The sequence below is a fragment of the Xenopus laevis genome, chromosome 4S (assembly GCF_017654675.1).
Source record: "Xenopus laevis strain J_2021 chromosome 4S, Xenopus_laevis_v10.1, whole genome shotgun sequence".
Lineage (NCBI taxonomy): Eukaryota > Metazoa > Chordata > Amphibia > Anura > Pipidae > Xenopus > Xenopus laevis.
In genome coordinates this window covers 20,521,663-21,061,262 of record NC_054378.1, presented here as the reverse complement: position 1 = coordinate 21,061,262, position 539,600 = coordinate 20,521,663, and the positions used below count along the sequence as shown (strand labels likewise).

General features: G+C 42.5%; 5 protein-coding genes across 11 annotated transcripts; 4 read left to right on the top strand and 1 right to left on the bottom strand.

Moving 5' to 3' along the window:
• The first annotated feature begins 58,940 nt into the window (after nucleotides 1–58,940).
• On the top strand, nucleotides 58,941–62,914 carry dbx1.S (developing brain homeobox 1 S homeolog). Its single transcript, NM_001085741.1, is given in 4 exon segments — nucleotides 58,941–59,283; nucleotides 59,982–60,083; nucleotides 62,250–62,452; nucleotides 62,567–62,914. Coding segments are annotated over 4 exon segments (996 nt in total).
• A 13,198-nt stretch (nucleotides 62,915–76,112) lies between these two features.
• On the top strand, nucleotides 76,113–123,064 carry prmt3.S (protein arginine methyltransferase 3 S homeolog). 2 transcript variants are annotated; one of them, XM_018259782.2, is made up of 16 exons: nucleotides 76,113–76,266; nucleotides 77,732–77,858; nucleotides 78,757–78,839; nucleotides 79,402–79,451; nucleotides 79,567–79,669; nucleotides 81,562–81,709; nucleotides 82,638–82,782; nucleotides 87,263–87,328; nucleotides 89,285–89,406; nucleotides 91,134–91,233; nucleotides 98,547–98,625; nucleotides 105,782–105,969; nucleotides 107,837–107,923; nucleotides 113,266–113,316; nucleotides 113,504–113,591; nucleotides 122,870–123,064. In XM_018259782.2, exons 1-16 carry the CDS (start codon nucleotides 76,131–76,133, stop codon nucleotides 122,977–122,979), a joined length of 1,683 nt encoding a protein of 560 aa, XP_018115271.1. In that variant the 5' UTR covers nucleotides 76,113–76,130; the 3' UTR covers nucleotides 122,980–123,064.
• A 17,474-nt stretch (nucleotides 123,065–140,538) lies between these two features.
• Nucleotides 140,539–179,771, top strand: slc6a5.S (solute carrier family 6 member 5 S homeolog). Of its 2 annotated transcripts, none has more exons than NM_001161392.1 (16): nucleotides 140,539–140,681; nucleotides 143,449–143,967; nucleotides 147,237–147,372; nucleotides 150,114–150,245; nucleotides 155,772–155,945; nucleotides 158,913–159,054; nucleotides 159,270–159,402; nucleotides 164,168–164,302; nucleotides 164,645–164,748; nucleotides 165,252–165,376; nucleotides 168,760–168,872; nucleotides 170,604–170,735; nucleotides 171,322–171,421; nucleotides 173,839–173,939; nucleotides 176,403–176,570; nucleotides 179,176–179,511. In NM_001161392.1, the coding sequence occupies exons 1-16, from the start codon at nucleotides 140,679–140,681 to the stop codon at nucleotides 179,329–179,331; spliced, it is 2,373 nt and encodes a 790-aa protein (NP_001154864.1). In that variant the 5' UTR covers nucleotides 140,539–140,678; the 3' UTR covers nucleotides 179,332–179,511. The 2 variants fall into 2 exon arrangements, with proteins under 2 accessions (NP_001154864.1, XP_041447055.1); XM_041591121.1 differs by lacking the exon at nucleotides 140,539–140,681 and adding an exon at nucleotides 142,948–143,119 and having other exon boundaries at nucleotides 179,176–179,771.
• A 26,232-nt stretch (nucleotides 179,772–206,003) lies between these two features.
• nell1.S (neural EGFL like 1 S homeolog) lies at nucleotides 206,004–534,275 on the top strand. Of its 5 annotated transcripts, XM_018260317.2 has the most exons (20): nucleotides 206,004–206,224; nucleotides 236,075–236,203; nucleotides 273,335–273,485; nucleotides 295,643–295,813; nucleotides 324,462–324,558; nucleotides 330,488–330,560; nucleotides 330,834–330,916; nucleotides 331,433–331,567; nucleotides 334,109–334,211; nucleotides 335,071–335,144; nucleotides 338,509–338,608; nucleotides 360,390–360,518; nucleotides 417,202–417,327; nucleotides 433,682–433,804; nucleotides 468,204–468,299; nucleotides 509,437–509,577; nucleotides 521,821–522,014; nucleotides 529,443–529,619; nucleotides 530,105–530,329; nucleotides 533,160–534,275. In XM_018260317.2, exons 1-20 carry the CDS (start codon nucleotides 206,176–206,178, stop codon nucleotides 533,208–533,210), a joined length of 2,427 nt encoding a protein of 808 aa, XP_018115806.1. In that variant the 5' UTR covers nucleotides 206,004–206,175; the 3' UTR covers nucleotides 533,211–534,275.
• Nucleotides 412,419–414,899, bottom strand: LOC121393193. The gene has a single exon (XM_041561015.1). The coding sequence runs from the start codon at nucleotides 414,247–414,249 to the stop codon at nucleotides 413,119–413,121; it is 1,131 nt and encodes a 376-aa protein (XP_041416949.1). The 5' UTR covers nucleotides 414,250–414,899; the 3' UTR covers nucleotides 412,419–413,118.
• Nucleotides 534,276–539,600: the final 5,325 nt, after the last annotated feature.

Genomic DNA, 539,600 nt, shown 5'->3' with positions numbered 1-539,600 from the left:
CATATTCTGAAAAATATAAAAATATACAAATATTAAAATTACAACTGGATTAAAATTATTAAATTCCATCAGATATCGAAGTATAGAGATTATCTAAAAATGGGATGTAAGTCATATTCACGGTTAAGGCCATGGGGTTCTAGGGTTTCCAGTGTACGAATCCATTTTGCTTCTTTCTTTAGTAATTCTTTTATCCTATTCCCTCCCCGACGGGGCATAGGGACTTGATCAATCACCTGAAATTTTAATTGATGAACCCCATGAGCCTTATCCGTAAAATGAGCTGAGACTGCCTGATCTAATTTCTTTAATTTGATTGCCGACTTGTGTTCTCTTATTCTTTCTTTAACCATCCTTGTGGTTTGGCCCACATATAGCAAGCCACACGGACATTTGATAATGTAAATTACAAATGTAGATGCACATGTAAAGTAACCATTTATTTTTTATAGGGTTTCCCTTTCTCGGATGATATATGGTATCCCCCTTCTGGCAATTGGAGCAACAATTGCAAGAAAGACATGTAAATAATCCATTCTTTCTAGGCCTCAAAAATTGTTGTTTATTACCTAGGCCACCCACATCTGATCTAACTAACTGGGACCCCTTATACGACATTACTGGGGGCTGTCTAAAACTCTCTATTTCTGGTAACCCATCTTTCAGTACTCCCCAATGTCTCCTTATGATTTTTGCAACATCTCCACTTACAGAGGTAAATTTAGTCACAAAGGGGATACGTTTTACCTCCTCTTTCTGAGTTTTATGTGTATTCCCCTCCTGTGCCTCCACTGATGCTCTTTGTTGCTCCAGGAGGGGTTTTGGATACCCCCTCTGTAAGAACTTTTCCTCCATATTATCTAATTGCTTAGACCGCCTCTGATCATGTTACTATCCTTTGCACCCTTAAGGTGGCCATACACGGATAGATCCGCTCGTTTGGCGATGTCGCCAAACGAGCGGATCTCCCTCCGATATGCCCACCTTGAGGTGGGCAATATCGGGCTGATCCGATCGTGGGCCCTAGGGCCCAACGATCGGATCCTAGCGTTCGCCAAACGGGCGGTCGGATCGCGGGACCGCATCAACGAACAGATGCGGCTGCGATCCGACGGGATTTTTAACCCCATCCGATCGAGATCTGGCCGACTTTCGGCCAGATCTCGATCGGGGAAGCCCGTCGGGGGCCCCCATACACGGGCCAATAAGCTGCCGACTTGGTCTGTCGGCAGCTTTTATCGGCCCGTGTATGGCCACCTTTAGAAACTGGGACTTTGGTAGTGACTTCCGTGTTTGAATAGGGTGAAACGAGTTATAATGCAATATGGTGTTTTTATCAGTTGCTTTTACAAACAAATCCGTCACTAATTGGTTCCCCTCTTTGTTCACCAAGGTGTCTAAAAAAGACACCTTGTACAAATCAGCATGTATGGTAAATGTTATATTTGGTAAAACAGAGTTCATATATTCGTGAAACCCCTGTAAGGACTCCTGTGGCCCCGTCCACAACGCAAACACGTCATCGATAAAGCGCAACCAAATCAAGCAATGCTTTTGGAAATTTCGTTAGTATAAATATATCTCATTTCAAAACCATTCATATAGATGTTTGCGTAGGACGGGGCCACATTGGAACCCATTGCTGTTCCACGAATTTGCATATAGAAATTATCCTGAAAAAGAAAGTAGTTGTTGTATAACACAACCTCCAAACATTTCAACACAAAATTTTTCTGTGCCCCATCCATGGATTCATCAGGTTCAAGTTCAGAGCGGTCCACCTCCACGCCCCCATCATGTGGGATGGAGGTGTAGAGGCTTTCCACATCGAACGTTACCAATATTTCATCACTCGGAATTTCTTGTAAGTCCCTTAATTTCGATAGAAAATGACTCATGTCCTTCAAAAATGATCTATGTTTGAACACGTATTCCCTTATAATGTTGTCTGTAAAAATAGATAGTGGCGAGAGTATCGAATCAATACATGATACAATTGGGCGTCCTGGTGGACAATCCAGACACTTGTGAATTTTTGGCAGTGTATAGAAAATTGGGGTAACAGGGTGTGTTTTGTTTTAGAAATTTAGCTAATACATTATCAATTACTGATATTTCAAGATCCTCCTGTATTAGACTATCAACTTTTCTTTGGATTGAAAAAACTGGGTTACTATCCAATGGTCTATATGTACTAGTATCACTCAATTGTTGTAGTATCTCTTCAACATAGTATTTTTTTATCCATTATAACAGTGGCTCCTCCCTTATCAGCAGACTTTACAACAATTAAGTTATCATGTACTATATCCTGAAATGCCTCATACTCCTGTTTATTCATATTGTAAGGAATTTTGTGATATCTCCCACTTCTATACACTGCCTCCAAATCAGATATTTCACGTGACACATTTAACATGAATGCATTGACAAATATATTATCCACATCTGGCTTAAATTCACTCTGTGGCTTCAACCTTAACTGTTTACCCATAAAGATATTAGGGTTATCCGTGGGCTGTTCCCCCTTCTCTTGGGCAAACTGAATCTTCAATTTTATATCCCTGAAAAAGCGGTATAGTTCCAAGTCCAGGGTAAAAAAAAACAGCATTTTTACCGGCCAGGCCAGTAAAATACCGGGCAGGTGGCAACTAGGGTTGCCACCTTTTATAAAAAAATGTACCGACTGCTGGGGGCGGGGACTCAAAGGGGCGGGACATGATGTCAAAAGGGGCGGGACATGACGTCAAAAGGGGCGGGGTCACGCCACGGATGCCACGGATACCACGGACGCTAGAAGAGGCAAAAGAAAAGGTAAGTTGCAGGCGATTGGGGGAGGCCGAGGGCTCCTTTTGATCGTATTACAAATTTACCGGCAGTTACAATGCCGGTAAATTTGTAATACTGGCCCCGGCCTTGGCAGGTATTTAACCGGCTAGGCCGGTAAAATACCGGCCGGGTGGCAACCCTAGTGGCAACCCTAGTTGCAGAAGACTTGCAGTCTCAATATGGGGAATCCAAGATGGCGCCGGCAAACACTGAATAAGGGGTTGGGGTGTCGGCAATGACATCACAAAGGCTCCTGTCAGTCAAACTGAGCCTCTCACCTGTGCAGGTGCAGCCAATGTTACAGCTCAAACACCAGGGGGAGAATGTGCAGGAGGAACAGATTGTGAGGAAGAAGAGGAGGAGCCAACATTTAAAGCAACAGTGGCAAAGCCAAGCAAAGGAGCCATTCCATGCAAAGGCAAGATTAAAGGCAAATACGAGCCAATCACAACAGAGGAGGTTGCAGAAGCCTTAAAGGAGCTACAGACATTATAGAATCAGAAGAAAAAGCTGCAAATATCAATAAAGTGTCTGGATAACCTCATATCCCTTTCTGATTGGAAGAAAACAGAACTGAACAGGAGATAGAAAAACAGTTTGTGTGATGAAATGATCAGCATTGGCCAGAGAATAAACCAACTGTACGAGAAAGTCAGGCCGTGGAAAGAAATATATCAGAACAAGCAAAGGTTTGAATCAATGCGTTCTGGTTATAAAGCAGCTTATCCACATTCTGGTCTTGGGCAGCGCCAGACCCAATCCAGTACCTCCAACAGTCCGGCCACTTCTGAGACTGAAGCAGAATCTACACAACCATTGCCTCCCCGGCAGCAGCAACGACGAAGTGACAGAGTCAATTGGCAGAACATGGCTTCTGATGAGAAGGAGATTCAGGAGCAAGAAAAGAAGAAAAAAGGACAGATAAGCTTCAAATTGAATCTCCCACAAATCAGCACAAGACCTAAGCTAAACTTTCCAGAGTTGCCTAAGGCAGCAGTGAGACCATCAAAAGATCTCACAGTGTGGCTGAACAAACAGGAGTGAGAGTGCCGTTGTGCAGCCTCAATTCTCGATTTCTACGATCGGATCTTTGCGAGTATGGCCAGCTTTAGAGGTGGAGCAAGGTGGTTATATAGTGAGTCAGTCAGATCAGGTACAGCAGAGAGTGGAGGTAGAATCTATTGAGGTAAGAGGGGTGGATGAAACTGTAAGCAGTTTTTGGGGAAAGCGAAGGCTCTTTGCAACCCCAGACGTGACCCATGATAATCAACCCTTTAAGAGGAAACATTGGGTAAAAATGAAATGGGATGGAGACGGGGGCGGATCCAAGATGGCGTGTCCACAAGCTGCTCCATACCTAAACTCTAGATCCTGCCGGTTATTCTGCGCCAAACACTCGAACTTTAAGCTACAAAGGTTTCTTTCGTGTTGTCTAAAATCATGGGCAAGAACGGAACCAAAAGCACCGCTTCCCACATGGACAAATATCTTTGCTCATCTCAGCCTGCGTCTGAACCCGACACAGGCCGCGAAGTAGCCTGCATGCCACCCTCCATAACACCAGATGGACCGGCCTCTCAAGCAACAGACTCTTCTAACTCTGACATCCTACAAGCGATCAACACCTCGCATGCGAGTATGTCAAGCCAACTAGACACAATCAAAATAGATATATCGCACCTGCGTCAAGATGTCCAGAATCTACGAGAAAGAACAACGGAGGTCGAAAATAGAGTATCAACAGTTGAGGATCCAATAAGGCCCATTCCTACTGATATCACCAGTCTGGCTTAGCAGCTGGCGGAGACAACAGCCAAGACGGATGATCTTGAGAACCGGCTCCGCTGGAACAATCTGAGGCTGATAGGCTTACCGGAGCGCACTGAGGGCCAGACACCGGAGCGCTTCCTGGAAAGATGGCTGCAAGAGACTCTGGGAGCCGAGATATTTTCACCACTGTTAGTAATAGAACGAACCCATCGAGTCCCAGCACGACCACATTCTCCGGGAGCAAATCCCAGACGCTGATAATGCGGTTCCTTAATTACAGAGATAGGGATGCAGCAATGGTGGCGGCACGCAGTAAGGAGCCCACTTACTCATAACGGAGCCTCAGTATCCCTGTTTCTGGATTATTCCTCAACTGTACAAAAGCAGCGGGCCTCATTTGCGGGTGTTAAGTGTCAGCTCCGCACACTTGGACTTAACTACTCAATCCTGTTTCCAGTGAAGCTCCGTGTGATCGAGGGTGAGTCATCCCACTTTTTTAACTCACCAGAAGAAGCAGATCAGTGGTTAAATGGCCGCCAACTTCGAGAGACACCCAGTAACAGCCAGTGGTGTAACTAGATGTTGCTGGGCCCCACAGCAAATTAATTTTAGGGCCCCCAACATATCCAGTGTTTGTCCTGTTTTACCAATATATGTTCAAATTGCTCATCAATGAGAGCCTCATGGGGCTCCCTGTACCTCCTGGGCCCCCTGCAGCCGCAGGGTCTGCTTCCTCTGTAGATACGCCCCTGGTAACAGCCTTTCCAGACAGTGAATCTCCAAATGCTCCTATTCTGAGGAATGTACTGTTTTCTACAATCTTGCCCATGTTGTAGTGGATCGTAGGGCACACAAGCAGTAAGTATTTGATAACCCTCATTAAAGCCTACCCATGAGAAAACTTCTGATTTAAGTACACAGTAGGGCCTTTCCATGGCGCATCTTAGGATGTAGTGTCATGTGTGAATGACACTGGGGGCCGGGGTGTGGGGGGCAGCACCGCGGCATCCAATAACTTCCCCTTGAAACAGCCCATCACATTGATTCTTACATGGCCCGGATTACAATGTGGGAGTGGGTGAGTGCACTGAAGAACAATGGACACGTTATAATTAATACACTGCAGAAACGCCCTACGGGTCGAAAGCTATAAATGCTAAATAAGTAAAAGATCACCAACGCACTGTTGATTTGGCACAGTCAAACATGGGTACAGGAAAGCAAGACTGACCCATAGCTAGTTAAGCGGTTTCAGTTATCTTCCCCTGTGGAAGTTCCTGTATTTTAGGGTATAGGCCCGCCCAATTTTGGGGGTTGGGCAGGGAGGGAAAAGGGTTTCAAAGGGTTGTGTTTACTGACTTCTATGTTTTCCACTCTAATCTTTTTTCTCCTCTTCTCTTTCACTATTGATATGGTGCACAGTATGTCTAATGTTTTAATTGATGGTGTATGTAAATCTAGCTGCCTAGAGGATCGGCTATTGGCCCAGTTAACCTTCAGCAAACCATTTTACACAGATCAAAAATGCAGAATACAACTATTATCTCCTGGAATATAAGGGGGTTAAATTGCAAATTTAAGAGAGCCCTCCTATTTGACTATGTTAAGAAATACCGTCCTGATATTCTCATGCTTTAAGAGACTCATCTTACTGGCCAGAAGTTACTCTCCCTAAAAAGACACTGGGTGGCACATGCTTATCATGCACCCTTCTCCACACATGCCAGAGGGGTGTCTGTATTGATTCGAAAGGGGGTACTGTTTGAACTTCTGAATATTCGAACGGACTTCCATGGACGTTATATTGTCTACACTGTAAACTCAATAATCAGCCATTGACTCTAGTCAATATATATTGCCCACCTCCATTCACGTTAAAACTTCTAGACCATATTTACAACATACTAGCAGCGCTACCAATCGCTCCCATGTGTATCCTCAGTGATTTTAATGCCACGTTGGATCCTCAACAAGATAGGCTGGATCAATCCAGCAGCCATAATTCTGGGCTAAATAAATGGATGGAATCACTTGGACTAATAGAACTATGGAGGTGGAAACACTCAAGGGAACAAAAATATTCTTGTCACGTTGTCACGGTCGGCACCCAACACCAGAACAAACACCAGGCACCCTGGTCTCGGCTCGTGCTTCACCAGTAGTGTGACCGCCTTTGGGCCTCGGGAGGAGCCCTCGGCTTACTTGGATGCCACCTGGACTTAAACGAGAGGTGCAAGATGAGGGTTCTGGATAGGCAGAGGGGCACGACAGTAAAGCAAAGTCTTTGGACAGAAGATCGCAGTACAAGGCGTTTAGGCAAAGGAGTAGTCAGATCAGGCCGGGTCGAGGCAGGCAGAGAATAATCGTTATCAGACAGGCAAGGGTCAAACCAGGGAGTCAATCAGAGGGTTAATCAGAGGCGGTAGTCAGTAATCAGGCAAGGGTCAGAATCCAGAAATCAGAATAGTCAAATAGCCAGGCAGGGGTCAAACACAGGAATCAAACAGGTTCAGAATATAGCAAAAGCTCAAAAGCACCAGGAACAAAATCCTATCACGGGCAATGACAAACTGTAGGAATGCCCTTTAAATACTTTTTGAATTTGGCGCCTCTCGCGCTGACGTCATTACGTCAGCGCGCATGCGCCTCTAAATCAGAAGTGAGCATGCGCGCGCGCACTAGGGAGCCGGCACAGGAGCAGCGCGGCGTGACGGGCGTCCCTCGTCGAGGGGGCGGCAGGCATCCCTGCCGTCCCCCCACTAGACCACCAGGACAAGGTATTTTTATCACATTACCCCCCTCTCTAGGGGGGGCCACTGGACCCCCAGGTTTACCAGGAAATTTGGAGTGGAATTGCTTCCTGAGGCGGTCAGCCTTGATGTCATCAACTGAGACCCAAGAGTTCTCCTCAGGACCGAAACCCTTCCACCTGGTAAGATATTGCAACTTACCCCTCACAAGGCGGGAGTCGAGGAACTCCTGGATCTCATACTCAGGCTGACCTTCAACCAACACTGGGGGAGGAACAGACAGATGACGAGAATTATTGACAGGCTTCAAAAGAGAGACATGGAAGGAATTCGAAATTTTGAAATTAGGAGGTAACTGAAGACGGACAGAAGATGGATTAATTATTGCAATGATGGGGTATGGACCAATGAACCTAGGACCCAGTTTAGGAGAGGGAACCTTCAACTTGATATTCTTAGTTGACAACCATACCAAATCTCCCACCTTGTACTGGGGTGCTTCCCTACGGGATTTGTCAGCAGCTTTTTTCTGAGCTAGGGAAGCTGCGGATAACGAATTATGAACTTGAGACCAAATTTCGGAAAATTTCAGGACAGAAGAATTGGCAGAGGGTACAGGGGAATTAGAGTCAGAAAAAGAAAACGCTTTGGGGTGCAAACCATAGACAACAAAGAAAGGAGACTCTCCTGAGGAGGAATGGGTAGCATTATTGTATGCAAATTCTGCCCAGGGTAGCAATTCGGACCATGTGGACTGGTTATCGGACACATAGCATCTGAGATACTGCTCAAGGGACTGGTTCACCCTTTCGGTTTGACCGTTAGTTTGGGGGTGATAAGCAGAGGAAAAAGACAATTCAGTACCCACCAAGGAACAAAAGGCACGCCAAAATCTTGAAACAAACTGAACCCCCCTGTCAGAAACAATATTTTCAGGAAAACCATGGAATTTAAAAATATGAGTAATGAATAAGTCAGCCAGGGTTTTAGCAGAAGGGAGATGTGGAAGAGGAATAAAATGAGCCATTTTACTGAACCTATCGACCACCACCCAAATCACTGTCTTACCCTGAGAAGGAGGCAACTCCACAATAAAATCCATGGAAATGTGAGACCATGGTTTCTCTGGGATGGGTAAGGGGTTTAATAGACCCTGGGACAGAAGATGAGATGACTTAGACCTTTGGCAGACTGGACAGGAATTGACAAATGTTTTAGTATCCTGTTTGAAGGAAGACCACCAGACATGACGGGATAAAAGAGAAATGGTTTTTGCAATACCTGGATGACCTGCCACTTTAGAATCATGAACCTCTCTTAACACTTGTTCCCTAAGCTCCTCAGGAACGAACCATTTACCAGATGGGGTATCAGCAGGAGCAGATGACTGTAAAGGGGACAACAAGGAAGAGAGGTCAGACTCCAAGGTCGCAACAATTATTTCCCTGGGAATGATGGGAGTACACTCACTAGAGTCAGAGGAAAAGGATTCAAAACTCCTAGAGAGTGCATCTGCCTTGGTATTTTTGGAACCAGGCCGAAAAGTTAACAAAAAATTAAATCTAGAGAAGAATAAAGCCCACCGGGCTTGCCTAGGATTTAGGCATTTAGCTGATTCAATATACAGTAAATTTTTATGGTCGGTATAGACCGTCACCAAATGTTTAGCACCTTCTAGAAGATGCCGCCATTCCTCAAAGGCCCATTTGACTGCCAACAATTCCCTGTTACCTATATCATAATTCACCTCTGCGGGTGAAAACTTCCTGGAGAAGAAAGCACAGGGATGTAACTTGTTGGTAGTCGGGTGCCTTTGAGAAAGGACTGCCCCAGCTCCTACCTCAGAGGCGTCAACCTCCACAATAAAAGGAAGCGCAGTGTCGGGGTGACGAAGGATTGGGGCAGAACTGAATTCCTCTTTGAGGAATTCAAAAGCTTGTACAGCTTCAGGAGGCCAAATGCTGGGGTCAGCGCCTTTTTTAGTTAAATCAGTGATGGGAGCCACAATAATGGAAAATTTTTTAATAAATTGACGATAGTAATTTGCAAACCCCAGGAACCTTTGGGTAGCACGTAATGATTGGGGTTGGGTCCAATCCAGTACAGCTCTCACCTTGCCTGGATCCATTTCAAGACCCTTGCTGGAAATATTAAACCCTAGAAACTGAACGGAAGTAACCTCAAAGATATACTTCTCCAGTTTTGCATAAAGATTATTCTCCATGAGTTTGCACAAGACTTGATGAACATGATTTCTATGTTCACCCAAATTAGAGGAGAAAATCAAGATATCGTCAAGATAGACCACTACGAATTTCCCGAGCAGGTCCCGAAAGATGTCGTTGACCAATTCTTGGAACACGGCGGGTTTGTTACAGAGACCAAAGGGCATTACAAGATATTCGTAGTGGCCGTCCCTGGTGTTAAATGCAGTTTTCCACTCATCCCCCTCCCTAATGCGTATGAGATTATAGGCGCCCCTAAGATCTAGCTTAGAATAGATCTTGGCACCCTTAACCTGGTCAAACAATTCAGAAATTAACCGGAGGGGATAGCGGTTTTTTATGGTGATCTTATTGAGACCCCTATAATCTATACAGGGGCGTAGACCACCATCCTTCTTCCCAACAAAGAAAAAACCCGCCCCCGCAGGGGAACTAGAAGGCCTAATGAACCCTCTTTCAAGGTTGTCCTTCATATATTCTCTCATTGCCTGGGCCTCCGGCAAGGAAAGAGGGTATGTTCTACCCCGAGGAGGAATAGACCCAGGAATTAGATCTATAGAGCAATCATACTGCCTGTGTGGAGGAAGGGTTTCTGCAGCTTTCTTAGAAAACACGTCAGCATATTCAGCATATGCTGCAGGTAAACCTTCTAAAGAAGTGGTTGCCACCACCTGAGGAATACATGAACCACCACACTTAAGACCCCATTGCAGAATCTTCCCTGATACCCAGTCAATATGAGGATTATGGGTCTGGAGCCAAGGTAACCCCAAAATAAGAGGAGAAGACGCACCCTCAATGATAAAAAGGGCTAACCTCTCACTGTGATGATTATCAGAGCACATGGAAAGAGACACAGACTTTTTAGTTACCAGGCCTGAACCTAAAGGTTTTTTATCAACTGCCAAAATCCTCATAGGAGGAATTAGGGGGATTAAGGGAATACCAAATTTTGCCGCAAAGGTGGCATCCAGAAAATTTCCCTCCGCCCCTGAATCCACAAAAGCGGACACCCTGACAGAACCCGTAGGCCAGGTGAGTTTAACAGGTATCAGAATCCTAAAGGTAGACTGGGGAGAGGAAACTTCTGCACCCAAATGGAGCTCCCCTTCTCCATTTAGGCTTGGAAGTTTCCCGGCCTCTTAGGACATAAATTCAGGAAATGACCCTTTTCCCCACAGTAAATGCAAAGACCAAGGGAACGCCTGCGGGCTTTTTCCTCAGGGGTTAGATGGGATATGCCCAATTGCATAGGTTCCTCCTGAGGTTGAACCATGGAAGGGTTAGGGGACTTAACATTGGATACCATATTAGAAAAGTTATACTTAACATTGGTAAACCCAGAATGCATAGGAGAACCCCTTTCACCCCTTCTTTCCCTCTGCCTCCTATCTACCTGGATGGCAAGTGACATGAGATCATCCAGGTTGGAGGCTAAAGGGTAATTTACCAAGCTATCTTTGACAGAATCAGACAGCCCAATACGGAACTGGCTACGAAGCGCCATGTCGTTCCACCCAGTCTCCACTGCCCACCGGCGGAACTCGGTGCAATACACCTCCGCATTCCGTTTCCCCTGGCGCAATTTACGAATCGCGGAGTCGGCAGAAGATGCACGATCCGGGTCATCATAAAGTACAGCCATGGTTTTAAAAAATGAATCAAGGGAAAAACGGGCAGGATCTGAGAGGGGCAATCTGAGAGCCCAAACTTGGGGATCACCCTGTAATAGGGTTATTACAAACCTCACTTTTTCCTCGCCAGTAGTGAATGAATGGGGGAAAAAGCTGAGGTCTAATTTACATGCCTCTTGGAACACGAAAAATTTTGACCTGTCCCCATTGAATTTATCAGGAAACACAATTTTGGGTTCATGGGTTTTGGATACATTACCCAACAGAGCAGGAGAACCCACAGGAGTGGCCACAGGAGGGGTGACTACTGGAGCTGGAGACTGAACAGAAGCATCCAGTCGACGGGTCAAATTGTGGAAACCTTGCATCAGGTAATCTTGCCTCTGCGTAAGTAGCGCTTCAGTGGTGGAAGGAGCAGCGGCAGCTCGACCTTCTTCGTCCATCTTTGGCCCGTGATAATGTCACGGTCGGCACCCAACACCAGAACAAACACCAGGCACCCTGGTCTCGTCGTGCTTCACCAGTAGTGTGACCGCCTTTGGCCTCGGGAGGAGCCCTCGGTTTACTTGGATGCCACCTGGACTTAAACGAGAGGTGCAAGATGAGGGTTCTGGATAGGCAGAGGGGCACGACAGTAAAGCAAAGTCTTTGGACAGAAGATCGCAGTACAAGGCGTTTAGGCAAAGGAGTAGTCAGATCAGGCCGGGTCGAGTCAGGCAGAGAATAATCGTTATCAGACAGGCAAGGGTCAAACCAGGGAGTCAATCAGAGGGTTAATCAGAGGCGGTAGTCAGTAATCAGGCAAGGGTCAGAATCCAGAAATCAGAATAGTCAAATAGCCAGGCAGGGGTCAAACACAGGAATCAAACAGGTTCAGAATATAGCAAAAGCTCAAAAGCACCAGGAACAAAATCCTATCACGGGCAATGACAAACTGTAGGAATGCCCTTTAAATACTTTTTGAATTTGGCGCCTCTCGCACTGACATCATTACGCACTAGGGAGCCGGCACAGGAGCAGCGCGGCGTGACGGGCGTCCCCGTCGAGGGGGCGGCAGGCATCCCTGCCGTCCCCCCACTAGACCACCAGGACAAGGTATTTTTATCACACACGTATAGACATGGCCCTTGCTTCCACTGACTTTGCTCAACTCGTGGCCTCAACAGACTACCTACCTAGAGCTTTTTCAGACCATTCTCCAAAGGGGAGAGCATCCATTGTCACTAAGCCACCCCCAGATAAAGTACAGGAGGAATATAACAATTATTGATCTTCAAATCAGGGAACTGCCCCTCCTGACATATTATGGGATGCCTCAAAGGCGGTGGCCCGGGGGGTGCTGATTAGCGAAATTGCTACTATCAAAAAGCAGAACATAATGGAGGTGGAAGAATCACAACAAGCCCTTGAAGAGGCTGAATCCAGATACAAATCAGCCCAGTCAGTGAGCAATCTTCTTACCCAAGCACAGAGAAACCTCGAAATTGCACAAACTAAACTAACTAAGAAAAGACTCCTTTACCTCACCCAACAAGTTTTTGACCAGGGTGATAAAGCCGGGAGCCTCCTTGCGCGTTTAGCAAAAATCAGAGACACTCAAACTCTTATCCCTCGAATTAGGGACACGGGGTAATATAATCACTAATCCTCAGAGTATCTTAGATAGATTTGCTTCAATCTATGAAGAATTATGCAAGTGCAAGGCCGAATATAATGCTGTACAACTGAACGAATGTATGCATAAAATTGACTTCCCTCAATTAACGGCGGATGAAACTGCCTATCTTGATAACCCCATCACACAAGTGGAGGTGGCAGAAGCAATCGCATCCTTGTCAAAAGGCAAAACATCGGGAACAGATGGAGTCCCAGCAGCCTGGTACATCCTACAGGGGAAAAACCTCATCCCACACTTACATGACACCTATGCCAGCGCTACTGAGAATGGCTCTTTGCCTTCATCATTCCACAAAGCCATAATAGTTCTGATATATAAGGACGGCAAAGACCCAGAACAATGTGACTCATACAGGCCAATCTCATTGATAAACACAGACGCTAAAATATTTGCAAAGATCTTAGCAATAAGACTAATGAAAGTAATATCATCTGTAATTCACCCAAACCAATCAGGATTTATGCCCGGCAAATCCACTGCAACTAATCTTAGACGGGTATTCACCCATTTGCAAACCCCTCACGACAATGCAGGATCAAGGGTCATGGTGGCGCTGGATGCAACCAAGGCAATAGATTCCGGTGAATGGCCATACCTTTGGGAAACACTACAACACTTTGGCTTTGGCCCACAATTCATTAGCTGGATCCAACTCCTCTACCAAAAATAGGAGGCTCGCTCTCCTCAACTTTCCCTCAGTCACGTGGAACGAGACAGGGATGTCCATTACCCCCACTTCTTTTTGCCTTAGCAATTGAACCCTTGGCACTACACATAAGGCAGTCTGGAAATATACAGGGCTACAAATTGGGCCCTCTGGAGGATAAACTCGCACTCTATGTAGATGCTATTTTTAGCTGATCACCATTATTCCCTCTCTGCATTCTTAGATGTGCTCCAAAACTTTGAGAGATACTCAGGACTTACAATAAATAAGGACAAATCTGTGATACTCCCCATCGACCCAGTTCCAAACCAGCCAGCGACCACACAAGAGCTCAAATGGGTCACAAAAGTCAAATATCTCAGCAATGAAGTATCAACCAACTTATCCAAGTTCATCGATGACAACATCACACCGATCATAAATCAATTTAGGAATGCAACAACAGCCTGGTCTGGCCTTCCTCTCACTCTGTGGGGAAGGGTTATTTTATTCAAGATGATCTACCTGCCAAAATTCTTGTATAAATTTCATAATTCCCCAATAAGGATTCCTAAAGCTATATTTCAAAAAATTAACTCCATTCTCATCCCATTTTTATGGACTAATAAAGCTCCTCGCTTTTCCTGGACCCTACTAACACCTACAACTGCCAAAGGAGGGCTTGCCCGTCCCCACCTGTACTTCTACTTTCTGGTGAGTCAAATCCACCATATCCACAGTTGGCTACATACAGACGAAACAGATACAGGCATGATTCTCCTAGCTCTCAGACTAGAGACATGGAAAGCTCTTAGAAAACTCCCCTACAGGAAACTAAAAGACTACAAGGCATGCCCATCCAGTGTTGGACTGGCCCATCAGGATACCAGGAAAATTCCCGGTTGGCCCAGGTGTCAGTGGGCCCTCATGCTGTTAAACTTTTGGCCTATTTCATGGTCATTCCCTATTTCTATGAGAACAAAGAGGCTAAATAGGTAGAATAATAGATTATAGTATGTAAAGAAAAGAGACTGGAAGAACAGAGGTTGAGTGAGGAGAGGAAGAAAATAGTACTGAGAGTGGGCCCCTGGTCTAAACACTTTTGGTGGGCCCCTGGTCTAAACACTTTTGGTGGGCCCCTGGTCTAAGGTTTTTTGGTAGGCCCATGTCCCAGTCCTACACTGTGCCCGTCGACAATTACAACCCCGCATAGGGCTTAGGTCTCAGCCTGTAGAACACTGGGTCGACCTGCTCCAATCATCTCTTCCTACTTACCACTCTGGAGAAACTCTCATCTTCCATATCTAAAAAATTTGCAAGACTTCCATTATTGTCCTCAACTAGGGATCAAACGACTGGGAGATCTACTAGTGGAGCAAACCTTTCCTATGTTTGCACAGTTGCAAACCATAACAGAGACTCCTGTGACTCAATTTTACAGGTATTTGCAGCTCCGACACGCCTTCCAGGCACTATTTCTCTCACAGTGGAATATAACACCCCCCCGGTGGAGCTGGTCCTTCGACAACCACAAGTCAGTAAACTTACATCTCGCCTGTATCACTCTCTGATAGACTCAGTCCCGGCACCCTTCAATAGGGCGAAGACTAAGTGAATACAGTTTATCCCAACCCTAAGTGATGAACAGTGGGAAGAGGAGACTGACACAATTTACAAAGATCTAATCTCAATAAGGGACAGGATGATTCAATTTAAAATCACCCACCAATTGTACATTACCCCACTGAAGTTGCAAAGGATGGGGGGCCAAATAGAAATAAGTTGCTCTAGGTGCCAAAATCTGGATACTACCTTCTACCACCTAATATGGGAATGTCCATCTCTGCAAATATACTGGAAAGAGGTGGTTAAATATATGGTAAACAATCTTGCATTTCCCAATATATGCTCTCATCGTAGATGATATCCTTCCATTAAACAAAAATCGATCCTTAGCGATGGCTCTTCTATATTATGCAAAAAAAAAATAATTGTAATAAATTGGATGGGGAATACAATGCCCAACGTGGAATATTGGATTATCTTGGTAAACAAAGTTCTTCCCTCCATCAAGCTAACTTACGATTCTCGGGGCTTTGGCTGGATACCCACCCAATAAGTGATATAGAACACAAAAATGGCCAATACATGAACTCAAAGGAAGTAATTTCAAGACTAAGGATGATCCCTGGGTAGTAAATTCACTCCTTCTAATATTGTAATACTGACCTGTGCAGCACCAACACCTAAAAATGCACCATATCTATAACTTTATCTTTCTCTTTTCTTTCTCTTCCTTCCTTAATTTTTCTGTTTATTTCATGTATGTTGAAAATGCAAAAATAAAAACTTAAAAAAAAAAAAAAATGGGATGGAGAGAAAGAACAAGTTCCATCTAGAAGGTTTCTTGTAAGAACAGTCATACTGGATAGCATGGGTTTCAGGCCTGGGGATTTATCATCTGTTATAGTGCAATCTGAAATTGATTTTGATGTCACTTTTAAGCTTCAGGAAGCACTTGAACACTTTTGACGAATCTGTCATATGCAAAAAAGGGCAGGTAACCAAAATTGGGAGCATTTTGTGGTAATCCCTATGACAAAGCCTGAGACTAAAAATATCACGATTGTAACAAAGAATGACGCCATTCCTCAGAAAGACATTCTCATAAGGTTGCGCAGGCAATGTACAGTCCTTACACCTCTAGTTAAGGTTTTTGATGAGGATGGGGATTGGGCAGGAGTTTGGAAAACCCAGATTAAGTTAAACATCTCAGGTAACGTCCCACAGCACCTTTTTTTTATGTTGGGCAGCCCCGTAGGTGCTATAAATGTGGAGCAAGTAACCATTTGGCCAAGTTATGTGCAGTTCTGAGGTGGCTCCTATGTAATGCAATTGGTCATGTTGTAGATGCATGTGTTAATGTCAGGTGCAATCTCTGTAATCAATTAGACATGTGGATAGAAGTTGCCCTGAGGCCTACCATAATATAGTCACCTTTTTCCCAGAGATTGCCAAAGAGATGAGGAAGGATTTTGTAACACCAGAAAGAGAGACCAGTGAGGAAAGTGAAACAGAAGTGAGGGACTCACAGAGTAATATTGTTCCAAAGAAACCTGTGGTGAAAACACAGAGAACAAGCAGAAAGGAGAACACAAAACTAGGCAGAGAGATAAGTGGGAAAGCAATGAGGAACAATACTAACAAGACAGGTAAGAAGAATGAGAATGGCTGGCAAGACAGTCAACAGGAATAATAAAAACAAAATGCAGGCTGATTTGTTAGACCCAAGGGAAGGTTCTACTGCTTCATTCTTAATCACTACCAAAAATAAATTTGTGGTTCTGGAGAAGGAGTCTGAGACCTGGGGAGACAGAGCCTGAAAGAGAGGAGCAGAAGGTCCTGCAGCGGGTCGGGTATCAGCGGGCTACCCGCAAAAACCTGCGGGTTGCGGGTATAAGTTCTGGATTCAGATATAGACGCGGGTCTTCTCAATAGCGATTTTTACTCTTTTTTTCTGATCACACCTACTTCCGATGATGTCACTTCCAGTTTACAATGACAGCACCTGATTCTTGATGGTCAGTGGGTTGCGGGTCCGGGTTGCAGATAAGGTATTTGCGGGTCGGGTAGCAGGTGCATTCGGGTAAGAATGTGGATTGCGGATTGCAAGTTGCGGGTACGGGTTGGGTACGGGTTTCAAAAAATGGACCCGCGCAGGACTCTAGCAGAAGGAACTACAGGGAATAGAGAGAGAGAACATGACAAAGAACTAGAACAGGGGAATACAGAGGAAATGGAAATCCAACTCCCTTTAAAGAAAAGAGGAAGTGAAGGGAGTGACCAGCCTGTCAGGAAGAAAGGTGTAGGTGCAAAACATTCCAGTGATCAGGACAGAGAGGGTGTTTGTCACATCCTCACAAGCATTCATGATGGTCCAGCCTATAACCTTAATACACAAGAGGGAGGAAAACAATAGACACAGTAACACCACCAGCTCATGCTTATCAGCTGACAAGTTCTGCAAGCTCTTTGGATCAGCAATATATGTGTCCTGGGTTGGGGAGTGTATGTGGAAAGGGTGGTGCAATGGCTCACTAATAGAAAGCCCGACTTTGTGGTCAGGTTTGTGGCGGTGAAGGTGGTGGTTGGGTGGGGAGGGAGGGAGAAAACCCTTTTTCATGGACAAAGGGAAAGACTTTGCCAGGGTTGGGTTTTTGGGAGGAAATTATGGACAGAGGAAGGACTCTGAGAGGGTCTGCTCAGCCAGGCCAAAAATACATGGACTCATGTACTAATTGCTTATTGGTGACGAATAGTCTAAAATAGTCTAAGTTTGATTTAGCTGAGCTGATGATTATTATTGTAAATTGATAAGTTTTACTAAATAAAAAAATTACTATCTGATCCCCACTTGGAGCAGCAGTCCTGCCCTGCTTTATGGCAACTGAGATTCTATCTGTAGAACAGAGCAGTGACTGCACAGATCCTAATATATCCCCATTTAAAGCAGCTGTCCTGCCCTGCTTTATGGCTGAGATTGTAGCTATCTGTATAACAGAGCATTCTGTCCCAGTGGCTACACAGATCCTATCTGATCCCCATTAAAACCATAAAAAATAAACCAATAGCTTCCGATTGATTATACATGTTTTCTGTTTGTTTCACAGTGAGAGTTAATTTCGCCTTTAGCAAGTTCTCCTCATTAGTACAACAGACAATGGTCACTTCCTATCTCTCTGCTGCTCATATTCTCATTTGCTCCCCCCCCCGTCTATGTACAGTATGTTCTTCCTACAGGGCCCCCCAGGATCATGTCAGACCAACCACAGAAACAAGGGCCCCCCGCTGAGCCTCAATGGGCGCTACAAATGGTTTCTCTAGCAGGACAATCAAAGCCTTAAATTAGCCGGCGCCTATTAACAAGGGACAAATACCTGCATTGGGAGGAATGTTGTTGGGCACGGGGTAATCCCATAATCTTCCATTTGCATACGTGTCATTAGCTGCTCCTGCCTGAAGAAGGGCCCAGTTCTTGGGTGGTGACTGAGCGAGGGGCTTTGCATGGCTGCAAGGGATTAGGAGCATTAGAATTTGTGTGTGAACCAATCTTGCCATATTCTTTCCACTGGGCCCCAGTAATTGGATGGGTGGGGCCAGGGTGGATCCATTAGATTGGGGTGTTTACCCAGGAGTTTATGGCTTTGTCTGGCCCCCTCTCTAGTCGAGCCCCCCGCACTAAGGCGATTTTCTGCCTGGAAAGTAAAGGTTGACAAGAACAGATATGTCTCGAGTGCTACTTGAGCCCCCCATGCGCCGATAGGACACAGGAGATAATTGGACTCTATAAACACCTCTGTGTTGCTTTAGAGATTTATTTGGGTTTTTTTTTTTTTTGTAAATCGTAATCCCACCATCAAACAGAGCGGCACCTACTTACATGGGGGCCACTGAATACATTGAATGTTTGCGCCATTGAGCCCCCATTGTCTGCCCAGCCAAAGAGTTTTAATGCAACAAAAATGTTGTGTCGTCCCCCCCAAGTCTATTAATGGTTCTGTTTGAGCAGCTGGGCTAATCATTGGCTTCTAGGAGGAATGTGTAAGTAGCGCTAAGCCCTCGCTCCCTAACACAGGCTTTAATTTGTTTTCTTACATTGATTTTATAGAAAGGAGCCAAAGTCACTTTCATTGGAAATTGTTACAGAGTTTCTTTTCTCTTTTTCACATGCGAGTCTGTGGTTCCCCAGCAACAAAGCCTGGCAAGGTCACAATCATTCCACCAGGGGCCCCATACGCAGGCCGTCACCCTAGTAACAACATGGGCAGGGATCTCTTAACCACCAGATAATTAGGTCTGTTATTTTGGGTAGTAAGTACTTCAATAACAAGGTTACATTGGGGATAACACCCTGCTACAATTCCAGGGGTACCCATGGCACAAATAAGCACTCATCCAAAATCTCCCCCAAACTGGCCTTCAGGCTGGGCCCCCTTAGCTCATAAGGTTACAGATATATAGAAACATTGGGGTAACAGTCACCCTGCTATAGTTCCAGGGGTACCCAGGGCACAAATAAGCACTTACCCCAAATCTCCCCCTAACTGGCCTTCAGGCTGGGCCCCCTTAGCTCATAAGGTTAGAGATATATAGAAACATTGGGGTAACAGTCACCCTGCTATAGTTCCAGGGCTACCCAGGGCACAAATAAGCACTTACCCCAAATCTCCCCCTAACTGGCCTTCAGGCTGGGCCCCCTTAGCTCATAACAAGGTTACAGATATAGAAACATTGGGGTAACAGTCAACCTGTTATAGTTCCAGGGGTACCCAGGGCACAAATAAGCACTCACCCCAAATGTCCCCCTAACTGGCCTTCAGGCTGGACCCCCTTAGCTTATAACAAGGTTTCAGATATATGGAAACATTGGGGTAACAGTCACCCTGCTATAGTTTCAGGGGTACACAGGGTAGATATCAGGGTGTTAGATTGAAGCCATATAAGTGGTTATTATCACAGTTAATCAAAAGATTATACAACAAGACACTAGTACAGTACTGCTATGTTGTAGAAGAAGCTCAAGGTTAAAGGCTTTTAATTAAATCCAAGAGAGACTTGCTTATTTTGGATGAGAATCATTTATCCTTAGTGGAGAATCATTTGGGCAGGCCAGCGACAATATATAAGAATATATTTATATGATCATTTATATTTGATCATATATTTGATTATATAATATATATTTATATATACAGTATATTTTATCAACCCTCACCTGGGCCTTTATTATTGGTGGAACGTGACTAAGTGTCATCTAGGAGCAGGGGCAGAGCAATAGAAATTTGATGACCCCCGAAGATGATAGATGCAAGTGTGGTGGAGCCTGTTTCAGTGACAGTGAGACCTTACTCAAGGTTAAGGAGGCAACGGGGAGCTAAAAAGTTCTAGTTATGCCACTGGCTAAAGGCCAAGTTCCCCCAGTGTCCCTCCAGGGATTTTGGATTGGGCAGATCTCGTCACTGAGTGTAGTCTATACAACTGAGCCCAAGAAGAGCACCAGCAATGATACGCCATGGGTACATATTAAGGGAGACAGTTGGTGTACACTTCTCCTGGACATGCGACTCTTCAAGCAGAGGAAAGCGCACAAAGAACCCCTTCCACTTACATTTCACTGGCGTTAAAAATTTATATTTTAAGGACATAACTGGTGGAAGGGATTTTTCTTTTCTTTTCTGCTGCCAAAGTCGTTGTTTCTAAGTTAACTACCATTGGGCAGAAGAAGGCCTCCATGGAGCCGACATTAATGCCCATTGCGACATTGTTTCACCTGAACCTTTTCCTGAGGAAACAGTAATTGGGCCAATGGTTCAAGCACCGGTGATACCGTCTCTACACGGGGTGCCCAAAGTTCTGTCCCTTCCCTTTTCCTTTCATTGGGCATAAAAGACCGTTTAGGGGGAGAAGTATCTGGGGGAATTCTTGATCGTTCTCCCTCCTTATAATCAATTCCCTCTCTTATAGATATTGGAATTTTTACAAAGCGGCTTCTCGTTGGCAGGAGTCTCATTAACCTGATTAATGACGTTGCTCTATAAATATCTCAGTTTGACTTTTTTTTTTTTACTAGCCATTGCCCCTACAGCTAAACAGGTCCCTGGTCTTATTGATCTCTTAATTTCTCTATTGTTCCCGGGCCTAGCACCGTCTGGTGCCGTGTGTTCAAGGTATTGAAGCCAAACACCCGTCTGTTCATATTGTCCTGACTGGTTCTCTGGTGGAATAAAAGGGGAAGCAGGTGGTGTGACTAAGTCGAGTCTTCACAAAACAGACTGAGCCCTGTTGTGTCCCGTCCCAACCAGCCAGGCGACTCCACCCTCCAACTGTTCCACATTAAAGCGCTGAACTGTGACTTTACAGTCCCACTTTTACACAACTCTTTTACAAACCAGCAAGAATTTCCCCTTTGTGGCAGTTTCTTTGTCAGAGGAGAAAATAGGCTGAGCGGGGGGAAAGGGCCCTTTAAATAAGTGTATTTTAATATGGATGTGGGGTGGACGCCACTCAGGGGGAGATTATTCAATATGGCGTCTCTCTCTTTGTTTCTCTAAAGCTGGTTTCAAATTCATAAATATTTAGGGAAAAGGCTCTGGCAGTTGCACCCAAATCTCTGCATATTGGACTCGTAAATATATAAAGTTCTGACTCCAGACTTCATTGTTGCCACAAGCAAAGCCTCACTGGAGGATCTGTTGGCCAATGATGAGACATTCCTTTGATACAGTTGCTGTCCCCTCCTTATAGCCTGTAATTGCCCCACATAGACAATTTTGAGTAAACTCAACCTAAAGTTCTGACATAATGTTCTGGGCCTCCAAACCAGAGCAGATGACTCAAGCTTTAGGGTTTGACAAATGCCACGAGTCACATATCACTGAATCTATTGCACCAATTGGTTCAGTTGTGGAACAGAATCTGGGGAGATCTCTGAAGTCCACCTGCTATTGCACCAAGATCCCTTTATCTTCATACCAGTTCTCCCAGAACCTGTAGTGGTGGGGCACTGGTAAGGCAGGAGCCATATAGTACGGCATTTATTCAGCTACTAACCCTTCAGCTGGTGCAACACGTCACATGACTCAGCCTACAACTTAAAATTATGATATCACTCCATGTTGAGTATGACATCACATGTGATGAGGGAAGGATAACTGTGTCTGACCAGTCCTTGAGGTAGATGGATGTAGCTCCACCCTAAAGAACACATGGATGATGTTGGCTCTTAGCTAGTGTTGCTATTTTGTCTGGAGAAGAAAACAACTTCAGGGCAGGAACTGGGGGTGCCTGGGCTGGTGGGAGTGCAGCTAATGAGGAAGTGAGTGGACAGCAGCAGGAGGAGCAAGCTGTAGAGCAGGCAGATAAAGGGGTGGTGAGGGTTTGGTAAGGGGCACAAGTGACAGTTGGGTGGGGATGGTGAGAGTGAGAGGCTTGGTCAGGCAGCAGCAAATGAAAGGTGCAATTGGTTTGGGTGCCATTTCTACTTTCCTCTGCTTTGACTTCCTTTCTGTCTCATTTCCCAGTTTCCTGTCAATAACATTGCTGGGGGGGGGGGCAGTAGAATCCCAACAAAGTACCAAGAAAATTGATCTTCTTGGAATGAGGGACCCTCAATTCTTGGGGCCTATGTGACTTTTCTCCAACAAACACAAGCAAGGTGTGCAGTCCCTTTCTATTCCCAGGGGTCACAGGCCTCTCTCAAGCCCAATGACTCTCTCCCAGGCTCCTGTGGCCTCTCATGCCCTGGTGACCACCAGACCCATGTCTCTCTTCCAGACTCTCAAGAGAATACCCATAGAGGAGGTAGCCCATCAGCCATAGTGGTTCTAACCCTCAGTTGCCACTTACCTGACTGAGAGCGAAAGTTCTTAAGACCTCACTCTGCAGCCCATACACTGCACCTAAATATACAATTTTAAATTAAAAAGGTGTGTCCCACCCTGTTACAGCATCAACATGGGGATACGGAAAACTGTAACCCATCAATTCCATCAGGGAAGAATATCGGGTGCCTGGTTTGAGCCCATTGGGATGACACGTCGGTGGGAAGAGGATCAGCATCAACTCATTGGGCCCCAACAGAGTAACAGATCTGATCATTTGGCCAGTAGAGGGCGCTGTTCTGTACGTGAGGCAATATGGATCATATGGAATAGCCAATGGGAAGCGCAGTATTAAGCGCCACAGGCAAATATACTTCCATCATCTTATTATATATACATGGGGAACTATATACAGTCCAGTGATATGTTTATTTGCTTCCTGGCCCAGTACTGGGGGTCATTGATACCCAAAAAACAAACAGGGTTACACACATGATTTCAGGATCCACTTCGACCCTTAGAAACCACGGTTTGCTCCACAGGGCCGGCTAATTGGGTCACAAATTAGCCCTGTGACAAGTGCCCGTACCGCTCCTCTGTGTCCTTTAAAGCCAAGCAAAGTGTAAGCAGGTCCTTTCATTATGACAAATTGCTGCTTAATGAGCTCCCTATTGTCCCCCTTTATCACTGCTCAGTCTCCTGCCACTGCCCCCGGCTTGTAAAACTGACTCTTGCAATGATCTCACTGCTTTGAACTTTCCCCCAATATTGACTCGTTCCTCCGAGCAGATGTTACTGGCAGCTCAATGGCCAAGTGACAATTAATGAACCCGACTCTCTCCCCTGCCCCGCCCCTCAAACCCAACACTCTGCCCCACTTCCCAAGTCTGCCAACCCTAACTTGTATGCAATGAATCTAACCCCTACTGTACATAATAAGGATATTAGAAGTTACTGAGGGGTTCTGTGATCATATAAAGGCATAAGGCTGCAGGTTGAGTTATACAGGGAACTCTGAGTATCACTCATATATTATAAGGGATAATGTACCCCCTACTGTAAATGATAAGGATATTAGAAGTCACTGAGGGGTTCTGTGATCATATAAAGGCATAAGGCTGCAGGTTGAGTTATACAGGGAACTCTGAGTATCACTCATATATTATAAGGGATAATGTACCCCCTCCTGTAAATGATAAGGATATTAGAAGTCACTGAGGGGTTCTGTGACCATATAAAGACACAAGGCTGCAGGCTGAGTTATACAGGGAACTCTGAGTATCACTCATGTATTATAAGGGATAATGTACCCCCTACTGTAAATAATAAGGATATTAGAAGTCACCGATGGAATCTTGGAAGCAGCACGTCACACAAAGTGAGGTGCATTCTAGAAGTATGAAGAATGTGTCTCGGGGTACGAGGGGCGAGTTGAGTTTAGGGGTGGGTGGGAGTTACATATCTGTTTCCCTTATATCAGATGCAGGGAGATTGTGTTTAGAATATGGAATTATTGCACCTCATTTATTTATTTCCTCTCCGTCTCCCACCCACAAAGTGCCTGAGTGCCACCAGCCGGGACTGAGCTCAGTAAATGTGCAAAGTGCTGGTGTCGGCTAATTTATATTGTACTGAGAGAAAGGAGGAAAATTTGCAAAAAATGTTCATTTCATGTAACTGATTAGCATAAAATTGCTGCCATTGTATTGGATTAAAAGGACAGACAATGAGACCTGGGCCCCTGCCGTGGGCATTTCTCTCCCTCCTCCCCCCCCCACCACCTACTCACTGCTTTTTTTTTGCCTCTCTCTGCAGAATACAGGGTCGACTCTCACCCCCCGGCACAAACACAAGGATTTGTCTCTCACACCCAGCAAAGTCATTGTGATACAGTGTATGTGCAACACACTCATCCAAAAGTGCTACCCCCCATTACTGAGTAATATCCTGATTTGGGGTGAGTGCTTATTTGTGCCCTGGTTAACCCTGGAACTATAGCAGGGTGACTGTTACCCCAATGTTTCTATATATCTGTAACCTTGTTATGAGCTAAGGGGGCCCAGACTGAAGACCAGTTAGGGGGAGATTTGGGGTGAGTGCTTATTTGTGCCATGGGTACCTCTGGAATTATATCAGTAACCTTGTTATGAGCTATGGGGGCCACTGGGCAAATGTTAGGTCTCAAAGTGGGTTTATAGGGTAATATGTTTTTCGAGATTTTCGCGGTGCCCCCATTATAAATAGGTTGCTATGGGGGTTGCTATAAAACCCAGCTGCTGCCCATTACATTATGTACGTCAGGCTGAAGACATTGGAGGCCGGGGCAGAAGGAAGCGTGTGATGGGGCCACAGTAGAAGTTTTAGCCATGCTAAATGTACTTGTTAGGGACAGGGCCCCGGGGCAGGCCAGTGGCAGCAGCTCAGCAGGACAAGGACATCAGATGGACTTACGCCAATTACTGGCCATTGTGAGGTTCTTCTCTGTGATTGACACCAGTGTTTCCCTCTCTACATGGTTCCTATTAGTGGCGTAAGGCAACGCGGCTGCACTGTTGCACGGCTATGTCTCTGCCCGGTGTCCCCCCTGATTCTCTTTTGCTTTGAGGGGAGCATTAAGGCTCAGGCTTGGGGGGGATCCTTTATTTCACAATGAATTTGCTCCTTGGAAGTTTTTCTCCTTCTTGAAGGGCGAGTTAAGAGGTTGCTGGGGCCACGGGGAGAACAATGGGAGCAAAGGAGCTGACGTTCCGTTCGCTTGGCTGACTTCAAAGTTAATGATCTTCTGCAGTGAATTGTGGCCCCAGCGCAGTCAATAAGGTCCCAGTTAAATGAGAGAGAAGCGCCTCTTTAATCCACTGATGCTCTTTGTCCCATTGTCGGCCAATGATCATTTCATCACTTGATGCTCCAGGGCCCTGAGTGTTGGGTTTTGTCATTTGAAGGAAGAGGGAGAAATGTTTATTTCTTTTCATTTTCTTCTTCTTCTTCCTCCTCCTCCTCCTCCAGTGACGGGTGAATAACGCTGCAGAAAAAATGAAGGCATAATGACCCGGCATGGTGGACAAAACCCAATTAGTCATGGAGGCCACTGGCTAATGAGCCGCAAAACTGGGCCCTTGACAGTAATATCGGCATTTTCCAGCATTTCGTCCCATTCGTCACAGCCCTGTGTGGCATTTCCAAGCACCACGGCCGCAGCAGATGCAACGGGGGCCCAGACGAGCTGAGGCTGATTCAGGAACCATATGTTGAGATGTGTCGTGCCCCCCCGTTCCCACAGCCCCCAGGAAACCGCCACAATCACTGCAACTCCCAGAGGCCCTCGAACACTTGGAACAAATAGGAGTTTTCTATTGAAAGACAAATTAGGGAACTGCTTGTGAAAGGGCAGAGGGGGAGCCTGTATGGGAAAGTGCCCCCCTGCTGCCCCCTCTTGCACTAAACTGCACCACTTTTCCTGGGTTGGTTCCAGTGAGCAGCTCAGCACCAGCCAACCAGGGGCCCGTAAGTCAACTGGTCAGACATGTAAACTGCCGACCTCATTGCACAACTGTCATTGGCTCATTGCACTTTTAATGGAAGAGAAAATGGTATTTTATCTCTTTTTGTCTCTTAATGGAGCAAATGCTTATTATTCCTTTCCCCCATCTTCAGTTTAAAAATTGGGGCCACACTCTCAAATCCAGCCACCACCTCCCACTTACCGTAAAAGCCCCATCTCTTTCGTTTTAACAAATAAAGACCCCCCTATGCCTAGAAGAGGGTGGGGTAGGGGCTGATGGCAGTGGCGTAACTATAGAGGAGACAGGGCCGGGGGGGGTGACCTAGGAAATGGGGGTCTACTCAGGGCAGACATCAGGGGGGGACGAGGGGGAGAGTTGTAGGGGGCCCCGAAGGTAAGGGGGGCCCAGCCAAGCTGCACTTTCTTGATTATCTGGGCCCCCCCTGCTTTCTGAGAGCTGCTGACTTCGGGAAGGCAAGGCGGGAGCACAAGGGGATGTATCTTCTGTCCATTCCTTTCCCTTATTGGTCACTGAGTTTAAGTCCCGGTTGAGCTGCTCAGGGATTGGATAGCTGAGGTTTGAAATTCTCCTCCAGCTCATCCAATCACCATGCAGCTTTATCAGGACTTGAAATTCTGTGACCAATAAGGGAAGAAAATGCTGTCACTGGAAGAAGATGCAGCCACCTGTGCTCCCCTCCTCCCTTCTGTATTTGGCAGCTCACTGACAGCAGGTGGGCCACACTAATGAAGTAAGTGTAACATGGCAGGGCCCCCCTAAAGGTAACCCTTTGTGGTCCCTGTTGTGTGGTGGGGCCCTGGGCATCAAATTTTTTTTAAACTTCTGGGGGGGGGGCAAGTTTTTTTACATGGACGTTTAAGGGGGGCCCTGACCATCAATTGTTTTTCCCCATGAGGGGTCCTAGCCACCAATATGTTTTAATGGAGGGCCCTGACCACAAATGTTTTTTTTAATAGGGGGGCCCTGACCACCAATATTTTTTTTTAACATGTGGGAACCATAGCCACCAATGTTTTTTTTTTGGGGGGGTGGACCTGTGGGGTGGGGATGGCAGACCTGTAGGTGGGGCTTGTGGTGGGTGCAGCCCAGGGGGCCCCGGAAATGTTTTCGTATGGGGCCCTGCGATTTCTGATGGCGGCCCTGGGTCTACTTACACTATAGTTCTAAAGAATTCCTCCCTCACCCACCTTTGAGCGGGGACTCGGGGGGGCGAGGACGCAGGGAATTGGGTGTAGGTCGGTGGGGGGGAGAGGGATTCACTGTGCAGACTAGTTATGTCACTTACTGGCAGTTGGGGAGGTTTGGGGAAGGGGCCAATGCACTTTATCCGGTAAAAATGACCCCCCTTTCCATAGAACATTGGCATCATACCTTAATTTTACCTTCCAGGTGGGAACCCAACCCCCCATGGACCCTCATGTGAGTTTATCTGTCCCTGGAGGAGAGTTTTACAAAATAGACCCACTTTTTTTACACACCCTAATCCCATTCTAGCAGGTGTACACACACACAACCATATACACACACATATAAACACACACATACAGTATACACCTCCCTTCATTTTCCGAAGTCTCCCCGAATTGCCCGTGTGTCCTTACAGGTAATTATATGGATTGTTGGGTGGTCCCTCACTCCAAACATGTCGGGTTTCTGCGCAACAGAGTAAATGGCACAGTATATCCAAGATCAAAATAAAAAATTAACTCTGGAGAACCACATCAGATTCTGTGTATTTATTCAATCACAATATGTGTGTCCTTACCCTTAAGGTGGCCATAGACGTAGAGATCCGCTTGTTTGGCGACTGCCTTGACGGGGCGTGTCAGCTTATGCACACTTTGTAACTAAAAGTGTCTCTTTTTACTAGAGTTACAGTTCAGTTTTGCAAAATGGGTTTTCCAGGGGGCTATATGTTGGAGTACTGGGGTCAACTTTTGTAATTTGTAGGGGCCCATAGGGGGTTAATCTGCCCCTATGGCTTTAAGGCCCCTCCCCTTTTCTTAGTGTGATTGGCCAAGAGGGGTAATGACAACTTCCTGCCACACTGCAATATAGTGTGTGTATGGAGTGGCCTCTTCCTCTTTGGCCTCTGGATGGTGATCCAGCTGGGTGTGCCCAGGGGAGCCTGGTGCAGGTCCGGACTGAGAATCAAAATAGGCCCTGGCATTTCAGGTACACAGAGGCCCAATCAGCCCACATAGAGGCCCAAACTGCCTCCATCAGCCCACTAAATACTGACTCTCTATGGGACCTTATAGCAGCCCCTCTGACATTTGCCAGAACCCACAGATTGCCAGTCCGGCCTGAGCCTGGGTACAGCAATGGCCAGAAAGGCATGTGTCCAAGTCAGAGACCAGGAATAGAATGAGGAATAGAAAGTGGCAGGTGAGCTCCCAGTACTAGTACGCTCTATGAGTGTAATATAGTCAGGGTTGAGCTAAATAAGAGCAGTTCTGAGCTCCAACATAGGAGTTTGGAGGTATCTCTCCCAGGCCATATTGCCTCTAGTATAGGGATCCCAGCGTGTGATGGGCGAATTTGGGTCATTTCGCTTTGCCAAAAAATTTGCGAATTTCCAGTGAAATTCGCGAAATGGCGGAAAATTCGCAATTTTTTTTGACGCCAGCAAATTTTCGCTGTGGTTTCGCAAATATATTAGCCGGCAGCAAATCGCAGGAATTCGCGACGCGAATAAATTCACCCATCACTAATTAGGAGAGATGATTGCCTTGAGGTTGATCCAGAGACCACTACCGGAATACAGTATGTCGCAAAGTGAAGTGGGATGCCTGCCAAGTCTGTCCTAACGGAGTGTCAGCACGTGTAAACCTGCATGTGATGTGACTGCACACTTTTCCTCTGATCCATTGGATGTGAGTAAACCTGGGCACATTGTCTATGATTAATAAACCGTTCTTTGTTTGCATCATAAGAACCTCCTGTCGCCCAATCTTTTGTATGTTTGTATGCACAGTAGCCTGAGTGTGTAGTTGCACTACACCTTAGAGGGAAAGCTTCCACATAGCGAAGGCCCGGATCCTGCAGAGAGAGTCCAATGTAACCCGTACTCTGCTCACTAGCTGGAAAGTGACACACCTGTGGTTTGGATAGCCCAGCTATATAGAACAAACAAGTTGTGCTCACCATTAATTTTTAAAACCATTAGGTGGGGGTGCAATGAGGGTGTGACCACAAAATACATATAGACAAATACAAGAGGTCCTCATATATATATATATATATATATATATATACATACACACACACACCCATATACATATAAATATATATACACACATATATATACACACACACCCATATACACAAACACATATATACACACACACACACACACACACACACACATACATACATACATACATATACACAAACACACACACACACATTCACATATATATACACACACACATATATACACACACACACACACCCATACACACACACCCCCATATACACATACATATATACCCACACACCCATATACACACACATAAACACACACATACAGACACACACACATATACACACACATAGGGACACACTATATGCAAAGGAAGGGCCTTTATTTGGAGCTGAGACAAAGGCATTTGTGGCCCATTCTCTTGCAGAACTTTCATCTATTCTGGGGCCCCGCAGACTGGGCTGTTCCGTTTCCCGGCCCTTCAGTGAAGTCCTTTATCCCTTTATTTTATATACTGCACTTTGTGCCCTTGTGAACCTGCTGAAAGGCAGTGAATGGGCCTGGAAAATAAGTGCCCAGTAAAACCAGTGGTGGGTAGAAAAGGCAGAAAAGGGCTAACGGGGGTTTCATTGAGTGCTAAAGATAACATTGTACAGAATGATAGACTCCCCCCTCCTTTGTCCCCACTTTACTGAATGAGTGAGTATGAGAGGAGCTGTCACAGGTAGGCCCGGCTCCCATTCCCAGCCCATGCTTCATTGCCTCCCTATGGATCTTCCCTCGCCCCCCTCCCAGGGCCCAGACACCCCTCAATAAACCCACTGACTCTTCTTTCTCCCGCTGAATTAGCCGCCCATGTGAACCGCACTCACTCTCAATCATCTCCTGTTTTCAGCCCAAGGCCCGGGCCCCTCTCTATACACCACGGAGCCCCTCCTCGGCCCACGGCAACGGAATTGGCAAAATCCCACGACCAAGTGCAAGGCTGCAAAATCTACAAAGGTTGAAGGTCCCTGCCTTGGTTTGGTGCACACAAAAAATAATGCCAAAAAATGAAATAAAAATCCAAAACAAATTATTGAAAAGGATTCAAAAAAACCAAAAAAATCAGCCTGGCAACTCATTTTACAATAAAGGATTTTAAATAATTTAAAAGTAAAACACATTATTATATCAAATTGGTATTAAAACAGTCTGGAGATCACCAAAATTAATACTATTAATAATATTCAATCTTTACATTTTATTGTTCATCTTAAAAAACATTCTAAATGTCAAATGTGTCCATGTGCCATCCATGTGTCGATTACATTTGTACAAAATGTGAATTATATTTAAATTTTTGTATAGTTTTTAATAAAAAAAAAACAAAGAGATATGTGGCCCATCTGAATTAAATTTAACATTTTAGAAAAAATGTATGTTTTCAAATTTCTTCAAAATGTTTTCAAATCCAAAGAAAAAGGTGTGGTGCACAATTTTACAATAATGTTTTTCATTTACCAAAAAAAAGAATTGAGTAGCGAAATTTTTTTATTTAAATTTTTTTATGTAATTTTAATTTTAATTTATATATTTATTTTTCAATTTTAAAAAAATCGAAAGAGAAATGCATTGATGTGTCGCACGGTTTTGCAGAAATGCGTTGATGGCGACAATGTGAAGTGAAACCTTGTTTTTTTATTTTCATTTATTAATTAATTTATTTTTTTACGCATTTATCATTCTCAAAGGGCTCAAAATGTGTTGACGTGGTGCACAAAGGGAATGACGCAGATTTTCCATTGTTGGAATGTATTTTATTTAAAACGCACTCGTGGGTATATTACGACTGGAAACCAATCGTCTGTGCAGGAATCCCTCATCGACCAATAATGGTAAAACTTGAAAAGGAATAGAAGGAACCCTTAAGTTCTCAAGTTCCAGCCTCTGATCCATCCAATTCTTCCCCCCCATGTGAGGCTTCACTGAAGCTTTTCAAGCCCGTGAACCCCTATTCTCTTCTTTTATATTGCAATTACAAAGGGAAAAGAAAAAGAAAACTAGAGTCAACCATGGATCTTAAAGGTGACCATACCATGGCTCATGCATCTGACCAAGTTCTAACGGACCGATGTGGCATAAGCAGCTAACAGGTGCATGGCCTCCTGCCATTGTTCAGTACCTTGGCCTCAACAGCCTTCATTTGACTTTATCCAAGTGAGAGAAAAGCAGAGATGCCTCCACCACAACCAGCGAGACAATCTATATTGTCTATTGAACACTGTCATAGTGTAGACCAAGTGGTTCTTGAAGGTGGAAAAAAACTACTGTAGGAAGAACATTGTTGGGTTTGGTTGAGTGCAAATGAAGAAGGGCCGAGTAGAAGATTTACTATTCCTAGTAACTTCCCTTAAAATGTCCTGGTCCTAACCATGTCTTTTCCACATGACCTCAACTTTTTAAACTTTTGCTTTAGTAATCAGAGAGATGCCACCCAGAAGGGGCTGATATATTTAGCCACAAACATAAAGTGTCCTTAATATGAAATAGAAGGGGACAATACAATAATGAAATTGGTAGGGGGCACCTTCTTCATGTTACCAACCCATAACCTTAAAGATGTCTACAATATTTCACCTTTAGCAGAACATCGATCCGTCTGTTATCGCCTCTCAGAACCCAGGTCCTTGAAATAAAAACCATAAACCCCATTCTTCCCAATGACTTTCCCTTGACTTTATTGTTGGTGCCTATATCATCCTAAAGCCCTTGTTTGTCCGGTATCGCGGTCGAATATTTTTTGTCCCATAGATGTGGAACAGCTGCAGAAATGTTGGGTTTGGGTGCCGAGCCTCCAAACCTGAGTAATTCCAATGATAACTGGTTCTAACAAACTGGCTCAAATAAAATAATACGATTATTTTTACATATACATAAAAAGCCTCACGCATTTTGCACTTACACATTTTGCACCCAAAATTTTGGCTGCTATGAGCATTGTGCAACTTTCGTGTGTGTCACATACAAGAAGCCTCCAGGTGGGATCTACAAGGGACACTTTTGATTGAATTGCAATAGGACTTGATGAGGTCACATTACTCGAGGCTCCTCTTGACCCTGATGAAGTCCTGTTAGGCTGAGGAACAAAAGGGATAGCTTCCCCTTGGAATGTGAGATCACTGGGAGTTCTTTGTAGTAACAAGAAAACAATCAATTGTCTCTTGAACCCACTCAGTGAAGAATTCCTTCTGCGCTTAATGGGCCCCTGCCAGCATGAAGGCAATTACTTACTATACAGGGCAATATATAAGGATTGATCTTCAAATATTATTGGCCTTCAGGCTGGAATCCACTGCCTTACACTATACAAAATTCATAGGGATGTAAGAAGTAAATTTCCTTTTTTAAACAGATCCCCCCCCCCCCCTCCGCAAAGGATTTAGTGAGTCAGTGAGAGCAGAGTTTCCAGAGAATCTGAATTTATATTCTGCCAAATCTCATATTCCTCCTTATGGAAACCTTTCACTTAAACAACTCACAGTGTCGGCAAAAGGGGAGGGGCGAGTTGTGGGGTAACAAAAGGCCACAATGAGTGGGGTCAAAAAAGACATTACAAAGCAGATGGTGAACAAGATGTCACAGAAAACATTTAAAGGACCAATAACAGGGAACTCAGAGTATCACTCATGTATTAAAAGGGATAATGGATCCCCTACTGTAAATGATAATGATATTAGAAGTCACTGAGGGGTTCTGTGACCATATAAAGGCACAAGGCTGCAGGCTGAGTAATACAGTATCACCACTGGCCCCTCTATACCCCTGCACCCCCCAAAACTTGGGGCTAATGATCCGTATCTCACACATATATTGATGTTGTACATCAGTCAGGAACCCCACTGGCCCCTCTATACTCCTGTACCCCCAAACCTTGAGATAATAATCCGTATCTCAAACATATATTGATATTGTACATCAGTCAGGAACCCCAATGGTCCCTCTATACTCCTGCACCCCCAAACCTTGGGGATAATGATCCGAATCTCACACATATATTGATATTGTACATGAGTCAGGAACCCCACTGGCCCCTCTATACTCCTGTACCCCCAAACCAGGACCACCATAAGAAATCGCAGGGCCCTGTACGACAAAATTTCCTGGGCCCCCTGGGCTGCGCCCACTGCAAGCCCCACCTACAGGTCCGCCCTCCCCACCACACAGTAAAAAAACAAAACAAATATTGGTGGCTAGGGTTCCCAGATGTTAATAAAAAATAAAAAGATATTGGTGGTCAGGGCCCCCCATAAAAAATACATTTGTGGCCAGGGCCCCCCCATTAAAAAATATTGGTGGCGAGGACCCCACATGAGAAAAAAAAATTGGTGGCCAGGGCCCCCCTTCCCCCCACATTATAAGAAAATTGGTGGCCAGGACCCCTTAAACGTCCATGCCTTCTCAAAGTCAGCAGCTCTTAGAAAGATGGGGGGCCCGGCTAAACAAGTAAGTATGGCGTGGCCAGTCAGGAACCCCACTGGCTCCTCTACACCCCTGCACCCCCCAAAACTTGGGAATAATGATCCGTATCTCACACATATATTGATATTGTACATCAGTCAGGAACCCAACTGCCCCCTCTATACTCCTGCACCCCCAAACCTTGGGGAAAATTATCTGTATCTCACACATATATTGATATTGTACATCAGTCAGGAACCCCATCATGAAGCAGGAATATGGATCAGGATCAGAATATTGGGCTCCTATAGCCGCAGTGCTGAAATTATGTATTGGGAAGCAGCACCTCAATTTCTCAGCTTGTCTCCCCTTTGTTCCAGTTGAAGGTCAGTGAGTGAGGATTTGGTTTCTGGGTGTCAGTCGCCCATGACAATGGGGCCGGGAAGAGAAATGAATTGTTGGCGGAGCTGGGGATGCTGTTTAACTGGGAGAGTCTGGGTGTGATTGACAGTATCTGTCGGAGGCAATGAACTCCAGTTGAGTTTGGCCTTTATGTGGCAATGTTCACTTGTTCAACTGTGACCTGCCCATCTGTTCCAGCTAATCTGAAAGTCATTTGCACCTTCTCCCCTATTCAGCCCAAACACACAACACTCTCCTCTTAACACCCATATGCAAAGTCTCCAGCCTGTCACCCATGTAACATTCTTCTCTTTTTCTCCCTTAATAAAGGGCTTGTTTATGGCATCTGTGCCCCAGGCCCAGGGGGGGGGGGTTTCCTTGTGAAAGTGATGATTTTTGTTTGGAGTAACTTTGGTGATTTATTTCATATCGTTAAACAAAGTCCGATGTGATAAATGGGTTTCTGTTATTTCGGGTGGGTTTTTTGGCCCAAAGCCATGAATAGTCGCACAGAAAAGATCTGGGAAGCTGCACACTTGACTGTTCCCTAAATAGTCGCACAGACACCGAGCAGATACTCCGGACAGTTTTGTACCTTGGAACATTCCCCAAAAGATGTAACACAAAGAGAGGCAGGAGATTGAGCCAGAGGGGAAGTATATTAATATAGACAGATTCTTTACAAATTGACATTTATATGTTTTTTTAATACATAATGCATTAGTATGAATAAAGACAAGATTTCAGCATCAGCATAGGAAGGGGTTCATTACTGTAAGGACAGTCGGGTTATGGGATTCCCTACCAAGAAAGGAGGGATGAGTGATTCATTGGTGGGGAGGAAAGGAGATTTCACCAACAGTATAGGAAGGGATTCTTTATTGTAAAGTCAGCCAGGTTATGGGATTCCCTACCAAAAGAGGCGGAATGAGTGATGAATCAGTGGTGGGGAGGAAAGGAGATATCACTATCAATATAGGAAGGAGTTTTTTACTGTAAGGGCAGTCAGGTTATGGGAAGAGAAGGGGAAAGAGTGAATCATTTGTGGAGAGGAAAGAAGATCTCACCATCTGCATAGTAGGGTTCTTTACTGTAAGAGCAGTCAGTTTATAGGATTACATACCAAGAGAGGGAGAATGAGTGATTCATTGGTGTGAATGAAAGGCGATTTCATCATCAGCATAGGAAGGGGTTCTTTACTGTAAGGGCAGTCAGGTTATGGGATTCCCTACCAAGAAAGGGGGAATGAGTGATTCATTGCTGGGGAGGAATCACAACTTAGGCTAAGGCCACACTAGGCGATAGCGCCGCGATTTGACTCGCGGCGACTTTTCGCGGCGACTTTTAAGCCGCAATCGCTGGGGAAACTTTTGCGCTGGCGTCTATGGGGAATCGCGAAAAATCGCCAGCGTAAAAACACACGCGGCGATCTTTTTTCTATTGTCGCTCGAAATCGCCTAGCGAGGCAATTTCGAGCGACAGTAGAGAAAAGATCGCCGCGTGTGTTTTTACGCTGGCGATTTTTCGCGATTCCCCATAGACGCCAGCGCAAAAGTTTCCCCAGCGATTGCGGCTTAAAAGTCGCGGCGAAAAGTCGCCGCGAGTCAAATCGCGGCGCTATCGCCTAGTGTGGCCTTAGCCTTAGGATCACTTAACCTTAATTTGAAATCTAACATACACAACAATTCTGACCAGAAAGGAAATTTCCATGAGGATAAGAAAACTAGGTTGCGGGAGAGCAAACAAACCACAGATTTTTTCAAAAATGTATAATCCACTAATGGGGCAGAATGACGGAGAGTAATGGAGCCGGGGGGCTGATTGTGGAATTGTGTCCCCACAAACAAGTGCATTGAGCCGAGCACTATTCCCAGCATAGTTACAAAGGGAATGCTAATTGGGCACAAGTCTGCCAAGAACAGGGGCAAAACGGGCCAATTTCCAGGCAAATTGGCCCTCTGAATAAAAAAGCCACTGACTTTACTCCCGGTGACTTCATCTCAAACTGCTGGTTTTTGTTTTTCCAAAACCCAAAATCTTCAAAAAACAAAAGAAAAGACTCAAAAATTAAAATATAAAAGAAATTTATATAATGAAACAAGGCAACAAAGAGAAGAATCTGATTTTTTTTTGCTGATACAGTGATTTGTCTACATGATCTGTTTCTGTGTAAATATAATGGGGCTCACTATATGTGATTTTGGGCGCAATTCGCCATGTATTTCACCCACAATGCAACAGTTCTCCCCACGATTCCAGCTTCACAGAGACACAGTCCCAATATTTGCCTTTGGAATGAAGTCGTTTAGAGACAACCTTCCCCATTGTTTTCCCATTGAAAAAAGGAGAATTTAGGGAATTTTATTTGGATTAGAGAACTAAGCCCCTCCCACTAAATCTGCTCAATACTTTCTGCAAACACAGTTTCCCTCACATATGGCCACCAAATTCATCTGTAGGAATGAAGGTTGTAACGATTCCACTCTCTGGTACATGAACTGTCACATCTGAGACAACCTGGTTCTAGATTGAGGTACAGTGCCCTACATTAAGGTACAAGGTTCTACATTGAGATACAAGGTTCTACATTGACGTACAAGGTTCTGCATTGGGATGCAAGGTTAGACATTGAGGTACAAGGTCCTTCATTGAAGTTTAAGGTTCTATGTTAAGTTACAAAGTCCAGCATTTATTTGCAAGGTTAGACATTGAGGTCCAAGGTCCTACATTGAGGTCCAAGGTTATTTATTGAGGTTCAAGGTCCTACACTGAAGTGCAAGGTCGTACATTGAAGTACAAGGTCGTACATTGAGGTACAATGTTGTTCTTTGAAGTGCAAATGCAGGGTCCTACATTGAGGTACAAGGTCCTACATTGAAGTACAGGATTGTACATTGTGGTGCAAGGTCCAACAATGAGGTGTAAGGTCCTACATTGAGGTACAATGTTATTCTTTAAAGTGCAAATTTAAGGTCCTACATTGAGCTACAAGGTCCTACATTGAAGCACAGGATTGTACATTGTGGTACAAGGTCCTACATTGAGGTACAATGTTGTTGAAGTGCAAATGCAAGGTCATACATTGTGGTGCAGGGTGCTACATTGAGGTTCAATATTGTTCATTCAATTGCAAGGTCCTAAATTGTGGTGTAAGGTCCAACAATGAGGTTTATGGTCCTACATTGAGGTGCCATGTCGTACATTGAGGTGTAAGGTCCTACATTGAGGTGCTAGGTCCAACATTGAGATACAAGGTCCTGCATTGAGATACAAGATTCTACACTGAGGTACAAGGCCATACACTGAGGTGCAAGGTTGTAACTTAAGATACAAGGTGAGGGACAAAGTCCTACACTGAAGTACAAGGTCATCCATTGAGGTGCAAGGTCCTACATTGTAGTGCAAGGTCCAACAATGAGGTGCAAGGTGCTGCATTGATGTTCAAGGTCCTACAATGAGGATAGTGTTGGCCCCACTTATTACTCATTACTCATCCCCCAGGCTTCCAAGCCCCTAAATATCGAAGTCGTACTACCACCTTCAATAAAGTGAGGAGCTTCCCCTTGCCCATTTTAGAAACAGTAGATGTTTATTCCTCTGTCTCTTTGTTGCAGGGTCTGACCCCAAGGGTCTCCGGAGCAGAGAGGGAGCTTAAGCAAGCTTAGATCAAGGAAGGATTTTGGAATTGAATATATTCAGATTAATCAGAGCAGCTTCCAAGGGGGATTTAGGCTGAACAAGCTGTTGCCAAGTTGTTGCCACAAAGCTCTGTCTATTCTCCCTCATTACAATAAACATTTGGGATAGTAGGCTAGTTTAGCGGGAACATAGGGGGGCTGAACCTGATGTTGTAATGAGGATTGTGTGTGCAGTGTTTATGCTAGCCTGCAGGCCAACCTCATTGGTTGGTCTCCTTCTTCCTACATCTATTCTAAATGTTGTGATGTGATGTCTGCCTTGGGAGACAACACAATAAGGGAATTTTTATTGGGATAAATACATTACACATTTAGGCTGAGTCCGAGCACTTTCTGCAGGATATGGCTTTACCCAAATCATGATCCCAATTGGGAACAACATATTTTGTACACAGATGATTTCTTTAAATTTTGTTTTTTTTACATTTGAAAATACAAATTAGGGTCTGATTTCAGTTTGGTGTCTGTCTCTCTATCTATCTCTATCTATCGTTATGTCTGTCTATGTGCCACTGGGACAGAATGCTCTGTTATACAGATAGCTAGAACCTCAGCTGCCATAAAGCAGGACAGGACTGCTGTTTCCAATGGGGATCAGATAGGATCTGTACAGCCACTAGGAGAGAATGCTCTGTTATACAGCTAGAATCTCAGCTGCCATAAAGCAAAAACAGCTCCCTACGCTGCACCAGTTTCCGATAACAGGGTCATATTGTGTTTTGATATCCATAAGTGACGTCACAATGACAGTGTATATCAGCATGATGAATATTATTCATATATATATATTCACCAACAATACTAAACATCCCAGGTTCCTGCCCCAATGTGGGTCCCTTAAGGAGAGCAGGAGAGTGCGGGGACCATAATGTGATTAAATTCTGTTATCTTTCATAGAATTTGAGAGGATGAAGGTTTGAAATGACAGGGGACAAATTAGTGACACTTAAGAATGAATCCCCCTATTTAGCTGTGGGAATACAATGGATCTGCTCACTGAACCTACGCAATAATTTTTGTTGTGTCTCATTTGCATCCCCAAGAAAAGGAAGGAAGAGACCACCGTGCTGGGGGCAACATGAGTAATAAGCATGAAATTTCAGCCGTGGCGCTTCTGTTTGTAATGCTGTCTCTATTTCCTACGGATATTCTCCATGCCGGGTCTCACTTCATTCTGGGAATGTGCAGAGTTAAAGTAGAAACATTCCATCTCATTTGGCTCGGAGTCTAGTCAGCATTGGGTCAAGGTGGACTTTTAAATGAACTGCTGGGAATGGGTGATACTCAGTTCAAGGGTCGCAGAAATAAAGCCGCTGTGGGGTATCTTAGATTTCACTCATGTTGAATTGTATTAACTAACAGGAGGTGGAATGAAGAAAAGAAAAAGTCCTACAAAAATATACCCTCCAGTATTTTTTAAGATCACCGCTTTTCTGCCTTTCTGTGGTCCAGAGGGGTGGGGCTTCCTCTTGAGCCCCTCCTGTGAGGAACTCCTGTTACAGCTGAGAACAGTTCCCAGGCACTAGACAAGAGAAAGCTGAACCAGTGTCTGTACCAGGTACCTATTGGGGCTGTGAGGGGCCACTGGCCATGAAGTGCTGGCAGGGGTGCTCCACCAATAAGGCGAGTTGAGCAACTCGCCTCAGGCGGCAGCACCCCACTAGGTACCAGGGGCGGGTACTTTAAGAGCCAAATTTCCAGTTTTAAAGCCTGAAATTTGGCTCTTCTAGCTCAGAGAGCGCAATTATGCTCTCTGCACTAGCCTCCTGGCCCCCTCCGCCACCCTTGTGGACCCCCGGACCAAAAAGGTGAGGGGGGCGGCAGCAACACCAAGCTGCCTCAGGCAGCAGAGGGGCCAGGATCGCCCCTGAGTGCTGGAGTGAGGACCTAGGAGAAAACAGGTGAATGTCCATAGCAAGATGCAGAAGAGGTTAAAAATGGGCCAGGCTGGGAGCAAACAATACAGGGTCAGGAATGGGCCACACATCAGTACCAAAGATCAGGATCAACAAGATGACCAATAAGAAACTAGCAGCATCTTTGGTGTCAGTGGACTTCCATTTGGTGGCTTACTCCAAGACTCCAGGGTGCTCTAGGGCCCATCCAGCCTCAAGATGTCACCAATGACTTCCCCAAAGACCCCATGCCATTGGTTGTTCTCTGGATAAATACTTCATGGGATAGGTTTAATCATTAAGGGTCATTTGTGCCAATGAGAAGACACATCCAGGTGTGGTCCCTATCAAGTAAAAATTCCTAATGGCACTAAGTCACCTCTACATACTCTTCTGTCTATGGACCTACTACTCCAGAGTCAGAATCACCAGTAAATTGATCTCTTTACTTTCCTTTGCTGAACCCAGTGCTCAGGGATTACAGCTCCCAGCATGCTTTAACTATTGTTGGATTATGCAGAGAGATGTAGTTCAGCAACCCTAGGGTAGAACAGTTCTGTTCTGGAAGGTCCCCTTTTGCATTAACATTTATGAATAAGGAGGCCCAGCCATTTCCCTAAAAATATCTACAAGACCCATCATCCTTAGCAAGAATGGTGCAAGCCACACCCCCAGCACCCCGATAAATACTTTCCCTAAAGTACAACTTTCTTCTCTCCTTGACAAGCATTGCTGCCTCCCAACAAGAGCTCAGGGGCCAAAATCAGCTGACAGAATCGCACGTTCTCATCTTTCCTCCCTTTCAAGTGCAAAGCGGGTGATGTCTGTATGGGGGGCTGAATAGGGGTGCGCGTCACCTCCGCAGGGCCCATTCACACTCTGACTTCCATGAATACAGCAAAATCCCAAATGAAAGTTCTAATCTCCCCAATGCATTCAGGGCAGAGTGAAAAGCGCTTCCTATTAACAATCCCCCCACTCACTCCCCTCCTGTGCCCCCGTGTTTCACTAGGAGCAGGCAAGCTGGGCTTTTTTCTTCAGATCGACCCCTTCCCCGACGCCCCTTTTTGTGCAGAAATAGCCTGAGTAACACACTGCACCCCTGACTCAATAGGCAAAAGGCTGATATGAACATGAAATGTGCCAGAAACCCACACATGATCCAACAGAACAAACTAATTATTAATTGCAACATGTGTTATTTTTGCATAAAAGAAGAGTGCGGCAGTTCACATATGATGACCAACAAGCTGGGGTGTCCTAGTACCATGGCTGCACCCACATTCGAAATGTTCACTGGCATTTCAAGTTCACCAAGACCAAAACAGCTTAGTCAATGGCCTGTTTGAGATAGTAGGATAGTAGGACAAAATGGAGACAGTAGGACAAGATGGAGACATTATGACAAGATGGAGACAGTAGGGCAAGATGGAGACAGTAGGACCAAGTGAAGTCATTAGGGCAAGATGGAGACATTATGGCAAGATGAAGACAGTAGGGAAAGATGGAGACAGTAGGACAAGATGGAGACCGTACTGCAAGATGGAGACAGTAGGGCAAGATGGAAAGAGTAGAACAAGATGGAGATAGCAGGACAAGATGAAAACAGTAGGGGAAGATGGAGACAGTAGGATATGGTGGAGACAGTAGGACAAAATGGAGACAGTAGGACAAGATGGAGACAGTAGAACAAGATGGAGAGAGTAGGGCAAGATGGAAACAGACAATATGGTGATAACAGAACATTATGGAGACAGTATGATAGGGTGGCAATAGTAGGACAAGATGGTAAAAGCAGGACATGATGGCAACACTATGGTAAGACTTGTGCTAAGACTGGGACAGTGTATAACAACACCCTACAGACCAAAGAACAGATAGGTGAGACAGAACTCTCATTACCCCTCACTGCTAATTCCCTCTTTGCATCGGGGAGCAAATCTTAAATAATGAGTTACTACCTGCGAGTGCATACCCCCTATGCCCGTTATGCCCTCTACATCCTCTATGCCATGTCAATCTCTGACTTCAGAACCCTCTCTATGAAAACCCTGCTTTTGCCCCAGGCAGTTCCAATTCCAGTCCCCAAAAAGGCAGTTTCTCAGTCCCCAAGCAACCTCTGCCTCTCTGCACCAATAGTCGTTTCCACCTTCTTCAAAATCAAATCTTTTTTCAGTCCAAAGATTAAGATATTTCTTTCATGTGCAACATCAACCCCATATTATTCCTGGGCTCTCCCAGCGCTCGCAAACTTCACTGACTCTTAACAAAAACCCCTAAATCGAGTATAAGGATTAAGAAGTCTAAAACAGTTCAAAGGGGAAGTCAGATCTTTTTTAGATATTTTTTTTCTCCTGCCTCCTAGGAGGCCGTGCATTCTGTGTTCTGAGTGACCTAGCGAGAGGAGCTTCTCAGCCCCTGCCGGGAGCTTGGGGATATAAGTTAAAGGGCAACTAAGATGAGCTGAAAATGAACCATTATCCTGAACTCTGTTAACTCGTGTCAAGGTTGTGCTTTTGTATCCAGGGAGGAGATGTGTTGGGATTCATTTCTGGTCTGTGGCTTTATGAGCATGGGCCTCGTTTGATGTCAACATAAGCTGCATCTTAACTAAGAGCAGCCTTTGAACTTTCCAGCTGAAGCTTGGGGTGACTCAACCAAAGATGTTATAAAGAAAACCAAAAAAAATTTTATTTTTGTCTTCAGAGTGTGGTGCTGTTTCCATGCTGATTAAACTGGAACTCTTATGATCTCTGGGGTATTGATGGCTGCAGTACCATGCCTCATCTGTTTGGCTGGCAGTAGTCTTTTCCATAGGCTGCAATAGAACAGTGCCACCAGCTGCAGGCAAAACAACAGAGGGCTGGAATGGAAAGCAGAGATGACCTGCATGGGGGAAAGCAATTAGCGGAACTCCTGTCTCTGCCTCTTCTGCCTTCCTGTCCTTTATTGCAACAATTCCAGGAACAGACACTTTTGGAACCAATTTATGAAGCAATGGTTTTGGAAGTTTTCTCCAACGAGATTACACAGAGTGCATTGATTACGCTTGATTTGGTACAGGAGATGGGAATTGCATACCGGCGCAAAATGCACAATTGTGTTGTGTTATGATGACACTAATTGGGTGCAAAATAGAGGCACCTTTTTTTTTGTTGAAAGCCTGGGATCATGCTTTCGTTACACCCAAAGTGCACAGTGCAAAAGTGCAGAGTGCGGGTGTCACCCAGTGAGTCCTACCACAAAAATGGGCTCCAAAAATACCTAAGAGCCCCAGGCCAAAGGTACTGATGGCAACTTAAGTCCGTGGGCTCACCTTCGCCGAGCTAGGATGAGCCCCTACATCCCGCCAAAAGGCACAGGAAGGGGGCAAGGGTCTTCAGTCTTTCTGTCACCTCGAGGTTAGGGAGAGTCCCTTTACCTTGAGTTCCGCCGAAGCTTCTCCCGGGGCACCAAATCCTTGGCCTGAAGGCAGACCCAAAAGGACTCTATGTGCCACCAGAACCCCTGGGAAAAGATTTAAAAGACAACATATAAAAAACATATAAAAATAAGTGCTAGAATAAATAAGTGCTTAAAAAGTGCATAAAATAAGTGCTATAGTGCCATAAGGCTCTGACCTCACTGGCCAAAAGGCTGGAGTAGAGAATAAAAGCAATATAAAAGCTTAAAGGGATTCTGTCATGGGAAAAATGTATTTTTTCATAATGCATCATAATGCATCAGTTAATAGTGCTGCTCCAGCAGAATTCTGCACTGAAATCCATTTCTCAAAAGAGCAAACTGATTTTTTTTATGTTTAATTTTGAAATCTGACATGGGGCTAGATATATTGTCATTTTCCCAGCTGCCCCCAGTCATGTGAATTGTGCCTGCACTTTAGGAGAGAAATGCTTTCTGGCAGGCTGCTGTTTTTCCATCTCAATGTAACTGAATGTGTCTCAGCAGGACATGGGTTTTTACTATTGAGTGCTGTTCTTAGATCTACCAGGCAGCTGTTATCTTGTGTTATGGAGCTGCTATCTGGTTACCTTCACATTGTTCTTTTGTTTGGCTGCTGGGAGGGGGGAAGGGAGGGGGGTGATATCACTCCAACTTGCAGTACAGCAGTAAAGAGTGATCGAAGTTTATCAGAGCACAAGTCACATAACTTGGGGCAGCTGGGAAATTGACAATATGTCTAGCCCCATGTCAGATTTCAAAATTGAATATAAAAAAATCTGTTTGCTCTTTTGAGAAATGGATTTCAGTGCAGAATTCTGCTGGAGCAGCACTACTAACTGATTCATTTTGAATTTTTTTTCCCCATGACAGTATCCCTTTAACACAAGATAACATATGCCTGGTAGATCTAAGAACAGCATTCAATAGTAAAATCCAGGTGCCACTGCAACACATTCAGTTACATTAAAGTGGACCTGTCACCCAGACACAAAAATCTGTATAATAAAAGTCCTTTTCAAATTAAACATGAAATCCAATTTCTATTTTTTATTAAAGCATTCATAGCTGTTATAAACTCATTTAAAAATCTGAGCTGTCAATCAAATATTGTCTGCCACTCCTCTATGCCAGTGGCATAGAGGCGGGGCAGACAATTACTTTCACTTTCCATTCAGCACTTCCTAGATATCACTGCTCCCCACACATCCCCCCGTTCTCTTTACCATTTAATTGTGTAGCCAGTGCATGGGGATGGACATCATTCTGGTGCACAAACAAGATTCTGAGATGATACAAGGCTTGTCTTAATAATAGTGTCCACAAAATGGCTGCTGCCTGCTTGCTATAATTTTGAATTCCCAGACTGAAGGAAGCAAGATTCAAATAATTTATATAGTGTAATTAAAGTTCATTTTGCTTGACTAATGTGATAAATGGTTTTTTGAATAATTTTTTTTGGGTGACGGGTCCCCTTTAAGTAGGAGAAACAACAGCCTGCCAGAAAATAGTTCCATCCTAAATTGCTGGCTCTTTCTGAAAGCACATGCCCAAGCAAAATGACCTGAGATGCACCTACACACCAATATTACCAGTGTCGGACTGGGCCGGCAAGACACTGGGTAAAAACCCCAGACCTGCTCCCCCTGCTGCCCAAAACGAACTGTGCTGGCATGTGGCGCGACGTGTTTGTGCGGCGTGACATGTTCATGCATGCGCGTAAGGCGACTTATACGGCCATGGAGTTGGATGTTGGAGTGGGCCCCCGGGGACTGCCAGGAGGGCCCTTCATTTGCAGCCCTTGCTGGTTCACAATTTTATATTGTAGAGTGAATTATTTCCAGTGTAAACAGTGTAATTTAAAAATAAAAACGACATCATAAGAAATCATGACAGAATCCGTTTACAGTGCATTGTGCAAGACCAAGTAGTAAGTCTCGCACCCCTCGGTGGGGGCACAATACCCCGGGCTCTTATAATGCTACAGCCCCTGGCCAGAGGATCAAATGTTTCTCTGAATATACTACACTTGTATCTTAGTGATACTGAAACTAAAAAACTACTTTTAATATATGAATGTACATTAAAAGTTACCTATAGGTCATGTTGACCATTTTTTGCTGAGACCTTTGTTTTAGTAAGTAATTGTTAGTTGAAGTTCCAACCTGACTGTCCCATCTCAACATGTCAGTTAAAGTTTCTAATGCTAACAGACTTCTGCTGCACAAATATGGCAGATCCCTCATGCAGGAACACAGGGCACCAGATAGGCAGTCCTGGACTGGCAATCTGTGGGTTCTGGCAAATGCCAGAGGGGCTGCTATAAGGTGCCATAGAAAGTCAGTATTTAGTGGGCTGGTGGAGGCTGTTCGGGCCTCTATGAGGGCTGATTGGGCCTCCTTGTACCTGAAATGCCAGGGCCTATTTTAATTCTCAGTCTGGACCTGAGACAGGTAATATAAAATCATTGTTCAAATACTTTATGACAAAGTTCTAAGTTGCTTTCAAAGGCAATATTATGATAGATGTAAAAAAGAGTTTAATTTCTGGTGTCGGTATCTCTTTATCCAATAAGGGCCCCATTATGCTCAATATCCATTTTTAAGGAGCGTCAACCGTTGCCATTGTTACCTTAATATTTGTGCTTGGTCCTTTCCTCCTTCTGATTGGAGAGAGGGAGTCTTGAGGAATTCTGGGTAGGAACTTCTAATTAGCATTTTTTTGGACACATTCCCATTAGGTACCACTAGGATGAAATCTATTGCTCAGAATATCATTTTCTATGATGGGCTGTCGATTTCTATCTTAATCTTTAGGTATTTTGACTTTTTTTTTTTTAATAATAAAAAATGTTTGCTAAATTTTTGTGCCCCTTCTTCCCATCACAACTTCAGGGTATTGTCAGAGCTGGGTCTCTATATGCTCCTGATTTACCCGTCGTGGTGTGAATAGACTCCGTCCCACCAGCATTGTGCATACAATTGGCTGCAAAGCGTCGCTTGCCTCTGGGGGGGGGTTTGTGTGAATCCCCCAAATCCTGGCAGAGGAAAGGCCACAGTTATGTAAATGAGCGAGGGAGTAAATCCGTTAGTGAGGAATAGATTTGAATCGAATGAGCGGGGGCTCTGTTGCTAAATGTTCCCGTATTGGGCGGCTAATCCAGGTAGCAAGGCGAGGTTACCCAGTTGACGTGATGTGAAATGACATTAACACCGTGACTAAGTTCCAATCCGATTACCCTGTTACTTCACATCAATACGACCCTCAAGCCGTCGGTTTCTTGGCGTCTTTCCTTTCACCCGTCCGGCCAACGACTGACACCTCCTCGCAGATAAACATGCACCCACGCTGCCTCTATCAGCCCCACGCTTAACCCGTCAGCCCTGCTCAATGGGCCCCATTCGACAAGGTGCTTTCCTCCATTGTTTCGAGGCAATCAAGTCTGGGCACAAAGAAACATGCCTTTCTCTTCTCACTTTGGCTCCGATTCAACCGACTCGATTTGGTTTTGGGGGCCCTGCAGGAGAAACGGAGTTTGTGTTCCGTTCTGGGAATTTATAGGACTTTGTTTCAGAGGCAAATAAAGGATTATAGGGATTTATGTGCCGCTAATCTGATTCATACAAAGTCTTGGGGTAGATTTCTCATAAAAGATGGGGCAATTATATGTTACACTTATTCTCCCTGCTGGAGGGGTGCATGGGAAATTTGTCTGGGCCCAAGCTGTGTTCCCCAACTGTTGCTTACTTCCCAGCATTTTACTTCCCAGCATTCTTGTGGTATGGTGCCCCAATTGTTTCCTTTAGATGTTGCTGGGATGCTGGACATCAGTGTGGAGTCAAATTCTATTTGCATTCAAGGCCTGACAACCAGTTACCCTGTCCTCCCATCCTGTGCTGGTCACACGCAGCAGCTCCCCAGTGCCACCAGTCACTTGTAACCCCCCAACTACCACCACCCCTAATTGCTCGCAACTCCCTACTGCTGCTGCTCCTAGGGTTGTCACCTTTTCTGGAAAAAAATACCGGCCTTCCTATATATTAAATTTTTTTCCCTATTAATAACATTGGGATCAACCATCATTTTTACTGGCTGGCTGGTAAAATACTGGCCAGGTGGCAACCCTAGCTGCTCCTCCTCCGCCACTAGTCGCTCACACACCCCAGTGGTACACCAACTCATTACCCCACCCCCCAGAAATTTCATACCCACCCACCCGATTGTGCCCCAGCCAGTCACCTCTGCTGCCAACCCCTAGTTCCGGCCCTGCTGGATGTTGTAGTTAAGCATTAGCTGGAGAAACCTCTCAATGGGATTCTAAGTTCTAAAGGGCCCACAGCCTGACAATCTCATAGGCCAGCTTTGCTGATACAGATTAAATAAATTTCAGCTGCACCCAGTAATGACACTGACACCCATGTTTTCCATGATGCACCTGTACTGGCATAGAGCTCAATGAATGTTGGGAGCTGTAGTCCAACAACAGGTAGTGAACTAAAGCACCCAATAATTAATTCTGAGTATATATATATATATATATATATATATATATATATATATATATATATATATATATATATATATATATATATCTTTCCTCCCTATTAATAACATTGGGATCAGCCATAATTTTTATGACTACATCCCACACACGTGCCATTTGCTCCATCAGATGTGCACTTGCACCCATGGAATGTACTGAATGGTGCTAATCACTGTGTGTAAAATACCTTGTGCAACACTATATATGTACCTTATTGCAGGAGCAATCAGGCTGGAATTCTGGCTGTTAGAGGATGCTGGGAACTGTCATTCCAAAATAGCCAGAGGGCTGCAGGTCGGACCTTTATAACGCAGAGAAAATAGGGGGAAGTGATAGCTGCTGCAGAACCTCCTAGGACAGGGGGGAAATCAATAAGTGCTCTAGAAAGTTTCCATATATTATAGGAAGGAAACCTCAGATAGGGATTTTGTCTCGTTGTCTGAAGGCCAGGCAACCCCCGGGGAGATCCTCTTTGCTCAATCAGATGGAAAGTGTCAGAGCCGTTGCCCCAGAACTCACCACCCTTGCAGAACGGATCAATGGCAGATGAAGCTCCCGGGGATGAGCCCAGCAGGACAAAGAGAGCAGCCACTTAATGGGGAATCAAAGGGAGAGTTAAAGGAGCAATCTTCACTTCATATTTCCCTAAAGCTCATTGATTTCGGCCAGTGAGAGAGACCTCATTGCTGCTGAGCTTCCAGCAATACAATAGACTGGGGCCTTATCCCGTATCGCAGGCAACTGATCTAATGGGGAGCGGGATTTAAAGGAAAACAATGGAAATGTGGGGGAATATGAACTTCAACAGGTGCCGCTATAATATAATCAATGTCCCAATCCTATTGTTATTGTGTATACAACTTAACCAGTGCCCTGCTCTTTCCTTTATCATCAAATTTATGATACAAGGGGCCCAGCTTCACCCCCCCCCCCCCAACACACTCAGCCCAGTAAATCTAGTCTAACCATGTTTGGTTGGGAGATAAACAATTGGATCATAAGAGGGGTCTATGGACACCTGTGGGGAGTAGATCGCGTCAATGCAAACGGACAGGCACCATCCACCAATAGGCTGCCCACTAAGCCTGGAGGAAACAAATTGGCCAGTGTATGGGCAGTTTTAGGATACAGTCCAGCAGCGGTCAGGTTGAATGTTTCAGTAGGACTCGAGTTCTGCACCAAGGCTCAGCACCCTACAGACCTTCAGTACTGTGGCATGAAGCCCTCAAGTCTTATGATGCTGTGGTGGCAAGTTCCTAGGATGGAGGTCCCAGTAAATACCTGGGGCATAGGTGTATATTTTACACTACTGCTGAGTCAGCAAGGAAAACTTTATGGGGAACAACCCATTGACCAGGGTTCATCTTCTGGGGTTGACCCAGTCATATATGGAGCAGGACCTTCCCATGGAGGCCAGGCCTTCAAGGTAAACTGTGCCAAGTTGGTCTCAGTGGTTGAGGATTCTCTAAAGGGCACATACATCATTATAACACTAGTGGAGGTAGGCATTGTTTAGTCACCTACAGAGTGAGATGTCAGCTTTGATATCCCACAAGGCTTCAATGCATTTAGGTATCTTTTTGAAACACTTAAAACTTAACCAATATGAAAAACATCATCCTCCTCATCATCATATATGAGGGAGTCCCAGGCAAGGGTGTGCTAGTATGGCTGATGTGTTGGGCTATTCCTCTTGACCTGTATAAATAAAGGTGATGTATGAACCAGTTTCATTGACCAGGAGATGTGCATGCTGACCTAGAATTTGGATTTAATTATTGTTCAGATGTGTGGTCCTGGAACCTTGAAGTTGGTAAAAAGCTCTGGTAGAGCCAAAAAAGACCCCTAAAGTAATGATCGTTGGTTTCTATTCCTCTCTCCTGGTGGTTCAACCATGTTCAACCATGATTTCAACCATGATCAGGCTGTAGAATACAGACCACTACTATGTTTCATTCCTTCAGCATTCCTTCAGAAAACTCCTCTAGAGTAAGTAGGTTGGGCATAGGTAGGTAGGTCTATATGTTCAGGATATGGAATAGATGTTTTTTTAATCATTTGAGTTCTAATTCTCTAGACCTTCTCTTTGTTATTGACAGTGATGCAGGTATGGTGGAGGTGGGTTATGACAAAGAAAGGAAGAAATTTGGGGAAGGGGATTTCTGTTTGGAGGAAGGTCAAATGGACAACGACAAGACTTTGCTGCACTTTTTTTTGTTTTTTTGGTTTCTTTGCCAGGACGGACTCTGTGGGCTGGAAGATGTATGACAGGGCATGTGGGTATTTGGTTTTAACAATGGCAGCAGTGTTTGGGGCAAAAAAATAAATGTTATGTTGTTTGATGGATCCTAGCATTGTTAATATTATGTTGGATAATAGGGGCTCCTTTACAACACTAAAAGCTGAACATCCGCATAGTTCCCTGTTTAATGTTTACTCTTCAATCCCTGTCATTCAGGGACAAGCTTCATGAAGACTTTGCTGCGTTTGAATTTATATTTGTTAACCTCTGATGTCATAGAGTGACAAATAAAAAGGCATAAACACTCTATGTTGTGGTCTGTTGTGCATTATAAGGATGCATCTCCCTGTACAAGTGAAGCTCGAGCTCATGATATGGATCAGGCCCGTGCAATGGGCTTAATCAGGGAACGCAGCCCTGAATGCATAACACGTCTGGTTAGCAAAGCCATTGAAAGGTCCCATCAGAGCCTTAATGTGATTACAGAGGGAACGCTGAAATAAATGAGGGTTTCATGGTGCTGAGAATAAGAGCTAATATAGTTTCAATGAGGCTCTGGATATTAGGGAGAGGATAAACTAAGTAGGTTCAGGAGAATGCCACTTGCCTTCCTGTGCCAATCTCAATCTCTTGGTCCAAGAACCAAGAATGGAAAGAAGAGGGGGGGACTATTTCTCTTTGCACAAAACCAGTTAACCACCTGTCAGCCTGGGAGCACAATAAGGCACAAGCAAAAGGGGGTTTTCATGCATGTGTAATATATTTGTTCAGCCATTCACTTAATGAAGCTGATAAATGTGGAGGAAAACAATGGGCAAGTTAATCTATTTAGTAAAATGTTTGGAGACTTTCAGGCCACGTTAAGGAGGGAGTGTTTGGGGACATTTTCATTACAATGGGCTCATCTTGCAGCAGAGGGAGAGGAGAAAGAGGGGGTCTATCTGAATATAATTTCTTATAAATGTGCCTTTAATGGATTCCATTCACCCCCGCCAGCTGTTTTTAGCCATTGGATAAGTGCAACACAAACGTGCCAGCCTTAGAAAGCTAGTAAAAATTAGTTGCGGTCAGCAAGGCCAGGAGATATTTCCTGCTCACCATCTGCTTGATTGGCACAAAAGAGGGATTTTCTGGGGGGAAAAAGGAGCGATCTAGAAGGGGCTGAATGAGAAATAGTTACAATTTCTTGTTTTGACTTGCAGGGGTTACATCTTTTATGTGTCCTACCAGGAGCCCCGGCCTTTCTCTTCCTCTCCAGCAGGTCACAGGCGCTCACTGGGCAAGGGAATTAAAGAGACTTTATATTAAACAAGTATGGAGTTAGGAACCATTCATCTGTTTGCAATGAGTAAAAGGATATGGACTCATAGTTGATGTAAGGATACTAGGCTGGACCCTGTGTCTCTTTCTGGTATTTTGTGCCCAATACGTGCATGTATATTCAAACAGATGGAGGACCACGTCCAACTTCTTGACCTCAATTCTCTAATTTATTATAATCTCATTCCATCATGGTAGATATAGAATGATTTGGGTAACCAGGGGACTTTTCTGGTCAGAAAATGTCCCATGAGCCTAAAGAGCATTGTTATATTTGATGGGCAATGTATTCAAGAGCCATTGCTTGGAAAAGCCAGTGGAAGAAATATTTTATATTTTATGATCTTGCAGTTTTTGGATGAGTTCTTCTGGGCAGTGTGGCAGCTCCAACATATGAGGAAAGAAACCAAGTTAAAGAGAAAGAAAAAAGACAGAAGAAATTAGTAGAAAGGAGAGAGAGAAGAATAGAGAGTAAGCTGGAGAGAAAACACTGTAGAAAAGAAGGAGAGACAGGCAGTAATGGGGAAAAAGAGAAAACACAGGATAGAGAAACTGAGGGACAAAGGCAAAAAAGAAAGGGAAAATAAATGACAATGACATAAAGATAAAGTGGTGCTGCCATACTGGTAAGGAAACAATTCATACAGAGGAGACAGTTAAGACCAGCATTTTGTCTCTACCTCATAAGTGTCAGCCTTTAGGGACAGGGAGATAAAGGCAGTTTGTATTTCACTACTCAGCTCTCTAATTGGTTAATAATTAGCCCTTATTAGTGTTGGGAAATGTCATGGGATTAAGGTTTGTGCAAATTCCCTTACACAGCATCCTCTTGCCTCCCAGGGGGCACAAGGATATGCTGCTCACTCACATTCTCTTACATTCCTCCAATCAAACTGATATGTGGGATCCTCTTGTGCAAATCTGTGTGGCACAATCCTTTGACTACAAGTGTGCAAGGGGGACTCACAAGTACCCACGTGTGTCCCAGCATGAGCCTGACCCAGTGTCACCCCCTTCCACAGAAATTCAGCACTGGGCCGGGGCCTCAGGGACTGAGGAGCCCGACAATGGCTGCGACAGGGACCGTCAGGGTGTAACACGGGTATAAGGACTGATACAGTGACGCACTTACAGACGCAATTTAGCGCGTTCAGGTGCAGCGAGACTTTCTGGAACTGGGGAGTCAGTTTGTCCGTGTGATTCTCTTCTGCTGCCAGACTCCCCCTGCTCCCCGTATACATTGCTTTTCGATACGTTTCTATGCTATACATTTCTATTCAATACTTTTCTGCCACTTTATTTTATAAATCAAACGTTGAATTGTGTCTACTATAATGTGTAAAGTTATGTATCTTTTCCAAATCATTTTCTCTAAATGTATACAGTGATTATGTTTTTAATTGTATAGAGATCGTACATTAGATACATGGACTCATGGGTAGATAGACAATTAATAAATCACAGATCGATAACAGATAGTCGACAGACAGGTAGATATACAATAAATGGTAGATAGAGAAATGACAGTTGGAATAAACTATAGATAGACAGAGACAAGTAGCTAGATAATTGATGATAGATAGATAGATAGATAGATAGATAGATAGATAGATAGATAGATAGATAGATAGATAGATATAATTTATAGATAGTCAGACAGACAGACAGACAGACAGATACATTGGAATAAACTATAGATAGACAGAGACAAGTAGCTAGATAATTGATGATAGATGATAGATCGATAGATCGATAGATCGATAGATGGACGGACGGACGGACAGATACATAGATATAATTTATAGATAGATAGATAGACAGACAGACAGACAGATAGATATATATAATTTATAGATAGTCAGACAGACAGACAGACAGACAGATACATAGATAGATAGATATAATTTATAGATAGACAGACGGACGGACAGACAGACAGACAGACACATAGATATAATTTATAGATAGACAGACAGACAGACAGACAGACAGATAGATACATAGATATAATTTATAGATAGATAGACAGACAGATATGATAGATAGATAGATAGACAGACAGATAGATAGAATTTATAGATAGACAGACAGACAAACAGACAGATAGATACATAGATATAATTTATAGATAGATAGACAGACAGATATGATAGATAGATAGATGATAGATAGATAGATAGATAGATAGATAGATAGATAGACAGACAGATAGATAGATATAATTTATAGATAGTCAGACAGACAGACAGACAGATACATAGATAGATAGATATAATTTATAGATAGACAGACGGACGGACAGACAGACAGACAGACAGACAGACCCATAGATATAATTTATAGATAGATAGACAGACAGACAGACAGACAGACAGATAGATAGCTAGATAGATAGATATAATTTATAGATAGACAGACAAACAGACAGATAGATACATAGATATAATTTATAGATAGATAGACAGACAGATATGATAGATAGATAGATAGATAGATAGATAGATAGATAGATAGATAGATAGATAGATAGATAGACAGACAGATAGACAGACAGTCAGACAGACAGACAGACAGAGATAATAGATAAATAGATAGATAGATAGATAGATAGATAGATAGATAGATAGATAGATAGATAGATAGATAGATAGATAGATAGATAGATAGATAGATAGATAATTGATATATAGAGAGAGAGTGAGACAGAGACAGACAGACAGATAGATGATGATAGATAGGGATACTTTATAGAGAGATAGATGATGGATAGAGATAATTGATAGATAGATAGAGAGAGTGAGACAGACAGAGACTGACAGACAGGTAGATAATAGAGAGACACAGATATACAACTATATCCATAGATAGATAGATAGATAGATAGATAGATAGATAGATAGATAGATAGATAGATAGATAGACAGACGGACAGACAGACAGGTAGATAGATAGATGATAGATAGATAGATAGATAGATAGATAGATATAATTAATAGATAGATAGAGATAATTTATAGACAGACAGAGATAGATAGATAGATAGATAGATAGATAGATAATAGATAGATATAGTAATAGATAGATAGTTAAATAGATAGATAGATAGATAATTGATAGAGAGATGGATAGATGATCGACAGACAGATAGACACATAGATGGATCAATAGATAGATAGATAGATAGATAGATAGACAGACAGATAGATAGTGGACAGACAGATAGACACATAGATGGATCAATAGATAGATAGATAGATAGATAGATGATAGATAGATAGATAGATAGATAGATAGTGGACAGACAGATAGACACATAGATGGATCAATAGATAGATAGATAGATGATAGATAGATAGAGATAATTTATAGAGAGATGGATGGATGATAGACAGACAGACAGTTAATAGAAGGAGTAAAGACTTATGTATTAATTGTAGGCTGAATCTGTTGCTTTTTCAGCTTTTTCTTTTTACTTATTCCTGATGTTGACGAGCCCCTCCAGATCCAACCTTTCTCCCTAATGTAGGACTGGGGTTTCTGCCCCTGCGCACCCCTCACTAACAACCCTGCTGCCCCACCTGTGCCCAGCCCCAGTACATGTAGGGAATCGCTATATTGATGGAGATGAGTGTGAGCCTGCTGCTCTGATCCAATTAACAATGAACTAACTGTCACCTTCAGCTGTTCCCCCTTCCACTGCTCAACACAAAGCTTTCCCCCCAAAATCGTATTAAGCAGCTCTCCCTGCTGTTTTGTTCGGACGTTTTGTGCTGCTGATTTCCATGTCGGTGCTTTAACCATTCAGTAACTTGCGCTGCGCCCGGGCCTCTCATTAGTTAACGGGGAAGTTTAGTAAAAACTCTTTTCCACCAATAAAATTAATTTATCTCAGGCTTATTGGCTTCCGCGCCGCGCTCTGTCCCACGCAATCGATTTTGTCCTCCGCGGGATTCGCTTTTTGGCGACAATCGCGTTTTCATGCCAAATAATTAGTTCCTTATCAATGTAATTAATTATTTTAATTACCGACTGTATATGTGGGTATAATTGTATCTCTGTGTCTCTCTATTAACTATCTGTCTGTCAGTCTCTGTCAGTCTCTATCTATCTATCTATCTATCTATCTATCTATCTATCTATCTATCTATCTATCATCTATCTATCTATCTATCTATCTATCTATCTCTCTATAAATTATCCCTATCTATCTATCATCATCTCTCTCTCTCTCTCTCTCTCTCTCTCTCTCTCTCTCTCTCTCTCTCTCTCTCTGTCTCTGTCTCTCTGTCTCTATATATCAATTATCTATCTATCTATCTATCTATCTATCTATCTATCTATCTATCTATCATCTATCTATCTATTGATCCATCTATGTGTCTATCTGTCTGTCAATCATCTATCCATCTCTCAATCAATTATCTATCTATCTATTTAACTATCTATCTATAACTATATCTATCTATTATCTATCTATCTATTATCTATCTATCATCTATCTATCTATCTATCTATCTATCTATCTATCTATCTATCTATCTATCTATCTATTGATCCATCTATGTGTCTATCTGTCTGTCCATCTATCTATCTATCTATCTATCTATCTATCTATCTATCTATCTATCTATCTATCATCTATATATCTCTCTATAAATTATATCTATCTATCTATCTATCTATCTATCTATCTATCTATCTATCTATCTATCTATCTATCTATTTATATATTGATCCATCTATGTGTCTATCTATCTATCTATCTATCTATCTATCTATCTATCTATCTATCTATCTATCTATCTATCTATCTATCTATTTATCTATCTATTTTCTCTGTCTGTCTGTCTGACTGTCTGTCTATCTGTCTGTCTGTCTATCTATCTATCTATCTATCTATCTATCTATCTATCTATCTATCTATCTATCTATCTATCTATCCATCTATCTATGTGTCTATCTGTCTAGCTATCATCTCTCTATCATCTATATATCTCTCTATAAATTATATTAATCTATTATCTATCTATCTATCTATCTATCTATCATCTATCTATCTATCTATCTATCTATTTATCTATTGATCCATCTATGTGTCTATCTGTCTGTCATCTGTCTGTCCATCTATCTATCTATCTATCTATCTATCTATCTATCTATTGATCCATCTATGTGTCTATCTGTCTGTCGATCATCTATCCATCTCTCTATCAATTATCTATCTATCTATTTAACTATCTATCTATTACTATATCTATCTATTATCTATCTATCTATCTATCAATTATCTATCTATCTATCTATCATCTATCTATCTATTGATCCATCTATGTGTCTATCTGTCTGTCAATCATCTATCCATCTCTCAATCAATTATCTATCTATCTATTTAACTATCTATCTATAACTATATCTATCTATTATCTATCTATTATCTATCTATCATCTATCTATCTATCTATCTATCTATCTATCTATCTATCTATCTATCTATCTATCTATCTATCTATTGATCCATCTATGTGTCTATCTGTCTGTCCATCTATCTATCTATCTATCTATCTATCTATCTATCTATCTATCTATCTATCTATCTATCTATCTATCTATCATCTATATATCTCTCTATAAATTATATCTATCTATCTATCTATCTATCTATCTATCTATCTATCTATCTATCTATCTATCTATTTATATATTGATCCATCTATGTGTCTATCTATCTATCTATATATCTATCTATCTATCTATCTATCTATCTATCTATCTATCCATCTATCTATGTGTCTATCTGTCTAGCTATCATCTCTCTATCATCTATATATCTCTCTATAAATTATATTAATCTATTATCTATCTATCTATCTATCTATCATCTATCTATCTATCTATCTATCTATCTATCTATCTATCTATTTATCTATTGATCCATCTATGTGTCTATCTGTCTGTCATCTGTCTGTCCATCTATCTATCTATCTATCTATCTATCTATCTATCTATCTATTGATCCATCTATGTGTCTATCTGTCTGTCGATCATCTATCCATCTCTCTATCAATTATCTATCTATCTATTTAACTATCTATCTATTACTATATCTATCTATTATCTATCTATCTATCTATCTATCTATCTATCAATTATCTATCTATCTATCTATCTATCATCTATCTATCTCTATCTATCACTCTATCTGTCTGTCTATCTATCTATCTGTCAGTCATCTGTCTGTCCATCATCTATTCATCTCTCAATCAATGATCTATCTATCTATCTATCTATCTATCTATCTATCTATCTATCTATCTATCTATCTATCTATCTATCCATCTATCTATGTGTCTATCTGTCTAGCTATCATCTCTCTATCAATTATCGATAATCTCTCTCTCTCTATCTATTTTATCTGTCTGTCTATCTATGTATCCCAAGATATCTATCACTGTCTATATCTATATCTTTTATCATCTATATATCTGTCTTTCTTTCATCTTTGAATTATCATCTATCTATCACTCTGTCTACCTATGACCTGTCTGTCTATTGATTATGATAATTAAGCTGAGTGATTTATGGTGATCTCACTGATTAATACAGCAATGAATGTTCTAATAAAATTCTAAGACCTTCTAGACAAATGAATTGGGTTGAGTTTAAGTTGAATTCATCCCAATTTAGTCAACCCATAGCCCACAGCCCACTTCTCCTAATTCTATATTTCCACTGTCAGCTTGTACTTTCCATTGGACAAAACGCTTGCCCCTTAAGAAGATTCAAATGAATTTCCATTGATATATTTTGTGGCCTCAGCAGGAGGAGGACAAATAAATTTAGTGGGTTATTTAAATAATTCCGTTTCTATGAGACAAGATGTCATTGGAAAGTTTCTCTTTTTTAAATAGGCATTTAATTAGCCTGTGTGTGTGTTACTGGGCGAACAAAAACTCCTGCTGGGAGACCCCACTGGGGAATAGATGACAGAGAGGCGGCCAATATGCAAATATGATGGCTGCACTTTCTTTGTTGGGTGACCATGGTGCATTGCTTGATTATGAGACCTAATCCAATCATAAACTGCCCCCCTTGAACCAATCAGAAGGGACCAGGGCTCTCTGTGAATGAAGCCCAAGTAGGGAACTTTGTCTAGGACCCATTGTTGGAGCTGTCACATTTGAAAAGGCTTTAGGGAACTGACCAGTATAAAAACCAAGATCCTGGAGGGTAGGCAGCATAACAGAGCCAGAGCTTCAAACTGCACACACCATAAACTCACCTGTTGCACTCTGGAACACTGAAGATTAATTAGAAGAAGATGATGTTCCCAAGCCTCTTAGCTCCCCCTGCGGTGTACCCCAATCTACTGAGACCCACCCCGACTCTGACGCTGCCACAGTCTATCCAGACTGCCCTGTCCAACCACACCAGCTTTTTAATAGAAGACTTGATCAGGATCAGCCGACCAGCAGGATTCCTGCCCAGGGCTGTCCCACCTCCCAGCATGTCCCCTCCAACCTCTGAAAGTCCCAACTGCATGAGCGAGACATCAGACTTGGCAAGAAGAGAGGGTCCAAACCAGACTTCCATTTCTTCCAACAACAGTTCCCCTTTTCTGAAGTTTGGAGTCAATGCAATCCTCTCCTCCAGCCCTAGGACAGGTAGGTGGCCCATTACTTGGTGTCTTGTCTACTTAAGTGAGTTACCCCCATGGCAATGGAATATCATATCTAGCCAGTGCATTTTACAGAAAATAACTATTCAAGTGGTTGGTTGTTTTCTTATTTTTGTATATATTTCTCAGCTGTTATTCAATAAGAAGTGTTGATATCTGTTCATATCCGATGACTGTATCTTTCCATCATGAGATAGCAATGGCATTGCACTATAATTGATCCTTTATTTAACCCATACAATTTGCTGATGAAATTATCCTGCAAATGCTCAAAAGAGATTAATAGGTTACATTCTCCTTTAATTCTGCTGGAGAATTATCTTAGTTGGTACCTACATAGGACTGGGTTCAGATCCCACATCCACCTCTGTGGAGTCCTTGAGGAAATCAGTGACCTCCCTGTGGATCCAAACATAGATTGTAAAATGTTTGAGATTAAGACTTGCGGTATCTGAACAATTTTGGGCTCAGCGTTGTTGCTCAACCACATATGGAGATAGTAATTAGTGTCTCACTTGCACCTCACTCTGCATTTACTCATTGGTTATTAGTGCCGTGTGCCTCAGGAAAGCAGATTGGTTGCTACAGGAGCCCCTATGTTAGGCAATAAAACTTTTCCTCTACTAGGCAGAGCAAGGAATGTGCTTTTTTTCACCTAATCTAATGAGTATCTTTTGCTTACAGAGTCGGCACAAGTCTTGCTCCCCAGCGCCCATCCAAAGCCCTTCACCTTCCCTTACTTTGAAGGATCCTTCCAGCCTTTCATTAGATCTTCCTATTTCCCAGGTAAGTTCACAGCTTTCTTACTTTTCCCCCACCCCAAACATGTCATATTTCTCCAATCCTTGCCACCCTCCCACTCTCTGCTTGGGGAGAAGCTGAACACTAAGGAAATCGGTCTCGCCAATTTGATACCCTATTTAGCTGACATTGTGCAGCTTGGCCCTGATCTACAAATTAGCAGCAATTGTCCTGTTGAAAGTATGAGGCGTTCCCCTTCTCCCAGAGCAACCCTTGCCAGTGCTAAATACCCTGAGATTTTTCTCACAGAATCACTAGCTTTACCACTGGTTTTGAACAAAGCTTTCAGCACCATGACCAATTGGCCAGCGCCCTACGGCCAACCACCCACAGACCCCCCAACTCATGACAGACACATACCAGCCATGCACTAATTTATCATTAAAGGTCATTCACTGGCTGCAAGATTTTCACAAGACCACATAGGGAGAGGCCTTGTGTGGGGTTTTACTGGGGGCCATACAACTCTTTTCCCTTTTCATTTCCATGACACAAACCTAATTAAGGGATACACCAAAATGCCCCTTTCACACTCTAATGATCAAGTTCTTATTAAACCACTCACCAACATATCAAATGTAATTCTCCCCCCTTAGGTATTAAATATCCTTATTTAAGCATTCTCTGAGGGCCCTAAGAGGATGCTGGGAAATGTAGTTCAGCTAGCAAGTCAGGCACCCCTGATTAACATTTGCAAATTTTGTCTTAGTTTGGGGTAAAATTCATCATTATCTGTAGGGATTCTACTGGTCTCACTGATAAATTATTTTACCCACAGTCACTAAAACTATTCTTATTGTACAATATTTAAACTATTCAAAGAAACAGAATAAGTCTTAAATGATTCCCTTGTATGAATCAGCTGGGAGAAATCTTTTTGTATACTGCCTTTGAAATAATAAAGAACTGCCCTCTTTTGGCTTTAGTGTTCACATGGGCGCAGCGGAGGTGGGTCCCGGTTCTATTATAGAATCCAGCGATTGTCCCCTTAGCAAATTACTTCAGCTTTTAAAGAACTTGCTTTTCTCTCCAGTGCCCTTTTAATGGAAGGGCTTTAAAGGGAAGGGCAGAGTTCTGGGCGTCCCCCCTGTCAGCAGAATCCCCCCAATAGACTTGGCAGGCACTTGTGTTTAGTTTGAAAGTGTAAATGGCCTTTGTGGTCGTAATATACGGCTTTAACTGCCTGTCCCGAGTCCTTTCTCTGTTAGTTCATTAGGACACAATTACCATTCACGCCTCATTAGAATCTCTGTCTTCCCTTAGTTCCCATTAAAGGCCCAAACTCTCCCTTTTTATCATACGAATGGCATTGGGAACCAGTCAATGTGATCATTACCTCCCCTTTTCTTTTGCCCAACAGCATTCTTAGAATTTTATTATATATATCAGGATTTTTTTTTAAAGAAAACTGGCTTTTTTTTTTGGAGGCAGAGAAAGAAACGAGAGGGTGGAGGAAACCCCCCCCCCATGAATAGGGAAGGATTAATAAATTAGAGAGGATCCTGCGACCCTTTCCTAAATGTATCTTTTCTGTCATGGAAACCAACTCTCCCTCTTTCTCTTTTTTCCCCACCAATGCCTCAGTGCCCCCCTTCCATGCAGAGATAGGTGGTGGCTCGACCCTTGTCTGTCCCACTTTGATCATTCTCTGGAAGAGGGAACCCATTTTCCCATTGAACATTGATATGAATGGTGCCATTCTGGTGCTGATCCATGTATCAAGAGCAGAAATGATGTTTTGGGTCCGTCTGGCCCAGAGCTGACTCTAGTTCTAAAATTTAGGGTTCATACCTTTCACCCAATGTGTGTGTGTCAGTGTGTAAATAACAATAAAGGAGACAGGGCTAGAATAATCCTGCAGCCAATCACAGTATTAGAATAGTTCATAGACTAGATTAGCCTATAGTCAAACAGATTATTGGAATGGAAAGCATTTAACATATTTGCAGAGCTAGACCAACCTGCAGCAAATCAGAACATTAAAACATACAGAGGACTAAACCAAGCTATAGCCAATCAGTACATGACTTTCACAAGGCTCCACCATCCTGTAGCCAACTGGGACTTTATATAATTCTCAGTAGCCAATCAGAACATAAGAACATTCATAGGCTAAACCTCTAAATTTAATTTCCCTTTTATGTTTTGCAGCTTCCTCTTCGGTGGTGCCCATCCCCGGCACATTCTCCTGGCCCCTGGTCGCTCGAGGGAAGCCCCGCCGGGGCATGTTGCGCAGAGCCGTGTTCTCAGATGTCCAACGCAAAGCTCTAGAGAAGATGTTCCAGAAGCAGAAATATATCAGCAAACCGGACAGAAAGAAACTGGCTGGGAAGCTGGGGCTCAAAGACTCTCAGGTAATTGCCCCTACTGCCCCCTATGGGTGCTGCTATGTTGGGGGAAGGAAGATCATGTTTAATTACCGTGTTTGGAAGAGCAATTTGTAATGAATTAAAATTATTTTCCTGCAGGTAAAAATTTGGTTCCAGAATCGGCGAATGAAGTGGCGAAACTCCAAGGAACGGGAATTGCTGTCCTCCGGAGGGTGCAGGGAGCAGACACTACCCACCAAATTTAACCCCCACCCAGACCTCAGTGACGTGAGCAAGAAATCCTCGGGGGAGGGAGAGGAGGAGCCATTGTGCCCAGGAAACAGCCCCGCCCACGCCTTGCCTTATCAATGCCCAGAGCACCATTTAAGACTTGATACCCAGCTTCCTTCCTCCCCTTTTAACTCCAGCAGTGCCAGTAAACCCTCAGACTTCTCAGACTCAGAGGAAGAGGGAGGGGAACAGGAAGAAGAGATCACAGTCTCCTAATTACTCAACACCATAGAGACTTTGCAAATATGTAAATAAAAAATCTATATTATATTGTACAATAATTGGAGAGACACGACTACATTCCCAAATCTTCTGCATTTAATACTGAACTGTCAAAAAACTGCTGTGAAATCCTGTATATACTGATAATGAGTACTGGGGGGGGGGGCAATCCAAGAGAAAATGCTTTAGCCCCCTATTGGTTTATATTAAAGGGAAAATATACCCTATATACCTGATTTGGGTGGAGCTGCCATATTGATCCCCTTAGCAAAATATTGGGGTGCAGCTTATTATGTGCACTTCTGTGTATGTTTGAATTTAAACATAATATAGAGATAAGGAATGCCCACCATATGCAATAGCCTCCTACTGCACTGTCTACTGTAGGTACTGACCATTCCTTCTTTGCAGATGTGCTTTTATGTAAATGGGAGCTGCCATGCTGATTCTTATTTATCTGATGAGGAATGTGCTCAATCACAGATTGTGCTGACTGTTGATGACCACTAGTAGGCGCTTGTGCATCTGTAAAGAAGGAATGCTATAGACCTAACCCTAAAGAAAATGGGGTTTATTTTTCCTTTAACAAGAACAAGCACAGTTTATTATGTGATACATTTCTAAATTAAATGCAATGGTCTTCCCACACCAGAAAACTCTACAAAATGCACTTTTAACAGAATTTACTGCTGTTGTTGGGGCTCCCAAATCAGGAAATAGTAACACCACCCCCTCCATTTACAATGATTTACTCTGGATCTGATGGTTCTGTTGATGCTACGGGAAGGTCCGACTCTCCGATGGAGAATTGGCTGTTGTTACACAGCTGTGTGTGAACTGTACATTACTGTACAAAGCCGCTGTATGGGGGTTTTATACCAGGTCTATTGTATAGACAATTCCTAGGTCTGATCCTTTTGTTGGTGCTTTTCCTCGTAACTTATGTTACAAAAGATGTTTATGTTGTATAAATATGTATAGTGTGTATATATGACTTCCGATGCCAAATAACAATTAGACATGGAAATATTTCTATTGTTTCGACATTTATTTGTAACTGTGTCCTGAGTTGTTCTTGGGGGGGGTTCTAAAAGGGCCACTGCCATTATAAATTTCACAGCATTGTAACCGATAACTATACTTGACTTCACTGCAATACATAATATTTTAACACACAATGATATCAGTGTAAATCCCCATCCCATGAGATATTCTTTGCCAGTGCATACACTATATTGTATAAGATTCCCAAACCAACATAGGGTGGTGTAATAACATAAGGGTGTAGACTGGCACCTCTGTGTCTGGTTGCATATGGCATGGTATACACAAGGGGAGCTTTCTGTCCTACTCTAACATTAGCCCTACATGGGAACTCTATTAAAGGGGTATAACGGGAGTGCTACAGTCTGCCGCCCTATTGGATAACTCTGATAAAAGCATGACCTGAGCAAATACAGAGGATCAGTGTTTTTCCCCCGTACAAGATCATTATCACCTTTAAGTGGCATTTTCCTTGACATATGGACATCCCCCAGGTGCGATTCCATTAGGTGGGACACAGGAAAAATGAGGTGCCTTGTTTTATACTATATCAAAAGAAAACATGGAGACCTGCTGGAAACAGTGCATGTACCTGTTTTTGGGTCCCCCTCTCAAAGATTCACTGATCTAAATAATTGGAACCCCCCAAAATGTAAATGGCCATGGTAAAAGGCAAATGGACAATATATTATGTTATGTAGGGTCCATGGGTCATTCTGCCAAGAGAGCCTTATATAGAGAGTCATCTGTAGCTGCTAGGAAACAGCGCTCTCCAGTGGTAAAAGCAGAAAAAGCAAAGACATGAATACTTGACCTGGCCATTTGCCTCAGGGATACAGAGGTAAATGTGTTTTACTCAGCAAGCAAGAAAAATCAAATCCAGGATATATGTTTTACATTTTGGAGGATGTGGGAAGGTTTGGGGAGACTGGGTGTGATTATGCAGAACTGGTGCATGGCCAGGAAGGTGTATGGGGCCGATATGGTTCCCGAAGGCAACCCTACTAGAGGTTCTTCTTACTGATAATATATGTCCTGCGCAGCTAACTACTATACCTTGTGCTCTTATCTAACAGTAACCTTGTACCCTGTATTACTCTATATACATACATGGGCAGGCAACATCAACACTTCATAAGAAGAAATACCTTCTGTTTTATGTGCTCTGACCTTCACAAATGTTAGTGAAGTAACGTAATACATTCAGTGTCGGACTGGGATGCCAGGGGCCCACCAGAAAACCTTAGATCGTGGGCTCACTTTCCAAACTATTATTCCTCCTCTTCTCACTCAATCTCTTTATTCTCCTTGTTATCTCAACATGTTATATTTTATTCTTCCATTATTAAGCCTCTAAGAAATAGAGAATGACAATGAAATAGGCCAAATGGTTAGAAGCAAGAGGGCCCACTGACACCTGGGCCCACCGGGAGTTTTCCCTGGTATCCCGGTGGGCTAGTCTGACACTGAATACAGTTGCACTCTTCCTCACATTATTCCCTAACATTATTGTTATATTACCTATATAGAAATGGTCAAGCTCTAGGGACAGCTAGTGGCTATATAAAATATTGTCCTTTGCATTGGAAGCTAAAATAAAAGTAGTGGATTTATATCTGGGAGAACAAAAAAGAGTGACTTCATGTGTTAATTTGCTAGGTGGCAGCACTTTAATCCTTTGTATTAATAGAGACAAAATAAAACTTAAGTTTAAGTTTCCCTCAAAGGGAAAACTGTAGAGACGAGTGGACATTAGCCCTTGGGTGCCAGGACTGGTTCTAGTTCCCCAAAAGGTAAGATCTGACTTTCTTTTTGAAAATACTGAAAGAGTGTTGCCTATGGGGCATTTCGGGGATAGAATTCCAGAGGGGACGCGAGGTAGAAAGATTTGGGAGGTGGCAGTGGGTGTGGATGAGACAAGGGGATGTAGCGAGGAGTAGAGGAGTGAATGGCTTTGCATTTTTAACAAACTCATTTTATATTCTATCCTTTGCTTAACACACAGCCACAATAGGGTATTAACCAGTGGAGCAGGAGGATTCTAGCAGCAGAGTGTAAAGCTGGCGACAGACGCAAAGATCCGATCGTACGAATCAACGTATGCATATGCAAATTAGGATTCAGATTCAGTTCAGCCGGGCAGAAGGATTCGGCCTAATCCTGCTGAAACAGCAGAATCCTGGCGAATCCCAGTGCAGCAGGAGTTGGGCCATATTCACTGCAAGAACAAGTTTGGTTTCTTTAAAGGACCAGTAACATAAAAAAATTAAAAAAAAAATGTTTCTTTTTAACGAAAAAAAAAACCCACCAAGACAGTTTAAACTTTAAATTCGCAAAGCTTTTATTAAGAAATTACCTAATGATTGTCTGCATGCACTCCTCTTCAGAAACGGCGACAGGGCGACGATCCATCGTGCGGCACTCTGTTTCTCCTCCCTGGCTATCTCCTATAGAAGGCAGGGAGGAGAAAATGGATCGTAGCACTGTCGCCGTTTCTGAAGAGGAGCGCATGCAGAGAATCGGTAAGTAATTTCTTATTATAAGCTTTGCGAATTAAATGTTTTTTTTCGTTAAAAAGAAACAAAATTTACAAAAAAAAAAATTATGTACCTGGTCCTTTAAGAAAAACCCCCAACAGAGATTCTTGTATTCAGTGGTAAGTGTCAGGCAGGCAGTAGTCACAATTCAGGCTCTTTGCGGTATATAGAGACTCCCAGTGAAGCACAATGTATCATGTTGTGTTGCAAAACAGTCCTGACTTGCTGAAGGGGTGGGGCTTATTATATACATACTCAGGGGAGGGTCCCATAAGTCATATGACAGTTACTGTATATCATATCTGAAAGGTTAATGTAGGGCCATATAACTGCTGCCTGGCCAGGTCTGTGACTGCTTTATCTGGGACAGCTATATGTCTGTATGGGGCGACAGTGACCTTTAAATCTTTCATTCCGTATAATTTAGGGTTTTGGATATTTTTCCCCTCTGTGGCGTCAGATACAAGAGTCGGCATTGTGCACTGGGGCAAGTGCAATGATCCGACAGGGTGGGGTTCTGGTGTCTTGTGGCAGGAAGAGTGCAAGGCTTCCAGGGTTTGGATCGACCCAAAAAAACTGAACGTAGCGTCAATTGCACAGTGGGTGGGTTCATTACACAGTGCAACCTGTGCAACAGAACAAGAGCAATCTGATTAAAGGGGGGGGGTTGCCTTTAAAGGAATTGTTCAGTGTAAAAATAAAAACTGGGTAAATAGATAGGCTGTGCAAAATAAAACATGTTTCTAATATAGTTAGTTAGCCAAAAATGTAATATATAAAGGCTGGAGTGATTTGATATATAACAAGTCAGTCAGACACTACTTCTTGCTTTTCAGCTCTCTTGGTTTACACTGACTGGTTACCCTGGTTACCAGGCAGTAACCAATCAGAGACTTGAGGGGGGGCCACATGGGTCATATCTGTTGCTTTTGAATCTGAGCTGAATGCTGAGGATCAATTACAAACTCACTGAACAGAAATGTACCATGTGGCCCCCCTTCAAGTCGCTGACTAACTCAGAGTTATAGAGCTGAAAAGCAGGAAGTTGGATTCTGGCTGTTTTATTAGACATCCAGTCACTCCAGTCTTTATATATTACATTTTTGGCTAAATAACTATATTAGAAACATTTTTTATTTTGCACAGACTATCTATTTACACAGTTTTTATTTTCACACTGAACTATTCCTTTAAGTTGAAAAGGTGGTAGGTTGGATACTCTGCACCAAGGGTCCCCAAACTTTTTTTTACCTGTGAGCCACATTTATATATAAAAAGAGTTGGGGAGCAACGCAAGCATGAAAAAAAGTTCCTGGGGTGCCAAGTCAAGTATTGGTAGCCCCTATGTGGACAGACAGCTTCAGGAGTTTCTGTTTGGCACAACACCTGGTTTTTATGCACCAAAACCATGCAAGGAATTCAAAAATAATCACCTGTTTTGAGGCCACTGGGAGCAACATCCAAGGGGTTGGAGAGCAAGATGTTGTACCACAGCCACTGGTTGAGGATCACAGCTCTACACTAATGCTTTGAGCTGCTAGTATCCTTGGGTACTTTAACAATTGAAAAATAAATGAGTCAGTTCCCAACAGAGAGTCTTGCTAGGGATCCTAGGCATTCAGGGATGCCAGTGGACATGGGGGGTTCATGGATGGAGAGATGTTCCTACAATGTCCTGGTTTTGATTCCACCTCTCCTTGTTTTGCTCTGCAGGCACAAGAGGTGGTAGACATTGAAAAGTTAGATGAAGTCTCCACCACCTTTCAAGGCCACAACGTCGGATTCTGCTGTTTGGGGACAACCAAGGCAAAAGCTGGAGAAGTGAGGTATTTAAAGGGGAAAAATGACTTGTTTTCCCCTTTATCATTCAATATATGTACAGGTTATTCTAACAGAGAGCACCTGTAAAATCATTCCAATGTACCGAGTTATCCCAAGGCTGTGTTCATTGAACTGTCCATTCCTTGCATGACCAGCCCTCTATGCCTTTAATACATCAGAGGGCAGATTTGCTAAGATACAAATGGTAAATTAGAATTTTGTCAAAATTCACAATTTCGAGTTTCAAACCACCAACTCGATTTTGAATGTGAGATTTATCACACCTCGACCCTGGAAACAGCCCAAATTCAATACTTGCTGAGTTCATGTAGAAGTCAATGGCAGAGGTCTGTCGAACCATGTGATTTTGTTAATAGCCTTCCTGACATTCGAGGAAAACTCAATTCAAATTCGATTAGAATTTTATGGTCCTTTCTATTCGATTGAATTGTACACGTTCGAGTTTTTTCTGTAAATAACCTCCCATTTGAGTTGTGAGTATAGGTACATTCAAATTTATTTGAGTAAAAAAAATTCACATAACTCTAAAATTTGACCGTTGATAAATAACCCCCTTCGTCTTTAGATCTGTTTCTCTGCTTCCTGCTTGTGAGCTGAAGCCTATTTATCCAGGAAGAGCAGCAAACATTTTGCAGGGATAAGTGCTGCAGTATGATGGTGAGTGCCCTGTAATACAGCATTGCTCCCCCTTGTGTAGAACGGGGAGTGTTGCAGCTCTCTCAATACAAAGATATTGCACTATACACAGATCTGGCAGGGTGTGCTGTGTGACGGTGTATTCACTACAGTACTAGGCAAGCAGTGGTATGTTGCTGAACTACAACTCAGCATCAGAACTCTAGTTCTCAGTCTTGCTTTCCATTATAGATGAAGGGGGGTCAGTCTCTGATCTTGTCAATGGCATAATGTTCCTTTTACATTCAATTTGAGCACATAAGAACCAGTGATGCTATTGAGTTAATTTCTCCCATAGTCATCACTGAACCTGATTGCAATTACTGGTTAATAGTGGCTAAAAGCTGGTCACTTAGAAGTCCAGGAATTTCTCTTCGCTGAGGGTGATTACTGGTTAAATGCAGAATAAGAGGCTTATTTACAGGCTAGAGAGTCGGCTTGGGGGCTGTGGGGATTAATGAAAGCGTTTGGGATTAGAAAGCAGCATTTTAGCTTTTTCCAAGAGAAAGTTACCGATACCTTGTCAGCCAGGGGGCCATTGACAGACACTGACGGGTTCCATTTGAGTAGAATATGTCAGTGGTTGCTAGAGGCAGTGAATGAGGGGACGCCAGCGTCAAGTGGAGTGGAGTCCTCTGTGTTTGTGTCAGTTGAATTAGCCGCAGACAATGGCAGATGGACAGCGTCTCCTAAATGCCGCCCAGTGGAGAACCAAAGGCAGAAAATTAGCCTCTCACTTTAATCAAATTAAGGATGTAAAGGAATGTAGCGTCGCTTCTTGCTCTTCCCATTGGACGGCTTTAAAACGGATTGAAAAAAAGCTTGACAAGTTAATTTGGCCCTTAAACCATCATTAGCTCCGATGCTTCAATAAAAAAACAACAGCGGTGTCTTTGAAACCGTGATATTATTTGGCGTCCCTAGATTCAGCCCTTGGCTTTTCCCAGGGAAGATAAAGCAGTCAAATGGCTGGAACTTTGGGTTGGTTTTAGGTGTGGAGAACAGGCTTTTGGCATGATTTATATATAATGGCGTATTGTGAGTGTGCCCAGGAGCAGAGGCTGCTGGGAGCTTTGTTTATTCATCCCAATCAGTAGAAACATATATATAGTTATATATCAGGCAAAATGATGATCTCTGTTTCATTGCTGTGAGTTATATACATGTTTGATGGGGAATGATTGTAAGCTCTTGTGAACAGGGCCCCCTGATCCTATTTATATCCCTTTGCTTGTTATAAATGAATGTGAAACACCTGTACTATATAATAAACAATGACAGACGATAAAGCTCTCAGAAATACTTGTCCCCTCCGGATTCCCCAGAATCTCTGCGTGCAAAACACAATCCCAGGACATGGCACAGAAACGCCCTCGACAGCACTGTAGTTGTGCCACCCCTGTCCCTTTTGTTTCCAGGCCGGCCCTGGTTTTTAAAGAAGAGGCGCACTGGCCCTAGGGTAACAGGTGAGGATCACCAAACACATTCTTTCCACCCAGTGTCGGACTGGTCCACAGGGGTACCAGGAATACTCCAGGTGTGCCCAGGTGTCAATGGGCCCTTATCCTCACCCAACTATTTGTCTTGTATGATTAAAAGAAGAAATGGAGGAAGAGCCTGATGATCTGATGATACATAATTAAATCCCATTTCCTTTTTTTGTAACCCCGATTTCTGCTTCATCTTACGTTTTCCTCCCTGCTTAAGTCTCCATTGTTTCAGCCTACCTGAAATCTACTGCTCACATGCCATAACCCTCCTGTTGTGTTATAGCCTACCATAATGAAACCAAAAGGGGTTTGCCCGTTCTCTTTAATTCACATAAATCTCTGTACCTTCAGTAAGTGTATCATGATGATGCTGGTGGTAACATAAGGGTTATGACCACTAAGCTGAAGTCAATGAGCTCTAAATGGAACTTATTGCTTTGCAGGGTTCTACTGTGTGACCGGCTGGAGTCTCGCCCCACAGAATGGTTGGCCAGAAAAATGCTTGTGCCCATTTCCTACATGTTCCTCACCACCTACTCTGTGACCATCACAACACTGGTAAAAGCCATGGTAAACAATGCGGTGCTTCCCAGTGATAAGAAGGTGCAATTACTGTAAAACAAGGCAATTCACTCCCAAGGGAAAGTGGGAGAAGCTAAGAAGTAACAGACTGAGGTTTTATTGGGCTCTAAATGTAACCTCACTGGGCATTTAATGTGGTACCAATGTTCCCTCGAATTCCTTCTCGGATATGTGTGCAGGAAAATTTATTTTATGTGCGCAGTTTTTAAAAACTGTGTGCTCGGGTCAAAATGTAAACAAAATGTTATGTTTTTACACAAAATTCCTTGCGTAATTTCTTTGTGTGTGTTACCTTAGAGGGAACATTACATGCACCTGTATGTGTCATAAGGACCACTATACTGTCTGTCTAATGGGGAAAAATTAAATATACATGTAGGGGGGTCAACCAAATGACAAACACTCTTTTCCCCCAGACAGACACAGAGTCCAGGCAAGCAGGAGAAACAACTGAAGTTTTATTTACAAGTTCTTCATTTCCAGCATACACAACCTTATTGTACAGAAACATCCATCCAATCAAGCCTTAAACCCACATAGGCTGACCCGATTTTCCTCTTCGTCCCAATGGGTCACAATTGGAAGGCTTGGAAGGGTATTCATTCTTGTCTCCAGTCCCTAGTAATCCCTGTTCCTCTCCTGTCTCAGTAATCTGGTACTCCTGCAGGACCCCTTTACTATTCCGAACAGGCTTTTTACTACTAGCAGACCACTGGCCTGAAGCCCATCCTATTCTATCTGTCCTAAACCCTTCCTCTGGGGTCCCTTTCTCATGGAATATCCACAGGGGTACTATCCTCACTAACCTTCTTGTTGGGGCACTAGGCTGCCCATACTTGCTGCCCTAACTCAGACACCTAGTGCCTGCTCCACTTCCCCTTACTTACGCTAATCATACTGCTATCTTCTATCTTCTTTTCTTCAGGACTTTTCTTACCAAAGCTTCCGTACTTGACAGCTCCCTCCCATTAGAAGACATCAATCTAAGGTGTGGCCCATTTTTATACCTCCAAACTCTCTACTACTCTCTAGTGGTGAGTGTGTGTATTGCATTCCTACTTATAATACCCTTATGCACCATCTAGAGGCCATTTGATCACATTGCACTTACAATTCTTTCTCAAAAAATTAATTAAAAACAAGTTATTCAAAAGTCATAAAACCATGAAAGTATTACAAAATATACAAAAGTTAAAAACATCGGGAAAACAGGACATAGTATCTAGTTAGTCTAGAAGGGAAAGGCAACACAATAAGCAACAATGTATCAATATTTTAACAGTTAAAGAAAACAAAGTTACTAGCTTACCCTACATGGGAGAAGGAAGCTGTCCCTGACGCAAAAATCCGGCTGTAATTTTTATCTACAAAAAAAGGGTATTATATATCCAGTGATGCTTTACAAAAAGCAGGCCATGTTAAAATCTTCATTTAACCCTTTTGGGTAACGTGATTTTTCTTTTTATCCGTGTCAGATTTAAAACTCACTTTCTCTAACACCTGCCATCGCAGTTGTGATACTCGGTGCCCATGCTCAAAAAAGTGTTTGGCCAATAGAGATTCTGTTTTAGATTTATTTATTCTATCAACTGGCTTTTTAACGTGCAATAGTGTTGTAGGCAAATCTGGACGGTAAGTCCTAATATTTGATTTATGCTCATTGAGCCTGATTTTAATCGCTCTACTGGTTTGTCCAATATATAACAGCCCACATGGGCACTTGATACAGTACACAACATCATATGTATCACAGGTAAAAAAAAACATACAGTTTATGCTTATGTCCTGTCTGTGGATGAGTCACACAACTACCAGGGATAATGGCACTACAGTGACTACAATTTCTACAGGGAAAAGTTCCCATGCTTTGTGTGCCTAATATATTATGTATCCCTTTTTGCGAAGTAGCCTTACATTTTATCAATTCACCAACGTTCTTCCCCCTTCTATACGAAAAAATAGGCGGTGCTTTGAAAAAATGGCCATGTTTAGCATCTGTACTCAAAATCCTCCAATGTTTTAAAATTACATTACGATAATACTTAGAGTTAGTATCATAAGACGTAACAAAAGGGATTCTTTGAGATTTAACAGATTTCATTCTTGGTTTCTGATTCCCTAGGTATAAGCTCAACCTCATTTTGTGCAGCCAACAATTTAGATTTATCATAACCCCTTTCAACAAATTTTTCCACCATCGTAAGTGATTCGGATTTATAAATCTCAGGCGTGGAAGTGATTCTTTTCACCCTCATTAATTGGCTAGGAGGATGAAAGCTCGAAGGCCGTAGTAAATTGTTCCTATCAGTAGGCTTACTGTATAAAGATGTAACAAAAGTAGACCCCACCACCTGGATATTAACATCCAGGAAATGGAGATTACTGGGAATGGCTTCAAAAGTGAATTTAATCGTCGGATGCACTTCATTCAAATAAGACTCAACATTTTTTAATGTTTGCATGTCACCGGACCATATGAAAAAGGTGTCATCGACATATCTCATATATTGCTGTATGTACTGATTAAAGACACTATTAGAAAAAATTTATGTTTTTTCGAACTGGTCCATAAAAATATGAGCATAGGTCGGTGCCATGTTAGCACCCATGGCACAGCCTTGTAATTGTAAGAAATATTCATCATTGTACACAAAATAATTTTTGGTCAGGACCATCTCCAATAGTTGACAAATGAACGTAACTGTATGCATAGGTAAATTCGATGTTGATAAATAATTATGTATACACTCAATACCCTCGTTATGGGGTATTGAGGTAAAAAGGTCTTTAACATGAAGTGAGCACAAGAGAAAATCTCCAGATGGTAAAGTTACTTGATTGAGTCTCGTTAAAAACTCAGTTGTATCAATTAAGCATGGTTTTAATGTTGGCAGTATTTCCTGTAGATGCATATCGATATAAATGGCAGCATGTTGCCATAGGGAACCTACATTAGAGACAATCCAGAAACCCATTATCCAGAGAGCTCAGAATTATAGAAAGACCATCTCCCATAGACTCCATGATGCCATGTGGGTGCTGCAGTGACACAGGGGTGAGGGGTGGATGGAAGGGGAGAGCAGAACAGGGGAGGGAAGAGCGAACACAAACTAGGGGTGGGCAGAAGACCATTTAACAGGTACCTGCCCAGCTCCCCCCTATCGTTGTGCCCTGGGCAGGTGCCTCTTCTGCCTACCCCTAGTTCCGGCCCTGCCCATAGCAGACTATATGTAATTCCCTGGTCTAGCTTCAGCTGACAGTTTCAGTCTTGCATAAGACTCCACTGTTCTCAAGCTGTCAGACCATACCTATCTATCTTTTTCCATAGCCCTCCTGTTCTGTTGTAATCTGCATGCAAAGATTCAGTTAGGGGCCATGGCTTGGGCCACAGGTATCTTGTGTGTGCCCCTTTCATTGCTGTTTTAAACTACAAATTCCAGCATCCTTTGTCAGCCTGTAGCCCCTGGACAATTTAGTCAGCAACAGCATCATATTGGATCACAAGCAGCTAATTCATAAAGGGAACTTCATTTCAAATAGCTTGAGACAAATAAAAGAAAAGGAACCTAAGTCTGCTGCACATGGATCTAAAGATATTCAATGTCTGTATTTTAGAAAGTTCTGAACTTTTAATTTCTGTAGAAAAAAAAGTAATGCATGCCTTTTATAAAAAAACAAACAATGCTAATAAAGGATACGGTGCCTGACTGCTGATTTGTGTATCTGCGCGAGTGAAATATGTTTTGGAACATGAAATCCAATGATCACATGTGGGATGTGCAGTGGAGTAACTACATATTACTTGGCCCCACAGAAAATTATTTTTCAGGCCCCCAAAATGTTTAGAGGTTGACTTGTTTTACCAATATTTATTGAAACTGTATATAAATTTGGGCCTCATGGGGCCCCTATACCTCCTGGGCCCCCTGCAGCTGCAGGGTCTGCTTCCTCTATAGTTACGCCCCTGGGGATGTGCCACTGTCACTTTTATGTTTAGAATGCGCCATATTTGTTTTAGTTGCTTCTTTAGTTTATCATTTTTCCTGGTAAGTCTGGCAGTGACAGAAATCTTGGATTTTGTTTGGGGGTCTGTGAACACAGTGCAGGGCTGCCTATGGGAGGGCCCTACAGTGGAGGGGGTCCCAGGATATGCAAATGTCCCAGTGGGGGACGGGGCCTCACAGCAAAAAGCCATACAGTGGAGGGGGGCCCCAAACAGGGGCGATCCTGGCCCCTCCGCCACCTGAGGCAGCAGCAGTTGCTGCTGCCCCCCCTCCCCCAGAAATTCGCTCTTAAAGTATGAGGAGCAGCATCTTTGCTGCCCCTGGTACCTAGTGGGGCGCTGCTGCCTCAACTCGTCTCATTGGCGAAGCACCCCTGGCCCCAAAAGATACAAATGTCCCAGTAGGGGACATGACCTTACAGCGAAGGGAGCCTACAGCCCCAGGGGGACTGGGCCTTACAGCTGAGAAGGGCCCTACAGCAGAGGGGGCTCCAAGAGATGCAAATGTTCCAGTAGGGGACGGGGCCTCGCAGCAGAAGGGGTCCCTTCAATGGAGGGGGGCCCCAAAAGATGCAAATGTCCTAGTGAGGGATGGGGCCTGCAATTGCAAGGCCTGGTGCAGAGCAAGGATGGAATGTATTTGTTTTTTATTGGACCCTGCAGGGTCCACCACCTTGGAAACAGTGGACTTATTTAGCACCTACAAGATCAAAATGAACTGAAGGCTTCTCTATCTGAGGATGAGAAATCCACCATTTAATGCTTGATTTCACAACATATAATATTAAGATAGTAACTAGCTCGTATGGCTCAGACCCTCTCTGCTTGTTTTGGTTGCTCTGTGCGGCAGTCTGTATACTTGATTGATACTAGCACAATAATAATAAGGCTTGGGCGTGCAGTTATGACGGGGCAGCTATAGAGCCTCCCCAGACCCAGCATCTTTCTGAATCCAATGAATTCTTAAAACTCTTTCCCCCTTAATAGCATTCAGAAGTAGTTCTATTTCTCCTCCCAGGAAACTGATTTGGGTTACTATGGTGACCGCCAACAGCGTTTTTCCGGTTGCGGAGGGCGGAGTTTTCATCTTGCGGATTGACAGGGCCTCGGATGTTCTCGGGGCGGGGTTACAATTACCCGGAAAGAAAAAGATGGCGCAGCTCAGGGACGCACGTGAGTAGGGGAGCAGGTTATAAGCGCTGGAGCGGCTCAGCCTGACGGGCGCGGGGTATAGTGGAATTGGTGTTAGTTACGGATTTGGTCGGCTGGACAGCAAGGCTATGGGATGCGCAGGTGGCACAGCAGGGGATAGGGTTGGTGTCTGTGTGGCCCTCCAGTGCCTCCTTGGCAGGGAATTAATGCAGCAGATGGTCGGAGTATAACTCTGCTGTCTGGGAGTTGGTGTTTTAGCATTGGCAATAGCAAAATGCGTGCAGGGAGTTGTAGTCACAATAAGTAGACTAGTGGGATAATGAAACTGCAGCTACTGGGTTACTTATACTGGCGTGGTGCCAACATGCTACTGTCTTCACCCAGGGGCCCAGCTCACTGCCCTCCCAGTGCTGCTGAATGGCTTCTACTCTTAGTGTTTTGTATAACTGAGCCGCAGCAGGAGGGCTGGGAAATGCGTCATCAGAGGGTGCTGCCTTGATAATAAACATGAAGGGTTACTGAAAACTATATCTCTTGGGTTAAAGAAACTGGTGCAGATAAGTCAGAGTCCCATTCAGAGAAATCCATGCCAGTGTATTGATCTCCACGTCCATAGAAAATAAAATGAAAAGAATACCCTATACCCTGCCCTGTGTAAACTGAAAGTTTGCCTCTGGACAAATATTTGGAAATTAACATTTGAACGGTAAAATTGGTGTGTTTGCTTCAGAAACTCTACTATAGTTTATATAAACAAGCTGCTGTGTAGCCACGGGGGGAGGGGGGCAGTCATTCAAGCACAGGATACACAGTAGATAACAGATAAGTACTACTATAGTTTATATAAACAGGCTGCTGTGTAGCCATTGGGGCAGCCATTCAAAGCTGAAAAAGGAGAAAAGGCACAGGATACACAGCAGATAAGCTCTGTATTATACAATGGGATTCTTGAGAACTTATCTTTTATCTACTGTGTATCCTGTGCTTGAATGGCTGCCCCCATGGCTACACAACTGCTTGTTTATATAAACTATAGTAGAGTTTCTGAAGCAAATACACTGATTTTACCAGTGCAGTGAAAATTATAATTGAATTACTTTAATACAATTTACATTTTTTGCTGTTACTGTGGCTTTAAGCAAACACACCAGTTGGTCCCCGAAACATTGCATTCCACACAATAAACAACCAGGTTGTATCCTGCAACTTGAATGCTGGTGTACCGATCCTGTTCTAGAGCATATGTGAGGATGCATAAGGGTGTGCGCCGGTTCTACCTGCTTTTGTGAGACGTAAATGAAAGCAGCATTTGCCTGCCTATATCTATATTCTGCACTGTAGGCTGTTACTTCTGAAACAGTGTAGCAGAAGACACCTGATTAGCAGTCTGTTAGGGACCACATAATGGCCTGGCACGCATGAAGGGAAATGCAACAATTTTCACGTCTTTTATCACTTAGTAGTATTTTGTTTGTCTCACAATCAGATTTGGAGGACGAAGCATTTGATGATTTTCCTGACCTGTCTGATGATGATGGGATGGGGGATGATGCAGCCTGGGAGGATGAGGAGGGGAACACTGAAGCCCATGTTCACTGTCTGTTTTGTGAAAGGTAATCAGTCATGGGGCTATTAGGGATGGGAACTGCACCCCCACATTAATGGAAACCAAACATTGCAGATATCTTCCTCCTTGTGCTTTCATTAAAACAACTTTGTTAAATTAAAGAACAAATGATAAAGGAAAACCATGGGCTCAGAGCAGGGTGCACATAATTGGGTTGAATAAACAGACTTTGAGGAAATGGTCTCCTCAGTGGCGGAACTACTGGAGGTGAGTGGGTTGCACCCAGGCCCTCACCCCCTAGGTGCCCGCCGGACACTGGTGCAGACGTTAAAAATGCATCCAGAGTGGAGTCAGGGGCCCAGCTGCACAGCCTGCACCCCCACTGCACACTGACCCCAGGAGGGCTTGTTATGTTATTGGTCTCTCTTATATGTTTTATTCTTTGTAACCCAAAACAGTCTTGGCCCAATGAAAGAAAATATAATTCTGTACTTCCCAAAATCCATTCGTTCCTTATTCTCAGTGGGTTTTTAGTTCTGTGTAATTGTCATTGTGTCTGTCCCTTTCTCTGCACTGCTGCCTCTGACTCCTGATACAACTTCCCAATATACATTCATTCCTCATTCTCACTGGGTTTATAGTTCTGTGTCACCCTTTTATGCCTGTGCCTGATTAAGGCAGGGGAGGGATAAGAAAGGCAGAAGTGATATAAGAAGGCGGAGAAGAGGCAGAGCAATCAACACCAAGTACCTTTGGAAATATATAAATGTATAAAATATGAACTTTTGATGGGATAGGCGAAAACCCCAAATCATTGATTTGGGGTGTTTATATGATAATGGACACAGCAGCATGGCATCAGCACAGATTGGAGCATGCACTCAGCAGTACACAGTCTGCACTTGGATATAGATTGTAATGAGATATTTACTTGTTTGTTCCAGACTCTTTCATTCTGCCGAAGAAACATTTTCTCACTGTAAATCTCATCATCGGTTTAATATCGGCTTTGTGGTAAGGAAACATGGTGAGTGGCAATTCCAGAATAGCTTGGAAAAATAATAGAACGCATCAGTATCATCCCGTTCATCTTTGGACAAGCTATTTATTTTCATTAAGAAATAACTATGGTTCTTGTTATTTCTTGTATTAAATAAGGAAATGAAACCAGGTATGTAGCACTTCCTTGTTCTCCCAAGTCACTCTTTGCAGGGGAGTAGGTAGTAAAAAAACCTACCAATCTACAAATAAAGACTTTGTATAAAGAGCTGCTCTTTCTCTCAAAGCCTAACAAAAGCCACATCTTAAAGAAGGGAAGGGGTTTGTTTATACAGAACTTCCATTTAAATAAATTACCCTGTTTGCACGGGAAGATGGAAGAGGGGTGTTCAGGGAAAAACAGTTTCCAGTTAGTGCTGTATAACAACAATTCATTGGAAAACTATTGATCTTCTTTTTTTGTTGCTTGCTGCAACTCCCAGCATCCTCAGGAGGGTGTGGAATCCCTAGAGGTAAAGTTATGGGTCAGGGTCTGCTCTCCATGATGTCACTAACCAAGTGTTTAAATGATTTTCTTTTTCTCTTTAAAGGCCTCGACTTTTACGGATACATAAAGTTCATTAACTTTGTCAGAGCTAAGGTAGGTACCTGTGCCAGATCTACCAGCATTCATTGCGTTGTCATGCTGTTCCTTGTGGGAGGGATCAGCTTGCTTTTATTCCATGCAGTGACAGTCACTTTTTCCTTTCTTGCAGGGGGTCGCTGCTGAGTCTCTGAGTGATATAAGTGCGCCACTGCCTTGGGACGAAGATAAGTATTTGATGCCGTTTGTAAAGGACGATCCTCTTCTTCAATTTGGTAAGTGGTTCTGTATTGTGGTCTGTGCTGTGATAGTTTGCAGGGGAGGTCCTTTTTTGGGTATGTCTGAGTGGGAAGGGTTTTGTTGGGGCAGTCTGTGAGGGAGGGTTTTCTTCATATGAGGACCTTGCGGTCTGTGGGAGAGGGCCTTTTCAGTGATAGCCTGCCCACAAGGAGTTTGTTCTTCATGTGAAGGATCTTTTGGGATGACTTGTGTTTGCAGTCTTCTGTTGGACTTCATTTAAAATACTCTGTCAAGGAGGAGGCTCTTTCACTGCCTTGCCCCTCTCTATAGCACCACCTAACTGTTGTTTTGAGCCTTTTTAATTCTAGAGAGAGAGAGTAAAAATGTAAAACAGAATATTAATATAAACTTCCCCATTAAATATTCTGGTAGCTAGGAGACACAGGGAAGATGGTCACGGCCAGCAGTGGGGGAGATTTTTGCACATTTATTCACTCCCTTCTTCTACGAGAGGCAAATAATTACTTTGTGAAACCGGCGTGAAATCTTTTCTGGCCCCGCAATTCATTCACTTGAGGATCCCATTACCCTGACGCCGGTTCCAATTAAATATCCCATTGCTTTAACGTCCCCTTGTGTAGTAATTGCCGTGATAGTGACAGGGAAGAGACGATCCAATGAGTGCTCGTGTAATTTTCTCATTGAGTGCAGTGTGTGCTGGCCTTGTTGGAGAAACCCATTGCTGCCATAGAAGGTCCTCTCTATCCTGGGACCCCATCAAGAATAATATATGTGATTTTGCCTGATGTTTTAAGTACTTTTCAATCCAAACTACAGCCCTGTCACCTTAAATGTAACTTGTGCTATTGTTAACAATGATGATTTGCAGTTGGTCTGATTTTTTTTTTACCATTCAAGCCTGAAATTGAATATGCTACTTGTTTGTTTGGGTCATTGACCCCGGCAACCAGAAAGCAGATTAATGCCCTAATATTTTATAGTTTTAAGATGTTGTACCATGTTAGCCATTGAAAAAATGCAGAAAATATAAAGTTTGGTGATATCTATTATCAGGGCCAACATCAGAATTTGCAGGGCCTGTACAACAAAATTTTCTGGGCCCCCCTACAAGTAAAAAAAAACCAAAACATTGGTGGTGGTGATGTGGCCCCCCTACAACTGGTACAGGTACAAGTAAAAAAAAACTGGTACAAAGTAAAAAAAAACTGTTACAAGGTAAAAAAAACATCAGCGGCCAGGGCCGCAAGTTGGCACAACTTGTTGCCCTCCTGACTTCTTCTTTGGCGCCTTCCCAGCTCCTTCTTCGGCGCAACCCGGCTCCTTCTTCGGCAGTTCAAGGGGGCCTGGCTAATCCAGGAAGCGCAGCACGGCCGGGCCCCCCTTAACATATAGAAGCCATCGGGCCCTGCCTTTTATTGGCTAACTGAATAAGTAAAAATTGCAAGCTTTTGGAGCAACCAGGCCCCTTCATCAGGCAAAATACATTTTTTGCCTGACGAAGGGGCCTGGGTTCTCTGGAAGCTTGCAGTTTTTACTTATTCAGTTAGCCTATAAAAGGTATCACCAAACTTTACATTTTCTAATATTTTATCACATTTATTTCCATTGCTTTCCTCTCCTGTTCATTGATCTTCCTCCCAGACATTGAAACAATAATCTGGTTGCTAGGGAAAGTGACATTCAAGCAACCACATAGCCATTAATCTAAACTGAAGAGCTGCAGAACAAAAAATTTTACTATTTAAAAGAAGAATAAAAATAAATAAAGTGCAACTGCAAATTATCTTTGAATATCACAGAGTAAAAGGGAATAGCAAGACTTTTCACCATTTTACCTTTTCACCTATTTGCCATTCACAGTTTTTCACTCGTGGGTAACTATATTTGCGGTTTTGTTTTGCTGTAGATGTAGAGGACCTAGAAGAAGATTATGCGTGTGTAGCGGCGAGTTCGGAGGCACCGTTTCTGTTTGAGCGCTGTCGGCTGGCAGAGAGCCGAGCTCAGGCTGCAGAGACTAATTTATCCCTGGCCCTGGAAGATCTTCACAAAATGAGGTTATTTTTCTACTCACTGTGGACAGCTGGGGAACAAATGTGTTTATTGGAATATCTTCTATTCTAATAACCAGTGGAGTTATTTGAAGTTCATCCAGCACTAGGGTTCCTGTAACACACTTATCTTTTACGTTTAGCGTTCACCTGTCAGTGCAGACACCAGTATGATTTTTTTGTTAAAATGCACATTTTTGTCTTTTCAAGACAAAATATATATTGTGTATTTGTATTTATACATATGGGTAGGAGGTGCCATATTGAGTCCCTTAGACATTCCCTTATTGTGTGCCCAGAACATTCCTTCTCTGTATATTTGCTGCCATGCATATTCTAGTCCTACCCACTGCTTGAGTTACAGACCCCCCTGCCCCTCATTCTGTAAATTATGTTGGCCATACACTATTAGAACCAACGAGGTCGCCAAACAAGTGGATCTTAACCCAATATGCCAACTAACGTCTGATCGATTTTGGGTAAATCCGAACGTTCGGCCCTGGGGCCAAAGGATTGGATTAACATGCTGCGAATGGGCACAGACGGGTCGCAGGACCGCATCAACTAGCCGATACGGTCCTGGATAGCAAACAAAATCCCGATTGATATCTTGCCTTTAGTCAGATTGTTCTAATCTGTCCTTAGGTTTCTTTTTAGGTTACATCTCTGTGCAATTGTTTCCTCAGAGGAGAATGAATGATCTGATTGGATATTTTGTGTTTAGCTGCTGACATAGTGATACATTGTAACACAGAGACATTTCCATTTATGAATGCAGATCCCTTCCCTGGCCAGCAGAGGGAGACTTTCACTCTAGCACTTCTCCTACACTGCATCTGTGCATCTGTTTGTTGCCCCCCTTTCTCCCCACCTCTTATTTCATTTCCACGGTTCGGTGCGCCTGTCTCAGGGGTATGTTTGCAATTGATTACAGACAACTTGCGCAGGATTTTGTGATGAACGCAGATGTCAGACACAGCTCGTCTTCCGCAGGGGCCATCGCTGACCTGGAAGAGGATGAGGATGGTGTGTACTTCAGCTCCTATGGGCACTTTGGGATACACGAAGATATGTTAAAGGTTAGGCAAAATCAAGGATATGGGGGCCCTGCGATTAAAGGCGAAATGTACCAACACATAAATCCTTTTGTTTTTATGTCGTAATATTCACAAGCATGCAAGATGTACATTTGGAAATCAACTTTTAGTGTGATGTAGGGGTTCTATTACCATTTAGCCCTGCAGATAGTGAACTACAACCCACAATCCTTCGAAGGTTGCTGGGAGTTGTAGTTCATTCAATGTCACAATGTCAATACTTTGCCTTTTAGTTTCAGACTGAAAATGATAATTTTCTTTGGTTGCTATGGTGGCTGATCCTAGCAACCGGTCATCAGAATGGCTGTCATAATAGATTTAAGTGCTTATTGTCCTTTACAGGTTTCTGCTGTCTAGTTGCTCGGCATGATGGCATCCTAGCAAACAGAAAACAGTTTAAATTTGAAACAGGATGGATGGTTTTTTGGGCATTTTCATTTATAAGCTTCAGCCATAGACTGTGCATAGTTAACCTCTAATCCAGTTGTTATATTGCACACACTGTCTTCATGGCAAGAGTAGACACAGCACCTGTCTGTTGCCGATGGCAAGGGCACTGCTTGAGGACAGTGTCTGTGCTAAGGAATACAGCCACCATATAAATCTTTACAGAATAAATGGTGTTCTGCGTTTTTTCTGTAGAGCAAACGATTCTGTAGAATTTCTAGTCCCTTTGTTTCCCTTGGAGAGGCCAATAAATAAGTGAAATTCATGAGGCAGAGAATAGGAATAAGCGATCATTCCACATAAATCAGGAGAACCTTGAGCTGTGCCCTTTCCCATTAGATTCGCTCCTGCGCTGCCCGTAGAACCTTCCAGCAAAGTTTTTTGGATTGAAGGAAAAGAAAAAGAATGATAAGAAAATGTTAACGTTTTGTGTGCCACAGAGCGACTTAATGCATAGCACCACTGCAGCCGTTGGGAACTACATATCCCAGCATGCTCAGACAACAGCTTAAAGGAGAAGCAGACCCAAAAGTTAAAAAAACCCTACCCTACATAGACCCCCTCCCTCCTCCCCCCCCAGCCTAAGTGTTACCCCGGGCAAATGCCCCTAACTTTTTACTTACCCCTCGGTGCAGATTCAGGCATCTGACTACACGGACGCCATCTTTAGCTGCTTCGTTAATCTACGGAATGAGACCGGCGCTTTGGGAATTTTTGTGAGTTTCGGCACATGCGCAGTTCTCGCAAGACAGAAAACTGCTCCTACTGTGCATGTGCCGCTATGCTGGTCTCATTCCAAAGATTACCGAAGAGAAGAAGATGGTGTCCGTGAACACGAATGCCTGAATCTGCACTGAGGGGTAAGTAAAAAGTTAGGGGCATTTGCCCGGGGTATCACTTAGGCTGGGGGGAGGAGGGAGGGGGTCTATGTAGGGTAGGGGGAAGGGGTTTTTTAACTTTAGGGGTTGCTTCTCCTTTAAGGCTTTACATTAGGCAAAAATTTGGGGAATTTGATTTAGCAGCAGTCTATTTCTGAGATCCGATAAGCGCTGTGTCTTTGTGCTGCTCATGCTATAAAAGTAATAGTTATTGGCCTACATCCATCCAACTTGGTTCCAATCCAAGGCTTTTCATATTAAGTTGCCCCTCCCTTTGCTGCTATAACTGCCCCGGTGCTTCTGGGAAAGTTTCCACTAGATGTTGGAACATTGTTGCTGGGAGTTGCTTCCATTCAGCCACAAGAGCATTAGTGAGGTTGGGCACTGATGTTGGGGATCAGGCTCACAGTCGGGGTGTCCGTTCATGCCACAGGGAGTTCAGTTGGGTTGAGGTCAGACCTCTTTAAAGTCAGGTTCTTTTCGTCTTATTCTGTAGGACTTTTCTTTGTGCGTGGGAGAATAATTATGCTGAAACAGGAAAGGCCCCCCCATACTGTTTCATAAAATAGGAAGCATGGAATTGTCAGGAATGGCCTGTTCTAAGCAACCTTTCAATTGGTTTTAATTTTTTTTTAGTTTTCTTCTGAATCTTTCCAGCTTTCAGTTGGAAGGGGTCGCTGACCCAGTGGCTTAACTAGATATTACTGGGCCTCACAGCAAATTATTTTTCAGCCCCCCCCCCCCAAAAAAAAAGCCTAGACGTTGACCTGTTTTACCAATATGTATAGAAATTATATATGAATTAGGGCCTCATGGGCCCCTTATACTTCCTTGGCCCACCTGCAACCGCAGGGTCTGTTTCCTTTGTAGTTATACCCCTGCATTGCACTTAAAGTTGATGGTACAGAGGAATGTCAGACTCTACAGATCAGCCCAGGCCTGAGCCCTTCAGTAGAACATGGTCCAAACTGAGATTCAAAATAGGCCTTGACATTTCAAATACAGGTATGGAATTGGTTATCCGGAAATCCATTATCCAGAAAGCTCCAAATTATGGAAAGGCCATCTCCCATAGACTCCATTGTAATCAAATAATCCAAATGTCTGTGTAATAATAAAATAGAAGCTTGTACTTGATACCAACTAAGATATAATTAATCCTTGTTGGAAGCAAAATCAGTTTATTTAATGTTTACATGATTTTCTAGTAGACTTAAGTATGAAGATCCAAATTACGGAAAGATCTGTTATCCAGAAACCCTCAAGTCCCAAGCATTCTGGATTGCAGGTCCCATACCATGCACTAATCAGGTCCATGGCTCCTACAACATCCATATTTGTCTACTCCCTCTGTCCACTTGTTTAACTGCTCTGAGCCGTCTTTGTATGTCTGTCCCAGAGTTGAAATTGCTGCCTTGGGAAGCTGGTTCTGTTCCAGCTGGGGCTCTGTCCTCATGGATCACTCATTGGATAACTGGGTAAAGGCCACTAAAGATCAGGCTTTGCTGAGATATAATTCGGGCAGGATGACTCTCCCGTGCACCCATTCCTCTCTTTTTTTTAATTGCTTGGCTTTCACACTAGATGGGGCCACAGAGCAAAGGTGCTACCCCCCATCCCAGGTGAAAGGGAAATGATGGCAAATCAAAGGGTGCTACAGGAAGAGGGGCAGAAGTGCACGATCACAGGGTAAGGCCACATGGTGACAGGAGCCTAATCATTTCGAGCTAACTGCTCTGCTCCAATAAGGAAACCCTTGACGTTTACTGAACTCAGCAGTTCTGACAATTTTACTGCCCTGCCCATGGCTGGAATATGGAATCTCTGACGGCTGCAGCCACTTCAGATCGTTCTGTTCCTAATTGAAGGTCAGGCCCATATTAGTATAACACTGGGGGCCCACCAGCCACAAGCTGGTGCATTTGGCATTTATAGCTGGTGCCTCTGTGTTTGACTGTGTGCTACAAATAATGAACCATTTGCATGTATAAACTTTAGCTTAGTGCCCAGAGCAGCTGCCTTCTCATATTTACACAAAGACTCTGGTTTTGCAGGGGTAAAAATGGGTTTGGGTGGGAAGGAGTTAATTCTGTGGCCTGTCAGTTTAATGGATCACCATGGCAGTGCTTCATGCCTGAGATAACAAAGTCAATTTGCATTATATTTGCTTTAATTACCTCTCGGGATCACTTGGTGTGGGGGAGAAGAGAATTGGAATTGGGTGTCTGACACCTACAAAACCACAGTTGGGGTGGATTCAGAGACTCTATAGGAAAAGTGCAGCGTGTGTGTGCCGAGCCACCAGGGAGCCAATCAAATTCTATCGCGCGGCTGCATATAAATTCTCATTTCGGTCCTCCACGTTCAATGTGTTCCTTATTGAGGTTATCATTAATGGCCTCGCGATTGTATTCAGTGGGTGACTTTCTTTAGAACCCCCCCAGTGTGTACATCCCCCAAATCGCCAGTCAGAATGAAAATGATCCCTGAAGCCAGTTTCATTTACTGCAAGGGTAAAAAAATGCTTCTTCACGATTTTTCTGTGCACCCTACAAGCTGAGGCTAAAGGCACAAGGGGCCTCCATTGACTGTCATACTGTAAACTACTTTAAAGTGCCAGTTGGGACAGCTGGTGGCTTCTGGGGCAGTTGGGGCTCTTCCCATACAAGGCACTAGGATTCCCACCACTGGCTTCAACCATGATTTTTAAGGGGTTGTTCCCCTTTAAAATAACTACTAGTATGATGTAGAGAAGTATATTCTTTGACAATTTACAATTTGTTTTCATTTTTTATTACTTGTGGTGTTTGAGTTATTTATTCAGCAGCTCTCCAGTTTACAGTTTCAGCCATCTGGTTGCTAGGGTCCAAATTACCCTAGCAACCATCCTTGCTTCAAGGAACTTGACCCAAATTGCCCAAGGAGAGAAAATGTGATTCTAAGCAAGTTAATTACACATTTTCTTAGCAATGTCTGGCTATTTATTTTCTCTGCACTGCTGGTTCTGACTATGAAAGGGATAATTATAACATCCGTTGTAAATCCTGGCTGCATTACTGGTATTCTCTGCCTTCGTGTTAACCCTTCTCACTCCTGTTGCCAGGTATTCCTTCCCTGAATTCTGTTTTTGTTTTTAGGACACGGTCCGTACTGAGAGCTACAGGGATTTTATATACCAGAACCCTCACATATTCAAGGACAAGGTAAGATGCTGGCACTGCTAGGACAGTTTGTTTGCGCAGAGGGAAGTGGTGATGTTAGAGCGTGGGGTCATGGAGCGTCTCACAGCAGCAGTCTGACAGCTCTTGATTTAATGTGCTCGAGACCGTTCAGTGCTGCGAGTGTGCCGGGCGCTGATAACGGGCTGTTCCTCACTGCTGCCATTGTTGTGTGCGAGTAATCTCCACTTCATTTACTGATATGACAGTACCAACATAAATCCCTTTTATTTCAGAACACAATGTGTTTTTTTTTTTATAGCAGAACCCTTGCATTGCCAAAGAGCAGCAACAACAAGGATTTTGTAAAATAAAACGGGATTTCTTTGAAGCACTGTATATCAGTTATAGGAATGCATATCAACCAGGGACATAGGGTTTTTTATTAATTGACATACATGTATTTTATTACTTACATTTATCTTGTTGCTAGGGGTTTATCGTCACAGTAACCAGCTTTTGAAATTGAAGTAAAAGATAAGTAGTAGAAGTTACAGTTACTTTGTTTTCTGGTTGCTAGGGTCAGCGACCCAGAAAGCATATGCCATGATAGAATATCCTGACATTATATAGAGAGAGAGAGAGAGATATAGATATAAAGATATAAAGATATAAAGATAGATATATATAGATATATATATATATATAGATATATGTATATAGATATATGTATATGTGTGTGTGTATGTAAAAATATAGCTGTATAGTAACACCGTTCTTTTACAGTTAAACAGAATCCAGGTCTACATTCCAATTCTCTGAGAGATGCTGATTGCCTGTCTTGTTGCTTATCAGTTGCTGCAATTTAATAAAAAATAAACAAGAATATTTCAGCAAAGCAATTTTCTAACATTCTGTCAGTGATGATAAGTGCAGGTGATTGGCTTCGGGAGTGACAGGTGATTGACTGCGGGAGTAACCGGTGATTGGCTGCAAGAGTGACAGGTTATTGGCTGTAGGAGTAGAAAGGAGAACACTCTGCTTCACCCCTTTATTGTATTTTAGTGTTTAAATCCTGAATCCAAAGCACAAGAGAAATCCTCAATTACAGCGGCAAAGTACTCCCAGCTGTACATACTCCCTGCACCCTGATGCAATTGGAGGGAATCATAAAGTGTCACCCAAAATTGAGACCCTTTGCCCTTTTGTTAACTGGTTCCCTTGGCTCATGATTGCCGTGTAGGTTCCATTCTACCCCAGGGAGAGACGGCAGAGCCTATTAAAGGGAAATCAGAATTTAGCTCTCATTAAACTAATACAGGTTATAGGCAATGCAAGTCTCACTGATGTTTTGATGCATCAAGTACAATTGCTGCAGATGCAGCTTTGTGTACTCCGCACTGGAAATCATGTGCTCAACACATCATTACATAGGTAGATATACAGAGAAGGAATGTTCTGGGCACGCAATAAGCTATACCTACCGGTATACCCTCATAAACTGGGCACACAATAAGCTATAACTATACCCTCATACTGTATTGTCTAAGGGAATCAATATGGCACCTCCCTCCTCCAATATGTATAAATACAAATATATAGAGAAGGAATTTTCTGGGCACACAATCTATACCATCATCCTGTACTGTCTAAGGCAGGGATCCCCACCCTTTAGAACTTGTGAGTAACATTCAGAAGTAAAAGGAGTTGGGGAGCAACACTAGCATGAAAAATGTTCTTGGGGTGCCATATAAGTTCTGTGATTGGCCATTTGGTAGCCCCTATGTGGATTGTTAACCTACATTGAGACTCTGTCTGTTTCCAAGCCTGGAATTCACAAATAAGCACCTGCTTTAAGGCCACTGGGAGCAACATCCATTGGTTTGGAGAGCAACATGTTGATCACAAAGGGAATCAACCTCCTACCCAAATGTATAAATACAAATATAGAGAGAAGAAATGTTTTATTCTTATGAGCTTCCTCCGGTTAATGTGTTGCAGACGGTGCTGGACGTGGGCTGTGGGACTGGAATCCTCTCCATGTTTGCAGCCAAGGCAGGAGCTAAGAGAGTGATTGGGGTGGATCAATCAGACATTATCTATCAGGCCATGGACATTGTCCGGTAAGTGCAATTCTCAATACCATTTCAATGTCGATAGATGATTAGAAAAATTTGCAGTTGCTCTTTTTGGTTTTTCAATTATCCGCCTTTCTGTTAACCTGAAATGTACAATTCCATCTGGTTGGGGGTTTGATGGAATTACAAAGCATCTTCCCATCTGCCATTCACACCGCTGTCTGGTTGCTAGGGTAAATGGGTCCTGAGAAAATAAATATTCACTGCAATTCCAAATTGCACAAAAATTCAATCTAAAAGGGATAGATCAGCAGCAAATGATCTTGGCGTTTGACTGCATTACATAGCGTTGCTTTTGCTAACACTTAGGGTTTGGAGCAACTGGGAGTAAGTAGGTGTGTTTCACTCTCTGCTGATGATTTTGTAGTTCACAGTAGCACATACATCACAAGTGATCACTTGACATTATGCCATGCAGCACAGTAGGGAAGATGTCTCTGACTCCCGCAACTCAGCATATTGATTTTACACTGTGGAATATTTTTTTCCCCCTTGAACAGCGAGTGATTCTGTAACCAAATACCCCATAGAGTTTCATTACCCCACAGTTCTTTTTATGAATGGGGAGTCCAGTTTGTGTCTCTTCTCACCCTGAACACCCTTTCATCTCACTGTTACATGGGACAGCCCCTTTCAATTACCCTCCTAATGAGATTCCCGGGGTGCAGTCGATTTCAGAGGAGGGAGATGGGGGGTAGAGGAGAGAGAGCGCGAGAGAGCAGAGGGAAGTGAGAGATAAGGGATTTCCATTGCAGATGCATCGCATGCGGATGAGTAATTATTCTGTCTGCACTGTTCATCATCCTCTCCACAAGGATGCGAAAAGCAGATTTAAACCTCAAAATTACCATTATTTTGTTTATTCACCCAATGCTGGCTTTTTTTTTTATCTATGCAAACATTGGATGTAGGATGTCTGACACAAACGCGTTGGTCGGACACAAAAATGGTAGATTTACAGTCACTGCTGTCATGAATATAAAGAACATTGTATATTTAAGAACTCCAGAAAGTCTCCTTTCCATTTACAGCACTGCTGCCTTAAGGGGCCTGCGCCTGATTTAGCCAGTGGAGCTCTGACCAAGGTGCAACATACAGACCCCTCAATAAAATACATAAATGCCTGAAATCTAAATATTTAATGGGACAGCCAATGGCTGTCTCTTTTGAAGGGGGGCTTATGTAGAAGAAAAGAAATTCCCTGGCACAGCTTGGGTAATGCTGGCAGGGAAAACCTTTGCTAGTTTATTGCAAGGGTTTATATCACAAGAGCTTCTCTTTAAGGCAGTGATCTTGGAGTTCAGACTCTCCAGCTGTTATTAAACTACTACTCCCACCATCCCAGCAGCATTTAACCCTGAGTTTCGAATATGTAATGGTTTCATGATTTTCAGCGCTCCCCTAAACTTGGCTTCCCAGCAGCCACCCACTGAGTATGCGCAGTTGCCTAACAAGATCCAAAATGGGGAGGGCAACTTTGAAGGCCTGGATCATTACTGTTTTAGGGCTGCTGAACCTTTGGGCCGGAACAGTAAGTTTGGTTAATAACATACAGCTTTTCTAGCCATATATATTTTTAGGCTTTATTTCTCCTTTAAATGCAGTAACTGTTCACTTGTGGCCCTGTTGCTGAACATCATTTTTTAGCATGATATTGCTGGCTTGCAGGGGATGCTGGGAGTTTAGATTTCTGATCTTTCTGTTACTATTAGGCTAAATGGGCTGGAAGACACAATATCATTGGTTAAAGGAAGAATAGAAGATGTCGATCTGCCAGTGGAGAAGGTAGACATTATCATTTCAGAATGGATGGTAAGTGCCCTGATCCAATGGTTTTTAGAAGCTGAGATTGCCTGTTTATTCTTAATATCTATTGTTGCACTTTCCCTTTAAACAATGTGGGAATGTTACTGTATTTTGTGATCATGCTGGCGACCCACCGTGCGCTGGGGGGAATGAGAATGAGCCAACAAGTACTTTACAAACCCAACGGAGTTGAGCGGTGGAATTATGTATTTTTTTTTTCACAGCAACTGACAGATTTTATTTCCCCTAAATGTCTGCTTTGAAATTCAGTGTTTGAGTCGGAGACGCAGAGCCATTAATCTTGTTATCGGCCGCATATCTGAATAGGGTATTGTTACCTTCTGTCAGTGCTGCTATTGCTCCGAGTCTCTGGCTGCGCACATTCCAATTTCCCCCCCGTATGTTAACTGGACCACGGCTCTGATCATTGTGAGAGCTTCCTCATGGTGGCTATTCAGCTGAATTGGGCCTGGCGCTTGATGGGATTCAGTAACAGCACATTATGGCTCCTCCGCACATTGAGCAAGGAGAGCCCAGTCTGGTCTCATTCTTTACTCTTTGCAAAAAAAGTTCCAGAACAGAGAAGGAATGTTCTGGGCACACAATAAGCTATGCCCTCATACAGTACTATTTAAAGCAGTCATCCCCAGCCAATGGCTCGTGAGCAACATGTTGCTCCTCAACCCCGTAGATGTTGCTCTCAGTGGCCACAAAGCAGGTGTTTATCATTGAATTCCTGATTTGAAGGAAAATTTTAATTGCATAAAAACCAGGTATACTGCCAAACAAAGCCTCCAGTAGGCACACAGTCCACATAGGAACTACCAAAAATACCCAATCACATCGCTTATTTAATACTTTTTTCATGCTTGTGTTGCTCCCCAATTCTTTTTACATTTGAAGGTAGCTCACAGGTAAAGGTTAGGGACCCCCTGATCTAAGGGCACCTCCCTCCCATATGTTTAAATACAAATATGCAGAGAAGGAATGTTCTGGGCACACAATAAGCTATACCCTCATACTGTACTATCTAAGGGAATCAATATGGTACCTCCCTGCAGTAGATCAGTAGATCTCAAGACACTGTCAACCAGCAGCTTGACTAAACACCCTCCTATTTTATGCTTTTCATTTAGATATGTTCAGATGTTAAGGTTACCCAAGAAATATATTGTTTTTTAAATATAGCAATATACATTTTCCCATAAATCAGTATTTAAATAATATTTTCCATGGAACAGAATGTTAGCAATACTTTTATGGATGTAGATCATAATGGGACAAGATCACTAAAAGTAGACCTTGCATTAGTAAAGTATGGGCACTCCTGGTCTAAGGGAAACAATATGGCACCTCTCTCCCATATGTATAAATACAAATATACAGAGAAGGAATGTTCTGGGCACACAATAAGCTACACCCTCATACTGTACTGTCTAAGGCAGGGGTCAGCAACCTTTACTATCAAAAGAGCCATTTTGCCCCCTCTTCCACTTCTTGCCTGTCACTCCTGGGACGTCTATACAGCCCTCACACCTGCTAGCGGCTTTCTGAGCTAACCGTTAGCTTACGGCAGTCCACATACAAGAAGCCGCCAGCAAGTGCGAGGGCTGTATAGACGACGTGACAGGTAAAGCCGCAAGACCAAGCCACAGCAAGCAGGATGAAGAGCCGCATGAGGCTCCGGAGCCGCTGGTTGCCTACCCCTGGTCTAAGGGAATCAATATGGCACCTCCTAACCATATGTATAAATACAAATATACAGAGAAGGAATGTTCTGGGCACACAATAAGCTATACCCTCATACTGTACTGTCTAAGGCAGTGATCCCCAACCAGTAGCTCGTGAGCAACATGTTGCTCTCCAACCCCTTGGATGTTGCTCCCAGTGGTATCAAATCAGGTGCTTATTTTTGAAATCCTGGTTTGGAGGCAAGTTTTGGTTGTATAAATAAACAGGTGTACTGCCAAAAAGAGCCTCCTGTAGGCTGCCAGTCCATATAGGGGGCTACCAAACAGCCACTCACAGCCCTTATTTGACAGCCCCATACATTTTTTCATGCTTGTGTTGCTCTCTAACTCTTTTTTACATTTAAATGTGGCTCACGAGTAAAAATGGTTGGGGACCCCTGGTCTAAGGGAATCAATATGGCACCTCCTTCCTCCCGCATGTATAAATACAAATATACAGAGAAGGAATGTTCTGGGCACACAAGCTATACCCTCTTACTTTACTGTCTAAGGGAATCAATATGGCACCTCCTCTCATATGTATAAATACAAATATACATGTTCTGGGCACACAACACAATAAGCTATACTCTCATACTGTACTGTCTGAGGGAATCAACATGGCACCTCCCTCCTCCCTTATGTATGAATACATATGCAATACAAATATACAGAGAAGCTATGTTATTGGCACACAATAAGCTATACGCTCATACTGTACTGTCTAAGGGAATCAATATTGTACCTCCCCCATATGTATAAATACAAATATACAGAAGGAATGTTCTGGGCTCAAAATAATGGAATGTTCAATATGTTCTATATTCTATAGCTTCTGTATAGGGGTTAATAACTGGACAAAATGTACTGCCCATAACTGAAAGTGCAGGATATTTTGCCAGGTGCTGTATTTTAAAGCTCATGTTCCCGTATTGCTAACCACAGGTACCTGCAATTGGGATGCAACTGGGCCCTTGTAACTGCCGCCTCCACCAGCAACTGCCATGTTCTTCTATTCATTTCTCACTGAAAGCACATCTGAGGCTTTTATTGCAGGTCTAGCCATGATGTGCAATGCACCGTGTCTGCCCACAGATTGCAGTGCTGCTGGATTGTTTTATTGCTGCTCGGAGAGCAAGGCTGAGGGGAAAGGGCAGAGATGTGTGAGTACAGTTCTGTATAGTACACAAGTCCCGGGGCTGCAGGTGGGCAGTTTTTTTTTTTTTTTTTTTTTTCTTTGGGTGCCACTGCAGATTTCTTTATGCCACCTTCCTGTATTCTTCCATATAATGGATATAGTTACGTTATTTTATTAGATTCACTGTACCACAGTCTTCCCTATACTAAGTATTAAGGTTGATATAGATGAGCATTTAATATAAAGGGTAACTGATCCTGGCATGTGTATTGTGATACAAATGCTCCTATTGCAAAGAAAAGGCTATAACAGTTCAATCAGAATTCCAGCAATTTTATCCCGCTTATGTAACTGATATTGCCGCCATTATTTCTGCCATACGAAAAATGGTGACGGTTGCCATAGAAACATTTTGATCATTCGTACAGCAGTTGGCAAGACTTGCGACAGATCCATGTTTCGTTGGTGGATTCATGGGCAAATTTTGTCTTTTCTTGTGTTCACAGCTTGTTAATGGCGCAGGTTTTTTTCATAATCGGTTTAACCTCGGATTGAACCGCACTGGAGACACCGTTGTGCCCCATGAGAAAAGCAACGTTTCCTTTATTTAGGGATAGAGTTGGGCATCCAACAGCATGCCAAGAAAACAACTCCCGGTATCCCCTTATTAATTGCACCTTGAACCCTTTGTGTTTCTGAGGTGCTGAAAGGGCATATAAACCCAAAAATGACATTTTATCCTAATGATGGAAAATGTCATTGTAAGCAACTTCCCAATATCCAGTTATTCTGCATTCTCACTGGGTGCATTGTTATTGGTCACTTCTATTTACTGCAGTGCCTGCCCCTTTCTGACAGTTCTTACTTTTGACAAAAGTAGCTGACACATCCCAAGCGCATAAAGTACTTTTGGGGTGATCCCAGAGCTTGAAGCTGGTAACTGTCGGCAGTTTAAAAGGTGGCAAAACGCAGTATGCATCGGGCATTAAACCCTGCATGGGTTGAAATGGCCCAAATTGTCCTTTAAATGCCGTCCTTTCCATTTCATTTAATGACAGTGAAATAGGCCACTTAGGAATGCTGCTGACATCTTCATGGCAGCAATCGCCTTTAATTCAGGTAAGAGAACAATAAGCTTCTCTATAGTCAGGGCCCAGAGGATGCTGGGAAATATGTCAGGTGTAACTCACTTAGCAGTTGGCTCCCCCACAGGTAGGGCATTGGCCTGTGAAATTGCATTTGGAAATGCAGTTCTATGAGCTGAGCATTAACTTAAGGACTCAGTAGAGAACTTGTCTTGTTTCAGCGCCAGGTACGGCACATCTACTGGTCTGGGGCAGTATCCCCAATTTAGGTGGCACATTTTAAAAGGGTCATAGAAAGGACAATCTAGTTTGTTCCATACTTGCAGAGAAAGTGAAGGCAAAACAAAATACCAACTAATGAAGCTTTTCAACTAAAATAGAGTTATGCAGTGAGTCCCTGATATACAGCATCAGTATTCTGACTGAACCCGGTGAAACCTTTTTGCACAGAACATTCCTTCTTTGTATATTTGTATTTATACATAGGGGTAGGAGGTACCATATTGATTCTTAGACATTACAGTATGAGGGGTATAGCTTATTGTCTGCCCAGAACATTCCTTCTCTGTATATTTGTATTTATACATATGGGTAGGAGGTGCCATATTGATTTCCTTAGTCATAGGTGTCTCACACAATAAGCTATACTGTACTGTCTAAGCGCCGGAGGGTGCGAAACGCGTAAGGTTGGGCCATGTGGGGTCAGTATGTATCATAATCCTTTTTAAAAAAAATGTGAATAATAAACAATTCTTTTTACTGAAGATGAGTCATGGGACATATATCTTTTGATATAAAAATTTGGTGGGTTGATGGCCTTTTGAACCGGGGGAATGTCCCTTTGACTCTGCCTTAGGCTACTGGACTCCTGATTATAAAATACATAGCTTATTGTGTGCCTCATATATATTTATAGAAATGGTTGGTGTCTGCTATATTGTTTCCCTTACACTCTATGAGAGAGAACTTATTTATCCTACTCAGCTGCCCGACTGCTATGGGCTCTCGTGTCGTTAGCCACCCGACAGTACCTTATACTTTTCAGTAATAAAGGGTAAACATATGGGGTTCTGTATGAATCTTTGAATAATTTGTCAGGCAAGACAAGCAGTATGGCAGCATGATGCAGTCAGCGATCTGGTTACTACTGCTTCTTACAGAGATCAATGGATTCAGGCCTTTGCTGTGATCACTGGCAGTGCAGGTCCCTGTGATCTCCCCCAATCCCAGGAGGCCAGCGCCTCACTTCCCCCCCCGCAGTTGTGATTGAATGAATATGCAGCCCCCAGATTCTCATCTCCTCTGCTTCGCATTCTTATCGCTGAGCTGCGGTATAAGGAGGACAAATCACTGTTGTTATAATAATAAAGAAAACTCCCGGCATTCCTGTAACCAGAACAGATTCTCCCATTAAAGGGAACATTGTGTGCGGGAACAACTCCTGGACAACCTGCACATAAAACAGATTTGTTCTTCTCTTTCCTTTTATCTTGAATTTCTGAGCAACATTTATTTGGGAAATTGCATTTTGAAATATGTCTTTCCTTCTGTGAAACATAAAACCCTCGGCACAAAAGTAAGTGGCTCAGCGGAAAGGGACGCCGCGCTGGCACGGTTTTACCAATCATTCCTGCACTTGCAGAACGATAAAAATTTTATCAGTTTCGTGCAGAGTGAGGCCCTGGTGCCGCCATGTTATTCAAGGGGGGGGGGGGGTAATTGCTTGTTAAAGGCTTGTTAATTCTGCCATTTTTTATGATGGGACACTGCAGCCAATGGGTGGGATACAATATGGCAGCTCCAGGGTTGGACTAGGCCAGCAGGACAACTGGAAAAAACCTGGAGGTCCCCGGATCTCGGCCAAAAAACGTAGTGCACAAGGGCATGTGTGCGGCATGGGGGCCTCCCCTGGACGGCGGTCCCGGGCCCCCCAGTCTGACCCTGGGCAGCTCCCATGCATCTCTATAAACAGAAATGTGCAGATTGAAACAAAACAATTACCTACCCTGGGTATTATAAATATTAATATGGATGATCATACCTCCCAACTGTCCCTTTTTTGGAGGGACAGTCCCTCTTTTGACAGCTCAACCCGCAGTCCCTCATTTGTACTGAAATGTCCCTATTTTCTCTGCACTGAACAGCCAGAAAAAGAAACAAAGTTTCTAACTTAATTGGCTTTTGGCAGAGAGCCCAGAACAGCTAACAAGTGCAAATAAGATACTTTGTAACAATTTTGAGACACAAAAAAACAGTTTAGATAAGGAGAAATATTTTCAAACTTCCATAACTTGCCAAATTTTGTAAAATGAACATGGTAATTAGGGGGTGTGGTCACAGAAAGGGGCGTGGTCACAACATTTTGTTGTGATGCGTGTGAAAAAAACATTTTGTCCCTCTTTTTACTTCCAAAATGTTGGGAGGTATGGATGATGACTTTACCTTTAATCCACACTCCGGGTTGGGGTGAGGCCTGAGAGAAATGCAGCATCGGTTTAACCCACTCTTAGAAACAAATTCTCCCAAGTCTGTAGACTGAAGCTATCTATCAAACTGGGCAGGCTCCCTTTCTGAGTCTGAAACAGTGACCATTTGTGAGCCAGGGGATTCAGAGCACTTCTGCTGCCATAACCAATCCGATGGCAGTTTAACCAGTTCACTCCCCCCCACCAATATTTCAGCCAGTAAGAAGCCATGACCAATGAGTGTCAGTATGCCACATTGCTGAAAAAACCTTTATGTTTGAATCACGGACAAGGAAATTTTTTATTAAACTCTGCTGCTCATCTGCACTTTCACACATTGATAGTCCCCATGTTGCTGCACAGTGATTACTTTGTGACCATTCCCTGGAATAATGTATTTCCAATACAATATAGTTCTGCATGAAGCTGCCCCAAAATCCATTTTCTCTGTATCGATGTGAACTCGAAGTCTCCGCCAATAACGGAGGGGAGGCGTCTCCATAAGTCTCTAGCACATTCTATGTAGCAACTGCACTGTTTGTTCCAACCACCACTGAAATTTTGTGGGGGCCTAAAAAACTATCTGGGGAGATGGACTTCCTGGGGCCCATAGAATTGCATAGAATCCGTTTAGTTAAAGGGGTGCTGTAACCAGAGTAAAAAAAAAAAAAAGTAATATATTATTAAATCATTTTTAATTATAATTTATTTGGTATCCCAAAGCAAATGAATTGAACCTGGGACCCCCGGCGCTGAAATCCTACAGAAACCATTGTACCAAACCATTTAGGTTTTAGGCATTTATATGTTCTTGTGACATGTGCAGCTTTATGCAGTAACATTGGATCTGCTTTTCCATAATTAATTTTAACTGTGATTTCTGTCCTTTTCCCCCCTACAGGGCTACTTCCTCCTGTTTGAGTCCATGTTGGATTCGGTTATCTGTGCCAGAGATAAGTACCTGAGTGAGGATGGGGCAGGTTAGTACTAATCCCCCGTATCTCCAACTAAAGACTCTTATTTGCAGAGCGAAGGTTCCTCACAGCTCAGATTGCTCCGCTGCAGATGTGTGATGGCCCCATTACTGCTCCCTGTAAGGCATTCACAGCAGTTCCACTGATAGAGATGTAATTGTCTTTTAACTGCTTGAGTGCTGGCGATTGGCTGTGCAGCTCTTCCAGGCTCTTTTCGTCCCTTACCTCTAACTTAGAGACACGCACGTACACACACACACCCCCCACACACACACACACCAAGCTATACTCTCATACTGTACTGTCTAAGGGAATTGACATGGCACGTCCTCCCAAATGTATAAATACAAATATACAGAGAAGGAATGCTCTGGGCTCACAATAAGCTATACCCTCATACTGTACTGTCCAAGGGAATAAATACGGCACCTCCTCCCATATGTAAAAATACAAATATACAGAGAAGGAATGTTCTGGGCACTCAATAAGCTATACCTTCATACTGTACTGTCTACTTTAAGGGAATCAATATGGCACCTCCTCCCATATTTATGAATACAAATATACAAAGAAGGAATGTTCTGGGCACACAATAAGCTATACCTTGTAACATTGTAGCTGAGGTTGAAAGAAAGGAGTACACAGGTCTATCAGGCTCAACCCGCCCCTCAAACGCTTCCAGCCTCCCTATCTTGGGCTGTATATACACAGAAAAACGGATACCAATATAGGCTGACAGTCATTTAGCTTTCCCAGACATTATGTTCATGTCACAGCAGTTATTTTGCTTCTCTCAGCTTTCTGTCACTCACCCCCCCCCCCTCCCCACTGCGGGAGTGAAACACAGGCTGGGCCCCACTGTGCACAAGGTATTTCCATTCTGATTAGCTGCCCCGCAGGCCCCGTGTTATTGCTCTCCACACGTGCTCATAACATACAAGTCCTTATAGATCCCTAATCAATGGGCCCCACAGGCACAGCTCCACTTTCCAAGGTTACTAGCGAGAGCAACTCATGTAGAAACTGCAGATTTTGTTTCACAACCACTTCGCCCTGAAAAAGCCAAAGCTTTAGGCAGCAGTTTTGCAGTTCTCTAATGTGCTTTATCTGCGTTAAATGCACAATATTAAATGGATGGAAAAGGTTTTTTTCCCCCCATTGATTTTTCATTATCCTTTGCACTCCCTTGATTGACTTTAGTACATACAGTGGTGTGAAAAACTATTTGCCCACTTCCTGATTTCTTATTCTTTTGCATGTTTGTCACACTTAAATGTTTCTGCTCATCAAAAACCATTAACTATTAGTTAAAGATAACATAATTGAACACAAAATGCAGTTTTTAAATGAAGGTTTACGTTATTAAGGGAGAAACAAAACTCCAAATCTACATGGGCCTGTGTGAAAAAGTGACTGCCCCCCTTGTTAAAAAATAACTTAACTGTGGTTTATCACACCAGAGTTCAATTTCAAAGGTTATAAAGCCATTTCTAAAGCTTTGGGACTCCAGCGAACCACAGTGAGAGCCATTATCCACAAATGGCAAAAACATGGAACAGTGGTGAACCTTCCCAGGAGTGGCCGGCCGACCAAAATGACCCCAAGAGCGCAGAGACTACTCATCCGAGAGGCCACAAAAGACCCCAGGGCAACATCTAAAGAACTGCAGGCCTCACTTGCCTCAATTAAGGTCAGTGTTCACGACTCCACCATAAGAAAGAGACTGGGCAAAAACGGCCTGCATGGCAGATTTCCAAGGCGCAAACCACTTTTAAGCAAAAAGAACATTAAGGCTCGTCTCAATTTTGCTAAAAAACATCTCAATGATTGCCAAGACTTTTGGGAAAATACCTTGTGGACCGACGAGACAAAAGTTGAACTTTTTGGAAGGTGCGCGTCCCGTTACATCTGGCGTAAAAGTAACACAGCATTTCAGAAAAAGAACATCATACCAACAGTAAAATATGGTGGTGGTAGTGTGATGGTCTGGGGTTGTTTTGCTGCTTCAGGACCTGGAAGACTTGCTGTGATAGATGGAACCATGAATTCTACTGTCTACAAAAAATCCTGAAGGAGAATGTCCGGCCATCTGTTCGTCAACTTAAGCTGAAGCGATCTTGGGTGCTGCAGCAGGACAATGACCCAAAACACACCAGCAAATCCACCTCTGAATGGCTGAAGAAAAACAAAATGAAGACTTTGGAGTGGCCTAGTCAAAGACCTGACCTGAATCCTATTGAGATGTTGTGGCATGACCTTAAAAAGGCGCTTCATGCTAGAAAACCCTCAAATAAAGCTGAATTACAACAATTCTGCAAAGATGAGTGGGCCAAAATTCCTCCAGAGCGCTGTAAAAGACTCGTTGCAAGTTATCGCAAACGCTTAATTGCAGTTATTGCTGCTAAGGGTGGCCCAACCAGTTATTAGGTTCAGGGGGCAATTACTTTTTCACACAGGTTTGGATTTCTTTTCTCCCTAAATAATAAAAACCCTAATTTAAAAACTGCATTTTGTGTTTACTTGTGTTATCTTTGACTAATAGTTAAATGTGTTTGATGATCAGAAACATTTTGTGTGACAAACATGCAAAAGAATAAGAAATCAAGAAGGGGGCAAATAGTTTTTCACACCACTGTATGGACACTCCAGATCCAGTGACGACAGCATGTCTAAATGAAAGAGGGTATATCCAATCTATCTATCCAACCTTTTCTTGGAAAGATTTTATTATTATTGGTTTGTATTTAAAAAAAACAAAAAAACCCTTGCAGTTCAACTTCTCGCCAGATGGGGTGCACAGCTAATATTCCCCATAGGGCTGCAATAGAACAGCGCCATATGCTGAACTGAGGGTAAGGTGCTGGTATTGGTATGCAGGCTTTTTTCTTTTTTTTTTAAAGCTAATTAATCCATTTAGCTATCCGCTATTATGTGGCACTGTGCCGTTACATGGGATGCTGGGAATTGTAGTGCATAAGCGGCTGCAGGGATGTAAGTTGCTGTGTTTCTGCTGAAACCCCCGTCTCTGCATTCACTTGCTGCCTTTACTTGCACTTTTTTCCTAGTGCTCATTGTCTTTGCCTTTTTCTTGCTGTTTTATTTAACAGCCGACATGTCTCAGTGTGGTTATTCCCTTCCCTTCATTTTCTATTGTATGTCCCCCCCCTTCCCCAGCATAATGTTCCATTGCATTTGCTTAATGATTTGTAACGCACACTGATCACTGCGCTCGTCTCACGGCCGAATTCTTTAATGCGCTCACAGGTATGCGGGAACAAGCGGCAGCTGGAATTACATGTGAAATTCAATTAAACAAGTTGAACATTACGCACAGCACCTAATCCTTCATTGTGCAGCTCTGGTAATTGCACCAAGATCAGCTCAAGAGAGGAGCAAATTGTCTCCTAGATACAATACCCTTCTATTAGTTAGCTACAGGGATATAATAAACTGTTATCATTCAAATACTTCTGATTAGTCCAGTTAGGTCATGATCTGTGTCTATTGTGTCTGAATGCTTTGTTATACAGATAGCTAGAATCTCAGCTACCATAAAGCAAGACAGGACTGCTGCTTCCAATGGGGATCAGATATGATCTGTGCAGTCACTGGGACAGAATGCTCTGTTATACAGATCTCAGCCATAAAGCAGGGCAGGACTGCTGCTTACAATTGGGGAGCCTCAGCAATGAGACAAACGTTCTCAATGTCATAAGTACTCTAGAACAGTGCTGTCCAAGTTCTGTGGTACCGAGGGCTAAAATTTTACTGGCCTATGTGGAGGATGGCCGATAATGGAAGTCAATATTGGCCACTCCCCCTTTTAAACCACGCCCACAGTAAACCACACCCATGTTACCACAAGAACTTTTCAGATCATATCCACATTAACGGTGGTAGTACACCAAAAAACCAAATGGTTGGTGCTCACTGCAGGGAAATCCCTCATCACTCATATGTGAAAAATTGAAGTCATGTTAAAAACATACCCTTAAATCCATATGCCTCATCCTCCCCTGTGGATAATACAATAACCACCCAAAACATGATTAAACACCTTAGGGGCCCTTAACAACAATTTCCAAATGCTAACAAACACCAAGAACAAACCCCTAACAGGCTTACATTCCACAGTTAGCATAGGGCAAGCAGAGAATGGTACACACAAGCAGCACTGGGCAAGCAGAGAATGGCACACACAAGCAGCACTGGGCAAACAGAAAATGGCACACCCAAGCAGCACTTGGCAAGCAGAGAATAGCACACACAAGCAGCACTGGGCAAGCAGAGAATCGAACACACAAGCAGCGCTGGGCAAGCAGAGAATGGCACACACAGGGAGGCAGGGCCAGGCCAAGGTATTTTTGCACCCCAGGCAAGGGCTTCAATCAGTGCCCCCCCAACCAGTCCTGCATTACCATTTCCCACCTTACCAGTCATATAGCCCCATGTACCTGTGCCAGCACCTATCCTATTGCCTCCATATGTACCTATGCCAATGGCAGTCAATCCCTCAGATTGCTCCCAGGCCCCAATCTGTACCTGTGCCAGCATAAGCCAAAACATCCATCATATTTTTACCCCCAATCTGTACCTATGCCCGGGCAACCAAAATAACCCATCATATTGCCCCAATTTGTATCTGTTCCAGCAGTAGCCAAAAATCCATCATATTGCCCTCAAACATCTGTGTACCTGTGCCAGCAGCCACCATTTTGCCCCATTTACCTGAACCAGCAGCAGCCAATCCCTTATATTGCCCCCAATCTGTACCTGTGCCAGCATCAGCCAAAAAATACACACTATTGCCTCCATATATGTACTTGTGCCAGCAGCAGCCAAATATCCATCATATCATCTGTTTACCTGTGCAAGTAGCAGCCAAGATATTGCCCACAAATATGTACCTGTGCCAGCAGCTGCCAAAAGGGAGCTGGGGAGTGTTTCTGTCTGGAACAGGGGGTTTATAAACTTGAAAAACTATTAAAGGCCAAGCAAATCAGGGTTTAAAAAAGAAAGAAAGGAAATGCCCCTTAAAAGTGTGCCCTCTCCCATGATTGCGCCCTAGGTGGGCGCCTACTCTGCTTTCCCCTAGATCCGGCCCTGCAGGGAGGGAAGGCAAAACAGAGCAGGAGACAAGGAAAGCTATCATTCTAATATGTACTACATACAGTGACACAGTGCTGGTGCCTCATTAGCATTTTGTATAAGGTGTGAACAGGTAAACAATGTGGGCAGTTTCAGTCTGGGTCTCAGGTGTGAACAGTACAGGCCTTTAGGATGTAAACAATAGAGGTGTCACAAATGTGTACAATGCAGCGGGATCACAGGTGTGAACAATACAGGGGGGAATTTGAGGTTTAAACAATGGAGGGGCCAGTTTATCTCTGTAGTGATACCTTTTAAAATTTACATATGGTAAATAGACACAGCATCTGGGGGGCCACAGAAGTGGGGGCCGTGGGCCGCCAGTTGGACAGCCCTGCTCTAGAATAAAGGGTACATGACTGTTATAGACGGTGTCTGTTATAGCACAACTCCGGCTTCAGGTTGCATACGTCTGATTTCATTTTGAGGTTATCTTCCCCTTTAAACCTTTTTGGTGACCATGAAATCCACACACATTGACTTTTCCAGTGGAAACAACACATAAATAATGTCACATGGTACATTCCACATCCAGAGACTCTTCAGTGGTTGTGCCTCCATCTTTTTTTTTTTTTATGTAATTTCCGCAGTCTGATGTACATAAGTCATTCCCATGGAATTTGTGGCTCTGATCTCCCCTTCACGTGAACTGATATCAGTGACAAATGACTCACGGGCAGTGAGTCAGGATAGACAAAGATGTCAGAGCCTGGATCTTTAAATGGAGAGAATTTTGCCCAATCAGCAATTTCTGCCTCATTCCTACAAGGGGCAATAATAATTAATTGAAAGGAGAGGAATTGGCCTGATGTTGTCATTGAGTCACAGCTGTCCCTCTCGCATAGCCTGCACCCGGGCCCTGTGCTTGGTAGTTCCATTACTGCACTTGGGGGCAGTGGAGTAAGCTACTGGGCCCCGTAACAAATTACACCCCCAACAAATCTAGAGATTGACCTGTTTTACCGATTATTTACAGTAATTGCTCATTAATTAGGTCCTCATAGGGCCCTCTATACCTTTTGGGCCTCCTTGCAGCCTCAGGGTCTGCTTCCTCTTTAGTTACGCCCCTGAATGGGGGTTTGCAAATAGGAGAAAAGTTATTCTGCATATTAAATTGTGATGCTGGGGTACTGCATCCTGATGCAGTTGAACCCATTTAGTTTATTACCGTGCAAGAAATTAGAGGTTCACAACTGAAACCTAAGGGAAAAGTGATTGTCCCTTTAAACCATTGAAGGGTTCCATCCGGCGAGTGGAGTTTATTATACACGCCATTGTCACGATTGTTCTCTCCTCCCCCTGCTCTTTACGAGGGATTATTTGCTGGAATAATCAGCCCATGTTGCACTATAATACGTGCGTTTATGATGCTGAAAATATCATCGCTTGTATCCTGCAGAAAGTGCAAATGATGCCCCCCCCGCTAATGACTTCCACAGTCCCATTGGGACTTCGGGCCTCAGATGCAACGGAATATCATTGTCATGCGTTTAAAGGCTGCAGAATGAGGCTGCGCCAATTGTACCCCCTGCATACGTAGTACAGGCATAGAATCTGTTATCCAGAATACTTGGGGGTTTCCAGTAATTTGAATCTACTAGAAAATCATGTAAACATGAAATAAACCCAATAGGCTGGGTTTTCTTCCAATAAGGATTCATTATATCTTCGTTGGGATCAAGTACAAGCTACTGTTTTATTATTCCTGAGAAAAAGGAAATCATTTTAAAAAATCTGTATTATTTGGGTAAAATAAAGTCTATGGGAGACAGCCTTTCCGTAATTTAGAACTTTCTGGATAACTGGTTTCCAGATAACGGATCCCATACCTATATAGTGCCTTGCTGCATGTCCCCTTGGGCATGTAAAGGAAGTGTTTTACTGTCATTAAGGGGCTGTCGGCATTAGTGAGATGTTTGCAGCAGGAAAAAAAGGAATAAGTGGGTGGAGCTGAAGATGATAATATTGATCAATAAGTGGGTTAAATTGATGCCATTGTGCCTTTTGCCTCTAGTGTACCCCGATGCCTGTACCATAAGCCTGGTTGCGCTGTGCGACGAGACAAGACACACAGGGAAAATTGCATTCTGGGATAACGTGTACGGCTTCAACATGTCCTGTATGAAGAAATCTGTCATTCCCGAAGCCGTCGTGGAAGTCATAAACCCAGAGACACAGATTTCGGAACCTTATACCATAAAGGTAATGGCATTAACACGGGTATAGGCATTGGCCAATAATAATTACGAAGCTGGGGCAGCCAATTGGAACAAGAGGGGTTGCGTCTGGGGTCTTGCTGCTCTTGGCACAGGATTATAAATCCCACTGTAGGGGCAGACTTCAGTGACGTGGGTGCAAAACAGCCATGTCCTTAAAGGGCTTCACCTTTAAATTTAACTTTTAGTATGTTATAGAATGGCTAGTCCTAATCTACTTTTCAATTGGCCTTCATTATTTATCTTCTTATTGAATTATTTACATTCTTCTTTACAGCTTTCAAATGAGGGTCACTGACCCATTTAAACAACAAATGTTTGTACGGCTACAAATTTTTGGTACTTTTTATTAATCTTTCTATTCAGGCCTCTCCTATTCATATTCCAGTCTCTTATTCAAATCAATGCTGGTTGCTAGCAGGCCCGGACTGGTAATCTGTCGGTTCTGGCAAGTGCCAGTGGGGCTGCTATAAGGTGCCATAGAAAGTCAGTATTTAGTGGGCTGGTGGGGGCTGTTTGGGCCTCTTTGTGGGCTGATTGGGCCTCTGTGTACCTGAAATTCCAGTGCCTATTTTAATTCTCAGTCTGGACCTGGTTGCTGAAACTGCAAACTGGAGAGCTGCTAAATAAAAACAAAATAACCCAAGAACCACAAATAATAAAAAATTTAAAACCAATTGCAAATTGTCTCAGAATATCACTCTATACATTATACTAACAGTTAATTGTAACAATCCCTACAATGTCTGCCATAGGGCAGAAGGCAAGTAAAGGGCTCAATTCTTGCTTGTACCATCAGACGCTCCATAATTAGCTCACACATTAGGGGGTGGTAAGGGAAGATACCTATATCCTATAATAACCTGTGTCAATTTAGAAAAGTGCAGGGCAGGGAGCAAGTACAAGTTTGTTTTTTTTTTTGCATTTTGCACCCTGCCCTGCACTTTGTGACCCCTATGGCCTTTGCCAAATTGGCATCACGTTGGTCTGTCTGAAATGAAAAATGAAATACTGTTCTTTTAGAACTGGCAGGAAGCGGTACTGCAAGTGACAAAGGTATCAATACGTTCACAATCTCTTTAATTTTAAAATAAACATGCTCCAGGAATCACCTGAGGGAGCTGTAGTAACCATTTTTGAGAATTAACTTGTAAGATGTATGGGACATCCAAACTTTTACAGTTTGGGGTCCATTTTAGTACTTTTGTGTGTACTGGGAATTGAACCCTGATACTTCAACCATCGACAGTTTCTCTGCATTTCATTTTTTCCCCCCATTAGAATTCAGATCATTGAAACCAGAGACAAACACTGACTATTGATTTCTCTTTCAGTTCCATTATGAAATGTCTGCGGGAAACGGCTGTATTGCTCTGTTGGAAGGGGAGGGGGTGCAGGAAGATTTGAAAAATAATCTATAAAAGTTTTGCCCCTGCAGAACATTTACGAAGTTTTATAAAGTGTTAACTGTTGAGCGACTGACAGATACGAGATATAAAAGTGCAACACTTTACTTTAATAGTCACATTTGACCTATAATAATAGGGATAAATAGTAAGCTTCTAGGGCACCATACCCCAACTGTTAGGTCTCCTCCATAGGTCAGAACCATGCAGATCATTCTGAGTAGACTGTCGGCCAGCAGTGGTCTGAAATGAAAGAGGAGGCTTTCAATAGCCATTCCATTGACGTTTTTAATGAATGTATAATTGGGGAGTTGCTGGGGTTTATATTGCCTTTAAATCTGACCCATACGATGTTTCCTAAAAGCTGGATCATTGAGATTCAGGTCTGTTGGCATCATGAGTTTTGGAATCTCTGGATATTGTATCTATTTTATTTTTCTTTTCCAGAACATCGACTGTCAGACAACAACCATCAAGGATTTAGATTTTGCTTCGGATTTCTCACTGAGCGTAACCAGGGATGCGTCTTGCACGGTAACCACTTAATCTCATTTGGTTTATTGTCAGTTGGGTGTCCTGTCCTTTTCCTGTTCTTTATACCATAGATGATCTTTATATACCGTACAATATTTCTTCTTTGTGTGTTTGTATTTGTTCATATGGGAAGAGGTGCCATATTGATTCCTTTAGAGTCTAAATCTAGTTTTTAGCATAATTAACAATATTGTATAAAGAGAAAGCTTCCTTGTGCCCAGAACATTCCTCTCTCAGGAGGACAGTACAGTATGAGGGTATAGCTTATTGTGTTCCCAGAACATTCCTTCACGGTATATTTGTATTTATACATATGGGAGGAGGGAGGTGCCATACTGATTTCCTTAGACAGTACAGTATGAGTCTATAGCTTATTGTGTGCCCAGAACATCCCTTCTCTGTATATTTGTATTTATACATATAAGTAGGAGCTGCCATATTGTTTCCCTTAGTACATGATTTATATTCGCACATCCCGGTACAAGGGAGGCTGAGATGGGAATGTTCAGAGAGATCAGATTTATTGTTCATTTGCTGTGCAGGGCAGGCAGCGGGAGATGATTTATTAACTGTCAGACGGGCGCTAAACCTCTTTACTCAATCACAGGAAAGGGACATTTTACCAACATCACTTCAATAAAATCCTCATGATAAACGGCAATGAAAAGGCCGGCAGATTTCTATTTATCTTTCACCTTTGCTCTTAAATAAACTGTGCTGCAGCCATGATGCCCTTCGGGGTTATGGACGATGTTGGGAAGCTTCCGATGAACGTTTCTGCATCACCTGCCCCCTGTAATTCTATTCGAGCACATGTCATTGTCATGTCTGTTTGGGATGTGCTGCCTACCTATATGTATAAATAGAAATATACAGAGAAGGAATGTTCTGGGCACACAATAAGCTATACCCTCATACTGTACTGTCTAAAAGGAATCAATATGGCAGCTCCCTCCTGCCATATGTATAAATACAAATGGAAGGAATGTTCTGAGCACAGAACTGTTAATAGAAGGAAGATAAAGGAGAGAAAAGACAAGATTTATGTTCCCTTTAAATACTGTCACATGAGCCTGAGAGACACAGGAACGTTAGCCTGTCTCTGAGGGTTACACTCATTGCAAATTCACGCTTGGATAAACCCCATCAGGAGTACATTACCCTTCCATTTTGTGTGTACAAGTGCTTAATTGTATCCGGCACTGCCCTCCCTGCTGGATCGGGGGCTGCATGGAATGATAAATTGCTTCCCAAGGATGAAACTGATGAGGATAATTTTTAATTTCCCCCAGTGAAATGATAAGTGAGTTCTCTCTCTTTGTCTTTTATTTTCCCTCTTTCCCTGGATATTGTTGCTGGTTTTCCCTTGACTTGTCAGCATTGGGCATGTCTGATTGGTCAGTGTGGCAGCCCTTGTGCTTTGTGCCCGAAAATGTGGCCTTTTGCCTGATCTGACCCTGATTTTGAGTGAATCAGAGGTCAACTCATTTCCCATATGGGAGATCCTTTACTTGCACTGACTTCCAGAATCTGCTCATGTGGGACACATGCTCATTATACAGATGATCCATTTAAAGCAAGATTTATATTAAAGGGGAAATGTTCACTAACGTGCTCTGATAAATGATAGTAGAAACATTATTTGGTATAATGAAAGAAATATAGAGGGAATTTTATGAGTACAATAGTCCTGGTATATCTCCCCTTTAATCTGTACAAGGAGCATCATACAGACAAATAACACTGTTCGCAATACACTTGTATAGAAAGCGAGCAGAGCGCAGGCTGCATATAAATATCCCCCCCGCTGCTGTTCCTTAAGAATAACGGCACAGCCAGGCAGGTGCGGCAGGAGAGAAGATTCTTATCATTAAATTTGAGTTTGATGCAGTCACTTCTCTCCTGCAGCTTCTCCTAACCCAAGGACAAAGCTCTGTTTTACACTTGCCTCTGATCTTCCTTTTCTACTGTAGGAAGAGGGTTGGGGTCCTTTATATAAATCTCTTTTGACTGTTCACCCTGCAGCCTTCTAACTGTTGTTCTACAACTCCCAGCCACACCCCAAATGCTTTTATATACGTAATAATGGGAATGATAAGGCTGTTAAGAAGTCACAAGGCTGCAGGCTGAGTTATACAGGGAACTCTGAGTATCACTCATGTATTATAAGGGATAATGTACCCCCTACTGTAAATGATAAAGATATTATCACCAAACAAAACATCATGTGTATTAGAGGTGTGCGGGTAGAGAAATTCACGACCCACACCTGACGCTAACCCGCCCCCTCCCAACCAGCACCCAGCCTGCCGTTCCCCCTTTTTTTATAGACCCGCCACACGGGGGCAGGCACGAGTATATAAATTTAGGCGCCGGAAGCTGTCGGTTCTAGGTATAGGGACGGATAGAGCAGGAGTAGAGCTCAACCCGCAACCCAAAGATTTTATGCCGGAACGGGTCCGAACTTCCCAGGTGTTGCAGGTTTTAGGCCTGCCTGCCCATCACTACTTTGTATGATTATTGTTGGTTACAATCCCCAGTCAGATGTCGCTCTCCAGTACATATGACTGTTCCATTAAGGGATCTTCCCCATGAAATAAAAAGCAAATTAACTGCTAAGATTTGACAATCAATGTTGATAGGCCCTGATGTTTTTTTTTTTTTTTAATGGTGTTGTGTACGGCACGCATCCCTGACTGGAAATCAATGGAGCAAGTCAGCCATAGCTGAGCCAAGTATTTTCTATTAGTTGTTTTGGGATTGTGTTGTGGTTTAGTGGAAATTGCTAATTTCACTGTCAGGGGTCCACGAGTGAAGATATACAGGGCTCTATTGACTCAATCTCAGTACTGGAAAGGTGCCTTTGAGCAGCACAAGGAGAACAGCTGGTAAACTTTCTCCTGGATTAATTGCAGGGTTTGTACAGTGCTTACATTGAAGGGGGAATGGACCTCGTTCACAGAGAATGCTGTGGCCAAAGAAAGCAATATGGCACCTCCTTGGCATATGTATAATACAAATATACAGAGAAGGAATGTTCTGGGCACACAATAAGCTATACTCATACCATCATAGTCAATATGACATATACAGTATATATACACAAGCAAAATAGGCCTGACAATATTTTTATCAAGTTTATTGTAAAAAGACCTTTCCCTTTGAAATGAAGGAATCAGAAGCAGGAATTTGATTTAGTGCAGTTTCCTTTAGTGGTTTTGCAATTATTTGCAGTTGAGGTGAATAAAAAATATTATTTACCCTTTAACAGTTAATTTGGGTTTACTCCCCATGGTCGGCTGTCTTTGGTCAATGAGCTAAAGATTGAAAGGTCAGAGTTTATTTTATTTAATCTCAGGCAGGTTGCTCATGGGTCGGTGCTCAGGCCTAACTTCTTTGGAGCCACAGAGTTCAGCACCCAGCTGGATTTGACTTTTCCATTCCCCTATCCCTGTGACACATTTTTTTATGAGCTCCTTTTGTGTTTATTGGAAGATACATAATACAGGAATTGCACCCTCGTCCTACAGAGATGAGCTGCTAGATTCATATCATTTCGGGAGGGAAATGTCTCACTCCACTGATTTTACAGTGGCCCTAAAACCTGGTATCGGGGACACGTTAATTTGGCCTTTACAGAGATTTTGACTCTACAAACATTAATGAACAGTTCCCTCTCGCTCTCATCTCTCTTCCCCGTTGGCCAAGATGCTTACAGAATGTAATATGTCCTTAGTACTTTTATATTCACCTCTGTTAATGAGCCATCTGTGTGCCCAGTGCAAATTATTTTTCTTGTTTAAACTGTAAATGTAAAATGCACACGTGGGAGACAGACACAATCCCTTCTTAAGCTGTCCATAGACGCAAAGATCCGATCGCACGATCTGACTTTCCCATATCGCGACCTGCCACCAACCATTCCGATCAAGTAGTAAAAGAACAGATCAGCCGATCTCGATTCGTATGATCAGATCTTTGTGTCTATGGCCAGCTTTAGTGAAATGCTCAATAGATTATCCTATTGTATTGCAGTGTTTAGGCAACTGCATTAGGTCAGTCGGGGAAGATGGAGACAGTAAGGTAAGATGGACAAGCCGGAGACAGTAGGACAAAACAGGTAAGACTAGGACAGTAGAGAAAGGCAGAGATGGTGCAGCAAGACAAGGACAGTAGGGAAACCGAGACAGTAGGGCAAGACAGAGACAGCAGAGCAGGATGGGGGCAGTAGGGCAAGAAGGAGACAGTAGGGTAAGACTAGGACTGTAGAAGAAGGCGGAGATGCTATGGCAAAATAAAGACCGTAGGGCAAGACTAGGATACAAGAGGAAGATGGAGACTGTAGCGCAAGACTGGGACAGTAAGGCAGTAGGACGAGATGGATACAGTAGGGCAAGTAGAGCAAGACTAGGACAGCAGAGGAAGGAGATGGTGGAGCAAGGCAAGGACAGTAGGGAGAGATGGAGACAACAAGACGAGGACGGTTATACAAGATGAGGACAGTGGAACAAATTAAACAAGACGGTAGCGTAAGTAGAGGAAGACTAGGACAGTAGGGGACGATGAAGACGGTAGTTCAAGACGAGGAGAGTAGAACAAATAGAGGAAGTCTAGGACAGTAGAAGTAGTCTGAAGCCACTCCTTTTGATTAGAGGAAAATAACTTACATTTGAAGCAGTGTAGGGGGTTCATCACAGTGAGGACAGTGAGGTTGGGGAATGCACTGCCGGGGAATGATGTGATGCTGATTCTGTTAATGACTTTTAAGAGTGGCTTGGATGATTTCTTGGGCAAGCAGAATATCCAAGGCCATTCTGATACTAAAATCTATAGTTAATGTATGAGTAAATAGTTTATGTGAGTGTATGAAGGAGTCAGTGAGTGTATGTATGGGTGCTGGGTTTCATTTGGAGGGGTTGAACTTGACTTTGGTCTTTTTTCAACCCACTCTTACTATGTAACTATGTAAGATGGAGATGGTGGAGCAAGACAAAGACCGTAGGGAGAGATGGAGAGAGTAGAGCAAGATGAGGACGGTATTACAAGACGAGGACTGTATAACAAGTTGAGTGAGACAGTGGAGATAGAGATGGTGGAGCAAGACAAGGACAGTAGGGATAGACCTAGATGGTAGGGTGAGATGAGGACATTAGAACATGAGGTGGGCGATATCGGGCTGAAGATCGGATCAGAATGGAGGCCATACAGGCAGTCAGATCGCGGGACCGCATCAACGAAAAGTTAAACACCATGAGTTGTCAAGCCACAATTCATAAATAATAGGGCCATATAGGTCTGTTTTACCCTAAAGACTAATCTTCCTCTTTTCCCCTTTTTCCCAGGCACTCGGTGGTTACTTTGACGTTTCCTTTGAGAAGAACTGCCAGAGAGTGGTGAGTAGCTGCGCAAACCAAATTAATTCTAGGGAAGGAACAGTATTTGCAGCCCCGGGGCTATTTTGGGAAGGAAGGCTGCTTTGCTGTTGTAAGCATTTAACATGTATGTATTTTGTTCTTGTCAAATAATGTAGCGTGCTATTACAAACGCTGTTCTTTATCAATTTTTCATTTCTATCTGTAGGTTTCCTTCTCCACAAGCCCCTCATGTGCCAAAACGCACTGGAAACAGACTGTTTTTCTGCTGGAGAAACCCATCCCTGCCAAAGCCGGTAATTTACTACTTGCCCTTGGGTTTGGGTTGTAAAGATGGCAGTTTGGCTCATTGATAGATTAAATATGCCATTACTTGCTGTACTATTAAATTTCTGCTCACTCCGGTTCACAGCACTAATAGTGGACTTGGGGTCCTTTGTGTTTCATATGATATCAAATACTCTTGATACACTGCCAGCGCAGATTGCTGTCAGCCTTATACTATAGACCTGGTTTTAATTAATTACAGGGCTCATGCTGTATGATAGTGCCAGGTACATTAGTTTTTTAAAATTACAATACCCAGCAGCCCCTGTACTACATCAGTGGTGAGGCAAGAGTTCTAAATGAAATGGCCGATGAACCTTCAACTTGCTGCTAGTGCCAAAACATTCTGTTGGGACTTGTAGTTCAACAGCCCTGGACCTCCAAATCCCAATTATGCAGGAGAAATCACCTGCAATGGTAATTATGCGTATCCCCATGCCCACTCCCTATGAGCCATTGTTCTTTCTGATTTCGAAGCCTATTTGTGAATGCAGACCCCTGCCAATAAGGTAGAGCACCTTCCTATGCAGATAAGCGTTATATTTGTAGCCCTGTAAATGAAGAACTGTTCCCGGCCCCTGTCACAACAACAGGACTGGAGCTAATGGAGTAGAAAGAAAGGAATCTGAACAACATGGGGACTTTTCGCCCCCCTTCCGAGTGCTGTATTTGATGTGAAAGCGCCGCATTGCAGTCCTACTAAAGCTTTTCGTGCTTAAGCTCAGCCCCTCTGAGCCGGCAGTGAGAAGAGATCTCGCAGACTGCCCCCCCCCCGATTTCCATCCTTTTTAAGTTCCCCCCACAAACTCTCCATGTAATATGTGTACACTGCTTGCCTTTTATCTTTAACCTTAACTGTGTCCAATCACGAAAACACACCGACTGCACTAAACTGCCTGGAAATGTTCTAACTGCCCGCGCACCCCCTGCTTGCTGCATTCTCATTAACCCTTTCCTTGTATCACCAAATGGGCATAGACATGAGATCTGTTATCCAGGAAGCTCTCCTATTGAAACAAGAACCTGGGACCCAGGCATTTAGGATGACAGAGCCCATATCTGTATCACCCAAGTGTTCAGTTAGGCAGGGAAGTGCACCGTAGTGATCGCAACCCTCTGTGCCAAGTCTTTGTGCTGCATTTGCAGCTTGGGAGACGCAGGTATCAGCAGATATTCGGCTGCAGGAATTAATCAAGGAAACCTGATGTGAAGTGATGAATCAATTCCCTCTGCTCCTTCCCCTTACAACCTACATTAGCAGCACATTTGTTGGGTGACACAAAGCACCAGCATGAGGCGTAAAAAATGTGCCGTAATCGTTACACTTGGCTGAATCTCTGCACTGGGGCTTTTTAGGCAACTTGTGGCCTGTTGGTTCTTTTTGTTTTTTTTTCAAGTTTCTGGGGGGGGGGGGTGTTTCGGGCCGTGCTCGTTCGAGCAAGATCTCAGAGAACGCTGGATAAATTGCTTATGAAATCAGGCATTTGGGTGCGACACCTGAACAGTCCCCCGGTGCCTGAAGTTGTCTTTTGTCTTGTATCGTTTCCACCTGGACAGATGCTTCTGCTCACTCAGGTCTCTGGGAGGGAAGAGTATGCTGTGCAGGAGATTATTCATTATGGAGAGTTATCAGTGCGGCAAGTGCTTGGCTCCAACCAAAGTATCAGTGTCCCTAATGGGGATTTCAATACCCACCCTGCAGGGTTGCACAACAAATGGTTAAAGGCACTGTACAGCTTCAGCATGGGCTGGGTTCCACACTGCACTGCATTAACTCCTTATTTAAGTTTCTGTTTTGTGCCAATGCCGTCTGCTTGTAATGCCATTTGCCCCTTGTTGCTCATTGTTCTTTGCTGCCCCCTCGGTGATTTCCCCTGAAGGTGTCCTGCCCATTATTTATACTCCACTTGTTCCTTCAGTAGTAGTCCAACACATTGTTTTATATGATTGGCTATGCTAATCCTGTTTTTATCATTAAATTGCCAGAATTACTACATTTTAACCCTTATTACCTTAATTACAAGCAGTTAATTTTTAATGAGACACAGGAACTTGTAGATAACACACTGGGGGGGAGACAGGAGCTGGCAGATTACACGCTGGGGGGAGATGGGAGCCAACGGATAACACACTGGGTGAGGGAGACGGGAGCTGTCGGATAACACACTGGAGACATAATAATGCTATGCAATAGATTTAGCTCCTTAGAAGAGCCATGTATAGTGTCGTTCTGCAGCATGTTCTACTCCTGCTTTATCCCACTGATTGTAAACTCCTGATCTAGTGCCTATGGAGCTGGAAGGCAGAACAATGTGAACCTCCCATTTATAGATTCATTATCCATTTGCATTGGGAGCAATTTCAAGTTAAATGTGAGTTTTCTTTAAGATTACAGGTTTTGGAGGCTGAGTCGCACATCCTGTTTTTTTTTTATCTCCGTAGATTTTAGGGTTTGCCCTTTTTTTGTGTATTTTTGGGCCCCAGGGAAATTCTTTCCCCCTACTACTGCTGACCTATAGACGGGAGCAGCAAATGCGTGCGGTTTTGCTGATGTCAGCGCAATGCAGCCTGAGCAGAGCAACTAGATCGGAGTCTGACGTTGAAAATCAGCATTTCTTTTCCACTTGGGCTTTTTACATTCAGTCGGCAGAATACAAATCTGCCGTTTATGTGTCGCATCGGGGGGGGGGGGATGTAGGAAAACTGATTATTTCTGGGATTGGCTTGCGGGCAAACTTCAAAGACGAGGATGTTTCTGCTGGTAAAATTGCTTAATTAAGGCAAAGCTAATGGCTTAATAGAAATGTGCAATTTATATAGAGACAGCTGTTTTCCTTTGGGACACTTAAGTGTTTTATAGCAGCCTTTCTATAGACCTATGGAATTGTGATGAGCGAAATTTTTCGCCAAGTTTCCTCTCGAAAATTACCTATAGACTCCAACGGGTGAAAAAAATTGATGCATGTCAAAAAAAAAAAAAATTTGCACTTTTGTCAATTTTCGGCAAAGCGAAATGGGTCAGATTGGCCCATCACTATCATAGAATTAACTTTGGGGGTTTCATTAAAGGTTCTTGATATCCTGTAGTCATGTTAGGGTGACCCAGGGCTATATGTCTGAGAAAGATATGAATTGAGCACTTGTAAGAAGAAAGAGTTTGGGATAATAGGTACAGTTGGGTGTCACATTTTGTAAGATACAGACAGTAGTGTAAGATGCAGACAGTAGTGTAATATGCAGACTGTAGGACAAGATGCTGACAGTGGGACAAGATGCAGACAGTGGGACAAGATGGAGACAGTGGGACAAGATGGAGACAGTGGGACAAGATGGAGACAGTGGGACAAGATGGAGACAGTGGGACAAGATGGAGACAGTGGGACAAGATGGAGACAGTGGGACAAGATGGAGACAGTGGGACAAGATGGAGACAGTGGGACAAGATGGAGACAGTGGGACAAGATGGAGACAGTGGGGCAAGATGGAGACAGTGGGGCAAGATGGAGACAGTGGGGCAAGATGGAGACAGTGGGGCAAGATGGAGACAGTGGGGCAAGATGGAGACAGTGGGGCAAGATGGAGACAGTGGGGCAAGATGGAGACAGTGGGGCAAGATGGAGACAGTGGGGCAAGATGGAGACAGTGGGGCAAGATGGAGACAGTGGGGCAAGATGGAGACAGTGGGGCAAGATGGAGACAGTGGGGCAAGATGGAGACAGTGGGGCAAGATGGAGACAGTGGGGCAAGATGGAGACAGTGGGGCAAGATGGAGACAGTGGGGCAAGATGGAGACAGTGGGGCAAGATGGAGACAGTGGGGCAAGATGGAGACAGTGGGGCAAGATGGAGACAGTGGGGGCAAGATGGAGACAGTGGGGCAAGATGGAGACAGTGGGGCAAGATGGAGACAGTGGGGACAGTGGGCAAGATGGAGACAGTGGGGCAAGATGGAGACAGTGGGGCAAGATGGAGACAGTGGGGCAAGATGGAGACAGTGGGGCAAGATGGAGACAGTGGGGCAAGATGGAGACAGTGGGGCAAGATGGAGACAGTGGGGCAAGATGGAGACAGTGGGGCAAGATGGAGACAGTGGGGCAAGATGGAGACAGTGGGGCAAGATGGAGACAGTGGGGCAAGATGGAGACAGTGGGGCAAGATGGAGACAGTGGGGCAAGATGGAGACAGTGGGGCAAGATGGAGACAGTGGGGCAAGATGGAGACAGTGGGGCAAGATGGAGACAGTGGGGCAAGATGGAGACAGTGGGGCAAGATGGAGACAGTGGGGCAAGATGGAGACAGTGGGAAAAGATGGAGACAGTCAGGCAAGATGGAGACAGTCAGGCAAGATGGAGACAGTCAGGCAAGATGGAGACAGTCAGGCAAGATGGAGACAGTCAGGCAAGATGGAGACAGTCAGGCAAGATGGAGACAGTCAGGCAAGATGGAGACAGTCAGGCAAGATGGAGACAGTCAGGCAAGATGGAGACCGTAGGCGAAGACGAAGACAGTGGGGCAAGGTGGGAACAATAGGGCAGTGGGTCAATGTGATATCAATAGGGCAAGACCGTATGGCTACAGTAGGGCAAGATAGAGACAGTTGGACAAGATGGAAACAGTTAGACAAGAAGAAAACAGTAGGGCAAGATGTAGAAAGTAACAGTTTATATTAGTGCTGTCCAACCTATTGCCCTTCGGTAGTTAATGAAGTACATTTCGCAGCATCCACCTACAGCCAAAGGCAGTAGCCATTTATATAATACCTGTATTCTCATTGACTAGAGTACTATTTTCAAGTTTGCCTGTCTTATTTTAGCTCCCTGTCTTATTTTAGGGATGTGTTCAAGATCACTGATGGATCACTTTTTTTATTGGTTAATGAGTTCATGGATAGGAATTAAGCACTTGTAAGAAGGAAGAGTTTGGGATAATAGGTACAGTTGGGTATGAGAGTTTGCAAGATGGAGACAGTAGGACAAGATGGAGACAGTTTGGCAAGATGGAGACAGTATGGCAAGATGGAGACAGTAGGAGAAGACTGAGACAGTAGGAGAAGAAAGAGAGAGTGGCACAAGACAGAGAGAGTAGGGCAAGACGGGGACAGTAGGGCAAGACGGAGACAGTAGCAACTGTAGCCATACGGTCTTGCCCTATTGATATCACATTGATATCTACATCCTGCCATATTGTTCCCACCTTGCTCTACTGTTTCCTTCTTGTCAACTATCTTGCCCTACTTTTTCCATCTTGCCCTTCTGTCCTGTCTTGCCCTACTGTCCTGTCTCCTATAATGAGTGGGCAGTGATTATTATAGATTGGAAAGGAGGAAAAGAGCAGCAGATCTGGGTTTGTGCTGACAACTCATTCCTGGTAAAGGAAAAGTCTTCCCTAGATCTGCATGAGTCAACATGTGCAGTTACCCCATACATGCTATAAAGACAGAGGGTTGCTTAGGGCTTGGTGTTTGCAGGAAACTGAATATTTAAATATCTCACCGTGCCTTGCTATAGGGGTATGCTATACAATACAGTATAGGCTGGTTCTATATGGCTCCCATTTCTATTTTGGGGATGAGGGGGAAGGCGCTAGGTCTGTCAGTAAGAGAACAGACCCCTCCCCTCTTTAGGAAGCAGAATTAACCTTTAAATGAAGGAATGGCCATGCCCTCACACTCTGTTCATTTTGCTCACTGACATTTCCCTGACTTAAGAAGCAAATTAAACTTGCAGACTTGTCAGCAAAATACTAATAGGTTATAGGACATGAGTGAGAGGCTTGGACTCTTCTAAACCTTTTCTGTTGCTGAACTTTGTCTCCCAGCATCTTTGTGCACCGAGCATTGCCCTGCGATAAATGGGAATTATGATTGTTCTACCCAGTGTAATAGTGGTGGAAAACCGCTCAGCCCAGTCTGCACATAACTTCATTTCTTAGAGAATATACAGTTGTGTTCAGAATAAAAGCAGTGCGACATCACTAACCTGATCAGTCATTGTTTTTGGTAGAAATTCGTTTTCTACATGGCAAACAATTTACTAGTAGCTGTAGTAGAGTAATAGAAACCCAGCAGACTCAACAGTCATGCCATCCTGCTGATTCTGTATCATTGACTCAATCATTATAACTTGTTCCAGATACTGCCTATAACTGCTCTGTATTAGATATATATAATGGTGTATTGGTTGCTGTATATAAATAAATAAATATACAGTGCCTTGTAAAAGTCTTCAACGCCCTTGGCATTTTTCATGTTTTGTTGCCTCACAACCTTGAATTAAAATGGATTGTTAAGAGTTTGCACCATTTCATTTACAGAACATGCCTACAACTTTGAAGATGTATTTTATTTTAATTGTAAAGCAAACAACAAATAGGACAAAATAACAGAAATCTTCAGAGTGCATAACTGTGCACCCCCGCTAAAGTCAGTTCTTTGTAGAGCCACCTTTTGCGGCAATTACAGCTGCAAGTCGCTTTGGATAAGTCTCTCTAAGCTTGCCACATCTTGCCATTGAGATTTTTGCCCATTCCTCAAGACAAACCTGCTCCAGCTCATTCATGTTGGATGGTTTTTCGCTTGTGAACAGCAATCTTCAAGTCTGACCACAGATTCTCAATTGGATTGAGGTCTGGACTTAGACTAGGCCATTCCAACACATTTAAATGTTTCCCCTTAAACCACCCGATTCTTGCTTTAGCAGTATGCTTTGAGTCCTTGTCCTGCTGGAAGGTGAACCTCAGTCCCAGTCTCAAATCACAGGCAGACTGACACAGGTTTTGCTCAAGAATATCCCTGTATTTAGCACCATCTTTCCCTCGACCCGGACCTGCTGAGAAACATCCCCACAGCATGATGCTGCCACCACTATGTTTCACTGTGGCGATGCTGTTCTTGGGGTGATGGGATGTGTTGGGTTTGAGCCAGACATAGCATTTTGCTTGGTGGCCGAAAAGTTAAATGTTAGTCTCACCTGACCAGAGCACCTTCCTCCATACATTTGGGGAGTTGCCCACATGCCTTTTGACAAACTCAAAACATGCCTTCGTATTTTTAACTTTAAGTAATGGCTTTTTTATGGCCACTCTTCCATAAAGCCCAGCACTATGAAATGTACGGCTTATTGTGCTCCTATGGACATATACTCGCATCTCTGCTGTGGAACTCGGCAACTCCTTCAGGGTTACCTTTGGTCTATGTACCTCTCTGATTAATGCCCTCCTTGCCTAGTCTGTGAGTTTTGGTGGGTGGCCCTCTCTTGGCAGCTTTGTTGTGGTACCATGTCAGAAAAGGTGTGTTTATACTGATCATGTGACACTGCACACAGGGGGACTTCATTTCACTAATTATGTCACTTTTGAAAGTAATTGGTTGCACCAGGATTTTTTAGGGGCTTCATGGGCAAAGGGGGTGAATACATACGCACATGCCAATTTTCAGTTTTTTATTTTTTTTTAAATTCTCTTTTATATATATTTTTCTCATTTCACTTCACCAACTATTTTGTGCAGATCCATCATATAAAATAAGATTAAGAAACATTTAAATTAGTAAAAAGCCAAGGGGTGAATACTTTTGAAATATGCACAGACGCCGACAGAAACTCCATCTGACCATTCGTTATGTATTCCCAGGGATAAATAAAATACTATAATAGGCTGCTAATTCAATTGGATTCTACCTCATCTCTCCTTGCCGGAAAGTCCCGGCACCAAGCAGAGGCCGTGATAGAGACAAGGTGAATGTGTTCCGCAGAGATCTCACCATCGCCCCTCGCAGGCCAGTTCAACACATCAGTCATTTAATATCTGCCTGACACTGATTAATTGTTCCCCTCCAGGCAGCAGTGTTACCCAGTCCTGAGCTGCACCAAAGCACTGGCTAAAGCTTTCTCTCCGGAACATTATTATTAGCGGATTCCTCTGCCAGCATTGCCATGTTTGCCAGGAAGCGCCTGCGGCATAATAGACACTGTGCCCAGTCTAGTTCTCTTATATAGTGTGAGGCTGCAGGTTCTATTCACTTCCCCTCAATACTTTTCATGCACCAATTGTAGGTATAACATTGCTCTCTATTACATATAAATTATCATTTATGACAGCAACAATTACAGCGTGACATATGGGCAAGATGGATCTGCCTTCATTTCCAGGGACACTTAGAAATTATTCATTCAGGGCATAGAATGATTGCAACTCTTCTGTTCAGTTGTAAATAAGAAAATATCAGCAAATTGATGTTTCCTTCCTTTGTTTTACAGAGCAGTAGTCTTGCCCTGCTTTATGTCTGAGATTCTAGCTATCTGTATAACAGAGCATTCTGTCCCAGTGACTGCACAGATCATATCTGATCCCCATTGGAAGCAGCAGTCCTGTTCTGCTTTATGGCAGCTGAGATTCTAGCTATCTGTATAACAGAGCATTCTGTCCCAGTGGCTGCACAGATCATATCTGATCCCCATTGGAAGCAGCAGTCCTGTCCTGCTTTATGGCAGCTGAGATTCTAGCTATCTGTATAACAGAGCATTCTGTCCCAGTGGCTGCACAGATCTGATCTGATCCCCATTTGAAGCAGCAGTCCTGTCCTGTTTTATGGCTGAGATTCTAGCTATCTGTATAACAGAGCATTCTGTCCCAGTGACTGCACAGATCCTGTCTAATCCCCAGTATTTGGGGGAATTATTTAGCTGACAGTTTGCCATTAACCACATTTCCTGATTTGACTCCAGCCCTGCTGATAAGAATGCCAGGGATCAGGGGCAGTGCCCATGGGCATTACTGATCATCAGGAGGAAATGTATCTGAGATGAGAAAACAAATAGATTCTCTCCGTTTGGACTGTAACACAATGAGATGACAATATGAATATTCACAGATGGAGCTGATCAGAATTCCATGCAGGTGGCACAACTTGTCTCAGGGACATCATGTACTGTATGGAAACTGCGGATTATCCTTTATTTTATTGACCTGTGTATGGAGATAAAATGATGGTTCTCCTGATGAGAATCTGTGCAGTACTATGCTAGATACTGGTTAGTTAGCTGAATAAATCCTGTTGGGCAAGAGCTGGGTGACGATGTGGATGTGGTCCTGACCCTGGGGGTCAGACAGTGTTGGTCCCACCTGCATGGGTAATTCTTCAGGTCTAACCTTTATGGCCAGTGGTAGGCAGGTTAATCATAGTTTACATAGTGACATTAAGTTTGTGTCCTTACTAATTAATATAAATAGATTTTCTTGTTGTTTTTCAGGGGACATGTTGAAAGGCAGAATAACTGTGCGCAAGAACCGGAAGGATCCGCGCTCCCTCATTATTACACTTCTATTAAATGGCATTACCCAGACTTACGCCCTCCAGTAGCCGATTGATGCCAACCTTCATACCATGCGCAGATCATTTTATTTGATACAGTACCGACAAATGGAATAAACTGTTAAAAGCTAAACACTCAAATGGGTTTTCATTTTCTACTAATGATCCTTTTAACCTTGCTAAGAGCCAAGGCTGGCCCAGAGGTTCCTTCCGCCTCAGGCCCTTTGTACTTTGATTAAATGCTTTTCTTTTCTATGGAGGACAAATTTTGCAGCCACGTGGGGGTCCCGGGTACATAAGTTCTGGCATTGACCTGCTTCTTAAAGAGAGAGCCCCTGGGGAACTATTAACACGAGGATACAAGCGGCTCTGCTGTGAAAGAGACTTTTAGAACAGTTAATGATCTAGAAGGAAAAGCTCCCATCCTGCAGCTCAATTTATGGGACAATTTAGGGGCTGTTATTTCCCAGCAAGAACAGGAAGACTTGTATCCATTGCCCTCGATTTTCCTTCTCATAGAGACAATTACAGCCACGACGGAAGCTTGGAAGCCTGTCCTAAATCTTATACAGGTATGGGATCCATTATCAGGAAACCCGTTATCCAGAAAGCTCCAAATTACAGAAAGGCTCCCATCGACTCCAAATAATCCAAATTTTAAAAATGATTCCCCTTTTCTGTGTAATAATAAAACAGTACCTTGTAATGGATCCAAAAGTATTGCTTATTAGAAGCAAAACCAGCCTATTGGGTTTATTTAATGTTTACATGATTTTCTAGTTGCCTTAAGGTATGAAGATCCAGATTACAGAAATATCTATTACCTGTAAAATCCCAGTTCCCAAACATTCTGGATTACAGGTCTCATACCTGTATATCTCAGTGTTTCTGGGTAACCATATATGGGAAGGAAAAGAAGCAACTTTTCCTTTAGCCTTCAAATGATATGGTTTTTAAATCAATATCCTTCCTATTCGGCCAGTGAAAGTGCTTTCAGATTGTTGGGGTCACTGACCCCGGCAACAAGATAGCTGTTAAAATCCCAAACCTGAAAACCATAAAAAATCCAACTGCAGGCTTTTTTAGAATACAACATAGAGGCGACTAGCTAATAACATACTTGGAAATGTGATGGCTGGCTGCAAATATGGAAATATCCAAATATTTATCTAATATTCATTCCTGCCGACGCCAGATTACAAATTCGTTTTTTTTTCCCAGTGGTGACCGAATCCAATTAGCTGAAGGAAAGAATAAGGATTGTTACACTATGAGCCTGATTAATATTTGTTCTACTCCTTCATTTGTTAACATGGGCTTATGTTTCACTTTAATAAAATACAGAGGAGAAGCTTGCACTCTATATGTGACACGTGTTGGCATGTGCCATACTAGTTTGGGTCAATGGGATAATTTGCCTGCATCTTCCAGCCTGTTATTCCCGCCCCCTGGTTGCTATGGTAAGTGGTAGTGCATTGGCCTCTGACTGACAGATCTGAGGGGCAGTGGGAGAGACTATAAAAAGCCTTTGTTCAGTATTTCCCTTAATGGCATTTTTGTAACATTCCCTGAGTGAGTGCAAATAAGGCAATTCATTTACCCAAAGCAGCCCATAGAAAAAAATAACCTAAATCATTCTAATAGGTTGGCGTTATCACCTTCCTGCACCCGATATGAAACGACTGCAGTTTAATTAGATGTAAATAAAGAGAGGCCCAGAAATAAACGAGGCAGAAGAATGTGCTGATTGCTCAGAAAATGTTCTCCTTGTTTATTTAGCAAATATTATGAAAGGCACAAAGCGGCATCGGTGTTCAACATTATATATTATTATCCCAGTTATGTCTGGGACGGCAGCGGAACACAAGGCTGTCTTTATAGTTGTACCGGCAGCCGGATGGTTCATAATACTGTTTTACTGATGTAAGCAGACAATCTACCTGGGGCCCCTGTTCAAATCTATCTGTGTACAAATATATCCAACACTCCATCTGTCTGAGCCATGTGCTCAGGAGGAACACTCACTGCTCCATCACAAACTGTCTCCGGATGGAAAAGTCTGGGTTTGGTAGATGCCTGGACTGGGGGGGCCCGGGGACCCCAGGGGCTTCTGCCGCAGGGCCCTCCTCCGGGTCCCCCGTTGAGCAGTCTCCCCGCAGTACTGCACGCTTTGTATTTGCTGCGATCTGCCTGAAAAAGGGAGGTTGTGCCAATACGCTTAATCTGAGGAGAGAGTCTAGGGCGCGGGTCTGGAGTGACGCTGCACCCACATCCTCCCTACAGGGATAAACACTACCCGCCTTCCCCCAAGTATGTGTAAAATAACAATCTTCGATGATTCAGGGGAGATCAATGGCCTGGGGGAGCACCGGCGGGCCCACCATGTTTTTTGCCCGTGTCCTGCCTGGCCCAGTTAGAAGTACAAAGTATCCACGGCACACAGCTTAGTGTAAGCAAGGATCTCCTTGCACGTTTATTGCGGTAGTGAGCAACGTTTCGGGGTCACACCCCTTTGTCAAGCCAAAGGGGTGTGACCCCGAAACGTTGCTCACTACCGCAATAAACGTGCAAGGAGATCCTTGCTTACACTAAGCTGTGTGCCGTGGATACTTTGTACTTCTAACAGATTGTGAGGTTGCCGAACCTCTACCACAGAGCACCAGATATCTAATTGAATTGTGGTGTGCGAGAGCTGGATATATTTTGTCTGCCTGGCCCAGTGCCAAGAGAACCCACCTACCTGACTGCATAATGCCTATTAGTGGAGGAGGCATATTAGTCTGGGCTTTTTCCATGGTTTGGGCCCCTGGTTCCAGTGAAACCTTAAGGCTACAGGATAGGATAAATCTCTATAATACTTACCTTGATTTTCCTTTCCTGGCCATCCCCCTGGTCGGCATTAACACTTGGGTAGCCCCGCCCCCATCTGCATGCAGGCACGTCCCCTAGCAATGTTTAAATTCCCCTACCCACCGTGTCCATGTAAAAAGCCAGTGAGTAAGGGTGAGCATGCTGACCAGGGGGATGGCCAGGAAAGGAAAATCACAGTAAATATGAAAGAGATTTATCCTTTCCCTGGCCATCCCTGGTCAGCATTAACACTCGGGAGATACCAAAGCAATCAGATAAGGGAGGGAAACAAATGCTTAAGAATTTAATTAATCTTTGGTCACACTCTGAATGACCTTCCAACCAAAAGAAGCCTTATTTCTGGCTCTAACATCTACTCGATAATGTTTAACAAAAGTTTTTAAACTGGCCCTAGTGGCTGCTCTACAGATGACATCTGCTGAAACACCCGCTTCTGCCGCCCAGGACACCGCCACACCTCTCATTAAATGAGACCCCACTCTTTCAGGTGTATCTTCTCCTCTCAATAAGTAAGCTCTCTTTATGATTGTTGCAGTCCACGTCCTCAGGGTTACCGTCTCACCCTTCCATGCTCCTGCAGCGACTATGAAGAGCCTATCTGACTTACGAATAGGCTCTGTAATATCTAGATAACTTTCCAAACACTTTTTTACATTCAGAGCCTCAGTCACCATTGTCACTTCTGCTGCTAAATGTATAGGCTCATTAATATGAAAACTAGAGACAATTTTAGGTAAAAATTCCAGGACTGGTCTGAGTGACACCTGGGTCATTGAAAATTGTATGTGGAGATTGTGCCAATAAAGCTTCAATCTCTGACATTCTTCGACTTGAAGCAATGACAACTAAAAAGATTGTCTTTAAGGTCAGATCACACAAAGAGATCTCTCGTGGAGGCCAGAAAGGTGGTTTTGAAAGGGCTTCTAATACAATGGCAGATCCCACGGCAATGGCAGTATCTTTACTGGAGACCTGATTCTCACCGCTGCTTTAAGAAATCATTAATGGCTCAGCCGAAAAACCTCTGCCCAATATTGCAGACAGTGCCGATACATGCACTTTTAAAGTGCTAGCACTCAAGCCCCTTTCCAATCCTGACTGCAGGAGATCTAAAACCTGCATAATCTCCGGCTTCTGGTGATCGACTCCCTTTGGTGTTGCCCAAGTGCAAAAACAGTCCCAAACTTTATCATACCTCCTGGATGTGCTCCCTTTCCTAGATTTCAACAGTGTCAAAATTACTGCTCTGAACATCCCTGATCTCTCAACCTGCAGATCCTTCCTCACTGGAAGCCTGAATGGAAACTCCACTGTCAACCTCCTTAGAAGTGGATACCAAGGCCTCCAGGGCTACTCTGGAAGAACAGCTATAACCTCCATACTGGAGGACAGAATCTTTTTCAAGACCTTGAATATCATGGGAAGTGGAGGGAAAACATCTGCCCAGAGACAGTTCCAGCTCTGTGCCAAGGCATCTACTGCTAACGCCTGGACATGGGGAAACCTGTAATAAAATTTCTTGCAGTTTTCCGGAGTGACCATGAGATAAACCAAAGGTGTTCCCCACTTTTTCACTATTAGTTTGAACACCTGCCAATTCAAACTCCACTCCCCCGGCTGAAAAGTCAGTTTGCTGGTTCAAGACTCCTGGAATGTGTACCACTGTCACTTGATTCCTTATATAGGAGACTGCCACCATATTGTTTGACCTTACACAAACTTCTTCTCCCCAGATTAAAGGCTTGAAGACCTGCAAAGCTTGAGTCACAGCCCTGAGTTCTAGCAGGTAAATGGGCTGTCTTTTTTCTCTCTTTCCCACTGAGTGAGAAATAGATATTGGATGATTCTCATGTTCCATCTCACCCACTTGACCATGGCAATCGTGGCGGTAAGAGTACTTAATAAACTGTCTGGCTGAAATTGTTGCACTGTCCACGTTACCATCCTGGTAATCTTGAAAATCCTTTCCTTTGGGAAAGATATGAGAACTAATCGAGTATCTATCAAGGCTCCCAAATAAATCAATGTCTGAGTCGGCTCTAATTGACTTTTCTTTGAGTTGAGAATCCAACCGAATCTCCAGAGCTCTTTCATCAATAGCTCTTGCTGACTGACCAATATCTCCGGGTCTCTTGCTACTAAAAGCAGATTGTCGAGATAGTGGTAGATCTCTATCCCTCTTTTCCTCAAGCTCCTCACCACTATCAAGACCTTTGTAAATGTCCGGAGCGGGGTGGATAGCCCAAACGGAAGACATCTGAATTGTAGGTGTTGGTTTTGGAAACAAAATCTGAGGAAATGCTGATGAATTGTCACCACAGGAACATGTAAATAATCTCCTGGATTTATTGCTGTCTCTATCGTCTGTAGCGACTCCATCTGGAAATGTCGAGGCTCTATGAACTGGTTCAGTCTCCTGAGATCCAAAATGGGCCTCATCTTGCCTGAAGCCTTGTGAACTGAGAAAAGGGGAGAATAAAATCCCCTTACCACCTCTGATTCTGGCACTTTCACCACTGCCTCCTTCAAAATGAACTTTTTCGATATAATCAAGCATAATAATCTTTTCCTCTTCTGCCGGTATCGGTGTATTTGCAAACAAATCTTGCGTTGGAGTACAGGAAAACTCTATCTTGTACCCTCTTGTGACCACCGAAGCCACCCATGCATCTTCTGTTTCTTCTGTCCAGAGTCCCGCAAAATGTAATAACCTTGCCCCTACTGGAACCTGGTCAGGCGATTCCTCATTGCTGCTTTGGCTGGCCTTTTGGAGATCTAGCCTCCCTGGCCTTATTGCCTATAAAAAAATTTGACTGGCCTGTCTTCCAAGAGGCTGTGCGAAAAAACTCTCTGCCCGGCTTATAAGTTTTCGCTTAATTTTTGCGTCTAAATTGGAATCTGTCCTGATGCCTCTGAACATTCCTAAGGTGCTTGAGGTAGAAAGGTGCTCTTCCCCCCCAAATGACAGATATAATTTCATACAGTGCCTTTCCAAAGAGCATTTTCCCCTCAAAAGAAAGTTTACACGGGACACGGTGAGTAGGGGGGAGGGGAATTTAAACATTGCCAGGGTATGCATCTGCACGTAGATGGGAGGCAGGGCTACCCGTGTTTTAATGCTGACCAGGGATGGTCAGGGAAAAAATGCTATTCCTGGCAATTCTATGCTTCCTACTTTGTTGAATTGATTGCGGGCCTTTCCTGTTCCAGCACAATAATTCCCCATGCACAGAGCAAGGTCTGTACAGAATGGATTTCCTGAGATGGGAAGAACCTGACTGCACAGAGCCCTCAACCCAGCTGAACCCCTGTGGGATGAACTGGAACCCCAACTGTGAGCCTGATCCCCAACATCAGTGCCCAACCTCACTAATGCTCCTGTGGCTGAATATAAGCATCTCCCGGCAACAACTCCCAGCAATAATGTTCCAACATTTAGAAGAACCTTCCCAGAAGCACTGGGACAGTTATAGCAAGAAAAGTAGGGGCAACCCAATTGAACCCCTGTGGGATGGAACCGCGACTGCAAGCCTGATCCCCAACATCAGTGCCCAATCTCACTAATGCTCTTGTGGCTGAATGGAAGCACCAATGTTCCAACATCTAGTGGGAACTTTCCCAGAAGCACCAGGGCAGTTATAGCAGCAAAAGAAGGGGCAACCCAATAGAACCCCTGTGGGATGGAACCTTGACTATGAGCCTGATCCCCAACATCAGTGCCCAACCTCACTAATGCTCTAGTGTGGAAACAGCTCTCAGCAACAACTCCCAGCAACAATGTTCCAACATCTAGTGGGACCCTTCCCAGAAGCACCAGGCATTAAGCAATTTGGAAGTTTTTTAAAATGTGTTTAAGTTTTTTGAAGCCAGAAAATAATACTTTTTTGGTTGTTAGGGCCAGTCCCCCATGACAAACAAATGGCAGTGTTTTTTGAGGATACATCTTTATTTACATTATATTGATCCTTTCCCTACTGCAAATAATAACAAAACACCCCATTTCTAGGGACATGGACCATAGTTACTAGTCTGCAGCATAATTTCCAAACTATAAAAGTACATAGACAATTGCCATGAAAATAAAGATTCATTGCAAGTTTTCACTGTCTCTGTCGCATACACCTACCAGTTCTGGATTCTAGGAACAGTGTATAAGCAGGTGCATTTCAGAGGAATAATAGGGCTGTGATGGCGTATCTGCCAACCCTGCAATAAAACTCATCTCACGTGGAAAAAGTTGAAAGAGAAGGGGTGACATTGAAATATCAGGCAGAATGATACTAATCAGCAATTAAATATCCAATCAATTAGCATCTGCCAGAGCTCATTATCATTAATGTACCTGAGCCACAGAAGGAAAAGTTTGTATCTCACCAAACTTCCTCCGACGGGAGGTGCAGATTGCAATTTGGAAATAGGGGGAGATATGACTTTTATAGAAAGGAACTCACAAAACTTTATGTTCCACCATCTCTCCCCATTTTGTAATTCTCTTCATTTTGCATTTCCCACAAATGTCTGGCCTTACTTCTTATCCTCCCTGTTCTCTCCCCTTTACCTTCTCTCCTTCTGTCTCTCATCCCCTCTCCTATCCTTTTTTATTTCCCCCCCAACTCCTTTTTGCATTTCCCCCAAATATCTGGCTTTTCTTCTCATCCTCCCTCTTCTCTCCCCTTCTATATTTCTCCTCTTCCCCATTTGTCTCTCTACTCTCTAACCCCCTTTAACTTCTCTCCTTCTGTCTCTCATTCCTTCTCCTTTTCTTTTCTACCCCCCCTCCACCCCAACTATTTGGCCTTACTCTCCCCCATCCTCCCTCTTCTTTCCCCTTCTATATTTATTCTCCCCATTTGTCTCTCTGCTTCCTAAACCCCTTTCCCTTCTCTCCTTTGTCTCTCATCCCCTCCCTTTCCTTTTCTCCCCCAACTGTTTGGCCTTACTCTCCCCTATCCTCCCTCTTCTCTCCCTTCTATATTTCTCCTCTTCATTTGTCTCACTACTCCCTAACCCCCTTCTCCTCTCTCCTTTTGTCTCTCATCCCCTCTTCTTTCCTTTTCTCCCCCAACTGTTTGGCCTTACTCTCCCCCATCCTTCCTCTTCTTTCCCCTTCTATAGTTCTCCTTTCCATTTGTCTCTATACTCCCTAAACCCTTTCCCTTCTCCTCTCTCCTTATGCCTTTCATCCCCTCTCCTTTCCTTTCCTATTCTCCCCCTACTGTTTGGCCTCACTCTCCCCCATCCTCCCACTTCTCTCCTCTTCTATATTTCGCCTCCCCATTTGTCTCTCTACTCCCTAACCCCCTTCTATCCTTCTGTCTCTTATTTCCACTCATTTCCTTTGCTATTCTCCCCCAACTGTTTGGGCTTACTCTCCCCCATCTTCCCTCTTCTCTCCCCTTCTATATTTCGCCTCTCCATGGTGATCAACCATAATAACTGGATAAGGGCATAACACATGTGGTAGAGCAAATTTTTGAGACCTTATGTCATGTTACCAAATAGTTTTAAATTATATAAATTATTAAAAAATAGGGGTTAGTTCCATCTCTGTAAAATTCATCTAGTAGCAGAACAATGATTTGGATTTTGGCCATATAAATACATTGGAACAGATCAGCTCTGCCTATGACTTTGCTTAATTCTCCCATTTAAAAGGCAGACTATTTGGCTTTTTTATGCCCTCTGACATTCCTCAATAAAAGGGCAGACTCTTAAGGTGGTCATACATCGGCAGATTAAAGCTGTCGATATCGGTCCTTATGGGGGTTCCTGATCGATATCTGGCCACGATATTAATCGGGAAGTTTTATTTGTTCAAGAGTTTGACCCATCATTGCCCATTCCTCCTATGGCCGAACATTTGGAATATAGCCCTGCGTTGGTGGGTATATCGGGGAAAGATTCGGTTGTTTGGCGAATCTTATAGTGAATGGCCAGCTTTACAGATGGACAGAGCATGATGTGCAGAGTGCAGTGCCTTTGCTTAATCTCTTAATGATCAAGTCCCCAACAAAGTTACCACTGGCCAACTTTAATATCAGCGGTAAAGTCGATACAGTCTTCACTGGCAAATAGGTGCAAAGTCCATTGAATGGCTGCACAGCATAGGAATCAGCGCAGAGTCCCTGTGTTTATGGAATCAAAAGACTGCACTCCAAGTACTTGTTTAGGCTCCTAATTATAGGTAATGAAACAGTTAAGTGAGCTGTCATGTCCCAGAATGCCATTGGGTTGTACAAGGCACAGGCCCATCTGATTGGGTTCAGTAGCTGTTACTTGGCTCATTGGCTGCTCGGTGATGCAGAAGTCTCTACAGATGCTCCCTTGGCCGGCACCTGATCTGCTCGAGCAGAATGGCAGCTCCTGTCTCTAATGCTTATGGATCAGGGGGATGTGCTAGATTTGTACAGTATTGTCTCTGTAATAGGTATCCATTATTAGTTTGTCCTTCCATATGTTGTTGAACCACAACTCTCACCATTCTAAAATCACCCATCATGCTCTACTCCTATATGCGCCTAGTTGGGTCATCAGGAGGTGCTGCCCTTATAGAGAGGTCAGTGACAGCTTTAAGAAAGTCATTGAGTTTTCCAATTGATTTACTGTTCTAAGGCAATTAATAGTCAGAGCTAAATGTTAGTACAATGTATAGTGTCTACTTTTCTGCTTTGGCCTCAGTCTCAGATTTGACACCATAAATGCAGAAAAGAACAGAACATTATACAGGTATGGGAACTGTTATCAAGAATGCTCGGGACCTGGGGTTTTCCGGATAATGGATCTTTCGCTATTTTGAATCTTCTTACTTTGTCTACTAGAAAATCATATAAATATTAAATAAACCCAATAGGCTGGTTCTGCTCTAAGGATCAATCATATCTTAGTTGGTACAAGCGACTGTATTTTTATTACAGATAAAAAGGTAATCAGTTTTAAGACTTTGGATTATTTGGATAAAATTGAATCTATGGGAGATGTCCTTTATATCATTTAGAACTTTCTGGATAACAGGTTTCCTGAATGCCAATAATGGATCCCATGAGTGTACATTAGGTGAATATTTAACTCACATTTGTGACTTTCAGGGTAAGACATTGGCAAATGGAAAGTAATTCTGTATAAGTCTTATTAACACCATTGTTAAATAGTGGCAGCTGTTCCTGAACTACAGATTGGGCTTTAAGTGGTTGCTTGTATGATACAGTTATAGGATCTGTTATCCAGAAACCCGTTATCCAGAAAGCTCTGAATTATGGAAAGGTCGTCTCCCATAGACTCCATTTTATCCAAATAATCCAAATGTTTCAAAATGATTTCCTTTTTCTCTGTATTAAAAAACAGTAGTTTGTACTTAATCCCAACTAAGATATAATTAATCCTTATTGGAAGCAAAATCAGCCAATACCTGGAACACCCCAGGCCCGAGCATTCTGGATAACAGGTCCCATACCTGTAATACTGGGATAGGTTTATTTTTATCAAGGTTATTTCATAGTCAAGTGGCCTTCTGACTCTTGGGGCCCAATAACAAATGCCCTGCCTATGTGCAGACCCAGAGAAGTTTCCCATATCGCTTTTTCATTAGGAGACTTGGCAGGTTTAAATGCGGCTGAAGCCCAGGAGAATCCTTGTACTTTTCACCCAGTGGGAGCAGATTAGTATCATTATCCAGTTCTCTTCTCCTTCCTCCTTCTTCTCTCACCCCTTATCAGCCAGAGAGGTGGGAAATGGTAAAGCGATGAAGAACCAAAATCAATTGCTATTTTTCATCTTTGACAAAGTAATTAAGGCTGTAGTGGCTGGTTAATTTAGTCTGATTGGCTGTTCCCATGATGGATGCAGATTTACAGCCAGTCCCCAGTTCAGCCTTGAGAGGAGATGATCACACCAGAGAGACAGTGATTGGATATAGGGCTCCGCTGGGATCAGCTTTCTGCCTAAATATTATGTAATACAATTGTTATGGCCTTGGATTGGGGATGCTTTTGCTTTCAAGGATCTTTAACCCTTCCTATGTCAAAAGCCTTTCGAGTATGATAATGTAGGAAAAGCGCTTTCACTGATTGGCTGCTATAGGTAAATGGGTGCCCAGGTTTTATGCCTATTGGCTGGAGATCTTAAGTGGGATGAAATACTATGCACACAAGTGACCGTGTAGACTGCAGCCCCTTATATGGACACAGGGTCAAACGCGGGGAGCAGGTCCCATCGGGGGGCTCCCCAGGCAGTACCTGATGCTGCAACTCTCCCCATTCCCCCTAGAAGCAGACTCCAGAATCTCCCCATAAACTCTTCTTTTATATAGCCCCTGATTGACAGTTGACAGTTGTTGAATATTTCCTCTAAGATTGGCCAGTTATAAAGCCAAATGTTGGGGGTTTATGATATGTTGGATACAGTGGGGGACATAAATGTATGGGGGGCTATCAGGGGGAGGTTCTGAATCACATATACATGGGGGCCCTAGATCTTTCACTATGATATTGCCCAGTTCCAGCATATATATTGGTTCATCCACTGTCCCTCAGATTATCTTGTCCTGATCCAGGTTATATTCCACATATTCTTCCATATCCGTGTCATCACTCACTCTCTGATATTGATCCGTGATCAGTACTGAGTCTATGTGACCTCACCCTGACTTTAGCCACGTGACTTTCTGACCTGTATGACCTTTTGTATATGACCCTGAGTAGTTGGGCTTCCTAATAGAACTGCCCAAGACCATCATTGCAGCTGCCCGCCTTATCATGTTTCATTATTAAGCCATAATCACATTAACAACATGCATTATAAGGTGGTTTTACACTGCTCAACCTGATTTAACCAAAGGCCAATTAAATCTGCCCATTAGATACTTGAGTTTTGTGCCATGGAGTCCTAAATGTATTGGTTTATTTTCCCTTTAACCTGCCCATACATTAATTCTGTGCTGACACTTCATGTAGAAATATTCAGATGATCATGCCTTAAAGTAACAGTACATCATTATTTAGCAGCCATGCTTCCAATAAAGTAAGTCAGTGCTCATCTTTCTTTGGCCACGCAGTCTTTGGGAGCAATAGTTTACAACACATAAGATAACTTGTACTTTGATGCCTTTTTTTAGGAATGTTTCACTTTAATTAGTTAGTACAATAGCCTAGTCCTATGATCACATTATAAAGTTACAACCTGCATTTAACCATCACTGTATCTCCTGCCAGATTTTATTATAATTATTATTACCATTTATTTATATCTTTTGCAACGCTGTAAAGTAAAATCACATTAATTACATACATAGAAAATATGGAGTTACATACATCACAACCAATACTGGTACAAGAGGTGAAAAAGGCCCTATGCAAAAGAGCTTACAATCTAAAGTGAAGGGAATAAGACACAAGGTGTGGGAGTGGGCAAGATCAGAATTGAGTGAGTGAGAGATGTAGTACTTTAGGTGGTATTGCATTTGGTAGTTAAGCAGAGTGAGGGTAGGCTTCTCTAAAGAAGTCAGACAGACCATGGGAGAGAATTCCAGGGGAGGGGTGCAGCCCTTGCAAAGTCTTGAGTGCAAACCCCAAGGAGGTAATAAGAAAAGAGTTAAGTAGCAGGTCAGTAGAGGAGCGTAGTAAGCGGTTGGGTGAGTATATAAATATGTGTTCAGAGATGTAGGGTGGGGAAGAGTTATGAAGTGCTTTGAATGTCAGGGTCATTCATTTGAATTTTATTCTGAAAGGTAGTGGAAGCCAATGTAGGGATTGGCAGAGTGGTGTGGCAGAGAAGGAGCGGTTGCTGAATAAGAATTTTGGCAGCATCTTGGGTGATAAATGATCTAATTTTGGATATAACCCCTGGAAGTGACATGATTTAATAAGTGACTTGATATGAGGAGTGAAGTACAGAATCTAGGATAACTCCAAGACACCGGGCCTGGGGCGATGGGGTGGTAGTGGAATTGTTATCTATGATGGATACTTCTGGGATGTTAATGGTGTTAGTTGGAGAAAAGAGAACCATTTCCATTTTAGAGAGGTTTAATTTAAGGTAGCGTTGCGACATCCAAGTAGAGATAGCGCACAGGCAGGAGGAGACCCGAGTTAGGAGTTCTGGGTTGAGATCAGGAGAGGAGAGATTGATCTGAGTATCGTCAGCATAGAGGTGGTAGTGGAAACCATACGAGTTGATTCGTTTACCGAGGTAGGAAGTATAGATGGAGAATGATAAGGGGCCCAGGACAGAGCCTTGAGCCCAACAGAAAAAGGAAGGGGAGAAAATGCTACTCCATTGTAGGAGACACTGAAGGAACAAATAGTGAGGTAAGAATAGAACCAGGACAGGGCTGTGTCACGAAGGCCAAGTGAATGGAGGGACTGGAGAAGAAGAGGATGAGATCAAGCAGTATTAGTATTGAGAAGTTATTGTTGGCTTTAGCTGTTAAAAGGTATTAGTTAGTCGGGTTAGTTGCTTAAAACCACATTGTAGGGGGTCCAGCAGGTTATTGTCAGAGAGTAATGAGGTTAGTTTGTTGTAGACTAGGCACTCAAGTAGTTTAGAGATGAAAGGTAGCAGAGAGATAGGTCGAGGGTTATCAAGAGGGATCAAGAGAGGGTTTTTTTCAGAATGGGAGTGACAAGAGCATGTTTTAGTCGAGAAGGAAAGATTCCCCTTGAGAGAGAGATTAAATAGATGAGTTAAGGCTTTGATTAGACAGGGATTAGCATTGTGGAGAAGTTTTGAAGGAATAGGATCAAGCGGGCAAGTTTTAAGGTGAGAGGAGGCCAACAGTTTTGAGACTTCCTCATCAGTGACAGGGGTGAAGGAGGACAGGAGAGACTGGGGAGTGTGGAGGGAGGGTGATGGAAATCTAGGGGGGTTGAGTAATGTAATGTCACTCTGATAGTGTCAATTTTGTTTTTGAAGTGCTCGGCAATATCTTGAGCAGAGACAGATGGGCATGGAGGGGGTGGAGAAAGGGAAAGAAGAGTATTAAAAAGGTGGAGAAAAGTTGTGCTGGTTTTTTAGCAAGGCAGTTAATGAGTGATGTAAAGTATGTTTGTTTGGCTTGGGAAAGGCTGGTGTTATAGGAGCGTAGGGCAGATTTGTACCTCCAAAATTTTGATTCTAACTGGGATTTGAGCCAGCAATGCTCAAGTGCATGTGAGTGTCTTTGGAGCATTTTTGTACGAGCAGTATGCCATGGTTGAAGTGGTTTGGGTCTAGCATGTAGCCACATTAGGACAAGAGATGGCTGAGATATTAGAATGAAGAGAGTCAAAGGAAGAAGAAAAATGCGATATGTCTTAAATCCTCTCTTTCATTTGGTATTGAGGGCTCTACCTCTAGCCATGCCAACCTGACTAATGTTTATTCATCTGCTTTGGCCAAACGAGCCCCATCAGTCCCAACCACCTCCGGTCTATCTGTGACTGAGGACTCTTCTAGCTATAAAAACCAAATGATTAGTAACTTATTACTAACTACTAACTGTATCTTTTGCCAAATGTGCACCAATAATCTTCCTGTCCTCTAGCCATGGTAGCAAAAACATTTGGTCATTGGACCTCTCTGCCTGTATCTCCTTGGAAACCTGCCCCAACAATCCCAGATGCCTGACAGTTGCCCAGTTCTCTCGCTTACCCTGGGAGCCCCAATATTGGACAACGGGTCCTTCCTTATTCTCATATAAATAATTTATTACATACCTCTCATTTCTCCCTTCACCGCCACCATCAGAATTCAATGGGCCCCGTACAACAAAAATTTCTGGGCCCCCCTACAAGAAAAAAAACATTGGTGGCGTGGCCGGTACAAGTAAAAAAAAACCCCTTTGTGGACAGCCCCACCCCCACCAAGTTTTAAAAAAAATTGTGACCAGGGCCCCCCAAGTTAGAAAATATCAGCTGTCAGCACCCCCCAAGTTAAAAAAAAAACGCTCTAATGGTGGCCCTGGCTCCCTAACACTAACCATGTGAATGTCTTTCTTTCATCCACATATCTCTTGATACTCCCTTAACCTGACTCGCTAAATATCTCTCTCTTTCTCTCATAATTCACCTTTACCTTAAATATAATCACACAGCCACATACAAATGCTTTTTGTCTGCAGTATTCTATCTATATTATACCATTGCTGGTACAAAACCCAATGCTGAACAACTGAGTTAATGCATTAACCAGAAACTGGAATAATATAACTGATCAGAAGAGCTTGTAATCCAATTTTGTGTCTAGATTCTAGTTATATCCATAAGTATCCATGACAGGTTCGAAACCAGCCTTGTCTGTTTCTATTAGATGTGTAATCATTTCTCCATCACTCTTTACAAGGATGTTCTAACAGCTTCTGCCAACCCGCTGAGTCTCTGCGCAGTGAATAACCAGAGGTCTCTGATGAAAATATCTGAACATTTATTGCAAAAAGGCAAATCCCTGTTACTGACAGACAGGCACCTTCCTAAGTACATTAATAGGACAGAATGCAAGTCCCTCTCTCATGTCCTGTCCCAGCAGAATGGTGCCAGCTTTAAAGGAACAGCAACACCAAAAAATTAAAGTGTTTTATAGTAATTAAAATATAATGTAGTGTTGTCCTGCACTGGTAAAAGTTATGTGTTTGCTTCAGAAACTCTTCTTTAGTTTATATAGGCAGCCATTCAAGCACAGGATACACAGTAGATAACAGATAAGTACTACTATAGTTTATATAAACAAGCTGCTGTGTAGCTGTGGGGGCAGCCATTCAAAGATGAAAAAGGAGAAAAGGCACAGTATACACGGCAGATAACAGATAAGCTCTGTAGTATACAATGGGATTCTTCAGAAATCTGTTATCTACTGGATATCCTGTGCTTGAATGGCTGCCCCATGGCTACACAGCAGCTTGTTTATATAAACTATAGTAGTACTTACCTGTTATCTACTGTGTATCCTGTGCTTGAATGACTGCCCCCATGGCTTCACAGCAGCTTGTTTATATAAACTATAGTAGTACTTATCTGTTATCTACTGTGTATCATGCTTGAATGGCTGCCCCCATGGCTACACAGCAGCTTGTTTATATAAACTATATTAGTATGTATCTGTTATCTACTGTGTATCCTGTGCTTGAATGGCTGTCCCCATGGCTACACAGCAGCTTGTTTATATAAACTATAGTAGTACTTATTTATAGTGTCATTATTAAAAGGGGTTGTTCACCTTTAAATTAACTGTTAGTATGATGTAGAGATTGATATTCTGAGACAATTTGCAATTGGTTTTAATTTTTTATTATTCATAGTTTTTGATTTATTTAGCTGTTTATTCAGCAGCTCTCCAGTTTGCAATTTCAGAATTCTGGCTGCTAGGGTCCTAATTCCCCTACCAACCATACACTTTAAATGCACTTAAATAAAAGACTGGAATATGAATAGGAGAGAAAGATGAGTAATAAAAAGTAGCAATAACAATAAATGTACAACCTTACAGAGCATTTGTTTTTTAGATGGGGTCAGTGACCCCATTTGAAAGCTGGAAAGAGTCAGGAGTAGAAGGCAAATCGGAATAAACCATAAAATATAAATAATGAAGACCAGTTAAAATGTCGGTTAGAATTGGCTATTCTATAATATTCAAAAAGTTAACTTAAAGATGAACTTTTAAAACACTTTGATTTTTAATGGTACCATTCCTTTAACCACCCAGCTTAATCCACGTCACAACTGAGACATCAAAGGTCTACATAGGTCTCCGTTTAATGTATTTCCCATAAATAAACCAGAACTGACCTGAAGAGCAACAAAGTTAATATCTTGTCGAATCGAAACGTCCCAGAAATTGGAAAGTGTGATTATTATTGGCATCAAGGGTAAGAACAGGCCAGTCAGTGGGTTACAACTGTCCAATAAAATGCTTTATGTCCTTTATCAATGATCCCACGCACAGATGTTTCGATCATTATCTACCCACGTGTGTCCAATTTTAACTGCTCGTGAATAAAAAGCTCTGCGGGCGTTGCAGTGGCTGATTCGTGGGCTAAATCGAGGTCGGGTATTTGTTTCTTTTTGTACTCGAACGTTTATTGGAATAAAATAAGTGAAACAGAAATAGATGAATGTTGAATTGTACCTTTAACTGTAGGGACCATGATCCATTGTAGACAGGTAACTGATCGTTTAAGGTCTGGAAAAAACATTAAACAAGAAGAAAAAGAAAAGAAAAAGGAGGACCAAAGGGGAAACAAGATGGTACTTAGTCATTGGGTTTGGTGCAAGGTCACCCAATCTTTGTAACTGGTTTTACTTATAAAACGAACAATTGCAACTAACTGCACGATTTTTAATTGGGGTTTGAGTCTGATCTTATTATTACCTCCTATTATTACCTATATCTCAATATGACCTCCTTATATGAGTGTAATGTAGTCCAACTGGAGATGCCACTTGCGTGTAGGAAAGGGTCAGAGTTTCCTGCAGATCCAATAAAAATCAGCAACACTAAAGATTCCAAAATGATCACAAATTGTTGGGGGAGGTATTGCTGTTTGTTTAGATACTGAGTTGTACCTCCTCTCCTATATAACAGCAACAGAGGGGATGGGGGGAGAAATACCCCCACCTTGTGCAATCCATTCACTAATCAGTCTCATATGACTCATTCTAAATACGCAATCCTGTTGTAGATGAGTGACAGCTTGGCTGGGGGGGGGGTCATCCCTTTAAAATCTGAATCTAAGGGTAATGATTTATCAAACTCTTATCAAGAAAATGTCAAAGGAAGGGCACCTTGCTCTGCGCTGACGCAAACTCACTCTTTTCCAAAGAAGGTATTAGAAGCTTTGCAACTGACAGAGGGGACCTCACTCTCAGGCTGCAGGCTTTCATCCAGCAACTGCGACTTTGTCTGTTCTCAGTATGGTGAGTACTGGATTTAGGTTTAGTGGGGAAGATTTTAGAAAAAAACATCCTTAGGGCTGGGATTTTTAACTTGTTAAAGGAACAGCAATTTATTAGATGCAAATTTCCTTTTCTCTAACTGTATTTTTAGAGTGTATTTTTTTTGTAGTTTTTAAGCTTAGAGTGACTGTGTAGGGTCCTAGATCACCTCTGCACCTTTCATGCCCGCAGGGTCCAGCGTTATCCAGCCACTGTACAGGGTCCAGCGATATCCAGCGATTATGACTGTCCAGGGTCCAGCGTTATCCAGCCATTATATCTATTCAGGGTCCAGCGTTATCCAGCGATTATAACTGTCCAGGATGCTGAATATCCTGAGCTCTAGTAACAAGACTACAAACTCCTTGCACAGATTGCACCAATACCCTAAAAGCTCATCATTTAACTATAGTGGATAAAGTGGCCCCTGTGTTAGTAATTGCTGTAACCCTGAAACCAATTGTAAATATTCTGGATCCCGAATTTCTTATGTACTTCTAATAGCCCTGAATCTTATTGTAACCGGAGTGTAATCTGTGCTAGTAATGGCTCTAACCCTTGCTGTAACAAACCACTTGTTTATTTCCATATATAATTTTAAGGGTTATAGTTCTAAAGCCTACACTTTTCTAGCAATGGGTTTAATTCTGACATCCTTGACCATAACTGTCCGAGTTTCAGACGCTGCTCTATTGAAGTAATATCAGTGCCCGTTATATCTGAGCACTGTGACCTAATATATGACATTTTCATAGTCCTGTTTGTAGCTATGCAGGGTCCAGAATCCCATTTGCGCTATACACAGATATGTGACTGGAGCCCCCGAAACCAGGCAAACACTGGTTTAATATCAGACTTTTCTACACCCATAATGGTTATTGTGACCACTGTAGTTTATTGTTTCTTTATTGGGTTTGTGCCTATAGTCCTGAAACAGTTTATGTGTCTAGGGTCCTAAACCTGCTAAATCTCTCAGTCTTTGTTACAACTGTGTCAAAGTCCTTATTGGAGCAAAGGAGAAAATGATCCAAGGTCCTGAATCAAACCTGCGCAAGTAATGTGCCAGCCAGACTGTAACTATCCAGGGTCCTGAAACCCCCCCCAGACTTGTCATTCCCATTGTACCGACGCTTAGTGTAGCTGTCCTAAATTTCCCCTAGATCAGTCAATCCCATTGTATTGAGGTTGAATAATAAGTCCCGAATTTCTGAACTGTTCATTATGGGCTGCGAACTATTAAGGTGTTTAATATACTGGTGTTCTGGTGCTAGGTTACTATGGGCTCTGCAAATAGAAGGAGCTCCTTTTGCGCATCTCTCCCAGTAAATCCCATTGTATTGACCATAAATGGAAATGTACTGGGTCCCAAATTTCTGAACTAACTGTCCACTATGAAGTGTTTAATATACACGTTCTGGTGTTTATCACGTTCTATCTATCTATCTATCTATCTATCTATCTATCTATCTATCTATCTATCTATCTATCTATCTATCTATCTATCTATCTATCTATCTATCTATCTATCTATCTATCTATCTATCTATCTGTCTGTCTATATGTCTGTCTCTCTCTATCTCTAGCTATTTATCATCTATCTATCTATCTATCTATCTATCTATCTATCTATCTATCTATCTATCTATCTATCTATCTATCATCGTCTATCTAATCTACCCATCTATCTTAATATACATCCAGGGATATTTTCAGCAAGGTCGTGTATGGTTGCTGACACAGTTCCCCTCTTTTCCATTTAATTTTTGGGCCCATTAGTCCAGTATGCTCTAGTTTACTTTCTGTAATTTAATGCAAATGTACCTATTCCTTTTTGTTATCTATAGGTAATGGTCAATATTTTCCCTGCACATTAGTAGAAATGATAAGTCATTTATAAATACATCAAACTCAGCAAAATTACCAGTGTCAACAAATGACATTGACTTGGCCCACATGCACCCAACCAGACTATACACGTGTGTATGTGTTTATTACAGAGACTACATTGACATTCCTTGGGGTGCTTACCTAGGAGTGCTCGCAATACGATTTTGTGAGCCTTTGGGGGATATCAAGGAAAGAATTGGCTTTGTTTTACCCAGCAGATCCTCATCCTCCCTCCTGCCCCCTTGAAACTTGCACTGGGCTCTGCTGAATGACAGAAAGGAAATGGGGCGTAAAATTAAAGAATCTTTGTACAATAGAGTGGAAGGAGCCTCCAGCAGCCGTGATATGAAACCCAACCAGGCTGGGGGATGTAATAGTGAAAGGCAGTGCAAAAATCTCAGCACATACAGGGTTGATTTCTGCTGTGGAGCGGACCCTGCACATTGCATTGATGAGAGAAGCAGCATAACTGGGATTGTGACTTTAAATTCACTCACTCAGGGCTTTCTGTGCAATCAGTGGGCAAAACCATGGTTTGTAACCTGATACAATGTAGGGCAATGGTTTCCAGCTGCGGCCCTTCAGTTGTAGTTGAACTACATTTTCCATCATCAATAGCTGAAGACTGTTGGTGGGATGCTGGGAAATGTAGTTCAACAGCTGCTGGATAAAAAATACTGATGTAGAGTGTCGCCCAGCAGGCACTATCTGTTTCAAGTAGATTGGCATTATATGAATGGGGATATTTAATAGCACACACAGGCACACAACCACTTCTACTCTCAACACATCTAACCACAATTTGCTGAATTAGTAAACACTTTAATAATATTGTTTTTCCTTTTTTTTTTTTTTTTTACAGGATTACGTGAATGTCATGGATGGGAGTAAGAAGACAGTGAACAGTCCAGAAGGTGCTGCCCCAGGAGCCATTGGGGCCGCCGGGATTACAAGCCATACCCCTGACAATGACCTACCCTTGCAAGCCTCTTCCAAACTGGCCAGATTGTCCCAGTCCACATCTAGTGACAGCAAATTGTTTGCAGCAGAGGAACCCAAAGCATGTGATCTTGAGAGATCCAGAGTCGGGGGGTCTTGTAAAATGACTACACCGGGTCACAGTAATTTTGTGCTTAAAAGGGATTCTGTGGAGGGGTGCCCAGCTAAGAATTCTTCCATGACAGACAACAATGGGCAGACCAACCCTATGCACTGTAGAATTGTGCCTCTCCAGAGTGCCGAGGGGGACACTAACCAGGGATTTGGAAAGAATTCACTGGAACAAAATAATGCCAAGGGCGGTTGGGTGCCCATCAGTCAAAGTACGGTGGTGCTGGGCACAGATGGCAACACGTCTGTTTTCCCAGGGACTCTAAGTGGGGTGAGTTTTTCTATATTGACTTTAAGAGTGCGGGGAACCTGGGTATAGAGGGGAGGGGGGGTCTGTAGATTGGATACCTGTATAGAGAATCTGTGGAGAGAAGGCAACATTGTAACCACTGTATACTGATAATTGAAAAGCATAAGATACATTATAGCTGCTGTAGATCACAATTGTGTAGGTAGAAGGCAATCCAATACCTAGTGTAGATAGACATTGTCATTACTGTACATTGCAATTGTGTAGGTTGAAAGTTAATTTGTGCAAATTGGATAAGAGTTGTAAGAAGGGATACACTGGAAGTGTGTGGAGTTAGTAACATTGTAACTGGAGTGAGAATGTGTGTGTGTGTGTGTGGGGGGGGGGGCGCACTAAAGCTTAAATGCTTTGCAACGACCCGGAATCAACGCCGTGACTTTGTTGATGTTCAAAGGTACCAGGTGGAAACCCTGCAGTAGAAGGCACATTATAATTAATATCGAGTGGAACATCAATGGCTTTGCTTCCATCTTAGATTAGAGCCTGCTGGGTAACACGTGTAGCAGCTAAGGTTGGTGCTTGGCAAGTAACAGATTAGTACCATTATAATGAATGCATCACCTTGCCCCAACCGACAGCCTGCAGGCAAATTGCGCCAAACACGAGAATGTATAATTGAGAATATGATGCTAAAAAGCTCCCCCGTCTACGTGATAGAGCAAGTATAACAGGCAGCGCTGTAAATCTATGTTTGAAGAGCTTGCACTCTGTTTTCTAGAAAGGAAATGGAAGGGAATGATAATAAGGAATTGCAAACGATTTGTGTGATTATGTATATATAATATTAAGGATATCGGGGTGGTGCCGAAATGTGGAAGAGTACTAATAGTATTGTCTCTCCCGGATAAATTCTTCCTATATTTCTCTGCATGTCTGTGTGTCCCTCTTCTTTTCTATCTATCTTTCTATCTATCTATCTATCTATCTATCTATCTATCTATCTATCTATCTATCTATCTATCTATCTATCTATCCATCTATTATCTCTCTCTCTCTCTCTCTCTCTTTCTCTCTCTCTCTCTCTCTCTCTCTCTCTCTCTCTCTCTCTCTCTCTCTCTCTCTCTCTCTCTCTCTCTCCAGGTTTTATCCATCTGTCCTGAATCTCACGCATAGTGTAGCTGTCCAGGGTCCTGAATCTCCCCTAGATCAGTCAATCCCATTGTATTGACCATAAATGGAAATGTACTGGGTCCCAAATTTCTGAACTAACTGTCCACTATGAAGTGTTTAATATACACGTTCTGGTGTTTATCACGTTCTATCTATCTATCTATCTATCTATCTATCTATCTATCTATCTATCTGTCTGTCTATATGTCTGTCTCTCTCTATCTCTAGCTATTTATCATCTATCTATCTATCTATCTATCATCTATCTATCTATCTATCTATCTATCTATCTATCTATCTATCTATCTATCTATCTATCTATCTATCTATCTATCTATCTATCTATCTATCATCTATCTCTGTCATCTATCTATCTATCTATCTATCTATCTATCTATCTATCTATGATTATCTATCTATCTATCTATCTATCTATCTATCTATCTATCTATCTATCTATCTATCATCTATCTATATGTCTGTTTCTCTCTATCTCTATCTATCTATCTATCTATCTATCTATCTATCTATCTATCTATCTATCTATCTATCTATCTATCTGTTATCTATCTATCTATCTATCTATCTATCTATCTATCTATCTATCTATGATTATCTATCTATCTATCTATCTATCTATCTATCTATCTATCTATCTATCTATCTATCTATCTATCTATCTATCTATCTATCTATCTATTGATCCATCTATGTGTCTATCTGTCTGTCCATCTATCTATCTATCTATCTATCTATCTATCTATCTATCTATCTATCTATCTATCTATCTATCTATCTATCTATCTATCTATTGATCCATCTATGTGTCTATCTGTCTGTCCATCTATCTATCTATCTATCTATCTATCTATCTATCTATCTATCTATCTATCTATCTATCTATCTATCTATCTATCTATCTATCTATCATCTATATATCTCTCTATAAATTATATCTATCTATCTATCTATCTATCTATCTATCTATCTATCTATCTATCTATCTATCTATCATTATCTATCTATCCATCCATCCAACTATCTATCATCTGTATCTACCCATATATATTTCTATATATTCAGGGATATTTTCAGCAAGGTCATGTAGGGTGCTGACCCAGTTCCACTTTATTCCCATTTCAATTTGTGCCCATTAGTCCAGTATGCTCTAGTTTTCTTTCTGTAATTTAATGTAAATGTACCTGTGCCTTTTTGTTATCTATAGGTATTGGCCTATTTCTCCCTGCATATTAGTAGAAATGACCCACCGCCGAGCATTGTCATTTATGAGTCCATGTAAACCTGCAAAATCATTTCTCTCTCTCTCTCCTGCGGCCCTTCTAGTTTCCCCTTTATTACAGATCTCACTTAGTGGCTCCGAGTTACTCTGCGGGGGTCTGACAGTCTCCAGACTGGGGAACATAAGGACTTGTGCTAATGCCTCAGGATATTTAGCGCTGCTCATGTGTCCTGGCAGCAGGGAAGGAACAGCCTCCAGCCCCTGTACTGTACTTGTTCAATCCCTCAAATGTTTTTCCCCTTATTTATTCATTCATAATATAAATAAGCGCCCCCTGATTATGTTCACGTTGGCTGCGACTTCTCTAATAACTCTAATTCCAGATGCACGTAGTAACTAATACATTCAGCTAAAATTGCTTTCTTGTTCGTCATTTTGTTGGGGTTACAATGTTAATTAAATCCTACTCGGTCACCCTTGATATTATCTTAAAATGGGATGATTGGAAGTATCAATGGCTTTTACATGATGCATTTTAACCCTAGAAACACATTTCCTTCAGGCTTGCCTATAGGTTTTCCCTTTCCACCCAACATTCCCTCTGAAACGAATTCCCAAAATTTAGAATTGATGGGAAAGCAAAGAAATCACAAAGTGATATTTCAAATTAAATGCAATGAATCAAATCAGATGTATATACCTCAGTGCCAGGGGATGCTTAGAGCCTTACAGATATGAATAAGGTGTTAGCAGTGTGTTAAAGGCAGCACAGACCTATACTGGGGTGGTGTGGGGATTATTATTTAGTACAAGGACAACTGTGAAACTGCTGAGTCAATAAAGCTTTGGATCATTGGGTTCTCTTTCTCCCTTTTTTTAGGATGAAGAAGGAGATGAAAATAAAGCCAGGGGCAACTGGTCAAGCAAAATAGACTTCATCCTGTCTATGGTGGGCTATGCAGTGGGTCTGGGTAATGTGTGGAGATTCCCATATTTGGCTTTTAAAAATGGTGGAGGTATGGATTCTTTTAGTTCAATAATATAATCATGTTGGCAAGTTGTTTCCAGACATTGCTATAAAAAAAACTATGGAAACATTTACAAGACTGCAGGCTGAATTATACAGAGTATTACTTGTTTAATATAGGGATAATGTACCCCCTGCTGTAATTGATAAGGATTTTAGAAGTCACTGAGGGGTTCTGTGACCATATAAAGGCACAAGGCTGCAGGCTGAGTTATACAAGGAACTCTGAGTATCACTCGTGTATTATAAGGGATAATGTACTGTAATTGATAAGGATATTAGAAGTCACTGAGGGGTTCTGTGACCATAAAAAGACACAAGGCTGGGAGAAAACTCCGAGTATTACATGTGTTATTAGGGATAATATACAACCTACTGTAAATAAAAAGAATATTAGAAGTTTGGAGGAGTTTTCTGACCATATATGTAACGCCTCATTACCTTATATTTTGTTATCATTTATTAGTCTTTTATACAGGTTTCTGTAATTTATATGTTCCCACTTCCAATCAGTCCTGTGTCCAAAGTCGCATCACCGCCGGATCCCAACACAAAAGATTTATCTATATTCATATCGTTTGGGAAAATCTATGTATACTATGGGGATAACACATTTTGTAGATTTCTTTATTACGTCATTGCTTGTTACCGTTTTATAGTGATGTCAATTTTATTTCTAAAGTTGAGTGTATCACAAGACATGCCGTTTTTATTGCGTGTATTGCTGGTTACTGCGGAAACCTTTGTATTCGTGAGTTACAAATACTATTCCTTTATACACACTTCCAAAAATCTCCCCCTTCTCTTCAGTAACCGTTAGATAAATCGCCCTATTGCCAGTAACGCGCTCATTGAAAGGCGTTGAACTAGAACTGGTGATTGATTTGTAATTCACTTGTGTGACCCTAGGTCCACTTTTACTGCACTTGTATTTGTCATACACATAGGGACAGCTATCAGCAGATATATATATATATATATATACACACACACACACACACACAGACAAGATAGGGAAAATATTCCCGTTAATTCAAATTTTCCCCAAATAATTATTTTACTAGTGTATATTTATTGGAAATTGAGTTACTGGTGCAAACGATGTGTGATTATATTCCCCATATCGAGTTTAAAATGTTATTTAGGGGGTATTTGTAAATATTTGAGATGGATATATACAGTAAAACATTTTAATTCTGAGTAGATATTATATAAGGGGGGGATAAATGCAGAAAAGTGCAGTGCTAAATATTTAAATTCCCAGATTCTACACTATATATATATATATATATATATATATATATATATATATATATATATATATATATATATATATATATAGTTAGATTAGCAAAATAAAAAGGGTCTTTGGGTTTCTTTTTCGACCTTGTTGATGATATTCTCAGCTTGGAGCAGCCTTTTGGGACAGTTTTGTCATTACTGTTTGAAGCCCCAGAGCTACAGAGAGACCCTTGTCTTAAAGACAATTTCTGGGCGTCAAATGCCCCAATATGAGCGTTAAAGGATTTTTTTTTTTCGTTTGGTTTCTATAAGGAAATCCGCAATCGCAATATTAAAGTGAACAATAAAGTGGGCCCTATCCTGATCATTTGCAACTTTGCAACAACTTGTAACATTTGTGGGACCTGATTGGCAGCTCTAATGAAAATTCCTAATAACTTTTAGTATGATGTAGAGAGTGATATTGTGAGACAATTTGCAATTGGTTTTAATTTTTCATTATTTGTGTTTTTTTTGTTTGTTTTTTTAGATATTTAGCTTCTTATTCAGCAGCTCTCCAGTCTGCTATTTCAGCTTTTTATTCTGGCTGGTTGCTAGGGTTCAAATTACCCTAGCAACCATGCATTTATTTGAATAAGAGAATGGGATATGAATAGGAGAGACCTGAATAGAAAGATTAGTAATAAAACCTAGCAATAACAATACATTTTTAGACTTACAGAGCATTTTTACATTTGAAAGCTGGAAAGAGTCAGGAGAAAAAGGCAAACAATTCAAAAAACTATACAAAATAAATAATGAAGACCAATTGAAAAGCTGCTTAGAATTAGCCAATCTCGAACGTACTAAATGTTAGTTTGATGGTGAACCACCCCTTTAAAGGCTCAGAGTCAGAATTTACGCCAGAGCAGGAAATGAGGTGACAATGAACGACTCACTTTATAACTTATCCTTCAAACGAAACTTCTCCACCATCAGGGAATTGATTGTAATTGTTTATATATAAAATGAACCAATATTTGGATCCCCATTCAGTCTGCGGATTATACATCTACACCCAGGCAAATGTATTTAAATTATTTTTTTTCTCCTATAACTGGGATGAAATGAAGAAAAAATAATCCCACCCTCATATTGTCTGTGTGAGACGCAGTTGCATTTCCAGTTACTCGCGAGTCACATCTGCTGCAGTTGCACATTTAGCTTCAGATCAATTTTAATTAACTGGGACAATTCAATGGATTTCTCCTTCTGCGGATTCTGAGAATTGCTCAGTAGGTGCACAAAGACACACATTTCACACACACACAGGCACCTGTATAACGACGTCTTCTCTTTTTAAATTACCTACACAGGATTTACTGTATGACATGCACAGAACTCTGCTGACTGCGCTTATATTCAATGCAAAATAACGCGATTAATGCGCCGGGGATACCTGGCGACTTTTCCTATCCTGCTCTTACATGTCTCTCCATTGCCTTCCAGGTGCATTCCTTATACCTTACTTGACCATGTTGGCTCTGGCGGGGTTGCCCATCTTCTATCTAGAGGTTGCCCTTGGGCAGTTTGCCAGTCAGGGGCCAATCTCTGTGTGGAAAGCCATTCCAGCCCTGCAAGGTGAGTATAGGACGGGGCATAGTACAGTCAATCAGTAATGGTCGTGGACTTGGTTTTTCATAGGCGCTGGTGTTTTAAAGGAGAACTAAACCCTAGAAATAAATAGGGCTAAAAATGCCATGTTTTATACACTGAATTTATTGCTCCATTCTAAAGTTTCAACTTGTCAATAGCAGCAATGATCCAGGACTTCAAACTTGTCACAGGGGGTCACCATATCGGAAAGTGTCTGTGACACTCACATGCTCAGTGGGCTCTGAGCAGCTGTTGAGAAGCTAAGCTTAGGGCTCGTCACTAATTATCCAGCAGAAAATGAGGTTGGTCTGTAATATAAGCTGATGCTACAGGGCTGATTATTATATTCTGATGCTAATTGCACTGGTCTCTGTGCTGCCATGTAGTAATTATCTGTATTAATTACTAATCATATTGTGCCATTTCTATTCTATATATACTGTATATTGTGAGTGGGTCCCTAAGCTCAGTAAGTGACAGCAGCACAGAGCATGTGCAGTGAATCAGCAGAAAAGAAGATGGGGAGCTACTGGGGCATCTTTAGAGACATAAATATTTACTGCTAAAGGGCAGTGGTTGCCTTGGGCTGGTACAGAAGCCCAAAAACATGATGTACAACATTTCTACCTCTTTAGTTTACCTTTTTTTGTCCTTTAATTATGTATTTTTCTCAATAAAGGGATGAATGGAAATCTTAAATACCTTTAAATTAGCAACCCCCCAGGTGCCCTCAATTATTATTCCACCAGTCACCTGCTCCCCTTCTAACAAGTAGAAAGGGGACCCGATATAACAAATCCCCCCCCCCCAGTGATCATATCTCATATCTGCCCACTTCCTGCAAGCCCCACTCCCATTTTGGGCAGCTGACTGGAGTACCCCAGTACCCTCCCCCTAATAACTTCATTGGTGGATTATGGGTTAGTCCACTTACCCATACTTATTATAGGGGTTTCTTCTGACTTGTGATTCTACTGCTCCATCCTTCCTCATCTTTCAAGTTAAATAGTGTACCTAATTTATTTTTTTTTCTCTTCCGCCTGTCACCCTTTGTTCTCTGGTCCTATAGTTCTCTTTTCCCTTCGGTGACCCCCCTCTCAGAGCTCCAGAGCTGCTTTAGAAGGTGAAAAATGACATTTTACCCTTCAATATTACAAAAACGGTGACACATAGAAAATAGAAAGTAATTTGAAAAATGTGTTATTTCCGGTGATCAATCTGAAAACAACCCTTTAAGCAAGTGGGGCTACTTTAGTTGAGTTGTGTTACTAGCTTGTGATTTTATGTTCTAATCTTAATCCTTTTTGCTGACTGCAATGTTGGCATCAAGGAGACAAAGTAGTCATTCAAGAAGGTGTGACCTCTTAGATGAGCCAAAACTGTGAAAGGGTGAATTTAGACAAGATTGGGAGCTGACAGCAAAGTTCCTGCACTGGATATTATTGTGCAGTGTTGGACTGGCCCACTGGGATACCAGGAAAACTCCGGTGGTTCTATGCCATCAAAGTAGAGTGGGTCTGTGGTGTAATGTTTTCTGGTGGGCCCCTGGCATCCAGTCCAACACTGTCCTTGGAATGTTTCATCAGGCTGCTGGGTTAGGAAACAGCTTATTAAATCATGTTAGGTGTGGTAAGAGCTCCATAGGCCTCTCTGATCAATTGTTCTAGCTTCTTCACAGTCTGCAAACTGGTCTAAGCAGGGTATTGGTTTAGGCTCTATGCACTCTAAGTCACTATGGTACTCTACATACCAGTGACTTATATGCTTTCTGGTCATTGTTTATGTATCATGTGCTTCCTGGCCTTGTTATGTTGTGTGTTATTTTGTATGTTATGTTAATGTTTTAGGGTCCATGTGGCTCATGGTGCTACAGGATGTTCAATATCACTGGTTTAGGTTCCACTAAGCTCTCCAGTCCAGTAACACTTACCATGTGATCACTCGCCTGTGTTTGTGTGCTTTTTACCCCAGGGGATTTCATGTGTTATCTGACCTTTGTTCACTCTGACATCTATGTTAGTAGCCGTGTGTATTCTTACTCCAAGCCCCCTGATCAATCTTATAGCTTCTTTGTGTCTTGTGATCAATGAGTTAGGTTAAAGCTCTATTTGATTTCTGTGCTATGAACCATGTTCTTGTCACAATGTTCCAGGCTTCCCATGCTCTTCATGCTGTGATTGTGTTAGATTCCATGTACTTTCTGGACCCAGATTTTGGATACCTGTGTTTTCTCAACAACACGTTTGGTTCCATATACTTTCTGACAATTGTCTACAGTTCCATGTTTTTTCTGACACCTACTCAAGGTCCTGGGTGATTTTTGTCCTGGGCATTTTATTTTTTGTGCTGGTTTCTGTATGGTATCCAGCTGCCGTACTTACTTCCATGTGATTTCTGACTTCTGCTGAAGGTTTCTAATTGGGAGTTTCATGGGCTTTCTGAACACTGTTTTGCATATTGCATTTACATGATTTCTGAATTCCATGCAAGGTTTATGGAAATGTTGGAATCTTGTTCCAGGTTCCAGGTGCTTTCTGAAGTGTCTGCAGGGTTCAATGTGCTTTTGAGTACTGCTATGGTCAATATATTTTTTTCGATGGGTTAACTTCCACATTTTTTCTGATCCTTACTCAGCGATCCATGCAGCCTCTGACCTCTCCCATTGGTAACTGTGTTACACTTCATGTGTGCAGCCCTGTAGATAGTGGGTGCCTGTCATTGGCACACATGATGTTGCTCACATGCTAGATTCTGACCTATCCTTAGGTTTCTGTGATGTCATAGAAAAGGGGTGGGGGTTGATATTGCACTTCAGTGCCAGGCCTGGAAGAAGAAGGACCCCTAGCAATGGATAAAGTTTGGGGACACCATTTAAAGGGCATGTAAAGGCAAAAAAATAAAATCCCATTTTAACTTTATTAAATGAAAAAGAAACCTTTCTCCAATATACAGTACTTTAATTAAAACATGTGTATTGTTTTTATAAGAAACCTGACTGTATGCAGCAAAATCTTCCTTCATTTACTGCTGTTGATAGGCCAAACCTACGTTTGTTGAAGTTGTTTGTGGGTCTCCTGGTGTGGCCTGACTGGAGAGTGAGCACGGTACACAGGTGAAGGTGACTGAATGAATTTGTGGAAAGTTGCTGTGGATAGGAATTGTCAGACGGTCCCTAGCTGCTCTGCAGGGAAACAATCATACATATGAACTGCAAGGGGAGCCCCCGCCTTACTCCCCAGCCATGTAGAACTCAAGCAGCTTTGTTTGTTTCCCTGTAGAGCAGTCGGTGACTGTGTTGAGATTTGTATTGGGTTTTAGTTTTGCCTTTACATCCCCTTAACTGTTTCCAACTCCAGTTGCAAGGACAAAGTTCATGGAGCCGGATTTAAGCAGATAAACTGGGATTTTATTTGGAGATATATTTTGCTGCAGACACTAGTTCTGCAGAGTTGTAGAAAGTTTGTATTAAACAATACAAAAACTATAAAATCTACATTAGATTACATGACAACACAGGATCCAGTACAGTCTGCATATTCTGATTATTAATCAGCCTTGCTGAATCGGCTTCTGCCAGAATTGTTGACTTGTGCTGTTTTGATAATTTATGACGATCGCTAAGCAGCTCAGACCACACTGATCATGTGCACAGTCTTGGTCTTGAAAAGATGTTTAACAAAGTTACAGGATGGTGACCCCCTGTAGCCAACTTTGAAAGCATAATCATTTGTTTGATTTGGCTTGTGGTGCAGTAAGTTCATGCTTAAGTTTAGTATACAAAATACAGCATTTCTAGCCTTATTCTATTTTAGACTTTAGTTGCCCTTTAAGGGATCAATTAAATTCAGAAATACAGTAGAACCCCCATTTTACATTTTTCAGGGGACCAGGAAAAATGTATGTAAAATCTGGGAAAATGTAAAACCAGGGAAATGTGTTAAAGTAACTTTTTCTTCAAGTACTGAAAAGATATAAGCACAGTTGTTTTGATGTATAATCCAGGAAACTGGTCACTGGTTCAGTTTATTTCTGAAGATGATAACTTTATTGGAATACAAGGTGTCACTTTAAACCAACTGTAAGCTGTTTAAAAAAGTATATAAGGTTTTCCTTTCAGTATGACTTAGTGACCTACCACTGCAGCTCAAGGAGCCACAGTGGCCCTACTATACATGCAGTCTCTTCTAAGTCTAAACAGTGCCACAAATCATTGATGGATCTCGCCCCAAGAGGATAAGATCAATTTTTCATACACCAATTTGTGGCATTAGCCTACGTGTGGGGTTCCTCATGGCAACTCTTATTCTAAGACTTCATTCACAAATTCTTCTAGTTGGATGGGGATATTTATATGGGGGATGTGCCTCTTCCAGGATTCCAGGATGGACCTCAACACTGAAAACATTTTCAAAACTTCCAAGATGAATGTGTTTATAGGCACTATTTGATGACATTGGTGTTTATCATATCATGGCTCTAGTTGCAAAGTCCCATGTGGAAATGACCCCTGATTTAGGTTTTGTGTACTCTGGGAAATTCATGGAGTTTTGGCCATTGAGTTGGACTCATAGAAGGTTTCTGTTAATTGTATGAGCTCTCATTACACTAGTATGTTTCCTGAACCTTCTGGCTGATGTTTTATGTCTTCTCCAACTTCAAACTGTCCCACTTGTCTTTCAGCCATTGGGTTTCAAGTGACCCATACATTCAGTTACAACTGTACAAGAAGCCCTATTTTATCTGTAAGGTATCAGGAATTGAACTCTTGTCCATCTCATGAACTGTTCCTGCACTATGCTTCTGCAGAAGCATAGTGCAGGAACAGTTCATCGGATGGGCCAGGGTTCAATTTCTGATGATACCTTACAGACAAGGTCCTCTATTTTCTCTGATGACCATACATGGTTGCATGGTCTCGTTCTTTATAAAAACATTTACGTGACGTGTGTTCTATATCTGGCTTGTGTTCAACGGAGTTGGAAGCACAACTTACCCCAAGAGAATTGCCCCAGTCTGCCAAGCCCATCTTTGTTAATAGATATTGCTCATTTGTCCAGTTGTCCTTAATCATAGTCTGGAAAAGTGCTATCAAAACCTATACTTTATACATTAGTCCCTGGTTCCTATTCTTTCTATCCTTCTTTGGATTTGTGGGCTGATTCCTGGATACTCAGTTTGTAGTCTCTTGCTGTAAATGGGACACTTCATTGTGTAGTATTTCTTTCTTGCCATGTATCAGCTCATGAACAGGGGCCTGGGGTTGGTATGGGCAGGGTAACTCTTTCTAATAGGTTTAAATAACTATAACGCACAACCCGTTAATTCTACAGAAATACAACACCCTGAATGCCTCAGGTTTCAATAATGTTAAATATGTACTTCAACAACATCTAGGGAAACAGATATTTGCATACACCTTGACTCAAATGGGTAAGGCACAAATACTGAAAAATACTTTGTGTGCCTTACTCTGCTAATATGAGTTGAGCCATTGTATCTGTCTCTCCCCAGGCTGCGGCATCGCCATGCTGATCATTTCTGTCCTCATCGCCATATACTATAATATCATCATGTGCTACACAATATTCTACCTATTCGCTTCCCTCGTGTATGTGCTGCCGTGGGCGTCCTGCAATAATCCCTGGAACACTCCAGACTGCAAGGATAAAGACAGGCTCCTGTTGGGTAAGTTTAATATCATTATAATATAACTTTCATTAGTTTGGTTGTGAAATATATCTATGTTATATGCACCATATTAATTCCCCACAGTGTGAGGGTATAACTTATTGGGTGCCCAGCACATTCCTTTTCTGTATATTTGTATTTATACATATGGGTAGGAGGTGCCATATTGATTCCCTTACAGTACAGTATGAGGGAATAGCTTATTGTGTGCCCAGAAAATTCCTTCTCTGTATATTTGTATTTATACATATGGGTAGGAGGTGTCATATTGATTCCCTTAGACAGTACAGTATGAGGGTATAGATTATTGTGTGCCCAGAACATTCCTTCTGTGTATATTTGTATTTATACATATGGGAGGAGGGAGGTGCCATATTGATTCCCTTAGACAGTACAGTATGAGGGTATAGCTTATAGTGTGCCCAGAACATTCATTCTCTGGATCAATAGTATGAAATATATTTAGTACTGGTATTTGCACATAGGAGGTGGCAGTTGATATAAAGTGTTACAGTGTACAGCACTGTGGAATATGTTGGCACAATTTAAATGCACAGTAATAATAATGAAGTATGTAAATGCATATTGGAGGATTAATTGCTCCTTATTGATATGACTTTTCATGGCAAATAATAGAAGTGATGGAATGTGTGGGGTCAGGTGGAGGAGGGTATTGCAGTTGATTGATTTAGAGAAATGGGTTAATGGCCAGTGAAAGATTCCCCTCTCTGATTATTATTATACATCAGCTCATAATTACATGATTATTTGGGCACTCGGCTGTGGCAGAGCACAGACACCATCCATACTCTGTTATAGAGCTCCCTACTGGCAGAGAGCGGAGCTGCAGGCTGCTGGTTAATAAGGAAACAATGGGAGCTGACATGATGCAGTGCAGTAGAGTAAATGTCTTTCTGTGTGTGAGTAAAACCTCCCTCCATCTGTCTCATTCCTGTCGCCCTCGGCTGCAATGTCCTTATCATTATGTTGCGCTTGTTGAATTAAATTTATTTGCCATCACTGACCTTTTTTCTTTTTTTTAAATGATCAGTAACACCAAAAAAATGGTAATTTCTTTGTTTTTTTTTAAAGCAGAAATTCTGTTTCTTCTCATTTATAATTTTTCTGTTTCCTATTTTCCAAGCCCCCGTTATTCAGTGTCAAGTGAGCGACTCAGAGGTCTGTAGCTAATGGCTGGAGCCAGAAAGATTAAAGGACAGATATCGCTAATTGTTTAAATGTAGGAGTGGGAGCTGCCCCATAGCACCTTAAATATACAAGGGCCCCTTTTCTTCACTGATTCTCCAGTTTCAGGATAGGGTTATGTTCTGCTGTTCTAGAATAGGACAGTAACTGTGAATATTGACTGTTGAGGGAATGCTGGGAGTTGTAGTTCAACAACCACTAGTTGCATCTGGTTTCACCTTTGGCTGTTGAGAGTCTCTAGCCCCGGGCTCTTGGTGGGAAGCTCATAGAGCACAATGCGGCATTACTTGTCCTTGTTTCGCTGACCTTGTGGCGGGATTACTGCACTGCACCAGTTTTTACATTGCACAGAACAAGATCTAGGGCCCCCTGAGAGATTCTGGGGACACAGATATTCATTCATTTAGCCAATCTGCACTGATGTATTGCAGTCGTGCTCTAACAAATCCCGTCCTCGTCCTTCAAGGCAAATTCCGTGGCTGCTAAAGGGGAAGAAAGTGAATGTAACGTTGGGATCTGCTGCTACAAAGTATCTGCTTAGTCAATACAGAGACATCAGGTCCCAAATCTCACACCCTGCCCTGCATTCAATTAGGTGCCTGTTCACGTGGCAAAAAGGGCATGATAAATATTTTGTGCTGAAATTGTTTTTGTTAGAAAAAAAAGAACAATTAGCTTTTAAGGGGAACCCCCACCCATAAACTGATTTTTTTGCATAATGACAAAAAATTTAATTCCAAGCAACTTCCTAATATAATTATACAATAATTGTTGAAATCCATGTCTCTCTCTGGCTGTTTCTATTCCACCGCACTGTTGGTTCTGACTTCTGAAAGAACAAAGCAGCTGATTACGAGGCAATGGCACACTAAGGGTTTTGTAACACTTAGGGAACCTCACGCATTGTAGGTTAGAATGTGAATGTGTGGTTATTAAAAAACTGTTCCCCCTTAATGAAAATGGGGGTTGTGGGAGTGGGAGGCCCCAGTCAGGTATGAAATCTCTTGAAAAGAAAATAACCTTTTTTTATTGTTGAACCTTTTGCAGCTGAACTGGAAACGTCCCACTGGTTATGTCTTATTTTAACATGGGAATGTTCTGCTGCACTGTAGCCAGTGATGATTGCAATGCTATGATTGGCTGCTACAGGCTAGTTCATAATATATTTAGTAAGCTAATCTGCTTGCTATATATACTGTCTGCATTACCTATGCAAAGTTTAAATATTCAATTTAGGGAATGTAAACTCTCAGAACAAATGAATGTGAAATGGCTTTTTCTGAGCACTTTTGTCTTCTATATTATTTGCGCTACTCTTTCCTGAGAGCACCACCTGCGGTTCATTTTGGCCGACTGGACACAGTTGCCAGGTTATTGAGAAAAGGAAAGTGATTTAGCTCAGAATATGAAGTTAATGAGCAGGTAAGAGTCATCTGATGTTACTCTGCTCAGATCTAAGCAGAGCAACATCATTATTCTCAGTAACGTAATTTTCTGCTAACTGTGTGCAGTCAGCTGAAGTCAACAGCAGGTGGTGCTGTTGTTCAGTTCATCTGATGTTAATCTGCTCAGATCTAAGCAGTGCAACATCATTCTTCTCAGTAACTTAATTTTCTGCTAACTGTATCCAGTCGGCTGAAATCGACAGCAGGACAAGACATAACCAGACTAACTGCTTATCCTTTAGTGATTTGGGTAGAAAGGAGGCAAAAGCGGAAGGTCAGTGGCAGATAAATAGTAACTTCTTTCTTCTAACAGATTCCTGCATCATCAGTTCCCAACCCAACATTCAGATCAAGAACAGCACCTTCTGTATGACTGCCTATCCAAACTTGACTATGGTAAACTTCACCAGCCATGGCAACAAGTCCTTTGTCAGCGGAAGTGAAGAGTACTTCAAGTTAGTATATCTAGAGCTTGTCTATTTAGTGACCCCCTGCTTAGTGAGCAGAAAAGATGCCCATGGAGGTAATGTGGTTATGAGCGGTTCATACACAAGAACCATAAAACCAATCTATCAGAGCTAATCGATATTCAGGGATTTTCCTCCTTTCACACAATGCAACAAATCCATAAATCCATTCTGCAAATTAAATGCTCTTTGTCATCTCGCAGGTACAATATGCTGAAGATTTCCGCTGGTATCGAGTATCCAGGCGAGATCAGGTGGCCCCTCGTCTTTTGCCTTTTCTTAGCTTGGATCATTGTTTATGCTTCTCTGGCCAAAGGGATCAAGACTTCAGGAAAAGTAAGAATGTTTTTTTGGTTTCACGTTCCAGGTCTACAAACAGATACAAATGCTTCCCTTGTTTAAACTATTATAAATATAAATGTATTACTGTCTTATTTAACTGAGAGCCTGGAATTAATGTTGAAATCCAAGATTCATCCCTGTGTTAAATCTGAATGCCATACAGGGTTCATTCTTTGTGTTACCGGTCCTTTAATGTTCATCTGGGAAGCCTCCTTTACTATGAAGTAAGAAGTTAAAAGTACAGAGGGACATTTGATTAAAAGGAATGTTCAACATTAACTTTAAAGGAGAAGGAAAGGCTAAAATTAAGTAAACTTTATCAGAAAGGTCTATATAAATACACTAGTAAACCCTCAAAGTAATGTTGCTCTGAGTCCTCTGTCAAAAGAAACACAGTATTTCTTTCCTTCTATTGTGTACTCATGGGCTTCTGTATCAGACTTCCTGTTTTCAGCATAAACCTCCAGGGCTAGGGCTTGAGCATGCTCAGTTTGCTCCTCTCCCCTGTCTCCTCCCATCCCTGCTGTAATCTGTGCTCAGAGCTGTAAGTGAGCAGGGAGAGACTCAGGCAGGAAGTGTTGTAACACCAAGTTTATATGGCAGCTTCTATCCTAAACAAAAAGAGACAGTGTCTACAGCTGTTTACTCAGGTATGATAAAGCATTCTGCAGAATAAATATAGTGTTCTAGCTTGCACTATTGTGGCTAATCTGTTGCCAATAAACTGTCTTGGAGCTTTCCTTCTCCTTTAAGTAAGCAGTAATGTTTCAAGATCAGTTGCAGTTGGTCATCATTCTTTGCCTTTCCTTAAGGTTTAATACTGAAGCTACTCACTTTGTGTGGAGACTAAAGTCTCATTGATAGTATCTCTGACACAAGGTAACAAGACAAGAAAGATGGATAGGAGACAGTCTGAGTAGAAAGGAAAGTTATACAAGAAAGGCAATATCAGTCGGTTGCATGGTTGCTATGGGAAATGGATGGCATTTTAAATTCCAGGTTGGAGAGAGGTAAACAAGGACAACAAATAAATAAGAAAAAATGAAACACCGAAGAGCAGCTGGATATTTGATCCATTTTTGTCTGGCAATATGCAAGTGATACTATTAAACCATAAAGTGCTATACAATGTAAACAAATAGTAACACAATTAAACCAAATGCAAGCATGCATAAGGACAGAGAAGCTGGGGAGCTGTAGAAACAGAGGTATATACATGTTATAGTAATGGTTACAATGACAGTTTGGTGCACTGTCGAATGGCCAGTAGGTGGCAGTGCTCTGTATTTATCATGCACTCCTGTTAAATGGGTCAGGCTGCATGACGGGGCAGACAACTTGTCGACATGGGTTTGGATGTAGAAATTTAGACTGGTTGCCTCTGTAGATAGTCTTCTGCCAAATGTGATACAAACGCTGTCGTTAGGTACCATACGGAGAAGTGCAGCTACTACCACTTGGACTTGTCATAGGGCAGCTCCTGCAGATCAGTGTAATGGTGATATCTAAACACACTGCTTCAGTATCCAGAGATTTACAAATGGAATATTGTTGCAAGGAGCTAAATCTCTCCAGTCCCTCATTTCCCAACTGGTTTCCCCCAGTGCACCAAACTGGTATCTTTGGTACATGGAGAAGGTGCTACATTAGAACCTTGGGATGTTAATGGTCTCATTTACTTTTTTATTGCATATGCAAACTAAATTCCCTGGTGCATTTGCATTTTCTTACTGAAATTCTACTCTCGAATAAGATCCTTATTGAGGGGTACAACAATCGTATTGGGTTTGATTTATTCTTAAATATTTTTTTAGTAGACTTTAGCAAAAAATATGTTCCCCAACCAAAGTTGCAGTCTAATTGAGCCCACGCTCCGGTTGGGGATAACAGTAGTTTTTTTAAAAAAAATTACCCCTGCCAGCCATGTCAGTGTGAACACATGCACAAATGCACTTCTGACTTCACGCTCATGTGCATAATGAGTAAGTTGATGCACTCGCTCATTATGCGCATGCGCGTACCCCAACATGGCCACCCCAACATGGCCACTCATTCTACTGGGAGCTCCCTCCTAGTACTAGTGGGGGGCAATATTTGAAAAAAAAATCAAAAAAAAAAAAAAAAAAAATTACTGTTACCCCCAACCAGAGTGCAAGCTCTATTAGCCAGCACCTTTGGTTGGGGATACTATTTTTACCCAACAGATGCCCTTTAAGTCTACTAAAAAAATTATTGAAACAATAATCAAACTCAATAGGATTTTTGTACCCCCAATAAAGATTCATTATATCTTAGTTGGGATCTGCCCTTTAAGTCTACTAAAAAAATAATTGAAACAATAATCAAACTCAATAGGATTTTTGTACCCCCAATAAAGATTCATTATATCTTAGTTGGGATCAAGTACGTGTTCAGTAAGAAAATGCTAATTAAATTTGTATATTCAATAAAAAGAATTGAAAAAAAATTGGGAATACTATTTTTGCCCAATAGGTGCCCTTTAAATTATAGAGATCTACATTGCACAAGAACCCCTTATCTGGAAAACCCCAGGTCCTGAACATTCTGCATAACAGGCCCCTGTATTGTTTTTAAATCTAATTTTTAATCAAGCAAAGGATCATTCTCTTTAAGAATATTTGACCAGAAAAAAATGAGAGAAAACCCCTCTACCTCCTTTGCCTATTCTGCACTCTTTTGAAAATTTTGAAAATTTGGCAGAATTTATATATATATATATATATATATATATATATATATATATATATATATATATATATATATATATATATATATATATATATACTGTATATATAAATATATATATATATTCATTACCAGGGAGACTGGGTTGTAGGGAAACCAGTTTTCCTAAAACAATGAGACACACTTGACTTGGGATCTTCCAGCTGAGGTTTATCTTAAGTCTTTAGATCTGAGATACCCAGACCAGTGGTGTAACGTGTCTAGCAAGAATATTTTTGGAGTCCCCAATGGAGATGTCCCATACCCTCAGCCACCCTCCCCAACCCTGCTTGGACCATGTCTGGTAAAGAGATAAGGTCTCTCTGTTTTACCTCTGTCCAACCTGGAATGTAAAGTGTTGTCTCTTCACTAGATTACCAGGTAGCCAGAAATGCTAAACTACCCCATCTAGAAATCTAGGATAAAACGTAGAATTCATAAAGGGGTGGTTCCTATTGTTAAACAGGTCCTTTTCATGCTTGACCGCATCCGTAGAACAATGAAGACTTAGGCAAAGCGGAAACTGTAAAATGACTATTTTGACAAATGAAACCTAAAAAAAGTGTCTTTGTGTTTTTGTTTGTTTTCTTTTGTTCTTCCTATTCTGTCTGTTCTTATTCCTAAAACTGTATTTCCGAAAGCACGAAAATACACAGGAAATGCCAAGTTCCTCAGATTGAAGCCATCGATGATACACAACATATTCTATTGTAGGTGCTTTTTTTTGCAGCAACAGGACGGGCAGGGCATCCTTGCTCTGTACCTTGTATTTACATGCATTCGGAGCAGAATTGTGTAGACCCCATGTGCTGAGACATTGTCTTGTCTATTCCCTATACCCAGCCCTGGGCTTCAGCTCCCTCAAGACTCAGAAAGCAACATTACAATGCCCTTCATGCCACCTCAGCTAAGTAGTCCAGAGAGAGGTACAATATTCCTTATTAAGCTCCTAGCATGGGATCTTGATGAGGAACTTGTGGCTGTTTTTTCTTCCATGTCTTGTGTTGTATGGCCTGTGACGACTGTCCTGATGTCGCTGTGTGAGCCTCGTTCCTGTGACTTGCTGTCATTGTTGTAATGTCTGTTCTATTTCAGGGTATCTAAATCCTACCCGCATTCCTCCTTCTGTAGTCTTGGCTCATTCTTACATCAGGGGTCATAAATCTTTTGGGGCACCAACCCGCAACCAAACCATTGCATTTGAAAGGGACTTCTAATAATTCTAGTTAAAAATATTTCTCAATATAAATTAAAATCTGACATCTAGAGTCAGGGAGGAATTGTTCTGCCTAATATATAAAGGAAAGGTGGCACTGGATATCCATTTGTAGCAGTAAGTCATAGGCTCATCAAACATTATGGTATTAATGAACTTTCTTGCAATAACTAGATAGGGTGGAGCCTAGATATACACTCGGAAGGAGTCTGCATATCAAACTTCTCTGGGACATGTCTAAAGCTGGCCACACACAGCAACCTAGTCTTATAACTTGGTAGAGGGCATAACTATTGCTCCGTGTACAAGGCACCCTAATAAACAGATTAACTAGGTTTGTTCATAACCCCATCATGGCCTCTTTAATTATCTGACTTTCATAGTGACGTGGTCATGATAGCCTATAGACTAATCGGTTGAATACACCAAATTTTTGCCCAAGTGTGGTCAGCTTAACACTCTCAGAAGTCTGTCTGTCCTTTGTGGGATCTATCTTGTCTTCTCACTCTCTTATGTAGTCATAATTTCCTTGGGGATCGTTAATGTTCTTAGTATTCTGAGATATATGAATCCTCTCTGGGATTAGATGTTCTCAGAGGTCTCATGTGTCCAGTGTTCACAGGAATATAAACACAATGGGGACTGTCTAAGGTCTTTCCAACCTCTAAATTAGTCTACGCTTTTAAGGAATCGTCTTATTGATGTTTCCGTGGTGATGGTGGTCATTGCTGTTTCTTTCCAATCTCTATACAATATGGTGGTTCAGCGCCCATTAATCCTGTCTATTTCATTATCTAGGTTGTATATTTTACAGCCACCTTCCCTTACGTGGTGCTTGTTATACTGCTCTTCCGAGGAGTGACATTGCCAGGAGCTGGAGATGGCATTTGGTGGTTCATTATGCCAAAATGGGAGAAACTAATGGATGCCACGGTAGGATCATTTTTCTTCAACTCCTATACATCTGTTGGACCACTGCCTTTATTTCCTATAACTCTCTCACCTGTATATATTGTATTCATTGGCCACTCCCCCTCACAGGTACTTTATGTCCCACTCACCCAAAGCCACTACTCCAGCTTTGTGTAATTTCATTTAACTGTAACTATGGTGCATGTCCGTTAGCATTGTCCTTCTTCACTGTCGTCAACCATGTCTGTTGGTCATTTCCTTCCCTATATGCTGGCTTTCCTCAGTTATACCCTTAGTAGTAACTGTTGGCCAGTAGAGTGGATATTTACTGTTTGATGGCCACATTTTTCTGTTATGTTTCAGGTTTGGAAGGACGCAGCGACACAGATCTTCTTCTCTCTCTCTGCAGCCTGGGGAGGACTGATCACTCTCTCTTCTTACAACAAGTTTCACAATAACCTCTACAGGTTGGTTTGGAGGGAACAAGTCAACTGCTTTTATCGGCCTGTGTTGGCCAACATAAGTCTAAAAAGTAGGGATGCACCGAATCCAGGATTCGGTTCGGGATTCGGCCAGGATTCGGTCTTTTTCAACAGGATTCGGATTTGTCCGAATCCTTCTCCCTGGCTGAATCGAATCCAAATCCAAATTTACATATGCAAATTAGGGGCGGGGAGGGAAATCGCGTGACATTTTGCCTCAAAACAAGGAAGTAAAAATAGTTTTCCCCTTCCCACCCCTAATTTGCATATGCAAATTAGGATTCGGAATACGGTTCGGTATTCGCGAAGGTTTCGTGAAGGTTTCAGGGGTTTGGCAGAATCCAAAATAGTGGATTCGGTGCATCCCTACTAAAAAGACATCTTTCAGATGGATTTAAATAGCAGAATGTGGATCAATCTTGGTCAAGTCAATGTGTGTTCCGAAATCCGCAGTTAAATTCCAAATGAAATAATACATTTTTTTACAGGGATACACTGATTGTAACGTGCATCAACAGTGCCACCAGCATATTCGCTGGCTTTGTCATCTTCTCTGTCATTGGATTCATGGCTCATATACTGAATGTAGACATTGAAAAGGTTGCAGACCAAGGTAGGTACCAGTCAGTACTGACCTGTTCCCAGTGTTGACATTAGTTCAGCATTCTTATATTTGCAATCAAGTTTGGCAACATGGATAGGAATTGTGCATTAGGGTTCCCTGTACAGCAAAGCAGTGATCTTCATCCTGTGGCCAATGTTCCCTTTTAGAACACTAAGATCAGTAAGTGCAATAGACTGGGGCACACATGAGAAATTTGAATTGAAAACATGCCAGTTACTTAAACCACACATATGGTTAGAAAGGCAGTGTTGGTACTTTTGTCCCCTAGAAAAGTAGATAGTACAGTTTAACAGGGCTAGATATCAATGGTAAGCCAAAAGGGAAACAGTAGGGCATGATGGAGACATTAGGGCAAGATGGTAACCTTAGGGCAAGATGGTAACATTAGGACAGCAAAATGTAGATGGTAGGGCAAGATGAAGACAGTAGCTCAATATGGTGATAGAAAGGTCAAGATGAAGACAGACGAGGAATGTATTGCAAGGGGGAAACTGTAGGTTACCCTAGACCAGGGATCGCCAACCTTTTCTTTTTTTTACTGTGAGCCATATTCAGATGTAAAAAGAGTTGGGGAGCAACACAAGCATGAGACATGTTCCTGAGAGGTGCAAAATTAGTGCTGTGATGTGGTAGCCCCTATGTGGACTGGCAGCCTACAGGAAGCTCTGGTTGGCAGTACATCTGCTATTTATGCAACCAAAACTGGTCTCCAAAACAAGAATTCAAAAATAAGCAACTGCTTTGAGGCCACTGGGAGCAACATCCAATAGGTTGGTAAGTAACATGTTGCTTACAATAGATAAAGATAGATAAAGACAATAGGTCAATATGGAGACAATAGGTCAAGATGGTCAGTAGACAAGAAAAGATGAAGAGAGATAGTGTAAGATGGTGAAAGTAGTGCAAGAAAAGGACAATAGGGCGAGATGGGGACAGTAGGAAAAGATTAAAACAACAATTGAAGATGGTGACATTAGTGCAAGATGAAGACAGTAGAGCAAGGTGAAGACTGTATGGCAAGATGAAGACAGCAGGTCAAGATGAAGACACAAGGGCAAGATGGAGACAGTAGGGCAAGATGGAAACAGTAGGTCAAGACATGACAGTAGTGCAAGATGCTGACAGTAGGGCAAGATGGAGACAGTAGGGCAAGATGGAGACAGTAGGGCAAGATGGACACAGTAGGGACACAGTAAGATGGAGTTAAAAACAGTAGACAAGACAAGATGAAGAGAGTTGGTGTACAATGGTGAAAGTGGTGCAAGATAAAGACAACAGCAAGATAGAGACAGTAGGGCAAGATGGAGACAGTAGAACAATATGGACATAGTAGGGAAAGATGAAGACAACAAGTCAAAATGGTGACATTAGTGCAAGATGGAGACAGTAGAGCAAAGTGAAGACTGTATGGCATGATGAAGACAGCAGGTCAAGATAAAGACACAAGGGCAAAATGGAGACAGTAGGTCAAGATGGTGACAGTAGGCCAAGATGGAGATAAAAACAATAGACAAGACAAGATAAAGATGGTGCAAGAGAAAGACAGTAGGGCAAGACAGACACAGTAGGGCAAGATAAAGACAATATTTCAAGATGGAGACAGTAGGGCAAAATGGAGACATTAGGGCAAGATGGAGACAGTATGGGAAGATGAAGACAAGTCAAGATGGTGGCATTAGTGCAAGGTGGAGACAGTAGAGCAAGGTGAAGACTGTATGGCATGATGAAGACAGCAGGTCGAGAAGAAGACATAAGGGCAAGATGGAGACAGTAGGGCAAGATGGAGACAGTGTGGCAAGATGGTGACAGTAGGTGAAGATGAAGACAGTAGCTCAAGATGGAGACAGTGTGGCAAGATGTAGACAGTATAGCAAGATAGGGACAGTAAGATAAGATGGAGACAGTGGGGCAAAATGGTGACAATAGGTGAAGATTGTCAGGGGGCCTATCGGCTCCCACCAGGGAGTTGTCAGGACCAAGGAGGAAGCTATAGGGATAAAAAGTCCAAGAATGTGGTACGAAAGAGTTCAGGCAAAATCTAGGTCAAAGTTCAGGCAGGGGTTCAATGGCAGGCAGAAAATGTCAAAGTCCAGAAATCACAATAATAAATCACCCAAGAACGCTAACAAACAGGTCCTATACTTGGGCAGTGATTAGGTGTCCTGGGTGCTCTTTTATTATGAAATTGGCGCCAATTCCGCGCTGGGGCAGCTCCCAGCATCATACGTGGCGCGCTGACGTCATTGCGCCGGCGGCGCTACCCACGTGTCGGCCATGGGCGCCCCATTTTGGGAGTGACGCCGGAGGGAAAGGTTGCGCCGGAGCTTCCGGGCGGCGTTCGTGACAAAGATGAAGACAGTAGCTGAAGATGGAGACAGTGGGACAAGATGGAGATAGTAGGGTAAGATCAAGCCAGTAGGTCAAGAGTAAGAAAGTACAGCAAAATGGATACAGTAGGGCAAGAGGAAGACTGTGCAAAATGGTGACAGTGTTGGGTCTGGACCTCGGTGTGAGTGTCTTTTCCAATGATACAGTCCAATGCCCTTTCAAAGTTTCAATCAGAGAAGGAAATTTATTGTGATACAGAATACAAAAGCATTCATCAGCTAGGGAGAACGTTCTCTACCAAAACTGACTGTTACATATATCTTTATAACATCACATCAGCATAGAAAATATTAGCCATACATGATTGGTTACATTCAGCATAAAGGCGTGATTACCTTTTTTTTTTTAGTTCTTATTGTAAGTAACCTTGAAGCTCAAGATTGTACCATAACATAACATATTGTTTATAGAACCATCTTCCACCTTATCTAACAGCTAGCCTTGAAACTTGTTATGTTCCTGTACAATCATGTTTCTTTCTGCATACATAAGCAAAATAGCCAAGGAAATAGGAAAAAAATATTTTCAGCTTGACCTGACGTAAGCTTTAGAAATAGAAAATGGTATCAAAATGAACCAGAGTTTAGAGATTATATAGGCCTCAGACTAATTAGGATTCGACAACAGTAGGACAGTATGGAGACATCGGTGCTCATTTGTCAACACTGAGAAAATTCATACCTTGGCAGTAACCCATTTCGACCAATAAGTAACAAATGTTTTGAGCCAACTGCAGGTAGAACAAAAATTGATTGCTTGCACTGGGATACTGTCCAGCTGCAAATCTGCTCAGTGATTTATGAGCCTCAGTGTTTTATTCTCCAGTGTTGCCCAACCCGGGGCCCTTTCACTGACCAAAACTCATGTACAGCTGAGGGGTCCCAGGTTGGAAAATTCCAGCTAATACGGCGGTTGACTTACAGTACGGTGGCCCAATCACAGGAGCAGATACTGATGGTTCCAATGCTCTTTTGTTCCGGCAGGTCCAGGCATTGCCTTTGTTGTGTATCCCGAAGCGCTGACCAGACTCCCCCTCTCTCCATTCTGGGCCATTATCTTCTTCCTGATGCTTCTCACCCTCGGGTTGGACACAATGGTAAGTTTCAAACGTGTTACATACATGTAACATACACCTACAGTATTAATTCAAATTATACTGCCATTTGAAATGATGTGCCACAGGCAAGAAACCAGGAGTGGGCTCTGCAATGCCCCCTGCTGATCTCTCTTGGTACTTCCACTTATTTTTACTGTGATGGGGTCACGCCTGGGGCTCCTGACTGCCCCAAAGTTCCCCACATTAGGTCTCATGTTGGTCATAGTTATAAAAGAATTATGTAGGGTCTCCAGAAACAATCAAATGTATCTAAATTAACTGGACCTGCAGTGCCCCCTTCTGGCAGTTGGTTATTTCTTTACTTAGATTGGAGGCAATATTTATAGAGCAAAGTATTAAAGGGGCAGTACATCCTGTTGTGCCAACATGAGGGCAATGAACCGAATATGATAAATCTATAGGTTGTGTTATTTGTTGGGGGGGTCAGATGTTGGGGGGGACAGATGCAGGTGGCAGTAGATTAGTGATTCTCTTTTGGAGTTTTTACACTGGGATAGAAAACACTACTAACCAACTACTGGTCGTTCTTTTCATTGCTGATAAAAGATAAAAGTATTTTGAGATAATATGGCTACGCTGACACCTACTGGTCTTTGTTTGCACTGCAACACTCTCATAAACGCTAAATGCATGTTCAGATAATGCAGCGACACCTACAGGTTATACGTTGAACTGCAGCAAGCTGATTGAAGACTTCTGCTGGCCAGGAAAAATATGTCACCTCTGACTAGAGTTGCCACCCGGCTGGTATTTTACCGGCCTGGCCGATAAAAATGATAGTTGATCCCAATGTTATTAATAGGGAAAAAAGACAGATATATAGGAAGGCGGGTATTTTTTCCAGAAAAGGTGGCAACCCTCCCTCTGATCCTAACCAGCACTTCCTTAACTTGAACCCGACCCTACCTGCTAAACATTGCCATTTTAGGACCAGCCGTCTTCCGTCTCCATACGCTGCTTCTGAGCATGCCTCTGGTTCCAAGTAGGGGATCACTGAGAGCAGAGGAGGAGCCAGTTACATCAGTGGGCGGGGATTCTGAGTATGTTTCCCAAATCAGACCCACACCCAATCAAAACCTGCAATGGTGCCTAGTATTTCATAATATACAGTTAGGGAAGATACACTGAAACTATTGGCCATTCCTTGCACTGCTACAGGCTGATAAAAGATCCTATAGTACTGCACAGAGTTAGTGTAGCTACACTGACGTCTGACCCCTTATGGTTATTCCATGCACTACACCAGACTGATAAAAGATTCCGAAGGACTGCATCAGACATGAAGCCACACTGCCATCTAATGGTTATTCCTTGCACTGCAACGTGCCGGTAAAGTGATGAGTGCAGAAATTTAAACTCTGACACCGACTTGTCATTCCTTGCACTGCAGCAGGCTGGTAAATGAATGAGTGCAGAAACACTGACACCTACTGGTCATTCCTTGTAGTGCAGCAGGCTGATGAAAGGATCCTAAAGTATCATAACAATTGCCTAACATGCCGCCCATTGTTTGCATTACAGCAGGTTTTTCAATGCCTTGTCTTTGGATCCCATAAAGCTATATTTTCAAGGACAGTCTATAAATAATGATTGTTTCTGTCGCTGTGCTCGGTAGGTCTACATAACCAAATATGACTTATTTAAACGTTTTATACATTTTCAGAAAGAATTTACATTTGGACATGAATCTGTTTCCTTTCTCATCCTTAGTTTGCTACAATTGAGACAATTGTGACATCAGTGTCAGACGAGTTTCCAAAATTACTGCGCACCCACAAGCCGCTTTTCACCTTGGTCTGCTGTGTCGCCTTTTTCATTATGGGCTTTCCGATGGTCACACAGGTGAGTAATCTAGACACCCCCCTCAAAACACACTTAGTACACTCTGATGGCAGCTTGCAAGGGGAGGGGCAAGGAGTATGTGACTCAAGCAGTGAGTGGGACTAGAACACTCAGATGGAACATTAAAGGGGAGGGGCTAGGAGTCTGTGACTCAAGCAGTGTGTGGGGCAACAATACTCTGATGGAACCTTAAAGGAGAAGGGCTGGGAGTCTGAACTCAAACATGGTTGGGATTAGAAAACTTGTATGGAACCTTAAAGGGGGAAGGCTGGGAGTCTGTAACTCAAGCAGTGGGTGGAACTAGAACACTCAGATGGAACCTTAAAGGGGAAGGGCTGGGAGTCTTTAACTCAAGCTGTGATTGGGATTAGAAAACTGTTATGGAAGTTTACAGGGGGTGGCTGTCGGAGACCGTAACTCAAGCAGTGGATAGTGATAAGGAGAACAGTGTAGGTGGGAGACAATGGTGACCACAGAAAAGTGCCATTTGGGCCACAGGCAATTTCATATTTAATCCCCTTGTTTGGCTGCACCAAATATTCCTCTGAATATAATTCTGAATGTTTCTCTGCACCACTTTCCTCAGGGGGGTATTTACATGCTTCAGCTGGTTGACAATTACGCAGCGTCCTACTCACTTGTCATAATCGCCATCTTTGAATTGGTCGGAATTTCATATATTTATGGTGAGTCCTTTCCCCCATTGCAGAATCAATCTAACAAACCCCTGCCCCATATGACTGATTGAAAATATTGGGTCTATGGGAGATTGCTGACAGGACCCGATAGATAATGAGAATGTTCCGAGGCTGGAGAAAACAAATTAAGCCCCTTCTGCTGCTGGTTCTGACTCCTGAAACAATGTAGCACAATCAGCTCATTAGCAGACCTGGAGGAGACCTGACTTCTACATTGTTCAGAGAGTCAGAACCAGAAAACAGAAAGGGACAAACTGCTGAATACACATTATAACCATTTCTGGCCTGGTTGGCTGTTTCGCTCTGGGGAATATGAGTATTTTCAACTGTTCTGGGGTGACAGAGCAATAAGAATAAGAAATCTATAGATATATTGAAATATGAGCACTTTAGAGCAAATAAGTGCAAGCTCAGCCTTCCAGTTAATGGTTTTGCTCACTAGAGAGTCCAGAGTCGCCGCAGAATTTACAGCAACAAATCTCATCTCTCAGAAATGATGAATAAGTCGTTGGTTGTGCCGAGTCAGGACTTCTGCGCCACGGCGTTCCCATTGTTGTTACCCTTTAGCTTTTGCGAAGGGGGGGGGGGAGGGTGCTCACATGTGGCCCCAAACACCTGCCTGGCCCAGTGTTCTCTAACTGGATTTATTTTGAAGCCATTGTAACTTGGTTCCTAGAGAATTGCTGCTCCCATATTGGGGGTATTACGGGGTATTCTGGGTATGCAGATGCCTTAAGCTTTGCATTGCAAAGGCTCAGCTCTCATTTTCTGGTTATTCAAAGGAGAACTAAACCCCTACATTAACCTTAGGGATACCCCCAGAATGGGTCTCTATATTGATCCTGATCTAGTTTGTTCCTTCCTCTAACATTTCCCTCTCTCTTTCACCCAACTGTGCCGGGGCCTAAATATAGCGACAAGCGTTTGCCTCTCTGAGGGCTGCTATTTTGGTTTACAAGCGATACTTGTGTTAAAGACGCCATCATTCCCCGCTTAGTGCTCCCCGAAGGGACATTAGAACCATCAGAACCCACATGCTGCAACTGACGGATTGTTTAACTCACCAAAGCCACAAACTGTTTATCTGCTCGACTTCATGGAATTTTCTTTTTCCCAGTGTGAGACAATGAGATTTATTACCCGACAAAGGTGAAAATTGCAATTAGTCACTTCTGCTCCACAAAAAAAAAAAATGAATATAAACTAAGATTCAAATGATTTTTTCCCTTTTCCCACCTGAAGGCTCAATTAGTTCCCCCAAGTACCAACTAAGTACCACCCACTAATGCAGCCCATATGTTCTGCTCTTGTCCCCAATCACTTCAGCATGTTCTCTTCTAATTGGATTTGTTCTAATTGGTCTTCAGCTCATATCAAGGTTACAGATATATATAAATATTGGGGTAAAAGTCACCCTGCTATAGTTCCAGGGGTACCCAGGGTACAAATAAGCACAGTCACCCCAAATCTCCCCCTAAATGGCCTTCAGGCTGGGCCCCCTTAGCTCATAACAAGGTTACACATTTATAGAAACATTTGGGTAACAGTCACCTTGCTATAGTTCCAGGGGTACCCAGGGTACAAATAAGCACTCACCCCAAATCTCCCCATACCTGGCCTTCAGGCGTGACCCCCTTAGCTCATAACAACAGATATATAGAAACATTGGGGTAACAGACACAAACACTTGGGATCCCCTCTGTTCTGCATATTGTATATGTCCACTAGAGGGCAGTAGATAGGCTGGACTGTACTACATGGAAATTACAATATGGAAATATGGTGGGTGGGTAATTAAATACATCCTTCTACTGGGGGGAGGGAATCTTGGGTAATAAAAGTTGTCAGGCATGATGGTCCTATATAGACTTACTGTGACTCTTGACTGTATCAATTTCTTCCTGATAAAATGGAGTTGTGTCCTTGCTGGGCTCTAGTAACAGTCAACTACAGAGCCGACCAGAACACAGAAACAAAGGGTTAATGATCCAATGGGGAAAGGGCGGAGCAAAACTGGCAGAATGGAAAATCACCAGTGACTCATTTAGGAGTTTAGCAGCGTCTGAGTCCATTGTGTAAAGTGGCGAGAGTTTCACCCCGGGTCCCTCAGCTCCATATTATTCTCCTTAATTATAATAACTTTATTGATCTCTCACTTGCTGCAGACCCTGAGGAACAAACACGCTGTATCCCCCCCCCAACCAGGTTACAAAAGGCAATGAGAGAATATTGATACAGTTTCACTTGTATAAAGTCACAGCCTGAGTGCACTTGGGCCTCCTGTGATGTGATTGCTGAACTATAACATTAACCCATCCCAGTGCCATATATGAATCAAATATATGAGCGTTTAGGGTGTTCACAGTTCCTTCTCTTGTTTAACTCAACTCTGTTTGTGACTTCAGGACTGCAGAGATTCTGTGAAGATATAGAAATGATGATTGGCTTTCAACCAAGCCGGTTCTGGAAGATCTGCTGGGCTTTCGTCACCCCAACCATTCTCACGGTAAGAATCACTGCCCCCCCCCAAAACCATCCACTGCCTAAACACATGGGCAGATGTTCAGGCTGGTTTTTTGTTGGTGTAACGTATTGCTCCTTCATTTTATATATGAACCACTTCTTTCTCTAATAAAGGCTACAGAGCAGCACTGCAAGGGTTACCACAACTGTAAATCCTACTTTGTATTCTGGGCAGGCTCACTTAATCCAAGTCCAGCTCAAATCCAGAAGAGAAGTTGGTCTCATCTTGTTAAATTAAACAGCAATGGAGCCTGCCTAGATTGGTAGATAGGATTTCCCAGCTTTTATAAATAACATTTTAAAATCAAATGACTGTTCTAGGTTTGAAATTCAGGTAGTGGGTTTGGTAAGGGGATAAGCATTTGCCATTGTTGGGGAGGCAGGAGTGCAAAAGATACTGGGGTGTTAGGGTTGAATAAGCATATGAGACTGGTTATTAAGTAGTTGGGCAGTTACAGGTTCTTAACCAGGGAAAAGATGGAGAGGAGAAAGAGGGAACTGGAAATTGGGGTGGGTTGGAGAAAAGAGATCAAGAACACATCATACATGGTTCATTGCATGGAACAGGATTGTAAGCTCACTGAGCAAGAAATTGGTTGAATGGTTAAACAGGGATCCTTTAAAACCTAGTATGGTAGTGGATGACCATAATAAACCAAAGTGCAACCTAAACTGCAATCCACTGTCTGAAAGGCGAACTGAAACTGTATCAGTCGCCTTAATGAGGGCAATAAGGAAACAGGGGTGAACATTAGGGCTCCATAAGGCAGATAAGTAGGTGCAGCGTCTGTTTCTCCTTGTGAGAAGAAATGATGATGATGATGATGATGATGATGAAAGCTTGACAGTCCTTCAGTGTTTGGCTTGTGCAGTTTGCAGAGTGAAACAGCAGGTGGCAGCGCAGGGCAAGTCTCACTGTCCCCATAATAATTAATATTGCAGAGTTGCTTTGTGTATTAACACTGCAGCTAGTGAACAAAAAGAATCTGCCGCCTTTTCCTTGAATGGCAAATAAAAACATTTGTTTTATTTTCCTGCAGATTATTAGCTTTAATGAATACATAATATACCCACGGTGCATTGTTACAGCCGCTCTCTAGCAAGGACTCCCGGGAGCTCACTGTGACATGGAGGGAGGGAGATGCATTCATTTCTCAGTGATGGTTCTTTCCATATGATGAGGTTCCTGGCCCAAGACAATGGGTGCAAAGAAGATTAGCCAAACAACACAGGCTGGTGTAGCGGGGATCTCCCCTGCACGTTTATTTCGTCAAGCGACATCACTTGACGAAATAAACGTGCAGGGGAGATCCCCGCTACACCAGCCTGTGTTGTTTGGCTAATCTTCTTTGCAGATATTTCTGGGAGAGGCGCCGACCCCTCCAGCCAGCACCGGGCAATTATTACCAGGAGAGACCTAGGGGAAATTAGGTAATTTGTTTTGCTGCTTGTACCAAGACAATGGGTACCATGTGCCTCTGACTCAGTAAACTAAGGGCCAGAATTATTAAGCCGACGTAAGCAGTGCTGTGTAAGCTGAGGTTGCTGGGTCACCTAAATAATTCATGCCTCCTGTATCCCCCTCCAGTTGCAATTTATAGATATAAAGAAAGAAGCTCATAAAAGCCACATGCTGCAGGCTGTACTGGTTACTAAACCTGCTTCATCTTCACCCTCATTGTATAGAGCAATACATAACAAGTAATTTATAATTTCCAAGGACACTGGGCAGAGAAAAGTCAAAGTTCTGACCATAATCCAATGGAGCAATGACAGCTTTGCCGAGGCCTCTCTCTACCAGTACAAATTGTTGTGAGGCTCTGGCTAGTACAATCCAAACAATGTCAGGACTTTGCCAAAGCCGATTTATCATATAATGCTTGAATGAGATGTCAGAACCCAGAGAAACTGCCCCGTGTCCCACAAGATCCCCGCAGGCGATGCTGAGCGTGAGCTACAAAGCCAGGGAGGCTTAAGATGCTTAAGGAACGCTGACAGAGCGACATCTCCATCATTAATCTCCTAGCCTTGTCCTTGGGAAGTGTCTGTATCATGGACTCTAGTAACTGCCAGAAGCACAGAAAATGCTTCTTTGGATTTCCATCTCTGCACTGTGTAGTCGGCCTCCATGGAGGTCTAGTGGTTTGTAAGGCTCAGATTGGCTAGTAATACCTATAGCGTTATGCAATTAATGGTCCTAATTTTGCCCAGGAGCAGAGACCCATAGCAACCAATCAGCAGGCAATATTTCTGGTCATCTGTTTAGAAGCAAACCTCATATAGTATCTGTCTGTCTGTCTGTCTGTCTGTCTGTCTGTCTGTCTGTCTGTCTATCTATCTATCCACCCATCTATCTGTCTGCTCCTGTTGAAAGGCCCATTCTACCACCTGGATGAAACCTAAATTAAAAGTTATTACTACATAACCTATGTGTTTCCTCCCCCAGTTTATCCTGGGCTTCAGTTTCTATCAATGGGAGCCAATGACTTATGGCAGCTACCACTACCCATCGTGGTCCATGGTCATGGGGTGGCTAATGTTAGCCTGTTCTGTCATATGGATTCCGATTATGTTTGTGATAAAGATGTTCCTGGCTCCCGGAACCTTCATTGAGGTAATTCTAAGTCATGTCTTCATGCCAAAGGGGCTTGAAACATTTGTTGTGAGTTTCAACCTATTGTCTTTCCTTGTCCTTTTGTCTCCATCTTGTTCTTCTGTCTCTATCTTGTCCTCCTGTCTGAATCTTTCGCTACTGTGACCATCTTGTCCTACTCTCTACATTTTGCTCTACTGGCACCATCGTTCCTTACATCTACACTGCCTCTTGTATGAATGTTACCTTCATGCCCTCTTGCCTTCTTCTTCCTCAACTGTTTCCATATTTCCCTATTGTCTCCATCTTGGTCTACCCCATTATTATCACCATCTTGACTTCCAGTCTCTATCCTATCTTATGACCTCCATCTTGCCTTACTGTTTTTAGTGTATCCTTTAGTTTACATCTTGAACTGTCTACATTTTGCTTTGCTATCTTCATTTTGCCCTCCTGTCTCTATCCTATCATATGGCCTATATCTTGCCCTATTGCCTCAATCCCATTCTACTGCCTCCACCTTACCCTACAGTCTATATCTTCTCCTCTTGTCTTCATTTTGTTCTACTGCCTTCATCTTGCCTTACTGTTTCCACCATGCCCTGCTGTCTCAATCTTACCCTACTGTCTTCGTCTTGCCCTTTCCCCCCCATCTTTTCCTACTGTTCATTCTTGCCCTACTGTCTTCTCTTACCCTATCACTATCTTGCTCAACTTTCTCCATCTTGTCCTCCTGACTGCATATTTCCCTGCTGTCTCCATCCTACTGTTACCACCTTGCCCTATTGTCTACAGTTCTCTCTTATGTCGCCATATTGTCCTACTGTCTCTGTCTTTGTTGTACTGTTGCCAACCTACCCCACTTTACCTGATATCCCAAACTCATTCTACCTCTATTGGCCACAGTTGTAGCTGGCCGGCTTGCACAAAGCCCACGCTGAAGCCATGATATTGTGGGTTTTGCTATGCACAGAAACAGCTGGCAGGTTAAAAAAGCCTCCAATGAACTGTGTGATGATTACAATTATTCCATGGAATGCGGGACTTTCTGTATAACGAATTGCAGCCTCAATGAGCTTGCCGCTCTCTTTATTATTGTTCATTTGGGACATTCAGGGTTGCAAACTGGCATTTTAGTGGAGATTAAAAATAATGGGGATAGCGGCTCAATTTATTTTAATAGCTAATAAACCCATAATTGTTTTTTTCCCTTTATGATGGAGCAAGCCTGTTTCCTAACCATTTAAAGGCAGAAATTCCCCACATCGAATTAAAATTCTAATAAAAAAAGGAGCAGCAGCAAAAATTAAATCAGTTTCCATTATTGCGCCACGTGCCGCGATCACTTAGTCATCTTCAAAAAAGAGGTGAAAGGGATCGTCTTTACCAGGCTGCCATTACTCTCCTAGATAAATACCCCCCAGATAATCCCTCCTAGATTAAGCCTTTCCCTATTCTGAGTGCCTGCTTCTTTATTGTGCCTGAGAATACAGAAAAGGCTCCATTATAAATAACTCTTTTGAGGCCATTTAAGATCACATGGTGCAATACATGCATTAGGGGGCACTAGAGAACCCTGGTGAGTTGATATTATGTTGCCTTTTTGCTATAACCACCAAGGCCCTGCCTGTAAAGTGTCATATTTAGAAGCTTTGATTAAGCTTCCCGCTCTGCTGCCCTGTTCTGACCCATCGATCTGGTCTTGTCATTGTTAGTCCCCTTGTTCTTTCATTATAACTCAGGAGACAATGGAGGGCGGCTGGTAACATTTCCCCCATTTGTGCCATTTTGAAAAATGACCGTTGGCATGGCTGTTCCTTTGATGGTAGAAACAAGACCTTTGCCATTACTTGCTGGCATCACAATTTGGCAAGCTTGGTAGGAGGGAAAAGAAATTATCTTATAGCTGCAAGAAATTCTGCTCTCTAGATATATGTATTGATTGAATGTGCTAATGAACGCGCACTGATATAGATTTTTTTCATTGCTTTCAAAGTATTCTATGCAAGAATAGATCATATGTTTCAAGGAGGTCACTTGTCCTTAGCCGAGCTGAACACAGTTCCAGATGGGTCCTGTGGATCTCTAGCATTTCCCCTGAATGCCATGTAGGTATTACAGGCTCCTCTGTCAACTAATGGAAAAACTGTGTAGGTCAAGGTTGTAAACCTCCCAACTACTGCTGAACTTCAAGCCTCTTCATCCCCAGAGGCTCAAAACACTCTCAACCCCCATGTTGCTGGGCAGTGGCCTTCAGACAAAAGTCACAAATTCATGGGTCATGTTCTTGAATATCAGATTGAGAGTCTTGGGTTGATTAACCATGGGTTTGTACTACACTCCACATCATCCAGGTATGTTGTGAGGTAAAGTTTAGCAGCAGATAGAGGGCCACAGTCTGACCACCTTTTACATCCACCATGGCTTCCCAATGGCAGCTGTAAGGCCTCTGTTTTTCAACCTTTGTTTTTGACCCTCTTTCTTTAAAATATCCAATGCGAGATTATTAGAAGAAATGGACCTGAACTGGGTTAATTTCAAGGGCCTATTTTAATGTCTACTATCTTTGGATTAATTGTCATATACCCAATATCTAACTCTTATTCTGTTTTGGATTGCATTTCAGAGGCTCAAATTGGTGTGCTCACCTCAGCCAGACTGGGGTCCGTTCCTGGCTAAGCACCGCGGAGAACGCTACAAAAACATGATCGACCCCTTGGGCACCTCATCTCTGGGACTCAAACTGCCGCCTAAGGATTTCGAGTTAGGGACCCAGTGCTAGTAGACCCTGTGTCCATACCCGCCTACAGCTTCCTCCTGTTCGTCCTCCATTGACCACTTTCCTCTGATTTCCAACGGTGCAGGTGGTTCCGTGAAAACAGTGGGTTCTCCTGTTGCATGATGTAGCGAATACCTAGACCGACCACTTCTAGCACTGTGTGCTTCCTCCTTGTGCCCATCCCATAAACTCATCCTGCTGAATTACTACAGTAAATCACCCCAATTTAAAGAGTCACTATCTATGCTAATGGGGAATTTAAATCAGATTTTAATAGTAGAAACATATTAAATCCCTTTCTGATCCCAAAGTATTGTAAACTTGAAGAGTAGCTTCAAACCAGCATTGCGTTATATATTGTGCAATCATTGTATGTTGAGAAAACCCAATACTGAAACATATATTATTTTGAAGAATTAAAGGGACACTATCTTTAACATAAATGAAAAAAATGCCTATATTTATACTATACCAGGAGTACATAGACAAGTTCACTACATGGCCAAAGGTTTGTGAACAGCACCTGTTTCAGACCCATAAAAAACAAAGAAAGGTCCAAATCAGAAATGGTTTGCAAGGATGGGACTGGAAGAACTTGACTGACCAATAATGGTACCACCTAAGGAATCTTAATAGAAAGTAAAAGGAGAGCACTCAAATTGCAGATTTAACTGCTTATGCTTATTTATTTCAGTCTTATTTTCAGTTCAGACAGACTGAAATAAATAAGCATAAGCAGTTAAATCTGCAATTTGAGTGCTCTCCTTTTACTTTCTACTAAGATTGATACTTTTGGATGCACGGTACATCCATACAAGAGGATTGAGGCATTCACCGTATAACCATTGCTGGGCTGAGCGCAGATTCCCCCATATTCTATTGGTAGCACCTAATGGTCAGTTGGGAAAACCCTCAATAAGGCCTTGAATCTGCTATGGAGATTGATGAATAATTGAATCAATTATTCTTTTTGGGAATATTCTAGTCTAGAAAGTGGGTCTGTCTGATATGTTATGATAGTGTCCCTCCATATTTTCTCTCTTCATTCGAGTAGAATGTAGACGTCTCAGTGGGCTGTAGGAGAATGGGAAAGTTAATTATCTGAACTTATTAATGAGAGGCAACAACTCTTCCAGAATGGCGTTTGATAAAATCCTCGGTAGAAACCTGTCCAGCATTGTGCAAGCATAACCCATTATTTCCCCGCCGATGGCTCCTGCGCAGCACAAATTCAATTAAGTCGAAGTTAGAAACATTATTCCGTGCAAATACCCTCGGAATTAATGTGTCACCACAAAGGGGAGCCTATAGATTGCAGAGAAATAATGAAACACGATAACCTATTGATATTATTTTTCTATTTATTGTATCTAAGAAAACATCCATAACCCACTCTTTAGTCTTCAATGATGCGACTTCCATTGACTGTGCCCTTTACGTGATACAAGTGTCTTTTTGGGTTCTGGCGGAATTGAATCTGATTCGCTTGTTATTTACCTGATTCCTCATTATCTACTTCAAAAGCCATGATATAATTTGTGCCTAATTTTCTATGCCATTTGTATGGTGCGTGTTCAGTGACAGTCCATGTTACTCGGTGTGCTTAATAATGAAACCCGCGTACTCACTTAATTGTCTTTATATTACTTCTATGTGTTCTTTAACTGGCGAAATATACAACCGGACTTTGTCTATATATTATATATATAATGTTTAAAGACATCATCTCTCTGTAGGCCAAGCCATATTTGATTGTAAATACAATTTGTTTCACTGGCTGCAACTGTCAGATCAAATGCCAGTCTGCTCACCTCCTTTGTACCATACACACATGTATATATAGACTGGTGGCTAAAAGATACATTTTTACAACAAGGGAGATTTTTATTACCAGTGTGTGATACTAATATGGCTCCTAGATCCCCTTTCTTAGGCTCAGAGCAGTTGGTGACAGTGGAACGAATCACAAGCAGCCAATCCCCTAATCCGACTATTTCCCATGCATGCTCATATCCTGTTAGGTTGAGATAACCAAAGCTTTCTGGTATTTGTGTTGTTTGGGGTTGTGGGGAAGATACTAGGAGATTCTAAAGTGAATGTATCTGTGAGTCCCAGAATGTAAATATTTATCATTTTGGATAATGATGGGAGTGAATTACAGCAGTCCTGTCTTGAGGAGGTAGGTTGCAAATAGGAGCACATAGTTCAGTGACATGTTGACAGTAAGGCAAAACACTGAAAGACAGTATGACAGGACGAAGACAACAGGACAAAATGGGGACAGTAGGACAAGATGGAGAGAGTAAGGCGAAACTGCAGACAGAAGGATATGATGAAGACAGTAGGACCAGTTGGAGTCAGTAGGACAAGATGGAGATAGTAGGAGAAGGTGGCGACAGTATGGCAAGATAGGCAGTAGGACAAGATGGAGACATTAGGGCAAGATGGAGACAGTAGGGCAAGATGGAGACATTAGGACAAGATGGTGACAGTGGGGCAATATGGAGACAGCTGAACAAGATGGAGCCAGTAGGAAAAGGTGGAGGCAGTAGGACAAGATGGACAAAGTAGAGCAAGATGTAGGCGGTAGGACAAGTTGGCGACAGTAGGTCAAGATGGAGACAGTAGGGCAAGATGAAGAACATATTTTACAGCACTGGTAGGGAAAGATGAAGATGACAAGACAAGATAGAGACAATAAGACACGCTGGAGGAAGTAGGACAAGATGGAGACAGTGGACAAGATAGAGACAGTAGGGCAGGATAAAGACAGTAGGACAAGCTGGAGACAGTAGAGCAAGATGGAGACAGTAGGACAAGCTTGAGACAGTAGAGCAAGATGGAGACAGTAGGACAAGATGGAGGAAGTAGTACAAGATGGAGACAGTAGAGCAAGATGGAAGCAATAGGACAAGATGAAGGCAGTAGGACAAGATGGAGACAGTAGGACAAGATGGAGATAGTATGACAAGGTGGAAGCAGTAGGACAAGGTGGAGGCAGAAGGACTAGGTGGAGGCAGTAGGACAAGATGGAGATAGCAGCACAAGATGGACACAGTAGGACCAGATGGAGATAGTAGGAGAAGGTGGCGACAGTAGGGCAGATAGAGACAGTAGGGCAAGATGAAGACAACAAGACAAGATGAGGACAGTAATACACGATGGAGGCAGTAGGACAAGATGGAGACAGTAGGTCAAGATGGAGACAGTAGGGCAGGATGAAGACAATAGGATAATCTGGAGACAGTAGAGCAAGATGAAGACAGTAGGACAAGATGGAGACAGTAGGACAAGATGGAGACAGTAGAGCAAGATAGCGACAGTAGGACAAGATTGAGACATTAGGGCAAGATGGAGACAGTAGGACACGATGGAGACATTAGGGCAAGATGGAGACAGTAGGGAAAGATCTTGACAATAGTATAGTCATGGTGACACTGGTGCAAGAGAGTTTGTTAAAGAGAACACAATGAAATCAATAGAACTCAACACTGACAGTCGAGCAGGGTGATGTCAGTAGGGCAAGTTCAGGACAGATGGTGAGAACAGGGTAAGATGGAGAAAGTAGGACAACAAGCTACAGTAGGCATGATGACGACAGTAACACTTTATGTTAGTGTTGCCCAGCCTGGGTAATGGGGACAAGTGTGTTTTACACTTGGCCCGACCATAACAGAAATATGTCCCTGGATGAAATATCATCTGAGGGTGGTGATGTTCTGTAGGGTTAACCAAATTAAATGTATTTGTCAACAATAGGCTGGTCTAGATTAGCAGCTCCTAGGATTAGTATTTCCCATTAATGTTCAGGCTGTGTGTGTGTGTGTGTGTGTGTATGGCCTTTTATATTTTGAGTGATCTTATTTTAATCACTATTACCTCTGCGTGGAGTTTAGATTCAAACAATGAATGGAAATATATCCTTTTTATATAGTCTTTATAAAGGGACGAAGTTAAGGCAGGCTTGTGGGGGGGGGAGCGGTATCTGCTAGTCTGAATGCTATGTACAGTGTATGGCTATGACACTGGCATCACTGGCATCGCAATTACCCCCTCCTGTATGGAAGACCCAGCCAAGTCTCTTGAGATTGGGGGGCAGACAGTACATTACACCGTTTCCTTGTAATTAAACATTAATGCAGAAAAAAAGAATGTTACAATGTAGCAAAAGTAATATTATCCCTTAAAGAAAACCACCACTCCAGCATCTGCTACAGGTTTAACTGTCAGAGGGACTCTGGGAGTTGCAGAGCAGGAAAACTGGAAAGTCATCTGTCTCTAGAAACTCCCAGCACCCCTTCCAACATCACTTCTATTCCCTTGCCCTTGATGATAGACTCTATTTTTTTTAGGAATATTAATAGCTTGTCCCTCACAGTCACTGCAAGTTGCAGAGATATATATGTTGTTTCTGCACGTGCGTCTGTCTGTCCGTCTGTGCCACCGCCTTGAGAACCTTCTCCTCTATTTCTGTTCTGCTTTGTGTTGTGATAAATGTTTGCACAGCCGTGCAGGTGACAAGGAATCCCGCAGCTGTATCCTCAGATTGAGACTTTATAATTCCAAGAATGTGAAGCACAAGCGTGGCCTTGTGTTATTATTCTCATGACAACTCGTTGCTGGGACCTAAGTGGCGCAGGACTGCTAGATAATTCGACTCTCACATAGGCCCCTAGGCCAAAATGATCATAAAATTGTAGAATTTGAGCCTTATTTATCTTAATAACAGTAGAGGTGTATTATTGTAAGAACTCTCCTACCCTGATTATTGCCAACCAATGCCAAGTTCCAATTAAAGGGGAAATATAATCTCCTTATTCAAAATGAGTTCAATGAATAGGGTTATGATGAAAATTAATCATCTGTTTTAAAAAGGGAATCTCTGTGTTTTTTGTGTTTTTTTTATACTAGGCATGTCTAAAATTGAAAGTGCTTTCCTTATAGAACTCCCTGGTTCTTCAAAGCAATGCTGGAGGAAGAGAAGGCAGTTACATAAATTATAACTGCACAGAAAAAGCCCTCTGAGTGATTAACTCCTCCTTATCTGTAAGCCTGAGAGAAATGCCACCTTACCTGTAAGCTTAAGATAAATGCCTCCTTATCTGTAAGTCTAACATAAATGCCTCCTTTTCTGTAAGCGCGAGATAAATGCCTCCTAACCTATAAGCTTTAGAGAAACTGCTCCTCTGTTAGCCCAACACATTTGAGGTTGCAGATGGTGGTAGAGAGGGGTTTGTTTATACAGAGCTTCTTATCTCTCTTTAAATATATTCAAAGTTTCCTGTGGTTTATAATGCAATAAAAATGTATATGCAGGCTACATTGTCATTACTAGTATAAACGTGTATTGCACTCATGTTGAACAAAGGTTTATTATAGGTATATATTTATCCTTTTAACGGTGTAGCCTGGAGAGTAAGTTTCAATCACAGAAAGGTGCCAGCGTGTTTTATTTGAGAGGCTCCTCATATCTAGGTGGTTGTATAAATACAAATATACAGAGAAGGAATGTTCTGGGCACACAATAAGCTATACCCTCATACTGTATTGTCTATCTAAGGGAATCAATATGACACCTCCTCCCATATGTATAATTACAAATATACAGAGAAGGAATGTTCTGGGAACACAATAAACCCTCATACTGTACTGTCTAAAGGAATCAATATGGCAGCTCCTCACATGCGAATAATATAACAGATAGCAATAACATTCTCTGCACAGCCCAAGGACAAGCTAAGTATCTGACCCCTACAGGAACAGACACTGAGATGATTACAAACACTGGGATTCTCTGCTGATGATATATCTGCTCCACGAGAGCCAGGGAATCAGAGGGAGAGATACAGGAGACAGAGGCTGCTCCCCTGCTGGCAATGATGGCCATTTTTGGTATGAACCTGCTGTCAGTTTGGGGAGGGGGGGAGTAGGGATGCCGGGGAGGGGGGTGTATCGATCTAATACACTTATAGTGTGAGTTGCTCTGCTTTAGTATCAATTGCCTTGTTATTTGTGGGACTTCAAACAATTCCGGCCTCTCAGTGCAATGCGGTTATGTCTACTACATTTACCCTTTAATAGGTAATTATGGCAGTAAAGTGCAGCTGCCATTATTTCCAGCTTAGACAGTACAGTATATTGTATGCACGAGTGGACAACATTTCTTCTCTGAGTGGGAACTGCCATATTGTTTTCCTTTGACAGTACAGCAAAGATAACAATATGGCAACTCACACCCATAATATTCAAAATATGTCAGGAAATGGCTCATTAAACTTAACTTTAAAGAAAATATATATTTTCTTAAAGGATAAAGGATAAGAAAACCTTTAAAACAAGTGAATGGTAAAACTGATGAGAGTGCTATTCTAAGAACTTTTTTTTAATTTACATTCATTATTTTTTTTTTTTAATTCCAAAATATTAAGGGATAAGTACTGTTAATATGAATAAATTTTGTTACAACAGCACCACCTGCTGGTCATTTTCTGTCCAGTCTGACCACCAAGTAGTCAAGGAAGTTGTCAGAAGAACAAAATAAGCTGCTCTGATGTTCTTCTGCTTAGGAATAAAATTAGAAACCTGTCTCGCATTTTGAACATCAGAGCAGTCTCTTTCTTTCTCCTGACAATTCCCTTGACTACTTGATGGTCGGAAACTGGCCAGCAGGTGGCACTGTTGTAACAAAATTCAGTAATTTTGTTCCCTGTAGCAGTCGCTTTGAATGGAGCTAATGAGTCGTGTATAAACAAACTCCTCCTTTCCCGCCAAGCTGTCGTTTTTGTGATAAGGAGAAGCTCATTATACAGAGCACTAAGCTGTGAACAAGTAAAATTTTTTATTGTTTCCTCCTACTCAGAAAATGACTTCACAGAACCAGGAAGTTGGAAAGTTAAAGTGGTTTCAATGCCTTGTTTAGCATAAGCAATAACAAAAAACAAGTGTCAACAGAAGCCCTACCCATTCAGCTCATTAACTGGTTAAGAACCATTTAATTTCTTTTATTTTTCAAGGATTATTTTTCCCAGAATGGCCTGGCTAGCCATTTGCCTTATCATTGTGATTCATTGCTATGGGGCCTTCGAGGCTATAAAGAGTGCTTTCAAGGGGTTAATGTTAATGTTGTGTGTTGTTATATGCTTAAGAATATTAGGGGGTGGTTATGAATGGGGGAAACAGATTTGCTCTTATAACCAAATAACAAAGCAAGGGACCCTGCAGTGCATAACATTGCCCCCTTACATGTAGATAGAGGCACAAGATCTGTGTTGTATTTTAATGCTATTGTGCTGTACAATCATTAGCAGCCCAACCTTATTTGTGTTTTGTGTTTTTGAGTTCACTTTACTAACCTTAATCATGGAAACAAAATCACAGGTGGATGTATATCTAGCAACTAGTTGTTTTTCTCTCTCTGACTTTTATGGTGTTTTGTTACCATACTATTTTGGGTAAAGACAGGGATGCCAATGCCATTAAGGAAGATCTAAATTGGGGTTACTGTATTGGGCCCTGCAAGAAAACAGTATGGGTAAGCAGTAGGACAAGATGGTGAAAGTAGAACAGAATGGAGATATTAGGACAAGATGGAGACTGTAGGGCAAGATGGAGACAGTAGGACAGGATGGAGAAAGTAGGACAAGATGGGGACAATAGAATAAGGTGGAGACAGTAGAGCAAGATGGAGACAGTAGAATAAAATGGATAGAGTAGAGCAAGATGGAGACAGTAGGGGGGATGGAGACAGTAGGGCAAGATAGAGACAATCGAATAAAATGGAGACAGTAGAGCAAGATGGAGACAATCAGATAAGATGGAGACAGTAGAGCAAAAAGGAAACAGTAGAAAAAAATGGAGACAGTAGAACAAGATGGAGACAGTACGACAATATGGATACAGTAGGACAAGATGGAGACAGTAGGGGGAATGGAGACAGTAGGGCAATATTGGGACAATAGGATAAGATAGAGACAGTGGAGCAAGATGGAGACAGCAGGGCAAAATGGAGACAGTAGACTAAGATGTAGACAGTGGGGCAAGATGGAGACAGGAGGGACATGGTGGGCAAGGGAATATGGTGACAGCAGGACAGGATTGAAACAGTAGGACATCAAGAAGACAGTAGGGGAGATGGTGATAGTAGGGCAAGATGGAGACAATTAGATAAGATGGAGACAGTAGAGCAAGATGGAGATAGTAGAATAAGATGGAGACAGTAGGGCAAGATGGAGTCAACAGGGGGATAGAGTCAGTAGGACAATATGGAGACAGTAGGGCAAAATGGAGACAGTAGGGCAAGATAGTAACAGTTGAGCAAGATGGAAACAGTAGGGCAAGATGGAGACAGTAGGACAATATCAAGACAGTAGAGCATGAAGGAAAAAGTAAAGCAAATTATGACATGGTTGTAATACAGCAGAATAAGAAAGGGATAGAAGGGCAAGTGACAACATCATCAGATGGAGGCAGTAGGACAAGATAGAGATGGTAGAGAAAAATGAAATCAGCTGGGCACAATTGTAACGTAGGGCAAGATGGGCCCAGGGTCCAAGATGACCCAGAAAGACTTGGGAATAGTTATACAATGAAGCACAAATGCCTTTCATAAATGACCCCTCCCCCCTCCAACCTTAGCATCTCATTGGAAATATACATTGTGTCCTTTTGGCACTTTCACATTGTGGACCTATTAATGAATAGGTAAAATCCTAATTACTTGCGTAATGTCATTATTAATGAACAGACATCTTTTATGGGTACTGATACCTATGGATATAGATAAGTGCTCATTATAAGTTCCTTATATTTTAGTTGTACATGGAGAATAGAATATATAGTAAGTTTAAAAACAAATGCATCATATATGTATATATTTAGAGAGAGTATATAGCACACATATATAATGTACATTAATCACTGGAAAGATCGTTATTCTTGAGGCTCTACCTCAGATTTTGTATTTATGTGTAAAAATGCAATTTATTGTATTATATATATTGCCAATTATATTCTGATGTTATAAATTAGAGTTTATCCGAGGACGGAGAATATTACAATAAATGTCTGTGTTAAAAACCTGTCTGTTATTGTGTCCCATGTGCGGTATAAAAATTTGACATCTACTTGCTGGTCATTGATGGAAGAGGCGTAGTCTCAATTGTACTGTATAATTATCCCTTATAATACATGAGTGATACTCATATACTGTAACTCAGCCTGCAGCCTTGTGCCTTTATATGGTCACAGAACCCCTCAGTGACTTCTAATATCCTTATCATTTTCAGTAGGGGGTACATTTTCCCTTATAATACATGAGTAATACTCAGAGTTCCCTGTATAACTCAGCCTGCAGCCTTGTGCCTTTATATAGTTGCAGAAGCCCACAGTGACTTCTAATGTCCTTATTTACAGTAGGGTGTACATTATCACTTACAATACATGAGTAATACTCCTATATATATATAGAGAGAGAGAGAGAGAGAGAGAGAGAGAGAGAGAGAGAGAGAGAGAGAGAGATCATAGTGACAAACAGGCAAACCAGGCAGCAAAGTCAACAGGCCAACTGATTATCACAGGCCAAAGATTTCATCTCTTTAATCCCTTTGTATAAAAAAAACAAAAAAACATTGACCATGAAAGGAGAGATATTGTGTTTAGATTAAGCCTTATCGTCCTCCTTGCTGCACCTTACCTTTCATACAGCAATTTCTAATTACAATGTATTTAATCCGTGTGGCAATTGTGTAGGATACAGAATCCCAGCCCAGTACAGAACAAGGTACCAAATCTGGTGCTTATTTCAGAACAAGGGCCATGCGGTGCTGTAGGAAGGAGCTGCCCAACTGAGCAGACCCCCCCCCCTGGATGCCCATAGTCAGAGTGGATCCATTATCCAGTGCTGTTTGTGTAAAATTGACGTCTCCTAATGGCAGCAATGTGGAGAGAGGAACATGGGAGTGATGAATGGCCCATCTCCCCAGGGATCCACCGGTGGCTCCATTTGCACATGATTTGCCATAACAATTGTAAATGTTTATAAGATGAGAGATGATTTATGGGCAACGACATCTATTGTGTCTCTTCCATCACATACACACAATGCCCCCATATAACTTTTTACTCTTTCCTTGCTGGGGGGGGCACGGGGAGTCTGAGGGAACAGCATGGGGAACAAGCAGCTCTAGAGCGCAGGAGCCTTTGGGTTGGAGTCTGCTAAGGAACATTTACTTTAAAATAAACCTAAATCTCCCCGTGGCCTCATAGTCCCAGGGCAATTTCCCAGTCCGCCTCAACTAAAAAAATTGGCCTGTTGTTATGGTCAGTGAGATTAGCAACCAGTTTGCTGTATTAAATGCCTTCAAAAGCGTTAAAGGAGAACTAAAGCACAAATAAAGAATTATGCTGGAAATGCTATACCATATGTTTAGTGCTTCTGTACCAGCTCAGTACAACTCTTTTTGCAGGGAAGGTCTGTGCCCTCCAACAATGCCCTTGCCCCTCAGTAACTCCCCATTCTCTCTTCTGCCAATGTTGAGCTTAGGGTCCCACTTACAATATATAGTATGTATATACAATATAACTGTCACACTGCAAGGCTGATTAGTAATGTTGATTTAGATTCACTTTACATGGCAGCTTAAAAGCCTGTAGTGCGGGGCCAAGTTGGCTGGGCGGCCTAGGCAACCTGGCCGACTTACACATGCGCAGAAGTGTGCAAGCAGCAAGAGCGCAAGTGTGCATTCACGGAAGAGTGGCAAGGCCGATCCAGTGCACGCGCAGAACAGCGCAGGTGACGAGGAAGAGTGAGTATGCATTCGCCGAAGAACGCACACTCGCATGAACTGCTGCCACCGCTTCAGGACAAAACAGCCCAAACTAGGGGAAGGCACCAGAAGAGGTACGTGCCTAGCTCCCCTCTGCCAAGGATCATGCCTCTTCTGCCTACCCCTAGTTCTGGCCCTGGCAGCCTGCATCAGAATTAATCATTGATCACCCCTGTAACATCATCTTCCATGACATATGTGACCTCACTTTCTGCTAATGGCATGATGATTGCCCACGCTACCTAAGCTTAGCTTCCCAACAGCAGCCTTCTGAGCATGTGCAGTGCCACTGACACACAAATGATGACGTAACCAGATCCAAGATGGGGAGCTGCTGGAATCGACATTACTCTTATAGGGCTGCTGAAGCTCTGGGCTGGTACAAGTAGTTTCAGTATGTAAAATACAGCATTTCTGGCCATATTGATTTTTTTTAGGCATTAGTACTCCTTTAAATAATAATCAGTAGAAAACACTAAGATCAAACTCAAATGAAAACCAACTGAATTTGCTTCCTTTTTATATTTCCAACTTCTCTTTTGTCCTGCTGTTTGTCCTATAACTCTCAGAAGGATCAGGAGAGATTCTAGAACAACACAAGCACAGACAATCCCATCTGAGCTCGCAATCGAATACTCATTGCCTGAAGCACAGCAAGATCAGGTGTGTTGCCCGAGGCCGGAGAATTAGCCTAAAGGGCCCTTCAGTTCTTCCAGCTCTGGCAATTGTGAATGGGAGGCAGGTCACTCTCTCTGTAATCACAAAACATTCCCTCCCCCCAGTGCGAGCTTTTTTCCTTTCCTGGTTTTAAGTGAGAATTAAAAGTTTGCAGATTATGAAAATGTTGCATTTGATGGCTGCGCATCCAAAGGGAAAGTTCAGCTGTGAATGTCAACGTGTTGCAGATGGAAACAATTAAAACCAATATTGCGCTTGGTCTTTGCCTCACATTGCCGTGTGTGCTATTAGAAGGTAACTTCAGGGCCAAGCCGACTGAGTGCCCTAAGCGACCTGGTTGGCCACCTCGCCGTTGCCCCCCCTCCCTCACATGCATGCATGAGTACACATGTGCATGAGAATGCATTGATACAAGAAGAGTGAGAGGACAAGGGTCAGGACTAGGGATATGTGAATGAAGAGATATGTGCACCCCCCATGGCTGCGCCCCAGGCACCGGCCTCTTCAGCCTACCCCTAGTTCTGGCCCTGAGTAACTTTATCACTTCCCTCCTTATTGGGGGGCTCCTTTTGTCCAGCATCACCAGGGGGCACTTCTTCAACTAACCCACCAGGGGGCACTTCTTCAACTAACCTTTAAGTTTGAGACCCTAGTTTCATCAGATACAATACCTTGTTGAGCTTACAATAAAACAATGGCACCCGGGGTAAAGTGATCTAAATGGAATTGATAAAGACCACAGAAATTGATCCCCAGCTTCTCCTGAATTAAGCACCATTGCAGTCAATCTTAATACAACCCTTGCGGACCCTGAAGTCCTTAAACATCTGGATTGTTTCTCAGTTTGGTGTCCTGAACCAAATTGGTCTCAATAGACAATCCATGGACAATCAATGGAGGTCTTGTAGGCCCATTAGTAGAGGACCACATCCATGTATTTTCCCCAAAAACATAATAATAATAAGCTGCTCTCTGTAGCTTTTTAAGACCCTTGAATGGACACCTGCAGACTTTCTATTGCCTGATATTGAGCTGGAAGTGAAATAATTATAGATAAGAATTGTCCCTTTAAGTTATGATGCTCCATAATGAAAGTCCAATCACTTCTGGACTTCCCTGGATTGGGCGTCTCTCAAAGTCCCAGCTTCCCAAAGAGAAAATCCTGATCCCAAGAGGTTCAAAATAAAAGTCCAGTACTCTGTCTCTTAGCAACCTCTTCTTCCCAGCTGTCTGTAAATTAGTAATGCTGGAATGGCAAATACCGGCCAACTTCCAGGAATAAAAAAATAAGTACAAGCATTAGGCGCCCCCATGGGACAGAGGCAACCCTATCAGCCCTGTGCTTCTAAAGGGGCATCCATAGTCGTATCCACTCTGATTCAAGGAAAAGCTGGGAAGGGTTATTACGGATGAAGAGACGCTGTCACATACCCAATCCTCACTGTCACATTGATCCTGAAATGATCTGAGTAGACGCTTGCTTTTTATACATGACGTGTGCAGGTCCCTACTGCAATTAAAATCTACTGATGTGTAATGGAGAGATATCCACTGAGATACAGAGTTATCTACACTCTAAAAGTAACTATATGAATGGAAAAAACAGGGTGCCCGGGGTACACATGAGACAAATAAGAACTCAACCCAAATCTCCCCCTAACTGGCCTTCAGGCTGAGCCCCCTTAGCTCATAACAAGGTTACAGATATATAGTAACATTGGGGTAACAGTGGCCCTGCTATAGTTCCAGGGGGACCCAGGGCAGAAATAAGCACTCACCCCAAATCTGCCCCCCTTAGCACGTTGTAAGGTTTTTTGATTGGGAGATATGCGTAGTTGCTATGGGTTACAAGAACACATTACATTACCCCCAGTAGATTAATTTTCTCATTTCCCCTCTTGAACCTGTGGGGAACCCTTCCAAGCAACTGTACTAGAATTCCTTTCAGAAAAATTAATGACCGTCAGAATTGTATAGTTAATTTTCTCTCTGCCCTTTGATAACTCCTCCCCCGCCCTGCTATTTTTTGCCTATTCTATTTAAGGGTAACATGGAATACATTTTTCAGTGAGTTTCTGGAAGTTTCAGTGTAATTTCGTTCCCTACATTACGATGCTGATGTTGATAGATGACTGTGGTGAGAAGACCTTCACACGGGCTCTGGTGGCTGCCTCTATCATTTAGGTTTTATTTCGACAAGATTGGTGCATTATAGTGAGTAATAAAGTCTGACATGAGTATCATAAATAATATTGAACCTCCGATATTCACCAACCTTTACTTAACATGCATTTTGTACACACTGTTGCCTTTGATAAAAATCTTTATAGGAATTTCACATTTCCTGCTGATTTATGGTTGCAAGGACCTCGCAGATAAATAGAATAATGAAATACAAGGGAAATTGATTTTATTAGGCTCTCAATCGCTGTGCGAGAATGAAGAATGTTGATAATTCTCTCGGAATGTTGTCTCCTTATTTAACCCATGGAACCATGGGAAGAGACTACAAGAAGTTTCCTTCACACTCTTGTGTGAATCCTTGACATCTCTCCATTGTACAACTGGATACTTATTTTAAGCCCTTGGTGTAGCATTATTCCATATCAATGTCCAACTCTTTGGGTTTCATAGAACATCTCCAACGCAAGGGTCCTGCCAATAAATGAACTATGGTAATGCAGGTTGTCCAGAAAATACTCAACCACATCTCACTGATGACCTACAGCTTGTGATAAAGAAGGGTCCTGAGTCACTTATCTTTCTCTACATATTCAACATTCCAACCCTCACCAAGTCATATCCATCCATAGAGGTGTTTTGGTAAATCAGAATATGGTCAGTAAAGGTGGATTTCCAGGTTTCCAAAGATTTCCATGAATGTCTTGGAGTAGATATTTTAATTGAAGTCCTTCAGTAATTCAAAAAGATGACACAGTAGCTCTGGCCAATACATGGTATTAGGAAACTAGCACATATAATTAGCACATATATATATTAGTAACTAGTTGTCAGGGAGCCGGGAGCCCCCTCTGGGGAGTAGTCCGGATCTAGGAGGAAGCCCCTCAGGAGGGATCAGGATCGTGGTATCCAGGGATAAAGCAGAAAGGGTAATCGAGTTCAGGCAACAGGTCACAAGGCAGGCAGAATAGAATCAAAGTCCAAAGTCCAGGCAGGGGGTCAGCAACAAGAGATCAAACAGGAATATCCTCAGGGATAACAGGAATAGGCAACAGGGAACCCAGGAATCAATACAGGAACAGATCCTATTTTCGGGCGCCATCTTGGCGTCTCAGGCGTCCTTTTATATTTGAATTTGGCGCCCTTGCGCCAGCGTCAGCGCGCCTGCGACCGTCGCGCCGCGCTGACGTCACGGCGCCGGCGTCGGAACCCACGTGGGTTGACTGGGCGCCGCCATCTTGGATTCTTCGCCGCCGGGAGCGGACGCGACTCCTCGCGCTCCCGGCGGTCTTGACAGTACCCCCCCCCTCACGGGGGGCCTCAGGACCACCGGGACTTGGTTTCTGGGGAAACTTGGAGTGGAAGTCTCTTACCAAACGAGGAGCATGCACATCACGATGTCCCTCCCAAGAGCATTCTTCGGGGCCAAAGCCCTTCCAATGGATGAGGTACTGAAGGGACCCTCTGGAGATTCTGGAATCAAGGATTCTCTCCACCTCGAATTCTTGTTGACCCTCCACAGAGACAGCAGGAGGAGGAGATTGGACACCAGAGAAACGGTTGGAGACGGTGGGCTTCACCAGGGAGACGTGGAACACGTTGGGGATTCTCATCTCTGGTGGGAGTTGAAGTCTGATGGCTACAGGGTTAATTATCTCCAAGATGGGGAATGGACCCAGGAACTTCGGACCCAACTTGGGAGATGGCACCTTCAAGCGAATATTCCTGGAAGAGAGCCAGACAGTATCACCCACCTTGTAGGGAGGAGAGGGCCTTCTACGGCGATCCGCGAAAGTCTTGTGGACTAGAGCACACTTCTCCAGATTAGACTTGGTTGCAGCCCAAATAGCAAGCATATGGGCTGTCAGATCATCTGCAGCCGGGACGTCCGACAACACGAAGTCCTGAGGAAAGGCTTGAGGGTGCTGTCCATACACCACCATAAATGGAGACCTTCCTGTGGAGGAATGACATGCATTATTATGAGCAAACTCCGCCCACGGGAGGAGGTCAGACCAATCGTCCTGGCAAAGAGACACGTGGTTCCTCAGGAACTGTTCTAAGGCTTGGTTCACACGTTCAGCTGCCCCATTCGTCTGCGGGTGGTAGGCAGATGAAAATTTAAGTGTTATTCCCAAGTCTTTACATAGAGAACGCCAGAACTTGGCGGTAAACTGGGTGCCTCTGTCGGAGACGATCTCCACCGGGAAACCATGCAAGCGGAAGATGTACTTAATAAAGAGTTGGGATAATTCCACCGCAGAGGGTAACTTCTTCAAAGGGATGAAATGGGCCATTTTGCTGAAGCGGTCAATGACAACCCAGATCACAGTATTCCCACCGGAGGGAGGAAGTTCGACAATAAAGTCCATAGAGAGGTGCGTCCACGGACGAGAGGGAACCGGCAAAGGCTGTAACAACCCGCTGGGGCGGGAATGGCTAGGCTTAGAAGTGGCACAGACATTACAAGCAGCCACAAAGTCCTTTACATCCTTGCGGATATCAGGCCACCAGACTAGGCGCCTCAAGAGTTCAAGGGTCTTGGCCGGACCAGGATGTCCAGCTTGTCTGGAGCAGTGGGTTTGTTGCAGGATGGCCAGGCGAAGTTCTGGAGGGACGAAGGCCATGCCAATCGGAGTATCTTGAGGAGCCGAGGACTGCCCAGCCAGAATCTGGTCGGCAAATTGGGGATACAGAGAGGCAATGATCTTGACTGGTGGAATGATTGGTTCCTGCCTCTCAGGGTCACGGTCCACCGGAGTGAAGCTACGAGACAAGGCATCGGCTTTCAGATTCTTGGAACCTGGGCGATAAGTCAAAACAAAGTTAAAACGGGAAAAGAAAAGGGCCCACCTGGCTTGTCTGGGATTTAGCCTCTTGAGGGACTGTATAAACTCCAGATTCTTGTGATCTGTGAAAATCTGGACAGGAATTTCAGAGCCCTCCAGGAGGTGACGCCATTCTTCAAGGGCAAGCTTGACTGCTAAGAGTTCTCGATTTCCGACATCATAGTTCTGCTCTGCGGATGAGAACTTCTTGGAGAAAAACGCACAGGGGTGCAATTTTCCATCAGTGGAGTGTCTCTGAGACAGGATAGCTCCGGCTCCGACTTCAGAAGCATCAACTTCGATGCAGAAGGGTAGTGCAGGATTGGGATGTCGGAGAACAGGAGCGGACGTGAAGGCCTCTTTCAAGGACTGAAAGGCTTCTATGGCGGATTGAGGCCACAGGCTGGGTTTACCCCCTTTCCGGATGAGGGCCAAGATAGGTGCAATGCGGGAAGAGAACCCCCGGATGAACTGTCGATAATAATTAGCAAATCCGATGAACCTCTGGATTGCCTTGGTACTCAGTGGGAGAGGCCACTCCTGGATGGCCGACACTTTCACGGGGTCCATCTCAAATCCCTCTGGAGAGATAATGTATCCTAGGAAGAGGATCTTGGATACCTCGAAGACACACTTCTCCAACTTGGCGAAGAGAGAGTTCTTCCTCAGACGAGAGAGTACCTCCTTCACCTGGGAGCGATGACTTTCAAGGTCCTTGGAAAAGATCAGGATGTCGTCCAAGTATACGACTACGAACCTTCCTAGGAGATCTCGGAACACATCATTAACAAACTCCTGGAAGACGGCAGGGGCATTGCATAGGCCGAAGGGCATAACAAGATATTCATAGTGCCCATCCCGAGTGTTGAATGCCGTCTTCCATTCGTCACCCTCCCGGATGCGAATGAGGTTGTAGGCCCCCCGGAGATCCAACTTGGAGAAAATCTTTGCCCCTTTCAGCTGGTCAAAGAGCTCGGCAATCAGGGGCAGGGGGTACCTGTTCTTCACGGTGATCTTATTCAGACCCCGATAGTCTATACAAGGCCGAAGGCCTCCGTCCTTCTTCTCCACAAAGAAGAACCCAGCCCCTGCAGGAGAGGTAGAAGGGCGGATAAACCCCCGCTGGAGATTTTCTTGGATGTACTCCTTCATAGCGGTAGTCTCTGCAGGAGAGAGAGGGTAGGTGCGCCCTCTGGGGGGCATAGCTCCTGGCAGGAGTTCAACCGGACAATCGTAGGAGCGATGTGGGGGAAGGAACTCTGCCGACTTTTTACAAAAGACATCGGAAAATCCCTTGTAAGTGGAGGGCAAAGTTTTTAATTCCGCAGAGGAGACATTCACCTTCTCGAGGGGTTTTGGCGGAAGGCAATGTTGCAGGCAAAATAAACTCCAACGAGAGATCTGCCCAGTGGACCAGTCTATGGAGGGGTTATGCAGACGTAACCACGGAAGACCCAATATTACTGGAGTAGAGGGACAGGGAATGATGAAAAATGAAAGTTTTTCTTGATGCAGCGCCCCAACTTGTACAGAAAGTTCCGCCGTGAACTTTGTGACGAATTCAAACTCCAGGGGTTTGTCATCTATGGCGGTAATTCGCAGGGGTGAAGACAATGGAAGCAGGGGAATCTTCATGCGTTCGGCAAAAAAGGCATCCATGAAATTGCCATCCGCTCCGGAGTCGAGGAAGGCCCTTTCGAAGATAGATTTACTTGCCAGGTGAATCTGCAAAGGAAGGAGGAGTCTGCGTGAATTTTTTTGATACTTCTCCTGAGGCCCTCGAGTGATGCCCCCTACATGAGAAACCTGAGACATACCTCGGGGTACAAAACTCTTGGCTTTGGCAGGACAGGTGTTGGCAAAATGGGAATGCCCACCACAGTACAAACAGAGACCTGCCATACGTCTTCGGAGTCTTTCCTGCTCGGAGAGGCGAGCCTTTCCTACTTGCATAGGTTCCTCCAGAGGAGACGTGGACACATGAGTCACAGGGACAGCGGGTGCTTGCAGAATCGGCCTTTGAAAGCGAGGGGCCAACATGGGAGAAAATCGTCTGCTGCGCTCTCTCTCCACCTGGTGTTCTCTGAGACGGGTGTCAACCTTAATGGATAGAGCGATCAGCCCTTCCAGGGTGTCAGGAGTCTCTCTGGAGACGAGATCATCTTTGATGCGGATGGATAGGCCTTGGTAGTATACGGCCTTGTAAGCGTCATCACACCAGGAAGTCTCCGCCATCAGAGTTCGGAAGTCTATAGCGTACTCATTGACACTGCGGCTTCCCTGCCGGAGCTGCAAGAGACGGGCAGGGGCGTTCGTAACCCGACCTGGAGCATCAAAGACTATGCGAAAAGCTTGGAGAAAGTCTTTAACATCGTAAGTCACCGGGGAATTCTTCTCCCAAAGAGACGTTGCCCACTCCAGTGGCTTGCCTTCCAATCGAGACATCACATACCCCACCTTGGAACGCTCACTTGGAAACTGTGTGGGTTGGAACTCAAATTGAATTTGGCATTGTGTGGCAAATCCCCTGCAGGCTTGTGGGTCCCCACTGAAGCGAGGGGGAGGTGGAATGCGAGGCTCACCTGTCGGGTAGCTTGCGTTCGTAGGGGCTGCCGCCATGGGGGGATCTCCAGTAGGTGGAGCAGTGGAAGGCTCAGAAGGCACTTGAGCTAGCAGGATATCGAGTGCTTGCCCAATGCGAACCTGCTGGTTTTCGTAGTCCTCCATGCGGGATGCCAGTCCGCGGAGCGCTCGTCCGACATGAGGTGTGGCTTCCTCAGAAGGATCCATGGCCCGAAAATAATGTCAGGGAGCCGGGAGCCCCCTCTGGGGAGTAGTCCGGATCTAGGAGGAAGCCCCTCAGGAGGGATCAGGATCGTGGTATCCAGGGATAAAGCAGAAAGGGTAATCGAGTTCAGGCAACAGGTCACAAGGCAGGCAGAATAGAATCAAAGTCCAAAGTCCAGGCAGGGGGTCAGCAACAAGAGATCAAACAGGAATATCCTCAGGGATAACAGGAATAGGCAACAGGGAACCCAGGAATCAATACAGGAACAGATCCTATTTTCGGGCGCCATCTTGGCGTCTCAGGCGTCCTTTTATATTTGAATTTGGCGCCCTTGCGCCAGCGTCAGCGCGCCTGCGACCGTCGCGCCGCGCTGACGTCACGGCGCCGGCGTCGGAACCCACGTGGGTTGACTGGGCGCCGCCATCTTGGATTCTTCGCCGCCGGGAGCGGACGCGACTCCTCGCGCTCCCGGCGGTCTTGACACTAGTTACTTGGGTTGGTGTTTTGTACTCTGTATCTCTGTATTTCATTCTCCATACTCTATCTTCACTCCCTTTTTGCTCTCCTCACATCTCTTTCTCAAGCCTCTACCAAATGTCTCTCTCCTACAACTATATTTTATCTTTCTTCATTCTTTTACCAGACCATCTTTCTCCTCTACTCTTTATGTTCTATCCAATCTCTCATCTCTCTCTCTCTCTCTCTCTCTCTTCTACTCCTATCTCATTCTCCATCTTCTACAATCACCTCACTCTATTTCTGTCTCATTCTCCACACACTACATTCATCTCTCTCTCCTCTACTTCTATCTCATTCTCCATCCTCCACAATCAACTCACTCTCCTCTATTTATGTCTCATTCTACACCCTCTAGATTCATCTCACTCTTCTTTACTTCTGTCTCCATCCACTACACTCATCTCTCTCTCCTCTGCTTCCCATTGTCCATCCTCTCCAGTCATTTCACTCTCTTCTATTTCTCATTCTTCATCCTCTACAACCATCTCTCTCTCTCCTCCAATTCTCATTCTCCATCCTCTACAATAATCTTGCTCTCCTCTACTTGTTTCTCATTCTACATCCTCTACAATCAATCATCTCAGTCTCCTCTACTTTTGTCTTATTCTCCATCCTCTACAATAATCTCACTCCCCTCTACTTCTTTCTCATTCTACAGCCTCTACAGTCATCTCATTCGCCTCTACTTTTGTCTCATTTGCAATCTTCTACAATAATCTTGTTCTCTTCTACTTCTTTCTCATTCTACATCCTATACAATCAATAATCTCACTCTCCTCTATTTTTTTCATTCTCCATCCTCTACAACAGGGATCCCCAACCTTTTTTTTTACACATAAGTCACATTCAAATATAAAAAGAGTTAGAGAGCAACACATGCATGAAAAAAGTCACTGGAGTGCCAAATAAAGGCTGTGATTGGCTAGTTGGTAGCCCCTATGTGGACTGGCAGTGTACAGGAGGCTCTGTTTGGCAGTACACCGGTTTTTATGCAACCAAAACTTGCCTCCAAGCCTGAAATTCAAAAATAAACACCTGCTTTGAGGCCATTGAGAGCAACATCCAAGGGGTTGGTGAGCAATATGAGCCACTGGTTGGGGATCACTTCCTTACAATCATCTCACTCTCCTCTACTTTTGTCTCATTCACCATCTTCTACAATAATCTTACTCTCCTCTACTTCTTTCTCATTCTACATCCTCTACAATCAATCATATCACTCTCCTCTAATTTTGTTTCATTCTCCATCCTCTACAATCATCTCACTCTCCTTTACTTTTGTTTCATTCTCCATCCTCTACAATAATCTCTCCTCTATTTTTCTCTCATTCTCCATCCTCTACACTCACTTCCCTCTCCTTTGCTGCTTACTCATTCTGCATTTGCTACATTCATCTCTCTCTCTTCTCTACTTCTGCTTACTTATTCTTCATCCTTTACAATAATCTCACTTTCTTCTACTTCTCTCTCATTCTCCATCCTCTACACTCATCTCTCCTCTATTTCTCTCTATATCATCCTCTCATCCTCACCCCGATTTCTCTCACTTGTCTCCTCCAGCATGTCTCACATTCTCCCACCCACTTATATTCTCTCTCTCTCCTACCATTTCACCTCTACCTTTTCCCCTTATTCCCCTTCTTTGCCATTTATCACCTCCCCCTTGTTCTACTGTCTCTGTCTTTCTCTTTCCCCCTCAACACGGTAGATACATTTACATGAGTGTGTACATATGGTGACTATTTAATTTGAAATTGTTATGAATTTAGTGCTTGCAGCTGTGCCGTTTCAATAATGAGCCTGTCGCAATCAGTAAGGACATTTGGGGACATATTATTCTTACAAATCTTTATTATTAGCATTGTTATGATTATTATAAATATAGAGAAGACAAAGTAGAACATTTTATTCTAATATCTTCTTACTCTTTGTATAAACACTCATCAATGGAACATAATTGCAGTGTCAAAAATTATACATAAATAATACACTTGATCTACATACAAACGAATATATATTATAGTCAGGTCAGGAAACAGTTTGGGTTAGTGACATCAGTTTGTACCAACTGTCCTGCATATAGTGGGAGGGGCAGGGAGTTTGTACCTTAATCAGTGGGCGGGACTAGAAAACTCAGGGACTTACAGGGGGAGGGGCTTGTAACTCAATCAGTGGGTGGGATTAGAACAATCTAATGGCAGCCTACAAGGGGATGTGCACAGACTCTGTAAATGGATAACTTCAGAAAGGTAATTGGAATGATTTAGGGGGATCATGGAGACCCATCACAACAGCAAGACAGTAGGCAGTCTCCTGCAGGTCTGACGCACAACATTTACTGACAGGGGCACATTTGGATGCATGCATAACCCATGGCAACAGATCATATTTCTGCTTTCATTGCTCTGACATCAGCTGGCTGAACAATGCAAATTACTGATTGGTTGACATGGGTAACTGCAAATTTATGCAGTGTTGGTAAATGAGCCTGACTTATCCCTTATTGTAGCATTAGGATTTATAAAGTCATGGGACAAAATGTCACGAGCAACTGCCAGTGTGCCTCCATGTACCACAGTCATGTGTCAGTGAGGAAGGGACACATTTTCACACACAATTCAGCAGGAACAGTCCCCCAAATTTTCTCATAGCCTGTACAGAGAGATATCATAAAACTATGGCAGCATAGGTATTCCCCTGTACTAAGCACGATTCTGCAGGAACAGTCCCCTAAGTTTTCTCATAGTCTGTACAGAGAGATAACATAAAACTATGGCAACATAGGTATTTCCCTGTACTAAGCACAATTCAGCAGGAACAGTCCCCTAAGTTTGTTCATAGTCTGTTCAGAGAGATACCATAAAACTATGGCAGCATAGGTATTCCCCTGTACTGAGCACAATTCAGCAGGAACAGCCCCTTAAGTTTTCTAATAGCCTGTACAGAGAGATCCCATAAAACTATGGCAGCATAAGAATTTCCCTGTACTAAGCACGATTCTGCAGGAACAGTCCCCTAAGTTTGCTCATAGCCTGTACAGAGAGATCCCATAAACTATGGCAGCATAGGTATTCCCCAGTACTAAGCACAATTCAGCAGGAACAGCCCCTAAGTTTGCTCATACACGGTACAGAAAGATACCATAAAACTATGGCAGCATAGGTATTCCCCTGTACTAAGCACAATTCAGCAGGAACAGTGATGCCCCCTAAGAGTGATGTCAGACATTTTAAAGTACAAAGCACATAAACATGTGAGACATAGAAAACAATTATAAACCACAGTGTAATAACCATCCCTATAACTAGCATGAAAATGCAATCAATGGTTTAGGGTAAATTCCCAAGACAGGAGACAGCTGATGAAGTGGACAGAAATAAACTAAGAACTAAGAACTAAGAAGTTGTTCTTGGCCATTTGACGGTTACTGGAGAACTTGGAAAGAAAACCTTTCACGTCTCCATATGAAGCTGCCACAATGTACAGCGCTGCAGGACATGCTCATAAATAGAAGATGGGAACAGCAGGGAGAGCAAACAGGGGCCTTTTGTCTGCACCTTTTAGCGAACGGCGCTGCTGATGTCAATACACTAATGAAATAATTGCTAAATATGGATAAATATGAATCAGTTGTCCTGGATATGTGCCCTTTTCTGCTTTGCACATAACGTCCTATTGTCGCTGTCCTGATGTCAGGAAACCTTTCCCCCCCAGCTCAGCGTGTGCAGCAGTGAGGGAAGTCTCAATAGGAAGGGAAGTCTTGTTAGGAAGGGAAGTCTCAATAGGAAGGGAAGTCTTGTTAGGAAGGGAAGTCTCATTCTGCCTCGTGTTATTTCTACTAAACGCAAAACAAATCGAGGGATGGGGGTGGGTGGAAATGGACTTTGGGAGATGTTGGGCCACTAGGGGGCACTGGATACTTAATAATCAAAGAAAGAGATTTCCTCTTTTTTTTTGCCAATAAAGCAGTATGGCAACCCCTTTTACTGATACATCAAAGTAACAGTCCCTGTTCAGAAAACATTCCCCTTATAGTTAACCTATTTGGCAGGTTTGTAATTTATATTAGATGACATCCCCAAGGTTTCTCTAATGAACCTAATAAACAGTCAATGACGTCTCATTAGTATTGGCCCACCAGGGGGCACTGTTTCATTACAGCGTTTGGCTTTGGCTGCTACATCAGAGCAATTATATCCAATCTGGTACATAGCAACACGCATAGCCATACAGATAACCAAGAATAACAATAACTTAAGGGCCACAGTCTCAGACGTCGTACTTTATAAGCACTTTCCTATAAAACTATCTCTACCCAGTGTCACGTAAAGGGATGGTTCACCTTCAAGTTAACTTTTAGTACTGAATGTTATAGAATGCCTTATTCTAAGCAATTTTTCAATTGGCTTTCACTTTTTCTTTTTAATAGTTTTTGAATTATTTGCTTTCTTCTACTGGCTGTTACCAGTATTCAAATGGGGGTCACTGACCCCACCCCAAGAAACAAATGCTCTGTAAGGCTACACATGTATTGCTATTGCTTTTTTTTATTCCTCATCTTTCTTTGCAGGCCTCATATTCATATTCCAGTCTCATATTTAAAGCAATGCATGGTTGCTAGGGGAATTTGGATCCCATCAACCAGATGGCTGAAATTACAAACTGGAGAACTGCTGAATAAAAAGCTAAATAACTTAAAAAAAGCAATTAATAAAAAATAAAAAACAATTGCAAATTGTCTCAGCATATCAGTCTCTAAAGGGGAACAATCCCTTTAAGCTACTGGATACCCCATTTTTATTGGTAGCTGTTTCTTTTATCCCCTGTGGTTGGGCCCAAACGTATTAAGGACACAAAGAAACTAAAACTTCCTCTACAAGTAAATATCCAACAGTTTTCTCAAATTGCAGGAAACAATCATATTTGCCCGGTCCTTAAATCACCCCCAGTTTGTCAACTAAGACTTTGAAAAGGGCAACATTATGTAATTTTATTATCAACCCCACTCAGATGGTTTGAAAGAACTGCTGACTGTACACACCAAACAATTGCTTTGCAATCAAACATCTCCCGGAGAGGCGACAGCTTCTCATTTCAGCAACAATTGCTGCCCTAGGTGCTTAGTGACAGGAAAGAGGTATGTTAAGCCCCCGTCTCTCTAGGGTGGTGCCTATACCCCCAAACTTGCTCTGAAAGGGGTGGCAGAGTATATAAGCAAAATGAATGTTCTTTTAACAAGACTTGTACAGCACAAAGGTATATTTGTGTGCCCAGGGCGACCCCTCCAGGAATGTTTATCTCACCCTTACATTTTCTTCTACCCCTCTCTTCTCCCCATTGCTTAGGGAGGGGTCTGTTCTGTGCCACGGTCGCTGCTCTTTAGCTTCAGGTTGCTGGGAGTAGAGGCATCTGTTTTTCCTGTGCTTGAGTCTGGAGCTGTCCATTCAGCACCACTCAACTGCAACCCACAGCCTTATCTCTTAGATTTGTTTAAAAATAAAACAAGACTCTTTACTGCGTCCGATCATGTAAGATTTTAGGAGCACTTGCCTTTATAATATTTAGTACTATTAAAATGAAAACATCTAAGTTAGGCCATAGATATAGGTATATCTGCCCTTATAGCTTGTTTCTATCTGTATTTCTGTAGGGAAATGAGAGCAGAGCAGACAGTAACCCTTCCAACACTTTCCTCTTGTCTCTGTCCCTATATATTAGGTACCTATCTAGTGCTACCAATCCCTATTTCTGAATCCAACCCCTAATTTGCATATGTAAATTAGGGGAAAGAGGCAGGGAAAGAGACACGTATGGTTAGAACATTTTTGATTTCCTTGTCTGTGTGAGGAAAAGACCACATGACTTTTTGGATTCAGCCAGACACTTGGATTGAATTTGAATCCTGCTGAAAAAGGTTGACTATTGGCAGGGTCCCAAACTGAATCCTGAATTAATTGCATCCATAATCCAGTGTTTAACCTCATCCTGTCCTGGTCCCTACCGTTCATCACATTGTCTTACAGTCACTTTAGCCTACTCTAATGACCCCCCCATCCGTGTTAACCCTCTCTCTCAAATTAAGCCCATAGTTCTCCAGTAGACAAATTCGAACTGCTTTACTCTTGCTTCACCTAAAGTCTGTCCCTCCACTTTGTCTAACTGGTTAACTAATTCATGTGTGTAACCCTTTCACCTTTCTGTATACCCGTGGTCAGTCAGTTACTAGTTAACGCCCCTGCCTGGGTTTCAAACCCTTCACATTGTGTGACAATTTAACTCTTGCCTGCCTTGAATAATCACATTGTCCGACTGCTTAACCCTTACCAGCCCTGGGTACTTAACCTGCACTTGTGTGACTGCTAAATTCCTTGCCTGACTACTTACCTTGCACACTGGCTGACTGATTAACCCTTTCCTGCCCTGAGTAATCAACTTGCTCATAGTCTCACTACTTGCCTACCCTGATTATTCCCCTTGCAACTGCTTAACCATTGCCTGGCCTGAGTACTCACATTGCTCATTATCTGAGTGCTTAACCCATGCCTGCCCTGATTCTTCTTCTTCCACATTGATTGCTTAACCCTTGCGTGCCCTGAGTATTCCCCCAGCATATTGTCTGACTGCTTATCACTTTGCCTGCTCTCAGTACTCCCCGCTTATTCTTTAATGTTAAACATCAGTTTCAGTATGGAGCTTGTGGCTAAACCATTCCTGCTAGGTAGGGGGTTGGATGCAGGAATATTTTTTGTGTAATGAATCTTTTCCTTTTATCTCATACCCGCTAAATAACCTGTGACCTAGGTGGTTGGGATAGTGTATGCAGGAGCTGGGTGTTCCCATAGCCGAAGATGAAAGAGCGCGATAGGCTCTGATGTAGATGAGCTCCCCCCGCTCTACCTGAGTGGTACGGTCGGCAGACTCTCCCAGCCGGTGAAGCTGTCAGTGTGTCAGTGAGGCTCGTGCGGGGGACTTGGGAAGTTTCTCGTCTGCAGGGGGATTATTGGGGGCTCCTTCTCCGCTCACTGCGCCAATGGATGGGATGCTGGCTGTGTGGGCGTGCGTGTTGGCTGCCAGGGCAGGTAAGGGGCTTGGGCCGGGGTGGCAGCTGGGTTTGGTACTGACTGGCACAGTAGGGGATGTTTGTAGGGTGTAACAATAGGGTAGTATAGTAGGGACTGGTCCTGTGGAACAGGGCAGTGGGTGGTGTGTGTAGTAGGGTTGATGGGTGCTGGGGTAGTAACGTGGTGCAGGAGTGGTCTATAGGTGCTGTGACAGAGGGCAGGTAGGTGCTTGGAAGGCACAGCAGGGAGTACTGGGCAGGTGGCTGGTATAACATAGAGGGAAAGGTGCTGCAGATCGGTAGACAGTACAGCAGGGAGTTAGGGGAGTTACAGCTGAGCTGACACAGAAGCGCATTACGTGATTTATTATAATATCGGGGTTCTATTGGGAGGTATTATTGTGTTAATTGTTATGACAGGATGTGATTGAGGGATTGGGTTGTATTGGATTGTGTCACAGGGGGTTAATTGCTCTGGCAGTGGTTGATTTAACTGTTATTGAAATTGGGGTTTCAGTGTAATTCTGGGGCAGAGGGAGGGACAAGGGCTGTTAAATGATGTTTAATTGGGTGTTTTGGGGGATTAAGGGTAGTAGCAATGTTCTATTAGGTGGCACATGGGGTTAATTGGGCTAACACTGTGTGGTTAGGTGGTATCTGGGGGTTAATTGTTATGTCAATATGTCATTAGGTGGCATTGGGGATTAACTATTAGTCAACATTTGAGTGGTATTGGGCGTTTAATTTTTGTGGCAGTGTATTATTAGGTGTTGTTATGGGGCTGATTGTTTTGTCACTGTGTGATTAGCTGGTGTTGTACCAATGTGTGATTAACTGATCCTGGGGTGACAGAATGTGCAGGGGCTGCAGAACAATGTGGGATTATTTGTATTTATCACTGGAGTGTGGAGTGTGTGGCAATTCACAGTGCGACGTAAAACAAGGATGGGTGAGTATGGCAAATATCGCTGTGTACCTGGCACAGCTGTTGATTGCATGCCGGTGAGCAAGGAAAGTCTCGCTGCCTGGCACAGTGGCAATATATGGATGATAGGGCTATCATTGCTAATATGTGCCTTATATTATAGGTCTGACTAGTGGTGTGACTGGTAAATGCCCAGTGGGTACTGCTGGTACCAGTGGATATACATAAACCCGCCCTCTCTTCCACCTATTTCATGTTCTGTTAATAAACCAGACCCTGTGTCTGATCTTTCTTCCAGCACCAGCTGTGGGCACTGTCCTGTTGGCATGGTGCCCATGCTCAGTTGCTCAGTTGCCCTAACACTGCAATGAAAAGTGCCCGGGTCTCGCAATGTGTAATGTATTCCACCCAGAGCTGAGCTGTCACTCAGCTGAGCAGGGTAATGAGGTACTGCAGGAGAAGCCAGGCACATGCCCATAATCATGACTGGGTACTGCTTAAATGCGTGTGTTCCTTAATAGTACTGGGCAGGTGCCTAACAAATGGTGTCCTGGAGCTGCAGGTGATTGGTTTTAGGTGGCAGATGGCTCCATGTATATAAAAGGAATATTGGGATGACTGGAGACGTATCATCAAGACCATTCCAGCCCAGCAGTCTAAAGATCGTCTCAACATGAGGACCATTCCAGTCCGTCAGTCTATAGAATGTCTCAACATCAGTACTATTCCAGCCTGGCAATCTATAGAATGTTTCAACATCAGGACCATTCCAGAATGGCAGTCTATAGAATGTCTCAACATCAAGATTATTCCTGCCCGGCAGTCTATAGACTGTCTCAACATCAGGACCATTCCAGCCTGCAGTCTATAGAATGGTTCAACATCAGGTCCATTCCAGCCCAGCAGTCTATAGAATGTCTCAACATCAGGACTATTCCAGCCCGGCAGTCTATAGAATGTCTCAACATCAGGACCATTCCACCCTAGGAGATGCTGGACACTGGGGTGACTGATCTTTGGTGTGACGTAGGACCAGATCAATCTCACCTGCATGTTTGTGTCAGAAGATTGAGTATTGGGACCTTACACTGCTGGGAATACTGAATGATTTCTGGGGTGCATATTGGACCAAATAATTCAGTATTGGTGATTTTCCCTCCTGGATGTCCGTATGTGAGATATTGGAGTGTCCAGACTACCAAGCGAACCACGCGTTTCAATACCGGGGTATCCTGACCCAGTTTTCTGTAGATAGAGACCTAAATATTTTGACCTTTCCCACCTGGGTGTCTGGAGATGGGGCAAGGGATTGACATTTGGATGCCTGGATTGCAAACAGCTCATAATCAGAACCATTGTATCTGTAGGGGAAACATGTTATAAAATGGTTTGGATGATTTCTTAAACAGGTCCATTCTCACATTGAAATCTGTAGAGGGATTAATGGGGTTCCTGCATTACAGACAGTATAAAGGCCAAGCTGAGTCTGTAGAAGGAATTTCGGGGTGCCCAGGCTACACTGATTGGCCCCCCATGTGTATGGAACCCTCACAGCTTGCAGCCTATGGAGCTTTTTAAATAACTTGGATGTTTCTATACGGTCGGAGCATCTGGGTTAATGTTGCCTCATCTGAGGCCCTTGGTAGAGCGCCATATAATTCCATTGTATATGAGTGTATGAGTGCCGGGCTGAATAAAAAGTGCTGTTTGTTCCACGAGACTCTCTTTAGTGCATTTTCTTGGAATACATGAAGTATAATCAATTCATTTCTAACCTGTGCGCGAGGGGACATCCGTCCTCTTGCAGCAGCCAAGGGGTTAATGTTTGCTAAAAGGATTATAATCAACCCCCCCTCCTCACCCAAGCACCCTTGCCTTTCAATCCACCTGTCAACAGGACTTGCAACTTGCTAACCAGATTTTCTGAAATCACAGCATTAATAGCAGCTATCTGTGGGTGGCCTCCTTGTATCGCTATTTCCCTTTATCCCTGACATTCTATATATATATATATATATATATATATATATATATATATTTATATTGTGTGGCTTTAGAAAGAGTTTGCTTGTCTACTGGAGAGCTTTTCTTTGTCTGTTGCCTGCCACTTCTCATGCCAGGGTTGCAGCGAAAGGATTTAAAGGCAGTCAATGATTAATTTCACCCCCATTGAAGAGAGCTTTATAGGTTGGTGCTGCCACATAGCTGTAGGCCTCTTTTTCTTCAACAGTCTTTGAAGCCTTTTACTCAGGTGGCAGTACTGCTCGACCAACTGCCATCCTCCAAAGAATCCCCCGTCCTCAGCAACTTCTTCATTATCCACGGAGAATCCACGGGAGTCACTTCCCATTAATATTTAATGCAATTTCACTCTGGGGGATTGTAAATAAATATATATATATATATATATATACTTAACCAATTAAGTCTCCACAGGGCTGGATTGCTGAATGACGTCATAGGGGTTATCGCAAGGGTGAACCACCATCTATCTGTTTTTGTGATTGCTAAACTGCATCTCCCAGCAAGATCCAATAATCAGTGGGTTCTTATCGCTTAGCGTCCTATACTGCAGTTGAGTAATGAACAGAGCAATGAGGTATATGTCTCTCCTGCTCATATATTCAAGTGCTAGTTAAATATTTAAGATTGACTGTGTTACGTTCAAAAAATCCATAGCAAGTACACCACCCCCTACTGTAAATTCTAAGGATATTTGAAGTCATTGAGGGGTTCTGTGTCCATATAAAGGCACAAGGCTACAGGCTGAGTTATACAGGGAACTCTGAGTATCACTCGTAATATAGTGAATAAAGTACCCCCTCTTGTAAAATATAAGGATATTATAAGTTACCGAGGAGTTTCATGACCATATAAAAACACGAGGCCGAAGGCCGAGTGTTTTCATACAGGTCATGGAACTCCGAGGTAACTTCTAATATCCTCATATTTTGCAACTGGGGGTACTTTATTTATTATAATACACAAATTTTATTGAGTCATGTGACAGAAATGACATCACAACTCACCGTTTATAACTGATGACATCAGAACTCACCGTTTATAAGGATATAATTTACAGGATATTCATGGCTTTTGTGTATTATATAAGGTATAATGTTCCCCCTACTGTACATTATAAGGATATTAGAAGTCACTGAGTTATACAGGGAACTCTGAGTATCACTCATGATTTTAAGGGATACTGTAACTATTAGGATATATTTACAGGTTCTTTATAATATAATGTATCATTTTAGCAATCTTTATCTTCATCGCTATTGTAGTGGTGGGATGATATCTAAATTTAAAATGCAAAAAAAAGTAACCATAAATAGATATGCCAGAATAATCTCTTTGATTATTTCATTTGTGAAGTGAAATTGCTTTGTTGATGTTTTCTGGGTCTCGTATTTTATTACACATGAAATTATATTGTACCTATTTTCAGGTGTTCACCCCGTAATCAAGAGCAGCTCTCGGATGAAATTGTATCATCTTGCTGGTGCTTTAGAGGGGAACCAGCCTTGTTCATATTTAATACTGTGCATCAGTTGAGCAAGAATTCTCTTTTCGGAATATAGATGTTAGCAATCCTTTCGAACCCTTAATCTGACACAGGGCTTAATGTTTATTATAAATATCTCACTGGGTATATATGTGGCTAGAACATACTTTAATGTAGTGCCAAGCGATCTTTTGTGGTGGGGCCTAGAAGTCAGAACTGTCTAACCAGCTCTACCTCAACAACCACTGAACAACTGCAGGTTAATAAGACTCCATCCTAATTTACCCACAACAGTACTTTGTCTCCATCTTGTCCTACTATCTCCATCTTGCCCTACTGTGTCCATCTTGCCGCACTGTCTCCACCTAGCCCTACTGTCTCCATCTTGCCCTTCTTGTCCTGCTGTCTCCACCTTGCCCTACTTTCTCTACCTTGCCCTAATGTCTCCATCTTGCCCTGCTTGTTCTACTGTCTCCACCTTGCCTTACTGTCTGCATCTTGCCCTACTGTCCATCTTGCCCCACCTTCTCCACCTAGCCCTACAGTCTCCACCTTGCCCTACTGTCTCCACCTTGCCCTACTGTCTCAATCTTGTCCTACTGTCTCCACTTTTTCCTACTGTCTCCACCTTGCCCTACTGTCTCCATCTTGCCCCATTGTCTCCATCTTGCCCTAATGCCTCCATCTTGCATCACTGTCTCCATCTTCCCCTACATTTTCCACCTTGCCCTACTGTCTCCATCTTGCCCCAATGCCTCCATCTTGCACACAGACTCCATCGTGCCCCACTTTCTCCATCTTATCCTACTGTCTCCATCTTGCCCTACTGTCTCCATCTTACCCCACTGTCTCCACCTTGCCCTACTGTCTCCATCGTGTCCTACTGTCCATATCTTGCCCCACTGTCTCCACTTTGTCCTACTGTCTCCACCTTGCCCTACTGTCTCCATCTTGCCCCATTGTCTCCATCTTGCCCCAATGCCTCCATCTTGCCCCACTGTCTCCATCTTGCCCCACTGTCTCCATCTTGCCCCGCTGTCTCCATCTTGTCTTACTGTCTCCATCCTGCCCTAATGTCTCCATCTTGCCTTACTGTCTCCATCCTGCCCTAATGTCTTCGTCTTGCCCTACTGCCTCAATCCTGCCCTAATGTCTCCATCTTGCCCCACTGTCTTCCTCTTGCCCTAATGTCTCCATCTTGCCCTACTGTCTCTACCTTTCCCTACTGCCTCCATATTCCCCTACTTCAACTTGTCCTAATGTCTCCATATTTTCCCACTGTCTCCATCTTGTCCTCCTGTCTCCATTTTGCCCTACTGTCTCCATCTTGCCCTACTGTCTCAATCTTGTTCTACTGTCTCCATCTTACCACAGTGTTTCATTATTGGAGCATTGCTGTAACCATCTTACTGTACTCATATAACAAAGATAAATCTTTTGTGTCTGTCTGACGTTTTCGAGCTCTTTCTACCTATACCTGCTGCTCTGTTTTGCCCAAGGCAGTATTCCATATTTTATTTTACTTTAGCAGATGAACTAGTTCCTTGGTGGCAGTTTCTGTTTGTAAGATAGTTCATGCAAATAGCTGTACTGGACAGTACATTACAGTATACTGCTTGTAAAGGGGGGTATGTTCAGCCCTCATGTATGTAATAGAATATCATTATGTTCAGCATTGTGTAAACTGTACAGAATCATTGCTGGTCAGGAGTCATGGTGGTCCTTAGGAAATATTAGGTACTGGACGACTAACCAATGTTCTGCCATCTTTATTCCCTGCCTCATTTCACTTCTGTCTACTCTTAACTGCTCTATTCATCTCATCTGTTCTTCTTTTCTCTTCCCTCTGTCTCCCTTTTCAAGTTTTCCCCAACTGTTTGGCCGTATTCTCCCCCATCCTCCCTCTTCTCTCTCCTTCTATATGTCTCCTCTCCATTTATCTCTTTACTCCCTAACCCCCTTCCCTTCTCTCCTTCTGTCTCTCATCCCCCCTCTCCTTTCCTTTTTTCCCCCCAACTGTTTGGCCTTTCTCCCCCCCATCCTCCCTCTTCTCTCCACTTTTATATTTCTCCTCTCAGTTTGTTTCTCTACTCCCTAACCCCCTTTCCCTTCTCCTCTCTCCTTCTGTCTCTCATCTCCGATCCTTTCCTTTTCTATTCTCTCTCCAACTGTTTGGCCTTACTCTCCCCCATCCTCCCTCTTTTCTCCCCTTCTATATTTTTCCTCCCACTTTGTCTCTCTACTCCCTAACCCCCTTTCCCTTCTCTCCTTCTGTCTCTCATCCCCTCTTCTTTCCTATTCTCCCCCAACTGTTTGGCCTTACTCCCCCCATCCTCCCTCTTCTCCGCCCTTCTATATTTTTCCCCTCCATTTGTCTCTCTACTCCCCTCTATTACCTGTTATTAATTTCCTATTGTCTCTCTCACTCTCTTTTCTCCTGTCTACCCCCAACAGTTTCTCCCTTGTCTAATGGGAGACCTGCTGTTCTATTTTTTGTAGGGCACTAGAGTCTAATTAGACTTCTGGTAGTCACCTTATCTGGGTTCTCTCCCCAATATGATTGGACAGGAGCACACTGTGCTGTGATTGGACAGGAGCACACTATACTATTATGGGACAAGATGTCCAGCTATGAAACACCTGCAATGGTTTATAAGTCTTCAGTGTCACGGCACTGGCAGGGAATTTGGGTCACTGGAGATATTCCTGGATTAACTGGAATATCTTCTGATGTCCTGCTGGGCCAGTCAAACCCAAGGGGCTAATTAGAAGCATAGGTTTGAAATTGCCATAGCAACCCATCAAATCTTTGTTTCACTTTTCCAGCAGTCTAATTAATATTAATTTCTGGCCCATAGCAAGTAAGCAAAGCTGAAAGAGAATTTTAGGTGTCAGTCTCTCTTATCGGCACAGCTCTCAGTCGCTGATATCACAGACAGTTCCCTTTCTAGCTCCAGCACATCTGGGAATGAATAGGTTAAAGGGATTGGGTTTTGCTTAATTAACAGCTGAATATTTTTGCCTGATTAAAGTGAAAGGCTTCTCTGAATCCAAATAAATAGGGACATCTTGTGTTAATTGGGGCCCCTTTAAGGCCGCATTGTTATAATTGTAATAATCACTCTATTAAGTCTGTGTCTCCTCCACATGAACCAAAGAGTCTATTTCTGTGATATAATTGCTTTAGGCTTCGTTCATTGGTAACGCTCCTTGCTGGGCTCTCCTTGCTGGCAACTGAAGCAAGGGCTGTTATGTAGAAATTCTTCAAAATAAAAGTAATTTGAGAGCATTTCCTGTATTTGCACACTCATACCTCCCAACATTTTGGAAGTAAAAAGAGGGACAAAAATGTTTTCTGCATGTAGTGCGGCAATTTTTTTGACCACACCCATTTTTGTGGCCACACCCCGTAATTACCATGTTCATTATAAAAATTTTAAAATATTTCTCCTTATCTAAACTGTTAAAATTACTTATTTTTTTATCTCAAAATTGTAACAAAGTATCTTACTTGCACCTGTTAGCTGTTCTGTGCTCTCTGCCAAAAGCCAATTAAGTTAGAAACTTTGTTTCTTTTTCTGGCTGTTCAGTGCAGAGAAAAGAGGGACTTTCCAGTACAAATGAGGGACCTCAGGTTGAGCTGTCAAAAGAGGGACTGTCCCTCTGAAAAAGGGACAGTTGGGAGGTATGCACACTGCTTGTGATGTCACTGACTGACAGAAACGAAGTCTGGATGGTTTGCTAGAAAGGCTTTAGAGCACTGATATGGCTGCTCTCCAATGCCAAGTGTTTTATGTCATTTATTGGCTTAAAATTGTGAACAATGGAATTAAAACCTTGGGCTGAGAATGATAACAGCATCTCTTAAATAGTTCAGTCCCCTCAATGTCAGCAGTTTCTATGAAGCTCCAGGGGAGTGAGGCTTAGTAGTAGTCACAAACTTTTATTGCCTTGTCAAAGGATAGCAGGGAATCCAGAAATAAAAAAATAAATAAAAATCCAAAGCCTGGTAGAAATCCTGAGCTAATGATAGATGAAATTGCAGGAGTCGTGCGCTGGTGGATTTTGCAGTGATGTTATCGGTAGTCGCTGCTCGGAGCAACGTTCTGCGCCTGTCAATAACTGTTAGACATCTGTTGGCATTCAGAGTGTGCAGTGCCGTGGGGGTGACCTAGATGCCTAGATACTATATGTATGTATGTATATAGATTTTTTTTTAAATGTTTTTCAACAGACATGCCGACTCATATAATGCAAAGAGCTGGCCATTTGTTTTGATGGAATGTTAAACTTTGTATGTGAAAGATGAAGAGCAGTCAGAGGCTTTATTTACCTATTTTAATGACTGTGATTGGTTAAAGAATGACATCATGTGCTCACCCCATGTATTACCCCATTACCCCAATGTTTCTATATATATATATCTGTAACCTTGTTATGAGCTAAGGGGGCCCAGTCTGAAGGCTAGTTAGTGGCTGGGCTGGGCAGGCGGGTGCTAGGACCCGGAGGCCTCGGGGCCAGAGCCGGGCCAACCCAGCCAGGCGCCCTAGGCAACCTGGCCGGGCACGGCGCCGGCTGCATGCGCGCTTGGGTGCACATGTGCAAAAGTGCGCTCGGTCATGCATGCGCGAATGTACGTGCGCAGAAGCGCATTATTACAAAAAAATATTAGTGGCAGTCAGGGAGAGAAAGGACCGGAGAATGGGGTAGGCATCAGAGCAGGCTCACCAACTACGGGTTAGGGGTCACTGCCTTAGACAGTACAGTATAAGGATATAGCTTATTGTGTGCTCAGAACATTCCTTCTCTGTATATTTGTATTTATACATATGGGTAGGAGCTTTTGTTTCCCTTTAAGCAATCCTGCCCATTTCCATGTCTTGCTTTCTTACACAGTGTTACTATAAGCAGGTACAAGTTGTTTCTCAGTAATTTTCACATGCCGCTGTGCCAGAATTGGCTCTAATCTGCAGGAAAGCATAGCATCTCTGACACCCAAAGGGGAAATAGTCTATAGATGAGGATACAATGCTGTTTATCTTTAACACGCTGTCACTGCAGAGACACAAAGCTTTCTCCCTTTGATGGAATAACATTCACCAGTTTCACGAGCGGAAATAAGGGTTGGAGGCTGTCAGAGGGGCCGTAAGTATCGAGAGACAAAGAAATGTTGTCGCGAGTGCTAAGTGTCTATTGCACTCATGCTGTATATATCTATATTCAGGGGAGCAAATTGAAAAGCCCCGTTTTCAAGGCCCCCTTTGCACATTATTGATCCCCCCCATCGTAGACACCCACAGGTCACCTGCAATCCCCTGCCATAATGCTTCCAAGGAAGCAGACACCCCATCCGGGCCCCCTGCACCCCAGGGCCCTGTAGTTCCTCAGTAGTTTTATATATGTATGTATATATATATATATATATATATATATATATATATATATATATATATATATATATATCTCTATATCTAGCCCCAATTACAGGACTGTCAGCTCTGTATCCATGTTCCATGGTCATTGTCTGGGCTTTTAGATTCCGGAGCGTGGGATAATATTAAGCAGAGCTTTATTTAGTGGGAGTGGAAACATGAGCAAGTAACATGGGCCCAGATTTGTTACACCCCCCTGACAATAAGGACTGTGATACATTGGGTCAATTCAAGCCATTTGCAGACAGTGAGTCTTTTAGTGATAATTGCCATGGGAGGGGTTCAGGCGACTATTATGAAAGTCTATGAATGACTTTTTTTTGCCTTCAAAGATGGACATCACATGGGGGACTCGACACCCTAGGTGAGCCTGGAGCAGCAGTTGGGAGGTAGAAGGCCTTCCTTCAGGTGTCTGCCCTCCCTTGTGCCCTGTACCTTTTACTACCCGTTTCCTGAACTTTCCACTCATCATCGGGGAGAGGGGCAGCAGGGAGACAGTCCTTGGTCCCGGCGGGGGATTGGACCTGGGTCCTGGTGGGGGAGGAGGCCTGAATCCAGGTGGCCCAGTTGGTGGAGTGAGCCTGAACCTCATTGGTGGAGCGAGCCTGTTTCTGACCTAGAGACTGCCTAATTTGGGCAAGGGAGCAGTCCTAAATTTTTTCCCCAGTATCCCTCTGGCCTAATCCAACACTGGGTCAGCATTCGGTGAGATTTAGGGGTGTATGACTATGTTTCCATTTTGATTTTGCAAGTGCAGCCTGAAGGACAATTAGGTGGGGTGAAATTTATGGCCCTGGTGGTGGCCAAATGCTCAGAACCGCCCCATGTGCCCAGAGCCCTTAGGCTGCAAGCTCATATAATGTGTTAGATATCCATGGAACTAGGGATACATGACAGATATAGGTTGATATTTATATACTTCTAAAGGTCTTAATGTAGCTTTTATCTGCTTTTATCGGCCTGAGCCTGATCTCCAACTCCAGCCTTCATGTAAGCCAGAGGGCTGCTAGCTTTATTATAAATGTTGGGTCACCGTCTCTTCATATCATTTTGCCCCCTGGCCCCGCCACTACGGAAAACCGTGAAAGTGCATATAAATCGGCCACTCAGGTCATTGTAACAGTAAGGCTGGGATTTGTGTGACCACAGGTGCTGGAGTGTCTCGCCTATTAAGGGGAGGCCACTGGCTCCATCTCTCATCCATTATTAATTAAATACTATATTAATAAATGTATCCACCAGTCCCCAGTTTAATGCCTATGAAAAATGTAAACTTGGGGCGTTCTGTGTATTAAACTGCTCACTTTGTAATTCAGATTCTTTTAATAAAAAAAAAAAAATGGGGGGGCTTGGTGTTGGTTTTTCTTAGAAAAACAGATTTTCTCTGAATAATCACCATCAAATTGCAAATTAAACCTGTTAGTGTCCCGGGAATCCCCCCGGGGGCTGCGAGCACATCTGCCAATGGCAGTGATTATTTTAATGGTGCTCATTTCATGCTGAGTGAGGAGCCATATAAGGGCCATATGCAGGTGTAATGAATGAATAAAGGGGATACAGATGCACATATATATCATATTTGTTAATGAGCTTTGGCTAGGATTTATTTCTCCATCAATAAAAGAAATATATAAAGTTGCAGGGTGAGAATATTATTGTATTTATACATTGGAGAGGTTGATTGACTTGACTGAGCCCAGCAGCATCATGATCACCAGGGGCGCTGCAGTCCCTTAGCCAAGGCAAGCAGGATGGCAGCTCCTTCTCATATGTCTAAATACAAATATAACAGAGAAGGAATATTCTGGACACAGCTATACCCTCATACTGTACTGTCTAAGGGAATCAATAAGGAAACTTCTACCCATAGGTATAAATACAAATATATAGTTAAGGAATGTTCTGGACACACAATAAGCTTTACCCTCATACTGTACTGTCTAAGGAAGTGCTGTCCAACTTCTGTGATACAGAGGGCCGGAATTTTTCTGGCCTACATGGAAGCCAGTGTTGACCACTCCCTGTTTTTAAACCACACCAACTTTAAACCAAATCCATGTTACCACAAGGCCATGTCCACATAAATGATGGTAAAACCCCAAAAAACCAAATGGTTGGTACTTACTGCAGGAATCCTTAAATCCATATGCCTCATCCTCCCCTGTGGATAAAACAGCCCCCCAGCAAATGATTAAACACCTTAGGGCCCCTAACAATAATTTTCAAATGCGAACAAACCCACAGAACTAATACCAGGCTTATGTTCCACAGGCAGAGAAGGGCACACACAGGCAGAGTATGGCACACCCAAGTAGCATAGGGCAGACAGAGTATGGCACACACAGGGAGCATGGAGCAGACCGAGTATGACACACACAGGGAGCATAGGGAAGGCAGAGTATGGCACACACAGGCAGAGAAGGACAGGCAACGTATGGCACACACAGGGAGCACAGGGCAGGCAAAGTATTGCACACACAGGGAGCATAGGACAGGCAAAGTATGGTACACGCATGGAGCATAGGTAAGAACAGAGCAGGGGACAGGGAAACCTATCAGTACCACTCTAAGATACTTAGACATACCCATACATCCATATGCCTCATTCTCCCCTGCTGATAACACAGCACCCCAGCACATGATAAAACACCTTAGGGGCCCCTAACAATAATTTCCAAATGCTAACATACCCCCAGAACTAATACCAGGCTTATGTTCCATAGGCAGAGTATGGCACACACAGGGAGAGTATGGCACACCCAAGGACCATAGGGCAGACTGAGTATGGCACACCCAGGAAACATGGGGCAGGCAGAGTATGGCACACACAGGGAGCATGGGGCAGATAGAGTATGGCACACACAGGCAGAGAAGGACAGGCAACGTATGGCACACATAGGGATCATAGGGCAGGCAAAGTATGGCACACGCAGGGAGCATAGGGAAGAAAAGAGCAGGGGACAGGGAAACCTATCCGGACCACTCTATACTTAGGCATACCCTTAAATCCATATGCCTCATCCTTCCCTGTGGATAACACAGCACCCCCCCCCAGCACACGATTAAACACCTTAGGGGCCCCTAACAATAATTTTCAAATGCTGACAAACCCCCAGAACTAATACCAGGCTTATGTTCCACAGGCAGAGTATGGCACACATAGGGAGAGTATGGCACACCCAAGGAGCATAGGGCAGACAGAGTATGGCACGCCCAGGAAACATGAGGCTGGCAGAATATGGCACACACAGGGAGCATGGGGCAGACAGAGTATGGCACACAGAGGCAGAGAAGGACAGGCAACGTATGGCACACACAGGGATCATAGGGCAGGCAAAGTATGGCACACACAGGGAGCATAGGGAAGAAAAGAGCAGGGGACAGAGAAACCTATCCGGACCACTCTATACTTAGGCATACCCTTAAATCCATATGCCTCATCCTTCCCTGTGGATAACACAGCACCCCCCCAGCACACGATTAAACACCTTAGGGGCCCCTAACAATAATTTTCAAATGCTGACAAACCCCCAGAACTAATACCAGGCTTATGTTCCACAGGCAGAGTATGGCACACATAGGGAGAGTATGGCACACCCAAGGAGCATAGGGCAGACAGAGTATGGCACGCCCAGGAAACATGAGGCTGGCAGAATATGGCACACACAGGGAGCATGGGGCAGACAGAGTATGGCACATACAGGCAGAGAAGGACAGGCAACGTATGGCACACACAGGGATCATAGGGCAGGCAAAGTATGGCACACACAGGGAGCATAGGGAAGAAAAGAGCAGGGGACAGAGAAACCTATCCGGACCACTCTATACTTAGGCATACCCTTAAATCCATATGCCTCATCCTTCCCTGTGGATAACACAGCACCCCCCCAGCACACAATTAAACACCTTAGGGGCCCCTAACAATAATTTTCAAATGCTGACAAACCCCCAGAACTAATACCAGGCTTATGTTCCACAGGCAGAGTATGGCACACATAGGGAGAGTATGGCACACCCAAGGAGCATAGGGCAGACAGAGTATGGCACGCCCAGGAAACATGAGGCTGGCAGAATATGGCACACACAGGGAGCATGGGGCAGACAGAGTATGGCAGACACAGGCAGAGAAGGACAGGCAACGTATGGTACACACAGGGAGCATAGGGCAGGCAAATATGGGACACACAGGGAGCAAAGGGCAGGCAGAGTATGGCACACAGGGAGAAGAGGGAGGAACAGAGCAGGGGACAGGGAAACCTGTGAGGACCACTCTAAGATGTGCTACATACACAGTGCACAGCAGTTTGTATGAGTGTGAACAGGTGAACAATGTGGGCAGATTCAGTCTGGATCTCAGGTGGGCAGTACAGGGTTTTAGGGTGTGAACAATAGAGGTGTTACAAGAGGTGTTACAAGTGTGAACAATGCTGGGGGATTACATGTGTGAACAATACAGGGGATTACAGTCTGAATTTCATGTTTAAACAATGCAGGGGCCAAGAAATCTCTGTAGTGATACCTTTTAAATTTTACACATGGTAAGAGGACAGAGCAGGCAGACTTTCATGTGGGGGGCCACACACACACCAGTTGGACAGCCCTGGTCTAAGGGAATCAATATGGCACCTCCTACCCATATGTATAAATACAAATATACAGAGAAGGAATGTTCTGGGCACACAATAAGCTATGCCCTCATACTGTATTGTCTAAGTGACTCAATATGGTACCTCCTTCCTTCCATATGTATAAATACAAAATATACATAGAAGGAATGTTCTGGACACACAATAAGCTATACCCTCATACTGTATTGTCTAAGTGACTCAATATGGTACCTCCTTCCTTCCATATGTATAAATACAAAATATACAGAGAAGGAATGTTCTGGACACACAATAAGCTATACCCTCATACTGTACTGTCTAATCAATAGGGCACCTCCTACCCATATGTATAAATACAAATATACATAGAAGGAATACTCTGGGCACACAATAAGCTATACCCTCATATTGTACTGTCGAAGGGAATCAATATGGCATCTCCTCTCATATGTATAAATACAAATATACACACAATAAGCTATACCAGTGGTGTGACTACCGGGGGAGCAGATTGGACCAGGGCCCGCACCACCACCGTAGGGCCCACCCCCACCTAGTTATGTTGCTGGGCTATACCCTCATAATTTGCTGTCTAAGGGAAACAATAAGGCACCTCTGTTACAACATATATATGAGCAGCTGGGTACATATGAGTTTAGTGCTCAGACCATTCTTGTGCTGGCAGTGCAGCCGGCACTTTCTACTTGAGGACCAGCAATTAAATTACTTCTCTGTGACCTCTCACTGGAAGCTGCCTTCCTTCTACAAACAGAAAATCCGTTCCTGCTGCTATAGGAACATATGTTATTATGGTAGACGAGTCCCTGCCATTACTGGTTAATGGAGGAGGCGGTTTACTATAGAGAATGCCTAATAAAGAGAAGCGCCACCTTTAAATGAAACCTAACAATGTAACAAATGGGCACTCTTCGAGCATTATTGCCATTGGTTGTAGTCGTGTCATCTTAAATCCTTGGCTTTTCTCTCCTTCTTCATTTCAAGGTGACACTTGTGGTTGCCCTGGCAACAGGAAAATAGATTGTAGATTGATTGTTGGTAATTTGGATTATTACCTTTCACTTGTATTAAGGCCCAGTCCTGTTTGATCCTAATTGGCTCGGATCAGTGACCCAAACTGGATGTCTCATTAAATGGGTGTAATGTAATATATCTGTGAAGTTGTTGGTGAGGCTAGGGGGCACAAACTCCATCAGGCAGCTGCTTCCTTCCAGCAGTGATCTGTGGGTTAAAGGGCAAGAACAGCCCAATGAAAATACATCTTTGTTCATTATCTTTATTGCCTAGGGCTAATGTGTAGTTTACCATGATCAGTAATCATTTAAATGATTGCTACTCCTCTTGGTTGGGTCCTTATCCCGATCTTCAGGGGTGTAGCAAATCCACGGTCTGCCTCCCTGGGTGCTAGAGAGCATCAACTACCCTATACCTGGGCTGATCCTTGCCCATTGACTAAGCCCCATGCTCAGAGGAGGAGGTCCGCTATACGGCCCAGAAGCTCTCTGCTTTAGGAATAAAGTATGGCTGTGCTTCCTGTGTGTTTTATTTGGCCTTTAATATATAATAACCCAGGAAATGTGGAGATTGCTGTACCTTTCCCACTACATGTGTATATATGTTTCCTGCATAAATATATCTTATGTCACAAAGCAGAAAGGCAGATGGATGAATACATAGGAATTCTCCTTCAGATCTCATCAGTTATTGGGAACCCAAGGTGTTGCATTATAATTTACAATACATAGAATTTGACAACATTCCAGAGACTCTTCTGTTTGTGTTTATTTGCTTTGTGAACAGTTAAGGTCCCCCTGAATTCCAGCTGGTGGATCTATATCTATATCTATATCTATATCTATACTGACAGTCACAGGCGAGTGGCAATAATTGTCCTTGGTTTTTGAACTTGCATCTTTTTTTTTTTTTTTTAAAAAAACTTAAATGCAAAGAGAGTATCCTACTATGGCTGCAAGATAGAAAATTAATTGAAAGACGCATTATTACCAGGACATATAAAAACAAGGCTTCTGCTTATGGCCAGAGCAGTAAATAGGAAAAGAGACCTATTAGCACCACACTCTATTTAATGGTCAGGAAAAGAGACCTATTAGCACCACACTCTATTTAATGGTCAGAGAATGCAGAGGCTGACCTTGTTTCTCAAGGTTGCGCCTTTGTATGAATTACATTTGCAATGCCAAAGCTGAATTCCTTGCTTCTTTTCCCAGAAAGGGGGTTGAAGGCTCCCCCCCACAATAAGACACTCTGGCCACAAAAGACACTCAATGAACATCTAATTATGTCTTAGTAGGTTGCACTTGAGGTAAATGCTTAACAACGTACTTGAGTTGCACTGTATAATTAGTCCATAAGCGAGGAATCTGACAGGCCCAACTTTACCTGAACAGGCTCCTCATCTTCTGGAATGGGAAATTACAGGAATTTGTACTCATGTGTAGGCTTGCCAAGCCCCATGCAGCTGGAGTTACCAGGAGTCAGACCCAGAAGTTGCCTAATGAAGATGAAAAAAAACAACCTAAGGTTTAAGGACAAGGGACACAAGCATCTCAGAGGGGGCTTGAAGGCTTGTGGATATCCATACTGGGCTTTTGTCAGCAGGAACTCCAGCATCTACCTGTCTATCTGCACCTAAAGGAAAAGGAGCAAGGTACAATTTGGGATTGAGAAGTCAAATGGATTGAAAGAAGTGTAAAGGGCACCGTTTATATGAAGCTAGAACTGCCATTACTAAACAGAGGGCCTACAGCATCACCAGTAACATACAATAATATTTTAACATCTGTACGTGTATAACAAGATTTCATGGAACTATTGTGATGGGATTATGTTGACTTTATTACCCTTAAGGGTTTAAAGTTCTGCCGAATTAACCACTACTGAACTGCTAGAAGCCACTCGGTTGAGGAGTGGAATGTTTTCAAGATTAATCAGCAAATCCAGTTGAATACTATCATTATTAGATAACTGTGTTGAAAAAACTTTTCAGATGATGAAAGAGCCCCCAAAGACCTATGGGATCCTAAACAAGCAAGAAGATACTATCAATATAGTATGAGTTGTTGAGGAAGGACAACAATTCACCCAAGGTTCATGTAAAACGAATGAAATACCTTCTCAGGTGACCAGAACCAAAGAGCCCACAAAGACCTACGGGATTCCAAAGAAGCCAGAATATACTATCAATCTCAGTTGGGTTGTTGAGGAAGGACAACAATCCACCCAAGGTTCATGTAAACATCAAATTAAATTTGGTCAGACAGAGGCAACAAGTATAACTGTAACACACCCATTTAATATGAACCCACTGGGAAATAAAACTGTGAACCCTTTGTTTTGAACTCACCATTCCTTGCTGAATGTTTTCCTATAGGTCTGATAAATCTAAAACATTTCATCCCAGCAGTTTGTGGAAGGCTTTGTCTTGAAACCAATGACTTGTTTTTTGCCATTGAGACAAGCTTGAAGCCTTTATATGAGCATTATCACTCATCTCCATAATTCAGCCTCGGACATCTTGTTCCATATGAGCCTACCAGAGCATGAAAATGCCACTCTCTTTAGAGAGGATCTTTGTCCTTCATGAGAAAGATGAACTAATACAGAGTTATAATAATTATATTGAAAGAATTCAAGGTTAATAGCTCAGGGGCTCCTTTTACATACACTTCAGCCCAGAGAAACAGGGGTTACACCCCTTAAGATTAGAGGAAATTAACATGGATTCAATATAATTATGGAATTCACTGCCTGGGGAAGTTATATTTTCAAAGGAAAAAAAAAGGATTTTGGGAATTCACTCCCGCTGCCGTTTCGTAACCATTCTCCAACCAGTAGAAATATGTAGATAAATACAAAACCCTGTGAAACAGTTTCTTGAAGAAGCTCAGGGATAGTAGTAGGTTAATTTGTAGGGATGGACCGAAATCAGGATTTGGTTCGGGATTCGGCCTTTTTCAGCAGGATAGGATTCGGATCTGGCCGAATACTTCTGCCCGGCCGAACCAAATCCGAATCCTAATTTGCATATGAAAATTGGGGCGGGGAGGGAAATCACGTGACTTTTTGTCACAAAAAAAGGAAGTAAACATTTTTTTCCCCTCCCGGATTCTGTATTCGGTCGAATCTTTCACGAAGGATTCGGTGCATCCCTATTAATTTACTTTTCACCACCTTTCTGTGTGAAATTACTTGACACATTCACGTGAATAGCCCGCTCCTTCATTCAGAGAGACCCGGAGACATTTGGTCTTATCTTTCTGTGATCCGCCACCGACACTAGTTGGGTACTTACATACATTCTATATAGATTGAAGCATGTCAATTAATATTGTCCAGATTCCACTCCGGATTCACTAGGAGAAATGCGCTTCTAATAGTGTAAAATCGGCCTCTTGCTAAAGAAGTTGTAAAAATCATTAAAAAACATTGGGGAATACTTCAGTGTGATGAGACCTTAAAAGATATAATTCTAAGAGAACCAAAAATAGTATTCAAACGTGCTAACAATTTTAAACAAATATTAACAAAAAGTTATTGTCCTACAGACAAAACAAAAAATAAAAATAGTGAATCCCTCTGGGCAGGATTTTACCCATGTTCCCTATGCAAGGCATGCAAATACGTATTAAAAGAAAAACGTTCACATCAACGGTGAATACAACAGAATTTAAAATTAAACACAGCATTAAATGCACAACTAAAAATGTTATTTATTGTTTACAATGTCCGTGTGGACTACAATATATAGGAAAGATCGAATGCTTACGGACCGAATAAGGGAACATGTTGGAAACATTGTAATGAAAAAGATATAATAAAACATTACAATGTGAGAGTAGATGGATGTATGCCATGGAGACCTTTTAGCCCGAAAGGGCTAAATATTGATGTAAACTTACGAGCATTTCTGTAATAGAACCATGATAGCAACCCACTTCTACCAATGGAAGAATAGAACATTTCCAAAAACATTCCTCCATGCAAAAAATAATTGTGTATAATAATGTTTAGTTTCCCCTTTCTCTATATACATTTCCACACTCTCTATCAAGATAAAACGTGATGTTGACTAAGATTGAGTATATAGAATAAAAGTAGTAGATGAAAATATAAGGGGTAGGTGAGACTTTACAAAATGCAATGTAGGATGTAACCCTTTGATAATTGTCTTATTCGGTTTGCACTATGAGTTGTTGCATGGTAATATGGACTATAACCAATCGGACTATAGTATGGACTGAGAAAACCATGGCCACAGCGATTTGATATAAAAGAAAATAAGAACAAGATGCGTGACCATGGCAACCACTATGTGTAAATAGAAGATGCGCTGCCAGAACGATAAAAGCCTTTGAGGAAGTCGGAAGTGACAAAACGCATCTATTCACGTGAATGTGTAGAGTAAAGCAATTTCACACAGAAAGGTGGTGAAAAGCAAATTATTATTATTATTATTATTATTATTATTATTATTATGAACCTGCCGTGAGTGCAAGTGTTTACTCTGTTCTGAAAAGCAAATGAACCTACTACACTATATTGGAAAATGATTTCTCTCTCTCCGTTTCATTTCTTACTCTTGTCTATCCCTGAGCTTCTTCGACAAGCGCTGTTTCCCATGGGGAAGTTATATTGCCAGATGGGTTTTATGTATATATAAAAAGAAAAAGTAAAAAAAAAGTTTATAGCACATAAGAAAAAAATGTATAGGAAATAAGAGGAGAATAATCTTCTGGTAGGACCAGTGTCTGGAATTATGTCCATATTCAAATCCTTCAACCCAAAATACCCAACCAATTTAGACTTTTGTTTTTGTTAAACCTACAACAGCTGGCTGGTCAGAGCTACTGGCTGATTGGTTGCTATGGGTCTCATTCTGGTGGATATTTCTCTTTTCTTTGCCGTCATCCTGATTAATGAAGATGGTCCCATGGAAATAAAAAGCTTTGTCCTTAAAAGCGGGTTTTGATGTATTTATTATCTGTATTTACATTTACCTTGTAGTCAGATCTTTGCTGAAAATGTGTCATCAATATGACGTATTTCCTTGCCCCAGTGGGATCTAATATGCCGGTGCTTATAGAGTGCAGTAGAATATTGGAGCAGCCAAGGAAAGTCACCAGGCACATGGAGAACATACAGCATCCATAATGGTCTTGGCTGGAATCTTCTCTAGGGCTGTGGAACTGTAGTCACCACTGTAGTGGAACATAAGCGAGTCCCCACCTTTGGTGCCAGTAATATTGAGGAGCCACACAAGCCTGCAAAAAAAAGGTCTTAGGGATTGCCAAACAAAGGCTCTGATTGACTGTTTTTTAAACCCACTGGAAGCCTTCAGCAGTCTCTGTTAGTGGGTGCTGTTACAGTTTACTTTTATGCCTCCAAGATTTGCCTCCAGGGCAAATGATCATCTGCTTTTTAAAGTGTTGTGGGCAATATCAAAGAGGGTAGGGTTCAAAATGATACTTATGAGCCACTTGTAAGGGGTGACTGACGTGAAACATTCAAAAGTTGGCCGTGCAGCTACTGAAGGAACAATATAGTAGGAAGGTGGCCATGCCGTGCACCCAGATACCCACAGGCCAAGGTGCTGGACACTGTGGAGTATCAACATATCCGTGATGTTCCTCTTAAATCAGTACATGAAAAATTCTTGAATTGGGGACATGTACATTGATAATTTGTTTATCAATTTGAAGGGGACAATACATTTACCTTGCACCTCTAAGAAAGATTTATGGTGAGTTTAAAAAGCCCTTGCAGAAGGTGCCAGGTTGTGTCTGGGCTTAATTTGGATGTGGATAAGGGAGAATTTATCCAGGCATTTAGTGCTCATTCTACAGAAGTGTTGAGAGTTGAGGTGAGATTGGCAGATGTTTGTTTCGGTGATTAAAGCATCACTCGCGGTTTCAATGACGAGTAATTTCACACACCCCCGTCACACTCTAAGGGACACAATTCCTCTAGTGCCAGTCCCCTTCCACCTGGAGTACAAAGCTTGTGACAAGAATGGAGAGGCACTAATTAACGCTTGCACTTGTAGCTGCATGAGTTCATCAAACTGACTGTGCTGCGATCTTTATTTCTTTTTTGACCCTTTACTGACTCCTTAATCTATGCATGATTGAATAAGGACAATGGGAGTGATTTTTCTGTCACTGTGCGGAGGGATGACTTACTGTGTGCCCAGAACATTTCTTCTCTGTAAAATTAAATTTATACACATGGGATGGAGGTGCCATATTGAATTCCTTAGACAGTACAGTATGAGGGTATAGCTTATTGTGTGCCCAGAACATTCCTTCTTAGTATATTTGTATTTATACATATGGGTCTCTTTTGCTCGCTATTGAGGCATTAATACATATCACACATCTCCCACCTGCCTCCCATAGTTACCGCATGCATTATTGAATTAGTGTACTGAGAGAGTAAGAACTTGCAAGACTTGCATCAGTTGCTATCCCCATGGGTGCCAGATTACTTTGGAAACTGCCAATGAAATATTTTTATTATATATATATATATATATATATATATATATATATATATATATATATATATATATATATATTGTATATAATACTGAAATGTGGTTTAATAACTGGGCTCAGAATTGTTGAGTGATGATGATCCACAATGGGGATCAGATGGGCTCTGTGCAGGCCACTGGGATAGAATGCTCTGATATAAAGCACATGTTGCTGTTAGAAGCAGGCACATATTGTAGATCGTTAAGGTCCATCTGACAGAACTGGAGCTGTGATTTGCCATGACATCCAGGCACTGATTTAACCTCCGGGGAAAGACATTGTTATCTGTGAGGCAGAAAGTGAGAGAATACTTTTGTGAAAAGGCACTGGCTACGTGGCTCTCTGAAGCTCTTCTGAGAATGCCCCACACACTGGACAGTGACTCGTAATAAAAAGTCTTTCTCATTTTGTTGAATGTTCCAAATATTCTGAAATCAGGAGGTTTTACTCTTGAAACTCTTGCTCAGAAACTGCCAGGAATAAAACACTTGTCCAGTTCTTCTCTCAGCCACGAGTTACGTTTATGGCTCCCTGTCACATACACTGGCCTTAAAGGCAAACATGAAAGTGAAAAACTGATTTTTTTCTAAAACTGTTGCTAAAAAGGGATTTTTTAAATGTGTTAAAAATTAAACAATTCACGGCTCAATTGTGTTAATTACAATTAAACACCTAGCACTTAAAGGGGCTGTTCATCTTTAAATTAACTCTTACTTTGATGCAGAGAGTGGGACAATTTGCAATTGGTTTTAATTTTTTACTTATTTGAGTTTTCTATTCAGCAGCTGTCCAGTTTGGGATTTCAGCTGCCTGGTTGCTAAGGTCCAAATGAACCTAGCAACCATTTGTAAAAGAGGCTGGAATATGAATAGGAGAGGGACTGAATAGAAGAGTAATAAAAAGTAGCAATAACAATACATTTGTAGCCTTACAGAGCATTTGTTTTTTAGATGGGGTCAGTGACCCCCCCCTCCTGTTTGAAAGCTGGAAAGAGTCAGACGAAGAAGGCATTTCATTTGAATTCTATATAAAACAAAAAATGAAGGCCAATTGAAAAGTTGCTTAGAATAAGCCATTATACAAATTCTACTTGTGCTAAAACTGGAAAATGCAGAATAATATGTTATATCCAATATATTATCAGACCTTTGCCCCCCCAGACACAGGGAAACCTGTTGACTTTAAACAATTCTGTGATAATAAAGGATTGTGGCAAAAATTGTCTATAACAGTCGTAAATCACGTTGTGCCCAGTGTGTAGAGTAGCGCACAGCTGCGACACAAGGGAGCCATATATCATACATGGAACTATATATATATATATATATATATATATATATATATATATATATATGATGAAGGGATCAGCACACTCATTTGTAGATGAATCAAAACGTGCTTTTATTTAACACAGCAAAGGTCCCCAGGTGGGACCGAAACGTTGGACACAATGCTGTGTTAAATAAAAGCACGTTTTGATTCATCTATAAATGAGTGTGCTGATCCCTTCATCATATATAATACAATATTTGATCGTGCACCTCAGCAAACTAAGAGAAAAGAGTGCGGACACCCATGGGACTTATATATATATGAATTGCAGATATTTCCACTCCGATCTGGGGTAAATTAAGAGGAAGGATTGTGACACGTTTAGAAAGGGGGGAGGGATTGGATTTTTCTGACACGGGTTTCCGATACGCCGGTATCAGGGTTGAGTTTTGGCGTTTCCGGCAGCCACGTGAAAACCATCAGGTCTGCTCGCTCTCTAGAGATTTCTGTGCTTTCTTCATTTCAAGGAAAAGGAGGAGACATAGAATTGAGCAGCTTCTCGCCTCCTGTACCTATTTAAAGGCGGCAGCGGTACGGAGATAATGTGAGAATTTCGAGTCTTGGGAGAAGCCCGTGGGAATTGCACAGGGACAGAAGTTATATATCTGTATATGGAGATATATATATATATATATATATATATATATATATATATATATATATATATATATAGTGAATAAAGTACCCCCTATTGTACTCTGAGGTGCCTTCTAATATCCTCATATTTTCCAACAAGGGGTACTTTATTTATTATAATACACAAATTTTAGTGAGTCATGTGACAAAAATGACATCACTACTCACCGTTTATAGCTGATGACATCGCTAGTCACCATTTATAAGTATATCATTTATTATATATAAGTATATATGTATATTGTGCAAGGTGGAGGGGAAATATTGTAGATGACCGGTATATATCCCCATTCTTTAGGTTTTAAAACCACCTCTTTAAGAGACACCATGGGGTTAACCAGCCAGAGTTGGGCTGGACATCCAAGGGGTGTTTAATGGAGGTGAGCAGCAGGTGAAAGAGAGGAAGTTTTTTTCTCACGTGTGTAAACTGACTGCTGAGTAAGGGTAGGACTCCACGAGCGATTTTGTCGCAATCTGCGACAAAACGCACACGACAAAATAAGGTAAGAGATAGAATTGTCGCATGGTGTCACAGCGTTGATCTGCCGCGACACAACTGTCGGATGCAGACTCATCGCGCATCGTCTGCATCTGACAGTTGTGTCACGTCAGATTGCGTCGGATAAACGCTGCGACACCATGCGACAATTCTTACCTTATTTTTGTTGCATGCGACAAGTCGCAGCGCATCGGATCGTGACAAAATCGCTCGTGGGGTGCTACTATAAAACACACAAAAGGTCTCTCTCAAAAAGACTGGAGAGTTTATCCCCTAAAGACTGGATGTATATGTTTGGCAAGTAAGCTATTCTTATTTTTGACTTATATATTGCTGAAGTGAAGCTGTTTTGTTTTCTGTACCACTGCTTACTGCTGAAAGATTAACTTGAGAAAAAAATAAACAGACTGTTTTCCTTCAATCTGGAGTGGCCTACATGATTGGTGAAAACCCCGCTGTGATCCCCCAAACATCACAATATATATATATATATATATATATATATATATATATATATATATATATATATATATATATATATACATACATACACACACACACATTTCACTGCAAAAGATCTGCTCTCCAGGTCTTATAGTTATAAAAGATGTATTTATTGCAAATACATCTTTTATAACTATAACACCTGAGAGTGCAGATGTTTTGCAGTGAAATGGAAATATTTTATTGATCTTGCACCCAGGCACAGTTAATATTTTTATCGAGAGTGCCGGCATCTCTTTGAATTATATATCTATCTATATATACTTGCTGTGACCTTAATATACAAACCCCTGTGATCAGTCATTGATTGAAACAACATCATTCTTAATGGGGTAAATGGGAGAGAAGTGGATTCTGTTAGTGGTGTCTGGTGTCACTATGGAAGAATATGTACTAACCCAGAAGGAGCCTCCTAGGGACTATTATCAATATAATGGTTATACTGGCACCTGTAGGAAAATGTTTGTTCAGCCTTTCAAATATATTCCCCACCAAAATATTGAGTATAGCTCTTATAAATATATTATTGCTTTACTGGGACCCGAAACTGTATAAATAGGATAAAATCCTTAAAAAGCCAATATGTCTTCAGAATGGTTATAAAAATTATCTTTCTTCTTACTTACTTCTTATCTGGGGCTGTTCCTGCTGAATTGTGCTTAGGACAAGGGAATACCTATGCTGCCATAGTTTTATGAGATCTCTCTATACAGACTATAAGCAAATTTAGGGGACTGTTCCTGCTGAATTGTGCTTAGTACAAGGGAATACCTATGCTGCCATAGTTTTATGGGATCTCTCTGTACAGGGTCTGTTCCTGCTGAATTGTGCTTAGTACAGAGGAATACCTATGCTGCCATAATTTTATGGGATCTCTCTGTACAGACTATCACAATGTATGTACTTTTTCTTTGATCTCCCGAACTGAACAGCTAGAAAAAGATACAATGTTTCTAACTTAATTGGCTTTTGTTAGACAGCCCAGAATATCTGGCAGCTGCACTTCGATACATTTGTTATTGAAGATAAGCAAAGAAACAATTCTAACAATTTAAGATAAGCAGGTCTCTTGTGGAAACGGTGACTTGCAGCTTAAAGGGCAATTCACATTCATTAGCAAAACTGTAATGACACATAAAAACCACAGAAGGGTTTGAAGAAGAATTTTGTAAAATGAACACGGTAATTAGGGGGTGTGGCAAATACTTTTGTCCCTGTTTCTCTTTCCAAAATGTTGGGAGGTATGGTACTGTAGTGCCCCTCGGCTTATTACTCTTTGTGCTGTCGCTCTTGTGCTCTCCAATGCCCCCTTTTGTTCGGAGCAGTATTTATTACATAGAGCAGACAGGGCAACTTTGTGTGCCTAATCCCCATACCGCTCTCTGTGTCCATTGATATCGATATATTCATATTCACGCATTAAATCTGACTTGTTACGTTTTTTAAATGGCTCCTTTTCTTCCCCTTGATGTTGGAGCACTATTGAGAGGCTGGAAAGAAAATAAAACATCAGGGGGTCAAATAGACCTTTGAAAAGTCTCCGGCGGTTTGAGGGGAAGGGAACAAAGCAGAACCCACTGACCGGTTGCTGGAGAGAATGCCAGGCAAATACATAAGCAAAGGCAATATATGTATTTATATTGTATCACCACAAAGGCTGTACAAATCCATTGCGCATGGGAATCATATATTGCACCCTTTCCGAGCTGGGAAATAAAGTGCCCTGAGTCAGCACCGCTTTGCCGATAATGAGCGCAGGTGCACCCAATTAATCAAGCAGCTCAGTGTAATTAAGGAAAGAATAACGCACCAGACATCTGTGTTGTACAGTTTCAAACAGGGGTTCTACTTCATGACTATTATGGGCAAATACCTTCCCCACCGGAATCTCTTCTTTTTTTGCTTCAAACCCCCCCCCCCCCCAGTAGGATATTAGCCATCAGAGGTTATCAAGCTGCAGGGGTCGGCTGGAATAAAGTTGTCAGGGTGAAGTTGAAGGCATGCAAGTATTATTTGTTTCTCTGATCCAGTTCTAAAAAAGTCTATTTGACAAACTCCTCAAGCTCCCTTTCTTTTAGTCTGTGACATCACAGTATGTATGGACAGTGAGCGAAGTATTATCTGATTATAGCAAAGTCACTTCCACCAATAACCACCCTTTTTTATAGTCTGAATAAGATTTAGGGTGTACGTTTATTTGCCCTGGGTACCCCTGGAACTATAGCAGGGTGACTGTTACCTCAATGTTTCTATTTAACCTTGTTATGAGCTAAGGGGGCCCAGCCTAAAGGCCAGTTAGGGGGAGATTTGGGGTGAGTGCTTATTTGTGCCCTGGGTACCCCTGGAACTATAGCCAGTAAGGTTGAGTGTTGGGATGAGTTGGCTTCAAAAAGTAAATGATATATAGGGTGTTCTATTATATGCTTACAGATACAGAAATCTCTTCATACATTTATTTTAACTTGGAATTTTCAATGTTACCTTGTTGTAAACATTTGTTCAAACCCAGTAGAGACATTGGGGTATATTTATCAAAGAGTGAAGCTAGAGATCGCCACAGTCCACCACAGTGAAATTCTGCCACTCTCCATTCATTTCTATGGGACTTCTAAAATATTATAAAAAAATATATATATATTATTTATCAAAAGTTGATCCTTTGATAAATACACCTTTCAAAATCCCATAGAAATGAATGGAGAGTGGTGGAATTTCACTCTAGTGGACTGTGGCGATCTTAACCCCATTGTCTTCATGCATTTTAAATTTTTTTGGCCCAGACCAAATATTAGAACTTAGATGGGAGCTTATCCCCAAAAAAACAACTGCTTTAGTGTTAATTTGGGTTGGTATAATTTGAATATTTAGATGAATTTAACTCATGTTTAAAGAGCTGAATTCTAGCTCTAAATTAAAGATCCATAAAAACATATGAATGACTCTTCTATAGTTATAAGAATAAGTAGTACAGCAAACAAATGTTTCCCCCAGATCTCACCCTTCAGTCTGGGAGGATCCAGAAAAAGACAAACCTCAGCCTAACTGCCCTTCAGACTGGGACCCTCCATCCACTGCTTTTGACCCCCTAAAGGTGCAGTAGCCAATGGCCTCCATATAACTTCTGTTAAGGTAGATATTGTCTGTCCTACACGAGAGACTGCCCCAGACTTTGTATTGACTTTTCATAGGCAACATGTGCATATGGGAATATGGTCGGTGTCACATTATGATTGCACGCTGACATCTTTAATGCAATAACTTCCCCAGAGGTGTAAAAGGCATATTGAATGCTTGTATGTTGTCACTAAGCAACATATCTGGGAATTGCTGTATAATGTGAGGATGATTCACACCATTGAGTTGTGAGCCTCTGTTAAGGTACAAAGAGCCTTCATTCATGATCAGCCTTCAGGTCTTGGTTTCTTTGTACTGGGCAACATATAGGGTGAAAGCAGGAGACACCTTGATGTATACAGCACATCCCGTTGATCTTAACAGTACTGTTCAGTGATTCCCTTGATAACCTTTTGAAAGGCTTCTCTTCACAAAGATGGTGTTCAACAGAATAGATGGTTATTTGAGTTTCTCAATGAAACCAGCTTGGCAGCATGACCCTGGATGGCATAACTCAACATCTGTCTCATGTAGCAATATGCTTCTCATTGAATTCAAAATGCAGAGACTGCTAATTAACCTACAGCTTTACTAGTACTCTCAATATATTCTGGAACATGTGTCACTCAGCTATAGCAGGTATAGTAGGGAGAGATGGTGCCTATAGTAACAATGGGATAATAGTCTCTGGGAAGGAAGTGTGACTGTGGGATATCAGGTATAGTAGGGAGAGATGGTGCCTATAGTAACAGTGGAATAATAGTCTCTGGGATGGGAGTGTGGCTGTGGGATAGCATGTTTAGTAGGGAGAGATGGTACCTATAGTAACAGTGGGATAATAGTCTCTGGGAAGGGAGTATAGTTGTGGGATAGCAGGTATAGTAGGGAGAGATGGTGCCTATAGTAACAATGGGATAATAGTCTCTGGGAAGGGAGTGTGACTGTGGGACAGCAGGTATAGTAGGGAGAGATGCTGCCTATAGTAACAATGGGATAATAGTCTCTGGGAAGGGACTGTGGCTGCGGGATAGCAGGTATAGTAGGGAGAGATGGTGCCTATAGTAACAGTGGATAATAGTCTCTGGGAAGGGACTGTGGCTGTGGGATAGCAGGTATAGTAGGGAGAGATGGTGCCTATAGTAACAGTGGATAATAGTCTCTGGGACAGAAGTGTGACTGTGGGATAGCAGGTATAGTAGGGAAAGATGGTGCCTATAGTAACAGTGGAATAATAATATGGCAGGAAGAGATGGTGCCTATAGTAACAGAGGGATAATAGTCTCTGGGAAGGGATATAGGTTTTACTGTATTTGTGTATATAAATCACATGGCTGCACAAAGTCTGTTTTACTCCAGGCAACACCACTACTAAAAACATCTTAACTATAGCAGAAGTCTGTATTATGGATCCTTTGGGAACTCTGGGCAGCTGTAAAAATAGTGAAGGAGCTTTAGCAATGTCGTTTGGAACTACTGGCATTTCTAAAAAAAATAAATAAAAAAAAGACCTTTCAGGTAGAAACGACTGTTCTCTAAAGTACTAAAGTGGGAGGAAAGTTCTGATTTAACAGTAGCATTGTGTGGATATTGTAGACAATTGTATTGTAGCTGTTATAGAGTACCACCACCTACGGACGCTTAATAAGAATTAAAAGAAGGCTTACTTCTTTAAAGTACAGAAAGTGGGGGGGCTAAGTGGTATTACAGAGAGACATTAATCTTTGATTTCCCTTTCTTTCAGTTCTTGGATTGGGAACAGATCCTGATTTACAGATTGATGTAATAACGGAATTAGAATTGGTCAATTCAACGAGAGGAGTGACACAAGTATTCGGAGTGCACAATGGAAGCAAAGCGTTTTTATTCCAAGGTGAGTGCCGTTCGTTGCAGAGAGAAAAGGGGTTCAGGGGTCAGTAGTGCTGTTGCTTGAAGATGTTTCGTCATAGAGTTTGGAATGTAATGTCAATGTGGTTATTAACCCAACTGGGTTAGGCACTGTAATTGGCACTGTATGCCCTGCTGTGCCTAGAGCTGGGGGGCTGCAGAAGGGGTTTTTGTCATTAGACTATATAATAATAAGTGCCTATAACTGCTGCTTTCTTACATCCTGTAATGGGAAAGTGTCTGTGCTATGTGTCTGTATATTCCATGAATTGTGATTAATAGGAGAGAACCATACATTGGAACCATACGGCAGAGAACAAAGAAACATTAAAGCCTTTAGGGATATGTAAGGCATTTGCAGTGTGCTGTATTCTGTAGCAATTTCATTGGTATCCCATTCATCATTCTGTTTGCAGGCTTTTTAAGATTCACTGATGCCAGAAATCCTCATCAGTTATTTAATAAAAATTTACTGTATGATCCATTTGTCTTGCAGTCACTTTGACTTAAAGGAAAAATAATCCAGAAGAAATATTTAGTTTTGTTTTCATGCAGAATATGGAAGTTACTGAAACTATGCTTTCTCCACTGGTTTTGATAGTTGTGTTCAAATTATTCTATTTTACACTATTCCCTCTAACTTTAGTCTATGGTTCTATGGTACAGACTCCCTGCCCTCCCTCCCTAAATTTCCATCAGAATGTTTTAGTCCCACTCTCTGCTTGATTTACAGATTCCCTTCTCCTCCCCTCCCCTGTAAGTTTCCATCAGAGTGGTCTAGTCCCACCCTCTGCTTGAGTTACAGACTCCCTGCCCCTCACCCTGTAAATTTCCATCAGTGTTCTAATCCCACACACTGCTTGAGTTCCAGACTCCCTGTCCATCAGAGTAATCCCACCCACTGCTTCAATACAGACTTTCTGCCCCTCCCCTTTTAAACTTCCATCAGAGTTTTCTAATCCCACCCTCCACTTGAGTTACAGCTTCCCTGCCCCTTCCCTGTAAGTGTAAATAAATTCCACCGGCACACAGGTCTTAGTTGCAAGCAGGGACAACCCTTGCTATGTTTTATTTGTGTGATGCAACGTTTTTGATTCCTTCCCTGTAAGTGTCCTTCAGAGTGTTCTAGTCCTGCCCACTGTTTCAATAAAAGGCTCCCCCCCTGTAAGTTTCCATGAGAGTGTTTGTCTTACCCAGTGCTTGAGATACAGACTCCCTCCCCCTGTAAACTTTCATCAAAGTTTTATAGTTCCACTCACTGGTCTTTTAGGGCTATAGTCCATACTGGTCAATATAATACCCAGAATCCCACTGACAGCCACTGGACTTCCCTCTCATGAATGTCCCTACATTTTGTATGTTCCTCTATATCTTCCAACCATAATCTTCTACAAAAGCCATTCCATTTATCATAAAGCTATGTTGAAAACCAAAGACCACCCAGATACCAACTGCATTTGCTAACACCCTGGAGTGACACTTACTAGGGCCAATATAAATCAGGGTGCAAAAAATCTGGTTCAAAACTCCATGATGTTTAAGTTTAGCACTCCGGTCTCTACTTGGCGCCTTGTCTACCAGAGATCCAGAGGTTGCCATTTAGTTTCCCTTTATGCACTGCCCATTGTGTCCAGGGATTTGAGAAATGAAGTCTATGAAGTATTGTTTACTTGGATGGGGCTTCCCTGTTGAATAATTCTCTTTGGCACACGTATGAGCTGTTAACATTTTGATCAAACTTCAAGTCTTTTTCTTTTCCCTGGTTTCGAAAATCTCTCTCCAAAGTGAAGCTCTTCACTTTTCACTTTTTTCTCATCTAAAACTCTCAGTAGCTCTCAGAAGGTGAGAACCTTCCATCCTATTGTCTCTGTCAGTTGACCAGAAGAAAAGATCTCTACTTTACTCACTGATAATAATTAATTAGTGGGTGACCCAGGACATGTATGGGTCTACTGTGTTATTGCACAACACTAATGGCTATTCCCAAGAACTCTGTGGATGTCAAAATACCACATGAGCCATCGCCCCTTAGTGCTGCTTTGCTTACATGAAAATAATGGGCCTGTTTGTACAGTAAAAAGTTCAAAAATAAAATTTTCCCATGTTGGGAGATCATTTGGGTAGATAGAATTACCGTAGAGAGTGAATTATGTCATTCTATCTACTCAAACAATCTCCCAACGAGGGAAAATATTATTTTTGACCTTTTAAGAGCAATCACTTTAATAAGAGTGGAAACTGCATGGAAACAGCATAACATTAACTGAATGCATGGACCTTATATCATGTTAGAAGGAACATTGCTGTTCTTTTTTGGGGTGCATGGATTCCAGGAATTGGGATTCAGACAATCTTTTTGTAAGATTTAGATTTGGCCTAATAATTCTTAGCTTTTGGCTTAAAGGGATAGTGTTCCAGAACACGAAAGCGGCACTGGGCCTATAAAAACCCGACACAGATGCTCCAGCCTGGTATTCTTCATTGGGTTTGCTAAAAAAGGGGGTATTTTGCAGGTAGGACTTACAGATATGGTATGGGTGCGGGTCTGCTGGTGGGGCCACTAGTCTAAAAAAAAGCTAGTTTTACTTTTTTTCTCCTTTTTTGCTCTTTTTGTAACTCCCCCCCTCCACCTTCTGATGAAGATGGTGGTACTTGTGGTGTTATCACTTTTGGCTTGCTATTACATAACTTCCAATATCATGGAAGTGTGGGATGGCCACCTTTGTTGGAGGCAAAATCTGGATAAAGGGGGTGGGCCTATGACAGGGGATGGGCCAGTGACACTGTAGGGGCAGGCCAACACGTGAAGCAGTTTTGAACCAGTCAGCCTCTTCAACAAACCAGGAGAAAACCCTAGGACACTGGGTTGCTGATAAAGCGGTTGAGGGTCGGATTGAGTAGCGGGTACAAGTATGTGGGTTTGCGGGTCAGAGTTTTTTACGAAATAATTTGGAAAAATGGAACAAAGTGATTTTGGTTGAGTTTTTCATATTGAAGGAGATAATGAGACAAAAAAATTGAGTTTGAAAATGACCCCTTGAATCAAATGTAGGAAAAAGCTTGAATTCAGGAATTGATCAATAGGGACATCTTTACTTTATCAGCTGCTCTGGGTTTGTACTGCTCCGTTACAGACCAGGCACAAGAAGGGATTGTTGATGTATTCAGTGCCCGAGGGGGTAACAAGATGCCACAGCAGCGAGCAGATATGCAGCATATAACTGGGATTTCCATTTAAAAGGAAACTCTTATGAAACCCGATTTCCCCCTTTGTACTTTTAAGTCTTGCGTGTAATGGAAAGAAGCCTTGGTGTTTCGAAAGCCGCCGCCTTTTCTTGCTTTCGCCTAATCTGCCAATACATTTCCATTTTTTTATCGCTTAGAAAATCATGTCCCATGAACATTTCTATAAGGTATTTATAATTATGTTATTACAAATTTAAATGTAAATGTATTGTCTGAATAGATAGGAGTTAGTGCACAGTGCTACAACTGATCTTCCCTGAGCACTAATACCCCATAGGAAATGAATGTGCTGGCAGTCAAGGAAATTATAATATATTGAGAAACTTCGGTGCATTCTCATTGGGCAGACCAACCCCGAAATCCATTAGAGAGTCAAGAAAAACCATTAACATCTATGGGAACCTCGGTCAAAGGCATAAATGTTCTCTATGACCATCAAACAAGTTACAACTGAATATTGACCCGTGTAGTAACCATCAGCTCTACTCATCCCTCTCTGCTCCTTTGTCTGAAATGTCCCCTGTTTGTGTTTAATTCGTTTGATCCTTCAGCATGTCATTTTTTTTCCTGTAGTGCAATTGAACAGCTCTATGGCTCATGCTGTGAGTCCAAAATAAACAGCATGAGTCAATGATTGGAAAACAGCAGCAGGGCTACTCAGTCCTTGTAGGGGAGCTCAATGCATTTATCCTGCACCTTTTCAACCCAACTGCTCAACATTGCTGAAGGTGCAGAATTTATAGCTGGTGAACACTTATCTGCTTTCCATGTTATGTGCTACTGTCTCCAACTTGTCCAGCCTGAATGCCACATTGGGGTGAGTACTTATTTGTGCCCTAGGTACCCCTGGAACTATAGCAGGGTGACTGTTACCCCAATGTTTCTATATATCTGTAACCTTGTTATGAGCTAAGGGGACCCAGCCTGAAGGCCAGTTAGTGGGAGATTTGGGGTGTGTCCTTATTTGTGTCCTGGGTACCTCTGGAACTATAGCAGGGTGATTGTTACCTCAATATTTCTATATATCTGAAACCTTGGTATGAGCTAAGTATGCCCAGCCTGAAGGCCAATTAGGGGGAGATTTGGGGTGAGTGTTATTTATGCCCTGGGTACCCCTGGAACTATAGCATGATGACTGTTACCCAAATGTTTTTATATATCTGTAACCTTGTTATGAGCAAAGGGGGCCCATTCTGAAGGCCAGAGTCCTGCATGGGGTCGAATACTCACGGAATATCCGCAAAGTGGTCGGGTTCCGGGCAAAAAGTTCCAATTCCTTGGCTTTGTGGGCAGTCCACGGGTAACACTGCTGGGTACCCAGGGCTTGATCCCTCCCACCCACCATTGTGGTTCTTCCACTTTTTACATTTTTTTGGGAAGATTCGGCACTGGAGTGAGCGCGCAGGACTCTAACTTAGGGTGAGGGTAATGGTCGACATCTCTAAAACAATTTAGGTCTCGCGTAGGACACAGCTGCCATTAGGAAATTAAAAATTTTTTAATTTTTGTCCAAATTCGGCAAATTTCACAAATCTGATTTCTCTATAATGAGACTCTGGACGCGCAGCCGGCCTGGGTCACTCTCAGATTATCAGAAAAGAGCTTAATATAAAGCTCTTTTTCTGCAGCTTAGTTTCCCTGCTCCCAGTTGGCATTAGTAACATGAGCCAGTTAATACCTGAGAGGCAGAGCTGTCAGAAGGAAACATTTTTATTTGCTGAGTAAAGTAGAACAGTTTTTTTTGGGGGGGAGGCTGACAACTTTGAGTTATTAGCGTTTGTGGGTGAAAGGTGGGAGATAGGGCTAAAAGCTTGATCACCATGTTTTATGCCCATAATGCACCTTATTCCTCCCTGATTTGTGCCTGGTGCTTACCTGGCATGAGGAAGAGTGTGCACTGCCTAGGGTTGTCACCTGTCCAGTTTTCAGAAGGGCTGCCTGGGTCAGTCTGTCCAGTTTTCAAAAAAGGAAAACCGGGCAGTATCTCCCCCAAGTGACATGATCCTAGCCCCGCCCATGTGAAGTAGCATGCCCCGCCCTCAACGTCACTGACCTGCCCCACTGATGTCATGGGCCAGTCCCCTGCTTGGATCGTGAGCTGCACAAAGTTGGCAACCCTAGCACTGTCCAGAGGTGGCAGCAACTTGCACCTATTTGGGGCCTATATACACTTACTCACGCTTCAGTTGATCAAAAGATACCCCCCAGTAACTCCAGTTGCACAGCTCCTACCCTTGGTTGTTTCTCCTCTTCTTCAAAAAAGGCACCAAGGGTAGATTTAAGGTGACTGCCTTTGTTGCAGAAAAATTCAGGCCACATTGATTGGGGAGGGGGCAGGATCATGAATAGTGGGACAACAATGTAAACGGGTCAGACTGAGCCAGAGGGTCACCAGGAAATAACCCGATGGGTCTCAGCCCTTTTGGGACCAAGTTCTTCACCACGTACTGCTCCCTGACCTCCTCTACTGGCTGGGGGGGGGGTTACGGCTGGGCTGACATGGGGGCTTGAGGTGGCAACCCCAGTTGGTCTGGGACCCCCAAGTCTGACATTGGGTGGACGTAGGCAGAACAGAGATGTAAAGGGGCTGGTTATTGGCAGTTGTGGGGGAATTTGGAGACGCCAATAATAATGAGTGCAATTTTGTTTTAATGGGCCCAGTTTTTGCACCTGCACACCTAGAAATCCTAAATAAACCATAAATGTGTATATTATAAATATAAATAACACTAATGTTTACATTGAAGCAGCGTAGTTTCCCTTTAAATCAGGAGTTGCTCATTTCCATTGGCTAGCCAGGCACAAGCCTCCTCAAACAATTCAATTTACACTAACAAAATGCTTCCCCCCCCAACCTCTTTATGCTGTAGATAGATGGATTCTTTAATTTCTGTTTAGAAAGAAATTTACAGAAAGACATAAACCTTTACGCGGCGCCGTTGCTACAGGCGCAAAGATAAAAGCCACGCATATGACCGCTCCAGTTGGATCTCGAGAGCCGTGACTTTAATAGAGGGAAAGGGTTGGATTAGAATTCCTGGCACGTTGCCCCACTACGGATGAACTTGCAGCAGAGGATGCGATCAGACACGTCATATTTTATTCATGACTTGCGAGGTGCGATGATGAAATAGAGGAGGGAAAAAAGAAGGAATTCTTAAAATCTTAATTATGACACCGAGAGGTAAAACCACTTATCACCTTGGGGTTCTTTGAAAAAAATCTGCAGTCTCCAGAAATCAGTACCTTTCTCTTATCTAGACAGCAGCCTCCTCGGCTTCATGGGAAAGGGATGGTTTGGTTATATATTTAGGAAGATGTTATTCTTACTTTCACTTATGAAAATGGAAGACTTTTTGATCTTTCTACAGCACTAGGTTTAGGGTTAAGTCTACCTTTTTGGGTCCAATGACTTGGTCAAGGTTACACTTAATGCTCAGACCCCTTAGCTCATAACAAGGTTACAGATATATAGAAACATTGGGGTAACAGTCACCCTGCTATAGTTCCAGGGGTACCCAGGGCACAAATAAACACTCACCCCAAATCTCCCCTAACTGGCCTTCAGGCTGGGCCCCTTAGCTCATAACAAGGTTACAGATATACAGTATAGAAACATTGGGGTAACAGTCACCCTACTATAGTTACAGGGGTACCCAGGGGACAAATAAGCACTTACCCCCAGTGGTGGAACTACCGGGGGAGCAGGGGGTGCCTGCATACAGAGGGGGCCGGGGGGCCCGGCTGCGCGTCCCGCACCAGGGCCCGCCCCCCTCTAGTTACGTTACTGCTAACCCCAAATCTCCCCAAACTGGCCTTCAGACTGGGCAGATTGGAGAGAGCAGGACATGATGGAGACAGTGGCTAAGAAGGTAACATTACAGTATTAAGACCGCAGTACCCAGGCATTTTGGATATCATAGGACAATAAATAAACACTAGGGTAAGATAAAGACAGTAGTACAACATGGAGAAGTGACAACTTGTATAGATGGAGACACCTGTAAGCAACCCTCTCCATCACAAGCAAGTAGTAGATGTACTTTATTTCCATCCACATCTCCAGCAGCCATGTTTTGGGGATTCTGAGCCCCCCCCCCCCAGCTAAGAGGTCGAACCCAGGAGGGTAGTATTGACCACCACTTGCCTACTTTTCAAAAAATGACAAGAGATGAGAATACAGCACTGCATCAGTATCAAGTATCACTACAGGTATGGGACCTGCTATCCAGAATGCTCTGGACCTGGGGTTTTCAGGATAACAAATTTTTCCGTAATTTGGATCTTCATACCTTAATAAACAAACCCTTAATAAAAAAAACCCCTACCCCTCTACCCTACATAGACCCCCTCCCCCCAGCCTAGCTGCCCCCCCCAGACGAATGCCCCTAACTCTTTACTTACCCCTCCGTGCAGATTCTGTCCAGGGGAGTTCATGGGCACCATCTTCAGCCCCTTCGGTAATCTTTGGAATGAGACTGGTGCTTCAGCAATTTTTGTGAGCTTCGGCCACAGGTCAGAAAATTGCTCCAACTGCGCATGCACCGCTTAGCCAGTCTCATGCCGAAGATTACAGAAGAGAAGAAGATGGCGTAAACTCCGCTGGATAGGATCTGCAAGGAGGGGTAAGTAAAGGGTTAGGGGCATTTGCCCGGGGGGGGGGCAGCTAGGCTGATGGGGAAGAGGGAGGGGGTCTATGTAGGGTAAGGGGTAGGTTTTTTTTAAATGAAGGTTTTTTTTTCTTCTTTAAGTCTAAAAGAAAACCATGTAATCATTAAACAAACCCAACAGGCTGTTTTTGCTTTCAATGAGAATTAATTATATGTTAGTTGGGATCAAGTACAAGTTACTGTTTTATTATTATTAATTTTTTAAATTTAGATTATTTGGATTAAATGGAATCTATGGGAGACAGCCTTTCTGTGAATCTGAACTTTCTGTATAATGGACAGTGACGTAACTAGAGGGGGGGGCCCTGGCGCGGGATGCGCTCCTGGCCCGGGACGCGCTCCTGGCCCCCCGCCCCCCTCCGTACACCTGGAACCGCCTGGGAATCGTGGCGCGTGAGCTGCCGGGGGGGCCCTGAGGGGGTGCGGGCCCTGGCCCAATCGCACCCCCTGCTCCCCTGGTAGTTATGCCACTGATAATGGATTTCCAGCTAACGGGTCCAATACCTGTATTACTGTATGACTGACAATCTGTAGACATTTTCCATAAATCAGGACATTTTTAGAATTTCTGAAGGTTCCCAAAAGTTGTCAGTCTATTTCTGTTTCCCAGCGGATCTTGTATAAAACTGGAGGTGGGTTTGTAGGTGTGAACCAATTTGGTTTGTTTTATTTTGGGTGCTAGATTCCTTGGTGCCCTGGGAATAGATGCCGGGAAATGATTTATGAAGTCTACACATTCATTTAAATACAGTCGCTGACAAACCAATGTTAAGCTTAATGGGCTGTCAGTGCAAAGTCAGGGAGGAATCATCTTAATGCTAAAATAACGGCAGATGCACAGATTTCCGCGGCTTTTATTGGAATACATTAAGGGGACACCTTTGCCATTTATTAGCCTAGTTTTTTAACTTCCCCCTTTCCCAGGTTACAGAAGCTCAATCTTTTTTTTTTATTTTTTATTTTATTGGATTATTGGAGTTTTTCCCCCCCCCAAAACACCTTATTCAAAAACATATACCATATCATTGTGCTGAACTCTGTCTGCCAAGCCAGGCAGGCTCCCTTTTTGAGAGGCGGTAATATTATGTGCCAGGCTGGATTCACCGGTTGTCTTCGGTGTTGCTTTTAAAAATGCATCAAGTGGAGATAAGTGCGGGAGCTTGCTTTTAAATAATGGGGCTTCAATCTTCTTGCCTGGTCCGAGGCTTCCTTCTTTCATTTTCAGCATTCCCAGTAGAAGCACAATCTGTTGGTTCTAAAAATAATGGTTGCGGCTAAGACCCCTGACTAATATTAACCTTGTGTCCTACAGGCTTCCTTTCCAGGCAGTGTCTGATTTTCCAGCTACATGGATACCCCCAAGAACAAATCTGATAGCTCACTTACCACTGTAACACTAACCCTAATCCTTCCTCTTCTAACTGCCATCATAGTAATTACAGCCATTGCTCGTTAAAGCAATAGTAGTTTAGTTATGAATATTGTATAGAGCAGGGATCCCCAACGTTTTGTACCCGTGAGCAACATTTTGAAGTAAAAGGAGTTGGGGAGTAACACTAACATGAAAAATTTTCTTGGGGTGCCAAATAAGTACTGTGATTTGGTAGCCCCTATGTGGATTGTCAACCTATATTGAGGCTCTGTTTGGCAGTGCTTCTAGTTTTTATACAACTAAAACTTGCCTCCAAGCCTGGAATTCAAAAATAAGCTCCTGCTTTGATGCAACTGGGAAAAACATCCAAGGGGTTGGAAAGTAACATGTTGCTCACGAGCTACTGGTTGGGGACCACTGGTATAGAGCATGCCCTGACTGTCAGGCAACTGGGATACAAAGATTTATTGGCCTTGTATCAAGAGTAAGGGAACAATGTAATAACAGGGAAGGTTTGGAGCAGAAGATGTTACTAGTGGGGAAGCCTCGGGGATCAGAGTTAAGGACTTGGTGCTTTAATACATTCATAAATGATGCTTAAAGTGTCAGACGGAACTGCTCTTCTCAGCAACAACTAAATACTTGCCCCCGCAATAGGAGTCAGTAGGTCTTTTAGCCAGAGCCCCAGTAGGGGCCTATATTTTGATGAATACTAGATTGTTCCTTTTAGGCCTAAAATTCACTGGGTGCCCAATATCAGTCCCAACTCCACGCCTCCCCCAACTGGTGGCAGCCCCAGACCCCAGACAGCAATCTTTAAGCTAATTAGCTAGCAAGTAACGAGTAATTTGATTTACTCACATGATTCCTAAGTAGGTGATGTGTATGTTAGTGATACTGTGCAAAGACTTCCAGCGGGTTTATTCTAAGGAACGATTGCTGAGATCAAACGATTCATATAAGTGCGGCAACAGAGAGCGAGAGCTATGATTCAAATCTGGGTTTCCAGAATGTACCTCGCAGCTCTGTATCTCGCAATCAAACACAATTCCAGCGTGAGTTTTAAAGGATGATGCGTATAAATCCTTGTCACGTTTGGCATCGCGGATAATGTGCATCATTCATTCTGCTCATAAGGTCTGTCGCTTGAGCCTCTGACGCTCGTTTCTCTGCTGTGGATTTAAATATCAAGGACGTTATTGGCTTTACTGCAAAGGTGCCAGGGCCATGGCCAGTGTTGGCATCAGCCACGGCCACAGTGTTCATCCACATAGACTGACTTGCTCATGCCATTAGGGTGACTGCTACTCCAATGTTTCTATATATCTGTAACATTGTTATGAGCTAAGGGGGCCCAGCCTGAAGACTAGTTAGGGGTAGATTTGGGGTGAGTGCTTATTTGTGCCCTGGGTACCCCTGGAACTATAGCAGGGTGACTGTTACCCCAATGTTTCTATATATCTGTAACCTTGTTATGAGCTAAGGGGCCCCAGCATGAAGGCCAGTTACGGGGAGACTTGGGGTGAATGCTTATTTGTGCCCTGGTTACCCAGGAACTATAACAGGGTGACTGTAACCTAGCCATGTGTAGAAGTTTGGCACAACGGATACAAGACTTTCCCTTAGTTGATCTGGGTTAAGGTAGATTTGGGGTTTATCCCTTGGTTAACATTGAACAAATTGCAGACTTTACGTTTCCCATTCTACCTCCCTTCTCTTCACTTCTTTGAATCACTATAGAAGTACTAATTATATAATTGACTATGTTACAAATAATTCAATTAATACCGCATGCTACACCAAGTTTTTCCAGCTCATTTAGAATGTAGCGCATGTACACCAGGTGTCGATTAACCCTGAAATTGGAGCCCTTTTCAGATCAAAGCTTCCCAGATGAAATGTGACTCAAATTAATGCAATTTTCCAAACAGAGAGGCGTTATAATTATTATTTTGCAGTTGGAATGGAACTTGCTTGACCAGCGTGGGCGTGAGAATTTACTCACTCGGTTTGATTTATTCACTGAACTAAAATTTTAAATCCATTTGCGAAAACCATATCACTTTTTAATTTTTGATATAACACTGCTTCCAATGGGGATCAAATAGGATCTATGCAGCCACTGGGACAGAATGCTCTGTTATACAGATAGCTAGAATCTCAGCTGCCATAAAGCAGGGCAGGACTGCTGCTTTAAATGGGGATCAGATAGGATCTGTGCAGCCACTGGGACAGAATGCTCTGTTATACAGATAGCTAGAATCTCAGCTGCCATAAAGCAGTGCAGGATTGCTGCTTCCAATTGAGATCAGATAGGATCTATGCAGCCACTGGGACAGGATGCTCTGTTATACAGATAGCTAAAATCTCAGCTGCAATAAAGAGTGCCTGGAGACTGCTGCTTACAATGGGGATCAGATAAGATCGAACCAATTGATATTATTCAGGGGACCGGATACAGACTGTATAAATCTGTAAGGTTAGAATAAAGAAAAGCCAGTAAGAATGAGATCCTAATGGTTCTCGCAGAGAAACAACTGCAGATTATTGCAGTATATACATTTTCCATAATAAAGTCACAAACTGCACATACAATATTGATAAATTTCTAAAATAAAGTAAATCTATGTTGTTTTGTATCTTCAGGCTGTTTTCAAGTATTTGGCTCTTCTAGAGAAGTGCTTTAGGGCACCCTGGCCATGTGTAAGCAAAAAACATTCAAACATGGGGTGGGGTAGGTATGTGCTTAGTTACCCCATGGGTAAAATCATTTTTCCTATTGTTTGCACCTTGTTCCTGAGTACCATAAGCAGCTTGTTCCCAGTTTTCCAGGATATGACATTGCCCTTTACCATTAATAACAGGAAGTTGCCCATTGTCTTTGGCATTAAGGAACAGGAAGTTACCTATTGTCTTTGGTAGTAGGAAACAGTATGTTGCCCATTTTCCCCGGTATTAAGAAAAGGAAGTTGGGCATCGTCTTTGGTAGTAGGGAACAGGATGTTGCCCATTGTTTTTGGTAGTAAGTATCAGGAAGTTGCCCATTCACTTTGGTAGTTGGGAACGGGAAGTTGCCTATTGTCTTCTGTAGTAGAGAACAGGTAGTTGGCCATTGTCTTCGGTTGTAAGGAACAGGAAGTTGCCCATTGTCTTTGGTAGTAAGAACAGGAAGTTGAACATTGTTTTCAGTGGTAAGCAACGGGGAATTGCCTATTGTCTTCAGTAGTAAGGAATTGGACGTTGAACAATGTCTTCAGGAGTAGGGAACATAAAGTTGCCCATTTTTTTCAGTAGTAAGGAACAGGAAGTTGCCCAGTATCTTTGGTAGTAAGAAATAGAAAGTAAAACATTATCTTTGGTAGTAAGAAACCAGAAGTCACCCATTGTCTTCAGTATTAGGAAACAGGAAGTTGCCCATTGTCTTAGGTAATAAGGAACAGGAAGTTGCCCCTTGCCTCTGATAGTAAGGAAGTAGAAAGTAGAAGCTAGCCATTGTCCTCAGTTTTAATGAACAGGAAGTCGCCCATTGTCTTTGGTAGTAAGCAACAGGAAGTTTCCCAGTTGTCTTCTGTAGTAGGGGACAGGAAGTCACCCATTGTCTTTGGTAGTAAGGAACAGGAAGCTTAACATTGTCTTTGGTATTAAGAAACAGGAAGTTGCCCATTATCTTTGGTAGTACAAAACATTAAATAGAACATTGCATTTGGTTGTAGGAAACAAGAAGTTGCCCATTGTCTTCGGTAGTAGGGAACAGGAAGTTGCCCACTGTCTCTGATTGTAAGAAACAGAAAGTATAAAATTTTCTTTGGGTGTAGGGAACAAGAAAATGGCCTTTGTCCTCGGTTGTAAGGAACAGTCAGTCGCCTATTGTCTTTGATAGTAAGGAACAACAAGTCAAGTCGTAAGACGTAAGTAAAAGGAAGTTGCTCATAATCTTGATTAGAAATAAAGAAGAATTTTCCCATTGCCTTCTGGAGAAGGGAAGTTGCCTTTTGCCTCTAGTACTAAGGAACTTGAAGTTTTATTTTTTTCCATAATAAGGAACAGGATGTGGCCCATTGCTTTCATTTAGGCTATTTTTAGGATGGGGAAGAAAATCCATTCATCCTGAGTTTCCAGAGTTCCATTGGCCCTTTGGTGGATAGGACATAGAATAGTACAAAATACACATTAGATGCACTGATGATGTCCCAGCTTTGCTTCTCTATTTGGTTTTTAAATTAAAAGTCAAAGAATCCCAGTGACTACCTTTCTGCATTGCCAGAGGCCCATTTATTCCTGTCCCCAGAACTCTATGCTATATTGCTTTTTGGTCCCAAAATGATTCATGCTGCTTATAAAGTCTGAAATAAAATTACCTTTATGCTATCTGTCTGTGCAGGCTGTAAGTAAACTTAGGGGGCTGTTCCTACTGAATTGTATTGGATTTATTTTAACACAAAATACTGTTGGGTTGCGTTTTGTTGCCATTTTTTTAAGTTTATGGTCTATTTTTGTGCTCTAATAATGTTTATAAAATTAATTAATAAGGAGAATGGACCACCAATGACAGGTAAAAATCTGTATAAATGGACAAATAAAATGATATAAAATGATAATGCCTTCCTCCAAGTTCCCTAATACAACAAGGGTCACCTAGGCCAGGTGCATGCATGAGGATTTAATTGTGGCTCATATAATGTCATATCAAGCTGTTCACATAATGCACAAATTACTGCCCCCAATAAAATGTAAAAAGTAAAGCAAAACAACAACATATGGTAAGATTCAGAGGAAATGTTTGAAAGACATTTCTTGATGCTTCTGAAATGGATATTGATAATGCAGTAAGATGTCTACAGTCGTGTAGGTCGAAAAATACCTTGTCACTCATGAAAAAAAAGGGGTTTGTATCGTTCTCAGCCAGTCACTCCCCATGCTTTCAGAATCTGCTATTGAGCCTTGTTGCATTTTATTTTGGAAACTGCATGAACACCAGGCAACACAGTCTCAAACTGATAACGTCATCACATGTTAGCCTCCCCCATTAATACAGTTTTATGCTAAGCCTCTCTGTACAGAGGTTCGTTACACTCTTACCGGAGCCGGCTTTGTTGGCAAGTCAAGGGAGCTTACCTCTGAAACATAGCTGCTCACCTCTGTAATTGCTCCATCCTCTAATTTAATGAAAACCCATTAAACCGACACAATAATTAAAACAAGACATCATCTCAGTTAGGAGGCTGGAATATTAATATGAAGAACATTTGAATACAAGCTGAATTTGTTTTTTGAGGGGGGGAAGTTTTGAAATATGGTGTTTGAAGGGAATTGTCATGAATAAAATATCAAGCCGACTCCAATTATTCTATTGTGCTTAAATCATTCTTTAGATGAGACTACAAGGGGAGAGGTGGAGATAATTGGTATATTAACTGTCAAAGTAATAAGTCCCAAGCAAGCTCAGAAGGAAGAGGTAAGAGCAAGGGGGGTATTATTGGACCTAGTACACTCAGTTTCTCTACACTAGCCTCTCACATTTCTTTTTGTTAAACCAAGGCCTTTCCTGGTTATCATAGTCAATAGCAGTTGACTACAGTTGACTACAATTTAGCTATGCAAACAAAAAAAAGTCATTTGGTGGTTTGGTGCTTGGCCAGACAGCACCCCCCATGAACTGAAGTTGGTGAAACACTCCTTTATATGATGCTTATATTGATGACCTTTCCTAAAGCAGGTGACGACAGAGAGTAAGAAAACTAGAGGCCCACAAATTACTTCTATAAGGACTTAAACACATGGAACCTAAGTGAGAAAACACAACTTTTTAGGCTCTTGTCTTTCCTCACGTCTACTCAGGATGCAATAAACTGGTCTCAACAAGCTGAGGGAAAGACCAAGCGAGGGTGAGGGCAAGAAAGAGCAGGGGGAAGAGAGTGGCAAGGAATAATATTGCTTTGAGTGCCAATGCTACTTGGCCTCTTGGCTTTGGTTCAGCATTTGGCAAAACCCTTATTGAATGATTCTGTATTCAGCTGAATTCCAAAAAAGTGGATTTGGCACATCCCTATTATGGAAGCGATATAGAAAATATATTTAGTGTTACCCATTTATATTAGATATGGAACCCACCTGCATCTAAGGAAGGGGGGTTGGCCCTAAAGTCATTGTGTTACTAATCCTGTCCAAAAGGATAGATGCCATGCTTTTTACTTTCCTACCCTTTGATTAGACTCAAGATTTCGGTACATGTGTGTTCCAAGGACAATCATTATCAATACCCTTGTACCATGGATATCAGTTGGGTCATCAATTGGATACTACAGGATAGAGTCCAGCACGAGTCTAATCAGAAGGAACCGTGTTGACCCATCTGACCCGCACCCGCCACCCAATACATCCTCTTACCAGAGCCGCTACCCAACCCAGACCCTACACATTTAAACATATCTTCCTACCCAGGACCGCAAAATGAGAAGTGAGACGTCACTGTAGACCAGAAGTGACATCACTGGTGCCTATTTGGCAGGAAACAAACTAAAAATTTCCCTCTAGCGCTAGTGAGGTAGGGAGGGCCAGGTCTTGCATCTTAGCTGGGTACCCACACAGTACCTACGGACTACACACATGCTCACGGAATCAGGATTTTCTGACAGAAACCCAACCTTTTCATGGCAACCCGACCCGATGCAGGACTCTACTACAGGATTGGTCAGTATATGGTCACCTTAAGGTCTTTCAGATGACTGTACTCACAGAAGTTTGAGACAAAAAATTCATCACAGTGACTGGTAGCACAGGCCATATTTTCATCATTATTTTTATCTTTTTTGGACCATCAGTCTTTTTAGTTTAAAGCCGCTGATTAAAACCAGGGAGCTCCGTTCCAAAAAAAAGTTTAAAAAAATGAACCGTGAGATGTCAAATTGTCCCTTTCTGTTTCTCCTGCACAGTCAGAAAAAAAATCTTTATCTAAACAACGGAGCTGGGCAGAAAACAAAAATATGACTTATTGAAATCCGTAGAGTGCGGAAATTAAAAATAGATGTTCCCTCAATGCCAGATATTTAGAAAACAATTTATTTCAACAGAATAAAGTTCTTAGACTGCTGAGTGTGCAAGAATTCCTATTTTGTGTTTTTCTTTTTTTATATTTATCCGGGAAGGCACTTTCTAAACTTTTTTTCTGTTTAATATTGAATAAAAAATTGAGAACATGCGAATGAAAATTAAATTTTAATAAGTAAAATGTATAAGTAATGAAAAATATTTCCAAAAATGGGAACTGGCTCAAATTTTTTTTACAACCTTGATCTTTCAAATGGACCCAATTATGTTAATAATTTGAGCATTGTTACCGTGGGGCGGGTTCGCTGGCCTGTCAAGGAACTTCTGCAATTTATGAGTTGCAACTTAGAGCCAAAATTTTGCGGATGAACAGAGTTGGGATTCTAACGAGCTAATTAACTCGGCACCCATTACTGAATCCAAATTCAACACACAAATTGCCTCTTCTGCAGGAACGAGCCGCTGCTGAAATATTTAGCCAAACAGACAAATTAGTTCCCCAATGGAAACCTGAGTCGACTTCCTCTCCATTATTTAAATTTGAAATTTTCTTTTCCCTCTATTCTGCTTAAATGAAAGAAGACTTAGGAAATATCGAAATCCATCAATTGGCGTTAAGTTTTAACTTGAGCTTGTAAAATATATGCTTAATAAAATTCCTAATTGCCTAGTAAATTTGCACTCCTAATTTTGCCGAATTAGTCATTATCGTAAACGACTTAATGGAAATGGAACAGAATGAAACCGTGGCAATGTGGAAAATAAAAAACAAGTTTATTTGCAGCGGGTTCAGAGAAACAACCAGGCTCCCCTCAATTAGACAACTCAGTCAGTGACTAAAGGGGTCAGGTAGGTGGGAGTTGCTCAGTTGGATTACTCATTGGCTGTTGATATTTTTGGCTCAAGACAATTAAATTATCTTTGCAGATGGTGCTCATGAGCAACATGAGCAATGTTGTCTGTAGGTAAGGAACTTGGTGGGGTTACCAATGGGGAGCGGAGGTTTCTACATCAATGGCTTGGGTCCAGTTATCCGACAACCCGTTATCCAGAAAGCTGAACAAGTAATTCAATATTTTTTAATTATTTACTTTGTCTCTGTAATAATAAAACAGTACCTTGTATTTTATCCCAAGATCTAATTAATTCCTATTGGAGACTTAATTCTTTTGGGTTAATTAATATTTAAAATATTTTTAGCAGACTTAAGATATGGAGATCCAAATTATGGACCCCAAACCCTAGATTCTGTGCAGTCTGGATAACAGGTTCCATACATGTATATATTTTTTTTAATATAGGAAAGGCTTCATTTTTGATTTTCACTTAAAGTTGTATTTTTTTTCCATTTTATTTTTTTCAAAGGTTCCTCTTACAAAACCACAGAAAACAAATAATTTAGGTTCAGAGTGATGACTCTAATTTTAAGAAACATCAAAACAATAAGGAAATTAAATTCCAGTTTCAAGACTGTTATGTAACATAGTAACATAGTAAGTTAGGTTGAAAAAAGACACATGTCCGTCAAGTTCAACCTTCTAATTCTATTTTAACCTGCCTAACTGCTAGTTGATCCAGAGAAAGGCGAAAAACCCCATTGAAAGCCTCTCTAATTTGCATCAGAGGGGGAAAAATTCCTTCCTGACTTGTACTATAAGCTATCTTCCATAAGCCTGTATTCCCTCACTTGCTAAAAAGCCACCTAACCCTTTCTTAATGCTATCTAATGTATCAGCCAGTACAACTGATTCAGGCAGAGAATTCTAAATCTTAACAGCTCTCACTGTAAAAAAACCCCTTCCCAATATTAAGATGGAACCTCTTTCTTTTAATCGGAATGGGTGACCTCATTTCATTTTAAATTACATAAATTTCTGTCCTGTGTTTTTAGCTGTAAACATAATGCCCCAATCTTTGCTCTGAAGGGCAGCCCACAAGGCACTAAAATGAGCTTTTCTGAAATTCATGGTTTTTGTTGTCCCAGTATATATTTGTTTTTTGCACCAGACATTAAATGATATAACATTATGGTCACTATTACCCAGGGGTTCAATGACTTGCACATTTGCTATAAGTTCTGGGTCATTAGAGATCACTAGATCCAGAATAGCATTTTTTCTGGTTGGCTCCTCAACAACTGCCATAAAATTGTCATGCAACAAGTTCATAAATGTGTTCCCATTAACTGACCTGGCATATAGAGATGAGATGAGAAAATTTTTTTCACCAGATTCGTGGAGAAATTTGTTGAAAACTTTTGCAATTCAGGGGTAGAATTTTGCGTAGTTTTTTTTCAGTTCAGGGGAAAAAAACTGCAATAAAAAGCTTCCCTTGACTGCATTTGGCATGAGATATACCTTGAGAAAAAATACGTTTTGTGAGATTTTTCAATTTTGCTAATTTTTTAGCAAAGTAAATCGGGGCAGTTTCGGAAATCAGAAGAGTCAGTTTTTGCCCTGCCGTATATTTCTATAGCGCATTTATAAGAAATAAAAGCATTTATTAAGACTTCGGTGATGTTCGGGAAATAGTTGTGGCCCTGACTTATGATTAAAGCCTTTTAGTCCCATGCTTGATTTGCTCTGTGATTCTTTCTGACATTAAAATGCTTCTGAAAAAAACCCCCAAAAAAACCTGCTGTTTGTTTGTGAAGGGTTGGAACGTGTCTTGACTCCTCATGTGGCACAAATATTTAAATATCGCATCTATGCAATTGGGCATAAAGACCAAAGCAGCTGTAATTGCTTTTCGCATCGGTGAAATCCATTTCAAATCTAGTGGCGCATTTTGTTTCTTCTCTACTTTTTAAGTTTGTCTGTGTTTCAGGCTCAGAGATCAAGTAAAAAACATGTTCTCTGCACTTTTCTGTTTCCAGCACTGACCCCTTTATCTGTAGCCCCAATCAAACCGGTGCTGTTTTATTGTGCCAGTCAGAGCAAAAAATTGAGCCTTAGAGCGCAACCTATGGGGCAAGGTGCAAGGTAAACAAAGCAGGATTAAAATTTTTGTAGATGGATTTATTGATGACTTTTCCCTTCTACGCTGAACAGTCAGCTGTGTCTATTGCTTCCTGAATGTCTAGGAGAGGACCTAAAGAGGGTGGAGATTTGTGTAAAGTGGGCATGGTTTATGTTGAATAACCTCGCACCCCCCCCCCCCTTTCTGGGTCCCGAAATGCTGACTTCCGTGTTGAACTTTTATAGACGTCTTTTGTGACGCTGGTTCAGTAATTATATGTTATATTGTAGAGTGAATTATTTGCATTGTAAACAGTGTAATTTAGAGATAAAAACTACATCATAAAATTATGACCGAAACCCTTTAATTTTCTTTTGGCAGAGAGCCCAGAATATGTGGTAGGTGCACTTAAGATACTTTTGTAACAATTTAAGATAAGCAAAATAAATAATTGTAACAATTTAAGATAAGCAGGTCTCTTTGGGAAACTGTGACTTGCAGCTTAAAGGGCAATTCACCTTCATTAGCAAAGTTTGCAAATCTTTTTATCCCTCTTTCTATTTCCAAAATGTTGGGAGGAATACATACAGAGTGGTTTTATTTCCTTTACTGAGCCTTTCAAATTTTCATTCCTGTTTTGTAATGTTCCCTTTCACACACTAAGAAAGAAATCCCAAGAAATTCTCTTCAGATTGGAGCTTACCTGCTCAGTAAACAATCTGCATCTGCTCATTGGTGCTCAGAGCCTGTGATCCTGATCGTCTCAGATTGATTTTAAAAATAGGATTACGTAGTTATCCTTCTGCTTATACTTTTAATATATATTTTAAAATACAGTGCTGGAGTTTTCTGTATGCCCAGAACATTCCTTCCCTGTATATTTGTATTTATACATATGGGTAGGAGATGCCATATTGATTTCCCTTAGACAGTACAGTATGAGGGTATAGCTTATTGTGTACCCAGAACTTTCCTTCTCTGTATATTTGTATTTATACAGGAGCCATATCTATTCGTTCCTACTGAAAATAAAAATCTCAGATAAATCAGAGCTTTTATTCTGCAATCTAGGCCAGGGCCTTGTTGTGACATTGGATCTATCTCAGGCTGTGCCCATAAACCAGTGGTAATTACAAAACAAATATGCGTTTATATCCAGAAGACAGACAGCCATAATTGGGAACTCTTTTGAGTTTCTGTACAATGTTCTTGACAAAAGAAAATCTCTTTCTATCGATATCGATCTCACTTTTAATTGTCAGCTGGCTCTTTGGGTCCAGATAGCCTTACAGAGATTATCTCCATCCATTAGCGGTCAGCTTGTCTCCAAAGCAACATTATATATTTTTTTTATCTGATATATGACCCTGTTTTAGTCAGAAACCAGTAAACCCCCGATTCTCTAAAGAATCGTTAATGAAAGAATGGTAACAACAGTGAGGCAGCAAAATGCGATGGGTGCTGATTCACTCGGCATCCCCAGGCAGCAACTGGCGACGCTAATTTGTGGGGATGTAGAGTGAATCTGTGCCTATTGCTTGTTATTACCTATCTGCTATTAGAATTCTTAAATTTTGAGTTTATTGGTAGTAAAGTGTTACTGAAAAATTTCTTTATAAACAACATTTTTTGTGAAAATGTTCTCCTGTCCTTGAATGAGTTCTCCCTGGTGAGCTGTACTTAAAATCTTGACTTTAACATCAGATGAATGCTGCACTCTTGAAAATGCAACATAAAGTTGACCATGACCAAACACAGGCTCAGATAGGTAAATGCCGACTTTATCCAATGTTTGTCCTTGTGATTTGTTGATTGTCATGGCAAATGCAGCCTTAATGGGGAATTGTCGTCGTTTAAGTTTAAAAGGTAATTCCTGTCAGAACTGGTAAGGTCAATTCTGGGAATCAAAACAGTATCACCGCTATGGGATCCTGTAAGCACTTCTGCCTTGATAACATTTTGTCTCATGCTCTTCACAACCAACCGTGTACCGTTACATAAACCTTGCTTAGTGTTAGGGTAGGGGCACACGGCGCGATTTCGCCGCGATTCTGCGCTGGGCGAGTTGTCGCTGCGTTTTTAAGCCGAAATAGCTTTGCTAACTTTGGCGCTGGCGTCAATGCAAATCGCGGCGAAATCGCTGCGCTAATTCACACGCGGCGATTCTTTTTCTACTGTCGCCCGGAAACGCTCAGCGAGGCAACTTCGGACGACAATAGAAAACGAATCGCTGCGTGTGAATTAGCGCAGCGATTTTGCCGCGATTTGCATTGACGCCAGCGCCAAAGTTAGCAAAGCTATTTCGGCTTAAAAAACGCAGCGACAACTCGCTTAGCGCAGAATCGCGGCGAAATCGCGCCGTGTGCCCCTACCCTTAAGGTTTCTTAACAGCATGACTATTGTTCCTACTTGAGTATAAGATTGTGTTGTGGTAATCCAGCATTGTTGATAGTGTTTAAATATTCTAATGGGAAGTTAAGTTTCTCACTTTCGTCTTCAGAATCAATACAGTCAGTACTCAGAAAGACACAGCTTTGTCCAGGAAGTAATGCAATCACTTGGTTGTTTATCATGTCAACATCAATATTTTTTGGAGATAATATAGCCCGTTTTGCTAAAAATGCCCACCCACGCAGGTACGCAACCGGTTCCCCTCCTAGAGTGACGCTAGCGCCGCCATTAGACAAACTTGCAAAGGAGTAGCAAGATGGCCGACGCTTATACAGACTTTAGTGGGCGGATGACAAACTCGCAGAGGAAGTAGCAAGATGGCCGACGCTTATACAGACTTTAGTGGGCGGATTTGGCAGTGGGCGGATGACAAAGTCGCAGAGGAGTAGCAAGATGGCCGACGCTTATACAGACTTTCGTGCAGGTACGCAACCGGTTCCCCTCCTAGAGTGACGCTAGCGCCGCCATTAGACAAACTTGCAAAGGAGTAGCAAGATGGCCGATGCTTATACAGACTTTAGTGGGCGGATGACAAACTCGCAGAGGAGTAGCAGATGGCCGACGCTTATACAGACTTTAGTGGCGGATTTGGCAGTGGGCGGATGACAAAGTCGCAGAGGAGTAGCAAGATGGCCGACGCTTATACAGACTTTCGTGCAGGTACGCAACCGGTTCCCCTAGTGTGACGGTGAGCGCATCTGCCTCCCTAGATCCTAACCTTCCAGCGGTCGCCGCCTGAGTGAGCAGGAAAGAAGAGGCGGCGGGAGGCAGAAGGAGACGGTGAGCGCATCTGCCTCCCTAGATCCTAACCTTCCAGCGCATCTGCCTCCCCGATCCTAACCTGTTCTGATCCTAACCTTCCAGCACATCTGCTAATCGAAGGCCGCATCTATGTCTTTCGGCTGAAGTTGCGCGCGCATCTCATAGATCCTAACCGAAGTTGCGTGCGCATCTGCCTCCCCTCCACTCGGGACATAGATAGGCCTTCGGTTAGTATATAGGATAAATCTTTTTCTTGATGTGTTTGTTTGAAAAAAATAATATCTGCCTCACACTGCCAGAACCAATTGTCTTATCATATAATATTCCTTCCCTTGTTTCATTGTCCTTCGTTATCTCTGATCTCTCCTTCTGTCTGCTCCTTCCTAAAATATTACTTTATATTAGTCCTTTCTTCAACTCCACCCATAGGCCTCGGACCAGGGTGCCAGAGGTCCGTGCCCCCCCCCCCAGAATTGCCACACTCATTTTTCTAAGCTGCAGGCAATTTTTTTTTTGTCATTTTCTTTTTTAATTGTCCGACTGTCTCGCTGCCTTTTGATATAAATATTGTGTCAGACTGAAGGGGGTGGGGTTACAAGAGCAGAGAGGTTCTCTGCAGCTACCTCCACCCATGAAAGGCTTCCCCTGGCAGCTGCCGGCGGTTCTGGGTTGATTTGTATCACTTTGCCATGGAAGTTATAATTTCGCAGGTACCCGACCCATTGCAGGACTCTACCAGGAATCCCTGCATGTCTCCCGCTCACAGAGCAAGTGGATGGATCCTGCAACCTGATCAGAGCACTTGGGACGGGCGAGAGTCCCACATTGTGCCTAGTAAGTACATCATCACTATTTCGGACGAGGAGCTGCGTTGGAGCAAAGACAAGCTTATCAAAAAGCTGAGCAAAGGGGAGAATGAGCCTGATAGTAACTAACTCCGGAGAAAGCAAGTAGGCAGAACCGCAGCAGGAAGTATTACCAATTCACTCATTCAAATTTCCCGCCGACAAGCTTATCAAAAAGCTGAGCAAAGGGGAGAATGAGCCTGATAGTAACTAACTCCGGAGAAAGCAAGTAGGCAGAACCGCAGCAGGAAGTATTACCAATTCACTCATTCAAATTTCCCGCCCACACACAGGCCCTGTTGGGAAGAATTTTCATGTTGGGCTTTGCCGAAATTTATGGCTCCCCCCCCCCAGGAAGGAGAAGACCCGTAAGAATTCCAGCCTCAACTCTTTCCTTGTTGTCATCTGCCATTACCTCTGAGGCTGTTGTACATAAAAATATCTTTTCAGTGGGTATCATTTGTATTTTGGGGGGTATTCTACATATTTATATCATCATTGCAATTCAATAATATAAATGGCGGGGTGCCAAAAGTTATTAGTCTGGGGTATTTATATATGGAATTTCCTCTGTGCCATTCAGCTATTAGTCTGGGGTATTTATACATGAAATTTTGTCTGTGCTATTCAGCTTTTAGTCTGGGGTATTTATACATGGAATTTCTACTGTGCCATAATGTTTTCTGGTAGGGGGTACACAGAAAATACAGGGTTAAAGATTATAGTACAACATTAATCCAGAAAATGGTCTTGGAGTCAGGAAGTGTCAGGTATTGCTGGGATTCGAGCCAGGGACTTTTGGGTTTTTGGCTCGATACCTTAACCATTTGGCCAGATGAGCAGCCTGTAGGGTTGCTCGCTATGTGTAACCTGGCCTCTGCAGTCCCAGCCCAGCTGCCGCCTGATTGGCCTCTCCAGCCCCAGCTCAGCTGCAGCCTGTTTGGCATCTACTGCCCCAACCCAGCTACTGCCTAGCTTAATCAGCCAATCAGGGCTGACTCTTCCCTATTTAAGGGCAGCACTCAGACCACTCCTGGCCAGAGCATTGTATGGTTTTCCTAGTACTGCGGCAGCGCCCCTAACTAGGTAGTTCTAGCGCTTGCCCCTTTTCCCCTTATTATTCTGCCTTGACTTGTCTGCCTGTCCTTGTCTTGTCCTGCTTTACCTTATCTTGTACCTTCCCAGCCTTGACCTTGATCCGATCCTGCCTTGCTTGTTCCTGACTTCTGCTTCCTGTTCCACCCTGTACCTTGCCCTGACTTCACCTTGTACTGATCTTCTCTTGCTATATCTTGCTCCAGTCCTCTCTTGCTATATCTTGCTCCAGTCCTCTCTTGCTATATCTTGCTCCAGTCCTCTCTTGCTATATCTTGCTCCAGTCCTCTCTTGCTATATCTTGCTCCAGTCCTCTCTTGCTATATCTTGCTCCAGTCCTCTCTTGCTCTCCTCACTTGCTATCTTGCTCCAGTCCTTGCAGTGCTTGCTAGCCACTCTAGTCTCCTTCTGCTCCTGTCTTGCTATCCGCTTCAGTCTTCCTCTGCACTCTATCCCCAGTTTGATCTGATCTACGCCCGCACCGTCCTGTCCCATCCAGTCTGTTCCTGTTCCACTCCTGCCCCGTCCAGTCTGTTCCTGTTGAGTCGTCGCCCTCTTCTTCCTGTCCAGTCCTGATCTTCGCCCTCTCCGTCCTGTTCTGCACCTGATCCAGACTGACTCTTCGCCCTCATCAACCTGTTCCTGCTTTCCCTTCAAGTGTTCCCTAGGCACATACAGCTCCTGCCTCAAGGACTCGCCCTTTCCCTTCAGTCTCTACAGCGCCCCCTACCTGATCCTGGACAGAATGCTCTGGCCACAAGAGTCTGCAAGGGCTGTTCTTGTGCCTTCTGACCTGATTCCCAAAAAGACTGAATACTCTATTTTGACCCGCAGATACTGTGATGGCTCCCCAAGTAAAATTCCTATCTTTCTAGAGGAAGTCCTGCTCCTTTCAGAGAAAAAACACTTTCTGAGTGCTCCTCCAGTCGAGCAAGTTTTGGAGATCATTTTCTTCCTGCTAGAAGGTGAAGCTCGTTTCTGGGCCGAGAATTTACTGAGCAGTAAATCCCCTTTAATCTACAATACTGCTCAGTTTCTGTTGGCATTCCTAGATAAATTTGCCTCAGTTCCCAGGCCGGCTTTCCCTCCGCAGTCTGCTCCAGTTCCAGGGCCGGCTATACCTCCACAGTCTGCTTCAGTTCCTGGGCCTGCTACCCCTCAGCTGTCTGCTTCAGTTCCTGGGCCTGCTACCCCTCAGCTGTCTGCTTCAGTTCCTGGGCCTGCTACCCCTCAGCTGTCTGCTTCAGTTCCCGGGCCTGCTACCCCTCAGCTGTCTGCTTTAGTTCCCGGGCCTGCTACCCCTCAGCAACTGCTTCCCCTGCAGCCTCGGCTGCCCACAGCTCCAGAGGGGCCTACCCAGCAGCATCGGCTGCCCACAGCTCCAGAGGGGCCTACCCAGCAGCATCGGCTGCCCACAGCTCCAGAGGGGCCTATCCAGCAGCATCGGCTGCCCACAGCTCCAGAGGGGCCTACCCAGCAGCATCGGCTGCCCACAGCTCCAGAGGGGCCTACCCAGCAGCATCGGCTGCCCACAGCTCCAGAGGGGCCTACCCAGCAGCATCGGCTGCCCACAGCTCCAGAGGGGCCTACCCAGCAGCATCGGCTGCCCACAGCTCCAGAGGGGCCTACCCAGCAGCATCGGCTGCCCACAGCTCCAGAGGGGCCTACCCAGCAGCATCGGCTGCCCACAGCTCCAGTGGGGCCTTCCCTGCAGCCGCCATTGCCTTTAGCTCCAGAGCCAGTTCCCCAGCAGCCTCCGCTGCCCATGGCTTCAGCTAGGCTTCCCCGGCGACTGGCTCCCCACTGGCTGACTCCTACACTTGTGCTGGCTCCCCAGCAGCTGCCTCCTGTACCCATGCCTTGTCCTGTGCCCCCAGAAGTGGGGCTTCTGCCTGATCCTGTGCCCCCAGAAGTGGGGCTTCTGCCTGATCCTGTGCCCCCAGAAGTGGGGCTTCTGCCTGATCCTGTGCCCCCAGAAGTGGGGCTTCTGCCTGATCCTGTGCCCCCAGAAGTGGGGCTTCTGCCTGGTCCTGTGCCCCCAGAAGTGGGGCTTCTGCCTGGTCCTGTGCCCCCAGAGTGGGGCTTCTGCCGTGTCCTGTGCCCCGAGGAGTAGGGCTTCTGCCGTGTCTTAACACAGTGACTGTACCAACTCATAAAATAACGTTCAAAACCCAGGCACTCATGTGGAGGGCACCCGCGAGGGTGGAGTTGCCTATACTGTTGCCAAGTCCCAGGGCACCCGCATGGGTGGCTCTGCCAAACACCTGGGCACCCGCCAGGGTGGCTCTTCTGAGTCCCAGAGCACCCGTGAGGGTGGCTCTTCCAGGTCCCAGAGCACCCGCCAGGGTGGCTCTACCGAGTATCAGAGCACCAGCCAGGGTGGCTCTTCCGAGTCCCAGAGCACCCGTCAGGGTGGCTCTACCGAGTATCAGAGCACCCACCAGGGTGGCTCTTCCGAGTCCCAGAGCACCCGCCAGGGTGGCTCTACCGAGTATCAGAGCACCCGTGAGGGTGGCTCTTCCAGGTCCCAGAGCACCCGCCAGGGTGGCTCTACCGAGTATCAGAGCACCAGCCAGGGTGGCTCTTCCGAGTCCCAGAGCACCCGTCAGGGTGGCTCTACCGAGTATCAGAGCACCCACCAGGGTGGCTCTTCCGAGTCCCAGAGCACCCGCCAGGGTGGCTCTTCCGAGCATCAGGGCACCCGCCAGGGTGGCTCTTCCGAGCATCAGAGCACCCGCAAGGGTGGCTCTACCGAGCATCAGGGCACCCGCCAGGGTGGCTCTGCCAAGTATCGGAGCACCCACGAGGGTGGCTCTGCCGAGTATCAGAGCACCGCTCTACCGAGTATCAGGTCACCCGCCAGGGTGGCTCTGCTAAGTTCCAGGGTGGCTAATACTATAGCATTACCTCCTAGTTGGGCACCCGTGTGGGCAGTTCTGCCCATAGCATTGCCAGTTCCCCAGGCGCATGAAAATGTTGGTCACTGTGGCGCCTGGGAGTCGCCTTGTGAGGGGGGGGGGATACTGTCAGGTATTGCTGGGATTCGAGCCAGGGACCTTTGGGTTTCTGGCTCGATACCTTAACCATTTGGCCAGATGAGCAGCCTGTAGGGGTGCTCGCTATGTGTAACCTGGCCTCTGCAGTCCCAGCCCAGCTGCCGCCTGATTGGCCTCTCCAGCCCCAGCTCAGCTGCAGCCTGTTTGGCATCTACAGCCCCAACCCAGCTACTGCCTAGCTTAATCAGCCAATCAGGGCTGACTCTTCCCTATTTAAGGGCAGCACTCAGACCACTCCTGGCCAGAGCATTGTATGGTTTTCCTAGTACTGCGGCAGCGCCCCTAACTAGGTAGTTCTAGCTCTTGCCCCTTTTCCCTTATTATTCTGCCTTGCCTTGTCTGCCTGTCCTTGTCTTGTCCTGCTTTACCTTATCTTGTACCTTCCCAGCCTTGACCTTGATCCGATCCTGCCTTGCTTGTTCCTGACTTCTGCTTCCTGTTCCACCTTGTACCTTGCCCTGACTTCACCTTGTACTGATCTTCTCTTGCTATATCTTGCTCCAGTCCTCTCTTGCTATATCTTGCTCCAGTCCTCTCTTGCTCTCCTCACTTGCTATCTTTCTCCAGTCCTTGCTTGCTAGCCACTCTAGTCTCCTTCTGCTCCTGTCTTGCTATCCGCTTCAGTCTTCCTCTGCACTCTATCCCCAGTTTGATCTGATCTACGCCCACACCGTCCTGTCCCATCCAGTCTGTTCCTGTTCCACTCCTGCCCCGTCCAGTCTGTTCCTGTTGAGTCGTCGCCCTCTTCTTCCTGTCCAGTCCTGATCTTCGCCCTCTCCGTCCTGTTCTGCACCTGATCCAGACTGACTCTTCGCCCTCATCAACCTGTTCCTGCTTTCCCTTCAAGTGTTCCCTAGGCACATACAGCTCCTGCCTCAAGGACTCGCCCTTTCCCTTCAGTCTCTACAGCGCCCCCTACCTGATCCTTGACAGGAAGAAATGTTTTGAAGCAAGTTGGAGAAGCTTTAGAAGGGGTTGTTCTCTTCCTTTGTATCAGCTAGAAGTTAGACAAGTTTTACGTAGTCCAAAGGGCTAGACATGTGTCTTTTTTCAGCCTAAATTACTATGTTTATACTATTGCAGTGGGATTGGAGAATTTGTACAACTGCCCCATAATAATATAACATTGCTGTCTAACTAGCAGAAAAGGGATCCACGTAGTGAGAGATATTTGAATTTTTCACATTACTAATGCAGTCACTGCATGGCTTTCCCTACTACAGGTTACACAATGCTCCAGGCCTACAGCTCCTCATACCTTGCATTTTGGTAGAGCAATAGAGTGAGGCAGTGCATCGAGATGTGCTAGAACTTATAGGCTTGGAGTGCCTGTACTCACATTCTTACTATATAATACATTCTTGTACTTATACCCACTTTGTTTTATTGTATATTGTGCTTGGCCTGCCAGTATTCTCTATATCTTACTGCTTGTGGTGCCATTGTCCATTGCTATCTATGTATGTATTTCTTACTATATAATGTTCTTTATAGTGCTGGTGGTGCCTTCTCTATATATTATTGGGAGACCAGTACCTACTGCTCCCTTTTATGTCTTTTGAGTACCTCACAGTCTCTGCATGTAATGTTCTTTAGGTGCCAGAATCTTTTCCCCCCCTTTTCCCCATAATGTGCTTGTAGTGCAGTTAAAATTATACATGTTAATAGCCCCTTCCTGCAGTGCTGCCTATTCTGTTTCTCATGGTCCTCCCTACCAAAACCATCTTCTGCTGCCTATGACTCCACCTGTTGTCAAGCCCAGATTTGTGGAGAGGCCACCTAGGCCTGGGCCTAGGGTGGCAGGATTTTAGGGGGTGACATGCTGCCCAACCACACCTACATTGTTTCAGAAACATTGGGGAATGCGCAGGAGATACAATCGTTTTTTAAATTTCCTTTGCACCGATCCCCATTGCTCTGGTCCTGATGATGAAAATTTAAAGGGACTCGGAGTATCACTCATGTATTATAAGGGATATTGTACCCCCTACTGTAAATAAGGATATTAGACGTCACTGAGGGGTTATGTGACCATATAAAGGCACAAGGCTGCAGGCTGAGTTATACAGGGAACTCTGAGTATCACTCATGTATTATAAGGGATATTGTACCCCCTACTGTAAATGATAAGGATATTAGAAGTCACTGAGGAGTTCTGTGACCATATAAAGGCACAAGGCTACAGGCTTAGTTATACAGGGAACTCTGACATACCTCTTTACATTTTGGAAATAGAAAGAGGGACAAAAAGATTTGCCGCTCCTATCGGTTTTGACCACGCCCATTTTGTGACCACACCCCCTAATTACCATGTTCATTTAGCAAAATTTGGCAGGTTATGAAAATCTGAACAAATGTCTGTGGTTTTTATATGTTATTCACAGAAGGTGAATTGTCCTTTATGCTGTAAGTCTAAGTTATCCCAAGAGACCTGCTTCTCTTCTGTTACAATTGCTTCTTTGCTTATATTAAGTTGTTGCAAAAGTATCGAAAGGGCACCTGCTGAATGTTCTCGGCTCTCTGCCAAAAGCCGGTTAAGTTAGAAACTTTGTATCTTTTTCAGGCTGTTCAGTGCAGGAGATCAAAGAGAGAATCAAGCCTTTCATTAACAATCTGGGACTGCGGGTTGAGTTGTCAAAATCGGGACTGTCCCGATCAAAACTGGACAGTTAGGAGGTATGCTGTGCGTATCACTTATGTATTATAAGGGATAATGTACCCCCTACAGTAAATGATAAGGATATTAAAAGTCATACAGGTTTTATTGTTATGTGGGGGGGGGGGGCAGTAGTTTATATTAAAGCCAAAAGTAAAGATATGTATATTCGCAGCATTGTAAATTTAACTAAGTAGTATTGAAAGTTAATATATTCCAACATTAGAATTCATATCTTGGCAGTACATTGCAGTTGAATAGGGTTCGTATATGCCTCCTCTTCCTCAAGGTGAAACAGGTGATTTACCGACTTCTGGTCGATTTCATTAATATAATGTGCTCTATGTCTGATTGCTCCTTTATAAAGACCTTTGAGATTCTGCACAGACGTGCCATATCATTTACACTCCCAATACAAAATCTTTTCATCTTGTCATTCCCTGTAAGGCCTCATGTGTTTTACCTTCAATAAACCTCTCCCTTAACCTCAGCAGCCTCTGCTTAGCAAACTGAATATTCAGCATTTTCCCTTTCTCTTGTATTTTACTGTTGGGTTTCATCTGGAAATTCTGGGACCTGTAGTTTCATAGCGTGTTCCATATAGTGCTTGGATCCCAAAACAGATTTACCTGCATGTACAATGTATCACATGCAGGGGCAATCCTTGGGCTGCTGATCCGATTGCGCCCATCTCTCCCGCTCCGCGATTAAAAGTTTAGCGTCGGGTCAAAAGGGGCTACATCGCTAGCGCAACAAGTGCATACTGCGCTTTCTGCACTAGCAGAGCCAAATTTCCAGTTTAAAAGCCAGAAATTCGGCTCTTAAAGTTACAGGAGGCGGCTTTTTGCCGCCCCTTGTAACTGGCCATTCACTGCTGCCTGAGGCAAGGTGCTCACCTTGCCTCATGGCAGGAATGGCCCTGATCACATGGAAAGGAAAGCTAAACCATGACTATATACCATATATCAATGAGATGAAATGATCTGTCTTGTGATTCACCTTTTTGAAGTTGATTACCTATCAAGGTAATCAGCTTGAAAAGGATACTAAAATGTTCTGAAAGTTTGCTGTGATTATATTAGTTAGCCAATAAAGGTATCACCTTTATACCACTTTTGTTATTTTTTATTTCAAAAGGGTTGCCTTGGAGTAAAGAGACAAATGGAGAGGAGAAATATAGAAGGGGAGAGAAGAGGGAGGGTGGGGGAGAGTAAGGCCAAACAGTTGGGGGAGAAAAGGAAAGGAGAGGGGATTAGAGACAGGAGGAGAGAGGAGAAGCAAAGGGGGTTATGGAGTAGAGAGACAAATGGAGAGGAGAAATATAGAAGGGGAGAGAAGAGGGAGGATGGGAAGAGTTAAGAGAGAAAAGGAAAGGAGAGGGGATGAGAGACAGAAGGAGAGAAGGGAAAGGGGGTTAGGGAGTAGAGAGACAAATGGAGAAGATATATATATATATATATATATATATATATATATATATATATATATATATATATATATATATATATATACTGTATATATATATCCTATATAATAAAGTTGAAGTGTCTCTGCGTCCAGTCCCTGTGTCCGTGGGATTGCGCTACTGTGCATGTGCCCCACGGACCGTCGCGCCCGTTAATTTAACGGGCTTAATGTCTAGTGTGTATATATATACACATTGACCAACGCACCACCATCGATTGAATTATATCCGGGAGGAGTGCGTTCACTGTACCGACATATATATATATATATATATATATATATATATATATATATATATATATATATATATATATATATATATATATATATATATATATATATATATATATATATATATATATATATGGGAGAGAAGAAGAAAGGGTGGGGGAGAGTAAGGCCAAACAGTTGGGGGAGAAAAGGAAAGGAGAGGGGATGAGGGACAGAAGGGACAATGGAAGATATCAGAACACTCTTTTTAGAAACTCCAAAGGAAAGGTGCAGATTTGAATCCATTATTTTGTTTGCTCTGTGCCTTTTCTGCTGTCTCTGAGCTGTACAACATATTGGGACAAGATGATATTATGAGTTTATGATTTAACTTGGCATTTGGAATATTGGCTGGTGACTCAGCAGTGACTTTATGAGATTCACAGATTCATTTCCATTCTGCCGGCCCGGAAATCTCACTTTTACACCACATTCACTGAGCGCCGAGGAGGTTGAATTCTGAGCTGAATGTCTTTTCCCTTTCACACAGACAAGTTACGGGCTCATTATCAGGCAGAGCCCATTGTTCTGCGAAACAGATTCCTTTTTCTATCAGTTCTAGAGGAAATAAAATGTGGACTGAATTACAAAACATTGTTTGCTGGTGTACTTTCCCTTATTGGACAGTATACCTTCTGTTCCTTCTCACCTTCTATAAAATGTTTACCTGTAAAGCTAATATGCTGGCCAGACTCTCTTTCTGTCTTCCTGACACTTCAAGGACACATTTAGCAGGTTTCTAGCATTTCTACCTTTAAAGTTGTGTTATTTTCATAATAAACTAATAACTGCCATGGTTTCTATGGAACTACCTGTTGCAAGGGTTGGATCTGAACCAGTGACACATTCTACAGAAGAGGAAAAGGAATGGGTTAAGTAAGAATTCAGACTGTGCAAAAGTTTTGAAAGTTTTTCTCATCCATTATAGGACAAGTTTTCCTTTTGACAAGCATGGCTCAGCTTTTCATGATAATACATTAGTGGCTCTATAAGAAAAAGAAGCCTCTGGCTTATTACAGAGTCTGGAGTTCTGGGGAAAAGAAACAGACCGACACTCTGTGCACCTTCCCAGTTCATCTCAGGGAGGCCGCAAGAGTCTGAGATTTATCTCCGTGGTTCACAAATGCGAATCCACATGCGACACTCTTTAAGGTTTTAGTCTGAGTTTAGTCTGAGATCAGGGACAAATACTGGAAATGACTTTGAAGAGGAAAGTGTAACCAGAAACCCTTTCTTTACAGGATAATAACCTACGGAGGTTGGGAATCTGCACACGAAAAACCCAAGATGCAGAACTATGTAATTTAGAACATTTTAGGAAAGGAAAGTGAGGATTGCAGGCATTTGGAGGCAGAACGGGAGGCGACTGATCATCCGCTAAAAGGCTCGGGTCAAGTTACTGCCTTTTTGCTATGCACAGGCTGCCATTATTGCGTATATTGAAAGGGGCGTAATTTGTAGTTATTCCTGGAGGAAAGTTAAGCCGAAGAGATGCCGTATAGACTCATACTGGAAATGCTTATATATAATTCACATTTGTAAAGGCAGCAAGAAATGGAATGAGTGCTGTGGTACCCCTGGAACTATAGCAGGGTGACTGTTACCCCAATGTTTCTATATATCTATAACCTTGTTATGAGCTAATGGGGCCGGACTTGAAGGCTAGTTAGGAGGAAATTTGAGGCGAGTGTTTATTTGTGCCCTGGGTACCCGTAGAACTATAGCTGGGTGACTGTTACCCCAATGTTTCTATATATCTGTAAGCTTGTTATGAGCTAAGGGGGTCCAGCCTGAAGGCCAGTTAGGGGGAGATTTTGGGTGAGTGCTTATTTGTGCCCTGGGTACCCCTGGAACTATAGCAAGGTGACTGTTACCCCAATGTTTCTATATATCTGTAACCTTGTTATGAGCTAAGGGGGCCCAGCCTGAAGTCCAGTTAGGGAGAGATTTGGGATGAATGCTTTATACACAGTAAGTTACACCATATTAATTTGCTTCCGCATTCTATCCTAGACCACACCTAATTCCTCCCAAACAATCTCCCCCACTCCACTGCACAATGGTTTAAATATGTAACATAAATAGATTATGGACCTGCTGAATCTTCACCCCTTACTTCATTATTGCATTTCAGCAAATTCATAGAGGCGAGTAGCAACACTAATGATTCAATGTTGTCAGTGCTGAGAATGTTGGGAGTTTTAGTTCAGGACACCTGCAGTTTCACACGTTTGGCAGCCCATTAAATTAGCAAGAGTGCCGTGCCTGTTGCCCATATGTCAGCCCATTGCACTCATGTGGAGGGAGCGTCAGGCATCTGCAATCTCCACGAAAATGGTCACATCAGAAGCAGAGATGCCGGCGTCATACTGTGGCAGTAAAAGATAATAATTTAGAAAGGCATCACGGCTGTATCAGCAGAGGACTCGACTGGATGTGCGGGCACTGATAACATACAGTGGGGGGAGCGACATCACTAAATAATTGAGCTGGATCTTGGCACAAGTGCTGAACATATGCTCCTGTAGCCAACTGTTCTTTAATGAGGTTCTGTGTGTGCCGGATATTTATCAGAAGAATGAAGATGAATTTATTCCAAAGGAAAAATGTGTTGCAATCTATTTTTCCAGGTGTGGAGTTTACTGAGGGGCGTTAAAGTGGCAAATGCCAAAAAAAAAGGTACAAATACCCAAAAATGTTGCCTAATGAAAGAAATTATTTTAAATATACAGGCATTGTATCCGCTATCCAGAAACCCGTAATCCAGCTCCAAATAATAGGAAGGCTGTCTCCCATAGATTCCATTTTAGCCAAATAATCAAAATTTCAAAAATGATTTTCTTTTTTTTCTGTAATAATAAACAGTAGTTTGTACTTGATCCCAACTAAGATATAATGTATCCTTATTGGAGGCAAAAACAGCCTGTTGGGTTTATTAAATGTTTAAATTATTTATTAGCAGACTTGAGATCCAAATTACTGAATAATCCTGTATCTGTAAACTGCCATGTCCTGAGCTTTCTGGATAACAGGTCCCATACATGAACTATTAAATATCAGTGGTGTTAATTTGTAAGTGTAAATGCTACTAAACTAAAACAATGTAGCACATAAGGCTGACTCCTGATACATTGTTTTAAAGAACAGAATCATGGAGACACAGACGCAGCTTTCTACAGCAAAATAATTTTGACACCATTGACTATTTTAATGAATGTATATTGGGACGTCGCTTAGAATGATAGTCATTAGAGGTGATTGTTATTTTGGGGTTTGCATCACCTTTAATACACTGACCAGCTAAGCTTTCAGCTTATAGCCTTGGATACTTTATAAAAGTACTCAGCTGGATATGAAGGGAGACACCCATTTAAATGTGCAATGCAACATTTCAAAGCAGGTGCCAGCCATTGTGAACACTTTGGGTAAAGGAAACCATTACTAGACATGTCTGCAAAGCAGAATGTACCCACTGTATAATTGACGGTCATAAAGGGAGGTGGGCTTTGCAGATGGGTGATAGGCCACAGAATGCTTCGATATAAAATGAAAACCAAAATTAAGGTGACTATATAAAATAGCCATAAAGTGGAATTGGAGGCTGCCAAATATAAGGCTTTTTCCTAAGTCTGATTTTCTTCTCCACTGGACCAAGGAAACAGGCCCCGTTCCAAGTCTGTTAATGGGGTGTTTTGTACGGAGAAGAGTCTCTACAATGGGCAGAAATGCATCTGGAACCTTAGTCTCTTCCCTGGCACTGTGATATGATACACTAATACTCCTGTATTTGATAAGAATTCTAATAATCAGTATTGAGCCCCCAGTGCAAGGGCTGCCATGGCATTGCCCCAACCGCTGCTCTCTTTCTAATGCTTCCATATGCAGCCCTAAAGCATAACTAGGTTGTGTTGTATTAGAAGCTTGTTTGTGAGGTCATACAACTTTAGGAGAAGTAAATCCATTGGATTTTTTAATCAGAACCATTAAAAGCTTAGACAGTCTGAACCTGGAAGGACTCCTGCTTTACCTACAGTATGCCTGCGTGTGCAAAAATCCTTTAGTTGTCCTGCCTAATATACATCACGTGGCCTTGAAAACCAGTGTCCATTGTGTCATATAGAGAAGGGGTTTGTGTAAAATCTTCACCATATCGAGGTCAGGCTCTATCTGTATTTGAATAGTGATGGGTCATTTCCTTTGGGAGAAAGCCAGTACAGGGGAAGGGGGTATGTCAGAATTTCCCACAATACTCTAGGAGGATCAGAAACCTCTGTCTTCTGCTGCCAACCCCTGCCAATACCTTAAAATGCTGGATTTGGATTCCTGGGAAGATGCAAAATGATTTTTTGGGTAACTGTGTTACAGAGCAGCTGTTACAATTTGATACAATGGTTGCTGGTAAAGCTTCTAGCTGGGGAGCATGCACAGTAGGGCTGAAGCTGCTGAGACATGTCAGCAACTAATGTATCAAATTGTAACAGTTTAGAGAGAGAACAGGCTTAAACTGGCTAGCCACAGTCAAATCCACCCCATCCTTCACCTGGTGGGGTTTTCAAACCTGCTTGATAGATATCTTACTAATTATGGGCCAGATATTGGCGTGTCAGGCTGATAGGTAGACCATATGGATGGGGCAATAAGCCACTGACCTGGTCTGGAGATATTGAGTTGGCTGCTTTTATTGGACCATGTATGGCCAGCTTTACTTGTAAGCCCCCATCTGGGTACAGGTAGGAATTTAGTAAGAGGTTTTGCCAAAATGGGGGCTTGAAATGACTCAATGGCCCCAAATCAAAGGAAACAAAAGGAATGGGGCTTATAAGGTGATTGGTGGACTAGGAGTATTTTTATTGAAAAAGGACATTTCTGACTTATCTTTAATAAGGGGTCTCCATCCTACTTAGTTTGCAGGACCCAACCCTTCAAGGAGCCGAGTGTGCTAAAGGGATAAGAACCCAGGCCCCCATTGGATGCATGCCTGGCCAACTAAGTGGCAGCTGCCCTAAGATTTCTGATGGTGGCCCTGGGAAAGCCAAACAAGTAATTTCTAAAGGTAGCAAAAGAGTAAAAAAAAAAAAAAAAGGGCAACTAGAAAAATTAATTTGTGAAATGACTTTACATCATTAGGACTGACTTGTATGTATCATAGACCACTGGGTCTGTTGTGTTTGTTCTTGTTCCATTTTGACCCATCTCCTTATTCCCCCCCCATTGTTTTGCAGATGGACAGCGAGAGATCCATGCGGCGCCGCACATGAGCGAGAAAGTCATTCAGTTATTTAGGAATAAAAGCGAGTTTACTTTCTTGGCCTCCATCCAGCAACGGTCTTCTACGTCGGGGGTCATCCTCTCAATCCGCGAGATGGAGCACAGGTAAAGGGACCTTGGTGGTGGTGGGGGGTGTGTGACCCCCGTGTGTTTTTGTAAATGTCAGTGTGTTAGTAGAAAAGTGCCAGTGACAGATGACAGGCTCCTGCCGGCACAACTGAAGACAAAATGGCCTGTAAAGGATATCACATCAAAGCGCTGCGCTGCTCAGCACAACACATTTTGTAATGGGAACAAAGGCGAGTTGTCTTCTGATCGGCCTCTTCCCTGGGACTCAGTTTAATATTGCTGACACTTGAAAGGTTATGTATCTAAAAACCAAGCTTCTTGTTGATTTCATTTATATACCGGTACCTCCAGGAGTCCAGGATTAGGGGCATGACCATGTGTGTAAGGACTTTCTTTTTCACTGGGGTCCATTCAGCCTCGGGCTTGGCCCCTTGTACCAGAGGCAACCCCCTCTCTGCCTCTCCAGGCCTCTGCCCCAGCCACAAACCCCCTCTACCTTCCTGGCCCCTGCAACCCCATTTCCACCCCCCTGCACGTACCTTATTCTTTTTTCAGCCATGATTGGGGCCATGTATAGAAATCAGGGGACAACACCCAGGTTTTCCATCCAGCAAGTCAAGGTTGGCGGGGTGCACACAGGAATGGGGCCCACCAGGTGTTGTCTGGTGTCCCTCCAGCCCAGTCTGAGTCCTGTGATTACTGAAGGCGGCCCTAAAGTCAAAATTGAAAGCTGGTTTATTTGGGGTTAAAATGTCATAGAATTAATACTGCTTGATTTGTATTTGATTTGACTGGCAGTTCAAGGCATAAAGATGAATAAAGACATAACGGTATATCCTCGGCTAACTGGGTTAACCAGGTTCACTAGCAACAAAGCAAACAAAAAGAGTCCAGTGTTCTGTATGGCGTTGTGTATTGGGCTGCCCTATGCACTTGTACAGTTAATGGAACAGAAATTGTAATAAATGACTCCAGGAATCAAAAATTGTATCACTTTTACACTCGCTGTATCATGTAAATCTTTCTGAGAAGCAGAATATTTTCTATGCTGGAAATCTGAGATTGAATTTGACATTGTGGAAGAAATATTTCCATAGATAAAGCTGCTATAAAGCCGTGGAGTGATATTACAGTGCAGGTACTGATTTCCTCCCGGCTATTCCACATCAAAGGGAATTCAGGTTTAGTAAATTATGGAAACTTCTAAAAGAAAAAAAAATTTATAATATATTTGTAATTTGGTGTAAAAATCAGCAAGGAGCCTTCAAAGCTGCTGAGATTTCGAGGGAGAATTTGGAAGTCAGCACAGACAATGGGTTTTTCTGTGGGATCAATAATGGTTTATAGGAAGATTTTGGAGCAGGAGAGTAGCCGGTTAAGATGATATTTGAGTCGCTTTATTGTTATAGTTCTGAAACAGAGCCAGTAAATATTCTGCAGCGGAAAAACTCACTGATGTGGGAAAGCTCGACATTGATTTATAACATTTTATCAGCCTGAAACGTGTTCCCAGTCCATAAATTAAGGGTTTATTGGCTGAACGTTGCATTTTCAATCCTGTTAGTGGGTTGCGCACCTTTAAAATTATTCCGATTTTATTTTTGTCAATGGCTGGAGGGGAGGGAGAGAGCAGCAGAACTGGTACATTGTAATTCTGGCAGAACCAGTACTGGAATGCTCCAGTGATTCTTGTTTGTTACTTTATACCCCAGGCCAGTACTCCTCTTTTTCCAGTATGCACTGGGTTTGGGTTCATTTTCTTCTCAACACTGCCATATGGTGGCATCAAGAAAAAGAGTAGCCCAGCCCTGTGCAATTTTGGAAGAAGAGGAGTACCAGCCTGGGATAAGCAACTCTAATCACTGGGGGTTCAAAACACCTTGGTACCCCCCCTCCAGGATTATCTTCATGAAACAATAAGAGCAGCACGTATGACCAATGCTGGGATGATACAGCGTATTAGATACAGAGAATTGACAGAGGCACTTCAAAAGGCAGCACTAATTTGGAGGGGGGGGGAATGAAAAACAAAAGCACAATGCTGAAGGATTTCTGTCTGATTCGCATAACTTACGTACAGCACAGTCAGAGTAGATGCCATCCAATTTGGTTTATGGCCATCAAAGTGCACTTTCCATCTCCGTGCAATGAAGCCTCGGTTCAAAGACATGCAGTATAGATGCAGGGAGGGTTGACAAAGCCACCATGTTATTGAGACCAGCTGGCTACTGACTGGAGGTCCATCCTTTGCAATTTGAGCTCCTGTTGGTTTTATTGTTATATACTATGTTACATAGTTACATAGTTAAATTGGGTTGAAAAAAGACAAAGTCCATCAAGTTCAACCCCTCCAAATGAAAACCCAGCATCCATACACACACCCCTCCCTAATTTTAATTAAATTCTATATACCCATACCTATACTAACTATAGAGCTTAGTATCACAATAGCCTTTGATATTATGTGTCCAAAAAATCATCCAAGCCACTCTTAAAGGCATTAACAGAATCAGCATCACAACATCACCCGGCAGTGCATTCCACAACCTCACTGTCCTGACTGTGAAGAACCACCTACGTTGCTTCAAATGAAAGTTCTTTTCTTCTAGTCTAAAGGGGTGGCCTCTGGTACGGTGATCCACTTTATGGGTAAAAAGGTCCCCTTCTATTTGTCTATAATGTCCTCTAATGTACTTGTAAAGTGTAATCATGTCCCCTCGCAATCGCCTTTTTTCCAGAGAAAACAACCCCAACCTTGACAGTCTACCCTCATAATTTAAGTCTTCCGTCCCTCTAACCAATTTAGTTGCACTTAGTCTCTGCACTCTCTCCAGCTCATTTATATCCCTCTTAAGGACTGGAGTCCAAAACTGCACTGCATACTCCAGATGAGGCCTTACCAGGGACCTATAAAGAGGCATAATTATGTTTTCATGCCCTTTTTTATGCAAGACAGAACTTTATTTGCTTTAGTAGCCACAGAATGACACTGCCCAGAATTAGACAACGTGTTATCTACAAAGACCCCTAGATCCTTCTCATTTAAGGAAACTCCCAACACACTGCCATTTAGTGTATAACTTGCATTTATATTATTTTTGCCAAAGTGCATAACCTTGCATTTATCAACATTGAACCTCATTTTCCAGTTTGCTGCCCAGTTTTCCAGTTTAGACAAATCACTGTGCAAAGTGGCAGCATCCTGCATGGAACCTATAGTTCTGCACAATTTAGTATCATCTGCAAAAATAGAAACATTACTTTCAATGCCCACCTCCAGGTCATTAATGAACAAGTTGAAAAGCAAGGGACCTAGTACAGAGCCCCGCGGTACTCCACTAACAACACTGGTCCAATTAGAAAATGTTCCATTTACCACCACTCTTTGTAGTCTATCTTTTAGCCAGTTCTCTATCCAGGTACAAATACTATGTTCCAGGCCAACATTCCTTAATTTAACCAGTAACCTTTTGTGTGGTATCCCTACGGCCCATATGATTGCTCACAGACTTCCTTTAATGGACTATTGATGCCCACCCCTGCTCCTTTCCTTGCTATGTTCTGCACCTTCCTTTTCCTTCTATACTGTATGTTACCCAACTTTGCCTATGTATGGCCTGACCTCCTTCTCTTTTCATCGCTGTGTGCTGCCCACCCTTCTATTCTTCCTTGTTGTGAGCCAGGAGGGAAGTTAGTGGGCAACAAATAATAATGCAAAAGGAGAAGTTGGTTGGTAGGAAATAGTGAAGCTGCACACAGTCAAAAACAGAAGTAATTTTATGGGCAGAACATAGTCAACAAGTTAGGGAAGTTGATGCACAACGTGAAGTCAAGAAAGGAGGAAGTTTATGAGGACCAAACAGGCAAGAAGGGAGGGAATCTGACAGGCAGCACACAGTCAAGAAGGGAGGAAAACTGATGGATAGTAGATTGTCAAGATGGGAGGGAAGTTGATGGACAGTAGAAAAATCAAGAAGGGAAGGAAGTTAATGGGCAGCACACAGGGAAGAAGGGAGGGAAGTTAATGGCACAGTAAAAAGAACAAGAAGGGAAGGAAGTTGATGGGCAGCACACAGTCATGAAGGGAAGGAAGTTGATGGGCAGCACACAGTCATGAAGGGAAGGAAGTTGATGGGCAGCACACAGTCAAGAAGGGTAGGAAGTTGATGGGAAGCACACAGTCAAGAAGGGAGGGAAGTTGATGGGCAGTACAAATTCAAGAAAGGTGGGAAGTTGATGGGCAGTAAATGGTCAAGAAGGGAGGGAAGCTGATGGACAGCACACAGTTAAGAAGGGTGGGAAGTTAATGGGTAGCACACAGTCAAGATGAGAAGGAAGTTGATGGGCAGTAGAAAGGCCAAGAAGGGAGGGAAGCTGATGCGCAGCACACAGTCAAGAAGGGAAGGAAGTTGATGGGCAGCACACAGTCAAGAAGGGAGGAAAACTGATGGGCCAAAAAGGGAGGAAAGTTGATGGGCAGCACATAGTCAAGAGGGGTTGGAAGTTGATGGGCAGCACACAGTCAAGAAAGGAAGGAAGTTGATGGACAGTAGAAAGGCCAAGAAGGGAGGGAAGCTGATGAGCAGCACACAGTCAAGAAGGGTGGGAAATTGGGCGTGGTCTGCATGGCGCACTGAGCAGACGTGCATTGTGGAGCTCCGCTGGAAAGATCCTGATATCCCCGGTAACTACCGATTAAACCCCTCCATTTGAGGTACTGAGGTTACCTGGTCATCCAAGACTATGAAGGGGACCAGTAGACCCCAAAGAGTGCGATCCGAGGCCGCGGCTCGTTTGGAACAGTATGCCCGGACTTCCCCGCAAAAGGGCGGCGCCTCCCCGCAGCGCGAGGACGAACACCCAGCACCTACTGCTGCGCTGCAGGACCAGGCCGTTCAGCTATTACTCACGGCGATTACCGACTGTCGGGCAGTTCTATCATCCAAAATAGAGGAGGTAAAGACGGACCTCTCTCTCCTGCGTGCTGATTTACAAGTGCTGAGAGAGAGAACGACGGAGACGGAGCGGAGGATCTCTGCGCTGGAAGACATATGCACTCCTATGACGCAGCAGGTACGCACATTGCAGACCCAGAGTGCGACCCTGTTCGCGAAGCTTGATGATTATGAAAACCGGCAGAGACGGAATAATGTGAGGATAGTGGGGCTCCCGGAGAAGGCAGAGGGGGATGACCTGACGCGATTTATTGAGACCTGGCTAAAAGAGCAACTACCAGAGGCCTCCTTCTCCCAACAGTTTGTGGTGGAGCGCGCCCATAGAGTTCCAGCTCGCCCGCTCCCCCCTGGGGCCCCACCCCGGCCGTTTCTCTTGAAGCTTCTCAATTTCCGCGACAGGGACGAGATTCTGCGGGCTGCGAGACAACGCCCCGACATTCTGCACCAAGGCGCCAAAGTGTACCTCTTTCCTGACTACTCCGCTTAGCTACAAAAGGTTCGAGCAGCATTTATGGGAGTGAAGCGCAGACTTCGAGAGGCCCATCTGACCTACGCCATGCTGTACCCGGCCAAGTTGCGAGTCCAGGCGCATGGTAAGGCGCAATTTTTTAATACCCCTCAAGCGGCTACTGAATGGCTGGACGGTAGAGGCCACCGTGAAGCTCCGGCGGCTGACTAACGCTCATGGGCTGTAAGTAGCAACATTTCTTTATTCAGCATTGGGTCCATTCTAGGCTAGAATGGACCCCCCCCCTAGGAGGACAGAACCCCTTCTTTTTGGCGGGACATTTCTTGAGACACTTTTATACACCTGGACTAGTGACTGCTGGGGCGTTACTGGATGTTGCTATTGCTCCTTCCTACACTACACTACGCGAGTTGACTACACTCTGCCCCAGCTGAACACCTATCTTGATGGGATTCCCATCCCTACGTTGTCCCAAGACCTGAGGCAACAGCTGAATGTCCCGATAACGGTGGGGGAGATATCTCTAGCTTTAAAATCAATGTCTGCTAATAAATCACCGGGGCCAGATGGGTATCCAGCAGAATGGTACAAAAAGTATGCTGACGTGATTACACCGCGTATGCATGAGACGCTTGTGGATGCAATAGAGCACAGAACCCTTCCTAAGTCCTGCCAGGAAGCGACTATTGTAGTTATCCCTAAGGAAGGGAAGGACCCCCTCTCCCCAGGGTCGTATAGACCCATTTCTTTATTAAATGTGGATGCTAAGATCATGGCAAAGGTACTGGCCAATAGATTAAAACATGTGATTACGGAAATAGTTCACCCAGATCAGTCAGGGTTCATGCCAGAGAGGTCCACTGACATTAACATCCGAAGGCTCTATACCAACATTTTGGCCGTGCATAGAGAGATAGGGAGTAGAGTGGTAGTCTCTCTGGATGCTGCAAAGGCTTTCGACTCTGTGGAGTGGGGATACCTATGGGGAGTTATGCAGAGGTTTGGTTTAGGGGATCACTTTATTGCCTGGGTGCAACTTCTATATAAGAACCCTCAGGCACGAATCAGCGTCAATGGGGTGATGTCACGGGAATTCCAGCTGAGCCGGGGCACCCGTCAGGGTTGCCCCCTCTCACCGTTATTGTTTGCCCTGGCCATAGAGCCCTTGGCGATCCTAATACGCTCTGCCAATTCTGTCAGGGGAATGTATTTGGGGCAGGATGAAGAGCGAATATCCCTATATGCGGATGATGTGCTGTTATACCTAAATGATCCTGGCCCCTCCCTTCAGGCAGTACTTGCGATCACTACAGAATTTGGTCGATATTCAGGATTGTGCATTAATTGGGACAAGTCGAGTGTCTTCCCAGTAGATGACGGTTTAGAGCCTTTGGATTACCCCCCCTCGCCATTGAAATGGGTTACCTCATTTCGATACTTAGGTATTATAATTGTAAAAGATAGCTCCAGATACAAAGAACTAAATCTAACCCCAATAACAGATAATATGTCACTTCAGCTTAAGCAATGGGAAAATTTACCTCTTACCCTATGGGGCAGAATCAACTTACTAAAAATGGTCTTCCTTCCCAAATATCTGTATATCCTACATAATTCCCCTGTATATATACCCAAACCTGTTTTCCAGCGTATAGAGCAAATCCAGTCCTCCTTTATATGGGCAAAGAAATCCCCCCGGTTCTCTAAGCTTAAATTGAAAACCCCACTCAGTGAAGGGGGACTGGGCCTCCCAGACCTTTTCTGTTACTTCCTGGCCTCGCAGCTGTTCTATATAGCCTGGTGGCTGGTACCAGACCCACATAACCCCAATCTTAAATTGCAAACTACTCTGGCTGGCTCGGTTGATTCCTTGAAATATATTCTGTACCGGAAGGTATCAGACCTACCTGTAAAGCATCCGGTCCTTACTACCCCCCATAGAGCATGGACAGTGGCCTCGCAAACTCTTCGCCTTTCTAGTCCGCTGCTTACCGAGGATCTCCCACTGTGGGGTAACTCACACTTGCCCCACTTTGGGCCACTACTCACTTACATGAGATGGCCGAGAGCTGGGATTATGACGTTGGGGGATGCTGCGCCAGATGGGTTACTCCTTACTAGGGATCAAATGATCCAGGCACACCCGGGGGCACAGATTAGTCATATGGGCTATTTGCAATTTCGACACGCCTTTGTGGCACAATTTACTTCGAATAGGTTGGAGTTGGCTTTCCCTCCTGTGTTGGAAATTCTGAAGTCTCCATCTCAGAAGAAATTGGTAACCAAATTGTATAGTACTTTGCTCTCTACATTTCCCTCACCGTTTGCCAGGGCATACACGCTGTGGCAGATCGGAATTCCTGATCTCACACAGGAGGAATGGGACGAATCCACCTCTACAGCGTATCAATATCTCATTGCTACTAGGGACAGGTTGATTCAGTTTAAAGGACTACATCAGCTCCACATTACACCATTGAGGCTGAGTCGTATGGGTGATGCGAGCAAGGCGTGCTGTCCCAAATGTCAACAGAGGGAGGTGGGATATCTGCATATGATATGGGACTGCCCTAAGGTGCATAGATTCTGGAACAGAGTGATGACCCATATACAGGACAAAACGACTTTCCCCAAAATAATGTCACCACAAGTATGTGTTCTTGGAGTGGTAGACGAGGTGACCCCCTTTAGAGCGAAGAGAGACCTCTGGCGTAGCCTACTGTTTTATGCTAGGAAAGCGCTCCTTATGAAATGGATGGACCCAAAAGTACCCTCCTTACAGTTTTGGTTAGACCTTATTAATAAAAATCTTCCGCTGATTCAGATGACATATCTAGCTAGGGGGTGCACCGCCAAATTTGAGAAAACCTGGGAGGAATGGACGGAGGCCAACTCCTAGATAATAGGGCTTCTATAGTGGTATACAGGCTCGTGTCGGGAGATAAATTTAGGTGCACCTGATTTCACGATGTCTCTCTGCATTTATTACTCTATGCTTCTTGTATATGCTATGCGTTGTGTACTGAGATGAGGTCTTTTATCTCTGCTATTATACTGTATTTTGTGGACTGTGTGGAATGTACCTGATACCCCCCTTTTTTTTTTTTTTTTCTCCCCCCCCTCCTTTTTACTCTTCTGTACCACCCCTAACTTGAAAACAAAATAAACACTGTTAAAAAAAAAAGAAGGGTGGGAAATTAATGGGCAGCACGCATTCAAGGAAGGAGGGAAGTTGATAGGCAGCACACAGTCAAGAAGGGAGGGGAGTTAATGGGAAGCACACAGTCAAGAAGGGTGGGAAGTTAATGGGCAGCACACAGTCAAGAAGGGAGGGAAGTTGATGTACAGTAGAAAGGTCAAGAAAGGTGGGAATCGGATGGCAAGCACAGTCAAGAAGGGAGGGAAGTTGATGGGCATCACACAGTCAAGAAGGGAGGGAAGTTGATGGGCAGCACACAGTCAAAAAGGGAAGGAAGTTGATGGACAGTAGAAAGGCCAAGAAGGGAGGGAAGCTGATGGGCAGCACGCTAACAGGAAGGGTGGGAAGTTGATGGGCAGCACACAGTCAAGAAGGGTGGGAAGTTGATGGGCAGCACACAGTCAAGAAGGGTGGGAAGTTGATGGACAGTAGAAAGGCCAAGAAGGGAGGGGAGCTGATGTGCAGCACACAGTTGAGAAGGGAGGGAAGTTGATGGACATTAGAAAGGCCAAGAAGGGAGGGAAGTTGATGGGCAGCACACAGTCAATAAGGGAGTGAAGTGGATGGACAATAGAAAGGCCAAGAAGGGTGGGAAGTTGATGGGCAGCACACAGTCAAGAAGGGTGGGAAGTTAATGGGCAGCACACAGTCAAGAAGGGAGGGAAGTTGATGGGCAGCACACAGTCAAGAAGGGACATAAGTTGATGGGCAGCACACAGTCAAGAAGGGCGGGAAGTTAATGGACATTAGAAAGGCCAAGAAGGGTGGGAAGTTGATGGGCAGCGCACACAGTCAAGAAGGGTGGGAAGTTTTATGGGCAGCACACAGTCAAGAAGGGAAGGAAGTTGATGGGCAGTACACAGTCAAGAAGGGAGGGAAGTTGATGGACAGTAGAAAGGCCAAGAAGGGAGGGAACCTGAAGAAGGGTGGGAAGTTGTATGGGCAGCACACAGTCAAGAAGGGAGGGAGGTTGATGGGCAGCACACAGTACAATTATCGGGGATATTCAGTCTGGGGATATGGGAGTTTAAGTTTAACATCACCTTGAGGTTTGCTGGTTTGTCATATCTAATACATTATTCCCCTTCAGAGTGTGGGCTCTGCATTCCTGCATTTGCTGTAGCACCCCCTCTTATCTAAGATAAGGCCCCTATATCTGTTTTGCATTGGGGCCCAGGCTACACCCCAGCACTAAAGCATAGCTAATTAGAAGCATTTGGGGAGATGTTAGTGAATGAAGGAGGCAATTGCTGTGGGGGAGGGGGAACCAATGTGTTAATCATGGTTTTATTAATGTGTGAGCACTGAATATCACCATACCATACCTCCCAACATTTTGGAAATAAAAAGAGGGACAAAAAAAATTGGCGAGCGTAGCGTGGCGAATGTTTTTTGACCATGCCCATTTTGTGGCCACACCCCCTAATTACCATCTTCATTTTACAAAATCTGGCAGGTTATGAAAGTTTGAACATCTCTCTATGGGGCAAATTCACTAAGGCGCGAAAGCGCCGAGCGCTAGCGTTAATTCGCTAGCGTTTGGCATTTTCGCTACTGCGCAAATTCACTAACGAACGCTGTCGTAGTTTCGCTAGTGTTACTTCGCAACCTTACGCCAGGCGAATCTTCGCTAGCGACGAAACTACGCAAATTCACTAACTTGCGCAGTGTAGTGAACGCTACCTTTTACGCTAGACTTCCTTCGCCACCTCAGACCTGGCGAAGCGCAATAGAGTAGATAGGGATTGTTTAAAAAAAAGTCTAAATTTTTTCTAAGTCCCAAAAAACGCTGGCGTGTTTTCTACATGATGACTGATAGGCTGAAAATTTTTTGGGGCTCCCCTTCCTCCCCCTTACATTTCCTGACTCATGGCAACTTACCTAGACAGTGGGCACATGTGTAGGGCAAAATAAAATTTTTATTTGCAGATTTGAAAGTTTTCTAGGCATTTGTAGTGCAGATACGTGTTCCTCCATTGAAATTTGAATTTCGCGCCGTATGCAAATTAGCCTTCGCTAGCGCAACTTCGCTTTATATAGCGAAACAACGCTAGCGCAACTCCGCAACCTTACGCTACCCCTGTGCGCAACTTCGGATTTTAGTGAATTTGTGAAGCGCTGGCGAAACTACGCCTGGCGAAGTGCGGTGAAGTGCGGCGAAGTTGTGCCTGGCGCAACTTCGCATCTTAGTGAATTTGCCCCTATGTTTTTTACAGGTATTACAGTTTTGCTAATGAAGGTGAATTGCCCTTTAAGCTGTGAGTCTCACTTCTCCCAAGGGACCTGTTATGTTATATTGTTACAATTACTTATTGGCTTATCTCATAATTGTTACAAAAGTATCTTATCTGCTGCTGTGGCTGTTCTGGGCCCTCTGCCAAAAGTCAATTAAGTTAGAAACTTTGTTTATTTTTCTGGCTGTTCAGTGCAGACTTTCTAGTACAAACGAGGGACTGCAGGTTGAGCTGTCAAAAGAGGGTCTGTCCCTCTAAAAACGGGATATTTCCCTGTGTCTGTCCCTATGTATGCATTCAAAGGGGGGTGGAGCAAGGGATGTGGGCGTGGAATTTCGGATGTTTCAACAGTGCCATGAGCGTGGCCATATAAAATTATCTGGGGAGCTGACTCTATAATGGACCTGCTGCGAGCAGCTTAGTCATGCTGCAAGGCGTTCCTAATGTGCCCAATAATGACATAACAGCGATTTGTATTTATGCACAGGTACCACGGTTATTTACATTTTTCTTTTGTGGAACGGAAAGAAATTCCCCCGTGGCTCAATCCCTTCCTATTAATACCAAATCTGTTAATACTGCAGGCAAAGATTATAGCGATGGTTAATGAAATTTCCAAAAGAAAAAACTTCAGAGCCTTAGGATCTGTCATGAATAGTTACGACAGATCTTTTATACAAGCGGCACTGTTATGATTCCCAGGCCGGAAGCATAAAGGGGAAGGAAAAGTCTAACATTAAGAGGCAAATAAGCTTTATATTAGAATAAATGTTATACAAGGGTTTCTTAGGCAATAAGATATATAAACATTGGAGTAATAGTATATAGTATAAATTTATATATGAACAATGGCTCACCCTGCTATAGTTCTAGGGGTTCCCAGGTCACAAATAAACACTCACCCCAAATCTCCCACTAACTGGCCTTCAGGCTTGACCACCTTAGCTCATAACAAGGTTACAGATATATAGAAACATTGGGTAACAGTCACCCTGCTATAGTTCCAGGGGTACCCAGGGCACAACTAAGCGCTCACCATATATCTCTACCTAACTGACCTTCAGGCTGGGCCCCCTTAGCTCATAACAAGGTTACAGATATATAGAAACATTGGGGTAACAGTCACCCTGCTATAGTTCCAGGGATACCAAGGGTACAAATAAGCACTCACCCCAAATCTCCCCCTAACTGGCCTTCAGGCTGGGCCCCCTTAGTTCATAACAAGGTTACAGATATATAGAAACATTAGGGTAACAGTCACCCTGCTATAGTTCCAGGGGTACCAAGGGTACAAATAAGCACTCACCCCAAATCTCCCCCTAACTGACCTGTAGGCTGGGCCCCCTTAGCTCATAACAAGGTTACAGATATATAGAAATATTTTGGTAACAGTCACCCTGCTATAGTTCCAGGGGTACCCAGGGCACAAATAAACACTCACCCCAAATATCCCCCTAACTGGCCTTCAGGTTGGGCTCCTTCGCTCATAACAATGTTACAGATTTATAGAAGCATTGGGGTAACAGTAACCTTGCTATAGTTCCAGGGGTACCTAAGGAACAAAAAATCACTCACCCCAAATCTCCCCTTACTTGGCCTTTATGCTGGGCTGACTCAGTCCTTATTGGTGTATTGGAATTGGTGAGATGTTGGCCCTTTAATGTTCACCCCCAGAGCTACAAATTTGAATGAATAAACTCCAAATGGAAAATGTGTGTTAAACAAGGAACATGAATCTAATTTGACATCTTTTAAAATATCATACAGTGTCTCCGTGTTCCCTATTAGCAGCACTCTCCTTCCCGGCACTGGCAAGTCGCACTATTCGCCTGGTTCTGCACAACAACATAAGGTGCGTCAGCAGTTCCAAGGAGTGAATAATACCGAAGTGGGGTTGTTTTTTTCGGAAAAAATAACTTTCTCATTCCCCCGGTGTTTAATGCGAGGTTTGCTGCTTTCTCTGATCTGTACAAATCATACATTTCCCAGGTCCCTTTGTTGCCCTTAAAATATTATTATTATTTGCAGCAAATGGATGAGAGGAGTCGCAAATCTGACAAAAGAGACTAAAGGTGGCGATTTTACCAGACACTGGTGGGAAATGGGGAAACTTTTAGATTAGAAGTAAATTAGTTTACTAAAAAATGCTCTGGAATTAGCCTGAAAATCCAACGATTTCAGGCTTTTTGGAAAAATCGTTCAGGTCAAACCCTCGCAAAAATCTAGCAATTTGGGTTTTTGTTTTGTTTGATTTTATAAAGTTTCCCCACAATCCAATTAAATCATGCTGTTTTTAATAATAAATAAGGTCAAATCGTGGATTCTTTTTTTATTGTAATAATAACATTCAGATTATAGTAAATAATCCTCCCCATGTCTGGGAAAGTTCAGCAGCTGTGCAGGGTGGGAGTTGCAGTTCAAGTTTTAGATCCCTGCTCTGTAGCCAACAATCCATGATATGTATCTAGGGCTAGGGATGTCGCGGACTGTTCGCGTCCGCCTTAGCTGGCGCTTATTTTTGCCCTCTCACCCCAGACCAGCAGATACATGGCAGCCAATCAGGAAGCTCTCCCTCCTGGACCACCCCCACACCCCCTGGACCACTCCCCTTCCATATATAAACTGAAGCCCTGCAGCGTTTTTTCATTCTGCCTGTGTGTGCTTGGAAGAGTTAGTGTTGGGAGAGAGCTGTTAGTGATTTGAGGGACAGTTGATAGTAAGTTTGCTGGCTAGTAATCTACTTGATACTGCTCTGTATTGTAGGGACAGAACTCTGCAGGGATTTGAGGGACAGTGAGTTTAGGTTAGTTAGCTTTGCTGGCTAGTAATCTACCTTCTACTGCAGTGCTCTGTATGTAGCTGCTGTGGGCACTGCTTCTGATCTCATCTGCTGACTGCTGTAATAACCCAATAGTCCTTGTAAGGACTGCTTTTATTTTCTTTTTTGTTTTTTTACTTTGCTACTATAAGAGCCCAGTGCTATTAGTCTAGCTGTGTTGGGGAGTGGGACTGGTGTGCTGCTCCTCCTAGTAGTTCACCACTACCAGCACCAACCAGAGTCAAAATTGTTACAAAGTATCTTATTTGCACCTGTTAGCTGTTCTGAGCTCTCTGCCAAAAGCTAATTAAGTTAGAAACTGTTTTTTTTCTGGCTGTTCAGTTCAGAGAAAAGAGGGACTGGTGTGCTGCTCCTCCTAGTAGTTCACCACCACCAGCACCAACCAGAGTCAAAATTGTTACAAAGTATCTTATTTGCACCTGTTAGCTGTTCTGAGCTCTCTGCCAAAAGCTAATTAAGTTAGAAACTGTTTTTTTTCTGGCTGTTCAGTTCAGAGAAAAGAGGGACTGGTGTGCTGCTCCTCCTAGTAGTTCACCACCACCAGCACCAACCAGAGTCAAAATTGTTACAAAGTATCTTATTTGCACCTGTTAGCTGTTCTGAGCTCTCTGCCAAAAGCTAATTAAGTTAGAAACTGTTTTTTTTCTGGCTGTTCAGTTCAGAGAAAAGAGGGACTGGTGTGCTGCTCCTCCTAGTAGTTCACCACCACCAGCACCAACCAGAGTCAAAATTGTTACAAAGTATCTTATTTGCACCTGTTAGCTGTTCTGAGCTCTCTGCCAAAAGCCAATTAAGTTAGAAACTGTTTTTTTTTCTGGCTGTTCAGTGCAGAGAAAAGAGGGACTTTCCAGTACAAAAGAGGGACAGGGGGTTGAGTGGTCAAAAGAGGGACAGTTGGGAGGTATGCAAGTGCCACCTAGCTGTGTGAGCTTTTTCACATTCTGTCTAAATAACAATAATAATTCCGTGTCCGTAAACATCACCTGAGTGATGTTTTTACAGCAGCAATAATATATTCCGTATCCACTATTGTATACGTTGCTCTTGCAGGCATTGTTTGCCCAGTCTTTAACCAAGTGCCACCTAGCTGTGTGAGCTTTTTCACATTCCGTGTCCAGAAACATCACCTGAGTGACGTAGTGTGATTTCTGCCCTTTACAGCACAAAACGCAGCGCTGTTTCAACAATGTATTTTTCAGATACATTTTTGCCCTTGATCCCCCTCTGGCATGCCACTGTCCAGGTCGTTGCACCCTTTAAACAACTTTAAAATCATTTTTCTGGCCAGAAATGTCTTTTCTAGCTTTTAAAATTCGCCTTCCCATTGAAGTCTATGGGGTTCGCGACGTTCGCGAACCGTTCGCATTTTTGGACGCAAGTTCGTGAATATGTTCGCGAACATTTTTTCCGCCGTTCACTACATCCCTATCTAGGGCGCCCCATCCCCAGCCTCTTTAAAGGGAAACTAAGATATAATTTATATTGGAAAGGATGTTGTCAACTGATGTACATTTACATATGTTTAAATGGGTTGTTCACCTTTAAATTAATTTCAGTATGATGTAGACATTGATATGTAGAGAAAAATTGCAGTTGGTCTTCATTTTTACTTTTTTTTTTCTTCAGTTATTTAGCTTTCTCTTGCACCTCTCCAGTTTTTCAGCAGCTGTCTGGTTGCTAGGGTCCCATTTACCCTAGCAACCAGGCAGTGGTTTGACTGTGAGACTAGAATATTTTTTTTTTTTTTGCTGCTGGGTCAGTGAACCTGTCTGGGAAAAAAGACAGAAGAAGGCAAATCATTATAAAACTATATATTTTTTCAAATAAATAAGGAAGACCAGCTGCAAAGTTGCTAGGAATAGGACATTCTATAGCACAATACAAGTTAAATTCAAGATTACCCCATTTAATGTAACTTGCACTGCCTGCCCTTAACTTTCTCATCTCTTCCCTATCTAAAGGGAAAAGAAAAGGGTAAACAAAAAAACAAACAAACATTTTTTTCCATTGTAGAATCATCCAATCCATAGTCGGGGTGTAGAATAACAGAAGACAGAAGGCATTGTGGGAAATTAAGTCATTTGTTTCTGTAGTCGGGAAAATGACTAGTAGCAGCAGCAACCCCATCTTGCTTATGGCAGGGGCTGTAGATATGCGCTCAGCATCAGAGCAATAGTCTGACCATTATCCAGAGCCTTTATTGAACTATTGAATTTGGCCCAAGTGTCTGGCAAGGGCACATGAAGATGAATGACTTGCTTAATGGTTCCAACTGAGAAATGGGTCCAATATATCAATTTAAAAAGTGATATTGGCTCTCCCTCCCTGACATTCATTACTTGCTTTATTTAAAGAGATGGTTCACCTTTAAGTTAAATTTTATTATGTTGTAGAAGAACCAAGTCTAACCAACTTTACAATTGGTCTTCATTTTTTATTTTTTTTGTAGTTTTTGAATGATCCCAAACAACATTCTCATGTTGGGAACAACCCCTAGCAAACACTTAACAGGCAGCATTTACTGGTCAGCACATGGTTGCTATGGGTTACTAGACTGTACATTTTACATTCTGCTTATTGATAAAGAGATGGGAAGTGATACTTGTAGTTGCTTCTTGTCCTAGGAACTCAAGGGTTAAAAATTCTCCTCTTGTTTCCGGGCACAACGCATTTAACACTCTGCATTCCATTTTGTGCTACTGCTGCAGTGCAGAGTTGGTTTGCTTTGTATAGAGAGTGGCGATGTGTATTCATTGTACTGGAAATGATTGATTCCGACCCCAGTAACATTAAATCACTTGTATCTTCCTTTCAGCAAAGACTTTCCCTGCTTTCCCTGCTTATTATGTCGCTGTTGTGATGTGAATTGAGAGAATAGGCACAATTATAGATTTTCTCCAACACTAATTTGCAATGTGACTATTATTCACCTGAGTGTGACTTACTCAGGGGTGGGAAGGTTCCGTTACTCGCGGATCAGACCCCAGAACAGCATATGGACCATAGGCTCTGAAATTTAGTTGTTATCATCTCTCCCTACTATACCTGCTATCCCACCGTCACATTACCTTCCCAGAGACTATTATCCCACTATTACTATAAGCACCATCTCTCCCTACTATACCTGCTATCCCACAGCCACACTCCCTTCCCAGAGACTATTATCCCACTGCTACTATAAGCACCATCTCTCCCTACTATACCTGCTATGCCACAGCCACACACCATTCCTAAAGACTATTATCCCACTGTTACTATAGGCACCATCTCTCTCTACTATACCTGCTATGCCACATTCACACTCCCTTCCCAGAGACTATTATCCCACTGTTACTATAGGCATCATATCTCCCTACTATACCTGCTATCCCACAGTCACACTCCTTTCCCAGAGACTATTCTCCTACTGTTACTTTAGGCACCATCTCTCCCTACTATACCTGCTATCCCACAGTCACACTCCCTTCCCAGAGACTATTCTACTACTGTTATTATAGGCACCATCTCTCCCTACTATACCTGCTATTCCACAGCCACACTCCCTTCCCAGAGACTATTATCCCACTGTTACTATAGGCACCATCTCTCCCTACTATACCTGCTATCCAACAGCCACACTCCCTTCCCAGAGACTATTATCCCACTATTACTATAGGCACCATCTCTCTCTACTATACCTGCTATCCCACAGTCACACTCCCTTCCCAGAGACTATTATCCCACTGTTACTATAGGCACCATCTCTCACTACTATACCTGCTATCCCACAGTCACACTCCCTTCCCAGAGACTATTATCCACTGTTACTATAGGCACCATCTCTCACTACTATACCTGCTACACACAACCTGATGCTAATATCTACTCTGTTTCTAGATTACTATAGAGATAGGCCTATGAGACACTGTAGATAATATTTAATGGAAGGAGGAGTTGGAGAGAGATAAGAGAGAAGCAGATGGTCCCTGTGTGGCTTGTGCAGTTGCTGCAGCTTTGCTGTGTGTAAAACAGAGAGGGAATGACATTTCCCACCTAAACGTGTTACTAACGAAATAGACCTGGCGCTCAGCACGGAGCCATTGGCCTCACTGTGTAAAGCTGTTTTCTAACTCTGACTTTTTACAATTCTGCTAAATAAATTCTGCTGCGGGGAGTTGGGGATTTCATGTTAATCTGCTACATCTGCACTCCCCCCAAAGGTATTGTCACAATTTTATTGTGAGTATAAATATAATTATCTGCTGATAAACGTGTAGTTTTGAGATTTAACCAACAACCTAGGCCATAGGCTGGGGCCGTACCTTAATCTGCAGCATTTTCCAACCAATTGGCAAGTTTCTTTGATATGACACCTCCTACCCGTATGTATAAATACAAATATACAGGGAAGGAATGTTCTGGGCACACAATAAGCTATACCCTTATACTGTAATGTCTTAGGGAAACAATATGGCACCTCCTCCCATATGTATAAATACAAATATACAGAGAAGGAATGTTCTGGGCACACAATAAGCTATACCCTCATACTGTACTGTCTAAGGGAATAAATATGGTACATCCCTCCTCCCAAATGTATAAATAAAAATATACAGACAAGAAATGTTCTGGGCACCCAATACTGTACTGTCTAAGTCAATATGGCTGTTAGTCCCAAGTACATTCTGTATACAAACCTATCCCTAATACACAGTATGAATGTCTCTCATGGTACATACGTATTTGTGACCATATACAAAGATGAAAAAATATACAAAATACATTATATTATAAACTCCATTCTGTACATTTTAACAATCAATCTGTCTCACAAATGTATAACCTCTATGTAACAGATGCACTTATGTGCAAAGTTACTTACAGAATGAATTATGTAAAAAAAAAAACTTGTTACATATATAATAGTGTAACTAACTAGTGCATGGCAAGTTAGATTTGAATGACAAAATAGATATTTGTGACAGAAAGCAAGGTTATATAGTACATGATTCATTCCTTCAACAAAATGAAAGCTCAGTTTCACAAATCGGATACAATAATAATTTTGTGAAGCAATACTGTCAGTCACATTTATTAAACAATTTGTTAGTGTAGAACAAAAAAAAAACACAAAGGCATATTAAACTTAAATCGCTAAATCTTTATTAAGAAATAACTTACTGAAACTCCGCTTGCGCTCCTCTTCAGAAAAGGCGATGATCCATCATGCGGTGCTCAATTTCTCCTCCCTGGCTATCTCCTATAAGGAATTCAGGGAGGAGAAATCAAGTGCCGCATGATGAATCGCCTTTTCTGAAGAGGAGCGCAAGCAGAGTTTCGGTAAGTTATTTCATAATAAAGACATAGCGATTTAAAAGTTTAATAAGTCTATGATTTTTTTTCGTTCTATACTAACAAATTTTTTAATGAAAAAAAATTGATGTTACTGGTTCTTTAAGCTGTGAGTCTAACATTTCCCAAGGGACCTGTTATCTTATAATGTTACAATTACTTGTTTCCTTATTTTGAAATTGTTATAATTACTTATTTGCTTATCTTGAAATTGTTAGAAAAGTATCTTACATGCAGCTGTGGCTGTTCTGGGCTCTCTGCCAAAAGCCAATTAAGTTTCTGGCTGTGCAGTGAAGAGAAAAACAGGACTTTCCAGTAAAAGTAAGGGCCTGTGGGTTGAGCTGTCAAAAGAGGGACTGTCCCTCTAAAAACGGGACAGTTGCGAGGTATGCACTGGGACAGACCTGAATCGGAAAAAGTGCTCTGACTGACACCTCTGCGATTTGGACACCACCAGGGGTCTCCCATTGCTGCTTGTGATTTTACCTGGGAAGTGGTGGGGGATAAACAAGGTAATTGGAGAAAGTAGTTCTGAAGGGTGAATTGTAAATCATTAGTATAATTACAAGAAACATTTGCTTAGAAAAAATGAAAGTAGATTTAAAAGAAAGAAAATCTCAAAGTGATTGTGTTGGTGTCACGGATTGGCAGCCGTTGACAATAAAAGCCCATGTGTGACTGATTGCCCAAATGTTGTCTGGGTCTATTTCACATTTGCCGATCACCGACGTTCTGTGATGATTCTTTATTTTCTGCAGAACTTTTTATTATTTCCTTGTCACTTGGCTGGACATCCGCCTGGCACATGTCAGCTCTTTGGGTCACCAGTCTGCGATACACTGTGTCTCGCTCGCATTCCGTGCTGTTATTGTTTATTGTGGTTGACATAAAATCTTCAGAGGCACCAGTTTGTTTTACAAGCAACAGAGAAATATATAAAGTGCCATGTCCTTAATTTTTAGGGGCCGATTCATCTGAAAATATCATGGGACCTCAAAATCTGTTATAATGTCTCCCGAAGTGGCACAAGAGCAGAAGTGCCAGGCTTAGGAGGGGGGCCCCTTAAAGAGAACACTGCTATTATAAATAATGCAGTCAATGGTAGTGGATATTTGATTAAACATATAAACCAAATTGAAGTTCCCCTTTAATCTGACCCTGTTCTCTTGTCATACAATGATATTTCTCTGCTGTGTATTTATTTAAAATGCCCTTTAGCTGAAAGCAAAGTCAGAGCCCCGTTGGAGCCCTTACATGTCACAGGTCAAACGAGGGGCCCCGAGCAATAAGTTCAGCTGAGATTTTGATGGATGTCTCGGCATCTCTGTCTTCTCGCTTCAGGGGAATCTCATATGAGTTATTGGCTTTTTCTATCAAGACTGACTTTTCCCATCTCTGCTCTCACTGCAGATTATTTAATCTAAGAGTTACAGAGTCGCTCCGGGTAAAAGGTTACTATGGCTCCCTGGGATGTTCTGTCAAGTCAAGAGTCATAACAGCTTGTGCAGAGATGGGAAAGCAGGCAACGGGGCACGCCAGTTACAGGGATGGGAAAGGCAACTAGTGTCTGATATGGGATTTAGGATAACTTTTATTTGTATAGAAGGGCTCTACAACAAGCAGAAAGTATCACCCACTCTATCATGCTCCATAGATCTTCCCTTTGGAAAGCATACATTACTATGGCTGAAGCGTCCGGCAGCAAAAAAACTCACAAGGCTAGACTCATTTGTAGCCAGGTAGAGTACTAATTCATTCACAAGACTAGATCACCCAGTTGCCAATTAGAGTACTGGATAATTCACAAGGTTAGATCAATCTGTAGACATGCAGAGCATTTGATTCTTTCTACAAGGTTAGCTCGACCTGTAGAAAACTAGATAATTTACAAGTCTAGAGCAACCTGTAGTCAGGCAAAGAACTATAGCATTCTGAAGGGTTAACCAACCTGAAGCCAATGCAGTGTACTAGATCTTTCATCAGGCTAGGCCATCCTGTAGCCACACTAGTAGACCATTCTCAAGGTAGCCCAACCTGAATTCAGGCAGCGTACTAGACCATTATAAAGGCTACATCAACCTGTAGCCATGCAGAGTAATAGATCTTTCACAAGGCTAGGCCAACTTGTAACCAGGCACATTAATAGACAATTCTGAAGGGTAGACTAACATGTAGCCAGGCAGAGAAGTTGATCTTTCACAAGGCTAGACCAACCTGTACCACAGTAATAGACCATTCTGAAGGTAGACCAACCTGTATCCAGACAGAGTACTGCAACATTCTGAAGGATAGACCAACCAGTAGCCAGTCAGAGTTCGAGACTTTTCTGAAGGATTGACCAAACCTTAGCCAGTCAGAGTTCAAAACTTTTCTGAAGGTTAAACCAACCTGTAGGCAGGCAGAGTACTAGATCTTTCACAAGACTAGACCAACCTGTAGCTAGGCAAGATACTAGATCTTTATTAAGGCTTGACCAACCAGTAGTCAAGCAGAGTTCTATATAATTCTGAAGAGTAGAGAAACCTGTAGCCAGTCAGGTAGTAGATCATTCACAAGGCTACACCAGTAGCCAAGAAGAGTACTACTTTGTTCACAAAGCTAGACCAATCTATTGCCAAGCAGAGTATTGGATCATTAGGCTAGACCAAGCTGAAACCAATCAGGTACTGATCTAGACAAGGCTAACTTTCATAGAACTGAACAAGCCTTGCGGGAAATGGCAAATGAATATATAGCGCTGCTTATATCAAACATATTCTCTATGTATAATGTGCATTTTTAACATTTTGATATAATAAAGGGTTCCAAGGCAAAACTACTGCTTTAAAATATATATAACACCCCCATAACAAGGTGTCTAGCGTCAGTTTCTCTGTTTAGTGTCTTGGGACATGTAGTAAATGGGCAAAATTTACACAGATGCAGTAACCCATAGCAACCAGTTGGCAGTTAGCTTTTTATCTGGTGTAGCGCAGTTAGGATAATGAAAGCTAACATCTGGTTGCTGTAAAGCCTGTGCCTTTCATAACTCCAGCTCTTTGTTCTCCAAAGAAAAGATTTATATGAATTCACAAGGACGGCTGTACAATACATTTATAAACTATATCTACTGCACCAAGATATAAACTGGAAATAAAATGGATCTTTTTTTTTTTTTGTATTTTAGTTTCTTCGAGCTGGAGAGCAGCGGATTGCGGGATGAAATCAGATATCATTACCGATTCAATGGAAAGTCAAGGACGGAGGCCTTTCCCTATCGCCTCGCCGATGGGCAGTGGCACAAAATCGCCCTCACCATCAGTGCGTCCCAAGTTCTGCTGCACATAGACTGCAATAGGTAAGCAAAGTAACTAGGTGACATATAAGTGGTTGTGAAGAATCTCATGCATGGGAAATGTTGGGGCTGCATGGCCTACAAAGCTTGTTGCATTGATATCTTGTGTAGGTATGATAGGACAATGTCTCAGCTGCTTAGTTTATGGGAATCAAGGATGTCTTTAGTAGTGGTAGGTCCCAAGGTCCCAGTAGGTCTTCTTCTATTCTGCAACTCTAAAGATGCTGAGATACTTATGGAATGAATGAGTCAATGTACAGTTGGACAAAGCTTTAGTTTTTTGTTTGCTGTTCTGGGGTTAAATTCCCCTAGGGAATCAGTGTGATTAACACTGTACTGTGACACCCGCCAGCTGGAGCCAGGTAGCGTGCATGTAAGGATATCTATTTACCCAGCTAAAGACCTATGTGAATGTGCTGAGAATGTTCTGCTATGCATTTCAGTAATTGAAGGCCATCGTTTGAATAGAACAAATGAGATCAAGGAAGAATGAAAAAACTTCCTTCTGGGAACGAGCTACTGTATAACCTATATGTAGTTAAAGGACAACATGTCCTGCATTGACTTTGCTTGTGGACTCTATCTTGGGATGTTGGTCATAACATAAAGTGGCACTATCTACTGTACATATGTTGTCTGGGATGTACTTGCCCTTTAAAATACATTCAACAGGATTAAGACAGCATTCAATCTTCCCCACTGGACTAAAATGCATCCAAAAACATAAAGTATGACATCAAGACTTCTACTAGACCCCTTATTTTTATCATCTGGAAGAGTTTGACAACTTGTTGTTTTCCGTGATATGTAGATAGAACCCATTTATAAAGACTCGTCTCTCCTTCTTAATGCAAAGAGGGTGCTTTACCGAAGATTACTGGCAAACAATAAAAGGGATGATGGCAGGCCGAGCATATGAGATGTTTTATAGAGGTACCAGGACATCAAAAATGTTTTAGGAAGACTTTTGTGATTCTAAATCAGAGTGGAGCATGTCAGTGAAATTGTGCAGGTTGTTTACTTTTCAATGGACTGTCCAAATGATCTTGCTTTTATTATATATATATATATATATATATATATATATATATATATATATATATATATATATATATATATATATATATATATATATATATATATATATATATATATATATATACACTGTAGTTAAAGTGTAAATAAATATCTTTATAATGTATTATATTTTTGTTATTATACTCTCGGTGGTTCCTTGAGCTACAGTATGTGTGTCACATGGTTTGAGAAAACTTAATTTTTATGTGAACTTATCGTTTTGGATAATGGGAACATATATGGGCACCACTGTGGCCCCACATTAAAAGCAAACTGGCTATAAAGTTCTGTCCAAACAATGCATTTTTTCCATACTATTATACTTTGAAAGGACAGCGGTAGGAAAAAGATTCTAACGTAGCTGAAAGGTTCTAACATAGCACCTATAATGTCAGATGGCACGGAGAAAAGAAGATGCCTGAAAGAAATCTAGTGGGCTGAGAGTTTTAGATTAATCACACATTTTCCTGCCTTGTTCTTGGATGGCTTTACATTGAACAAATACAAACAATTTCACTACTGCTAAAAAAAAAAAAAAAACAACAAGGACCCTTGTAATTGAAACCTTCATGGGTTTTGTAAGGATGTTATTGAATAATAGTTATGTGTAAGGTAGATCATAATGTAGAACTACAGACTCTTGACAGTGACAAAGCAGTAATGGAAACATCTTGACTGGTGCCGTTTAAAGGGGACATAAAGGGGAACCTGGAAGCCTGTCCCTGTTAGGTCACCTTATCAGCCACCTTATTTATGGTTGTTTAGATGTCATATTTACTGCTTTGTTTTCAGCCTATTGACCTAATCATTCGTACCAGACTTATTTGCCTCCAAAGATTCACTATCCTATATGAGCCTACTGTTGTTACCCTGCCCCCATCTCTTAGCGTCTGAACTGTGCTACTGGTAAAAACATCTTACTGACTGGATCAGATTGACATCTTCCAGTCCTGATCCCAAGTTGCCTTCTTGATCGCTCCTTCCACAGAATTATGTGCACTTAAGCTAATGTCTAGCCAAATTGCACATGATTCTGTCAAAGTAGTGATCAGCTTGTAATCAGGATGGTAAGATGTAGATCTTATCATATGCATCAGTGGTAAGGACCAGCCTCTGAGTGAAATCCAAAGAAGTGCAGCTGTAGGAAGGAGGCAGCAGCAGCATACTGGAACATGATATTAAAATACTAAGGAGCACATTTACTAAGCTCGAGTGAAGGATTTGAAGTAAAAACACTTCGAATTTCGAAGGTTTTTTTGAGTACTTCGACCATCGAATAGGCTACTACGACCTTCGACTACGACTTCGACTTCGATTCGAACGATTCAAACTAAAAATCGTTTGACTATTCGACCATTCGATAGCCGAAGTACTGTCTTTGACTATATACTTCGCCACTTTAAACCTACCGAGCTACAATGTTAGCCTATGGGGACCTTCCACATAAGTTTTCAAAGCTTTTTCTGAACTAAGAAAAATAGTTTGATCGATCGATTAAAATCCTTCCAATTGTTCGATTCGAAGGATTTAATCGTTCGATCGAATGATTTTTACTTCGATCAATCGAAGTATTTGCGCAAAATCCTTCGAATTTGATATTCGAATTTGAAGGATTTAACTTCGAGGGTCGAATTTGAGGGTTAATTAACCCTCGATATTCGACCCTTAGTAAATGTGCCTCTAAGTGAACAGAAGCCAGGAGGAGAGATAAATTCCTGAAACTGAGACAAAAGCAACAGAAAGAAACCTACATCCCAACTGCACTTCTTGAGATGGTGTGTTGGTGCCTGGCATTGCAGAAACACACCAGATAATTGCACATTTTGTTATTTTTATTGCTATTGTGCCGTCATGAAGGATCTATAAATAAAACGCTAATGTACACGAGGATTACAGACAAACTTGATAAGGGTGACATATGATAATAAGCAGATAGACTGGAGTTGAAGTTATGTGCCATTTCAGCTGCTGAGAGATAAAGGAGGAGAATCCAGCCTCCACTTCTCTTTGTTTCCTCTTCTGTCTCATGTCGGTGTGATGGAAGCCCATCATTCCATTCTCTCCTGTTTCTTTTTCTTATATTCTCTGTTGTCTGCTCCAATCATATCTCTCATTCTGTCTTTTCCTACTCTTTCCCTCAACTTTCTGGTATTTCCTTTCTAGTTTTCTACCTCTTCTTTTCCTCTTCCCTTTGATATTCAACTTCTCCCACCCCATGTTCTCCTCCTTGGCTTCCAACACTTTCTCTAACCCCTTCTCACATAGATACCCTGGAACAAAGATATCCATGATGGGGTCTACACTGGGTGGTACTGTAAGGCCCCATGTACATTGAGTCATGATGGGAGAATAAAGAGGAGCTATGGGAGAATGTTGGGGAAGTTTTGGCAGGAGATGGGCAGTTTGTAGGACATTATGCAGCAATGTACTCCCTTTTCAGTAACCTAAAGAAGCCATCCACATGCCACATATTGCTTTTCTGGCTACTCTGGACCATTCCAAGCTGCTGGTTGTGTTTTCTTGTAACCCCGACTACTTAGCCATTTTGCTTCCACAGGATTAGAAAAAAAACAACATTATTTTACTTGTGTTTTCTTCTCTCAGAAAAATTCTCTCTGCCTCTTCAGTAAATTTAATAAGAAGGTAGAAGATCTGGAGAACATTAATTTGTGCTTAAATTGTGTATACACAGCAAAGTGGTCTTGATTCTCTAAAGTGGCACGTTGAGCGCCCTGGAAGGCGACACGCTCAGTTTATAAATGGCATGCGGCACGTTCTGGAACACTGGAAATGATTCTTTTTCCTACAATGTTCTGCAGGCACTGCCTGCATATAATTTAACTATATCAGAACTTTTTTAAACCCCCGAACACTTTGAGCCAACCCATATTCAGAGACAAGAATCTAATGCTGGGAGACTTTCTGCTCTCTCATGTAATTATGTTGTAGTGATTTTCAATCACAGGGTTATTAAACATTCGTTTATGAGGTTTAGTGATTTTCCCCATTTTTACATTAACATGTTTGTTATTTTCTGCCGTCTAGAAAAGTCAACATTAAAGTCAATGTTAAAGTCAAAGTTTAGTCAATGTTAATTACAAGCAGATGCTACATATGATAAAATAGTGCAATGCTCCCATAAATATTGCACTGAACCTTTTTTTTACTTAGGCTGGGAAGTACTTGTTCCCAGACCCAAAATGAATGGGAACAGATGGGGGTCTTACAGTATGTCCAAGGGGGTGTTGGTGTTGAAGCCTGGTGAAAAAAGCATCACCAACTTGGGGTCTTCCGTAGAAGGTGTGGGGTGAATGTATTGGGCTGCCTTATACTCATGGAGGGAACACAAATTGCCCGGGTTCTAAGCGCTTGGGTTCTCCACAATCCTAAATCAAATCCTGGAACTGGCCCATCCCTAATTGTCAGCTGCCTCTTCTTCTACCTTCTACTGTGGTGGGAAGGGGCTTTTCTATTATTTGTGTTGTATTACACTAGGTATTATCCTAGGTACCACTGTCCCATAGAGTAGCAACAATTTTCACATTGATTGTGAAGTACAGTACATCTTCTTTAATCCAATCTAAGAAGCAGCCACAGAAAGAATTCAAGAATGATTCATGTTGATTATTGTTAGGATTTGAGTCCTGCGATAGTGTTGTTATTGGCAATTTGCCTTAACATTTGCATATGGAATTTACATTACGTGTCTCCTTCAGAAATGTTGAACATGTCTCCTTGTTATTGAAGGCTCATTTTTATTTCTTTGGTGTCCTTTTGGGGTCTGAATATACAGTAGAAGAATTTGCTTGGACCCTGTGCATAGAGAGTCAGATGAACCTTGAACCTGGTCTTCTAGGAGAACAAATAGTTATTATTTCCAAATTTTACCCTAAATGGCCATGAAATGACCTTCAGGCCATCCAGCCACTGCTCAGCACTTCTTAACTGGTATCAGCTCTGTTTGGGAACCACTGGGATAATGAGAATCAAGTGACCAGTGTGGCTCTAAGTGTTGTGGCACCTGGATAATTACAAGCATTTTGTGGTTTCAATCTTGTCTCTTGGGCAGCCTGACAGTTGGAATTTCTTGGACCCCATGCATAGAGGGTCAGATGAACCTTGAACTTGGTCTTCTAGGAGTATCTAGGAGAACAAATAGTTATTATATTACCCTAAGCCACTGCTCAGCGCTACCAGCTCTTCAGTTCAGAACCACTGGGATAATGAGGTTCAAGTGACCAGTGTGGCTCAAAGGGCAATATATAGAGAGGACACCAGTTAAGTCCCTTGAGCTTGCTTATGACTGAACCATGCATAAATATCCACGGGCATTCAGAAGAATGTCTCTTCTTCTTATGCTCATAAAGCTCATGCGGCGTCCAAAAATCTTAAATTCCCCGAACATTTCAGCAACTTTTAACATAAATATCTTTGGATCTGGCGCCGTGCAGTCACTGTGCATTCTCCGTGATGGCAGCTTGTATTTTAGTGCCCATTTTCCCTTTAATTCGTCCGCCTGACAAGGCTCAGTGATTTCCTCTGCAGATATAAAGAGGGTGAGCTGCTTTTGGCGGAAAAATGGGTAAAATGCAGACCACCTACGTGCATTTACATTACCGCCGGTGAAAGTGTTGGATACTCATTGTTTCCTAACATATAAGGGAGACATAATGCAAATCATTGCCATACATTTATCTGCTTCATTTCACTTTATTGTTAGTATCGCATCACTCTGCTTTGTAAAACAGTCCAACTTTTTGGGGGGATTGGCCACGATTTATATGTCAATTATGTAATAAAATTCTTGCTGGTGCTCAAACAATCACAGGGCTGTTGTGATGGAAAAGTCACTCTAAATATTGGCAGCGGAACCTTCCAGCCTTGTCCATCCTGCTCCCTAGGTGACTAAGGTGGGACGCATGGAATCTGTAGGTAGTTTTCCATCATGTAATTGATTTAATTTGTTTTCAGCTGAATTGTAGGATCTTTAATACCCAGGTAGGCAAATATTCTAGCCATTTTGGTAGCTCTGGTGAAATCCCTCCCCCTCAAAGGGTTGTCCCTTAAAACTGCTTGGCCACCATGTTTGCCTGATCCCACCAATTGCCCAGCATTGTATTCCTTAGCAGCAGAGCACTGGGGTGGCACATCTCTGATGCATGTACCAGCCACAGGTATCACTGTTGTTGGACTCACTATGCCAGAGAACATCCCTTTAACACCCAACAGAAAGGAAAATGGTTGGCAGCAGACTGGGTATTCCAAGTCTATGGTGAAATCTCCATGGTTGGACCTGGAAGGATTTGGGTTTGCTCAAACAAACAACAAGCAAGCTATATATGACAAAGGGATCGATCATCCAAGTGCAACTCAAAGAATGGACCCTTGGTCAACAGATGGTTGAAACAGTTGTTCTCTACATCAAGGCTGACCAACTGGCGGCCCGCACCCCTCCTTCTGTGGCCCCCCACATGCTGTATCTGTTTTGTAATGTAAGATTTAAATGTTATCACTATAGAGATTAACTGGCCCCTGCATTGTTTAGACCTCAATTCAGACTAATCCCCTGTATTGTTCACACCTGTGATCCTCCTGCATTGTTCACACTTGTGACACCTCTATTGTTTATATCCTAAAGCCCTGTACTGTTCACACCTGAGACCCAGACCAGTGCCGGGCCAAATCAACCAGGTGCCCAAGGCAACCCAGCCGACTACATCGCCCCTTCTGAAGTGCACGCACTCACACTAGGGAGCTGAATCGCCCCCTTGCGCGCATGCGCAGAAGATCGCACGCGTCTAGGAAATGCCGATTGCTCTCACAGGCAGGGAAAGAAGCATCTGAACTAGGGTTAAGGTGGCAAAAGATTTACGGGGCCTGGTGCCCCTCCACATTTGCACCCTAGGCACGTGCCTCTTCTGCCTACCAGTAGTTCCGGCCCTGACCCAGACGAAACTACCCACATTGTTCACCTGTTCACACCTTATTCAAAAGGCTAATGGGGCACCAGAACTGTGTCACTGTATGTAGTATATATTACAATGATATCTTTCCCTGTCTCCTGCTCTGTTCTGCCTTCCCTCCCTGTGTGTGCCATTCTCTGCTTGCCCAGTGCTTCCTGTGTGTGCCATTCTTTGCTTGCCTAATGCTGCTTGTGTGTGCCATTCTCTGTTTGCTACCTGTGGAGGAATGTAAGCCTGTTAGGGATTTGTTCTTGTGGTTTGTTAGCATTTGGCCCCTAAGGTGTTTAATCATGTGTTGGGGGGGTTGTTGTATTATCCATAGGGGAGGATGAGGCATATGGATTTAAATTTTTCATATATGAGTGATGAGGGATTTCCATCTGGTTTTTTGGTGTGCTACCACCGTTAATGTGGATATGATCTTAAAAGTTCTTGTAGTAACATGGGTGTGGTTTACAGAGGGTGTGGTTTAAAAGGGGGAGTGGCCAACACTGACTTATATTATTGGCCTCCACCACATAGGCCAGTAAAATTTTGGCCCTCGGTACCACAGAAGTTGGACAGCGCTGCTCTAGATCATACTAGAGGTGTTTCCTAAGAACAAGGCTGCTTGGGCCCATTGGAATGTTTATAGGGACATAACATGGGTTAACATTCCCTTATTGAATATTTGCCTCTCCTATTTTATCCCCTGCACTGCTAGTTGTGACTACATGTACTATTAAGAACAGTCAACTCTCCTCCAGCCAAGATTCCAATTTCCATGTTTTTGGGATTCTTCTTCTATACACAAAATTAGATTGGCATGTCCAGGGCACACAAGGGCTTTCACCTCAGAGGCACCCACACAACCCCAGCCCCCCACTCTAGTCGTAACCCCCCTATGCCACTATAACCCTGCTCCCCTAAACCTTGTACTCTTCCTGTGGTACAAGCCGCTCAGGAATCAGAACAAAGAAATCTCAGTCGGGGAATGGGTCTGGGTCAGCAGGGCCCACTGGTTTTTTTTCTAATGTCCCGCCGGCCAAGTCCAACCCTGTCTCCTGGTATTCTGCCATCAACCTGCCCCTTCCACCCACAGTAAAGGGAACTAACAGCTTCACGAGCTGAACATTTCCATTGGTAACTCCCGGCATTTCCTAAAGTAACATAATATATAAACTATAATACTGTATATATATGCTCACAGAATCATGTTGTTTAGATGCCTGCCATGCATAACTCCCAATTTGCACAAATATAAGGCCATGTTAAGCCTCTCTTTGCCAAAAAATAAATAACACTCAAATACAAAGAAAAAAATGAATAATTCCATCCCAAATTTTCCCAAGTCGACAGTGGCAAGTGTTTTTTTTTCTGTCCTTTCATAAAGGGAAATGGATGCAGGGATTATTATGTGTGGCAGCGTGTGTTCTGACAATATACTTGCTGTTAGTTTGTGTTTGGGAAACAGGAATATATTTACCGCAGAGCTACTGAGCCTCCAACCGCCTTTCTTAGCAGGTACAATGTAAAATATTGCGCCCCATGAATAAGCAATAGATGAGCCACCTGATTAAACATGCATAACCTAGTTTAACATGTACAGCCTAATCCAGAGACACACAGGCTCACAGGGAGAGGGCACCCATAGCTCTGTATTACTGTGGGAGACATACAGTATACAGTATTCTGGGTAGGTTTGTAGAGTTACTTAAAGGGGATAGCTTATATGTACTAAATGTTAACCAACTGAGAAAGGAGATGAAGTCAACAAAGAATTCTGTGCCAGAAAGATTCATCATTTCAATGAGCAAACGTAGGGAGCTGTTCCTGCTGAATTGTTCTTAGTACAGGGGGATCCCTATACTGGCAAAATTTTATGGGATCTCTCAATACAGACTAAGAGCAAATTTAGGGGCTGTTCCTGCTGAATTGTGCTTAGTACAGGGGAATCCTTATGCCGCCCTCGTTTTATTGTAGATATTTGTATACGTTATGAGCAAATTTAGGGGGCTGTTCCTGCTGAATTATGGTTAGTACAGGGGAATATCTATGCCGCCATAGTTTTATGGTATCTATCTTTACAGACTATGAGCAAATTTAGGGGACTGTTCCTGCTGCATTATGCTTAGTACAAAGGAATACCTATGCTGCCATAGTTTTATGGGATCTCTCTTTACAGACTATGAGGAAACTTAGGGGGCTGTTCCTGTTGGATTGTGCTTAGTACAGGGGAATACCTATGCTACCATAGTTTTATGGTATTTCTCTTTACAGATTATGAGCAAATTTAGGGGGCTGTTTCTGCTGAATTGTGTTAAGTACAGTGGAATACCTATGCTGCCACAGTTATATGGGATCTCTCTGTACAGGCTATGAGCAAACTTAGGGGCTGTTCCTGCTGAATTGTGCTTAGTACAGAGGAATACCTATGCTGCCATAGTTTTATGGTATCTCTCTTTACAGACTATGAGCAAATTTAGGGGGATGTTCCTGCTGAATTGTGCCTAGTACAGGTGAATACCTATGCTGCCATAATTTTATGGTATCTCTCTGTACAGATTATGAACAAATTTAGGGGTCTGTTCCTGCTATCAGCATTATGTAATAATGGCCCAAGCAGTTGAACAGTTAATATTTCCAGACAAAGTGCAGATGTTGGCTAAAACCATGACATTTTGAAGACTTATAAAAATCCCTCACTTTTGCTGTATAAATGAGAGAGAGGATCTCTGGATGGATCACTAGCTGGGTTAAGGCTAGTTCATCTGTGTCACGTTCTGTGATGTAAAGATTATATTGGACAAATGATGTGACATAGAAAAGAAATGAAGGAAGAAAAGATTCATTTTCACAAGTCAATTCTCTTCTGTGCTCGGCTTGAGCCTAATAAATGGGGTCTGTGTCACAACTGTGAGTATTTCAATGAATAAATGGTCTAAATTGTTTTAAGATTAAAGCAAAGGAGATTTCCTCATCAGCATAGGTAGGGGTTCTTTACTGTAAGGACAGTCAAGTTTTGGGATTCCCTACCAAGAGAGGGGAATGAGTTGCTCATTGGTGGGGAGGAAAGGAGATTTCACCATCAGCATAGGAAGGATTTCTTTACTGGAAGGACAGTCAGGTTATGGAATTCCCTGCCAAGCATAATCTGCACTTATATAGTAAGAGTCTGAGAACTGGACTCTGTAGCTCTTCCTTGGTCTTGTATTGTAGAATTTGGAGGTCCCTTACCCCCAGTAGAGAATCTGTGTGCTTGAGCTGGATTAGGACAATGCCCCTTTATGGGTATGCTAAAATAACATGATAAAAAAAAGAAAACTGTGACAATAAATTCACTTAAATAGTTATCCTCTTCTCCCTTGTTAAACTGCCGATAGCATTAAAAATGAAATAGATTTATGGGAGGCGCAGATTTCCGAGTACTAAAATGCTAACCCACTAGTGGCCACACCAAGCAGCAGGATTAGCAGAGTCATTATTGTATAATGGGAAGAATTCGGCAGCACAATGAAACAGAAATAACACTGAGCAGTCCAAATACCAGCCACTTGTATTAAGTGTTTCAGCTTTGCTGGTGAAGTTTCGCTGTTGGTAATTGAGTCTCGAAACTCCGTCTAATGCAGCTCTTAATGTCCACTCCTGAGGACCGAGTGGACATTAAAGACTAATTGATTGTGTGGACATTAAGTGCTGCCAGGGAGTCGTGACTTGATGGATTTTTATTCCTGGAAACCGTTGTGCCTGTTGTGTTAACCATAAAAAACGTCTCCATACGGTGTTTCCATTGTTCTGTCTCGGCGCGGTCACATCATAATGAGTTGATTTCAGTGATCAAAAGTCATAGATATTCCACCTGTATTATTTATTTTACCAATGGATCTTTCAGTTGTCCCAGCAATATATAAAGTGCATATAGGACAACAAATAATTCTATTCGGTCTTTACCAAGCGGTCTTCTAGTTGCTCTTTTCCAGTGGTCTTCTAGTTGGTCTTTACCCAGTGGTCTTCTAGTTGGTCTTTACCCAGTAGTCTTCTGGTTTGTCTTTACCCAGTGGTCTTCTAGTTGGTCTTTACTCAGTGATCTTCTAGTTGGTCTTTACCCAGTGGTCTTCTAGTTGGTTTTTACCCAGTGGTCTTTAGCTGGTCTTTACCCAGTGGTCTTCTAGTTGGTCTTTATCCAGTGGTCTTCTAGTTGGTATTAACCCAGTAGTCTTCTAGTTAGTCTTTATCCAGTGGTCTTCTAGTTGGTCTTTTATGAATATCTTTGGCAACAAATAAGAACTCACCATAGGTTCTCACCATATTTGGCCTTCAGGTAGCCCTCCATCTGCTGCTTTGGGGTACAGGTTACAACTTGGGAACATGTTCCATACAATATCTAGCATGGGGTATTGCCTATAAGCTAAGGGTGCATGGTTGGTCTTAAAGGTTGAGTTTCAATATATAGTAGCTCACTGCCATTAGACATCATCTAGAGTGATAAATAGAACATTTTAAAGTTTTGTAAAGGTCAGGGTTTTTTCCATGGTTCCGGCTTGCACCCCAGGTTCAAGTGAAAGCAGACCCTACAATGACATTCCAGGCAATTCCATACTTCCTACATTAGTGAAATGACTTGGGAAAGGCCCTTTCCTGTCTCTTCAATGCCAGAATGAGTTTGCTGAGATGGGAAGAACCTGACTGCACAGAGCCTTGACCTCAACCCAACAGAACCCCTGTGGGATGAATTGGAACCCCAACTGTGAGCTTGATCCCCTACATCACTGCCCAACCTCACTAATGCTCTTGTGGCTGAATGGAAGCAACTCCCAGCAACAATGTTCTAGTGGGAACCCCTCAGAAGAGTAGGAGCAGTTATAGCAGGAAAAGGAGTGGCAACCCAATTAAACCCATGTGGAATGGAACCCTGACTATGAGTCACCTCACTAATACTCTTGTCGCTGAATGGAAGCAACTCCCAGCAACGATGTTCCAACAAAAGCACCGGGGCAGTTATAGCAGCAAACAGAGGGGCAACTTCATATTAACCCCGTTGGTTTGAGAATGATGATGTTGGATTGGAAGGGGCCATATACTTATATTTTTTGAACTTTTTCTACTTTGGCACTGCTCAAGAAAGAGACAGGTGGGGGAGGCACATAGGTGTTCCTCCTCCCACCCCATACCTTGTGTTTATTATAGTATGAATAATTCTGCACCAGGGGTGAGCCTCAGCAACTCAGCTGGCCACCTCTCTCCCCTGTGAACACTCGTGCAAACATGTGTGACATCATCACAGGAGCGAGTGGAGAGCCAGGCAGAAATCCCAGAGTAGGGGTAGGCAGAATGTTTTTCAAGAGGTACCTGCCGAGCGCCCCCCGGTCATTGTGCCCTAGGCTGGTGCATTTTCTGCCTACCTGCCTATTCTGCCAATTTAATTTAGTACTCTTGAAATAAATATATATGAAGCCAAAACCCCAGGACAAGGAAATATACTAGTGACCATTGTCAAGCTGCAAGATTCACCAAGGTGGCTTTGGGAGGGATAACAATGGGGGATAAGGAAGTCATTTAGTAGGGATGCACCGAATCCACTTATTGAAGATTCGGCCGAATACCGAACCGAATCCTAATTTGCATATGCAAATTAGGGTCAGGAAAGGAAAAAGTGGAAAAAAAATCTTCTTTTGTGACGATGTGGTTTCCCTACCCATCCCTAATTTACATATGAAAATTAGGATTCGGATTCGGTCTGGCCATGCAGAAGGATTCATCCGAATCCTGCCGAAAAAGCCAGAATCCCGAACCGAATCCTGGATTCAGTGCATCCCTATCATTTAGTACTTCTCCTTAAGGTAAGGAACACATTCTTTACTAACCCAGGGAAAGCAGAGTAAGTGGAGTATCTCTGCACATTATTTTCTTATATTTCCTTTAGACCTAAAAAAGAAACATGCGGCTTAGTGCCCCTTTAAGCATCTTAATCCCCATTGAAACCCCAAGGAACCGCTGCAACTTCAATAGAAATGTAAATGCATTTTTTTTTCTGTACTCATTCTGTTTGCAAACTAATAATCCATTCTTGCCTTTCATACACTTGAGATGATCAAACGCGCAGCCAACTATTAATTTTGTCCTTATCATGAATGAAATCTGAAATCACTATATTTATGCTGGAAATTTTCAATGATTAAACTTTTGCCTGTAAACCCCATTCCGCTGACGCCGACACTTTCTGCCATTTAAAATTTCCCAAACTCTTGTTGTGGCCAAAGCCCTTTTTTTTTGTTAGATTCTAAAATCTACAGAATCTTATTTCATTATTATTATATAATCTGCTAAAAAAAAAAAAAAAGACAAAGGCAGAAATTGTTATCTCAATTGCTCAATTGCGTTTTATTCGGAGACCAGAAGAAGACTTGACAGTGGAGATAGCACAGAAGCAAATTTAAATTTACACAAGCAAAATTGGTTTTCTTTGGAGGAGCCAGAACAAATACCCTAAAGTGAATTATTTAGTTAAACGTCCCACTTGACTATGACCGTGTCGGAGATTGACTCGCAGCACAAATGTCTTGAGGCGAAAAACATTTTGGTGGGCAACAAATGTCCACTTTATGGTCTTTGCATTTAGATAGCACTTTGACTGTTAAACATCATATTGTCCTCTGCTTCACCAGCTACTTAATGGTAAAAAACTATTTATGGAGATCTATGACTTTATTTTTTGACCACCCAACACACCATAACTGTCATTCTAGTTCAATTCGCCATCAACTGCTTTGGGACCCTAATGGTAGGGATGTAGCGAACGTCGGAAAAAAAGTTCGCGAACATATTCGCGAACTTGCGTCAAAAATGCGAACGGTTCGCGAACGTCGCGAACCCCATAGACTTCAATGGGAAGGCGAATTTTAAAAGCTAGAAAAGACATTTCTGGCCAGAAAAATGATTTTAAAGTTGTTTAAAGGGTGCAACGACCTGGACAGTGCCATGCCAGAGGGGGATCAAGGGCAAAAATGTTTCTAAAAAATCCATTGTTGACACAGCGCTGCGTTTTGTGCTGTAAAGGGCAGAAATCACACTACATTTCTAAACCTGTGTAATAAAATGCTTTAAAACGTCCGGCGTCTACATGCCAATCAAGTCGTGTAAAAGTTACAGCCTGTTCACACGCAAAGACGAAACGCGGTGCTTACTGCAACGCAAAAAGACGCAAAGAGCTTTAATGAATGATACCGTCAAGTGAGCAAATAATAGTTTTTAATTACTAGTTGCTTGTCACCTCCAGGATGTTCGTCCTGTTGGTGGCAATATTTCTGTAGTGGTGTGTTTAGCAGTCACCGTGCTTGTGCGCACGTGCACGGTCAGGCAGAGGTAATTCAATGTACAGTGAAGCGAACCAAAAAACACTGATTCTGCAGTGTGGGCCCAGTTTTGGTCTACTTTATTGATCACCTGCGGTGACCATAAAAGATGCGATTTTGCCACTGTTGCAGAACCCTGAAAAATTAGGCATGTGTACTTTCCTGAAAAATTATGTTTTTTTTGTCGCAGCCACTGAACCAGAAGTCCAGAAACAATATGCCATATAAATGCTGAAAATATTAATTTTTTTTTGTGGCAGCCACTGCAGCACAGAGGCCAGAAAAAATATGCCATATAAATGCAAACAATATTAATTTTTTTTTGTCGCAGCCACTGCAGCACAGAGGCCAGGAAAAATATGCCATATAAATGCTAACAATATAAATTTTTTTGGTCGCAGCCACTGAAGCACAGAGGCCAGGAAAAATATGCCATATAAATGCTGAAAATATTCTGTTTTTTTGGTCGCAGCCACTGAAGCACAGAGGCCAGGAAAAATATGCCATATAAATGCTGAAAATATTCTGTTTTTTTTAGTCGCAGCCACTGAAGCACAGAGGCCAGAAAAAATATGCCATATAAATGCTGAAAATATTCATTTTTTTGTCACAGCCACTGAAGCACAGAGGCCAGAAAAAATATGCCATATAAATGCTGAAAATATTCAATTTTTTTGGTCGCAGCCACTGAAGCACAGAGGCCAGGAAAAATATGCCATATAAATGCTGAAAATATTCTGTTTTTTTTAGTCGCAGCCACTGAAGCACAGAGGCCAGAAAAAATATGCCATATAAATGCTGAAAATATTCAATTTTTTTGGTCGCAGCCACTGAAGCACAGAGGCCAGGAAAAATATGCCATATAAATGCTGAAAATATTCTGTTTTTTTTAGTCGCAGCCACTGAAGCACAGAGGCCAGAAAAAATATGCCATATAAATGCTGAAAATATTCAATTTTTTTGGTCGCAGCCACTGAAGCACAGAGGCCAGGAAAAATATGCCATATAAATGCTGAAAATATTCTGTTTTTTTGGTCGCAGCCACTGAAGCACAGAGGCCAGAAAAAATATGCCATATAAATGCTGAAAATATTCTGTTTTTTTTGGTCGCAGCCACTGAAGCACAGAGGCCAGAAAAAATATGCCATATAAATGCTGAAAATATTCTGTTTTTTTTGGTCGCAGCCACTGAAGCACAGAGGCCAGAAAAACTCAGGATTTACCTGGATTCAAATTAAACCAGTAGGGTTTGCACCCTAGTTTGTAACGGTGGTGGAGGGAGGAGGACGCTAAAGGACAGCTGTATGTGGAGTCATGAGGCGTGCAGAGAAGGACAGCTGCATGGGGAGTCAGAATCAGAAACTCAGAACAAGTCTTCCGGCGTGCAGTAACCCTCCGAGATCCACCCCTCATTCATTTTAATAAAGGTCAGGTAATCCACACTTTTGTGACCTAGGCGAGTTCTCTTCTCAGTTACAATCCCTCCTGCTGCACTGAAGGTCCTTTCTGAGAGGACACTTGAGGCGGGGCAAGACAAGAGGTTCATGGCAAATTGTGACAGCTCTGGCCACAGATCAAGCCTGCGCACCCAGTAGTCCAGGGGTTCATCGCTCCTCAGAGTGTCGATATCTGCAGTTAATGCCAGGTAGTCCGCTACCTGCCGGTCGAGGCGTTCTTTGAGGGTGGATCCCGAAGGGTTCTGCCGCTGCCTTTGGCTGAAAAACATTTGCATGTCTGACGTTACAAAGTGGCCAAAGTGCTTTGTCCTTGCAGGTGCGCTCGTGGCAGGATTACTGGCACCTCTGCCCCTGGAATGTTGATGAGTTCCTGAAGTGACATCACCCTTAAAAGCATTGTACAACATGTTTTGCAGGCTGGTTTGTAAATGCAGCATCCTTTCAGACTTGTGGTATGTTGGTAACATTTCTGCCACTTTATGCTTGTACCGAGGGTCTAGTAGAGTCGCGACCCAGTACAGGTCCTTCTCCTTAAGCCTCTTGATACGGGGGTCCTTCAACAGGCATGACAGCATGAAAGACCCCATTCTCACAAGGTTGGATGCAGAGGTATCCATCTCCGCTTCCTCGTTATCAAGGACTGCATCATCCACGGTCTCCTCCCCCCAGCCACGTACAAGACCAGGGGTCCCCAAAAGGTCACCACCAGCCCCCTGGGAAGCCTGATCCTGTTGGTCCTCCTCCTCCACAAAGCCACCTTCCTCCTCTGACTCCACTTCTGACACCTCTCCCTGCGTTGCAGCAGGTGCCTGGGTTCGTTCTGGTGATTCCGACCAGAAATCGTGCGCTTCCTGCTCCTCGTCACGCTGGTCTACAGCCTCATCTGTCACTCGTCGCACGGCATGCTCCAGGAAGAAAGCAAAGGGTATTAGGTCGCTGATGGTGCCTTCGGGGCGACTGACCATATTTGTAACCTCTTCAAAAGGGCGCATGAGCCTGCAGGCATCGCGCATAAGCACCCAGTAACGGGGGAAAAAAATCCCCAGCTCTGCAGATCCAGTCCTACCACCCAGTTCAAACAGGTATTCGTTGACGGCTCTTTGTTGTTGCAGCAGACGTTCCAACATGAGGAGCGTTGAATTCCAGCGAGTCTGGCTGTCGCAAATCAAACGCCTGACTGGCATGTTGTACCGCTGCTGAATGTCAGCAAGGCGTGCCATGGCTGTATAGGAACGTCTGAAATGGGCCGACACCTTCCTGGACTGCCTGAGAACGTCCTGGAATCCTGGGTACTTTGAGACAAAACGTTGTACTATTAAATTCAGAACATGTGCCATGCAGGGCACATGTGTTAAATTGCCCAGTCTCAGTGCTGCCAACAGATTGCTTCCATTGTCACACACCACTTTTCCGATCTTCAGTTGGTGTGGGGTCAGCCACCGATCGGCCTGTGACTGCAGAGATGACAGGAGTACAGATCCGGTATGGTTTTTGCTTTCCAGGCACGTCATCCCCAAGACAGCATGACAACGGCGTACCTGGCACGTCGAATAGCCTAGGGGGAGCTGGGGGTGCACAGGTGTGGAGGAGGAGGAGGACCCAGCAGCAGAGGACGAAGAAGAGGAAGAAGACGAGGTAGAGAGCGAAGGAGGAGTAGAGGTGGTGGCAGAACCGCGTGCAATCCGTGGCGGTGACACCAACTCCACTGTCGTTGTTGAGCCACACATTTCCTGCTTCCCAGCCATGACCAAGTTCACCCAGTGGGCAGTGTAGGTGACATACCTGCCCTGACCATGCTTGGAGGACCATGCGTCAGTAGTCATATGGACCTTTGGCCCAACACTAAGTGACAGAGATGCGGTGACTTGGCTCTGCACATGGTGGTACAGGTGTGGTATTCCCTTTTTTGAAAAAAAATTGCGGCTGGGTACCTTCCACTGCGGTGTCCCAATTGCTACAAATTTGCGGAAGGCCTCAGAGTCCACCAGCTGGTATGGTAAAAGCTGGCGGGCTAAGAGTGCAGACAAGCCAGCTGTCAGACGCCGGGCAAGGGGGTGACTCGCAGACATTGGCTTCTTACGCTCAAACATGGCCCTCACAGAAACTTGGCTGGGGGCAGATGACTGGGAATGGGAACTGGTGGTCAAGGTGGAAGGCGGAGTGGAGGGTGGTTCAGACGGGTCAAGGACAGCAGAGGTAGAGCAGTAAGATGCTGGACCAGAAGGAGGGTGGCTTTTAGTTTGCCTGTTGCCTTTGAGGTGTTGCTCCCAAAGTGCTTTGTGCTTGCCGTTCATGTGCCTTCGCATAGAAGTTGTACCTATGTGGCTGTTGGGCTTCCCAAGACTCAGTTTCTGACTGCACTCATTGCAAATTACAACGCTTTTGTCAGAGGCGCACACATTAAAAAAATCCCACACTGCTGACCTTTTTGAGGCTGGCAATCTGGGGGTAAAAGTAGAAGTCGGCGGCGTTGGCGGCAATGGCGGGTGCGTTGGCCGGCTGACCACAGGTGCCGATACATGTTGTTGCCCTACTGTTCCCTGCGAGCTGTCCTCCCTGCTTCTTCTAAGTCTTATTCTCCTCCTGCCTCTCTGACTCTCCGTCTCTCCATCTGAACTATCCTCCTCTTGCTCTCTTCTACTGGGCACCCACAAAACATCAATCTCCTCATCATCATTCTCCTCAGATGCATCAATTTCTTCTAACAGCTCACAGAAGGAAGCAGCAGCGGGGACCTCCTCGTCATCACTCATTATGTCCATCTCTGTTGTGTTCTCTGCCAGAATTAAATCTGGTGTAACGTCCTCATCTCCTTCATCTTCTTCTGCCAATAATGGTTGCGCATCACTCAGTTCAAGAAACTCATGTGAAAATAACTCCTCTGACTCCAGTGAAGAAGGGGCGCCGGTGGTGGAGGAAGTGTTACGTGGGGTGCCCATAGCAGTGGAGGATGAGGATGTTGTGGTAAAGTTAGAAACGGTAGAGGATGGGGTGTGCTGTGTAAGCCAGTCAACTACCTCTTCAGCATTTTGGGAGTTCAGGGTCATTGCCTTTTAAAACTGGGCAATTTCCTAGGGCCACAGGATAGCATAGCAGCACGGCCCCTAGTGCCTCTGCGTGGCGGCCTGCCTTTGCCTGGCATTATTTTTAAAACAAAAACAACAACAACTCAGGTGGTGTTTCTGGAGACGGTATTATTATTGATATTTAGACAGAATGTGAACAAGCTCACACAGCTAAGTGGCAGTGGTTTGAAAATGAAGAACACACTGGGCAAATAATGCCTACAAGGTCAACGTATACACTACAGCAGTGGTGGATACGGAATATATTATTGCTGCTTGAAAAACGTCACTCGGGTGGTGTTTCTAGAGACGGTATTATTATTGATATTTAGACAAAATGTGAACAAGCTCACACAGCTAGATGGGAGTTGTTTGAAAATGAAGAAGAAGAAGAACACACTGGGCAAACAAGGCCTACAAGGTCAACGTATACACTACTACAGCAGTGGATACGGAATATATTATTGCTGCCTGAAAAACGTCACTCGGGTGGTGTTTCTGGAGACGGTATTATTATTGATATTTAGACAGAATGTGAACAAGCTCACAGAGCTAGATGGCAGTGGTTTGAAAATGAAGAACACACTGGGCAAATAATGCCTACAAGGTCAACGTATACACTACAGCAGTGGTGGATACGGAATATATTATTGCTGCTTGAAAAACGTCACTCAGGTGGTGTTTCTGGAGACGGTATTATTATTGATATTTAGACAGAATGTGAACAAGCTCACACAGCTAAGTGGCAGTGGTTTGAAAATGAAGAACACACTGGGCAAATAATGCCTACAAGGTCAACGTATACACTACAGCAGTGGTGGATACGGAATATATTATTGTTGCTTGAAAAACGTCACTCGGGTGGTGTTTCTAGAGACGGTATTATTATTGATATTTAGACAGAATGTGAACAAGCTCACAGAGCTAGATGGCAGTGGTTTGAAAATGAAGAACACACTGGGCAAATAATGCCTACAAGGTCAACGTATACACTACAGCAGTGGTGGATACGGAATATATTATTGCTGCTTGAAAAACGTCACTCAGGTGGTGTTTCTGGAGACGGTATTATTATTGATATTTAGACAGAATGTGAACAAGCTCACACAGCTAAGTGGCAGTGGTTTGAAAATGAAGAACACACTGGGCAAATAATGCCTACAAGGTCAACGTATACACTACAGCAGTGGTGGATACGGAATATATTATTGCTGCTTGAAAAACGTCACTCGGGTGGTGTTTCTGGAGACGGTATTATTATTGATATTTAGACAAAATGTGAACAAGCTCACACAGCTAGATGGGAGTTGTTTGAAAATGAAGAAGAAGAAGAACACACTGGGCAAACAAGGCCTACAAGGTCAACGTATACACTACTACAGCAGTGGATACGGAATATATTATTGCTGCCTGAAAAACGTCACTCGGGTGGTGTTTCTGGAGACGGTATTATTATTGATATTTAGACAGAATGTGAACAAGCTCACAGAGCTAGATGGCAGTTGTTTGAAAATGAAGAACACACTGGGCAAATAATGCCTACAAGGTCAACGTATACACTACAGCAGTGGTGGATACGGAATATATTATTGCTGCTTGAAAAACGTCACTCAGGTGGTGTTTCTGGAGACGGTATTATTATTGATATTTAGACAGAATGTGAAAAAGCTCACACAGCTAAGTGGCAGTGGTTTGAAAATGAAGAACACACTGGGCAAATAATGCCTACAAGGTCAACGTATACACTACAGCAGTGGTGGATACGGAATATATTATTGCTGCTTGAAAAACGTCACTCAGGTGGTGTTTCTGGAGACGGTATTATTATTGATATTTAGACAGAATGTGTACAAGCTCACACAGCTAGATGGCCACTGGGCAAATAATGCCTGCAAGTGCACTACTATTGGTGCACTACTATGAAGAACAGCAAACAGCACTGGACACCTTAAAGAACAGTAAGATAAGTAAAATAAAAAAAAAAATTATATGTATATTAAAAAAAAATAATATTCTCGGGTTGGTGCTGCTGAACTACTAGGAGCAGCACAGTAGCACACCAGTCCCACTCCCCAACACTGCTAGACTAATAGCACTTGGCTGTTAAAGTAGCAAAGTAAAACAACAAAAAAGAAAATAAAAGCAGTCCTTACAAGGACTATTGGGTTATTACAGCAGTCAGCAGATGAGATCAGAAGAGATCAGTGCCCACAGCAGGCAGCTACATACAGAGCACTGCAGTAGAAGGTAGATTACTAGCCAGCAAAGCTACCCTAAAATGTCCCTCAAATCCCTGCAGACTTCTGTCCCTCCAATACAGAGCAGTATCAAGTAGATTACTAGCCAGCAAACTTACTATCAACTGTCCCTCAAATCAGTGAAATCACTAGCAGCTCTCTCCCTACACTAGCTCTTCCAAGCACACACAGGCAGAATGAAAAAACGCTGCAGGGCTTCAGTTTATATATGGAAGGGGAGTGGTCCAGGGGGTGTGGGGGTGGTCCAGGAGGGAGAGCTTCCTGATTGGCTGCCATGTATCTGCTGGTCTGGGGTGAGAGGTCAAAAAAAAAGCGCCAGGTAAGGCGAACCCAAAATGGCGAACGTCGCGCGACGTTCGCGAACTTGCGGCGGACGCGAACAGCCGATGTTCGCACGAACAAGTTCGCCGGCGAACAGTCCGCGACATCCCTACCTAATGGTTGCAACTGCACCCATCCTGCCTCTTTAGATGAATGATGTACAGTTGCCACTATTGAAACTGGGGAACCGGGAACTGATTCCAAAGCAAATGTAGTTTTGAACATGGGCTCCAGAACAACTACAGAAGAAACTTGCACCCAGCTTCTATAGGTTCACTTATTTTTCATTGGCATCTCCATGGACCCATGGCTGCTTTCTCTTGGTGGGACTTTTATGAAGATGATAAAAGGACTTGGAAGAATTTCTGAGATTTGTATTTGTGAAGCACTTGGTGCCTAGTGGATGGTGGACCTACTGGAACTTAGTCTGGCTGGTTCCAGCTACTTGAAAACATATCAGGTTCCAATTCTACTTCTTTTCTTGCATTTAGAGATGAGCAAACCAGTTTGGCACCTCAAAGTGTTTTCTTTTTGCCTGGTAAAATTTTTTTTTTTTTTTGAATTGGTGGAACTCACACCAACAAACTAATGAGAAACCCCAGTTTCCATATTTACCATCAATGGGTGAACTTGCATTAGATTTAGCTGAAGAGGCACAATGTAGGCAGTGAACCATGGTGCAACTATAAGTGAAGAAGCCTGATGGCTTCTCATTTTGTCTCCAGGGCCACTCGCTTGTTCCTTGAATGTGAAGATGGTTGAGCCCACTTGCTTATAGGTTCAAATGCCACCCCAGAGGGACACTTTTAATTAAAAAATATATTTTCAATGATTATTTTTATATTATATGTTATTTGTAGCTTCTGTATTCTGCCACTAGGTGGCTCACGCAGAGAAAACTGAAAGCCATTACAACTCCTTGGAATATGGTATTGCTGCAAAAACGTATAAGCCGATTTCTCAGCATTCTGACTTGAATAATAGCGACCAGTAACCCTGGAATAGCAGTTTTCCCAAGTATATATCTACCCAATAAACAAAAAAATGGTGACACAGATGGGATTTTATACCATAAAGTCAGTGAAGTTTACAAGACACACTCATGTCGCACAGGGGTTTAGGCACGAGCTCTTCTTTCTTTTGGTTCTAATTTAATGTCACAAAATGCTGTTTTCCAGTATATTCTTAAAATTTACTGCAGGGATAAAACACACTAATGAGAACATCTGCAAGTGTCAAATGGCTCATAAAACCAGCTTTTCTCCCCCAAAAAAACACAGTAGAGTGCATAGCATTGGATAAATGACTCTGTGCTGGATCTGTTCCCTGTTCTGTCTGACTCCCACTAAATTTTCTTAGTGTCCTTCTAGCTACAGTGTATTGATTCCAGAGAATAACAGACACCCATTAACAAACTGATAGCACAGGAATATTTTTGGAAAGTCCTACGCTTAAAGGAACAAGGTCATTACAGAATTTCTCATTTTCCATGAAAAGTGACTGGCAATTTTTGGAGTAAAATAACAAATACGGTTTTCGTCAAATGTTCTGTTTTAAAAAGGTTGGGCTGTTGTTGGATCTGCACTTAGAGTATATCTCACACTATTAGGTAATTTGAGTAATAGAATAAAACACTACTGTAAAACCCAAGTGTAGTCATGGTTTCAAGGCTGGTCTGATATATACAACTGAATCCACTTTGGTTCGTGTGTTTAACACAGAATATCTGAATGCATTTAACCCACTTCTCCCATTTAACACAGAAAATTGCATCATAGCATCCCATCTAATTAAAGAGTTCACCATTTTTTTTTCACCATTGTTAACAAAGGTGCTTTGGTATGCTAATGAAAAGGTTAGATGCATTAAATCATTAAATGTGTTAAGATGACTTTAAATAACACAGTTACTCCAGTTTATGTCAAGTCATGACGTATTTAACACACAAATCCAAGTGGCTTCACCATGTGTATGTGTCTATATATATATATATATATATATATATATATATTGAGAGAGACATGGACAAACTAACTGTAGCCCTAGATACGATTGCCTATATATATATATATATATATATATATATATATATATATATATATATATATATATATATATATTGAGAGAGACATGGACAAACTAACTGTAGCCCTAGATACGATTGCCTGTCCAAGAAATCGTTATTTTAATGACATTGTTTCCACTTCCATTGTTCTATTTCTATTACCAGTTCAGTTTAGTTCCACGCTTCTTTCTAGCTCATTAATATCCTACCTGAGGAAGGATGCGCCAAACTTCACTGTTGAGTCTAACTAGAGATCTGTTATAGGCAAAATCATGCTTTTATCCCTCGAGGCAATGTCTCTTTTTCTCAAGACAATACTTAATTAGCTTTATTAGCTACTTAATGACACTGCCTAGAGCTGCACAGTCTCTTATCCACAATAACCCCTCAGCCTTTTCCATATGTTCTTGTCTCAGTCTCTTGTTCTGTTGGGTTTGTCCTTGACTTGGTCTTGTCTGTGTTGCATTAGGTCTTTCATTGTATACTTTTACAATTGGTGTTGTCTCTGTTTTATGGGGTTTCACACTTGCTCTTGTCTTGCTCTTCTCTTACACTTGGCCTTGTTTTGTTTATTATTACACTTATTTTATTTTTTCACTGTGTGGTATACTGTTACATTTGGTATCAGCCTTGCACTGTTACACTTGGTCTTGTCTCGCCAGTGGCATAACTATAGAAGATGCAGACCCCTTAGTCACAGGGGGCCCGGACTGTGGGCTCTCCTTCCCAGCTGCTCTCTTGCCGGCAACGAAGGGGACGTAAGTCAGAGCGGGGATCTGGGCGGGGCTGAGGCAGGAAGTGGGTGGGAGGATGGGGATCGGAGTGTGCTGGTCCTCTCTGAAGGTTTTTCTGCAGAGGGACTCTTGTTACACAACTGTGTCTCGCCTTAATAATTTAATGGTTCCATTCCTTCTATTAGTTTAGTTGCACCCTTCCAAGGATGTTAATAGCTTCCCCAGGGAAGGATGCCCACAACGTCACTGTATACTCAAGGTGAGGTCTAATCTTTATTATGCTTTTGTTCCTTCAAATCCTTCAAGTAAATACTTTATTAGCGTTATTAGCTACTGACTGGCACTGCTGTTATCCACAAATGTTTTTTGCCTCAACCTTAGTCTTGTTTTGTTTTGTGCACTGTTATGCATGATCGTGTCTTGGGATTCACTTGGTCTTCTCTCAGTCATGTGGACATTTGGTTTTGTCTTACGGTCTAGATCTTTTCTCTGCCACTGGTACACTTGGTGTAGTCTTGGTGTTGTTTACTGTTGCACTTGAATTTGCCTAGGTCTTGTGTTTTGTTACTACACTTAATGGGGTTGTTCACCTTTGAGATAACTTTTAATATGATGTAGACAGAGAGTGATATTTTGAGACAATTTGCAATTGGTTTTCATTTTTTATTAGTGAAGACTTTTGAGTTATTTGGCCTTTTATTCAGCAGCTCTTCAATTTGCATCTCATGCAATCTGGTAACTTGGATCCAAATTACCCTAGCAACCATGCGTTGATTTGAAAAAGAGACTGGAATAGGAGAGGCCTGAATAGAAGAATCAGTAATAAAAACGAACAATACATTTGTAGCCTTACGGAGCATTTGTTTTTTTAGAAGCGAGTCAGTGACGGCCATTTGAAAGCTGCAAAGAGTCAGAAGAAAAAGGCAAATAACTATAAAAGCAATTGAAACGTTGCTTAGAATTGGCCATTCTATAACATAATAAAAGTTACCTTAATGGTGAAGCACTCCTTTAAGGGGGTTCTATCCATCAACGCAGGGTTCAGGAGCGTGCCCCTTGGTGCTCATGCGAGGAGCACTTCTACCCCGTGTCTGGCTGCACCACACACTGAATGCTGGCGTCACCTACTGATACATTTGGACTTTTTTGATCTTCCCTTGTGTTTATCAGTTTTAGTCATAGTGTTGAAGGTGACTTTTCATTCTGTGCACTTGCGACCCTTAAGTGCTCTCTGGAGTACACTCTGAAGAATTGCCCTTTGTGGGCTGTGCTAGATGGATAGAGTGCTGCCCTTCTGGAACAAAATGCCAACTAGTAGCCTAAACCCTTGAATTATATATAATATCTCAAATGCCAGCCATATAATTTAAAATGGCCTAATAATATGGTGCAAACATATATAAATCTGCCCCATCTACAGAAGAACACTACCGGGGGCCCTCCTGCAAATCCAAGGCATTATTGTGAATGAAGCTTGCCATGTTTGCATTCAGTGTTCATGAGATTCAAATGAAATACAGGAGGAGCTCGTATGAGATGGAAATTGTATGAATCCGATTACAGTCGTATCACCCCCTAGTTTAACTAGTGAAGCATTCCCTGCCCCCCACGTGAAAATTCGATTTCATTGCAGCCGGTGAACTGTGTTATTTCCAGGGGATGGGGCAGCTCGGCGCAGGGATGAGCATCGGTGCCCGATGGGGAATTCAGTGCAGGGATGGTGTCTCTTTGTTTGAAGGGTGAGAGATGCGCCTGCATTGATGCTTCTCTACCTTGTGTATTATTGTGCTTCTGGGGGCTGCAAAGCTGGTTTCAATTTGCATTTTTATCAATTTCCATCTTCTAATAGGCTGAGCCTGGTGAAGGCTTGTCCTGTTATAGAACAGCAGGGTGACCTTCCCCAGTGTTAGCTGTGATGGATTAACCACACACTCTCTGTGATCAGTCATAGGCACTTTCACATTTAAAGGGGTTATATACCTTGTTTTGCTCTCTGTGGCCCCCGCAACATGTTCCTTATTGTCCTACTAGCCCCAAAAATGACTTCCATTGTCCATTGTCATTGTCGTTCTTCACTGGGGACTGTTCCCTGCTGTTACGACCAATATTTTATATATCTAGACATCCAAAGAAGCATAGCGATATATTGTATTATATATCAGTGGTTACTCATCTATTTCTGTAGGGAAATGAGAACAGAGCAGACAGTAACACTTCCAACACTTTCCTTTTGTCTCTGTTGCTATATATTAGGTACCTATCTAGTGCTACCAATCCCTATTTCTGTAGGGAAATGAGAGCAGAGCAGACAGTAACCCTTTAAACACTTTTTCCTTGTCACTTTCCTTCTTGAGTGTAATGTTATTGGCTGATGTTAGTCTATATTATGTTACTATTCTGTAAAGTTTTCTATAAAAACATAAAAACCCTATATATTAGGGGCTTCCCTAAACTTGACAACTTATCTTGCTCATCTCTGTTCATTTCAGGAATGTCTTTAACTTGCTTGAAAGCTTTTGAGGGTCTTGCCACAAGGGCAGGAAGCAGTTGTATATTTTAGGAGCTTGGAAACATTGTAGTGAAACATTGAGAAACCAATCTCAGTCTGTAATGAAATATCTACTGATACTTTATAACTCTCCCTGCCCCAAGCTATTTCTGAGATTGGAATTTGTGAAGGAAGGTCCCAAATCCCCCTGCAGGCTCTGAAGTGCTACTCATTGAGGTTTGTAATATGTCCTACCAGGGCATCTGTGAATATGGGCTTCTCCCCCACCTCCTTAATGTTTTTTCTTTCTTTATAGATACACTTATCTCTCCAACTATATAAGAGTACTCACCATACTTTAGATGCATGAAGCAGCTTGAGGCCGGTCATGGCACCATGCTCATGTACAAATATACAGAGAAGGAATGTTCTGGGCATACAATAAGCTATACCATCATACTGTACTGTCTAAGGGAATCAATATGTCTCCTCCCTTCTCCTATATGTATAAATACAAATATACAGAGAAAGAATGTTCTGGGCACACAATAAGCTATACCCTCATACTGTACTGTCTAAGGGAATCAACATGTCATCTCTTCCCATATGTTTAAATACAAATATACAGAGAAGGAATGTTCTGGGCACACAATAAGCTATACCCTCATACTGTACTGTCTAAGGGAATCACTATGGCACCTCCCTCCTCCCATATGCATAAATACAAATATACAGAAAAGGAATGTTCTGGGTACAAAATAAGCTATACCCTCATACTGTACTGTCTAAGGGAATCCATAGTGCACCTCCTACCCATATGTATAAATACAAAAATATAGAGAAGGAATGTTCTGGGCACACAATAAGCTATACCCTCATTTTGTGCTGTCTAAGGAAATGGAAACTGAGGTAATGTTCAGGGGCACAACTCAGGTGCTTTAAGGGTTAATAAGTTAATGTAAAATTAGATTTTAGAATAAGAATCTCTTATCCGAAAATATCTGGATACATAACATCCTGAGCAATGTTGGGCCTGATCTGCACTGCCCCAAAACATACCTTTAGTTGCCCCATTTGTGATTTACAAACTGCTTTTTCAGTGCCAATGAGGAAGTGTGGGGTACTTTTTAAAACCCAGATATAGTACTTTAACAAAGGAAACACTGAAATTGAAAGCAGTTTCACTTTTCCACCTTATTCTTGTTCTTCTGAGCAACCATAGGAGGAGCTTTATGTAGTCCGTGTATAATAAACTCCTTTGTATCTAACAAAGTGGCTGGAAGGAGGGGTGGTTTGTTTATACAGAGCTCATTGTCTATTTTTAAACTAACTCACCTTATTACAGGGAAAGGGAGGGGGGAGTTAGTACAGAAAAATGTACAAAAAACAAAACAATGATCAAAGAATGTATATACAAGTATGGGACCTGTTATCCTGAAACTCGTTATCCAGAAAGCTCCGAATTAAGGTATGATGATCCAAATTATGGAAAGATCCGTTATCCGGAAAACTCCAGGTCCCGAGCATTCTAGATAACAGGTCCTATACCTATAATTAGCGAGTTCCAACAAGGACAGAACCTGATAATAAACCCTTTAATATAAATAAACCCTGATAATAAACGCTTTCACCGCAAAGCTTCGCTAAATTCATGAAATGGGCACTTTTTTTTGTTTGTTTCATTGGCCTCGTGTAGTGAGTGTGAATGTGAAAAGAACATTAAATTGCAAGCTCCAGGGGGCAGGGACTGATGGGAATGTTATATAATCTCTGTACGGCACGGAGTGTTGATGGGACTAATAATCCAATTGGCTCTGGTTGGAGCAGTAATTGCTTGTTAGAAAGAACCCCTTGGAATTCTGTTCTCTGAATCCAGTGTTGATCTTTTGCAGGATTTATGAGCGACTAATAGACCCGCCAGACACCAGCCTCTCGCTGGGAAGCAGTCTGTGGCTTGGACAGCGCAACAGGAGACACGGATTCTTTAAGGTAAACGAGCAATAAAGGAAGATGAATAAAAATATAAGTTTCTATGGAGCCTTTGCTCTCAGTCTTTCCCGTTATCATTGCAGCTTTTCAGCCTTCCATTGAAAGTCAAGGAAAAATAATTGCAATTAATTCAAATTAACATCAGGCTGAATGTGAATCCTAAACTCTATGGTTTTCAAGGCAATAATTATATCTATGTCTATTGATATCATTTTTAATTAAGCGAATCATTAATTGACCTGGTTATTTATTTAGTCCCAGTTTTTATCTTCAATGGGATCACAATGGTGCTGGGAGTTTACCTTGATTATGTATCGATCTGGGTCAGAATTAGATCACAGACATTAAAGGGATTTTTAAATTAACTCTTAATATCATGTAGAGAGGGATATTCTGAGACAATTGGCAATTGGTCATCATTTTCTATTATTTGTGGTTTTTGAGTTATTTAGCTTTTTATTCAGCAGCTCTTCAGTTTGGAATTTCAGCCATCTGGTTGCTAGCCTCCAATTACCCTAACAACCATGCACTGATTTGAATAAGAGAAAGAAATATGAATAGGAGAGGAGGAATACAAAGTAGCAAGATCAATACATTTGCGGCCTAATTGAAAAGTTGCTTTGAATTAAAATTCTAGCATAATAAAAGTTTACTTAAAGGTCAACTGCCCCTTTAAGATGGACTATGCATTAGCAGTAGGGGTGCTAGTTGGGTCTCAACTAGCACCCCTACTGCCCCCTTTGTACCTGTAGCCTGTTCCTTATTGCCCCTATTGAGTTGTAGCTTGCACTTGATTTTAATGGGCCCCAGATAATATGAGACAGTTTCCCTTGTGACCCTGCAACCTTTTTGGGTGAAATTCAGGCTGCTCTTCATGGGTATCTAGGAGGGCAGATAGTCTACCTACCTGGCGTGAAGGGTGAACTTCTAGAAAAAACTGCTGATGGGATTTGTAGTCCCCAATAGCATTGGGCTCTTTTGACATGGCAAAAAGCCTTCCCAACAAGCATACATGTGCCCCCTTTTTCTTCTCCTTTAATCCAAAATCGTCCCGGTGCCTTTTATTGATTATATAAATACAAGATAAACCTATTACTTTTGCACTGAGCTGTTATCCCTTTCTCTTCTCTGCACTGCTCATCCTGACTACATGTACCACTGCATCAGAAGTCTATCTCCAGCCAAGATTCCAGTACCCACAATGCCTTGCGTAGTCTGTGACCCGGGAAGAAGAATAAGGGGGACTCATCATGGGAAGTGACTTCTGCTACTTGTTTCATGCAGTCAGACTGAGCAGTGCAGGGAGGATAATGAGGCGGATTCTGCTCCTAGTAGCAGTTGCACAGGTAATGACTCTGTAAAGGAAAGCTGCTTGGAATGACTTTCTCTTTCCTATTAAAGCAGTAAGGCTGCACATTCCGGCTCCTTCACATCAGAACATAATTCATTTGAGCAAATTGCCCCTATTCTTCCTGCAAATTGTCCCCAACTCCCATTATCAAGATGGTCGGCTACTTGTTAAATTTCTGCTTAATGCGCCTCCAATTCTAATCCCCCCCCCCGTTATTTCTAGAGGCAATAAAAAAAAAGAGAGACTTTTTGGATTTCAGCCTTACGGATAGAATAACAAATAACGGGCAGAGGCGATTGCCGGGATATTTTAAAGGGGCCACTTTTTGGGAAATTATTCAGTTCCTGTGTGTTTGTAAATACATTTTCAATTGGTTTTTAATATGCAGGAGGTGGGTCACAAGTGGTGGGCAGGACAGGTAAAAGGGACTTGTCTTGGTACCCCTTGTACCCAGCACTGGCCTAAAGAATCCTGTGAATCCCTCCCTTCTGGTGACATCAGAGACAGGCCCCTCCTCTTCCATGACATCATTATGGGGTTTGGGTCAAGCAGAAGGAAAGGGTTTTGGTCTTGGGTGGGTTCAGGTACCGTAAGGACATTTTCGAGTCGGATGCTCATCCATCGTTTCCTCATCTCCATCGGAATATTAACGGAATATTAAGGGGGTGGTCACCTTTAAATTATCTTTTAGTATGATGTAGAGAGTGATATTCTGAAACAATTTGCAATTGGTTTTCATTTTTTATTATTTGTGGTTTTTGAGCTATTTCACTTTTTATTCAGCAGCTCTCCAGTTTGCAGTTTCAGCCATCTGGTTGTTAGAGTCCAAATTACCCTAGTAACCTGCTTTCATTTGAATAAGAGACCGGAATTTGATTAGGAGAGGCCTGAATAGAAAAATGGATAACAAAAAGTAGCAATGGCAATACATTTGTAGCCTTACAGAGCATTTGTTTTTAGATGGGGTCATTTGAAAGCTGGAAAGATTCCGAAGAAGAAGGCAAATCATTCAAAAACTATAAAAAAATAAATAATGAAGACCAATTGAAAAGTTGTTAAGTACTGGCCATTCTATAACATACCAAAAGTTAACTTAAAGGTGAACCACCGCTTTAATAAGAAATATTGAATAGATACGGGTGTATTGTGTTGTACTGAATTTATAGGGATTCCCAGACCCGACCCGATACATTCACATCACCTTTTCTTCAACAAAAAGCTTTAGCCAGGGGTTACTACTTGAAACTACCGGGCACGTGACAAAAAATTCTCATATTTATGTAAAATACATTGCTAAAAGGGTGAACTGTCCCTTTAAATAGATTAAAGGAAAACCTGCATGCTCATAAAGCCACAGCCGGCAAATTGGATTAATGGAATATTTTTGTAACATCTGCTGTTTTGGTAACTCGGCTGCTCCATAACATCTGCAGATTGGAACCATATGTTTCTGGATGCACCGGCAACAACAACAACGGCAGCAAAAACCCCTGAAAATACTGTCGCACATCCTTCCATCTTAGTAGCGCAGGGATGTTAAAGTTAAGTGTAAATGTAACTGCTATTCAATGCAGTGTCTGTCTGGTTGTTTGTATTCTTTGCACTGCTGGTTCTGACTCCTGCAACAATGTAACTGCTGACACAGACTCAGAGGAGAAACGTAAATGACATTTACACATAACTATAAACCCAGTAAGAATGGATATTGGAAGAAAATATAATTCTAAGCAACTTCCCGTTAGGCAAAAAATTATTTTTGGGCATCGTTCCCCTTTAATAACATGGAAGCAGCACAAAGTAGACGTTGGCAGTGGCACATGAACAGTATATACATGCTGGACCAGGGCAAAAGTATTAGGCTTTGTTTTTAATGGTTCATAACAAGCTGGTGTCATACTGAGTTATTCCTTACCCCCCACTGGACTTGGCTGCCATTGGGTTTCAGTAATTTGTTATAGCGCTTAGATGGATCTATTTGCCTTGGGGTAATGAGGAGGCACCTGGGGGGGGTCGGCTATTTGTCAGTTGATTCCAGTGTTTTCTTTCAACTGCTCATAAAGGAAGAAGCAGCATCTGAACTAGCAAAATGAAATACGTTTTAAAGGGGAACTAAAGCCTAAAAAGGAATATAACAAAAATATTTTATACACATAACGTACTGTACCAGATCAGGGGTACAGCAGCCCTATAGCAGTAATGATTCAGGTCTTCAAAGTTGCCCCCCAGCAGCTCCCCATCTCAGATCTTGTTAAGCATCTTTTGTGTGTCAGTGGCACTGCACGTGCTCAGTGGGCGGCTGCTGGGAAGCTAAGCTTAGGGGGTGTGCACTGATTTCTATGCTGTCATTACTAATCAGCTTTGTATTGTGATTGCTATATTGTGTTTATCTGTATATTGTGAGTGTGTCCCTGAGCTCAAGTAAGTGACAACAGCCCAGAGTATGAAGAAAAGATGGGGCTTCATTTTGGGGGTGCAGATCTTCTCTGCTGAAAGGCTGAGAAGGGCCTTGGGCTGGTATTGGGGCCCAGAACATAAGGTGTAGCATTACTAGATGAATAATTTGTTGAGGTTAAGTTCTCCTTTAAAATGGTTATGCATCATCCTGTGCAAATGTGCCTTGGCACAAGGGTAACATTAGTCAGAACGTCGCCTGCCGGTTTGGAGTAAAAATGGCACAATTCCTTCAAACATCTAAGACAACCCCCCCTGATGGTTTATAGTCACATATTTCAACTCCGATCTTGTGGTTGTGCCAGGCCCGATGCCAATCTCCTGCCTCTTTCAAGCGGCTTAGATGGAATTTCAGCCTTTCGCTCATACGACGGCCGTCCTCGTACACGGTGCATTATTATTATGGAGCAGCTAATTTTCAGCCTTATTATCCCCACGGATTGAAATTCTCACCCGGGAGGAAGAATAACCCCTTATTACAATGATACAAATCATATCTGAATCCTTTCCAAAAGCTGTACATTTAAAGGGGAAATAGGAGTTCAAAAAAAAAAACAAGCTTGTTTTAAAGGGGTGGGTCCCCATTAGGTTAACTTTTAGTATATTTATAAAATGGCTCATTCTAAGCAGCTTTTCAACTGGTCTTAACCTTTTCCTTTTATCGTTTTCGAATAATTTGCCAACTCTTTCCAGCTTTTAAATGGGAGTCACTGACCCCACCTAGGCTACAAATGCATTGCTATTGCTACTTTTTATTATTCATCTTTCTATTCAGGGCCTCTCCTATTCATATTCCAGCCTCTTATTCAAATCAATGCATGGTTGCTAGGGGAATTTGAACCCTAGCAACCAGATGGCTGAAATTGCAAACTGGGAGCTGCTGAATAAAAAGCTAAATAACTCAAAAACCACAAATAATAAAAAAATGAAAACCAATTGCCTATTGTCTCAGAATATCACTCTAGTAAAGGGGTGAGCATCCCCTTTAAAGAGATACTGACACCAGAATGTATACCTTTTTTACATCTTAATATTGGCCTTCCATGCTACTTATAATTTTGCCATTAAGTATTTGCTCGATGCTTTTACATTGTGTTTGTCTGGGAGGGAGCTGCCATACTTCTGCAGCAGGAGTCTGTTAGCATTAGAAACTTAAACCGACAGGCTGAGATGGGACAGTCAGGTGTAGGAACTTCAACTAACAATTACTTCTTAAAATAAGTTTTTTAGTGTCAGTATCACTTTAAGAAACAAAATAAAGTTCAGTCGTCATTACTTGCCTTGCAGTACTTGTTCCCACCTATTGCCCGTGGCACCTCTTTCCATAGACTGCAATGAAACAGCGACACCAGCTAAGGATAAGCCAGTTGCTCAAAGGCATTAGCAGTTGGACAAAGTTTCTCTCTATATAAATATATTGATATTCATATCTCCATATGTGTGCCCAATATCTGCTCAGCCTGTACAACATCTGGCACGGGGGGGGGGGGAAATATCTGCAATGCAAATCCTGCATCATATAGTCTTCTGCCTGCGGGCGTTGCGGATGCTAGTAAGTTCACCCACTTGCTATAAATCAATGGAGTTAACAAGGCATCCTCTGCAAATTCTATTAACCTAAGACCTGAGATTCCAGGCGTATTTACTAACTCTTTAGCACATGATAACACCGAGGGGGGGGGGAGTTGTAGGATAATTAGTATTACTCTTATTTGGACTTTCTCTTTCCCCTTCCCCGATGCTACAGAGACAGGGACTATTGATTAAATAAAGCAGTACCTACACAATCAATAGCTGGACTTTAGGTGAAACTGAAACCTTGTCCAAGTCAAGTAATAAGAGTGACGCCCAGAACATTCCTTCTCTGTATATTTGTATTTATACATATGGGAGGAGGGAGGTGCCATATTGATTCCCTTAGACAGTACAGTATGAGGGTATAGCTTATTGTGTGCCCAGAACATTCCTTATCTGTATATTGGTATTTATACATATGGAGGGAGGTGCCATATTGATTCCCTTAGACAGAACAGTATGAGGTTATAGCTTATTGTGTGCCCAGAACATTCCTTCTCTGTACATTTGTATTTATAGAAATGTTGCTTTACTCTCTCTCTCTTTCCTAAGGGAGTCATTCAGGATGTGAAAATGATCTTCATACCCAATGGCTATATCACTCAGTGCCCAAACTTAAATCACAGTAAGTGAATTTTTATACATATAATATTATTGGGGGATATGCAAATAGTGATTATTATAAGTTGCCTCTGCTAAGTGGTATAATCACAGTAGAGACATCATTAGGCCAATGTGGGTATTTTACCCAAAATAAAGGGACTGAGCTGGGGTTGGTGGGTATATTGATGATGTCTCTCCCATTGACAAGCAGTTGGATTAATTTCCATTGGGAATCATGGGATTGGGTTCATTGCTGAAATCCATTGACAGCTATTTTGTTGTGTTTTCTATTGAGCTTGCCCAACCTGCAGTGATTTCCTGAGCCTGGTGCAAGGAATTATGGATTTGCAGGAGCTGCTGGCGAAAATGACAACAAAAGTAAGTATCGCTTGCTTCACTGCAGGCTGACAGCATGTGCCGGGGAATTGCATTCCGTGTTTATCCTAAATCTGCCGGCTGCATGCTGATGTGTTGATTCTACCCCATGACAAATTGCATGCTCCCATAGACGTACTGCATGGAGCCATTCAATCTGGGGACTTTGTTTAATTATCTGGTTTCCCTGGGATACCGTTTCTTATAGGGATAGTCTGGCTGTTACCATGTGATTGCCTAGAGCGCAACCTGTTTGTAAAGAGAACAGAAAGCTTCAGTCTCCTGTCATCAACCCCTTCAGGTCCAATTCAGGCCTAATGACCAGGTTTTGGGCTCAAGACAAAAAGGTCGCCCAGCCAAATTGGTAGATGGGGTAGCAGGAATTTTACTAAGCATTTCAGAGTAATGATTGACATTAAAGGTTTATAGGCTTTTTGAAGTACAGGGGAGGTTATTGCTGCACCTTATAATAGAGTCACCCGCACCCATGCATGACACCCCCATGTGTTTTATCTTTAGCTGAACTATGCAGAAAGCAGACTTAGCCAACTAGAAAACTGCCATTGCGAAAAGACTTGTCAAGTCCGGGAGGTGGTCTACAGGGAAAAGGACTCCTGGGTGGAAGATGATCACTGCAGGAATTGCACGTGTAAGGTAAGATGAAACAGATCAATACTACATAAGTGCCCTGTATGTAGATGTAAATGTAGAAGAAGAAAAGAGCCTGACTAGCCTGGTAGATAGACTTTAAATCAGTGCTATAACTGGATCAGTGCCACAGTACTAAAAATTTGCACCGTATTTGCAGCTACCTTACACTTTCCAAGGTACCCCAAACTGGGTTATCCTTTAGAGTTGGTAAATTATGGTTGTGTCTAGTTATTTTGGGGATGTAAAAATATAGAAGGAAAAAACCTGATTAGCTTGGTAGATAGGCTTTATATCAGTGCTATTACTGAATCAGTGCCACAGTACAAAAAAAATTGCCCCATATGTTCACCGTACACTTTCCAAAGTACTCCATTTTGGGTTATCGTTTAGAGCTGGTAAATTATGGTTGTGTCTAGTTCTCTTGGGGATGTCAAAAATCTAGAAAAAAAGAGCCTGACTAGCTTGGTACATAGGCTTTACGTAGTGTTATAACCAAGGGAAGCTTGTGTTATCACTCAAGGCATTTTAAATGACCTTATTGAATCAAGAGAACATTGTCAGCCTTTATAGCTCATTTCTGAACATCGAACTGCATAAACGACACGAACTTGAGCTTGACGGCCCATAATGCTCAGTTGCACGCAGAATTCTGTATGAGGAGGAGGTGCGGTTCACAGCTCTGCTAAATTCAGTGACGCAAGCACAAGTAGTATGTTTGACAGGCAGCACAGTTCCCTCTATCTTTAGCTGCCGCGTACAGTCACAAATGTATCGTTAGGAAAATTAGAAACAAGCCTTTAATTATAGAAGGATTGTGGCTTTGCATGTCAGCCATGATTCTCTGACTCTGTCGTTTTGATGAATGTACAACAGAAAATATTTATCATAGATTTTGACTTCATAGCAATTTTATGCTTAAAGGGGAAGTAAACCCAAACATAAAATGTTGCCCAATGAAAGAAAATGTCATTCTAAGCAACTTCCCAATATTCATTTATTCCTCATTCTCACTGGGTTTAAAGTCATTGCTATTGAAAGCAGCACCTGTCACTCTATTTTCTGCCCAAGAGATCCTGACTTCTGATACAATGTAGCAGGCATGGATTTGTGAAGAAGTATGAAAGGAGACTTCTGCTGCATTGTTTCAAGTGACAGAACCAGGGACAGTAATGAATGGATATTGGGAAGTTGTATCAGGAGGCAGAGGCAGCCGTGCAGAGAAGAGAGAGGGACAGACACAATGACAGTTACACAGAACTATAAACCCAGTGAGAATGAGGAATGAATGGATATTGGGAAGTTGTATCAGGAGTCACAGACAGCAGTGCAGAGAAATGGACAGACACAATGACAGTTACACAGAACTATAAACCCAGTGGGAATGAGGAATGAATGGATATTGGGAAGTTGTATCAGGAGTCAGAGGCAGCAGTGCAGAGAAGAGAAAGGGACATACACAATGACAGTTACACAGAACTATAAACCCAGTGGGAATGAGTAATGAATGGGTATTGGGAAGTTGTATCAGGAGTCAGAGGCAGCAGTGCAGAGAAAGGGACAGACACAATGACAGTTACACAGAACTATAAACCCAGTGAGAATGAGGAATGAATGGATATTGGGAAGTTGTATCAGGAGTCAGAGGCAGCAGTGCAGAGAAAGGGACAGACACAATGACAGTTACACAGAACTATAAACCCAGTGAGAATGAGGAATGAATGGATATTGGGAAGTTGTATCAGGAGTCAGAGGCAGCAGTGCAGAGAAAGGGACAGACACAATGACAGTTACACAGAACTATAAACCCAGTGAGAATGAGGAATGAATGGATACTGGGAAGTTGTACCAGGAGTCAGAGGCAGCAGTACAGAGAAGAGAAAGGGACTGGAAACCCATTATCAAGAAAGCTCCAAATTACAGAAAGGCCATCTCCCATAGACTCCATTATAATCAAATAATCCCAATCTTTTAAAATGATTTCCTTTTTCTGTGTATTAATATATACAGTCACTTGTACTTGATCCCAACTAAGATATAATTAATCCTTAATGGAAAACCCCAGGTCCCGAGCATTCTGGATAACAGGTCCCATACCTGTGTGTATATATATATATATATATATATATCTATATATATATATATATCTCGCAGCCCAAGGTTGCCAATATAAGAAAACATTTCTGTGTCAGCCATAGGGTTCACCCTACATCGATTAAGCTTCAAGTTGGTCTTGAGTAGCAAGGTTGGCAAATAGTTGTTCTACCTTATCTGCACCCCCCCAGGAGCCCAGCCTCACAGTTTGGGGCAGTGTTACTGGTGGCAGTGGGAGGCTGCTGCAAACCAATCCCCCCATCCCCAGTTCCTGGACATAAGTAGGTATATGGTAGCAGGTCCAATGAGGGCTGGGGCCCATCATGATTTCTCCAAATATCCCACTGACCCTGGGCCCCACTGTGCCATGTCCTTAGAGCCACAGTTTGCCCTGTTGTGGGGTATTTGCCTTGTAATTTAATGTCTCCTAATGACACTGCTTCTCTCTTGCAGAATGGAGCGGTGGAGTGTCGGCGGATGTTGTGCCCCCTTCTTAACTGCTCCTCCGATTCTCTCCCGGTGCATGTCGCGGGGCAGTGCTGCAAAATCTGCAGACGTAAGTAAAGCCCGGTTCTTATCTTAACCCAAAAACAGGTTATTGTGGTACTGAAGGGGGGCCTTTGGGTCAATCAACAGCGCTGGGTCTGGAGTTGGCACAGAATTTCTGCCATGGCCATTGGCCAAAGCTCAACTTCTGCAGTGAGAATTGACCTTAAAGGGGCATTGCAATTACCATTTATGAAAATACTTCTATAAAACATTGCCCCTGAAATATATACAGGTATGGGATCTGTTATCCAGAAACCCATTAGCCAGAAAGCTCCCAATTATGAAAAGGCCTTCTCCCATAGACTCCATTTTATCCAAATAATCCAGATTTATAAAAATAATTTACTTTTCGCTGTAATATTAAAACAGTAGCTTGTACTTGATCCCAACTCAGATATTATCAATCAGCCTATTGGGTTTATTTAATGTTTAAATAATTTTCGAGTAGACTTAGGGTATGAAGAAAAACCAGAAAACCCCAGGTCCCGAGCATTTTGGATAACAGTTCCCATACCTGTATAATGTATATAAGTACATTCACCTGCTTAGGTGATATTGTGGTGATAAAACCTGCAATAAAATGCTGATTTCACCCAGACACATTGGAAGTTACTGAGCTAACAGCTGAATTTATCCGCTGATCTGACAGCTACTCTGCCAAATGCCATTCCTTGCTGATCGGCGATAAGTGCGTCTAGCAGATCTCCGCTGCCGCCGCCTATTCCACTATCTTGTTCCTGTTCTCAGTATTGTTAGCGATTTTATTATTGCCTTTTAAAGGGCCCCTTCACCGTATTTTGTTATTTATTATTGTAATCAGTTTGATCTGGCAAATCCATACTAATTCTACTTTACTTTAATTGCAGCCAAATGTATTTATGGAGGGAGAGAGTTGGCGGAAGGTGACCGGATCCTCACAAAAAGCTGCAGAGAATGTAAAGTAAGTCTGTTGTTTGGTTACAGTAAATATAAAGAAGGGTGGGACAGACATGACCTATTAGAACTTAATGGGCTCAAAGCTACATATTTTAGAATCTGTAGTTCCCCAAAACACATGCTCTGTTATAGGAATCCCTTTAAATGTACATATATTCTACTGCTTATGCCATTTCTTAGTTGCTTAGTGCTTGAGAAAGGAAAGCTAGAGGAACGAGAAAACCAAACCATTGCATTTTTAAAAAAAGTATTAAAATTAAAGTTCCACTTCTGTCTTTCCTTTTTATATACAGAGATCCATCTACTTCCAATAGAAAAAAGGGCAAATATTTATACATGGGAAGATTTTAATGGCCAACACCGTTCCCTACATCAGAAGTGTCAGACTTGAAAGTCCAATATTTGGCCAGGACCCTTGTTGACCCTTTGGCCAGGGACCCATAAGCTTATGAAATGAGTACTGATATTGGAAGATCTAAGTTTCATTCAGCCATTAGTGGTTGTCAAACTTTTTCATTTCAATCCCCACTTGAAGGTCCAACCTTTGGCCAAGACCTTTGTTAACCCTTTGGCCAAGCTTTGGTCAGGGACCCCCAATGTCTTATGACATTGCTGATATAGGGAGACCCAAGTTTTTAACTATTCAGCCATTAGCAGTTGTCAAACATTTAAATTTTAATCCACACTTTAAGGTCCAAACTTTAGCCAAGACCCTTGTTGACCCTTTGACCAACCTTTGGTCAGGGACTTATGCAATGAGTACAGATATAGGAAGAGCTTAGTCTATCAGTCATTCAGCCATCAGTGGTTGTCAGACTTTTTCCACTTCAATCCCCACTTGAAGGTCCATCCTTTGGTCAAGACCCTTGTTGACCCTTTGGCCAACTTATGGTCAGGGGCTGGCTTATGAAGTGAGTATAGCTATAGAAAGATAATGGTTTATCTTTCAACCATGGTTTCAGCCATGGTTTCAAGAATATCTATGGCAGAAAATGCACATTCACCCCAAATCCCACCTGTGCTAGGCATTTTGATGTACTGTATGTAGGAGAGCAATGGTCATTGTCCACAATTTGTACCCTAACTCGCCTTCAGGCCTAATTCCCCCGCCAATGGTCCCAGGACCTTATAGGGGACAGTCCTACTGTTTGGGAACCACTGCTCTACACCAACATTTACATCAGTGATCCCCAACCAGTGGCTTGTGAGCAACATGTTGCTCTCTGACTCCTTGGATGTTGCTTCCAGTGGCCTCAAAGCAGAGGCTTATTTTTGAATTTTTGACGTAGCGGAAAGATTTGGTTGCATAAAAAACAGGTGTACTGCCAAACAAAAGCTCCTGTAAGCTGCCAGTTCACATAGGGGCTGCAAAATAACCAACCACAGCCCTTATTTGGCACTAGGGTTGCCACTTGGCCAGTATTTTACCGGCCTGGCTGGTAAAAATGATGGTTGATCCCAATGTTATTAATAGGGAAAAAAGATAAATATATAGGAAGGCCGTTATTTTTTTTGCAGAAAAGGTGGCAACCCTATTTGGCACCCCCATGGACTTTTTTTTAAATGTTTGTGTTGCTCCCCAACTCTTCTTACATTTGAATGTAACTCACAGGTAAAAAAAGGTTGGGGATCCCTGATTTACATTCTACATCCTGGTCAGCTTATAGAAATGCACAGTCTGGTGATTGTAGGGCAGACTTGAAAAAGGGCGTTGATTCCATGACTTCTTCTTCACAAGGGTCAGTTGAGGAGACACAAACAAATTGTATTGTGTATCCCAGGGGACCCATCCTTTACAGCTCTGGCCGTCCATCTGATTAACAGGTTGAGAGCTGATTGGCAATTACATTTTAATACATTTATGCCCCGACGGAGTTAGTGTTCTGACTGTCCCTTGACTCTTCCCTTCTCATAGGGTCAATATCACGACGTTCCAGGTGATAATGGTTTATGTTGCGAATAAAAGTGATTGTTTAGTGTCTCACCGGGCTATAAATCTCCCGAGATCTTGGGATTGATCTGTAGGACCCGTGGTTTCCTTGCTCCATCCTCACCGGAGGAAATAACTTCACCCTTTGCTCGTACGAACGTTGCATTTATTTCTCTGCGAAACTTTGTAACACACAGTGTGGCTTTGATCTGTAACAATTAGAACCTGTCATTGTCGTAACGACCTTATTTCTCCGGCATCCATTTGCATAGGCAGCAGTGCGCCTAATGGCAGTTATTATTAAATGGATACAAAGTCGGCGGCTTCAATGCCTCTCTGGACGTCTCTTAGGTTTATGGGTGTAAGATGTCACAGATGGGCTCTGCCTGAAGAATCTGCTTTAAATATTTCATGAATATTGGCTTGTGTTCCAAATGTGGTTTAAATGAAACCCATCCCTCATTCATTTGCATAAATGATGGTATGAGGGTTTTGCTTTGTTAGTTTGTTTTTAAATTTGTTAGTTTAGAGGGATGGGAGACATATTGGAAATGAAGGAATAGACGGGTGCCTGTGTTTGTACTCCAGAAACTCTAGTGTAACCATAAACCAGACCAAAAACCATTCCAATAACTTGGTACATTGTTGTATGTTAAAGCCTGTGCCTTCCAGCTCCACCCCGTTCTTCCTCTTCTAGGGACTGTTTGGTAGCCCTGCCTCCTCCAAAAATACAGGGGTGGACATATGAACTCATGAGCCATCCTAGACCTCAGGTCATTGGGGGAGGTTTGTAATGTCACAGAGAGGAGAGGGTAAGAGACAGTGAGAACTGGGCTAATAGTTAAAAAATCAGTTCATGACAATAAACAAATATACAGTTGCTTCTTCTGCTTGTGGCTTTTAAGTAAAATATGTATGGAATGTATTACTCTGTAGAGCTTATATATCCAGGGGCCAAATTGTACCCCCATAGAGTCTTCACCAAAAGTCCCCATAGAGTCCTTCTTCAGGTTTTTAGTACCTGGCTCCCATTCACCTGTTGATCCAGCACAAGGTGCTCCTTTCTTGCGCATCATGAATGCTATAGGGGGAACAAGCCTGCCTGGGGGTACCCCTTTGGCATCTGAGTAGGCCTCATACACAGACACAGTTGCCCTTTAAACATTAACTCCCTAAAACAAGACAATAGAATAATCAGATCAGCCGCAGAACCCTAAGAAGCCTCCCCCCGTTACTTAACACGGTGAACACAACAAGCAAATGGATTTGGGCTGGTCTCGCTGTTGTGTGGAACTGCCTTCCCTCTCGCAGCCGGCTATGCTCTAATCTGTTATTATAGGAAGAGAGAGGCACAATAGACACTGGGTGACCTTTACTGCTTGCAACCGTGTAACACATTTTGTCACATTCAAATGGTAACATTTTATTTGCTTTGCAGAACGGAGCATTACAGAAGTTAACGGAACCATGCCCGCCTCTTAACTGCTCTGAAGCGGATCAGGTTTTGCCGGAAAATCAGTGCTGCAGCGTGTGCAGAGGTAAGCGGGTTGTTACCTGTAATATGGATTTTGCGTTAAATGTTTTAAAGTTTTAAAGGCATAAGGAAAGTTGAAAACAGGAGCCAAATTGTTAGGACCCCCGAGCTAACCTATTGCCACTATGCATCTACATCTATATATATTCTATATAAATATGAACTGGCCTGGGGTACTTCTATGGGGGGCATAGAGGTGCCATTTATTCTCAGCTCCTAACTGCTCCTTGTTGTGCTCATTCCATGCTCAGCTGATATAAAGTGTATAGCCATAAAACAAGGCAGGATTGCCAAAGGAATTAGACACGTGAATATCATGGAATGTGCTCCCTCATTCAAAGAAAGTAGAGACAGTCACATGGGTACCAGGAAATACACTCCCTCATGCAAAAGAAGAAGAGACAGTCACATGAGTACCAGGAAATACACTCCCCCATGCAAAGGAAGCAGAGACGGTCACATTAGTACCAGGAAATATGCTCCCCCATGCAAAAGAAGCATAGACAGTCGGACGAGTACCAGGAAATACACTCCCCCATGCAAAAGTAATAGAGAGAGTATACACTCCCCCGTGCAAATGAAGAAGAGACAGTCACATGAGTACCAGTAAATACACTCCTCCATGCAAAAGAAGGAGAGACAGTCACATGAGTACCAGGAAATACACTCCCCCATGCAAAAGAAGCAGAGACAGTCACATTAGTACCAGGGAATACACTCCCCCATGCAAAGAAACAGTGACAGTCACACAAGTACTAGGAAATACACTCCCCCATGCAAAGGAAGTAGACACAGTCCCATGAGTACCAGGAAATACACTCCCCCATGCAAAGGAAATAGAGACAGTCACATGTGTACCAGGAAATACACTCCCTCGTGCAAAGGAAGTAGAGACAACCACACGAGTACTAGGAAATATTCTCCCCTGTGCAAAGGAAGTAGAGACAACCACACGAGTACTAGGAAATAAACTCCCCATGCAAAGGAAGTAGACACAGTCCCATGAGTACCAGGAAATACACTCCCCCATGCAAAGGAATTAGAGACAGTCACATGTGTACCAGGAAATACACTCCCTCGTGCAAAGGAAGTAGAGACAACCACACGAGTACTAGGAAATATTCTCCCCTGTGCAAAGGAAGTAGAGACAACCACACGAGTACTAGGAAATAAACTCCCCATGCAAAGGAAGTAGAGACAGTCCCATGAGTACCAGGAAATACACTCCCCCATGCAAAGGAATTAGAGACAGTCACATGTGTACCAGGAAATACACTCCCTCATGCAAAGGAAGTAGAGACAACCACACGATTACTAGGAAATGTTCTCCCCTGTGCAAAGGAAGTAGTGACAACCACACGAGTACTAGGAAATACACTCCCCCATGCAAAGGAAGTAGAGACAGTCCCATAAGTACCAGGAAATACACTCCCCCATGCAAAGGAAGTAGAGACAGTCACATGCGTAGCAGGAAATACACTTCCCCGTTAAGTAGCTACAATTTTCTATAATAGTAAATTATTTAGTTCCAGAAGTCCATTACATTTCACAGTATTACACAAGGCTCTGAGGTACAAGTGAACACCTATCATTTTGATGGCAATTAACCCTTAAAGTGGTCGTTTAGCTGACTACAGTTATCAGGCCGTAGATATTAATGTGATATATGCACATAACCTCCCACTGTTCCATTCGGCACTTTATAATTTTCTCTCTAACACTTGAAGCATAATAGGCAATTGCTGTGTATTGTGTGGGGGCTGTCAATCAATTTGGGGGTGCATAACCCCACCTCCTGTGCTAATGGTTCTACATTATTCGCCCTTCCAGGCAGATGGTTATTTGGATCTTGCTCTCTGTAAGAAAGAGAAATCCTACTCAGGGAGGGACCCTTCACCGTCTTTAATGGGAAATGAGATTTCTCAATGTGACAGGATAATGCAGTGATCTGGGGAGAGGGCAGCGGTGTAACTATTTAACCCTCTGTCTCTCCCAATCAGGCAACTCCAGCTGAATGTTTTTTAAAATTAAAAAAAAATATTAGAATTGTATGATAGTCAGTTCTACTCTTTGTTACATTCATGCGCCAGGCTGGGAAACAGATCGAATGATTCCACCGCCGCCTTTATGTGCCGCACAGCAGCAGTCGTGCCATCTTTTCTCTGCAAATGTCCCTTATAAGTGTCTTAATGTGGAAGGCGCACATTGCACAATAATATATCACTGTGGTAGAAAGGCACACAATGCCTCATATCTTTGGGCAACAAATGACTGTGCCGAACATTTTGGCAAAGAATATACAGGGATCTCAATAAAATGTGAAAAAACAAGAAAATAAAATGTATGCAAGGTGTAATGTGGACCCTTTCCAGTAGGGTTTAGCATAGTTGGAAATGTAGATCAGGTATTATCACAATAGAGAAAGTACAGGGAGAAACAGCAAAATGAATTAACACAATCTTGTTGGATTGAAGAATGGCTTCCATTGTGCATGTGAGATGATGCAGTAAAGCTCCAATATGGTCGATATAAAGAGTTGGAATCATATTTTATAGGAATGCCCTGAATGTGGGATTTGGTTCGGGATTCTGTCTTTTTCAGCAAGGTTCAGCAGGGCACAATCCAAGTGCCTGCCAAAGCAAATCCGAATCCTTACAACTATGAAACTTTTCATCACATGAACAAGGAAATTGCAAGTATATAAGGTTGCAAATTTCTTGTTTATGTGATGAATATACTCATGTTTTTGAGGATTAAGTTTTTTTTTGTAGTTTAGCCCTTCCACTGTCTCACCCATCCTCACCCTATCCTGCCATCTCCTACATTTCCCTTCTGCTTATTTCCAGTTGTTCCCTTTTGCACTGGACATTGCAGGACTTGATTGGCCTGCTGGGGCTACAGGGAAAAATCCCGGTGGGTCGCAGTTTTGGTGGGTGCAGTAGTTTTGTGCTTATGTATTTTGTGGACCCCTGGGGTAAAGTTCTCTGCAGGGCCTCAGGTACCCAAGTCAGACCCTGGTGTGAATTAGGACTAGATTTCCACATTGAATTCCTTATGTGCTCCACAATTTGTTGCATAAGCTGAACATGAACATAAAACTTTTGGACACATGAACGCACAGCTTAAAGAAAGCATTGACTGACAAATAGGTCAAGTGGTGGTTATTTAGTCTTGTAGGAAAAGAAAAAGTTCTCGCTGTTCCAAAGTTAGAGGAAGAACCCATCAATTAGAGGAAAGCCGTAAGGTTATCACTGAGAGGTTGCTCTCACAAGCAGATTAAAATAATGAGCGAAAAATTGTCAGAAGGTGGTCAGGAGTTATCTTTGTTAAGGACTTCTTGAAAGCTGGACTAGGAAGAAGGTCAATAGATCAGTGAAGGGACATAAGGTCAAGAGACCAGCATGAAGAGGGTGAAAATAATTTGAATCTTCCAAATGAGAAATTACAATCATAAATCTATTCTTTTATTTAATAAGGTTTTAGTTACGAGTCTTTCCATTGCATATTTTTTGTGATACCTAAAATGGGAGGTTGAGATGTGTACAGGCCCTCACAGTTCCACATCTTTGCTAGACACAACATTGCCATCTGGGCCATTCAAAATTATTTCCAAGACAGGAATATCGACACACATGATTAGGACCATAGTTATCCAAGGAATCGTATGGTGCCTCCAATCTGCTTAACTGGATCCAAAAGTTAAGGCTTCCTTAAAATTCCAAAATGTAATTGTCTATCTTTGGAGGTCCCCTCTCTTATGGAACTGTGTGATGGTTTCTAAAAATAATCTCTCCTGCTCCATTCAACCCCCCTTTTTTAGAGATTTCTAGCATTTTATTTAATTTTTAATTGTAAATTACGCCCTCCTGCCCCAGGAGAAAATATAATTTCAAGTTCTCAGCTCATATTATCCCTACATTTGATTCCAAATTCTTTGAAGCTTAAAGGGAACTATTGTGAAAATGTAATACAAGCTTCATCATACTGAAATAAGAAACTCTGTAAATACAATCAAATAGTCTACATCTTTTCTGAAATAATCAAGTTTATCTTCACTATTCCTCTCTCAGCATCTGTTTCTCTTCATTCTGTCTTCATGCAGCAGTTGGGTGTCAGATAGTCATTAACAGTTAGATCCAATATATCATCCAATATATCTTGTGTGTATGGTGGGGGGCTTCCTTTCCTAGAAGATGAATTAGTGCTCATTCAAATAACTGATTCCAGTACAAACAAAATAAATGCCTTTTGCACAAATTCTACATGTAGCGAGTGAGTTCTAATACAACTTCTAGGCAAAAGAAGGGCCCTCCTATAAGATATATTTGATATAACTGTCAATGATTATCTGACACCCAACTCCTGCATGAAAACAGAATGAGAGCATCCACATGCTGAGATAGGAATAGTGAAGATAAACTTGATTATTGATTATATAACAGTAAGGTACAGAGCAATGTAAGAAGCAAAGGAGTAGAACACACATTGTTTATACTTTGCTCAGTAATTTTATTTAAAGCTATACTATTCCAATAAAAAGTTCATTCAACTTGCTAGAAAATTCATTTCTCTGTGATATGTGCTTTGTTTTAAGATAAAGCAGTTAGAAGTGGGCTAAATCAGTTTGGTGCTGAAATAAAGCAGTTCAGTACTTGGATAAAGCAGTTCTGTATTGGGAGAAGGAAGTTCAGTAATGGTATAGGGAAGTTTAGTACTGGGATAAACCAGTACTTTATTAAAGCAGTTCAGTACAGGGATACAACAGTTTATTACAGGGTTAAAGTAGTTCAGTACAGGGATAAAACAGTTTATGACAGGGATAAAGCAGTTCAGTACAGGGATAAAACAGTTTATTACAGGGATAAAGCAGTTCAGTACAGGAATAAATCAGTTCAGTACAGGGATAAAACAGTTTATTACAGGGATAAAACAGTTCAGTACAGGGATACAACAGTTTATTACAGGGATAAAGTAGTTCAGTACAGGGATAAACCAGTTTATGACAGGGATAAAGCAGTTCAGTACAGGGATAAAACAGTTTATGACAGGAATAAAGCAGTTCAGTACAGGAATAAAGCAGTTCAGTACAGGGATAAAACAGTTTATTACAGGAATAAATCAGTTCAGTACAGGGATAAAACAGTTTATTACATGGATAAAACAGTTCAGTACAGGGATACAACAGTTTATTACAGGGATAAAGTAGTTCAGTACAGGGATAAAACAGTTTATGACAGGGATAAAGCAGTTCAGTACAGTAATAAAGCAGTTCAGGACAGGGATAAAACAGTTTATTACAGGGATAAAGCAGTTCAGTACTGGGATAAAGCAGATTAGTGCAGAGATAAAGGTGTTTAGTACAGGGATAAAGCAGTTCAGTACAGAGATAAAGTGGTTTAGTACAGGGATAAAGCAGTTCAGTACAGTGATAAAACAGTTTAATGCAGGGTTAAAGGAGATTAAACAGTTTGTTACATGGATAAAGCAGTTCAGTACTGGGATAAAGTAGTTCAGTACAGGCATAAAGTGGTTTAGTACAAGGATAAAGCAGTTCAATACTGGGATAAAGCAGTTCAGTACAGTGATAAATCAGTTCAGTACAGGGATAAATCAGTTCAGTACAGGGATAAATCATCTTATTACAGGGATAAATCTGTTTAGTACAGGGATAAAGCAGTTCAGTATGGGGATAAAACAGTTCAGTAGTGGGATAAAGCAGTTCAGTTATGGGATAAAGCTGTTCAGAACAGAGATAAAGAGGTTAAGTACAAAAATAAAGCATTTCACTTCTGGGATAAAACAGTTCAGTACTTGGATAAAGCACTTTAGTACCGGGATAAAGCAGTTTAATACTTGGATAAAGCACTTTAGTACAAGGATAAAGAAGTTCAGTATTTGGATAAAGCACTTCAGTACTTGGGTAAAGTTGTTTAGTACAGGGATAAAGCAGTTTAATACTTGGATAAAGCAGTTTACTACAAGGATAAAGAAGTTCAGTAGTTGGATAAATGTAACGAACGTACTTGGTGGTCTGGGGGGGACGACAGGGACGCCTGTCGCCCCCTCGGCGGGGACGCCCGCCTCAACGAGCAGCTTCCGTTAGGCCGCAGGCACCGGCATCTTAGGGCGCACGCGGCGCGCTCTGGGGTTTCTTAAAGGCTCAGGCGCGCAATTCAAAAACTATTTAAAGCCCATTAGGGCTGTGGGACTTTGCCCGTGATAGGATTTAGTTCCTGGTGCTTCTGAGCTTTGTGCTATATTCTGAACCTGTTTGATTCCTGTTTTTGACCCCTGCCTGGCTATTTGACTATTCTGACTTCTGGATTCTGACCCTTGCCTGATTATTGACTACCGCTTCTGATTAACCCTCTGATTGACTCCCTGGTTTGACCTTTGCCTGTCTGATAACGTTTGTTCTCTGCCTGCCTCGACCCGGCCTGATCTGACTACTCTTTTGCGTAACGCCTTGTACTGCGATCTTCTGTCCAAAGACTTTGCTTTACTGTCGTGCCCCTCTGCCTATCCAGAACCCTCATCTTGCACCTCTCGTTTAAGTCCAGGTGGCATCCAAGTAAGCCGAGGGCTCCTCCCGAGGCCCAAAGGTGGTCACACTACTGGTGAAGCACGAGCCGAGACCAGGGTGCCTGGTGTTTGTTCTGGTGTTGGGTGCCGACCGTGACAATAAAGCAGTTAAGTACTTGGGTAAAGTTGTTTGGTACAGGGATAAAGCAGTTTTGCACTTGGAAAAAACCAGTCCTCTGCTTACTGATAAAGAACAGGAGCCCTACAATCGCTGAGTGATTGTATTTGCAGTTATACTATTCACCCTCTGCCAAAAATAAAAAAAGTTCCTTAAACCTGCCGACAAATTCCTTCCACTGAGATGGTTTTCACTTTGAAATTGCAAGTAGCAGCAGCCAATTTGTATGTAAAGCAGCTTCTATTCCCTACACAATAGCACCATGGGTTTGAGATGGGCAAGGATTACCCGCTGCTGTTGATTGTCAGGAACAGGATGACTTTCCCTGACAGATTAAACCTACAATGTATGAAATAATGTTAATGAATGAATACAGATTTTGTCCCTCGCAGAGCGGCCAGCGCTCAAATCTCCAAAAGTGATATCGAAAGAGAGAAAGTTGTGAGCCCAGTCTTTGCAAGATATGGCGACATTTAGCACTTCCTATCTCTGCTCCAAATAGATGTTTAATAAAGTGCGGATATTGCAGCTTATTAAAGTACAGATACTGTGATTAGCTCCAGCCTCGCTGCTCCAGGAACAACTGTAAGAAAAAGTAATTATCAGAATCTAACCTGGTGAAAAATGAGCAGAAATCGAAAAATTGCACCTGGTGAAATGAATTCAATAGCCACTATAACTTCAAGTGTTTTATTTTACCTCTGTATTTATATAGATCTGCCTTCCAAAACCAACTTTTTCCTTTTGGGTGCAATTAAAGGGATCCTGACATCGGAAAACATGTTTATATTTCAAAATGCATCAGTTAATAGTGCTGCTCCAGCAGAATTCTGCACTGAAATCCATTTCTCAAAAGAGCAAACAGATTTTTTTATGTTCAATTTTGAAATCTGACATGGGGCTAGACATTTTGTCAATTTCCCAGCTGCCCCTGGTCATGTGACTTGTGCCTGCACTTTAGGAGAGAAATGCTTTCTGGCAGGCTGCTGTTTTTCCTTCTCAATGTAACTGAATGTGTCTCAGTGGGACATGGGATTTTACTATTGAGTGTTGTTCTTAGATCTACCAGGCAGCTGTTATCTTGTGTTAAGCTGGCCATAGATGCAAAGATCCGATCGTACGAATCATCGTACAATCGGACTTTCCCATCTCCCGACCCGCCACTAACCATTCAGATCAAAGTTTTACCAGTCAGATTAGTTAAAGAACAGATCAGCAATGTTCTGCCCCTGACAGCAATCGTACGATATCTATGTCCAACCAAAGCTAGTGACAGTCTCCCACTGAAAATCGTACGATCGGCAATACACGCAGAGATATTATCGGCAGCCGACAGAAATTTTCTAACCTGTCCGATCGACCAAACAACCGTTCTCCGCCGGACGAAAAATGTCGGGACTCTCCACACACGTTTCGAAAATCGTACGAATCCTCGATGCGTACGATCAGATCTTTGCGTCTATGGCCAGCTTTAGGGAGCTGCTATCTGGTTACCTTCCCATTGTTCTTTTGTTTGGCTGCTGGGGGGAAAAGGGAGGGGGTGATATCACTCCAACTTGCAGTACAGCAGTAAAGAGTGATTGAAGTTTATCAGAGCACAAGTCACATGACTTGGGGCAGCTGGGAAATCGACAATATGTCTAGCCCCATGTCATATTTCAAAATTGAATACAAAAAAATCCCACAACAGTATCCTTTTAAAAGGGGAACATTTGCAATATTGCTATAATGTACTGGGACGCAGTCAGTTTTACAGATAGCTGGCTGGCATTAAGCAGGGCAGGACTGCTGCTTACCAGAGCCGGGCCAACCCGGCCAGGCGCCCTAGGCAACCTGGCGGGCCACGGTGCCGGCTCTGTGCGTGCTTGACTGCGCATTTTTTGCCAGCGCGCATGCGCACAATTTTGCCAGCGCGCATGTGCGGTTTTTTTTGCCAGCGTGCATGCGCAAAATTTTGCTCCAGCGCGCATGCGCAAGATGTGTTTGCGCATGCGCAGAAGCGCAAGCCACCAGTGGCAGTCGGGGAGAGACGGGACCGGACACGGGGTAGGAGACAGAGCAGGTACGTGCCTGGCGCCCCCTCAGCTTTGCGCCCTAGGCACGTGCCTACTCTGCCTACCCCTAGTTTCGGCCCTGCTGCTTACATTGGGGATCAGATAGGATCTGTGCAGCCACTGGGACAGAATGCTCTGTTATACAGATAGCTAGAATCTCAGCTGCCATAAAGCAGGGCAAGACTGCTGCTTCCAATGGGGATCAGATAGGATCTGTGCAGCCACTGGGACAGAATGCTCTGTTATACAGATAGCTAGAATCTCAGCTATAAATAAAAGATAACCATAGCACTTTGCAAGTCATTAAAAGTTTTGTAAAGACATACTTTATTTTGTCATGACAGCAACTATTTAATAGCAATGTATTTTTTCATGTTCTCAGAACAATGCTATCCCTTTCATTTTTAACGTTATTCATTCCTCTGAGCTGGCGCCAGATGCAGGTGATATTCAGTATATTGAAAATGTTGGGAAGTGGCTGGTTCCAGTGCATTAAGTACAATGACATTTATACAAGTAACTGATTGCTTTGTTGTTTTATGGGCTGGATCTGAAGTAAATAATTATCTTGTATTTTATGATGAAATAAACATTGGTGTCTTGGTGGGGGAGAGACTTTGTATCTTGCAGAGTTTTTTAAATGCCTTTTAAAGAATGGAAATGAACTTGGTGCAGCGAATTGTTCTGGAACAGGAATAATAACACTTAAAATATCTTCGCTCTTGTACAGAAACAGCAATGTTTGACAGAGTCACATATTAACTAGGAAATATTTATTATTCTAGATAACAACCATATATCTGGTTGTATTCATGCAAAACAAAATGAACAAAAATAAAACCAACCGAAGGGATGCTTCATTAACATTTGAGAAAACAACAGCAAAAAAACTCCTGGATCTGGAAATCGTTCTCATTCAACTTTTCCGAAATCCAATTTTATTTAGAAAAATCTAAACAAATTCAAATAAAAAAATAAAAATACAGAAATGTATGCCATTTGTGAACAGCACAGCCTAAATGACCCTTGAATTTTGGAGATTCATCAATAGTAAAAATTTTCAAAAATTAAAAAAATTAGGGATGCATCGAATCCAGGATTCTGTTCGGGATTCGCCAAGGATTCAGGCTTTTTCAGCAGGATTTGAATTCAGCCAAATCCTTTTGCCCAGCCGAACTGAATCCAAACCTTAATTTGCATATGCAAATTAGGGGTGGGGAGGGAAATCGCGTGACTTATTTGTCAGAAAACAAGGTTGTAAAAAATGTTTTCCACATCCCAGCCCTAATTTGCATATGTAAATTAGGGTTTGGATTCGGTTCGGTGCATCCCTAAAAAAAATCCAAGATCATGTTTTTTTCTTTTTTTTGTCGACCAAGAAAATAGCAAAAAACACAATTTTCTCAACTTGAATTTTTGAGATTTAACAGTAAATACAAGGCTTGACAAGTTAAATGTGAAAAATTCTATTTTTTTTGAGATTCAGGAAAAACATATTTTCTTATATTTCATTTTTAAATCTCACATGGGACTTGACATGTTCTCAGTTATCCAAGTGCCCTCAGCCAAGTGACTTGTGCTTTGATGAACTTCAGTCACACTTTACTGCTTGGCTGCCAGTTGGAATGATGTCACAACCTTCCCTTTCCCCCAAGAAACCTATCAATGAGGAAGGTAATGTTGTGGTTCTTCAAGAACTGGAGACCACTTGAGGTGTAAAGATAAAGTTTATTTGACACAAGCTCCATGAATTCTGAACTCACAAAGAGTCAGAACCCTGAACAAAGAAATCAAAGAGTTTTTATAAACTTGGCAACATATATAAGAATTTACAGGCATATATGGACATTGCGAGGGCATAGAGATTTTTTTGAATTCAGAATATTTTTCTGCGATCCAGTGTCCCTGCAAAATAAATGTAGTTTTCAAAAGTCAACCCCCATAAATTATTACGCCCATGTATTGTTAACCGAAACCATACTGAATTTAATTGGTGCAAACTGAACCTTGAATCCACTGTAGCTCCTTCTGGTAATGGCGGTTTTCTTTTTTATTACAGTAAACCAATAATGACATTAAACAGAATTTTCTGATTCATCCCGATAACAGTTCATTGATAATTTTGACTTCCTGCCTGCGCAGAGATGTTATCATTTTGCAGTTTGTGCCCCATAGTTTAGAACCCGACCCGAGAGAATCATTTTTCCTTTTTTTTCCGCTCCCGAGTAATGACGGCCGTGTCTTCTGCAGTAAATACTTTAAAAGCAATAAAATAATACAGTAATAGAATCGCGGTGGCCTTTGGCATTAGAACTTGTCTCGCTTTTACTGTTCTGTTTCCGTGTGTACCGTCGCCCCGAAGGGTCAGTGTTTTAGAATTAATATACAGCCAATGAGGATCGGGTCATGGGATTCACTGGCGACAATTTATGAGTGTCATTTCAGAGCATCAATTACACAGCTGGGTAGGATTTGTTTATGGGGAGATTATCCTAAATGGCGCAAGTGTTTTGCTTAAGATAATACCCTGACGCTGACTAAATCAGGGGCATTTCCATTTTCTCATCCATTAATTTCTAAATTAATTTTTACTCAGCAATACTCCTTATAAACATGCCATTTCCTTATAGGTACAATATAAACTGCTTTATTTTCCATTTATGTTCCAATTACTAGACACTAAAAAATAAGGCACAACATATTGGTTGCCCAGAACATTCCTTTTCTGTATATTTGTAATTATACATATAGGAAGGTGCTGCTATATTGATTCCCTTAGACAGTTCAGTATGAGGGTTTAGCTTTTTTTGTACCTAGAACATTCCTTCTCTATATATTTGTATTTATACATATGGGTAGGAGGTGCCATATTGATTCCCTTAGACCAGGCATGTCCAAAGTCCGTGGGCGAATTGCGGCCTGTTTTTAAATTGATAACAGCCCGCAGCCTCCGTCATGAAATGAATAATAATGTGGCCCGCCAGCACAGTACAATCAGGAATCGTGTAGCCGTAGCAGTAATATTTGGGCAAATTAGTGAAATGATCTGCCACTTGGTCTCTACTGCTGCCTGTGTGCTGAATGTGTTAGCAATAGACATGTACTGGCACTGAGTGATGCACCGTTCTCTCATACTTCTTTAGTTTTCTGTACTGGCACGTCAGTACGTCTATCCACACCTTCAGCCCTAAAGAAGTATGTGAGAGCGGCGTGTCACTACGTTCCAGTACCTGTGTATTACGCAACTATGCAATGAATGTCAAGCTGAATGTTCAGCCCCCACACTTTTTCACCTCACCAAATCTGGCCCTTGTTGCAAAACGTTTGGACACCCCCTGGCATGCTTATTGTGTGCCTAGAACATTCCTTATCTGTATATTTGTATTTATACATATGGGAGGAGGGAGGTGCCATATTGATTCCCTTATACAGTACAGAATGTGGGTATAGCTTATTGTGTGCCCAGAACATACCTTCTTTGTATATTTGTATTTATACATATGAGTAGGAGGTGCCATATTGTTTCCTTTAGACAGTACAGTATGAGGGTATAGCTTATTTTGATCCCAGAATATTCCTTCTCTGTATATTTGTATTCACACATACTGTATGGGAGCGAGGTGTCATATTTATTCTTTTAGATAGTATAGTATGAGGGTATAGCTTATTGTGTGCCCAGAACATTCCTTCTCTGTATATTTGTATTTATACATATGGATAGGAGGTGCCATATCAATTCCCTTAAACAGTACAGTATGAGAGTATAGCTTATTTTTTGCCCAGAACATTCCTTCTCTGTATATTTGTATTTATACATACTGTATGGAAGGGAGGTGCCATATCAATTCCCTTAGATAGTATAGTACCAGTAAACCCCCGATTCTCTAAAGAATCGTTAATGAAAGAATGGTAACAACAGTGAGGCAGCAAAATGCGATGGGTGCTGATTCACTCGGCATCCCCAGGCAGCAACTGGCGACGCTAATTTGTGGGGATGTAGAGTGAATCTGTGCCTATTGCTTGTTATTACCTATCTGCTATTAGAATTCTTAAATTTTGAGTTTATTGGTAGTAAAGTGTTACTGAAAAATTTCTTTATAAACAACATTTTTTGTGAAAATGTTCTCCTGTCCTTGAATGAGTTCTCCCTGGTGAGCTGTACTTAAAATCTTGACTTTAACATCAGATGAACGCTGCACTCTTGAAAATGCAACATAAAGTTGACCATGACCAAACACAGGCTCAGATGGGTAAATGCCGACTTTATCCAATGTTTGTCCTTGTGATTTGTTGATTGTCATGGCAAATGCAGCCTTAACGGGGAATTGTCGTCGTTTAAGTTTAAAAGGTAATTCCTGGTCAGAACTGGTAAGGTCAATTCTGGGAATCAAAACAGTATCACCGCTATGGGATCCTGTAAGCACTTCTGCCTTGATAACATTTTGTCTCATGCTCTTCACAACCAACCGTGTACCGTTACATAAACCTTGCTTAGTGTTAGGGTAGGGGCACACGGCGCGATTTCGCCGCGATTCTGCGCTGGGCGAGTTGTCGCTGCGTTTTTTAAGCCGAAATAGCTTTGCTAACTTTGGCGCTGGCGTCAATGCAAATCGCGGCGAAATCGCTGCGCTAATTCACACGCGGCGATTCTTTTTCTACTGTCGCCCGGAAACGCTCAGCGAGGCAACTTCGGACGACAATAGAAAACGAATCGCCGCGTGTGAATTAGCGCAGCGATTTTGCCGCGATTTGCATTGACGCCAGCGCCAAAGTTAGCAAAGCTATTTCGGCTTAAAAAACGCAGCGACAACTCGCTTAGCGCAGAATCGCGGCGAAATCGCGCCGTGTGCCCCTACCCTTAAGGTTTCTTAACAGCATGACTATTGTTCCTACTTTGAGTATAAGATTGTGTTGTGGTAATCCAGCATTGTTGATAGTGTTTAAATATTCTAATGGGAAGTTAAGTTTCTCACTTTCGTCTTCAGAATCAATACAGTCAGTACTCAGAAAGACACAGCTTTGTCCAGGAAGTAATGCAATCACTTGGTTGTTTATCATGTCAACATCAATATTTTTTGGAGATAATATAGCCCGTTTTGCTAAAAATGGCCACCCACGCAGGTACGCAACCGGTTCCCCTCCTAGAGTGACGCTAGCGCCGCCATTAGACAAACTTGCAAAGGAGTAGCAAGATGGCCGACGCTTATACAGACTTTAGTGGGCGGATGACAAACTCGCAGAGGAGTAGCAAGATGGCCGACGCTTATACAGACTTTAGTGGGCGGATTTGGCAGTGGGCGGATGACAAAGTCGCAGAGGAGTAGCAAGATGGCCGACGCTTATACAGACTTTCGTGCAGGTACGCAACCGGTTCCCCTCCTAGAGTGACGCTAGCGCCGCCATTAGACAAACTTGCAAAGGAGTAGCAAGATGGCCGATGCTTATACAGACTTTAGTGGGCGGATGACAAACTCGCAGAGGAGTAGCAAGATGGCCGACGCTTATACAGACTTTAGTGGGCGGATTTGGCAGTGGGCGGATGACAAAGTCGCAGAGGAGTAGCAAGATGGCCGACGCTTATACAGACTTTCGTGCAGGTACGCAACCGGTTCCCCTAGTGTGACGGTGAGCGCATCTGCCTCCCTAGATCCTAACCTTCCAGCGGTCGCCGCCTGAGTGAGCAGGAAAGAAGAGGCGGCGGGAGGCAGAAGGAGACGGTGAGCGCATCTGCCTCCCTAGATCCTAACCTTCCAGCGCATCTGCCTCCCCGATCCTAACCTGTTCTGATCCTAACCTTCCAGCACATCTGCTAATCGAAGGCCGCATCTATGTCTTTCGGCTGAAGTTGCGCGCGCATCTCATAGATCCTAACCGAAGTTGCGTGCGCATCTGCCTCCCCTCCACTCGGGACATAGATAGGCCTTCGGTTAGTATATAGGATGAGGGTATAGGGTATTGTTTGCCCAGACCATTCCTTCTCTGTTTATTTGTATTTATACATATGGGTAGGAGGTACCATATTGATTCCTTTAGACAGTACAGCATGAGGGTATAGCTTATTGTTTAACCAGAACATTCTATCTCTGTATATTTGTATTTATACATATGGGAGGAGGGAGGTACCATATTGATTCCTTTAGACAGTACAGTATGAGGGTATAGCTTATTGTGTGCCCAGAACATTCCTTCTCTGTATATTTGTATTCATACATATGGGTAGGAGGTGCCATATTGATTCCCTGGCTTAGACAGTACCATATGAGGGTGGAGGTTATTGTGTGCCCAGAGCATTCCTTTATACATATGGGAGAAGGTAGGTACCATATTGATTCCTTTAGACGGTACAGTATGAGGGTATAGCTTATTGTTTGCCCAGAACATTCTCTCTGTTTATTTGTATTTATATATATATATATATGGGTAGGAGGTGCCATATTGATTCCCTTAGACAGTACAGCAAGAGGATGTAGGTTATTGTGTGCCCAGAACATTCCTTCTCTGTTTACTTGTATTTAAACATATGGGTAGGAGGTTCCATATTGATTCAATTAGACAGTACAGTATGAGGGTATAACTTATTGTGTGCCCAGAACATCCCTTCTCTGTATATTTGTATTATGTTTTGGTAGCCAAGGATGAGTAGAGAATAACAGTGCTTTATTAGCAGGCCCATGCAGCCATTACCTAACAGTAAGCAACTCTAACACCACAAGCTGTATAGAAAGTATGCACAGTATAAGTCTTGAGCACAGTGACATCTACAGGCCATTTGTATAAACACCACATATTCCCCCTATAGTAGGAAAGCATTTGGACAACTATAATAAACAGCAACAATTAAACAGTATGCATAAAACAATATTATACATTCTTCACATCACAAAGTCCTTGTTCCATGCAGGAAGTTTTCTGATTCTCTCAATACACCTCATAGGTTCACTTTCTTCAGGCCTATTGCAGTTGACATCAGGAGTAGGAAAATGTCCTTCATGAAATGGAGCTTCTCTGAAGTCATATCTAACAGGAGCAAGACGACTTGCATTCCATATGCGTCCATTAGTGATGGGCGAATTTATTCGCCAGGCGCGAATTCGCGGCGAATTTGCGCGTTTCGCCGCCAGCAAATAAATTCGTGAAACGCCCGCGAAAATTCACAGGCCTCAAAAATTCGCGGGCGTCAAAAATGTTTTTTTCGGAAAAACGGACGCCGGCGCCAAAAACAGGCGCCGGCGTAAAAAAAACGGGCGCCGGCGTCAAAAATGAGACGCCGGCACCGTTTCGCGAATTTTTCGCCGTTTCGCGAATTTCGCAAATTCGCCCATCACTAGCGTCCATCAGACAGTTCATATGTGTATGGTCCTCGCTGTCGTCTCACTTCAAGTGGTGTAGTAAATTTAGATTGTCCTCGTTTCAGTATTTCTGGTTTCTTAATTTTGACTAAAGATCCAGGCTGAAAGTGCACTTCTCTTGCACCACGTTTTCTGTCAGTATAAGCCTTGCATTTGGCCTGTTGATGTTTCACAATGTCAGCAGTAGATGATTTTGTAGGCACAGTATTTTGTGGAAGTTTGATGTCTGCAACATGTAACTTAGTGTGCATCTGTCTGCCATGTAATAATTCAGCAGGAGATGATTGAGTTGTTGCATGGCTCGTTGCTCTGTAGTTATGTAGGAACTCTGTTGTAAATACTTTCCAAGATTTCCCAGTAAGATTTGCTGTCTGTAGTGCTTCTTTCAGACTTTAAATTGCTTGATTTCTCCATTTGCTTGTTGGGTAATACACTGAAGATTTCCTATGCACAATATTCCTCTCTCTCAGAAAGGATTCAAACTCAGATGAGACAAACTGTGGTCCGTTGTCTGATCAACTCCTTTGGATTACCTTCTCTGCTGAAGACTGTAGACAGAAATGTTATTACTGTAGCTGATTAGTGATGGGCGAATTTGCGCCGTTTCGCCGGAAAATTTGTGAATTTCCTGTGAAATTCGCGAAACGGCGAAAAATTCATGAAACGGCGCCGGCTAATTTTTTCGGGGAATTTTTCCAGGGCGAATTTTCGCAAATTTATTCGCTGGCGACGAATCGCGCAAATTTGTTGTGAATTCGCACCTGCCGAATAAATTCGCCCATCACTATAGCTGATGTTATATGAGAAACAAATGCAATTTCAGGCCATTTACTGTAATCAAGGTTATAGCAAATCTGCAGTCTATAGGAACATCTGCAAAAGGGCCGACAATATCAATAGCAAGTTTTTCCCATGCTGAATCAGGGAATGGTACTGGCTGAAGTGGTGGTGTATGTGTGATAGCTGTTTTGTCATGATTCATATAAGTAACACAAGAATGAATGGCAGTTACGACATCAGCATCAATTTCTGGCCACCAGTATAGCTCTCGTAGTCTTTGTTTTGTACGTACAATTCCTTGATGACTTTCCTGTGCGAGTTGTATGAGCTTTTCTCGCAAGGTCTCTTAGCATTTCATCTGTTAGATTCCCAAACTCACAGGTAACAACCAGCTCTCTCAAAGCTGCTACAAATTGTTCTGTGGATTTGCCATTACGTTGTCCACATTGGAGGAATTTATATCTTTCAGTCACCACATTTACTCTTGGCACAAAAAAGTTCTTTATAACAGTAATAGCAGTTTCATAAGTCTCATCAGGTAATGGTAATGTATAGAATATACGCTGTCCCTCTGCTCCCAGGCAGTGAATAAGTAAAGCACGCTTTCTAGCAGCAGAAATCTCCCCTTTGGTGAGCAGCAATAATGTAATTTTAAAACATACGGATACAAGCAGAAAAAGGTATGGTAGGCTCACCAGGGTTTGGGAGAAAAGGTGCAGTCTGTTGCAGAGGTAGAAGAGACATCTTGTCGCCAATTTGTTATGTTTTGGTAGCACAGTGACTTCTACAGAACATTTGTATAAACACCACAATTTGTATTTATACATATGGGTAGGAGGTGCCATATTGATTCCCTAGCTTAGACAGTACAGTATCAGGGTGTAGGTTATTGTGTGCCCAGAACAAGCAGGTAACTAGGACATTACCTGCACCCCTTCCCAGTCCTGCTGAAGATCATGGTTAGTAATATTGCATTTTCTGTACTTAATGTGATAAGCGGAGTGCTCTTTCTGAAGCGAAAGGGAGCTGTTATAGGCAGAAGACTGAGCCGCGACCGGAACGTTGGGTTTTTTTCTGGTAACAGTACATTGGGCCAAACATGGACACTGAAGGTGCTACGGCTTTCTCCACTGAAGCGATTCTCGCTAGTTAACTTAAGCATAATGTAGAGCAAGAGTCCAAGCAGGATCAAATTGTCCATTGCCCGCAGAGATTGTCAGCAAGACTAGACACCATCCAGCAGCATCCTGTCGCTCCGTTGCCTGCTCCAGCTTCAGTTTATTGGTCCATTTTCTGTGTTCATCGTTAATTTTCTGAGATTATTAACCCTAGTACTGTCAGACTAGAACTTTCTCTTGAGCTTAAAATCTCTAACTCTTTCCATGTTTCTTTGTTAAAGCCTGCCAAAACTGTTCGACAGTTTTCTCCTCCTCAGGCCAGCCTGAGTACTTGGTGCAAAGGTTGGTAGACTCTCGTCTTTCCAGGGGTAAACAGTACTTAGTTCATTGGAAGGGCCATGGTCCTGAGTAGATGTCTTAGGTTCTTGCCTCGGATGTTCGAGCTCATAAACAGTTTCATGCTAGGTTTCCTGATAAACCTAGGGGTCAAGTGGCCCCCTCTAGGGGGGTGGTAATGTGAGGTTTCCTGCTGGTCTAGTGGGTCCTGGTGGGGACGCCAACAGCCCTAATCCTCTGCACTCATTGCACATCTGCTCTATAGCATGCACGCCGGCTTGATCCAGGGTTTAGGCATGACACATCATGACGTCATTGGTTTTTGGCGCAAAGTTTAAATATTTAAAGGGGCCATGGGCAAATTCCCATTGCCCAAGGTCTTTTCTGAAGTTCCTGGGTGCTTTCTACTGTGCTTCTGACTTGTTTCTGACCCTGCCTGTTCCTGGTTTTTGTCTAGTCTGCCACCTGTCCTGACCATTGTCCGTTTTGACTACTCCTGTCTGGTACTGCGATTTTGGTGTGTTTTGACCCAGCCTGTGACCTCGACTATTCTCTTGTTTGCTGAATCTGCACTGCCTTTCCTGTTTGGTTTGATCCGGCCTGTGACCTAGACTACGCTTCTTGTTCTCAATTCCTGTATAAGGTGCGGTTCCCTTGCCTGCCCAGAACTCTCCCCCTGGTCCTCTCACACTAAGACATGGTAGCACCTGAGTAGCGGAGGGCTCCTCCCGAATTGAATGGTGGGTGTTATAGGCGAAAGACTGAGCCACGACTGGGGCCTTTGGGTTTGTTCTGGGTTTGGGATACCAATCGTAACACTTAAATGAGAAGGAAAGGTTAAAACTAAGTAATCCTTATCAGAAAGGTCCACCTAAATATACCAGTTACCCCTCAAAGTAGTGCTGCTCTGAATCCCCTGTCAAAAGAAACACTGTATTTCTTTCCTTCTATTGTGTACACATGGGCTCCTGTATCAGACTTCCTGCCTTCATCTTAAACCTCCTTGCCCGGGCGTGAACATGCTCAATTTGCTTCTCCCCCCCCCCTTCTCTGCTGTAATCTGAGCCCAGAGCTATAAGTGAGCAGGGAGACACTCGGGCAGGAAGTGATGTCACACCAAGCTAATACTTCAGCTGCTATCCTAAACGAACCGAGAGCTTCTAGAGCTTTTTACTCATGTATGGTAAAACATTAAACAGAATAAATATAGTATTCTAGCTTGCACTTTTGCAGCTAATCTACTGGCAATAAAATGCCTCCATAGCTTTCCTTCTCCTTTGATCAATGAAGCCAATGGGTATTTGCATGGGGTGATTATATTCTGCTGCTCTGTGCATGGAATGACATGACCTTTATCCTTCTTTTGAATCTCTGTCCTATTAAGCCCTGGGTTCCTTTTAATCTGTCTCTATTATTGGGTGTGTGTCGGCAGGCAGTTGTATTTGCTTGGCCTGTTATTAATATTTGCTCAGTGCTTAGGGGTCCCGGCACATTGTCCTGACATGATCATAAATAATATTAATCCCAGTGTTTGTGCTGCTCGTCGTCTCAGCAGAACAACGTCCTGGCATTATCCTCATCAGTAGAAAGTGAGAGTTAGGGGAATTATTTGACCTGCATCTCACAGCTAACAGCTCACCCGGGACCAATATTAATTTAATACTCTAACTGGTTCAACAGAGGCATATCAGATGCGAAGGGATGTATTTGTTAGTTATGGAAACAAAGCCTTTGTGGGGGTCCTTTGACTAGGATCAGTGTTTCCTTCCTAAACAATTTGGCAGCTCCCAGAGGTCAACTCCGTTTTCTTCTCCAAAAAGGAAATTAAACCCATAATACGGATATTACTAGAAGAGTATCAAGCCGTTCATCCCACCATGATGGTGCCTGAGTTCCTGAGAGAAGTTCGGACACAAGTTGGTTGAGTGAAAGAGCTCTGGACATAAATTAGTGATGCCCTGATCTAAACCAGCTGACTAATCTCGAGGATATTTTGCAAAGTTCAGAGTTGACAGGACTTTTAGCATTTAGCCATGGTGACTGCAAGACAACCATTAACTAAAACAAAGATTGGTATCAAGTCCAAATTTGCTTCTAATACTCATGAAAGTTTCTGTATTTTCAACAATTCTGCATTTGGGTGATGGAAGGGTCAGAGCATCTCAGCATTGTACCAGGAGATCTTCTGGTGAGGAAAGCCTTCAGTGGCTCCTAGTCTACTTAACCAATAATTTATTGCCAGATCCATGGCCATTAGCATTTACCATAAGCCTCTGCAGGGGTTTTTCAAGTGGACCTCTTTCCCAATGGGGTGATTGATTGGGAATCAAATCCAGTGTGGTGTGCATCTGAGCATGGCCACCGTCCTAAACCCAAGTAGCATTGTAGAACCCTTAGCTTACTGGACACTAAGTGACCTTATTAGTGTTGTGCGGTTCAGGAAGAACTCAACTCACAACTGACCATTGTCAGACACACTCACTACAACCCTAACCCACGAACTTTGGACATGTTTGTACTGGAATATAATTGTAGAGGGCCGTGGAAAAGGACTGCTCTGAAAAAATACTTGATAATAATTCTGGATCAGGAGGAAGAGGAAGCTCTGAGTTCCCAGATGGCTCTTTACTGTAAGATTGTTGGAAGAAATGTACAAATGCTGTGGGCGAATTTTAATGTGATTTCAAACACTACCCAGTTGCTGCCAAGTGCCATGTTTTCTAGTTTGCTTCATTTCTTTCTTCAGGAATGAGAGATGGGGGGCAAGTGAAGGGGAATTCTGCTGTCACACAGCACCTGCTGTCACACATTTCCAGGAACAGTCTATTGAAATGTCTCATGTGTCTCTTATTAAGGTGCTCAAGATCAGCGAGTGTGTTCAATCTGGTACCCCAGATGCACCTTCTACTGCACGCTCTCTGCAGCCCCAACAGGCATGTTGGAGGCTGTTCCAGGGGCAGCTGAGATGGTCCATCTGGATAGCATGAAGTCTGTGCCCTCATTATTGTTTTGCAAGGCTGTTGGTAGAGGGTCATTAAGAACTTGTCCAGTAGGAGAAGTCATTAAAAGGGTGTCCAAAATATATCACACATGAGTGGGCATCTCCACAGGGCCCCTGCACTGAGTGCTGGTTGGTAGTTGGCTTTGTCCACTGAAATAGCAGGCATTCTGTGATACAGAATAGACAGTTTGGTGCCCCTAACCTTACCAGGAATTTGTCTACCATGGTTAAAGAAGATTGATGGCCATGATAAATTGCTCTTCATTTTCCTATGAACAGAATCCAGTTCCGCGTGTTTGCTCTCTGTTATCTAGAGTTATTGAGGAAAGCAGTTATGCAATGTCCATTTCAGCCTAGTTTAGGTAGCCCTTTATCTTTTACTAATGAGAACGTGTTTTACTGCCCTAAAGAATATAAAAACAATATATATATATTTTTATTTTCTAGGACATAACTTTTGTGCTGACGGACATAGATGTGGTGAGAACTCGGAATGTAGGAACCGTAACACTAAAGCTACTTGTGAGTGTCTCAGTGGCTTTCAACCAATCCAAGGGGATCCGGCCTACTGTGAGGGTAAGTTCTTGTTCATCAAACAATTGTCTTTGCATGAATCTGGCACTAGTGATGGGCGAATTTCTCCTGTTTTGCTTCGTTGAAAAATTAGCGGGTTTCCCGTGAGATTCATGAAACAACGAAAAATTCGCCGCTGCAAAGTGCCGCTGGCAACAATTCCAACACCCATTACAGTCAATGGGTGCCTAGAATTGTCGCTGGCGTCGGAATTGTCGACGGCGTCAAAAATATGTTGCCGCCAATTGCCGCTAATTTTTGCTGGCAATTTTGAGAATTTATTTGCCAGCGGCAAAATGTGCACATTCGCTGCGAATTTGTGCCTGGCGAATAAATTCGCCCATCACTATCTGGTACGTAAAAAGGATTTTGGTGGAAATAAAGCTATTGATATACAAGGTATCAAAACGGTTCTAGGAGTATGTCCCAGTGCTGCACTTGGGTCGGGTTTTGTCTAGCTTGGTCATTTTATGGTCATAACATGGTCTTTAGATGTTCTTCAACGTTTTTATTCTGGGATTTCCTTTCGATTGTAAAAGTTTTACACTGTAGAGGATCATTGGAAGAAGGACAGTTCTTATTGGAATCTAAGTTTATTTTTCTGTTGTCATGGAAGGAAGTGTTCTCCAACTGAGGGAGCCCAGAGCAGCCACAATGAATCTAAAATGCAATGACTATAATGAATCACAACCAGCAGCTCCAGAGCAGCCAATATTTATCACAGCTACCAGCTCTAGGGCAGCCATGATGAATCGTGAAGGCCAATGCTTAACTTCTTGACTGTCGAATATTATTACGTGAATATTAATTGTTACTGACTTGTGCTACTGTTTAACTCTCCTTGTAACATTGTTACCTTTAAATAAGTTAATTGAAATACCTCATCACAAGTATTCTCCATTTATAATTGCCAAAATGTACACATTTTGAAGCATTTATTTGCCATGCACTCATATAGGGGGCGTTCAATGCTTTGGCCAAAGCTGCTTCAGTTTCAGGTTTTCTCAACATCTCATTAACCATTTTTTTTTTTAACAACCTTCAAATGAATATATATAAGAAAGGATAGCGGGCCAAAATGCTCGTGCACCTTGGTATTTTGAGCAGATACTAAATCTTTCACTACTATCATCCTCTTGCCCTACTGTCCCTATATTAGCCTGCAGTCTCCATCTTGCCCTACTGTCTTCATCTTGTCCTGCTGTTTTTACCTTGCCCTCCTGTGTCCAAAATGCCACATTGTCTCCATCTTGACCTACTGTCATTATCTTGCCCTACTGTCAACATCTTGTCCTACTGTCTCCATTGTGAACTACTGTCCCCATCTTGCCTTACTATCTTCATTTTGTCCTACTGTATCCAAAATTCCACACTGTCTCCATCTTGATCTACTGTCACTATATTGTCCTACTGTCTCCATCTTATCTTACTGTTGCCAACTTGCTCTGCTATCTTCATCTTGCCCTACTGTCTCCATCTTGCCCTACTAATTCCTACTTGAAGTATCGTCTCCATCTTGACATACTTTGACCATCTTGTCCTACTGTTTAAACCATGCCTTGCTGTCACCATCGTGCGTTACTATGCCTCCTATTCCCACCTTCATACATACAACTGCTGCTCTGTAGGGGTTTGATGGGGAAATCCTGACTTTTAGAAGTTCATCCACCCAACCAGTTTTACTGTAGGCTACACAGTGGAAATGATTTGTGATTGCTTTTCAAGAGAGGGAATTCCCTAAAACTAATGAGTATCAATAGCAGGCAGTACTTGAGTTGTGAGGTTTGCCAAGAAAATCACCATCATTGAAAGCAAAGTACGGGATACTTTAGTGCGAGTGAGTGGTGTATGTTTGTATGCTAACCAATGGCAACTGTCTGCGGCCCTCAAAATAGTTCAGCAGCAACAACCAACCTATCACTGCAGCACAGAAACAGAGAATAAACTACAATTCAGCAAGCAAGCGTCAGTATAAAGTCCAGGGAGAAAACCAAGTTTCAGCCTCTGCACAAGAAAAATGATAAAGTTATGAGTGTCCAACACCTCTTGGATCTATAACGCACCATGGGCTACATCTCAGGATTAATGTATCGGCTCCTGCCTGGCAGTTCTATCAAGGGTGAAATATTGGGACTTTGTTGAATGAAAATTAGATGCTGGTCTTCCAAACGTTACTTATGTGAAAGTTGGCATCGAACATGAGAAGCACAAACTCGCACCCTTAGGTGTCTGGTTTGGAGTCTCTGGGGGTGTGCCTAACAAATTGAATTGCGTTTATGTTAGCCTTACATAGAAAATATCTCAAAATCTTAGGTATTTCAGTAAAGTAATACCTGAAATCCTGTATGTCGTGTTCTGCTTGGTGGTGCATCATTTCCCAATGCTGCATTAATACAGTGCCCCCCTAAATTGAAATGAAATCCCTTGAAACGGCATAATACCATTTTCTGAACATCTCCTATACATCGCTGCCCACCTAGGTCTGTGGGTATGCTATTTGTTATAAGGGTAGAACCTTCTAGATTTACAGTATTGATGACTTGACTCAGTTTAATTTCCTAGAAATAAAGAATGTTTTCTTCTTAGTTCCCTTAGTTCATGGTTGACCTTTATGTTCCTCCCTGATGTTTCTCCTCTTTGTCCTACCATTATTTCCAGTCCTTTGTTATAATAAAGAAATTGCATCTATTAAGGTGGTGGTGCCTCCTCTTGAGTCGAAGCCCTGACCATTTCTGAGGGAGCTTTTCACTCAATATGAAATCAATATCCTATGGCGAAACTTTCCACTTGACCATAAATTTCCATCTGCTCTTGTGCTTCATCCTCCTAAGAGTCATAAAATGGCTTTCCACAAAATGGGTCGTTGAAACAAATCACGGGAAACGTTGTACGCGAGCTTCTGAGGCGACCTGGGAACCTTCTGCCGATGCAACAATTTATGAGAAATTTCTTTTTCCTCTTCACCTTGTAAATTACATGTTTCTTGATGGAGGAGAGATGTCGGCCGTGAGCATATTTATTGTAAGCTACTGATAATGGGTATTAAAGCTCAGTGGACACCGGCGGTAATGTGTTGCCGCTCTCTGAAATTGATTTGCAATGCTTTTATTTTTCTAGGAGACCAACTTTCAAAAATTCTAAATAATTATCTTGAAGATTTTCCATTTTGCACATGGTGGCTGTTTTAATTGAAAATAAAATGGTCTGACCAAGGGCTACCCAATAGTAATAGTATCAAAAGTAATTTTACTACACCTCTATAATGATGTGGTTAATACCATGTTTCCAATAAATTGGGCAGGACCACCCCCAGTGTATCAATAAGTGAACGACACCCCTAACTTTTGCATGTAAAGGAAGTTAGGGGGTACAAGGGGTGGTGCCTTTACCCAGCCTGCCCCTCAGTGCTGCCATCACAGGCACGAGGGTGGCCACATGTCTTTGTTCTCCATTTCATTTAGAATGCAGAACAGGGCTCAAAAGTGCAGAAATATAGCAGATTGTGCCTGTATTTTGGCACTTCGCACCCTACCATGTTGAATGACCCACAACAATGCTCCTTATATATATAGATGATGCTTAAACTCTATGGGGGGGCCCCATAATGTACAAAGCTCCATATTAAGATGTGAACGACATTCATAATTGTTTAGCAAGTTGGCATTATGCCCTGATTTAGAAAACACACATATGGGGTATATATATATATATATATATATATATATATATATATATACACATATATATATATATACACCCCATCCCAAACTGTGCCTGCACTTATACTACTCGACGTTTCTGATTATTACTTAATCTTCAAATTAAAAACAATTACTGAGGGGAGGTGTACGCGCTTGGCCACACTGACTGAACTATATTGCCCACCCCTCCTGCCTGCTCGGAGAATTGATATGCTGCTGCCCAGGAGAAATGCTTATTTGTATCCTGCAAAAGGCAAATTAAAGCAGCCTTATCTTTCCCCAACACAATTTACCATACGTTTCCCATTGCAGAACTTGCAAATCGAGTTCCCCAAATAGCATCTGAGCCACGGCGTTATCATCGCTTTTCACTTTGTGAGAAATTAGAAGTGCTAAATATATACTTACATGTGCCAGGGATGGAATTAGCCAGGAGCTATGGTGCAAATAAAAATGCATGGCATTGGCTGCAGAAAAGACCGAACCGGTAATTTAGCTTCGGCACACATGTCCTTGCCCATGAAGCAGCACAAATATACATGCACATAAGTGTACCCTAATCCATCTTTTACATACTCATACTAGCTTTCTATTAAAATTAATTTATTGTATTGATCATTGTTACCTACATTACCATTTCATCTCTCTGTTACTTTCATTATATACCCCCACTAATGACATTTGATGCTCATTGCCTTCTACTTCCCCTTTCCTTCTTTCCTTGCCTGTTCACCATTGCCTTCTACTTCCCCTTTCTTTCTTTCTTTCTTTCTTTCTTTCTTTCTTTCTTTCTTTCTTTCTTTCTTTCTTTCTTTCTTTCTTTCTTTCTTTCTTTCTTTCTTTCCTTCTTGTTCATCATTGCCTTCTACTTTCCCCTTCCTTCCTTCATGTTCATCATTCCACAATGCTGCAAAATATGTTGGCACTTTATAAATACAGGTTAATAATTATTGCCTTCTACTTCCTCTTACATTCTTTCCTTTCCTGTTCATCGTTGCCTTCTACTTCCCCTTTCCTTTCCTGTTCATCAGTGCCTTCTACTTCCCTCTCCTTCTTTCCTTTCCTGTTCATTATTGCCTTCTACTTCCCCATTCCTTCTTTCCTGTTCATCGTTGCCTTCTGCTTCCTCTTACCTTCTTTTCTTTCTTATCCATCATTGCCTTCTACTTCCCTTGCCTTCTTTCCTTTCCTGATCATTATTGCCTTCTACTTCCCATTTCCTTTTTTTCCTGTTCATCATTGCCTTCTACTTCCTATTACCTTCTTCTCTTCCTGTTCATTGTTGCCTTCTACTTACTCTTACCTTCTTACCTTTCCTGTTCATCATTGCCTTTTACTTCCCCTTTTCATCTTTACTGTTCATCAATGCCTTCTACTTCCTTTTACCTTCTTTTCTTTCCTGTTCATCATTGCCTTCTACTTCCCCTTTCCTTCTTTCCTGTCCTGTTCATCATTGAGTTCTACTTCCCCTTTCCATCTTTAGTGTTCATCATTGCCTTCTATTCCTCTTACCTTCTTTCCTTTCCTGTTCATCATTGAGTTCTACTTCCCCTTTTTTAAAGGTAATGCTTTATTCGTTTAAACACATAAAACACTTACAAACATTAAACAGTTTTATTACAATCTTGTGTCAATGTCGTTATTGTAGCATGATTGGTACATATTAGTTCTCTCTTTCGGGTCTTACCACTGCAGTAATTGTGTCAGAGTCATCAGAGGGCTTTTCATTCCCTTTCATTCCTTGATTGCAAGCCCGGGCCCGACTCCCACCATGGGCTCCATATTTTATCAAATTTGCGGGTTGTGCCTCTAGTTTCATGCGTAAGCTTAATCATGGGAATAGCCTCGTCAACTAATTTTATCCAGGAGTCCCTGGTGGGAGGGTTGGGCCCCATCCAATGCATAATAACACATTTTTTAGCATAGTACAACAAAACTCGAAACCTAATTTTTGCATGTACAGTGGGGACTAATTGGTCCACTATCCCCAGTAGGCACACCTGAGGTGAGTTCACCTGTGGAAAATCTAGGGTAGTTGCTAGGGCAGCCATTACCTGAGACCAATAGGCTTTTATTATTGGGCAGGCCCAGATCATGTGTAAGAAGTTTGCTGCCATTTCACCACATCTAGGGCAATTGTCGTTGTTTCTTTTACCCATAGCCTTAAGTTTTATTGGGGTTGTATATAACTGATGGAATGTTTTGTATTGAATCAGTTTATCTCTCACGGATATTAAGCTGATATATATTGACTCTGTCGCTTCCTCCCAGTCCTCCTGGGTGAGCTCTGGTACAAGTAATTGCCATTTATTTTGTGCCTTGTGGAATGGAGGGGGGATACTTGCTAATAGGTTGTGGTATAATTTAGATATTAGTTTGGTGGGTTGCTCTACTGCCAGGGACTCCTCCATTGCCAATGTAGTCAACACCGGGGAAAGAGTACCAAACTGTGCCCTGAATAGTTGACGGATTTGAAAGTATCTAAACAGGGGAATGTGAAGTGGAGCACATTTGTCTTGGAGCTCTTGAAATGACAGGAATGTGTTATTTATTAGCAGGTCACCCAGAAATTTGATACCCCGTTGTGGCCAATATAGAAAGTCGTCTAGATTCCGAAAATGTGGAAGATTGGCATTGCCCCATAATGGGAGGGAGGAAATCAAACGCAAGGGTTGTTTTTTAAGCTGTTTCAGTCCTTGACACCAAGCTTTATGGGGTGTAGTAATAGAGGAGGGTAAGTTGCCCATGTCTGTGAGCTTGCGATATGGTAGATTCTTAAGGCCCTCTAAGGACCCTGCTACGTTGGCTTGCAAAGCCATGTTGGGGTTGTATGGGTCAGGATGAAACCACCAGTGTAGGTAATAGATTTGGGATGCTAGGTAATATAGGTGGAAGTTGGGCAGGGCCAGTCCTCCCTCATCTTTATCAGCTGTCAACTTTTCCCAGGCCAGCCGTGGTACTTTTTGGTTCCATATAAAGGGGAGAATGAGATGATTGATTTTTTTTAAACACCGAGCTGGGAATATGGATTGGAGCGTTGTGTAGATGATATAGGATTTTGGGGAGGTATATCATTTTGATAAGATTTATTCTCCCCCACATTGTAAGTGGGAGATTTGCCCAGCCTCGAAGGTCAGCTTCTAGTTTTGTAAGTATCGGATTGAGGTTGATCTGTACGAAGGTGGACAGGTCCCCTTGTATATTCAGACCCAGGTACTTAAATTCCTGCGCCCACGTTAGCACTACATTGGGGGGGAGAAGGGGAGTAGGCTGTTTGTCGATTGGAAAGAGTATGGATTTATCCCAGTTAACTTTAAGGCCTGAAAAAACGCCAAACTGTCCTACTAACGTGAGCAGAGCCAAGAGGGAACCTTGGGTGTCGGCAAGATATATTAACATGTCGTCCGCATATAAGGAGATTTTTTCCGTAATGGGGCCGAGAGTTAAGACAGAAATTTGTTGGGATTCCCGGATGGCAATAGCCAATGGTTCAATGGCTAAGGCAAATAGAAATGGTGACAGGGGACAGCCCTGCCTCGTACCACGATGTAATCGAAACGGAGCAGATATAAGACCATTAACCCTTACCCTTGCCGTTGGCCGTTGGTACAATATTTGGATCCATTTAATAAATTGGTCACCCAGATTAAATCTGCGTAATGTTTCCCAGAGATAAGGCCATTCAATGGAATCGAACGCTTTGGCCGAATCAAGGGAGGCCACTGCTCTCGTGCCCGGCTGATCATGTAACATCTCAATATTGGTATATAATCTCCTCAGGTTGATGTTAGTGGACCTGCCTGGCATAAACCCTGATTGGTCTGGGTGGATTAGGTCTATGATGTATCTTTGAAGTCTTCTCGCAAGTATTTTTGCAAGGATTTTAGCATCCGTATTTATGAGAGAGATAGGTCGGTATGAGCTGCACTGTGACGGGTCTTTGCCAGGTTTGGGGATCACCACAATGAGGGCTTCACTGAATGAGGGGGGTAACGAGCCTGTCACAAAGGAGGACTGTAGGGTACTAAGTAGCTGAGGGGCTAGTTGCTCCTGTAAAGACTTGTACCAAGCCGAGGGGAGGCCATCAGTGCCTGGGGTTTTGTTTGGTGGGAGAGAGGCAATGGCTTCTTTAACCTCTTCTAACCTAATAGGTTCATTTAAAGCCTTCCTGTCATCAGTGCAGAGGGACGGGATGGAAACACTATCTAAAAAAGGTATGTGAAGATCGTTGGAGTGGGTTAGTGATGTATCATATAGCTCCCGATAGTATGAAGCAAACTCCTCTACTAGTAGTTGTGGGTCGGTGACCATTACATTACCCGCTCCCTGTATGACCGGTATCGCTGTAGAGGGACTTATTGTTTTGGCGAAATATGCTAACATTTTACCATTTTTATCACCCATTGCAAAGTACCTTTGTGATTGGTATAGAAGAGCTTTCTTTGTTAACAATGTGTGCTGTCGCTCTAGGGCATTGCGTTTGTCTATTAGAAGTGCGTATGACTCTGGTGAGGGGTTAGAGATGTGATCTGTCTCTGCCTGCAAGACCTCCGCTTCTGCTAGATCAACACTATTTTTGGCTTGATTACGGGCTTGCCGTATTGCTCTAGCTAGGACCCCCCGCATTACCGCCTTGGAGGCATCCCACAGGACCTCCTGGGAGGCCGTGTCTGCATTGGTTTCCCAATAATTGACATAACCCTCTGAGTTGGCTGTTTGCACTGTCTCATTGTTTAACCAGAGAGGACTTAGTCTCCATATTCTAGAATGTGCTGGGGTTGACCATCTGATGGATAAAAGAAGCGGGGAGTGGTCAGAAAGTATTCTGGGGAGAAATTGCACCTTGTCGATAAGGGGCAGCATATCATTAGTTACTAGTGCCAAGTCGATCCTAGAGAAGGACTGGTGAGTAGTCGAGTGGCATGAATACTCCTTTAAGTCAGGGTGTTTCCATCTCCAAGCATCTAGCAATTGAAATGCACTTGCCCATTGAGCTAGTTTGGTAGGGCCTACTTCTTGAGACTTGAGACGGTCTAGCTGAGGGTCCATTGTGGAATTGAAGTCCCCTAGTATGCACATAGGGCCGGGGGGCAGGTTTTGCTAATTTGTTAGTAATGTGATCTAATAATGCTCCTGAATATGGTGGGGGCATGTAGAGGTTGATCATTGTAATAGGCTTATTGTCGATTGTGCAGTGTAGAATAATATAACGACCATAGTGGTCTGTAATGATCTGCGACAGTGAAAATGCTATGGATTTCCTAACCAGGATGGAAACACCTCTAGCGTGGGTAGAAAATGTGGAGTGGTATGACCATCCTACCCAGGGCTTTTTCAAGGAGAGGACTTTTTGCCCAGTGAGGTGCGTTTCTTGTAGCAAAAGGATAGAAGGGGAATGTTTTTTAATATAGTTATGCATGATGCTGCGTTTGAACTTAGAATTAAGCCCCCTGATATTCCAAGAAATAATGTTATAGACTGACATAGTGAGTAATGGACAGATGACTGAGCAAAATGGGTTTGGAACCTGTATCGTGAGAGAACGCATTGACACAACAACCGTTAAAAAGATAGTAATAGACATATACAATAGACACCCCAACAGTTCCCATTTTCCCTCCCTACCCACCTCCCCAACTTGGGTGGGTCTAAAACCCATAACTGAAGACACTTAAATGGTCAGTGACTGTGGGCGTGGCCCTGTATCATCCAACCAGTAGACGTTAGAAATATAAACGGACACAGTTCCCTTCCGTTCCAGATGTGCCATGGACTAGAGGTCTGCTTGTAGATATAGCCGGTCCTGGTGAATAGGTACATCACCCTTGGCTTGGGGGACTACCTGGCTATTTCAACGTATTGACATATATCCTTACCATAGTCTCAGGAAACACTGTCCACAACAGGAGGTCAGCAACAGGGAATGTCAAGTAGACCATGGCTCGTGGACCAAATCGTGTTAAGAAGAAGTATAATGTTCAACAGTCCTTGTATTTAGATAGATGTCAGACCGGCATGAAAGTAACTCAGTGAACGACCATGATATTAGTCCCGTCTGGGACCATCATTTGCCGCTGGTCTTCGTGGGCCCTTTGCGTCTAGCCAAGCTGTTACAGCCGCAGGTGTTGTAAAAAAATGTGACTGGCCACCGTCAATAATCCGTAGCTTGGCAGGGAAAAGCATGCTGTATTGTAGTTGTGCGTCGCGCAGCCGTCTTTTGACGCCCTGGAAGCTTGCTCTTTGTTTCTGTATGGCCAGCAGAGAAGTCCGGGTAGAATGAGATCTTAGCGCCATTGTGTTGAATTTCTCCCTTTTGCCGCGCTGCTCTGAGGATAGCATCGCGATCCCTGTAGTTGAGAAGTTTGAACAGGAAGGCCCTTGGAGGAGCCCCCGGAGGGGGTGCCCTATTTGGAACTCTGTGGGCCCTTTCTATCACAAAAGTGGAGGAGAAAGTATCAGCTCCAAATAAGTCTCGTAGCCAGGTTTCGGTAAAGTGCTCAGGCTGCTGACCCTCTGTCTTCTCCAGGAGCCCGACAACTAGGACATTGTTTCTCCTGTGTCTGTTTTCAAGGTCGTCTATTTTTTCCCAGGCTGACCGAAGTTGTTGTTGAACTTCTTGCACGGAGTTTTGCATCGGATGCACTTGGTCCTCAAGCGTGGAGACTCTGTTTTCTACTTCGGTTGTTCTCTCTCTCACATTTTGTAAATCTTGTCTCAGCAAAGATATATCAATTTTAAGGGCCTCAAGTTGGGCAGTGGCGGATGTGCGATTTTCCAATATTGCGCCCATGAGCTCAGATAGTGATGGTTCTGGAGAGACCATGACTGGTTGTGAGAGAGGCGGTGGGGCCCTCTTGGCTACTATCAGTGTCATTCGCCTGTTGTGAGCTATGGGCGTAGCGCTCCAAACGAGCGGCGGCATCGGTCTTTGGTTTTGGGCCGTGTTTACCCATTGGCAAAGAAAATTACGCACAGTCTCGGTTATGGCGGAGGTTACAGTTGTATGTAGCTTTGGATGGTATCAGTGGCCGCAGGTTTTGCAGGACTGTATGACTGTATAGGCCACACTGGAACGGTCTATTGGGATTTATGGGGATTCATTGCACCATTATTGGGTATCCTACCCAGAGCGCCTTCGCTCCTGATGGATGATAACAGCCAGGATTCTGTGCAATCAGGTACTGGGGCCTCCCAGCCTGTTTGACGATAATGCAGTCTCAAGCAGATAGCACAGTATTTATTTGTGGTGGGTGAGGGTACTTGGAACGGGTTGTAATAGATGATTCCCACCTTTAGCATGAAGTAGGGAGTTTGCTCCTCCTCAGTATATGCCCCACTGTCAGGCCCAGAAGATTGCAGGCCTCTGTCCCAGTGCTGCTAATATAGGGGCGCTCCCGGGGACTAGGACTCATGCACCTCCCGACTGTGAGTACCCTTTGTTCCCCCGCAGACTTTTTGTGGGCCTGCTATAGCGCCTCGGCGCTTCCGGCGCAGGCCCCTGTACTGGACCCGCTTATAATTCAATTACGCAGGTCCGCGGCTTGTCTCGCGGCTGTAGGCCGCACTGCGCGCACCACTTCAGGTGCTCCGAATTTGCCCGCTGTTCCTCCGGGCTGGAGATGGCGGCCTCCGGAGGTGAGCAGGGAGGGAGACTGACTGTTGGGGAGGACTGCGGGCGGGGAAGGAGGTGTATTTTGAAGGCACCCCGGGAGCGCCGAACAAACACGTCCTGCGTGTTGAGCTGCTGGCCACGCCCCTCTCCCCTTTCCATCTTTAGTGTTCATCATTGCCTTCTATTCCTCTTACCTTCTTTCCTTTCCTGTTCATCATTGCCTTCTACTTCCCCTTTCCTTCTTTCCTTTCCTGTTCATCATTGAGTTCTACTTCCCCTTTCCATCTTTCGTGTTCATCGTTGCCTTCTATTCCTCTTACCTTCTTTCCTTTCCTGTTCATCATTGCCTTCTACTTCCCCTTTCCTTCTTTCCTTTTCTGTTCATCATTGCCTTCTACTTCCCTTTCCTTCTTTCTTTTCCTGTTAATCATTGCTTTCTACTTCCCCTTGCCTTCTTTCCTTTCCTATGCATCATTGCCTTTTACTTCACTTTCTTTCTTTCCTTTCCTGTTCATCATTGCCTTCCACTGTCCACTTCATTCTCTTTACCTCTTGATCATTGTCTTCTTCTGCTTCGTCTTTCAGTCCATGTTTTGTGCTGATCATGATCCCCTTCTTGCATGTAGTTACAGTTGTGGATTGTACTTCCCCTTTCCTGTTTATCATTGCCTTCTACTTCCCTACTGTTCTTTTCCTCTTGCTCACTCCAACTACCCATTGCTAACCACTGTGCCTCCACAATGCTTATTATTACCTCTTACTCCCTGCTGGCTTTATAAAGTTATTTCTAAACGGAAAGCAGTATCTACCTGCCCCTTGCTAGCCACTGCACTGCTGCTCCTGAAAACACTCACTGTTGAAACAATAGCAGTAGCAGGACCCCTTCTTTGAGGAGGTGGCACTTCCATAGCTTATTTTTGTGAATTGTGTGCAATTTGAGGTGCAAGCTATTTTGTGTTTCCATGCTGTTACGGTGAGACTCAAGCAGTGCACTGTGGGTAAATGAATGGCATTTTGCATATTTGCCATTTGCCCTGTCTCAGTCAGTTAACCCTCAGCTGTTCTGGCAAAGAGTGAAATTCTTCAGATTATCAGTTAAAGGCTCTGATAGACTTAACTTGACTCTGCTGCTTTCTGAATACATTTCCCAGCAGCTGTCCCACACCGACAGAGAATGTTGGGAGATGTAGTGCAGCTTTTAGCATTGCTCCATACTCAGTCCTTGTTGATTGATGCCTGTGTTACGGCCATATTTCATTGAATAATATTCCGTTGGAGCAAGCTGTTCTCCCCTACCATCTGCCTTTTGTCATTGCAGCCAGCCGCCCCCCTGAGTTATCTGCACTGTTTGCCATTCACAGCCAGGGCCATATAATCAACTTGTTCTGTAAAGAGATTAACGTGGACTTTGGAAATGTTCTCAAAAAAATTTGTGCTTAGTAAAACGAGCTCCAGTACCCCCCTCCCGACCAGCATTGAGGAATCGAGCCAATTACAAGGAGAAATTTAACTCCGAAACATCATTTATCATCACTCCAGGTAGTCGTCTGTACCAGCTGGCGCCACGCTCTCCTGTGATCTCCGAGCAATAAAGGCTTCGACGGCACATCACGTGACTAGGCTAAATGTATTATGAGCTGTCGCTGACTAGCTTGTTCACCCCACCCCGCTATATTAGAGAAGAGAGGAGAGAGCACAAGGGACCCTGAAAACATGGAGGGATATTGGAGGCAAAGAATTCATCACTTTTATTTACTCTCATTGCGTCGCTCCGTCGCTCCGGTAATTGAATGGAAATGCAACAGGCGCCAGCGATGCATGGAAGGGAAATTGTTGCCTAGAAATTATGAATCTGATTTGGGTTTATTTATTTATTTTATGGAATTAATATTTTGGGCAATGGCGCAGTTTTGGGTGTGGTTATTTTTTATACGGTGGCACCAACAATTTTAGCAGATTTGAGCCAAATCCTTAGTGTTCAGCCAAAGCAAATCCCAACTGTTATAGTCTAGATCTTAGATTCACTCTATTCCTCTTTACTATTACCCAGATCTGAATGGTAAGGGTATAGTCAGTGTCAGCGCTGGCATTAACAAATTCAGCAGACAGCCCCTTTAGTTTGCTCATAGTCTGTACAGAGAGATCCCATAAAACTATGGCAGCATAGGTATTCCCCTGTACTAAGCACAATTCAGAAGGAACAGCTCCTTAGTTTGCTCATTGTCTGTATAGAGAGATCCCATAAAACTATGGCAGAATCCCACAACCACATTCCCTTTCCAGAGGCTATTATCCCCAACACTTCAGGCCAACAAATTTAAAAGATGGATTTTTGGGACATTCTTGTGGTTTCCTACATAACTTTTATTTACAGCTGGTATTCTGCATGGCCCCAATTTTTGTGGGGAGCATGGCGACCCCCTTGCCTGCAGATGACACTGATATTGATTATTATAGACAGCAGTTTATTCCCAGTCTCACAATTTGTCAAACTCCTTCTGAAAACTGGAGATCTCTTGACTGCATTCCATTACTCTGATTCTCGTGCCATCAGCAAACACAGAGCCAAGGATTTAAACGCCAAACCTGATCATTAATGAATAAATTAAAGGCAAGTGTCCCAAGGGCAGACCCCCGAGGTGCATGACTTACAGTGCTGGCCCATCTAGAATGTGTCCAATTAATCATGTCTCCCTGCACTCAGTCTTTTTTGTCCTGGTGAAGAAAAAACAAATATTTGGCCTCAGACCAATATTCCTTAATTTAATCAATAACCTACAGAGTTGAACTGTATAAGGTGCTTTAACAGAGTCTAAGGACAGTAAACCTTGTCTCCAGTGACCTCAAGGCACAATATTCTGCTCAGTTCAGCTTCATAGAAAGCTATTAGTCTGGATATTGTCCATCTTAATGGGCTTGGGTTTAGGGTCACCTACAGTATTTGTCCAATCCCCCCTGCTTGAATATGACAATCAAGGAGCCAATAGGACCCTTGACTGAGGCAGAGAGAACTTCAGTAGTGACTGCTCATAGGATACAGCACCTTCCGAACACTTAGTAAGGCAATATTTAAAGGGGTAAAGTCTTCATAACCATGTTGCTACTAATGATCATCCACTGCAGTGTTCATTGTAGGCTCTTGTAAGTTCCGCCCTTACTCAAACTAATCTGGAGAAAGCCCATCAGAATATCTGAACAGGTCACTATGCAACCTCATATGTGTCATTTTGAGGGTGCCATGGAGCTATGTTGCCTCCTACAGCACATGACCTGAGAAAAAAGCTGACTGGTAATTATACAGTATTATGAAGGCAATTGTTTTATCAGGTATCACTGCATCTATTAGCACTGCTGGCACTTAATGAGTAAAATCTTGCATACATTCAATTAAACTTGATTTTAATTACAATTATGAAAATCAGAGCCAATGTTCTGTAAAGTCCCTTACTCTACTGGAAGCCATGCATATGAAGGGGATTTTTGGTTCAAACTGCTGCTCCTTACTGCCTACCACTGCTTTCCTCTGATAGCCCAGGGACTTTGTTGTACCCAGAACTTTATCTTCTCTTTCCATCCTGACCATTATTCTTTCCTGCTCTGCGACTTCATAAGGCAACCTTCCAATTTTCATTGGTCCTGCAGTGTTGCTCCGAGCAAAATTGCATTTCGAGCTCATGGCGTCCAGGGACAAGATTTGGGAAACGACCTTTGTAATAAAGAGCATTGCATAGGAAGCAGCTGACAGTTGCACAATCGCACTGACCAACAGGACCATTGTGCCTTATCACCTACAGTATTGACTTTGCAACCCAATTAGCAAGGCGCAGTGACACCTTTTCACTTTTGACTAATTTATGTGCTGACTGATATGATAAGGGAAGGCCTTTCTAATGTCCTTTTAATTCTTAACAGCAGTTTTTTTCTCCATTTTTGTTTTCTTTGTTGCTTCACTCAGTTATGGTTCATTTATGCAAAGATTGATGTACCTACTTCACAATGAGATAAGCCAAGCGCCATTAGGAACAAGTGCCAACTGAGATATCTTTACTCTATAACTGCTTGAGAACTGCAGAAAAACTTGTTGCCTGGCTTATTTTCTATTATTAATACCAAGTCTTATTAAGTCGGAGTCGACTATTGTTGAACATATGGGCAGCGGTCCTGTCTCATGTTTGTTCATCAGGCTTCTCAATGGCATTATGACTGTTGTGATTAAGCTTATACATCTGGTTGGTCGTCATCCTCTTTCCCTTTCTCCTTCATAGATGTATAAGACATCTTCATGACCTGGTCATTGGTGCCTCAGAAAGTGGGAGATCAGGATTGATTTGATCAATGATCTTCCACTCTAAGGACCTTTCCCATCATTATGGTTCAAAAGCATCAATAATTGAGGGTATATTTAATTTGTTCTTCAGGCTTTCTCATTGGCATGTATAGACTGTTGTCACTGAGTGTATCCATCTTGTTGCTGGTTGTCCTCTTCCACTCTGAGCATAATTGTCTTTCTGTAAATTGACTCTTCTCAAATGTCCAAAGAAGGAAACTTTAGCCTGGTCTTCAGTTCTTAGGTGAAATCTCAGGCTTGATTTGGTTAGTATGTTTTTGCTTTTCATGGCATTCTTAAAAGTCTTCACCCTCATCAACATTCAAAGACATAAGTATATTTTCTCTTTTGCCTTTTGACTGAGTCTGTCCATCTTGTTGCTTATTTTCCTCTTTACCCTTTCAACCTTCTGAGCATAATTGCCTTTTCCAGTCAATGGGATCTTCTCATAATGTCCAAAGAAGACAGCTTCAACCTGGCCAATGGTCCTTCTATTAGAAGATCAGCCTTGATTTGGACAGGGGTCATTTTGTTTGTCTCTTGCCATCAACAGTATTCTCAAAAAAACTCAAGCTCGGTCATCAATAGTTTCTTATTATCTATTATTATCTACTATTATAATATTATCTACTTTCCACAACCATAGTCAGAGAAGGTACCATAGCTTGGACAATCTAGATCTATGACTATAGACTTTATAGACACAATGCCAAAAAAAGACATGTTCTCTTGCTCAGGGCTACTGGGGCAAATATTAATTTTGCTTGTGAAAAATGAAGCAAGTGTTCTGTGGGCAGAGAATGGCTTCATTCAAAGTCTCATTTTATTTGGGTATAATCTACCAGAAGTAATGGACTTATTTTTAGGTCACCTCTGTAAAGGAGTCCTCTTTCAAGATGTATTTGTGCTAATTAAATAAACATTCTACTGATGCGTTAATTGCACGGGGATAATAATTATAGGCATAATTAGCATTTCAGATCCTTAATTGAAGATGATCTCTTCAGAACAGGAGCGGATTCCAAAGGCCGGCAGCCATTAAAATATGCTTGGCTAATTAGATCTAAAAATATTTGGCTTATACATCTCCGTCTGACATGTCCTCTAAGAAATGTCAGGCCAGAGTGGCGATGAACATCTGCGGGGCATCTAGTGAGTCAATATCTGGATCAGTAAGAGTGAGGCAGACAATGTTGACTTAAAGGTGAAGATACTCTGAAAAGGTGCCTTAGGACATGAGCATTCTACTCCACATGAAGCTAACTGAGAAGAAACAAGTGTGCATCACAATACCACTCAGTAGTCCCTACTTGGTGGGACATTCACAGATTGTGGAGCCCAAAAGGGTGCTGTTTGGGCATAGTTGGTCAGATCAGATGCACAGAGAGAAGGGGGGAGGACATTGCATGCTCATTTGGTTTTATAACCTATTTATGGCGTTTTAAACTATTTATTATCCATGGGCATTAAAGCAACTCAAATGATTCAGTTTGAGACAGCCAACCCCTCATGAACTCAGCACCCCCCACCGTACCATTCACACTGCCTGACCTTATGCTGTCAGCCGGTACTTAGCTGGTAAAGCTTAACAAAAAAGCCAACAATTTAATCTCCATTTTCAAATAACAAAATGTTCTAATTTACAGCCTGCAAATATTTGTTAATGCAAGATAAAATTGAAAGAAAATAAAAAGCAAACAAAATGACTCCTTTGCTAGACAAACCCTGAGCTTAGCAGGGAATCATTGGCTTACATACAAAATGGGAGGCAGGATAACATGAGACATGATAACATGAGCTTTGGGACCAGATTCACGTGTTAAAAAAAACATAGATGTACAAAAATAAGAATATTAAGGATAAAGGATTAAGAAATAACCCAGTCAAAATTCAGGTCCTAGGAGACTTTTGTGAACTGCAAATACTGCTGTTCTGAGCCAACTGAATCCTCATGATGTTTATATACTGAATGAAAAGCCTATGGCCTTTAAGTTGTTGCTGCCCTGTATCTTTTGTATCTTTCAATTCCTTCAAAGACAAGGCCATCACAAATGAGACTTCAGGAATGACCTTAGCGGGGCCTCACTAGTTGTGTATATTTAGAAAGTCTAGTCTGTAGTCCTTTAACTTTTATTGAAACACAACACCCACCACTGTGGTGGTTGATGGCTCCTGGTGTTGTCATAGCCAGGAAGAAGGGGCAGGTTGGAAAACAGTGATATAAAGTATTGTTGTATACATTTTCCCTACTTTGTTCACCTTGGCCATCTTCATCTTGCCCTACTGTCTCCATCTTGCCCTACTGCCTCCATCTTGTGTTAGAGTCTTCATCTTGCTCTACTGTCTCCATCTTGCTTTAGAGTCTTCATCCCTACTGTCTCTATCTTGTCCTACTGTCTCCATCTTATCCTGCTGTCTCCATCTTGCCCTACTGTCTCCATCTTGCATTTCATTTCTTGCACATCTTGTCATATTGTTTCCATCTTGTCTTAGTGTCTCCATTTTGCCCTAATGTCTCCATTTTGCCCCACTGTCTCCATCTTGCTTTAGAGTCTTCATCTTTCCCTACTGTCCCCATCTTGTCAAACTCTCTCCATCTTGTCCTGCTGTCTCTATCTTGCATTTCTTGCACATCTTGTCCCATTGTTTCCATCTTGTCTTAGTGTCTCCATTTTGCCATACTGTCTCCATTTATCCCTACTGTCTACATCTTGCCCTACTGTCTTCATTAGCTTTAGAGTCTCCATATTTCCCTACTGTCTATGTCTTGTTCTACCGTCTCCATCTTACCCTACAGTCTCAATCTTTCTCTACTGTCTCCATCTTTCCCTACTGTCTCCATCTTGCTTGAGACAGCCATACCTGCTGTTTCACATAGTAAGTTACAGTAAGTTTAATCCTTCTAAAATGTTCTAGAGGTAGACAGAGAAAATGCCACCACCATAGTTCATTCCCAGGAGCAATTACTTATTGTGCTATTATAAAAGATTAATAATAATAATAGGTCAGGTAAGTCTAAGTAGGTCAGATGTGCAGGATTCCTAGTCAAAAGCAAAAGTTTGTTGTGTTTATATAAAATAAGTCTTGAAGGTTTAAGGGGTCCTAAAAGACTTGTCTATTTATTCCACTGCTAACAGTTAATAAAACTATATAGCTCTGCAATGTGCTGGACCAAGGGCAACCTCTGCTGCTTGGACCCCCCTTGAAAAACAGCTCAGCCTAACCTTATTTTGCCAGAGGGGGTAAAATAGGAAACAACTATTTTCTCCAGAGAAAAGCATTATTAGCAGACTGGGCTTTCTCTCAGGTACAGTGTGACAGTTCCTTCTTCATTACATACATTGAGATAATCACAGGCCAAAGCCACAAAGCACAAAAGCTCCCTGTGGCCTCCAGCCTGGAAATCATATTGCCCTCAGACCAACAGTGTGTTCCAGTGAATGCTTGGTTACATGATTTCAGTTACTGCTAAATCAGAAAGGAAACTTTGAAAACGTTTGAGTCAGGATAACCGAACAGGAGGTCAATATATACAATTCCAAGTGGGCCAGTGTAGTCCTTCAGACCATATTTCACTCATAATAATTACTGTAAGGTTTTCTGGACACTAAAACCATCCTAAAATAGTTTCACTGCTCCAGAAAGGTAATGTAATAAAGATCTTAAAGTCTCTGTCTAGTCACCAGGAGTAACCAATCAAAAGATAGTATGTACTAGTCACCTCTTTGAAGGCTAAAAACATCTAATCGGGTGCTGTAAGTTAGTAGTGTAAGTTATTTGTTACTTTGCCCTCTAAAATATCCAGCAAAGTGCTAATTTAATTATGGCAAGGACCAGGGAAAAGGGAATTAAGGGAGCCATTGTTTAAAAAAAGTCATCTGACATTGCAGTAGAACTAGCACCATCTTCTCCTACTGTCTCAACTTTGGCATATGGTTGCCATTTTATTCTTATGTCACCATCTAGCCCTACTGTTTCCAGCTTGCCCTAGTGTCACCATCTTGTCCTACTGTCTACATCTTGCACTAGTTTCAATATCTTGTCCTACTGCCTTCATTTTGCCCTACTGTCTCTATCTTGCCATACTGTTAGCATTAGACCCCTTTGTATCCTTCTTGCCCTACTGTCTCCATCTTGCTTTACCGATTCTATCTTGTCCTTTTGTCTTCATCTGGCCCTAATGTCAGCATCTTCTCTCACTGTCTTTATTATTTTCTGCTGTCTCTATCTTGCCATCTTGTCCCACTGCCTTCATCTGTCCATTTGTCTCCATCTTGTCCTACTGTCTCCATCTTGTCCTACTGTCTCCATCTTGCCCTACTGACTCTATATTGCCCTACTGTCTCCATCTTGCCCTACTGACTCTATATTGCCCTACTGTCTCCATCTTGTCCTATTGTCTTTATCTTGCCCTACTGAATCCTTAATGTCCTGGTGTATCCATCTTGCCCTACTATCTCCATCTTGCCCTACTGTCTCCATCTTGCCATACTCTCTCCATCTTGCCTTACTGTCTCTATCATGTCCTTCATTTGGCCATAAAGTCAGCATCTTCTCTCTCTATCTTTGTTCTTTTCTGCTGTCTCTATCTTGCCATATTGTCCTAATGTTACCATCTTTCTCTGCAGTATCCATATCACACACTTTCTACCTTATGCTGCATCTGCTTTTCTGAGGGGCCTACTATGCAGGAGGGCAGAATAGTCACTCCTATTTACACCCCTAAATACAGTGCTCCTAGAGTCAATATAACTTATTTATAATCCAAATAAGCAGCAGTTTAGGTAAACAATAGGATTCAGAGGGAACAGTGAGATAATGGCCCATGCCAGGATTCCTCACCATTATTCTTAAATCAGATGAAATTGTGGCTGATATTTGTTGATCCCTTTCTTAAAACTGTCTACTATAAATGCTAGTTAAGGCTCTCCAGGGAGTACATTCCATAATATCTATCCATCTCTCCATTCTATCTTTAGAACCAACATCCTCTGCTATAGTAACGTCCTACCCCTTCTGTGGACTCTCTCAAGTCCATTTGTTGTCTCAGGACTCCAAACTGATGACTGTTTAGAAACTTGTTCAAATTATTTGTTGTTCTTACATTCTTATTTAGCACATTTGCCTTCTCGGTCCCCCTAGGAATAACACAATCTCTTACTCTTAATGATATGCTTGAATAACTTTGGGGATTTTTCTTTCTTTGCTCTGCAATCAGTTCCTCGTTTCCCCATGGTGGCTCTTCCATTGCTGTAGCATTTTTATTGACACCGTTATTATTTCTAAATTGCTTTGCTGTGACCTCTGGATTTATAAATGTTTAATGCCAGTGTCTCTCCTTTTTCTCTGTTTGTTTACAATGTAAATAAATTGAGCCTTGTAATGGCCTATTTAAAAATGCATCAGTTTTTGCCATTTTTTATGATTTAAATCTGAGAAGGTGTCACCCTGGTTTCGCTGTCGGCTTCGCCTTGCTGAGTCCATTTTCTAAACATATAAATCCCTGAAGCTTAACCATCGCATTGGCTTCACATACACTGTTATACATGTACTGCATGCTGACCTATATTGTTTCAGGAGTCAGTAGCAGCAGTTCTAAATAGCAATGACATTTGCACATAACTTTAAACCCAGTGAGAATTGCAGAGAATTACATTTTCTTCCATTGGGCACATTTAAGTTTTGGATTTATATTCCCTTTAAGGTACTGTATGTATTTCAGAGGAATTAAAGAAGGATTGTCGGGGAAACATTTTATTTTTAATCCCTTCTGTCCCAGTCACCACAGACTGGCAGTGCCCATGTTGTAGCGGGCAGATCTCATTAGGACTCCAGACAGTTGAGGTTCTGGCTTATCCGATACTAATGTTCCGGTGGAAGGAGAAGTCGGCTTTAAGAAGGTTATTATTGAAAAGTAGCTATCTCATCTGTTTTGTTGAGCCTGTGCCAGAGCCTTCTTGCCGTCCCTTATATAGATGGCAGGTTTGTATGATGGGATTTAGTTTGACTTTAAAGGGTAAGTAAACCTAAATTTCCATAATAGAAAAATGAACTGACAAACAGTGCCCCATAACTATAAAACCACAGAGAATTAAGAATAAATAAATGCTTGAACGTTCATTATCTGTAGGAACCCACTAGGTGTGGGGTGCCCAGCAACTGATACCTACACCCCCCTACAGGCAGCCCAGAGAAATGGGCTAGAGTACAGTGCTGTCCAATCCTTACTCATTTCATATAGAAAGGTAATTTTCTGCCAATATGTCCTTTAAGCTCCAGGATCCGTTAATGCAATTTCCCTTCAGCCCAAGCTCATCTCTACAGCTGGATCCCATTGGGAAGATGAACCTAAAAATATCATATTCATGTCTTGCTTTCTTTATAAAATCTATAGCAACCAGAATGCGGGGGCAGCAGAATGGATAGATATGAATGAATAGATATGAATAAAAATGCATATTAAAATACTTCATGGAAACACAACAAGTTGCTTGCAGGCCACTATGCTTTTGTCTCTAAATGGACATATGGCCGCATTGAGCATCCTGACCAGTTGTTAACTATATACATGAACCATTGAGAGATTATTGAAATTATTATTTTCTATTTGCCAGTCTCCTTTGGTTTACATAACCCCATCATTAGACCACTCTTGGATAGAAGGATAGAACATCAGCTTAATGAAGGCAACATGTTACTTGGCTCATTAATAATCAACAGAGATGTTTACCACACTGAATGCTAATCCACCATGATTTCTTATTGGTGCACCATGTGGGATCAAGTAGTATTGGCATCCAAGGCAATACGTCTTGGCATGGACTTTTATTCTCCCCATTCGCCCCGCTCCTTCACCCTACCACCCCTTTCAGTGCCTCTTCTGCCTACCCATAGTTCCGGCCCTGCCTTTACAAAGTTAATGGTTGGATCACCTGACCCAAGAGCATACAGGCCTAACATCTACAGAGTGTCTACTAGTTATATATACACACACACATATCGAATCGAAAGAGACTTCATTTCTCCAAGGGAACGAGAGTTAATTCCCAAATGCATTTGATGTGTTTGCACCTCTGCTCGCTAACCGTTGTTTATAAACTGTCAGGAACAAACAAGGTGATGTAAGATCGTTTTATAAACTGCAACATTGTTTGACGGTGAATGCATTAAGCAGTTATGTGCTAACAATTACACAAGGCAAAAAAAGTGCCCGTTTCATGAATTAAGCTTTGCGGTGAGAGCATCTGGTTTATTCATCAGGTTCTGTCGTTAATTACAAGTATGGGACCTGTTATCCAGAATGCTCAGGACTTGGGGGTTTCTGGATAATGGATCTTTATGAAATTTGGATCTTCATACCTTAAGTCTACTAGAATATAATGTAAACATTAAATAAATACAATAGGCTTTCAATAAGGATTAATTATATCTTAGTTGGGATCAAGTACAAGCTACTGTTTTATTATTACAGAGCAAAAGGAAATCATGTTGGAAAATGCAGCTTCTTTGTTATATGTCCAATGCAAAGAAGAGTTTGGTATTGGCCCTACCTAGGTGATGTTTTGTTTTGTCACTACTGGACTAGATTGTTGGGGCCCTGCAGGAAAACATAGGGACTCACCAACCACTCTCACCCATTCTTCATTTTTTTTATTCCTTTATTACATGTATTCTCCCTCTCCCTTTTTATCTTCTACATAAAGTATGTGTTGTTTATTACGCTCTCCCAACTTCCCCCCTTCCATATTTCTCCTTTCCATTGTCTCTCTACTCCCTAACCCACTTTCCCTTCTCTCCTTCTGTCTCTCATCCCCTCTCCTTTCCTTTTCTCCCCAACTGTTTGGCCTAACTCTCCCCATCCTTCTTCTCTTCTTTATCCCCCCCATTTGTCTCTTAACTCACAAACCCCATTTTACTTTTTCTATCTCTGTCTGTCTCTCATCCCCTCTCCTTTCCTTTTCTCCCTTTACTCTCCCCCATCCTCCCTCTTCTCTCCCCTTCTATATTTCTCCTCTCAATTTGTCTCTCTACTCCCTAACCCCCTTTCCCTTCTCTTCTTCTGTCTCTCATCCCCTCTCATTTCCTTTTCTATTCTCCCCCAACTGTTTGGCCCCACCACCACAATGTGATTGGGCAGGTGGGGGTTGGAGAATACAACACCACCCTGTGATTGTATAGGAGGTTCAGGTCTGAACTCCCTGAAATGGCCTAGGTTGAGGGAGAGAGCCATGCCCAACTAGTTGAGAAGTCTAGAGTAGGCCCAATGAAAGCATTCAGCATTCATGAACAACCTTTTCTTCACATTGAAATAACTCTATGGTTTAATCCAGTTTCATATAACAGCTGCATCTAAATAGTTTGTTCACTTTAAAGAGACCACAGTAAAATATGAACCATCTGCCCACCGTGCTTGTGAGGACACCTTCTTTGTCATAATTACCTTTAGCTATGGCAACCTCACACACAGGCATACCTAGGTTTCCATTAATCCATTCCTGGACCTTTTTGTCCATGACCATCTGTGACATTCCAGTACCTAAAAATGTAATGTGAGGATTTGGTTTAAAACCACTGATCCACTGCAGAACCTTCCTCAAAGTATCACAGATACTTTAATGTAGATGCACAAAAAACCTGTATGGGCAATATGCCCACTGAGATGTTGCTGAAGTACTTCAAGAGCTGATAGTCTATTTATCTGAAGATTGGTTGACATAGATTTTGTACATGGGATTTTCTACATGATAGGTCACATGGGCATGTGTTGATTTCGCCCTGTCCAAGAGGGGACAGAGGTCTCTCCTTGGCTAATTGAGATGGCTGCAAGGCCTAGGTAGGAAGCTGGCACTGGGAAAGAGGCAGAACAGGCTAATTTCTGATGGCAAATTAGCTGGAGGGTTCAATAGCTGCCATTATTAGATTGTATATGGTGCACCAAGGAACCTAGAATTGGGCATTTCCTTGTAGTCTTATATTTAGAGTTTTCTGCTGAACCTGATGTACCATGTACCACACAGGCCTTCCCTTGGTTTCATTGCAAAATAGATGGTTATATGTCTCACGTCACCCAGAGCTGAGTATTAAGATAAAATGAAGCAAATACTTAATAGAAAAAGACCTGGAGGGGGCAGCATTTTAGTCTCTGGAATCAAGGTATTTGTCTCCTTTTTGTGTTTATCGTCCCCCCAAAGCCCTCACCTTCACAAGTCGTTCAACTCTTTATAGAGAAGTCATCACATTCTCCTCCCATATCAATGACATTGGTCTTCTTTCAACTTGCTCGGAGACCTTGCGTCTGACTCCAGGCACTTTGTAGCTGTTCTGTAAGTGCCGTGCAGTCTCATTGGGGACGCACAGGCTGACATTACTTTGGAACTCTGAAGTCAGAATTTCTCTCCCCCCCAGCCCACACCTTTCTGCAATATCTTCTGATTATTTTCTGCTCATTTGATAGAACAGTGAGGTTTGACTGTGTGCAAAAATTACTAAACCCCCAAGGCGCTTTGCAACAATGCCAACCTTCTTGCCCCCCAGCCTTCCCCCTCTATTCTGGGATATTAAAACCCCAGGTCTTCCTCCAGCATAATCTCTAATTACAAGGTCAGCAAATGCTGACAAACAATTTCAAACTGGCTTTAGACTCCATTTTCTCCTGGAAATAAAGAGCGGCCTCCGCAAAGCAAAGGTAATTGATTTTTTTTGTGTAATCTGTAAACGAGTTGATTTCTTTGCACATATTGTGCCCCTTTAAACAAAGCGAGGATTTATAGATTGCCGTCCTTTTGTTCTTTGTGCACTTGAAACGTCTGCTGTTTTAAATGGCTCAGAGAAAATACAGGGTTGGGTGTATTAATAGTCTGACTCCATTGTAATGCAATGTATAGGGACCCCCATCTGATACTGTACAAAGTCACCTGGATGCTCCTTTGTATTTAGTGATTTACAGCAACAGATCAAGAAGATGTGATGCCTGTCTATAGAGGATCTCATAGTGGTGCAGGTTCTGGTATAGTTTGTTTGGTTTTGCCGTCACTTACTGTTTTATACCACTGCCCTGATCCCTTCAGGAGTGATGTTCTACAAGGGGTCTGTCACTCTCCTAATCTGCCAAAAAGCATTTCTGCACCTCATGATATCTGATACATTCTGTATCTATCCTACACACACCACATCCGCCATACCCCATTCACGCCAAAGCCCAAATCCGCCATGCCCCATATCCACCACACAACATATCCGACATGTCCACCATACCCCATGCCCACCATACTCTAAATCTGCCATAGCCTTTGTCTGCCATACCCCATATCTGCCATACACCATACCTGCCTCACCCCTATATCTGCCATACTCCATATCCGCATACCCATATCTGCCATACCCCATATCCACCATACACCATATCTAACACACCCCATATCCATCATACCCCAAGTCCACCATACCCCATATCTGCCAGACCCCATATCTGCCATACCCCATATATTCCACACAACATATCTGCTATATTCCATATCTGCCAGATCCCATATCTGCCATACCCCATATCCACCATAACCGATATCTGCCATAGCCCATATCTGCCACCCCATATCTGCCACCCCATATCTACCATACCCTATATCAGCCATACCCCATATCTGCCACATCCCATATCTTCCCTATATTTGATGTTTGAACACTTAGGCTTGTGACACACGGGCAGATTCAGGGAGATTTAGTCGCCTGGCGACTAATCGCCTCTTCTTCTGGACAACAATCTCCCCGAACTTCCTTTGCGTGTCTTCTGGTCCGCTATAATGAAAAGTCACCTGCGCTAAAGCACATGAAGCACTTCGTTTTCCGAAGTCGCCCAAAGTTGTCTCAGGAGGAAACTTCGAGCAACTTCAGAAAACAAAGCGCCACGTCTGCTTTAGCGCAGGTGACTTTTCATTATAGTGGATGGGAAGACACGTAGATTCAGTTCAGGGAGATTGTCGCCCAGAAGAAGAGGCGATTAGTCGCCAGGCGACTAAATCTCCCCGATTCTGCCCATGTGTCACAAGCCTAAGGGTGAAGACACACAGAGCTACTAGTAGCAGCTACTTGTCACGGCTACAGAAAATACCCTGCAATAGACAATGAGAATTGCCTCTGCTAAAACCCACGTAGAGACAGTTATCAGTGAATTATCAGCATTGCCTATTTTTCTAGCCATGGCAAGTAGCTGCTATTGTAGCTCCATTAGGCTTTGCCCTTAAACATGATTTCAAAGTAACAATTATTAAATTATTTTCAGCTTTGAATATCTAATTGAAGATTTTCCTTCAGTTCCATGTTTGGGTGAATCTTTTGTGGAAGATTCGGTATCCGGCTAAAGTAAAAGATGATGGATTTCAGCACATGGGTTATAAATATTTAAACATTTTCCTTACATTGCGACCAGTGCTTTTCAAATGATAAAGAGGAATGGAGAATTGAGTTGTTGGCCAATTTATTTTTAGTCGTGTAGGAACTAATCTCAGAAAGCCCCCTCAGCAAGTTAGAATTTGGAAGCACAAAGAGAAACGTCCCTTTATATCAGGTGCCTGTAACATGCGGCACATTCGAGAAAAACCTTCAGATATCCCAGTAAATGCCCATTTATTTGGACCCTGCGAGCGCTACAGTCGCTTCTGATGCGATAGAGGAACTGTTATTGTCTGCCATACCCATTCTGTTTCATTGTTCCGACGAAATGAACAGATTTTAGATTTTTATGAACCTGTTTGGGGGGTTTATTGCTTCCCAAAGTCCATATATACTTCTGAGCAGCCCACGTGCAGAGATATATAGGTTTATCTAGCGACAAAGCACTAATTAGTAGGCCTGAACAAACTCATCACCTTGTGGAATTTATATGTCCGGCACAATCATCAATCCCCTCGCTTACTTTGTTTTCTAGGTAATTAGAACGATTCTAATGATTGCTTTCAGCTCAGGTAGTCGGGTAAAAGTCCATTACTATGAAAAACGCATGGCGCTGGCGTAATGAGAAATAGATGCCTTCCCCTTGTATCCGACTTGAGATAAATAGTACGGCAAAAATAGAGTCAGATGCAGGAGAAAACCATATCTATTGAGGCTTTGCTCTTAAAATTCTGTCTGTTTACTCACCTTCTTCTGTAAAGAGGCCAATTAGTCTTTTTCCCCAACTATGAAGCTCCATTCTGTGCTATTTAAGGAGTTCAATTTCAAATATTATGATGCATGTGTTGGCCCTAAATCTTATGGAGGCCAAGGATCTTTTTACCAGAAGAGAAGAAGAGACAGTCTACTGACCACAAAGCTGACCTGTAGAGTGTTGGTGGTTGGAAGGCTTCGTCTCTGTAATGGTCGGCACCCAACACCAGAACAAACACCAAGCACCCTGGTCTCGGCTCGTGCTTCGCCAGTAGTGTGACCGCCTTTGGGCCTCGGGAGGAGCCCTCGGCTTACTTGGATGCCACCTGGACTTAAATGAGAGGTGCAAGATGAGAGTTCTGGATAGGCAGAGGGGCACGACTGTAGAGCAAAGTCTTTGGACAGAAGGTCGTAGTACAAGGCGTGAGGCAATAGAGTAGTCTGATTAGGCTGGGTCGAGACAGGCAGAAAATCAGCGTAACAATTCAGGCCCGGTCTGGGCAGGCAGCGTTCAAAGCGAGGTCAGGCAGGCAAGGGTCAAAACCGGGAGATCAATCAGAAGGGATGAGACAGAATCGGAGTCAAATAACAGGCAAGGGTCAGGTTCCAGAGTTCAGAGTAGTAAAACAGCCAAGCAGGGTCAAACACAGGAATCAACAGACAAGAAGCTAAATAGCACAAAGTACAAGGCACCAGGAACAAAACCTATCACAGGCAACAAGATATTAACGAATACCCCTTTAAATATTTGAATTTGGCGCCATTGCGCGCCTGCGCCTTTAAATGGCGAGAATGCGCGCGCGGCGCGAGCACTGGGAAGGAAACCGGCAGGAGGAGCGGCGCAGCGGGCGTCCCCGCCGCACCACTAGACCACCAGGGTAAGAGTTCCTGACAGTCTCTGTGCTCGCCAAGCTGATAGGAAGGTCCAGGAGTCACAACACTAGCTAGTGTCTCTGCGGTTGATGGAGGCCAAGTATCTTAAGATAAGAAGAGACAATCTATTGACCACAAAGCTGAATGTCACTCACCTGTAGAGTGTTGGTGGTTGTAAGGCTTTGTCTCTGTGCTCTCCAAGCTGAAAAGAAGGGGCAGGAGTCACAAAATCCAAGCAGTGTCTCTGTAGTGGATGGAGGCCAAGGATCTTTTTACCAGAAGAGAAGAAGAGACAGTCTATTGGCCACAAAGCTGACTGTCACTCACCTGTAGAGTGTTGGTGGTTGGAAGGCTTTGTCTCTGCACTCTTCAGTCCAAGCTGATCAGAAGGGGCACGAGTTACAATATCCAGACGGTGTTTCTACGGTTGAGTTGAGTGCAGTGAATCTTTTGAAAAGGCAATGCTTTGTTTCAGTGGGTGTTTGATGTGAATATATTAACAGATGATGATTAGAATGAATGTTATCACAGATCTGATCTGATAATGGATGTATGAGAACAGTGAAACATTGCTTTGAATGAGAGAGTGAAGTGCTAACAAAGCCTCCTCAGAAAATATAGTAAGAGATTTAATTTATGCCATTCTCTGCTGTAACAAACAAAATAATGGACCAGTTAAATCACCTATTGCTCAGTCGCCATGAAACTCCATGATGACTTTTAGTGTTGTTTACGTTGACGCAAAACCCACGGGGTGGCCCAAAGGAAGACAATGTCAGTAGATCTTTGCAGCATCAGTGTACCACAGCTGGTACTCACATTTGCCCCTCCCATTCTGGTGATGTCAGAGGTAGGCAGGTCAGGCCGGTATATAGGTGATGATGGGGAGTTGGGTTGGAGAGGCTGCAGTTGGGTTGAACTCAAATCCCTATTTGGTACCAGCTGCATCACAAGGCAGCAAATATTAGGGATGCACCGAATCCAGGATTCAGTTCAGAATCCTTCTGCCCGGCCAAACCGAATCTGAATCCCAATTAGCATATGCAAATCAGGGGCAGGGAGGGAAATTGTGTGACTTTTTGTCACAAAACAAATAAGTAAAAAATGTTTTCCCCTTCCCACCCCTAATTTGCATATGCAAATTAGGATTTGGATTCGGTTCGGTATTTGGCCAAATCTTTCACGAAGGATTCGGGGGTTTAGCCGAATCCAAAATAGTGGATTCGGTGCATCCCTAGCAAATATAAGGATATATTTTACAAGTAATTCAAGTGATGATAGAGAGACAGAGGGGCAAATTCACTAAGATTCGTAGTTGCGCCAGGCGTAACTTCGCCACACTTCGCCAGGCGTAGTTTCGCCTGCGCTTCGCAAATTCACTAAAATCCGAAGTTGCGCTCAGGGGTAGCGTAAGGTTGCGAAGTTGCGCTAGCGTTGCTTCGCTAAGTAAAGCGAAGTTACGCTAGCGAAGGCTAATTTGCATACGGCGCGAAATTCAAATTTCAATGGAGGAATACGTATCAGCACTACAAATGGCTAGAAAACCTTCAAATCATCAAATAAAAATTTTATTTTGCCCTACACATGTGCCCACTATCTAGGTAAGTTGCCATGAGTCAGGAAATGTAGGGGGGAAGGAGGGGAGCCCCTAAAAAAAATTTTGGGACTTAGAAAATTTTTTGACTTTTTTTGAAACAATCCCTATATACTCTATTGCGCTTCGCCAGGTCTGAGGTGGCGAAGGAAGTCTAGAGTAAAAGGTAGCGTTCAGTACACTGCGCGCGTTAGTGAATTTGCATAGTTACGTCGGTAGCGAAACTTCGCCAGGCATAAGGGTGCAAAGTAACACTAGCGAAACTACGCCAGCGTTCGTTAGTGAATTTGCGCAGTAACGAAAATGACAAACGCTAGCGAAGTAACGCTAGCGTTCGGCGCTTAGTGAATTTGCCCCAGAGAGAGAGAGTGAAGAAATAAATATAGGAGATAGATGGGTGAAGAGAGGAGAGATACACAAAAGAGACCAATAAGATGATAGAAAGATAGCTACATGCATAGAGGAGAAATAATGTAAACATTAAATAAACCCAATAGTCTGGTCTTGATTCCATTAAAGATTAATTTTATCATAGTTGGGATCAAGTACAAGGTACCGTTTTATTAATACAGAGAAAAATTAAATAATTTTAAAAAAATTTGGATTATTTAGATAAAATGGAGTCTATGTAAGACAGCATTCCGTAATTTGGAGCTTTCTGGATAATGGGTTTCCCGATAACGGATCCCATACCTGTACATACTTAGAAGCAGAGAGTTAGACAGAACGATAGAAAGAAATAAGGAAGAAGAGATATCTAGATACATGGAAAAATAGAGACTGACGGACAGAAGCGGCAGATCACTTGCTGCTGTTATTTCTACCCCTGTGATTGGGCGGCAGTAGAATGACATTGGGCAACAGGAATATTAATGGCACAGGTTATTCATTTTCAATGATCACTGAGCGGCACATCTATAATACATACAGTGTAATATGGCACTTTATGGGAACAATTACGCTGATTAGAATTCAGGTAGATGGCTTATTAAATCGGATCTTATTTTTCCAATTGTTTTTTGATAGCCTTTTGCTAGTCCCAGAGAAATTCCATGTTGCTAAATACCCCCAAGCAATGCCTCTTCCCCCCCCCACATCTGTATCTCACACTGAGCTGCTGGTGGGGACTCTATGGGGGTGGGGAAAGAAGTCTAAAGTGAGAAAATATCTTATATTTGTTACATTTGTGCAGTTGTGTCAACAAGAGATTATTAATGCACTCGTACAGGTGACTACTGAGCTCTGCAAATCACCTTTATGGTGGTTAAAAGTAATTGGTGACACAGAGTCATATCGTATTTGCGCTTAATTCCGAGGAACATTCAGCTTCATTAAAATGGGAAAGACCTGAAGCAAGTGGTTTTCATTGAATCCCAAAGGAAAGGAGGGGTTATCAAGGGCTTATTGCTGGAAACCGTCTGACAAATATGGAAAAGTTTGTGATGTTGTCTTGAGTTCTCATGCCTTTAATGCTTGCAGGTTGGTTATATTCTCCAGCATCTGCTGAGATAATACATCATGGTCTTAGATAGAAAGTGGCAGTATGGCAGCTCCCATAGACTGGACCAGATTCAGTAAGGCTTCCAAATACCCATCTACATACAGTATATAACTTGCATGTTTGAGGCTGAACACAGTCTGCAGTCGGGTTGCAAGAGGCTGGCAAGGGCTCTCTGTTCTCAAGGTTAGCCGTGCAACGTGGGGGCTGCGGTTGCCATGACATTTTTATAGTTGATAAAAACAATTTGCAGTCCTTGTGTTATACAATAAGCTCATGTTGTGAAAGAAAAAGGTGGCGTGTTGCAGGTTGGATTGGGTTCAGGGGTCTTATTCTAAGATGTATAAGTACAGGTACAAAAGCTTTCATTTATTAAGAATAAACACAGAAATTTGAAGCTGTATCCGGGTGAAAAATGTGTGGATCTGGTCAAAACAAGTGTATGTAAATTTCTGTATTTATAATAAAACCTGTATAGGAAGGAGATGTGTACAGATCAATAATGCATTGATAGAACAGACTGGGACCAATGCCATGTTATGACAGATCTCCAAGAAATAGTCATGGAATTTAGTTTTGAAGAGACCAAGGTAGGGTTTCAGGAATGGAATAGTTTCACAGGAAAAGTAGGGGGAAAAGGTTTACTGGACGAAACAGTAGTGGAAGTGGGTGGTGTGAGGGGAATGGAGACAATGGCTTTGAGTGGAAACCATAAATGATGAGGGGTAGAAGTATAAGGGACTTTGAAAGTCATGAGCAGATGTTTGTAAGTTATTTTTTACTTTATCAGGAGCCAAGATAAAAATTTCAACAAAGAAGGAGCATGTTCTCTCTAAGGAGAGAGGAAGAGGAAGATCCTAGTAGTGGAGTGTAAACCAGACACATGGGAGGAGAGGAGGGGTTAGGGATGATAGTTAGTTAGTAGCAAATTTGTTTGCGCCAGGCATGTATCTTCCCTGTTGCCTACCCCTAGTCCTGCATGTATTCTCTCACAGAAAAGTCCAGAGCATGTTCCGTTCGATGAAGTTCACTCGTTCGTGCGAACAGGCCCACATTTAGGGGAACTGGAAGTTTTTTTAATCGACAAAGAGTATGATTGTTTAGAAAGGTAGAGAACCGGAGAACCAGGCTATAACCTGATTATAAACACCAAAAGGATGGAGCATTTGAATTAGGGACTGGTCAGTGGTATCAGAAGATGGTAGGACTAGAATGATCATAACAGAAGAAGTGGGAAATTTGGAGATCATTTGCTTTACATATAGGGTCCAATATAAACTTCCTAATACTGGGTCCCAGGACTTTATAGACAAGTGGTAGATGGTTGATGAAAGTATAGGTCAAGTGACATTCTAAGATTAGGCTCGAGACAGGTCTGATGGGACCAAGAAGCTATGAAACAGTCCAATATATGGGTAAGAACCTGAGTAAGAGTAAGTAAAATAGAGGGCATAGGGGGAGGGAGCATGTTATGAGTGGAGATGACAAGAGAAGCTAGGAGACTTGAAAGTCAATCACAGAATCAAAAGTACCAAAAGGTGACAAGGATTATACCAGTAACATGGCTGCCTCTAAAATTAGTAATTTACCAAGTGAATACAGTACATGTGTATAAAATCCCTGAATACTGGATAAGGATGTTCTGCCAGAAGGAAAGATGTTCTTTTAAAAAGAAAAAAAAATATTTAAACTTATGTTTTAAACAAATTACACAAATGCTATAGTGACATTTGTAGGCTTAAGGTCACTGAACAGATAGACATCCTTCCATAAGTGCAACCTTCTGACTGTTTGATACTTTTAACTTCAGATTTTATCAGATTTCTTTTTTTTTTTTTTTTTTAGCTCTCTTTCTTTTTTTTGGTTATTTTTGAAAGAACAGCACTGAAGGTAAGGGAGCATGGTGGGAACTTTTGATATTCTTTAATTACATTTCTTCAAACAACATTTCAAAAGTAGAATATCTGACTTGGCTTTTGCTACATTAATTCTTGCAGCAGAGAAAAGATCTCAGATCTTTTTCTCATACGGGCGTCGAAAGAACAGAATTTTTAATAAGGTTTCCAACAAGAAGAAAGTTCTGCTTTGGATAAAGACTGATGACTAGAAACATTACCTTTAGTTTTGGCAATACCTTGACAGAGAGAATGTTACTAGACATGTGGGGATAAATGGCTGGGGCTCCATGCCCATTGTATTGGAGTCTTTGTTCTTTGCCTCGTCACAAAGTCCAAATCAGAGGTTTAAAAGCATTTTTCCCTCAAGACTATCAATGTCATGGACCATCAGTGGTGTGTCAACCACTACTGGAAGCACCGATACTGATATCACTATTACTTTTACAGGTTTCTGGTGTGTATATATATATATATATATATATATATATATATATATATATATGTTTGTACTTAAGTTGTGGGGTTAAGTTGTGTAGTATGTATACCTAGGCGCACCTATGTGCAGCCAATAAGAAGGGATGAGCTGCATTTAAGTGTGTTTTCTGTATTATGGGGAGGTGGCTCTCTCCTCAATGCTTGCTCTCCCAACCCCCGCCTAATGGTGTCTTTGGAAGAGATCATGCTAAATAAAGAGTAAAACAAGTATGGTCTTTCTCATCCCAAAGATAATGTTCTCTTTTTTTCACTTAGTTAGGACTGACACATGAACACTGCCTTCATGTCAGCTTATGCATACTTTGTACAAACTTTGTAACTAATAGTGTCTCTTTTTACTAAATGTTACCATTAAGTTGTGCAAAAATAAAATCACCAGAAAAATCTAATCCAGCTAGGAATGCAATATTGTATTTTAGGGATACACAACGGATCTCTGTCTTGGTCAGAACGTGTTTTAGTGGAGCAAGTAGAAGTTGACCTTGTGTGAATTTCATGTAATATCTCGGAAATGCAGATGGCTTTAAAGTTTGAGGAACACTTATTTAAATGGAGGTCTTCTGTCAATTATAAAAGATAACAAGTGTCCTTACTCACATGTTTACCTTGGCGTTATGGCACATTAGAACAGGTGTAAGGAAAACAGCTGTTGTGCTGAAGAACAAACTATCCAAGGTAAAGTGATAAGTGGCCTTAATACCAATTCACTTTGCATCCTCCCCCCCGCCCCAGTCCTCTCTAAACATGATTTATATGTCATTAGTTTTAGTTATATAGTTATATGAGGATTTTGTTTTTATGCTTTTAGCGCTCGATTGCACAAAGGACCAAATGGGGAGATTAAAGAAGTGGAATATTTCAATCGCAGGGCAATTTGCGATTTATTTCAAGAAGGATTTACATCCTTTCATATATTCTTAAGCTTCTGAAAACTGCTGCTTGTTTGTTTCTGTTTGTGTTGTTGACTGTGGGAATTTCATCAAAATGTTCTCCTCTCGGCAGTGCTGCTGGGTGTTTTGACTGTCGGGGAAGGTGAAAAAAGCACACGGTAATTTCCCTGAGACTTGGCAACGTTCAGAAAGTGGTTTTGTTGAGTTTGATCAAAAAGCCTCGATGAGTTTAAATCCTGGTCAGATCCTTTAAAGTGTGACACACTCGTGTGGGTTTAAATCCCACTCACAGGAAGGAAGTACAAGGTTCCACTCTTTTCTCTGGATTTGGTAAAAAACCTCTATCTATTAATTTTCTGTTTGCGTTTGTCCAGAGGAAATATTACATTACAGACATTAAGGGCCTTATTTATCCGAATTTTTAATGAAAAAAGTCAGACCAAACTAGAATCCACGATTGGAGCTTAAAAATCGGAATTGTACAACTTTTTGTAATTTTTTTTTTCTAGATTTTTCCCGAAAAGCCTGAATTTTTTTGGATTTCTGCGTGAAAAGTCTGAAATAGTCAGATTTTTGGGCTAATTTCAGCGCAGACCACAGAAAATTCCAAATAGGATAGGGACCTCTCCCATTGACTTATATACAACATTGGTTGGTATGAGACGCCAGATTTTCAGATTCTGACTTTTTCCATCCTCGGGGTATATAATAAATTTATAATAAATTTGAGTTTTTTTTTCCTCTTAAAATTCAGGTTTTATACTTTTTTTTGCATTCAGACTTTAAGAAATAATCCCCTTTACGTTAAGATACATCACCTGCCATTGTCTCAAGCTGACTGGCCTCCGTCCTCCCTGTTGAGATACCAATCCTTGCCAGAGATTATTTATTTAAGAACTTTGAGTCAGTTGCTTAAAAATGCCCAAAATCTGGTTTATTAATGTAACTTTTTTTTTTTGCAAAGAAGGGAGAACATTTTTTTCTATAAATTATCTTGCCTCAATGTTATTTTCGTTCTTGTTTTTCCTGTCGCTGAAGCCGCCAGACAGCAATCCTGGGCGAATTAAAATAATCTCACTGAGTTTATGGAAAGAAGATGTTTTATGACACTTTGTATTGGTTCATAGATAACTGGGTCTGAGAATTTATGGTGGCCTCCAGGAATATACAGACTGTTTGCGTTTGGAATCATCACTGATATAATGAAGAGCGTCTAATCTGGACTTGCACGAGACAAACACTACCTCGTTCCTCCTCTGCCTAACAGATTTACATCATACTCTGCCTTTCTTTATAAAACATTTCCTTATCATGTCCAACGTTGACAGAAATGAATTGGAAAACCTGATTTAGACCCCAAGGGAATGCTGGCGGTTTGCAGAGCATAAAGTAACTCAATGAAAGCTTCCCATTCCAAGCCAATAAATATGCCCTACCTTTAAATTCTGCGACTATCATTTATTTTGTAAAAATGAGATCTGTCTACAATTCTAATTCAATCAGATGTGGATGCAGGAAGTGGAAACTGAGCACCACTTCTTTTCTCTTTTCATACTGCAAGACTCTAAACGTGTTGTATGTTCATGTTTGAGAGTCTGGTTCAGCTCCATCTAGGGATAGACAGGCTTGTTATTTCCCTTACCTCTCCATGGAACTGCCATCAAGGCAATTGAAAACATTTTCTTGGTCAATACGGATTGGAAAGATTGGGCAAGAACGTAGACCCAAATCCCAGAGATGGAAGGCTGATTGCTCCAGTTAAGATGTTTTGTTGAGTTAATCACATTTTTCCAGGACAGGTGGTAAAAATTGGTCTTGGGATTAAGGATGTTTCTTTTTTTAATCAGTTTAGCACCACCACTCAATCAGAACTCAATGTTTGTGCTCTTGCCTGGTCAATATTGTGAACAGCAGAACAGTTCAATTAGAGCATGGTAAAACTCAATGTGGATCTGGGTTACACAGAGGTCCATGAAAAGAGCAAATAACCATTGGGACGTGTCAGTGTTTGGAAGAGATAAAGGGGAGAAGTAATTAGCTTGTCTTCTGTGTTGTCAATGTTTACCGCTTTTCTTTCCCAGCTGCCCCTTCACGAATTCCCAACCACCTCATGGAGATTCTTATAAAGTCATCGCTCTTTAGAATCCTCAATGAATTTGTCATATTGAGCAACTTAGTGTCCAATTAACCATGAAGACTTAGTATGGTACTTCATTGAATTTTCTAATTTGAAAAAAAAAAATCAGTGAATTTTTACATATAGAATTACAATTCTACAATTTTTTTAAAAATGTTTTTAAAACCAACATGAACAAACAACATGTAACTATCCCACCTTGTCAAAAATAATCATTTTAAATAGTGTGTAGTTTTTTGGTAAGATCTATATTTTCCAAATTTATTTCCAAACTTATTTAGTTTAAAACTGATAAAACCCAAGCACTAAATAACCAGAATTAAGCTCAATGACTTTTCATTTAGATATTTCAGAAGAATCTTTCCATATAGAAGTTAACGTTTGTTCGGCATTTTATTCCCATATATTGGTCTATGGAAAATGCTGGATGCTTTCTAAATAAAGTCAATTTCCACTGCTTGGTAAGGACATTTTAAGCCTGTAGAAAGCAAAGGAATGAGTGGCAGATCGGACAGATCCATTACTCACATCTCCAGACTTAATCAGTTTCAGCTTCACGCTGGACTTAATTCTGAAAAAAAGGATAAATATACCTGTATATTTTTTAACTTTAAGGGTTAGTCCACATGAGGAGATTCCGGGAGATTTCATCGCCTGTCGACTAATCGCCTCTTCTTCTGGGCAACAATCTCCCCAAACTGCCTTTGTGTGACTTCCCATCCGCTATAATGAAAAGTCACCAGTCCAAAATTGCACGAAGTTTCCTCGTGAGGCAACTTCTGGCGACTTCGGAAAATGAAGTGACGCGCGTGCTTTATCACAGGTGACTTTTCATAATAGCAGATGGGAAGACACATGAAGGCAGTTTGGGGAAATTGTCGCCCAGAAGAAGAGGCGATAAGTCACCAGGCGATTAAACCCCCCCGAATCTCCTCGTGTGGACTAAACCTATGTCTGGTGGTTTTCAGCCTACCTGCCAGGGTACCCCTATTTTAGGGAAGCGGTTCTTACAGGCCACTTCTTATGGAATAATCCAGTGGTATGTTTAGAAAAATATATTTTTGATAAAAAGTCTTTTCATTGAAAAACCAATTTAAATATGGACGTTTTAAAAATTGATTGCGGTATAGGAATGTTTGGGGCACGTTTTTTCTTACTTTTTGGTGGTAGCTTTTTACCAAAGGTTGAGTCCTTTTCCCCATGATCATTTCATCCTCAGCCCCCTTTTTATTCAAATTCATGAAAACCTAAATACATTTTTTTTTGCTTTTCATTTTTCATTGCCTTCTTAATTTTATCACCCAATTTATAAAAGGATGTAGAATTTTACCATTGGTTTTCTTGACTACATTTTCACACAGAGATTCTGTATAAGAAGCAGCCAAGGCAAACAGCCTGTAAACAGCACAGGACAATATAGATCTGACTCTGTATATATAATATATATAACCAGAAAGCTTTCTGTTTGTTGAGCTGCTCTAATGGGGAGCAACTCAAAGGGTCCTATTGCTTTGAAATACTTTAAATTCCTTTATGTTTTGGGCTATTAATAATGGTGAAGACATGACTTAATGTTTTATTCAACAAATGTCTTATAAAATTGAATAGGTATGGGATTTTTTATCCAGAAAGCTCTGAATTATGGAAAGGACGTCTCCCATAGATGCCGTTACAATCAAATAATCAATTTTTTTTTTTTAATTATTTGCTTTTTCTCAATAATAATAAAACAGTACCTTGTACTTGATCCCAACTAAGATATAATTAATCCTTATTGGAAGCTAAACCAGCCTATTTGGTTTATTTAATGTTTTTATGATTTTATAGTAGTATTAAGGTATGAAGATCCAAATTACTGAAATATCCACCTTGAAAACCCCAGGTCCGAGCATTATGAATAATAGATCCCATACCTGTACTGAGATCATTTAGGCTTTTCTGGATTATTTATAATTAGTGATGGGGGAATCTGACCCGTTTCACTTCACTGGAAATTTGCGAAACAGAGAAAAATTTGCCAAATGCCAAAGTCTATGGGCGAAATTTTTTTTTTGAAGCGTGACCATTTTTTGGCACACGCCATTTTTTTTTCACCCTTGGGTGAGACCTGGAGAAAAATTTTGCTCATCATTATATATTTATAACGAATAAAGACAAAATGCAAATTGTCTTACAATGCTACTGTTTATATCATATTGAAATTTAACGTACAAGGGCAATTTAATTGCCCCTTTAAAAAAAACAAGTTCACCATGCACTCCATAATGTATCTTTAATTAGAATTGTAATTGCAGCATCAAAGTGATAACAAACAACACCCCCCATGCAAAAGCCATTATCCGTCTTTTACGAAGATCCGTTAAAAGGTGTAATAATTGGCGTTTGGTTCATCCACATGAAAAAGATTTTTATCACCTAAATTTCCGACATCAGACTCGGGGAGAAAAGGAGGACTGGGGGAGGGGGTACAAATTAGTTGCTCGTTAGAACTAATCAGGATTATGAAGTCGGGGTTTTCTTGAGATATTTTGGATACAGCAAATGAAATGTACAAATCGCATGTTTTTTATTTAAAGCTTTCTAGGGGGAGACACAGTTTCTTTCTTCCTCTTTGATGTGCAGTGCAAATCCCTTTGTGGCCTTTTTTTTTAAATTGTTCAAAATTTTGTCGCTGGCGATTGGCCGAGAGTAGGACTGGAGGGAAACTGAGTTTAATTCAACCCTCACCTAGAAGTGAAATGCAGCTGTCTGTCAGGTATCAATGGCAGCCCAGGGATGCGTTTTCTGAAGGCGTCCGACGTAACGCTCAAAAGCAATTGGATGAGAACTCTGTTACAGCTGATACAGTGCAATGGAGAACTACAGAGACCTGGGCCGTATGTTATCAAGGGCTATGGCTGCACTGATGTTAGGAAGAGGGAAGAAGGAATTTAAGATGTAGCATTATTATACTCAAAGCTTGTAGGGAAACTGCCTGTCTCATATAAAGGGAAAGTGAAAAACATGATCCTTATGGGAGAGTGCAGACTCAAATAGCTGCAGAATGAAGATGTGCAACTGATCCATGAGTATAGGGGGAATGCAGTTTTATTTGCACTTCTCATTCTCTAGTAAGAAATTCCTTTTCTACTCTTATAAGACCTCTGATACAATATGGCACCTCCCTCCTCCCATATGTATAAATTTACAGAGAAGGAATATTCTGGGCACACAGTAAGCTGTACCTCATACTGTACTGTCTACGGGAATCAATATGGCACCTCCCTCCTCCCATATGTATAAATACAAATATACAGAGAATGATCTGGGCACACAATAAGCTATACCTTCATACTGTACTGTCTATGGGAATCAATATGACACCTCCTCCCATATGTATAAATACAAATATACAGAGAAGGAATGTTCTGGGCACACAATAACCTATACCCTCATACTGAACTGTCTAAGGGAATCAATATGGCACCTCCCTCCTCCCATGTGTATAAATACAAATATACAGAAAAGGAATGTTCTGGGCACACAAATTATACCCTCATACTGTACCGTCTAAGGGAATAAATAAGGCACCTCCTACCCATATGTATAAATACAAATATACTAACAAGGAATGTTCTGGGCACACAATAAGATAGACACTCATACTGTACCACACTGGAATGTTGTGGGCACCATGCATTAATCCAGTTAATAAAGGGTGCAGTTTGTGGCAGCCTTAATAGTTTTGGATTGATTACTCCCTATTGCTGATGGTATGTGACCTTTTGTTCCAAAACTTAATGATATGCTGGATTCGTGAGCGAAATCTTTCTTCACTTCAGAGAAAATATTGACATCAGAAAGTCAAGTATAGCATGGATCAAGGTGAAACTGGAGGTCCATCTAATCAGTTTAACTTAAGGGACCCCTGATGGTGTTTCTCCAGGGGACACAATGTCCACTGATTTTTGGTAAAATCTGAATGTTTGCTTTGTAATAAGTCTCTGATACATGCCCTAATAATCCCCTGGTAGCTTGTTTCCCTTGCCTTCTCATTTAGTTCCCCTTAACTTCAATCAAACAAAATTCATTTTTTTGTTTGCAAAAATATTGGATGGAAATAAGTTATTAATCAGAAAATTAAACTTCTCTCTTTAGCAAGAGAATTATATGATGTATATAAAAGTCTTTCTTTTTGCTAGCAGAGAGCTGATCTGAACTGCATGTCTCTGTAAGTGAGGACAGACACACCAACTTCTGTGTGAACAGTAACTTGGTTGCTTTATAGAACTCAGCATAAACACTTCAGCATAACATGTCTGCAACAGGAACTTCCCATGCATACACAGGAAGAGGGAGAAGAAAATCACACAGGGTCAAACATGACATCACATTGCTAAGCAACAATAGACCATCCCTGCATTAAGTAACATGCACTGGAACAATCTCTGGCTGTTGTTTTTCAACACGTTTACCTTAGTTAAGTGAGTTGGTAAGATAAAAGAATAAAGATAATTCCGTAATATTTTATTCTAGCTATAAAAGAGCCATGAATAACTTGTATCAGAAATATATAATAACTCATGTTGGAATCACATGCCCTGCATGAAAGTAATTGTGCCCTGTGCCTTCTGTGACTTCTAATATCCTTATCAAGCCTTCAGTCATGTGCCTTTATACTGTATGGTCACAGAACCCCTCAGTGACTTCTAATATCCTTATCAGTTACAGCAGAGGGTACATTATCCCTTATAATATATAAGTGATACTCAGAGTTCCCTGTATAACTCAGCCTGCAGCTTTGTGCCTTTATATGGTCACAGAACCCCTCAGTGACTTCTAATATCCTTATCAGTTACAGCAGGGGGTACATTATCCCTTATAATATATGAGTGATACTCAGAGTTCCCTGTATAACATAGCCTGTAGCCTTGTGCCTTTATATGGTCACAGATCCCCTCAGTGACTTCTAATATCCTAATAATTTACAGTAGGGGGTACATTATCCCTTATAATACATGAGTGATACTCAGAGTTCCTGTATAACTCAACCTGCAGCCTTGTGCCTTTATATGGTCACAGAACCCCTCAGTGACTTCTCGAATGGTTGTTAAGGGATAAGATACTGGACTTCATTGCAAATAATAATACTATAAGGTTTTATGTGTAATAGATATTGCCAGACTAATTTAATTTCCTTTTATGAGAAGGTGAGCAGGGACTTTGATTCTGGGATGGCAGTGGATGTGATCTACTTAGACTTTGATAAAGCATTTGATACAGTGCCACACAGAAGGTTACTGGTTAAATTAAGGAATGTTGGCCTGGAACATAGTATTTATACCTGGATAAAGAAGTGTCTAAAAGATAGATTACACAGACTGGGGGTAAATGAAACATTTCCTAATTGGACCGGTTTTATTAGTTGAGTACCGCAGGGCTCTGTACTAGGTCCTGTGCTTTTCAACTTGTTTATTAATGACCAGGAGGCCATTGAAAGTACTGTTTCTATTTTTGCTGATGATACAAAATTGTGCAGAACTATAGGTTCCATGCAGGATGCGGTCACTATGCAGGGTGCTTTGACTAAATTGGAAAACTGAGCAGCAAACTGGAAAATGAGGTTCAATGTTGATAAATGGAAGGTTATGCACTGTGGCAGGTTTAATATAAATGCATGTTATACACTAAATAGCAGTGTGTTGGGAGTTTCCACTGAGAAGGATCTGGATTTTTTTGCAGATAACAATTTGTCTAATTCTAGGCAGTTTCATTCTGTGGCCATTAAAGCAAATACAGTTCTGTCTTGTATAAAAAAGGGCCTTATCTGCAGTACGGGGCAGTTTTGGGCTCCAGTCCTTAAGAGGGATATAAATGAGACTGTCGAGGTTGGGTTGTTTCTCTGGAAAAAAGGCACTGAAGAAGGGGACATGAGTACACTTTACATTAGAGGACATTATAGACAAATATCAGGGGACCTTTTTACCCATAGAGAGAATCACCACACCAGAGGCCACCCCTTCAGACTAGAGGCACAGAACTTTCATTTAAAGGCACAGAGTAGGTGTTCTTCACAGTGAGGACAATAAGGTTGGGGAATGCACTGCCGGATGATGTTGTGATGGCTGATTCTGGTAATGCTTTCAAGAGTGGCTTGGATGATTTCTTGAACAGACATAATATCCAAGGCTATTGTGATACTAAAATCTATATATATAGTTTATGTGAGTGTATAGAGGGTGTGTGTATATGGGTGCTGGGTTTCATTTGGAGGGGTTAAACTTGATGGACGTTGGTATTTTTTCAACCCGATCTAACTATGTAACTATGTAATTTCCTTATCATTTACAGTAGGAGGCCTATTTTGCCATTCACTAAATACAGAGGTTACAGGAGGGCAGAAGCAGCCTGGGAAACCTCTCAGTTTAATACTGAACATACCCAGCCTAATTCTGTCAGAGCTGCTCCCCCGACCTTTATATGGACAGAAGGAAGGGTCTGATAAAGACATTTACAGCACTGCAGTGAATATAACTAAGCGTATGTGAGTGAGAGTAGAAGTTTAATAAATTTCACCATCAGTAACTGAAATGATTTTCTGTATTATTCAGTCACCATGAAATGACTTGTTTTGCCTCTCTGCCATGGCAAATGCGCTCACGTAATTTCGTGCTTGACCCAATCTGTATTACTTGGCTTTGGGGGAAAAGAAACATATAAGGAGAGTGTGGAAATGATTTAAAGTAATATTTTCATCATGAAACACAGGAGGCCGGGCAGCGTGATCAAATGAACGAAGAACGAGGAATGAAATAGAGATGGGTAACCCCCTGGGAATTTGATTCTGTGAGGAGCTGATAATGTGTGCTGTATATTCCATTCCCTGTTAGGCCCATTATTTCAGACGTCATATATTCTGGCTTCATAGAGACAAATATTCAGGTACTCAACAGCAGGCGACATATATGGCAACTTTTATGTCTATCTTACATTGATTAAAGATATTTCCTGTCTATGAGAACCAATATATTTTTAAGGTTATTGAGCTGGTTCCACTTCAAATGCTACTCACACAGAGCATCTCTGTATATTTGTTTTTATACATATGGGAGGTGGTGCCATATTGATTCCCTTAGACAGTACAGTATGAGGGTATAGCTTTTTGTGTGCCCAGAACATTCCTTCTCTGTATGTTTATATTTATACATATGGGAGGAGGGAGGTGCCATATTGATTTCCTTAGATAGTACAGTATGAGGGTATAGCTTATTGTGTGCCCATAACATTCCTTCTCTGTATATTTATATTTATATTTATACATATGGGAGGAGGGAGGTACCATATTGATTCCCTTAGACAGTACAGTATGAGAGTATAGCTTATTGTGTGCCCAGAACATTCCTTCTCCGTATATTTGTATTTATACATATGGGTATAACTTATTGTGTGTACAGAATCTTTTACCACTGTATATATGTATTTGTACACACAGGTAAGGGGTGCCATATTGACCCTCGCAGAATCTACAGCTTGGACACTACAGTATAAGGATATAGCTTCATGTGCACACTTTTATAAATAGGAAATAATACCCTCTAAGTGAAATCCTTTGAGCCTAATGCCTTTTCATTGGCTCGTGTGCTGCATCCAGTGTAGGTTTTATTACTTACAAGTTCCTTCATGTAGAAAAAAATAGAACTTTTTTTTGCAAAAGAAAAGTGATAATGTTATTTGTAAACCATTTAGCACCAGGAAAGATAATACATATTAAACCCTACCATCTCAAAATGACAGAACTACATGGGTAGAAATGTATTTGGGTCCCGCAGCTACGGTGTTAGTGGAGATGGTGTTCGCATGCTGAGCCAGAGACATATCTCATTATCAGGAAAGACATTTTTGTGCCACTGTTATTGTGAGTGGAGATCTATTGTTCATTCATTTAATCTTTCACTGCTTGTTTTCCAGTCTAATGTCCACTGCAGAGACACCAAATGTTGAATAAAAGGGTGGTGGCGTCTCATAGGCAATAAGGGCTGACAATCAATACATCTTTGTTGAGGGGTAACACCGAGAGTACAACCTAGTGATCTTGTTGGTTGTAAGGTTTGGGATGAACAGGAATGTGTTTCATTGTTTGACTCCTGCAGAACCTCTGTTGTTGATTTGAGGATGAAACCACCTTGTTAGAGTCAGTGCCAGGACTAAGAGGTCGAACTTTAAATCTAGAAGACACTCGCACAATAGCACATGATGATTTGCTGTCCATGCATTTGCCAGCTTGGTGGGTGGGATGCATGCCTCCCTTGATGGTAATCATCTGGACGCTGCTGATGACCTTGTGGGCCAAGTGAATATTGCTCAGAAGTGCTCGAGTGATAATCGCCTGACCTATTGGTTCACTGCATCATTTGCTCCTGTTATTAAACCTCTTGAAATGGGTGCAGCTTGGCAGTGGCAAGAATGCCAGGCAGGACATTGCATTCCCTTCAGTTGAGTGGTCTGGTCCTGGAATCAAAATTAGTCCAAGACTACAACAAGACAAGAGTAATTGCTACGGTATTTAGGACAGAGACAAGGGCAAGACTGAGGGCAGCAGTTCAGAAAAGGCCAGGTCAAGATGGAGGGCAAAAGCATTTACAGCCAAGACCGTATGGAGTAGAACAGTAAACAAAACTCAAATTTACTCAAGGCTTAGACCAGGTCAATTATGTCAGTTCGCAGCAACAAGACCAAGGTCAACTGTATATAAGTCAGAGCCAAGACCAGGTGAAGCTATAAATAAGACAGAAACTAGACTAGAGTGCAATAGTACAAACAACTGGGCAAGGCAGTGTTATGATGATCCTCAGCTGGGTTCTTCTGTGTATCTTGGCAGGAACTTCGGTATGAAAACCAAATTTTCCTTATCTTGTAGGAAATTTGTTGCAGAGCATCAGTTCGTTGGACATGGACGCAACAAGATGATTCCAAATCCATGAGATTGCCATAGTTGGGTCAAGGGTACAAATATTTACTCCAAATCATTTGTTCTATTTTATACCACAGAGTTTTGTTGTGTAACTACGGACCCATAAAGTTTACTCCATATCCCGGAATTCTCATCATGGAAACATCATATGCCAGTATATTCATAGGAACTGGAATCCCTCAGACCAGGCAATGCTTTTTCCAACCTCTACTGAGGTTGTTGCTACCAGCATCCAAAGAAAATGATGCAAGCTGCCATACTCCATTTGTGTCAAGATATGTAGAGTTGTGTCTTCTATTGGTCTTTTGGCATACATCTTGTAGTGAACTCTCAGCTGACTACTTGTACAATGCCCAGCAAAATTCATATAAACTCTCCATCATTAATATCAATGACCCACTTTCTACCCCTGGTCTTGTCATTATTCCTTTTGGCAGTTGGACCATTACTATGTCCTATATAACACCAGGGGATATTTCTGTCCTTGTTGTGCTCAAGAATTTCTCTACTCACGTTTATCTATACTAGAGGGGTTAATTTAGACTTTTGGAGTTCAGGCTCCCTCCTTATCTTATTCAAAGTTTAAAGACTTATATAAAACTATTATTTCTGTAGGTTCGCCAGAATATTCAGAAGAGCAAAATAGCATGAACCTCTAATTCCATGACAATTAACATTCATAATGAGGGCTATTAGTCATTTACCCCAATTACCTGGCCTTCAGGGTTTACTTTCCCCTCCAAGCATAACTTTGGGCCCCTAAGAGGAACCAGTTCCACACGGGTGCCAATGATCAACACTAATTAAGATCAACTTAAAGACACTTTTGAATCATCCCTTTCACACCAGTCAGTCTATTGCACTGAATGTAAACTCACCCACAATGTAACATTACATTATTTGCACTTAAATGCCTTGTCCTTAGTACTGACCCAGATAGCAGCACACAGAGGAAACAGTGGAAAATATTCTGCCTCCCTATTGCCCATTCATCATTGCCTTTCTTGCCAAGGTACTGCGGGAACATTACCATTTACATTTCTTAAATCCTTCCCTGTCTGCTTTCAAGTACTTATCCTGCACAAGTACCAGTATCCCCATCTATCATCCTCCCTGCACAGAAGCACCTTTAGTGTAGAGGAATGTAGAGGAATGAGCCACAGAGACCAGCAGCTAAATCAATAATGAGCCAGGGAACTTTCTAGGCTAAGAGATGATTGTGAGGGATCAGTCTGCTCTGAACTCAGCTTTAGTGTCTAGGAAATAACCACTATATACACTAAAGGCAAAACAAATTCTGTTCATAATTAGGTATAATTGAGAGGGTGTAACTTATTGTGTGCCCAGAACACTCCTTCTCTGTTTATTTATATTTATACATATGGGAAGGAGGTGCCAAATTAATTCCCTTAGACAGTACAGTATGAGGGTATAGCTTATTGTGTGCCCAGAACATTCCTTCTCTGTATATTTATATTCATACATATGGGAGGGAGGTGCCAAATTGATTCTCTAAGACAGTACAGTATGAGGGTATAACTTAAAGAGTTAGTGGTTGGGGAGCACTGTCCATCAAACACAGAGGATGGTGTGCAGGGTCAAATGGTAATTTACAATAAGTAAGAGAAAAAAGAGCTGACCCATCCAGCTGCACCCTCCCATCCCTTAGTTCCGAAATAGGATGGCTAGGATAGGAGGCTGATTGACTAGGTAACAATGGGTTCGAGGGGTAATGTGCTGATTACACTTTTATCACTAAAAAGTGACGGTTGGTCAGAAATGATCAAATAATAGTTGTTATTTAGCACATTGAACAATCTGAACGTCAGGTACACCATATGATGCCCCACATCAAGCCAACCCCTTCACCCACTTCAGGATCCCTCCCTTATCCCTCCCGTAAAAAAGTGACGGTTGATCATTTCTGACCAACCGTCACTTTTTAGTGATAAAAGTGCAATCAGCACATTACCCCTCGAACCCATTGTTACCTAGTCAATCAGCCTCCTATACCTAACCTCAATTTTAATGTTGCTATCTTGCTTTTAATGATTTATTAAAGGTTAAGTTACTTCACTTGAGTTTCGGAATGTGTCCAGAACATTCCTTCTCTGTATATTTGTATTTATACATATGGGTAGGAGGTGCCATATTGATTCCCTTAGACAGTACAGTATGAGGGTATAGCTTATTGTGTGCCCAGAACATTCCTTCTCTGTATATTTGTATTGTATGGGTTGGAGCTGCCATATTGTTTCCCTTAGACAGTAGTTGAAAGTCCAGCCTTAAGCAATGCGTTATGAGCATGTAGGAAAGTGCACTGACTAACCTGCTGCTGTTCATTGTCTGTATATAGGGAATTCCAGGATAGTACGTTCTGTGTATAATGTTCAGGTGCTTGGTTCTATTTCTAATTTTCATTTCTTTTCTAATTTTATTGTCTTAGGCATTGTCAAAACACTCATGATTTTTCATATTTTTTTGTTTCAGTCAGCCAATTAAAAATGATTTCTATTATTAATGATACAGATATTTTTGTTAATTACAAATGTGGATAATTGCAGGTGCCGCTGGTTTCTCCTGGGGGGTCACTTTAGCCAAAATAGCAATAAACTACAATAAAATGTCTTTTATTTGCCCTTTCTCTGGCCGCCTGTGTGCCTGGTACTTTTTAATTGCTTTGGCTTCTGGCATTGAGAGTAATATTTTCCTTTAATTTGGATCTACAGTAATTCTGTCATAATCATCCCATGCTTTATTATTCTGAGGATTTGGGCGTCCTTCTCGCATGCAGTTCATTAGAGATTTCATTGTCTTCCTATCTCTGTCACCAGTATCCTGCCACCAGTAGGATTTCTGAAAAGTTCCAATCAAACTCAGTCATGAGTTTCATCATCATCAACCAAATTTTTAATGGGGCTTTTTAAAAGTCTCTATAAAGTCCTCAAAACAGCTTCCTCTAGTTTCTTTAGGACTTCATGTCACCAGTAAATGTCCTCATGATTTTTCAGAAACCAAAAAAACTCATTTTCATTAGTAGCTTCCATCGTGAGTTAGTTTAAGGCTTTTAAAAATCTCAACATAGTCTTCAAAAATCAAAACTTCATCAGAAGGGCAGGAGCTTCTTCTAGTTGCTCAAGGACTTCACATCATCAGAAAATTTCGTAGTTTTCAGCCACCAATAATAGACTTTCTGAAAAATATCTCATCATCGGAAGCTGCCACCATGAGCTTCCTCATCATTGAATGCCTTCACAAATTCTTGTGATCAAAACACATTGGAAGGACGAGTCTCCAGTAGATTTTTTGACATGGACCGCGTAGACATTCTTAAAAGCTTAATTTTTATCACCAGTAGACATTTTCAGCAGATTTTGTCATTAATAAAGTTCTTCAAAAGCCTCGTATCGGTCATGGGCCTTTCAGACTGTTAGGCGATTCAGAATTATAATATGAGTCCATTTTAGCTTCAGCACTTTTAATTAGATTGGAAGCTGGGATTCCAAACTGGGAATATATATTTTTAGTAACCATCTAGTGTAGTCTAAAAAATTATTTGGGATATCTAGTCTTTCGTTTGCAGTAGAGGATTAAAAGCACTGAATACACTGGGTTGAACATTTCAGCACTACAAATACCATTTAACTTTAACAACATTTCTTTGAACCATGTTTTATCACATAAAGCTTGATGTTCTCAGCAACAACCCATAATTCACAGCACTCACTCTCCCCCTAAATGGCCGTCAGGCTGGACCTCCTTAGCTCATAACAAGGTTACAGATATATAGAAACATTGGGGTAACAGTCACCCTGCAATAGTTCCAAGGGTACCCAAGGTACAAATAAGTACTCACCTTAAATCACTTCCTAACTGTCCTTCAGGTTGGGCCCTCTTAGCTCATAACAAGGATACAGAAATATAGAAGCATTGGGGTAACAGTCACACTGTTCCAGGGGCACCCAGGACACAAAAAAGCACTCACCCAAAATCTCCCTATAACTGGCCTTCAAGCTGGGTCCCCTTAGCTCATTACAAGGTTACAGATAAATAGAAACATTGGGGTAACAGTCACCTTGCTATAGTTCCAGGGGTACCCAGGGAAGTAGATAAGCACTCACCCCAAATCTCCCCCTAACTGACCTTCAGGCTGGGCCCCCTTAGCTCATAACAAGGTTACAGATATATAGAAACATTGGGGTAACAGTCACCTTGCTATAGTTCCAGGGGTACCCAGGGAAGTAGATAAGCACTCACCCCAAATCTCCCCCTAACTGACCTTCAGGCTGGGCCCCCTTAGCTCATAACAATGTAAGTTTCTATGTATATTATATCATTAATAATAATATCAATATACCTCAACCCACTTACTAGGGTTTCTGGTTCTTTTGAGCAAGCAGACAATGAATCCACACCAATGAGCGTATAGTAAAGTGATGTATTGTAAAATAAATCAATTGATTGTTCTACATAAATGATTACACTTAGACTAAACAAAAATTACAATATTTACAGTTACACATTACACAAGTCTACATAGTTGTTACCAAAAAGGCAGGAGAATAGAGTTCGGCTTCATCTCTGCCTTCCCCTCTGGTCTTCATTCCTCACATGTCTTGTCCCAGGCTCCTCTGGCTTCTCCAGCTCTCTAGCTGCCTCCTCTCAGCTGCCCAGCTCCCTCTCTGCTGCCCAGCTCCTTCACATCTCTGCTCATGTTCTTTTATCCTGGGTTCTCACCTGCCCCCACAGAAACCCTCCCAACTGCCAAGATGCTGTGATAAACCCCCAACTTGCCAACATCCTGTTGAGCAAGTTTTCTCACATACACAATCAGTTTTATGGTCCCCACAGCAGACATAGGCCTTAGTAGTCACAGGAAAACCTTTGTTATGATAATCAGGGCTTCATGTAAGTTCCCTGAACAACATCTTTCATATTAAATAACAAAATCAAGATGGCAATTTCTTACAATCCCCACCTAGAGGGCGAAGGACTTCACAAAGAAAGAGCCCTCTAAATTAACAAAAAGCATAGCATTGCCAATGCAGGGACACCATTAATATACTGTTACTGTATGTATTGGATCTGAAAGTGATAGGATTATTGAGACCTAAATGATGTAACACTCACAAATATTTTAAATTTGGGATACTGTGAGTTGAATTTTAACCTAATTACACAAACACTCACAGTTGTTCATATTCATAATGTATAACCCTTCAGCCAGTTATGAGCCCACACCCCAACTTTTAGAGGTTTAATATCCAGCTTATTGCGCTGCTTTGTCTGTGCCCCACTTACCACCTGACCCTGCTCCACCCAGGTCTGGGCTGGATCCCATTTTAGGCCTCTACTTTTAACAAACCATGGTCTTTGCACTTTGGTGTTTGCAACACCCAACACATTTCTGCTTACCACAGTTTTCATATTAAAGAGACCACACAGGGAAAACATTTTATTATTTTAGGGTAGGGTGTAAATGTCTGTGGCACATTTTATTAATCAGCATAGCTGGAAAGAGCACCTCATTTCAGCAATAGGTGTGTATGTAATGCCAATACTGGCCTCAGGAAATTCAGAAGATACACTACACTAAAGTGTGCAGCACTATCTTGGGCAAATCACTAGTGAGATGTTTCTCGCCTTTGTCTCAGTATTTCCATATCAGTTTCATGCCTGATTATCACAACCCAACAAAACAGAAATTAGCATTATTATCAGAAGAGAGATCATTTCGGACAGACCCCACACAAGAGTTATTTAACAACAAAAGAACAACACAAGAAGTAAACTGCTGTCTCTCGCAGATCTTTTATGTAAATAACACCATGCATATCAATGTAAGACACTTGTACATTTGCATTTGCTGAAGGCTCTGGTAACTTTTAACATGTAGACTGTATATTAGAGTGTTTTTCTTTTTGTTTTTTTTAAAAACACCCCACCTTGCAAACTGCAAATAATTACAAACTATAAATACAAACAGACAAACTTTGGAAAAATAAAAACTTTAAAAAAAAAAAAATATAGAGTGAATACTGCTTTGATCCGGAACACATAACACGTATTGAAGTAATCAAGCAGCATGCAGTCTATGTAAAAAATGTTCATAACCTGTTGCTGCTGAAACAAGAGTAAAACAAAAATGTCACTCAGGCAAAAATACACCAAAAATAAAATTTAAAATATGCCTCAGTGCTCTTTACTCTTCTGTAGACTAAAGCAGCAACCATTTTCAAAACTCCACAGTGCAGGCAATTCTAACTAATAAAAACAAAAATATTTTAGAATTTGGTAAACCTGACTGTACCATATCAATTTAGAGGCTTTTCCTTAAGTACAAAAAGTAAAAGAAAAAAACAAATAGGTAAGGTCCTCTATAACTCCTTTTTTTTTCCTGAGATAAAAGGGGGAAGGGAATTATTTGGAAATTCTTCTTTTTGTGAACTGCCATCCTGTTACCTGGAAAACAAACTCATAGAAGACATTAGCACCGATTTACATCATCTTTTGTTCTTTTCATTTTAGAAATCTCTATCTTGAGACTCTCCAATTCATTGTTAAATTTTCCCCATGCATTTTTCAGACTTGAGTTCTCTTCACTCAGCCTTTCATTTTGAGTTTTAAGAACATCGTAGGGAATCCATGTATTCCAACTATTGCTTTTATTTTTGAATCCCCACCTAGAGGACTTCCAACTTTCATTTGCATTGTACCCATTTTTATGATTGTTCGTGTTGTAAAACTGCATGGTACAATTTCTTGCTATGTGCCCAACTCTGGAACACGCATAGCATCTAAACACTTTCTTTTGTGTACATTTTTTATCTGTACTGTACACACTTTGTTTCTCAGGGTGAGTAGCCTTTATGGCAAACACCCTTTCACTGCCAGGCTGCTTCCTGGGTTGAATAGGTTTGTAAACCTGAACTTTACGAACATCCTGCTTTTGTCCCGCAGTCTTATTTTCTGTACATTTTAATGTCACTATAGGAGGCTTGGCCTGTCTATAACAATCCACATTTAGCATTTTACTTTTGACTGCTAATTCACAATTCATATTGCTGTCTCTTATGCATTTCACATCAGTTACATTTCTATCATTTTTAGCAGTGTTCTCTACTTTAACTGCAGAAACTAAACAATCTCTTGCTCCTAATTGAGCCTTTAACTGTTTAATCTCAGATTTGCAATTTGAATGATCAGCCCCTGCTTCTCTGAAGGTTGCAACCAAACTTTCTGCATCCCTCAGCCTTTGTTTGAGCTGCTCATTCTCTATGCAAACCTGCTTGTACTCTGCAGTTGTTTGCTGGTTGCTAACATTAATAGCAGCAGCATTTTCTACAGAAAATTTTAGAGAATCTACTAAAACATTTAAACAATGAACCTTTTCTTCAAGATTCCCTTTTTGCACAGATAAAATTTTATACTGCTCTGCTATCCAACAGGCAGCATAAACCAGTGCACCTTTACCCTTTGATTTAGACAGAGATTTGTCATGAATTGCCCTGGCAACATAATCTTGAGCCTTAGCCCATGGATCTGGAGATCCTTGCATACATTTAACAATCTGTCCTGAGCATTTGACCATGGCCATCTTTTTAGCTAAAACCTCCATGATTATTTTAACAACAATTAAAACAACACAAAACAATCAATTAATTTACTACACAATATTACACACTCATAAATATGGATTAAATGCCATGCATTGAACTCCTACACTGGATCGCCATTTGTAAGTTTCTATGTATATTATATCATTAATAATAATATCAATATACCTCAACCCACTTACTAGGGTTTCTGGTTCTTTTGAGCAAGCAGACAATGAATCCACACCAATGAGCGTACAGTAAAGTGATGTATTGTAAAATAAATCAATTGATTGTTCTACATAAATGATTACACTTAGACTAAACAAAAATTACAATATTTACAGTTACACATTACACAAGTCTACATAGTTGTTACCAAAAAGGCAGGGGAATAGAGTTCGGCTTCATCTCTGCCTTCCCCTCTGGTCTTCATTCCTCACATGTCTTGTCCCAGGCTCCTCTGGCTTCTCCAGCTCTCTAGCTGCCTCCTCTCAGCTGCCCAGCTCCCTCTCTGCTGCCCAGCTCCTTCACATCTCTGCTCATGTTCTTTTATCCTGGGTTCTCACCTGCCCCCACAGAAACCCTCCCAACTGCCAAGATGCTGTGATAAACCCCCAACTTGCCTACATCCTGTTGAGCAAGTTTTCTCACATACACAATCAGTTTTATGGTCCCCACAGCAGACATAGGCCTTAGTAGTCACAGGAAAACCTTTGTTATGATAATCAGGGCTTCATGTAAGTTCCCTGAACAACATCTTTCATATTAAATAACAAAATCAAGATGGCAATTTCTTACAACAAGGTTACAGATATATAGAAACATTGGGGTAACAGTCACCCTGCTATAGTTCCAGGGGTACCCAGGGCACAAATCAGTGGAGTAACTAGATGCTACTGGGCCCCACAGCAAATTAATTTTAGGGCCCCCAACATTTCCAGAGGTTGTCCTGTTTTACCAATATATATTGACATTTCTCATTAATTAGGGCCTCATAGGCCCCCTATACCTCCTGGGCCCCCCTGCAGCCGCAGGGTCTGCTTCCTCTGTAGTTACGCCCCTGGCACAAATAAGCACTCACCCCAAATCTCCCCTGACTGGCCTTAAGATGGTATCTCAGGGGTATCTAGAAAAAAGAACTTTCCCTAAACCTACAAACAAGGGTCAGCAAACAATGGGGAAAGGGGGATCAATGTCTATTTGATATGCTCTTTGTCCCTCGCCTTTGAAATATCAGTGACTGAGCGTTAGGGTGCTAAGTCATACTCATCACTGCTATATCTCTCCGTACAAGTCCATGGGCACCTCTATTCTTAACCAGTGCTTAAATTTCATCTCCAGAAAATTTTATAGCACTCTAATTGCCTGGAAAGTGAAAGATTTAGTCTGTCGCTGAACTTGCAGAATGCGCTTGTCATCATCACCATTTATTGAGAACTTAGTTACATATTGGAAACATTTTATTGGATTGATGAGCTCTGCTCCCCGGCTACAAAGGAAAAGAACAAAAAAGAGGGGGGGTAATCGCAATGTTTTCATCTGCATTTCATTTTTCAGCGATGCACAGAGTCCTTCAAAATGCCACAGCGAACGGTTGCCTATAGTACGGGGATTCTGGATCAATTATAGGAGTCGCTGGCCGCCATTTGTCATGCCATGATAGCATCAATGTGGCTTTGAAAGACTAAGCGAGTCAATATTACAGGACGCAGATAGGACACAGACGGCGTACGGGGATTGGAGATTAAAAAATAAAACAAGAGAAATATGTGTGGTTTTCGAGAGGCGTTGGGGGAGGGGGGAATATGGGGATAGAGACAAGTATGTTAATGTAATTGCACAGGATATTGTCATCAGTTTCCAAAAAGAAATCATTTGCTTCTTTCCCGACCCATTAGATAAATCAGATACAAGCGCCGGGCAACTAAATGTAAGAGTATCTATTTCTAACAGAGTATTCTGTCCCAGTGGCTGCACAGATCCTATCTGATCCCCATTGGAAGCAGCAGTCCTGCCCTGCTTTATGGCAGCTGAGATTCTAGCCATCTGTATAATAGAACATTCTGTCCCAGTGGCTGCAAAGATCCTATTTGATCTTCATTGTAAGCAGCAGTCCTGTCCTGCTTTATGGCAGCTGAGATTCTAGCTCTAGAAACAACTTTTAATGAGTAAACATCTGTGTGACAGGCTGAAGGATTACTGGGTGGGATTTTCAGGGTCTATTCTGCATTCCACCCTTGTATCCTTCTGCAAAATTGTTCTTGCAGTTTCATTAACATGGGAGTGATAGCGCCGGGGTTTAATAGGATAACACGGTGAGGAACTGGAAATCCCTGCAGTATATTTAATTGTGGCTTTGAGGAGTTGCACTTGCCTGTTCCTTTATAAAAGGGAATTATAATAATTAGATTTTTATGATTTTATTTGCACTTAATTTAACCTTTAATTTTTTAGACTTACTTTTTCCTTTTTCATTAGTCTGCGTGTAATTGTACTGTGCTTAAATGGGAAGTTTATATGAGATTTAACTTTTTAGTTTTGTATACAGTAGATATTTGCCATTGGGCAGTTGCTGTGGTAAAAGGGTCCCTGACAACCAGCAATCTGTCTAAATTAAAGGCTGAACAATAAGTTAGGGCCCTTACTCTCAGCCCTTAAATAGTAAAGGTGGGGTAATGCAATAAAATCTGCAAACTTTGCACCAGGTCTGGTACCCATAGCAACCAATCACATGCTATTGACACCAGTGCTCAGTAAAGGCCACCAGCGAATTTGTTGCTATGGGTTTCTAGACCTGCTGCAAACGTTTCACCTTCTATTACATTATCCTCATAATGCAGCAAGAATGAGAGTGGGTACATTCAATTCTGTGCCGTGTTAGAGTGACTGCCCTGGACTTTAACACCATGCTATGTCTTGTTTTCCTTACTCCAGGAACTGAATGTTTATTAACTTGTGCTTTCTATTTGCAGATATTGATGAATGTGCAGCCAAGATGCATTACTGTCACGCTAATACCTTCTGTGTCAACTTACCGGGATCTTATCGTTGTGATTGTGTGTCGGGATACATTCGAGTCGATGATTTCTCTTGTACAGGTAACAGCAAAATGTCATCATACTTAGCATAGTTTTATGGCACCTCTCTGTACAGACTATGAGCAAATTTAGGGGCTGTTCCTGCTGAATTGTGCTTAGTACAGGGGAATACCTATGCTGCCATAATTGTATGGGATCTCTCTGTACAGGTTATGAGTAAACTTAGGGGACTGTTCCTGCTGAATTGTCCTTAGTACAGGGGAATACCTATGCTGCCATAGTTTTATGGGATCTCTGTGGAAAAACTCTGATTTCAAACTTTAATAAATCCACCCTAGAATGTGAGGGTTTTAGGACCCTGTGTCAGAGCTGGCATTGATTGGGTTAAATTAGAGAAGGAACAATAGAGAGACAGTTGGTTGAGTCTAAAGCTGCATTGGCCCCATGGAGCCCAAGACAATAGTGTTTCTAACTGCTCATTCATTGGCTCAAGAAGGCAGTTGATGGGCTCCATTTTATTATAGCAGATCCCCAACAAAGAGTCAGCAAGGTGAACCCCCTCTTATCCCCAGTGCACGCTAAGCTCTTTATTCCCATCACTTCCAGTCTTTTTGATTCACCAGGGGAGGAAATATCTCTGCCTGATTGAATATGATCCTTCTCTATTGTGTCTGTGCTGCACTTAACCTTCAATTAGTGGCAGCGCTGGGGAGAGATAAAGGTTTAAGTGGTTTCAGCCCCAAAGTGCCGGCCACTGACCTTTCTGCTCGCTCTTATGTCTGATTCATGGGGCCGTGTCACACGCTGGTCTCAGGTTAGGAGGCGGCTCGGATTGTGAACAGAGTGGTGTTAACTGGCATCTCGAAGGAGATTGATTTTAACAAAGGGAGGTGAACTATAACAAACACCTGAAACTGTAGATTTGTTCTAGAATTTGTATTTAGCTGCAAGAAATTCATGGGACGAAGGCAGGCCCCCATATTGCTACGTTTGTGACCTGGGCCCTGTGCAGGGGGGTCCCTTCCAACAAGTAGAATCCAATAATCTAAAAAATCACCTGTGCACTATTTGTGTTGACCTTAAACTCATGGTGGGGCCTTCCTGTAACCCCTGTCCCATCAGAGAGTGTGCCACCTCTTCGGTTTTGACACAAACAGTTCGGTTTTTCTAAGGCTTTTTCTCAACTTTCTGTTTGGTTTTCAACCTTGTGAAACCCGTACAATAATCTGGGCAATATATGAAAACCAATTAAATACCAAGATACTCACCCTGACATGGCTTCGTTATTATCAAGTGCAGTTAATTTCTTGCTACAGAAACAGAAGCAAATCAATCAAAAATAAGAAATCGTTTTTTTCTAAATGAGCATTGTTGTATTTCACAGGAGAACGGATTTCAGTATAATAGATCCCATACCTGTAGTTGAAGGATTGGTCTTACTCATGGTGCAGAATAGATAGAGGTAGGGTTACCAGCCATGTGGGTTTCAGCTGGACATCTCCGTTTGTCAAAGGGCTGTCCGGTCAAAACTTTCTCATTGAAAACATTGTGAAAACTGGACAGAAATCCGGCCAGTTGGAAAAAAGTGATGCAATAACCCTGACCCAGCATCATAACTCAATTGTGATGTCATCATGCCCACCCGAACATCACCGCTCAACCCCCAATGCTATCTGCCCTGCCTCCTTTGTTCGGGTTTATCCACCAGCAAAGGTGGCAATCCTAATTTTAGAACTCCCCTGCATTTGAAGGGTTAATGTTGACATCCCTTTCCCAGTGCTGTGTTTCTGAGCCTTCACAGGTGCGGGACACTGCCTCATTTCTGGATTGATACACCCAATGTGGTTGCACAGCCACAAACACCAGAAAACCCAGCAGGCAATACTCCACCTCCTGTTGAATGGGCCACTGAAATCTGTTGAAGTTCAACAAGCTGTGTTAAGTTTTATTAAGTTAATTGCTTTTGAAGGATGTCAGTATGTTGCAGACTTGGGAATAGACGGAGAAGACTGGGAAGCTAGTCTGTGTGTGAAATAAAGATGGTGAACTGATAACAGCCTGTCTGCATTACTGAGATATAACAGCAGTAACTCCAGTATTCCAGTAATGACACAGCGTCGGCTACTCATTCCTTTCCTTTACAGGTATTTGCATGCATATGACTGGAAGCTGCCATGTTGCTCCTTATACAATAAAACAATGGTCTCTGGAGCAATGTGCAGGCCAGATGGGTACAAAGCTAAATCCAAACTCTGCTGAGAACTGCAATATCCCACCCAAGGGTAGAACCTCTGCCTTAACTCACTTGGCACAACAGTGAATTCTGACTACTGAAGGACGCTGCCTGCACATCAATTCATTATGCTGCTGGCTGGTGCAAGGAGGCTTAGTACAAACATTTTACTGTCAGCTCAGCTTGGCTGCAGTCCCTTTAATTTTGACCCCCGCAGCCTCCTGTATACGCATTGGAAAGGGAATTCAGTTGCTAGGGTCAGTGACCCTGCCAACCACAACCCCGCTTGATTGTAAATCTTGTTGATTGCTTTTTATAGCTTATCCTTCTAATGACAAACTCATCATTCATTCTTAACTTTTCAACAATTGCTTTTTGCTACGGCGTGCCAGCTTAGCAACCTGTTTTGTAGGCAAGTCAACCCCAAACTGATGCAAAATAAATGATGAAACAAATTACTTTTGTCCCTTTCCACTTCCTTGCGAGGTCAGTTTAAGGCCCAGGAAGAGAATACTTTGGCCCTGAGATCTAGATCAGAAGGGCCCCATTGTAGGTGAAGAATAATGACATGGTAGGGAGATATATTCATTTATCAAAAAGTCACCCTCTTCCCCTCCCTAGTGTTGGGATCCAGGGAGTTGTAGTTTAGAAAAGCAGTGTATGAGTGATGAGTGCTATACAGGGGGTATCCACCTACCAAGTACTCCTCTAACCCAGAAAAATGGGTGTGTCTTTTGCACTTATATTCCCATCTGTGAGATGCCGGGAGTTTCCGTTCAACAGTCTAATGTGCTTTGTGCAACAGTGTGCCCCCTGCTGCTATTGCAACACTGGTTAAAGGGGTGGATCACCATTAAGTTAACTTTTAGTATGTTATAGAATGAGAAATTCTTTTCAATTGGTCTTCATTATTTGTTTTGTATAGTTTTAAAATTATTTGCCTTTTTCATCTGACCCTTTGCAGCTTCAAAATAGAGGTCACTGACCCCATCTAAAAAAACAAATGCTCTGTAAGGCTACAAAAGTATTGTTATTGCTTTTTTTTATTCGTCTTTCTATTCAGGCATCGCCTATTCATATTCCAATCTCCTATTCAAATCAGTGCATTGTTGCTAGGGTAATTTGGACACTAGCAACCAAATGGTTGAAATGGCAAACTGGAGAGCTGTTGAATAAAGAGCTAAATAATTCAAAAACCACGAATAATAAAAAATTAAAGCCAATTGTCTCAGAACATCATCCGCTACATCATACTAAGAGTTAATTCAAAGGGGAACAGCAGCTTTAAGAAATCCCTTTCATTTTCTGGGTGCATGTGTTTGTTTTTCAGCCTGAGCTGCTTTTCATCATTGATAATCTAGGAGTGCGTCCCTGTTGATACCAATGATATCTGAAAGGGGAATTTTCCCTTCCTTTTGTCTCCCGGATTAAAGTGACACAAAGGCAGTGGGGTAGGAATCTCTGTTTCTCCATGACCTTGGAATAGAAATGCATCCCGTGTGGCTGTTTTTCCATCAAAGAGCCGAGATACAAAGGCACCGCCGCAAAGCCCACAAGGATCTCAGCTTGATGCTGCAATGTCAAGTAGAAACAGAACTTTCTACTGGGCCCAAAGCAAATAAAGGCTCTGCCAGTCACAGCTTGGATTCAGAGGAAGCTACACCTGCTCAGTAAAGAAAACCTTTTTATGCTGATAGTGAAAACTCCTTTCCTTTAAACTCCTGGGCTCTGTAGTGTGTAAAGCCGATCTGCATTGCTGTAGCCGACTCCTGAGGCATCTCTGGAAGAGAGCAGGTGTCCTGATTTGATTTAATTATTGAACATAATTCAGTGGCATCTGCAGAAATAACAATTATATTGCCAGTTGGAAGGTCATTAATAAACAAATTGAATTTGGCCCATAACAGAACCTCGTTGTTCCTGCTGTGCCTCCCACCCCAGGCCTATTCAGTCACTAGCTGCCTGCTTGGATGCAGCCTTGAATTAACCAAGAAGCTGTTTGTTTTCAGCAAATGTCTCCTGCTAATTGTGCCTTGGGCAAAACCATTTTTGGAAAAGGGTGGAAATCCAAGGGAATTTGTCACAGAACTGTGAGGGGGGGGGGCACACAAATGGAGATAGTAGGAGAAAATGGAGACAATAGGGTAAGATGTAGACAGTAGGGCAATATGGAGACAGTAGAGCAAGATGGAGACAGTTGGACAAGATGGAGACAGTAGGGCAAGATGGAGATTGTAGGGCAAGATGGAGACAGTAGGGCAATATGGAGACAGCAGAGCAAGATGGAGACAGTAGGGCAAGATGCAGACAGTAGGAGAAAATAGAGACAGTAGGGAAAGATGGAGACAATAGGGCAAGATGGAGACAGTGGGGAAGATAGAGACATTATGACAAGATGGAGATTGTAGGGAAATATGGAAACATTATGACAAGATGGGAACAATAGGACAAGAGGTAAACAGTAGGGCAAGATGGAGACAGCAGAACATAATGGAGAGAATAGAGAAAGCTGGGCAAGATTGAGATAATTTGGCAAGATGGAGTTTGTAGTGCAAGACAGTCAAGGGCAACAGGTCAGCCCTTGTTTGCAGAAATTATTGAGGTTTGTGCAGACATTACTAATTTTGCCCTTCTCTGCCTACATGTTTTCTGATATATATCCCAGCTTCTTAAATATTTATATACAATGTTTAAAGTCAAAGGGATTAGAGCATTCGTTACTGCAGGTCATTTGCTTTTCAGATGAATTCAAATGAAATTATTAATCTTTCCCTGTACCATCCCTGTATGGCGGGAGGGGGTTACAGTAGCCATGTGGTCACAAAGCCAAATGCTACTTTCTGCTTATAGTCAAAATATTATGGTCCATTAAATGTGAGTTCTGACTGAATGGGATTGTGTTTGCTATAACTGTTAGGAGTGAAGGGCTGACCTTTGGGGATGTTGTTATGTTGTGCCATAACGGGGGGTTTAAGAATTAGTTTAAGCCCAACTGGCGTCTGTGAAGCTGCTGTTAAACCATAGTTTGCCCTGGGGCCTCAAAATTTTTAACAACTGGAGAGAGAGAAATAGAATTCAGTGAGAGGCAGATTGTCAACGTCTGATTTGACATTGTTCAGATTCGCACTGTTGGCTGCGTTCACATGAGCGATTTTCACCGTTCGTTTTGGTTAAATGTCACAATTTGTCAACTGGCAGTGCATTGGGCTGTTGCCTTGTTTACAGCTGTGACTACACAGGGAGTAAACACGAGATATCTGATTTAGACATTCAATTGATTCTAACCAAGCTGTCCAATCTGAAGGATAACATTGCTTGGATTACACCCTAAAATGGAGAGCAGCGTCTTTTCAAACTTAAAGGGTAACACCACCCAAAACCTTTTCTTTAGCATAATTAAAGAAAATGTAATTCTGATCTGCTTTCCAATATACTTTAATTAGAAATTTTCAGTGGTTTTAAAAATATTTGTAAATGGAATTGCTAATGAAAGAAGTGTCTGTCTGTCCATTTTTTCCCCCTCTAGCAAGACCTCTAACAGCCGGGTGCAACATTGTTTCAAGAGCACCGTCTGTCTGTGTGTTTACATTCTCTCCTCTCTCTCTGCGTGACTGCTTTTTTTTTTTTTTAAATTAAAGTCTTTTGGGAAGTTGCTCAGAATTACCTTTTATTTCATTATGCAACAATTAATTTTTGGTTGGCGGGGCCCTGCCTCCTTGGCAGCTGTGGGAGAAGAAGGTATTTAATCAGAAATTTTATATTTAAGCTAGAATATATCCCTAGTGCTAGAGTGTAGTGATGGGTGAATTTATTGGCCGGGCATGGATTTGCACGAATCTCCACACTTTGCCACCTGCAAACTGCTGCAAAAATTTGCCGCGGAAAAATTTTGTGCCACAAAAAAAAGTTGTGCATGTAAAATTTTTACTAAAATGCATTAGGACAGAAGAATCGTGTGTGTTTTATAATTGTTGCTCGCATAAAAATTGTGCATCAAAATTATTTTGACTCCCATTGACTTCAATGCGTTTCACAAATTTTTTCAAAGTTTCGAAATTTTTCGGGAAAGTGAAATGGACAAATTCGCAATCCTCCTTATCATAAAGCCTCAGGTACAAGGATCTGAGAGAGGGAGGGAGGAGAAAAGAAGACAACATTTTAAAGAAAACTGTATCTGATTTGATGTTTCTCATATCCCTTTTGACATAACCTAAGTGATCTTAACTGATTTTGTTGGATGTCGAATTGGCCTTTGCCTTCTGCTTCTTTGAAACCAACACAAAGCCTCAGATTAAGACGTCAAATGTCTGGGGTAAATCAATTTATACGGTCCATGTAAATTGATTGTGAAATCCCAAACAGTGCAATCCATCAGAAACAAACTACTTGAATTGAGGGTGCAACCCAAGCCTTAACATCCAACCAAATGGGACAGACTAAATTGCTTGCATTTATACGGATCAATCTGACCAGTCCCACTGCGTCGCTTTGAACATATCCGTAAAAACGTGCCCTATTGGAGTGGGGTTGGTTTGAGCCATTGGTAGGAATACAAAAAGATCCAATTTCATAAATTCCTGGAACGGAGGCTGCGAAAGCCTCTTAATCCTCTGTAGCAAGACTTAATTATCACGTATTTATTAGCATATCTCCCGAAAGGATCTTGTTGCCATAATAATGAATATAGGAAATCACAGGGAATGAATTGCAGATGAATATCTTTGCGTTTCTACGCAAAAGGGGGGGGGGGAAGGAACATTTTGTGAGTGTGTCTTTGGTTAATTGGAATTCAAGCAGAATTTTAAAAAGTAGAGTAAAGCATTTCAGCCTCTTAATTTGCTTTTGACACAGTTTTATATTAAAATTATTTCCACCTTTCCCTTTGCCCGGGATTTTGACTGGTTCAACTGTACAATCCTCCAATTAATTCCCTTTTTTTACGCTGGAGTTGACATGCGGAACCTGGGAGTGAGGCCTGACTTGGCAATTGAGATGTATTTTTTTTTGCTATTGAGATATTTGTTGGGGTTGATTTAGGTAAACACCTCCTTTAATGTAGGAAACAAGTAATTTAATAGCTCAATTAATATAACTGTAGGTCATCAATACAAAAGGGAACCTCCTACGAAAATGTCCCTGCTGTAGATTTATAGGAAACAAATCCACCTGTGCACTTATAGAAGTAAGTGAAGGCATTTAACTAGATTCTCCCTCCTCGCTTAACCCACTTTATTATAATAATGAGCTTGAGTTATGAGCGTATTGGCCAATGTATTGCGAAACCAGATGATATTTATTGGTTTGGTTTAAAATCCCACTTCCATAGGAAGCTATTATTACTGATTGATGGCCCAGGTTGACCAACCACTTGTATGAATGACTTGTAGGAATCTTACTCATCATAGAGAACTTGTTATCTCCTGGTTACAGAGGGAAGAATGAGGGGGGTAGTAATGCTTGGGTCGACAACTGGTTGTCTGACCCTAAACTGCTATCTTCCAACCAAGGCCCAACTTGAACCGCTCTCCCATCATCACTTATATACCTGCACCCGAAAGGCCCATCACCTGAGAGGGTAGGGCAGGAGGTTATATAAGTAAAAGATGGCAGGCAGTTGGAGGAAGGCCAACCAATTCTGGTGGACTGGGGGGACTTTGATGTCATGGGAGGGGTGGGGCATGGACAAAGGAAGTCCTGCCACCCCCCTTCTTCCCAGTGCCAATCACAGCCCTTCCATCCCACAGGTTAACCTACAATTCAAAGACTTACATTATCCATATCATTGTAATCTAACAAGCTGTCCAGGCTCACTTTCAAATGACTTCTTTAGAAAGTATAGTACCTCCTCCGGGTGCCTATCCCCTGAGCAAGGTGTGTGATCCATGAATAGTTGCTTACAGTAGATGTCAGTAGGGAATGTACAAAAAGGCACCTACTTTATAGGGCTCCCTTACTGTAGGTACAGATCAAGTGCAGAATATTTAAGGTACATAAGTTCCCATGAAATAATTGCAAGGAGGACTTTAAGTCCATGCGCTTGTTCTGCCCACATGTATCTGTTTTATTTGGGAGGCAATGAGGTTTTAAGAAGGGTAACAAAGATGCCTTTTGCACTTGACCCTTGCCCAGTAAATGAGCTGTCATGTGCCATACTGACTATGGCATATTAAATGGAGCCTGAACATGACCTATAAATAGGCTGCATTTCCCTGGAGGTTCACGTTTGATTTAGAGACACACGTGCGCCTCTGTGGCTCTCAGACACCACTGGTAATGCACTTGTCAAGTTATGAAAAATCTACCATATGGAACAGGCGAGTCTTCTAAATATTAGCGAGCCCATTGGCAGCCGGGTGATTAATGCATCGCAGGTTGTTTATAAATGCTCCGTGCAGCCCTGTCTGCCTCTTGCTAGCAGACTCCAATTTACCATCCGTGCAAGGGGAAAAAAGCCGCCATGCATGCCACCCCCCCGGCCCAGGGTTATTTCAATACGATCAGCTGTTGTTATAATGGCTCCTGGCGCCGCTATAAATTAGTCAGAATGGATGTCTTTGGTTTAAGACGTTGAAATGTTTATTCCTAATGTGGATACAATGATCTATCACGGGAACTCAAATACATTGTCCGTTGTCTGTTCAAAATACCTTAGTGCCCCCCAATCCAACAACAAATATTTCTGAAATTCAGACTATGGGATGCCCTTCACCGGCGCTAGGCATGACCCCTTGTTTGGGAAGCAAAATGCAGTGCAGCACGCACAAGGCTACATTCTGTAGTTGGTGCTCTTTGTGCAGCCCCTACAATCAGTTCTGACATTGGAACAGCTATAGATATAATGGGAAGCAGAGCATGGATTCTAAAGAGCTAACCCACCATTTACCTGATGTTTCCCTTATCTCAAGGGCATTCAGTTTAGTCGTTTGTCGTTAACTATGCTGTCCTGGGAGCAGTGGGTGGGTCTAGAGCACTCTGATGGAAGCTTACAACTGGATGAGCATGGAGTCTTTGACTCAAGCAGTGGGTGGGACTAGAACACTCTGATGACATCTTACAGATGGAGGGGCAGGATGTCTGTAACTCAAGCAGTGGATGGGGCTAGAACACTTTGATGGAGGATTACAGGGGGATATCATGGAGTCTGTGACTCAAGCACTGGGTGGGACTACAGCACTCTGATGGAGGATTACAGGGGGAGGTCATAGAGTCTTAGACTCAAGCAATGGGTGGGGCTAGATGGCAGCTTACAAACGGAGGAGCACAGAGTCTTTAACTCAAGCAGTTGGTAGGGCAAGACCACTGGTGGAAGCTTACAGTGGAAGGGGCAGGGAGGCTGTACCTCGAGCAGTGGGTGGAGCTAGAACACTGATGGAGGATTATAGGGGAGGTCATGGAGTCTTAAGACTCAAGCAGTAGGCGGGGTTAAAAGATTCTGATGGAGGATTACAGGGGGATGTCATGGAGTCTCAAGCAGCGGGTGGGACTAGAACACTCTGATGGCAACTTACAGTAGAAGAGGTAGAGAGTCAAGCAGTCACTCAAGCAGTCAATGGGGATTGAACACTCTTATGGAAGCTTACAAGGAGAGGAGCACAGAGTCTTTGACTCAGACAGTGTGTGGGTCTAGAACACCCTGGAGGACAGGAGGAGTTCATGGAGTTTGCAACTTCAGCTATAACATACCCCTGATACTGTAGTACGTGGGTTGGATTAACAATTTTAATACACCCACAACATCCATTGGCGTTACCATCTGTTTTTACTCTATTGGTGTGGGACTGGCAGCATGAGTCAGTTGCTTGCAGCAGAAAAAAATAGACTCAAAAAAATATGAATTATTGCACATCCGCTCTGAAACCCAAGTGAGAATTCCCCATGTTGATAAAATCCATAAATCTGTGTTTATGTTTCTGTAACTTGAAGGGCAGGGGGGGGGAAACTTGTAATGTAAACAGAATCCTCCAAACAAGTGAAAACAATCGCATCCCGGGCGTCTCGGCGCCTTGTGTTTGTCTCTGTGTGTTGTTTTTTTGAGGGGGGGGTGAGATGATAATGTTGTTGGCTTTGCGCTAATGAAAAACATGAGATAGCAATGTTTCTGCTTAAAATAACTTGTTGTCCAAATACTAATTGGTAATTCTATCCATTTCTTTTGTGTATGGAGAGAGAAAACTCTTACTGTTTCTGTAATGTTTTCCTTTTAAACCCTTGAAGGAATAGCATTTGTCACCTAATTTTTTGTTGTGGTTTAGTTCTACTTTAATTGATATTTTGTTTATTAGACAGAAGTTTGTTGGCAAATATAGCAAACATTAAATAACTGCCCAATCCCTTTATAGCACCAGTTCAGCTCCTGGCTTCTTTCTAGACTTATAGCTATATATATCTCAGTTACGTTGTCTGTCTAAACAAGCCCTTACTAATGTGACTTATATATGACTGATCAGCTCGGAAGAAAAATAGTGCAGAGAATGTCAACCAAATTAATTAGGGGAATATTCTGTATGATCCTGCATCCAAGTAAATCAATTTTTTGGGTTGTTTGCCTGTAATCATCATCTGCATATGTTTTAAGTAAAGTTTCCTGAAAATAAACATAAGTCTGAGCTCAAAATCCTCTAGATAAGTGGTCAATGTCACACTTACTTTGACTGATTGGACCTTGGCTGCACTGTCCCTCCTGTTCTGGCTGCCTTTAACTCAATGTGCCCCTCATTTATTTGACTTATACTTAATGGAGTGATAAACCTACCCCAGCTCTTGCCAGAGTTACCAAATAATATGTCAGAAAATTAACTAGTTTGCTAGCTGTGCTACAAGACTTAATTTTAATTTAATATTACCCAATATATGCCAACATTTTATCAATGGTTTAAGCATGCTGAGAGCTGTAGTCCAACAACATTAGTGATTTTATGTCTGAGATTCTAGCTACCTGTATAGCAGAACATTCTGTCCCAGTGGCTGCACAGATCCTATCTGATCCCCTTTGGAAGCAGCAGTCCTGCTCTGCTTTATGGCAGCTGAGCTTCTAGCTATCTGTATAACAGAGCATTCTGTCCCAGTGGCTGCATAGATCCTATCTGATCCCCAATGGAAGCAGCAGTCTGGTCCTGCTTTATGGCAGGATTATACAGGGTTTATTTTTGGTTCACTTTAAAAAAACTGACATTTGCAGATTTGGGGGATTTAGGCACCTGGCGATAAATCGCCTCTTCTTCGGGGAGACTTATCTCCCCGTACTGCCTCTCGCCGGATATAAACTAAATCGCCAGCGGGATGGCACTCAGAACGATTCGTTTTCCGAAGTCTGAAGTTTCCTCGGGGAGATTAGTCGTCCCGAAGACGAGGGGATTTGTCGCCGGGCGACTAATCTCCCCGAATCTGAGTGTGCGTCTCTGCCTATATTAAGGTGACATTTGATATTAGGCGTTGGATATTCCTTGTGTGCTGGACACATTCTTCTTTCTGTCCCTCTCTATATTGCTGATACTGGACATCCCTCTTTGTATTTACATTGCGCAGCAAAGATGCTGGAGCTGATGTTTTGCTCTCGCAGGAGAGTTTCCATGTTATATTTTTTCTTCCTTGTAATCTGTAGCAGAAGCCATTCCTAGTGAGTCTGGCGCAAGTCATGGTAATAGCTGACAAATTGCTCTGGACACCTAATTTCACCGGTTACATATCACGGCCTTTATTTCTCATGATAGAAAAAAAATGTTCTATTTTGTAAACAATCATTGGGTTTGTACGGTTGGCTGGTTCCTAATATTGATGATATGGGAGCCCCTTGTCATATTTTCCATTTTCTCCCGTAAAAAGCTTAAACAATCTTTTATTTCTGTTCTGAATGTTCTATCAACTTATCCATTTAACATGAGAGCCTGTGATTACATGTAATTATTAGTCTCACTGAATCCTGTTTTGCCAACTGGGAATTGTTTTTTTGGCTAAGAATCAGCGGTATTGTTCAAATGCCACTCCACTTCTAGCGGAACAAATATGTTTTTGCATATCGGTGTGTTTAGGCATTTATGCCAGCGTATGGGAGTATATATCACTGAGGGGGTTATTTATTAAAGTCCAAATGCCAAAAATTCAAAACATTTGAGGTTTTTTTTTCTATAAAATCTGAACTTTTAGTGGAAAAAATAGCTCAAATTGTTCGAGATTTATTATACCCGGAGGATGGAAAAAATCAGAATCTGAAAATCCGGAAAATCTCATACCTAGCAAGGTTGTATATAAGTCAACGGGAGAAGTCCACATCCTATTTGGAAGTTTCTATAGTCTGCATTGAATTAACTTTTCGGGCAAAAATCTGAAAAATCCGTTTTTTTTTGGGAAAAGCCTGAAAAAAGATCAAGCAATTTGGGAAAAGAATGCAAAAAAAGCTTCAATTCAACTTCAAATTGCAATTTTTTCGTGTTTGTCCCTGATCCGATTAAATCGTGCTTTTTTAATAATAAATACAGTATGGTCAAATCGTGGTTTCTAGTTTGGTCGGACCTTTTTTATTTGAATAGTCAGAACAATTCGGATTTTGATAAATAAGACCCTTGGTGTTGTGGTTTCTGGAATTTCCACTTCAGTGTTCCTGCTCCTTATCTGGTCCTCTACTCATTGGTGCTCCCCCTTACTAGGTCAAGTGATGTTCCTCTGGAGTATTATAGTGGTCCTTCTGAGACCTTCTGCTTTCCTTATGACTTGTCTTCTTCTTATACTACATCTTGAGAGCTGGAGCTCCTTTTTTCTGCTAGTAAGTGTTCCGCTCCCACCTACAGTAAGTTCCTCAGCCTGCTAGAAGATGCTTTTCTTTTGAATGAGTTCCTCAGTCTGGTAGCAGATGTTCTTCTTAAGGAGGTCCTTAAGGTGGCCATAGACACACAGATCGGATCGTACGAATCGAGGATTCGTACGATTTTCGGATCGTGTGTGGCGTGTGCCAACATCTTTTGACCCGACCGATCCCGCCGGAGCTCATGGCACATCGTAATCTGATCGTTCGGCCGAACAATCAGATTACCCCCGATATAGCCATGCCTGTTAATGGCATATCGGGGAAAGATCCGCTCGTTTGGCAATATCGCCAAACGAGCGGATCTTTGCATCTATGGCCACCTGCCTGCAAACTCTCTCTCTTTTCACTGTTTTCTAGTTGTCTTTTTTCCTGCTGCCGATTCCCATTTATTATTTCCCATTATAAGTTTTGGAGTTTTATAAAGGCCAATGTTTTGAAAACTTGAATATTAAAATTCAGCATCTTAAACCTAGTGAGTTCATGTAGAAGTCAATAGGGATTGTATAAGCAAAATTCAACAAATTTTTCATTTGAGTTTTCGAAATGAATGCGAAATATGGCATTGACTTTGGATGTGATTATTGTTTTTTCACAATCTAGGTTTTGAAATTCGAGTTTTTTTCAATAAATAAGTACACATTCAAGATTTCAAGTTTTTTTAAATTGCTCAAGAATTTGATTTTTAATAAATCTGTTTCTAAATTTTTATATTTTTATGTGACATGTTCCTGCTGTCCGTTTGAATTCCTATTTTTGTAAACAAATGACATTAAGGGAATTTCTTTTTTTTTTTTAAAAAAAAATGAAAATATTGAATGTATGCGTATTGTTTTATGGATAAAAACTTGATTGTGTGAAAAAAAATTATTTGAATGCAATGAAATCACATCTAAATTCAATGTCAAATTTCTCAAAAATATTTCTCTAATTTTTCTTAATCTTGAAAAATTTTATTGAAAAATAGCTTGAATTTTGCTGATCCAACTCCTGTTGACTTCTCTGTGAACTCACAGCTTATTTCATACTACATTTATATACTCAACTTTTCAACGTATTGGCCTTAATAAATCTCCAAAATTCATCTTTCAGGAAACTCACATTAGAATTAGCGATTTTTGCAACAAAGCATTTTGGTCAAAACTCAAATGTTGATATAAATGAATATGCTATTAATATGTTTTATACATTTTTAAAAACAAATTTGCGTTAATTCTTAAAAAAACAAGAGCTGGTTTCATCATGTTTAAGCTGAAATTCTCAAGTTTTATCTTGTGACATTTTTATACGCTGCTGAACAAACTTTGCATTTTATGGTTTCATAAAGAGAGGGAGCAAAATGCATTCGGAGTCTTACCTTTTTATTGGCCACTTTATCAGTTGGCAGTTGTGCATCATAACCTTTCCAAGGACTTTGCCAAAGAAAGAATTTCAGCTATGCAAACTTCATGTTTACTTTCTACTAAAAATTTCTTTTTATAATAATTGTGTTTTTTATTATCTGATGTTTGGGAGATGGCGGAATTATATGGGAATAATTTCCTCACTGAAAAGGAGCAATTACTAAAAAATTATGTTGGTTTTTTTTTTCTTTCTCTCAGTCTATAAAAGTTGCCTGTGAATAAAAGAACTTTGTTCATGTTTTATTGTTATTGTGGCCATTTCTGTAAATAGATATTATTCAGAAGAAATAAATTAACGCATTTTCATTTACCGCCATAGAGCTACTCTGGGGTGGAGGAGTGGGGGGTGCCATAAAACCTTTGATGAACACTAAACTGCACAAGAGTCCATATGCCATTAATGGGGGGCAGCGCTGGGTGTTTTATCTCAGACTGTCAACCCTCTAATTACTCAGAGCTGCTCGGCTAACAAGTTTACGGCACGGGATGTTTCACTTTCTCCCACAATGAGGCGAACAATTATCTGGGAGAAAGTTGTTATAACAGAAAATTCTAGGAAAACGATAGCCCATGTAATTTACCCTTCGCTCATCTCAAAGGCCTGTGAGAGAACTGATTGCCCTTTTTTTTGCAGTCATTAAAGAGAAATGATAACTAATGATAAAAAACAAAGTAATATTCTATCTATCTATCTATCTATCTATCATCTAGCAATCAACCAATCATCTGCGTATCTCTTTCTGTCATCTATCTAGCTATCAATCAATAATTCATCCCTCTATCGATCTATCTATATATAGATCGATCAATCATCTGTATATCTATCTATCTATCTATCTATCTATCTATCTATCTATCTATCTATCATCATCTATCAATTAATAATTCATCTTTCTATCTATATCTGTATTATCTCTCTCTCAATCTATCTATCTATCTATTAATCAAACAATCATCTATCTCTCTATTATATACAGTATCTATCCAGGGGTGATCCTGGTCATTTTGCTGCCTAAGGCTTCCTTTTGCCGCTCACCTCTTCAGCACCGGAGGGGGTTGGGCGGTCCGCGTCGCATTTTTGCCTCCCCTGGCAACCAGGGGGGTGCTGCCGCATGAGGCGGGTCTATCTATCTATCTATCATCTATCTCTCGCTATTTAGCTATCAATTAAAGAATCAATCATCTATCGCGTCATCTATCAACTTGTACCATGAGCTATCTTCCATAACCCTGCATTCCTTTACTTGCTAAACACCATCCAACCCCTTATTAACGCTATCTAATTCCACATCTTCACAGCTCTCACTGTAAAAAACCCCTTCTGAATATTTAGGCAGAACCTCTTTTCTTCTAATCAGAATGGGTGACTGTGTCAGCTGGAAAGACCTACTGGTAAATAAAGCATTAGAGAGATTATTATATGATCCCCTTATATATTTATACATAGTTATCATATCCCCCCTTAAACGCCTCTTCCCCAGTGTGAACATCCCCAATTTGGACAGTCTTTCCTAATAGCTAAGATTTTTCATACCTTTTACCAGCTTAGTTTTCCTTCTCTGTACCCTCTCTAATACAATAATGTCCTGTTTGAGTGATGGGGACCAAAACTGTACGGCATATTCTAGATGGGGCCTTACCAGTGCTCTATAAAGTGGAAGAATGTCCCCCCTCCTCCAGTGAATTAATGCCCCATTTAATACATCTCAAGAACTTATTTGCCCTTGATGCTGCTGACTGGCATTGCTTGCTACAGCCAAGTTTTTTATCTACAAGGACTCCAAGGTCATTTTCCATAAGGGATTTGTCTAGTGCAGTCCCATTAAGGGTATAAGTGGCTTGGATATTTTTACATCCCAGGTGCATGACTTTACATTTATCAACATTGAATCTCATTTGCCACTTAGCTGCCCAGAGTGCCAGTTTGTCAAGTTCTGGTCAACTTTGTAACCTTCAGCTCTTTCTCTTGTCCCCTTACAGAACACGATGAATGTGGTGGAGGAGAGAGCAGCTGCGATGAGAATGCCATCTGCACAAATTCAGTTCGAGGGCACAGTTGTACCTGTAAGCCGGGATATGTCGGAAATGGGACAGTCTGCCGGGGTAGGTCTGGTCCCTTCTTACTGCCCTTTGTCAGAATAAAACGGACAATAATCTTTGGTTTCTCCCACTATATGTTTGTCTGATTAAAATATCTGCTTAGTCTTGAATGGCTGCCTGTCATGACAATTTCCTGGTGATTTTTGGTCATCCACGCCCTGTTCAATGGCAGTATAGGTATTCCGCTGTACTAAGCACAATTCAGCAGGAACAGCCCCCTAAATTTTTCATAGGCTGTACAGAGAGAGATCCCATAAAACTATGGCAGCATAGGTATTCCCTGTACTAAGCACAATTCAGCAGTAACAGCCCCCTTAGTTGAGATCTACTGTATGATGTGGTCGGTTCTATGATACATTGCTTAAAAGTGCAACTGGCTATTTTGAAGGATGTATTGTTAAAGAATAGTGAAACACTTCACTAAAAGCCAATGCTGAGCAGAGAAAACACCATTCACAAAGCCAGCACTCAGTCCTCTAATCATTAGAGAGAAGAGCTCTTGTGAAGACTTTAGAAACCTGATTTTCATTCCACTTCACCTCTAGTTTCTATGAGTGATTTATTTTCACCTCGTATTTTTGTATGGAAAGCCGGGGGCGGATGACAGGCTTCAGGACCGGACATTTCCAGCTTGCACAATTAATGTCTCTGAGAAAGAATGTAAGCTTAATTCATTATGGGTGGGTCAATAAGAGACAATGTGCAAAAAAGCAGACACAAAGATAAGCACCTTGATATTTACTGAGCAATGGAGTGCCCCCAGCTTTACTGACAGGAATGCATACAGTCAGGGCCGCCATTAGAAATCACGGGGCCCCATACAACAATATTTTTGGGGCCCCGCCCAGCCTGGTGACCAAGCCCCGCCGAGACCCCGTCCACTCCACATCACAGTTATCCCCCACACACACAAGCTATGAAAAGCTATTGATGGTCAGGGCCCCCTTATAAGTTTAAAAAAAAAACATTGGCGCAAGGGCCCCCCATAAAGGTTTTTTTTAAAAAAGCACTGGTGCCAGGGCTCCCCTTACAAGTGAAAAAAATTGGGGCCCCAAAAAATATTTTTAAAAAAACATTGGCGCCAGGGCCCCCCTTACAAGGGAAAAAAAATTGGGCCCCCCGACATTTTTTTTTTTAAAAAAACATTGGCACCAGGGCCCCCTTACAAGTAAAAAAAAATTGGGGCCCCAAAAAATATTTTTAAAAAAATATTGGCAACAGGGCCCCTATTTTATATGTATAAAGACAGCAGCCTCAAGTCTTAATATGGTCACAGAACCCCTCAGTAACTTCTTATCATTTACAGTAGGAGGTACATCATCGCTTATAATACATGAGTGATACCGAATCCACTATTTTGGATTTGGCCGAACCCCCCGAATCCTTCGTGAAAGATTAGACCGAATCCGAATCCTAATGTGCATATGCAAATTAGGGGTGGGAAGGGGAAAACATTTTTTCACGCGATTTCCCTCCCTGTCCCTAATTTGCATATGCAAATTTGGATTTGGTTCGGCCAGCAGAAGGATTTGACCGAATCCTGCTGAAAAAGGCAGAATCCCGAAACGAATCCTGGATTCGGTGCATCCCTATAACTCAGCCTGCAGCCATCTGCTTTAATATGGTCACAGAACCCCTCAGTGACTTCTAATATCCTTATCATTTACAGTAGGGGGTACATTATCTCTTATAATACATGAGTGATACTCAGAGTCCCCTGTATAACTCAGCCTGCAGCCTTGTGCCTTTATATGGTCACAGAACCCCTCAGTGACTTCTAATATCCTTATCATTTACAGTAGGGGGTACATTATCTCTTATAATACATGAGTGATACTCAGAGTCCCCTGTATAACTCAGCCTGCAGCCTTGTGCCTTTATATGGTCACAGAACCCTCAGTGACTTCTAATATCCTTATCATTTACAGTAGGGGGTATATGATCCCTTATAATACATGAGTGCTACTCAGAGTTCCCTGTATAACTCAGCCTGCAGCCATCTGCCTTAATATGGTCACAGAACCCCTCAGTGACTTCTAATATCCTTATCATTTACAGTAGGGGGTACATTATCTCTTATAATACATGAGTGATACTCAGAGTCCCCTGTATAACTCAGCCTGCAGCCTTGTGCCTTTATATAGTCACAGAACCCCTCAGTGACTTCTAATATCCTTATCATTTACTGTAGGGGGTATATGATCCCTTATAATACATGAGTGATACTCAGAGTTCCCTATATAACTCATCCTGCAGCCTTGTGCCTTTATATGGTCACAGAACCCATCCAAATTCAGTTTTAACCCCAGGGCAATATCCCTCACCTGCCCCAACATGATACTTTTGTAGAGTTTGTTTATGATTAGGTTCAACAGAACACACAGAAGTTCAGTACCCAATGTTCTGACCTGTGTCTCCTCTGACATTGTATTGCCACTGGGTCAAAGCACACGATGCATAAAATGTTTGTTGGGTAAACTCTGCTCTAGATACAGGGGCAAATCTGGTGAAATAAAATAGATCTTCAAGCAAAACAGACAGTTCCCTTTTTAAATTCAGCATCTCCCACCTATAGGTATACATACAAATACACAGTAAAACTCCTAGTAACATACCATCATCTTACTTAGTTGGTAGAACTCCCAGAAAGCAGATGGCTGATTTTCAGTGCAATCATTTCTAGAGGCCATACTGAGATCACAGCAGAAATCTTTGACACAGTTGGGCAGGAACAGAAGCAGAACATTAAGACCTGTTTTGTTTTCCTTCCATCACCCACGTCAGCCATTCCTTTAGATTTAGATAGAAAAAGGGTAACACGGGGGGGGGGGCGGGGGGTGCCTTTAGTGATTTTGTGTACCAAATAAACAGGAAACTTACAAAAACATTTAAGGGGATGTAGTAAAAATCTACCCCAGTGCCTCTCTCTCTCTGTATCTCACACCCAGAGTGATATATACTGTGTATACAGCTGATTCAGAATAGGTAGCATCTCTGAGACAAAATTGAGCAACTTTCCTTTCCCATTGTGTTTTCCACCAAATCTGCCCCATACAGTGTTGTGTATAGTTCATCAGGTCGTAAGGGTAATCAGGGCCACTGGTTATTTTTTAAAACATTCACAGCTTTGCATGGACTTGACTGTCTCTATAGCACTGGTTGGAGTTCAAGGTGCTGACATGTTATCCCACTATTTGCTGTCCTTGGTAATAAAATACCATTCCGCATACTGACTGCTGTCTACGGTACTGAAATTGTATTCAGGACACTGGCTGATCTCTCTGGTACAAAAATTCTATTGACAATACTCTACATGGTACAGCAAAATCATTTAGGATACTGGCTGCTCTCCGTGGTACTCAAATGCATTCAGGATACTGACTGCGCTCCATGTTACTGAAATGCTATTCGAGATACTGGCTGCTCTCCATGGTATTGAAATGCATTTGAAATACTGGCTTCTCTCCGTGGTACTGGAATGCTATTCAGGATACTAGCTGTTCCCTGTGGTACTGAAATGCAATTCGGGATAGTGGCTCCTGTCTCCAGGATACTGACTGCTCTCCTTGCTACTGAAACATAATTCTAGTGGATGCTCTCCATTTTATCGAAATGCTATTCTAGATACTTTCTGCTCTCTATGGTACTTTAGGATGTCATTCAGGATACTGGCTGCTCCTTGTAGTACTGAAATGTCATTCTGGATACTGGCTGCTCTCCATGGTACTGAAATGTTTTAAGGATAAATGCATCTGTCCTTGGTGTTAAAATGCCATTCCAGGAAACTAACTGCTTTCCTTGCTACTGAAATGCCATTCTAAGTAGTGACTGCTCTCCTTGGTACTGAATGCCATTGTAATAGTGGTACTGAATGCCGTTCTAGATAGTGGCTGCTTTCCCAGATACTGAAATTACATTCAGGATACTGACTACATTTTTTGGTATTGAAATTTTATTTCAAGGCATTGGCAGCTTTCCTTGGTACTAAAACTCCATTTAGGGTACTGGTAATTTGAACTGTAACTAAAAGGTGCTGGGGTATATTATGGAACTGCTCTTGAAATATTAATTTATTTGCAGGGAGATGCCCATGTCTACAGTATTGGTTGCTGTCTCTGGTTTTTAAATTTTATCTTAAGTTCCTTCTGTCTTGGTAATGAAATGCTATTCAGTAGACAGGCTGCTCACCCTGGTACCTAAAAGTACCAAGCATAGTGATGGGGGTACCTGGTGCCCACCCATCCCAGTCAGCCAATCCGGCCCTGATTTTTTGTGGAATATATACTGCTCTCCTGAAATGCCATTCAAGATGCTCTCTGTTGTCCTCGGTGCTGATGTGCTTCTCAGTGTACTGGCTGCTCTCCATGGTACTGAAATCCCCTTCAGGATACTCACTGCTTTGCTTGGTACTGAAGTATAATCTCAATGCACTGACTTCTGTCTTGGTACTGAAAATACATTTGGGTACTACTTAATTTACCAGTAACTAAAAGGCATTGTACACAGTATTGAGTAAAGGAGGTTGTGTGTAGCTGGTAATGTCTTTTAATGGATTGATGCCATTTAACTAACATGAAAAAGCTTTACAAAGCTTTTAGGCTTCTTATTTGAGTCTGAGATGTAATATTTCTTATATTCCTAGTAGACGTGAGATCTTGGGGATAGGGAATACATGGTTTGGAACAAAGGCATGCACTTGAAATAGTTTTGTTGTAGCAATAATCTCTATTGGGGGATACATTATTGAACTCCCTGAACATTCTCTGTATATTTGTATTTATACATATGGGTAGGAGCTGCCATATTGTTTCGCTTATCACAGTACTGCATATAAACCATTACTATTAAATGAGTTATATTTGTTCATTGGTCCCTGTAGGACAGACAGTTATGAAGCTTTATGTTCATTATGTAAAAGTGTAGACTATTCTTTCACAGCAGAGGAGACATTGTGGTTGCAGTGGGTAAATGTACAGGGGAAGGAGAGACGAGGTTCAGTTATTAATCTAATGGAACGTCATGGCTCTTTGGAAGAGCGATGCTCAGATGCACAGTATTCTGGACGCAGCCGCAGGGTGCTCATATTTGGCAGAAAACTCATTCTGGTGCTTACAATTTAGATCTAACAAACTAATGATATTTTTCATTCCTACCCAGTTTCTCGTCAGGAACAAGGCCTCGGGGGGGGGGGGGATATATTTAAAAAAAATAAATTTGAGAATGCACATTTATATTTTTTTAGCTTAACGTAATAATACGGCTCGCTCAGCAGCATCATATCAGGATTGTGAAATGCTATTAAGATACGGAGCGTAAGATGCCCAGTTCTATGAAAGGAACTGTTTGGAGCAAAGTGGGGGGATGAACTAAATGAGTTTGATCAGAGGGGAAATTAGAGAAAGGGTGACCCCTGAAATTGCTGGGAAGATGTACCCTTCATCTGCGGGGGAACGGAGGTTGGTATGGTTTCTGTTCTTCATTGATTCCTCTAATTAATATCTAAAAACAATGGGATCCCCCTTTCAATTCCATCCTTGGTAGGGCTCTGCTAACAATGAGCATTTTACTTCCTCTGGGTAAGGATTTCTTGCCCTAGACAGGCATTGTTGGAGTCTCGGCCATAAAGTACAACTATACTGCTGTTTATTGACAGAAAGGAAGTGGATAGTCAACTGACAGGAAGTAAGCTTCTGCATGCAAAGAGAAAAAAATTAACTGGGATTTATTTGGAACAAAACTGCCACTTTTGAGGTTCTTTATGGGATGACTGGATATTTCCAAGCACCCTCATAACGGTTTGACTTTGATAATAATGAGAAAATAAATTTTCCCAATAAATTGAACATCCCCCCTCCCCCGCAATCACAAAATGACAAGGCGCAGTTCTCTGAACTGGGTTACCGGCTCCTGTCCGTTCTCTCAAGTCCTGCAGGTGAAATGTATGGATTTTCCTTTCCCATTTACAGTAAATGCATATTGAGCTTCACTTCGACGGCTCGTCCCAAACCTCCAGTCCTAATCAGCCTTGTTGTTAGAGAGATGGGTTTTATTCTCTATATTGGATCTGCCGTCCCAAGAGTCTATTAAATGTAATGTTCTTCCATTCGTCCATCGATCCACAGCGCACAGATGATTCTTATTATATGGCAACACTGGTTTTAAGGTAGGGTAGTTAGAATATTAGCCTTGGGCCCTAGCATTAAAGGGCCTCTTTGGGTGCATAAATGAAAATTGTGTGCCCAGAACATTTCTTCTCTGTATATTTGTATTTATACATATGGGTAGGAGGTGCCATATACTGACTCCCTTAGACAGTGCTGTATAAGGTATAGCATACTGTGTGCCCAGAACATTCCTTCTCTGTATATTTTTATTTATACATATGGGAGGAGGTGCCATGTTGATTCCCTTAGAGTCTAAGGGAATCAATATGGCACCTCCACCCATATGTATAAATACAAATATACAGAGAAGGAATGTTCTGGGCACACAATAAGCTATACCCTCATACTGTACTGTCTAAGGCTTAGACAGTACAGTATGAGGGTATAGCTTTTTGTGTGCCCAGAACATTCCTTCTCTGTATATTTGTATTTATACATATGGGTGGAGGTGCCATATTGATTCCCTTAGACAGTACAGTATGAGGGTATAGCTTATTGTGTGCCCAGAACATTCCTTCTCTGTATATTTGTATATTTGTATATTCCTTCTCTGTTTATTTGTATATTTATCCACAGGCAGCTGAGGATGGTAGGCTATATATACTTATATATGTTAATGAAACTTGGGGTAGGATAAATAGGAGGTGAGAATTAAAGAGATTAAAACATTGACAAACCTTTAACATGAGAGTGCTGCAGCAGAAGCCCGGGGGGGGGGGGGGTAAGACAACAGGAAAGCAATATGTGTAGGTTTTTCCTACTGGCCAATCAATTCCCTAGTGCCGCTATTAGCTCCAGTGTGTTGACCAGGGGACGATCTATAATCCATCCGCTCTTTTAACTTCTTGTTTGTGATTCAGGCTTTGTGTCTCTTAATGTAATTAGCAGAGTTTTAAATGAGATTGGGAAATGCACTTACTTGGATTGGCTGGCGCAACAAAGAGACTGTGCGGTAAACTCAGTTAATGTGCGACACAGGCTGGCCAATCGATTGCAGCCCCCCGGCAGGAACAACAGGGGCCACAGCAGTATCACCAAACTATTTTTCACTGTGATGAAGGGGGATGTTTCTCTGTTGGTGCATTCGCATCTCCGATTAGCAAGGGATCTTATGATTGACTTTTATATGCAATTACCCAATGAGCAAAGCTCATTCTGCTAATAATATAAAATTCTAATTAAGATAAATTAAAATGCAGCTGCCGTGTATGCACCTCGTTTAATTATATATATATATATATATATATATATATATATATATATATAATTCAACAAAGAAGGTCCGCACTCTCAGGTCTTAAAAATCAAAAATGGTTTATTATAAAAGACTAACGTTTCGGCCTCTCCGAGGCCTTTCTCAAAGTACAGATCGGTATACAATGAAAGCTTTAAATACCCTAGCTGGCGGGAAAGGTTAATTAGCTGACATCATTCTCATCATCATCATCATCATCACTAAGCGTCAAGTACTAGAGTTGTGAAAATACACATATAAAACACATTCAAATTCAAAACACTTGTATATTAAAAACCCCAATTCTACTGAATAAGGAAATAAAAACCATACTAAGTAACAATATTGTTTGTAACTTCTTGTTATGCTACGCACAGTCAACCTGGCTGTATTGTTAATGTTACAAAGTATAAAATCTGAGTGTAGGTGAAAGGTCTGTTATTCAAGATCCCCCAATTGCAATAAAATATAGATACATAGAATCTAAAACATGAAGTCTAGAACATGAATGAAATCCCTCAAGCAGGTCAGGTGTTCGTACTATAACTTAATTAATGTAGCACAAGCCCTCTCACTTCAGTATGTCATTGTATTTTTAAAATTAACCCATTGTTAATATATAGTGTAGGTGCCTATAAGATAACCATTTTCCCATCGTTAAAAGTATGTAGTGCATCTATAATGTGACTACCAGTATCTGTTATATAACCCCTTGTGTTGGGGATATTAACCCTTAGTGTGGCCACTACCCCTGTTTCCAAACTGTCCCATAGATTTTATGAACGGCCATATATACTAAATATGTGCATACAAATTTAAAATATAGCGTTACGCAGACTAGATGTGTGTCTAGTTAGATATTCAATAGTTATAAACGTGTAAAGAATAAAGCTAATGCATCCAAAATACATCAAAAATACATAAAAATAATATCCAAAAGATAAAAAATCCAATAAAAATGAAAAAATGAAAAAAAGACACCATACTGTGTGAAAAAATCACCAAAATTTGTGGGACATATTATTCAGTCCAAAAGTTCATATAATCAAACAACCATCTGTTAGAAATAAGTATTTTCATCTGGGTTATTGTAGTTAATGGCTTGCACTTGTGGGCGTCGAGACTGTAGTTGTTGCGAGGGTGGATATTAACACATCGATTCATTACATGTTAGCAGATCAAACAATACACACTCATCGACTCCCGTCACACGGAGTAAAGAGTGGACCTCCCGCAGTGTAAGGGCAGCACCGCCCCATCCAACCCGCACCACGGAATTCGACCGCCGCATCTCGACCGGGGAGCAGATGTCAACTGCGGCCCTCCCGCACAGGACAACCGGGACCCGGTATATATAACACACTCCAGGACACCAATAATCGCCGACTCCAGGTATTAGAATACTCACGCGCCATAGTATGGACGCAGCGCTGTAGCGGGACATGTCAGTCTGTATCTTGTGGTGCAGTTTTCATGGCTTCTGACGCCATGTGTACGGTAAATCTAATTGTAACACCATCTTTGTAGTGGGTCATGCGGAACTGTGTCCATGGGTCAATTGGAGTCCTCGTGTCTGCGGTTCCAGATATTCCTGCTGTGTGTATCTGCTGCGGTTACCTCTTGTAATCTTTAAATGCAGAGGGAGTCTTGTAGGGGGGTTTTATACATCATAGCGTCCAGAAAGTCGGCCATTGTCGGCTCCGACTATTTCCCCGCATACAGACCATTATCGACCTCAAAGAGAAGGGGTAAAAACGTCAGTCCCAAACATGGCCTTGCAACGCCAATCATGGTAGCAGCTTTCATATATAAAAGGTCAAAAAATAAAATAAAAATAAACACGGGTGCCAGGCTTAGTAAATATCAAATATCGATCCATGGAGAAGTCAGCACTCACGTAACAAGGTATAAGCGTGCCTGGGTGCAGTGTCCAAAATATTTAGAATTACAATTCAACAAAGAAGGTCCGCACTCTCAGGTCTTAAAAATCAAAAATGGTTTATTATAAAAGACTAACGTTTCGGCCTATATATATATATATATAGTGTTATCCAAATTGTCAGATAATGTTTCATATCTAGAATGTTGTTTCCTATGTGAATTTACTTCTTAAAGGGGAAGTATACCTTAATTTTCTACACATATATAGAGTCTGAAGAGCAGCACACTCATCCCTAGAAAAAGGCAGAAAAGCCCAGGCGCTGCCGCAAAAAGTAATATCAACATAAAGAACACGGAGAACTCATGGGACTTAGTTTATATGCAAAGCTTTAATGGTGTAAGTCAATGTTTCGGTCCTGCATAGAGGACCTTTCTTGACCTTAGGGGAAACAGCCCCTAAGTTTGCTCATAGTCTGTACAGAGAGATCCCATAAAACTATGGCAGCATAGGTATTCCTCTGTACTAAGCACAATTCAGCAGGAACAGCCCCCTAAATTTGCTCATAGTCTGTACAGAGAGATCCCATAAAACTATGGCAGCATAGGTATTCCCCTGTACTAAGCACAATTCAGCAGGAACAGCCCCTAAATTTGTTCATAGTCTGTACAGAGAGATCCCATAAAACTATGGCAGCAAAGGTATTCCCCTGTACTAAGCACAATTCATTATTATACTCTGAGGTTCAGGAGTGAGTGCCACAATTAACCTCCTTTCAACCAACAACAAGTTTTGTAAACTTGATTCATGTGTTTAATTATATTATTTTACCCTGTGTGTAATTAGCTGATGCAAGTCATTTCCAGCTTCCTGGTTATTTGGTTTATTCTGAGATTCTTATCTAAAAGCAAATGTGAACAGTAAATCCGATTTTACAACCACGAAAATGTGATTAGTAAACCTCAGAGGTTTTGTGGTTTATTTACATTCAGCCCTGTAAAATCTATTTGGCAAGCTTCGCTGGGGTCTCTATCTTGAATAGTCAACAGGTCACTTAGGGACCAACTCACACTATACAGTCATACTACATGGCATTATAGAAATGAGTGCAGTCTGCATCAGAATTGATTCATAATCAGCCTTGTAGTATCAGCTTCTATGACAGATGTGACTTCACTTTCTGCTAATGGTTTGATGATTCCCCACGCTTCCTAAGCTTAGCTTCACAACAGAAGCTCACTGAGCATGTGCGGTGCCACTGACACACAAAGATGCCTAATAAGATCCAAGATGGGCTACTGCTGTGGACAGATGTATCATGATTGGTATAGGGCTGCAGAACCTCTTGGCTTTTACAGTAAGTTCTGCATATTAAAGCTTAAGGCTTTAGTTCTCCTTTAAATCCTCTTTCCTGCCACTCTTTATTTCCCCTTTACAGTTATCACGTCGATCTTTTAAATAACTGAGAAAAAAATAAAAGCCAAGAAGAGGAAAAACACAGCAACAAGTTTAAAGAAATGAAACGGAAAGCATCTACAGTAAATATGTTGCCAACAAATTCTGCCACCTGCATCTGACACACGAGGATCCAACGTTTCCAAGTTGCAGTTTGTTGCCTTTTAATTCAATAAGAGATTCCCCATTAATATGTTGCTGAGCGTTACTGTTAATTGCCCTGTCTTTCATTCTTGATGGGGCCATTCAGATCCAAACGGTTGGATGAGTTAATGTGAACAACAGAGTTTCATAAGATGTACAGTATTTCAGGAAACATCTGAAACTCCCATCTCGCTTAGACTTTTGTCAGACGATCTTTCAGAACCAAGAGACCCGCAAAGCTAAATGAGCTGTCTCCGAGGGGAAATAATGGCGGCATGTCAGATGTTCGCCTTGCTTAGTTTTACCCTAAGATATTTCGCTTCGGGGAGATTTTACGCGGCGGCAGTGAGACGGGTGAGAATGTCTGTCGGATTCGGAATGTCAAGCAGTTTTGGAAAGTCACAAGGTGCTCAGTGCGGTTTTACAGCCGCCATGAAAGATCTGGAACGATAAAAATACTTTAATATTCAAAATATATGGAGGAGTTTTATCGGAGCGGAGTCGCTATAGTCTTTCACTCTGTGATGATTCATAAAATAGATTTAAATTGATAATATCTGTGTTTATTCCCAAAAAGTTCTCATTTTCTAATGCAATGGAGAAGGGCAAAAGTTCATTCACAATGGTGCATTGCACAGGCAAAAATATCTGAATTCCGGATCAATAAGGCCCTTTCCTGTTCCAGCCTAATAATGCCCCATACAGAGAGCCCAGTCCACACTGATTGGGTTTGCTGAAATGGGAAGAACCTGACTGCACAGAGACCAAAACCCAACTGAATGAATTGGAACCCTGACTGTGAGCCTGATCCCCACCATCAGTGCCCAACCTCACTAATGCTCTTGTGGCTGAATGGAAGCAACTCCCAGCAACAACTCCCAGTAACAATGTTTCAACATCTAGTGGGAACCTTCCCAGAAGCACAGAGGCAGTTATAGCACCAAAAGGAGGGGCACCCCAACTGAACCCCTGTGGGATGAATTGGAACCCCAAATGTAAGTCTGATCCCCAACATCAGTGCCCAACCTCACTAATGCTCTTGTGCGTGAATAGAAGCAACTCCCAGCAACAATGTTCCAACATCTAGTGGGGACCTTCCCAGAAGCACCAGAGCAGTTAAAGCAGCAAAGGGAGGGGCAACTTCATATTAACCCCCTTGGTTTGGGAACTCGATCAGGGGTCTGGATACATTTGGTTCACCCACTGCTTGAGTTACAGGCACCCTGTCCCTCCTACAAAGAATATAAGAGCTTCCTTTAGGGGTGCAGAGACCCCTAAATACCACATGACCTCTGTTCTTCACCCCAATGTTTCTCAGCATATTTCTTATTACTCATTACCAAAATGCTGAAAGAATTTTCCAGAAGTTTTCCCTCCCCTAGTCCTGACAGTTCCCAATTATTAATTTTTTATCATCAAGTCTGCTGTCAAGTCCCTAAATCACATGTGCCCATGCATATATTCTAACTAATCATCCCCCCCCCATTTTTCATCTCCCGTCCCTGAAGTCTTCGCCAACAAGATGGGTTTTTTAAATATAAAAAAACAGGAGAATGGTGATACTAATTGAAATTCCACATTCTGTAATTGATTTTTCAAATCAACAAAGACAACGGCGAAACATCTGATTAATTGATCATCAAACGCCACAAATAATCCTAGATATTCTGCGAATGTATAAATCTCCTCAAGAGCCGTTGTCTCTATCACAGGGAAAGATGTTTAACTTAGAGAACATGAAGCTTTGAGTGGATCTTCTCGTTTGTCTTTAATGTTGCAAAAATGACATGAATTATGCTGTAAAAATTGAGTAGTTTGTGTTCCCTATGTATTAACCATTCCACTGACATCTTCCAAATTGTTTGTGTATATATACATTAATATATATATATATTTTTTTATATATTTCTAATTTATTTACTGCTAATGGCTTCATATAGTGGGCAGGGTCGGACTGGGGGGCCCGGGGCCCACCGGGACTGGTGTCCAGGGCTGCTTCCAATGGGGATCAGATAGGAATTTTTTTTTATTTTGTAAAAACTTATCAATTTACAATAATCATCAGCTCAGCTAAATCAAAACTGATTTTAAACTATTTGCCACCAAATAAGCAAAATATAGTCCATGAATCTTTGGCTTGGCTCAGCAGTATCTCCCACCACCAAACCCTCTTGGAGTCCTTCCTCTGTCCATAATTCCCAAAACAAACTTGGCAAAGTCTTTCCCTTTGTCCATGAAAAAGGTTTTCCTCCCTCCCCAACCACCACCTTCACCACCACAAACCCGGCCACAAAGTCCAAAGTCTGTCTTTCTATTAGTGGGCCATCACACCACCCTTCCCACATACACCCCCCCAACTCAGGACATATATATTGCTGAGCCAAAGAGCTTGCAGAACTTTTCCACTGAAAAACATGAGCTGGTGTTATCACATTGTCTGTTTGAAAGAGAAACATGTCAGACATCACAGGCATTAGTATCATAAATACATCAGTATACGTCACAGTTTCACACCTCTCCATTTGGATGCATTCAGACAGCTTTGTTTAACCTCTCTTTCCCTCAGGAAACCCAAATCAGCCACCACAGACTTCACTATTTGGTCTATAACAACATTCTCATGGCTAATGGACCTTCTGCAGCGGAACTGCCATAGGTGGTACCTCATCACCGATATTATTAGATACACTGTCCCTCTATCCAGGGGAGGTGGGACAGACAGAACACAATAGGCCGTATCAGCATAGGACAGGTGTTTGATGTGGGGCACGTTGAGAGCCTCTGCCAGCCGATGTTTTAAAACTTTTGTCACAGGACAATCCACAAGAAAATGTTCTAGGGTCTCATTAGTGGAACAGCCCCATGGGCACTCCCTCTCTGTGATGTTCAAAAAGCTCACATTGCCTCGGACAAAAGTCTTCCCTGAAGAGCCAGCCAGTTCAGATCAAAATACTTTGGGGGCACCCTTCTGTCATTGAGCCACCGCAGGCTCTGAGAAAGGACATCCCCCACACAGTCCTTCAAGGCCATGGGGACAACAAAGTAGCTCAATAGGATCCTCTGATAAATTTGTCTCCTTGTAACAGAACTCAGTTCCCCAATTCTAATGTCCCACTTTCTCAAAAGTTTTAGCCCGAGTCGAATATGCAGTGGGAGACAATTCCCGCGCACTCGGACCTGCTTCACACTATCGCCAAGCAGCCATCTCCTACCAGAGGCAATGCCCAATTCTTGATGCAACATTCCCACAGGGAATCAGTTCTTTGGCCCAGGCTCCCAAAGTTAAACTTCAAGAAAATGGATCCAAAGAAAGCCACTGGACATAACATGCCCAATCCTCCGTCTTTCCTCTGCAGGTAAGTAATACCCCTTTTTACAGGATTCAGCCTGTTCCCCCAGATTAACTGGAAGAACAGGCTTTGGATCCGAGCATAGAGAGCTTCTGGCAGCGGATACACGTAGGAAACAAACAAAAAGATAGGGACCAGGTAAGTCTTCACGAGCTTCACCCTTTCTCTGTAGGACAGCTTCCATCCCTTCCATCGCTGTACCTTTGCATTTCCGGCATCCAACTTTTCTTCCCAGTTTTGCCTACCATCATCTCCCTTCCCAAATTTGATTCCAAATTCTAATCTGAGTTTGGGCTGTTGAAAATTCCTGGAGTGGAAAAGCCGGCTCCTCGTCTAATGACCAAAAAGCTTGAGACTTATCCATGTTGACCAGAGACCGGAGGCCTCTGAGTAACTTCTGATTTTCTCGGACAGCACTCTCGCATCTTCCGGACAAGAGACTGCTACCGTGACATCATCCGCATAGGCTACCGACCTGAGGGGCTGGCTACGGGGAACAGAGAGACCTTAATTCCACTCACCTGCAAACGCCTTAGAAAAGGATCGATCGCAAAAACATACAGCAGAGGGCTTAAGGGACACCCCTGTCTTACCCGGCCCCAACCTCAAAGTTTTCACCGCGCCACCCATTGATAAGTGGAAAGCTTACTGCCCCTTTGTACAAAGCTGAGAGCCATCTAATGAATGTTCCCGGGATGCCATACTTTGCCAAAACGGCCCACAGATACTCATGATCCACTCGATCAAAGGCCTTAGCCTGGTCCAGAGTTAGAAAGTAACACCCAGTATTTTGGACTTTGCATTGCTCCAAGGCTTCCCTAATAGTAAAGATCGCCCCAAAGATGCTCCGCCCTTTCACCGTGCAGAACTGGACAGGAGATAATAAAGTGCCTGAAAATGAACTCAATCTAGTAAAAAGTATCCGTGCGAGAAGCTTCCTATCAGTGTTGAGAAGGGCAATTGGCCTCCAATTCTCAACATGCTTTGGATCCTTACCTTTTGACAGCAGGATCAAGGAAGATTCTCTCATAGAGGGGGGTAAGATACCCCTTCCAGGCAGTCTCTAAAAACCTCTACGAGAACCGGAGCCAGCTGATCTTTAAACTTCTTATAAAATTCGGCTGTAAGGCCGTCTGGTCCTGGAGCCTTCTTTTTGGCGAGGCAGTCGATGGCAGCTTTGACTTCATCCTCCGTGATCTCAGCTGTCAAAGGCTCAAAGTCCAAATTAGTTACATCAGGCCCTGGGGTTGCCTCCAGGAAGGATGAAGTCCTCCCCTTATCCAAAGCCTTAGCCCGGAACAGAGAACGTAGAAGTCTTTCACAATCCCAAGGATGCCCTCCCTTGATGTTTGTAACTCACCCTTGGGATTGATCAGACTGGTGACAAGTTTTCGCCCAACATTCTCTTTGCAGTTTAAAAAGGGGTCCGGTGAGTGAAAACTCCATAATCCCTTTCCTGCACAAGAGATTTGTACCGGCTGTACTGACATTCTCTGATCTGGGCCTTCAGCTGGGCAATTTTTGACCCCTCCACCCCATCCGAAATAGAGGACTCCAACTTCTTTAAAAGAGTCAGGTACTTCTTATACTATTTCCCTCCCTACGTACAGATAGCTTACGGAAGAAGGTCCGGAATGAGAATTTGGCATCCTCCCACCATGATGACACAGAGTTGTAAAATCGACTCTATCGAGCTGGTGGCAAAGAAGAGCCTCAAAAGACTGTTGAACTGACTCACCCTCCAGGGAATCCACACTCAGCCGCCACAGACCCTTACCCTTCACTGGAATAGATGAGGATCCCACTGTGAAAGAGAGTGTCAAGTGATCAGAGTACTCGACCCCAACTTCCTTCACATTAGTGAACTCCTCACCATCCCTGACAAAAGCCATATCTAGACGGCTGCTTCTTTCTGCACATCTATAGGTATGTGACGCCTTCCGGCCACCCCAGGTTGCAACATCAACCAGACCAGCCTGCTGAATAAGCATGTTTAAATAATAACTTTCTGATTTTCTCATTTTACCAGAACGATCTCCTGGTCCAAGGACCTGGTTGAAATCACCAGCCAGGATGACTGGAAGGGAAGTGTGCAGAAAAGGTCTCACTTCAACTAGCAGGGCCCTCCTGGCTGCCATAGACTGCGGCCCATAGATGTTTATAAGACGGAAACGACTTCCACTTATTGTGACATCCAGTAGCAAACAACGGCCCACCTGGATCTCAAGCAAACGGTGTACTGTAATATTGAGGCCACCCCGAAACAGTATTGCTACTCCCCACATGGTTCCTCTGCTATAGACCAGAAGGAAGGCCCATGTCGCCAATCAGCTCTTGCCTTTCTAAGATCTGCCTGGGTAGTGAGTCGGTTTCCTGAAGGAAAAAACCTCAGCATCTGAGTTTGCTAAACTTTCGAATGCCATGAATCTTGTACGAGGCAATCTCACACTGCAAACATTAGAGGTCAAGAATCTTATTGTAGGCTGCACCATCATGAATGCTTGTGAGGATGTTTTTTCTTACCCAAACCTACAGCCTCCTCCCCATATCGCTTGACTTGAGGACCACAGCGAGATCTCATTCCATCCTCAAGACAAACACTCTCTCCGTCCTGATCACTGGAATGTTTTGCACCTACACCTTTCTTCCTGACAGTCTGGTCACTCCCTTCCCTTCCTCTTTTTTTTAAAGGGAGTTGGATTTCCATTTCTTCTGTATTTCCCTGTTCTAGTTCGCTCTCTTCTTCTCTCTCTATTTTCTGTAGTTCCTCCTGCTACTCTCTTTCAGCTCTGTCTCCCCAGGTCTCAGACTCCTTCTCCAAAACCACAAATTTGTTTTTGGTGTAATTAAGAATGACGTAGCAGAACCTTCCCCTGGGTCTAACAAGTCAGCCTGCATTTTGGTTTTATTTTTGTGTTGACTGTCTGCCAGCCATTCTCATCCTTTTTACCTTCCTTGTTGGTATTGCTTCTCACTGCTTTCCCACTTATCTCTCTGACTGGTTTTGGGTTCTCCTTTCTGCTTGTTCTTACTGCTTTCCCACTTATCTCTCTGACTGGTTTTGGGTTTTCCTTTCTGTCTGGTTTTGGGTTCTCCTTTCTGTCTGGTTTTGGGTTCTCCTTTCTGTTTGTTCTCACTGTTTTCTCCACAGGTTTCTTTGGAACAGTACTACTCTGTGAGTCCCTCACTTCTGTTTCACTTTCCTCACTGGTCTCTCTTTCTGGTGTTACAAAATCCTTCCTCATCTCCTTGTCAATCTCTGGGAAAAGGGTGACTATATTATGGTAGGCCTCAGGGCAACTCCTATGCACGTGTCCCATTCGATTACAGAGATTGCACCTGACATTTACACATGCATCTGCAACATGACCAATTGCATTACATAGGGCGCACCTCAGGACTGCACATGACCTGGCCAAATGGTTACTTGCTCCACATTTATAGCACCTACGGGGCTGCCCAGCATAAAAACAGGTACCTCGTTCTTTCCCAATGAAAAAAGAATTGGGCAGGTGCTGTGGAACGTTACCTGTGATGTTTAACTTAACCTGGGTTTTCCAGACTCCTGCCCAAACCCCATCCTCATCAAAAACCTTAACTAGAGGTGTAAGGACTGTACATTGCCTGCGCAACCATATGAGAATGTCTTCCTGAGGAATGGCGTCATTCTTTGTTACAATTGTGATGTTTTTTGTCTCAGGCTTTGTCATAGGGATTACCACAAATTGTTCCCAATTTTGGTTACCTGCCCTTTTTTGCATATTATAGATACGCCAAAAATTTTCAAGTGCTTCCTGAAGCTTAAAAGTGACATCAAAATCGGTTTCAGTTTGTGCTATAACAGCTGATAAATCCCCAGGCCTGAAACCCATACTATCCAGTATGACTGTTCTTACAAGAAACCTTCTAGATGGAACTTGTTCTTTCTCTCCATCCCATTTAATTTTTACCCAATGTTTCCTCTTAAAGGGTTGGTTATCATGGGACACATCTGGGGTTGCAAAGAGCCTTCGCTTTCCCCAAAAACTGTTTGCAGTTTCCATCCACCCCTCCTACCTGAATAGATTCTACCTCCACTCTCTGCTGTACCTGATCTGACTGACTCTCTATATGACAACTTGCTCCACCTCTACCCCTGCCTCCTGAGTCACAGACTCTTCCGCTGCATTCTCTTGTTCAGGCTGCACAACCGCACTCTCTCTCACTTCTGTTTGCTCAGCCGCACTCTCTCTCACTTCTGTTTGCTCAGCCGCACTCTCTCTCACTTCTGCCTCTTCAGCTTGACTCTCTCTCACTTCCATCTGCTCACACTCATTCCCATCTGTGACAGGTGTTACACTCTCAGCCACACTCTCAGCCACACTCTCAGCCACTTCATTCTGAACACACAAAAGAGATTCTTGAGCCGCCACTTCCATTTTGTCTTCAGATTCTGGGCCACTCTCAGCTGCTTTATGGGAGACCTTCTTGCCCTCTGTTTGGTTCCGTGCCGGACACTTGGATCTTCTGATGGTCTCACTGCTGCTTTAGGCAACTCTGGAAAGTCCTGATCAGATGAGATTTCATAGGCGGCTTGAGACGAATCCTCATACCGTAGCTTAGGTCTTGTGCTGGTTTGTGGCAGATTCACCTTGAAGCTTTTCTGTTCTTTTTTCTTCTTTTCTTGCTCCTGAATCTCCTTCTCATCAAAAGTCATGTTCTGCCAATTGACTCTGTCACCTCGTCGTTGCTGCTGCCGCGGGGAGGCAATGGTTTTGCAAACTCTGGTTCACTTTCAGAAGTGGCCGGACTGTTGGAGGTACTGGATCGGGTCTGGCGCCGCCCAGTATCAGGATGTGGATACGCTGCTTTATAACCAGAACGCATTGACTCAAACCTTTGCTTGTTCTGATAGATTTCTTTCCACGGCCCGACTTTCCCATACAGTTGGTTTATTCGCTGGTCAATGCTGCTCATTTCATCAAACAAACTGTCTTTCTTTCTCCTGTGAAGCTCAGTTTCCTTCCCATCAGAAAAGGATACGAGGTTATTCAGACACTTTATGGATATCTGCAGTTTTTTCTTTTCATTTTGTAATGTTTGCAGCTCCTTTAAGGCTTCTGCAACCTCCTCAGCAGTGATTGGCTCGTCTTTGCCTTTAATCTTGCCTTTGCATGGAATGGCTCCTTTGCTTGGCTTTGCCACTGTTGCTTTAAATGTTGGCTCCTCCCCCTTCTTCCTCACAAGCTGTTCCTCCTGCACATTCTCTCCCCCTGGTGATTGAGCTGTAACATTGGCTGCACCTGCACAGGTGAGAGGCTCAGTTTGACTGACAGAAGCCTTTGTGATGTCATTGCCCGACGCCCCCAACTCCTTGTGCAGTGTTTGGCCGGCGCCATCTTGGATTCCCCATGCTGAGACTGCAGGTCTGCTGCAACTGTCAGTTCACTTGGCTTCCCAGACTCTCCCAGCTCCACAACACAGACACCTCCCTCCCCAGGGGCCACAGACTCCAACTCCATGTGCATCACAGGGTCTGACAGGGCGGGATCACTGTGTGTTTGGGGTGCAATAAACTTGTGCATTTTATCAGCAGGTTTGTCAGCTGTTTCTTTCTTTTGCAGGGTTTTACTTTCAGTGTCAGTGCATTTACTTAACTCACTCACTGCTGTAACCTGCAGCTGCTGCTGTTTATTCTCTGCACACACAGGGTCACATTCAGGCTTTTGCTCTTTCTTCTTACCTTGTTTCCCTGGGGGTAATGCAGGATTCAGCTTGGATTCTTCCTGGGGGGGTTTCTCAGTGGGAGCCCCACGCCGGCTTCCAACTTCCTGGGCCCGAGCCACTTGTACATTCCTTTGCTTTTGTTTTCTGATTTCAGCCAGACTTTTCTCCATCTCCTCATCATTCTCACTGCTGTTTCTCCTCCTTGATCTGGGGGTTCCCAAAGAAGAGGAGCGTAGCTTTGGCCTTGTATGTTCAGCCGGAAGGCTAGGCCCCAAAGCCTGGGCCTCGCTTTGTCTGGTAGCCCGACCAGCCCTAGCAGGGCCTGGGCTTGTTCCGGACATTGCAGAGCTCTCTGACACACGACTGCTTGCAATGTGGATCAGATAGGATCTGTGCAGCCACTGGGACAGAATGCTCTGTTATACAGATAGCGGAAATCTCAGATGCCATAAAGCAGGGCAGGACTGAGGATCTGTGCAGCCACTGGGACAGAATGCTCTGTTATACAGATAGCGGAAATCTCAGATGCCATAAAGCAGGGCAGGACTGCTGCTTCCAATGGGGATCAGATAGGATCTGTGCAGCGACTGGGACAGAGTGTTCTGTTATACAGATAGCTAGAATCTCAGCTGCCATAAAGCAGGGCAGGACTGATGCTTCCAATGGGGATCAGATAGGATCTGTGCAGCCACTGGGACAGAATGGTCTGTTATACAGATAGCTAAAATCTCAGCTGCCATAAAGCAGGACAGTCTCCTGGATAATTGATGGCACAAACCAAGTTTGTGTATCCTGCCTAATGAACCCTGTTGCCCACCTAGACTGTACATTGAGAGGGACTATTGATGGGCGAATTTATTCGACAGACGTAAATTTGCGGCGAATTTGCGTGATTCGCCGCCAGCGAATAAATTCGAATTTTTCGAAAAAACTGACGCCGGCGTACAAAACAGGCGCCGGCATCAAAAACGAGACGCCGGCGCCGTTTCGCAAATTTTGCGCAAAATTCGTGAATTTTTCGGCGAAGCGGCGCAAATTCGCCCATCACTAAGAGGGACATTTAATTACAGAAGCCCCTCAATAATGGCCCCACATTTAGCTTCCCTTGTTTTGCATCTGTCGGAGTCGCCGTTGCATCTGTTGCATCTTGTCACTGGGAGGAAGGAGACAGCTGATAAATATGCCGCTAATAAAACTGTCACTCAGTGACAGAGCCGTAATCTCGCTACCGAACAGCAGGTTCGTGTCTCACAATAAACATCTTCCCATGAAAATTATCATTTTCTGACATGGACTGAGTTTAGAATGGATTTTATGTATCTTAAAGGGCAAGTGCAACTTGATATTGACTGAGCATTAGGAAACTATTATGGCACTGGGGTGGGGGGTGAATCCTTTAGGGTGACTGGGTAGGGGGTCTAGTGGACAGATGGACTGTGTGTCCCTTCTTCAGGTTTTATTTAAAGGGGTGGTTCACCTTTAAGTTAACTTTTAATATGTAATAGAAAGGCCAAGTCTTCATTAAATTTTTTTTATAATTTTTAAAATAATTTGCCTTCTTCTTCTGACTCTTTCCAGCTTTGAAATGGAGGTCACTGATCCCATCTAAAAGAACAAATGCTCTTTACAAATGTATTGTTATTGCTACTTTTTATTATTGATCTTTCTATTCGGTCCCTCTCATATTCATATTCTAGTCTCTTATTCCAATCAATGCATGGTTACTAGGGTAACTTGGACCCTAGCGATGAGATCCTTGCAATTGCAAACTGGAGAGCTGCTGAATAAAAACCCAAAAAAACCCAAATAGCGATGAGCGAAAAATTTGCAAAATTATTAGTCAAGAGAAGTAAACATTTTTTTTATGCATAACAATTTTTTAGGCGCCACAATTTTTTCTCACTCCGAATGCATTATGCGTTTTTTTTTATGGTGACTTTTTTGTCTCTGTGACAATTTCATCTTGGTTTTTTTGCCGTGGATTTTTGCCGCAGTTTTGCAAGGTTTCTAGATGGAAATATTAACTACCACAAATAATCCAAAAACAAAGACCAATTGCAAAATGTTTCAGAATATCCCTCTCTACAACATTGTAACGAGACCCTGAAGTTGACATTGTACGTGGATCCTGAGATCCTACAGCCGATACATTGTAACAGAATCATGTAGCCGATACATTGTACCGAGATCTTGAAGACAATACATTGTAACGAGACCCCCAGAATCTGATACATTGTAACGGGATCCTATAGCAGATACATTGTAACGAGATCCTATAGCCGATACATTGTAACAAAATCCTGTAGCCGATACATTTTACAGAGATCCTGAAGCCGATACATTGTAACGAGATCATATAGCCGATATAATGTACAGAGATCCTGAAGCCTATACAATGTTATGGGCTACTGAAGCCGATACAATGTAAAGGGATACTGAAGCTGATATAGTGTAAGGGGTCCTGAAGCTGATACAGTGTAACAAGCAATAACAATGACACATGGGGAATGAATGGATGTTGGGAAGTTGCTCACATTGACAGATTCTTTGGGTGTGGTTCCCCTTTAAACTGAGGATTCAGTGAGGCTGGGGTGCAATGTGACAGGGCTGATCTATAGAGAATGAGGGTCTTTATCCGCTAAATTGCTCTGTGTCACTTCCGCACAATGGGATGAGCAGGTGCCATGAAATCCTTAATGCTAATGGTTTGTTGCTCTATACTGATGGCTGCACTTAAGGCATGATATCTGCCGCCAAGGGTAATTACCTGTCAGATAATGCTCTGGGGCGGAGCTAAGGCATAATTAAGAGGGCACTTTAAGATTTAAATGGTTGCATCCTTAATGGAGCGTCACTCTATTGCCGAGCACAGCAAACTTGTTAATCATAATGGGCCGCTGTCCTGGAGTTCTCTGGGATGGGGTTGCCACGGCAACAGTGGTATCTTTAACCTCGTTGCCTGTAAAGATGCTCAGGAGAACAGTGAGAGAGTCGGCGCAGAGACTGACAAACTGGGAAATGGAGCCTGACAAGAGCATAATACTCCCCATGTTTATAGTTAAATGGGACTGACAGGCCTATTACCTGCCTACACTCAGGTTCAGAGCAACACTGGATCCTGGATTTGGGGTTTTTCTTCTATCTATCTGTCATCTATCTGTCTGTCTGTCTGTCTTCTATCTATCTGTCATCTATGTATGGTCTATCTCATCCATTTATCAATCAACGTATGATCTCTCTGTTATTGGCAATAGAATGCTGATGCTGAGTCTGATTAACCAGGGATTATGTATCTGTATTGTATTAACAGAGGTTTGTTTCCACGAATAACACTGAGCCTCCAGGCCAGGCATTAATTAGTGTTATAATTAGCGAGGGCATCTGACGCAGATGAGAAGAAAATGTCCTTCAGCTGAAAGAAGAAATGATTCCGGGTTCCAGTTGTTGAGAGAGAAAGTTTAGCCGGTGCAACTCCTAGTAACCAGCATCTGAGTGAATACATTAGGATTTTTTATCATAGTGGGGTACCCGAGAGACCAGTGTCGCTTTAATTTCCAGATAACAACCACTGTCTTTATCCTGTCACTTTCCCTTCCACCGGCAGATTGTCAGATTATTCCTAATACTTCTCTATGTGTTGCTTTTGTCTTAATCCCATGTCCCTCTTTATCATCCCATTTCATTCTCCCCACAATATTTATTTTTTTTCTAACACCTTGTCAGCATTCTCTCTTTATTTTTTATATTTTCCCACAATACATTGACTTTTCCATGACTTGAGTGAATGCCATTAAGGAGGAGATTTGGGGTGAGTGCTTATTTGTGCCCTGGGTACCCCTGGAACTATAGCAGGGTGACTGTTAACCCAATGTTTCTATATGTCTGTAACTTTATGAGCTAGGTGGACCCAGCCTGAAGGCCAGTTAGTGGGGGATTTGGGGTGAGTGCTTATTTGTGCCCTGGGTACCCCTGGAACTGTAGCAGGGTGACTGATACCCCAATGTTTCTATATATCTGTAACCATGTTATGAGGTAAGGGGGCTCAGCCTGAAGGCCAGTTAGGAGGAGATTTGGGGTGAGTGCTTATTTGTGCCCTGGGTACCCCTGGAACTGTAGCAGGGTGACTGATACCCCAATGTTTCTATATATCTGTAACCATGTTATGAGGTAAGGGGGCTCAGCCTGAAGGACAGTTAGTAGGAGATTTGGGGTGAGTGCTTATTTGTGTCCTGGGTATCCCTGGAACTATAGCAGGGTGACTGGTATCCCAATGTTTCTATATATCTGTAACATTGTTATGCGCTAAGGGGGCCCAGCCTGAAGGCCAGTTATGGGGAGATTTGGGGTGAGTGCTTATTTGTGCCCTGGGTACCCCTGGAACTATAGCAGGGTGACTGTTACCCCAATGTTCCTATATACGTGTATCTGTTACCTGTCTCTCTTGTGTTTCTGTCTCACTGGAATTTTTCAAAATTAGTTTTGAAATCTTGTCTATTAATGGCAAATAATTCAGTTTCACCTCCTGAAACAGTGAAATGATTTCATAGAAATGCTGTCAGTTGGGGGGTATCATGTTCCGAGCCCGGTATATTGATATCTGACTTACACATATCTATATCTATTCCATGCTCTATATGTGCAGTTCTGATTAGAGGACATGCTTAACGGCTGCAGAAACAGTTGAATGGGGGGATAAGAGAGCGGCCGGTTGAGTGTGTAATTACAGCCATGGGCAGGTTGGTGTAGATGGAGCCAACTCGTTGGCCGGCGCTCGTGAGATGAACTGTACACACACACACCAGTTGGTGCAGTCAAAATGATCTGTGTCCAAGAAGCAAAATGAAAACACTCGCTGGAAGGTGCCATGATGCCTGTTCTAATCTGTAAATAAAGGAAAGGGGAATATATTTATCCTACTGTGACACAGATTAGCAAAAGGCTATAGAAAATCTAATGGGGGGGTAGTACAAGCTTTGGGGGTAATTCATATATGGCCTGGTCTTGAAAAGACACTTTCCTTTATACAGAACCTTCTTTCTTGTAAGTGTTAACCCTGTTAACCCCTATTTTAATTGCCTGCCATTTCTGTTTGAATTTATTCTGTCGTTGCATCATCTCCCTGTGTTTAATAACGAACCCATTTAACCTTTCACACAGGCTTTAAATTGTTTCTGTGTCTTTTGTTTCATGACATGCATTTGCCATGCAGTGATATATTGTGGATGTGCAGTGTGGTTGTGTGCGCCCCTCTTCCATTAACCTTTTCTATTTCTTCCTCTCAGTCATCTGCGCATATGAATAATATCAGTATGTATTAACCTGTGTGTGTTTAACCCATCATATACATACCTTAAACCGTTCTCTAAAGGCTGGCGCACCCCTTATTCAATATTGTACCAGCATCTGGTACTTGGGTTGTGCGACTACCATCTTGCTGCCTGTTCGTGGTAACACACCAGAACACATGGTAAAATAAATACAGTGTTAATTTAATCTATAAAACCCCACAACACACAGCAGATTGAATACAGTGCCAATCCCATGTATAATACCACAGAATCCACAGCAGGATAAATAAAGGGCCAATTCCATGTATAATACCCCAAAAGCCACAGCAGGATAAATAAAGGGCCAATTCAATGTATAATACCCCAGAACACATAGCGAGATAAATACAGTGCCAATCCCATGTATAATACCCCAGAACCCACAGCAGGATAAATACAGTGCCAATTCCATGTATAATACCCCAGAACCCACAGCAGGATAAATAAAGGGCCAATTTCATGTATAATACCCCAGAACCCACAGCAGGATAAATACAGTGCCAATTTCATGTATAATACCCCAGAACCCACAGCAGGATAAATAAAGGGCCAATTCCATGTATAATACCCCAGAACAAATAGCGAGATAACTAGGGTGACAATTCCATGTATAATACTCCGGAACCCACCGAGGGATAAATACAGTGCCAATTCCATATATAATACCCCAGAAGCCACAGCAGGATAAATAATGGGCCAATTACATGTATAATACCCCAGAACACATAGCGAGATAAATACAGTGCCAATCCCATGTATAATACCCCCAGAACACACAGCAGGATAAATACAGTGCCAATCCCATGTATAATACCCCAGAACAAATAGCGAGATAAGTAGGGTGACAATTCCATGTATAATAATCCGGAACCCACCGAGGGATAAATACAGTGCCAATTCCATATATAATACCCCAGAACCCACAGCAGGATAAATAATGGGCCAATTCCATGTATAATACCCCAGAACACATAGCGAGATAAATACAGTGCCAATCCCATGTATAATACCCCAGAACCCACAGCAGGATAAATACAGTGCCAATTCCATGTATAATACCCCCAGAACCCACAGCAGGATAAATACAGTGCCAATTCCATGTATAATACCCCAGAAGCCACAACAGGATAAATAAAGCGCCAATTCCATGTATAATACCCCGGAACCCACAGCGGGATAAATACAGTGTTAATCCAATAAAATCCCAAAACACGTCAGGATAAATACAGCACCAATTACGTGGATAATACCCTGGAACACACATTGCGTTAACATTGTCGTGCGTCAAAATAATTTTGATGCCCATTGACTTCAATGCATTTCGAAAATTTTTAGCCGGGACAAATTCGCCCATCACTAATAGGAAATCTTGATAACTTGACAGATTTAACAGTCCATACATGCCTGTGATCATGAGTCCTTATATTCCAATTTATCTCAATTCCACAGTGGGGTTAAATCAGCTACTGATTTACAGTATATAGATATTAAAAGCACCGGCAGATACAAAGGATTTCTAAGTCTCTTTCTTTGATACCAATTCATTTTGTGGCAAGAATTTCATCAATAAATATTGACTGAATCCTCAAACCAATCGCTTGTGTAACACAATGTTCCTTTCTTCATAATGACTTCTGTACAAAAGGAACCGCAACTTTTATACTGATATTTAACATCAAAGCCAAATGGGGAGTCTTAAGTGTAGCTTTCCTGTTTTAATTGCTTGGGCTTTAATGGACACTCTCTAATAACAGCAATGATTTATTCCTTATCATTATAATTAAATATAATTAGCATTATTCACAGAGGTCTAAAGACTGTCATGTAGAGCTTACAAACTGGTGCATAGCAGCTCCCTCCCATATGTATAAATACAAATATACAGAGAAGGAATGTTCTGGGCACACAATAAGCTACACCCTCATACTGTACTGTCAATATTGCACCTCCCTCCTCCCAAATGTATAAATACAAATATACAGAGAAGGAATGTTCTGTGCATATGAAGACCTATATTTATATTTATTTAAGAGTAAATCACACAATGCACCTTTTTGTTTGGGGGACGCTGGCAGGTGCCTATTCACTCAGCTGGAAAGATATGTGACTGTTTTCCAGACATTATATTGTAAAGTGTTTTGCATTCTTGGAACCAATTTAAATTACTTTAAATCCCAGTAGTCTGCATGTGTTATATGGGGCTACAGCAATTCTATTCCTCTGTGAAACAGATTTATTGCACACGGTAGATACACGGAAGCTGCCGCGTTACAATCCATTTGCTGTTCCTCCCCTGCTATTTCCCATCTCGCTGATCCTCCAGAGATGTCAGGGACCTTGATTTAGTGTCCTGCTGTTTTCACCACTCTGGGATTACTTTCCATTTCAAAATGGTGGGAGAATCTCGAATCTGTCACCGGCCAATCAGGAAGGCACAGCAGCCCCCGCGGTGCCGAGTTCTGACTCACGGCGAGATAACTTTTGTAGCGGGTCCTGCTATTCTCATATCACTCCCTTGTAGCGTATCATTTGCACACATTTCCTTTATTTGCATTAGTCAGAATGTTTGTGACAAAACTACCGGTGTGTAAATCAGAGAAGCACAGTCGGAGCACACAGTTAACTGAAGCAGGAGAGACAATTTCTCTTTCAGCCCAAGTTACACAACAGCTGTGTGTCTGACTTCTACTCAATTCAATCCCCTGTGTTCTAGGTCTACAAAACACAAGTGGGCAAGGGGCAAAGTAGAAAGAAACAGATGCATTGTGCTCAGTTTTGTGTCAGGCAAAATGAGCCTTAGTGGAGCCCAGGCCTCGAGTCTATATGACAAATCATTTAGCCACATTAATTAACCTAAAAATGTCGTAAAAGAAGCAAATCTGAATAAAAAGTATTGACATAGTGACCCCAATAGCATGGCCATTCTCATTTCTTGTTATGAAGACAGATAATGGTCAGTGAAGGAGCTTTCAAGTATTCTATTGGGCACCTCCTCCAAACTATGGTAGCTGTGGTAGTCTTACATGTTCCCTAATCCCACCCTCTTTTTCTTTGGCCGATATCAACTTGCTAGATATTCATCTGTTGGGTTTGTGAAAGATGTGGGTCACCTTACCTTGGGATTAAGACGCTGTAGGTCAAGCAAAACCTTGAGCGTTTTCAGTCATTATAGACCATCCTAGTTTAGTACTATTATCTCTTTAGTTTCTTTAACTTATTTCCTATCTTGCCAGCCAATTCAGTGGGGCTCATTTTTAAACATTGGGAACATTTGCACCTGGGGCAACCAATCAGATGCTTGCTTTCAGTGCTCAGTCTGCAGATAGTTGAAAAAAAGCTAATCACTGATTTGTTGCTATGGGTTACTATCTAGGTACAAATTTGCCCACTGTTTATAAATGAGCCCCAGTGACTTTTTTGGCAGCCAAAATGACCATTGTCAAACATTGGAAAGCTTTGGCCATTGTCATTTCTCATTATCAAGATGGATAATGGTCAGTGACGGAGCTTTCAAGTATTCTATCGGGCCCCTTCTCCGATGGTAGTCGTGGTAGTCCTACATGTTCCCTAATCACTGAGATCCCACCCTCTTTTGCTTTGGTCAACATCAACCTGTTCGATAACCATCTGTTGGGTTTTGGAGAAATGTGGGTCATCCTATCTTGGCTGAGACCCTGTAGGTCAAGCAAAACCTTGAGCATTTTCAGCCAATGTAGACTATCCTAGTTCAGTACCATTATCTTTTTCGTTTTTTTTCTTTTACTTCTTTATTATCTTCCCAGTCATTTTGATGACATTTATCTTTGAAGCTTGTATTCCAACTTCCAACTTGATCAAAGGACAACTGTATAATTGACATCTCCCATGAGACTCCATGAGTCTCCGTTGTTTAATAATTGCTGAACAAGATGTCAAAGGAGACCTCCTTCCCTCCTCCTCACCCATTACTCTTTCACACTCCCACACGAGGACTTTTCACGTGCTGCACCCATTCCCTTGAATTCCCTCAACCGTTAGACTCTCCAGACCAGGGGTCCCCAAACCTTTTTGAACTTGTGAGCCACAATCAATTGTAAAAAGAGCAACACAAGAATGAAAAAGGGGGTGATTCCAATTAAGGGCTGTGATTGGCTATTTGATAGTCCCTATGTAGACCGGCAGCCTACAGGAAGGTGTTTTTGGTGTTTTTAATGCAACCAAAACTTGTCCTCAAACCAGGAATTCAAAAATAGCACATGCTTTGAGGCCACTGGGAGCAACATCCTTGGGGTTGGTAAACAATATGTTGTACCAGAGCCACTGGTTCAGAATCATTGCTCCAAACCTTCAAACATTCACAAAAATCTCCCCTCTTTACCCAGTTATAATCCAGTTATAATCTAAGCCCTCATCAACTCTATGACCTTCATATCCCTTTATTCCCTCATATTCATTAATTACAGGCTTTCTAAGCACCGAGCATTGATATCTTTCACAATCTTTTTGGGTTGAGAGTATTCCTTTAAGACACTGGTTTGATTTTCCTCTTTTGACCTAGTTTCTTCCAGTCGTTTCGCCTCCTCACTAAAAAAAAAAATATATATATATATATTATATATATATATATATATATATATATATATATATATATATCCAGTTGCTCAGAATGGCAAATGGTTCCATTATTCGTTTGCTTTGTGCGGGGAACTGCTTATTCCCAGAAACCCCTGGACGTGCCAGTAAAAACGTCCCTTTTGTCGAGAATTGCGAGCACACGGAGCGAAGATTCTATCATAAAAATTCAAGTCACAAAATATTACAATTGGAGAATGGGAGGGTTGCAATAAATCACAGAGAGGGGACACAAACCTTGGGCTTTCAAGTGAGAGTATAAAAATCTGCGGGAGAAAATATGTTACGTGTGAAATCAGAGGAAGGGCACCTGTCAGCAGCTCCAACCCAGACCTTTTCTTCTTTCTAAATGTGACTCCACTTATAAAAAAAGGACATTTTTGCATTTCTGCCATCAAATCTCCCAGGGTCTAAAATAAATCTGACAGCTGTTGACAACACTGAGAGGCCGGCAGTTGTTAAAAGAGCTAATGTGTGTTTTTCCCTCAGCCTTGATGTGACTTCTGGTTTCTTGACAAGAATAGAGTTCTTCACTCTTGAGCAGAACTTTCGACCACGGGAATATTACTCACCTGAATATCGGGCTTTTCCCAAAGTGATGATATACCAACTACTGTCTCCCAAGGTGTCCCATAAACTCATCTTTCTTTCCCTGGAATAAAAGGCCTTAATTACACCAGAGGTTCTTACTGGAGGGAAAAGTTCTTCCATTCCATTTAGTGGTGGAACTATAAGATCCTCATAGCAACATTTGTGTAAGGGACCCCAAACCTTGAAGATGATCCCACTCTGTGGATGTAACCCCCAAACTGGTAATTACAGTATGATCTGTATTTCACACATGCAGTCAGGAACCCCACTGGCCCCTTTATACTCCTGCACCCCCCAAACCTTGGGGATAATGATCTGTATCTAACACATACATTGTTATTGTAGCCAGGAACCCCATTGTCCTATTTATACTCCCACCCCATGCTTTGGGGAAAATGGGTCCCTACCCCACCAAATTCTCTGTATTTCTTGCCCCACCATTTACCCAAACCCTGTAAGGGTTTATGGGATCTGTTATCCGGATGCCCATTATGCAGAAAGCTCTGAATTACAGGAAGGCCACTTCCATTAGACTCCATTCTAATCAAATAATCCAATTTTTAAAAAATGATTGTCTTTTTCTCTATAATAATAAAACATTAGCTTGTATTTGATGCAAACGAAGATATTAATCCTTATTGGAGGCAAAATAATCCTGTTGGGTTTAATAAATGTTTAAATGATACTTAATACATTTAATGTATGGAGATCCAAATTATAGGAAGACCCCATATCCGGAAAACCCCAGGTCCTGAGCATTCTGGGTTACAGGTCATCTGTACTGCAATTTAAGTTGACTGTAATCAATAGTTCCTTTTAGAGAAATCAATTTAAGGATTATCCTGTTCTCCAAGTATTTTTTATTGGAGTTGACCATTATTTTTTAAACTAATTAATAATTGTACCTCCTATAAATATAATTTAAGATGGTGGTAGATGAGCAATTCACTAAGAATTCACCAAGTTGTCCTCCTTGCATTTGCGTCGGTCGTAGAAGAGTTTCTTTGGGCAGTCCATAACCAAATGAGCAGAACCTCAATGATTCTTCTTCTGAAGGGTTTCATAACTGCCACTTTACTTCCCCAACGAAATACTGGTGGATCAATATACTTACATATCAATCACATAGGGGGATCCAACGGTCAGCTGCCAGAAGCATAAATCCCTCGGTTTTAGTCTTGACCCAATCATTGAATACTTCATGACATTTTACTGTTGGTGCAGAGTGACTTTATCGGCAAGCAAGTGTCACAGGATTTCTAAAGCCATCACACGTCGGCAGCTCCAGAGCATTCTACTCTCATTCTTTATAGATGGAGGAGAGCTTCTAAAAGCACATTTTTGCATCTTGGTCTTCTAAATTCCCAGGGCTTAACGCACAGCTGACAGACGTTTGCTGACAGCCTTCAGATCGCTGCACTCGCTTTATGACAACCTAATGCATTTTTATCATAAGCAGCTCCTTAACTCCTTGTGTCATGAGAAGAATCGAAGTTCCTAAGAAGCCTTGCGACCTGCAAATAACCTTTTTTATCCCGTATCCTGAGCCACGTGTGCCTTGATATCCCACTAACCTGCACTGGCTTCCACTCTTGGAACCCAGTTGGGTTGATGAGTTCTTATGGGAAAGGGTCTACTCAATGATAAGTTCATTCAGCAACTCAGTTTTTCCCATGGATACTGATATATAGCTGTTTTTTAGTGTAATTCCACAATAATGTTGTGAAGACTTCTATAGGCTTCTGTAGTTCCCTCCCACCGGTCAAGACAACTTTTCTTGCCCTTTTCCTCCAGGAATCCAAATGTCACTGCTTAATTCTTTTCCAAACAATTGGTTTAGAAACAGTTATATTCTTTTGTTTTATTGTAGCAGAGCATTTGATTGTGTTTCATTTTCGTTGTTGTTGAGTTTCAGCCCATAGGCTAAGAATCGATGCCTTATGGCTGACCTGATGCAATAGGCTGTTGGGTGGTTGATTTAAAAAACCTAGAGCTATGGTTGACAAGGTAAGAAAAGAAACTCCCTTATTTTTGGCATATCCCCTTCCATCAGAGTCTTTTTCCATTGCACTTGCTCAAAGTCTTTAATCTCAAAGTTGTTTTAAAAAAACGGTCAATGCTCTTTAAACATTTTGATTCATGAGGTTCCATCTCTTCTGTTCAGGAGGCTCCGTTCAATCCGACATTGGATCCCGTGGGGGCAACTGGCATGTTTAAATAACAGCTGCGCCACTACAAATGATCTGTTTTTAATGTTGATGTTTCCACAGTGATCTCACCAAGCTGGTTATAATTAAAATATACGGCTTGCCCGCTCTCTCCCTCTCTCTCTGCGTATATATAGATTTATGCAGTGATGTAGTTAAGTATTGGCAGAATCATGCGATTTAACCCTTTATAAGCATATATGAGTCTACATTCTCCTTTACTTATATAGGGACTGCCTATTTCCCTGTGCATATTCATCATTCGTATTGATCCCTGGCCAGTGGAGCTTACAATCCATGGTTCCTGTCATGCACACTGTTGATCAGGAGCAAATTACTCTCCCAGTGTGCATTTGGACTGTGGGAGGGATATCAGAAAACCCTGAGAAAACCTACTGACTCTGGTTGGAATAGAACCCAGGATAAAACAGCTACAAGGCAGCAGGACTAACCAATATGCCATCATGCCGACATATCATGGTGTTTAAAACCACACCCCAGTGCAATATTAATCTCTCTAGTATAATACTGAAGATAGCCTGTAAATTGGCTCTGTATTTTAAATGCTGTACCGACATAGAGGTTTAGCAGCCCTATAACAGTAATGATCCAGGCCTTCAAAGTTGTCTCTAGCAGCTCCCCATTTTGGATCTTGCGAGTCAGTGGCACTGCACATGCTCAGTGGGCAGCTGTTGGGAAGCCAAGCTTTGGCAGCACAGGAAATCATCAAACCTATAGCAGAACGTTAGGTTCATCTGTTGTAGAAGCTAAATGCTACAGGGCTGATTATGATGCAGGCTGCACTGAGTTCTATACTGCCATATAATGTGACTGAATTAATTGTACTGCCTTGTATTGTGCCTGTTATATTGTATATACACTGTATATTGGGAGTGGGTTCCTAAGCTCAGGTTGGTGACAACAGCCTCTGTAACTGATAGGGTATTGGACAGACAACTGTCTTTCTGTCAGAGAAAGAGAGAGACCCATATAGGGGTGCCCTAGATTTTAGTGCATTCACATGACAGTACATGAAGAATCATTTTCCATAATGCACCTCTACAAATACCTATGTGCCCCTTGGTAGAAATCCTATAGGGAATCAGGAGAAATAGAACGTTCCCATAAGATTAAAGCGGAATGGATGCAATTGAGTTTTGGTTACCATTCCCAGCAGTCATGGGTATCTCAGCTTTCACAATGGTGACCGTGAGAAAGCTGAATCTGTTACCATTGGGCAAGGGCCACAAATAACCTAGCACATATTAAGACCAATGCATGAGTCTGCAATTGTGCCACTGCACCCCAACAAACCCCAAATAATGTTTATACAGAGGCCGAAATCCATGGAGAGCAGAAAGGGGCATCATATATCTCCTGTCTCGTTACAGCTAGGGGGTTTAGTATCAATAGCCCACTCATCTCGTCAATAGAAACATCCAATAAAGAAAGCTTTAAGCTACAGAATAAATAAGAACACAAAGATGAATAGGGGCTTGGGAAGCAACAATGGAGGGGCAGTTCCTACAGTTATTTCTGAGCACCGGGTGTGGGGATGAGGTGCCATAAATAAGCCAACTGTAATTAATTCTGCTGTTCACAAAGTAACTTGGAGGGAGGGAAATAATGGATATACAGTAATTCTTCTGATTTCTTGTATGTTCGACAGCCCCTGAGTATTAACCCTAAAATCTCTGCATGTATATTAAATTGGCTCCTTTTTCTCTCTCGCAGCTTTTTGTGCGGAGGGGTGCCGGTATGGCGGAACTTGTGTAGCACCCAATAAATGCCTCTGCCCATCTGGATTCACTGGGAGCCTCTGCGAAAAAGGTAACATTGAAAGGAGTCTTTAGTGGGTGGGTGTCAGGGAACCGGGAGTTCCCTCTGGGGAGTAGTCCGGATTTAGGAGGAAGCCCCTCAGGAGGGATCAGGATCGTGGTATCCAGGGATTTAGCAGAAGGGGTAATAGAGTTCAGGCAACAGGTCAAAAGGCAGGCAGAATATAAGCAGAGTCCAAAGTCCAGGCAGGGGGTCAACAACAAGAGATCAATCAAGAATATACTCAGGGATAACAGGAACAGCAACAGGGAACCCAGGAATCTATTCAGGAACAAGATCCTATTTTCGGGCGCCATCTTGGCGCCTCAGGCGTCCTTTTAAAGGGGATTTTTGGCGCCCTTGCGTCGGCGTCAGCACGTCTGCGACCGACGCGCTGCGCCTGCGTCCGTCGCGTCGTTGTGATGTCTTCGCGCCTGCGCACTTGCGCGCAGGCGTCTCTGCGCCGGCGCCGCTACCCACGTGGCGGCCATGGGCGCCGCCATTTTGGGAGCGGCGTCGGAAGTGATAGCTGCGCCGCCCGGAGCTCCTGGTCCTGCTCCGGGCGGCGATCGTGACAGTACCCCCCCCCTCACGGGGGGCCTCAGGACCACCGGGACAAGGTTTCTGGGGAAACTTGGCGTGAAAATCCCTCACCAGACGGGGAGCGTGAACATCACGGTGTCCTTCCCAGGAGCATTCTTCAGGACCAAAGCCCCTCCACTGAATGAGGTACTGAAGGGACCCTCTGGAGATCCTGGAGTCTAGGATTTTCTCCACCTCGTACTCGAGTTGACCCTCCACAGAGATGGCAGGAGGAGGAGATTGACCACCAGAAAACCGGTTGGTGATGGCGGGTTTCACCAGAGACACGTGGAACACGTTGGGGATTCTCATCTCTGGTGGAAGCTGAAGTCTGACAGCCACAGGGTTGATTATCTCCAAGATGGGAAATGGACCCACGAATTTTGGACCCAACTTGGGAGATGGTATCTTCAACCGGATATTCCTGGAAGAGAGCCAGACATTATCACCCACCTTGTAGGGAGGAGAAGATCTTCGACGACGATCCGCGAAAGTCTTATGAACCAGAGCGCTCTTCTCTAGGTTCAACTTGGTAGCAGCCCAAATAGCAGACATATGGGCTGCGGAATCGTCAGCAGCCGGGACGTCAGAAAGTACAAAGTCTTGGGGAAAAGCTTGAGGATGCTGCCCATACACCGACATGAACGGAGACCTTCCTGTAGAGGAATGACAAGCATTATTATGAGCGAATTCCGCCCATGGGAGGAGATCAGACCAGTCATCCTGGCAGAGGGATACGTGGTTCCTCAGGAACTGTTCCAGGGCTTGGTTGACACGTTCAGCTGCCCCATTCGTCTGTGGATGGTATGCAGAAGAAAACTGAAGAACAATTCCCAGGTTTTTGCATAGGGAACGCCAGAATTTAGCAGTAAACTGGGTGCCTCTATCAGAGACGATCTCCACCGGGAAACCATGCAGGCGGAAGATGTACTGGATAAATAGCTGGGACAACTCCACCGCAGAGGGCAACTTCTTCAAAGGGATGAAATGGGCCATTTTGGAGAATCGATCAATGACAACCCAGATCACAGTGTTCCCACAAGAGGGAGGAAGTTCGACAATGAAGTCCATGGACAGGTGGGTCCAGGGACGGGAAGGAACCGGCAAAGGCTGTAGTAACCCACTGGGGCGGGAATGGCTTGACTTAGATGTGGCACAAACATTACAGGCAGCAACAAAGTCCTTCACATCTTTGCGGATATCAGGCCACCAGACCAGGCGTCGTAAGAGTTCAAGAGTCTTAGCTGGACCAGGGTGTCCGGCTTGCCGGGAGCAATGGGTCTGTTGCAGAATAGGCAGACGCAGCTCAGGAGGAACAAATGCCATTCCAATGGGAGTATCTGAAGGAGCAGAAGATTGACCAGCCAGGATTTGATCAGCAAACTGTGGATACAGGGAGGCAATAATCTTGACTGGAGGGATGATTGGCTCTTGTCTCTCAGGAGAGCGGTCCACCGGAGTGAAGCTACGAGACAAGGCGTCGGCCTTCTGATTCTTGGAACCTGGGCGAAAAGTCAAGATAAAATTAAACCGAGAGAAGAAGAGAGCCCACCTTGCTTGCCTGGGGTTTAGCCTCTTGAGGGACTGGATGAACTCGAGATTCTTATGATCGGTGTAAATCTGAACAGGAATCAGAGAACCCTCCAGGAGGTGACGCCACTCTTCAAGAGCAAGTTTAACAGCCAAGAGTTCTCGGTTCCCGACATCGTAGTTCTGCTCTGCGGACGAGAACTTCTTGGAGAAATAAGCACAGGGATGCAACTTCCCATCAGCGGGGTGTCTCTGAGACAGGATGGCTCCGGCTCCGACTTCAGAAGCATCTACTTCGATGCAAAAGGGTAGTTCAGGATTGGGGTGTCGGAGAACAGAAGCGGACATGAAGGCCTCTTTCAAAGACTGAAAAGCTTCAATGGCAGATGGGGGCCACAAGCTGGGTTTACCCCCTTTCCGGATGAGAGCTAGGATAGGTGCAATGCGGGAAGAGAACCCCCGGATGAACTGCCGATAGTAGTTAGCAAATCCGATAAATCTCTGGATTGCCTTGGTACTCAGCGGAATAGGCCACTCCTGGATGGCAGACACTTTCACGGGATCCATCTCAAATCCCTCAGGGGAGATAATGTATCCTAGGAAGGGGATCTTGGACACCTCGAAGACGCACTTCTCCAACTTGGCGAAGAGAGAGTTCTTCCTCAAACGAGAGAGTACCTCCTTCACCTGGGAGCGATGGCTTTCTAGGTCTTTAGAAAAGATCAGGATGTCGTCCAGGTATACGACTACGAACCTTCCTAGGAGATCCCGGAACACATCGTTAACAAACTCCTGGAAGACGGCAGGGGCGTTGCAAAGGCCGAAGGGCATAACGAGATATTCATAGTGCCCATCACGAGTGTTGAAAGCCGTCTTCCATTCATCACCCTCACGGATGCGAATGAGATTGTACGCCCCTCGGAGATCCAACTTAGAGAATATCTTCGCCCCCTTCAGCTGGTCGAAGAGCTCTACGATCAAGGGCAGAGGGTACCTGTTTTTTACAGTGATTTTATTCAGGCCCCGGTAGTCTATGCATGGCCGAAGGCCTCCGTCCTTCTTCTCCACGAAGAAGAAGCCAGCCCCTGCAGGAGAGGTAGAAGGGCGGATAAACCCCCGCTGGAGATTTTCTTGGATGTATTCCTTCATTGCAGTAGTCTCAGCAGGAGAGAGAGGGTAAGTGCGGCCTCTGGGGGGCATGGCTCCAGGCAGGAGTTCGACAGGACAGTCATAAGAGCGATGTGGAGGAAGGAATTCCGCAGACTTCTTACAGAACACATCGGAGAATTCCTTATAACAGGAGGGAAGAGACTTTAACTCGGTTGAGGAAATAGTTGAAATAGTTACCTTCTTGAGGGGTTTAGCAGGAAGGCAATGCTGTAGGCAGAATGGGCTCCAACGAGAGACCTGCCCTGTGGACCAGTCTATGGTGGGATTGTGCAGGCGCAGCCAGGGGAGACCCAAAACAACAGGAACATCGGGACAAGAGATGATAAGAAACGAAAGTCTCTCTTTATGCAGGGTCCCAACCTGCACAAATAGTTCACCAGTGGTCATCGTGAGTACAGACTCCAGGGGTTTATCATCTATGGCGACAATCCTCATGGGAGAAGGCAAAGGAAATAGGGGGATTCCCATGTTCTTAGCAAAGAGAGCGTCCATGAAGTTACCCCCGGCTCCGGAATCGAGGAAAGCATTCCGAAGATGGTCTTATCGGTCAGACGAATCTGGAAGGGAAGGAGAAACCTGTGTGAGTTTTCTTGAGTCTTCCCCAGAGACCTATCTCGAGACTTTTGAGTAGTGCCCCCTACATGAGTTACCATAGACATACCTCGGGGTACAAAACTCTTAGCCTTTGCAGGACAGGCATTAGCGAAGTGGGAATGTCCGCCACAATACAGACACAGGCCTGACATCCGTCTGCGGAGTCTTTCTTGTTCAGTGAGGCGAGTTCTTCCCACTTGCATGGGTTCTTCCTGAAGAGAAATGGATGCTTGGGCAGGAGAGGTGACAGAAGCCTGCAGGAGAGGCCTCTCGAAGCGAGGTGCCAACATGGGTTGAAATTTCCTGACACGAACTCTCAGGGTTTGGATGCTCTCTCAGAAGAGTGTCCACCTTGACAGCCAAGGCGATGAGGTCTTCAACTTGCGTGGGTAATTCACGAGAGACCAGGTCATCTTTGATGCGAAGGGAGAGACCATTATAAAATGCAGTATGGTATGCGTCGTTGTTCCAACGAGTCTCAGCAGCAAGTGTACGGAATTCAATAGCATACTCCGCTACACTGCGACTCCCTTGGCGGATTTGGAACAGACGGGAAGCAGCGGAAGTCACCCGGCCGGGAGCATCGAAGACGATCTTAAATTCTTTGAGAAATGCTTCTGCGTCATCCATCAGTGGGGACTGCTTCTCCCAGTGTGGAGATGCCCACTCGAGAGCTTTCCCTGCCAGACGAGTAATCACGAACCCCACCTTAGCACGTTCAGAGTCAAATTCAGTGGGGTGTAGGGCAAATCGAATCTGGCACTGATTCACGAATCCTCGACAGGCTTGAGGATCGCCATCGTAGAGAGGCGGAGCAGGAATATGAGGACCAGAAGTGGAGGGCTGGGTAGCCATGGCAGCAGCCGCTTTGCGGAGGAGGTGCCGCCCGGGGGGTCGCTGGTGTCAACAAGGAGAGCTTTTCCAAGATCGCCTCCAGCGTGAGTCCCACGTAATTCTGCCGGGCTTCATACGCCTCCATGCGGGAATGCAGGCCCCGAAAGGCCCTGCCGAAATCTGGCTGAGCTTCTGGCTGAGCTTCCTCAGTGGAATCCATGGCCCGAAAATAATGTCAGGGAACCGGGAGTTCCCTCTGGGGAGTAGTCCGGATTTAGGAGGAAGCCCCTCAGGAGGGATCAGGATCGTGGTATCCAGGGATTTAGCAGAAGGGGTAATAGAGTTCAGGCAACAGGTCAAAAGGCAGGCAGAATATAAGCAGAGTCCAAAGTCCAGGCAGGGGGTCAACAACAAGAGATCAATCAAGAATATACTCAGGGATAACAGGAACAGCAACAGGGAACCCAGGAATCTATTCAGGAACAAGATCCTATTTTCGGGCGCCATCTTGGCGCCTCAGGCGTCCTTTTAAAGGGGATTTTTGGCGCCCTTGCGTCGGCGTCAGCACGTCTGCGACCGACGCGCTGCGCCTGCGTCCGTCGCGTCGTTGTGATGTCTTCGCGCCTGCGCACTTGCGCGCAGGCGTCTCTGCGCCGGCGCCGCTACCCACGTGGCGGCCATGGGCGCCGCCATTTTGGGAGCGGCGTCGGAAGTGATAGCTGCGCCGCCCGGAGCTCCTGGTCCTGCTCCGGGCGGCGATCGTGACAGTGGGGGCATAACATGAGGCAAATGTTTGTACATGTGTTCCTTGCTGGCCTTTGGTGAATAAAGACCCCCATTCCCATGGGTCAACAATGTCTTCATCATATGGTTATGTCTAATGAAATACTCTAAAAAAGTGGGCAACAAAATATGGGGATGTAAGTATGGACACCCCCTTCATCTCATTCCATACCCAAGGGGTTGATATGAAGTCGTCCCTCCCATTGCTGTATAACTGTTCCGGTGCTTCTAGGAAAGTTCCCACTAGATGTTGGAACATTGCTGCTGGGAGTTGATTCCATTCAGCCACAAGAGCATTAGTGAGGTTGGACACTGATATTGGGGATCAGGCTCAAAGTCGGGGTTCCATCCCACAGGGGTTCAGTTGGGTTACCCCTCTTTGGTGGTTCTGGGAAAGTTCCCACTAGATGTTGGAACATTGTTGGGAGTTGCTTCCATTCAGCAACAGGAGCATTAATGTGGTAGGGCACTGAAGTTCCATTCCACAGGGGTTCATCTTGGTTGTGGGCTCTGTGCAGTCAGGTTCTTTCCATCTCAGCAAACTCATTCTGTAGGGACCTGGCTGTGTGCATGAGGCATTATTGTGCTGGAAAAAATAGGGCCTAGTACAAAAGAAGAGCTGCCTCTCCGGCGTGCTTCAGCGGAGCAGTGCGCATGCGCGCGGCGCCGCGTTTGTGCGCACGCGCGCAGCAATACCTTTGTGCGCATGCGCAGATCCTCTATTCTACCGCGACCCCCAACAAAGTGGGGTCGCGCAGCCAAACTAAATAGCGGATCTGGGCCGGCGGGGCCCACAAGAGCCCGGGGCCCACCGGGTTTTTTCCCGGTGTCCCGGCGGCCCAGTCCGACACTGCAACCTTCCAGTTAGTTTTTGATGCAAGCCCTCATGCAACCACATTGAGTTAGATATTGGTCTCTTTAAATACTGGAACAACATGTTAGAATTCTAATCGCTACGTGTTGGAAGGGCCACTGAGCATTAGTAATGCTGATAATTAGTTTCCTTGCCTACAGTTGAATTCCTGCTAATTAATTGATTGTGACTGTTTGGCCTTGTCTTTGCCATTGGCATGTTTTAAAGTACTGATCACTATGTACTTCATGGCTGTTATCTGAGACCCAACCTGCAGGGAGTTACACTGGGTTGCACAGACGACATTGAATCTATCAACTCATTAGGGGCTTTAGTCTAACTGCAATATCAACTGTTTGTATCTTTGGCTTGCATTGTAGCCACCTTGTACATTCTATTCTGCCAGGTAAACCAGATATGTAGTGATGGGCGAATTTATTCTCCAGGCGTCGAAAAAATGGGCGCCGGCGTCTAAAAAATGGGCGCCGGCGTCAAAAACGGGCGCCGGCGTCAAAAACGAGACGCCGGCGCCGTTTCGCGAATTTTTCGCCGTTTCGCGAATTTCGCAAATTTTTCGGCGAAGCGAAACGGCGCAAATTCGCCCATCACTACAGATATGTAGGGGCACAATTGCCCTGTACATTCTATTCTGCCAGGCAAAGTGGATATATAGTGGCGCAATTGCTCTGTTCATTCAATTCTGCCAGGCAAAGTGGATATATAGGGGCACAATTGTCCTGTACATTCTATTTTGCCAGGCAAAGTGGATATATAAGGGCACAATTACCCTGGACATTATATTCTGCCAGGCAATATGGATATATAGGGGCACAGTTGCCCTGTACATTCTATTCTGCCAGGCAAAGTGGATATATAAGGGCACAATTACCCTGGACATTATATTCTGCCAGGCAATGTGGATATATAGGGGCACAATTGCCCTGTACATTCTATTCTGCCAGGCAAAGTGGATATATAGGGGCGCAGTTGCCCTGTACATCATATTCTGCCGGGCAAAAGTGGATTTATAGGGACGCAGTTGCCCTGTATATTATATAATGCCAGGCAAAGTGGATATATAAGGGCACAATTACCCTGTACATTCTATTCTGCCGGGCAAAGAGGATATATAGGGGCACAATTGCTCTGTACATTATATTCTGCCAGGCAAAGTGGATATATAGGGGCACAATTGCCCTGTACATTCTATTCTGCCAGGTACAGTGGATATATAGGGACACAATTGTCCTGTACATTCTATTCTGCCAGGTAAAGAGGAATATATAGGGGTACAATTGCCCTGTACATTCTATTCTGCCAGGTAAAGTGGATATTTAGGGGCACAATTGCCCTGTACATTGCACCCCATTCCTTCCAGGCTGATTTGCAAATCCACTAATTATTGAGAAACCCAGTGTTCCATTTAATTAAAGCCAATAAAACATATCAGCTCATTAGGTTTCCATTGTATTCAGGAGCGTCAGCATCTTTTGCATAAATATTCGGTTGTACTAAATTGATCTGATGTCATACGAATACCTGATTCTAATTACTTGTCACTTCTTCCTATAGGGCTCATGCTGCAATTAATATGATTTAATGTGATTTTTCTCTTCCCATCTGCTGTTAATTCTTATTACTTCTTACTTGTATATATAAATATATTTAATTTGCTCCTTCTTTTAATAAGTTTGGTAGGATCTATACAGGAAAAGGGAAAGAACAACAATGGATGATTTATGTAAATGTTGCTAATGAGCAATTCTCATGCATCTGCAGACTACACTTCCTTCAGTGCAGTGGAACAACCACATTTCCCTAGGAACTGGAGTTTGCTGGCAGTGCCAGTCAAAGTTCTGTTGGCAACCAAGGCCACCCCTTGCCAACCAGTCACTCACAACCCTGAGCCTTACCTAGAAAACCCCAGTTCCCAAGCATTCCAGATAACAGATCCCATACCCGTACTCATGTGTAGTAATGCTCTTCTAGTAATTATGTGTCTTTATATAATGACAGACAAGCAGATAGGAAGAAGAAGAGATGGCTGCTGAAAGGGTTAATTAAAAGAATATATCTTTTCTATGTAAGTGGTAAAACGTAGCTATTTTTAATATACATCGTTCAATTGTCTAATTATGTCCTTAAGAAAAATTAACGCAGGCATCAAACTGACAGGTGATACAGGTCCCTTCTGATTTAATTAAAATACACGGAAAGCTGCTTGTGATTATTTTTGGACCCATCAACAGGAAAAAGAAATGATTTGCCCTTAAGTGAAAATGTTCTGTCTATAAGTCAAACTATGTATTCTTCCTTAAATAGAAAGTAAACATTAAAAGCATACTTACTTTAACTGACAATATTTCTTTCTTTTAGACAGTACAGTATGAGGGTATAGCTTATTGTGTGCCCAGAACATTCCTTCTCTGTATATTTTTATTTATACATATGGGAGGAGGTAACTTTTTTATTAGATTAATACAAAATACAGATTAAAACAAGCATAATAAGAAAATAACAGATTTATCCTACTAAATGCAGAACAAATGCACAGACATCATGAGCAATTACAAATATTAAATTAACACACATTTGCTACTTTGTCTCATATCATAGAAAACAAAAATAAACTTCTCTATACAGTAACAGTTACTGCTTTCCCAGTGATTTCTCACATCACATGAACCTTAAAGGAGAAGGAAAGGCTTTGTGCAATTGGGGGTATCAAATGTTAGGCACCACCAAGTGATTGTAATAACTAAACTGAAACCCTGGGCCGGTGCTCCTATCAGCAGAAAACTGCACTGCCCCGGGCTTATACCAGTGAGCACCAAAGAGTTATCTCCCCTTCCCCACTGCATCTCTACACTTGGATCCCTCCATCTTCTTCCAGTGACAGTTAATCTCCTTTCACCTCTCCTTGCTCCATCTCTGTGGAAATTTTCTCTTTACTCTTCTTGCCCTGATCTTCAGTTATTGCCCCTTCCTGGGGTTGTGGATTATTGGCATAACTTTCCTTTCCCTTTAATGTCTTGTTGCTCCTGATCTTCCTTGTTTATTTCCCTTTCCTCCCCCTTTTCTTTTGCATTTTGCCTTTCCTGTTCCTCCCTTTCCATCCTTCTCATCTCCTCCTCCTCCTCCTCCTCCACTTCCGCCACTTCCCCCCAACTCTTTCCCTCGGTCAGCACATACTGTATCTGTTGGGATACCTTAATGCTGTGAAAAAATTATTTTCCCTGCTTTCTTCCCTGCCTTTCCTACCACCTTCCAACCCTCTTGCTTCTTCCCACTTGCCTTAACTTTAGGGCGCATTCTTGGTCTGCTCTCCCTTTCTGAGTTTCCTCCCCAGCCTCCTCTTCCTCACTATCTTCTTCCCTCAAATCTCCTGCTTCTGCATCATTACCTGATTCCATTGGCTCCTGTGCCCTTCCCTTCTCCGTTACAGGCTCCTCTATTAACTGAAAGAGTTCCTCCTCCACTCGTGGGCAAGCCTTGTGATCTGGGCATCTGGGCATTCACGGTGTGTGTGGCCCAAGGTACCGCCAGGTTACACCGGATCTTGCTGCACTCTTTGCTGACATGTCCTCGTGCCCCACACAGCGCATACACTTTGTTTTCACAGTCACTGGCTAGATGGTGTTTGGAGCCGCAATTAAAAGCACTGGCGAGGATGCCCAGGGTAGAAACAGGAGCCTCTCTTCTTGCCTATGAAGAAAAAGTTGGGGAAATGTGTAGGGACATTATTCTGCACCTCCAACCTGACTTGTGCCCTGTACCTCGCCACCCAGAACTGCTTTTCATTGTTATTTAATGCAAATAAGTGGGGACAGCACCCTGCACTGCCTCCTCAACCAGACCATAATATTTTAGTTGGAAAGTGTCCCATCGGCTGGAGAGGGAGTCACTGGCATATGATGAGCTCTCATTTCCCTGCAGATCCTCAAGATATCGGCCAAAGAATGTCAGTCTGTTTCCTATGCACCAGCCTTAAGGTCTATTAGGGAAATTGCCAGAGCAGAAAAACACTCTATTTGGGATATTCTTATTTATTGCACAAATCACACGTCTGGGCCTGAAGTCTGAGCATGAAGTCTGAGCCGTGTAACTGCCTATTCCTGCTAAGGGCTGAGATGAATGGATTTTGAAAGTTCCAGGTTAGAAAAATGACATTAAAAGAGAAAAGTTCTAACTTGCTGTGGCAGGAGAAACAAATTCCATATCACTGATTAAATGAGGGATGAAAAGTGTAAGGAAATTCTGTTTGGGGCAGTTCCTGAGTTAATTAAGCAATATATCCCATCATGCTTAGTTTCATGTGTACAAATCCTGAATATTGCCAGTTGCCCACTATTTTGGCTGCATTGTTAGAGGAAGAGCACTGAAGAGTTGTGGGGGGGGGGGGGGTATGGGCACAACATTAATATGGTCCCTTATAATACAGCCTTGTGCCTTTATATGGCCTCAGAACCCCTCAGTGACTTCTAATATCCTTGTCATTTACAGAAGGGGGTACATTATCCCTTATATAAGATCCGTACAGAAATCGATGCAAAGTTATAAGTCAGAGCTTCCCAGTCTGTTTACAAGTTGTTATTTTGTTTCTCTATATAAATTTTTCTCCTCTGGAAAAATCGATTGGGGAAATTAAGCTTTATATAGAGAAATTAATACTCTGAGGCACCGGAATGACTTTATCAATAAGGATTTTGTGCAGAACGTATACAAGTTGTTACAGTATAAAATGAAAAGACACTTTATGAAGTTCAGGGGGAGTGGAGAGCACCTTATATACTCCAGTCATTATTTATGCTCTTCATTCCACCCCTGAAGGTACCATTGGAAGGGACGAGCGCAGGTTTACCATAAATATTTGTGTAGTTAACCCCACGTTGGCCAAACTCCCTCTGACCCAATTGCAATGCAGCAAAAAGCCAACCGGCTGCTCTCAACCATGAAAAGGCCCATGTATTATTCAGCATGCCAATGCTAACTCTCTGGAAAAGGAAACTTCTAGTTTCTTGTGTTTATACCCGCTCACTGATGGAGTTCATTCTTCATGTTGAGAGGGTGCAGCGCCAACTTCAGGATGGAATCGCCCTACAAATTCATTGTCCTAGGATGTCCCACTTGCAGGTCTTTGGCTGAAGTTCCCAACAACCTCTTGGTAGCTGCATGCTGGGAGTTGTTACTGTGGTGCCAGTTTATCTGGAACCCCCTACTAAAGCCAGAGAATCAACCTGTGGTACTTTCATGGGGAACACAGGGGTACCATTTTTGTTCTTGAAAGTGTCTCATTCCACCCCTCAGCTCCATAAAGTAGATGCTCTTTAACTTAAAGGAACAGTAACATCAACAAATTTTTTACAAAAATTCGTTAGAATACATGAAAAAAAACCACCAAGACAAATTAAAATTTTAAATTGCAAAGCCTTTATTAAGAAATAACTTACCGAAACTCCACTTCCGCTCTTCTTTAGAAGAGGCGACATGGTGACCATCCTTAGTGCGGCGCTGGATTTCTCCTGCCTGGCCTGCTCCCATAGTCTACTGACAGCAGAAAAAGCGGCCCGGCTGGATGAAGAGCTGAAGTGCCCGGTGTGCGGCTCCTTCTACAGGGAGCTCATTATCCTCCCCTGCTCCCACAGCCTAACCCTATCCTGTGTGCCCAGAAAATCCTTCTGCAGACCCAGGACTCCCCGCAGAGCCGGCGCGCCTCGGGGGGAGATCTTGCGGGGACTCAGCCTCCTACTCACCCGGCAGGCGATGCTTAGCGAGAGTGGCAGCGCAGGCGGCAGGGCTCACATACATCACACTGCTCACCTCCTTGGGACTTCACGCACAACTGACACCTCAGGGCGGCCACCTAGTAAAAAGCTGCTACGGGCCACAAATATCCTGGTTGGAGACCCCTGCTCTAAGTCAAATAAAGATGCTGCTTCATTCACTTATCCACACATTCTCACTGCGTCTTGCTCTCGCTACCTTGTTCTTCTAGCCACTAGCCAGTATCCCCTAAACCTACTCCTGGATTCCCCCCTTAGTGTCTGTCCCAGCCATCCTTTAGTATTCCCCTTAGTACCCCCAGGTCCGGACTGAGAATTAAAATAGGCCCTGGCATTTCAGGTACACAGAGGCCCAATCAGCCCACAAAGAGGCCCAATCTGCCCCCACCAGCCCACTAAATATTGACTTTCTATGGGACCTTATAGCAGCCCCTCTGGCATTTGCCAGAACCCACATATTGCCAGTCCGGGCCTGAGTACCCCTCTCCCCCAGCCGATTGCGGAGTTCACTGTCCTGCCCTGGGCACATCTGTCACCAGCCTCTCTGCTAGGCTTCTTAGCTGACAACTTCACTTCATGTAACAGTACATGTATCCCTTAATATCTTGGAATTAAAAGAAAATAAATAATGAATGTAAATTACTAAGTGCTTAGAATAGCAATCTCGTCAGTTTTACATTCACTTGTTTTAAAGGTTTACTTATCCTTTAATAAGGCACCCCTAGTGATTTTACCTTGGTGGTATTGGAATAAACAATGCTCAACTGCAGCTCCCATTATGCTCTAATTCTAGACAACATTTTTAGAGAGTGCTGGGAGTTGTAGACCATCAAAGTTTGGGTAAACCATGGTTACACTGTGTGCTTAATCAAACCTTTTAGTTATCAACTGTATGCAGGGTCTACAATTCCTTTTAATGGTTCTATTGGGTGCTCTGTTAGTGGCCGTAGTTCTGCCTTGTTTTTAATACTTGGTATCTGGGCTTAATGGACAGGTCCATCTCTCTTTTACTTGCAGTCAGCTCAGCAACCAGATCACTGGGGGGATCCATGCAGTCTGTTCCTCTGAGGACCTCATACACAGAGATATGAAATCATCCTATGGACAGAACTGATGTGGTTGTGCTATACTTTAGTAATGAACAAGTAACACCACCATAATAAAGAGATGAATTAGGGAGTCCAGTGTCTTTTGCCCAGAGCCTGATTGATGATTAATTACTATAAAACAAACATTGATCAGAAAAACATTAATCTGGTTCTGTCTTGATTCAGAGCGCGAAAGGCATTGTTTTGCCTCTGGAAAAAAAAAACGTGTTCTGTCTCTCTCATTAACCTGGAGTGAGTGTTCAATTGGGCATTGCAGGTGCAGAGCTTGACTCAAAGGAGACATTTGGGCAGATGTAAAGGCTTCACAGTCCTATTGATACACTGGAGTTTTTAGGTTCTGATGGAAGGCGCTTTCCTTGCTCGGCTTAAGTGCGGAGATGAACATCAATGCCCCCTGCCTTGCCATAATATCTGTGGCTGGAGAGTAGTGATGGGCGAATTTATTTGCCAGGCATGGATTTGCGGCAAATTTCCAGATTCTGCTGACGCCAAATGTTTTCGCGAAACTGCAGTGAAAATTCACCGTGGGAAAATTCACTGCAACAAAAACAAAATAATCCAGAAATTTGGTCAACGGTTGGATCATTAGACTGGCCCGAACCAGTACAAGGGGTCAGGGCCGCCATTAGAAATCACGGGGCCCCGTACAACAAAATTTTTGGGGCCCCCTGGGCCCCGCCCACACTGACGACCAAGCTCCGCCCCATATCCCGCCCACATCGCAGTTAAAAGACCACACAGACATCAGCGCTAAAAAAGTAACCCCCCCCACACAAATTGTAAAAAGCTATTGATGGTCAGGGCCCCCTTATAAAAAAAATTGGGGCCCCAAAAAAAAAAAAATTTAAATTTTTTTTTTTTTTTTTAAAAACATTGGTGGCAGGGGCCCCCTTATGAGTTAAAAAAAACTTGGGGCCCCAACAAAAAAAATGTAAAAAAAACTAAAAAATAAACAAACATTGGTGGCAGGGGCCCCCTTATAAGTTAAAAAAAACTTGGGGCCCCAACAAAAAAAAATGTAAAAAAAACCTAAAAAATAAACAAACATTGGTGGCAGGGGCCCCCTTATAAGTTAAAAAAAACTTTGGAAAAAAAAAAATTTTTTTGAAAAAAAAAAAATGGTGGCAGGGGCCCCCTTACAAGTTAAAAACAAATTGGGGCCCCAAAAAAAATTTAAAAAAATAATTTTTTTTTGAAAAAAAAAAAAAAACTGGTGGCAGGGGCCCCCTTACAAGTTAAAAAAATTTGGGGCCACCAAAAAGAAAATTAATTTTTTTTAAAAAAAAAAACAAAAAAAAACAATGGTGGCAAGGGGCCCCTTACGAGTTAAAAAAAAATTGGGGCCCCAAAAACAAAAGTTTTAAAAAAAAGATTGGTGGCAGGGGCCTATAGAATATTAAAATAATACATTGGTGGCCAGGGGATTAAAAAAAAAAAAACACAAACTGGTGTTCAGTAGAATTGAACTCATGGCTTCAGTACTTCAACTTCGCCTCCTTTCGTGACTTCGGGTCTTTTCACCGCTTCAGGACTTCAATTTCGGCTGTTTTCGTGACTTCGGGTCTTTGCGCTGCTTCAGGACTTCGGCTTCGGCTGTTTTCGTGACTTCGGGTCTTTTCGGCGCTTCGTGACTTCGGGACTTCGGCTTTTTCCGTGACTTCGGGTCTTTTCGGCGCATCGGCTTCGGCTTTTCGGCACTTCCGCATTCGGCACTGAAGAGGAATGACGTACGGCTCGGGCGCTCGTAAGGGGGGCCCGGATCTTCAAAAAAATGCAGCGCTGCCGGGCCCCCTTCATGCCCGGGCCCGGTACGCTTGTCCCCCCTGTCCCCCCCTGATGGCGGCCCTGCAAGGGGTAGACAGATTGGGTATGTGCCTTGTACTTCTTGTGTCTACCCCTGGTTCTGGCCCTCAATAGAATGGTGCCACCCCCAGTAGATAAATTACTTAATATGGACTGATAAAAGGTAAGTGTCTATCAAATTCTACCCTCTCATGGGACCCCCCAGTTTCAATTCTATACAGACCTAGCCATAGTTACTGTATCCACATACCTCCCAACTGTCCCCTTTGTCACGGGACTGTCCCATTTTTCGCTGGACTGTCCCGTTTTTTCGAGGGATAGTCCCGATTTTGACATTTAACCCACAGTCCCGGATTATTACTGGAATGTCCCGACTTTCTCTTTGATCTTTAAACGGCCAGAAAAAGATAGAACGTTTTTAAAACGTAATTGGCTTTTGCCAGAGAGCCCAGAATACATGGCAGATGCACTTGTAAATAATTTTTGTTAAATAAAATTTGTTACACTTTAAGATAAGCAAATAAACAATTGTAACAATTTAAGATAAGCAGGTCTCTTGGGGAAGCTGTGACTTGCAGCTTAAAGGGCATTTTCATCTTCTTTAGCAAAACTGTTAAAACACATAAAACCTGACCCTAAAACCCCTATAAATGTGATCCAACTTTCCATAAACTGCCATTTCCATAATCCTGGAAATAGAGGAAGCAAATTAATAAACCAATATTATTTCAATGCGCCGCTGCACTGCATTTCAAGTGAATAATGAATTCTGACAGTCATATTAACCTGCATTAGCCAGACCCGATTATGCAGAATCACGTGGTTACAGCGCCACCAAGTTCCCCCGTCCATTATACCATGTGATATACATCTATCCCCGTCATTGGCTAAAACTCCCCCCTCCCACCCAAACAAAAGCAAATAAAAAATGTTTATATTTCTGTTAATAAAAACATATTTTTTTTATCATTGAGAATTAAAATGTAAATGTGTTTCTTGTGACAAACTCCAGGAACTTCTTAACCGCAAGGCTTTATGGTGCCGACGGAGAATCGCCATCAAATCGCAAATAAACCTTTTCTCCGGGAACTGTTAACGTTATTTGTATGGATCCTTCAGCATGCATTGGGCTATAGGAGTTTAAAGGGGAAGTTTAGTTTTCTTATCATTATTGCAACAGCAAAGGTGCACTTTCAGTTCTTTCCACCCAAATATTAAAGAATTAGAGAATTCTCTTGCATCTGTAATTAAAGGAGAACTAAACCTCAACAGAGGATCTGACTAGAAATGCTATACCTTATGTTTTAGGTTCTGCACCAGCTCATTGTGCTTCCCCCCAATTAGGATCTGTGCCCCAGAATGTTCTGTTATAGCTAGAATCTCAGTCATAAAGCAGGGCAGGACTGCTGCTTCCAATGTTGATCAGATAGTATCTGTGCAGCTACTGGGACAGAATGCTCTGTTATACAGATAGCTAGAATCTCAGCTGCCATAAAGCAGGTCAGGACTGCTGCTTACAATGGGGATCAGACAGTATGCAATGAGTTGATGCTTTTCTCTTAAGATGTTTTGGTTCTTTGTGTTGGATTCTATTCAGTAGAATGATTTGCTGTCTGGCTGCTGTATACAGTAGGTGTGCAACAGACACATCACCTTACTGGATAATGAAGGCAGCAGAATATTTATTATAGGAACCTCTGTGGCCAAAGAGTAAAATAAGTAAATAAAAGAGAGAGCAGATGACACGTTGGTCGGAGCCGACACTGCAGTCTGGACTAATTTCACAGTCTGTCAAAGAGCATTAGAGAATGACATTTCTTTCCCATTATCCTTAAGAATGTGAAACCCAAGCAGCAATGCGGCAGCGGCAGACAGGCCTAATTCCCTGCACTTCAGGTGTGTTTCTCCTTTTGCACCGGAGCCGCAACTGACAGTGTTAAAAATGCCGCCTGAGCCGGGTCTGATTTAACACTTTTTCATATAAAAGTAGGAGAGGAGCCGCTTGGCACAAGACATAAAGTCCTGATGGTTTGTGAGGCTTTTTGTCACCTTGTGATTTATTAAGAACCTCAAACCATAAAGAGCAGTGGGGAAAAAATGGCAAAATCTGTGCGTCGGAGGGAAAAGACAGATAAGGTAATTTCATTCAAGTGACAGAATCGTTATAATTTAGAGCTAACTATCTGCTAGGGAAATAGATGGACCCCACGTACCATAACATCTATGTGCTGTGGCAGAAAGGGGGCTCCAGTCTCTGTATAAGATATCTGACCCCCAGATGTAAAATGCATGAATGGTATTTATAGGCTTAAAGTACACAATATAAAGAGATCTAAAAGGCATAAATAAGGGCAATTTAATCCCATTTGAATTAGCTTCCCCACAAAGAGATACATTAATCCAAGCAGTCTCTGATTGACTGGCTAACTGCTTCGGGACTGCTCCCTTTCCCATGTCCAGATGGGAGTGGGGGTTGCACCCTACTTAGAATTTTTGGCCTTAGGGGCCCCTGACCACTTTCTCATTAAAGCATAACCACAGGAGGGAACAGGGGATGTAACTGCTCCACCTCCTCTCAATGGAGCCCACTATGCTGCCGAGGGAATACTGCCAAGGACCCATGAGTGCTGCCATAAAGAGGACGAGGGTGAGAGAGGAGGGTCCTGGCATGAAATAATCCTGCCAATTGCAGTGCCTTGATCTGCTGTAGAAAGTCCCACATACACCAGCCAATGAATCCAGTCCAGCTGCTACACTGCAACTGCCTTCCCTGACTGCCAGGCAACCCTCTGCATGCCTGATGTGGGGGCTACAGTGCAATATTAGAAAATAGAAAGAAAGTAATATGTATCAGTGTTTTTGGCTGCTGAGTGTGGGAATACATACAACAGCTCTATACAGTATTGATATCAATAGACAGACCGATAGATGATTGATAGATGTACAGATAACATATAGAGATAGATGATAGATAGATAGATAATATAAAGATATCAAGAGACAGGTATAAATAAATCATAGATTGACACATAGATGACATAGATAGACAGCTTGAAACATTAATAAATAGACAGATGATGATAGATAGATGATAGATAGATAGATAGATAGATAGATAGATAGATAGATAGATAGATAGATAGATAGATAGATAGAATAAGACAGATGGATAGAGAGATAGATAGACAGACAGACAGATAGCTAAAGGGTCGGACTGCTGAGTGCAGGACCCACCAGGGCTTCTGCTCCTGGGGGTCCTCACCCTCGACGGGGACACGCCCTCCCCCTCCGATGAGAGCATGTAAATTAAACCTACCTTCAGCGGGGAAGGGGAACAGCGGCCTGGGGGAGGGCCAGCGGGATCAGGTCGGGGTGGTGGGCCCACCACGCCAGGGTCCACCGGAATTTTTCCCAGTCCAACCCTGGATAGATAGATAGAGACAGACGTATAGATAGAGAGATAGATAGAGACAGACGTATAGAGAGATAGATAGATAGATAGATAGAATAAGACAGATGGATAGAGAGATAGATAGATAGATAGATAGATAGATAGATAGATAGATAGATAGATAGATAGATAGATAGATAGATAGATACAGATGGAGAGATGGAGAGAGATACAGCAGATGGATAGAGACAGACAGACAGAGACATGGATAGATATAAATAGATGGATAGAGATAGTTTGCCTTCCTTTGGATCAACTAGCAGTTTAGGTTATACAGTATTTAGACTTTAAAGGGATGAACTTGATGGACATGTCTCTTTTTTCAACCTAACTTGCGCTTCATGTGCCGAAACTGACAAAACTGCATCAACTCATCACTAAACCGCCTTGTCTTCCCTTTCAGATTTCGTCTTCTTCTGTTCTGAAGGTTTATGGGAAATCTTTGGAGGTTTATTGGGGGTTTACCATTAAGTTAACTTTTAGTATGTTACTAATTCTAAGCAACTTTTCAATTGGTCTTCTTTTTATCTTTTTTTTTTTATAGTTGTTTAATTATTCTTCTGACCTTAACCAGCTTTCCAATGGGGGTCACTGACCCCATCTGCATAGGAAATGGTCTGTAAGGCCACAAATATATTGTTATTGCTACATTTTAATATTCATCTTTATATGCAGACCTCTCCTGTTCATATTCCAGCTTCTTATTCAAATCAATGCATGGTTGCTAGGGTAATTTGGACCCTAGCAACCACATGGATGAAACTGCAAACTGGAGAGTTGTTGACTAAAAAGCTAAATAACTCAAAAACCACAAATAAAAAACCACAAATAAAAAAATGAAAACCCACTTAAAATTGTCTCTATATCCCTCAATATCCCTCTCTACAGCATACTAAGAGTTCATTTAAAGGTGAACAACCCCTTTAAGGATTTCACTTTTTTTTTACTTTACTTTATGGTGTTTCAGCTGTTGGCTGGTTGGCCAGACAACAAGGGATTTGTTTTAATAACAGAAGGAAGCTGGAACTGCAGAAAAATGGCATACAATCAAGCTGAAGGTAGTCGCACTTTTCCCAAGTATCCTCTATGTCCCCCTGGTCAATAATAGTGAGGGATCAAATCCTCAATTCGCTGAATATCGAATCTAAAGATTTAGATGAATCACAAACTGAATGGGGGTTCCTTTTCCACCCCAGAAATACCATATAAAACATGGGACTCCAAAGCGCCGATGCCTAGTGCTTAAAGCAGCTTATCTTCCCCTTTATTGATTCATTTGTACTATTTTATTCCTTTTTTTTTTTTTGTGGAAATCCAGAGAGAGTTTAATGGGAACCACTGATTGAAACTGCCCCTGTACCGATCTCATTGTGCCGACAATGAGATCGGAGCAGAGGGGGAGGATAATGCCACTATCAGGGGGAGCATTTGGGTTCATCTTTTATCTGTAACAGAAGCCACTCCATCTTTTCTGTGGCACAAAATGATATTGTCAGGCTCTGATTTAATGGGTTTCCTTAATAAATGATAATCAATAAACAGGAAGATCTATTGTGTCCCAAGTATTGTTTCTTTTCAGTTTATGAAAAGAAACAATACAAAGAGGTATTAGGGGAGAGACGCTGAATGTGACCCAGTAGGTTTCATTTATTATTTCCCCTGATACAAGAGGCAGTGCCAGTGCCCAAGGCAATATTACTTGGGCCAGGTTCCCTCACTACCTTCTGTTTGTCCACTAGCCCAGCCACAACCCCTCCTGCACCTACTACTTGGCCCATGTGGCCTCCATGCCTCCCCTACAACTCTCTGTTCTCAGCTTGCACCCCCCTTCCAATTGTGCCCAATTCATGCACCTCTCCTACTGATACTTCTTGCCCTGGCAACAGCATCTATCTCTAACTATCATCTATATATATATCTCTATATATCATCTCTCTCTCTCTATCTATCTATCTATCTATCTATCTATCTATCTATCTATCTATCTATCTATCTATCTATCATCTATCTATCTTTATCTATCATCTCTCTCTTTGTCTCTCTTTTTCTCTCTCTCTCTATCATCTATCTATCATATATTATCTCTGTCTGTCTGTCTATGTGTCTGTGTGTGTAGTATTTATAATGGCGCTTTCCTTGCAGTGCACTGAGCAATATCACAAAAAAAAAAAACAAATGCTCCTTTTTGCCACCTCTAAAGCACAAATAAAACAATTTTATTGCGAGTATTACAGTGTCCCCAGGGCTGAAATGAATTAATTTCATATCTAGAATTTCCATTTCTGGCGACCGTGTTTCCTGTATATGTTAGAAAGCGATTTCACTGCCTCCAGGGACAATCTTTGAGCTTAATAGGACACGGCAACATTTGAAGGAATTCCCGGGTCTCCTCCTCTAAATAAAAAAAAGTCCTGCAGTGAAAGCCTCAATGTGTCTAAATTAGGCATTTTGGGCTCAACGTCGTCTTTCAAGTGGATGAGACCTGAATTTACAGCTGGACATGCCCACTTGGTTTTCAGTGTTACTTTGCTTATAACAGGTGTCTGAACTTGGGGAGCTGACTCAATGGGTCTGGGGAGCAGATGTAAGGTTATTTAGGGTGACATTTGTGCTGCATTTTCTAGATTCCTTCTAGGACCAGCGTGAAGGCCAATTGGGGTGACTGTTACCCCAATGTTTCTATATATCTGTAACCTTGTAATGAGCTAAGGGGGCCCAGCCTGAAGACCAGTTAGGGGGAGATTTGGGGTGAGTGCTTATTTGTGCCCTGGGTACCCCTGTTTTGATTGGAGGGGTTTCCATGCTGCAAAGCCCTTGGGAAACTGCTTTTCACTACAAAATTCACTTGACAAAAATAATTCCGTAAAAGATATTCGGAAGCCAAAGGGGAAAGGCAATATATATTTTCCTCATTACTAATTATGTCTCCCCGATGTCACGTTGTCTTTTGACTTATAGAAAAGCATTGAATATTGTGAAAGAGAAGCAGCTTGGGGTCTCTGCTCACAGCACAAAACAATTGCACCTTTTATTTGGTCACATATTGTGTGGGCGCCATGCTGGGAATCAGGTGGAGAGAGAACAAACATATTTCATCAGAAAATGTTGTGTGTCTCCTGAAGCCTTTCACGCGTTATGCTTTTCGGAATTTTTTTTATTTTATTTTATGTTAATCTCCGGGTCAGGAGGCAGAATGTGTTTTTTAAATGTTTTCCAAGAAAAAAAGAAACCCAGCTATTGTGATATTTATTGTTCGGAAGGCATTATGCGCAGGTCTGGTGCGGGGAGATAAGACTTTGGGTTCAGATTCTGAAACTCCTTAAGCAGAGTTCCTAGTGACCTAAGGCAAATCTTATTTGGGCTGATTATGTTCCTATTCCTAAAATAAGAAGTGATTTCGGGAGATGTTAGAGCGATTTCCTTGTTATTTAAAGGCAACAATAGATGCACAGGAATTATATGTAGCGGCTTGAATGAGAATTGAATTTCCCCCTTTTCAAAACTCATCTTACTCCGACTTACAATAAAATACCACCATTATCTGACTGTGCCTCTGGCACTATTATTTAGCTCGCAAGCGCGGCAATGCATCGACCGTGCCGGAAATATTCCAATCACGCCTCTCCCGAACCTCACAGCCCGACTCAGCAATAATATTATAGCCGGTAATATTCTACGTGGGTAATATGAAGCAGGTGCAGCTTGGATTTACATGGTATTTATAGTTATATGCTGATATTAATATAGGTCCAGATTTATTGGCATTCAATGGGACACTTGGACCTAGAGATTAGTGACCAACCTGAGGCACCCCCATGGAATATTCAATGCTGAGCCCCCAATCAGTGGCGTGACTAGATATTACTGGGCTCATATTTTAATCTAATGGGATCCTTTCAATTAATTTAATTTCCAGCACTCCTTATATAAATACTAGCACTTGATTAATTTAATATACCTTTCTTATGTGTTTTTAATAATCCTCACTTAATTCAAGCATCTTTTCCCAGTTAATTGCACTCCTTTGATGAACTTTGTCATTTTTATCTTTTTATCTTTTTAATTGGCACTTTATAGTATTTATGAATTATTCTAAAATCAAGTAGTTGATCAATTAATTAATTAATTGATTGGGCACTTTTTTCACCTTAACTTACTTATTTAATTAATTTATTTAAATCCTAAGAGATTTAACGTATGCTGGATACTGATTAGGTTGTTACCTACGGGGTACTTTTTTCTTTATAATTTTGAGCATTTTTTGACTTTCTGACGGTTGTCAGCCCTCGTGTGTAACCTTTGAGATCCTGTTTATTTTGGGAGTTAAGAGTTCCTTTTCTGTTTTAATTTTCCAATAGATATTACTGGGCCCCACAGCAAATTATTTTTCAGGCCCTCTAAAATATTTAGAGGTTGACTTATTTTACCAGTATTTTTGGAAACTGTATATGAATTATGCCCCTTTGCAGCCGCAGGGTCTGTTTCCTCTACAGTTACACCCCTACTCCCAATTGTCTCTGGAAGCAACATCTCCCCTATCCGTAGGGTCCTGGGGATTTATGGGGTATCAGAGGCAAACTAACCTCCATGTGCACATTGGCTGGAGTGGTGTAAAGGCAGTGCCATTGGATTCTGGAGCAGTGGGAATATGCTCTCTGGATGGTTAAATAGCATTTAGTCGTCTTGCAGTCTGATGGAAAAGTCTGAGTTGGGCAGATACCAGGAGAACCCTACCTGCCTGAATGTAAAATGCCCATTAATGGAAGAGGAATAATGGACTGGAGCTGTTTCCATGATTTGGACCTTAAGGCTACAGGATACAATGACAATTTCCTACATTGTGGAACAGATTGGGGGCGTTCCGGTTCCAACATAATAATTTCAGAGCCAGGTGTGTACAGAATGGGTTTGGGATGGGAAGAACCCCTGTGGGATAAATTGGAACCCCCACTGTTAGCCTGATCCCCAACATCAGTGCCCAACCTCACTAAGGCTCTTGTGGCTGAATGGATGCAACTCCCAGCAACAACTCCCAGCAACAATGTTCCAACATCTAGTGGGAATCTTCCCAGAAGCACCAGGGCATTTATAGCAGCAAAAGGAGGGGCAACCCAATTAAACCCCTGTGGGATGGAACCCCGGCTGTGATCCTGATACCCAACATCAGTGCCCAAACTTACTAATGCTCTTGTGGCTGAATGGAGGCAGCTCCCAGCAACAACTCCCAGCAACAATGTTCCAACATTTAGAGGGAACCTTCCCAGAAACACTGGGGCAGTTATACCAGCAAAAGGAGAGGCAACTCAATTGAACCCCTGTGGGATGGAACCCCGACTATTAGTCTGATCCCCACCATCAGTGCCCAACCTTTTGTGGCTGAATGGAAACAACTCCCAGCAACAATGTTCCAACATCTAGTGGAAACCTTCTCAGAAGAGATGGGGCAGTTATAGCAGCAAAGGGAGGGGCAACTTCATATTAACCCCCCTTTGTTTTGGAATGAGATGTTGGGGGACAGGTGTCCCCATCCTTTTGATCATATAGTGTATCTGTATAATTTTACTTCAGCAATTCTGCACCTGAAGCAACCGACTCGTGGAGACTGCTGGTTCAGGTCAAGCACGGAGAACCAAATGCAGCTCTAGTTAACTGTGAAATACAAGGGCCATAAAAAAACATATTTATTCCAAATGTCTTCCGAGCCAAGGAAAGTTCCCACTGAGCAGGGAAATAAATGCTAAATAAGCCTAATTCAGTCAGAATCCCCTCTGTGTCTGCACGGAGACACAGACCCACTTCTGGTGGGAGTCAGGGGCTGGAGATGAATTCAAGAGACCTCCTTATCATGAATGGAGAGGCCGAGTGTCGTTTCAGCGTGAAATGGTTTGTCCATAAAACATATCCATTCCGAATGTCTCCTGGATGAGTATGGATTCTGTTCCACCACATTTGGTTTTGTGACTGTTTTTCCAAAGATTTGCATATTTTGGGCATATTCTGCTTTGTATTATGTCTTTTTTAGGGATGACTTGGCACTAGCAGCCACTTGGAAAGCCCTGTAATGTGTAATGTTCTTGTAATACTTGTTCTGGGCACTGATTTTCGGCTTTGCTCTCTGAATTCCTTAACAACAAAACTCCAAGACCCAATGGCATTTTTTCTGACTAGCTTTCAATGCTCCAGTACATAGAGCTACATTTGCCTCACAAACTGAGTTTAGTTCTTAAATTATCCTTGCAGCAACTGGATAAGTGGGGGTTTTAGGGTTCATTTATTTTTCTTTTATTTTCCTTTTGCTCCAAGAATTCCCTTCTTTACTGACACCCCCCCCCCCCAAACTATGGTTCTGGGGCAATGCACCATTCGGATTCACTTTCTTCTTAACGCCATAATCGCAGCCTCAAAACATACAAATGTTCTTGCAATGGAATTTTTGACTCTCTGCAGATGGATTAACTTTTCCTTTAATTCTCCCAGTAACAATTTGCAGCCTGAGTCCATATCTAACAATAAGATAGTCTGGATCAGTTCCATAGCCCATAACTGCCAGCTGTGCTTTATTCCACTTGGCTGGGGCAGTTTGGATACTGACCATTTAAGAGATGAGTGTTTTTGGCTCTGTGTTGGTCTGCGTAGGAAGATATGTAAATCCTGCACAGATTATTAACATGGACTGCTCTGAATTCCAGGCCTGAACCCCCTGTAATATCAGTAACTGATTCATTGTATCAATGCATTCACTGCATCTTCTGTATGTTTCCTTTATTCAGACAACTCCCTGCAAAGTGTCAAGGGCTATCTTCCTAGGGTGGCAAAGAGCTGGGGTGACTGTTACCCCAATGTTTCTATATATCTGTAACTTTATTATGAGCTAAGAGGGCCAAGCTGGAAGGTCAGTTAGGGGGAGATTTGGGGTGAGTGTTTATTTGTGCCCTGGGTACCCCTGTAACTATAGCAGGGTGACTGTTACCCCAATGTTTCTATATATCTGTAACCTTGTTATGAGCTAAGGGGGCCCAGCCTGAAGGTCAGTTAGGGGGAGATTTGGGGTGAGTGCTTATTTGTGCCCTGGGTACCCCTGGAACTATAGCAGGGTGACTGTTACCCCAATGTTTCTATATATTTATATGTAAGTTATGTGCGCACTGACTTGTACTTAGGTTACTAATAGAAAGAACAAGTTGAAGAGGTACATACATATATTTATATATATATATTGGAATACAGTTATTTAAACTAATTATTACCACATATTCGTTCACTGCAAAGCAGGAGAGGCGCTGAGCTAATTTAATGAGAGAATGAAGACGGCAGCAAGTTCTTTTATATGTGAAAGGCAAGAAAGTGGTACAATTAGCCGGGAGAAATGTAAGAGGGGCTTCAAAGGGAAAACTGTGCTGTTACACAGACTCACTTAACCTGAGATGAAGAGAGAAGGGGCCATGTTGGAAATGCAGATAAAAATTGGTTTTACATAAAAACACAGATTGTAAGTAAAAGACAAATCTGTTACATAGCCAAGCCAACCAGCAGAATTAACTTATAAGGGGGACACGGATGGGACATTGTTATTATTATTATAACTGTATGGCAGCTCCTATTCTTATGTCTTTTCCTCTTCTTCGGGGCGAGTTATCTCCCCGAACTGCCTCCCCTGCCGGCTAGAATGAAAATCACTGGCAGGATGCCACTCGGAGCGCTTTGTTTTCCAAAGTCGCCAAAGTTGCCTCATGAGAAAACTCCGGGCGACTTCGGAAAACTAAGTGACCCAAGTGCCATCCCACAGACCATATACACAGGCCATATACACAGATGACTAATCTCCCCGAATCACAGCACGTGTCTCTGCCCTCAGAGCCAATAGCGGCAGGATTGAAGGAGTTTAACAAGATAAAGGAACGAAGACAGTCACAGGAGGTGAGACTATTATAATATATTAGTCCTAATAGTGACCATTAAAGGAAAAGCTACAGAGGTGTTTTATTGCCAATAGATTAGCGGCAATAGTGCAAGCTAGAATGCTATATTTATTCTGTAGAATGTTTTACCATATCTGAGTAAAAAGCTCTAGAAGCTCTCTGTTTGTTTAGGATAGCAACTGCAGTATTAGCTTGGTGTGACATCACTTCCTGCCTGAGTCTCTCACTTCTCACTTATAGCTCTGGGCTCAGATTACAGCAGAGAAGGGGAGGAGAAGAGGAGCAAACTGAGCATGCTCATGCCCAGGGCAAGGAGGTTTAAGCTGAAGGCAGGAAGTCACAATTCAGCAGGAACAGCCCCTAAGTTACAGAGAGATATCATAAAAGCATAACATAATTCTTCTGTAGTTATGTGAGGTTCCCATGAGCTTTTATTGAATGGATTTAGTGACCCAACATTTGAGTTCTCAGACTGGCAATATAATAATCCCATAAAAGAAACACTGCTGGGCCCCACTGGATAGAATCGTTCTTATCATGTTTGAGCTCCTGAGATGTTTAGACTAGCAAATGGCAAAGGAGAAAATGCAGGAGAATTGATAAATATCAGGAAAACCTTGTTCTGCTGAGATTTTGACCTTTGATAAATCTGCAGTGGATTTTGTTTTGTGGCAGATGTAGCAATTTACACCCTATTGGCTGCTTATCTTCTACACTGAGCTGTTTTGCTGGCCAGTGGCATCAGAGACTCTAGCAAAAAGATATGGAATACTTTCCCTTCAATTTCACCTTGATCTGGCGTGGCAGTATGAAATAAAATGTTATCTGAGAGCTCAGTAATATATAATAATATGAGTGCCATCTGGCTAGTGCTGGAAATCAGAGGCTCCAGCTCAGCTGTCAGATCAGCCCCCTTATGTACTGAGTGAGGGGGGGGGCAACTGTCAGAATTGGATCACAGTAACCAAATGCAGGTCTGGGGAAATGGGCTGGTTTGGAGCATCTCATCATGAAAGAAAGGGACCCCGTTATGCCCTGTCTGAACACAATTATATGAGAGGTCTTGCTGAAGATTGGGATCACTACAACTTGAAGGAATCCGCCATCTGAGTGTTCTAGTTCCACCCACTTCCTGAGCCACATATTCACAGCCCTGCTGTGTCAACTGCCATTAGAGTATTCTAGTCCCACCTACTGCTGGAGTTACCACCTTCCTGTCCCTCCCCCCCCTTAAATTGCCATCAGTTTTCTTGTCCCACCCACATCATAAATTACTCCTTGCCCCTCCCCCTGTAAACTTCCATCAGTGTTCTAATCCCACCCCCTTCTTGAGTTACAGATTTCAGATCCTCCCCCTGTAATTGAGTTACAGACTCCCTTCCCCTGTAAGATTTCATCAGAGTTTTCTAATCCCACCCATTGCTTGAGTTACAGACCCCCAGCCCCACTCTCTGTAAGCATTCATGAGAGTGTTCTAGTCCCACCCACAGGAGAACGAAACCCTAAAAATGAATGTGGCTAAAAATGCCCTATTTTATATACTGAACTTATTGCACCAACTAAAGTTTGCAATGATCCAGGACTTCCAACTTGTCACAGGGGTCCATTGTTGAGAAGCTAAACTTAGGGGTCATTGCAAATTATCCAGCAGAAAATGAGGTTGGTCTGTAATATAAGATGATGCTACAGGGCTGATTATTAAAACCTGATGCTAATTGCACTGGTTTATGTGCTGCCATTTAGTAATTATATGTACTAATTACTAATCAGTCTTATATTGTGACATTTTTATTCTATGTGTACTGTATATTGTGAGTGGGTCCCTAAGCTCAGTAAGTGACAGCAGCACAGAGCATGTGCATCAGCGCGAAATGTACGTGGGCATCTTTGGAGACACAGATCTTTACTGCTAAAGGGCTGTGGTTGCCTTGGGCTTGTACTGACTCCCAAAACATAATGTACAACATTTTTAGCCTACTTCTTTAATCAAGCTTTACTTCTCATTTAAGTCTCAGACCCCCAGCCTCTCCCCTTGTAAGCCTCCATCAGAGTGTTCTAGTCCCACCCACTGCCCCAGCCCCACCATCTCTAAGCATCCATGAGAGTATTCTAATCCCACCCACTGCTTGAGTCCCTGCCCCTCCCACTGGAAGTTTCCATCAGAGTGTTCTAGTCCCACCCACTGTTTGAGTTACAGACTCCCGACTCCACCCTATTTAAACTTCCATGAGAGTATTCTAGTCCCTCCCCGCCCCCCACTGAAAGTTTTCATCTGAGTGTTGTTGTTATTAGGAGGGATAAGTTGAAGTGTATATGTTGAGGATCGCAAGGGACTCTTTTTCACTTTATTCCTATTTCCAAGCACAGATGAAACAAAGTATAAGTATATGGAAGGCATGGCTCAGATATATAGATTTCTTTTCTCTGAGAATCCCAGTAGTATAAAGAGCTTTTTATCAGCACGGTTGCACCTCCAGCTGTGGGAGTGGGGCTGAACAGGTTTATTATCCCATATAAAAGGCTGAAACCTATAAAATCATGCAGCAAAGAGGGGCTCTGTGTATGTGAGGTTGTGGAGAATTCTATTTCACAGGAAACCAGGAGTCCCCCTCCTTTTTTTTAAGGGAAAGAACATTGGGGTCCGTTTACTAAAGTGCGTTAAAAATATTCGCACAATATATAGACAGAATTTTCGCCAAATATGTTATCGCCAGTTTACTAACCTGCGGTAAATATAAATTTGCGAATTTTCTTGCGCAAGAATAATTGTTCGCCAGTTATCGCATTTGCTGAAAATAATGCTACGTACACATTAACGCATGGTTTACTAAACAGCGAAATGTGCTAAAGACAAAATTAACGCCAGAATATTCGCAAACTTTTACCGCCACATATGAAGTGGCGTAAAAGTATTTTTTCTGCCAGAAAATTCTCAAGGGGCAGGAAATATCCCATAATAATGTTTTTTTTTTACCCATCATTCTTTGCTGACAGGAGACAGATCTGTAGCTATTGCTGACAGAATGTTTGGCTTCTGTTTCTATCTGGTGCAACAGCAGCAGTTTCAGCTCAGAGTCGTATTATTGGCAGTGGCATCACAGTCCAAGGATTCGTCAGCCTGTACACTTTTTGGTTTCATTGGGATTGGCTACATTAAACTGTACATTTCTATGAAGCAAAGAGATTGACTGGTATCATTTCCTATGATTCTATTGGCAGAAGGGTTTATATGATGCATAAATGTTTGATTGGTGGTACTCTGGTGATGTTGTTGGATGGTATAATCATCAGTCAATAAAGTTTATAAGTTTTGAAGATGCATTTCTGGCCATAAATGTCACAGTAAAAATTGCCATAATAACCGCCATAAAACAAGACTATTTTATAGCATAAATATTCGCAAAAACGTAATTTTTCGCCAGAAAATTCGCCAACTCGCTAAAATTACCGCTAACGTAAGCTGGTTCCTTATCGTAGTTACCGCAAGTGATCGCAATGACTTCTGAGCGCATCGCTGTTTAGTAAACTTAGTCGCTGCGAATATTCTGGCGTAAAAATATTCTCAGCGATAACATGCGGAAACTTAAAGTCAGATTTACCGCACTTTAGTAAACGGACCCCATTGTTTGTAATTGTACAGAGCCAACGCTGTATCATTAGAATTCATGTTCTGCCGAGTTTCTAAAAAGACAAATTATATCTCTGGGTCCCTTTCATTTCTCATATCAGCCACCTGCCTCCCGACGCATGGGCTCCATCATTTCCTCACTTCTTCTTTTCCCTTGTTTCCATGTTTCCAATAAGTCTGTTGCCAAGTATGGATCGTCTGGATATTGCAAGGGAATAAGGGCCTTTATCTTACAGAGAATCAAAATCAAGCACAGACTAATCAATAGGAAGTAGGAGAGCTAAAGGGAGATAGATAGAAGATCATAGACAAAGAGAGACATGATAGTTCAATATATGATAGATAATATATATATATTTATTAGAAATAGGTATAAAGATAGATTATGATAGATAATTAGAGAGATAGTTGATAAATTGATAGATCAATAGACTGATAGAATGATTGATAAATAGCTAGATCAGGGCTGTCCAACTGGCGGCCCGTGACCCCACCTTCTGTGGCCCCCCACATGCTGTGTCTGCTTAACATATGTAAAATTTAAAAGGTATCACTAAAGAGATTAACTGGCCCCTGCATTGTTTAAACCTCAAATTCAGACTCTAATTCCCTGTATTGTTCACACTTGTGACGCCTCTATTGTTCACATCCTAAAACCCTGTACTGTTCACACCTGAGACCCAGACTGAAACTGCCCACATTGTTCACCTGTTCACACTTTATTCAAAATGCTAATGGGGCACCAGCACTGTGTCACTGTATGTAGTACATATTAGAATGATATCTTTCCCTGTCTCCTGCTCTGTTCTGCCTTCCTTCCCTGTGTGTGCCATTCTCTGCTTGCCCAGTGCTGCTTGTGTGTGCCATTCTCTGCTTACTCAATGCTGCTTGTGTGTGCCATTCTCTGCTTGCCCATTGCTGCTTGTGTGTGCCAATCTCTGCTTGCCCAGTGCTGCTTGTGTGTGCCATTCTCTGCTTGCCTAGTTTTGCTTGTGTGTACCATTTTCTGCTTGCCCAGTGCTGCTTGTGTGTGCCATTCTCCCTGTGTGTGCCATTCTCTGCTTGCCCAGTGCTGCTTGTGTGTGCCATTCTCTGCTTGCCCAGTGCTGCTTGTGTGTGCCATTCTATGCTTGCCCAGTGCTGCTTGTGTGTGCCATTCTCTTCTTACTCTGTTCTGCTTGTGTGAGCCATTCTCTTGATGCACAGGTGGTCACTTTAAATAAAAGGGGTAAGCTCCCCACCTGCAACATACATGGTGTTGTGCTATTCTCTTAAATCTTCTACATTGTACTGACGAGTGCCGACCGTCTAGAGAGATCTGCACCACCAGGGCAGGAAGCATCATGGAAAGGGTGAGAGGTATGGTTCATCTACACACAGAACCATACTCTGCTTACTCAGTGATGCTTGGGCATGCCATTCTCTGCTTGCCCAGTGCTGCTTGTGTGTGCCATTGTTTGCTTGCCGTACGCTACCTGTGGAGCCTGTTAGGGGTTTGTTCTTGGGGTTTGTTAACATTTGGAAATTGTTAAGGGCCCCTAAGGTGTTTACTCATGTGTTGGGGGGTTGTTGTATTATCCACAGGGGAGGATGAGGCATATGGATTTAAGGGTATGTTTTTAACATGACTTCAATTTTTCACATATGAGTGATGAGGGATTTCCCTGCAGTGAGCACTTAACCATTTGGTTTTTTGGTGTGCTACCACCGTTAAAGTAGATATGATCTTAAAAGTAATTGTGGTAATATGGGTGTGGTTTAAAAGGGGGAGTGGCCAACACCATTATCGGCCGTCCATCACATAGGCCAGTAAAATTTTGGCCCTCGGTACCACAGTAATCAAGGTTATAGCAAATCTGCAGTCTATAGGAGCATCTGCAAAAGGGCCGACAATATCAATAGCAAGTTTTTCCCATGCTGAATCAGGGAATGGTACTGGCTGAAGTGGTGGTGTATGTGTGATAGCTGTTTTGTCATGATTCTGACAAGTAACACAAAAATGAATCACAGTTACCACATCAGCATCCATTGCTGGCCACCAGTATAGTTCTCGTAGTCTTTGTTTTGTACGTACAATTCCTTGATGACTTTCATGTGCAAGTTATATGAGCTTTTCTTGCAAGGTTTCAGGTACCAGTAAACAATGAGCTCCACGGACAACATAGACATCTACTAAGGACAGTTCGTGTCTAATCCTGTAGTAAGGTTGAAGATCAGGACTGAGTTTCTTCTCAGCATTTGGCCATTTGCTTTGTAAGACGTCCCGTATTTTTACTTGAATTGGACATGTGAGGCAAGCTTGCTTAAAATCAGCAGCTGTAACTGTAGATGATAGTAAATCAGTCAATGCTACAACTTCTATGTCCTCATCCAGTGTATCAGAAGCTGCAGGTAAAGGTAAACGTGACAAAGAATCAGCAGTAACATTTTTCAAACCTGGTTTGTATTGCATTTTGTAGTTGAAATTCAGTAGCCTTGCTGACCATCTAGCTATACGCATTCCAGCTCTTCCTAGTCCCTTTGTTGTAAGCAGTGTAGTTAAAGGGTTATGATCAGTGCAAAAGGTAAATTCTCTACCCCATAGGTAGGTTCTCCATTTTTCTGTTAGATTCCCAAAGTCACAGGTAACAACCAGCTCTCTCAAAGCTGCTACAAATTATTCTGTGGATTCGCCATTACACTGTCCACGTTGGCGGAATTTATATCTTTTAGCCACCACATTTACTCTTGGCATGAAAAAGTTCTTTATAGCAGTAAGAGCAGTTTCATAAGTCTCATCAGGTAATAGTAATGTATAGAATATACGCTGTCCCTTTGCTCCCAGGCAGCGAATAAGTAAAGCATGCTTTCTAGCAGCAGAAATCTCTAGCAGCAATAATGTTATTTTCAAACATATGGATCCAAGCAGTAAAAGGTATGGTAGGCTCACCAGGGTTTGGAAGAATAGGTGCAGGCTGCTGCAGAGGTAGAAGAGCCAACCTTGTCGCCATTTGTTATGTTTTGGGTAGCCGAGAATGAGTAGAGTATAACAGTTCTTTATTAGCAGAGTCATGCAGGCATTATACAACAGTAAGCTTTCACTTTTAAGCTACCAGGAAGTATGCACAGTATAAGTATGAGCACAGTGACATCTACAGACCATTTGCCTGAACACCACAGATAGATAGATAGATAGATAGATAGATAGATAGATAGATAAAATGAGAAAGATCGATAGAATGAGATAGATGAATAGATAGATTGATGATAAACAGATGATAGATAGAATGAATGAGATAAGGAGATGGATAGATAAAGAGAGACAGAGAAAAACAGATACAGTAGATAGAATGAGATAGATATATGGATAGAATTGATAGATAGATAGATAGATAGATAGATAGATAGATAGATAGATAGATGATAGATCTGACTTATCAGCAGCTTCATGAAAAATGTCCTATTCCACCCCCCTCCCCCCACAAAAAAATGAATAAAATGTGCAACTTATTTGAATGAGGTAAGGCCGCATCTGGAGTATGCAGTGCAGTTTTGGACTCCAGTCCTTAAGAGGGATATAAATGAGCTGGAGAGAGTGCAGAGACTAAGTGCAACTAAACTGGTTAGAGGGGTGGAAGACTTAAATTATAAAGGGAGACTGTCAAGGTTGGGGTTGTTTTCTCTGGAAAAAAGGTGCTTGCGAGGGGACATGATTTACACTTTACAAATACATTACAGGACGTTATAGACAAATAGCAGGGGACCTTTTTACCCATAAAGTGGATCACTGTACCAGAGGCCACCCCTTCAGACTAGAAGAAAAGAACTTTCATTTGAAGCAACGTAGGGGGTTCTTCACAGTCAGGACAGTGAGGTTGTGGAATGCACTGCCGGGTGATGTTGTGATGGCTGATTCAGTTAATGCCTTTAAGAATGGCTTGGATGATTTTTTTGGTCAGACATAATTTCAAAGGCTATTGTGATACTAAACTCTATAATTAGTATAGGTATGGGTATATAGAATTTAATTAAAAGTAGGGAGGGGTGTGTGTATGGATGCTGGGTTTTCATTTGGAGGGGTTGAACTTGATGGACTTTGTCTTTTTTCAACCTGATTTAACTATGTAACTATGTAACTATGAAAATAAATCTAATGTTATAATTTTGGTTCTGTACCAGAAATCCTGTTTTTGGAGCTTCCCCGGCATTAGGCAGTTCCCTGGGATTTCCTTTATATCAGTGGTTTCTGTGCAACAGGAGGCCAGTGCTGACAAATGTACTTAAGGGGAATTGGATCACACATTTACACATATTGTCCTGTATCTGTCACCAATGATATATTGTCCATATCCACACGTCTAAAAATAGTTATTGCCTGGCCGGCCACCCCAGGGGGCTTATTCATTTTGATATCCGGGGGGGCACTTGTGTGTGTCTGATTCCCTCTCTCACTTTCTGTGGTTCATGTTGGATTATTAAAGCATTTTGTTCAGCACTTTGATTTTTAAATTATATCGTTGAACAGCAATTGTCTCCAGGCAGCTCTGTAGTTGCTGAACTACAAATTCCATCATCCTCAGTGGCTGTTGTGCTCTTCATACAAGATGCCACACAATGTTGGAGTACTCTACCTCTGTATTCCCTCTTTCAGGAACAGGTGCCAGTCAGCATATTACCCAACCTGCCACTGGTTAGTAATTCACTTAAAGTCCAAGAAACTGCTGCACACTGTTGTAGGTGAATCAATATTTGTTGTGTTGTTTATTAGCTCATATCAAGTAGACAAGGCAATGTTTCGGACCTCGCAGGGTCCTTTATCAAGCCTATAGTAACACACTCCACTCTGTGTTAAATAGTGTTGATTAGAGGCGGGGATGGGGGTAGTGCTGGGCGGGAACAATTAATCCCCGTTAATTAATCTGTGCAACATATCGCTGTATCCGACATAAAAGTCCAGTCCATTCATTTTAGTGTCCTTTGTCTCCGCATATAACTGTCCAAATAACAATATCATGCTCATCCGTGCATAAAATTGAGCATTCAACAGTGTATATAAAAGTCCATTTAAAAGATTAAAGTTACAATGTGTATATAAACAAAATTACATTTTGAATCCCTCTTAATTTTTTCATTATATAAACACCTAAAAGATATAAATACCAATCATGTGATCACATTGATTTAGCAATTACAGAGCTCCTCTGCACTCAACCCATTATCAATATATTTAAGATAGTAGTAGTAGATGGCCAGCTTAAATATATTGCAAAATATGCACAAACAATCCCTGTTTTGTTTAAAGGGTAAGGCATTTTTCAGTAGCAGTATGCACAAAATGTCTCTGTCTTAAATATATTGATAATGGGTTGAGTGCAGAGGACTCTTGTATTTGTCTATATGTATTTTGTGGTCACAGTCTCATTGCACCCCCGCCTAATGGTTTATAAATTAGTGGTGAGCACAAATTTTCCTTGTTTGTTATTGATTTAGCAATATTATTTTATAAAAATTCCTATGTATCCATAAAGTGACAAAGTGATGAAAATGTTTGTGTCCTAAAAATTGTAATACAATTAAAACCTTTTATATGGTAACTATCAGCAATAAATGAAATTTGTATATTTAAATATTACCTTTCTTGTAAACTGTAAAACCGAATAACCACTTCGCCTTATCATACTCAGTTTTCAATATCCTTAGGGAAAGCGATAAACAAAAGCTTGTTAATACGTGATCAGATGTGTCTCCTAAAATTCTACTCAATTCTACTGGTAAATAAACATGGCAGGGGTATACTCCTTATTTAGGCCCCTGGGCCAAATTGTGTCTAATCTATGTATCCACTGCATCTCCAATTTATGTAGCTGCAACAATCTGTTTCCCCCTCACTGGTTATACATTTAACCCTTGCAAACTGCGATATTGGAAGTGAACATTTTAGAGGTTCAGGGTGAAAACTTTCAAAATGTAAAAGACTGTTTCTGTCCGTGCTCTTCCTGTAAAGGCTAGTGTTAAGTTTGTCTCCTCTTCTTGTTATCTGCACATCTAAGAAATTTAATGTGAGTTTGTCATAGGTTTCCATAAATTTCATACATTTTCAAATTTCATACACTTCATACAGGGTGCATGATAGAGTCTAGCAGGGGCTTCTGGGTGTAGTAGTGTTGTATCACACACTGATGATATATGTTTTATTATTGTATTGTGGCCATTTATTGCCAGGAATCATAAAACAGTGCTGGTATAAAGTTGGTGCTACATTTCTGGGTATGCTGAGCCACATGGTTGCTCACAACATGCTGTGGCTCAAGGTTAGTGCTTCAGCAAATAAAGGGTTGATATAAGCTAGGTGCATGAGAACATCTGTAAACAATGAAGGTTAATATTTGTGTCCAGAAAATCTGTTTTTCTACAATTCAACTCATTTCAAGGTTCTGCTATAAGGATGTATTATCTGGAATTGTGTTTGTTGTGTATGATCCAGTGGCTCTGTCAGTACGAAGCATGAGTCACTATTTGCCTTGTGCCATGTGCCACTGCTCTATACCGCAACTATAATATTGAGAGGTGCCTATAATAACAATGGGATAATAGTCTCTGGGAAATGAGTGTAGGATAGCAGGTATAGTAGGGAGAGATGGTGTCTATAGTAACAGTGGGATAATAGTCTCTGGGAAGGGACTGTGGATGCAGGATAGCAGGTATAGTAGGGAGAGATGATGCCTAAAGTAACAGTGGGATAATAGTCTCTGGGAAGGGAGTGTGACTGTGGGATAGCAGGTATAGTAGGGAGAGATGGTGCCTATAGTAACAGTGGGATAATAGTCTCTGGGAAGGGAGTGTGACTGTGAGATAGCAGGTATAGTAGGGAGAGATGATGCCTGTAGTAACAGTGGATAATAGTCTCTGGGAAGGGAGTGTGACTGTGGGATAGCAGGTATAGTAGGGAGAGATGGTGCCTATAGTAACAGTGGATAATAGTCTCTGGGAAGGGAGTGTGACTGTGGTATAGCAGGTATAGTAGGGAGAGATGGTGCCTATAGTAACAGTGGATAATAGTCTCTGGGAAGGGAGTGTGACTGTGGGATAGCAGGTATAGTAGGGAGAGATGGTGCCTATAGTAACAGTGGATAATAGTCTCTGGGAAGGGAGTGTGACTGTGGTATAGCAGGTATAGTAGGGAGAGATGGTGCCTATAGTAAAAGTGGATAATAGTCTCTGGGAAGGGAATGTGACTGTGGGATAGCAGGTATAGTAGGGAGAGATGGTGCCTATAGTAACAGTGGGATAATAGTCTCCGGGAAGGGACTGTGGCTGGGGGATAGTGTTATTAAAGGAAAACTTTACCTCCAAAATGAATATTTAAGCAACAGACTTTATATCATATTAAGTGACATATTAAAGAATATTACCAGCCTGATATATTTAAGTAAATATTGCCCTTTTACATCTCTTGCCTTGAACCCCCAAGTTACAGTGGGAAGCAAAAGACAGAACTCTGTCTGTTAATTGGCTTATGTGACCTACCATGTATGGTTTGTTTGTGTGCACCGCGAATCCTAAGATCCCAAGGGGTGGCCCTTATTTTTTAAAATGGCAATTTTCTATTTAGGATTATCCAATGGCACATACTTTTAATTATTATTAAAATGGTTCATTTACATGAAGCAGGGTTTTACATACAGTATGAGCTGTTTTGTGCAATATCTTTTTATAGAGACCTACATTGTTCAGAGGGTATAGTTTTACTTTAAGTCAGTTTTGCTGTGGGACCCTGTCCCTAACCTGTACACGCAGTTACATAACATCTCTACACTGAACAAGACAATGGTGATGTGTGTATCAGTAATGATACATCAAATATTAGCCCTGACTCTTGAGCTTCTGCTGCTTGATCTTTTTCCCAGCACTAACATATTCTGCTGGTGGTCCGCACTGATCCATACATTATTCTGTGTGTAGTTATCTCAAGGTTATCCTTGCAGCGCATTGCACATAGAGATTACTTTGTTCAATCTTTTTCTTGCATTATCCCCACCAGTGATATTCATGTCACCAGTAACAGGGAACCCATGCTGGAGTCAGTTGTAGTTTCATATGTGTCGGTCAAGAGATTAATGGCCTGAGTGATAAATGGGAGGTGGGTCATGGGACATTTTCATGGGTGCAATCAAATGACATTGGGCTTGGTTATTTAAGGGGAATCAGAGTCTTGTTTAAAATATGATCCATGGTTTTATATTCTCTATATAATTGTAACCTTGTTATGCTCTAAGGGGGCCCAGCCTGACGGCCAGTTAGGGGGAGATTTGGGGTGAGTGCTTATTTGTGCCCTGGGTACCCATGGAACTATAGCAGGATTACTGTTACCCCAATGTTTCTATATATCTGTATCCTTGTTATAAGCTAAGGGGCCCAGCCTGGAGGCCAGTTAAGGGAGAGATTTGGGGTGAGTGCTTATATCTACCCTGGGTACCCCTGGAACTATAGCAGGGTGACTGTTACCCCAATGTTTCTATATATCTGTAACCTTGTTATGAGCTAAGGGGGCCCAGTCTGAAGGCCAGTTAGGGGGAGATTTGGGGTGAGTGCTTATATCTACCCTGGCTACCCCTGGAACTATAGCAGGGTGACTGTTTCCCCAAAGTTTCTATATATCCGTAACCTTGTTATGAGCTATGGGGACCCAGTCTGAAGGCCAGTTAGGGGAAGATTTGGGGTGAGTGCTTATTTGTGACCTGGTTATTAGGGATGGGCGAATTTGAGCCGTTTCGTCAAAAATTTGACGTGCGTCTTTTTTTTTTTTGCCACACGCCGACATACAAGTCAATGGGCATCATTTCCATGGCGAAACAAGGTGCATTCCCTGGGTATCCCTGGAACTATAGCAGGGTGACTGTTACCCCAATGTTTCTATATATCTGTTACCTTGTTATGAGTTAAGGGTGCCCAGCTAGTTGCTATGTAGTCAGTTGGTAACTCAGCCCTTCCAAAGTGATTGTTTTTGTTGTTCAGCCTCAACTCTCTATATCATTTTTAATTTTTTTTTCCATAAAAAAAACTGTGACCGATCATCTCCTCTCCCGGTGCCACAGATACATATTTAATTTGCCATGTGTAGGGGAGCGCTCAGCCGTAACTTGCAATTTACCAAGTGAATCTCGGAGCCTAAAATCGATATGGAGTGAGCCTGAGTTGTTTGATTTTATACAGGATGGGGGCATTGTCTACCTGGAACTTTCCATTCCCTTCAGCAGTGAAATGATTCTCCATAGGATCAAGTTGAACAGTCACTTTGACTGTGACGTTACTGCCTGCTCTCTCCTTAGACCGATATTTGTACAAGTGATTCAGATTGGTACTGTAGGTGTTAATATTTCCTTTGTGTATAAATACAGATATATACATGTATAGAAGGAATGCTCTGGGCACACATTTAAATTATTCTTGGTTCCCCCAAATGGTTTGTGGAGGCAGAAATTGGATACATATTAAGTTCCATGCCATGCTGCCAAAGCAGAGGGCATCTGAGCATTAAAGTCAAACAAAACAGGTTTTTAAGCATCCCTAAACCTGACCCGTATTGTCATCTGGTACCACAACCTCCATTCTGACAGCACAGCTCGTGGCCCTGATCTCACACGGATTTATTTATAAACAGAGCTCAGACTTTCAGTTCAGCTCTTCAGGCAGGGAAGGCAGAGGGCTCGAGAGACACTCACTGTCTGCTCAATGAGACACAATCCAGGTGATGACTCTGTTACGTATATTAGGCATTCGATGTGCCTGCCATTGTTCCCTCTGTACAATATAGGGGTGGCATCAATCAATTACATAGCAGGGGGTTTTATTGGACATAATTATCCAATGAAGAGCAGCTGGGTGAGGGTAGACAGAAGAGCTCAATAGTGATGGGCGAATTTGCGCCGTTTCGCTTCGCTGGAAAATTTGCGAATTTCCCAGTTCAGAGGCCCAGGGCTCTAACGCCTCAGAGAAATTAATAACATTCGATCGCTAAACACTTTCCAAACTGACATCGCCTATTTGCATTGATGAATGTGACAAACCACCTCTGCTGAACCTCTGTGTTGGTACAGTGAATTCAGAATAGAATATATTATCAGCAAACAAAGGTATGGATGGAGCACATAAGACGCAGTCTCTGCCGCAAATAATTATTTACTGCATCACAACATGTTTCGGATCCCAAGGATCCTTTATCCTTTATATGGGATCCGAAACATGTTGTGATGCAATAAATGATTATTTGCGGCAGAGACTGCGTCTTATGTGCTCCATCCATACCTTTGTTTGCTGAAATTGTCTTCTGGTGTGGCCTGACTGGAGAGTGAGCACGATTACACAGGTGAAGGTGACTGAACGAATCTGCTGAAAGTTACAGAATAGAATATATTATGTCTAGCCAGGTTCCATTTTTAAGCTTTATAGCCCCTATGTCAAGAATACATTCCATAATCAAAGAAATCACAGAGGTTCCAAACTTAAGCGTCATTCAATGAAGACATGGAAAATAACAGATAGGAGTTGATCCTATGGGTGCAACAACCCCCCCCCCATCTTCCAGGGGTTAAAGCTGAGTATTTGGGAAAAGAATGGGAAAGTTGTGTAGGAGGAAAGGAAAAAAGTTTGTCACTCAAAATATGGAAAAGTACCAACGATGAATAGACATTGTATCAAATGTATTAGTATGGGAGGAAATGTATATACAGATGTATTGTCTCTGACAGATAGACATAGAAAGAGACAGAGAAATTCAGAGAGGGATGTAGTATTATGGGTACTTTAAACACTCATCACTATGGTTACGCATAGCCGTATTCATTGCTAATATAATTCGAGGTCACCCTCTATCCCAGATTTTCCGCGGTGTGTGTTGAAGGGCAGAGCACGTCAGTCGGAATCTCCTGTGATCCCATGACCAGACTTCAAACTAATTAATGCTAATGAGTCCCTCCAAAGCCCCACCCATGTGCCTGACAGGGGCCTATGTAGAGTAGGGTTCATCTCCCCGGGGGGGGGGGGGGGGGGGGGGTGCAGGGACATTGCTCTGCTCATTGTAATGTCCCAGGAAATTAATTCCCCGGCTGGCTTGTGTTTTTCTCCGAGGCAGATATTGATGAGTGTGCAGAAGGGATCATTGAATGTCACAACCATTCTCGCTGTGTTAACCTCCCGGGCTGGTTCCACTGTGAGTGCCGGAGCGGTTTCCATGACAATGGGACATACTCCATTTCTGGGGAGTCCTGTATTGGTAAGCAGAATTCCGCCAAAAAACTTTCTCCCTTTTCTTTAAAAACTGCCATTTTTTTTTGAGTTCTGTTTGCATGGTACTGCACTGGGTTTGCTTCCTTAGAGGGACAGGGGTCCACATGAATTAGCCACACCCCCTTGGGAAACCTTAAAAAGAAAAATGATGCAAAGCTGCAGTATTAACCTGTATTGCGTCCCTGCCTACCGGCTGCACTTGGTTTCCTGCTGAACATGTCTAAGGGGCGTGGAAAGCCTCTCATTGGCTGACTTCTTGTTATAGGCTATTTCCCAGTTAATGGTGCTTTGCTACCACCTGCTGGTTAACACAGCGCATTGCAGTTTAAACCATAAGTAGGATTATGGCAGCTTCCTAGACCAGAAAGCTTGCAGAAAGTATAGCTATTGCACTACACACATTTTATTAGCACACATATGCTTACTGTGTTGTTATTTATAGCATTCCCTAGACTTTCTTAAAGGATAAATAAACCTTTTAAATAAGTGAATGTAAAATAGATGAGGGAGCTATTCTAAGAACTTTTGCAATTTACATTCATTGTTTATTTTCTTTTAATTCCAAGTTATTAAGGCATACATATACTGTTATACATATACATCCAACATTGCCACCTGCTGGTCAGTTTCCGACCAGTCTGACCACCAAGTAGTCAAGGAAGTTGTCAGAAGAAAGAAAAAGGGCTGCTCTAATGTTCTTCTGATTAGGAAAGATTTGAGAAAGATTTATAATTGTATTCCTAAGCAGAAGAACATCAGATCAGTGTCTTTCTTTCTCCTGACAATTTCCTTGACTACTTGGTGGTCAGACTGGTTGGAAACTGACCAGCAGGTGGCGGTGATTGAACAAAGTTCATTCATATTAACAGTACATGTATCCCTTAATGTATTGGAATTAAAAGAAAATAAATAATGAATGTAAATTGCAAAAGTTCTTAGAATAGGCCCCTCATCAATTTTACACTCACTTATTTTAAAGGTTTTCTTATCCTTTAAGGCCATAAAGTATTTTATTGGGTGATCAATGCCGAACTCATGAAACTAATATCAAGGTCTGTTTTAGGTTCATTTTTGCTTAAGGGGTTTAAAACCTCACTCACCAAATAATCTTATGGTCTTTTAAAGAAGATCTGAGTGTTATGATTTTATATGCTATTTATAGCAGAAAATAATTGTAATCTGGGTGCCCTTGGGTGCTTATATATATATATATAAAGATGGCACTGATCGTGACTAATAATTGGTGCAGGGGAGCACTTCTGAAATTTTAAATGATGTGTTACAGCTTCGTTGCCAAATCTATTTACTTGTGATATTTCACACAAAACAAGTCAACATTTCTGTTAATTATCAGCCTGTTCCTCTGAATCCCATCTGTATTGAAAGCTGATAATGAACATTGGTCCCTATGGGCGAGCGTCACAAAATGATTTGCCTGCTTTCCAGTTCTGCTTTATTAGGTTTGTGTGTTGCACAGAATCCTAAATCATCAAGGTTATACATGTCCCATAAGCTTTTCCAGCCAGAAGCTGATTGTGCTTTTAATGTACTGTATGAGTTACATGTAATATACGGGGTGTAATGCTGGGCTGCGTGCCATCATGGGGGGGGTGCGCACTTTAGTGCTCATAGAATCCATCCCAAGGTTGCCATGAAGAGGCACTATAAGCCCATCCTTACCCCCCAAAATGCTCAAATGCACCCTCAGTCCACCAAAATACCATCCATTTTACCCAAAATCCCACACCTTCTGCACCAGTACAGACCTTCTTGAATGTCCTGGGAGTTCTGGGTGCATTGAATCTTATGTGGGCACCCCTGCTGCACCCATGCCCCACCCCTGCTGCACCCATGCCCCACCCCTGCTCCACCCATGCCCCACCCCATCTTATTAGGATCTGCCACTGCTTGTATAGAACTTGTACACTGTATGAAGAGGGGGTATAATACATTCAGTACTTCTGCAGCCTTTCAATTAGGGTCTCTTAAAGGGCACATTTACTCTCCCATATAACCTAAATGGGTCGTTCACCTTTAAGTCAACTTTTAATATCTTATAGAATGGCCATTTCTAAGCAACTTAGAAATGGCCTAAAGTTTTTGCATAATTTGCCTTTTTCTTTTTCTGACCCTTTCCAGCTTTCCAATGGAGGTCACTGACCCCATCTGAAAAACAAATGCCCTGTAAGGCTACAAATGTATTGTTATTGATACTTTTTATTGCTCATCTTTCTATTCAGGCTTTCTCCTATTCATATTCCAGTCTCTTATTCAAATCAATGCATGGTTGCTAGGGTAATTTGGGTTCTAGCAACCAGATGACTGAAATTGCACACTGGAGAGTTCCTGAATAAAAAAGCTATAATTCAAAAACCACAAATAATAGAAAATGAAAACCAACTGCAGACTGTCTCAGAATATCGCTCTCTACATCATACTCAAAGTTAAAGGAGAACTAAAGCTTAACTAAAGAAGTAGCTAGAAATTATGTACATTATGTTTTGTGTTTCTGTACCAGCCCAAGGCAACCACAGCGATTTAGCAGTAAAGATCTGTGTCTCCAAAGATGCCCCAGTAGCTCCCCATCTTCTTTTCTGCTGTTTCACTGCACATGCTCAGTGCTGCTGTCACTTACTGAGCTTAGGGACCCACTCACAATATACAGTACACATAGAATAGAAATGTCACAATATAAGTCTGATTAGTAATTAATACAGATAATTATTAGGTGGCAGCACAGAAACCAGTTCAACTATTATCAGAATTTAATAATCAGCCAACCTCATTTTCTGCTTGATAATTTGTGACGACCCCTTAGCTTCTCAACAGCTGCTCAGAGCCCACTGAGCATGTGAGTGTCACAGACACTTTCCAAGATGGTGACCCCCTGTGTCAGGTTTGAAGTCCTGGATCATTGCTGCTATTGACAAGCTGAAAGTTTAAGATTATGCTATAATGTCATTATATAAAATATGGCATTTTTAGCCATATTAATTTTTACACTTTAGTTCTCCTTTAACTCAAAGGTAAACAACCTCTTTCATTTAAAATTGCTCATCTTAAAAAACCCTGGGTCTTCAGGCTATTACATTTTTATTGATGTCAATAGACAGCATGGTATTCAGTTAAAGGGACCCGTCACCCAAATAAAAAATTCCAAATCATATTTTATCATGTTAGTCAAGCAAAATGAACTTTAATTACACTGTATAAATGATTTGAATCTGAGGCAGGAACCATTTTGTGGACACTGCTATTAAAGGACATTTAAACCTTATAAACCCTTACCATGTGTTTGGGTTGGGCACATATTACCCACACAAAATGCATTTTTGTCTTTGTGTTTTTCCCCTCCGTTAGCCGCACCGTAGTGTTTTCCTGAATGCAAGATCTGCTTCAACCAGGCGGCCATTTTCTATCAGCTACATCATCATTTATATTTGTATATCCAGCCACGCCTGATGTCCTTGCTTGGAAGTTTTTTTTGTAATGTAACTGTATTAGCAAGTATGAGTAAGGAAGATTTGCAAATAAGGATCAGATTCATCTATTGGTGTCTGCACAACAACATAATGAAACAAACTGCATCAGAGAAAGGGAGGAAGGGAGGTCACTCATACATGTAATCCCACTCATACTCATAATCCCACTCACTCATATGCATAATCCCACTCATACTCAAAATCCCACTCACCCATATGTATAATCCCACTCATACGCATAATCCTACTCACTCATATGCATAATCCCACTCACTCGTATGCATAACTCACTTGTATGCATAATCCCACTCACCCATATGCATAATCCCACTCATATTCAGAATCCAACGCACTCATATGCAAAATCCCACTCACTCATATGCATAATACCACTCATACTCATAATTCCATGGACTCATACTCATAATCCCATACTTATGTGGTTATGTATGAGTGAACAGGATTATGCATATGGGTTAGTGGGATTATGTATATGAGTGAGTAGGATTACAAGTATGACTGGGATTACATGTATGAGTGGGATTAAGCATACAAGTAAATTGGATTCTGAATATGAGTGGGATTATGCATATGGATGAGTGGTATTATGAGTATGAGTGAGTGGGATTATGAGTATGAGTGGGATTATGCATATGGAAAGTGGGATTACAAGTATTACTGGGATTACATGTATGAGTGAATGGGATTACATACATTTGTTGGATTATACATGTGAGTGAGTGGGATTACATGTATGAGTGGGATTATACTCACCCATTCATACATTTATAATCTTACTCATACATGTAATCCCACTCACTCATACAAGTATAATACCACTCATTTACATGTATAATATCACACATACATGTGATCCCATTCACTCATTGCACATATCTTCCCCACCCAAGCCACGGCATTTGTACTGCATATACCCCCTCCATTTGCCAGCACCATCACATTTTCCTAAAACAAATAGTGGTTTTCACCCGGTGGCGATAGGCATAGAGATGGGGCAGGCAATATTTGTTTGACAGCTGAGATTTTTAAATGAGTTTACTTTAATAAAAAAAAAATAATTAGAATTTCATGTTTAATTTGAAAAATACTTTTATTATACAGCTTTTTTATGTCTGGGGGACAGGTCCACTTTAATTAAAGTAGACATTGATGTGAAGTGGTGATGGGGTGCCAGTGGGGTGCAGACATACAGTATGTGAATTCTAATGACACCCAATGGTTTCACACAATACCACCTCCGAGCCTAGTCAGAAATAAATATGTAGCCAGCCAAGCGTTCAGAGCACAGGGCTTGGCTGCTTCCCCGTAACCTACATTATTTTCTGTGAACTTGTATTCCTTCCAAGTTTATCCCTAAGGCTTCTAATTAGCTTGTGTCCAGCAACATTGATGTATCTTGCAGAGAGAACCCTGGGAAGCGCCTATCTAGGTAGATTTGCCAATTGCTATGGACACTGATGATCGCAACCTTTGAAGCTGCAATTTTAGCCGCCATCGTTATCCCGGTGAAAAGAAAGAAATATAAAGATCACTATGTATGGGCGGGTACTGGGGATGGATGTCCAATGCTCCTTAGTGCCAATGTCAGATATAAAAAGCTTAGTGGGGAAGGAGACCTTTGCCGATTTTGGACTGTTCCAACACATAGAACAAATTTAATTCAGCATTGGATGTGGCACTACCTTGGCTGGATGATTGCAGGCTAGTATTAATCTGCGTCTGTTTCTCACATGTCAGTAGTCAAGATCGCTTACCCTTATAATATTATTATAGGCTTGAGAATTCTGACTTTTACAGAAGTACAGGTTATATATCGGTCTGGAGATGACCCATCTCTTGGCTGGGAGTGAATGGAAACAGGGAGGAGGCAGGAGTTCTAAAGTGCAGTTTATCTCTATATTTATGCTCTTGGGTATCAATGATTTATTCCTTGTTGGCACCCTGACATCTTAAGCTATTGTGCTGCAGCCAGGGTGACAGTTGCGCATGGGTGCTGCAGTCATGGCTATTCTGCAAGGAGAAGTAATCAGAGGCAATTTCATTGTGTTTATTTTCTGGAGAAGAGCTGTGTCTGCAAACAGTGACAAAACCATATGCCTTAATGAAACTTATGATTCTGTGACAATAACAGGAGCGACAGGAGTCAACCTATTTGAACAATTCGGTCAGCTGTCATGACCTTTCTGGTGACATCACAAGTGACATTCCTGTATATGGATGTCACAAGTGAGAGCTCATTAGCCTCAACTCTTCTGACAGCAAGGAATAGAATTCCCCACATAGTTACCCAAACATGTCTGTTTTTTTAGCTGGAGATTGTTTAATGAGCCCACCCTGGATGCTAGGGAGCCCTACAATTACCTCCACTAGATAGGTACCTAATATATAGGGACAGAGACAAGAGGAAAGTGCTGGACGGGTTACTGCCTGCTCTATTCTCTTTTCCCTTTAGAAATAGGGATTTAGGTACCTTATAGATAGAGACAAGAGGAAAGTGGTGGAAGGGTTACTGCCTGCTCTGTTCTCATTTCCCTACATAAATAGGGATTGGTAGCACTAGATAGGTACCTAATATATAGGGACAGAGACAGTGGAAATGTTGGGAGCATTACGGCTGCTCTACTTTCTGGAAAAGAAAAGAAGCTTCGGATTCCAGAGACGTACCATGTTATTATGAGCTGGAGATACTAAAATTGACTGATGAGACATTACAAGACACTTTATGAATCAGCGCAAGTGTCGAGGCAGATTTTATTGCGTTGACGTCGTTTACAATAACACTGATACCTGTAGAAGATACATTTATGGAGTCTTTATATTGATATTGTTTTCTCTTTGCCTAAGAAATAAGGACATTAATGTTACAGGTGCCACAATACAACATGATTTGCTGGAAAGAAGGAGCGGACAGGGAATAGAGGATGCTGGGATAGTTCCATCTTCTAAATAAACACAAATCTTTTAGGGCCGCATAAAATTTTCTTTACCACACTTATGGAAGAAAGTAACATTTTTCTTCAGTGTTCTCCATTTTCACAGTAAACCTTATAAATGAGAGTGCCCAATACTGGGGACAGTTTTATCGGTTCTGGTTGAGAACTTTTGTAAAGCAATTCAATTGCAAAAATAAATTCAAGATTAATATAACAATCGATAACAGCAAAATTTCCTGGATTTCTTGGAGAAAGTTTCAGCTTGTATCGTAATATATTGAACCCTTAGCAGCTGATTTATTGAATTTCACTTTTTTGCCAAAATGTGAGAAATTTGCAGCCAAAAATCTTTAATGAAGGAATTGCAAACTTTCATTTAAAAAATGTAAATAACTTGGAAAAAAAAAACTTGGTAGGATTCTGACATCAATGCGGGGTATTTTTTTTAAATCTTCTTTTTTTTCTGATTGTAGTTTTTAGTAATTATGCTAGCAAACAGACAAAAACGAGATTGAGTATATTCAAACATTTTTGATATTTGAAAAAAAAACCCTGAAACTCATTAATGACTAAATCATGTTTGCTCAAACTGTATCCAAATCCTTGGTATCATGTTATTTCAAGCCAAGAACAAATTTGTGTAACATTTTAAATTCTGGGAAAAAAATGAGAAACCTGTTTTGGTGAAGGATTTTGGATTTTGTCCTCAAAATCCAATATCCAATATACCGACTACAGGTACAACCATTAGGATCCTAGAAGAATACATGGCTATATTGTCATCAGTGTTCACAATCACAATAGGGTCACCAGCTCCAGGGATTACATGAGACAGTGTCAGGCTTTCTTGCCCTCCTGCCTTCTTCTTGTCCTACTCTTTATTCACTTCAACTGAAGAAGCCACTGGATGAGGGGTGAAATATTTTCAAGAAAAACTCTAAATGTCCAGTTGCCTTTGACTGTATTCTATAAGATGCTACTGCACTGTATATCATGACCCGGATACATTTAAATCTTTCATAGATATATTCTCCTATTGCAGATATCTTGTCCATCTATATCCATATTGTGCTACTGTTACCATTTTGTCCTACTGTCCTGCTTTGTTCAAATATTTCCATCTTTTTCTACTATCTATGTCTTGCCTAACTGTCTCCATCTTGTCTTACTGTCTCCATCTTGCCCAATTCTCTCCTTGTTTTCCAACTGTCTCCTTCTTGTCCTACTGTCTCCATCTTGTCCTTCTGTCTTCATCTTTCCCAACTGTCTCCCTCTTGTCCAACCGTTTCCTTCCTACTGTCTCTATGCCTTGCTGTCTCCTTCTTGTCCAACTGTCTCCTTCTTGTCGTACTGCCTCCATCTTGTCGTACTAGCCTCCATCTTGTCCTACTGTCTCATAGTAACATAGTAAGTAAGGTTGAAAAAAGACACACGTCCATCATGTTCAACCTTTTTACTTTTTTAACCTGCCTATCTGCCAGTTAATCAAGAGGAAGGCAAAAAAAAACAACCCATCTGTAGCCTCTCCAATTTGCCTTAGAGGGGAAAAATTCCTTCCTGACTCCAAAATGGCAATCGGACTAGTCCCTGGATCAACTTGTACTATGAGCTATCTTCCATAACCCTGTATTCCTTCACTTGCTAAAAAGCCATCCAACCCCTTATTAAAGCTATGTACAAATGGTTCAGGGAGATAATTCCACATCTTCACAGCTCTCACTATAAAAAACCCCTTCCGAATATTTAGGCGGAACCTCTTTTCTTCTAATTAGAATGGGTAACCTTGTGTCAGCTGGAAAGACCTATAGGTAAATAAAGCATTAGAGAGATTATTATATAATCCCTTTATATATTTATACATAGTTATCATATCACCCCTTAAGCGCCTCTTCTCCAGCTTGAACATCCCCAATTTGCCCAGTTTTTCCTCATAGCTAAGATTTCCCATACCTTTTACCAGCTTAGTTGCCCTTCTCTGTACCCCCCTCTCTAATTCAATAATGTCCTGTTTGTGAGTGAAGGGGACCAAAACTGTATGGCATATTCTAGATGGGGCCTTACCAGTGCTCTATAAAGTGGAAGAATGACCCCATCCTCCCGTTAATCAATACCCCTTTTAATACAGCTCAAGACGTTATTTGCCCTTGATGCTGCTGACTGGCATTGCTTGCTGCAGTCAAGTTTATCATCTACAACGACTCAAAGGTCCTTTTCCATAATGGATTTGCTTAATGCAGTCCCATTAAGGGTATAAGTGGCTTGGATATTTTTACATCCCAGGTGCATGACTTTACATTTATCAACATCTCATTTGCCACTTAGCTGGCCAGATTGCCAGTTTGTCAAGATCCTGTTGCAAGGATGCCACATCTTAGATGGAATTTATTGGGCTGGATAGTTTTGTTTCATCTGCAAACACTGATACGTCACTTACAATCCCCTCTCCTAAGTCATTAATAAACAAGTTAAATAAAAGTAAACCCAATACCGAGCCCTGAGGGACCCCACTAAGAACCTTACTCCAAGCAGAGAATGTACCATTAACAACCACCCTCTGTCCTACTCTTTGTCCTACTGTCTCCATCTTTTCCTACTGTCTCCTTGTCCTACTATTTGTCCTACTATCTCCTTCTTGCCCTACTGTCTCCTTCTTGTCCAACTGTCTCCTTCTTGTGCTACTGTTTGTCCCACTGTATCCATGTTGTTCTACTGTATCCATGTTGTTCTACTGTCTCCATCTTGCCCAATTGTCTCCTTCTTGTCCTACTGTTTGTCATACTGTCTCCATCTTGTCCAGCTGTCTCCTTCTTGTCCAACTGTCTCCTTCTTGTCCTACTGTCGCCATTGTGTCCAACTGTCTCCTTCTTGTCATACTGCCTCCATCCTGTCCTATAGTCTCCTTCTTGTCCAATTGTCTCCTTCTTGAGCTACTGTTTGTCCTACTGTATCCATGTTGTTCTACTGTCTCCATCTTGCCCAATTGTCTCCTTCTTGTCTAACAGTTTCCTTCTTGTCCTACTGCTTGTCCTACTGTCTCCATCTTGCCCAACTGTCTCCTTCTTGTCCAACTGTCTCCTTCTTGTCCTACTGTCGCCATTGTGTCCTACTGTCTCCTTCTTGTCCAACTGTCTCCTTCTTGTCGTACTGCCTCCATCCTATCCTACTGTCTCCTTCTTGTCCAATTGTCTCCTTCTTGAGCTACTGTTTGCCCTACTGTAACCATGTTGTTCTAATATCTCCATCTTGCCCAATTGTCTCCTTCTTGTCTAACAGTTTCCTTGTCCTACTGTCTCCATCTTGCCCAACTGTCTCCTTCTTGTCCAACTGTCTCCTTCTTGTCCAACTGTCTCCTTCATGTCCTACTGTCTTCATTGTGTCCTACTGTCTCCTTCTTGTCGTACTGCCTCCATTCTGTTCTACTGTCTCCTTCTTGTCTAACTGTTTCCTTCTTATCCTACTGTTTGTCCTACTGTCTCCATCTTGCCCAACTGTCTACTTCTTGTCCAACTGTCTCCTTCTTCTCCTACTGTCTCCAACTTGTCCTACTGTCGTCTTCTTGTCCATCTGTCTCCTTCTTGTCATACTGCCACTATCTTGACTTACTGTCTCCTTCTTGAGCTACTGTTTGACCTACTGTATCCATTTTGTTCTGCTGTCTCCATATTGCCCAATTGTCTCCTTCTTGTCTGTTTCCTTCTTTTCCTACTGTCTCCATCTTGCCCAACTGTCTTCTTCTTGTCCTACTGTTTGTCCAGCTGTCAACATATGGTCCTACTGTTGCCATGTTGTCCATCATATCAGTCTTGCCCCACTGTCTCCATCTTGTCTTTATGTCCCGATATTGCCCTACTCTCCATATCTTGTCCTATAGTGTCCTTTTCCTGATGCCCATATCTTGCCCAACTGTCTGTCTCTATCTTGTCCTACTGTTGTAATTTTGTCTGATCTTCATCTTGTACACCTGCCTCCATCTTGTCCTTATATCCCTAGATTGTCAGACTGTTGCCATCTTTGGCAAGGTATGATGAGTAACCACAGTTAGAATCTCTTTTGAAGAATAATCTAAATAAAGCCCTGAATCTCTTAGTTTCCATTGGTACAAATCCAATGTTTCTAATATAGTTAGCCAAAAATGTAATTCATAATGGCTGGATGTCTAACATAATAGAACAGGATACTACTTCCTGTTTTTCAGTCTTTAAGGGGGGCCATGTGGGACATAACTGTTCAGTGAGTTTGCAATTGATCCTCAGCTAAGATTCAAAAGCAACATGTGCCCCCCTCAAGTCTCTGATTGGTTACCAATCAGCGGAAACCTACAGAGCTGAAAAGCAGGAAGTAGTGTTCACTTCCAGTCACTCCAGCCTTTATACATTTTTGGCTATCTAACTATATTACTAATATTTTTTATTTTGTACAGCCTATCTATTTACCCCGTTTTTATTTTTATACTGAACAATTCCTTTAAGTAAATATAATTGTTGCTCCTGTAAAGGCCTTGTTCTGATTTGATTCTAAATTGTACATGTGTTTGGCTCCTGGGATTAAACCTGGGGCAAGAAAACTGTAACATTCCTGTTTCGCACATTATGGCGCTCAGACTCTTTCACACAACTAAAATTATTCTGTAAACATCAACCTGTTAATTGTGACATTAGGGTCGGCCGCAGATGTTCCTCTGATCTTGTGATTCCATGTATTCTCCTGCCAGTCTGTTGTTGAGGCTCAGAGGAATAGAACTGCAGTACTGGCCCAGATAACACACAATCTGTTTTTTTTGGATCATTGTGGCATAAGCTAAATGTGCATCAGTTCTGCTACAGTGCAGCCATTGGTCACTTCTTCCTTGTGTGGAGTGGATTGTGCTGAATTTATGAGCTAACTTGCTTTTCTATGGGGGATTGAAACAAAATCTATTGAAGATAATGCAACATTCTGGCACAGACATTATCTGATCCCCATTGAAAGCAGCAGTCCTGTCCTGCTTTATGGCAGCTGAGATTCTAGCTATCTAGACCCGATAGCAGATGGTGCTCAGATTTAATTCAGGGTTGATTTTGGCAAGTATCTGTGTCGTCATCTGAGTGTGTCAGGGGGTATTTGCTCCATTGCAGGGAGCAGTCACTGGGAAGCCTTATATCACATTTTATAAGAAATTCAACCCTTAGTCCAACAAAATCAGGTTCCTGTAACTAAAACAGTGAAAGGTGGAAACATGAAATAATAAATTGCCTGTTATCACTATAAAAATTGCATACTGAGTGTTAGGGGATAAAAAAAATGATTTCCTTTAATCTTAAAAAAGGTTACAGTAACTTCTTTCTTTTATGTTCATGTAGGGCATCCTTATTAATATTCATGATTGAAATTCTAGGAGTCTTTGAAAGAGTTCCCTGTATAACTCAGCCTGCAGCTTTGTGCCTTTATATGGTCACAGAACCCCTCAGTGACTTTTAATATCCTTATCATTTACAGTAGGGGTACATTATCCCTTATAATACATGAGTGATACTCAGAGTTCCCTGTATAACTCAGCCTGCAGCCTTGTGCCTTTATATGGTCACAGAACCCCTCAGTGACTTCTAATATCCTTATCATTTACAGTATTGCGTACATGATCTATTATAATAGATGAGTGATACTCAGAGTTCCCTGTATAATAACCCAGCCTGCAGCCTTGTGCCTTTATATGGTCACAGAACCCCTCAGTGACTTCAAATATCCTTATCATTTACAGTAGGTATCCCTTATAATACATAATAATACATGTCCACGTTTTATCTTCCTTTATAGACATTGATGAATGCGCCTTAAGAACACACACTTGCTGGAACGACTCGGCTTGCGTCAATCTAGAGGGCGGTTTTGACTGTCTTTGCCCTTCGGGACCCTCGTGCACAGGGGACTGCCCCCATGAAGAAGGACTTAAGCGCAATGGGCAGGTGTGGACTCTAAAAGAGGATCGGTGCTCAGTATGTTCGTGCAAGGTAGGTTGTTGCTTATTAGGGAAAGTAGCAGCAATGATTAGAATCTGTATGGGTCCATAGTTGAGGATACCTTGAAAGATATCAACTATCCTGAATTTTACCTGCCCCAACCCTCTAGAGGACAGTTACACCAGACCAAACCCGCCCGACCTACTTAGCACTACTGTGCAACATCACATTGTCCAGTATATTTCTAAACACGTTAAAGGAAATCAAGTGAATGTACAAAAAGAGAACATTGTCCCTAAAGCTCATTCCTATTCCTCTTGTGCGTATCTCTAAGAGTTTAATCCACTTAGAGATAATAGGAGTGATATTTTCCTGCCGCTCCCCCGACGCTCACAATAATTGTAAAAATGCCTCCAATGCCAGACATTAAAGGCTATTAAATACACTTGCGCGGCTTCTCAAGGAAAAGTTAAAGCTCAAAATAAATTCTTCATCTTTCCAGAGTTTTTATTCTTTTTTTTTTTTTTTGAGCGATGCATTTCTTTTGAATGGGCTCGTAGCGGATAATGCGAGTCTTTTAATTACATGGTGTGGATGGTTTTACACTCAACCTGCACATCTCTCCTGGTAAAGTTAGTCTCTAATTCCTTTTATTATAAAAATGATTTCAATAAGTCTCCATGCTGGTGCCAGTGTGCAGTGGTACGTCTATGCCAGGGTGTGTAAATGTAGATGTATTGTGCTTCCCTTGCATAGTTTTGAGGCTAGACTTCTTATGGGCTGCTTATTCTTTCAGATGTGTATTTGTATAGTGCTAATTACATTAATGGTCCACATGGGAGAGGAGACAAGCCAATATATGCTGGAACCTAAGGCAGAAGGGTTTTCATGTTTTGGGCATGGCAGTGGGGAATTGGGTTATAATGGTATGTGAAATTTAGCCATTTTTGTTATTGGGAATCTCTTACATTTCGTTGGCAGGGCTCACCACTTGGAGGCCAAGGTGGTTGGTGCACTAATAAATGGGGCCCCTGTTAAGCATTATAATGCCCGTGTTTATTCCTTTTTTACCTAAAAGATTGCCCGGGGCATCCCTGGCAGATCCCATGGGTGGAGGACGGGTGTAGTCACATCTCCAGTAACGTAACTGGTCGGCTGTAAAAGGGCTTTCATGAGGGTAGGATTGGGGTTGGGAAGATCTATGGCATGTTTTGGGTGTAATGGGGTGTGACAGAGGTGAATTGGGGTGTAGATGTAGAAGCAAGTTGCCCACCACCCATACCACTTAGTAAGCAGGGCCCTACTACTTAATTTGGACCTTGACAAGGCCTACCACCTATACTACTTAGTTAGAAGTGCCGCTATTCTTGATTCGGACCCTTTTCTACTAGGTTGCAAGGGTTCACCACCCTTTTTACTTTGCAGGATCCTCCTCCTTGAATGGGGCCTCATTCTTCTATGTTGGCAGGACCACCCACCCACTACTTTGCTGGGCCCCTCCCCTTTATTGGGACCCCAGGTTGGCAGAGGCCACCACCCATACTACTTAGTTAGAAGGGCCCTCCTTCTTTATTTGAACCCCCTTCTACTAGCTTGACAAGGTCCATCACCCTTACTAATTATTTAGCAGAGCCATCCTCCTTAATTGGGACCCCTTTCTACTAGCTTGACATGGTCCACCACCCTTATTACAGTACTTTGCAAGGTCCTTCTCCTTGAATGGGACTTTCTTCTAGGTTGGCAGGGCCCTTACCCTTTATTGGGACCCCAGGTTAGCAGGACCCTCCCCCCAGGGGTAACTAAACAGTATGGGACACCATGATTTCTGATGGTGACCATCTCTTGGTGGAGACAGTTATCTGGTTGGTCAGACAACTTTCAAATACCTTGATCTGAGCATTGATTGGATAGATTCACCCCTGTATATATTGCACACATCTGAAAAATCAATTGGAGTAACATTGTTATGGCTTTAGTCATATTTATTGCTAAAGTGGTTGGAAAAGGTAAAATACAAAGTGGGCCATGGGACGGGCTGGGGGGAATAATGAATGAATGGCGAGCGGCACAAACATTTATTTACCATGCACAGCATTATAGAATTGTGGATCATTCGCGATGAAGGGAAGCAAATTGCTAAAATAATATATTGGGAAATTAATTGGGGAAAAAAATCAGTTGATTCATCAGCTCGGGAAAAAAAAGTTTGCAATAAATTTTTCAATAATTCATCTGCATTTCCATCAGGGGGGCGTAGCTAATGATTGCACATGTTCAGTGCATCGCAGAGCCGTGGGATTTCCAATGCAGCAAGGTGAACGCACGATCTGTTGCAGAACTCTACAGGGGGCCCTGTAGAGTTCTGCAACAGATCGTGCGTTCACCTTGCTGCATTGGGGGGGGGGGTTATTTCAACCCTAGATAAAGTGACCTACTTTGCTAAGTTTAGGTTAAAAAAATGGTTAAAAATGGCCAGAATATGCAGATTTGTTGTCTGAAATAGTAAAAGGATTAACTGTCAGCTCTGCAGCACTTTCTATGGGGTTGATGTTAGGGCGCATTGAGGAATTTCATGCGCAAGGTAAAGTTATACAGGGCCGGGAGCCCCGAAAAGGAGACTTATGATATCCTTATGAATTACAGTAGGGGGTACATTATCTATTATAGTGCAAGTTACTATTTTGGAGAACTTAATTCAAATTCACAGTTAAATAAATGTACCCGCTGTATAACCGTTGCTTGCCCTTCCCCTATAGAGTCATCCCCTGACATTGACTCTTGATGCTGCCATTGTTTCTTTCCAAAATCTACGCTGCCAGATTGTGGTCTTTCTGTCCTGCCAACTCAATCTCAACATCCCCGACCACCATGTGGCGGCATCCAAATGTTGGAGGGCAAGTCCTTTTTTTCCAACATTCCTAGCGGTCACTATCTAGTATTACATAATGCCATGCTTGTGCTTGGTGCCAATGCAATATCGAGCCTGCTTTGATACACTGCACCACTGAAGGGGCAAAGAACAGGGTGCATAGACACAAGGAAGCCCTAGAGGTGGTACTTCCAGGTTCTCATTAATGTGTTGCACCTACACAATCACCCAATTTGAACCTAGATTTAATGGGATTTCCTAGAGACCCGAGGGGGTAATACTGAAGATTTCCTAGAGACCCGAGGGGGTAATACTGAAGCCCAACCATATGTACCTTCTTACCTGCAGCCCTACCTACATCCACCTCCTTCCCAACCCACTGCCTGACCCAGGGCTGGAACTAGGGGTAGGCAGAAGAGGCAGCTGCCTAGGGTGCAATAATAGGGGGGGGGGGGCGCTGGTCAGCTACTTTTAAAATTGTCCTCTGCCTACCCCTAGTCTGTGTTCGCACCCCTGAGTCTTACTCCCCTCCCTCCTGTCACCCTCCCCTCTTTCACTCTCCCCTCCCTCTTCTCCGTCGCTCACCCAATCCTCCCCTTCGTCGCTCACCCCTCCCTCCTTCTGCTCCGTCACTCACCCCTCGCTCCCCTCCGTCGCTCTCTCCTCTGTCCCTCCCCTTCTTCGTTCTCCCCTTCGTCTCAGTCAGGCGCACGTGGTGGGGTGGCTGGCCGGGTTGCCTTGGGCATCCGGCCGGCCTGGCCCTGCCTTGGCCTTGCCCTACCCAATCCCAGGAGCAGTGATCCCTGATCTCCATGCTATAGAGCTAAGAGCTCTAGGGTAGACAGTTGTAAGCTTTTGAGCTCAGCACTCCTCCATGCAGTGCTTTTTGCTCCATGCAAGATGTGAGCTGTCTCTCTCACTGTTAAGTGTAATATCCAATTTAATGCAGCAAAGGAATTCCCACCCTGTGACAACTTTAAACAGCAGAAAGCACAATCCGCATGGAGAAGCAGCAGATTTCTCGTTGGAATAAACCATTGTTGGACGTTATAAAGGAGAAAACTTGGAATTTAAGACCCCCCCCCCCAGTGCCAGTGGAGTAGTGTAAGGCTGGTCATTAGTTTTGTTGGTTACCCCACTATCCACAAATACTAGTGCCAGTGGAGTAGTGTAAGGCTGGTCATTAGTTGTGTTGGTTACCCCACTATCCACAAATACCACCATTTAATCACACGTACTTGTATGATTTATTGAGGGAGTTGGATTGTGCAGAGCAGGCAAAGCCCAGTTGAAATAAACCGATGATGTTTAAAAAAAAAATAGCAAAGTCATTAATAATGATTCATTGTTTGGCCAGAAATCAATGACAGGGCCATTTCTAATCACCCCCAGGATTCATTGTTTGTGACTATTTGCTGCTCCTGTAGTGATTTGGCTTTATAAGTCCGCGGCCCATATGTGCCCCTCTCCTTTCAGCCGCTTACGGGCAAGACAAAAAAAAAGGGCTTTCCCCCCCCCACAATAGCCAGAAATAATTGGAAACATGATGGATCATTCAGTCTCTGGGCTCTAAGGACAATGCAAGATAATTGCATTTTAATGAATTCTTTTCCGTGCATCTCGCGGTTTATCAGCACTTTCCGAGTCACCGTCAAAGTGCCGCTGTAGCGCTAGGGATTATTTACCTGCAGAATAAAATGATACATCGTAACTACAACTAAGTTTACTGAGAGCAGCAGTCGTATTAGCGGTAGATAAGCCAACGACCGATCAACAAGACTTATCCACATGAAAGTAGCGACTACTAACTGTAAAATTGCAGTTTTATAGAATGGACATTTGATGGTCTTACCTCATGCCCTTTGTCTATCCCCAACTGGCTTCTCTGGTTATATATGGTTCATGGCATATCATGGGCACATGTTCTGACTGGCCTGCCAGGAAACCAGGGAATATCCTGGTGGGTTCTTCTTCCTAAAATGTCTTGCACCAATGCAAAAGGATTCAGCTCAATGATCTTATTGCAGCATCAGCATAGGCGGGATTAAAGTAGACTCCTGCAGGGGTCCTATTAGGATAACCCTTCCCAACCTGGATCTGCCAAACAACAATGGATGCAGAAGGAATGTTCTGGGCACACAATAAGCTATACCCTCATACTGTACTGTCTAAGGGAATCAATATGGCACCTCCCTCCTCCCATATGTATAAATACAAATATACAGAGAAGGAATGTTCTGGGCACATAATAAGCTATACCCTCATACTGTACTGTTTAAGGGAATCAATATGGCACCTCCTCCCATATGTATAAATAGAAATATACAGAGAAGGAATGTTCTGGGCATACAGTTAGCTATACCCTCATACTGTACTGTCTAAGGAAATCAGTATGGCACCTCCTACCCATATGTATAAATATAAATATACAGAGAAGGAGTGTTCTGGGCACACAATAAGCTATAGCCTCATACTGTACTGTCTACGAAATCAGTATGGCACCTCCCTCCTCCCATATGTATAAATACAAATATACAGTGAAGGAATGTTCTAAGCAAACAATAAGCTATACCCTCATACTGTACTGTCCTCCTGACAGAGGAATGTTCTGGGCACAAGGAAGCTTTCTCTTTATACTATACTGTTAATTATGGTGAAAACTAATGATTTGTAACAATAATGATACAATGTAATTACTTGCCATTTATATTTAACCAAGGACATTTTGAGGCCAAGTGGCATTGGCTGCAGCAAATAGACAGAGGCATATGCCGTCTCTGATGTACCCTAAAAATAGTGGTACGGGTGGAGGAAGAGGAAAGGATGAAGGTGAACAGTTGACATTGGATGTTGCACAACTCGCTGACAGCTGTCTCGGAGGCTTTAATGAAGTGCTCCTTTTAAATTCATAAGGCCACCTAAATGGGGCGATTTCATTGATAATTATTTTCTCCTGCTGTTCTCACGGAGACAGTGTGAAGTGCGGCTTCACCCAGACAGGACTCTAAGAGAGGAAACTTCTTACACGTTTCAATCACATAACTGATGAAATGTGAAATTGCTCCGCACTTGCCCTGCAGCACTCGCTCCCTTTTAGTCCCTCGCTCTCCCTTTTTTTTAGGAGCAATGAGAGAGTTTGACTTGGAAAGGAATATCTTCCATTTGTTAAGGAAGAACAATGTCTTTTCTAACTAATGTAATGGCTCAGTGGGAAGACGGTTCTCTTATAATATCTCTGCTGAAGTGATGAGGCAGTTCTATAGTCTATAGGCTGTGTTACAGTTATAAGGTTCGATGCAAGAGCTAGCACTCTGAAGCATGGAAACTGCAGTGCATAATGCACATAACCTTTGCACCTGGCCTTGGTGCAATGCAGCTGAGCTCTTTACCCATCTGCCAGTTGCACCTTTAATAGCATGTGGGGGGTCCCAACCTCCAGGGATTGGAACCATCTTGTTGCTCTTATTGGCCTCATTGTGCTCAATGACTGTGACAGTTTTTGCCCTAAATAAGCCATTTAGAGGTTTGGATGGGCACAGTGCAGACTGGAGGCAGGTTGGGAAATTCAGTGGGAAGGACAAAGATTGTTTTTGCAGGGAAACCCGGCAAACTGTAGTTATGCCACTGTCAATAAACTCTGTACCCAATTTTGTTGCCAACACCCTGGACCAAATACAGATGATTATACGGTGATGTGACATTAAGAGAATGTAATATCTCAACTATTTTATCCAAATACAGATGATCTGGGCCTTCAGAATCATAATGGGGTCTAGAAAGACCTGAGAGGGGACTGCATCACTGCTTCATTGTGGCCCTAGTCTGATGGGATTTTCTAACCCACTTGATAGATTTCTGCCCAATTTGTGGCCCCCAGGAGGGGTCAAACCATCAGCTTTTATCGGCCCATAAAAGTCTCCTTTGAACATTTCTTTTTCAATATCCTATATTGAAGTTGTGGGTGAGCCGTCCTTACGCCCCTAGGAAATTCACTCTATGTCTCCCTTAAGCCACAGGAATCTCTTGTGTATCAAGCTGTAAATAAACCGAAGCCTCTTAATACCTGTGGCTTTCTAATGGAAGGGCAGGTGAGCTGTGTATAACCCAGGGGCAATAATTAGGCCAGTCTCAACCCTATAATACTTGTATTTTTCACTTCCTACACTGTAATGTTCCACAATCATGCCCGGACTGGCAATCTGTGGGATCTGGCAAATGCCAGAGGGGCTGCTATAAGGTCCCATAGAAAGTCAGTATTTAGTGGGCTGGTGGGGGCTGTTTGGGCCTCTATGTGGGCTGATTGGGCCTCTGTGTACCTGAAATGCCAGGGCCTATTTTAATTCTCAGTCCGGACCTGTCCACAATGGTCCTATTTCTCTTTAGTGCCTCCTAGGGGTAAAGAGAAAGAGGATGAGGAGGAAGAAGTGCAGAAGAAGTAGTTCATAACAGCTTGTGGTTTCAACTTTCCATTTAATGAGTTCCCTCCAGTGTCTGTCTCCAATAATGAAACCCACTGCCCTCCTCCATATTACTGCAAGTTTGCTGAGCCAAATGTGTTGTGACAGTGCACAGGGATATCCTTTCATTTCTGTCAAATTTTATTTTCATAGGATGGGAAAATATTTTGCCGAAGGACGGCCTGCGACTGCCAAAATCCCAGCGTCGATCTGTTCTGTTGCCCAGAGTGTGACACTCGAGTCACCAGCCAATGTCTGGATCAGACCGGCCACAAGGTTTATCATAGCGGAGACAACTGGACTTACAGCTGCCAGCAGTGCCGATGTCTGGTAGGTTTAAACAACACAATTATATAGTATCTCTCCTGGTTTCTAAGTGACAATGTACCCCCTACTGTAAATGATAAGGATAATAGAAGTCACTGAGGGGTTCTGTGACCATATAAAGACAAAAGACTGCAGGCTGAGTTATACAGGGAACTCTGAGTAACACTCATGTATTATAAGGGATAATGTACCCCCTACTATAAATGATAAGGATATTAGGAGTCACTGAGGGGTTCTGTGACCATATAAAGGCACAAGGCTGCAGGCTGAGTTATACAGGGAACTCTGAGTATCACGCATGTATTATAAGGAATAATGTACCCCCTTCTGTAAATGATATGGATATTATAAGTCACTGAGGGGTTCTGTGACCATATCAAGGCTGCAGGCTGAGTTATACAGGGAACTCTGAGTATCACTCATGTATTATAAGGGATAATAAACCCCCTACTGTACATAATATATTAATATGATTTTCATTTTTGTAGGAGGGAGAAGTTGATTGTTGGCCCCTCGCCTGCCCAGTTCTGACCTGTGACTACACGACCATCTCTGAAGGGGAGTGCTGCCCTCACTGTGTTGATGACCCGTGTATAGCATACAGCGACCCCTACGACATCAGCAAAACCTGTCAGGACCCGCAAGGAATTACACGACTAGGGGGTTCAGTATGGACGATGGTTGGATCACCGTGTACCACGTGTAAATGCAAGGTAATAACCCAGTGATCTCTGCAGGATTCTCCCCTCTTTTTTGCTTCTTTCTGTTCTGCTCCTCAATTTTCACTTTCTCTTGCCCTGTCTCCTTATTTCCCACATTTCATGGAAAGGGATGTACCCTAAAACACAGCCTTTTTGTGGAGGAGATGGTCATTATCCAATAAGCAACAAATCATAATTTAATCTAATGAAACGCTTATTAATATTTTATTTTAATCATGCTCAGCACAGGGAACACGTGAGCTCTAGTTTAAGATTTCCGTGATATTGTTGGTTACTATGTGCAAATCTCACACTCATCCTCGAGCAAAATCTCGTTTGCATTTTACGAATTCTCCCATTCCTCGCATTTCTGCCTTAATGAGGAGCGGTTTGGGGGTGAGCTCAGTAGTCGGTTATATAAAATGCTGTAAGAAGTCGGAGGCAGGGAATTTTTTATCTTCTGTACCAAGTAGCAGCGAGCAGATCTCTTGGGCCGCTGCAGATTTCGGTGATGTCTCGAGAGACCGGTTCTGATTTATCCGGGCAGTATTCCATACGTCACTGTTTCCAGTGGTACCGAGATGTTTGATAGCGTCTTTCCAGCAAATATAAAGTTTTGATTTCCCAGCCAAAGTGTCCTTTATGCATTGCAGAATGCAGAAACCAACAAGTTACAGTATAAAGAGAATTAATTACAGTAATGGCCTCAGAAGATCATTATTATCCTTTCTATCCTGTAGTCAACCCATATTCATAATAAAAAGTATTATTATGTAGTCAGCTGTGCAGTAATCCTACCTATCAAGCTGGGCAGGCTCGCTTCTGTGACTTGGTGATATCACTATTTAAGGCACTTCTATTGGGGGGATACATCAGAGACCAATTAGCCCAGCTTCATGACTGGAGACCCCAGCTAATGAGAGACCACAAGGAATGTGACTGCCGGTTGTTTACAGAGCCAGATTTCTCCCCTTTAAGGGCAGCCAGAGGTCAGCAACCCCTTCCCTCCTACAGAATTGTCCACATGCCCAAGTGTCTATAATCAAGCAGACTGCCCATGCGGCTGGATGGCATTCCACCCCTTAATTTATGCCACCCTATGCCCGGGCCTTTATGGTCTTGGCACAAATCCAGCCTGTCTGTCTAAAGTGAGCATGCACAGAGTTCACAGCACTAATATGGGCTTTGATGGGCTGTTGTTCAAAGCATTTGGAAATTTTAAAGGGGAAGTAAACCCCAACCCCTCTGAGAATGTGGTAGAGTCCTGTATGGGTCCAGTTGGGCAGAACTGTGCCCAACCCAGACCCACTAGGCAGTAACGTAACAAGCTGGGGGGCCTGTGGGTGGGCCGTGCAGCCGCACCCCCCACCGTGATTTTCTTATCGGCTACAGCTGGCTGACTGTTACTCCAATGTTTCTATATATCTGTAACCTTGTTATGAGCTAAGGGGGCCCAGTCTGAAGACCAGTTAGGGGGAGATTTGGGGTGAGTGCTTATTTGTGCCCTGGGTACCCCTGGAACTATAGCAGGGTGACTGTTACCCCAGTGTTTCTGTATATCTGTAAACTTGTTATGAGCTAAGGGGGCCCAGCCTAAGGGTCAGTTAGGGGGAGATTTGGGGTGAGTGCTTATTTGTGTCCTGGGTACAGGTTATTACTTACTTATTACTTAGTTGGTGCAATGGGTGGGATGGAGACAAATAAAATGAAAATCATGATTTCTGCAATGTAAAAAACATGGGAAATAATAAAATAAAACAAATCATATAAATAGTATTTCCCCGTTAGCAGCAAGAGGCAGATGTGCGGTTTTCTCCATGACTGCATGTTTATTTAATCTGATAACGTGATAACATTGGTGCCATAGAGAAACATTTAGAGAAACATCTGCAGCCGGAATTAACTGACAAACGTTACTTCTATTCTTGCGTGCAGGAGTCACTTACAGACATTACAGACTGACGTTAATATTTGGAGGTTCCTGTCAGACAGTCAAAGCCTCCCAGAGTTTCTGAGCTGGAGTCCAATTCACTTGATGATGGGATAGGGGTGTGAGTGAAGGGAGATGTGAACATAATCCTATGCAGATCTTTATTATTTAAATTTCTGGATTATTTTCCCCACTAAGAACTCACTTTGTGGGCAAAAGTGACAGCTTTCTATTTGGCCAAGGGAAATGTGCAGAAAGTGACATAATTATATTTAGGTAGTATTAATGGCAGGCTAAGGTTATGCACTTGGGAAAAATTAATACTATACCTGTAGAAAAATCAACAGAATTTTCAGTATCTGGGGAATATTCAGGCAGACAGTATTATAGGTTTTGCTAAAAATGATTGTTAACTTAATACGTTGATGATATACGAGATGGATTGGCCCAACGGGATGCTGAGAAATGCCCCCCAGCAAAATCATATGTCTGTGGGACCCGAAATACCCAAATTAGGGAGCGGCACCAGAATTTGAATGTTGCACAAAGTTCAGAGTGTAGCCAGATGCCAGACAGAAGCATAAATATATATAAGTCAAAAGAAGTCTAGCCAAATCTTGGAGGTCCTACAACATCTTTTCTGCTTGTCAAACAGTAAATTTTGACTAATTTCCAAGCTGTCAACCTCCAAAATGTCAGTACATTTGTTGGTTCCATAAAATAAGAAGAAATGTCCCAGTGAAGCCCAGTTCATGGTCACTATCCTTTTTGCTAATCTGCTGCTGTTATTGCTGATTAGGTGAAAGACTTTCATGGCTAAATTGCTCCTCTTTTTCACTCTCACTTTTACACTTTTATTGTATTTTTTCTAGAAAGTGTATCTATGTTTTCTCTTATTTGTCTTTCACACAGAACGGAAGTGTTTGCTGCACAGTGGATTTGGACTGTCTTCATAATAACTAACGTTCTAACCCAGTGGACTCTCTAATGGAGAGAAAATCTAATACAGCCCCCCTTCATCTATAACAGAGTCTCCGTCTGCAGCTCTGTCTTCTACAACAGACAATTACCAAAGTCTTTAGCAAGTGGAAGATGCTTGGGAGTTTCTTGTGGCCCTTCGTCTATGATCACGTCTGCCGGCCTTGTTTGGACGCCACACATACAAGGCTTAGTGCTCCCACTGAGCAACCGGGGGGTCTGCCATGCATTTCTAGCTCCTGCCAACGCCAGTCCTTTGCTCATTCTCAGTGTTGTGAACCACAAACTTTTATCCTCATTACATTGGCAAACATTTTTAATTACTTTATTGTAAACCTTGAACTCCCCACCCCACCACCACAATTTTTGTACGGCATCAGAGTAGTCAAGAATTATTTTTCTTTCTTTTTCAATTTGGATTCTAGAATCTACCCAAAAGTCCGATCTCATCCGCTGCCATCTACTAAGGCCCCCCATGTCTGATGTATTTATGAAAATATGTATGTATGTACAGTCTAATTGCATAGTAATTATATTTCAAAGCTATGGAACATTGTACAACTCAGCCCAACCTGTCTCTCTCTTGAGAAGAAACACTTCATGAGCTGCTTCTTCATCCCAAGTGAACTTTATTGGACAATTTACAGAAGTGACTATCACATGGTCTGTATTGCTTTGCTTAAGGACTTGACTTCATGGATCATGTTTGGAAATGACAAATTCTTCTTTTTTCCCACCACAATAGAACAACTTTGAAGGACTTCCCTGGTGCACCTGTGGCTGAGACATCAGTCCTTCACTAGGAGACCTCTGGTGATGGAACAGAGATGTGACGTGCTGTGCTGCAACCCATCATTATTTATCCATTTATTGAGGAATATTTTCACGGGTTTGTTATTTTTTAAAAAAAAAAAATCTAAAGAGTGGTGAAAAAAAAATAAAAGTGATGACTGTAAGGAGTACAGAAGGAGTTTTAGAACAGCATTCACGCCCAAATTATTTTGAGTTATTTACTTTTTAATCGGTCACAATAAAAGCCTTTTACCATCATTGTGCAATTTCTTTCATTTTCCATGGAATGGCGAAGGTTTGAGCTGAAAGGGCACAGCCTTAGGGCCAGTTACGGGGAGATTTGGGGTGAGTGCTTATTTGTGCCCTGGGTACCCCTGGAACTATAGCCCTTATGAAGAGTTGGGAGAATATGTCAAATGCTGTCCATTATTGTTTTACACCAGGTATTTGCACATCAGTATTCCAGTAATAACCAGCAATGTAACTAGATATTATTATAGATATTACTGGGCCCCACAGTAAATTATTTTTCAGGCCTACAAAATGTCTAGAGATTGACCTGTTTTACCAACATTTATTGAAATTGTAAATTAATTAGGGCCTCATGGGGCCCCCTAGACCTCCTGGGCCCCCCAGCAGCCACAGCATCTGCTTCCTCTGTAGTTACGCCCCTAGTAATAACTCTATACATCGATATTCTAACTAAACATCTGTACGGAGCAAGCACTCTAATTTAGAAATCACCAACATGGAGAACTTCCCCTCTTCTTCCATTATCTTTGTGGCCCTGTTTAACCCCCAGTTACTTTCAGTACCTCCAGCTGCCTGTTTAACCTGAGAAGCTTTGTGTTTTGCTGAATATATTGGATATAATTGAGGATAATCTTGTGTAACTACAAAGTAATTGCTATCCAACGAGTGGGCTGCGTAATGGCTCAGTGGGAAAGTTGATTCCATTACGTGACGCCGGGCCCTCGCGCTCAAGTTCAGTCTGAACACAAGAAATAGAACCATTGTCAGATGGAAATTAAGTGACGCCTGTTAAACTTCATATGGTCCAGAGGAGCCATAAGGTTTATTATCAGATACAGCAGATGTTACAGGATCCAGGAGTCTGTTTGTCGCAGCAAGTATAAATAACAGAAACCCCGATAGACACTGCCAATCCATAGCTTTCATCAACTTATACTGAGTGGATGGAGCCAACAATGGAGCCTACAGTCCTACAGCACGTCCTGTATGGGTCCAGTTGGGCAGAACTGGACCCATTGCCTACAGCAATAAAAAAATAAAAATTGGGTCCCAGACAATGGAAACCATTCCTAATCTTACTATAAAGGAAAAATAAACCATACTTTAATCATAGTATGTCCAGGCCCATAACTCATCATTTTTATAAATACATGCCACCTGGCTTGTATATTTGTACCAGCCAACCTGCTGGGGTTCATATGGTTAATTTTAAGTTGCCTCTTATTTCTCCCCATTTAAGCCCAGATCTGTCCCAAGGCCCTTTCCCATTGAAGGAACCTTGTTTCTTCTCTTCCCTAATCTGTCTAAAATCTCCCCCCACACTTGCATCACTGCCCAGTCCCCCTAAGCCTCCAACCACCCAACTAGTACACCCCAGTCCGTGTTATATTTTTTTTTAAAAGCTAACACCCCTAGATAAAGGCCACAGGTTAGATCTAAAATTCTGCTATAAAAAAAAATCTACAGGCCAATGCAATAAAAAGTAAAGCAACACCTAGCAACCAACTGGAAGCTGAGTGGTAACTACTACCTGCTGATTGGATGCTGTGGGTTACACAATCTATTTTTATGGGGCTAACCTAGTACCCCATAGAATTGATGACATGCCAGGTGACAGAGCAAACAGCTTTCAAGATACCTGAACTTGGGGTATGTCCTTTTTATAAACCCTTATTCCCCAACCTGTAGAACTATATACATTAAGGAGACTATAAACTGTCCAAAAAGCACTCAAAAGTAATTTATTTGGACTATTTAAAGGGTCAAACTGACCTATTGGGATACTGTTAAAAAAATCCTGGTGGGCCTTCGTCCTGCTAGCCCCTGGTCCCCTTCTAGGGTTGCCACCTTTTTGTGACCCATGATCTAGGCAGGGGTAGGGACAGTGATGTCACAGGAGAGGTTCAGTGACACAACAGGGTCCGATGGTGATGTTGCCGGCAGGACGAGAGAAGTCACTGCAGTGGTGCTATGGTGATTGGCTGATTACCATGTCAATCAAGGGGGATCCTGCCCTGTTTTCTTTATTTGGATAACCAGGCAGACTGTCTTGACCTGGGCAGCCCTTCTGAAAACCATGCTGTCTGGGTCAAAACTGGACAGGTGGCAATCCTACCCCCAGGAACATCCCAGCAGCTGCCCATTACCTGCTGCCAATCTTTATATGGTGGAGTGGCTGCATGGGGGTTGCAATCTGACACTTTCATATCCTTTGGACAAACAAAGTGTATAGTTCCCTTTAATGGCAAAGCTTATGAGGCGGTGCTACTTAACTCTGTATTTTGTGTTAAATACAGTGGCGGAAATTGGAGGGGCCCGATGTGCATGATCTCTCCTGCTCTGCTGAAGTGGGGATTATGATACTATAGAGGGTTCTGCTTCCTCTATATTTATGCCATTGGATAAAATAAGCATGACTATTCTGTAGATTAAAGGTGAAGCGTATCGATCTTCCTCTTTCTCCAAAGAGAAGTGGCTCCAAATGCCGTTGATATTTCTGGACTGCGATCCGACAGACTCTGTTCCTCCCAGGCTTTCAGCGCTGCTCTCCTTTACTTATAACATAAATAAAATATTACTCGTATAGGCGTTTCTGCATGACTTGCTGAGATAACATTATGTATATTGCATGGACGCTTCGCCTTTTTTTTTTTGAACGGACATTAAACGAGGCTGGATGCTTCAGATACCTTGTGTTGCAGCTCCACTTTTGGGAAGTGGCTGGGAACTCCAGCACCGCCACCGCCTTAAAGAAACTGACCCGTCATTTTCATTCTGATGAAATCCCAGATTCCAAATGATTTTCCATTCGTAAATATCGTGTGATTTTCTAATAAAGGGAATGAATACGTTTGTTTTGAGCTGTGTAATGGGCAAAGCGCAAACAGTGGATCTTTCTGTATACTGAAATGCTACGGAGAAATGCAGCTTCATTCAAATGAATGGGGTTGTCATGGTAACCCCTCTTGCTTGACAGTATCATTTGCTGGTGTGTTATTACCCCTCACTCCATCTGTAGAGGATCTGAATGACATCTTTCATATGTAATCCCTGTTATCACATAGCCTGGAGCTACTGCTGTACGGAATTTATAAAAGGGCATCTGTCCATGGGAGAAGACAGAGGTACCAATAGGAAGCCCTAAAATAGGGGACCTTAAAAGTAGATGATGGGTTAAACACCCAGCCTGGTGACTTTATATGGTCACAGAACCCTCAGTGACTTCCAATATCCTTATCATTTACAGTAGGGGGTACATTAACCCTTATAATACATGAGTCTTACTCAGAGTTCCCTGTATAACTCAGCCTGCAGCCTTGTGCCTTTATATAGTCACAGAACCCCTCAGTGACTTCTAATATCCTTATCATTTACAGTAGGGGGTACATTATCCCTTATAATAAATGAGTGATACTCAGAGTTCCCTGTATAACTCAGTCTGCGGCCTTGTGCCTTTATATGGTCACAGAACCCTTCAGTGACTTCTAATATCCTTATCATTTACAGTAGGGGGTACATTATCCTTTATAATAAATGAGTGATACTCAGAGTTCCCTGTATAACTCAGTCTGCGGCCTTGTGCCTTATATATGGCCACAGAACCCCTCAGTGACTTTGAATATCCTTATCATTTACAGTACGGGGTACATGATCCCTTATAATACACAAGTGATACTCAGAGTTCCCTGTATAACTCAGCCTGCAGCCTTGTGCCTTTATATAGTCACAGAACCCCTCAGTGACTTCTAATATCCTTATCATTTACAGTAGGGGGTACATTATCCCTTATAATAAATGAGTGATACTCAGAGTTCCCTGTATAACTCAGTCTGCGGCCTTGTGCCTTTATATGGTCACAGAACCCTTCAGTGACTTCTAATATCCTTATCATTTACAGTAGGGGGTACATTATCCTTTATAATAAATGAGTGATACTCAGAGTTCCCTGTATAACTCAGTCTGCGGCCTTGTGCCTTATATATGGCCACAGAACCCCTCAGTGACTTTGAATATCCTTATCATTTACAGTACGGGGTACATGATCCCTTATAATACACAAGTGATACTCAGAGTTCCCTGTATAACTCAGCCGGCAGCCTTGTGCCTTTATATGGTCACATAACTCCTCAGTGGCTTTGAATATCTTTATCATTTACAGTAGGGGGTACATGATCCCTTATAATACATGAATGGCCTGAATGTGAATATAGGGTTATTTAAGGGGCATTCCCAGCAGGCAGTGGGATAATAATAAATACTGGGTACGTACAGAGTGTTCCCCAGCACATAAACAGACATACTATGAATATTTTCCCTGTTCAGATAATTTAAAAGGAAAACACAAAATCCTAGAGCCTTTTCTTTTCCAAAAGCATCTTTCTTTCTCCAAAGTGGTTCCAATTAAAGTTAAAGGTTACAATTTCTTCTAAGGTATAATATGGATCACATGAATTGTGTTCTGAGCTAATGGCAAAGTTAAAATACAACATAATTGGACTGACCTTTAAGATGTCTTTTTTTTTTTTTTAGTTTGAATTAGTAGAGTTTAAAGGGGAAGTATAAAGACTGGAAGGATGAGCAAGAAGAAGAAGAAGAAGCAGAATTTCAGCACCCTGGACAGCTGCATTAGTATTTGTTATAAGTAACGTGTATATTACTCCCTAAAGCCAAACCCGAGTGGTTCCGATCCCTCCAGTTCTCCGTTATTATAGACATTTACCACTTCCATACTAATTATTTGCAAAAGAACCATCTGCATCAGAATAAGTACTGCCGGGTAGCAATGATGGCAAGAGTTACTGTCTGTTTCCCTATTGGGGACTCCTGAAATCCTACAATGGGAATAAATTCCCAGAAACAAAAGCATAATTTGCAACATATGCTATGACTAGGAGTAGGAGCTGCCATACTGTTTTCCTTAGCTAAGTGAGAGGCTGCCCTCTATAGGGGGGGCTAAAGCAGTAAAGATGGGACACAGACTGAACAGCAACTGGGGCAATATATATGGAAAATATTTACTGTTATTAGCTATCAGAACTGTAGGATAATAGGACCATGCTTTAGGTCATGTCTGTGACCGTGTAATGAGCAAAGAGGGGAAATGCCTTTCAAAGGGAAATTAAACCCAATAAGGAACCTGAACCTCACATTTTATTGTTCCTCAATTAAAAAACTGCTCCTTCCCTCGGCCTGACGTTCAGCTGCTGAGACTCATTGTACCCCACTGGCAGGGAAATTACTCAGCAAATGACTGCTCTTAACACCTTCACACCTAGGGGGGCCCTGTCTGAGCACAATTTCCACAGGAACCGTAGGTTCCCACTACAGCCG

Coding starts and splice junctions, on each gene's coding strand:
- prmt3.S (XM_018259782.2), top strand. CDS start 76,131: ATGGTGACCGCCAACAGCGTTTTTCCGGTTGCGGAGGGCGGAGTTTTC. Junction 77,859..78,756: donor CACTGTCTGTTTTGTGAAAG/GTAATCAGTCAT, acceptor TGTTTGTTCCAG/ACTCTTTCATTCTGCCGAAG. Junction 79,670..81,561: donor CGATCCTCTTCTTCAATTTG/GTAAGTGGTTCT, acceptor GTTTTGCTGTAG/ATGTAGAGGACCTAGAAGAA.
- slc6a5.S (XM_041591121.1), top strand. Junction 170,736..171,321: donor GCTTTCCGATGGTCACACAG/GTGAGTAATCTA, acceptor CACTTTCCTCAG/GGGGGTATTTACATGCTTCA. Junction 176,571..179,175: donor CTCCCGGAACCTTCATTGAG/GTAATTCTAAGT, acceptor ATTGCATTTCAG/AGGCTCAAATTGGTGTGCTC.
- nell1.S (XM_018260317.2), top strand. CDS start 206,176: ATGGATGGGATGCTGGCTGTGTGGGCGTGCGTGTTGGCTGCCAGGGCA. Junction 324,559..330,487: donor GGAGACACGGATTCTTTAAG/GTAAACGAGCAA, acceptor CTCTTTCCTAAG/GGAGTCATTCAGGATGTGAA. Junction 529,620..530,104: donor GCCAGCAGTGCCGATGTCTG/GTAGGTTTAAAC, acceptor TCATTTTTGTAG/GAGGGAGAAGTTGATTGTTG.
- LOC121393193 (XM_041561015.1), bottom strand. CDS start 414,249: ATGGAGGTTTTAGCTAAAAAGATGGCCATGGTCAAATGCTCAGGACAG.